Source organism: Neoarius graeffei, chromosome 15 (assembly GCF_027579695.1).
Source record: "Neoarius graeffei isolate fNeoGra1 chromosome 15, fNeoGra1.pri, whole genome shotgun sequence".
NCBI lineage: Eukaryota > Metazoa > Chordata > Actinopteri > Siluriformes > Ariidae > Neoarius > Neoarius graeffei.
The window spans coordinates 31,079,589-31,593,328 of record NC_083583.1 but is presented as its reverse complement, the minus strand read 5'-3'; the positions used below and the strand labels follow the sequence as shown (position 1 = coordinate 31,593,328).

The 513,740-nt window shown below is 42.3% G+C and overlaps 12 protein-coding genes and 1 long non-coding RNA gene across 19 annotated transcripts in view; 9 read left to right on the top strand and 4 right to left on the bottom strand.

The window, feature by feature from the left end:
• The first annotated feature begins 48,457 nt into the window (after positions 1–48,457).
• On the top strand, positions 48,458–50,165 carry LOC132898995 (receptor-transporting protein 3-like). The gene is made up of 2 exons (XM_060940654.1): positions 48,458–48,528; positions 49,823–50,165. The coding sequence occupies exons 1-2, from the start codon at positions 48,458–48,460 to the stop codon at positions 50,163–50,165; spliced, it is 414 nt and encodes a 137-aa protein (XP_060796637.1).
• Positions 50,166–55,958: 5,793 nt separating this feature from the next.
• LOC132898814 (receptor-transporting protein 3-like) lies at positions 55,959–63,662 on the top strand. 2 transcript variants are annotated; one of them, XM_060940479.1, is made up of 2 exons: positions 55,959–56,280; positions 63,115–63,662. In XM_060940479.1, exons 1-2 carry the CDS (start codon positions 56,009–56,011, stop codon positions 63,455–63,457), a joined length of 615 nt encoding a protein of 204 aa, XP_060796462.1. In that variant the 5' UTR covers positions 55,959–56,008; the 3' UTR covers positions 63,458–63,662. The 2 variants fall into 2 exon arrangements, 1 of the variants encoding a protein (XP_060796462.1); XR_009656585.1 differs by lacking the exon at positions 55,959–56,280 and adding an exon at positions 56,589–56,841 and having other exon boundaries at positions 63,115–63,203.
• Positions 63,663–72,646: 8,984 nt separating this feature from the next.
• LOC132898994 (receptor-transporting protein 3-like) lies at positions 72,647–75,382 on the top strand. The gene is made up of 2 exons (XM_060940653.1): positions 72,647–72,789; positions 75,032–75,382. Exons 1-2 carry the CDS (start codon positions 72,647–72,649, stop codon positions 75,372–75,374), a joined length of 486 nt encoding a protein of 161 aa, XP_060796636.1. The 3' UTR covers positions 75,375–75,382.
• An 8,165-nt stretch (positions 75,383–83,547) lies between these two features.
• LOC132898812 (5-hydroxytryptamine receptor 3A-like) lies at positions 83,548–96,300 on the top strand. Its single transcript, XM_060940478.1, has 8 exons — positions 83,548–83,688; positions 84,038–84,082; positions 86,650–86,759; positions 86,888–87,057; positions 88,289–88,449; positions 89,531–89,741; positions 95,190–95,465; positions 96,037–96,300. The coding sequence occupies exons 1-8, from the start codon at positions 83,548–83,550 to the stop codon at positions 96,261–96,263; spliced, it is 1,341 nt and encodes a 446-aa protein (XP_060796461.1). The 3' UTR covers positions 96,264–96,300.
• A 1,724-nt stretch (positions 96,301–98,024) lies between these two features.
• LOC132898811 (uncharacterized) lies at positions 98,025–99,670 on the top strand. The gene is made up of 2 exons (XR_009656584.1): positions 98,025–98,319; positions 99,399–99,670. It is a non-coding gene; the product is annotated as an uncharacterized LOC132898811 (long non-coding RNA).
• Positions 99,671–100,506: 836 nt separating this feature from the next.
• On the bottom strand, positions 100,507–127,671 carry rubcn (rubicon autophagy regulator). 2 transcript variants are annotated; one of them, XM_060941137.1, is made up of 20 exons: positions 127,508–127,671; positions 118,439–118,592; positions 118,273–118,356; positions 118,012–118,165; positions 117,440–117,546; positions 116,814–116,955; positions 116,290–116,676; positions 114,997–115,089; positions 114,166–114,281; positions 113,716–113,908; positions 112,641–112,778; positions 104,118–104,178; positions 103,464–103,596; positions 103,161–103,306; positions 102,926–102,990; positions 102,604–102,842; positions 102,404–102,465; positions 102,029–102,182; positions 101,543–101,636; positions 100,507–101,438 (listed from the first exon to the last, which is right to left on the bottom strand). In XM_060941137.1, the coding sequence occupies exons 1-20, from the start codon at positions 127,543–127,545 to the stop codon at positions 101,314–101,316; spliced, it is 2,685 nt and encodes an 894-aa protein (XP_060797120.1). In that variant the 5' UTR covers positions 127,546–127,671; the 3' UTR covers positions 100,507–101,313. The 2 variants fall into 2 exon arrangements, with proteins under 2 accessions (XP_060797120.1, XP_060797121.1); XM_060941138.1 differs by having other exon boundaries at positions 112,674–112,778.
• Positions 127,672–147,546: 19,875 nt separating this feature from the next.
• On the bottom strand, positions 147,547–174,155 carry LOC132899347 (serum response factor-like). 3 transcript variants are annotated; one of them, XM_060941135.1, is made up of 7 exons: positions 173,247–174,155; positions 152,649–152,912; positions 150,559–150,757; positions 149,849–149,908; positions 149,415–149,531; positions 149,261–149,331; positions 147,547–148,776 (listed from the first exon to the last, which is right to left on the bottom strand). In XM_060941135.1, exons 1-7 carry the CDS (start codon positions 173,544–173,546, stop codon positions 148,690–148,692), a joined length of 1,098 nt encoding a protein of 365 aa, XP_060797118.1. In that variant the 5' UTR covers positions 173,547–174,155; the 3' UTR covers positions 147,547–148,689. The 3 variants fall into 3 exon arrangements, with proteins under 3 accessions (XP_060797118.1, XP_060797119.1, XP_060797117.1); XM_060941136.1 differs by having other exon boundaries at positions 149,849–149,917; positions 152,682–152,912; XM_060941134.1 differs by having other exon boundaries at positions 149,849–149,917; positions 173,247–174,154.
• Positions 174,156–174,453: 298 nt separating this feature from the next.
• On the top strand, positions 174,454–211,009 carry rnf13 (ring finger protein 13). The gene is made up of 10 exons (XM_060941133.1): positions 174,454–174,667; positions 175,527–175,616; positions 180,821–180,901; positions 181,023–181,148; positions 192,611–192,698; positions 192,947–193,034; positions 196,810–196,915; positions 197,961–198,054; positions 206,675–206,755; positions 210,012–211,009. The coding sequence occupies exons 2-10, from the start codon at positions 175,539–175,541 to the stop codon at positions 210,353–210,355; spliced, it is 1,086 nt and encodes a 361-aa protein (XP_060797116.1). The 5' UTR covers positions 174,454–174,667; positions 175,527–175,538; the 3' UTR covers positions 210,356–211,009.
• Positions 211,010–227,506: 16,497 nt separating this feature from the next.
• LOC132899344 (histidine-rich protein PFHRP-III-like) lies at positions 227,507–234,356 on the top strand. Its single transcript, XM_060941132.1, has 3 exons — positions 227,507–227,644; positions 229,396–229,444; positions 231,301–234,356. The coding sequence occupies exons 1-3, from the start codon at positions 227,568–227,570 to the stop codon at positions 232,177–232,179; spliced, it is 1,005 nt and encodes a 334-aa protein (XP_060797115.1). The 5' UTR covers positions 227,507–227,567; the 3' UTR covers positions 232,180–234,356.
• Positions 234,357–254,157: 19,801 nt separating this feature from the next.
• Positions 254,158–390,494, top strand: sh3gl3a (SH3-domain GRB2-like 3a). Of its 2 annotated transcripts, XM_060941130.1 has the most exons (11): positions 254,158–254,334; positions 345,081–345,149; positions 352,570–352,642; positions 356,821–356,964; positions 366,997–367,130; positions 367,352–367,510; positions 372,670–372,773; positions 376,171–376,295; positions 378,438–378,470; positions 384,515–384,580; positions 388,966–390,494. In XM_060941130.1, the coding sequence occupies exons 1-11, from the start codon at positions 254,290–254,292 to the stop codon at positions 389,169–389,171; spliced, it is 1,158 nt and encodes a 385-aa protein (XP_060797113.1). In that variant the 5' UTR covers positions 254,158–254,289; the 3' UTR covers positions 389,172–390,494. The 2 variants fall into 2 exon arrangements, with proteins under 2 accessions (XP_060797113.1, XP_060797114.1); XM_060941131.1 differs by lacking the exons at positions 378,438–378,470; positions 384,515–384,580.
• A 15,278-nt stretch (positions 390,495–405,772) lies between these two features.
• Positions 405,773–406,819, bottom strand: gjd6 (gap junction protein delta 6). Its single transcript, XM_060940652.1, has one exon. It carries the CDS (start codon positions 406,817–406,819, stop codon positions 405,773–405,775), a length of 1,047 nt encoding a protein of 348 aa, XP_060796635.1.
• Positions 406,820–416,001: 9,182 nt separating this feature from the next.
• lmnl3 (lamin L3) lies at positions 416,002–444,308 on the bottom strand. 2 transcript variants are annotated; one of them, XM_060941129.1, is made up of 12 exons: positions 443,596–444,308; positions 437,986–438,142; positions 434,646–434,771; positions 431,310–431,480; positions 428,994–429,119; positions 428,358–428,578; positions 427,688–427,907; positions 426,564–426,671; positions 426,036–426,155; positions 425,232–425,342; positions 421,915–421,971; positions 416,002–416,900 (listed from the first exon to the last, which is right to left on the bottom strand). In XM_060941129.1, exons 1-11 carry the CDS (start codon positions 443,994–443,996, stop codon positions 421,933–421,935), a joined length of 1,800 nt encoding a protein of 599 aa, XP_060797112.1. In that variant the 5' UTR covers positions 443,997–444,308; the 3' UTR covers positions 416,002–416,900; positions 421,915–421,932. The 2 variants fall into 2 exon arrangements, with proteins under 2 accessions (XP_060797112.1, XP_060797111.1); XM_060941128.1 differs by lacking the exon at positions 421,915–421,971.
• A 23,991-nt stretch (positions 444,309–468,299) lies between these two features.
• Positions 468,300–513,740, top strand: part of adamtsl3 (ADAMTS-like 3) — a 464,545-nt gene continuing 419,104 nt past the window's right edge. The window contains exons 1-2 of the mRNA XM_060941127.1: positions 468,300–468,395; positions 470,445–470,561. Coding sequence (XP_060797110.1) covers positions 470,493–470,561 — 69 coding nt within the window. The 5' untranslated portion in view covers positions 468,300–468,395; positions 470,445–470,492. The remainder of the gene's footprint in view (positions 468,396–470,444; positions 470,562–513,740) is intronic.

Here is a 513,740-nt window from a genome sequence, read left to right as displayed (position 1 = left end):
AATGAATAAAAGGTATAACATATTCTTTAACAAATATTAAAATCACTGCCATATAAGAGGAATAAAATACTTTGGGTTGTGCTGTTTGAGGAAAATATTCAACTTTGCCAAGGCAACTTCATCACACCACCCCTTCACTCAGTATTTTACTATTTTAGTATATTAACACACACACATTACTTACTTATTTAGTCATTAGTAATAACTGTCTCTGGTTAGTTCATTAAGGATCAAAATCTACCTCTATAGTCTATCCATTGTTAAAATCGCTGTATAAATAAACCTGAATATAATTGAACTTGTGATATGGTGCAGTATGTAGCGGTGTCTCCTCACAGCTCCAGATTTGATCCTGACCTTGTATTTCTGTCTGCGTGGAGCATTCTCCCTGTATCTGTGTAGGCCTCCTCTGGGGCCCCTCCTGGTTTTGGAGGGTGGGAGGAAACATACTGGTAGGTGGATTGGTTAAGATAAATCAACCCTAGGTGAGTGACATGTCATGGTCATGATTATGCTCATGCTACAGTATATGTGTAATGTTAATTTTCCATCCATCCATCCATCCATCCATTATCTGTAGCCGCTTATCCTGTCCTACAAGGTCGCAGGCAAGCTGGAGCCTATCCCAGCTGACTATGGGCGAGAGGCGGGGTACACCCTGGACAAGTCACCAGGTTATCTCAGGGCTGATACACAGAGGCAAACAACCATTCACACTCACATTCACACCTATGGTCAATTTAGAGCAACCAATTAACCTAACCTGCATGTCTTTGGACTGTGTGAGAAACCAGAGCACCCGGAGGAAACCCACGCAGACACGGGGTGAACATGCACACTCCACACAGAAAGGCCCTCGCCAGCTGCTGGGCTCGAACCCAGGACCTTTTTGCTGTGAGGTGACAGCGCTAACCACTACACCACCGTGCCGCCTCCATGTTACTTTTCATATAAATAAAAAACTAATAAAACACAGAGAAGAAGAAAGGGAATGTTTACCTGGGTCAGAAAAATTCTAAAAATTCTTGTAAAAATGCCGGGTGCTTATCAGATTGGGCCTCTAAGAATCTCTGGAAAAGAAGAAGAAAAAAAACTGAAGTACTCACGCAATAAGTATAAAAAGCCTTTACTAGATATTGGCTACATTTCCATGTGTTTCAAATACAAAGTATGTATCAGGGCATGGCAAACAGCCACATTTAACAGGTAAAGAAAAACTCAGAAGAATTGCATGACTTGTTCCTCACCATTCAAGAGGTACAAAATAAGAGTCCATGTTCAAAAATATATAAAATACACGACGATTTATACAGAAAACAATAGGAAGGAGTACAGTAAGGATAGAAAAAAAGGATAGTTATCCTAGTGCTCCTCTGCTCCTCGGACCTGCCTGATCCATCCTGATGCCCTATGTCTGGTTGGAGTCTCATCACATCGCTCCTGTAGAGGATGGCCCCATACGGACAGTTGAAAGTCACACTTGGAAGACACTCTGGACTCTTACAGTAATGCTTTTATGGCTGAGGACTACAATTGACTCGCTAACTTTAGGACTGCAGTTGTCATGAACAGTTTTGCACTCAAGTTTCCATCAATGAAGAGTTATAACATCAACGAAACTGACTTCATGTTAAAACTGTTAAAAATGTTATAATCACGTTGTCTGTTATCACCCAAATGAGGATGGGTTCCCTTTTGAGTCTGGTTCCTCTCAAGGTTTCTTCCTCATGTCATCTGAGGGAGTTTTTCCTTGCCACCATCTCATTGATAATATTTTCACCAATGACATTGATAATAAAACAATAAGCAGATTATTAATCAATGACATAAGCGACGGCGGCACGGTGGTGTAGTGGTTAGCGCTGTCGCCTCACAGTAAGAAGGTCCGGGTTTGAGCCCCGTGGCCGACGAGGGCCTTTCTGTGCGGAGTTTGCATGTTCTCCCCGTGTCCGCGTGGGTTTCCTCCGGGTGCTCCGGTTTCCCCCCCAGTCCAAAGACATGCAGGTTAGGTTAACTGGTGACTCTAAATTGACCATAGGTGTGAATGTGAGTGTGAATGGTTGTCTGTGTCTATGTGTCAGCCCTGTGATGACCTGGCGACTTGTCCAGGGTGTACCCCGCCTTTCGCCCATAGTCAGCTGGGATAGGCTCCAGCTTGCCTGCGACCCTGTAGAAGGATAAAGCGGCTAGAGATAATGAGATGAGATGAGAATGAGAACAGAAGAATCGATTAACACACTAAAAAATGAATTATTGGAGTATAATTGGGATATGATATACAGAGAAAAAGATGTTGACCTTGCATAAAAGAGTTTCTAAGAATATTTTCCTCATTATATGATGAGCATTGTCCAATTAAGAAATATAACAGAAAACTAGCACATACAAATTGCCCATGGATTACAAATGGTCTACAAAATGCTTGCAAAAAGAAAAATACACTCTACAGAGATTTCATAAGACAGAGAACTAAAGAGGCAGAATATAAATATAAAAAATATAAGAACAAGTTAACTGATATTATAAGGGCAAGTAAGAAAGATTACTACAAGAGGATATTAGATGGCAATAGAAATAACATTAAAGGAATATGGAAAATACATATATGTTATTTACCAGCTGGGAGGTCCGTATCGTGAAATACCGTGACCGAGGTCTTGAAAGTACTGAGCGAGGCCCTCTGGGCCGAGGTCAGTATTCAAGGCCGAGATCATGTTATTTCACCATATGGACCGACCTTAAGCTGGTAAATAATATATTTATTTTTTTCTTTACCAAATTCTAACAGAAAACGAGAGCGCCCGAAAGGGAAAACCGAGCTGAGCCGAGCTGCCATTTTGAATCCTCATTCACGGCTGTAATGCAAATTGCTTCCTCCTCGGTATACAAGTGCACTTCCATGGCAGGAAAAAAAAACTACATTTTGCCGCCTATGTAGTCCCCTATTTAAACAAAATTGAGTCATTCAGGATTCAGCCATGTTTTTGCTCGGCGTTAGCAAGTTAGAGGTTTTTAGCTTTCTCCCGAAATGTTTTCTTTTATTTATTTTGTCTTCCTCAGGGTAGTAAAACTCGCTTTCGCTGTGAACACTGTCGTTATCACTATCCATGCTGTAAAATTAATGCTATTTTGAATCCTCATTCACGGCTGTAATGCAAATGGCTTCCTCCTCGGTATACAAGTGCACTTCCATGGCAGGAAAAAAATACATTTTGCCGCCTATGTAGTCCCCTGTTTATACAAATAGGAGTCATTCAGGATTCAGCTATGTTTTTGCTCGGCGTTAGCAAGTTAGAGGTTTTTAACTTTCTCCTAAAATGTTTTCTTTTATTTCTTCTTCCTCAGGGTAGTAAAACTTGCTTTCACTGTGAAGACTGTCGTTATCGCTATCCATGCTGTAAAATTAATGCTATTCTCCTGAGAAATGCTGGCAAAAATTTATAAGATTTTTGATAATCTTATGAATAAATCTTATAAAAAAAAAAGATAAATGTTGACAAAAAATTCTACTATGTTTGTTGTTGTTGTGAATGAGCAAGTCGCCAGAGGTCCATAACTGCAGTCCATAACTGGGGTCTGTACCGTAGGATACGGACCCACTCGCCAGTCAATCAGAGCACAGGATTTTATGGAAACCACACCATGAAAAAATAATAAACAATATTTTAAGAAATGGATCAAAACACAATAATCTGCCTAAGTATTTCATTGATAAGGATATTGAAATTATAACATGAAAGATGTGGCTAATAGCTTTAATGAATTCTTTGTAAGTGTTACCTGACCTTGCAAGAAAAATCCCTGATTCAGGTACATATGATAAACAGTTGTTTGAGAGAAATCCTTGCTCATTGTTTTTTCAAGCAGTAGACGAAAATGAAATTTTGAATATTGTTTAAAAATGTAAGAACAAACAGTCCACTGACTTTAATGATATCAATATGTCACTGATAAAAAAAGGTCATTGAGGGCATTGTTAAGCTATTAACATACATCTGTAATTTATCATTTCAAACCAGTTCATTTCCAAATAAAATGAAAATAGCTAAAGTCATACCTCTGTTCAAGGCTGGAAACAAACATCATTTCACAAACTATAGACCTGTCTCCTTGCTCCCACAATTCGCAAAAATACTGGAAAAACTCTTCAACAACAGATTGGACACATTTTTAGAAAAACACAAAATTCTTGCAAAGAATCAGTATGGGTTTAGGTCAAACAGATCAACATCATTGGCAATAATAGAGGCAGTAGAAGAAATCAAATGCTATAGATCGCAAGCAATATGCTATTGGAGTATTTATTGATTTAAAAAAAGCTTTTGACACAATCAACCATGAAATATTAATCAAGAAACTGGAAAGATATGGTATCAGGGGAATAGTGCTCGATTGGGTGAAAAGTTATTTAAGTGGGAGACAGCAGTTTGTGAAATTGGGTGATTGTGTTTCTTCATGTTTGGACATTGCTTGTGGGGTCCCCCAGGGGTCTGTGTTGGGCCCTAAGTTTTTCATTTTGTACATTAATGATATATGTAAAGTCACTAAGGTATTGCATTTTGTGTTGTTTGCTGATGACACAAATATTTTCTATTCTGGGGATAACTTGCAAAAATTACAGAAGGACATCACTATAGAAATGAACAAACTAAAAAAATGGTTTGACAGAAACAGGTTATCACTAAATCTGAGCAAGACAAAAATAATGTTATTTGGTAATTGTACACTGAATACACAGGTACTAATAAAAATAGATGGAGTTGAAATAGAAAGAGTTCACAAAATTAAATTTTTGGGGGTAACCATAGATGACAATCAGTTGGAAATCACATATCAAACATGTACAAACTAAAGTCTCAAGAAGCATTGCAATAATAAACAAGGCAAAAAATGTTTTGGATCAGAAGTCACTCCACACTCTTTACTGTTCCCTAGTCTCACCATACTTTCAATACTGTGCTGAGGTTTGGGGCAACAACTACAAAACATCACGACGGCCACTAACCATCATTCAAAAAAGAGCAATATGGATCATTCACAACGTTGGCTATCAGGAACGCACAAACTCATTATTTCTACAGTCCAAATTACTAAAATTTACAGATATCTTGGATTATCAAAGAGCTCAAATAATGTTCAAAGCTAAAAATAATCTATTGCCAATAAATACAGTATACAGAAATTATTCAGTATCCATGAGGGGAGTTATAATTTAAGGGGAAAAATTAACTTTAATTTAACTTTATTTCGTACAAACAGGAAAATTTTTTGTGTTTCAGTTAGTGGGGTGAGACTATGGAACAGGTTCACCATGGAGCTGAAGCAGTGTCCAAACATGAAACAGTTTAAAATGAGGTTCAAAGACACTATTTTCAAGAGGTACAGGGATGAGGGAGGTGATGGGTAGCACTAAGTGTTATGAGAACACTTTTCTGTTACTTTTCGTGTCTGTGTGAGTGTGTTGTGCTGTATGAGAAGGTGTATGCTTATAATAGATATATTTTATAATGGTATATGTACAGTGCTCAGTGTAAATGAGTCCACCCCCTTTGAAAAGTAACATTTTAAACAATATCTCAATGAACACAATTTCCAAAATGTTGACAAGACAAAGTTTAATATAACATCTTTTTAACTTATAACATGAAAGTAAGGTTAATAATATAAACTTAGATTACACATTTTTCAGTTTTACTCACATTAGGGTGGTGCAAAAATGAGTACACCCCACAACAAAAACTACTATATCTAGTACTTTGTATGGCCTCCGTGATTTTTAATGACAGCACCAAGTCTTCTAGGCATGGAATGAACAAGTTGGCGACATTTTGCAACACCAATCTTTTTCCATTCTTCAACAATGACCTCTTTTAGTAACTGGATGCTGGATGGAGAGTGATGCTCAACTTGTCTCTTCAGAATTCCTCAAAGAAAATAATTTCTTTACACCACAAAGGTGAAGGCTACAAGAAGATCAGCAAAGCTTTACTTATCAGTCAGAATACTGTAGCAACAGTGGTACAAAAATTTAAGAAAGATGGAACTGCAACCATCTCACAGAGACGTCCAGGTCATCCACGGAAGTTAACACCTCAACAGGAGCGTCTTCTGATGAGAAGGGTTGAAGAAAATCGGCATGCAAGTTCACTGCAGTTATCTAAAGAAGTAGAAAGCCAAATTGGGGTGACTATTTCCCATGACACAATACGGCGTACACTGCAGAGGAATGGCATGCATGGATGCCATCCACAAAAGAAGCCTCTCCTAAAGCCCAGGCACAAAAAAGCCCACCTAGAGTTTGCCAGGGCCCATGCTGACAAAGATGAAGACTACTGGGACTCTATACTCTGGAGTGATGAAACCAAGATAAATGTTTTTGGAACTGATGGCTTCAAAACTGTACCGGTATGGCGTCACAAAGGTGAGGAGTACAAAGAAAAATGCATGGTGCCTACAGTGAAACATGGTGGTGGCAGTATCCTTATGTGGGGCTGCATGAGTGCTGCTGGTGTCGGGGAGCTGCATTTCATTGATGGCGTCATGAATTCACAGATGTATTGCTCTATACTGAAAGAGAAGATGCTACCATCACTCCGTGCCCTTGGCCGTCAGGCACTTTTCCAACATGACAATGATCCTAAACACACATCTAAAGCCACTCATTTTTTATTTTCTGGTTGACAGATTTTTCAGGTCAAATTGTGTGATGTAGGGTGAAATAAGAAAAAAAATAAGGCTACAAGATTGAAAAAATATATTATTTTCTTTGAATGAAAAAATGTGTCGGAGGAAAAAATAATAAGAATGCAGTAAAAATAATAATAATTTTATTAGATTCTAATAATAAATATTTATTATTAATTTAAGTTCAGCCATTCGTCATACCTTTTTGCGGGCAAGGATGTGTACTTTCATTGGACATTCATGAGGACATCAAATGCTGATGGGCAACTGTCACTTTTTTTATCTGTTGCAACTGGATCGGTCCTTATGTCCACTGTAAAAAATCTGTAGCCAAATTCGTCCACTACAACTGTCATGGGCATCTGTAGGTCGGCTTGTGTCGAATCTGCTCGATGACCATCGTTGCCGACTCTAACGGTCAGGATATTGGCCAGAGTACAGTCTGCCACACACATAATAAACTCGCTGACAGTTTCTCCTTCAGCAGACTGCTTAAATGCAGCTTGTCCCCCATTTAAACAAACCTGCACAGACTCCAGATGCATGTGGCAGGGCCTGCAACACATCACCAATTTCCAGCAGAAGAACAGCAGGGTCACAGCCAACCACAACACATCACCAGATGAGCTGAACGAGTTCTATGCTCGCTTCGACACCCTCAACACCAACCAACACAGAGGGATTCTACCAACAGAGGCAGCACAGAGCTCTTCACCTACTGTGATCATAACCGAGGTGAGCAAGGTCTTCAGGAGGACTAACCCCCGAAAGGCAGCCGGTCCTGACAACATCCCCGGCCGTGCTTTGAGGGCCTGCTCCACACAGTTAGCAGAGGTCTTCACAGACATTTTCAACCTGTCCCTCTCCATGTCTTCTGTGCCCACATGCTTCAAGACCACCACCATAGTGCCCCTCCCAAAGAAAAACAATATAACATGCCTGAATGGCTATCGCCCAATTGCACTCACTTCAGTTGTAATGAAGTGTTTTGAGAGGATAGTCATGTCATACATCAAAAAGGACATCCCAGACACAATAGACCCCTTTCAATTTGCATATCGTCAGAACCGGATGATGCCATCAATGCAGCCATCCACACAGCCTTGTCACACCTGGAACACAGGGACACCTATGTTCGAATGCTGTTTGTGGACTACAGTTCAGCCTTCAACACCGTCATCCCCAGCAGACTGACTGAGAAGCCCTCCACCCTTGGACTGACATTCTCCCTCTGCTACTGGGTCCTGGACTTTCTCACAAACAGACCCCAGGCTGTCAGAGTTGGTACCAGAACATCCAGCACCAAGACAGTGAGCACAGGGACCCCCCCAAGGCTGTGTGCTCAGTCCACTCCTGTACACCCTCTTCACCTACGACTGCACCCCCACCCAGAGTAACACTTCCATCATCAAGTTCGCTGATGACACCACTGTCATTGGGCTGATCACCGGCGGAGATGAGAGAGCCTACAGGGAGGAGGTGGCTCAGGTGGTCTTCTGGTGCTGGGAAAATAACCTCTCCTTGAATGCTGAGAAGACCAAGGAGATGATTATTGACCCGAGGAAGAGGAGGAGAGACCAGATCGCTGCACATCAACGGGACACAGGTGGAGAGGGTGAAAACATTTAAATTCCTTGGAACTCACATCAGTGAGGATCTCACCTGGACACGCAACACACAGCAGACCATCAAGAAGGCTCAACAGAGACTCTTCTTCCTGAGAAAGCTGAGGAAATTTGGACTGTCTACCAAACTCCTCAGCAACTTCTACAGGTGCACAGTGGAGAGTGTCCTGACAAATTCCATCACTGTGTGGTACAGGAACTGCACAACTCAGGACAGAAAGGCTGTCCAGCATGTCATTAAAATGGCACAGTTCATCTGTGGAGCTGTCCTCCCCCCACTACAGGACATTTACAACACCCGGGTCACAAAAAGGGCACAGAACATCATCAGGGACCAAACACACCCACAACACAGACTATTCACACTCCTACCATCTGGCAGACGCTACAGGAGTGTGAAAGCAAGGACTACTAGACTGACAAACAGTTTTTACCCCCAGGCCATCAGGCTTTTGAACCACGGATTATAATCACCATCTACCTCTATATTTGCAATCTTGCACAAGACATTGCACAGTGTATCTACCTCTTTTTTTTTTAAATGTTATCTTCGTTTTTCATTCTACTTTAATATTTTGCATTCCATATGCACTTTATATTTTATATTTCGTATTTTATATATATATATATATATATATATATATATATATATATATATATATATATATATATATATTTCTTTTTATATTGGTAAGCATAGTTTGGTCGGGCAGTTGCAAAATAAGAATTTCATTACCCAATAATAAACCGCTGTGTCTGTTATTGTGTATATGAGAAATAAACATCTTGAATCTTGACTCTTGAAGTCATTGTGATTCGTTATTCGATTCTTCTCACATGGCATGAACACGCTTCCTGGACGCCGCCATTATTCGCAATGCACTTTGGGAACTCTCGAGACACGAGACACGAATACAGTGGGGTCAATACAGTGACCAAAAAAATGGCAAATTGTATCATGAGGTATCAAATGGTTATGATAAAGATGCGATTTAAAGTTTAATTTAGATTAAATAAAATTATTTTCACATCGGCATCTTTTGAGAGATCGGCGGGGGAAAATAAAAAATAAATAAAGTTGAATATTTTTTTCAACCGGCACTTTTCTCAGCACTTCGGCGGATCCGTCAACCAGATAATATAAAATGAGTGGCCTAAGGCCACTGTTGGATTTCTGAAGAAGAACAGGGTGAAAGTGATTCAGTGGCCAAGTATGTCTCCTGATCTGAACCCAATCAAACACCTATGGGGAATTCTGAAGAGACAAGTTGAGCATCACTCTCCATCCAGCATCCAGTCACTAAAAGAGGTCATTGTTGAAGAATGGAAAAAGATTGGTGTTGCAAAATGTCACCAACTTGTTCATTCCATGCCTAGAAGACTTGGTGCTGTCATTAAAAATCATGGAGACCATACAAAGTACTAGATATAGTAGTTTTTGTTGTGGGGTGTACTCATTTTTGCACCACCCTAATTTGAGTAAAACTGAAAAAAAATGTGTAATCTAAGTTATATTATTAAACTTACTTTCACGTTATAAGTTAAACAGATGTTATATTAAACTTTGTCTTGTCAACATTTTGGAAATTGTTTTAATTGAGATATTGTTTAAAATGTAACTTTTCAAAGGGGGTGTACTCATTTACGCTGAGCACTGTATGTATGTATGTATGTATGTATGTACTAGTATGTATGGGGAGGTGTGTGTATATAGGGATGTATGTGTATGTGTATGTAGATATGTATGTATGTATGTGTATGGATGTAAATTACATTTAGGTTTTCTCAATACAAAGTCAGAAATACATTTTATTTATCTATAAGTATCAGGCATGAGCATCTAGACAGGTAACAAGGAAGCTTGTTATTGTTATTCATTATTTAAGGAGAAGGGGTGGGAGTTTATAAATTTTACTTCTCACTCCTTTTCGAATATGTATTTCTATGTATTATGTTTAAATGTTTGGTTTTATTTTTCTTTTTATTATTTGGGTTTTCATAATCTAATCTAATATTTGAAATTTACACTACAATCAATCAATCAATCAATCAATCAATCAATCAATCAATCCATCGCCACAGGCTTGCTCATTGCGGATAGATTAGGGATCAAATTAGCTCATGTTTAAAGTCTTTTAAATTCTGTAAAGCTGCTTTGCAACAATGTCCATTGTTAAAAGCACTATAAAAAATAAACTTGACTCATGATATGTACTGTATAAGGATAGTAATTGCAGAACACTGTGGAAAAAACTGGTAAGCTTTCTTAAAAATACTCATGTGCATGCAATAAAAGCAAGAGACATCAGAGATGAATACATTCTTAAACATACACAGATAAAAGACTTGTGCATGTATCATACTAGGTAGAAAAAGTGATATACCTTACAGTAAATTTAGAATGAAGATGACGCTCAAATGCTTATTTATACATCTGTGTATCATCTACACCAGGGTTTCTCAACCTTTTCTGCTTCCAGGCCCACCTATTCATACTTGTAATGAGTCGGGGGTCCATTAAAAAAGATCCCCAATTAGTTTGGCTCATCTATTCTATTGGAATCTAATAAGCTATTGTAAAGTGTATTAATGGGATGCAACATCACTCCCTGTTACAGATGGGAGCCCAGGAATTAAATAAATGCATAAAACAAACTGTTTTTAATTGTAGGTATTGTATTTAAAACTGTATGGATGTGCCAGAAGCCAATATAAAACCATGCATGTACCATAGGGCATTCTCAGTCAAAAGGGATTAATGATCCAAAAGTGGAGTCTGGTCCATGAACACAAGAACTTATTGCCATGTTTCTGTACAGCAAACAAGATAAACTTTATTCATCCCTCTGTGCGGAAATTTACATGTTCTAGCAACTCAGATAGAAAAGAGTCAGGAATAGACAGTAACAAAAATAGAGTGTAATAAAAGTATTTTAAAAACATGAAAAAAATGTATATATCTATATATAAAAATAACTGGGCTGCCAACTCTCACGCAATGAGCGTGAGACACACACATTTGATTGTCTTCACACGTTCACACGCCATACCTCCGATTTCTCACGCTAGAAAAAAAAATCTAGTTTATCTATCTAATCTAGGCTACCCATTGCGTCGCGCCAACCACTTGCGATTGATCAATTATGCCTTACGCACGGCTAAACAGGCAGAGAGGTGTTCCCTTCTGTACACACTCCCCTATGGTAGGTGGCGCATCTAATGATGCTGCACTCGCCGGAAGTTGGATAATTGCCTACCGTCAATTTAGAGGAAAGAGAAGAAGGTATCCGAGTTGAAGACGGGTGTCTCAGACAGGTTTGTACATACGCACGCCAATGTGTGGTGTTACTGGCGTAATTATGAACTTAAAGTTTCTGAATCGTTTTAGCCTATAAGTGTTGTGAGAATATTTAATGCCATATCGAGAGCTGTGTACTAGGCATGCTAAATCATTATAGGCCTCCTGCCGTGCCACAGCCTCTATCTTCCCCAACAAGCAGCACGGGAGAGCACCTCCTTAGCACACGTTTATTAAGGCGCATTTTTAGTTTGTTTACTGTATGTTATCATACTTTATGACTTTATTTGAAGCCATACTGGAAATGTTGTAAAATAAAGCAAGTAAGAGATAATATTACAAATGCAAGAAGAGCCGTTAGCCACCATACCTATTGTTTATTTACAGGGTATTTATTTTTAATTATTTATGATGTATGTAATTGCTCAGTTAAAGTAAATAAAGCATAGTCACCTGTAATATCAAAGAACTTGAACTTGTGAATAATTAAAAAAAAGACAGAACAATATACTGAGGAGACAGGGTTTCAAAGAGGGCAAGACAGGTAGAGAATATTTGTCAGATAACAGGCCCTGACGAATGCTCTATTACTAATAAGAAACAGATAAGAAATAAATTAATAAGAAATATATTAATATAGCTTATTTAAGCATGACTGTTACGTTCCCCACGGCAACTAGGGGATGGGGGGAAGCAACAAAGATAAACCCGGGAGGAAAAAGAGGACAAGGAAGCAGACTCAAGGCCAAAAATGGAAACCGTTTTTATTCACAAAATAGTAGAAAAACAGCTAAAAGCACTGGTCTCCAAACAAAGAAAAAACAAACACAAGAGCCAGGTTTTCTCACCAAAACGACAATAAACCACAACCAAACAGTTCCGGGATTACGCACGCTCCTTTTCCCTTAAAGGAGCAGCGCACACTCACTAGACGTAGCTCACAACTCTCTCTCTCTCTCCTAACTGTCACCGCCACAGCCCACCGGCTCACACACCTCTCGAAAGGCGTCTCCCTCTCACTTTTAAACATGGCCCCTCAATGAGGTGAGTGGGAACAGCTGCGTATAAGAGAAAGGGGCGTCCACCTGAGAGAGAAAGAGAGAAAAGAAAACACGCACCCACACATAACCACACACACGACCCCTGGCACCAGGGTCGTAACAATGACCAAAATTTTTAAGCCCAACTTTGTGTGCACATTCCCACCTATGGCCAAGGTTCAGCTTTTTGTGTTTCAATACTGTTCAAACTTAATCATTTTAATGTTTCTTGTAGCACATGCACATTTTGCTTACTGTTTAAGCATTTTATTTGTTCTTTTGCTGTTGATATTTTTCCCCATGCCAATCTTCTGCTGAACCCAGTGGTGGGGAAAGCCCTTAAATGCATAATGAATAGTCAGTGAGGGACAATCTTATTTTTTTGCAACAGTTATTAAAAACTTAACATTTAGTTTCAATTCAGAAGGTGTTTAGGCTTAGCTGATGAAATATTTTCAAACATGAACTTGCCTTTAAATCTGAAACACAGGTCTATAGGGCTACAGGAACATTGGCAGTCATCTGTAGTTTTCATAGTGTGGGGGCTTTTAAGCCAAAACTTGGTGCTTTTGTTGGCCACAAGCTGAAGGTCTGGCAAGTCAGGGTGTGTAAGAATGTAGGTATGGCACAGCAGGCCACTCCAAAAATCCACCAGAATGCAAGAACATCTACTAAATCCAAAATCTCAACCCCCCCCCCCCCCCCCCCCCCAGTTGTCCATCTCCAGCTGGACGACCCACAAACAAAACACCAGAATGCAGGGGGACAAGTGAATATCAAACTGAATACAAAATTCCCCACTTACTGCATGGTATGCGGAAAAATGTTGCCGTCGACCCCCCCCCCCCCCCCCCCAAAAAAAAATCTCACTCCAAGGAATTTCGAAAAGTTGGCAGCCCTGAAAATAAAAAAGTAAGAACACAGCCAATTATGTAATGTACACAGCAAAATAAGAATGGAATTTAAATAAGAGTAGTACTTCACCTGAAGTAGCAATATTGCAAGTTATTAAAACCAAGAAGTACACTCAAAAGAAGTGGATATAGTCAATGGGATTAGATCTTTACACGCTAGTAAAGAAGGCTTTTTCCTATGAATTGGAAAATTATCCATCTGTTGAGTTCCCCGACATCTCAATCTACCTGGTGCTGCAGACATAGTTCTGCACGGGCAAACAGATGAAAACCTGGAAGAGCATGGAGGCATACAACTTTTTATATGTGGCTGGGTTAAAGATCTGGGGATCAAGACACTACAAGATAAATCCTCTTTCGTTGATGCCCATTTATGGTTGCTAGGATGCTACAGGTTTTAGTATCGGGTGTAAACAAACCACAGCCGCTTGATTCTCAATCCTCCCTGCTCTTCTCTTCCAGGTAAAGCATTCACAAAGATCCACAGAAACCCCTAGACCTGGGTATTACGCATATTATATACACATTAATTTACAACATGGCAACCACGATCAAACAGTAAACAAAAACACATCTGAGGACTTAAGCATCTCCTGAACTTCAAAACATCACGAAATAACAGAAAATGGTGAGAAAAATCATTTGCGAATCCAAATGAAATAAATCGGAGGAATTTGCAAACCTTTCATGAAGTGATCACTGTATCATCAATGTATCATCAATATATCTTCCATGCTACCTAATCCACTCTCTGAATGGGTTGACGGTTAAGATGTATGTGTCTTCCCATAGGTCCATAAAAAGACCTGGAAATTTAGGAGCATACAGTGTGCCCACTTTCTGTTGAAAAAGCTTGGCCTGGAATTATTGTTTATGGTCCATTTGGTGAGGTACACAATGAATTCTGTTGGAGGCGTAGCCTTAGATCTTCTTTCTAGGGCTTGCCTTAAAGCCTCCAGACCATCCTCATGGCCAATGTTTTTATAGTGCTTCAACATCCATCATAACCAGATAAACTTTATCAACACTATGTATTTCTTCCGGGCGGCACGGTGGTGTAGTGGTTAGCGCTGTCGCCTCACAGCAAGAAGGTCCGGGTTCGAGCCCCGTGGCCAGCGAGGGCCTTTCTGTGTGGAGTTTGCATGTTCTCCCCGTGTCCGCGTGGGTTTCCTCCGGGTGCTCCGGTTTCCCCCACAGTCCAAAGACATGCAGGTTAGGTTAACTGGTGACTCTAAATTGACCGTAGGTGTGAATGTGAGTGTGAATGGTTGTCTGTGTCTATATGTCAGCCCTGTGATGACCTGGCGACTTGTCCAGGGTGTACCCCGCCTTTCACCCGTAGTCAGCTGGGATAGGCTCCAGCTTGCCTGCGACCCTGTAGAAGGATAAAGCGGCTAGAGAAAATGAGATGAGATGAGATGTATTTCTTCCAGTATAGAGAGAACACATGTAGTGACATGAATGCAGGCTTGTAGTACTCGAGTCCAGGACTCGGACACGAGTCCTACTCGTGCCCTAATTTTAAGGACTTGTGACTTGATTTGGACTTGAACATTGATGACTCAGACTTGGACTTGGACTCGTGCATTAACTACATTCAGACTTGTAAATTGGAGACGAGCACTTGGATTTTTTCTTTATTTTTTGTAACATGCCATAATAATTTGGCATAAGATATTTATAGCTACATTAATTTTTATACTAATGTCATGCAAGAGAACCCACATTCACCTATTCATACAGTGGTGCTTGAAAGTTTGTGAACTCTTTAGAATTTTCTATATTTCTCATAAATATGACCTAAAACATCATCAGATTTTCACATAAGTCCTAAAAGTAGATAAACAGAACCCAGTTAAACAAATGAGACAAAAAAATATTATACCTGGTCATTTATTTATTGAGGAAAATGATCCAATGTTACATATCTGTGAGTGGCAAAAGTATGTGAACTTCTAGGATTAGCAGTTAATTTGAAGGTGAAATTAGAGTCGGGTGTTTTCAATCAATGGGATGACAATCAGGAGTGAGTGGGCACCCTGTTTTATTTAAAGAACAGGGATCTATCAAAGTCTGATCTTCACAACACATGTTTGTGGAAGTATATCATGGCATGAACGAAGGAGATTTCTGAGAACCTCAGAAAAAGCGTTGTTGATGCTCATCAGGCTGGAAAAGGTTACAAAACCATCTCAAAAGAGTTTGGACTCCACCAATCCACAGTCAGACAGATTGTGTACAAATGGAAGAAATTCAAGACCATTGTTACCCTCCCCAGGAGTGGTTGACCAACAAAGATCACGCCAAGAGCAAGGCATGTAATAGCCAGTGAGGTCACAAAAGACCCCAGGGCAAATTCTAAGCAACTGAAGGCCTCTCTCACATTGGCTAATGTTAATGGTCATGAGTCCACCATCAGGAGAACACTGAACAACAATGGTGTGCATGGCAGGGTTGCAAGGAGAAAGCCTCTGCTCTCCAAAAAGAACATTGCTTGTCTGCAGTTTGCTAAAGATCACGTGGACAAGCCAGAAGGCTATTGGAAAAATGTTTTGCGGATGGTTGAGACCAAAATAGAACTTTTTGGTTGAAATGATAAGCGTTATGTTTGGAGAAAGGAAAACACTGCATTCCAGCAAAAGAACCTCATCCCATCTGTGAAGCATGGTGGTGGTAGTATCATGGTTTGGGCCTGTTTTGCTGCATCTGGGCCAGGACAGCTTGCTATTTTATGGAACAATGAATTCTGAATTATACCAGTGAATTCTAAAAGAAAATGCCAGGACATCTGTCCATGAACTGTATCTCAAGAGAAGGTGGGTCATGCAGCAAGACAACGGCCCTAAGCACACAAGTTGTTCTACCAAAGAATGGTTAAAGAAGAATAAAGTTAGTGTTTTGGAATAGCCAAGTCAAAGTCCTGACCTTAATCCAATTGAAATGTTGTGGAAGGACCTGAAGCGAGCAGTTCATGTGAAGAAACCCACCAACATCCTAGAGTTGAAGCTGTTCTGTACGGAGGAATGGGCTAAAATTCCTCCAAGCCGGTGTGCAGGACTGATCAACAGTTACCGGAAACGTTTAGTTGCAATTATTGCTGCACAAGGGGGTCACACCAGATACTGACAGCAAAGGTTCACATACTTTTGCCACTCACAGATATATAATATTGGATCATTTTCCTCAATAAATAAATGACCAAGTATAATATTTTCGTCTCATTTGTTCAACTGGGTTCTCTTTATCTACTTTTAGGACTTGTGTGAAAATCTGATGATCTTTTAGGTCATATTTGTGTAGAAATATAGAAAATTCTAAAGCATTCAAAAACTTTCAACCACCACTGTATGTCATGTTCAGGAACAAACTAACGTTAATGGTGCTAAAATGCCTGGAGAGAAGCCCCTAGGATTGTCTGCTTTGCTTATACAGACTTCTCGTGCAGTGGGAAAAAATGCACTGCAATGTGTTCCATATGTAGAAGAACTATCGAGGAGACGACAGGGACAACCTCAAACTTCAATAGTCATTTGGTAAGACTCCACCCAGAGAAGGAAGTGACACGCTGTGTTCATTGCTCTGTTGATAGCAGGGCTTGCTGACCGATGAACTAGCTAGTGTTAACCCTCTCGCATGTTATTTGCCCTATTGATAGTGGGCGGGGCTTGCTGAGTGATGAACAAGCTTTTTATCTGTAGCCTATTAACTAAAATAGGGGAGTCAAGCAGTAACGTTAGTCCAACACAGTAGCAGAGATGGTTTCACATAAAGGCAGCAACAGCCACCGTCAAATGGTGCGGATGGAGTCTTGTTCTTGGACTCGACTTGGATCAATAGTGAACTCGACTCGGACTCGACTCAAAATTTTCTTTAATGACTTGGATTTGCGGCGGCACAGTGGTGCAGTGGTTAGCGCTGTCGCCTCACAGCAAGAAGGTCCGGGTTCGAGCCCCGTGGCCGGCAAGGGCCTTTCTGTGCGGAGTTTGCATGTTCTCCCCGTGTCCGCGTGGGTTTCCTCCGGGTGCTCCAGTTTCCCCCACAGTCCAAAGACATGCAGGTTAGGCTAACTGGTGACTCTAAATTGACCGTAGGTGTGAATGTGAGTGTGAATGGTTGTCTGTGTCTATGTGTCAGCCCTGTGATGACCTGGCGACTTGTCCAGGGTGTACCCCGCCTTTCGCCCGTAGTCAGCTGGGATAGGCTCCAGCTTGCCTGTGACCCTGTAGAACAGGATAAAGCGGCTAGAGATAATGAGATGAGATGAGACTTGGATTTGACTTGGACTTGAACACTGGGGACTCAAGACTGGACTCGGACTCGAGGTTTAGTGACTTGACTACAACACTGCATGAATGTAAGCAGGTAGAGCTGTGGTAAAAGGCTTGATGTGAGCATCAATATACAGTATTGTGGCAGTGGGGGCATGGGCAAGCAGCAGTCTGTGAATGGAGGGTAGGGTCGGGGAAGGTAAGTGGCTAAGTCATTCCACCTGCTGTCAATTAATGTGTGTGTTTGTTACAGGGATGGAGCATAAAAGGAGAGAGAAAGCAGAGAAAGTGAGCTCTCTCCCCGACCACAATACATGTGTGAGTGAGTGAGTGAGTGAGTGAAAGCTGAAAAGCCAAAATAAGTGTTTGTGTAAACATCAACTCTTGCCTGCCGTGCTTCTGTGCTCCACCCACATCAGGAAGTGCTACAAGTATTTAGATGCTGGCTCTGTTATGGACTCTATTCCACTGATTCTTATGAATCTTTGGTAACATAGAGAATGTGGACAGTTTAGGGTTATTAGGAAGCAAAAAAAAAAAACACCTGTAATAAATTACATAACATTGTTGAGAAAAGCTCTGCATCACAGTTTAGTTGGATGTGTGAAAGTATGTTAAGGGGAGTGGACCAATCCCAGATTCCGCCCCTTATTCAGTCACATGACCTCAGTCTGAGCTCTAAAATATTTTTCTAAAAAATGCTAAAACTTTGTCAGGAAATGTTCTTGGCCTTTATTATTACTGTTTGTTTTTTTGACAGTCTCAATTTCATGTGGGTTTTTTTTTGTTGTTGTTGTTGTTGTTGTCTGCCTGTCTCATGCTCATCTCTCCGTCTGCTCCTAGGAACCTTGCTCGTTGTAAACTATGACACTGCTCTTCCCAGCCTGCTGCCCACCTGTGTCCCTCTCACCTATCTGCCCACACTCCGCTCCTGATCAGCCTGCCGCCTTGTGCTTCCCACTAGCTCAGTGGTTAGATGCTGTGCTTGCACTGCAGTGACCTGGGTTCGAGCCTTGCTCCAACCCATCAACTGCTCCAGCCTCAGTCGCCTTCCTCTGCACTCTCCTCACTCCCCTTACCCATCACATAGTGAACAAATGCTCACCCTTGACTCACGTCTTGCATTTCGGTTTGCCTGTTCTTAACCGAACAGATTGAAAGGTCCATAAATGGACCCAGCAAAAACACAAGGTCCAGCCAGGGGACAATGCTTGGGTGCCATGAACAGTGCCTCCAACAGGGCTGCTCTCATTGCTCAGATTGAGACCCAGGTGAGTTGAGTTCCAATGGACTTTGCTCCAGAGACCCAGTCCTGCCAGATCAAACATCACCTCCAACTTCAAACCTGCCCAGAGACTGGAGAATTGAAAAAGTGCTGGGGCTTCCTCTTCTAGTGATCCCTGACCTTTTAGCAGCAGCCTCAAGCCTTCCATATGGATCAGTCCAAGGTCACATTCATTATGGCTACTTGAAGATCAGAGTGTCTTCCAGGTTATCAAAATGAATATCCTCTCAAAAGCAAAACCAAGAAATTTGCTCCCTGTACATTAGCTCATTTAAAATTGAGAGCATCATCAAGCCCACTGCCACCTGCCTCAAATTGCCCAGTTCCCTGCGTATCCACCCAACCTTCCATTTTTCTCAACTCAAGTCTGTCATGACCACTGCCATTTGCTCGGCTGAATCCTCTCCACCGTTGATTCTTGCTCCAGCCTCAGTCGCTCACCTGCCTTTTTCTGCTCTTTCCTCACTCCCCCTGGCCTTTCACATACTAAATAAATGCTCACTGTAGAACCAGAGCAGGTGGGTGGAGCACAGAAGCACGGCAGGCCAGAACCGAGTTCTCAGAAACTTTTATTTTTTACGTTGTATATGTGCCTTTTCAGCTCATTCACTCACTCACATGCGCACACACACACATGTATTCTGGTCAGGAGAGAGCTCCCTTTCTCTGCTCTCTCTCTCCTTTTATAGGGCGCGGTCACTGGGGAAGACACACAAACACAGGTTAATTCACGTCAGGTGCAGTGATTCTGCCACTTACCTTCCCTGACTCCGCCCTCCATTCACAGACCGATGCTTGACCACGCCCCCGCTGCCACACTCACCCTTGACTCTATCTGTTATCCATGACCTGTTCACTTGTTCTAAACATAACAGTTTAGACAACATTTCAGACAAACACTCCTTATTCAGACTGTGCCTTGGACACAGAGTAAAATCTAAACAATTGGCGAAGTTCTGCTCGATATCAGCTGTAATAGGCAGCCTTGCAGTGTGGCGTAGGCGATGCTTTTTATACCCTTGATGTAAACCTTGATAATATTTGAATCCTGTATATGTTAATTTTTAATAGTGGGTTCAAATAAAAGTATTCAAATGTGTGTGTGTGTGTGTGTGTGTGTGTGTTAATGCACTTGCAGTAGAAGTGATGAACTTTCATACAGCTTCACTCAGGAGCATGTACCAGATGTGAGGTAACACAGAGGTGTGTGTGGGGGGGTGTGATTTAATTATGCCTCACCCCTTCATAAATAGAATAGATAGAAACTGAGTTCTGATATTTATTATTCATTAGTACACCATGCTAATGTTGAATTCTGTATTGTGATTGGTTAGAAGGTGCTGCTTAATTTTCTTTAACAGCAGCTCTGACAATGGTGCAGCTGCAAATTACAGGTTTACATTAATGCACTTGTTCTAATATGTTCTCGTTTCTATAGTAACAGCTTATTCACAGGTACTTTGGACTTTCCACATAAATAGATTAAAATGTGTGTAATTGTTGCTATGGTAAAGTTTTCTGGAACGAGAGGTTTATTTAACATTTATTGAAGGAGTCTCCAGTGTCAGTGCTTTCTAACAGTCAGAGGTAAAGCTGCAATTTTAAGTTTTAAGACAAATTCAGGACAGAGGAGTTTATAGTTGGTTGTTGCTTTTCTGCATTATGACAGGTTGGGTTTTTTGTTAACTTTAAGAGAGAGAAAAAGAGAAGCTAGTGAGAGAATGACTGTTTATAGCTGTTATAAGAGCAGGAAGTTACCTGTTTCACTAAAATTTCACAGTTAAATTTAACATCTGCATAATGGAGATACAGTGGTATGCAAAAGTTTGGGCCCCTCTGGTCAAAATTGCTGTCACTGTGAACAGTTAAGCAAGTTGAAGATGAAATGATCTCCAAAAGGCATAAAGTTAAAGATGACTCATTCCCTTTATATTTTAAGCAAAAAAAAAAATATTTTCATCTTTTACATTTTCAAAATGGCAAAAAAGGAAAAGGGCCCGAAGCAAAAGTTTGGGCACCCTGCATGGTTAGTACCTAGTAACACCCCCTTTGGCAAGTATCACAGCTTGTAAACACTTTTTGTAGCCAGCTAATAATCTTTCAGTTCTTACCTGGGGGATTTTCACACATTCGTCCTTGCAAAAGGCTTCCAGTTCTACAAGTTTCCTGGGCTGTCTTGCATGCACTGCTCTTTTGAGATCTGTCCACAGATTTTCAATGATGTTTAGGTCAGGGGACTGTGAGGGCAAAACCTTCAGCTTGTGCCTCTTGAGGTATTCCATTGTAGATTTTGAGGTGTGTTTTGGATCATCGTCTTATTGTAGGACCCATCAACTTTTTAACTTCAACTTTTTTACAGATGGTGTGATGTTTGCTTCCAGAGTTTGCTGGTATTTATTTGAATCCATGCTTCCCTTGACCAATGAAATGTGCCCTGTGCCACTGGCCGCAACACAGCCCCAAAGCATGATCGATCCACACCCATGCTTCAGAGTTGGAGAGGTGTTCTTTTCCTGGAATTTGGCACCCTTTTTTCTCCAAACATACCTTTGCACATTGTGGCCAAAAAGTTCTATTTTGATTTCATCAGTCCACAGGACTTGTTTCCAAAATGCATCAGGCTTATTTAGATGTTCATTTGCAAACTTCAGATGCTGAATTTTGTGGCTAGGACGCAGGAAAGGTTTTCTTCTGATGACTCTCCCATGAAGGTCATATTTGTTCAGGTGTCGCTGCATAGTAGAACAGTGCACCACCACTCCAGGGTCTGCTAAATGTTTCTGAAGGTCTTTTGCAGTCAAACAGGGGTTTTTATTTGCCTTTCTAGCAATCCAATGAGCAGTTCTTTCAGAAAGTTTTCTTCATCTTCCAGACCTCACCTTGATCTCCACTGTTTCTGTTAACTGCCATTACTTAATAACATTACGATCTGAGGAAACAGCTACCTGAAAACACTTTGCTACGTTCTTGTAGCCTTCTCCTGCTTTGAGAGCATCAATTATTTTATTATTCAGAATGCGAAGGAGTTGCTTAGAGGATCCCATGGCTGTTGATTTTAGGGACAAGTTTGAGGAGTCAGAGAATTTATACAGCTTTGAAATCTATATCATCTGACCTTTCCTAATGCTGAATTTGAACAAGCCACAGCTCAATAAGCTAATTAAGGTCTGGAACCTTGGTAAAAGTTACCTGAGAACTCAAATGTATTGGGGTGCCCAAACTTTTGCATGGTGTTCCTTTTCTTTTTTCACTCTCCAATTGTACAAAACAAAAATAATACACAAGTCTTGCAGAAAACGCTGAAAAGAAAATGTCGTCTTTACTGTACCTTTATACCTTTTGGTGATCAGTTCATCTTCAGCTCACTTAACTATTCACAGTAACAGACATTTTCAGTAAGGGTGCCCAAACTTTTGCATGCCACTGTAAAAGTACAAAAAAAAATCTGAAGAAATCATTCAAATTTCCTTGTTTTTGGTTATAATTCGTCGAAGTATGCGTGTGTTCGAGGGTACTGGAAAAGCTCGGCTCAGAGGGGTCCACGTAATGATGTAATTATACCAATTGGCTAAGGGCAATGAGGGTCAAGGATATTGTGTGCCAGCAGCGCGGTTGAAGTGGGCAGGTGTCAAACTCGGAACTTTTATATCACGATTGGAGTTAATAATAAATGATATCGCTGAATAATGTTCTTTTACCTCTAACCAGTATATATATTATGATTTTTTTATTGTTTATGATGGTTTCATATATTTCGTAATGATATAATTTTTATTTTCTAAATATTTATCAACATACCGCCATTGTGGCACGGGAGCCTGTGATTGGTGGACAGCTGACAAAGGGTGTCTCCCATTGGTTGTAAATCATGACATAAAAATCGTAAACATATATGGGACCTGCTGATTGGCAGTTCACATACTGAAGCCAAGCGGAAATGTCCGGTGTCTGTTGCTATTGTCTGAAGAAAACTACAGCTAAAAAAGCTCTACTACCGGATTACTTGGACAATCTTAGAAAGAAGCGCAGGATAGATATACATGGAAACTAGAGTTTATTAGTGGTTATGATCCATACAAAATTCCTCAAAATGACTGGAGTGACGGTGTAGATTTGTGGCCTAGCGTTAGCATTAGCTACATGTTGGAATATACCTTCTTTTTCACAGAACAGTTTAAAACTAAACTGCATTTCCGCAGAGAAAATGCAAAGTGTGCTTGCTGAGCTGTAGCAGAACAGCTATCATGCTAGCATGCTAAAAGCTAGCATGCCAACATGCTAATGCCAACATGCTAACATGCTAACAGCTTACTAACATGCTAAAAGCTAATATGTTAACATGTTAATGCTAAGATGCTAATAGATAACATGCTAATAGATAACATGCTAACAGTTAGCATTCTAACATGCTAATGATTAACATGCTATTTGTGAAAATTCTAACACTTTAAGGCTAATATGCTGACAGCTATCATGCTAACAGCTAACAGGCTAACATGCTAATGGCTAGTATGTTAACTTTTAGCATGCTAACATGCTGAGGGTGACATGCTAACAGCTAACATGCTCAGGCGAACTCACTAACAGCAAACATGCAAACTCTGCATGCTACCATGCTAATCCTAACATGTTAACAGCTCTTATGATAACATGCTAATGGTGAACATGCTAACAACTCGTAAGCTAACAGCAGGCATGATATTGTAATGGGTAACATGCTAACAGCTAGCATGGTAACACGTGAATGCTTATATGCTAATTGCTATCGTGTGTGTGTGTAAGTATTCTTAATAAAGTGGCCATTGAGTTGAAGTTGATTTGCTGTCAAAGTCTCAAATGAGCAGATCCTTGCCAAATGCATCATCACCTATGGGGGAAGGGAGGAATGACTCAGTCAAGCTTCCATTGATTAGCGGCAAAATGGAGAAAAAATGGACGGATGAAAGGCAAGACAAAGACGAGTGCGGGTCAGAACCAATATCATGTGTGTGATGGGTGATTTGGCCTGAGGTGCCGTATGAAGTTTGGTGGATGTGTGGTGAAGTGTTACTGAGCAAAACTCCATTCATTTGAATGGAGCCAAAAATCAGTGGAAACCTATGGAGGTAAAAAGAGATGCGTGAAAACCAAGGAAAAGACGAGTGCAGGTCTCAGATGAGGGGATGGATCTGTGCGGGGACTTGGCCTGAGGCATCAAGTGAAGTTTCTTGAAGTTTGGTCACTTGGTTAAAAAAAATTGATGGAGAGTGAAAGTTTTTCTCCTGAAACACCATTCATTTTCAACGGGGCCAAAAATCAATGCAAGCCTATGGAGGAAAAAGGGATGAGCAAAAAGAAAGGAAAAATATGAGTGCGGGTCAGAACCGATTGCATGTATGTGTCGGGGGAGTTGGCCTGAAGTATAACATGAGGTTTGGTGCATCTGCGATGGAGCATGTCCAAGTAGGATGATTCAATTCATGAGCCCTATTCATTCTCTATGGGAAAAAAACAAAAGAAAAACGACAAGAACAAGAGAATGGGTGCGTTGATCCAAAAGCTGTATACAAGTAATAAATATAAAATACAAAATAAAAACAATATTAAAGGTATATGGACTGTACTAAATGGTATTGTGAGAAATGGATCCAAAATTACAAATTACCTGGAGTACTACACTGAAAATGATAAGACCATAAAAAATATGGAGGATGTGGTGAATGGTTTTAATCAATTCTTTGTAAATGTGGGACCAGATTTAGCAGCAAAAATAAAGGAACCCGAGACAACACAATGTGGGGACATAGAAGATACGGGGGACAGAAATCCAAGTACAATTTTTCTAACTGCAACTGATGAGGAAGAAATTATCCAAATTGTAAGAAAATGTAAAAACAAAACCTCTGCAGACTGGAATGATATAGACATGTTAACAGTAAAGACAGTTATTGAGGGAATTGTGAAACCACTCACCCACATCTGCAATTTATCTTTTCAATCAGGTACATTTCCAGACAAAATGAAAATTGCAAAAGTGATACTATTGTTTAAAACCGGAGATAGACACCATTTCACTAACTACAGGCCTGTTTCTTTACTCCCCCAATTCTCCAAAATACTCGAAAAACTTTTTTCAGATAGACTGGACAAATTCACTGAAAAACACAACCTCCTTACAGACAGTCAATATGGATTCAGAACGGACAGATCAACATCAATGGCACTAATGGAACTAATAGAGGAAATCACAAAATGTATAGACAATAAAAAAAAATAGCAATTGGAGTATTTGTGGACCTAAAAAAAGCATTCGATACTATTGATCATAATATATTATTAAGTAAACTAGAAAAGTGTGGTGTTAGGGGAGTTGGGTGGAGCTGGCTGGCGAGCTATCTAAGAAACAGGCAACAGTTTGTGCAGATAGGTGACCACAAATCTGATTTCATGAACATTACATGCAGGGTACCACAGGGGTCAATATTAGGTCCGAAATTATTCATAATATATATCAATGACATATGTACAATTTTGCAAGTACTGAAATTTGTTTTGTTTGCAGATGACACGAATATTTTTGTTCCGGTGAGAATTTGCAGCAGACTTTAGAGATAATCACAACTGAAATAAATAAACTAAAACTATGGTTTGACAAAAATAAATTATCATTAAATCTAAGCAAAACAAAGATCATGTTGTTTGGGAGACACAAAATAGATTGTAATGTAGAATTGATAATAGACAATACTAAGATAGAAATGGTACAGGAAATTAAATTTCTTGGTGTGATTTTGGATCATAAAGTCTGCTGGAAACCTCATGTAGGATACATACGAGCAAAACTGGCAAAATGCTCAGCAATTCTGTGGAAAACAAAAGATATTCTTGATTGCAAATCTTTGCATACTCTATATTATTCATTATTTTTGCCATATCTGACTTACTGTGTCGAAGTCTGGGGAAACACCTACAAAACCACTCTGCAGCCGATATGTACAATACAGAAAAGAGCAATAAGGACAATAAACAAAACAGGATACAGAGATCACACAAACCCACTATTCATGAAATCACACATGTTGAAATGTATGGATCTGGTCAAATTCAGAACAGCACAAATAATGTACAAAGCAAGAAATAGTCTATTGCCAAAAAATATACAAGGAATGTTTAGTGAGAGAGAGGGGGGATATAATCTAAGGGGAGACCTAAATTTTAAAAAACCAAAGGTTAGAACAAATATGAAAAGCATGTGCGTATCGAGCTGTGGGGTGACTTTATGGAACAGACTGGAGACAGAAATAAAACAAAGTGCAAATATAAATCTGTTTAAAAAAAGGTACAAAAAATATTTTTAAACACGTATATTGAAGAGGAAGTATGTCAATGGAGGATGATGAGGGATAAATAGAATAGGGTTGATTGTTATATTAGAACTAACTTAGTATATTGTATATATGGTATATTATTTATGGGGATAGATATCTTCATATTTACAGGGATAGGTATCTCATCTCATCTCATTATCTCTAGCCGCTTTATCCTTCTACAGGGTCGCAGGCAAGCTGGAGCCTATCCCAGCTGACTACGGGCGAAAGGCAGGGTACACCCTGGACAAGTCGCCAGGTCATCACAGGGCTGACAGACACAGACAACCATTCACACTCACATTCACACCTACGGTCAATTTACAGTCACCAGTTAACCTAACCTGCATGTCTTTGGACTGTGGGGGAAACCGGAGCACCCGGAGGAAACCCACGCGGACACGGGGAGAACATGCAAACTCCACACAGAAGGGCCCTTGCCGGCCCCGGGGCTCGAACCCAGGACCTTCTTGCTGTGAGGCGACAGCGCTAACCACTACACCACCGTGCCGCCCCCAGGGATAGGTATGTAGTAGATATTTATTTTTGTAATTATATATTTATATAGATATTTATGAAGTGTATATATAGTATATAGTATACAGTGGTGCTTGAAAGTTTGTGAACCCTTTATAATTTTCTATATTTCTGCATAAATATGACCTAAAACATCATCAGATTTTCACACAAGTCCTAAAAGTAAATAAAGAGAACGCAGTTAAACAAATGAGACAAAAATATTATACTTGGTCATTTATTTATTGAGGAAAATGATCCAATATTACATATCTGTGAGTGGCAAAAGTATGTGAACCTTTGCTTTCAGTATCTGGTGTGACCCCCTTGTGCAGCAATAACTGCAATTAAACATTTCCGGTAACTGTTGATCAGTCCTGCACACCGGCTTGGAGGAATTTTAGCCCATTCCTCCGTACAGAACAGCTTCAACTCTGGGATGTTGGTGGGTTTCCTCACATGAATTGCTCGCTTCAGGTCCTTCCACAACATTTCCATTGGATTAAGGTCAGGACTTTGACTTGGCCATTCCAAAACATTAACTTTATTCTTCTTTAACCATTCTTTGGTAGAATGACTTGTGTGCTTAGGGTCGTTGTCTTGCTGCATGACCCACCTTCTCTTGAGATTCAGTTCATGGACAGATGTCCTGACATTTTCCTTTCGAATTTGCTGGTATAATTCAGAATTCATTGTTCCATCAATGATGGCAAGCTGTCCTGGCCCAGATGCAGTAAAACAGGCCCAAACCATAATACTACCACCACCATGTTTCACAGATGGGATAAGGTTCTTATGCTGGAATGCAGTGTTTTCCTTTCTCCAAACATAACGCTTCTCATTTCAACCAAAAAGTTCTATTTTGGTCTCATCCGTCCACAAAACATTTTTCCAACAGCCTTCTGGCTTGTCCACATGATCTTTTGCAAACTGCAGATGAGCAGCAATGTTCTTTTTGGAGAGCAGAGGCTTTCTCCTTGCAACTCTGCCATGCACACCATTGTTGTTCAGTGTTCTCCTGATGGTGGACTCATGAACATTAACATTAGCCAATGTGAGAGAGGTCTTCAGTTGCTTAGAAGTTACCCTGGGGTCCTTTGTGACCTTGCCAACTATTACACGCCTTGCTCTTGGAGTGATCTTTGTTGGTCGACCACTCCTGGGGAGGGTAACAATGGTCTTGAATTTCCTCCATTTGTACACAATCTGTCTGACTGTGGATTGGTGGAGTCCAAACTCTTTAGAGATGGTTTTGTAACCTTTTCCAGCCTGAGGAGCATCAACAACGCTTTTTCTGAGGTTCTCAGAAATCTCCTTTGCTCGTGCCATGATACACTTCCACAAACATGTGTTGTGAAGATCAGACTTTGATAGATCCCTGTTCTTTAAATAAAACAGGGTCCCCACTCACTCCTGATTGTCATCTCACTGATTGAAAACACCCGACTCTAATTTCACCTTCAAATTAACTGCTAATCCTAGAAGTTCACATACTTTTGCCACTCACAGATATGTAATATTGGATCATTTTCCTCAATAAATAAATGACCAAGTATAATATTTTTGTCTCATTTGTTTAACTGGGTTCTCTTTATCTACTTTTAGGACTTATGTGAAAATCTGATGATGTTTTAGGTCATATTTATGCAGAAACATAGAAAATTCTAAAGGGTTCACAAACTTTCAAGCACCACTGTATATATATTTTTGTAATTATATATTTATATAGATATTTAGGAGGTGTATATACGGAATGTAGTATATATTTAATTTTGTAATTAAATATTTATATGGATATTTATGAAGTGTATGTATGTGTATGTATATATGTATCTGTATATATATGCATATGTGTACATGTATCTGTATATATATGTATATGTGTGTGTATATGTGTATATGTATGTATATATGTATATGTGTATATGGTATGTAGTATATATTTATTTTTGTAATTATATATTTATATAGATATTCATGAAGTGTATATTTGGTATATATTATTATAGGTGTATTAATGTAGTTTGGATTTCGGGGTAGTTAAAAAGGGGTGGGAAATTTAAAAAAGTATTGTACTTCTTCCCACTCCTTTTTCGAACAATGTGCGGTGTATTGTAATGTCTTAGCTCTTTATGTTATTTTATTTATTCTTTTTTTGTCACTTTCTCATTTTCTTTCTTTTGTATGTACAAATAGTTACATACATTTTTATACATATTCGAAATAAATAAATTCATTCATTCATTCATTCATTCATTCACAAGCACACTACACCACTTCGGGCCAGACGTCTCAGAGTTGGAACGGTGTCTCTATCTCGAACGCCCTAGGAGGAGGAGTGGATCCAAAAAACGTGTCGGAATAAGGCAGAATAAGTAAACTTAAGAAGAACAATAGTGTGCTTGCCTTTGGCAAGCACACTAAAAACTACAAAAGCAAGAAATCCTGCTTTGTGTAAAGAATTTTTCTCATCAGCTTTTGGGAACAGAATGTTGTGAAAGCCAAAGCATTTACTCTCAAAGGGCTCCGACCTAAACTGTGGGCTAGATGGTATCCCCACCCCTCCATGCCTCATCAACCCCAAGGACATCTAGTTAGACAGCTATCTGCACTCTGTCATTTATATAGTGATGCTTATTATTGTTAAAACAATATCTGAAGTGTTATTATTTGTAAAATAACAAAATATCTTGCTTTAGACTTTCAAACAATATTGTAAGATTTTATTTTAATTTTATCTAACAGTGGATGGTACAATAATTACAAACGCTAATAGAATCAGCACATTCCAGTTGTAGCTGTAGTCATATAGTCACTAATCATTCTTGTAATAATTATTTCAATAAACGGTTAATGTTCAGTTCCCTTTTCATTAATTCTTGATTCAAAGGCACAGCTGAGTCACACAGGTTGATCAGTGTGTAACGGAGAATAACAATTTTATCCAAAATCGTTTTTCCTGCCTTAGTCAATTTATTTCCGTTTCACATGCGTGCAGCTGTTGTAAAGTTCAGTGTGTTTGTGTAGCACTCTCTTGAACTGTAGGTTCATTTCTACACTCTGGTTTCACGGTGACATTTTGCACAGGACTGTGTTCCTTTGATAACAGAAACAAAGCTCCAGCATTATTATTATTATTATTATTATTATTATTATTATTATTATTATTATTATTATACTCATTCAAAACTCTCCACAGCTTAACATACCCTAAATTATTAATTCCTCTGCTACTAGAACTTACTTCTTTCTGAATGTGTCTGCATATATTGATGTTATGGTTTTGTGGATTTATGATAATTATGCTGCTTCACCTATAAAAAAAAAATTTACTGCATTCTGTCCTCTCCAAAATAAAATAAAGCTCTGGGCAAGTGTAATTGTTTTTCAGGCAAGTATGTTTTGGGTGCTGCTTGCCCATTGGGCAAGTAAGGCTGGGAGATATTTTTCAAGGACTGATTATATATACGGGCCACTTTTTCCATGGAATAAAAACATTAATTCTATTCCCTTCTAGTGGGTTTATTGATGCCATGCAATATTGTTATCATATCGCTAATCCTCCATGTATTACGCCACTCTCACCAGTGGAGAATAAGCATGCAATATTGTTATAATATTGCACGTTGTCAAGACAACACGATGTCACATGTCGGAGCTCATGCGAAGATCCAATGACAAAACTTTTCTGCTGCACATGCGCAGAATCATTTCTTTGTCGGCCAGGAAACAGAGAAGATGAGGCTAATCCAGTGTTTGGTTTCAGCACTAAATAAATAAACTGAAACTAAAGACACACTGAACACCCGAAAGGCTACCAAAACTTCATTATATGTTCACGCATATTTACAAGAGAAAAATATACCAACAGACATCAAAAAACTGGAAAGAGACTCATCGGAGATGTAAAGCTTCCACGCTAGCGAGTGACTGTGACAGTTTGTGAACAAAAATGGCCACGAGGTTTGCTTCATTAAAAATGGAAGATTTTGAGAGAATTTTGGTTGCCAGGTCACTCCGTTGTGTGTAGTTGTCAATGTTGATTTTGAAAGTCAATTACACAGGGAAAATAATAATAATATTTGGCTTGACTGTGCCTGCGCTAACACTACACCAGCTAGAAGGTAACTGGACTGCCACACTAACAGCACCAAGTCACGGGTAATCTAGCGTTGGCCTTCAAGAATGCTGACGTGAAGAGAGTGTATTATAATAATAATAATAATAATAATAATAATAATAATAATAATAATAATAATGGCTTTTTTTCATGGTCTATCAGATATATTCCATTCAGCTAGTATAATATTGAACTCATCTTTGACTTGTTCAATATCATGCTAGCTGAATGGAATATATCTGATAGACCATGAAAAAAAGCCAGCCAATATTATTATTATTATTATTATTATTATTATTATACACTCTCTTCATGTCAACATTCTTGAAGGTCAACGCTAGATCACCCGTGATTTGGTGCTGTTAGTGTGGCAGTCCAGTTACCTTCTAGCTGGTGTAGTGTTAGCGCAGGCACAGTCAAGCCAAATATTATTATTATTTTCCCTGTGTAATTGTCTCAAAGCCAGCCAATATTATTTAAATATGTCACTCAGATCCATGATGTATTTCGTATGAAAAATACGAGTTTTTCAACACGAGATGATAAATTTCATATCTTCAAGCAAACGTGTCATTTTCATTTTATTATATCCACACATTCACAAAGAAAAAGTACCCAAATTTATCAAAACAATTCACTGATTTCCTCACGAATGACATATAGAGATTTATGTCATGGTTTTGGGTCTCCATGTCCTGGCTGTAGCACATATGAAAAATGCAAGTGGCATTTTCCCAGTAAAACATTCATGTCCATATATATACACATATATATATGTATATATGTATATACAGCGGTGCTTGAAAGTTTGTGAACCCTTTAGAATTTTCTATATTTCTGCATAAATATGACCTAAAACATCATCAGATTTTCACACAAGTCCTAAAAGTAGATAAAGAGAACCCGGTTAAACAAATGAGACAAAAATATTATACTTGATCAACCCTGATTCCAAAAAAGTTGGGACAAAGTACAAATTGTAAATAAAAATGGAATGCAATAATTTACAAATCTCAAAAACTGATATTGTATTCAGAATAGAACATAGACAACATATCAAATGTCGAAAGTGAGACATTTTGAAATTTCATGCCAAATACTGGCTCATTTGAAATTTCATGACAGCAACACATCTCAAAAAAGTTGGGACAGGGGCAATAAGAGGCTGGAAAAGTTAAAGGTACAAAAAAGGAACAGCTGGAGGACCAAATTGCAATTCATTAGGTCAACTGGCAATAGGTCATTAACATGACTGGGTATAAAAAGAGCATCTTGGAGTGGCAGCGGCTCTCAGAAGTAAAGATGGGAAGAGGATGACCAATCTCCCTAATTCTGCACCGACAAATAGTGGAGCAATATCAGAAAGGAGTTTGACAGTGTAAAATTGCAAAGAGTTTGAACATATCATCATCTACACTGCATAATATCATCAAAAGATTCAGAGAATCTGGAAGAATCTCTGTGCGTAAGGGTCAGGAAAACCATACTGGGTGCCCGTGATCTTCGGGCCCTTAGACAGCACTGCATCACATACAGGCATGCTTCTGTATTGGAAATCACAAAATGGGCTCAGGAATATTTCCAGAGAACATTATCTGTGAACACAATTCACCGTGCCATCTGCCGTTGCCAGCTAAAACTCTATAGTTCAAAGAAGACGCCGTATCTAAACATGATCCAGAAGCGCAGACGTCTTCTCTGGGCCAAGGCTAATTTGAAATGGACTGTGGCAAAGTGGAAAACTGTTCTGTGGTCAGACGAATCAAAATTTGATGTTCTTTATGGAAATCAGGGACGCCGTGTCATTCAGACTAAAGAGGAGAAGGACGACCCAAGTTGTTATCAGCGCTCAGTTCAGAAGTCTGCATCTCTGATGGTATGGGGTTGCATTAGTGCATGTGGCATGGGCAGCTTACACATCTGGAAAGACACCATCAATGCTGAAAAGTATATCCAGGTTCTAGAGCAACATATGCTCCCATCCAGACGACGTCTCTTTCAGGGAAGACCTTGCATTTTCCAACATGACAATGCCAAACCACATACTGCATCAATTACAGCATCATGGCTGCGTAGAAGAAGGGTCCGGGTACTGAACTGGCTAGACTGCAGTCCAGATCTTTCACCCATAGAAAACATTTGGCGCATCATAAAACAGAAGATATGACAAAAAAGACCTAAGACAGTTGAGCAACTAGAATCCTACATTAGACAAGAATGGGTTAACATTCCTATCCCTAAACTTGAGCAACTTGTCTCCTCAGTCCCCAGACGTTTACAGACTGTTGTAAAGAGAAAAGGGGATGTCTCACAGTGGTAAACATGGCCTTGTCCCAACTTTTTTGAGATGTGTTATTGTCATGAAATTTAAAATCACCTAATTTTTCTCTTTAAATGATACATTTTCTCAGTTTAAACATTTGATATGTCATCTATGTTCTATTCTGAATAAAATATGGAATTTTGAAACTTCCACATCACTGTATTCCGTTTTTATTTATAATTTGTACTTTGTCCCAACTTTTTTGGAATCGGGGTTGTATTTATTGAGAAAAATGATCCAATATTACATATCTGTGAGTCGCAAAAGTATGTGAACCTTTGCTTTCAGTATCTGGTGTGACCCCCTTGTGCAGCAATAACTGCAACTAAACATTTCCAGTAACTGTTGATCAGTCCTGCACACTGAATTGGAAGAATTTTAGCCCATTCATCCATACAGAACAGCCTCAATTCTGGGATGTTGGTGGGTTTCCTCACATGAACTGCTCGCTTCAGGTCCTTCCACAACATTTCCATTGGATTAAGGTCAGGACTTTGACTTGGCCATTCCAAAACATTAACTTTATTCTTCTTTAACCATTCTTTGGTAGAACAACTTGTGTGCTTAGGGTCGCTGTCTTGCTGCATGACCCACCTTCTCTTGAGATACAGTTCATGGACAGATGTCCTGACATTTTCTTTTAGAATTCACTGGTATAATTCAGAATTCATTGTTCCATAAAATAGCAAGCTGTCCTGGCCCAGATGCAGCAAAACAGGCCCAAACCATGATACTACCACCACCATGCTTCACAGATGGGATGAGGTTCTTTTGCTGGAATGCAGTGTTTTCCTTTCTCCAAACATAACGCTTCTCATTTAAACCCAAAAATTCTTTTTTGGTCTCATCCATCCACAAAACATTTTTCCAATAGCTTTCTGGCTTGTCCATGTGATCTTTAGCAAACTGCAGACGAGCAGCAATGTTCTTTTTGGAGAGCAGTGGAGAGCTCCTTGCAACCCTGCCATGCACACCATTGTTGTTCAGTGTTCTCCTGATGGTGGACTCATGAACATTAATATTAGCCAATGTGAGAGGCCTTCAGTTGCTTAGAAGTTACCCTGGGGTCCTTTGTGACCTCGCCAATCACTTGCTCTTGGAGTGATCTTTGTTGGTTGACCACTCCTGGGGAGGGTAACAATGGTCTTGAATTTCCTCCATTTGTACACAATCTGTCTGACTGTGGATTGGCGGAGTCCAAACTCTCTAGAGATGGTTTTGTAACCTTTTCCAGCCTGATGAGCATCAACAACGCTTCTTCTGAGGTCCTCAGAAATCTCCTTTGTTCGTGCCATGATACACTTCCACAAATGTGTTGTGAAGATCAGACTTTGATAGATCCCTGTTCTTTAAATAAAACAGGGTGCCCACTCACACCTGATTGTCATCCCACTGATTGAAAACACCTGAGTCTAATTTCACCTTCAAATTAACTGCTAATCCTAGAGGTTCACATACTTTTGCCACTCACAGATATGTAATATTGGATCATTTTCCTCAATAAATAAATGACCAAGTATAATATTTTTGTCTCATTTGTTTAACTGGGTTCTCTTTATCTACTTTTAGGACTTGTATGAAAATCTGATGATCTTTTAGGTTATATTTATGCAGAAATATAGACAATTCTAAAGGGTTCACAAACTTTCAAGCACCACTGTATATGGTACAATGAGTGCAGTTTTATAAGGAAATGAGCTGTAGGTTTTACTGAGCATCTTACAGAACCAGCCACAGTTCTTCTGGACACTTTGACTGTCACACTCGCTTCTTCATTTTGCACCAAAACCCAGCAGCCTTCATTATGTTTTCTTTTTTAATCTGAAAAGTGCTCTCTTGTGTAATATACTGCCCAGATACAAACTTTTTTTTCTGTCATATTTAATTTTGTGCTGGAAAACAAACGTTTGTACTCTACAATGTTTTTGTACTGACTCAATAATGTCGAAGTCTCATCTCATCTCATCTCATTATCTGTAGCCTCTTTATCCTGTTCTACAGGGTCACAGGCAAGCTGGAGCCTATCCCAGCTGACTACGGACAAAAGGCAGGGCACACCCTGGACAAGTCGCCAGGTCATCACAGGGCCGAATTATATATAAAACTTATTATTCTTTCATAAATATTAAGATCATTGTCATATCAGAGGGATAAAGCACTTTGGGATGCGCTGTTTTAGGAAAATAATCAACTTCAGGGTGGTTTATTCTGCTGTTTCTGCTTCATCGCACCACCCCATCACTCAGTATTTTAGACAAACACACAGTGGTGGGGTTTCATTTTACTCTTTACTCAGATTGCGCATTTGAACACAGTATTTTGTGTGTGTGTGTGTGTGTGTGTGTGTGTGTGTGTGTGTGTTGGTGGGTTGATGGGTGTGAGGGTGCAGAATCAGGTGGGTGGATGGTGCAGTGTGGCATTTCATAAGAATGTTAAACTTTAAATAAGTTTGGTTTTATTTGTGTAGCATGTTTAACACTCAGTGTGTGACAGTTGAGCGTTTCCCTTTTGGTCAAATATAATTTTCACTAAAACATTTTTTCCCCCTTATTGTTCATTGTTTTTTTTTTAAGTTGCAATTATCTGAGCTTGATTAATACTGTGTGGTATTTATTACTTTTCATCATTTAACTTGTTAAGTCCTGAATGTTCGTTATCTACAGTACCTTCATTTTAATGGCTTTTTTTTCACTCATTAAGTGTCAAGCAGTGAAAGGTGAAAAGACTGTCGCTCAGAAGTCAAGTGAATTCATGTCTGTACTGAATGGCTATCTGATCTAACTTGATTTCCTGTTATGATTCCACACTTTGCTTCTGCAGATTTTTAATTATTATATTGACATGAGAATTACTTTCCAAATAATCGTCTACTTTATAAGAACATGCCAAATTTCTCTCACAGAGTTGCATGTCTTTAAAGATATTAAACCAACAGAAATCTGATGTATTTTCAGCAAGAGTAAAAAATAAAATAAACGATTTCATAAATGTGAGCTGACTTCCAAAGTTCACCCAAAAGGCTCGTGTCAGAAACACGGGTCGACTTGCTCATTAACCACACACTACTGAGAACTTGAGCCAAGATCTGATGCTCTCATGTGATTATGTGAATAATTTCATAGTATTTTTAATAAAATTATTTGTAACTGATATTCCACAGTACAGTGAGTGCAATTAAGTCATCAGGACACAAACAGAATCTTCAAAATATATTAAGTAATGTCGATAATATTATTTATCACAGTGAGGAAAGTGTATAATTTTTTACACTTAACACTTCATTTACTGTCTATATAGGTCACAACCCCAATCTATAACACACATGATTTATAAACACTTATAAACTTTGTGTGTTTGTGAGGAAAAACTGAGATGAGTGCATGTCAGTGTAGGAAAAATCCTGTTTCTCATCGTTCTACTTTTACAGCAAAAAAAATCAAACGGGACTGATAGAGAAGTGAAAGCTTTTCCACTCAGCCCACAAAAAACCACAGAACAGCTACTTCAGCGTTTCCATCTCTGTGTCTGTGTGTGTGTGTGTGTGTGTGTGTGTGTGAGATTAACCACAGAGCAGGCAGAAAGGAAACACGCATGCACGCACGCACGCACACACACACACACACACTGCATTTGGGCCTTCTGTGGCACGGGTTATTAAATTGCTTATGTTTCTCTTTGTCCACAGGAAGCATGTGTGTGTGCGTGGGTGTGTGTATGTGTGTAAAATGCCTCATCAACAACTTTAGATTGAATTAATATGTATTAGTGACGTCCCCGCTCTACATGTCCTGTCCCTCCTCTAGTAAACTGCCGTTTTCTTGCCCTGATTTGCATACTGGAACTTATGGGAACCTTTAATATTTAAAAGTGTTGGGTAATTTTTCAGTAATGGAATTACATTCACAGCAAAATGTAGTAACTTTTTTAGTTGCAGTAGTCAAGACAATGGTATTAAATAAAAAAATTCATACTGTATAGGGTATCTTTTGACCCTGAAAAAGCATAGAAAAAGCAGCTACATTTAACTCTGAATGCAAAATTTATGAGGAAAGAAAAGTCAGTAACGTAATTACGTCAGAAAAAAACTGAACTTTCATTTCTTAAAATTCAAACCAAGATTTCTCTGAAGCTGCTATAACTGCTATAATTGGGGTGATGATTTTTAAACATGGTTTTCAGTACATTTTGCCTTGGATTCAAGTCAAGTCAACTTTATTGTCAAATATGCTATACATGCTCGACATACAGCACAGATGAAATATCAGTCCTCTCTGACCCACGGTGCAAACAGGTAATGCAATAAATTAAAAAAAAAATAGAATAATTGAAAAAAAACAAACCATAAACAGTATAAACACTCTAGATAGGAACTAGACATAAACTAAACACTCAAAAAATATAAACAGTATAAATAAACAGTATAAACACTAGATAAGAACAAGACATAGACTAAACACTCAGACAATATAAACAGTGTAAACACTAGATAAGAACTACACACAGACTAAACACTCAAACAGACCATATAAACAGTATAAACACTCTAGATATGAACTAGACGTAGACTAAACACTCATATATACACACACACACACACACACACACACACACACACACACACACACACACACACACACATAAATTAGTTCAAATAACCAAACATTCAAGGGCACTTGAGGTATAGCAGGTAAACATGAAATAAACAGTAGTGCGGAATAGTGCAAATGAGCGAGGTACAGTGAGATGTGCGGTCCCTGAGTTCAGTGTGTTAATGAACGATGAGGTGTGTGTGTGTGTGTGTGTGTGTGTGAGTGTGTGTTGGGGGGGACTGTGAGGATGACATGTCAGATGCTGAAGGGGGGTGTGCGAGCAGAATCTGTGGCAGGGGGCTAGCAAGATCACTGAGCTGACAAGTTAAGACAATTGTAATCATTTCATAATTTTGGCCTCTCTGCTATAAGAATTACCCTTTTATATTTTCTTTTCTGTTGCATATTCAACATTACCGCAACTTCTTACATTGAAACTGGCTTTACAATTCATTAGTTTTCATGAGCTCTCCACAGTCAGCTATTCAGAATAAATTTGCTGTAATGTTGCAATTTTATAAATCTTTATAAACTGTATTGTTGTTTTTATTAAGCTGGACAATCACACAGAGGATGGGTGTAAAGGTGGAGTACTTCACGAGCGCTCAGTTAGGTGTGCGTGTGTGTGTGTGTGTGTGTGTGTGTGTGTGTGTGTGTGTGTGTGTGTGTGTGTGTGTGTGTGTGTGTGTGTGTGTGTTGCTCCTGATGAAGGCTGATTGTTTCTGCCTGAGTGTAGTGAGGTGTCACAGAAAGATGTGTCTCTGAGTGTTATTATAAATTCCACTCGGATGTTAGCCATCCAGATCTGACCAGTGGCTGTATAAATGAATTAACATCATGGAGTCATTTACTCCCATGGTAGGGTTTTGAAGTAACTTTCGTCAAAATTCAGTTCCTTTATGCTTTACTGTCATTCTGTTGGTGGAATTAATTTAAAAAGGACAGATGGGCCAACCTTAATAACCTATTCCTAAAACTACTCATTAACGTTTATCTTATCTAATCTTATTTTACTCTGACCCTACTAAGGTCATACAGTTAATAATTTGTTGTGAAATTTAGCTCATGTTAGCTGCCTTGTTTTATGCCATCACTTTGTTCACGAATATTGGAAAAACCGCAAAAAACTCACGACAGATGGTTAAACCCTGTTTATAGCAGAACAAGACATGGTTTTGCTACAGAACTGGCAAGAGTTTTAGGTCTGTTTTAGAAAGAGCGTGCACATTCATTAGGCTCGACTGTCATGTCCAAAACTGTCAATCAATTCATCAGCCACGCCCTTTTAATTATCATGAAATAACTCTTATAAAACACATTTCTCATAAGAAAAAATAACCGGAAACATCAAAGTTCAAAAATTACAGAATTCCTGTTACAATGTCCACCCATTGACACAGTCATTGGATCTGATTTTTTTTAAAAACACACAACATTGTCTCAGAATGCGGACTTAAAAGACAATACTGTTCATAAGGAAAATTGCCTTTTGCGAGAAGTGCAGGCTTACCAGAAGTTAGCACCCAGGCATATTCTATGAAATGATACAGTTAAGGGACATAGCCGAGGGTATATTCACTCTAAAAAGTGATTTTGACCTTATGCAGCATTTACATATTGTAACACGGCTTTTCCTAAACTGCTTTTAAAAGTTAACTTCGGGTCGTGAAAGAAGAGAAAACACGAGGACAGCTTTTCTGCTCACTCAAATCACTTTAATGTCTGCCATGACTCTAGGACAACTCACAACTCAACAACATGATACATGACCTCCTAACCTTACACCATATCATTCCACCAATCTTAACCATCACAAACCTTACAGGTAAGGTGTACCATATTCAGTAGTTCCTGATCTAAATAAAGGAACAGAACACAACCTTCACATATACAGTATGCAGTATGTGCTGTAATTACCATGAATGAAATTATACCAATTCTTTTTACCTCGCCCGGAATGGAGTCCACCAGGGGGCGAGGTATTGTTTTCAGTGGGGTTTCTTTGTTTCTTTGTTTTTTTGTTAGCAACATTATGGGAAAACAGCTGGACCAACCTTCATGAAACTTTCAGGATAGATGGGCATTGGTCTCAAACAGAACCTCCAACATTTTGAAGGTCATCCGGTCAAGGTCACCAAAAAGATCAAAATCTTTTTTTTTTGCGATATCTTCCTTCATATTTACTTCAAACCAAATAAAAAATGTTCAACTTTCAATTCTGCTTTCATTGATATGCAACATGATGGGGTATCTCTCAGAGTTTTCTTCACGGTTGGAGGTCAAATGTCAGGGGTCAAGGTCACAGGTTTTCAGAGGCTCATAACTGGGAAACGGTTCAAGATAGAGAGATACTTAATATTATTGACATATAGGAAGTCATATATGAGCTTTCATTTGGCACCATAACCTTTGACCTTGAGTGACCTTGAAAGGTCATACGCAGGGTCACAGATTTTCAGAGCCTCATAACTGAAACAGTTCAAGATAAACAGATACTTAATAATATTGACATATAGAAAGTCATATATGGGCTCTCATTTGGCACCATGACCTTTGACCATGAGTGACTGTGAAAGGTCAAATTCAAGGTTACGGGTTTTCAGAGGCTCATAACTTTAAAATGGTTAATGATAGATACATAGATGTTTGCCATTATCAACATATAAGAAGTCTCATATGGGTTTTCAGTTGCCACCATGACCTTTGACCTTGAATGACTTTGAAATGTCAAACTCCAGGTCATGGATTTTCATAGAACTATAACCTGACAGCTGATGATTGAGAACTATTACCATTATCAACATATAGGTAGTCCCATATGGGCTTTCATTTAGCACCATGAATGTTGACCTTGAGTGACCTTGAAATGTCAAACTGAAGGTCATGGATTCACCTCGTAAGGTGAATAAGCCAGACTGCCGGGCAAGGTTCGTTTTGCCCGGCAACACTTGTATTAAATGAGGAAGATTAGATAATTCACAAAAGAAATTACACAAAAACAAATCTCATCTTACAATATTAATATAATGTCCATGTTACTGTCACTGTTTGTCTCAAATGGACCCAAATACAGGACTCTGAGAACAGCATAAAGTTCAGATGTGAGCATTTATTTGCAACACAGGGAAAGGCAGTGAGAGGTGAGTATGTAAGACATTGTCCAGTGCAAGAAGCAAACCTCAGTCACTGGAATGAAAGTACAGCATTGATCCTACAAGCCACAGGGAAGCCCAAGATGGTGGTCTGATGGGAGCAGGGATGACAATAGCAAGAGCAGCTTGTGAGTGTGAACAGCAGCATGCAAAAAGCATATGACTGGCTGGCATATTCCACAATGAATTTCCACAATGCTGAAAACAAGGAACTGGTGATGAGTGTGAGTGATCCCAGCGTTTAAATCCTGGAGACAGCTGAGGATCAGGTGTGCCATCAGTCAGTCTTTGTCAGTCATGTTTTTTTTTACAACGCCGAGGTGCCATTTTCAAGGTATTATGTTGAATTAAAGTTGAAAAATCACCCTGGAAAAGGCGTCTTTGTAACCAAATTAAAACCTGAAAGTGACGGTTTTTCACCTTTCACTTTTGAAACAAATCCAACGTTGTTAAGACATCTGGCAAAGTCATCTTTTCAACGTCTTTTCAGCGAGATTTTGCTGGGCGGGACTGTCCCGAGAAACAGAGAATGGAAAAACGGAGGATTACACAGAGAAGCACTTTGAAGAGAAAGTAGTATCTGTAGTGGAGGTGACAGATTCTTTAAACTCAGATAAACTCAGTCTGGTCTAGCTCTAGTACAAAGTACAAAGCTAGAAAAACTAGAGCAGACAGGATTACGGGTGCTGAAAGCTGTAATCAAGAGACTTCAGAAAGGACAGATAAGAAACAACACACCCAAGACAGTCGTCCACACAAGTATTGGCCAATGTGTCACAATATCATTACAAGGAATGGCATTATAATGATCAGCAACAAGATTGACATACCCCAACGCTCCAGACAAAACATTTTGGGAAAACTACACCTAGCTCACCATGGAAGAAGAAAAAGTATTATCATTTTGATTTGTAATAGGGGCGGCACGGTGGTGTAGTGGTTAGCGCTGTCGCCTCACAGCAAGAAGGTCCGGGTTCGAGCCCCGTGGCCAGCGAGGGCCTTTCTGTGCGGAGTTTGCATGTTCTCCCTGTGTCCGCATGGGTTTCCTCCGGGTGCTCCGGTTTCCCCCACAGTCCAAAGACATGCAGGTTAGGTTAACTGGTGACTCTAAATTGACCGTAGGTGTGAATGTGAGTGTGAATGGTTGTCTGTGTCTATGTGTCAGCCCTGTGATGACCTGGTGACTTGTCCAGGGCGTACCCCGCCTTTCGCCCGTAGTCAGCTGGGATAGGCTCCAGCTTGCCTGCGACCTTGTAGAACAGGATAAAGCGGCTACAGATAATGAGATGAGATGAGAGATTTGTAATAGACAATTGTTATTAAAGGAGCCAGCTCACGCTTCCTAAAATCCAATTCACTGTTTTTGTTTAGATACAGGCCATGGCATTTTGAAAGCATGTGACCATGACTCTGCTAGCTCTCTGTGCAGCAAAATCTCCACAAATTCACTGTTGGTGATCCCTTCAAAGCCCATCTTGAACATTTTTTTCATCCACATGTCATCTTGGAAGTTTTGAACACAATATGCCTGATATTTTCTTTCCTATGTAGCGTGTGTAGCGTAGCGATGTTGGTTCTGGTCCATTACAACAGAATAATCATATGAATATGGGATGGGTAAGTTGAAAAAATTTTAAAATATAACTACTTTGACAAAATATATTCAATTTCATGTTACAATTTATGATCTATGGCCTATAGGATGTTGCTGTATTGTTGAAAATTGTTTTTCGAATGTAACACAGTGGAATTTTGATGGCATTAAAAATGGTGAGTCACTACTTAGCACAGAGGTTTTAGGGAGAGTACGTAAGTTGGTCTCTTTAAGGTGCAAACAGGGCTGGTAAAAATGAAGACTATACAAGTCTATGTTTTATCATAAACTCAGATATTCACACTCTACTTGGATATTACTAACCTCCTCCAACAAGGTTTTAGACTGGTGTTCCTTATGTCTTTGACCTAGTCAACTAGCATGAGGAAGTGTTTTTCACAGAGGCTACAAAGTATTCAAATAAGTAGTAAAATAAGGGCACCTACTAAATGCTGAAAATGCAGAACAATAATTATAATATACAGGGTATTTTTAAAAATTTGATATTATTTGAGATGTAAATTTCCCCAAAACTACACAGTCTAGGCAAATGAAACTGAACAGGCTTAATGTTGAGCAATATAATATTTATTCCTCAAAATTTGAATGAGAAATTCAAAGGTACGTGGATTCCATGAACGATTTCACAAATTTTCATTATGCGCGCCACCTGAAACATGGCACACGTTAAGTTGGTAGCCCAGCTCCTGCCAAACACTGCAGCATGTCTTTGGTAACAGTCTTTTCTGGTAACAGTGCATTTTTAGAGAATTCTCTGATAAATGCACGCTGCACAGTCTTGTTCGACTGTGTTCGAGCGTACTCTTACACATAAAACACCTTTTCTTTTCCAGTGAATGGCATTTTTATACCTAAAAAGATAAAAACAAAAAACATTAAACCTAAAATTTTGACCTGTTTCCATGCACGCTGTTAAAATTTGAGGTCAATTGAACGAGAATTGGCAAAGTTATTAGATTGTGAAATGATGGCGAATTTTTTTGAAACACCCTGTATTTTGGTGGGGGGACATGCCCCTAATATTCTCAAATGGTCAAAACGCCCCACCCCCAAATATATTGATATTTAAAAAAATACGAAAAAGATTTGCTACACTACGACAGGCTGTCTGAAAAAAATGAGCAAATGTAATCATAATCATAACTAAACTTAAGGAATTGCCATTATTATTACTACTGGATCGAGTATTATTGTGTATTGCAGTTCTGTGTGTGGTTTGTCCAAGTGGTGTTGCTGTACCCCAGCAGAAACCATTGCTCGATGTCTGTGAGTAGGTACAGCATCAAGTCAAGTTTATTTGTATAGCGCTTTTAACAATAAATATAGTCACAAAGCAGCTTTACAGAATTTGAACGACTTAAAACATAAGCTAATTTTATCCCTAATCTATCCCAATGAGCAAGCCTGTGGCGACGGTGGCAAGGAAAAACTCCCTCAGACGACATGAGGAAGAAACCTCGAGAGGAACCAGACTCAAAAGGGAACCCATCCTCATTTGGGCAATAACAGACAACATGACTATAACATTAACAGTTTTAACATGAAGACAGTTTCATTGATATCATAAACTCTTCATTGATGGAAATCTGAGTGCAAAACTGTTCACGACAACCGCAGTCCCAAACGCTTTACTGTCTCTCTGTTTTGGTACTTTCAAATGTATTAAAAAGTGGAAACCCCCTGCAGATCTGGGCCCCCCAGTTTTGACTCCATGACTTCAACCTTGTGTAAAAGTAAATATTAGCCGTCCACATCTAATAAAACAAAATACGACAGCTTAGTTCATGAAGCTGCAGTGACTCTTAATGTCCTGTAGGGGGCAGAAGAGATTTGTACTTTACTTTTGGGTTTGTTTCCTCTCTCTCTCTTTCTCTCTCTCTCACACACACACACACAGTTTTTTGTAATGTTATTCATGGTCAGAATCAGTAATGTTAGTAGTGTTCCTTTCAATAATAGAGTAATGAAGTAACGTTAGTAGTGTTCCCTTAAATCTAATTTGTGTGTGTGTACTTGCTACACGCAAAAAAATAACTTGCTCAGTGAACATAATAAAATTATGGAAAGTATTTCCACCCAAGTAAAATGCGTTAACTTAGGTGGGGTTTACATTAGACCGTATCAGCGGATCATCAGATTAACGTTTTTAAAACGATTAGCGTGCACACAGCAACGCCAATACACGATTTGCGTGCACACAGCAGCGCCAATACACGGATACGCTCGGCTCCGCAGGCATCCTGCGCTCCAAATCACTCCGCCCTGAACAGCAAGTGCCCTCTGGAGGGTGCGCACTCCGGCCCTGTGCAGCTCACAGAGCGCGTGAGTGAAGTGCACGAGCAGTGATTCGGGACTGAGCCGCTGTGTGTGTGATCCTAGTGCATATCGGGCATGCGCGTCACTTACCACTTGCAAGTGGAAGGATGGCAAGCCTAAAGACAATCATAACTACACAATGGGCAGTATTTGCATCAGTATTTGCAGTATTTTCATACTTTTATACTCTTTAATGAAAGGTGATACAAGGCGGAAGTCCGCGCTGTTTTTCAGCAGTCGCGTCACATGACCAACGCCAGCGAATCAGGAAGGTGGATGTCACAGTGACGTTGTCCAATGACGACGCCAGCTAGAGCTCAGCAGAGCGTATCCGCGTATTCTCAATGTCAACCATTGCATGTTAGACTTAGGCCAAGTTTACATTAGACCGTATCTGTCTCGTTTTCTTCGCGGATGCACTGTCCATTTACATTAAAACGCCTGGAAACGCCGGGAAACGGGAATCCGCCAGGGTCCACGTATTCAATCCAGATCGTGTTTGGTCCGGTGCTGTGTAAACATTGAGAATACGCGGATACGCTGTGCTGAGCTCTAGCTGGCGTCGTCATTGGACAATGTCACTGTGACATCCACCTTCCTGATTCGCTGGCGTTGGTCATGTGACGCGACTGCTGAAAAACGGCGCGGACTTCCGCCTTGTATCACCTTTCATTAAAGAGTATAAAAGTATGAAAATACTGCAAATACTGATGCAAATACTGCCCATTGTGTAGTTATGATTGTCTTTAGGCTTGCCATCCTTCCACTTGCAAGTGGTAAGTGACGCGCATGCCCGATATGCACTGAGATCACACACACAGCGGCTCAGTCCCGAATCACTGCTCGTGTGCTTCACTCACGCGCTCTGTGAGCTGCACAGGGCCGGAGTGCGCACCCTCCAGAGGGCACTCGCTGTTCAGGGCGGAGTGATTTGGAGCGCAGGATGCCTGCGGAGCCGAGCGTATCCGTGTATTGGCGTTGCTGTGTGCATGCGAATCGTGTATTGGCGTTGCTGTGTGCACGCTAATCGTTTTAAAAACGTTAATCTGATGATCCGCTGATACGGTCTAATGTAAACCCCACCTTAGGTTCATGTAACAGACACCCATGTTGGTTTTTTTGAGGACCGGAATATGCTTTTAACCAACAGAGTAAAGAAAATTTTGGGAAGTGAGGACATTTTGGCTGGTCCTCACGTCTTCAAAAGGCTATTTGTGGTTAAGACTTAGTTCTAGGTTTCATGTTAGAATTAGGTTTATGTGAGGGTTAGGGTAAGGGTTGAGGTTAAACATTTACTTGTGATGGTTAAGGTTTGGTTAAGGGGCTAGAGAATACATTATGTACATTGAGTGTTCCCACAAAGACAGATGTACAAGGGTGTGTGTGTGTGTGTGTGTGTGTGTGTGTGTGTGTGTGTGTGTGTGTGTGTGTGTGTGTGTGTGCGCGCGCGCGTCTGAAGATTCTCAGTCATCCAGGTCATAGTAAACTGTGGGTGGTAAAAGAGAACAAGTCCAGTTGCTCTCTTTTACCACCCACAGTGTGTGTGTGCACGTGTAGGTGTGTGACACAAATTTTTGGCTTCAGGGAAATAATCATGTAAAATAGAAGCAAAACTTGTTTAAACCCACTAAGGCATAGATCTGGCCAAGTGATTGCTTCAAACTTGCTGCTGTTGTTGTTGTTGAAAATAAGAATGAGAAAAATGTTTTTGAGGGAAATGTTAGTAAATGCTAATAACTATTAATAAGGATTATATAGCTGTTAATAAGTCTTACAATGTTTTGTGCAGAACATGGAGAACTGAATAACCGCTGCCTGTGTGGGCCGACATGTTTGTCAGTAATCTCATTAGCCACACCCACTAGTGTAAGACTATTTCACGTCAGTTTCACTTTTATTTCTTCAATAGGCCTTGGTTTCTTGTTTTGGAAAATGATTCCATATGACCTCTGGAACATCATGTTATAACATAAAGTTTATTGTTATAACAAGCTGTTATTCACATTTTAACAAGATATTATATATGTTATTATAATGTATAAACTTATCACATTATAAAAAGAAACTTTTCTTGTAATAACAATATACTATTTATCTTGTTACAACATGATAAATTATTCTTATAACAAAATGTTTCATGTTATAACATGATACTTAATCTTGTAAGGCTATAAAGTGAAACTCATGTTTGAATGAGGAAACAGTGTGTAATAAAGATAAACTTGAGGAATATGGCTCATTTGCATGATTCAGTTTATTTCTACTTCATGCTTGGGCTGAGACATGGTGAGATTCTGCTGTTATTGTGCATGGTGGATGATAGTGTAATGAATATGCATAAGATAAATAGTATGTTGCTATAACAAGATAGGTGTCTGGTATAATGTGATAAGTTTGTATGTCATAATAACATGAAAATATCGTGTTAAAATGTAAAAACACATTTTGTTATCACAATAAACTTGTCACGTGGTAGTGTGATACTGATCTGTTTTTCTATTTCTGGCCTGTCAGCAATACGCTTCCTTGAAAGAAGAACAATAACAATGTACAGACTTACAAATTAGATTAATTTAGTAAGTAAATAATAATTACATAATAATGTAATGAAATATTATCTAATATAATTTATTTAATTCAATTGAATTATGATTAAAGCAGGCGGCACGGTGGTGTAGTGGTTAGCACTGTCACCTCACAGCAAAAAGGTCCTGGGTGTGAGCCCCGTGGCTGGCGAGAGCCTTTCTGTGTGGAGTTTGCATGTTCTCCCCGTGTCCGCGTGGGTTTCCTCCGGGTGCTCCGGTTTCCCCCACAGTCCAAAGACATGCAGGTTAGGTTAACTGGTGACTCTAAATTGACCGTAGGTGTGAATGTGAGTGTGAATGGTTGTCTCTGTCTATGTGTCAGCCCTGCGATGATCTGGCGACTTGTCCAGGGTGTACCCCGCCTCTCGCCCGTAGTCAGCTGGGATAGGCTCCAGCTTGCCTGCGACCCTGCGCAGGATAAGTGGTTACAGATAATGGATGGATGGATTAAAGCAAAGAATTATAGTATTTTTTACTGGTTAACATCATAGTTAGTAAGTTGTGTGTGTGTGTGTGTGTGTGTGTGTGTGTGTGTGTGTGTGTGTGTGTGAGAGAGAGAGAGAGAGAGAGAGAGAGAGAGAGAGAGACGTAATACGATGTAAAGTTTCTGTTTCCTTTCTCCAGAAAGCAATGAGCATAAATACAGCAGGGAGGCGGTGACAGGAGTAAAGAGACAGAGACAAACAGACAGAGTGAAACAGGGAGAGTGATGCAGGTCCAAGAGTGGACGAGTGTGTTTACAACAAGAGCAAATGTTCTGCTGGATGAGTGGATGCTCCACATGGATGAGTCCATCCAGCCAAAAAATGCACAACCGGGGTTCTATGAATACCTGAAAGGATCATTCGCTAAGTAAGACACACACACACACATAAGACTAGCTCCTGATTTTAAAATGTAATGTGTCTCTCTTTTAAGCATCATGAGTTCTACAAGATCTATATGGCTCAATTCACAGTCCCAGTTACACCAGTTAGGGTGGCATTAGAGGCGAGGCTGAACCTGCATTAGGAGTGTGTGAGGAAAGTGAACTAGTTTACATCCTGTTTATTCATCTGCTAAAAACCTGTGATGTCAACTTAAAGGAACTTCCGTAAACACAAAATATGTGGTATTTAATATTTTGGTAAGAAACATTCAGTCAGTCATAAAACAATGAAACTGTTTCTCATTTTGATCTTAAATACAATAATCACACAGCTGTGAAGACCAGACAAACTCACCTTTAAAGAATAAAGTGAGAACTCTGAGCAGCACCGGTTCGTGTCTAAATGAGTAAAGGTGAAGTCTGGTGTTGTGGAGCTGAGCTCAGTGCAGCTTAGTGTCTATAAAGTGCTGATGTAATTTTTGTCATTTCAGTATCATAATCATGAACCTGTGTAAAATAAATCACATTTGGGTCTCCTCATTGCCACCTCATCTACAGTCTCTCACCTGTCCCCCTCGCCTGTCCCCTCTCACACACCTGTCCCTCTCACCTGTTCCCTCTCACACACCCGTCCCCTATCACACACCTGTCCCCTCTCACCTGTCCCCTATCACACACCTGTCCCCTCTCACATACTTGTCCCCTCTCATACCTGTCCCCTCTCATCTGTCCCCTCTCACACACCTGTCTGCCTCACCTGTCCCCTCTCACACACCTGTCCCCCTCACCTGTCCCCTCTCACACACACCTGTAAACTCTCACACGTCCCGTCTCACACACCTGTGCCCTCTCACCTGTACCCTCTCACACACCTATACCCTCCCGCCTGTCCTCTCTCACACACCTTTCCCCTCTCACACAATTGCCCCCTCTCACCTGTCCCCTCTCGCACACCTATACCCTCCCACCTCTCCTCTCTCACACACCTGTCCCCCTCACTTGTGCCCTCTCACCTGTCCTCTCTCACATACTAGTCCCATCTCACCCACCTGTACCCTCTCACTTGTCCCCTCTCACAAACCTGTACCCTCTCAGCTGTCCCCCTCACACACCTGTCCCCTCTCACCTGCTCCGTCTCACCTGTCCCCGCTCACACACCTATCCCCTGTCCCCTGGGATGGTGCTCTGCCTCTCCCCTGCTGTGCCACACACCTCACACACCTCCCCTCTCACACACCTCATCTGCTCTCACACACCTTTAATCTCTCTGTTCTGTAGGTTTTGTTGTTCTAAGTGTAATAATTCATGGACATCTAGGAGAGTGCTGGTGATATTTCATTTCTCACATGATGCAGCAAATGGGTGTGGCACTGTAAAGATGCGCTGCTGTAGGCAGGAATGTCGCCGCTGCAGTGTTCCCTCAAAGGAGCAGCCAGAATTTCATCGAGAGAACATCGACGTGATGGTGGAGAAACTGATTGAGAAGATTCAATTCAAGTGCTATGAGAAGAGAATGATACAATCAAACCGAACCTCAAGATTTAACGGTAGAGTGAACGGACCACATGAAAGCGCACTCTGTGAGGCCTGTGGGCTGGGGATCTGCCAAAAAGGCATATGAACCACACAACTGCCCCAGCTGGGCATCAGTGCTAACTACTTCTGTGCCCACTGAGACCTCCAAACACACCCTCACCCTAACACACCCCAAATTACCCCCCCCCCCCCCCCCCCGTACACACACACAGATACTCAGATGATTGTTTTATTTCAAGACTGTGAAATGTTTATTGAAATAATGATGTGCTTAATAAATACTAATTTAATAAAATGTACATATTGTTATTGATGTTAAATTTAAACAAATGTGTTGGATAGAATAAAGAAATGTGAATGAAGAAAGTGTATTTTAATTAAATATTTATATTTAAAATTATTTTCACATTCTAAGGTAATTTTTTCAGACACACCCATCTGTCCCACACAAAGACGCACCTATCTTTCCCTCTGAAAGTGATACCCATCAAAGAATTCAGGGGATGTATGAAATGTAAAATTAATTAATTTTTATCCAAGAGTTCATGGATCATAATAATAATAATAATAGTTTGGGGGGGCCAGCATGGTGGTATAGTGGTTAGCACTGTCGCCTCACAGCAAGAAGGTCCTGGGTTCGAGCCCAGCAGCTGACAGGGGCCTTTCTGTGTGGAGTTTGCATGTTCTCCCCATGTCTGCATGGGTTTCCTCCAGGTGCTCCGGTTTCCCCCACAGTCCAAAGATACGCAGGTTAGGCTAATTGGTGGCTTTAAATTGACCGTAGGTGCGAATGTGAGTGTGAATGGTTGTTTGTCTCTGTGTCAGCCCAGCGATGACCTGGCGACTTGTCCAGGGCTAGAGATAATGAGATGAGAATTCACTAGTTCCGAAAACAGGTGTACCCCGCCTCTCACCCATAGTCAGCTGGGATAGGCTACAGCTTGCCTGTGACCCTGCACAGGATAAGCAGCTACAGATAATGGATGTATGAATAGATTTTTTTTTAGAGTTAATTAAAGGTGTGAGAAAAACGAAGAGATTCGCATGAGTAACACATCGATATGGAAACACACGCTGACTGATCATCGCAGGTGTTCAATAACACACATATAAACACAGGATCACACACTCTTTGTGCTTTACCGTTCTGCAGTGCATCATGGGAAAAGTCGGTCTTCTGCTCTCACTGGCTTTTATTCTCGCCACAGGTAAGAACACATTTATTTCTGATAAAACTCTGAAAATTCTCACTAATTCTTATAGATTTATAGTTTATTATTTAGTGATTTCTGGTTGGTTAATTAATGTGCATTTATCAAAAATAAAGAATAAAAATAATAAAATATATTATTATTATTATTATTATTATTATTATTATTATTATTATTATTGTGGTAATCTCCACAATAATGTCTTATTGTCTTTATAATGATATTTAATTTTTTTTCTTCTCATTTCTTTTAGAATTTTACATCACACACACAAAAAATAATCATTCCTCAACTATGGGTTCAAGACGTGCTGACGGAAATGTCTAAAAAAATAATAGTAATTAGTAGTAGTAGTAGTATGTATGTTTGTATGTAAAACTATTTAGCAATATTAATTAAATATAAATGAATAATAACTAATGCATTTAATTTAGATATGATTTTCACTCTGAAGATTTTTACAGTAACTATAGCAACAATAATGTGAAGAAGGAAAATGCAGATTAAGAACCATCAATTACATCAAAACTGTAACAGATGACATTCTGAGGTTTTGAAAGGTATGAGGGGGAACTGTGTGTGTGTGTGTGTGTGTGTGTGTGTGTGTGTGTGTGTGTGTGTGTGTGTGTGTGTGTGTGAGTGAGTGAGAGAGTGTGTGTGCACGCGCATGCGCACTCAGGTGTGTGTTCAAGAAGCCTATAGCCTCCAGTTTAGCATGGTGCATTAAATCTATATGTAACTCATTACATAGTTGCCTCATGTCCCTCAGTAACTTGATTTAAACACAAACTCAACTCATCTCATTTTCTTCCACTTATCCGAAGCCGGGTCGCAGAGGCAGCAGTCTGAGCATGGAAGCCCAAACTTCCCTCTCCCCAGACACCTCAGCCAGTTCCTCGGGAAGAACACCAAGGCATTCCCAGGCCAGCTGAGAGACATAGTCCCTCCAGCGTGTCCTGGGTATTCCCCGGGGCCTCTTGCCGGGGGGACATGCCTGGAACACCTCCCCAGGGAGGCGTCCAGGAGGCATCCGAAAGAGATGCTTGAGCCACCTCACCTGATTCCTCTTGATGTGGAGGAGCAGCGGCTCTACTCCGAGCTCCTCCTGAGTGATTGTGCTTCTCACCCTATCTCTAAGGGAGTGCCCAGCCACCCTGTGAAGGAAACTCATTTCGGCCGCCTGTATCCGCGATCTTGTTCTTTCGGTCATTACCCAAAGCTCATGACCATAGGTGAGAGTCGGAACATAGCTCAACCGGTAAATCGAGAGCTTCGCCTTTTGGCTCAGCTCCTTCTTCACCACGACGGACCGGTAAAGCGACCGCATCACTGCGGAGGCTGCACCAATCTGCCTGTCGATCTCATGCTCCATCCTTCCCTCACTCGTGAACAAGATCCCGAGATACTTAAACTCCTCCACTTGAGGCAGGACTTCTCCACCAACCTGGAGAGGGCAAACCACCCTTTTCTGGTTGAGAACCATGGCCTTGGACTTGGAGATGCTGATTCTCATCCCAGCCGCTTCACACTTGACTGCAAACTGCCCCAGTGCATGCTGAAGGTCCTGGTTTGAAGAAGCCAACATGACAACATCATCCGCAAAAAGCAGAGATGAAATCCTGTGGTTCCCAAACAGGACTCCCTCCGGCCCCTGGCTGCGCCTAGAAATTCTGTCCATAAAATTATGAACAGAACCGGTGATAAAGGGCAGCCCTACCAGAGTCCAACATGCACTGGAAACAGGTCTGACTTACTGCTGTCAATGCGAACCAGACTCCTGCTCCGTTCATACAGGGACTGGACAGCCCTTAGCAAAGAGCCCCGAACCCCATACTCCCGAAGCACCCCCCACAGAATACCACGAGGGACACAGTTGAATGCCTCCTCCAGATCCACAAAGTACATGTGGACTGGTTGGACAAACTCCCATGAACCCTCGATCACCCTATGAAGGGTATAGAGCTGGTCCAGTGTTCCACGACAAGGACGAAAAACACATTGTTCCTCCTGGATCCGAGGTTCGACTATCAGCCAAATTATCCTCTCCAGTACCCTGGAGTAAACCTTCCCGGGGAGGTAACGTGGCCGGGTGGGCTGAAACTTCCCTAAAAAATGGCCAGGTGGATGATTTGGTAGTAAAAAAAAAAAATATATATATATATATATATATATATATATATATATATATATATATATATATATATATATATAGCGGCCAGGTGGGAAGAAAATTTCCAAAAAAAAAAAAAGATTGTTCTCAGACACCATTCTGTGGCTGCAAAATTATTGACGCTTTCAGACTCCATACTAGTAATTACTATCTAAGGACCGATATTACCTTTGATCTGGCCATTTAACTCGATGAATGTCCGACATTCAGTAAAACATATCTTACACCCAGAACAAAATTTTGCAATGACCACTACGCTGTATTTCTTCCAAATTATAGTACGAACGAAAAAATATTAACCCGTGATATACCATGATAGGTGGGATTTTTTTGCTGCATGAGCTTGAATGCAGATACCCTTAAAACACGCATTTTTTTGGAACTGAGCGCACGTCAACAACCATTATATATTGTTGTGTCTGCAGCAAAACTGACTCGCAATCAAGCCCCCAGAATCACATGTTTTCCATGACTGTCACTCTCTTTGATGCACCATAAATGGCTTTTTTCTCCTGAAAAAAAAAATTCAATATAGGCCGATCAAAAAACACGTGTCTTCTAAATAATGGCCATTTTGAGTGAAACAGTCGCTGATTGGCTAGTTTTGGTCCTTCCGGTCCTTACTATCCAACGACATTAGATGCAAAACGTGTTTCTATTGGTGGATTTTTGTACCGGCGATTCTCATTGGCTGAATTTTTAAGCATCATCAAAACAACAGGGGCGGCACGGTGGTGTAGTGGTTAGCACTGTCACCTCACAGTAAGAAGGTCCGGGTTCGAGCCCCATGGCCGGTGAGGACCTTTCTGTGCGGAGTTTGCATGTTCTCCCCGTGTCCGCGTGGGTTTCCTCCGGGTGCTCCGGTTTCCCCCACAGTCCAAAGACATGCAGGTTAGGTTAACTGGTGACTCTAAATTGACCGTAGTTGTGAATGTGAGTGTGAATGGTTGTCTGTCTCTATGTGTCAGCCCTGTGATGACCTGGCGACTTGTCCAGGGTGTACCCCGCCTTTCGCCCGTAGTCAGCTGGGATAGGCTCCAGCTTGCCTGCGACCCTGTAGAAGGATACAGCAGCTAGAGATAATGAGATGAGATGAGATGAGATGAGATGAGATGAGATGAGATGAGATGAGATGAGATGAGATGAAAACAACAAAATGGCGGAAGCAGTGGCTCCAACAGCACTGATTTTGGTCACGATTGTGACTGACAGCAATGAGATGAAAAAACATGTGAAAAACTGTGTGGTAAGGGTGAAAAGCAAGAAATCATTTGTAGATATCCTCAAAGATGTAGCCGAAAAACTGCTGCCAGACACTGAGATTGATTATGCCAAGTGTGATACCGTGTCAGTTGGTGCCTAGTTTGATGGCATGGGCAAGGGGGCCCAACTCAACGTCGATATAACGGAAACACTCGCTGACACAAAATCGTTTACAGACGTGAAGTCATTGAGATACAACATACCGTACATTGCCAGTTCCGATGACACCGGCGGTGATGATGATGACATTAATTATCAACATTCAGCTGGACCATCACGTGCTGATTCTCATGCCAGTTCTATGACAGCAAAAAATGTGTTCGAAACTTTGATGATGACATCAAAACAAAACAAATATCCACAAACAATAGAAGTGCGAAACAACAAAGACAAACTGCATAACATATTTCTGGAAGATTGGGCACGAGTGATGAAATTTCCAGGTCATATGCAGAATGGTGACATTCAGTACAATGTGCATTTGCTAACAAATTGTTTGTGGTACCTCGATGGTAGAAGGGCTCTGATACATGAAAAGTGCAAAAGAACAAGTGTAGTTAAGCAAGATGTACCTTCGGTGTTTGATAAGTACGAGGGATTTCAAGAGTGGAAGAAGTGGAAAGCCAAACCTCAACTGGAAAAGTCTGTTCTGGACAGTCATGCCAAAAATTTGGTGGTACTCCTCAGTCAGCCATGGTCAAGATTCTGGGACAAACAACTTTTCGGCGGCATTGAAAATCTGTTTGTTGTGCTTGAACAGGTGGTACAGTATTTACAGGAGCATAATGCAGAGCAGCAAGAATGGCAGTCTTCACTAAAACCAGCTCGTCAGGTAAAAATACTTGTTGATTTATACAATACGAAAGAAAAACTGAAGCGATCATTTTTGGATTACATTTAAAATTATTGTTGATCGCAATGTATGTTTTTATCTTGGCTTTATACAGTAATTCGCAAGTGATTTGCAAATATTGAGGGCATGAGATGGAAAAGAAAAATCCCCGCAAATCCCTGGTGGCTCTGAGAGGCTAAAAAAAAATTCGCTGGCTGCCTGGTGAATTTTATTTGGTCATGTTACTCCCAACAAAGATTTTTTTAAGGCTGGCCCCATTTAAATAAGTAATCAATAAAAATACAAATTTAATTGAAAATAAGGAAGTAATAAATAATCATTTCTTCTAATGGCTTTACACTCCAAGTGAGTTCCTCTCTGTCACTTCAGCGTGTCCTTTGTGCGTGTGTGTGTATGAGAGAGAGACAGACAGAGAGAAAGAGAGACGTAATATGATGTTAAGTTTCTGTTTCCTTTCTCCAGAAGGCAATGAGTATAAATATAGCAGGGAGGCAGTGACAGGAGTAAGAGAGAGACAGAGACAAACAGACAGAGACAAACAGAGTGAAACAGGGAGAGTGATGCAGGCCCAAGAGTGGACAAGCGTGTTTACAACAAGAGCAAAAGTTCTGCGGGACGAATGGACACTCCACATGGATGAGTCCATCCAGCCAAAAAATGCACAACCGGGGTTCTATGAATACCTGAGAGGATCGTTCGCTAAGTAAGACACACACACACACACAGAGTTCTTTGTAATGGTATTCAACCTTAGAATAAGTAAGGGTACATTTTTAATTACTTAAATATATTTTGATTGTGTGTGTGTGTGTGTGTGTGTGTGTGTGTGTGTGTGTGTGTGTAATGAAGGAGTGTATTAATGCTGTATTATAATTATTGGATGTTTAAATTGTTAACTGTAAACTATTGCTTGTGTAACTCTGCCTACCTAGGTAGGCTCTGGTATCTAATAAATCTTCTAATAGTCAGGTCTACTTGCCTTATCCTAATGGTGATGATACACGGGGCAACTTTTTGGGCAATGTTGCCGAGCAATGTTGCTGGGCAATTGTGTTTTGACTCTTTTCTATTGAGATTGGGCAACATTGTTTCATTCTGAATGGTTTTGATAATCTCTGGCAACTTTTTGAGATAAGCCAATCAGAACGCGAGTATCGAGTCATGTGACCTCCGGTGAGGTTCGGATCAGAAATTTCAAACAAATATGGCGGCCGCTCACAGTGGAGTGAAGAAATGGAGAGACTCCTCATCTGTTTTTACGCCGGTAAGTTGTTATTTTAATATTCTATATGGAGGAATTTACCTCACCAAAGCTCTAAAAAACAACAGACAGCTTGATTAAATGGTCACAGCAAAAATTAAGACATCGATTTTTTTTTAGCTAACTGTAAACTGCCGTTGCTAACTGTTGTTGCCCATTATTAGTTGCCCTGAAAAGTTGCCCTGTGTCTCACCTAGTTGCCCGTTGCCAGCAACATTGCTCGGCAACATTGCCCAAAAAGTTGCCCCGTGTATCATCACCTTAAGGTTCATACAGGAGGACTGCGGTAGTGAATACTAATTAATGTATTATGCCGTTCCAACCCACAATAACACATGCACACCAATCAGGTTATATAGAAACTAGATAGAACTCGACGCCAACGGCGTCAATGGGGATGCCTCCGCCCGGTAGACTACACACCTTATGAAGTTGTGATTTGGGGATGGACATTTGACCTCACAGTAATCTTGACCTGGTGAAATTACTTGTATCAGCCTTGGAGATACTGTGTTCACAAGGTTTTCGGACAGACATTTGACCTCACAGCGACCTTGACCTTTTGATCTCAAAATCTAATCATTTTATCTTTGTCCCCAAACGCACAAATGATGAAAGTTTGGTGAAATTCCTTTCATTCACCTTGGAGATATTGTGTTCACAAGGTTTTCGGACAGACATTTGACCTCACAGTGACCTTGACCTTAGACCTTTTGATCTTAAAATCTAACCAGTTCATGTTTGTCCCAAAGTGCACAAATGGTGAAAGTTTGATGAAATTCCTTTCATTAGCCTTTGAGATATCGTGTTCACAAAGTTTCGGGACGGACGCACGCACCGACGGACGGACGCATGGACAGATGGACAACCCGAAAACATAATGCCTCCTGCACCTTACGGTGGCGGAGGCATAATAAAAAGGGTTCTGTATTATAAATGTAAAATGCAGGTCAGTACATCTCAGTTCAGTGTGTATAAAATAAAAGTGGGTGTTGTGTAATGTAAAACTGTTAACTAAACTGAAATCATGTGGTTTGAACTGTCAGTGTGTGTTGTGTACCTTCAATACTGTATAATATGAAACATCAATGCAGATCTTTAAAGTTCACTTGAACCATATAGATATTTATAGTTCAATGTAATATAAAATATCAATGCAGATCATGAAAAGTTTCACTTTAACTATAAAACAAGTGCAGTAATAAATATATGTTATTTACCAGCTGGAAGGTCCATATCGTGAAATACCGTGACCGAGGTCTTGAAAGTACTGAGCGAGGCCCTCTGGGCCGAGGTCAGTATTCAAGGCCGAGGTCATGTTATTTCACCATACGGACCGACCTTAAGCTGGTAAATAGTTATCACACCCACACATTATCCTTCCACACAACATACTAATAAAGGTATCACCACAATAAAAAATAGAACACAACTGTTCTTCAAGAAACAAAACATTAATTTTCATGTTACACGTCATGTTACATTTTGTCAAGATTAAGTTTCTAGCTTGAACAATAGATTGTTACCCAAAATGTACTTCATTCACAGTGTTTGCACCTGCAACCTGTAGTTTTAAATTGAAAGCAAGGTTTCAATTCTACACTCTGTTACATCTTACAATGATGCAAAGAATTGATGCCATTAAGGAATAAAACCCAACTGGCAAATGGAAAGACGTTTGGGTACATGGTGTTTGCCTGGCTTCTAAAGTGCAAGGTCATGAACTGAACTGAGAACGACTGCAGGGGCTTCACTGCTCTAAACTAACAACAGAGAACTGGGTACAAACTAATCATGGCAGAACTGAGAGCTACAGAACTACTGAGAGCTACAGAACTGAACCTATGAGCTTTGTCTTACAGGGCAACTGTTTTACTTTGTGCAAGTCTGCACCACAGGCAAGAAAAAAAAATAGAACATGTACGCAAAACGTATTCGTGTAGCTTGGTATGAGAAAACAAAATATTCAAAAGTATCTATGAATAAAGGTAAAATACTGTTGCTGTCTTCAAAAGGGATATAATATCAGTATAATTTTGCATGATTCAACAATACAATATATACAAACCTATACAATTTACCAATATATATGTATGCAACTATAATAGCGACCGTCTTCATTTTTGTCACCCTCAAGGACGCGCGATCTGTCGCTGTTGTTGTTGGAGTCACGCTGGCTGCCGGTTTTGCTGAGATACGATAAAATTGTCCTTGTTTTCTTGGCGCTTTTGTCGGACTCTTGCCCTGAAGAAACAATCCTCTTCTTGGGAGCCATGTTTGTTGTGCCACATTGGATTCTGGGAGATGCATGGCAGAAACTGCCGAACACTGCCGAGGTAGTTGTCGGGTCCTCCCTGCGGGTATTAAAAGTGACGAAATCTTACATCGGAAAATGGCAACTGCCCTTATTTGGTTGTCGTCGCCTTTCGTCGGTATTACGTAAATATTGCTCAACTTTGACCTGGAAAACGCCGTCAGGTTCACGCGGCACAGGTTTCAGTTTATTTACAGCGCCGCTAGTTTGCTAAATTGAGAACCATTGTATCCCGAACCTGATTTTTTTCATTCTGCAAAATTGCAGGTTGTTTAATTTTTCTTCTGCAATCTTGAAAATCATTCTGCAAAATGCAGACTGCAGACAGGTATTTTGAACACTGACACTTCATCGGTACTTACGGTTAAATATCATATTTTCCATCTCATTACTTCTTAACATGAACATACAACAACTGTGTGTACTGAAAAGACATTTACATTGAATATTTTTATCAAATATGTCTGTTAGCTTATTCAGCCAGAAAACCTAGCCATGCGGCTAACATCACTAACCCAGGATCTCACAGTGAGGCACATTACATTGGAATTACATGAGGCTTTCGACTTCATGCCAAAGTACGCGTACCAAAACAAAAACATATCCTGACTGGTTAATTTCCCATTTCCTCTGCAATCTGAACAAGATAGTTACGTGTTCACATGTACAGTAGAGTTGATTAGCTAAGCTAATTTAGCTTACAACTCACCAGGATACCTTCAAATTAAAAACAAACTCTTCAAAAGAAATCACAACTTCTCAGGAGCAAAAACCTTCGTTGTGTCAGTGTGCAGGGTCGTGTAGTGGTATTCTGTGTATAATCTAAAATTAACCTGACATCTTATCGTCTTATCTCCTCATCTCCGTGTCGGGGTGGATGGAGCGTGTGGGGGGAAAATAAAGAAAAAAGTTTCGTTCTCTTTATGGGAGGTCTTTAGGCAGTGGCGACTGGTAGTCTTTCAAACAGGGGAGGCTGGTCGGTTACGATATTTCCAGATTTTAAAAGAAAAAAAAAACATCAGTTTTGCCCATACTCTTGCCTCTGATCTGGCTGATTGTTGGCAGCGTCACAAACTGTGAAATAACAGGTTCTTTTGGCCCATTAGCCTACTGTCCAATATACATGATGGTGGTGTTGGGGGGGAGGGGTATATTTTCACATTTTATATTTTAAAATTGTGGCATGTTGTTTAAAAATTGATCATTATTGAAAGCAGCTCTTTGTCAGGAACCTCAGCAGTAGAGCTGGGTGCCACACATTTCATTCAATGACACTTTCCCTATATTTTACTTATTTTGACTGAGAAATGTTTTATTGACAATTTTGATAACCCTTCACTTTTAATCCAGGTCTGTAGTGTGAAATGTTCTCGGCTGTGTTTTTGTTTAAAAATGTTTTCCAAACTGTAGCTGTGTTTAATTCATATCCAGAAAAAATATATATTCCAATATAATATACTCAGCATAAACATTTTAAATAGATTCTATATTTTTGGTCCATCCATGACTTATTACTAAAGTAGCCTATTTACTGTTGTTGATGTGGGTCACTTGCTGTTAGCCAATTCACTTTCTCGTACCAGGAGAGCTGAAAGGAACGAGTATTATTCCCTACCTTTTTCACCAAGTCAATTTGAGGCATTGCTCTACCCTGCTCTTTAATTTTAATTTTTTCCTCGAAAGGAAGACTGGCAAATGGCTTCGCCAAAATTAAATCAGCAATGCTTGGCATCCGTGCACAGCTTTCTTGCTAGCTGACTAGCCCCCTCAAGTTCAAGTTCAGTCACTCAAATAAACGAAATTTCTGGAACTAAGATAGCAAACTTGACAACACTATATTTACACTTTATTTACAATGAAAATATATACAAACTAAAAAAGCTGGTAGAAACCGTATGTAATGAATGAAATCGAAATGTAAGCTGATCTCTTACAATACAGCACTTGCGAATCCGCATGGGACTGAACTGATGTTGCCAGATACTGCTGACATTATCCAGCCCAAAATATGTTCAAAAACCGCCAATATGCACTTAAAACCGCTCAATTGAGCGGGAAACCCCCAATCTGGCAACACTGTACCGCTGCCTGTCTATAGTTGAAACGAGCTGTCAATCAAAGAAAATATCCGGCCGCTTTCACCAATCACCAGTCTCCTCGCGGAAACTGCCATGTCCCTCCCATGTGAGGCTCGGAGTCCGTGGGCGGGCGTTTTCGCAGTATTTGTCCAATAACCGTCTTGCATTTTGAGATTGAAAAGCGCAGAGCTCCCAAATGCCACTGAAGTCCACTGAGGCTGGGAGTCCGTAGGCGGGCATTTTCGCAGTATTTGTCCAATAATCGTCTTGCATTTTGAGATTGAAAGCGCAGAGCTCCCAATGCCATTGAAGCCCACTGAGGCTGCGCTGCATCGCGCTGTCACGAGGGGGAAAAACTCACGCACACATTAAAGTTATAAGGGCATTTTTAGAGGAGGCTGAGCCTCCCTCGTTGTCTTAGAGCAATCGCCCGTGTCTTTAGGGAGTTTCTGCCAAAATCCCACTAACACTAATGTAACATTAAGGGATTATCCACTATGGGCGAATGAATGAAAGTAGTCAGTGTGTGTGAGTGTGGTGCAGTAATTTATAAGGGTTACGCTTGTATTTGTTGTTTACACTACACACACACACACACACAAGGCTAGCTCCTGATTTTAATGTACAATGTGTGTCTTTAATACATCCTGTTTATTCAGTTCTGGAAGTTCTGGATCTGCTGTTCTGGAAGATCTACTATTCACAGTCCCAGTTAGACCAGTTAGGGTGGCGTTAGAGGCGAGGCTGAACCTGCATTAGGAGTGTGTGAGGAAGGTGAACTAGTTTACATCCTGTTTATTCCTCTGCTAAAAACCTGTGATGTCAACTTAAAGGAACTTCCGTAAACGCAAAATATGTGGTGTTTAATATTTTGGTAAGAAACATTCAGTCAGTCATAAAACAATGAAACTGTTTCTCATTTTGATCTTAAATACAATAATCACACAGCTGTGAAGACCAGACAAACTCACCTTTAAAGAATAAAGTGAGAACTTTGAGCAGCACCAGTTCGTGTCTAAATGAGTAAAGGTGAAGTCTGGTGTTGTGGAGCTGAGCTCAGTGCAGCTTAGTGTCTATAAAGTGCTGATGTAATTTTTGTCATTTCAGTATCATAATCATGAACCTGTGTAAAATAAATCGCATTTGGGTCTCCTCATTGCCACCTCATCTACAGTCTCTCACCTGTCCCCCTCGCCTGTCCCCTCTCACGCACCTGTCCCCTCTCACACACCCGTCCCCTCTCACACACCTGTCCCTTCTCACCTGCCCCCTCTCACACACCTGTCCCTTCTCACTTGTCCCCTCTCACACACATGTCCCCTCTCACACACATGTCCCTTCTCACTTGTCCCTCTCACACACATGTCCCCTCTCACTTGTCCTCTCACACACCTGTTCCCTCTCACACACCTGTCCCTTCTCACACAGCTGTCCCCTTCACCTGTCCCCCTCACACACACCTGTCTCTTCTCACCTGTCCCCTCTCACACACCTGTCCCCTCTCACCTGTCCTCTCTCTCACACCTGTTCCCTCTCACTTGTCCCCTCTCACACACCTGTCCCCTCTCACACACTTGTCCCCTCTCACACACCTGTCCCCTCTCACCTGTCCCCCTCACACACCTGTCCCCCTCACATATCCCCTCTCGCACACCTGTCCCCTCTCACTTGTCCCCTCTCACTTGTCCTTTCTCACACACCTGTTCCCTCTCACACACCTGTCCCCTCTCACCTGTTCCCTCTCACACACCTGTCCCCTCTCACCTGCACCCTGTCACCTGGACTGATGCTTTGCCTCTCAGCTGCTCTGCCACACACCTCACACACCTGCCTTCTCATGCAACTAATCTGTTCTCTCACACTTTTAATCTCTCTGTTTTGTAGGTTTCGTTGTTCTGAGTGTGGTCATATGTGGCCCTCTAAGCGAGTGCTGGTGATATTTCATTTCTCACTTGATGCAGCAAATGGGCGTGGCACTGTAAAGGTGCGCTGCTGTAAGCAGGAATGCCGTGACTGCTGTTTGCCTTTAATGGAGCAGCCGGAATTTAGTCGAGACAACATCGATGTGATGGTGGAGAAACTGATTGAGAAGATTAAAGTCAGATGCTACGGTGAGAGCGTGGGAGAAGCAAACCGAACCTCAAGATTTTCTGGTGATGTGAACGGACCACATGAAAGCGACCTCTGTGAGGGCTGTCGGCTGGGGATCTGCCAACAGGGCATGTGAACCACACAACTGCCCCAGCTGGGCATCAGTGCTAACTACTTCTGTGCCCACTGACACTTCCAAACACACCCTCACCCTAACACACCCCAAATTAACACACACACATCATACACCTTTTATTTCAAGTCTGCAATGTTCATATAATTAATGCTGTGCTTAATAAATACAAATTTGATAAAAATGTACAATTTTATTTGTGTTAGATTGATACCAATGTGTTGATAAAATAAAGAAATATGAATAAAAAGAGTGTGTTTCCATTTAATACTTATATTCAAAATTATTATCATTTTCTGAGAGGAATTTTTCAGACACACCCAACTGTCCCACACAAAGGCACACTCATTTTAAACTCTGAAAGTGATGCACATCTGCCCCACTTAAAGGCATGTCCGGCTGCCCCACTCAAAGCCATGCCCAACTGTACTTCTCAAAACCATGCCCACCTGTACCTCTCAAAGCCATGCCCACCTCTACATCTCAAAGCCATGCCGATCTGTACCTCTCAAAGCCATGCCCACCTCTACATCTCAAAGCCATGCCCACCTGTACATCTCAAAGCCATGTCCACATTTACATCTCAAAGCCATGCCCACCTCTACATCTCAAAGCCATGCCCACCTCTACATCTCAAAGCCATGCCAATCTGTACCTCTCAAAGCCATGCCCACCTGTAGCTCTCAAAGCCATGCCCACCTCTACATCTCAAAGCCATGCCGATCTGTACCTCTCAAAGCCATGCCCCCTCTACATCTCAAAGCCATGTCCACCTGTACCTCTCAAAACCATGCCCACCTGTACCTCTCAAAGCCATGCCCACCTGTACATCTCAAAGCCATGTCCACATGTACATCTCAAAGCCATGCCCACCTGTACATCTCAAAGCCATGTCCACATGTACCTCTCAAAGCCATGCCCACCTCTACATCTCAATGTCATGTCCACATGTACATCTCAAAGCCATGCCCACCTGCACCTCTCAAAGCCATGCCCACCTGCACCTCTCAAAGCCATGCCCACCTGCACCTCTCAAAGCCATGCCCACCTGCAACTCTCAAAGCCATGCCCATATGTACCTCTCAAAGCCATGCCCACCTGCAACTCTCAAAGCCATGCCCACCTGCACCTCTCAAAGCCATGCCCACCTGCAACTCTCAAAGCCATGCCCATATGTACCTCTCAAAGCCATGCCCATATGTACCTCTCAAAGCCATGCCCACCTGCAACTCTCAAAGCCATGCCCATATGTACCTCTCAAAGAGATCAGGGAATGTATAACTATGAAATGTAAAATTAATTAATTTTTATCCAAGAGTTAATGAGTCATAATAATAATAATAATAATAATAATAATAATAGATTTTTTTAAAGAGTTAATTAAAGGTGTGAGAAAAATGAAGAGATTCGCATGAGTAACACATGAATCGATATGGAAACACACGCTGACTGATCATCGCAGGTGTTCAATAACACACATATAAACACAGGATCACACACTCTTTGTGCTTTACCGTTCTGCAGTGCATCATGGGAAAAGTCTGTCTTCTGCTCTCACTGGCTTTTATTCTTGCCACAGGTAAGAACACATTTATTTCTGATAAAACTCTGAAAATTCTCACTAATTCTTATAGATTTATAGTTTATTATTTAGTGATTTCTGGTTGGTTAATGTGCATTTATCAAAAATAAAGAATAAAAATAATAAAATGTATTATTATTATTATTATTATTATTATTATTATTATTATTATTATGGTACTCTCCACAATAATGTCTTATTGTCTTTATAATGATATTTAATGTTTTTCTTTGCATTTCTTTTAGAATTTTACATCACACACACAAAAAAATAATCATTCCTCAACTATGGGTTCAAGAAGTGCTGACGGAAATGTCTAAAAAAATAATAATAGTAATTAGTAGTAGTAGTAGTTGTTGTATGTATGTATGTATGTATGTATGTATGTATGTATGTATGTATGTAAAACTATTTATAGTGGGGCGGTTTAGCTCGAATATTCAAAAGGATTGTGCATTTTGTGATACAAGCATCAAATTTGGCACAAATATACATTGATATATGGCGAACATTTTCAGATATTGAGCCACTCGGAATTCTCCCTTCATGTCCGCCATATTGGAATTCAAAATGGCCGCCATTTGAAATCTACATTTTCGATTATCTTTGGGTCTAATGCTGCTATTGACTCGATTCTGGTGTCTAAATGTATGTTTTGGGGGGCAAGGAATCCAATGGTAACAATCTGCATCGCATATTTTGTACCAATGAGCCGCCATATTGGATTTCAAAATGGCCGTTGTTTGAAATCTACATTTTCGATTATCTTTGGGTCTAATGCTGCTATTGACTCGATTCTGGTGTCCAAATGTATGTTTTGGGAGGAAAGGAATCCGATGGTTACAATCTGCATTGTGTATCTTTATAAATTAGCCAACATATTGGATTTCAAAATGGCCGCCACTTGAATTCTACATGTGCGATTACCTCTGGGTCAAATATTTTTATAGTACATGACAATATTTGCTGGTATCCATTTTTCAAAATGACATACTTTATTACAGTACTCCACTTAATTCATGAGAGATGAATATTCATCATCATGTATTTTTGACAAGACAACATTTTACTCAAAATCTGTGAAGTAAAAATTGTTTTGACAAGTTTGAGTTATTGATTAGATTCTGTGTTGTTCTAGGTTTGATATGGAATCCGAAGGAGTTCCAACAGTTAAGCAATAGGCTAATTATCCTAAAGTAGGTGAAGTTGACGGGCAGCACGGTGGTGTAGTGGTTAGCACTGTCGCCTCACAGCAAGAAGGTCCTGGGTTCGAGCCCAGCGGCCAACGAGGGCCTTTCTGTGTGGAGTTTGCATGTTCTCCTCATGTCTACATGGGTTTCCTCCAGGTGCTCCAGTTTCCCCCACAGTCCAAAGGCATGCAGGTTAGGCTAACTGGTGACTCTAAATTGACCGTAGGTGTGAATGTGAGTGTGAATGGTTGTCTGTGTCTATGTGTCAGCCCTGTGATGACCTGGCAACTTGTCCAGGGTGTACCCCGCCTTTCGCCCGTAGTCAGCTGGGATAGGCTCCAGCTTGCCTGTGATCCTGTTGGAGAGGATAAGTGGCTACAGATAATGGATGGATGGATGGATGGATGGATGGATGGATGGATGGATGGATGGGTGAAGGTGACTGCATTCTCAAGCAGGAGAAGGTGTGTGTTCCTGAAAGTTTAACTGGACCAACTAGATAATGCTGATGAACAAGAATGAGCATCTATTCCGTCCTCTGCCTCTTGGTTACTTACTCAGTCACTGACTTTTGGTGGATGACTTCCTCATGATTGTACCAAATTCTTTCCTTTTTTTAAAATGATGGATTTAATATTGCTCTGTGGGTGCTCCAAGTTTGGGATATTTTTTTAATAACCAAACCCTAATTGACACTTTTTCAGAACCTTGTCCTGCATGTGTTTTCATAGGTTATTGGTTTTCATGATGCTGTTTGCTTAAGTATGCTCTCTAATAAACCCTGGAGCTTTCTACAATCAAATTACTGTCTTTAGAATGGAAATCACCTCATAGTTTCTGGAAACTTTCAGCTGATTTAACCATAACTAATTTAGGGGTTTTACACCAATGGAGGGTGAATAGTTGACAAATTAATTTTTTTATTTGTAAATAATTTTGCAAACTATACTGATCAATCCATTTCTCAATAATATGGGCTATTTTGTGTAGAGACATGACATACAGCTCTGGGAAAAAAAAAAAAGAAATAAGAGACCACTTAAATCTTTTCTTAAATCAGCATCTCTGTGTACGGCAGCCATTTCATTCCAGTGTCTGTGCTGGGATTCCAACACATCTCATTTTACTTAATGAGGTATTGATTAGGTCATCACCTGCACCAAATATTATTTAATGAGGAAAAGTATAAAATCCACTGATGTGGTCATCACTATCCTCTTGCAATAGGACCAGTCTGGATGGCAAACACAGTGCTAGTATTACCTTAAATTTAATTGGAATATAAAAATATCTATTCTTCATGTAACAGTCCACAGAATGGAAACAACAGGGAAGTGAAGTTTAGGTCAGATAAGCGCAAATGTAGATTTCAAATGGCGGCCATTTTGAATTCCAATATGGCGGACATGAAGAGAGAATTCCGAGTGGCTCAATATCTGAAAATGTTCGCCATATGTCAATGTACATTTGTGCCAAATTTGGTGCTTGTATCACAAAATGCACAATAGGTTAGCTATGCTGCCCCACTATTAGCAATATTAATTAAATATAAATGAATAATAATTAATGCATTTAATTTAGATATGATTTTCACTCTGAAGATTTTTACAGTAACTATAGCAACAATAATGTGAAGAAGGAAAATGCAGATTAATAACCATCAATTACATCAAAACTGTAACAGATGACATTTTGAGGTTTTGAAAGGTATGAGGGGGAAATGTGTGTGTGTGTGTGTGTGTGTGTGTGTGTGTGTGTGTGTGTGTGTGTGTGTGTGTGTGTGTGTGTGTGTGTGTGTGTGTGTGTGCACACTCAGGTGTGTGTTCAAGAAGCCTATAGCCTCCAGTTTAGCATGGTGCATTAAATCTATATGTAACTCATTACATAGTTGCCTCATGTCCCTCAGTAACTTGATTTAAACACAAACTACTTCATTAAAATCAAAATAAAACCATTTAAATAAGTAAGCGATAAAAATACAAATTGAATTGAAAATAAGGAAGTAATAAATAATCCTTTCTTCTAATGGCTTTACACTCCAAGTGAGTTCCTCTCTGTCACTTCAGTGTGTCCTGTGTGCGTGTGTGTGTGTGAGAGAGAGAATACGATGTTAAAGTGCATATCACGGGTAAATTCAGGAGCAAGATCAATGTAATTCTCCTATTTTATATTAAACTTTGGTCAAATATCTGTCACATTTTGCATTTTGTGCAATTTTTTTACCTTGCGCAATACCAGAAAAATTCAGTTGAAATCAAGCCATTTGAGGCAAATTGGTCCGCCTCTGAAAAAACTTGGCGTTTGGATTTCCCGGCAAACATTGATTTTCGTGATGTCGAGTGCGGGACGCCTCCCTCTGAATCCTACGTCAGCGCTGGTTTGTTTATGAGAAAACGACCTGGTGGTTTTCTGCAAATTTCTTCAACGTTATCGCGTAATTATTAAAATGGTTAACAGATGTATCGTAGGAGGGTGCAGCAACACCAATCTTGATGGGATTAGTACTCATCGTTTTCCAGAAGACCGGACAATGAGAGAGAAATGGGAGCGCTTCGTGCGAGGCTCCCGGAAGCCGAGGACCAAGCAGAGCCGAGAAAAGACCAAGAAAATCAGCAATTCACAAGTTGACTGTTGCCAGGGTAAGAAATAAGAGAGACTATACTCTAAATTAGGTGTTTCTGTGTTTGTGTGGTACACAGATAATGTTATTTATTGACACACACAAAAGTAAACAACACAAAAGCGCTGGGCGATAATACACTTACTTAGATTAGATTAGATTAGATTAGATTAGATTAGATTAGATTAGATTAGATTAGATTAGATTAGATTAGATTAGATAGAACTTTATTGATCCCTTTGGGAAGGTTCCCTCAGGGAAAATAAAAAGATACAGTCCACAGCCTGGTAAAAAGCAGCCAAAGTAGAGTCCAAAGTAGTGTGTTTAAAGTCCCCAGAAATTATCATAAATGCCTCAGGGTGCGGTGTCTGCAGCCTTGCTGGGACAGAGTGAATCCCCTCACATGCAGCAGCTGTGGCTGCCCTCGGAGGGATGTAAACACAGATGGTGATGCTAGCAGCTCCAAGTCTGGGCAACATAAGACTGTCTTTATGGAGAAATGTCCCGGGTTACACCAGCGTAAATGATGAGTCCCCCACCTTTGCTTTTCCCACATGCTTTAGTGTCTCTGTCAGCTCTCACAGCCAGGGCCGCGTTAACCCTTGCCGAGGCCCTGGGCAGACACGCCCCCAAGGCCCTGGGCAGACACGCCCCCGAGACCCTGGGCAGATACGCCCCCGAGGCCCTGGGCAGACACGCCCCCAAGGCCCTGGGCAGACACGCCCCCGAGGCCCTAGGCAGATACGCCCCCGAGGCCCTGGGCAGACACGCCCCCAAGGCCCTGGGCAGACACGCCCCCGAGGCCCTAGGCAGACACGCCCACAAGGCCCTGGGCAGACACGCCCCCGAGGCCCTGGGCAGACACGCCCCCAAGGCTCCACCCCCGCCTGTTGTCAACTGCGCTTAGCAAATTCACCCCCTCAGACGTGCCTGTCTAACTAGACACAGAAACTTAAATAATGACAGTGGCACAATTAGAAATACTATTGAACGATAAAACTTTATATCCATCAACACCTATTTAATTGAGAAAAAGCAATGGTGAAATAGGCAATTGCATGGTGAAAAAATCCATCAGACATCACAGTTAACAAGTCTGGTTAACTAAAGTTTAGCCTCAAGAAGCCTTTGAATGAGTGAGTCAATGAACAACATGTCAAGAACATAACCTAGGCCTACAACAGTTTCTTTAGTATTCAGAACAAGAACATTCATTTGGTATATAACCGTTCATTTTCATTTTGGAATCCAGGCGACTTTTAACTTGTGAAAACAAAGAGTGATAACAAAGAAAGAAAAATATCTTGCTTCTCAGAAATAAATCTCAAAATGTTAGGCTATGTGAAACATTTCATCCTTTCACACACATAATGTCCCAAACAGCAGTGGCACACAGCTTTGCGCATTCAGTTTGACAGCCATGGGTCAACTTACAAGGGCACTTTCCTACTTTTCTGGAAAGCGAAGTCATTAATTAAATCATTGAACTCAAGCTGGCGTAGCGTGTGAAGACATAGTGGACAGTGATCATATTGACAATGACGGGTGATTTATGCGACGGGACAAGGTGGGCTTCTTTACAGGTGGCGAAATGCATCAAAAATGTTATCAATATGATCAAAACTTCTGAAAATATCGTTTCATATTTTCCGGTCTCGCTACCTCTGAGGCCCCCTAGTGGCCGAGGCCCTGGGCAGCTGCCCATGAAGCCCATTAGGATAACGTGTCCTTGCTCACAGCAGTGAATCCCCGCAGGTCCACGTTAGCATCCGGTACAAGGTGTGTTAGCCATGTCTCTGTAAAAATAAATAAGCTGCTCTCCCAGTAAATCCGCTGGTTGTTCAGTACGGATAGCTCGTTGACCTTATTCGGCAGCAAGTTCACATTCCCCATGATAACGGAGGGAATGAATGGTTTGCAGCGCCGCCGGTTGTCCGCTAGCCTAGCCTTTAGCTTAGCTCCAGCTTTGCAGCCCCTGGGTTACCTCCTCAGCTCGGCTGGGATTGGGGTGTCGTATCCCAGCTCGTCCCATTGTTTTCAGGGCCAGCAGCTCCTCTCTCGAATAAGCGAGAAAACTGGCTTCTGGTTGCGTGTTAAAGTTGAAAATATCCATGGGATATGAAGAAAAAAGAGGTTTAAAGAGCTAAAAACTACAGAGCTACTGGAGAGGCAGCCATCTCACACAGAGCCCAAGGTCACATTTTCTTTACATTTTACTTCACATGTATCAAGGGATATGCGTGTCAGGGCTTGAGATCTTGGGAGCTGTCAAACACATTAAATGTATGCAACCCTGCTTAGCCGATTCCATGTGTGTAGCTTATGAAATCTTTCTCCTACAGTAGCCAGTACTCTTCTAAATGAAGAAATGTATAAATACATAATAGTAATTAGAAAAAAATATGATTTATGTAACAATAGATAGATAAGCATTGATACATGAATCCATGGGTTTAGAAGCTCAGGCGACAATTCCATATTTCAATGCAAAATTGCTCGCTGCTAAACTTGGTCTACACAAGCTGTGCATTGAACCCATGCAAGCTCTCGCAGCCTGCTGGAGGATCTGCACGTGATGTCACAAATCTGGCTCCAGACTCCCTTGGGATTTTTCCAGACACTCACCTCATCTCATCTCATTATCTCTAGCCGCTTTATCCTGTTCTACAGGGTCGCAGGCAAGCTGGAGCCTATCCCAGCTGACTACGGGCGAAAGGCGGGGTACACCCTGGACAAGTCGCCAGGTCATCACAGGGCTGACACATAGACACAGACAACCATTCACACTCACATTCACACCTACGGTCAATTTAGAGTCACCAGTTAACCTAACCTGCATGTCTTTGGACTGTGGGGGAAACCGGAGCACCCAGAGGAAACCCATGCAGACATGGGGAGAACATGCAAACTCCACACAGAAAGGCCCTCACCGGCCACGGGGCTCGAACCCGGACCTTCTTGCTGTGAGGCGACAGCGCTAACCACTACACCACCGTGCCGCCCTTTTCCAGACACGTTTTGTTATTTTATTTTTTTCTGCTGTAGACAGATGGCCTTAATAATAATAATAATAATAATAATAATAATAATAATAATAATATAACATTTTTATAGCACTATATACACTATCTGCCCTATGGTGCTTCACAATAATACAGTTTAAAAAATCTTATGTTTAAGCATTAAACAAAAGATTATCACAATACTTAACAAAATTACAAAAAAGCTTTCTTAAAAAGATATGTCTTAACTCTTAATTTGAATGATGTTATTGAATCGCTTTTCTTTATGTCGGTGGGCAGGGCATTCCAGAGCTTTGGTGCAGCAACTGAAAATGCCCTGTCCCCATAGGTCCTTTGATTAGACCTTGGGATGGTCAGAAGGCACTGGCCAGCAGACCTTAGATTGCGACTAGGTTGATAAGGACTTAATAGATCACTAAGATATGCAGGAGCTAAATTATTTAAAGACTTATAAGCTAACAATAATATTTTTAAAATAATTCGTTGTTCTCTGAGGATTGGTGAGGCACGAGCATACCTCGGCTTGCGAGACACAAGCCGAGCAGCGCAATTCTGGACAGATTGTAGCCCCTTGTTTGCCTTGTGCAAATTACCCTTCTGGATGAGTGTGTAAAGGGACATACTTTCATATAAAAAGACACGAAATTGGTCCAGGATATGCCCTTTAAGTTTCTGTTTCCTTTCTCCAGAAAGCAATGAGCATAAATATAGCAGGGAGGCGGTGACAGGAGTAAGAGACAGACAGAGACAAACAGACAGAGACGAACAGGGAGAGTGATGCAGGTCCAAGAGTGGACAAGCGTGTTTACAACAAGAGCAAAAGTTCTGCTGGACGAGTGGACGCTCCACATGGATGAGCCCATCCAGCCAAAAAATGCACAACTGGGGTTCTATGAATACCTGAGAGGATCGTTCGCTGAGTAAGACACACACACACACAGAGTTCTTTGTAATGGTATTCAACCTTAGAATAAGTAAGGGTACATTTTAATTACTTAAATATATTTTGATTGTGTGCATGTGTGTGTGTAATGAAGGAGTGTATTAATGCTGTATTATAATTATTGGATGTTTAAATTGTTAACTGTAAACTATTGCTTGTATTTGTTGTTTACACTACACACACACACACCGCACACACACACAAACACAAGGCGAGCTCCTGATTTTAATGTTTAATGTGTTTCTTTTTTAAAGCCTAGACGGCCTTTCGATTTGATAAAATCGGTGAAATTTAGTTCCCTCTGAAATTTGGTCATTGTGATATATGTTTATTTCTGTAATATCTCACAAAATATCAGGCCATTCTGTGGCTGGGAAGTTATTTAATTAGAGGGGATTCCTGAGCAAATAATGTGCATGAAATAGCTTGTTTCGCACAGTCAAGCAGACAGAGGAAGTCCGTGTGCGCATGCACAGGTTTACCTTGACCGTGCACTGACAGTTCCACCATTCTATCGCTAAATGAACAGCTGATCACACCGAGGTGCTCGCTGACCACCGATGTTTATTTATTAGGTTGGTTCTGCTTTTCCTTTTCTTTGCAACATAACGTCTTTTCTTCTCGGTTTCCGTTACTGTAGTTAGTCTTTCACGTATCATTTGCACACTCACGTCCTCCATTGTTCTCTCCGGTTTCAAATTTGTATCCCACAATGCCTTGCGTGAACGGGGAAAGACCACCATGTGATGCAGACATAGTATCTTCAATTGGGTCATGGTAAAGCAGTGAAGCCACGTGGCCCTAAATTCATTAATTGTTCTAGTTTTTAAAAAATAATAAAATTGGAAGTCAGTGATTCGAATTCAGTAGCTTACAGTCCACTAAACAAAAATAATTGGGTGTCAAGGGAAAATTCTTTTTGTGACCTACACTTGAAAAATCTGAAAGGCAGTACAGCTTTAAGCAAAATAAGTTATGGAAGATCTGCTATTCACAGTCCCAGTTACACCAGTTAGGGTGGCGTTAGAGGCGAGGCTGAACCTGCATTAGGAGTGTGTGAGGAAAGTGAACTAGTTTACATCCTGTTTATTCATCTGCTAAAAACCTGTAATGTCAACTTAAAGGAACTTCCGTAAACACAAAATATGTGGTGTTTAATATTTTGGTAAGAAACATTCAGTCAGGGGCGGCACGGTGGTGTAGTGGTTAGCGCTGTCGCCTCACAGCAAGAAGGTCCTGGGTTCGAGCCCCGGGGCTGGCGAGGGCCTTTCTGTGCGGAGTTTGCATGTTCTCCCCGTGTCCGCGTGGGTTTCCTCCGGGTGCTCCGGTTTCCCCCACAGTCCAAAGACATGCAGGTTAGGTTAACTGGTGATTCTAAATTGACCGTAGGTGTGAATGTGAGTGTGAATGGTTGTCTGTGTCTATGTGTCAGCCCTGTGATGACCTGGCGACTTGTCCAGGGTGTACCCCGCCTTTCGCCCGTAGTCAGCTGGGATAGGCTCCAGCTTGCCTGCGACCCTGTAGAAGGATAAAGCGGCTAGAGATAATGAGATGAGATGAGATGAGATGAGACATTCAGTCAGTCATAAAACAATGAAACTGTTTCTCATTTTGATCTTAAATACAATAATCACACAGCTGTGAAGACCAGACAAACTCACCTTTAAAGAATAAAGTGAGAACTCTGAGCAGCACCGGTTCGTGTCTAAATGAGTAAAGGTGAAGTCTGGTGTTGTGGAGCTGAGCTCAGTGCAGCTTAGTGTCTATAAAGTGCTGATGTAATTTTTGTCATTTCAGTATCATAATCATGAACCTGTGTAAAATAAATCACATTTGGGTCTCCTCATTGCCACCTCATCTACAGTCTCTCACCTGTCCCCCTCGCCTGTCCCCTCTCACACACCTGTCCCTTCTCACCCGTCCCCTCTCACACACCTGTCCCCTCTCACACACCCGTCCCCTCTCACACACTTGTCCCCTCTCACTTGTGCCCTCTCACACACCGGTCCCCTCACACACCTGCCACCCTCACACACCTGTCCCCCTCACCTGTCCTCTCTCACACACCTGTCCCCTCTCACACACCTGTCCCCTCTTACCTGCACCCTGTCACCTGGACTGATGCTTTGCCTCTCAGCTGCTCTGCCACACACCTCACACACCTGCCTTCTCATGCAACTAATCTGTTGTCTCACACTTTTAATCTCTCTGTTTTGTAGGTTTTGTTGTTCTGAGTGTGGTCATATGTGGCCCTCTAAGCGAGTGCTGGTGATATTTCATTTCTCACTTGATGCAGCAAATGGGCGTGGCACTGTAAAGGTGCGCTGCTGTAAGCAGGAATGTTGTGACTGCTGTTTGCCTTCAGTGGAGCAGCCGGAATTTAGTCGAGACACCATCGACGTGATGGTGGAGAAACTGATTGAGAAGATTAAAGTCAGATGCTACGGTGAGAGCATGGGAGAAGCAAACCGAACCTCAAGATTTACTGGTGACATGAACGGACCACATGAAAGCGACCTCTGTGAGGCCTGTCGGCAGGGGATCTGCCAACTGAGCATGTGAACCACACAACTGCCCCAGATGAGCATCAGTGCTAACTACTTCTGTGCCCACTAACACCTCCAAACACACCCTCACCCTAACACACCCCAAATTACCACACACACACATGATCATACACCTTTTATTTCAAGTCTGCAATATTCATATAATTAATGCTGTGCTTAATAAATACAAATTTAATAAAAATCTACAATTTTGTGTTAGATTGATACAAATGTGTTGATAGAATTAAGAAATATGAATAAAAAGAGTGTGTTTCCATTTAATATTTATATTTAAAATTATCATTTTCTGAGAGGAATTTTTCAGACACACCCAACTGTCCCACACAAAGGCACACTCATTTTAAACTCTGAAAGTAATGCACATCTGCCCTACTTAAAGGCATGTCCGGCTGCCCCACTCAAAGCCATGCCCATCTGTACCTCTCAAAACCATGCCCACCTGTACCACTCAAAGCCATGCCCATCTGAGATCTCAAAGCCATGCCCACCTGTACATCTCAAAGCCATGCCCATGTGTACTGCTCAAAGCCAAGCCCACCTGTAAATCTCAAAGCCATGTCCACATGTACCTCTCAAAACCATGCCCACCTGCATGCCCATCTGTACCTCTCAAAGGCATGTCCACATGTACCTCTCAAAGCCATGCCCACCTGTACCTTTCAAAACCATGCCCATCTGTACATCTCATGTCTAACGTCATAGGTTGGATACTTGATTTTTTGGCAGAGCGGACACAGTGTGTAAAAATTAATGGTGCCCTCTCCTCCATACAAGTTTCACGTACCAGCTCACCTCAGGGCTGTGTGCTCTCCCCCCTTCTCTTCCTGCTATATACAAATGATTGCAAAAGTAATTATGTGAATAGACATTTTTGAAGTTTGCTGATGGCACAGTCATAGTTAGCCTTTTAAACAATGATGAGAAGGGACATGGTTCTGTTGTTGATGATTTTCTTGCTTGGTGTAAAGAGTCTTATTTATCTATTAATGTAGCCAAGACCAAAGATATGATAATTGATTTCCGCAGGTCTCAGAAATCTTTTACACATACTGTTATTCAAAACGAAAATGTTGATGTTGTCATAGAATACAGATACTTGGGAACCATTATTGACAACAAATTGTCATTTGAGAGTAATACTGATGCTATGTGTAAAAAGGCCCAACAGCGGCTTTTCTTTTTAAGGAAGATGAAGTCTTTTAATGTGTGTAAGACCTTGATGACTTTATTTTATCAAAGTTTTATTGAATCTGTTTTGTCCTTTTGTATTGTTGTGTGGTATGGTGGTCTGCCACTGATCAGTAAGGGCAGGTTATCAAAGCTAGTTAATGTGGCAGCAAAGGTGGTTGGGGTTCATCTTACTCAGCTGCAAGATGTGTATGTAAAATGGGTCATGAGTAAGACACAACAAATTCTAAAATACCCCGACCACCCATTTTTTGGGGAATTTAGTTTGCTCCCCTCAGGCCGCCGTTTTAGAATTCCTGCTGTAAGGACAAGGCATGCCAGAGATTCTTTTATTTTAATGGGTATTAGGACCCTTAATTCATTAAGGGACACCTAATTTTTTTTCCTCCTATTTTTTCTGTAGTTACTGTTATTGTCATTGTTTAGTGGCAATAACTAACAGTGACAGTTATGAGTTGGGGGGAGCTGGTGGGTATATCTGTTTGAGTAATGTGTTTGTGTGTAAATATATTTATGAATGTGTCTGTGTGGTCCATGTCCATGTTTTCTTAACTCATGTTCTCTGAATACCTGCTGCACACCAAATTTCCTTTTTTAAAGGATAATAAATCTGAAACTTGAACTTGAACAAAGCCATGCCCACCTGTATATCTCAAAGCCATGTCCACATGTACATCTCAAAGCCATGCCCACCTGTACATCTCAAAGCCATGCCCACCTGTACATCTCAAAGCCATGTCCACATGTACATCTCAAAGCCATGCCCACCTGTACATCTCAAAGCCATGCCCACCTGTACATCTCAAAGCCATGCCCACCTGTACATCTCAAAGCCATGCCCACCTGTACATCTCAAAGCCATGTCCACATGTACCTCTCAAAACCATGCCCGTCTGTACTTCTCAAAAAGATGCCCATCTGTACCTCTCAAAACCATGCCCACCTATACCTTTCAAAGGCATGCCCACCCATACCTCTGAAATACATATCTACCTGTACCTCTCAAAATCATGCCCACCTGTACATCTCAAAGCCATGTCCACATGTACCTCTCAAAGCCATGCCCACCTGTACATCTCAAAGCCATGCCCATCTGTACCTCTCAAAGCCATGCCCACCTTCCAAAGAGATCAGGGGAAGTAACGTATAACTACAGTGTTGCTTGAAAGTTTGTGAACCCTTTTCATTTGAGGAAAATGATCCAATATTACATATCTGAGTGGCAAAAGTATGTGAACCTCTAGGATTAGCAATTAATTTGATGGTGAAATTAGAGTCAGGTGTTTTGAATCAATGGAATGACAATCAGGTGTTAGTGGGCACCCTGTTTTATTTAAAGAACAGGGATCTATCAAAGTCTGATCTTCACAACACATGTTTGTGGAAGTGTATCATGGCATGAATAAAGGAGATTTCTGAGGACCTCAGAAAAAGCGTTATTGATGCTCATCAGGCTGGAAAAGGTTACAAAACCATCTCTAAAAAGTTGGACTCCACCAATCCACAGTCAGACAGATTGTGTACAAATGGAGGAAATTCAAGACCATTGTTACCCTCCCCAGGAGTGGTCGACCAACAAAGATCACTCCAAGAGCAAGGCGTGTAATAGTCAGCGAGGTCACAAAGGACCCCAGGGTAACTTCTAAGCAACTGAAGGCCTCTCGCACATTGGCTAATGTTAATGTTCATGAGTCCACCATCAGGAGAACACTGAACAACAATGGTGTGCATGGCAGCGTTGCAAGGAGAAAGCCACTGCTCTCCAAAAAGAACATTGCTGCTCGTCTGCAGTTTGCTAAAGATCACATGGACAAGCCAGAAGGCTATCGGAAAAATGTTTTGTGGGTGGATGAAACCAAAATAGAACTTTTTGGTTTAAATGAGAAGCGTTATATTTGGAGAAAAGAAAACACTGCATTCCAACATAAGAACCTTATCCCATCTGTGAAACATGGTGGTGGTAGTATCATGGTTTGGGTCTGTTTTGCTGCATCTGGGCCAGGAGGGTTTGCCATCACTGATGGAACAATGAATTCTGAATTATACCAGCGAATTCTAAAGGAAAATGTCAGGACATCTGTCCATGAGCTGAATCTCAAGAGAAGGCGGGTCATGCAGCAAGACAATGACCCTAAGCACACAAGTCGTTCTACCAAAGAATGGTTAAAGAAGAATAAAGTTAATGTTTTGGAATGGCCAAGTCAAAGTCCTGACCTTAATCCAATCGAAATGTTGTGGAAGGACCTGAAGCGAGCAGTTCATGTGAGGAAACCCACCAACATCCCAGAGTTGAAGCTGTTCTGTACGGAGGAATGGGCTAAAATTCCTCCAAGCCGGTGTGCAGGACTGATCAACAGTTACCAGAAACTTTTAGTTGCAGTTATTGCTGCACAAGGGGGTCACACCAGATACTGAAAGCAAGGGTTCACATACTTTTGCCACTCACAGATATGTAATATTGGATCATTTTCCTCAATAAGTAAATGACCAAGTATAATATTTTTGTCTAATTTGTTTAACTGGGTTCTCTTTATCTACTTTTAGGACTTGTGTGAAAATCTGATGATGTTTTAGGTCATATTTAGGCAGAAATATAGAAAATTCTAAAGGGTTCACAACTTTCAAGCACCACTGTATGAAATGTAAAATTAATTAATTTTTATCCAAGAGTTCATGAGTCATAATAATAATAATAATAATAATAATAATAATAATAATATTTTTTTAGAGTTAATTAAAGGTGTGAGAAAAATGAAGAGATTCGCATGAGTAACACATCGATATGGAAACACACGCTGACTGATCATCGCAGGTGTTCAATAACACACATATAAACACAGGATCACACACTCTTTGTGCTTTACCCTTCTGCAGTGCATCATGGGAAAAGTCGGTCTTCTGCTCTCACTGGCTTTTATTCTCGCCACAGGTAAGAACACATTTATTTCTGATAAAACTCTGAAAATTCTCACAAATTCTTCTAGATTTATCGTTAATTATTTAATGATTTCTGGTTGGTTAATTTATGTGCATTTATCAAAAATAAAGAATAAAAATTATATTTAAAAAAATAGTAGTAGTAGTAGTAGTAGTAGTAGTAGTAGTAGTAGTATTGTGGTACACTCTATACTCTTAAAATTAGCTTTTATTAGATAGTTTTGTCTGATTGTCTTTATAATGAAATTGAATTTTTTCTAAGCATTTCTTTTAGAATTTTACATCACACAAAAAATACTTCCTCAAATATGCATTCAAGAGGTGGTGATGGAAATGTCTAAAAAATAATAATAGTATTAATTATTATTATTATTATTATTATTATTATTAGTAGTAGTAGTAGTAGTATGTATGTATGTATGTATGTATGTAAAACTATTTAGCAATATTAATTAAATATAAATGAATAATAATTAATGCATTTAATTTAGATACTGTATGATTTTCGCTCTGAAGATATTTTACAGTAACTATAGCAATAATAATGTGAAGAAGGAAAATGCAGATTAATAACTATCAATTACATCAAAACCATAAAAGATGACATTTTGAGGTTTTGAAAGGTATGAGGGGGAAATGTTTGTGTGATGCATCGTTAGGCTGCCATTTTGGACGTCACGGCTCGAATCAGTTTGAATGCGAGGAAGGCGACAAACGAAAAACATAAAAGAAAAAGGAGCGAGATGCAGAAAACACCTTCACTATCCAGCGACGTAGGGCATTTACAGGGCAAGCAGAGGGAGAGGTATTTGCAAAAATTGAGGTTAGCGGGCTTAGAGAACGACATTTACCTGCTTCCACCAGGATTGTTCAGTGATGTACGGAAGTACACAAAGCCCTCGTCTTTACCTGACTTCGGCCCACATGATCTGTATACAGTACCTATGTTGTTAAAAACCCATCGCCGTACACAGGTATTGATCTGAAAGCGTATAAGAGTTTGGATGCCTACAAATATTTTGTGTCAGACTGGGTAACATGCCTACATCAGTGGGTCGTCCCTGGAGCCGGTGGTCGCCATCTTATTACAGCTAAGGTTTGTTCACATTTTCATTTACTTTCGGTCCTCAGGATAAACAAAATGTTATTAAATGTCATTGAAATAACTTCTTAGTCTGTTGACACATGGCCCGTTATAAATTTGCTGTTACCAGGCAATGACCAAGAACTGTATTATTAGGGTCGGTGTCTGTGTTGTAGCAGTGTACTAGCAGCTAGCTGTTAGCACTAGCTAATGTCAACAACATAGTAGCTAGTATGTTACTGTAGCAATGTTTACGTACAGTCATTTGGATGACTGTTAAAACCTTTCAGTCTCAAGTTTTTCCTTTACTGTATTTACTAGTTTACTGTAATTATGATCCGGCAGCTATTTACACCGGATCCAGTGTAAATAGCTGCCGGATCGCGCTCCGGAACCTCGGCCGGAGCACTCCGGGAGCAAGCCGGAGCGCGCTGCTTAATTTGAGGGGGAGCAAGCCGGAGCGCGCTCCGGAACCTCGGCCGGAGCACTCCGGGAGCAAGCCGGAGCGCGCTGCTTAATTTGAGGGGGAGCAAGCCGGAGCGCGCTCCGGAACCTCGGACGGAGCACTCCGGGAGCAAGCCGGAGCGCGCTCCAGAACCTCGGCCGGAGCACTCCGGGAGCAAGCCGGAGCGCTCTGCTTAATTTGAGGGGGAGCAAGCCGGAGCGCTCTCCGGAACCTCGGCCAGAGCACTCCGGGAGCAAGCCGGAGCGCGCTCCAGAACCTCGGCCGGAGCACTCCGGGAGCAAGCCGGAGCACTCTGCTTAATTTGAGGGGGAGCAAGCCGGAGCGCGCTCCGGAACCTCGGCCGGAGCACTCCGGGAGCAAGCCGGAGCGCGCTGCTTAATTTGAGGGGGAGCAAGCCAGAGCGCGCTCCGGCAGCTATTTACACTGGATCCGGTGTAAATAGCTGCCGGATCATAATTACAGTAAACTAGTAAATACAGTAAAGGAAAAACTTGAGACTGAAAGGTTTTAACAGTCATCCAAATGACTGAACATAAACATTGCTACAGTAACATACTAGCTACTATGTTGTTGACATTAGCTAGCTTGACCTTCAAAATGGTGGACACTGGGGCATCACGTGACCCTGTGACGTCAGGTGAAAAACCTCAATAGCCTCCAGTTTACAACCCTAATTCCAAAAAAGTTGGGATGCTGTGTGAACTGGAAATAAAAACAGAACACAAAAATTTGCAAATCATGGAAACCCTATATTTCATTGAAAATAATACAAAGACAACATATCAAATGTTGAAATTGAGAAATTTTATTGTTTTTTTAAAAAATATGCTCATTTTGAATTTGATGTCAGCAACACGTTTCAAAAAAGTTGGGACAGGGGCATGTTTACTACTGTGTTGCTTTTAACAACACTCTGTAAATGTTTGGGAACTGAGGAGACCAATATTGCTGTAGTTCTGAAAGAAAAATGTTGTCCCATTCTTGCCTGATATACAATTTCAGTTGCTCAACAGTTCGGGGTCTCCTTTGTCATATTTTGCTCTTTATAATGCACCGAATGTTTTAAATAAGAGACAGGTCTGGACTGTAGGCAGGCCAGTTTAGCACCTGGACTCTTTTACTACGGAGCCATGCAGTTTTAATACGTGCAGAAAGCAGTTTGGCATTGTCTTGCTGAAAGAAGAAAGGCCTTCCCTGAAAAAGATTTTGTCTGAATGGCAGCATATTGCTCTGAAATGTGTTTATATCATTCAGCATTAATGATGCCTTCCCAGATGTATAAGCTACCCATGTCATGTGCACTAATGCACCCTCATACCCTCACAGATGCTGGCTTTTGAACTGCGCGCTGATAACAAGTCGGATGGTCCCTCTCCTCTTTAGCCTGGAGGACATGGTATCCATGATTTCTAAAAAGAATTTCTACTTTTGATTCATCAGACCTTGGGACAATTTTCCACTTCGCCTCAGTCCATCGTAAAAGACCTTGAGCCCAGAGAAGGTGGCGGTGTTTCTGGATGTTGTTTATATCTGGTTTTAACTTGCATTTGTGGGTGCAGTAATGAACTGTTTTCACACACGATGGTTTTCTGAAGTGTTCCTGAGCCCATACAGTGATTTCCACTACAGACACATGTCTGCTTTTAATGCAGTGTCTCCTGAGGGGCTGAAGATCACAGGCATCCCGTGTCAGTTTTCAGCCTTGTCTCTTGCATACAGAGATTTCTCCAGATTCTCTGAATCTTTTAATGATATTATGTACCATAGATGATGTGATCCCCAAATTCTTTGCAATTTTACATTGAGGAACGTTATTCTTAAATTGTTGCGCTGTTTGCCCAAGCAGTCTTTCACAGAGCAGTGGACCCCTCCCCATCTTTACTTCTGAGAGACTCAGCCTCTCTGGGATGCTCTTTTTATACCCAATCATGTTACTGACCTGTTGCCAATTAACCAAATTCGGGGGGGGTTTAGCATTACACAACTTTTTTAGTCTTTTGTTGCCCCTGTCCCAACTTTTTTGAAATGTGTTGCTGACATCAAGTCCAAAATGAACAAATATTTTTCAAAAAACAATAAAATTTCTCAGTTTCAACATTTGATATGTTGTCTTTGTACTATTTTCAATGAAATACAGGGTTTCCATGATTCGCAAATCTTCACATTCTGTTTTTACTTATGTTTTACAAAGTGTCCCAGCTTTTTTGGAATTGGGATTGTACCATGGTACATTAAATCTATATGAAACTCATTACATAGTTGCCTCATGTCCCTCAGTAACTTGATTTAAACACAAACTACTTAATTAAAATCAAAATAAAACCATTTAAATAAGTAATCAATAAAAATACAAATTTAATTGAAAATAAAGAAGTAATAAATAAGCCTTTCTTCTAATGGCTTTACACTCCAAGCAATTCCCTTTCTGTCACGTCGGTGTGTCCTGTGTGTGTGCGTGTGTGTTCCTCAGCCTCATTATGTGTATGTGAGCTGATGTGCAGACCAAGTCACAGTGGACCGACCTACGAGTCTCTACAGGAAGTATTCGACAGGAAGCCATTCAGACCTGCTGTGAACCTGAGTAACCCCACTGTTACCAACATCTCCTTCACCCTGTATGCTGTGCTCGGAGTGGTGAGTGTGTGTGTGTGTGTGTGTGTGTGTGTGTGTGTGTGTGTGTGTGTGTAGTGTAAACAACAAATACAAGCAATAGTTTACAGTTAACAATTTAAACATCCAGTAAATATAATACAACATACACTCCTTCATTACACACACACTATCAAAATGTATTTAAGTAATTAAAAATGTACCCTTACTTATTTGAAAGATGAATACTATTACAAAGAACCCAGTGTGCGTGTGTGTGTGTGTTTCATGCCTGTTTGAACCTCTGTATTGTCACTAACACAACATTTAGCTTTTTATTCACACGGTAAAACTTCATTCTCTCTCTCTCTCTCTCTCTCTCTCTCTCTCTCAGAACGAGAAGACTCAGATCCTCACCACATTCCTGTGGCTGCGGTTGGTAAGGGCTTAGGTCGTGGCTGTGTTCCAAACCACCACTTTTATGTTGTTCATCATTCTTGTAGAACTGACAACTGACTGTAGCTGAAATGCTAAAAGTTACCTCTCTTCATTGAACCCTGAAAACCTCAAAGTGATGTTGTGCAGATTGTTCTGCTAAGACTGAGGGTTAAGGTGTTTACTTCCCAGGAACTTTTATCAGGTAACTTTTATCTCATAACTGACTTAAGTGTACTTGAGCAGCGGCTACAATTATCGACAGTCCATAATTAACGGCACCTTTTCAGATTTACCAATAAAAAACAATTTTACAAAGGTGAGTTTCAGTTACAACAGTTATTATTCGTTAATTAATCAACCAGAAGACCCCCCCCCACCCTTTGATCTTGTCGTGTAATGACACAGCTCGTTACCTGAGATGGAATTTTTTTAGCACGATCAGCAATTTGAGTTAAATCTGGTCGTTATCATCGCAGGTAAGCATGGTGGAAAGATCATGGACATGTTTTTATTTATCAAATTCACCGATATTTCATGATCTCCTTGTCAAAACCTCCTTTGTTTCTTACTCTTTCATTTGACAGACGCCATTTTGTATCTAAACGCGCGTTTGAGAAAGCACCTGAGGTGTCGATTATAGTAATCACTTTCACCGGTGTCCACCATTATCGACACCCTGTGGAATTAAGTGACATTTACAACTGTTATGGATCGATCTTTGTGTAACATTATTGAAGTAGATGAAGTACTTAAAAAAAATAAAAGTGCTGTGATTTATAATATTTTTTTTTCTGATTCATAACAGAATGGAATGTTTATAGAGTATTTGGAATCCGAGTGTAATAAATAGAATTAGACCAGAATTAAATTCCTAGCATTATAAAAAAATTATATGCTTGAAATATTCAGATTTTTTTTTGTAAACATCTACCACATATTGCAAAATTAGTAGACATTTTATATTTTGGTTCGAGGAATGACATGCGACCTTTGACCTGGATTTTCATCTGGTTACAATGTCAATTGCCTGTTGACATTTATTGGTAAACTACAAAACTAGAAATTAATACAAATAACAACAAATGATTAACAAAATGTGATCTATGAAAATACTTAGAAAGTGGGTAGAAAGTAGAACAAAAAGATTTTCTGACAGGTTAAACATCATCAGTTCATTTCTTTACAAACATTAGAATTACTTCCTCATTTACCGAAGCACTGACATCGATATATTTATATAAAAGATATTTTGTACTTGGTGGTGTAGTGGTTAGCGCTGTCGCCTCACAGCAAGAAGGTCCAGGTTCGAGCCCCGTGGCCGGCGAGGGCCTTTCTGTGTGGAGTTTGCATGTTCTCCCCGTGTCCGCGTGGGTTTCCTCCGGGTGCTCCGGTTTCCCCCACAGTCCAAAGACATGCAGGTTAGGTTAACTGGTGACTCTAAATTGACCGTAGGTGTGAGTGTGAATGGTTGTCTGTGTCTATGTGTCAGCCCTGTGATGACCTGGTGACTTGTCCAGGGTGTACCCCACCTTTCGCCCGTAGTCAGCTGGGATAGGTTCCAGCTTGCCTGCGACCCTGTAGAACAGGATAAAGCGGCTACAGATAATGAGATGAGATGAGATATTTTGTACTTAATATAAGTCTATGTAAAACAAATTTTAAATAAAAACTGTTTTGTTAACTTAATACCACATAGTGATTATTTTTTTACAAATTATCATCTGGATGTCGATAACTGTGGAAAGGTGTCACGTGATCTGATACACTAAGTAATCGGAAATCAACTAATTTTTTTCCAGTGGAAGTTTGAGTAATTATTCATGCACAATTTACGTATTGAAAGTCTTTTCTACTTTTGCAACGGCCGAAAGATCGTTAAGGTGTCGATAATTGTAGCCACCGCTCTAGTGTTAAAAGCATCTAAGCTCTCTTTTTATTTATGTTTTAAATGATTTTATTTATTGCATGTTCTCCCCGTGTCCACGTGGGTTTCCTCCGGGTGCTCCGGTTTCCCCCACAGTCCAAAGACATGCAGGTTAGGTTAACTGGTGACTCTAAATTGACCGTAGGTGTGAGTGTGAATGGTTGTCTGTGTCAGCCCTGTGATGACCTGGCGACTTGTCCAGGGTGTACCACGCCTTTCGCCCGTAGTCAGCTGGGATAGGCTCCAGCTTGCCTGCGACCCTGTAGAACAGGATAAAGCAGCTACAGATGATGAGATGAGATGATTTTATTTATTTGTATGTATTCCGTGTGCTTCTGTGTGCTTACGTTAACACTGCCTTTTAGATACATACTAAAAGCTTCATATTTATCTTTTTTTCTGAAATTCATCAGTGCTCTGTTATGTGGCACTTAAAGAAAACTCTGCCTTCATTTTTCAGAAACCTGACAGTAAACAAGTGTAGGCGGGAATTACAGTCTGTTAATTAAACCTCTTAGTGCTCTAGGGAATAATAACTAAGAACACAGCCCGTATGGGATCATGTGACTGTTAGCGTGTGTGTGTGTGTGTGTGTGTGTGTGTGTGTGTGTGTGTGTGTGTGTGTGTGTGTGTGTTTCCTATAGTTCTGGTTTCACGAATTCCTGATCTGGGATCCTAACATGTGTGATGGCATCACTAAGATCTCACTTCCTGTAAGCGACCTCTGGACACCTGACATCATCGTCTATGAATTGTTAGTATTAGTTTTCCTTTCCACATTTCCACAGATTGTCTGTCTCACTCTCTGTCTCACTCTCAGTGTTAATGACATCTCTCACTCACTTTCTCTGTCTCACTCTGTGTTAATGATCTCTCTCTCAGTGTGGATGATGATGTGTCTCAGGCATGTCCATATGTGTATGTTAACCACACGGGTCACATTCGTTATGACCGGATGCTCCGACTTGTCACATCATGTAACCTGGATATCTTCAGTTTCCCGTTTGACGTTCAGAACTGCACCTTCACCTTCGGCTCCTACATGCACACAAGTAACTCACTTCATCACGCTTCATCTACACTTCGTTAACACTTCATCTACACTTTAAGACGCTGTGGACACTTACAGTAATGCATTTATGTCTGAGGACTACAGTTGGCTTACTAACTTTAGGACTGCGGTTGTCATGAACAGTTTTGCACTTAAGTTTCCATCAATGAACAGTTTATAACTTTAACAAAACAGACTTCATGTTAAAACTATAATGAATTTCCTGGTTACACAGTTAGACTTTGTGACTATATAGGATACGGTTATAGAAGCAAGTTATTTATAATCACACTATCTGTTATAACCCAAATGAGGATGGGTTCCCTTTTGAGTCTGGGTCCTCTTGAGGTTTCTTTCTCGTGTCGTCTGGGAGTTTTTCCTTACCACTGTTGCCACAGGCTTGCTCACTGGGGATAGATTAGGGATAAAATTAGCTCATGTTTGAAGTCTTTAATTCTCTGTAAAGCTGCTTTGCACCAATGTCTGTTGTTAAAAGCGCTATACAAATAAACTTGACTTAAATATCACGCCTTCTAATAAACACTCTTCCTGCACTTACAGTGCCTTGCAAAAGTATTCATCCCCCTTACACTGTTTTGTTACATTACAAGCTGGAATTAAAATAGATTTTTTTTGGGGGGTTAGCACCATTTGATTTACACAACATGCCTACAACTTTAAAGGTGCACATTGTTTTGTTTATTGTGACACAAACAATAATTAAAATAAAAAAACAGAAATCTAGAGTGTGCATAAGTATCCCCCCCCCCAAGTCAATACTTTATAGAGCCACCTTTTGCTACAATTACAGCTGCAAGTCTCTTATTTAGGGGTTTATACCAAATGGGGTGAATATTTATGCACACTCCAGATTTCTGTTTTTTCATCTGAATTATTGTTTGTGTCACAATAAAACAACAATGTGCACCTTTAAAGTGGTAGGCATGTTGTGTAAATCAAATGGTGCTAACCCTCCAAAAATCCATTTTAATTCCAGCTTGTAATGCAACAAAACAGGACAAACACCAAGGGGGATGAATACTTTCAGAAGGCACTGTATACACCACTGTATAATTGCCTATGGGCCTATTGACAATAAAGCTCTCTTGAATCTTGACTCTTACTCACTCCTAAATTTTTTATTTCTTACTTTAACTAAGTGTGTGTGTGTATGTGTGTGTGTGTGTGTGTGTGTGTGTGTGTGTGTGTGTGTGTGTGTGTGTGTGTTGTAGTTCGGGATGTAAGGGTACAGCCTGCTCTCCCCTTTGAGCAGATGTCAGGTAACTCGAAGAATTATCTAGAGGCCAGCGGGGAGTGGGAGCTGGTGGAGATTTTGGGAGAAGCAGGAATTCTCAAGTTCGACATAGACGAGTGGGACATCATCACCTTCTGGGTGAGAAACAGAAACAAATACGCACACACGTGCCACCTCTGTATCTGTACAACTTTTCTGCATGAAGCTGAATGACACTGTGTGTTGTATCAAAACAGTTTTAAACTGAATAGTATTTCACTATTGTCATTTCATTAGTCAGTTTTAGGCCCATTTTACACGGGGACGGTCTGAAACAAAAACACAAAAGTCTGTTTTCGTTCTCACTTTTTTCCGCGTCTACACGACCGTTTTCAAGGAGGAAATCTGCGTCTATACGGTGACGCATAAATGTGTGGAATTCAATTGGATGTGCATGCCAGGCGGCTTAGTGGTGCTGTGAAAGACCTCCGCTATGTCTGCACGCATGCGCAACGTCTTCCGTCTTGTCTGATCTGCACATCTGCGCCGCGAAAACTTTGACTACTCTGCCTATGGCTACTCGTGAAGTTGCCAGAGCAGCTTGAAGGTCCGTTGGATCGATGTAATCAGACATGCTGTAGCCGTTCTATATGAGTGGGTGGAGCACAGAGGACGTCAGGACAGAGATCAGGTTTACAAATAGGCTTTATTGCCACACTTTTCAGTCTAACAATATTTTTAAACCAACAGACACACATGCAACCGGTGTCTAGCTTGGGGATGAGCTTCTCTGCTCTCCCTCTTTAAATAGGGCGCGGTCACTGGGAAGACACACAAACACAGGTTAATTGACATCAGGTGTAGTGATTCTGCCACTTACCTTCCCTGACTCCACCCTCCTGTCACAGACCGGCGCTTGACCACGCCCCCGCTGCCACACATGCTCTTACTATGACGTAAACGCGTACCCGACGTGAGCAGATCCGAGCAGAGTTTCGCGTATTGGGTAGTTTAGACGGATATGCAACGGGGGCTGTTTTTAACTTATCCACTCTGGAAGGCGTTTTCAATTTTTTCCGTTTTTCAGCCTCGAAAATGCCGTCCCCGTGTAGACGAAAGGCACTTCCGATAAAATATTTAGTCGTTTTTACCCGACAGCGTCCTCGTGTAAACGGGCCCTTATACACATAAACACTGAACCTGAACACTGAACGGTTCATTTCTTAATGTGTGTGTGTAGGTGGTGATAAAACGTCGGCCAATCCTGTATGTGGTGAATTTGCTCATCCCAAGCTCCTTCCTCATGGTCATCGACATTCTGTCCTTCTATTTGCCGCCTCACAGCGTCGACCGTGCCTCATTTAAGATGACGCTGATCCTCGGATACACCGTTTTCCTGCTCATCATGAACGACCTGCTGCCGAGCACGGCCAACGGCACGCCAATCATCGGTGAACTGATGCTAATATTAAATATTTAAATAATATCAGCTGGCATTGAGTGGTATATCAGACATATTCCATTCAGCTAGCATGATATTGAACTCAGTTTCGACTCGTTCAATATCATGCTAGCTGAATGGAATAGATCTGACATACCATGAAAAAAAAGACAGCCATTATTATTATTATTATAATTATTATTATTATTATTAAAATACATACACGTTCCTTTTGGGTGTTCAGTGCGTCTTTCTCTTTCAAAATTCTCTCAAAATCTTCCATATTTCATGAAGCAAACCTGGCGGCCATGTTTGTTTACAGATTCTTACAGTGGCTCGCTAGCGTGGATGTTTTATGTCTCCGACGTGTGACGTCATGTTGTCTTGACAACCATGCAATATCATAAACCATATTCAACGCTCATTTTCCATTGAGTAGGGTGATGTAATACATGTAGGATAAGTGATATGCTAACAATATTACATGCTATCAATGCAAATGAATGAAACCCACTAGAAGGGAATAGAACACGTGTTTTTATTCCATCGAAAAAGTGCCCTGTATGTATAATAATACTAGATATTACTATACACAGTTAACACATTATGTTGACACAGATTTACTCATCGTCTGAACTGGGAACAGCAGAACACTTTAAACTCAGTTAAACTGTGTTGGGAATTTACGGAATAGTCCTGGGCAGGTTCTTCTCCCAAATTGCCTCTGTTAATGGATTAGGGATCTCCAGTGGCCTTTGACTTTAGACTTAAAATTATAGACATTTTCTCTGACATCATCAACTCCCATCTGTGTATAAATCTCCAATGCACTCCATTTATATTCAGTCATGTGGAAAAATAATTACATCCTATGGAAACTGTAAACTTTGGGTGAACTGTTGGCTTGTTTAAATATGTTGAGATAAGTGTACAGTTTCCATAGGATGTACTTATTTTTTCACATGACTGTATTTCGGGAATGCGGAATGTGAATCCTGGTGTGGATCAATATTTTTGGCTCTCTAGTAAAACATTTTAATCTGGTGAATTTTTAAACTATGATATTATGAAGTACCATGGCTCTAGTATGTTTAACATTTGAAACTAACAAGAGCAGGAGAGAAGACTTTAGAACCAACTGGGTCTTCAGTGTGATCCAGAAGAATCTGATCATGTTTCATTCAGAAATCCATCCATTATCTGTAGCCGCTTATCCTGTTCTACAGGGTCGCAGGCAAGCTGGAGCCTATCCCAGCTGACTATGGGTGAGAGGCAGGGTACACCCTGGACAAGTCGCCAGGTCATCTCAGAGCTGACACATAGACACAGACAACCATTCACACTCTCATTCACACCTACGGTCAATTTAGAGTCACCAGTTAACCTAACCTGCATGTCTTTGGACTGTGGGGGAAACCGGAGCACCCGGAGGAAACCCACGCAGACACGGGGAGAACATGCAAACTCCACACAGAAAGGCCCTCGCCGGCCACGGGGCTCGAACCCGGACCTTCTTGCTGTGAGGCAACAGTGCTAACCTCTACACCACCATGCCGCCCCCATTCAGAAATCTGCATCGCCAAAAATAAAATGCCATAATGTTTACTAATGGTCTTTAGGTCTTGCAGGTCTGTTTGCTCAGACACAGCAAGTGAACTTTAGATATTCTTAACTTCTTCCTCCACAGTAAAAGTCCAGCCACTGGCCTTACAGGAGAGTGGAGTGAATACAAGAAATCTCATCTCATCTCATTATCTCTAGCCGCTTTATCCTGTCCTACAGGGTCGCAGGCAAGCTGGAGCCTATCCCAGCTGACTATGGGTGAAAGGCGGGGTACACCCTGGACAAGTCGCCAGGTCATCACAGGGCTGACACATAGACACAGACAACCATTCACACTCACATCCACACCTACGGTCAATTTAGAGTCACCAGTTAACCTAACCTGCATGTCTTTGGACTGTGGGGGAAACCGGAGCACCCGGAGGAAACCCACGCGGACACGGGGAGCACATGCAAACTCCGCACAGAAAGGCCCTCGCCGGCCACGGGGCTCGAACCCGGACCTTCTTGCTGTGAGGCGACAGCACTAACCACTTCACCACCATACAATAAATCCTTCCATAATAATAATAATAAACTGAGAATCCCTCAGAGAAAAAAAATATCTCTTTGTCTTGAGAGAGATGGATATGAGTGATGACTGACTGAGGTTGTGTGTTAACCATGGCTTGCCAGTTTTTTTAAATCCCTGAACGCATTTGGAAGATAAACACTTGAACTGCACCAATACATTAAACAAACAAACAAACAAACAAAAACACACTGTAGAGTGAAAAGAAAATGTTTATAAGGGCCTCTGCATGCTCTTGCGACAAGGCTTTCGCAGATAGCTTTTCGCAGACAGTTGTAATTTATCGTTGAGCAGGGAGTAATAGGCGTGCGCGATGTTATTCACCGCCACAACGCAAGGGGGCGCGAAGTCGCGAAATCGCTAGGAGTAGTTGGTGGGTGTGGTTAGTGGAGTGTTTATCCTCCGGTTACTTATAATGACTAGAACTGGAGTCGTATAGATGTACGTACTTCCTCACTTCCTCGATCAACCGCTCTTCGTGCTGCTCCATCTTCGCTCGTGTTTTTAAAAATGGCGGTAGTGAAAACAAACCAAACCTGGAAAGTAGGGAAGCGGAAGTGCGTGTACAGCGGATGTAGAGTGGACCAATCAGAGCCCTCTTGTCTGCAACGCTGTCTGCGAGGCTTCTGCGGTGGTCACAATTTTTGGGAGGTGCGCGCAGAGTGTCTGCGAAGGGGGGGGCTATGTAGACGCCATCTGCGACGCCATCTGCGAGGACTGGGTTGTCAGCATAAATTGGCCTTAAAGCTACGCCATCTGCTGCTCACTAGTGCCCCCTTTAACAAGAACACTGAACTGTGCTTTAGTGTGTGAAATTGCACATATTATGATTAAAAAGTCTCTATGAGTGAGTCAAGCCTTTCCATAAACATTCATTCTGTATATAAGTCTCTTTAAAGCGAGACGGCCTTTCAATTTCATAATATCAGTGAAATTTAGTTCCCTCTGAAATTTGGTCATTTTGATCTACACTACCGTTCAAAAGTTTGGGGTCACTCTGAAATGTCCTTATTTTTGAAAGAAAAGCACTGTTCTTTTCAATGAAGATCACTTTAAACTAATCAGAAATCCACTCTATACATTGCTAATGTGGTAAATGACTATTCTAGCTGCAAATGTCTGGTTTCTGGTGCAATATCTCCATAGGTGTATAGAGGCCCATTTCCAGCAACTCTCACTCCAGTGTTCTAATGGTACAATGTGTTTGCTCATTGCCTCAGAAGGCTAATGGATGATTAGAAAACCCTTGTACAATCATGTTAGCACAGCTGAAAACAGTTGAGCTCTTTAGAGAAGCTATAAAACTGACCTTCCTTTGAGCAGATTGACTTTCTGGAGCATCACATTTGTGGGGTCGATTAAATGCTCAAAATGGCCAGAAAAATGTCTTGACTATATTTTCTATTCATTTTACAACTTATGGTGGGAAATAAAAGTGTGACTTTTCATGGAAAACACAAAATTGTCTGGGTGACCCCAAACTTTTGAACAGTAGTGTATGTTTATTTCTGTAATATCTTACAAAATATCAGGCCATTCCTGGGATGGGAAGTTATTTAATTTGAGGGGATTCTTGAGCAAATAATGTGCATGAACTCATTCGCTTTGCACAGTCAAGCAGACAGAGGAAGTCCGTGTGTGCATGAGCAGGTTTACCTTTGTTTTCACTGACAGTTCCATTATTCTGTTGTTAAACGAACAGCTGATCATGCCGAGGTGCTCGCTGACTGACGATATTTATTAGTTTGGTCCTGCGTTTCCTTTCCTTCACAACATAACGTCTTTTCTTCTCGCTTTCCGTTACTGTAGTCGGTCTTTCATGTGTCATTTGCACACTCACGTCCTCCATTTTTTTCTCCTGTTTCAAATTTGTATCCCACAATGCCTTGCATGAACGGAGAAAGCCCACCACATGATGCATGATGTAGTATCTTGAATTTGGTCATGGTGAAGCAGGAAAATATAGTGGAGAATTTAGTGCCACGTGGCCCTAAATTCATTAATTGTTCTATTTAAAAAATAATAATCATAAAATTGGAAGTCTGTGATTTGAATTCAGTAGCTTTCAGTCCACTAACCAAAAATAATTGGGTGTTGGGGAAAATTCTTTTTATGACCTCCACTTGAGAAATCTGAAAGGCAGTCGACCTTTAATGTTTCCTTCATTTATTCCATTTGGTCATCCTGAGTTATTTGCAGTGTTGTAGTCGAGTCACTAAACCTCGAGTCCGAGTCCAGTCTCGAGTCCCCAGTGTTCAAATCTGAGTCAAGTCCCAGTCATTAAAGAAAATTTCAAGTCAAGTCCAAGTCAAGTCCACTACTGATCCAAGTCGAGCCCAAGCTGAATCCAAAATCAAGACTCCATCCGCACCATTTGATGGTGGCTGTTGCTGCCTTTATGTGAAAGCATCTCTGCTACTGTGTTGGACTCACGTTACTGCTCAACTGCCCCATTTTAGTTAATAGGCTACAGATAAAAAGCTTGTTCATTGCTCGGCAAGCCCCGCCCACTATCAACAGGGCAAATAACGTGAGAGAGGGTTAACACTAGCTAGTTCATCGCTCAGCAAGCCCTGCTATCAACAGAGCAATTAACATAGCGTGTCACTTCCTTCTCTGGGTGGAGTCTTACCAAATAACGATTGAAGTTCGAGGTTGTCCCCGTCTTCTCCTTGATAGTATGGAAAACATAGCAGTGTATTTTTTCCCACTGCACAAGAAGTCTGTATAAGCAAAGCGGATAATCCTAGGGGTTTGTCTGAACAGGTGAATGTGGGTTCTCTTGCATGAAATTAGTATAAAAATTAATGTAGATATAAATGTCTTGTGGCAAATTATTATGGCATGTTACAAAAAATAAAGAAAAAATCCAAGTCCTCGTCTCCAATTTAGGAGTCCGAATGCAGTTAATGTACGAGTCCAAGTCTGAGTCATCAATGCTCAAGTCCAAGTCAAGTCATGAGTCCTTAAAATTAGGGCATGAGTCAGACTTGAGTCCGAGTCCTGGACTCGAGTACTACAAGCCTGGTTATGTGATTTCTGAATCAGCTCATATGAAGTCATGTGACACACAGACTTTACTGTAAACTTACCCAGAATGCACTGTTGCAAACAGTGACAGTTTCCTGTTCTACACAGAGGATGAAGCACTTTAATTTATGTTTATTTCTCCACATTGCTGAAACGGTGTCATTCTGAATTACTGTCCGTATGTCTGACGTATAAAATCTGATTTATTTTAATCTATACGATCCATTTTATTTGTTTGGATCGTTGTGCATTATGATAAAATTATGGAATTTATTATTTTTGTTCTCTGTTCAGGAATTTATTTCTCTGTGTGTTTGGCTATGATGGTCATCAGTCTGCTGGAGACTGTCATCATTACCAACGTTCTTCATCACAACTCCATGAAGTACCGCCCGGTTCCTCAGTGGGTCCGAGTGGTGGTGCTGAAATACATCGCTCGCTTCATCTGTTACAAGGATCCGGACCTCTCACACACACAGCAGAAAATACTGGAACAAGGAGATATCTGGAGCACTCAACACACACATTCTAATGGTGAGTTTTACAACATCAAAACACACACATCTACCTGCAGGTCTCAGACATGACATTAAAAATTATATATTTGAAGGTGAGTTAAGATAAAAAAGCACTCAGTTCCAACCAATCATCATTCACTTCACACTCACCAACTCACACACAGTGGAACTGCGCACACACACACTAATTATCTCATCTCATCTCATTATCTCAAGCCGCTTTATCCTCCTACAGGGTCGCAGGCAAGCTGGAGCCTATCCCAGCTGACTATGGGCGAAAGGCGGGGTACACCCTGGACAAGTCGCCAGGTCATCACAGGGCTGACACATAGACACAGACAACCATTCACACTCACACCTACAGTCAATTTAGTCACCAGTTAACCTAACCTGCATGTCTTTGGACTGTGGGGGAAACCGGAGCACCTGGAGGAAACCCACGCGGACACGGGGAGAACATGCAAACTCCGCACAGAAAGGCCCTCGCCAGCCACGGGGCTCGAACCCGGACCTTCTTGCTGTGAGGCAACAGCGCTAACCACTACACCACCGTGCCGCCCCGATTATTATTATTATTTCTGTGTGCTTGGCTCAAAAAGTGTGTGTGTATGTGTGTGTGTCAGCAGCGGGCGTGTCCCCCCTGAGCGTCCCTGAGCTGGTGGAGATCAGTGAGTGTGTGCGAGTGATTCGTGATCACCTCAACATGCTGCAGCGAGAAGTTGTTCTGCAGGATGAGTGGTGTCATGTTGGCTACGTCCTCGACTTCTTGCTATTCCGTATTTACCTAATGCTCATCACCTGCTACGCCTTCGTCATCATCTTCATGTGGTGCCTCTGGATGTACCAGTGACACACACACACACACACCTACCTTTCTTATCTGTACTCTCACCGTTGTGATTTGGCTCAATGTCTCACTTGTCTCTTCACACTGTGAATAAATTTAACTCTTTAATAATTAAAGTGTTTTTATGTTCAATAAAAATCCTACAAACAAAAGCATGTATACCCTAACTACTACCCCAATCACACCCCTGTTGCCATGACCACACCCCTACTACCTTAACCACACACCCACTACCTTGACTACACCCATATTACCCTGATTGTCTCAGTACCCCAATCAGACCCCTACAACACCCCTACTACCCTTATCCTACGTATACTACTCTGACCCCTTCCCACTACCCTGTCCACACCTACTGTACCATGCTGTAACCAGTGTAATCAGCTCTGCTACCCTGAGTAACCTGTATGTGTTTTTTCCCCCCTGTCAGTGTAAAATGAGCATCATACTGATGAAACATTTTATTATGCGGCTACAGATTGTGTGACCATGACATCGCTGTAGATTTTGGTTTTAAATAAAGTATGCAGCATGTAGAACATGTGGTTTTGTGATTCTTTCATGTGAACTCGAATGTTTATGGTTAGCGCTGTCGCCTGACAGCAAGAAAGTCCTGGATTCGAGCCCAGCGGCCGGCGAGGGCCTTTCTGTGTGGAGTTTGCATGTTCTCCTTGTGTCTGCGTGGGTTTCCTCTGGGTGCTCCGGTTTCCCCCACAGTCCAAAGACATGCAGGTTAGGTTAACTGGTGACTCTAAATTGACCGTAGGTGTGAATGTGAGTGTGAATGGTTGTCTGTGTCTATGTGTCAGCCCTGTGATGACCTGGCGACTTGTCCAGGGTGTACCCCGCCTTTCGCCCGTAGTCAGCTGGGATAGGCTCCAGCTTGCCTGCGACCCTGTAGGACAGGATAAGCGGCGACAGATAATGGATGGATGAATCCCATAAACAGCTCTACACATTTATCCTTACTACTCAATCCCTCAAACACTACACTGACCCCACCCTTGCTTCCCTAGTACCCCAACTACACACCACTCTCCCTGACCCCACCCCTATTACCCTGACCCTGTTCTTTACAATGTTATCAAGCTGATTTTAATTTAATTGCACTGGTTCACTTAAGTTGTTTTTGGCTTCAGTGCTAATGAATCTTTCATTATTTATGTTTACATGCACACATTTTTTACACTCGGAATGAATTCATTCCCATTCGTAATTCCAAATGTACTGTTTACACGAAAGCGATGTGCATGCTTATATGTCTCAAGCGTAAATCTGAATAGAATGTTTCTCCCATCACAATGTTTCTCCCATCCATAAAACATCATGTCATCACTGCACAAAGGTGTACTGAACAGGAAACATGTACTGGAAATCACTGGCGGCTCGTTAATAGGGGCGATTTGGGCGACGCACTCCCAAACAGGGAAGGAGATTTTTTTTTTTTATCTACTCCTACTACCACGGCAACAGTAATGTCATTGTCCAATCAGGCTAAGGTCGCGCCTGGAGTAGCCACGCCCTTTTGGGGCGATTTCTGTCAGGTTCAGATTTGCCCCAAAATCTCCCATTGACACTAATGGTACGTACGTTTTTTTCGAAAATCATGCTCCCAATGCATTTTCTATTAGGTTTTATGTGCTCGCACAAGCAGCGTGCTTACGTCATACGCCTGTTGCGCTGCGCAAGTGTTGCCAGATTGTGCATTTTGGCGGCTTTTGAACATAATTTTGGGCTGGAAAACGCAACTTGCACGGGAAATGTGTGAACATTCTATGAAGATGGCGGCGAGTGTTGAGTGCAACAATACGATAGCGTCTCTGAAAGAAGTTCCCTTTAGTCGTCGTACCAATGAGGAGAAAACAGCAATCAAACAGCTAGGACCTCCTAGACCGAATTTAAACATCAAGCAAGTGTCTACGAAGGGGGAGAAGACCTACTCAAGAGGTTTTAACAAGAACTGGTACCACCGGAAAACTTGGCTAGCTGGCTGTGATGTAGTCAATGCTCTTTTTTGCTCCCCTTGCATTCTCACACCCTGGAAGTAGCACAGCAGACGGTACAGTGATATCTGATATTTGAATTTACTAGGCAAAAGTTGTTTTTGTGTGTGTGTTACCAATGGCAGTTTAACATTGCCATGTTTTTGTTTTACCAATGGCAGTTTAACATTGCCATGCTTGGAATATTTCAGTAGCCTCAAGTTCTCTCTGACTTGGTGTAAATTAAGCATATTTTCAGTTTTTATATATTGTACAGTACATCTGTGTTCATTGGAGCCAGCAGCACCTTACCTTTTTTCCAACTTGTTAAGCAAGTTGCACTGACTACAAAACCTTGTGTAACCTTGTGTGTATATAGCTAAATAACTAAAGCCTTTTGTGTTCATTGACATGCTTGTAATACTTTAAATTTCCTTTTAAGGCATGGCTTTCTGGAGGAATTCTTGGGGAAAAAAAACTGCAGAATCTATTTAGAATTATTATTTGTTGTTAAAATGGTGCAATTTCATATTTTAAAAAAACCCACATAATTAAGCTGCACGGTTGTTTGATGGTTATGCTTTTCATCTTTTTCAAAACTTAAACACTTGTTTTGGATTTATATCCTGCCACTTTAATTGCATTCTTTAGAATTGAAGAAATTAGAATATGTTTATAATTAAGAATTTGTGTCTACTTATTATAGAATACTGGAATAATATGAGAAAATAAATGAGTAATGTAATATTGATTGTGATGCCAGATGTTTTGCTTTGAAGGCTTCACAATGAATCTTCCTTAGTTTTAGCCTGGCAAGCCAGACTAAATGTGAATATTTGCCACTCGTAGGCAAAAATATTTTTGGTGCTAGGCGGGTGGGTCTAGTTTACTAGGCTACCTTAGTTTGCCACCTTTAACTTGTTTAGTGTTGCCACCTAGTGGAGAGAAGAGATATTGTCTATATTGATATCTGAATTTACCAGGCAAAAACAAGTTCGGCCAATTGATTTGCTACCTAGGTCAATTTACTTCAGTCCTGTGGACATTTACGGTCCATGTAGACATAACGGGGGAAAATTGCCCCCCCCTGAAAAAAAATTCAGGAGCCGCCACTGCTGGAAATGCTGTATCCAGAGCTGGTTTGGTCTGTTTTCAGTGACACCCTCAGTGGACTCGCAGTCAAGCTGTATCAGACCAGTGATAAGGAGTTCCCAGGGCAGACCCAGGATCCATGGAAGAGATTACGTCTCCCTCCTGAACGACTGGAGATCCTGCAGAAGAAGCCAGAACTCTGGGACTAAAAGTCTGGACTGACATTGTCAGCCTGTTGCCACGGCTACCACCACGACAAGCAGAAGTAAAATAAATGACTGAGCAGGGGTTTTTTGTTTTGTTTTTTTTCATAAAATGCTTGTTTGAATCCTTAAATGTCTATATCTCCTCTCATTGTCTCTAGCCGCTTTATCCTGTTCTACAGGGTCGCAGGCAAGCTGGAGCCTATCCCAGCTGACTACGGGCGAAAGGCGGGGTACACCCTGGACAAGTCTCCAGGTCATCACAGGGCTGACACATAGACACAGACAACTATTCACACCTACGGTCAATTTAGAGTCACCAGTTAACCTAACCTGCATGTCTTTGGACTGTGGGGGAAACCGGAGCACCCGGAGGAAACCCACACAGACATAAGGAGAACATGCAAACTCCATACAGAAAGGCCCTCGCCAGCCGCTGGGCTCGAATCCAGGACTTTCTTGCTGTGAGGCGACAGCGCTAACCACTACACCACCGTGCCACCCGGAAGTACAAACTGATTTACAAATTTTAAAGATCTTAAAAGACTTTATTTAAGATATATGACAAAACCAGCTTTCTCAAAAGGACATCTAATTTGATTACTATCCTGTAATTCCTCTCATTTGATAAACATTGTGAACTTTAGATTTATGACTTTTTTTTTTGTGTGTGTGTGTGTGTGTGAGAGAGAGAGAGAGAGAGAATGTTTAAAAATGAACAACCCAATTAAACACTTCCCGAACTTGGAACGTGTTCTAACAATATTTTGACAAAATCAGTCACTTTCTCAGGAGCAAATCTAATTAACTCCCTGTTAGAGAAGAAATAATGTGAGCTCACACACTAATGTTCCACACTAATTTTCATCTAAATTGGCTCAACAGCTAAAACATGCATACAAGCAAATGCTAGTGAAATAAATTAAATGTTGCAGGAAGTTGAGTTGGAGAAAATGGAGGAAAACAGAGTTGTAGGAAACAGAGTCTGAACTTTTATTCTTCATTATTTAAAGAAAGTTTACATCTCATCCACAGGGCACAATTTCAGGAAAAAAAAAAACTTAGAGATTTAGAAACAGACAGTAAAACAGTCTGAATGTCTTTAATCGTAAATTTACATCACATTACTTAAATTTCATATTGCATTTTTTCAGTAGTGCATTTTAAGCTCAGGTTTTCTAAAATAAAAAAAAGTCTTTTAGGCTAAAGTGAAGAGAAATCACAAGTTAGACAGAGAGAGTGAAACCGATGCACTCCGTTTACACACAAAAGCTGAAAATATAAAAGGCCAAAAAAAAAAAAAAAAGTGTGGCGGAAAGAGCCCTCTTCATGTTAGCATCAGGTTAATGAGAGTAGCTAGGTCTGCAGTGAGACCACCCATGCACAAGTTTATTTACACACTCAGTCACAGACTGAAGATTATATTCTATAGAAAATTGTGAGCATGTGTCCATCTCACTAACCCAACAGTGAATTCACTTTTTGAAATGAGTATCGGGTTAGGTTTCAATACCAGTTAAACAAAAATTCTGATCCGATTATATTACCCACAATGAACCAGGGACATGAGCGAGACCAACTGTGTTACCCAAAATCACACACACACGCGCGCACACACACACAGTTTAAACACACTGACTTCTAATGTGACATAAAAATATCGCTGAAGAAAAAGATTTTTAACAAAATGGCCAGAATCAACATAGCTGCAGTAACTCAATATTATATTTAATCTATAGCAGGGACAGTGTGTGTGTGTGCGCGCGTGTGTTAGTGTTATTGCCCCTCCTCCTCTGTGTTTATGCTGTTCATCATCCTCTCTCGTCTCTCAGCCAGCCGGCGACACCGTGGACACACACACTTGTTCTTAAAGCACAAGCGGTGATAGCATGCACTGCACTCTGTAACACACACACACACACACTTACTTACTTCTGCTTTTTATGCTTATGGTTTTATGCATGTTTGTGTGTGTATAAAGGTGTGTTTGTGTCTGTATATTCACCCTCGCAACGGCGACACTTGTTCAGCTCAAAGGGGAAGATGATGTCCTTATCATTCCCACAGAACTCACACACAAATCCCTTTGCCTGACACAGCTGTACGTACACACACACACACACACACACACACACAAGATGAAATTAGTCTCAAATTGCTTCCTATTCACTACACAGTGTCCACAACATACTGCAACTTCTGTAATGAGGAATACCGATGATGCACTGCAGTGCGCGCTCTATTAGTGAATAGGGCAAACGGTCTGGAACACAAACACCATCAGTCCACTGTGGGTGTGTGCTCCAACTAGTGAAGAGAGTGTGTGGTTTGGGACACACCCACAGTGGACTGATGGTGTGTTATAAGACAAATCCGTTACTGACCATCACTTATTCTATTCTGTACATTTGTGCCCTACATAGTTCACATGATTCGACAATTAGGGGAATAGGGACGTGTGTCACATATGAATTTTTCAATTGTCGCTCACCACGCAGGAAGCGACGTGCTCTGATCCTGCCCGCACAAGGACATGCAGTTTGGGTGCGAGGTCACCAGAGCGCACAGCCATCAGGTCATTCAGAGAGAACAGGTGGAGATCCTCAGTCAGGTGTGCAGGAACGGAGTCAAAGTGTTGCAGGAGTCTGAGAGTGTATATACACACACACACACACACACACGACACTGAGAATAACACAATACAGTTCAAATGCACAGTGCACAGAAAATACAAATACAAAATTAAAGCATCTTATTCACAAAAACACACGCATACTTATATGCATTTGTGAATATATATAAACAATTTTAACTCACACACACACACACACACACACACTATATATACAAATATATTAAGTTGTACTCTTTGGCCAGACGGCAGGTTTTAAAGAGGTTCTTCATGTGGAACAGCCGCAGCCTCAACACCTGTACACACACACACAATTTTTGATCAGCAAGTTTAACAACTTAGACACTGGTACTACAGCATGTTGTACACTAGAGGGGACTGAAGAGCAGCTCTACTTTAGTGTACCCAAGTTGTTAATAAATCTGTCATCGTACCCGCACGGCCTCCAGGCTCTTCGCCTTCTTGTACAAGGCGCTGTTGATGTCGTTGAGGTTGAACAGAGGATCCTGGGCAATTTTTCCCAGCAGGTCTCGGGCAAAGTTACTGACGTAATATTTACTGAAATCCCATTTCCACAGGACATGCCCTGGCACTACAACAAGCGCGTTTTCATGGCAACACTGACAGAAATACCGGCCCAGGTACTCGCAGTAACGCAGCCTCTTAATGTAATCTACAACACACACACACCAGAGGTTATAAAACATGATAATATGAGACATAATATGAGTCATGAAGTCCAGTAAAAAGTGTCACCTGGGTCTATACGAGTTCCGCATCCTGCGCACCTGTAATTTTGCTTCACCGCCATCACTTTCCTCCTGAACACACACACACACAGAAAATCATGATCTGAATTTCTCTCTCAGTGCAATTAAACTCAAGAAAAGCATGGATTTATAGCATGTGCACGCAAGAACCATTCCGTGACTTGATTGTTAGGTGACCACTACGGAATATTCCATATGCACTACAGGACACAGTGCCTTACTTGGGCGCATTATGGATGTTGAAGATGATCTGAGGTCTGGGGGGTGCCCACTCCAGATTCCCCCTCACACGGATTCGCAGTTTATAAATGTCAGCATGTTCACCATCATCCGGAGAGATTGGTAGCGAGTCAGGCATTGGCAGCAGCTACAAATGTACACACACACACACACACACGTTAGAATTCCACCATCACACACAGTGTCCTCCACCCTAAAGTAAAGGTCACCTGCACAAGGCACTTAAAAAGGACAATAAAAGTAGCTATGTATAGGGTCATTCCACACCCTAAACGTGTGCGTACCTTCTGAGGAGCATCATGTTCAGGGACAAGCCACTCAAGTTCAGAGGCAGCAGGAAGCTGTAGACCTTCAAACTGGCGCAGCAGTCCCATCGCAACAGATTCAGCACTATTCGACTGCAACAACCACTGAGACCTAAAAACACATACACACAACACCACTATAATATGCATATTTAAACTCCCCAGCAACGTACTGATCTGAATGTGTTGGATCATGTCCCTTCTGATCTGATGCACCAAATTGCATGGCATACATCATGCATTAAACATGGGCCATAATTTAAAAGCACATCGCCATCACAAATCTGATATCAAAACCCAAACAAAAAGATTGCAAACGGCCAGTTACTGTGAGGATATCTGTATGGAATCGGTATGGAAATAGTGGAGGATCTGCAAGGGATTAGTATAATATTTTGGGACTCGATTTGTTTGGTATCAGCATGGTATTGATATGGGATCAGTAAGGGCAACAGCACTGGATTAATTTGAGAACAGTAAGGAGACCAGTAGTGGATTAATTTTGGGATCAATATGGGGTTATTTAAAAAAAAAAAAATCATCCAGACCAAATCAATTTTTCCTTTATCTTAGTAATGAGCAATATAAAAACAGAACAGACCTCTGTGTGTGTGTGTGTGTGTGTACACTCACACAGAGTCAGAGTTGATGAAGGACCTGCTGCTCAGAGGTGCATTCTGTTTAACATCTGCATCTACAAACACAGATAATAAAACATTAATAACCATTATAATGGTTAAAATGTCAATGACAGTAATCACAATAATGAAGGTAATGACCAATACCAGTAACAGTAACGACTGATTTAAATTTACTACACACTTGAATGTTGTAGAACAGGCATTAAACAGGAGTTAACCATAACCTGATGCGTGTATAGAAACAATTGTTTGTCTAGAGCAGGGGTGGGGAACGTCTGGCCTCCGGGCTGTATATGGCCCGCGAGACCATTTGAGGCGGCCCGCAAGATGATTTCATAATTACTCTGACACACACAAAAAAATAATCATTTTATCAAATCAGAAAAAAATGAGACTGCAATTAATAAAATACGTGAGTGGTTGTCTTTCTGGGCCAAGGTCAGGGTCCTGAACCCCACACAAGCAGATCATGATCATGCGCGGTCACGTCATTTAGCGGGCATAGACAGACTGGCTAACGATTTCACCAAAACACACCATGATGAGTATGAAGGAAGAGAAAGGTAGATGCGGAATGTCACGCTTTTCAGGAAAAATGGACAAACGATTATTTTTTTCATAGAAGTAAAAGGCAAGCCAGTTTGCCTAGTTTGTGGGGAAGCACTTGCAGTGATGAAAAAGGATAATCTGGAGCATCATTACAGCACCAAACACGCCAAGCTGGACGAGCTGAAAGGGCAAGTGTGTGTGGATAAAATTAATGCTCTTCGGTGGAGTCTGGGTGCCCAACAAGCAACATTCACAAGACCTCAAGGTAACCAAGAAAACGTTGCACAGGCTAGTTTTGTGGTAAGTGAGCTAATCGCTAAGAACCTGAAACCACATTCAGAAGCGGAGTTTGTGAAGGAGTACCTTGTCGCTGCCGCGGAACTGCTTGCACCGGACAAAGTGAAACTTTTCCCAAAGTGTCAGTTTGTCTCGAAGAACCATCTCCGATCGGATTACTGACATGGCACAAGACATTGAGAAAAACACTCAAGCATACCGCGAGGGATTTTCAGTTTCTCTCATTAGCCTGTGACAAGACGACAATCACAAATACCGCCCAATTCGCCATTTTTGTGCGTGGGATTACAGCAGAGTTTGATACGCAGGAGGAAGTGCTGTCTTTGCAAGCCATGCATGGCACTACCAAAGGTGAGGATTTGTTTGAGCAAGTTGTTTTGGCTATGAACAAATTCGACCTGCAGTTTGACAAGCTAAGTGGACTGGCTACAGATGGAGCCCCAGCCATGGTTGGCACGCAGAAAGGATTGACCGTGTTGGTTAAAAAAAAAAAAAGAAAGAAATGAGTCGTCTCAGTCTGGATCCAAATGAGTTGGTTGTGTGCCACTGTATCATACACCAAGAGAGCCTGTGTGCACATTCCCTAAAGCACAAAATGTGATGAATACTGTTGTTTCCACCATCAACGTCATTATAAGCAGAGATTAGATTAGATTTTATTTGCCATTTGTGCATAAACCAACAGTTCAGACACACTGGAATTTTTGTGCAGGGCTCTCTCAGAGTCAACAGTTTAGGAAATAAAACACTATTTAAAAAATGTTAGGAAATAGAACAATATAAAAAATATAAAAAGCACTATACAAAAAAAGTGGTAATATGTACAAAATTAGAAAAAATACAAGTATTAAAACAAAAGGAGAGGGCAAACGTTAAATAACAGTAATAAAATTAAAAAAAATTAAAAAGGCTAGTCCTGATTGCTGTTCCTGGATTATGAAAAGAGAGGAAAGTTATATGGAAATATTGCCCATTTTGGGAGGGGGATGAGAGTTGTGTGGGGATATTGCACAGTTAGAATATTGCACATTTATCAGAGGGTATATAACACAATCCTATTTCACAGATATCATCACATATTGCACATGACAAGTGAAGTGAGGTAGTAATGGGTTATTGTTACACTTATTCAATAGTTTTGTTTTGCCATCAGTCTGACTGTGGCAGGGAAGAAGCTGCTGAAGAACCATGTTCTATGGGTGATGATGCTGTCCACTCTGCTGTGTCTCAAGTTGTATGTGCAGCGTTTGTGTCTGAACAGAGAGTGAGCTGGGTGGAATGAGTCTCTGATGATTCCCTCTGCTCTTTTCCGACAACGCTGCACATACATAGAGTCCATGGAAGGAAGTTTTGTCCCCATGATCCTCTCTGCAGTCTTTATGACTCTTTGCAGAACCTTCCTCTCTGCCTGTGTGGCGTTACCATACCAGACAGTGATGCCTGTGGTGAGGATGCTCTCTATTAGTCCTCTGTAGGCCAGGGTGAGAGGGCGATGGTTCAGACCAGCTTTCCTGAGCAGCCTGATGAAAAAGCCTTTGCTGGGCTTTTTTCACTGTGGCTATGGTGTTAAGAGTCCAGCTCAGGTCAGATGTAACCTGCAGTCCCAGGAATCTATAGCTATCGGCCCTCTCCACCTCAGTCCCTTTGATGATGAGAGGCTGTAGAGGGGGAGGATTCTTCCTAAAGTCCAGTATTATTTCTTTGGTCTTGTCTGTATTGAGGATGAGGTCATTCTCCTCTCCATAGACAAGAATGTTGTTTACCAAGGTCCTATACCCTGACTCGTCTCCCCTCTTGATGAGCCCCAGGATAGAGGAGTCATCAGCGTATTTGATGATGATGGTGTTGTCCTGGGTGGAGACACAGTCATGGGTATACAGGGTGAAGAGTTTGGGGCTAAGGCAGCAGCTCTGTGGGGATCCTGTGCTGACTGTGAGCTCAGCAGACACCCGTCCTCCCATTCACCACCTGTGGTCTTTCTGTCAGTTAGTCCAGAATCCAGTTGCAGGTGGGAGATGGGATGCCAAGGTCTGTCAGCTTCTCGATCAGCTTGCCCTGGCGGATGGTGCTGAAGGCAGAACTGTAGTCCAGGAAGAGCATCCTGGCATACGTTCTGCTGCTTTCCAGGTGTTGCAAAGTGCGGTGTAGGGCTATTGCTACCATGTCATCCACTGATCGATTGGGGCAGTAGGCAAACTGGAGGGGGTTGACAGTATCCGGGACCGTGTGGTTGATGTGTGTAAGGACTAGTTTTTTTCTAGGCACTTCATGGCGACTGGTGTGAGTGCCACTGGCCTGAAGTCATTTAGGGTAGATATAGCTGGTCTTTTGGGGACTGGTATAATGATGGAAGATTTGAAAATACAGGGGACTACAGCCTGGGATAATGACAAGTTGAAGATGTCAGCATACACACCAGCTAGTTGTTCCGCACAGGCCTTCAAAACTTTGGGAGGGACTCCGTCGGGTCCCACAGCCTTGTGGGGGTTCACCTTCTTCAGAGCCTTCAGGACCTGTCTGTGTGTGTCACCTGAAAGGCAGTGTCCGTAGGGTCACAGGGGACTTTTGAGGGCGTGTCCATATTCAGCCTGTCGAACCTGGCGTAGAAGGTGTTAAGGCTGTCTAGCAGGGTGGCATCTCAGGGGTCTGTGGTTCTCCTATAATTTGTGACAGGCTGGATTCCCTGCCACATACTGCATGTGTTGTGTTTCTTTCGATTACGTTCATTATGTCTTATATTAAATATAGTTAGTTTTTTTTTTCCTTTTTTATCAGACATCTAGTTTTTAGGTTTGTTTACCTGACGTTTCGACGTACGACTGTCGTCTTCCTCAGAGTGTCACTGGATGTTATTGGTGACGCATCTTTTATCAGCTGATGTTTCCGAAGGCGTGGCCTTCCTGTCTGGTTTGACAGGTCGGTCACGCCTTCTACTGTCTGTTCATCCCCTGCAAGATGGCACTCCAGGTGTGGGAGAGCATGTATGCTCCCTCATCCCGGTTGATGGTCCTCGGGCTTCGCTTATGGATCTCCATGGCTTCCCTGATCCAGCGCTGATGTTTGTTATCTTCTGTGTGGATGACTCTGGCATTCCCCCAGTCCATAATATGATTTTCCCTTTTGCAGTGATCTGTTATAGCTGACATAATTTTCCTGTTGTGCCTTTTCTTTTATTGCTCGGGTTTGTCTTGTAGCTGTCTCCTTTTCGCACTCTTTCTTATGTTCATTTTTTCTTGTGTTGAAACTCCTTCCTGTCTCCCCAATGTAAGTTTTATTGCATAATTGACATGGAATCTCATATATGGTGTTGCGTCTGTTGTCCGGATGTATTCTGTCTTTGGGATGAACCAGGATCTGACGGAGTGTTGTGTGTGGTTTGACAGGTGTGTTAATGTTGAGTTTCCTCATTGCTCTTTGAATGCGTTCAGTTCATAACGCATTCAAAGAGCAATGAGGAAACACAACATTAACACACCTGTCAAACCACACACACACACACACAACACTCCGTCAGATCCTGGTTCATCCCAAAGACAGAATACATCCGGACAACAGACGCAACACCATATATGAGATTCCATGTCAATTATGCAATAAAACTTACATTGGGGAGACAGGAAGGAGTTTCAACACAAGAAAAAATGAACATAAGAAAGAGTGCGAAAAGGAGACAGCTACAAGACAAACCCGAACAATAAAAGAAAAGGCACAACAGGAAAATTATAAGTCAGCTATAACAGATCACTGCAAAAGGGAAAATCATATTATGGACTGGGGGAATGCCAGAGTCATCCGCACAGAAGATAACAAACATCAGCGCTGGATCAGGGAGGCCATGGAGATCCGTAAGCGAAGCCCGAGGACCATCAACCGGGATGAGGGAGCATACATGCTCTCCCACACCTGGAGTGCCATCTTGCAGGGGACGAACAGACAGTAGAAGGCGTGACCGACCTGTCAAACCAGACAGGAAGGCCACGCCTTCGGAAACAGCTGATAAAAGATGCGTCACCAATAACATCCGGCGACACTCTGAGGAAGACGACAGTCGTACGTCGAAACATGTCAGGTAAACAAACCTAAAAACTAGATGTCTGATAAAAAACAAACAAACAAAAAAAAACTAACTGCATGTGTTGTGGTTGAGGTAGTAGCTTTCAAGTTTTTGGGAGTGAGCCCTTTTTGCTGCTCTGATGGACTTCTGCAGCTCGCACCGGGCTCTCTTATACTCCACTTGATCTCCTGACTTGAAGGCCTCCTGCTGCTTCCTGATTTTCTGTTTTATGCCCCCATTAAACCAGGGTTTTTGGTTGGGGAACATATGCACAGTCCTGGGAGGTGCACATATAGACGTGCACCAGCTGATGTAATCACTCACAGTCTGTGTACTCGTGGATGTCATTAGTGGCCTCTTTGAAAGTGCTCCAGTCTGTGGTCTCGAAGCAGCTCTGTAGGCTAGCCTGTGCACCTTCGGTCCAGTTGTTAACGGTTCTGACTGTGACTGGTTTTGTCTTGAGCCTTTTGTTATAAACTGGTTTGAGCCGGATTGCCAGGTGGTCAGACTTTCCAAAATAGGGTTTTGGTTCAGCTGAGAAGGTGTTTCTGATGTTGCTGTAGCAGTGATCCAGTGTTTTATTTCCCCTGGTGGGGAAAATCACAAACTGGTGCAGTTTAGGCATGAGGATTTAACAGCCACCAGTTTAAAAGAGCTACTGGAGTGAGCTCGAGTTAGAGTATGGAGACCTGGTTTACCACTGTTGCCCCTTTTCCACCAAAGCAGTTCCAGGGCTGGTTCGGGGCCAGTGCTTAGTTTGGAACCGGGTTTTCTGTTTCCACTGACAAAGAACTGGCTGAAAAACCGGTTCCAGGCTAGCACCAACTCTGCTGGGCCAGAGGAAAGAACCGCTTATGTCAGCGGGGGGGCAGAGTTGTTAAGACCAACAACAATAACAAGACCACGAAAGATCGCCATTTTTAAGCAACGAGAAGCAGCAGCTGTACAAACGCGAAGTCATCCATTATTGTTGTTGCTGCTGCTTCTTCCGCGTTGTTTTTGCTTCGATATTCGCGCCAAGGTTTAAGCAAACGTAGCGACGTAACTGACGTATACAGCGACGTAATGACGTATACAGCGACGTAATGACGTGGCTCCACTTAGCACCGCGAGCTATGGAAAAGCAAACTGGTTCTCAGCTGGCTTGCAAGTTGAACGAGTTGTGAACCAGCACCAGCACTGGCCCCGAACCAGCCCTGGAACTGATTTGGTGGAAAAGGGGTATCTGAGGCGGAGTCGTGCAGATATGCTTGCACGCTTCTACAACTTGAGGGAAGAAGTAAAGCAGTTCATGGAGATGAAGGGCAAACCAGTCGCTGAACTCAGTGATAGCAAGTGGCTGTGTGATTTGGCCTTTATGGTAGACATTACCAAGTACCTCTCAGAAGTGAATGTTAAGCTCCAAGGTCCCAACCAGCTTTTCAGCTCACTGTTTTCAAATGTGAAATCATTTGAAGCTAAACTGAAGCTGTGGCAAGTGCAACTGGAAAGGGGAAACACTGTGCACTTTCCTACTTTGCAAGAACAAAAGCCTGCTGTGACATCTGAATGTGCTGGGGAGTGTGCAAAACTACTCCAGGCCTTTGGAGAGAGGTTCCAGCTGATGAGAAGTTACGAGAAGGACCTGACCATATTTGCAACACCATTCAATGTGGAACCAGCTGATGTGCCTAATAACCTACAGCACAAAATCATTGAGCTGCAAAGCAACAATGAGCTCAAAGCTAGGTACAACAACCTTCCTCTGCCTGAGTTCTACAAACTGTGTGCGTGTCCTGAGGATTTTCCCACTCTGAGGAGACATGCACTAAAGTTTGCATCACTGTCTGGGACAACTTACTGCTGTGAGCAGCTCTTCTCAAAACTGACCCTTGCAAAGAATCGATTCCGCTCAAGACTGACTGACCCAAACCTGGAAAACCAGCTGCGAGTAGCATTGTCATCTGTACCATCTGACATCAGACACCTCGCCAAAGAGAAGCAGTTCCAGCCTTCACATTAGGTCGGCCAGATATAATAATAAAAATTGGTAAAGTTATTATTATTATATTGTAGCATCTTCATTACATAAAATGCTCAAAGTGCTTTACATCAGTACATATAAAATCAATAAGAACACAAGACTAAAAACAGAGCATTAAAACAATAAAAGGTGGATAAAATTTAAAAAGAAAATGGGAAGATTAAAAAGGGATAAAACAAAGTCACACCAATAAAGTTGCTTTATTTGAATAGCATGAAAGAAAGCTAAAATAAATGGGCTGCATCTTAAAATTTTCACCAGAGGTTATGGGTTAAAAAATTTAGTTTGGCCCCCACAGGATGTTATAAAACTCGAAATGGCCCTTGATAGGAAAAAGGTTCCCCACCCCTGGTCTAGAGGTCATAACTTGTAAATCCCCACTTCCAAATAGGAAAAAACAAAGAAAACATCTTCACTCAGAATTCCTATTCAGGAACTGAGGGTGGTCTTCTTAACTGCAAGTTCAAGAAGTGATGCCAAATCAATATTTGCTGCTCACGGCATCAGCAGTTAAAGTAACAGTTCTTACTTTGAGTTATACTGTACATAAACAAGTATTTGCTTGTGTGTACATAGTATATACATGTTATTTACCAGCTGGGAGGTCTGTATCGTGAAATACCGTGACCGAGGTCTTGAAAGTACTGAGCGAGGCCCTCTGGGCCGAGGTCAGTATTCAAGGCCGAGGTCACAGTATTTCACCATACGGACCGACCTTAAGCTGGTAAATAATATTTATTTTTTTTCTTTACCAAATTCTAACAGAAAACGAGAGCGCCCGAAAGGGAAAACCGAGCCGAGCCGCCATTTTGAATCCTCATTCACGGCTGTAATGCAAATTGCTTCCTCCTCGGTATACAAGTGCACTTCCATGGCAGGAAAAAAAAAAAACACTACATTTTGCCACCTATGTAGTCCCCTATTTATACAAAATTGAGTCATTCACGCCATGTTTTTGCTCAATGTTAGCAAGTTACATGTTTTTAGCTTTCTCCTGAAATGTTTTATTTTATTTCTTCTTCCTCAGGGTAGTAAAACTCACTTTCGCTGTGAAGACTGTCGTTATCACTACCCATGATGTAAAATTAATGCTATTATGGTGAGAAATGCTGGCAAAAATGTATAAGATTTTTTATAAAAATCTTATAAATAAATCTTATAAAAAAGATAAATGTTGACAAAAATTGCTACTACGTTATTTGTTGTTGTGAACGAGCGAGTCGCCAGAGGTCCGTATCCAGGGTCCGTATCGTAGGATACGGACCCGCTCGCCAGCCAATCAGAGCGCAGGATTTGATGAAAACCGCACTGCGAAAAAAAATAAAAGACAGATATTTGCTAGTTAAAAATACACCATTACCTATACAATTCACTGTATTGCGGAGGAAAATATGGCTCACTCAGAGTTAACCGGCTAGCTTGTTGCTAACTAAAAAAGAGGAGGCAGCCATGCCCCCCCACCCACTGCATAGCTTGAATGCATGAAGGTCAAAAGTGACTTCCCATTTCTGATGCAAGTTAAATGCAGCACAAGACAAACCTACACACACTGACACCTACACAAACGTCTTAAACCTTATACGGGTTTATACCTGTAAACCTTACACTCCTACACTGAGTCCCACCTCTCAGCACAGGGTCCTCCATATCATTAGATGATCCAGAGTCAGAGTGAAGCAGGGAATCTCCAGAGCTCTGCACTGATCCGCCACTGTCTGTGGAAGGAAGAGCTGAGAGCACACACACACACACACACACACACACTTTAAACTTGCAAATGAGTAATGTGTATCGAGTTAGTTTAGGCATTAAAGTGAGTAATGTGTTTGTGGGCGGAGCCATTTTAGGCTGTAAAGATCAATTATGTGTAAGAGGGAAGAGTATGTAAGTGGGTGGAGTCAGTTTAGGCTTTAAAAATGAGCAAATGTGTTTGTGGGCAGAATCACCAAGTCTCAAAATGTGGGATGTGTATTGGCTCCAGCTTCCCCTGCGACACAGATGATGGATGTGCGATGGGCGGTAGGGTGCATCAGTTGCCCTCACTTTCATAAAATCTGATGCATTTTTGTTTGGGTGTTCCTTTTCACCAATAAAGACATCCTGTAAAATTTTTGACCATATTCAAAAGTCTAATGGTGGCACCATGAGGTTCATTTTTGCCAAAAAACACTTATTTTATGTTTTCGCGTAAGGTTTGAATCACAATGTTGGACTCCATTTATTGATTTCTGTGTATTGTTTAAAAGTAGTTGAACAATGATTCAATGAACAGCTAAAACTCAAACTGTGCTTGATGATATATTTAGAATATGTACTAAAAATGTGTATCCAAGATATTTGGTATACTCTATAAGGTGCCATAATGTTTCATGAAAAGTGATCGAAATTGTCATAAAATAGCAGCTTTTTCCATAACTTTGAGCTCCTGGTGCCACCATTAAACTTTTTAATTTTGTCAAAATATTTCACCCAGTGTGTTTTCTTACCAAAAGGAACATAAAAACAAAAATGCATCATGATCGGAGGAACTTTTCATTTTTAGGGGGCAACTGATGCACCCTAATGGGCGGAGTTCGTGTAAACTTTAAAAATGAGTGATGTGTAAATGGGCAGAGTCAGTTAAAGATTTTAAAAAGGATCAGAGTGATGTAACGAGGTCAGACTCACTGTGGTGGGCGGAGCTGGGTGTATGCAGGCGGCTGCGACGGATCTGCTGTCTGCGCAGGCGGATCTTCTGTTTGAGCTGTTGAATCTCACAGTCGCTGTCTCCATCCTCATCCGCCTCCTCTGCCCTCATCTTACATTTCATCAGCTCGATGGCAGCAATCAGAGATTCGGAGATGCTGAAGTGTGCGTTCTCCTGTGAAGAAAAATGGGACAGAGCCGAATGAGACACACAGGAAATTAAGAACCACACAAGTGAGGGAGACAGGCAGCCAAGGGAGTCTCACAGCAACACACACAGCCGAGGGAAACAGCCAAGTGAGACACACTGGTGGGAGTCTCACAGTTGAGGGAGATTCAGAGCAAGACGTGTTCCCAATGTACATATATATATAGCCAAGTGAGACATATTCGAGTGAGAGACAGAAAGAAAACCTTGACAGATATGCTCACCTTCTCCAGATCTGCACAGCTGCCGAAGTCCTGCTCTGACAGGTAACTGATCAGACTCTGACCCTCTGACGGCTTCCGGAACAATCCATCAGACCCGCTACCATACTGAAAACCTCCTACACATAAAGACGTCACACACACAGTGAGTTTGCCCTAATTCTCACATCAAATTCACTATACGGGCTATCCACAGCATTGGGTAATATATCTCTACTAGGCCATATCACTTGGACAGTAATCTGCTGCAGTTCCCTAGGGGTGTGTGTGTGTGCACGCGCACACGTGTATGGATGCGCATAACAACCGTGTCCTCATATTTGAGGAAGGAAAAATAAACTTTGAACATTGTTTAGATACTGAAATGCATGGAGTGCCAGTGAATCTGAACAGGCTATTAATGGTGTAGTCCAGATTAATACAAGCAGTAAATAAGCAGCAGGTACATTTCTCATTCTTGGCTAGCTAATTAGCTTGTAGCTTGGCATTTTAGGCATTTACAGCCAATGTTTTTCCAAGCAGTCAGATTCTGCGAAATGCTAGCTTCAGATGTACGTGCTGCCTCTTAAAATGTTCACGCTCATCCCGGTGAATTTGTGCAAAGCCATTTCTTTCCTCACAAGCTTGCTTGAATTGTGTACGCGTTCAGGGACTGCATTTGCTCACTCTCACCAGATGTTCTAAAAGGCTACTACTTAAACGTTCACAAGAAGGAATCACGAACAAGGTTTATTATAACCTTCGTTCATGCAGTAAATGTTTTGCTGTTACTTGTGTGATGTTTGTGTGTGTGTGTGTGTGTGTGTGTGTGTGTGTGTGTGTGTGTGTACTCACCGGCCTCCATGTAGAGAGAACTGTGACTGCTCTCGCTGCTGTGAGAGGCAAAAGGCCTGAAATCACTCTCACACTGCTCATCTACAGCTGACTCTGAACACACACACACACACACACACACACACACACACAAATACGAAATGAATCAACTGCGCCAGCTGTAATGACAACTATGGTTCTGGAGGATGAGTGACATGAGAAATAAAAACAAAATAAATAAGATTTAAATCACAGATCTCCATTTTACATTATAACTGGTGCAAAAGAAACCAAAATGACCCAGAGCCTGAAGCTCAGCATCAGATTATTTATGTGACAGCTCAGAATGTAAACTACAGGTTACTGTGTTATGGACAGAGATAATGACCTGGTTCTTTATTTTCATTTATAAGTACATTTTTTTTTTAAATAAAGAAAAATAATATTCGGCCTCTAAGATATGGAGAGCTGAGATTTTATTCTAACTGCAGACATGTTTTCTATGGGCAAGCATGTGGGACTCGACTGTGTCTTTGAGGATAATATCAATAACCACATATGAAATAGCCTGAAGAAAAAAGTTAGAAAATGACAGTAGAACAAAAAAAAAAAAAAAAAAAAACACACAACTGAGTGTCTTTGTAAACTGTAAGATGTGTGAAACACAGCATGCGACAGCTAATCAAAATGATGAAAAATGAAAAGCGGTAGAGAAACTTGCAAACACTGATCAAAAGTGAAGGAATGTAGGGATGGAGGGACAAATGCAGCACCAGTGCACTGCCAACCTTCAGCAGGATCTTCTATTATAATGGTGATTTTCCTCTGGTTCCCTCCTTCACACACAAGGGGAGAGAGAGAAAAAGAGAGATAAAAAGAGATACAGAAAGGTGTTATGCTGGATATGGCCAGCAGGGGGAGCAGTTAAACGCAGTTACACTATTTTAACTATGGATAACCAACACCACTTGTGAAAACAGAACAGGAACTTGTCCAGGAAATGCAAAGTTCTGCTCCAGGACTTCTGTAGGTCACAACCCTGATCACATGAATGTTAAGAAACCAGGGTTTAGGTGGATTTTTCCCAGAAGTGGAGAGAAAGTTTAACACTGCTGGCCAGGCAGAAATAAAAAGACGTTGAGAGTCAACTCGAAAAACTGCCTCAGAGAAGCGGCTTGGAAAACCGACTGTAGATGATGCTGCAGCTCAGAGAGATGACGGAGAAAAACAGGAACAGAGAAACAACTGTCGGATAGACGAAAGAGTTCACTTTACAGGCTGTAGTGCAGATAATCTCACTACACACACGCTTACCTTGTTTTTGTTTCTGCATGACCCCTGTATCCGACATTGACCTTGTGTGACCCTTGGAACTTCGTCCCTTTCCCCTTTCCATATCAGAGAAGGAGCTGCGTCTTTGGGAAGGGGGTGGAGCTTCTGGAGCATGGCCCCTGGTCTGAGCGTGCTCGCCGCTTTGCGCCGAGCTGCTGGAACCTCTGCGATTCCGCCTCCCCAGGTTCCCGATGGCAAGATACTCTGGCCCGTCATCACCATCACAGTCCCCGCCCTCAGAGGGGGCAGAGTTAATAGGATGAGTGGAGTCCATTGGCGAACTCTGGGTCGTCGCTGGGTCGGAGATGCTTTGGTCGGTGGTCAAACATACCCACGGAGCCCCCAAAGCACTTGCACACCCTGCCGCGTCTGTAACACACACCAAGTGTGTACAGTGAATTTAAAGCTGGTGATGAAACTTCATTCATAAACTATTTAGATGAGATTCAAGCGTGACGCTCAAACACAGTGTTGGAGTTTGTTGTGGCTGTGTTAGTGAGGCTGACCTGTACTTCTCTCGGTATATGAGGTGTGTGTGTTGTCTCTGAATGAGCAGGATGGAGTGTGCGCGCGGATGGAAACTCCAGGCAGCACATACTGCTGAGTGGTGAGCAGATCCACAGGAACACACTCCTTCAAATGGGACAGCTGCAGAACACACAGACACACGCTGTTACATATACACACACCTCCCTACATAGTACAGTACTGCAAAGATCTGCTATTTTATCATGTCAGTCTCTGTGTAATCATGTGCTACAGTTATGCTAGTGAATACCCATAATGCACTGGTGTGTGCGTGCGCGCACACAGCGTGAACCACGTCCAAAGTTGACCGACGTGGTGCAAAATGCATGAAGGATGCAGTGTACCTATTCAGTCTCAAGTTTTAGCTGCCTGGAAACCTAATTAACGAGTCTAAAACAGAAGACTATGTTTTATGTTTTGCAGAAGAAGCTGCCTGATCTCACCTGTCTGATGGGCAACTTCAAATAAGACGCCTGGCGTAATAATGCTGAGAGCCTGGACAAGTAATCTGCTTGTGACTGGGCTGGTGATTTATCCCTTGCCTATGTAGTGACTACAGCGTGCGATTTGAGACCGGTCCGAACGACAAACGACGGACACTCACGCGGGTGGTGTTAATAAGAGCAAGCAGCCGTGCGTCGTTCTGCTCCACCGCCTCCAAACACTGAAACATGGCTGCCACATGCAGCTCGCTCAGAAGGAACGCCTCGTCTACAGGGGAGTAAAACACAGAACATTTTCGATACGGTCCATTTATAAATCACTTCTCCAAGGTAGAAACACACACACGAATATAAAATCACCATACTGCAAAAATCTTCTCGTTTTTATTACATCTTGATTATAACCAAATAGTATTTCCTATTAAGATTCCTACAAGAGTACCACAAACCAAATATAAGATTATTAAATCTAGACATTTCTAGATGTTTTACCCAATTTCAAACTTTAAGTTTTCTTATTCTACTGGCAGATAAGTCTGCTTCTTTATAAAAATGGTTAAAAATCGGCAAAATTATCGACCAATAGAAGATGATTATTTCAAGGTTGAGATTAGTAAAATATCTAGAAAGTTTTAATTTTCTTTTATTTCATTTCCTGTAAACTTCTAACAGGTAGAATAATAATAAGAAAAAGGGGATGTGAACTCATGGTGTTGCTGTGCGTATATTATACCTGTGTAATATTTGCGGGTGGTGCTGCGGTGTGTGATCAGGGGTTTTAGTTGTGTGGAGAGTGTGTGACTCTGCAGACTGTGGAGGAGCCAACGCTCGGCCTTATCACTCTCAGTCTGAACATTGCTGCTCAACACGGGCTCCAACTGGCTGAACTACACACACACACACACACACACAGAGATGAATACAGTGTAATTATAACGTGTGTTAATGCGGTAATGTTTTGTTGTATTACTTGTATGGTATTTGTGTGTGTTACCTGTTCTACATGAGGAGCGAGATTGGGACTGATGGACCGCAGACACCACACAAAGCGCCAGTAATCCTTCTGCTTATAATACACCTGCACAAAGATGGGCAGAGATACAGATTATGGTATGACAGTTGTGGTGCCTGGCACGTGCGAGATACATTTGTGCTCATACCTGTTCCTGTTTGAGGCCATGACTCAGAATGTTGCTCATGTCTTTGTGAAGTCGCTGCAGTCCTCCATAGCGAGACCACACATTCGGGTTATTTGTAGACAGAAGTCCTTCAACAGTCGTCTTCAAGTTGGACAGGAGCTTCCAGTGTTCACGCCTGCAAGGAGGACACAGGTGCATATTGAAAATCACTTCTACTGCGTTAAATCGCACACTGATCTGAATCAGAATCAAGTTTATTGCCAAGTACGTTCTCGCATGCAAGGAATTTGCTTTGGTGATTGGTGCTTGAACAGTTAAGATAGAAGAATTCAGCAAAGACAAAAAGTAGCTATATACATAGAATAAGAAATCGAAGAATCTGAAATGTACAAATTTGAAAAATGGACAAATTTAAGGGGAGGAGTTGCTGGAGCCCAAGCTGTACAGTATGTCCGGAACGTGCAAAAATAGGTCACATGATGAAGATGGAGAAGAGACCTGATGTGTGTGTATGAGGAAGAGAATCCCTGTGTCCGAAATCACAAATCACTCACTCGTTCACTACTCACTATATAGGGAATTACTACATAGAGGACTTATATATATATATATATATATATATATATATATATATATATATATATATATATATATATATATATAAAAACACACACACCCCTTTTCCACCAAATCAGTTCCAGGGCTGGTTCAGGGCCGGTGCTGGTTCACAACTTGTTCAACTTGCGAGCCAGCTGAGAACCAGTTTGCTTTTCCATAGCTCGCGGTGCTAAGGGAAGCCACGTCATTACGTCGCGTCAGTTACGTCGCTGTATACGTCAGTTACGTCGCTACGTTTGCATAAACCTTGGCGCGAATATCGAAACAAAAACAACACGGAAGAAGCAGCAGCAGCAACAACAACAATAATAAATGACTTCGTGTTTGTACAGCTGCTGCTTCTCGTCGCTTAAAAATGGCGATCTTTCGCGGTCTTGTTATTGTTGTTGGTCTTAACAACTCCACCCCTCCGCTGACGTAAGCGGTTCTTTCCTCTGGCCCAGCAGAGAGTTGGTGCTAGCCTGGAACCAGTTTTTCTGGCCCCAGAGCCAGTTCTTTGTCAGTGGAAACAGAAAACCCGGTTCCAAACTAAGCACTGGCCCCGAACCAGCCCTGGAACTGCTTTGGTGGAAAAGGGGCAATAGTGCGCTCATTGGTAAAACGGAAGGGAAAAAAAAAAAAACCACACCACTTTCGGACACTACTCCACTGTGCCGTTATTTATGTCATTACTGTCGCACAATTAAAACGTGCCAGATCAGTCGGCTGGTGGGTTTTCAAAATAATAAATACATGCATGTATTTTTGTGATAAATCCATATTATACTGAGTGCATTTCCCACAAAGTACTCTGTATCTGCTGCATCTTTCAGTTCTTTTAAATCAAGGCTGAATACTTTCTTCTTTGCCGCTGCTTTTTATTAAATCAAATTTGAGGCTTTTGATTAATTCCTCGCTCTGCACTCTAACTTTTATTCTTGTATTTTATCTGTCTTATTCTATTTTAGCTTTTTTAAATTCTCTTACTATTTTTAATTGTACTTGAATATCTGTTTATGATGCGTTTCTTCCTCCATCCATTCACCCCCAACACACTTTGTTTTCTTTGCAATGCATGATGGTATATATTGCTTGGTTAGTGACCATCGGTTGTACACTACTTTTCACGATGCATTGTGGGATACTTAGGTGTAATAATTCTCACTATACATTCGGACAGCACTACAAAAAAACCGTCAAACTCACTATATAGCGAGTTTCTTTAGCCTTTCAGATTAAAGAACTCTTTCTTTCCCACCGCCATCAGACTCCTGAACAGCTGACAGGAGTCTATAAACCATGGACTACCTCCTTGTAAACTGTCCTTGACTGTTTACACATTACTACCCTTTTTACTGCTTACATTGTTTGCACATTACTGCCCTTCTGCTGCTACATCTGATCATTGCCTTATTTTTGTATTACACTACCTATTTTGCACTATACTGGGTGTTTTTGTTGCGTTTGCTTTTCTTTTTGCACTATATTGCCTTGACTTTAGATTACTTCTTCCGCCTATTTATTTATTTGGAATTGGCATTCATGGTGGACAGCAAACTAAGAATTTCATCGTGCAAGAGGACATGTCCTTACTGTGCATATGACAACATACACTTTGAACTTTGATATAGTCCACTGCATCACTCTCACTCACTATCCGTTTTGAGTCAGTTGACACGTCAGACATGTGTGAGACTAGCAGTCTTCAGCAGAGCTCTCCATTCAGCACGGTCTTGAGTTGCCTCCTCCGCGATATTTCATAGCTTCAAGTCAGCACGGACAGATTCTTTCCAGCTTTTTCGAGGTCGGCCACGGTTGTTCGCTCCTTCAACTTCCAAGGTAGTACATCTGTTGATCCAAGAATTACTGCGTTGGACGTGTCCAAACCAACGGAGACAATTGCATCTGAGGCCAGTGTCAAGGCGACAGAGGTTCAGCATCCGCAGAAGAGAAGACGTGCTAATTCGTGTTCCTCTTTTGACATTGCACATCCATAAAAGCATGGCTCTTTCATTACGCTCAAGCCGTTTTTGGTCATCTCTTCGGAGAGCCCAATATTCAGATCCGTACAACATGGTGCTACGCACACAACTGCTGTATAGTTGTATAGTGAGTGATTTCGGACACAGGGACTGTGTGTTATTATTGGAACATATAGTGATTTATAGTCAGGGAGTATAGGTAACCTACTTTACAAAATTTGCCAAGTCTGGTTTCTCAGTATTAACCCTTTATTTACATCCCAAACAAATTATTTTAACTTGTTGTAATGTCAGCAATCACCATGTTCACCAAAAAAAGGAAATGCTAAATATCGCATGTAAAAACGTTTAAAAAAAAAAAATTTAAACCACAACCATATATCCCTATCACTTAAGTCCACGGTGGTGTAGTGGTTAGCGTTGTCGCCTCACAGCAAGAAGGTCCGGGTTCGAGCCCCGTGGCCGGCGAGGGCCTTTCTGTGCGGAGTTTGCATGTTCTCCCCGTGTCCGCGTGGGTTTCCTCCGGGTGCTCCGGTTTCCCCCCACAGTCCAAAGACATGCAGGTTAGGTTAACTGGTGACTCTAAATTGACCGTAGGTGTGAATGTGAGTGTGAATGGTTGTCTGTGTCTATGTGTCAGCCCTGTGATGACCTGGCAACTTGTCCAGGGTGTACCCCGCCTTTCGCCCGTAGTCAGCTGGGATAGGCTCCAGCTCGCCTGCGACCCTGTAGAAGGATAAAGCGGCTAGAGATAATGAAATGAGATGAGTTAAGGCCTCTGCATGCTCGTGCGACAAGGCTTTCGCAGATAGCTTTTCGCAGACAGTTGTAATTTATCGTTGAGCGGGGAGTAATAGGCGTGTGCGATGTTATTCACCGCCACAACGCAAGGGGTCGCGAAGTCGCTAGGAGTAGTTGGTGGGTGTGGTTAGTGGAGTGTTTATCCTCCGGTTACTTATAATCACTAGAACTTTTTTTTTTTATAATGACTAGAACTGGAGTCGTATAGATGTACGCACTTCCTCAATCAACCGCTCTTCATGCTGCTCCATCTTCGCTCGTGTTTTTAAAAATGCCGGTCGTGAAAACAAAACAAACCGGGAAAGTAGGGAAGCGGAAGTGCGTGTACAGCGGATGTAGAGTAGACCAATCAGAGCCCTCTTGTCTGTGGCGCTGTCTGCGAGGCTTCTGCGGTGGTCACAATTTTTGGGAGGTGCGCGCAGAGCGTCTGCGAAGGTGGGGGGGTTACGCAGACACTGTCTGCGACGCTATCTGCGAGGACTGGGTTGTCAGCATAAATTGGCCTTTACAGTGCTCAGCATAAATGAGCATTTTAAACAAGATCTCAATGAACACAAAATTTCCAAAATGTTGACAAGACAAAGTTTAATATAACATCTGGGCCCTGTACTACGAACGGAGGTCAACCTACCCAGAAGTAACCCAGGGTTCCCCCGCTAAACCGGGGTTGACAAAACCTGGTTATCTTGTTTGGGGTTAAACGGTACTACGACGCCAGTTATGAAGTTGAACCTGTGTTAACCTTATCAGGGTTAATGCGCGTTCACGCTAAAGGGGAGGTTATCAGCGCAAATCCCCACTGTTCACAATGGCACGGTCGCCGTACTTCACGGAGGAAGAATGCGCTGTCATAATGCAAAGCTACAAGGAGTTCAAAACAACATTAAGAGCAAAATCTAACAGAGCGGCTGCCAATAAGGAGCGGCAAGCATGTTGGCAACGAATTGCCGATCGGGTAAATGCGCAAGTACATTCTCCCTTCTACATGTTCCAGAACAGAAGTATAGGATGAGAGAAGCTTCATGATCAATCACAAGTCACAGAAAATGGTCCTTCGACGTGGCCCCAGTCATATATAGCTTGTTTAATGTCCGAAAAATCCTGAATAAAATTTGGTATGGTAAATTCATGGAGTAGCCTACTTAAGCTGATATGTGCACAGAGTCACATGAATTAGGATGACTGACTGTTCAGTCCCTTTGACTAAGTTGGTGTCGGTCCTGTGAACATTTCAGAGGCAACAGCAGTGCCAAACGCACCTGGCAACAGGTGAAAATGAAATATAAAAACATCATTCATAATGGTGTGTGTGTGTGTGTGTGTGTGTGTGCGCGCGCGCGTGCAAGCAAGCATTCATTTGCTTTTTATTTATTCAAGTTTTATCTGTTTGCCTAATAGTTCAAATTGTTTTGTATATAGTTTATAATGTTGTTGTGTGATATTAATGATAATATTGTGGGAAAACTACTTTGCACGGACGTTCATTTAATTTATTCTATCGTCATTTTGTTTGTTCTATTTTTGTGTATTTTATTTATTTATCTGTTTGTCTAGTTGTATCTATTTTTCTAATATATTTTTTGCATTAATTGTTTTTTCCTATTAAAATAATCTTGTGTTCTTGTTAACTTTATCTATTTATCTGACTGTTTAGTTGTATCTATTTTTGTTACAATTTCAATATTTTTAATGGTTTTTTCTATTAAAATGTTCGTGTTATATTTATTGTAGTTGTATCTATTTTATATCTCAGACTTAAATATTTTTGTAAAACAAGTGTTTTTCTATAAAATATTCTTGCGTTCTTGATAACTATGTTCTTGAGTGGGTTCTTTTTTTTTTTTTTTACAGAAAAGCCGTTCTGCATGGACATTCATTGAAGCCCTCATTGTTTTTTAATGGTTATTTATGAGCGTTTAGGGGTTACAATAATGTAAAGTCTAGGTTGCTTTATATAAAAGGTATGTCCAGAAATATTGATGTCACTGTCTAAGCAGAGGGATCTGGCTTCTTTAGACGCTGTCTTCTTAAAACTGAATATTTAAAAAGAGCCAAATGAGCCAGTCTTTTGAACGGCTCTTTTCAAAGAACGGATCACAAAGATGCGGATCCCATCAAAGAGCCATAAATCCCATCTCTAATCTGCGCTCCGATATCGCACGGGTCATCCAGGTACGCTGGCATTGTCTCTAGAGGAAATGTCGGTGGAGAGGTGGTGTTTAAAAAGGGTGTGGTTAATCGGAAACCTCGGGTTAACCAAGAACATAACCTGAGACGAGCAGGTTTGAGATGCAGCGTAAGTTGCCATGGCAGCATACCTCGGTTTGAACATAGCCAACTTTCGTAGTATGGGTTAATCGGGAAGTTACGCTGCACGTGATCAAGTTACTCTCGAAGTTACCCTGGTAAGCCAGAAAACCCGCTTCGTAGTACAGGGCCCTGTTTAACTTATAACGTGAAAGTAAGGTTAATAATATAACTTAAGGCCTCTGCATGCTCTTGCGACAAGGCTTTCGCAGATAGCTTTTCGCAGACAGTTGTAATTTATTGTTGAGCGGCGTGCGTGATGTTATTCACCGGCACAACGCAAGGGGGCGCGAAGTCGCTAGGAGTAGTTCGTGGGTGTGGTTAGTGGAGTGTTTATCTTCTGGTTACTTATAATGACTAGAACTTTTTTTTTATAATGACTAGAACTGGAGTCGTATAGATGTACGTACTTCCTCAATCAACCGCTCTTCATGCTGCTCCATCTTCGCTCGTGTTTTTAAAAATGCCAGTCGTGAAAACAAAACAAACCAGGAAAGTAGGGAAGCGGAAGTGCGTGTACAGCGGATGTAGAGTGGACCAATCAGAGCCCTCTTGTCTGCGACGCTATCTGCGAGGCTTCTGCGGTGGTCACAATTTTTGGGAGGTGCGCGCAGAGCGTCTGCGAAGGTGGGGGGGCTACGCAGACGCTATCTGCGACACCATCTGCGAGGACTGGGTTGTCGGCATAAATTGGCCTTTACATTACACATTTTTCAGTTTTACTCAAATTAGGGTGGTGCAAAAATGAGTACACCCCACAACAAAAACTACTACATCTAGTACTTTGCATGGCCTCCATGATTTTTAATGACAGCACCAAGTCTTCTAGGCATGGAATGAACAAGTTGGCGACATTTTGCAACATCAATCTTTTTCCGTTCTTCAACGGATGCTGGATGGAGAGTGATGCTCAACTTGTCTCTTCAGAATTCCCCATAGGTGTTCAATTGGGTTCAGATCAGGAGACATACTTGGCCACTGAATCACTTTCTTTTTTTATTTTTTATTAAAGGCTTTTTTTCACCTTTATTGGACAGGACAGTGTAAAGACAAGAAATGAGCAGGAGAGAGATGGGGAGGGATCGGGAAATGACGTCGGGTCGGAATCGAACCCGGGTCCCCGGATTTATGGTATGGCGCCTTATCCACCTGAGCCATGACGCCCCCAAAATGTCGCCAACTTGTTCATTCCATGCCTAGAAGACTTGGTGATGTCATTAAAAATCATGGAGGCCAGACAAAGTACTAGATGTAGTAGTTTTTGTTGTGGGGTGTACTCATTTTTGCACCACCCTAATTTGAGTAAAACTGAAAAATGTGTAATCTAAGTTATATTATTAACCTTACTTTCACATTATAAGTTAAACAGATGTTATATTAAACTTTGTCTTGTCAACATTTTGGAAATTGTGTTCATTGAGATATTGTTTAAAATGTTACTTTTCAAAGGGGGTGCGCTCATTTACGCTCAGCACTCATGCTGCGTTCATGTGCTATGGGAAGATGATATTTTCCAGTTGGGAAGTGGTATTTACCAGTGTGTTGTGTTCACATGCTTTTGTTGTTGCTGACAAATTAAAGCTGGTGGACCAGATTCAACTTAGCAATAGTTAGTTAGCTATCGTTAGCAATATCGTCTGCTCTGGATAGGTAAAAACAAACCATAACACATTTTTAAAGGAAACGGATTTCTAACGTATTATATTACACTTGTTAATGACGCAACATTGCATAGACACAAAAAACTACCCACTAGTAAAAAAAAAAAAAAAAAACTTTAGTAGCGTACAATGCTTAACATTCAAGTGTCTTGTACCGCTCACCGCCATGTTGAAAAGGTTAAAGTTCATCTCATCTCGGCAACTCATGTATCAAAATTTTCTACGAATTGCCCAGTGGAAAATACCACAAGAGGGGGCGTTCATGTGTGCTTTCCATGTCGGCGTTTGGTATTTACCATAATTCCCATAGCACATGAACGCAGCATCAGAGAGAGAGGTGTTATTTACCAGCTGGGAGGCCCGTATGGTGAAATACCGTGACCGAGGTCTTGAAAGTACTGACCTCGCTCAGTACTTTCAAGACCTCGGTCACGGTATTTCACCATACGGGCCGACCTTAAGCTGATAAATAATATATTTATTTTTTTCTTTACCAAATTCTAACAGAAAACGAGAGCGCCCGAAAGGGAAAACCGAGCCGAGCCGCCATTTTGAATCCTCATTCACGGCTGTAATGCAAATTGCTTCCTCCTCGGTATACAAGTGCACTTCCATGGCAGGAAAAAAAAACTGCATTTTGCCGCCTATGTAGTCCCCTATTTATACAAAATTGAGTCATTCAGGATTCAGCCATGTTTTTGCTCGGCGTTAGCAAGTTAGAGGATTTTAGCTTTCTCCCGAAATGTTTTCTTTTATTTCTTCTTCCTCAGGGTAGTAAAACTCACTTTTGCTGTGAACACTGTGGTTATCACTATCCATGCTGTAAAATTAATGCTATTCTCCTGAGAAATGCTGGCAAAAATTTATAAGATTTTTAATAATCTTATAAATAAATAAAAAAAAAAAAAAGATAAATGCTGACAAAAAAACGCTACTATGTTTTTTTGTTGTTGTAAACGCAGGATTTGGACCGCGAAAAAAGTCATTTATATATTTTTTTATTTGTATTTATTGATACGCTGCTGTGATCTGAGTCCTCAAGCAGTGTTTCGTTGTATAGTAATGTGCAATGGCAAAGAATCAAATGAAAATCACTGCTGCGCCAAACATCCCTGAAATTGATAAAGGTGTTACAGAGCGGTCACGTGACCTCATGTTGCTGTGTAGCACTGACAGTGAGTGAGAGTTCACCAGGCGTTTCAGAGCAAACACATCTCATCGAGTACAAAGTTCCCGTTCATACAGCACTGTGTTAATGTGCCCAGTGTACACGCCCGGACGTCGCTCTTAATAATCAAAATAATAAACGCGGCTGAATCTGTGCACTGACCCTACTGTGTTAGCATTAGCTTCCTCACTAGCCTACTGCTCCCAGTGTAACTGCTGTACGCTTTGGGTTTACAACATAAATATGGTATAAATATGTTCAGTGTTATAAATAAACATAGTGAATAATTAATGAGGTAAACTGAATGTAAAAGCTGCAGAATAACACAAATGCTAATCAGTGGCTAACCGGCTAGCTGTGCTACAAACAATCTGGGACAGAGCATAGCAGAGCTAGCTTAGCCACTTTAGCTGCGTCAGCTAGTTTTATTTCAGCTCGTATCTCACTCATCACGACCCGAATATCAGCTTTTTAACCTTATAAACCTGAATTATACTGAATAAAACTCAGATTTCTATAGAAACAAACCGAATACTGCGGAGATGTGATTGTCAGTTAGTGGTGCTTTATTTACCTTTTCTCCACACTGTCCCCCTCTGAACAGATCTCCATCTTTAACTCTGCTGTACTTTATTATTCCTTCATTAAGAAACAGAAAATAAAAACAACTGCTTGATTTCTACATAACTGTCAGAGCTTGCGAACTAAATTCCGCTTCAAACACACCTTACTGCATTGCGCATGCGCTCTGTTTACTCACGCTGTTTTGCCCACCCGTATCCAGACAAGCCCCGGCTCCTGCACGACGATTGGTTTGTGGTTGATAAGTTCCACCAATCACGAGCTGTTTGTGTTTCCCAGAGGCGTGGCAACACGTTCCACTAGCCCGTGGTGATTAAAAAAAGACCTGATGGAGGTTTAACTGAAGTGTATTGAAAAGCAATTCAATACTTGAAGCGACACCTGCTGGTGGAAGGGTGTAATGACTGAGCTACTGTACATGATTCTCCATTCTATAGTCCTGTGATCTCTCTGGAAAACTCTCACATCTCTCCATCTGTCACTGCACACAGTTTTCTGTACCGTCCTGCTGTCCTCACATCACTACCCTGACTCACTCATGCACTCTGCTCGACACCAACAAAGTCAAAGTCCTTCCCACGCCATGTGGTGCATAGGGCGGCACGGCGCCGATCTCTGTTTCCGTAGCCCTCTGCCTCTCGCCTATTACATAGCTAGGGTTACAGTGGGGGACGAGTCCTCTGGTAACCGCGAGAGTTTGACTCCCCACTCGCATCTTATTGCAGCGTGCCTTGCCAGTCGGCACCGTTTTTTATGATGGTCTTTGGTATGACCCGACCGTGAGTAGACCTCGCGATCTCTTGATCGAGAGCCAAGTGCAACTTCAAAAAGAAATCAATGAGAATAACAGTTTAGCAGTCACTAAGAAAGATCTTGGTGCTCTGACTAAGACGGTGAAGGTAAGTGGCTGTTCAACCATGAACAAAGCCCTAGGCTAACCACTAGCCACTAGGCCACTCGCCGGTCTGCTCTGCACCATCAGGAGGGCATTTCTCTCCACAGAAGCCACTCTGGTGCTTGTTCAGTCCCTTGTCATTTTGAGACATTACATTATAGGGATTTAGCAGACGCGCTTATCCAGAGTGACGTACAACATACCCAGAGCAGCCTGGGGAGCAGTTGGTCCAGGAACTCAAACCCTCGAGATGCTGATCTCTTCTGCTCCTCAGACCTGCCTGATCCATCCTGGTGCCCTATGTCTGGTCGGAGTCTCATCACATCGCTCCTGTGGAGGAGGACGGCCCCATATAGACAGTTTAAAGTCACACTTGGAAGATGGTCTGGACACTTATAGCGGTGCTTTTGTGGCTGAGGACTACAGTTGACTTGCTGACTTTGGGACTGCAGTTGTCATGAACAGTTTTGCACTCAAGTTTCCATCAATGAAGAGTTATAACATCAACGAAACTGACCATGTTAAAACTGTTAAAAATGACATAATGAGGATGAGGTTCCCTTTTCAGTCTGGTTCCTCTCGAGGTTTCTTCCTCATGTCGTCTGAGGGAGGTTTTTCCTTGCCACCGTCGCCACAGGCTTGCTCATTGGGGATAGATTAGGGATAAAATCAGCTCATGTTTAAAGTCTTTTAAATTCTCTAAAGCTGCTTTGCAACAATGTCTATTGTTAAAAGCGCTATACAAATAAACTTGACTTGACTTGAGGTCCCGAAGCTGCTTCTCTAACCATTAGGCCATGGCTTCCCCACGACTGAACTACTGCACTTCCCTCCTGCAAGTTCTGCCTCTACACTTCATCCAGCTTCTGCTACTGATCCACAATGCAGGTGCACAACTTGTTTTCAACCACCCAAGGTTCTCCCACACCACCTTACTGCTGCGCTCCCTTCACTGACTTCCTGCAGCTGCTGCATCACTTATGCTCACTTACAAAACAAAAAATGGATCAGCACCCACCTACGTACTTCAAAGCATTTATCACACCACACTCCCTCTGAGCCTCAAGCACAGTTTGATATGAAGCCTTGAAGACATGCATCAAGGCCCTTCTCTGTCCTTTCATCTCGGTGGTGAATGAACTTCCCCTGGCTAGAGAACAGTGGGGTCACTAGGTGTAGCTCTAGCTCTTCACCAAGCACTGAATTAAAAATCCCTCGTCTTACGTGTTTTCTCATCTCATCTCGTTATCTCGAGACGCTTTATCCAGTTCTACAGGGTCGCAGGCAAGCTGGAGCCTATCCCAGCTGACTACGGGCGAAAGGCGGGGTACGCCCTGGACAAGTCACCAGGTCATCGCAGGGCTGACACATAGACACAGACAACCATTCACACTCACATTCACACCTACGGTCAATTTAGAGTCACCAGTTAACCTAACCTGCATGTCTTTGGACTGTGGGGGAAACCGGAGCACCCGGAGGAAACCCACACGGACACGGGGAGAACATGCAAACTCCGCACAGAAAGGCCCTCGCCGGCCACGGGGCTCGAACCCGGACCTTCTTGCTGTGAGGCGACAGCGCTAACCACTACACCACCGTGCCGCCCTCTTACGTGTTTTGTTTTAGGTTTTTATTATTATTATTATTATTATGTAATAACCTCCTAAAAAATAGGTTTTTGGATTGATGGTATTTTTTTAGTCCTTGACCTACTGAAGTGGTGATCAAGAAGGTTCCGGGTTCGAACCTCATGGCTGACGGGAGCCTTTCTGTGTGGAGTTTGCATGTTCTTCCTGTGGGTTTCCTCCGGGTGCTCTGGTTTCCCTCACAGTCCAAAGGCATGCAGTTAGGTTAACCGACTACTCTAAATTGGCCATAGGTGTGAATGTGTGTGAACGGCTGAGAGGTGAAAACCTCTATAATAATCCAGTAGAAGGCAATGGGAAGCCACTACTGTAATTCTTCTGTAGAAACTTTGACGGCTGGAGGAAAAAAACACCAGAGTCACCTGTTCTGACAAACGGTCCTACATCCGCGAAGCGTCCTACGGTAGGAGGGGATGTCAGACATGTCTGTTGAGCAGTCCTACATTGCAGGAAATCCTACAGTGTGATTCAACTTTAACTTTTAGTCATAGTTCGCGGTTTTTCCCTCTGCAAAGAACATGCTTCTACATTGATACAACGTCCACCATTGTCAGAACATCCTACATTCATTTATTAATGCAGAAGCATATTCTGATGGGGTCATATGAGTTGTGAGAACGTCCTGCGGCACGGTGGTGTAGTGGTTAGCGCTGTTGCCTCACAGCAAAAAGGTCCTGGGTTTGAGCCCCGGGGCCGGCGAGGGCCTTTCTGTGTGGAGTTTGCATGTTCTCCCCGTGTCCGCGTGGGTTTCCTCCGGGTGCTCCGGTTTCCCCCACAGTCCAAAGACATGCAGGTTAGGTTAACTGGTGACTCTAAATTGACCGTAGGTGTGAATGTGAGTGTGAATGGTTGTCTGTGTCTATGTGTCAGCCCTGTGATGACCTGGCGACTTGTCCAGGGTGTACCCCGCCTTTCGCCCGTAGTCAGCTGGGATAGGCTCCAGCTTGCCTGCGACCCTGTAGAAGGATAAAGCGGCTAGAGATAATGAGAATGGGATGAGAATATCGGGTGTTCTGACGTATGCTTCTACACTAAAATAGGAGTGTAGGACGTTCTGACAGTTCAAACGACCTCGTCAGAATATTCTTTTACTTTAATATATGAATGCAGGACTTTCTGACAACTCCATGACCATCAGAATATGCCTTTACATTAACATATGAATGTAGGAAGTTTTGACAATTCAAATGACCCCACCAGAATATACTACACTCACTGTAAAAAAGAATAAGTTAAGCTTACTTGAAAAAAAGGTGGAAACTCGTTGCCTCAAATAAATGAAGTAATGTAACTTGTTCTCTTTCAAGTTATCTTTACTTTACGTTTAAAAGCAATCTCCACTGAAAATATTTGTTATCCTTACTTGGAACTTGAATGTTGAGGTTGCTTAAAACCAACTAGTAATGTTTACTTCATACCAGCTAGTAAAGGTTACTTGGAGCAAAGTTGTGTTTACTGGTGTTAAATGGGTTTCTCTTACTTTCAGCTGTGTAATGGGTACCTAATTCCTGATTGTAAGGTTTACTTGCAGAATCTACACCTTACTTATAGTTTGTAAGTATCAGCAACTTGAACAATTAATGTCTTACTTACACAATGTAATTAAATGTTATGTTATTTTGGTTGCAAGACATAAAACGGCATAACAACATATTGGAGCATCAATACAGTTTTCATTCAGTCAATAACTTTTTTAAAGCTTACTTTCATTTTAACACATCCAACCCAGAGAAGCATAACATTCCACTTAAAGTGTCAGTCCACCATTTCTGGAATTAAACTCATTTTCTCCACCTCCACTCGAGTTAAATAACCGAGTTTTACCTTTCTCCTATTCATCCAGCCGTTCTCCTTGTCTGGCGACGCAACAGCACACAGAAAACAAACTTCCACAACTAATTTTGAATGATTTCATTTTATTGGAACACTTCAAGATGGCCAACTATATGTTTTGAACAGGTTTACGGATTTGCACCAAATCTTACAGAACTTGTTGTGTTGTGCGCGTGCGCAGTGGGGCTTTGAAGGACGAGTAGGGTGTAGAGCAGGGGTGTCCAAACTGATCCATAAAGGGCCGTGTGGCTGCAGGTTTTCATTCCAGCCATGCAGCAGCACACCTGATTTGGCTTATTCAATCAACTGACACACCCACCCTTTAATCAAGGGTGGGTGTGGCTGCAAGTATTTGACTGTGTGAAGACAGTTCAGTTGATTGAATGAGCCAAGTCAGGTGTGCTGCTGCATGGCTGGAATGAAAACCTGCAGCCACACGGCCCTTTATGGATCAGTTTGGACACCCCTGGTGTAGAGCAACTACAACAGCTGGTCAGATAGGTCAGAAGTTGAAGCGCTTTGGTGGAAGATCGTGAAGGGGAGATATTTCAGATGTATTGCAAGACTCACGCAATGGTTAGAAATCAGCATTATGTTAGATTAAGTAGTAAAGATTGAATGCACGCCGTTAATCTGCTGATGTAGGACAAAAATCTGTTCAAATGCCAAGAAATGACGTTTTGTGCTCTGCGCATGCGTAGTGGGGCTTTGTAGGACGCATTGACGTGTAGGACAGTTTATCAGAACATGGCCACGTGACTGTAGTGATATGAGAGAGAGAGAGAAAGAGAGACCTACTGAACTAGCATTAGGATGTTTGATATAGACAAAGCCTTTCTGTAAGTCAGTCTGCACCATTGTGTTTGCTAACTGCTGTAAATATACTACAGTGAGAGGAACAGCTATGGATTTTCATATGATACACACAGACACTCATGTAACATCGGTAATCATGTGGACCACTTGTATTCTGTACATTATTTTACTAAATAAACTCATCATCACCACCACCACCTTCACAGGGTTCCCGCTGGTGCTCGTCATTGACGAATATAATCCATCAGTGATGAGAAAATTACTAGCAGTTGTCACACTAACAAATATATCTGTCATCATGATCATAAGTCATGTTTTCTAGAAATCCCTCCACAAACCCCTAACCTGAAATCCAGCCCCAGTGAAGAAACGGCAGGAAGCCAGAGTGTAAACAATGAACACGTGCTTATGACCAATAAAAATAAACTACACATACCCTGTGTCCGAAATCACTCACTACTCACTGTACAGTGGACTATATAGTGAGTTTGCCATGTTGTAATGCTCATCTCATTATCTCTAGCCACTTTATCCTGTTCTACAGGGTTGCAGGCAAGCTGGAGCCTATCCCAGCTGACTACGGGCGAAAGGCAGGGTACACCCTGGACAAGTCGCCAGGTCATCACAGGGCTGACACATAGACACAGACAACCATTCACACCTACGGTCAATTTAGAGTCACCAGTTAACCTAACCTGCATGTCTTTGGACTGTGGGGGAAACCGGAGCACCCAGAGGAAACCCACGCGGACACGGGGAGAAGATGCAAACTCCACACAGAAAGGCCCTCGCCGGCCCCGGGGCTCGAACCCAGACCTTCTTGCTGTGAGGCTACAGCACTAACCACTACACCACCGTGCCACCCATGTTGTAATGCTGTCCAAAGGAATAGTAAGAATTATTACACCCTATATACTGGACTCAAATTATCCCACAATGCACCATGAAAAGTAGTGTACAACCGATGGTCACTAACCAAGCAATATATACCATCATGCATTGCGGTCACGCTGAAAGAAAAAAAAGTGTGTTGGGGGTGAATGGACGGAGGAAGAAACACATTATAAATGAACATTCAAGTACAATTAAAAATAGTAAGAGAATAGAAAAAAGCTAAAATAGAATAAGACAGAAAAAATACAAGAATAAAAGTGACAGTCCAGAGCGAGGAATTAATCAAAAGCCTCAAATTTGATTTAACAAGTGTTGCCAGGCAAAACAAACCTCGCCCAGCAGCACTTATTTTATACCTTTATGTCGATAATGGTAATATTTCTCAATCATCAGCTTTCAGGTTACAGTCCTATGAAAATCCATAACCTTGAGTTTGACATTTCAAAGTCATTCAAGGTCAAAGGTCATGGTGGCAACTGAAAGCCCATATGGGACCTCTTTTATGTTGATAATGGTAAACATCTGGCTATTGTGAACCATTTTAAAGCTATAGCCCTTTGAAAACCTTTCAAGGTCACAGATTATGGTGCCAAATGAAAGCCCATATGGCACTTCCTATAAGCTGATAATGGCAAATATCTCTCTACCATCAACCGTTTTGAAGTTCCAGCCCTCTGAAAATCCATGACCTTGCGTTTGACCTTTCAAGGTTACTCAAGGTCAAAGATCATGGTGCCGAATGAAAGGCCATATGGGAGTTCCTATATGCTCATAATAGTAAACATTTGTTTATCGCTAACTGTTTTTGAGTTGTAATGGAAAATGTTATTTTCACCGAAAGGTTGACCTTTCTGGTGACCTTGACCTTCACTTTGACCCGATTGCCCCAAAATTTAATTAGGTAATCTACAGACCATTGCCCACCTACCCTAAAAATTTGAAGTCAATTGGTGCAACCATCTAGACCAGGGGTCGGCAACCCTAGGCACGCGTGCCACAACTGGCACGCCGAGGAATTTCCAGTGGCACGCTGATGATGATACACAAACCTAATTATTCAACACATTAAAAATGTTCAAACGTCATCTTGAACTGTCATTGGCTGTTGCATGGCGAGCCTGCTCTTTTAGCATGACTACACAACAATATAGCACCCCCCTCCCAGTGTTGCCAGATACTGCTGACGTTTTCCAGCCCAAAATATGTTCAAAACTCGCCAAAATGCACTTAAACCCGCCCAATCTGGCAACACTTCTCCCTCCCCATATTTCTCACGAGACGGGCCCACTTGATGCAGCAGCTGTGCTAAGATGGCAAAGAAGCCGACAGTTCGGGCTTTCCTCTCCTCGTGGACCAAAGAATATGGGTTCGTTTCTCAGAGGGACCGTGCTGTGTGCACGTTATGTTTTGAAAGTGTTGTGTGTCGAACATCCAGTGTTAAATGTCATTTCGAGGCAAAGCACAAAAAGACTTTCAAAGATCAGGCAGATAGGGACGAATCAATCTCACGCGCAGTGTGCAGGTATGGGAAGCAAGCCCACACTTTAACAGTCTTTGCCTCAGCTAAAAACAATGCCACTGAAGCGAGCTATATAATTTCTCACTGCATAGCTAAACATGGAAAGCCATTCACAGACGGTGAATACATTAAGGAGGCCTTTCTCTCTGGCTCGGATAGTCTTTTTGAGGGGCTGCCAAATAAAGAGACAATAAAATCAAGAATAAAAGACATGCCCGTATCAGCCAGAACTGTTGAGCGACGAATTGGTGAAATGGCGGAAAACGTAAGCGTGCAGCAAACAACTGGCATAAAAGATGCAGCGGTATTTAGCATTGCGCTTGATGAAAGCGTAGATGTGAATGATGTGGCACGTTTGGCAGTGATGGCAAGATATTGTGATGTGACTGTGAGAGAGGAGCTCTGCTGTTTAAAGCGAATGAATCCTGCTGGGCATCTTTACCCGAAAAGTTCAACTGTCTTCGCCATATCGCACTGGCTTTATTGTCAGTGTTCGGATCAACATATCCATGTGAACAGATATTTTCGCACATGAAGAATGCACTTTGCCCCTCCCGAAGTCATCTGACAACGGGCCATTCGGAAGCATGCGTCCAACTCAAAGTGCCCAATTACCATCCCCACATCTCGGAGCTAAGTAAGGGGGAACAGGGCCAGGGATCACATTGACTGATAGGCAAAACATTTATTTTGTAACAAGGCTACTTCAAATTTGCAGTTTATTGTTAAACCACTTTATGTAGGCTACTTGTCAATGTTCTCTGACACTCATTATTTAATTTTTTTCTGTAGTTTTATTATTCATCAGTTCCATTTCCATTAGGCTGCTACGTCTTTATTGTGAATAACTTGGGCCTGTTACCCACTGAAAGATTTTGGATGTTATTTTGTGAATTTGTATAAGCTGCTTGCAATGTTGTTATCCAATGGGGGGGTGTTCTTAAACCTTGTGTGTGAGGTTAATGGCATAAAACAAGTGCAATGGTGTTTTACATTTGCTCAATGCATTAAATCTCCATATCCGTCTAAAATGTGTGGCGTCTAATTACACATAGTTAACAACACTTATTTGAATGGCACACTAACAAGAAAATTTCTAATTGGCACTACATGCCAAAAAGGTTGCCGACCCCTGATCTAGACGCTAGATTGTTAACAGACAGACAAACAAACAAACTGCACTGATTATAATACCTCACCCCACTTACTCCATCGCAGGCAAGGTAATAAAAGGCAGCGGCAAAGAAGAAAGTATTCAGCCTTGATTTAAAAGAACTGAAAGATGCAGCAGACATAAAGTACTTTGTATTGTATTTATTAATGTAGGAAATGCGCTCAGTATAATATGGATTTATCACAAAAATACATGCATGTATTTATTTTGAAAACCCACCAGCTGACTGATCTAGCACGTTTTAATTGTGCAACAGTAATGACGTAAATAATGGCGTGGCAGAGTAGTGTCCGAAAGTGGTGTTGGTGGTTTTTTTTTTTTATTTTTACCAATGAGCTCACTATGTAGTCCTCTATATACAACCCCGATTCCAAAAAAGTTGGGACAAAGTACAAATTGTAAATAAAAACGGACTGCAATAATTTACAAATCTCAAAAACTGATATTGTATTCACAATAGAACATAGACAACATTTCAAAATGTCTCACTTTCGACATTTGATATTTCATGCCAAATATTGGCTCATTTGAAATTTCATGACAGCAACACATCTCAAAAAAGTTGGGACAGGGGCAATAAGAGGCTGGAAAAGTTAAAGGTACAAAAAAGGAACAGCTGGAGGACCAAATTGCAACTCATTAGGTCAACTGGCAATAGGTCATTAACATGACTGGGTATAAAAAGAGCATCTTGGAGTGGCAGCGGCTCTCAGAAGTAAAGATGGGAAGAGGATCACCAATCCCCCTAATTCTGCGCCGACAAATAGTGGAGCAATATCAGAAAGGAGTTTGACAGTGTAAAATTGCAAAGAGTTTGAACATATCATCATCTACAGTGCATAATATCATCAAAAGATTCAGAGAATCTGGAAGAATCTCTGTGCGTAAGGGTCAAGGCCGGAAAACCATACTGGGTGCCCATGATCTTCGGGCCCTTAGACAGCACTGCATCACATACAGGCATGCTTCTGTATTGGAAATCACAAAACGGGCTCAGGAATATTTCCAGAGAACATTATCTGTGAACACAATTCACCGTGCCATCCGCCGTTGCCAGCTAAAACTCTATAGTTCAAAGAAGAAGCCGTATCTAAACATGATCCAGAAGCGCAGACGTCTTCTCTGGGCCAAGGCTCATTTAAAATGGACTGTGGCAAAGTAGAAAACTGTTCCGTGGTCAGACGAATCAAAATTTGAAGTTCTTTATGGAAATCAGGGACGCCATGTCATTCGGACTGAGGACAACCCAAGTTGTTATCAGCGCTCAGTTCAGAAGCCTGCATCTCTGATGGTATGGGGTTGCATTAGTGCGTGTGGCATGGGCAGCTTACACATCTGGAAAGACACCATCAATGCTGGAAGGTACATCCAGGTTCTAGAGCAACATATGCTCCCATCTAGACGACGGCTCTTTCAGGGAAGACCTTGCATTTTCCAACATGACAATGCCAAACCACATACTGCATCAATTACAGCATCATGGCTGCGTAGAAGAAGGGTCCGGGTACTGAACTGGCCAGCCTGCAGTCCAGATCTTTCACCCATAGAAAACATTTGGTGCATCATAAAATGGAAGATACGACAAAAAAGACCTAAGACAGTTGAACAGCTAGAATCCTACATTAGACAAGAATGGTGTGGGTGCAATCAGTTAATTATTGATATTAAGTGATCAAGCTCGTTAAATCAGTCTCATTAAATTTTGAAGGTTAATAATTAAAATGAATCAATCCCATTGAATCATTTACTTTGACTCGTTTGAATTGAATCATACCATAGAATCAGTCTCATTCAGTGAATCATTTAGTGAATCATTTGGTGAATCATTCAATGAATCGTTTAGTGAATCATTTGGTGAATCATTCAATGAATCGTTTAGTGAATCATTTGGTGAATCGTTCAATGAATCATACCATTAATCCTGGTGCTTAATAATAAGTTACCAAACAGCTAAATTATGGTACATTTCAAATTATTACGATCACTTACCATATTACATAACATACGCACCCTTTTTGAATTCTTTGAGAAAATTGGGGACTTCAGATATTGTTCACACAAATAAACAGTTTGTTTAATAAATGAATTTATTATACAAAGATAAAAAGATAAATCAATATATACAAGCCGTGAGGTGTGTGTGAGAGTGAGTGTGAAGGACTTGACCATGTGTTTAGCCTCGTGTTGCTAACTACACGTGGTGGAGGCCTAGCTTGTTGGTAGCTAAACAAAAGAATGTTATCTAAACAGAACAAAGGATTAGCCTCGTGTAGCTAACTACACGTGGTGGAGGCCTAGATTAGCCTTGTGTTGCTAGTATGTGTTTGTGAAAGGCCCTATAGCCTAGCTAAAGTGTGTTTGTTAGGCCTGATGGCTTGCTGAGCACATGGTAGGCCTTGATTAGCTTTGTGTTGCTAAGCAGACAAAAGCGAAGCTGTAGCTAACCCACTAGCTCATAACCATACTGAATCCACTGAAATCTTAATGACATCAAGATGTATAATAATGAGAACTATATGTTAGTAGTAAAGAATAAAAGAGAGAAGCATGCGCAGCCTATCTATTAAACAATTGAGAGAACATAGAACAAAATAAATCAACACGCTGCGTGTTCAACAGTGTAACAATAAACCTGGGTTTAAATTCACACTATTTCAAATAAAAGCAAATTCCTAAGACTATCCTAATTATGCCCAAATGCCAAAATCTTACTTAATCCTGCCTTTAGCAACATATGAAGAACTATTCGCCGGTGTAGTCTCGGGCCTCGCCGTGGGAGCACGTGAGCCGCTCGTGATGGAGGCGGAGAAACTTTCGGGTCCAGCGGAGCACTTGGTGGTTCCCGTGGAAAGCAGAGGGTTCTTGGTCCGAACCTCAGCGTTTGTGAGGAAAAGTCTCTGATCAGAATAAGATGCACAGCGCTTTGAGTTAAAAAGGATTCAATCGCTTCTTAACTTTTAACTGCCTGGGCTGCAGTCGTGACGTCACTTCTAATGCAAGTAAACCGGTTGTAACTCAGGTTGAGTTTAAAGATCGCGCGACTCTAGAGTTTACCTTTGCCAAGGGTAAGGAGATCGCGCTGAGTGATGGATCTTGCAAGAAAGAAGACGTCTTTTTGGGGTGGAGAGCGCCTCTTTATACGTCCAGATCCATCGGGAGCCAGCCGTGAGAGAGCAAAGATGGAAGCGTTGTCCCATTGTTTTATGTTTCCTTGTATGATGACGTAGATGATCCCGCCCACGCGTGACGTAGGTCACACGGAAGTGGACTGGGAATTGTAGTTCTGACACAAGATGGCGGCATGATACCTACAGTCCCCCTTTTGGTCTCAGGGGTATGACGGAGTCGTAGCACTGAGAGGACCGTATCGTATCATCGCCGTGTCCATAGTCCTTGAGGTAGACTTGTCCTGTGCAGTCCATGGTGTCCTGTGAAGACTGTGTAAACTTGTGAGTTCCAGTAAGACAGTTGGAGACAGAGGCATTTTGGGCATATAATCACTATGGGCATTTTGGGCATATAATCACTAACTAACTAGATCAAAACCACATCAAAAAAATTAAACATTGAACATGAAACATGTAGTATTCAATTTCTTATGCATAAAAAAAAAAACAAGAAAAGAGAAGAAATGAAGGAAGGAAAGAAGTATTAGTGTTTGGGTTGGCAAACCTAATCTTCTGGGAAGGTGATAGCAGTGGGGGGTCTGGCTAGAAAGCGTGCGCTACTGCGGCTAGCTGTCGGGGACACAGACCATCTTTATCTAGCTAGGTGTGTAGTGTTATGTATGGGTTGCCTGGGCAGACCCAGTGGATGTCTTTCGTGAAGGTGCACATCTCTAAGTTTTGTGGATTCACAAAAGTGAGGATAGCACTGCCAAGACTATACGCCAGGTGTATTTGCGATGACTACACACTAGTAATAATAGCGGATTTTAGTATTTTATCTACCATGTTATACTGAAGGGTTACTTCTTTGTGTTGGTGAAGTCTGACCGGGAATGTTAGTGTACGCTTATGGTTGAGTGATGCGTACAAGCTAAGTGGACAGGATGGGCCTAGCTGTCGTCCACCCCCTTTTGGAGTGAGGACTGTTCAAAAGGTTTGATTCGATTATCATGGAAATCGATATGAAAGCATTTGATTAGGCCTAGATATCCTAATGTGATACGCGACGGGGAACGGTTTTCCCACGATCGAAAGGTCTCGACCAGGGTGGTAGGAACTTCTCTGAGATTCGGGCGTAGTAGGCTTTGTGTCCTTCTACTCTCGAATCGAGATTCTTTTGGGCACCTGTAAAGATTGACTGTAGGTGGCGTTGTAGGTCGGCGACATGTTGATGTGCAGTGTATGCAATCGCGACGCTCATGGCCTCTGGTTTGTATAGGAGATGCGGGGGAAGAACCGACTCTCGCCCAGTCATCATCCCAAAGGGTGTGACTTCAGTGGCGCAATGAGGGGTGGACCGAATGGCCCTTAGCACCAAGGGAAGTTTCACATCACAAATTTTACCATGGTTTGTGATATACTTTTGCAGCATGCTCACAATGGTTTGAATAGCTCGTTCAGCCTGACCAGAGAATTGAGGGTGGTACGCGATATGGAATTTCGCCTTGACGCCTAACATGTTCCACAGCGCAGCCATTACACCAGCGGTGAAATGGGTGTCTGTGTCTGAGTCGATGGATAGAGGGAGATTTTTGCCACTAGGGGGAGTCGCGATGTCAGGTGTTTCGACACCGGACTCGGTGTGCAAAGACATGAACTGAAGTTCTTCAGAAATTTGATCTCGCGTGGCGCTCGGTTGATCGGTGTTCGCACTGATCTCGTCGCAACGGGTTTGTGCATATTTTGTGGGATTCAACGACTGTGGGGTTTTGTTTTGTGTGAAGTTGACTAAGTTTATGTCGCAGGGCTTGGTTGGGATTGGGTCGCCTTGTGAGAGCCGTGTGTCTGAGAGATGATGGTGAAGACTTTAGCGCACATGAAGTGCGTTTTGTGTGTTTGCCTTCGCCACCAGGGGGGGCCCTACATCCTGACCCTCGCCTGCTGTTTCAGAGGGATCTCCTCCCCCTTTCACGAGATATACCCGTGGTTCCTGGCCTAGTCATGCCAGTGAATGGCCTTTTGCCATTTTTCTTGGGCTCTTTTGTTTTATCTGTTGAGGGGTCTGACGTCTCCTGTAACAGTTCTTTAATCTCAGCCAACTGGGCTTTTAAAGAGTCCAGCTCTGAGTGGAACTCACCAGGTTGGTCTGAGTCACTGTGTTGGTCGTCTCTACCCTTGCTTTTAGAGCTACGGTCGGAACGCTTCTGCCGTTTCTGGTCAGAGCGGGGATGACGGTTTTGCTGCCAACCGTTTTGTTCCCTACGACCCTTTTCATTTGATGGGCGATTGCCATCGTCACTGTGGACTCGCCCTCGGTCCCTCCTGGCCTTACCTTGTCGATTTTTCCACTCACCATTGTGATGGTTCGGCAAGGATCGGGCTGGACCGGAATTCTTCCAGGTGGGTCCTCCTTTCGGTGCTTCACCTCCTAAGGTTAGCGGGGGCTTGTCCTCACCCTGGAGACTAAGGACTCTGGGTTCATCATCATTTCCGTTTGCGGTTTTGACAATGGTCTCCCAGGTCATTTGGGCTAGTCGCCTAATTTCCCTCATCGAATAGCGACCTTGTCGACACGTCAGTGTGACATGGGTCCGCACGCTTGGGTGGAGGTTATGCAAGAAGAGAGATATGAAACCTCTATCTTCTTCCAACCCTGGTGCACTACTACCTTGGAAATAGGCAGTACGTAGCCGTCTGTAATATTCACGAGGCGCCTCAGACCGTTTTTGTTTGACTTGTAATGCACACAATATCGCGGAGGTTTCGTCCGTGTATGGCGCATATTCTTCCCTCATGTAATTGCGAAGTTTCGAATAACTATCGCGAATGTTTGGGGGTAGTGTCTCTAAAAAGGCACGAACGCTACTACTGGAGGTCTTCCAGATTAGTTTAAGTTTTTCACGTGTTGTGGCGTTCGGCAGGTCCATCAGGCATCGATCAATTTCTCGCAAATAGTTATTTACATTTGTTCTTTGATTGTCGGGATCGAATTGTTCGACATCTTTGGCAAGTAGGTCAATTTGCCGTAAACGAAGGGTTTGGTGCACGTCCTTGTGCGACCTTCTTGGCTCTTCTGAGTACTCACTGTCTGAGCTACTCTGGAATCGCTCCCGCTTCGCACGAGATGCGTGGTCTGATTCGTCTGGAGATGGATCAGGGAGACTGAAGCGCACTGACCTAGGTGTGCTACGGGCCTGGGCTCGGGATGAGCGCAGGGCGGCTCCATCCTGGCTAGACGACGACGGAGTCGTGTAGCGAGTTGATGGAGTTTGGCGGGATGTCTGGTTCTCGACCAGATCATTTACGGTGTCCGGTTCGGACGCCTCTTCCCGCTCTGAGCTTTGGCGCATTGTTGGGGGTCTTTCACGCCCCTCGCACTGCTCTTGGGGGGTCTGCTCCTGGGCAGCCCTCTTAGCAACCATTTCGGCTTTCTCTAGCCGTTTGGTGCAATTATCAAGGGAGGTCTTCAAGAGCTCACACTCCCTATGTAAATCATTATTATCGGCTGTCAGCTTGGCGTTGCTGGTGGTCAGCCTTTCAACCTCTCCGCGAAGGCATCTGATTTCTGAATCAGCATTTTGGAAGTATGATAGGAATAGCTTACCTAGTGCCACTTGGATACTAATAGTTGTTCTTTTTGGATCTCTCATATGTTTGTTTGAATTGTCTAGGTTGTTTTGGCATTCACTCTCACTCATGTACTTAATGTTTGCCTTTTCGGAGGCAGAGCAGTGAATGAGGTCTGCAATGACCTCAAGGAGAGACACGTCTTGAGCGTTGTCTTCCATTTTTGAGACATGAGGGGATGCCATTTTACTTAGGCTGGATGTTAGATAATTAATCAAGTTAATTATTAATTTAATCATTATTAATTAACTATGTAATTATGAAGGTTTATTTGGAAATGCTCTCTTATCCTAAGTTGAATAGGTTATGAGTATTGGTGATATGGTTATCACACTACTGTTAACCGTTTTAACACACCTGGGGATATACCTTAGCAGTTGCTGAATTAAACTGAGTTTGTTGTTGAACAATATTCCAGAAGTCAACAAACCAATCTCCTCACACGGGGCACCATTTTAACTGTGGGTGCAATCAGTTAATTATTGATATTAAGTGATCAAGCTCGTTAAATCAGTCTCATTAAATTTTGAAGGTTAATAATTAAAATGAATCAATCCCATTGAATCATTTACTTTGACTCGTTTGAATTGAATCATACCATAGAATCAGTCTCATTCAGTGAATCATTTAGTGAATCATTTGGTGAATCATTCAATGAATCGTTTAGTGAATCATTTGGTGAATCGTTCAATGAATCATACCATTAATCCTGGTGCTTAATAATAAGTTACCAAACAGCTAAATTATGGTACATTTCAAATTATTACGATCACTTACCATATTACATAACATACGCACCCTTTTTGAATTCTTTGAGAAAATTGGGGACTTCAGATATTGTTCACACAAATAAACAGTTTGTTTAATAAATGAATTTATTATACAAAGATAAAAAGATAAATCAATATATACAAGCCGTGAGGTGTGTGTGTGTGTGTGTGTGTGAGAGAGTGAGTGTGAAGGACTTGACCATGTGTTTAGCCTCGTGTTGCTAACTACACGTGGTGGAGGCCTAGCTTGTTGGTAGCTAAACAAAAGAATGTTATCTAAACAGAACAAAGGATTAGCCTCGTGTAGCTAACTACACGTGGTGGAGGCCTAGATTAGCCTTGTGTTGCTAGTATGTGTTTGTGAAAGGCCCTATAGCCTAGCTAAAGTGTGTTTGTTAGGCCTGATGGCTTGCTGAGCACATGGTAGGCCTTGATTAGCTTTGTGTTGCTAAGCAGACAAAAGCGAAGCTGTAGCTAACCCACTAGCTCATAACCATACTGAATCCACTGAAATCTTAATGACATCAAGATGTATAATAATGAGAACTATATGTTAGTAGTAAAGAATAAAAGAGAGAAGCATGCGCAGCCTATCTATTAAACAATTGAGAGAACATAGAACAAAATAAATCAACACGCTGCGTGTTCAACAGTGTAACAATAAACCTGGGTTTAAATTCACACTATTTCAAATAAAAGCAAATTCCTAAGACTATCCTAATTATGCCCAAATGCCAAAATCTTACTTAATCCTGCCTTTAGCAAGATATGAAGAACTATTCGCCGGTGTAGTCTCGGGCCTCGCCGTGGGAGCACGTGAGCCGCTCGTGATGGAGGCGGAGAAACTTTCGGGTCCAGCGGAGCACTTGGTGGTTCCCGTGGAAAGCAGAGGGTTCTTGGTCCGAACCTCAGCGTTTGTGAGGAAAAGTCTCTGATCAGAATAAGATGCACAGCGCTTTGAGTTAAAAAGGATTCAATCGCTTCTTAACTTTTAACTGCCTGGGCTGCAGTCGTGACGTCACTTCTAATGCAAGTAAACCGGTTGTAACTCAGGTTGAGTTTAAAGATCGCGCGACTCTAGAGTTTACCTTTGCCAAGGGTAAGGAGATCGCGCTGAGTGATGGATCTTGCAAGAAAGAAGACGTCTTTTTGGGGTGGAGAGCGCCTCTTTATACGTCCAGATCCATCGGGAGCCAGCCGTGAGAGAGCAAAGATGGAAGCGTTGTCCCATTGTTTTATGTTTCCTTGTATGATGACGTAGATGATCCCGCCCACGCGTGACGTAGGTCACACGGAAGTGGACTGGGAATTGTAGTTCTGACACAAGATGGCGGCATGATACCTACAATGGGTTAACATTCCTATCCCTAAACTTGAGCAACTTGTCTCCTCAGTCCCCAGACGTTTACAGACTGTTGTAAAGAGAAAAGGGGATGTCTCACAGTGGTAAACATGGCCTTGTCCCAACTTTTTTGAGATGTGTTGTCATGAAATTTAAAATCACCTAATTTTTCTCTTTAAATGATACATTTTCTCAGTTTAAACATTTGATATGTCATCTATGTTCTATTCTGAATAAAATATGGAATTTTGAAACTTCCACATCATTGCATTCCATTTTAATTTACAATTTGTACTTTGTCCCAACTTTTTTGGAATCGGGGTTGTAGAGTTCCCTAGTGAGTAGGGAGTGGTGAATGAGTGAGTGATTTCAGACACGGCCATAATGACCAACTGTAGTGCGTCTTAATCGGCCTGGCATGATGTAATTATCTTTGCGTAAATCAAACAATGGCACAGTTTAAGCTGACAATTTTTTTGAGGCGAGCTTCTTTAAGTATTGATGATTTAAGGGCTGAAACAGGCATGGGGGAGGCACACTCAGAGTCCCTACCGTCCCCGAGCACATGGGACAGTGTCAGTAATATGAGGGTCGGTTTCAAAAGAAAGGAAAAAAACACCAGAGCGAAAGTGCGATCAGCCAGCAAGCGACTGAAGGGAGCTCTGTTTCAGGCAGCATAGCGTGTTCAATCCCTGAGGCTAACGCAGTGGCGTCGTTCGGCTCCATCACTCGGGGCTTTAACCCCCGGGTATTTTCACCCTCAAAAAAGTAAGAGATTAATAGAAAAACAACTGATTTGGATGTCATCTGGGATTTTGAATGTTGTAATATAATAATGCAGCTTAGAATTTGCTTTTGTGGTCCTAAAGGCAAGATATGCGAGTGAAAAATTTATATATTTTTATGAAACTGATTAATTTTACTAGTGATATTAAGTCATTTGACACATGCCTCAATTTCCTGAAACATTATGGGTGTTGACAACTTAGAGACAGAAACTTAAGTGAACTGCATAAATTTAAAAAAAGAGCAGTGTAAAAATCAGTAATAAAGAGGTCATAACCTTTGAATGTGTGGGTGATTAAGATTACCCTGTAAAGTCACAGATTTCACCTCCCCAACCTATCAATGCCAATCTCATTTAAAAAAAAAATCCATTAAATTTCATACTTGAATATTTAAATATTATTCAAATTTACTTTAATATTGACAATTTTTTTTCTCATTAGAGCTGCAGAGGGAAGATTATTAATATACTAAGCATGTTCTGAGTGACTCATTGTTTATAGAATTGACACAAGTACAAGAACACAGTGGTATTTTAAAATCATTTTAATTATAAAAACATCTCTGTTGAGATCAATGTGGAATAACCTTTCCAAATGAAGATTTAAAAAAAAAAAAAAAAAAAAAAACATAACATTTTACTAAATGTAGGAAGAGTTTGAACCATGTGTAAAATAAAAAATAAAAAAAAAAAATCTTTCAGAGAGTGAAAAAAATTATACTAAAATTATACTCTTAAAAATCTTAATATTTGATTAAAAAGTTTAGCTGTGTAAAAACCATCAGCATTGTGTTCATGTGCTCTCTCTCTCGCATGCACACACACACACACACACGGCTCCCCACATTATTTAGAAATATATTATGTGGTTGATATAGGAATGAGGACAGGATCAGATGACAATGAGCCAATGAAGCAGTGATGTTTTTTGAGAACATCTTTCTGAAAGTGATGTTTTAAAACAACCGCCAAACATGCTGTACGGTCTGAGTGGCACCAAACTGCACCCCAGCTAAACACGGTGTGTAACACACAGTAAATGAAAAGCATCTGCACATCACACAATACAGCAACGCATTTTACAAACTGAATTCAGAATGTAGATCAAGTATCAGGCCTGAAAAATGTCCGAGTTCATTTACCATCCGCATGAACAAAAAACAAAATAAATTAAAAAAAAAAAAAACCACCACCAACAGCTGCTCACGCTTCATTTAATGATCACTGTTGTGGTGCTTTTATTAATTTAATATTCAACATTCCTAAATGAAGACCAAAAGTGGCTTACGAGGTTTCTCTACCACTTCAAAAACATCATTTTTATCTTAACCCGTAAAAGATCCACATTTCAGCCTGAAGTAAAAGCTGTATGACTTTCTGAACCAAGCCTCACAAAACAATTCTCTTCAACCAGCTTTAATTATTCTCCCTTAAACTCAGAAATGAATTGGAAAGTCACTAATGCATTCAAACTCCCACTTTCTACAGCGTGTGAATTTTAACACTACACCAGTCATAACTGCACTGCAGTGTGTCAAGTGTAAAGCACAGAGAGTGAAGTGAAAGTTTATACTAAGGACACTGCTGGATAAATAAATCCCCACATCCTGTGCATGTGTACGCTCACATTTTTATTGGGTTGCATTTTAAATTACAGCTGACTGGATTTCAGTTGACCTACAGGTCTGGTTTGCCACTTGTTCATTTAATTTAAATGAAACACCACACACCCCGTTTCAGTGCTTGTGCACATACATTTGGGTCTCTGAAGTACCAACCAACCCAAACTCTGAAAAACTCAGGGTTTTTTTTTTTTTGGGCTGCCTATTTCAGACACGTGCCTCAACAAGGCTTTCAGATTCAGCTCCCCTTTCTAAGTCATTAAAATTATGGCACCCCCTCATCCAAACATCTCCACTCAGGGCCTGAGGACTGCCTTTGTGAATGAATATTCATGGACAAAATGCTGCCTGTTTGGCCAGTGGAAGAGGTAGGGTGAGCAGGGGCTCATTAAATATCATTTAAAGGAATAGGCACTCTAAAATCAGCCATTTTGAACAGGGCTGTTTAAACAGTGTGAGAAAGGAGCTCTGGTGCTTTAGCCTTGTGGTATTTTGACCATATGAAGTGTCTGGGACATGCTTAAGACCTCAGGGAATGGCGTGACCTTTAAATAGTTATGATTTTGATAAAGAAAAGTAGTGAGGTCGTGCGTCATGTGTACACACAGCTGTTATGAGTCACGGTTGTGATGGAGCAAGTTTAGGGCCAGTAGGATCATTCTGAAGAAACTTCATGCCAAAGGTGAATCTGACGGATGGGTTATACGGCCACAGAAGAAAGGTGACATGACTGTTCAGATCAGTATGACGTGCAGAAACCCACTTATGATGCGAGTGGTAGGACGCTCCAGCAACATGCTCTACTTTCACACGTCTATCATCTTACACTGCTGTAGATATGACACATTCGTGTTTCTACCTTCTGGAGTACACAACTGCCAGAAATTAACTGAACAGACACCAGGGGGGACGGGACTGAAGGTGATGACGTGCTCCTCACTAAAGAGTTTGGAGATTGTTTTTAAATAAATTTCAGACCAATTTAAAAAAAAAAATGTATTATGTACAGTGTGAAAGCATATTCATTCTCTCTCATTCACACACGTGTGTGTAACATGACCGAAGAAACTAAGAGGAACAAACCAGTCAAAACCAGAAGGGGGGGTATTTGTGGTGTTCAAAAACACACTAGTTGTGCATCACTCCGTTTTAGAATTGTCCATGTTGACCCCACGTAACTCTGTCAGTGTGTGTGTGCTGCTGGAGTTCTGTTGATTTAACAACATCTGGAACAAAAAACACAAAGATAATTAAAATCATTTTATACATACATTTAACGTGTGCTTAACCCAACACTAACCGTAAATCCGAGCTGTGCTGTTGTTTCTTTCCTGTCTTGTTTGCTCTGTCTCATCTGTCAGTACTGGTACCTGTATATTCTGTATATTTGTATTTACTTCTTTTAATTTATTTTATTTTTCTTATTATTTTACTGTGAAGCACTTTGGTTTTAAATGTGCTATACAAATAAATTACTTACTTACGTAAATCTGACCTTCATTTACTCATGTTCAAAAGCCTCAGTAATAATAAACCTTCAACAGAGTATCTTGACAGTAAAGCTTCATTACACCATTGGCAGGTCTTAAAGAATGGCATCAGACAGCCCCCACACTGTAGCAATGCTTTAATGTCTCCCTATACTGTAACAAAGCATCATTAGAGGGCTAAAGTTTCATTAGTGTCGGTAGACTTTTTTTTTTTTTTTACCGAATGCAGTGGTACAGCAGAGACAGGAATCTGAACCGTTCCATTAGGAGATGTGAGAAACATCTGAGGAACTGAAAACAAAAACAAACTACAGGTAAATATGTACTATATTATGCACAGAGCAGTGCATGTACGTGCATAATTATTGACTCACGTGCATCATGTGAGAGTGTGTGATCCGTTAATGTGGAGGCCGAGTTAGCATACATCACTGCACTCGGGCAGATCACATGTCCTGCTATCGAGGACGCAATCACCGCAGAGTGACTTCCTGTAAGAGAACAAAGGGAAAAGAAGAAGTCAGTCATACATGCACATCACACCCGTGTGCGTTACTGAGCTAATGTGTAGATCAGAGCAGTGTGTCCTGGGGACATTAGTGTTGGCTACAGGTTAGCATAACATGGGAAATCCCATAAGAATAATGCATTGCTAAAATATGAAGTCAATTATACAGCCAGTCAATTATACAGCCAGTCTACAAGAGGCTTTAAACACAAACATGCTTCAATAAAGAACTTATTCTGAGAGAGAGAGAGAGAGAGAGAGAGAGAGAGAGAGAATGCACGTGTAAAATGGTGTTATTACCAGCTGTGCTGCTGAAGTTCTGCACTTCACTGCTCTCAGTCGACTGAAGTTGCTGAGAAACTGCTGCACCTAACACACACACACACACACACACCACAGTGAAATGCCACAATGTTGTGCAGGAAACACTGAGCAGCAAGTCAGCATGGAGTGAGCCATTTCAACACCACTGAATTCCCTTACGCAACATTCTGCACGCACACACACGACGTCAAACTCACACTGACCCACACTACTCAAGTCCTTCCCACACCATGTAATCAGGTGCACTGGGCCAACCTGTAGCCCTCAGCCTCTCGCCTATACAGCTAGGGTACCCACCAGACTGACTCCCCACTCGCATCGGTATTGCAGCGTGCCTTGCCAGACAGCAGTAGGTACCATTTTTATGATGGTCTTTGGTATGACTCCGACCGCGAGTAGAACTCAATCTCCCGATCAAGAGGTGGACACGCTAACCACTAGGCCAATTCGCGGCCCCACACTACACTGCTTTATTAACACGCTTCTGCTCAATAACAACCATTTTAAAAATTCAATTCAAGTCAAGTCAACTTTATTATCAAATATGCCATACATGCTCGACATACAGCACAGATGAAATTTCAGTCCTCTCTGACCCACGGTGCAAACAAAACTCAGTGTTTTATTCAGAGAAATTAATTCATTAAAAACTAAGAATGAAAGGAGACTCTGGCTCAAACACACACCAGGCACGATCGTGAATCCACCAGGGAGCTGCACTACTCCAGCTGCAGAGGTAGCTGTCTTCACCAGCGTACCGTTAGACACTGACCAACAGGTGGCAGCAGGGAGCAGGGGGCCACTACTCTCTGACTGAGCACAAGAGGAGGATGGAGTGTCTGTGCTGCAGCTCGTTACAGCAGTTCCTGCAGACTTGTTCACTTCCTGAAAAGACAAAAACAGAACTGGTTACCCAATCTGATTTCACACTATGGAGCACTTGCATGTGACGTCACAGCCGATCCAGATTGTGACAGATGCCATCGTGTCGGTCAAACGCCATATTCCGCCTTCTACTTCTGCTTTTACTTCTACCTTTTCTTCTGGAAAACCCTACTATATACAATTCTACTACAACGGCTGCGGCTACAAGCTCTCCCTACCTGTGCACGTTTTTTGTTTGTATTTTTGCGTGTTGTTCGTCTGTACCGGACTTCAATATCCACTACAACCGTATGGACTTACTGGACATTGGTTTCCAGCAGAAAATGACGGTTTGTAGCGATTTCCATCGCATGCACAACATTCCGGACGAGGGAAAAAAAAACAAAAAAAAAAAAAACATTCCGGACGAGATAGCGAGACCAGCGGGGTCTCCGTGGATTGTTATCGGAAGCAAAGCGAAGGAGGCGGTGCCGGGAGCTGAAGCAAAAGCGAGGCTGCAGAGCCGGCCTGTTGACTAAGCTCAGAAAACAGCCACTCAAATCTCCACTGCCAAGCCTCTACCTCTCCAACGCCAGATCCATGTAAACAAGACGGACGATTTGGAATTACCTTATTCTATAATCGGCTGGTCAGTGCTATACTCAATACTTAAGTGACTTACCCGTCCAATGAGGATTCTTGTTTACAAGATGCCACATCTGAGTCGCTGACAAATCCTGAATTTCTGTAGAGATAACTGTCCAGAGATTCATAAGCACGCAGTGCTTCACCACTGAACAGCGAGGGAAAGTTAATGAGGTAATTATAGACGTCCGGATATTCCGCTGGCAGTTCAAAAGCCGGTCGTGAAAACTCCGTCCGGTAAGCCATAAGGGTCACAAATCTGTAGATCGTTTATTTTAGACATATATCTAGTTATCTGTTCATTAGAAAAATGAGCCGTGTAGTCCGTCAGTTGAAATTGATCGATTCTGTACACGAGTGCAGCAGTATTCAGCGGTGTTTTTGACCGACAAGATGGCGGTTGTGTACTTTCCGGTCACGTGACTGCAAGATCTCTATAGAGACAGTACGCTTTACCACTTTAAAATTTTTTTTTTTTAATATATTTCCATTCACTCTCATAGGAACAGGATCAATCACATTACTATAGTGAATTCTCTTTCCATAACCAAAACATTTTATGAAAGAAAACCATTAAAAATTAAACATGTTTACAGAAACTATAGTTTAATTGGTAGCTTTGATAGGTTGTAATTACGTAAAAACGCTGACCACTTAATTTGAATACAAAAACTGGAAATAATATTCCAAGTGCTTGAGAAAAATTCTCTTCCTCAGTTAATCTGAGGACCTGATTAACTGTCAAATTAACTTTATGCATTTGTCAAAAGTTTGTGGACACCCAACCATAAAACTCCTGTGCTTTTTGATCATCTCATTCCAGATTTAACCCCCCCCCTTCTGTTATAACACCCTCCACTAGAATTTTCAGTGCAACCCTCCCCATCCCATTCAGCCACAAGCACATTAATGAAATCTGGTACGGATATCAAAGTGAGAAGGCCTGGAGTGCAGCAGTTGTTCCAGTTCATCCCAAAGGTGTTCAGTGGGGTTGAAGTTAGGACTCCATGCAGGACATTTGAGTGCTTCCACTCAAAACATTGGAAAACCATGTGTTCATGAAGCTCGCTTTGTGTGCAGTCGTGCTGGAATATGTTTGTACCCCTTAGTCTCAGTGAAAGGAAACTGTAATGCTACAGTACTCAATGCATTCTAGACAACTGCATGCTTCCAACTTTGTGGCAAAAATTTGGGAAAGGCCCACATATGGGTCTAAATGTTCAGGTATCCACAACCTTTTGGCCATCTAGTACATATTGCAAGTGACCTTCTCCTCTGTGCTGCCTTCGCTCTCGGTGACCTGATAGGTGATATCGGTCTCTTCGAAGCCTGTAGCACTCATCCTCTGATCAGCAGCAGAGTCAGAACGTGGAGAATCAGGAGAGTTTAAACACGTCTGGATCAGCGCCTTGCCCGTCTCGCTCGTGATCATCGGCTGCAGCTTCCGCGTTGCAAACGTGTACACGTGACCCGTCTCACTCGCCACCAACAACAACACCTGAGTCCCGGTGAGGGTGGACAGCTCATATGCCTACACACACACACACACACACACACACACACACAGTGATAAACACCGGCGCAATGTCAAGAGCAACACAGGGGTAGTGAACAGTTCAATGCGCATCAGGACTAAGTCGTCTTGGGAAAGAACTGTGTGTGCACGTGCACAAATACTACCTTCAACCTACCTCAAAAGTGAAAACCTGAAGCTCAGAATTACATTGCCATTAACCCTATCCAACCCAAGATTAAATTTACACAGGTTCCTAGATAACATCCTATTTTACAAGTGCTCCTCTGCAATTTTATTTTCGTCTGGATCAGCCACGTCAGAGTTTTGTTCCCCCATTCACTTGAGAAAATTACAAACCTAATTACCTACTGTTTTTCATCAAACTCACTGGTCATCTGATCATTTTAGTCCTGTCGAGATGCCCATGTCCGTGATTTTCTATAACCTCAAATCAGGGGGAAAAAAAAATGTTAGGACGTGATTTCTAAAGTTACTTTGACTTGCATTTCACAGCAGACAGTATGAACAAGATTTCATATTTTGTCTGGTCAACTTCATTTCATTTTGTTCATGTCATGCCTTTCAATTACATAATTTGGGCTACACCCTGTATTTCTGAATTTGGGCTTTCCCCCCAGTCATGATACAGGGTAATTTGGGCTTTTCTGCACACGCAAAGTGCTGTTTTCCCAGTGCTGTGTTTAAACCTGCTGCTGCTTTTTTTAGCTACAAAAAGTTATGAATAAAGAAATCTATGAATGTTATTTTTACCTTTATTGCAAAATGGCTACAGCATTAATCCCTCTTGATATACATAAAAATAATTAGAATACAGTTAGATTAGATAAAACTTTATTGATCCCTTCGGGAGGGTTCCCTCAGGGAAATTAAGATTCCAGCAGCATCATTACAGATAAATAGAGAAAAGAAATAGAGGAAAACTTCTAGATAAATTAAAAGTATTTACATATACAAATATAAAAAGAATAAAGATATGGGGAAGAGAGAAGGGGGGAGGAGGAAAAATAAATAAATAAATTTAAAAAAAAGGGGGGGGAGGGGGCGGCAGGAGAGATATTGCACATTATATTGCACATTGTCCAGTACTGCTTATTGTTAGGCTAGGCTACTGCTCCTTCCCATCCTCTGTCCTCCTGTTACCCCTCCCCCCCAGAGAGGAGTTGTACAGTCTGATGGCGTGAGGTAGCCTGGGCCCGCCCATCCTAAGCGTGACGCAACACGAGGGCCTGTTGCGAGCTTAGTCTGGCCAGGCAAGCTATCTACAGCTCTTCCAAGCTCCCGAAAAATCGGGAACCAATCAACTTTGAGCATCTCCAACGGCCCTGGGTAGAGGCGTGTTCAAGGCACTGACGTAGTAGAACTGCAACCGGAAGCCATAGATTGTTTACAGAATCTATGCCGGAAGCGCTTCATTCACGCTTCCGCATCTATTACGCATAGATGCTGTATTGAAAGCATTCAAAGGGAAGTTCTCATTGAAAACGGAGCAAAGAGCAGCCCTGGAAGTATTTATTGAAAGGAAGGACGTTTTCGCCTTGCTCCCGCCCGGCTTCGGTAAGAGTTTAATCTACCAGTTAGCCCCGTCGCGTCGCATACGTCAGAGGAAAGAGTGATGTGATTGGCTTAAGCTTCGTCACAGCCTTTTCTGGCTTCGACCAGTAGCAAACTAAGGCATTTCAGGGAGGCGGGTCAGCCATGGGCTCTGGGAAATGGTTGGGCTTAATATCTTGGCCAGACCAATAGCTTGGAGAGCTTTGAAGTCGCGTTAGCCAGGCTAGGCGTGAGGGACAAAGGAGTTTGAGTCTGTTCGTCCTGCACTTGGGAAGGAGCGTTCTGTCACTGAACAGGCTCCTCTGGTTGCTGATGGTGTGCAGAGGGTGACTGGTATCGTCCATGACGTTCAATAGTTTATCCATAGACCTCTTCTCCGCCACCAGAGTCTCCAGCTTCATGCCGACCACAGAGCCAGCCCGCCTGATCAGTTTGTTCAGCCTGGATGTGCCCTTCTTGGATGTGCTGCCCCCCAAACACACCACGGTGTAAAACAGGACACTGGCGACCACAGACGTTTCCTGCAGATGTTAAAGGACTGCAGCCTCCTAAGGAAGTATAGCCTACTCTGTCCCTTCCTGTACAAGTCCAGTCTAGCTTGCTGTCCAGCCACAGCCCAAGGTACTTGTAGGAATCCACAGCCTCCACCTCGACTCCCTCGATCAGAACTGGTCGTGACCTTGGTCTGGACCTCCCAAAGTCAACGACCAGCTCCTTGGTCTTCGAGATGTTCAGCTGCAGATGGTTCCTGTTGCACCACACAGCAAAGTCCCTTGCCAGGCTCCTGTACTCCTCCTCTCTGTCGTCACTGATACATCCAACAATGGCTGTCATCAGCAAACTTCTGAATGTGACATAGATCAGAGTTGTAGCAGAAATCCATGGTGTACAGGGTGAAGAGAAGAGGGGCCAGCACCGTGCCCTGGGGTGCTCCAGTGCTGCTAATCACAGTGTCAGATGTGATACAGTGGGGGAAAAAAAGTATTTAGTCTAGGGGTCGACCGATAATCGATCGGGCCAATATTCTGCATTTTTAGGGTTATCGGTATCGGCCATAATTTCCACCGATATGCCGATAACATGCCTTTTTGCAGCTATTTCATTCCTAACGCGACTGTCACTGCACGTCCTTTCCTGCACTTGCCACTCTGAGTTCAAGAACACGGTCCCGCCCACCACAACATCTGATTTGTTTGGCACAAGAGATATAGCCAATCGACACGCGCAGCTAAACACTCTGAACTGTTTCAAGGCGGCCGTACGGGCACTCAGGCAGAAGCAGATCCCACTTCAAGGTAAGGACACGCTGCTTTTGCCGCAATAAGTCACAAACACACAAGTTGTAAAAGCACAACCATCATTATATGTTTACATTCTTCATCTACTACTCGTTAAAATTGTCCATTTGCATCTGTGTAGCCAGGCAAACTTAGCTTACGGAAGGAAGCACTTGAATTAGCCTACAACCAACTAGTCTCGCTGAAACTCCATGTAATGTCCATAGTAAGCAGTCCCCAGCATAACGTAGGCTGCAGTCATTTTTAAATCCCCGTCTGGAAACGATGTGAATGTGTCAGTAGTTCTACTCGAACAGGAAAAGAACACCTCTCAAACTCTGAAGCATGGGTGTGGATCGATCATGCTTTGGGGTTGTTGCAGCCAGTGGCACAGGGCACATTTCACTGGTCGAGGGAAGCATGGATTCGAATAAATACCAGCAAACTCTGGAAGCAAACATAACACCAGCTGTAAAAAGTTGAAGTTAAAAAGAGGATGGGTCCTACAATAAGACGATGATCCAAAACACCTCAAAATCTACAATGGAATACTTCAAGAGGCACAAGCTGAAGGTTTTGCCCTGGCCCTCACAGTCCCCTGACATCATTGAAAATCTGTGGATAGATCTCAAAAGAGCAGTGCATGCAAGACAGCCCAGGAAACTTGTAAAACTAGAAGCCTTTTGCAAAGACAAAATGTGTGAAAATCCCCCAGGTAAGAACTGAAAGATTATTAAACAGACTATCAAAAAAAAAAAAAAAAAAGTTTACAAGCTGTGATACTTGCCAAAGGGGGTGTTACTAGGTAACAACCATGCAGGGTGCCCAAACTTTTGCTTCGGGCCCTTTTCCTTTGTCATTTTGAAAATATAAAAGATGAAAAAAATTATTTTTGCTTAAAATAAAGGGAATGAGTCATCTTTAACTTTATGCCTTTTGGAGATCATTTCATCTTCAACTTGCTTAACTGTTCACGGTGACCACAATTTTGACCAGGGGTGCCCAAACTTTTGCATACCACTGTATCTTAAATACATACAATTGCGTCCTGAATAGCTCTTTTATTTCAGCCTTTTACCTGATTTAAAAATCAGGTGACACTAGGTATCAGAGAGATATTGCAGTTGAGGTCAGATAATGTGGGATAGGGCTATTTTTAGGTTTTTAAATGATACAGGAATTATTAGGAGAATTTGGCACAATAGGGTAGTAAACATTCTGGTTCACACTCCAGTCCAGAAGGTGGCAGTAATGCACCTAAAAGCTGATTGCCAACCACCATAAAACAATATAAAAGAAAGCAGCTTTATCCAATGTGAAAATCCCGCTCTGGTCATTGGTACGCAAGTCTTGATCCTCCATGAAATCATGGCGTGGCCGATTGCCGTTGGAGAATTCGTGCTCTGCGTGAGGCTTACAGCTAGTTTGATGAACCCGGAACATCATGGGAATGGTGCGGAGTTCGCGTCAATTACAAGAAATACATGCTAATTCTTGCCAATTTCAGTGTTTTTAAAGAAGAAAGTCAAGACATTGGGTTTTATGCAGCAAAGTTTATTTAATCAACATTTTGGGGTTCTTTCTTTTCCCCACTTTTGGTAGCATATTTTGGGCACTTGACCTTAATTTGGGCACCTACGACCTCGTCAGTCACAGGTTTCATGTAACTGAAAGGCCTGCATGTACATCCATTCCTGCATTTCAGGCCTGAAACACGTTCCAAAAAAAGTTGAGACAAGACAATTTAGGGCCAATAAATGAGAAAGAAATTAAATAACTGGCAATTGTAAATCATTTGGTCCAAAATCAGCATCCAGGAAAGGCCTCGTCTTTGAGGAGTAAAGCTGGGCCAAAGATCTCCAGTTTGTCAACAAATGCATGAGTGTTTTTAAACTCTTAAATAACGGTCCTCAAAAAGAAAGATATGAAGGGGTTTGGATACTTCAGCCTCCATGATGCAGATCATTTAAAAAACAACCCACACACGCACGCACTTCTGGAGTCTGGACAAAGGCACAAGCCTAAGCTGAACACCCATGATCTCTTAGGCTACATCCACACGACAACGGCAACGAGATGTTATTTAAAAAAATATCGCGTCCAAATGGGCAACGATCAGTAAAATATCAGGTCCATATGGTAACGCAACGCTTGCTGAAAACGATGCAATACACATGCCACACCTCTAGGGGCGCTGTAAGACGGTCCCTTCGGAGACACCAGAACAATAGTAGTAGTAAGGACGCATGCGCATAAACTATTATGTGCGAGACTTCATATTAGCCACAAAGTCAGAAAAATCTGTTCGTAAAATTACATTATAATGACCAAATACAATGAAAAGTATTTTTCCAGTCTCACCTGTGAAAGGTAATCCCATGTGATCTCGTTTGGACGGTAAACCTGTTGGTACAGTTAAACGCAGCACATGAATGAGGCACCTTTATTCTCCGCTTTGACCCATCCAATATGGCGGCGAGGATGATGTATGATTCTACGCGGAAGGCGGCGTCTTTAATGGTCCAGAATAAATTTAATGCTACACGTTGATGGATTAAATTTGTTGTTCTACGCCTTTTTTGAGGAATGTATTGTAGGACTTAAACCAACATCTGAAGAGGTGAGATTGTTCCTTTTTTTCCCCCATTTTTGCTGGCGGGATTGACTCTGCCCTAAGGGCTATTCTCTCTCTCTCTGCACCATTACACAATATATATTCACAGTGAAAATATTTTGTAAGTGCGTTTCATGAACCAAGTTATAGGATTTGTTGACAACTCGCATTGAGTTCGTTACACTTCTACCCGGCGTGAAGCACTCACAGTCATGTGGTTGTGACGTCATCGTAAACAAATCCATTCTACTCATCCAGACGACTTCACAACGGCAACGTTGCCAGATCTTTCCACTCTGGAACCCGTTCTCAAAAGATTGCGCTTTGGGGCACCCAAAACACCGGTGCCGTGTGGACGCCAGGCCGAAACGATAAACAATTGTATCGGATTCACCTGAATCCGTTGCTGTGTGGACAGGGCCTTAGACTTCAACAGTCTTAGACAAAACTTTATTTATCCCCGAAGGGCAATTAGAAGGGCGAAGAGCGGTACATTAAAAGAGCAAGAAAGAAAAAAAAAAAAAAAAAAAAAAAAGGCAGCAGATAAAATATGGCAAATAAATAAAATGACAATATGATAAGAGTGACATTGTAGTTAAAGTGACATGGTGATATTGTAATATTGCACATCAGGACATGTGATATTGCACTAGAGTATTGTACAGAAGACTTAAGTTATTGTAACTGTCTTAGACTTCTTAGAGTTCAGGAGGAGAATAACACTTGGAACAAAGGTTGCTCTCCTCCTCTGGGTCTTACAGGCCGGACAGCGGAACCTGCGACCAGATGGCAGCTGCTCAAATGCCGGGAACAAAGCATGGAGTCAAGTCCTTAAAAATTCGACGAGCCAGGCCGCTAGCCTGCTGCTCGTACACAGTATTCAGGTGGCGAGCAGGAAGTCCAATAATCTTAGAACACACCTTGACAATATTATGCAGGCGGTTCCTATCCTGTACAGTAATGGAGTAATATCAACAGCATATAGAAAAAGCTAAAACACTTTCAATGAATGTATAATAGAATGTCAACAAGATGTTCTGACTGACAGAGGAAAAAAAAAAAAAAGAGTTCAGTTTCCTTAGTAGGTACATCCTCTGGTGGCACTTCCTCAGGATCCCTTCTGTGTTGGAAGAGAACCTCAGTTGGCAGTCCAGAATGGTTCCCAGGTATTTATATTCCTCAACTGTCTCGACCGGAAAACTGCGGACCATAGTGGTGACAGCCGCCACCAATTTCCTTTGGCTGCTGGAGAAGGTCACCACCATCTCCTTAGTTTTACTAACATTCAACTCCAGGCAGGAAGAGTCACACCACTCTACGAACTGCTGAAGAGCGGGTCCATGATGGAGGGAAGGGCCGGACAGGAGGAACAGGAGAACTGTGTCATCAACAAACTTAACCAGGTGACAGTTGGGGTACGTTGATCTGAACTCATCAGTGTACAGAATGAAGAGCAGCGGAGAAAGCACACAGCCTTGTGGGGAGCCAGTGGAGGTGGTGAGGAGATCAGACAGGTTATTGTTAATCCGGACACGCTGGGTTCGGTTGGTTAGAAAGTCCAGGATCCAGAGGATGAGCTGGCTGCTCATGTTGAAGTTCCGGTGGAGTCTCTCTGCCAGAATATGCGGTTGCAGGGTATTAAAGGCCGAGGAGAAATCTGCAAACAGGAGTCTGGTGGAGGTATTGGGAATCTCCAGGTGTCTGTGGATAGTGTCGATGAAGGCTTTGGCATTGTCGACACTTTTATGGCTTTGATATGCAAATTGGAGCGGATCAAGTTGTGAATTGGTCAGAGTGAGAATGTATTGCCTGACAAGCCTCTCCATAGCCTTCATCACCTGGGAGGTGAGGGCCACTGGGCACAGATTGTTCAGGGCCATGGGGGGGCTTCTCTTGGGAATGGGGACAATTGTTGAGAGTTTCCAATATTTGGGGACAGTTACTGTGTTGATGGAGGTCTGAAACAGTTTCTGGAAAGCATCCCCTAACTGGTCCGCACAGTACCTAAGGACCCGGCCACTGACGTTATCGGCTCCAGGTGCACTGTTAACCTTAGACCTCTTAAGGGCCCTCACTACGTCAGTGATGGGGAAAGAGATGCAAAGGTCATCAGGTATGAGGTTGGATCTGATGTCCTCTAACTGGGTGGAGTTGTTGATCTCAAATCTGGAGAAAGAATTAAGGTCATTGGGGAGATCTGCTGGTGTACTGCCAGGGATGTTAACAGAGTTGTTACTGATAGGAAGGTTAACAGCCGCCATTCTCTTCAGGCCCTGCCAAGCTGAATGGAGGTTTCCATGAGAAAACTTCCCTTCCACTTTGTTCTTGTAGTTCAGCTTGGCAATCTTAATAGCCCTCTTGACCTCTTTATTAACCTCCTTTTCCTCCATCTCTGACCCAGAGAAGAAGATCCGTTTCTTCTTATTGATAATGGTTTTTAGCTCCTTGGTAACCCAGGGTTTATTGTTAGGGAAGATAACAGTCTTGGAGGGTATAATGTTTTCCTCACAGAAGTTGATGTATGATGAGATGACATCCACCTGTTCGTTTATGTCATCAGAAGAGGAAAGGAGGTTAGTCCAGTTAGTAGACTCGAAGCAACCCTGGAGGATTGCTATACTCTTGTTAGTCCACTGCTTGATAGTCCTGGTAACCTTCTTAATTTTTCTGATGACTGGGATGTAGGCAGGAGCGAGCAGGATGGTGAGGTGATCAGCAGAGCCGAGGGGAGGAAGAGTGACAGCTCTGTAGGCATCTGGGACAGAACCATAGCACCTATCAAGTGTCTTTCCCAGATGAGTAGAGCAATGGATGTATTGTTCAAAGCCTTTCAAAGATTTTCCAGGATTGCAGTGATTAAAATCTCCAAGGATGAATTTGGGGGAATCAGGGGATAAATATTCAAATTTGTCCAGGGAGCTTTTGATGAGGTCAGTTGCTGAAGTGGAGTTAGTTTTGGGGTGTATGTAAACCAGGACGAAGAAGAGTTGAGGGAACTCTCTGGGAAGGTAAAAGGGACGAAGAGACAGAGCCAGGAGCTCAATGTCTGGAGTGCTCAGCTTCTCTCTGACGTGGACAGTGGAGCACCACCGGGGGTTGATATAGAAACACACCACCACCATGTTGTTTACTGGTGACGTCACGGTCAAGCCTGATGGGGGTGCCAAATCCGTCGATGTACAGCGCTTTGTCGTCATCACCATGGTTGAGCCAAGTTTCAGTAAACGCCAGATTGCAGTCACGTGACCTGAAAGTACACAGCCGCCATCTTGTCGGTAAAAAACACAGCTGAATACTGCTGCACTCGTGTACAGAATGGATCAATTTCAACCGACGGACTACACGGCTCATTTTTCTAATGAACAGATAACTAGATACATGTCTAAAATAAACGATCTACAGATTAGTGACCCTTATGGCTTACCGGACGTAGTTTTCATGACCGTGTCAGTGGATATTGAACTGCCAGAGGTGGAATACCCAGACGTGTATAATTACCTCATTAACTTTCCCTCGCTGTTCAGTGGTGAAGCACTGCGTGCTTATAAATCTCTGGACAGTTATCTTTACAGAAATTCAGGATTTGTCAGCGACTCAGATGTGGCATCTTGTAAACAAGAAAATAATCCTCATTGGACGGGTAAGTCACTTAAGTATAGCGCTGACCAGCCGATTATAGAATAGAATAAGGTAATTCCAGCTGTAATTCCAAATTGTCCGTCTTGTTTACCATGGATCTGGCGTTGGAGAGCTAGAGGCTGGCAGTGGAGATTTGAGTGGCTGTTTTCTGAGCTTAGTCAACAGGCTGACTCTTCCTGCAGCCTCGCTTTTGCTTCCGCTCCCGACGCCGCCTCCTTCGCCTGCCAGACCCGATAACAATCCACGAAGACCCCGCTGGTCTCGCCATCTCGTCCGGAATGTTGTGCATGCGATGGAAATCGCTACAAACAGTCGTGTTCTGCTGGAAACCAATGTCCAGTAAGTCCATACGGTTGTAGTGGATATTGAAGTCCGGTACAGACGAACAACACGCAAAAATGCACACAAAAAATACAAAAAACGTGCACAGGTAGGGAGAGCTTGTAGCCGCAGCCGTTGTAGTAGAATTGTATAAAGTAGGGTTTTCCAGAAGAAAAGGTAGAAGTAGAAGGCGGAAATATGGCGTTTGACCGACAAGATGGCGTCTGTCACAATCTGGATCGGCTGTGACATCACATGCAAGTGCTCCATAGAAGCATTCCTGTACTCATGCAGATGGTTCACATTAGCCTGATGTTCGTCCGTTTTATTCCTTAGTGAGCGGACATTGGCGAGGATGACTGCCAGCAGTGTCAGCTGTTTACCTGTTGCTCGCCAAAGTCACGCTCTGATACCTCCCTTCTTTTTTCCCCCGTCTGGTCGCCTTGTGAAGTCTCTGTTTGGAGTTGGACTGATCCACCTCAGATGTTCGTTTCTGAATCTCCTCAGGAAGAGTATCGGGGAGAACAGAGCCGGACTGAGGTTGAGACGCAGCAGCAGCTCCCGCGAGTATGTAATCCTGTTTGTCTCCGAGGGTGAAGCAGCGATCGAATAAACCAACATGTGTAAATCTGCCAGCGTGTAAATAATTCCGACAGTGTAATAAAACAAACAAAAAACACAAAACACAATAGAAAAAATAAAAATAGGAAAACCGCTCAGCGCTCCGACCGGTCGACTGCAAGAGCAGTGACCCGGAACCCAAAATCCAAATCCACTCTGATCCCTCAGACAGCACTGCATCAAGAACCATCATTCACCAAAACGTTGATATAACCACATGGGCTCGGGATTACTTTGACAAACCTTTGTCAAGCACTACAATATGGAGTTACAGCCACAAATGCCAGTTAAAAACTTTACTATGCAAAAAGGAAACCTTATGTCAACTGTGTACAGAAGCGCCGTCAACTTCTCTGGGCTCGGAGGTATCTGCAATGGACCATCACACAGTGGAAGCATGCCTTGTGGTCAGATGAATCAGTATTCTGGGTCTTTTCTTGAAAGAAATGGATGCAGTGTGTGCCAGACCAAAGACAAAAGGACCATCCAGATTGTTACCAGCAATAAGTCCAAAAGTCAGGGTTTGTCATGGTATAGGGTTGTGTCAGTGCCCTTGGCAAAGGTAACTTACACTTCTGTGATGGCAGCATTAATGCAGAAAAGTACAGATTATGGAGTAACATTCTGCTTTCAAGAAGACATCTTTTCCAGGGATACAACAACAAGACAAGGTGTAATAATCTATGGTCAACTAAATTAATGACTAGGATGCAGTGACCAGGGCTACAAAAGGTATAACCACATTCTGCACACATTACAAAAAGTCATGGCTGTGGAAGAAGAGGGTGTCTGTCCCTTCTGTCACTAATAGGGACGGTGTGGTGAATTTTAAAATGAAAAATATGACATCTCTCGACTGTTGCACACCTTAAGACCTGTCCGCAGAAAGAATCAGACAAAAAACAAACACCATCACTTGGTGTCTTCAGTCCCTAAGCATAATTTAAAGTGCATATCATGGGTAAAATCAGGAGCAAGATAAATGTAATTCACCCATTTTATATTAAGCTTTGGTCAAATATCGGTCACATTTTGTACAAATTTTTTTACCTTGCGCAATACCAAAAAAATTCAATTGAAAATCAAGCCATTTGAGCCAAATTGGTCCGCCTCTGAAAAAACTTGGCATTTGGATTTCCCAGGAAACTAGAGCTGGGCAATATGGCCTTAAAAAAATTAAAATAAATAGGGGGGGGGGGGGGGGGGGTCTTCGATTTTTTCACAAGAAATCCGATTTTAACCGATTTCCCCCCCCCCCCACTAAAAATCAAACTACAGATGACAAAGAAATGGTTCAAAACAAGTTTCACCTTTATTTTGTTTTCACTTAAATTTCCCCTTTGGGGTTAAAGTGCAACCAGAAACCAAAAAAACAAGCTTGTAGACAACATCGCGATAGCATCTGTGATTGCCTTCCACCGCACCCTATTCTCATCATAAGGCACACAGTTCGAAAATGTGTCAAGGACGGTTGCTTGCTTTACTGTGGATAGTGTGCTCGTGCTGCGGCTGTTTTCATTCCGCTGGGAGCAGCACTTCTCCCACTTCGCTGCATGCTTCTGTTTAAGGTGCTGGAATAAATTCATCGTGCTGCTTCCTTTGGAAGCAATCGTTTTCAAAACACACCTTACAACGAGGACTTGTTTGGTCTGTGTCCGACACCGCAAAACCGAACCAATTCCTTGCTGCCTGATCCGTTCTGCACATGCACAGAGGGGAGCGTCGGTGGCAGAAGTTAAAACTGAGAGAAAACCGATTTTCATAAAAAACACATCATCCTTAACTATAAATTTGAATTAAATCGATTTATCGCCTAGCTCTACTGGAAACTGATTTTCATGACGTCACGTGCGGGACGCCTCCCTCTGAATCCTACGTCAGCGCTGGTTTGTGAGAAAACGACCTGGTGGTTTTCTGCAAACTTCAACATTATCATGTAATTATTAAAATGGTTAACAGATGTATCGTAGGAGGGTGTAGCAACACCAATCTTGATGGGATTAGTACTCATCATTTTCCAAAAGACCAGACAATGAGAGAAAAATGGGAGTGCTTGGTCTACACAGGCTGTGCACTAAAACCAGGGTATCTGCACATTTTTCAAGTACAAATTTAAAGACTTAAGACCTTTTCAAGACCTCTAAATGGAAAAATTAAGACTGTACCATGGCAAAGAAAATCATAAATACGACAACTTAAAACTTTTCTGCAATAGTTTTTTTTTTTACTAACTAAGAAGAATGCACACAATTGGTGAACAACAGGGTGCATCAATGGCAACTGTTAGACATGCAAACAGCTGAAGCAAAGTCGTGTGTTCTGGGCCTGCAGAACTACTGTAGCAGCAAGGAGAAGACTGGTGTTTACTGGAGAAAATACCATGAATCATTTCAAAAACGAAAACAATAAATGGCAAGTAGAACCAGCTGAACAACCTTAGCCGGCACTATTTCAATCCCCAAAGATTATCTTTGATGATGTGTGATTTTGTGTCCGACAGCAAAATCAGTCTGAGTGGTGCAGTATACAGCTGGCTGAGGAAGTTCTCGAGTATCTTCTGCATTATAGCAGGTAACAGCATAAACCTGTTTATGCAGTCATACCATCATCAGAGCATTACATTAAACACAGAAAAACAACTGTCACCTTTCATAACCATTATCAATATTAATCAGTGTTGTAATAACTAAACTAATTATCATCAGTGCAATTGTTATATCAAATGTTCATTATTCAAAAATAATCAGTTATTATCTATAATCCATGAATAATTGTATTACTAATAATAAACTACTTTTTTAAATAATAATTTAAAAAATTAACTCAATTTTATAACATTTTAATCACTACTTATTAGCTATATTAATTAATAATAGAGCAGTAATTATAATTCAGTATTATTAATTACTACTTAATAAGCAGTGATTATCAAAATTTTATTTAATAATAAGTTATTATCAACTACTAAATTATACTAATAAATAATAAGTAGTGATTATTAAAATGCTATAAAATTGAGTTATAAGATTAGTTAAAATTATTATTAAAAAAGTAGTAATTAGTAGTAGTGATACAAACAATTATTCATGGATTATAGATAATTTGTTTTTAATAGTGAACATTGATGTAACTATTGAACTGAAACATTTACAACAATTATTACTAGTAGCATTATTGTTTATTATTAGTAGTATAGTTATTTTATATCAATGTTCACCATTTTAAAAGATTATCTATAATCCATGAGTATGTTTGTATTCTACCAATTACTACATTTTAATAATTTTGTAATTTTTAATAACTTAATCCCTAGTACTTATCACCAATTCATAAGTAGTAATGAATAATCAATAATTTAGAGTCACCAGTTAACCTAACCTGCATGTCTTTGGACTGTGGGGGAAACTGGAGCACCCGGAGGAAACCCACGCGGACACGGGGAGAACATGCAAACTCCACACAGAAAGGCCCTCGCCGGCCACGGGGCTCGAACCCGGACCTTCTTGCTGTGAGGCGACAGCGCTAACCACTACACCACCGTGCCGCCCTCTTCTTCTTCTTATTATTATTATTATATTAAAAAAAAAAAAAAAAAAAAAAAAACTGTTGTAGATGATAATAAAACTAAAAATACTCTTTGTACAAATTATTTATATTGTACTATATTTAGAATTATTGTATTTTCTGGAGCTCTTTTTAATTGAGTTTTGAAATAAAGGTTGCTTATATATTTATATTAAACTTAGTACAATAAACAATGTTCATCTCATCTCATTATCTCTAGCCGCTTTATCCTTCTACAGGGTCGCAGGCAAGCTGGAGCCTATCCCAGCTGACTACGGGCGAAAGGCGGGGTACACCCTGGACAAGTCGCCAGGTCATCACAGGGCAATAAACAATGTTAATTATGTAAAAAAAAAAAAAAATGCTAATCACTATTATTAGTAGTATTTCCTACAAGTCCCATTTTCCACCTGACTCGTGCGCATGCACGAACCCCCCTGCGTGAACCCCCCTGCGTTTCACTCCGGAGCACTTGACCTCTAACACACACATGCGCCTCGTGTCCGTGAAAAGCCAGTTTCCCAGTCCGCCGTGTCCCCAGCGCTGCGTTATCGTCTTTAAACACATTTGTGTGATCCAGCGCTTTTTATCGCAAACAATTCTTCTCCTTATTTTGGGGGTATTTATCATCCCCCAACCACTTGTCGTTAAACAGAAATCTTCCCATAATCAACGCTTTCTAGCGCCCGCGTAAGCTACCCGTGTATCTACTCTTCACAACCACCGCACCGCACCACACCACACTGCCTCCAGTAGCCTCCTAACGTTAGTTCTTGATCTACGGAATGCACAGAAGACGCACAGAACCAACGTTGCCCCCAAAAGGTACGCTGGTCACTTTTAAAATTATGGTTAAAAAAAAAAACCGGATGGAGACATTTCATTCGTTTGGTCCAATATTAAATTTAATACCTCCCTTTCAAAAATTCCAGTCATTCCAAACAATTTAAGACGTTTTTAGGCCTTGAAAACCGAAAGTTGTATTTAAGACTTTAAGGACCCGCAGGAACCCTGGAAACTGCGCGAGCTCTCGCAGCCTACTGGCGCTTCCGCAGGTGACGTCACGAATCTGGCTCCAGACTCCCTTGGGATTTTTCCAGATGTGTTTTATCATTTTTTTTCTGCTGTAGACAGATGGCCTTGTGCAAAATTACCCTTCTGGATGAGTGTGTAAAGGGACATACTTTCATACATTTAAAAAAAAAGGGGGGGGGGGGGGGGGGGGGCAGAATATGCACTTTAAAGCTTATCCCCTTCAGACATAACTTGTGCAATTTTACACATGACGTTCCACAGCATTTTTCCTTGTGTCCAGAGGGGGTAAACCCCCTGCCCAGCCTTGCGGCACAACAAATTACATCATTTACGACTTGCAACGTACAAATGAATTGCATGGCGAGGACTTAGAAAACAAAGTGAGTCAGTGGGTGGACACGGACAACCTTCTTTCCATAACAGAGGAAGAAATCTTCGCTTCCATTCACTCCGGGGTTGCAGTGTGCATTTTTGTTAATTATAGACGCCATTTCAACTGTTGAGATTGGCAGGACAAATTAATTTCCAACTGGCAAAAAAGAGTGCAGGACAAGATGAAAAGTTGACAAGCAGTCACCTAAACCACCTCCACAGCCTGCATTTAAGACGCGTTTGAGCTACATCGTGAGAACCATGGGTGCCTCCATGTTCTTTTGTTGGCACAAAAAGCGTCGCTGTGCTTAGTGATGTATATTTACCTCCTTAAAACACCAAACTGCGTAGTCAGTGTTCTAGATTTACGAAGCAAATATGCCTACATGTTGAACGATACAAAGCAGAGCTCAGACAAGCAAAAGTAAGAGGTGCTAAGAGAAGACTGTCCCAAGTAGGAATTTCTAACTAAACCAGTGTTTGTTTTTGCCCTTGGCTGACTTCCATTGACTTCACAGTCGACATGAACATGCAGCAGTAGAGGAGATGCTGTAAAATATAGCAGTCAAGTCAGACAGTTTCCCCGTCCTGTTGTAGTTTGCAACCGACATGGAGATCTTGCACAACTATGGTGGTGTTTACATTAGACCGTATCAGCGGATCATCAGATTAACGTTTTTAAAACGATTCGCGTGCACAAAGCAACGCCAATACACGGATACGCTAATCACATGACTAAAAGACTAAAAGTTGAAATGTGTCAGTGCGGCTCAGCGCTTCCTCCTCAGCGGCTGCGCTCCAAATCACTCCGCCCTGAACAGCGAGTGCCCTCTGGAGGGTGCGCACTCCAGCCCTGCGCAGCTCACAGAGCACGCGAGCGAAGCGCACGAGCAGTGATTCGGGACTGAGCCGCTGTGTGTGTGATCCCAGTGCATATCGGGCATGCGCAAGTCACTCACCACTTGCAAGTGGATGGATGGCAAGCCTAAAGACAATCATAACTACACAATGGGCAGTATTTGCATCTTACCATAAACAACATTAAGAATGACAAAGCAAAGCATTATATTCATACTTTTATACTCTTTAATATACTTTTTTTTTATACTTTTTTAATTCATACTTTTGTACTCTTTACTCCAACGAATCAGGAAGGTGGATGTCACAGTGACATTGTCCAATGACGACGTCAGCTAGAGCTCAGCACAGCGTTTCCTCGTATCTCAATGTTTACACAGCACCGGATCAGATACGAACTGGGTTGAATACATGGGCCCTGGCGGATTCAAGTTGTTCCGCCTGTGGAGTCGTTTCCCGGCGTTTTAATGTGAACAGACAGTGCATCCGCGACAAAAATGAGACAGATACGGTCTAATGTAAACACCACCTAAGTTCCTCATTGTTTACAGTTGATAGTTTAAATTCCCGGCGGCACGGTGGTGTAGTGGTTAGCGCTGTCGCCTCACAGCAAGAAGGTCCGGGTTCGAGCCCCGGGGCCGGCGAGGGCCTTTCTGTGCGGAGTTTGCATGTTCTCCCCGTGTCCGCGTGGGTTTCCTCCGGGTGCTCCGGTTTCCCCCACAGTCCAAAGACATGCAGGTTAGGTTAACTGGTGACTCTAAATTGACCGTAGGTGTGAATGTGAATGGTTGTCTGTGTCTATGTGTCAGCTCTGTGATGACCTGGCGACTTGTCCAGGGTGTACCCCGCCTTTCGCCCATAGTCAGCTGGGATAGGCTCCAGCTTGCCTGCGACCCTGTAGAAGGATAAAGCGGCTAGAGATAATGAGATGAGATTAAATTGTACATGACTGATGAAAAACTGGTCTTCATTTAACAAAAAAAAAAGTGACTGTATCCCAACTAGGGCTGTGCGATATATCGAATATACTCGATATATCGCCGAAAATTCTGTGTGCGATACATAAAATTATTATATCGTAACTATCGAGTATTTTATGGTCATCTTCCGACTTGCGTTCGTTTCGTGTTTGTTTAAAACATCTCCCTGTCCCTCAGGCAGTAACGTGAGAGACTGCCTAAGGGTAAAGAAAACAATAACGTCACGCACTCGCCAACCAATCCCGGGTGACATCTCGGTGCTGAAAGGAACTTCTGGGAAGATTTTCTAGTTTCGGTTGTGTTGCCAGATTGGGCGGTTTTAAGTGCGTTTTGAACATATTTTGGGATGGAAAACGTCAGCAGTATCTGGCAACACTGCTGGCGGGAAGATTTCCTAGTTTCGGTTTACAGCACTGACTCAGTTCGTGCAATCGCTGGTGTTGCATAGGCTACCGTGTAAGCTCTGTCAATTTCAGCGACAAATTAAAAATGGAAGCAGACAAATTGGTTCCTAAAAGAACTAGTAAGGGGTCAGTCATCTGGCATTTTTTTTTTGGATATCGTGAGGAGGACATGGAACAGCAAATGCCAGTTTGTAAAGTGTGCAAAAAAACCTGTCATCACGAAAGGCAGCAGCCGGAATTATACACATCTGAGAGGCAGAGCCAGAAAACATTCAGTTCAAAAGTGTGCAAAGAGAAAAATTATGTTTTGCAGATCTCTCTCTTCTCTCTCTCTCTATTGTGAATGTTCCAGTGGTTCTCAGTAGTCAGGTTAATAGCTTGGAGATCTATTTTTTAAATAACTTCATGAATGAGCACTTTTCTTATTTAGGCTAAATGTCTCCTAGTGTTGAGCTTGCACTTTATTGGTTTGAGCTCTGAGCAGCTCTGTATTGTTTTGCCCCTTTGTTGCAATTTTCAAGATTGTTTTTGCAGTTTGTGCCACATCTTTGTTGAATAAAAACAGTCTTATTTCAATTCAATTGTGATTAATCACTAACATGAAAATTTAAAATGTGTTGTTGAAAACCACCTGTAAAGTTAACCAAGAATGTTATTTAATCTGCAGGGATTGTAGTGAAAACAGTAAAGAGTAAAAGTTAGATTTCATGGGGTCCTTTAGAGGAGATTTAAATATATCGAGATATATATATCGTATATAGTGAAATGGAGAAAATGTATCGGGATATTCATTTTTTCCCATATCGCACAGCCCTAATCCCAACACCCTTAAACTAGGTGTTTTCTGCACATTTTTTTTTTAAAATCAGTCTACACTACACAAAAGGTTTTCAGTGCCACTGTTGCAGAAATCACACATCAGATGCAGGCATTTACTAAAATTTGACATTATTATTCAAATTATTTCACACATTCCAGCATCAGGAAACAGGAGATTCCAGCCAATAAGGATGATCTTTGGACATCACAGACACACATGCAGCAGCTGGAGAGCAACTGCAGCCATAATTTTCACCCCTTGCCTCTGAATGTAAGCAATTTCATGGCTGTCAATGTTCACTGACTGAAATAAAGTTGAGGGGGGGGGGGGGGGGGGGAGAGAGCTGCCTTTCTCTCACGAGGTTTTAATGTCATAGTAATTTAATCCTGTCTGGCTAAGTTAATACATACACATGAACAGAATCCTAAAATCATCCTCCAAATTTGTTTCTCTTTCTTAAACGAATTTAAATTATTCTTAATATCCTTAAAATTTGCAAAAAAGTAGTCTTTCTGCTTTTGCCGTGATATTTTAAAACAAGAGGGCCTTTCTGTGTGGAGTCTGCATGTTCTCCCCGTGTCTGCGTGGGCTTCCTCCAGGTGCTCCGGTTTCCCCCACAGGCCAAAGACATGCAGTTAGGTTAATATGGGACAGCCTTGAGCGAGGCACCTAACTGCTGTTAGCATGGCTGCCCACTGCTCTGGGTGTGTGTTCACTGCTTCAGATGGGTTAAATGCAGAAAGGAAATTTCACAAGTGTGTGATGAATAAAGTTGTGCTTGCTTTCTCTCTTTATATTTGGGGGGGGGGGAACTGGAAATTAAGAAATTTGTTCCGATAGTCTTCGATTATAACCAATCTAAAATTTCAACTATTGCCGCTTTTCCACTACCAACGCGGCTGAGCCGTGCCGTGCTGAGTTGGGCTGAGTCGAGCTGAGTGGGGCTGTTGGAGTTGCATTTCGACTACAACTGCGCTGAACCGTGCTGGCTGGAAGTGGGTGGACACATTGGGTGGAGTTAGCGAAAGTGGGTGGACGTCAGGTGATGTCATTAGGCAGCGCAAACAGTGACATCAGTGATCTTTTAAGCGGTAGTCTCACAACCCGGAAAGTAAACAATAAACATGGAGGACATGGAGTCCTTAGTGTTGCTGGTCTTGGTGCTGTGGCTTGTTGTCACCGACAACGCCAACAGATACTGGCAAGAGCGTATAGATGAGGCGAGGCGCATAAGGCTTCATAATTCTCATAATTTGTAATTCTCCTTCTTCCGGGTTTACGGTGTTTACAGATCCCAGCGTGCTCGCGGGGCATGTGAGGACACTCCTCCTCACCAATCAGTGCACAGGGGAGTGTCTCCTCACGCCCCCAGCCTCACTCAGCTCGGTTTGGCTCGCTTCAGCCCCACTCCAAAATGGTGCGAGTTTTGGGGGCTGAGCAGGGCTGAAGCGAGCTGAGTCGTGCTGTTTTTAGATAGTCGAAACGCGAGCCGTGTCGGGCTGAAGTGAGCTGAAAAAGGGTAGTGGAAAAGGGCCATAAGTGTGCTCCTTGTTAGACCTGGAAATGGAGAGTGTTAACTAAATATCTTAAAAACTTCTTGCTGCACTTTTCGTTCACCAGGTCCATATCAATTTTGAATATTGCATAATCCTGGTATCAGCATGTTTAATATATTATTGTTTTAATTGATTGAATAAGGGCCATTAGAATGTTCCGTGTCACTTTCTTATAAGTCTCGATGGAGCAATCCAGATCATATTTAGTATTAAAAAGTCACTTAATTCAAGTAGATTGCCATTTCCAGCCATAATATGTACCATATCTGTTTTTCCATCCAGTCTTCCATAAACATAGATTTCCTCCTACTTAATATAGCTCTATTATTCCACAATGGGAGGTCATGCAAATACAGAAAAAAAAAGGTATTACGAAGGAACGCAAAAGCAGCTTAAAAAAAAAAAAGAAGCTAAATGACCCTTAAGGGGCTCCGTAGATGTTTTCAACCACGTCACTTCCGTAAACACTCCCTGGCTCTGGGGAAGTGGTTGTGTGACGTGAGTCATTTTCTTTCTCTGACTGTCCTTTTGTACATGTTTATAGAGAACAGTCACACACACACACCAAAAAAAAAAAAAACCACTTCAAATCTGTTTGAACAGCTCTGCACTACTGACTGAAGAGATTCCGCTGCAGGAGGAATCTCTAATAAGTATAAGCGCACATTATTATTATTAGCAAAACAGCATCAGTGTTCTAACAGACCTCAGCTCACCTTCTTCATGATGCCGGTCTTTCTTTTGCTGAAAGTCGTATAACGTCTCAGTTTGTTGTCAATGAACTCCATTTTAATTTTGACTCTCCCACGGGTCTTTTTGCCCGGTTTAACCCCCGCTACTCCGCCCACCATGGCGCGAGCTATAGCCGGGGCAGAGGCGCCGGTTTCCCGCTCTGCTCTCCGCCGCTGCTCGGTGCTCCTCTCCCCGCAGCCCGGCTCCTCTTCCTCCGCCGTGTCCGAGTCTGCGTCCGAGCCGCTCACACTGAGCTGATTATTCCCAGGAGGCAGGTGCTCCATCTATCCGCTGTCATGCAGCTTTCACGCGGATATTCCTCAGCTAAATTACCAGTCTTCAGTCCTGAACTGTTCGCTCCATTACTTGTTCCAAACCATTTTACCAAGAACACCTCAATAATACACACACACAGAGAAAAATAAATCGGCTTCCCCGATATTTCTCCTCCTCTCTATCAGAGCGCGAGACTTCAGGCCACCGAGCAGAGCTAGCTAATCAGTTAGCATAAGCTACACAGACTTAACACCCGTGTTTTATATATTTTAAAAAAAACGAGTCATTTAACACTAAAGCACGATCCAAACACGTAAAAATTATAAAGAAATAATTCGGTAACAATTAAAAAAAACAGTAATATACACACAAATAATCCAGCATTCACCGTTACCAAAGTTTACAGAAGAAAAAAAGTTTCCTGCACTACCACATATGGGCATAGCATGTGGTTTACATATCAATCCGCTACATTACCTAATCCTTAACATCAGCACCGTATTCTCCAAGTTATTTGCAGAGAATCTCTCAAAAACAATTTTAGCTCACTTAGTCACACCGAACTCTATTTAAAAGGTAAAACTTACGATCATAACTTAACACATCAATTTTCTTTCACAAAAGCCACGCATGGATTTTTACATTCCGGAACTACTTTGTTCCATATAAAGAAAGACGATGTTGCCTTTTATGGTAAGACCGCTCACAGTGCTGTGCTGTGATTGGTTGCGTGACTGTAGGCGGGTTCGTCATATCTGTACCTGTATACGATTGGTCCAAAATGCGGAAGTTTCCGAAGTCACAACTTTACAAAGTATGGTTTCCGGTAAACATTGCTTGTGTGCTGTTTGTAGATCGGTGCTTGTACAGCGCGCTTTAGTGTAACGTAGCGCGTCATGTGACCTGGATGCAGTTCTAGTGCGTAGATTAGATTAGCTTAGCATAACATAACAGCTAGCTTAGCATAGTTAGTGTTTGAAGCGGCTGGTTGTTGACGTTGTGTCTCTGTTGTATCTGAGGCTTGTAGTTCGGATACATGGACTTAATAAAGACATAAAGTGGCTACTTGTAGAGGGTTTTTTTGTTTGTTTTATTTTAACACAAATAAAATGCTCGAATGTAGCTGAAGGTGAGTTTTAAACATATGAAGTGTCGGTGGTGTTACTGTTAGCATCTGCAGTTACTGAATTTCCCTGAATAATGTCACTTAGCTACCTGATGTATCTTTTAAGAATTAAAATTTAGATAAAAGAATTAGAATTATACAGCCAAACTGTGCTATAACTGATTGTTTAGTAAAAAGTAACGTGGTTTGTGTTGTCTTCTGTGATATTTATGGTGGGTGTGGGTGTGTGTAACGTTAGCAAGTCCTCTGGTTTGTTAGGAATCAGAATCCGAGTCAGATTCAGAACCGAGTTGATTGCTAAATCCAGGCTCACATACAGGGAATTTGCTTTGGTAATTGAAGCTTGAACAGTTAAGATAGAAGAATTTAATTTAAAAAAAAAAGTCCTAAAAGTAGAACAAAAAATAAGAAGACTAAAATATACAACTTTTGAAAAGTGGACTAATTAAAGAGGTATGGGTTGTAAGCAGTAACATTAACAGTAATATCATCATTATTAATATAATTAATTTTTGTCATTAAAATAAGTGGGTTCTGGTTAGAGAGAACACAGCGGGTGTGTTATTAATCCCCAGGTATTTTTATACACGTCTGTGTTAATATTTAATGAGGTTTATTATTTATTGCTAATGAACTTGGATGTTTTACAATTACAGACTAAATAACATCTAATAGGCATAATAACATATTAATAATGTTTGATAATAATCAGACAGGTGGCGTGTGTGTACGTACATAGTGTTGTCTCTTCACATCGCTGATGATTAACATTATTATATTCATCATTAGTGATGGTCGGGGCAGTTCTAATAACGGTAATGATTTGGTTATTATTTGCTCTGTGTGTGTGTGTGTGTGACAGGCAGGTGTGAAGATGCTGATGCTCTCACTCACTCAGATCTTCTTCATCACCTTCGTCAGCCTGCAGCCTGTGGAGGCCAACATCGTAGCGGTGAGACTCGCTGTCACACACCACACCACGCTGAGCGGAAGTGCTTAGTCTCAGTTCACTTCTTAACTCTAAAGTTTTGATGTGTGAACAGGGCACCTGTGTGAGTTAAATCAATCAAAAAGGGAAACATTTAGCTCGAAAGAAGAGGACAAAGTGTACTAGTGTTTAAAGGGAACCTACAGTGAAAAATAAACACCGGCTAGAAATATTACACGTTTTGCACAAATGTATTTTGACAACCCCATATCATCACCCTGTGCCGCGTAAAGCAGTGCTTTAAAATTCTTTTGTGTTCCTGCTCACTCAAGGGTGCAACCATATTGCCGTTTTGTGGGTGGCGTCTGACATAGAATTGTCAATTTGGCTCGCTGCTCCTGATACCACAATGTAGCCGGATGTACAAAACATTGTTGAAAAACGGCAGAGTGCAAAGCCTAGGGTTGCAAAAGTAATAAACGTGATGATAAAGGAAAGTCAAGTTTATTTGTATAGCGCTTTTAACAATAAACATTGTCGCAAAGCAGCTTTACAGAATTTGAACGACTTAAAACATGAGCTAATTTTATCCCTAATCTATCCCCAATGAGCAAGCCTGTGGCGACGGTGGCAAGGAAAAACTCCCTCAGACGGCATGAGGAAGAAACCTCGAGAGGAACCAGACTCAAAAGGGAACCCATCCTCATTTGGGCAACAACAGACAGCCTGACTATAACATTAACAGTTTTAACATGAAGACAGTTTCGTTGATGTTATAACTCTTCATTGATGGAAACTTGAGTGCAAAACTGTTCATGATAGCTGCAGTCCTAAAGTTAGCAAGACAACTGTAGTCCTCAGCCATAAAAGCATTACTGTAAGAGTCCAGAGCATCCTCCAGGTATAAACCTCAACTGTCCTCATGGGGCCGTCCTTCACAGGAGCGGTGCGATAAAACTCCGACCAGACACAGGGCACCAGGAAAGCGTTTTTTTTTTTTCTTTCTGTGCTCCATTGCTGACAACTGAGTAATGTAAACGACTTGCTAAATGTTGGCTACAGAACTTGGGAACAGGTCACACTTTAGAAACACTCTGCTTTAGTAGAAATGCTGTTGTTTGCCAGGACCCGATTGCTTTAAAAGGAATCTACAGGCCGAGCTCTTGGGCTATGCAGGTTGCGTTAGAATCAAACCTGATGCTGTGTCAACAACAAATATTCCAACAATGTTTACAGAAAAGGGATTCAGGCCATGCAAGCTGATTAACTAGAATAGTATAGACATTCAAAGCTTATGTATATTTAGCCACTGCCTAAAACCGGAGCTTCTGATGAGTGTAAAATGTGTTAGTAAATAATCCCATGTTATTAAAAAAAAAAAAGTAAAATAAGCGCTGAATCAAAACCCGTCTATCTTATGGAAATAAAGATACAAATTATCTTGTCCGGTGGTCTTCGCAATCACTCAGCTATTAACTTGCACTCGGCTTCGAGCTGTCACTTGCCTATGTTTAGATTAAAAAAAAAAAAAGCCATGGCTTAATGGTTAGAGAAGCAGCTTTGGGACCAAAAGGTCACTGGTTCAATTCCCTGGACCAGCAGGACTAGCTGAAGTGTCCTTGAGCAAGGCACCTAACCCTCACCTGCTCCCCAGACTGCTCTGGATATGTTGTACTTCGCTTTGGAAAAGAGCGTCTGCTAAATGCCGTTAATGTAGACCGTATAAGCTATTGTGGCATCTGTTTACACCTGTATTCATGCAAGCAAGTAATAAATAAATGGGCTTCATAGGTAGTATAAACATGCACAGACACACTGAGTGCCTGTGTATAGGCTGCTTACTGATTTTTAAGTTCTCCATCTGGTGCTCTCCCTCTCACATCGGGCTACCATGCTATTTGTATATAGTCTGTTTCCGTTTCCAGTGCAGGCTTGTGTGCAGCATACGTTTCCAAACCCAGTTTATCCATGAAACAATTTAATGACCAAGAAGTAAGCGACATTCACTTCTTCTAGCATGTCCTGTGTGTGGGGGGGGTTGCTGCCATATGGACTCTATTGATCCACATGTTCTATTAATTGGAACATAGTTTTACGCCACAACACTAGGCTTGGGAAACGACACTTTTACACCTACGGACAATTTAGAGTAGTCAGTTAATGTAACCTGCATGTCTTTGGACTGTGGGGAAAACCGGAGCACCGGGGGGAAACCCCACACAGACACGGGGAGAACATCCAAACTCCACACAGAAAAGCCCTCGTCAGCCACTGGGCTCAAACCTAGAACCTTCTTGCTGTGAGATGACTGGCCTAACCGCTACACCACTGTGCCACCAAGCAATTCAATGACTGTGCCTGGTTGATATCACATGAAAGTTCGTGTCCTTTACAACAAACACATTCAGTGTCAGTTTTCTGCTTGACACACTTTCCATATCGGCACCAGACAGCTGCCAAACCCTTTTTCCTGCCTTCCCGACATTGCACTTGCAAAGCACCACTGATTTCATCATTAGAATCATGTGATGAGTCGCTGCTGAAATCATTTCTCGGATGCAGATAGTCTTTTTTTTTTTTTTTTCTGAGGTTGATACAGATATCTGGTTTCTCCACGATCCATGCTGACTTTAAGATAATTCTCTTTCATCTGACTAAATCCAGGCAAACAAGTATGTTTACATCGTCTACGTTTAACTTCCGGCACCTGGCTAGCAACGATTTGAGATCACATCCTGGGCAAGATGTTGGTTGCCCATGTGCAGTAAAACTTGACGTGCTTTGGACTTTTAAGCATCTGATAGCTAACCAACCAGGTGGCTGCACTTGTGTGCATTATTATAATTAGGGCTTGTACTATCGATATCGATCATGATTAAATGCTGTACCGGTACCCTTTAAAATGTGAAATGAAAGAGGAAGTAGTTGGTGGGGTTTTTTTGTTTTTGTAGCCTGTCATTTCTGTTAACACTAATTTATTTACACAGCAATATTCGACAAAACTATAAACTGACGCAGCGCTTTAAAAGTCCAATAACCCACACGATTTTAGATATTTCAGTATCTGTACGACTATAAACATGTTTGACCTCTGTAAGTGTCTGCACATGTGGGTAAAGAAAGGAAAGGATCCAAAACCTCAATGTGAATGATCTCCTCCATCCTAAAAACAGACCAATTTGAAACTTTTATCACAGGATGTGATGTTGTGGGGGTTTTTTCTGACTCGCGCAATTTAACGTTTATTTACGTAGAATATGCTTAGTCAGTCCGGGTTATCTTAATTTTCTCATCCAAAAGCAACTTTTGATTTTATCATGTATACTGATTTTAAAAAGGTTTGTTGGATGGATGGTGTTTTGCAATTCTTTTCATCCATCCATCCATTATCTATACTGTTTATCCATCAGGGTCGCAGGGGAAGCTATAGCCAATCCCAGCTGACTTCATGTGAGAGGCAGAGTACGCCCTGGGCAGGTCACCAGTTTATCACAGGGCTAACACAGAGACAACCAACCACTCACACCTGCGTTCACATCTACAGGCGATTTAGAGTAGCCACTTGACCTAAGCATGTGCAGGAAACCCATGTAGGCACAAGGAGGACATGCAGACTCCACACAGAAAGGCCCCATTCAGCTGTGACATTCGAACCCAGGACCTTCTTGCTGTGAGGCGACGGTGCTAACTACTGCACTACCGTGCCTCCTGTCATTCTTTTTCATTTTTATCTTAATTTTCATTACAATTGATATGAGCAACAACTTCAGTAGGAAGTAAAATCTTAAATATTTGTGAATTTCAGAATTTCTTACTATTTGCTTTGACCCTATTTGCTTTAATGACAGTGTGCACGCGAACTGGCATGGATTCCACAAGTTTGTACAAAACCTTATGATCCATTTTAGATCAAATGTATTGGAGCATCATTCAGTGAAGGGGATAAAACTCTCAGAAAATCTGACCTTTTGTACAAAGCAGTTACAGTGGTCAATATCACAAATTTGCTTCCATTTAATGACCAAGTTTGTGCAACATCTTGAATATTTGTCAAGATGTCCCACGTTTTTTTTTTGTTTGTTTGTTTGTTTGTTTGTTTGTTTGTTTGTGGGGTTTTTTTTTAGAATTTTTAAAATTCTAATTTTTTTTTTGAGGTTTTTTTTTTCTCCCCCCAGTTTTAAATAAAAAAAAAAAAATCCCAAATTTTCAGTGTCGTTTCAGACTTTTGGGCCCGACTGTAAATGTGTGTTTTGACGGTTTTATAAACGTCAACTCAACGACTTTCTGCTGTATAACGACTGCATTAACGATGGTTTTAACTTCGAACATTGCACTTCCAATAAAGCCCATATACATAATATTCACACACACACGCGCGTGCATACACACAGAGCATAAACAGGTTATTAATGATGTATATCAACACCCCACACTCATGATTATCTTTTTTGTTTGTTTGTTTTTTTGTTTTTTTTGGGGGGGGGGGTTCATATTTTGATGTTGTATTTTGAGGCTTTTTTCCCCTCAGTGTCATGTGTCTGCTCTGATTGTAAACTCTCAGGTTAATTATCTGCCTGTAAAACTTCACTCAATAATCCGTGTGTAATCTACACACTGATTAATATCCAAAGGATAATAAAATACAAGATAAATGTTAACGTGGTTTTAAATGGAGTTTCTCAGTAATGCTGCGAATGTTTATCAGAGTTGAGTTCACACGCGGTGGCCGGCGAGGGTCTTTCTGTGCGGAGTTTGCATGTTCTCCCCGTGTCCGCGTGGGTTTCCTCCGGGTGCTCCGGTTTCCCCCACAGTCCAAAGACATGCAGGTTAGGTTAACTGGTGACTCTAAATTGACCGTAGGTGTGAATGTGAGTGTGAATGGTTGTCTGTGTCTATGTATCAGCCCTGTGATGACCTGGCGACTTGTCCAGGGTGTACCCCGCCTTTCGCCCGTAGTCAGCTGGGATAGGCTCCAGCTTGCCTGCGACCCTGTAGAACAGGATAAAGTGGCTACAGATAATGAGATGATGAACGAGTTCACACGCGGTTCAGTCTTTAAAAAAAAATTACTGATTAGTATCAAAAATCTAATTAGGGTTTTGTTTTTTGTTTTTTTAAACTGAAGTGTAACTCTTTTATTCACCTACTGTATCAGATAGCATGTGTGGATTATATTTCAGTATTTTGTGTGTGTGTGTGTGTGTGTGTGTGTGTGTGTGTTATTGCAGTACTTGGATGATAATCGGACAGAGACATTTAATGATGCTCCTGCCCATTTTGGACACAGATTACCCAGCGAGGGCCTGAAGGTGAGACACTTTCACTCAGTGTGTGTGTGTGTGTGTGTGCGCACATGCATATGCCTCTGTCGGGGACATGGGGGCATAATGGTGTTTTTAAACTGTTTTAATTGTCTTGTTTTGTGGTCAGGGTTTCCTGATTGGTGCTCGGCCTGAGAATGGGTGTGTATCAATTGATCCTCCACCAATCGGAGGGAACTCCCACAACTGCTTCATCGTCCTCATCAAACGATACCACTGCAATTTCGACATCAAGGTCTCACCCACATACATACACTATACACATATACATTTTATATGCAAAAGTTTGGGCATCCCTGCCCAAGTTATATGGGTCTGTCTCAGAAACTGGGTACTGTGGGGGTACCCCACTAAATATACTCAGTCAATAAACTATACGGTTTTGAATGGTGATGCTGGTTTTAATTTGAAATAAAATGATGAAAGAAATAATACAGATAAAACTAAATCTTTGATGTGAATACTCTATTCAGAATTTGGCAAAAATTCTGCAAATTTGTGGAAAAATGGTGGCTTGATCTGGGACATGATAAATGGTTGACTACGTTGCATTCCCTTAAAAAGGTTGTAGTCCACTGAAAAGTCTACAGTTATCACTAATTGTATTTTAAGTTGTAACTTTATACACCTAAGGATTGGTGCGCTCACAGAATAATCATAACCGTAATAAAACATCATGCAAAATATTTTATCACCGTCGTAACTCCATTTTCCGCAAACCCAAAACCAACACGATCGTGTGTTTTGATCTAAACGGAAAGCCTCAGGGTCAAGGTCACTACCTCACCAAAAGTAGTAACTTAAAATCACTACGCCATATAAACATTTAGTTATAAATCTGCGATTTTGTTTTTTAAAACGAAAGCTGAAAGTTAGGTATAGAATATGTTTCTTACAGAATATGTTCCGATGGTAGCTGGTCTTGTATGAATTTCTGAGCTATAAAATGAGTTGTGGTCTGTTTTTTACCGTAGCGTGTTATTTGTGTGCGGGGAAGGACACACATTAACAATTTGCGTGTGTAGAATGGAATTTTCCACTCCAACAGTTAGAAGTTGATTGTGCTTCCATTTGCGGTCTTTCTGTTACACGGGTGATCTGTTTGGACGTTATCACTGAAAAGGTGAGTTTTGACGGTTTTATTTTGTTTTAGTCTTGCAGTATAAGGGAATAGAATGTTTCTTTTTCATCTTACTTTCATATTTCGTAGTGTTTGCGTATTTTTGGCCAATATTTTGCAGCCATGGTCAATTTAGATCGAACTTTTGGATAGAATCTACGGCCAGTCATTTTGCCCCGCTTCGCGCTCCGTCTGGTGCGGTAGTGATGTCCCGTTGCTCGCGCGCCGCAGCAGAGACCCGCGCGACCTTCAGCTGGTACAGCCGCTGTTCTTTTACCACCGCCGTTATTCTCATCTTTCCAGTGTGTTCTTGATTTTTCCATTGTCCTATTGTCCTATTTTGCCATATCAAATACCCCAAATGTATCATCTCATGTCATCTCATTATCTCTAGCTGCTTTATCCTGTCCTACAGGGTTGCAGGCAAGCTGGAGCCTATCCCAGCTGACTACGGGCGAAAGGCGGGGTACACCCTGGACAAGTCGCCAGGTCATCACAGGGCTGACACATAGACACCGACAACCCTTCACACTCACACTCACACCTACGGTCAATTTAGAGTCACCAGTTAACCTAACCTGCATGTCTTTGGACTGTGGGGGAAACCGGAGCACCCAGAGGAAACCCACGCGGACACGGGGAGAACATGCAAACTCCACACAGAAAGGCCCTCGCCGGCCACGGGGCTCGAGCCCGGACCTTCTTGCTGTGAGGCGACAGCGCTAACCACTACACCACCGTGCCGCCCCAAAATGTATCATATTATTCATATTTAAGTGAATAATCAATTCAGTCATCATAATTTGGCATTTTTAACCCAAGCAATCAAAAAGAGGAAGTTTTATTCAATATTTTCACTCATCTGTGAAGGAGGGGCTTTAATTCTTCATGATGTAGTTATTTTATATGAAAATCAATTTTACAAAAGCATTTGAATTGCAATCAAAAAAATTTTCCACAGTGGAGGCCAGATAAAGCAAGATACTATCTTATTAAACATGACAAAAGAAACATTGAGTGTTCGGTAAATGCAAAAAAAAAAAAGTAAAATTAGAAAATTTATTTTTTGACCATAATGTCACAAATGAGAGACCAGTTTCTGAGACGGACCCACATATACAGTGGGGCAAAAAAGTATTTAGTCAGTCACCAATTGTGCAAGTTCTCCCACTTAAAAAGATGAGAGAGGCCTGTAATTTTCATCGTAGGTATACCTCAACTATGAGAGACAAAATGAGAAAAAAAATCCAGAAAATCACATTGTCTGATTTTTAAATAATTTATTTGCAAATTATGGTGGAAAATAAGTATTTGGTCAATAACAAAAGTTCATCTCAATACTTTGTTATATACCCTTTGTTGGCAATGACAGAGGTCAAACATTTTCTGTAAGTCTTCACAAGGTTTTCACACACTGTTGCTGGTATTTTGGCCCATTCCTCCATGCAGATCTCCTCTAGAGCAGTGATGTTTTGGGGCTGTCGCTGGGCAACACGGACTTTCAACTCCCTCCAAAGATTTTCTATGGGGTTGAGATCTGGAGACTGGCTAGGCCACTCCAGGACCTTGAAATGCTTCTTACGAAGCCACTCCTTCATTGCCCGGGTGGTGTGTTTGGGATCATTGTCATGCTGAAAGACCCAGCCACATTTCATCTTCAATGCCCTTGCTGATGGAAGGAGGTTTTCACTCAGAATCTCACGATACATGGCCCCATTCATTCTTTCCTTTACACGGATCAGTCGTCCTGGTCCCTTTGCAGAAAAACAGCCCCAAAGCATGATGTTTCCACCCCCATGCTTCACAGTAGGTATGGTGTTCTTTGGATGCAACTCAGCATTCTTTCTCCTCCAAACACGACAAGTTGAGTTTTTACCAAAAAGTTCTATTTTGGTTTCATCTGACCATATGACATTCTCCCAATCCTCTTCTGGATCATCCAAATGCTCTCTAGCAAACTTCAGATGGGCCTGGACATGTACTGGCTTAAGCAGGGGGACACGTCTGGCACTGCAGGATTTGAGTCCCTGGCGGCGTAGTGTGTTACTGATGGTAGCCTTTGTTACTTTGGTCCCAGCTCTCTGCAGGTCATTCACTAGGTCCCCCCGTGTGGTTCTGGGATTTTTGCTCACTGTTCTTGTGATCATTTTGACCCCACGGGGTGAGATCTTGCGTGGAGTCCCAGATCAAGGGAGATTATCAGTGGTCTTGTATGTCTTCTATTTTCTAATAATTGCTCCGACAGTTGATTTCTTCACACCAAGCTGCTTACCTATTGCAGATTCAGTCTTCCCAGCCTGGTGCAGGTCTACAATTTTGTTTCTGGTGTCCTTTGACAGCTCTTTGGTCTTGGCCATAGTGGAGTTTGGAGTGTGACTGTTTGAGGTTGTGGACAGGTGTCTTTTATACTGATAACGAGTTCAAACAGGTGCCATTAATACAGGTAACGAGTGGAGGACAGAGGAGCCTCTTAAAGAAGAAGTTACAGGTCTGTGAGAGCCAGAAATCTTGCTTGTTTGTAGGTGACCAAATACTTATTTTACCGAGGAATTTACCAATTAATTCATTAAAAATCCTACAATGTGATTTCCTGGATTCTTTCCCTCCATTCTGTCTCTCATAGTTGAAGTGTACCTATGATGAAAATTACAGGCCTCTCTCATCTTTTTAAGTGGGAGAACTTGCACAATTGGTGGCTGACTAAATACTTTTTTGCCCCACTGTACCAGGCTTTCGTCTAAACGGGGGACAGGGGCGCTGCGCCCTCTTACTCTTGGCGTGCGCCCCCTTACCGACTCCGTGAAAACATCCCAGCAACGCTATGTGACAATGTGTCTGATCATCAAATACGTTATAATTGCTCCAAAAATATTCCAATCATAGTAGATACACCGCCAGACGGTGCAAAAACAATCCGAATTGGCGTTTTCCAGACTGAGGCACCATGTTGTTTAGTTGTTTACTTGTCGCGGCTGCTCTCGCGAGATTTGACATGGGTTACATGCAAGGTCAGCTGACTTGTAGAGCGAGATTTCTCGAGACTGAATGACCTTTCACCCACCGGCGTGGGAGCTTTTGACAGAAGTAGTTCGCGAGTTGTTTTTGTTGACACTTGGGCATTTAAAGATGTCATCCCGTGGCACGAAACGGAAGAAAGCCAAAGACTGTCCGGGGCAGAAGACGATTACTTCTTTCTTTTTCAATGTTGACAGACAATTTGTTACAATTTCCCTCTCAGATAGCCTCAGAATGTCCCATTGGAGCATTTTTCAAAGGCTTTGCACGGTGGGGGGGGGACAACCGGCACCATCTCCCCCCCCCCGCTTCGCTCCCTCACCATGGTGAGCGCCCTCATACTAAATTTTTCTAGAAAAAAACCCTGTATACTATATGGCCAAAAGTTGGTGGACACCATCACACCAATTTGTGCATCTTCCGTACAAAGCTGGGAGCGCAAAACTGTAGAGAATGTCTTCCCTTCACTGGAGCTAAAAGGGTCCAAACCTGTTCCAGCATGTCAGCGCCCTGTGTGTAAAGTGAAGTCCATGAAGACATGGTTTGCCTCAACCCTCTGAGCAGCTGGAATACTGACTGTGACCTCACCAGGCGACCTCACCTGACATCAGCGCTTGACCTCATTAATGCTTTTGTGGCTGAATGAGCAAATCCCTACAGCCATGCCCCAACATCTAGTGTAAAGCCTTCCCAGAAGAGTGGAGGTTATTATAACAGCAAAGGGGACTGAATCTGGAATGGGATGTTTAAAAGGATATATGGGTGTGATGGACAAGTGTCCACAAACTTTTGACCATATTGATTTTTGAAGTAAAAAGAAATAAACACAGCCTGTGCGTCCCAAACTATAAAAATCTGAAACGTGAACACACCAGATAAGTTACTTTTATATTTGATGAACCTTAAAAATAGGAAGATAAAAATAGTAATTGTCATGTGCAAAAGTTTGGACACCCTATGTTAGTACTTGGTAACACTTTTGGGAGCTCTCACAGCTTGCAAACACTTGTCGTAGCCAGCTAGGAGTTTTTGTGTTCTTTTAATGAATTTTCCCCTACCCTTCCTTGCAGAACGTTTCTAGTTCTGAAATATTCTTAGATATTGGTATAGGTTGCTTGCACAGAATGTTTAAGATCAACAATGTTCAGGTTAGGGGATTGTGCAGGCAAGTCCAAATATCAGCTGCAGGATCCAGGGGTACAAGATGTACCCCATGTATATATTGTTAAAATATGTAACAACGAAGTGGGCAATAAAATCAGTACTGCTCACACAGGTTACTGGAAGGGAAAACTACTTCCACACCAAAAGTCATAGGAATACAACCAAGGGTTTTTTGTGGCTTTTTTTTTTTTTAAAGCGATTTTAGTTTTTGGAAATTTGAGGTAAATTCCGATGTAACGCGTAACATGAAAGCCGCTCGCCAACAGAACTTTTACTCGCTATTTTTTTAAAAAATGCATCAATTTTCTTCAGTTTCTGAATGAATTTTACACTTTGACCATTTTGCTAACAATATAGACCCAAACTGGAGAATATGGAACTCGAGAATAAAAGATTTCAAGCAAAATAACAAAATGCGTATTATGTAACGCTGTTTTTAATTGCACTCATGTATAAATCACTAATTTTTAACTTCATACAAGCTAAAGTTCTCTTCCAAAAAATACACAAGTTTTGTCATACGATTTACTTACTGTTTGTGAATTTTCAGCTTTCTACTTCTAATAACAATTCCAAAATTACACTGAATTCTCAACCCTGAACACATTTATGCAGATAAAAATTGCAGGAAAACTCCTTCATTTTGCTTTGAAAAATGCTTTTTTGGGGATCACGTACAATGTGTCTGAACAACAGCAAGGCTTGCACTGTCATTCTCATATCCCAAATGTTCTTTTGGTCCCAAATCTTCTTGATTCCATCGTACACAACAGCTCCCAAAATTGCACATTTTCTGAAACCCCGAACACACATTTCGATCAACGATGTCTAAGAATTGCTTTGGCAGTATCCATTTACAAAGCAAGTGAGTTTGGTAAACAAAAAGGTTCGAACTTACTACTTCTCCACTCACTTCGCGGCCATTTCTTTATCGTGTGAAGGTCTTTGATTAACTGTTAATATAATAGTACCCCTAATAACAGTAGATATGATGAACAGCCTTGTTAAACGTTGTGTGACTCACGAAGATAGCATGACTTTTTACGCTTCGCTTGCAAAATAGCAATGTCACGATGTAAGATTCTACGAATTCAATAGCTATTTGGAGAAAAAAAAAGGAAAAAAAGAACTCAAAGAAAGAGTTTTACGAGAAAAACCGGGAGGCGCTGGTTGAAAAAGCAAGGGAAAGAATGCGAAAGCTCTGTGAAAAGGGAAAGCAGAGCAAACTGGATCCTCGGTTGCAAACATGGACAGAGGTACAAAGATCAAAGAACAAAAAGTCCAATCAGAATGCTGCCCCAGCCTTAAGAGACAATGTTATAGACATGATATACAAACTTGATGACAAACAGGCCATTGTTTATGCAAACACAATGGGAGCTATCTGTGGTGACCTAAAGAAACTCAAGAGGCGTAAAAATGAGCTATTCACGCTTGTGCCTAGCCAGCATGTCTTCTTTTTAGAAATAAAAATGAACTTGTATGATTTCTTCACAAGAATGCAAATCTTGGACAATAAATGTGAAGATATCAAAAAAAGACCACACCCGCAATGCATTCTGGGTATTAGTTAAAATGAATAATAGAATAGATAATCTCTCAAAATGCCTAAAATATGTTTTCATGATCAAATCTAATAAATAATCAATATTCTGATGACCGATAAGTGACTTTGTGAAATTGTGAATTTTTCTCATATGTTACACAACTGATCAAAAGCTTCAGCTAGTAATGTTCAAGTTCTTGGTGGATTTCAGGGTATGTTTTGGATCATTGTCTGGTTGGAGAAGCCAACCCCCTTTCAGCTTCAGTTTCTTGATCGACTAGGTCACGTTCACTTCTGGAATTTGCTGACATTTATTGGATTCCATTCTTCCATCTACCTGTGCAATGTTTCCTTGACCGCTGACTGTAACACAACCCTAAAGCATACTAGATTCACGCCCAAGCTAAACAGTAAACAGTGCAAGGTGCTCTGTTCATCAAATTTTGCTCCTCTTTTTCTCCAAAGTACCTTTAGTGATTGATTCAGGATAGCTTTGTCAGTACGTCCATATGGAGCACTTGCATGTGACGTCACAGCCGATCCAGATTGTGACAGACACCATCTTGTCGGTCAAACGCCATATTTCCGCCTTCTACTTCTGCTTCTACCTCTTCTTCTGGAAAACCCTACTATATACAATTCTACTACAACGGCTGCGGCTACAAGCTCTCCCTACCTGTGCACATTTTTTATGTTTTTTGTGTGTATTTTTGCGTGTTGTTCGTCTGTACCGGACTTCAATATCCACTACAACCGTATGGACTTACTGGACATTGGTTTCCAGCAGAAAATGACGGTTTGTAGTGATTTCCATCGCATGCACAACATTCCGGACGAGATAGCGAGACCAGTGGGGTCTCCGTGGATTATCAGAAGCAAAGCGAAGGAGGCGGCGCCAGGAGCGGAAGCAAAAGCGAGGCTGCAGAGCCGGCCTGTTGACTAAGCTCCGAAAACAGCCACTCAAACCTCCACTGCTAAGCCTCTATCTCTCCAACGCCAGATCCATGGTAAACAAGACGGACGATTTGGAATTACAGCTGGAATTGCCTTATTCTATTCTATAATCGGCTGGTCAGTGCTATACTCAATACTTAAGTGACTTACCCATCCAATGAGGATTGTTATTTTCTTGTTTACAAGATGCCACATCTGAGTCGCTGACAAATCCTGAATTTCTGTAAAGATAACTGTCCAGAGATTTATAAGCACGTAGTGCTTCACCACTCAACAGCGAGGGAAAGTTAATGAGGTAATTATACACGTCTGGGTATTCCACCTCTGGCAGTTCAATATCCACTGACACGGTTGTGAAAACTACGTCCGGTAAGCCATAAGGGTCACAAATCTGTAGATCGTTTATTTTAGACATATATCTAGTTACCTGTTCATTAGAAAAATGAGCCGTGTAGTCCGTCGGTTGAAATTGATCCATTCTGTACACGAGTGCAGTAGTATTCAGCGGTGTTTTTTACCGACAAGATGGCGGCTGTGCACTTTCCGGTCACGTGACTGCAAGATCTCTATACAAGTATACAGTGCATTGACATACTGTTTCCCTCAGGCTCCCTGTGGTGCATTTATAGAGAAAATACATGATTACAAAATAAGTTGTATAAATTATCCATAGCTATCTAAGTAGACAGTTGGTTGTCTAAACATCGAGCTATTTAAGTATAATAAACAACCTAAATGACAAGACAAAGATGGGGCAAAATGGCATTTGTGTACAAATGTTCATATTGGTGCAAAAATACAAAATAATGCAGTTCAGTTTGAAGAGTTAAAAAAATTTTTTCCAGGATATTGCTAGACAAGTGCAAAATGAGCAATGTGAATGTGTGCACAAATGGATGAGAAACTAGTTTGTTTGAACTGTTTGATTTCTGTCAGTTCTTTGGGGGTAACAGTGAGTTGAGGACTCTGACTGCCTGGGGGAAGAAGCTGTTGCAGTGATGGTTCGGATGCTACGGTACTTTCTGCCAGATGGCAGGAGGGAGAGATCATTGAACGTGATGGATGGGACTTGTCCTGCACTATACTGTTGGCATGGAAGATGATGTGCTTCTTATAGAGTTGGGAGATGGATGGAAGAGGAACCCCAGTGATCTTCTCTGCCATCCTCACTGTCCGCTGCAGGGACTTTTGTTCAGCGATATTGCAGTTCCCGAACCAGGCAGTGATGTAACAGCAGATAACGCTCTCAGTGGTCCCTTGGTAGAAGGATGTGAGGAGGGAGGCCGGCCTTCTCGCATTTTCACAGCAAGTGTAGATGCTGTTGAGCTTTCTTGGTGATGCCAGTGGTGTTCAGGGTCCAGGAGAGGTTGTCTTCCATGTGCAGTCTGAGGAACTTCATATTACTGACTGTTTCAACAGTAGAGCTGTTGATGTGCAGCGTGGAGAGAGCAACAGGATTCTTCCTGAAGTCAACAACCGTCTTTTTAGTCTTCTAGACATTAAGAATAAGGTCATTGTCCTGATACCATACCGCCAGGTGCTCTGTATGCAGACTCATCGTTGTTACTGATGAGACCCACTACTGTTGTGTTGTCTGCAAACTTGACAATGTGATTTGAGCTGTGCTGTGCAGCCCAGTCATGCGTTAGCAGAATAAATGGCAGTGGACTGAGCACACAGCCCTGGGGGGCACCTGTGCTCAGTCCGAAGACCCTGGAGGTGTTGTGTCCTGTAGAGACTGACTGGGGCCCTTTCAGTCAGAGTCTGGATCCAATTACAAAGTCAAGTGTTCATGCCCAGCAGGTCCAATTTCTGTACCAGCTTCTGTGGGATAATTGTGTTAAATGCTGAACTGAAATTAAAAAAAAAAACATCATTCTGACGTAACTGTCCTTTTTGTCCCGGTGCGAGAGGGTCAGATGGAGGGTAGTTGAAATGGTGTCGTCTGTGGTGCGGTTTTGCAGTTTCATGGTTTCATTTTGTGGCTAAAAAGTTCAGTTTTTACTTCATCAGTCCACAGCACCTGCTTCCAAACTTCCTCTGGCTTCACTAGGTTTTGTTTTGCATACTTCATTCGCTTTTGGGATGAGATTGCAGGTAAGGTTTCTTTCTGATGACTCTTCCATGCAGATTATATTTGTACAAGCAGTGCTACAGAGTAGAATGGTGCACCACCCCTCCTGTGTCAGATAAACCTTCGTGTCTTATGGGGGCTCTGCTGGCAAGAAAGGCAAAGCATACAGGCAGTTCTATCTGAGAGCTTCCTCAATTTTCCAGGTTTTGCCTTGATTTCCATAGTTCCCCTGAACTGTCTCTTCTTAAGGACATTTCAGATAATGGAACTTGTGAACTGGAAGTGCTTTGATATCTTTTTACTGCCATCTTCTGCTTATAGGCATTAATTAACTTCATTTTCAGGTCCTCGGTCAGCTGTTTAGAAGAGCCTATGGTTGTTTAGTATTGGCACAAGGTTTGCAGAGTCCGAGAATTTATTAAGCTCTGAAATTTATTCCTAATAACAATTGTCGACTTGAAATAATGAGTCAGTTCAGGCTCAACCTAATTAAGTTCTGAGAAAATTATGCACTACACAGTAAATGCAGCACCCTAAGTACTACACAGGGACAACATATACATAGACGTTAATTACATAACAGACCGATTTACTTTTTGTGTGTTACACATCTAAAAATAGGTACCCTATATGGGTACACGTGGCTACTGCTTATAAATAAAATTTTCTGATCCCACGTCCATACAGTAAATATAGCACATGTTATCAATTACACTCACCTCATCTCTTGCAAGCATCACCAAGCTGTGAGCAGCGTCAGGGCTTGTAGTATTTTGGTTACCAATTTTGTTTACTGTGTTCTGTTCAAACTACAGTGCTGTGAAGTGTATATATGTTTTCAAAATAGTAAGCAAGCACTTGTTTATGAATTGTCTTAGAAGCATTATTTAGTACAAACGAGCACATTTTGTTTCACAAGTGTAGTGTAAAGACTCTAAAATGAAGAAAAAAATTCAAGCGAATAGCAGAAGTTTGACCAATTGTACTTTTACTCTTAGTTTTCTCAAAGGAGCTGATTTATTCCTACATGCAACTTTTGTAATTGCAAACCAAGCAGATTGCTCAGAAGATTCCAACGTTGTCTTCGCTGCCTTCTCGAGTTTTTGTTGAACAGCTGGAGTTTTTGGTGTAAAGATCTGCCAAAAAACAAAAAAGCAAAAGTCATTTGACCTTTCAGAAGGACCAAACAAAAGCTGTGATAATCAAAAGGTAAATTTTCTTAAAATAAACACCACTTACTTGATATCGAATCGGTAGCCTTGGCGAACCACGAGGTGAATTTCATTTATCTTTTTATCTGCCGATTATCTTCTGATACTACGAAGTTATAACGAGGTTTCTCTTATTTAATTTCTGGTTCTGACTGGTTCTGAAGTTTATCAAGAAGTAGAACGGGTAATCGAACTTGATCAGGATAAGTGCTGATTGGTTATGAGGTTTTGCTACTGTTACACTCATTCTTATAACACGATGACATGGTGGCTTCGCCACTCGTTCTTGTGTAACTTGGATAACGTGAGATCAGCTGTTCGTATCGCGAGATCACAAGTCGCTGTTCTGGTGATTGTAATGTGCAGTGCGCTATTGTTACACACATTCTTACAACACAATAACATGGTGGTTCCGCCTCCTATGAGGCAGTAGCCACAAAAATGACACTGACACTCCTTAACATCAAAGCAAAAAGCAATCAAAAAAATTAATGGTGTTATTGCCATTATAAAACTCTTACTAAGAACAAAATTTAACAGTGATCAGACAGATTCAGAATAGCACACACCTCCCAATGCACTGACTAGTTTGCATATGTATGTGCATGTCTAGGTGCTGAATGCTCAGAGGGCAGGTTACATGGCCGCCATTGTTCACAATGTAGATTCAGAGGAGCTCGTCATTATGGGATCTGATGACTGTAAGTATTACACACACACACGTGTACACACACACAAACACACACACACACACACACACACACACACACACAAATCAAGACACTGAGAATATGCGTGCATGCACTGTAGACCGAAGCAGATTTGCTTTAGCACTGCTAATCAGACTGAGTGAGTTGTTTTCTGTATTATAGAAACAGCTTGAAATGGTGAAAGAGTTGTGAAAGAGTTCTGAAAGCTGGAGATGTATATAAAATTTGTGTGTGTGTAGTGGAGGTGAAGCAGATCAACATCCCAGCTGTGTTTATCGGAGAAAAGGCTGCTCAGTCTTTATTGGAGGAGTACAGTTACGAGAGAGGGTAAGAGACACACGCACAGGGTTATATTATACATTATTACAAATTCTACTGAGTTAACACCTTCTGAACCACCACACAACACTGAATGCCTTTAGTGTATTTTGTTGCTAAAAGAAGGTAATTAGCATCTCCTTAAAGTGCTAGTCTAACAAAAATTGCATCATAAAATCCCAGGTTTTCTGTGTGCGATATGCTCAGAGGGGTTGTAAAGTTCACTGATAAATCAATAATTAGTGAGAAAAATAAATTTTTTGCATTTGAATTCTGTTCCAAAAATCACTAAAAGCTTGTCCGCCATTATTAGATTACAGCGATTTTCATATGCGCCGTCATCTGCGCCACTGCCTTCTTTTGTGTCCACACAGATTCTGTACTATTCTCTGCAATGATGTGTGTTCTTGATACTGATTCTTTTGAAAAAGACAACGAAAGCTCTTCAAATTCGTCCTCAATTTTTGGTTGGTTGTCTGAGGACGATTTAGAACCTATAGCCACTGAGAAAGAAGCAGACGAATACGCAAACCAAGTCGCTCATGAAGAAGAAGAAGAGCAACAACTGCTCCAGTGGTTTTCTGGAACCCAGGAAGTTAATACATGGTACAAATCATAGTTTGCTTATTCTTTTTTTTTTTTTAACTGATTTGGTGTTCAACTTTCACAGTTATGATAAAGCAGTGTCTGTAATTGTCATCTTTGTAACCTCATTTGGTAGGCACAAGGGTAAATAATGGTCATAACTAGAGACAACAGTTCCCCTGGGGGAAACTGTGAGAGTGATGCAGTGCGCGTAGCCAGATTCTGGTAAGATACGGCAAAGGGCGGCCGAGGATTCTAGGGATACCAAGTTTTTGAAAATCGGACCAACGGTTCAAAAGTAACAATCAGAAATGTACCTGCGAGTTTGGGCTGTTGGTGGCGCTAGAGAGTTTAAGGTGGTGAGTTGAAACTTGGTGAGAAGAACCCTGAGTATGTCAAGAAACTGTGCCAAGTTTCAGAGGAATGTGTGAAGTTTTTCAAACAACTCCATAGAAATGAATGGGAAATTTCGGGTGATTTTTTTTTTTTTTTCCGCGACGTGGTTGTCTGAGGACGATTTAGAACCTATAGCCACTGAGAAAGAAGCAGACGAATACGCAAACCAAGTCGCTCAAGAAGAAGAAGAGCAACAACTGCTCCAGTGGTTTTCTGGAACCCAGGAAGTTAATGCATGGTACAAATCAGTTTGCTTATTCATATATATATATATATATATATATATATATATATATATATATATATATATATATATATAATTTTTTTTTTTTTTTTTAACTGATTTGGTGTTCAACTTTCACAGTTATGATAAAGCAGTGTCTCTTTGTAATTGTCATCTTTGTCACCTCATTTGGTAGGCACAAGGGTAAATAATGGTAATAATTAGGCACTTTCAGTGCAGGAGTGGGTGGCACGTTGTGCCATATGCACTGTGCGCAGCAGCCAGAAATTTGTTAGGGTTCACCTCCAAAACTAAGTTGCTCATAAAACTACAACCTTTTCTGGTTCTAACAGTACCAATCAGGACCATATACACCCTTTCTATTTTGTGCTACAACATTAAGTAGAGTGGTGTGTGTGTGTGTGTGTGTGTGTGTGTGTGTGTGTTGGGGAGGGGGTGTCGGTGCGCAATTACCGTTATTTATCTCTGCAACCATAAAAGATTTTCTTTCAAAATCCCAAAACCTATGATCTTACATTTCACTCATGTTGTGAGAGAATCTCTTTCAGGGCCTATAAATACAGGAAAAACTCCCCAAAAACCTATGAGTTAGTTGAGAGAGAGAGAGAACTGGATGGCATGTCCATTCATTTGATATTGAAATCATGTTTTTAGATGCAATATAACATTGCACCTGTTTCAGTGGACAAAAAGGCAACGATGAGATTCAGAAATAAACTTCCCTGTGTATCACAGAGTGACCTTTTTTTTTTTTAATAAATTAATCTTGCAATGGCCTTTTTCTTCGTGCCAATTCTGTGATTATTGTAGGGACTTTACCTTAAAACTTAAAATGGGTTCAATTCACCTTAAAATCGGCTCTCTGTGAAGGGACACCATAAGTGTCAGGAAAGGTTGGAAACAGATGTATGTACAGAAGATGGTTTTATTTATAAAGGTGACGACAAGCAAACAATCCAAATCAGCGAGCAGAGATCAAAAATGGTAAACAAGCAAAAGGTGGGGCGAGGCACAAACAGATTAGCACAGGCAAAGACGGAAGCACAAAAAAAAAAGCAGAAGATAAGGCTCGGTAATGTGTACGTAATACTTTGCAGTGAGCGTGTGTGTGTTCAGGGTCTTTGTATAGGTGCGCTGATTGCGCCTTCGTCTTGTACAGGTGTGCATAGTTAACGGCGCCCACAAATGTCCGCACAGCGCCCTAGAGTCTGACCGATGCACATGCCATGGTGTGCAGGTGTGACAGGAAGATCATAGGTTTTGGAGTTTTGAAAAAAAAAATCTTTTATGGTTGCAGAGATATGGTGAGCTTAGTAAACACACACACAAAACTCTACTTAAAGTTGTAGCACATAATAGAAAGGGTGTATATGATCCTGATTGGTACTGTTAGAACCAGAAAAGGTTGTAGTTTTATGAGCAACTTAGCTTTGGAGGTAAACCCTAACAAATTTCTGGCTGTTGCGCGCTCGCTGCGCACAATGCATATGGCACAACATGCCACCCACTCCTGCCGGCTCCAGCACTAAAAATGAAAGTGCCTAATTACTGCCATTATTTAGCCTTGTATAAAACTTCAGAACTGCTTCCATCCATCCATCCATCCATCCATCCATCCATCCATTATCTGTAGCTGCTTATCCTGTACAGAGTCGCAGGCAAGCTGGAGCCTATCCCAGCTGACTATGGGTGAGAGGCAGGGTACACCCTGGACAAGTCACACCAGGTCATCGCAGGAACTGCCATCAGTGAAAAGGATAAAAGACTAAGGACAACTAAATAAATTCAAGTAAAAGGCTAAACATAAGCTTGACCCTTACTGTGCGGTGAGTTCTTTGGGATGGTGCTTCAGACTTCTGTTTCCAGATCGTAGGAACTGCTCCGTGTACCAGACGTCGCTCAAATCCTTCTATGTGAATCTGCTTCACAAATTTATCTTTTTCAAAATGTATGGAGCAGACACTCAGCCGTCCTGTCGGCTTGAAGTTACCTCTCTTTGTCTGTACAAATTGAACCCATTAATTCCGTAAGTGTCCTGTCAACTTTGGGCTATAATGGATCAAAATTCCGGCTTTTTTTTTATAATTATTATTATTTATTTTATTTTTTTTTATAAATCGGCTACACTTGAACAGCCTTGAATGACGCACCTCTTGGGAGACATGCTTTGGTTTTAGTTTTGTTGTGGAATAAAAAATAAATCATTTAAAAAAACGTGCTACACTCTGCAAAGCAGACGAAGCCAGAAATGCCACGAACTTTCAAGCGTTTCGCACGTCTGTATGATGTCACTTCCTTTGAATTAACGGTAACTTACCAGGAACGCGTTCATGTAATGGCAGACTCAAAGAGCCAAACTTTACCAACTAAATAGGACGTGTTCCCGGTCTCGTATTAAATTACAAATTAGAGAGTAAACTATTTAACATGTCTATTTTTATAAGGTATAATTTCCAGGGGTGATGTCATTTTCGTAAGACTAGCACTTTTAGTAATATATTGTATTTCTCTCTCTCTCTATTTCTCAAGTGTGTGTGTGTGTGTGTGTGTGTGTTGCAGAGGTTCTGTAATCCTGATTCCTGATTTCAGTTTGCCGTTGGAATATTACCTGATCTCGTTCCTTGTCGTCCTGGGAATCTGTCTGATTCCCATTGTGATCATTGTGGTGAGTGAGACATACATGTATGTTAATGCTTTAAGTGTTTCAGTGATGATTGTGCGGGTGTGGGTCAGTGTCCGATCTACTACATGTGAACTTGATTCTGTTGGATTCAAGTGAGAATGGAACACTGACTGACTGATATTTTAATACACAGGATTAAAAGTACACGTATCAGACAGGTTCACGTGTTGGTGTTTACGGATCATTTCCTGTTTTGTTAGCAGTAATGGCAATTCTTCAGAGCCTAACGAAGTACAATACGGCATCATGCAATGTTCTGTTTTACGCCCTCTTTTATTCTGCCTTTATATCCAACTTCTTGAACGTGTAATTCACCAGCGTAATGCTGGATTTCATTTCTACTTCGATAATACACGATTATATTTCTCACAGCAGCACAGATGCACAGACTATGGAGACGGAGTATTGATTGGTACCAACATGATGTTGGTAAACCTGACAACAGCGCGGGGCATGTTGTCCTTTAGGTCTTTGACCTTGTTCAACATTTGTTTGTGCTAGTTCTAGTTCACGTGGCACGGTGGTGTAGTGGTTAGCACTGTCGCCTCACAGCAAGAAGGGTCTGGGTTTGAGCTCAGCGGCCGACGGGGACCCTTCTGTGTGGAGTTTGCATGTTCTCCCTGTGTCTGTGTGGGTTTCTGCCGGGTGCTCCGGTTTCCCCTACAGTCCAAAGACATGCAGGTTAGGTTAACATGGGGTAGCCATGGCCTGAGGTTGGGTTGAAGTGCCCTTGAGCAAGGCACCTAACCCCCAACTGCTCCCCAGGTGCTGTAGCATAGCTGCCCGCTGCTCTGGGCGTGTGTGTGTGTGTGTGCGCGTGCGCATGTGTGTCTTCACTGCTTCAGATGGGTTAAATTCAGAGGAGAAATTTCACCGTGTGCTTAAGTCTGTGCTTGAGTGGACATGTGACAAATAAAGGCGGCTTCTTCTGTCACAAATAGTTTCACTTAATTTATTATTGAATGTGTTATTTAACATGCATTGTGTTCGTTTTTATGTTCACGTGTGTTGATGTGTGTATGTTCAGATCACCAAGTTTGTTCAGGCCCGACACAGAGCCCGACGGGGCCGACTGCAGAAGGACCAACTGAAGAAACTCCCCGTCCATAAATACAAAAAAGGTATTACAGTTGACACACTGCACCTTTTAACTAATAAACGAACACACCGTTAAACTTCGTTCCCGATAACTTTAATGGCCACCGCCATGTTCACTCCAGCCGAAACTGCCACAACATCCGCCCAGAGTCATAATAAAAGTCTCCTCTCTTCATACATTGTAAGCAACCAATACAAATGCATGGATTAACTAAAAAGGTATATAGACAAACATATAGATATTTATATGTGCACATTTTGTAACAAAAGGTTAACAAACTCACTCTGTTCTTAAAAAAAAAAATGGTTTCGTTCCTGTGCGTACCTGCCACCACAGGAAACCCAACAACTAGTGAACTGAGTAGTGAAGTGTTAACTAATAAATGAGCATCACCTGTAAACAGTAATATCTTTAAGTTTTGTTTTCTTTACTCAAAACTTTGACAAGTAATTTGTTTATTCAAGTTTCCATCGTCCTTCACTCAGTGGCTTTAGTAACTGGTGAGCTGATGCTCCCTTTTTGGTTAGACAGTCTGCAAGTTGTTCTTTTGTGCTGTCCCACAGCACACGCTCAACCGTCCATGCTTGGACAAGTTCTTTAATGCTGCTTATCTCCAGATGTAGTCTTTTCTCTGAGACAGACTTTGTGGACCTCAGCGCAACAGCAAGATTATGATTGTCTGTGATACAGATTATAGGGGGTGCGTGATCAGCATCTCCTTTGGACAGTTCAGAAAACAATGTAGCAAGAAACATGGCGTTATCAATTCCATCAGACATTGGCAATATCTCTCCAGCAAGGGTGCTTCGCACCACTCTCTTTACTGTCTTTGACTGCCAAGAAAGTGGTGAGAAGTTTCCATTCTCACCCATCAGAACAATCAAGTGTCCTCCTTGAGTGCCTCGATCTGAAAGCTTTCCATATGAGGCATCACTGAACACAACAATCTTGAGAGCGTTGTCTCTGCCCAAGTGTTGAAAGTTTAGCACTACTTTCTTGGACTTAAAGGAACAGTCCACTGTACTTCCATAATGAAATATGCTCTTATCTGAATTGAGACGAGCTGCTCGGTACCTCTCTGAACTTTGCGCGACCTCCCAGTCAGTCAGACGCAGTCAGACGCGCTGTCACTCCTGTTAGCAATGTAGCTAGGCTCAGCATGGCCAACGGTATTTTTTGGGGCTGTAGTTAGATGCGACCAAACTCTTCCGCGTTTTTCCTGTTTACATAAGTTTATATGACCAGTGATATGAAACAAGTTCAGTTACACAAATTAAAACGTGGCGATTTTCTATGCTATGGAAAGTCTGCACTATAATGACAGGCGTACTAACACCTTCTGCGCGCTTCGGCAGCGTATTGATACGGAGCTCAGATATCACTGCGCTGCCGAAGCGCGCAGAAGGTGTTAGTACGCCTGTCATTATAGTGCAGACTTTCCATAGCATAGAAAATCGCCACGTTTTAATTTGTGTAACTGAACTTGTTTCATATCACTGGTCATATAAACCTATGTAAACAGGAAAAACGCGGAAGAGTTTGGTCGCATCTAACTACAGCCCCAAAAAATACCATTGGCCATACTGAGCCTAGCTACATTGCTAACAGGAGTGACCGCACGTCTGACTGCGTCTGACTGACTGGGAGGTCGCGCAAAGCTCGGAGGGGTACGGAGCAGCTCGTCTCAATTCAGATAAGAGCATATTTCATTATGGAAGTACGGTGGACTGTTCCTTTAAGTTTACACGCTGTTCTGTTTGCCTCATGGATTGCCTGCACTGTTGCATCTTTTAGTTTGGATGCCAAGTTACTCACCTCAGACGTGACGTCTGGCCGGCTTTGTCTCGCTACCCAGAGAATCTGACCAATCTTTGACCTAAGCTGATTCTTTTCCTCCTCAGTGAGAGAGGAGTCTTGTTTAACAGCTCTTGAAGGATCCACATGTATTGGCTGCATGTGTTGAATGTAGTTCTCTTGGTGCATTTGAACATTTTTGCCCACAGTAACAAAGTCTATCCCCACGTAACCGAAATTATGGTCTTCTTCCTCACGTCCAACTTGAAAAACAGACCGGAGGTGTGGTATTACAGTTTTGAAGAAATTTTTTGTGTACCTCCCCATATGAAGTCATCTACATGACAGGCAAGTATCCCACTGACCTCGCAGTCTTGATCTGTCCAATAGAAAACAGCTGGATCTACTTTGGACATTTTTCCTCCTGCTTGCAGCACTATTTCTCTCACTCTGTTGTACCAGTACAGTGAGGCATCTGCCAGATCGTGTACACACTTTTTGAGCTTCCACAATGTTTCTTTACAGTTGGCCTCAGGTGGACATCTTATGTAAATGTCACGTGACAATTCAGTTCCCTGTAGGAATGCAGACTTTATGTCCACAGAATGCAGTGTCCATTGCCTTTGACTGATAACTGACACAAGTAAGCAAAGAGACTCTGTGGAACATGTAGGTGAATCCGTCTGTAGCTCTGACATTTCTGTCTCCTCAAAACCTCTAGAATCTTGCTTTCGGTATCAATCCAGTGAGTGTCTCCTTAAGGGTGCACACCCATCTAGTGGAGATGTTTTTTTGTCCTTCATCCTGAACTTCCTCGAAGACATTGTTGTCTCTCCAACTTTTCATCTCAACTTGTTTGGCCTGGTCGAATGACACTTCTTTTGTCACCCAGACGTCCTCGCTTTCATCTGCGCTAATAGTTCTCACGTCAGTAATGGCCGGTTCTATCTGAAGGTCATCCAATTTTGATACGTCAACTTAATTTGTTTGACCAGCAATATTGTTTGGTTCAACAAGCCGCAGATTGTACCAGTTCTTGAATTTACCTGTAACTTTTCCAGCTCTCCCGAGAACTTCTGCTCTGTGCATAGCCCCCGTGTCACTGTCTCTGTATTTTAAAACTTGCCCTGTTTTCAGACGGACATCGATCATCTGTTCTCTGTTACGAGTCTCTACAGCATCAACAGCATGCTGTGATGTACTCTGCATCCTAGTGCTTGTCTCTGTGCATTCAGTTTCTGTGTCATTCATGTCATTTATTAGTAGTTCCTGTTATCTCCTGTCTTTGCTCCACGTTTGTGTAATCGTCAATATCCATGTTATGGTCAGCTGCTTGTGTTAACTCTTTTCCTTGTTCAGTGTCATTTTCAGAATTGTCATTTCTGAGGTGCTGATCGTCAGTGCTAACCTGTCTGAGGTAGAGTACCCTTACACAGGTTCCTCTGTGTCTGACAAAGACCACTGCTCCATCTTGACCAATCACAACTCCTGGTCCTTTCCACTCTGGACAGTCCACTCTCTCTTATAGTACACTATCACCCATTTCATATTTCTCATCTGTGTTGCGCAATGCTCTGCTTATTCTTTCTGAACATTCTGTCTCTGTAAATGCTTTTCTTGCTGCATGTAAAGCAGGGATGTGCTTGGCTACCCATTCACCTTTTGTGGTGCCCTCTAAAGCTGGGGGCTTGTAGTCTGGCTAACGCGACTTCAAAGCTCTGCGAGCATTTGGTCTGGCAAAGCTATTAAGCCCAACCGTTTCCCAAAGCGTGTGGTTGACCCGCCTCCCTGAAATGCCTCAGTTTGCTACTGGTCGAAGCCAGAAAAGGCTGTGACGAAGCTTAAACCAATCACATCACTCTTTCCTCTGACGTATGTGACGCGACGGGGCTAACTGGTAGATTAAACCATAGACATCCTATTATTAAACTCTTACCGAAGCCGGTCGGAAGCAAGGCGAAAATGTCCTTCCTTTCAATAAATACCTCCAGGGCTGCTCTTTGCTCCGTTTTCAATGAGAACTTCCCGTTGAATGCTTTCAATACAGCATTCGTGAATGAAGCACTTACGGCATTGATTCTGTAAACAATCTATGGCTTCCGGTCGCAGTTCTACTACGTCAGTGCCTTGAACACGCCTCTACCCAGGGCCGTTGGAGATGCTCAAAGTTGATTGGCTCCCAATTTTCGGGAGCTTGGAAAAGCTGTAGATGGCTTGCCTTGCCAGACTAAGTTCGCAACAGGTCCTCGTGTTGCGTCACACTTAGGATGGGCGGGCCCAGGCTAGGGGGCTTGTCGATCAGCACAGAGGGCAGGTTTGGATTCTGTCCAAACACCAACTGATGAGGACTGTAACCATGAACATTTTGCAAGGTGTTTGCCATAAGTGCCCAGTCCAATGCCGTTTCCCAGTCACAGGCATTACTTGCTCTCACCTTCATGATGATTTCAGTCAGTGTCTGTGTCTTTCTAGCAGTCCACTGCTCCATGGACTGTATGCAGCTGCGGTCTTTACTTCTATGTTGAAATTCTCTGCCATATCTCTCACCTCATCATTTGTTGAACTCTCCTCCGTTGTCGCTAAACAGTTTCTGAGGGTGGCCCATGCACGCTTATCCAATCGTATTAAATGCTTCACTATTTCAGATCCCCTCTTTGTGGTCAGAATGCTTCCTGCACTAAACCTTGTGAACTGGTCAATAATGTGAAGATACCACACACTGGGCTCAAGTTCATGTAGGTCTACTGCGACAGTTTCACTGTGCTGAGATGCCAGAGGTAGGCCCACAGCTGGCTTTGGTGTAGTCCTGCTGCATCTCTGGCATGTTTCATATTCACTTATAATTCTCTGCAGAATGGCAGCACATTCAGGGTCTTTTATTGCCTGAGCTAGCCAGAAGTCTCACTAGCCTGTCAGATGAAGCATGACCAAACTGTCTATGGAGCTTCACAAGCATTTTTTGGTTCTCTGCTTTGTTCTTTTTTTTTTTTTTTTCCTGAGATTGTCGGTATTTCCTCATCACACTGATGTTCCTTATCCTCAAAGCTGTGTTCATTCAAAGTATCCTCAACAGCTACAAGGACATGGTCATCATTTTTCATGCTTTTGTCTTTTCTGTCCATAATGTTCACACAATAATGACCAGAACTTGTAAAGTCCAGTTTTACTGGCTGATTGAACATCACAGCTCTATCATTTTCCATATCGAGCACAGTTCCTGCTCTTTTCATCGATGCTTTACTCAAAAGCAGTGGGATCTTTGCTGGGACTACTTCAGTCTCAATGTTGCACTTGGTTTGTCCAATTTTTGCAGGAATTTTTAACTTTTTCATGGAGTGGATCACTTTTCCATCACCAAACTTAAATGGCCGATGACTGCATTGTTCTGTCTTCTTCAAACTGGTAAGCTCACTTTGGCTAAGTTTTTTATGTAGCTATCTAGCCATTCCTCTCCACATACAGTGCGCATGCATACTGTATATCTATTATTGCAGATCCAAAGCATTCAGTCATAAAGATTTCTGCCTCAGTAGATGACTCTTTAGTTAAGAGAGTAATGTTGCACTCTTCAGTGTCATCCATTTTACAATCCTCTGTCAGTTTTATTTGATCGTCCTTGTGCGGGCAGTCTTTAGCCCAGTGGAAAGTACTTTGGCAAACTGCACATTTTGACCTACGCCCGTTACCTGTCCAGAGGGTTGGTGCCTGGCAGTGGGGTCTTTTTGTTGATAATTTTTGGACCACTGTTTTTGTTTCTTTGTCGCCTGTGCTCCGTCACATGCGCAGTTTCTTGACTAATTCCCATGGTTGTAGCAGACTGCTTCCCTCCAAAAATCCTCTTTAGTGCCGATTTCATTGAGGCAAAAGTTAATTCAGTACACGCTGTTGGAGCTAACTGACGATCTTTCACTTCCAAGCATGCAGTATCTAGCAATTTGAAGGCTAACACAGCGTCGGGAAGTTCCATCTTGTACTTGCGCATCCGCGAGTATCTCTGTTCAGGCTCAATTATATAGTCCGTCATAGAGATATTATTACTATCTCTCCCAATTCGATCAAAGTTCGAGTAGGCTTCATAAGTTCGATCCTTTTCCTCTTTGAGAAATATGCCATCAAGCGCTTTAAGTAGAGTTGTCATGCCGTCCTCCTTGTTCAAATCATCTACCGGCACTTCCATCACCGCTTCCCTCGCTCTCCCTGATAGCGCCAAAGCCACTGCAAGTGCTTGTTTCTTTTTGTCAAGTTCTGTAACCCTTGTCCAGACCGTGGAACCTTATAATGACTAACCATCCTCTGCTACCAATGTTAACTAATAAACGAACACACCGTTAAACTTTGTTCCCGATAACTTTAATGGCCACCGCCATGTTCACTCCAGCCGAAACTGCCACAACATCCGCCCAGAGTCATAATAAAAGTCTCCTCTCTTCATGCATTGTAAGCAACCAATACAAATGCATGGATTAACTAATATATAGATTTAGGCACTGCCTAAAAGCGGAGCTCCCATCTGTTTCTGAGTTGTAGAATTTTTTTATATCATAGCCAGTCTCTCGTTTTATTTCTTTACTGGCTAGCACTGGCCACTAGGCAGTGTGTATGACTGGTAATTACTAACGCTGGCCACTAGGCGGTGTGTTTGACTGGTAATTACTAACGCTGGCCACTAGGCGGGGTGTGTATGACTGGTAATTACTAACGCTGGCCACTAGGCGGGGTGTGTATGACTGGTAATTACTAACACTGACCACTAGGCAGTGTGTGTCTCATCTCATCTCATCTCTAGCCGCTTTATCCTTCTACAGGGTCGCAGGCAAGCTGGAGCCTATCCCAGCTGACTATGGGCGAAAGGCGGGGTACACCCTGGACAAGTCGCCAGGTCATCACAGACAACCATTCACACTCACATTCACACCTACGGTCAATTTAGAGTCACCAGTTAACCTAACCTGCATGTCTTTGGACTGTGGGGGAAACCGGAGCACCCGGAGGAAACCCATGCGGACACGGGGAGAATATGCAAACTCTGCACAGAAAGGCCCTCGCCGGCCCCGGGGCTCGAACCTGGACCTTCTTGCTGTGAGGCGACAGCGCTAACCACTACACCACCGTGCCGCCCCGGCGGTGTGTGTATGACTGGTAATTACTAACGCTGGCCACTAGGCGGGGTGTGTATGACTGGTAATTACTAACGCTGGCCACTAGGCGGGGTGTGTATGACTGGTAATTACTAACGCTGGCCACTAGGCGGGGTGTGTATGACTGGTAATTACTAACGCTGGCCACTAGGCGGGGTGTGTATGACTGGTAATTACTAACGCTGGCCACTAGGCGGGGTGTGTATGACTGGTAATTACTAACGCTGGCCACTAGGCGCTGTGTGTATGACTGGTAATTACTAACGCTGGCCACTAGGCGGTGTGTATGACTGGTAATTACTAACACTGGCCACTAGGCGGTGTGTATGACTGGTAATTACTAACACTGGCCACTAGGCGGTGTGTATGACTGGTAATTACTAACACTGGCCACTAGGCGGTGTGTGTATGACTGGTAATTACTAACGCTGGCCACTAGGCGGTGTGTATGACTGGTAATTACTAACGCTGGCCACTAGGCGGTGTGTATGACTGGTAATTACTAACGCTGGCCACTAGGCGGGGTGTGTATGACTGGTAATTACTAACGCTGGCCACTAGGCGGGGTGTGTATGACTGGTAATTACTAACGCTGGCCACTAGGCGGGGTGTGTATGACTGGTAATTACTAACGCTGGCCACTAGGCGGGGTGTGTATGACTGGTAATTACTAACGCTGGCCACTAGGCGGGGTGTGTATGACTGGTAATCACTAACGCTGGCCACTAGGCGCTGTGTGTATGACTGGTAATCACTAACGCTGGCCACTAGGCGCTGTGTGTATGACTGGTAATCACTAACGCTGGCCACTAGGCGGTGTGTGTATGACTGGTAATCACTAACGCTGGCCACTAGGCGGTGTGTATGACTGGTAATCACTAACACTGGCCACTAGGCGGTGTGTATGACTGGTAATCACTAACACTGGCCACTAGGCGGTGTGTATGACTGGTAATTACTAACACTGGCCACTAGGCGGTGTGTATGACTGGTAATTACTAACGCTGGCCACTAGGCGGTGTGTATGACTGGTAATTACTAACGCTGGCCACTAGGCGGTGTGTGTATGACTGGTAATTACTAACGCTGGCCACTAGGCGGTGTGTATGACTGGTAATTACTAACGCTGGCCACTAGGCGGTGTGTGTATGACTGGTAATTACTAACGCTGGCCACTAGGCGGTGTGTGTATGACTGGTAATTACTAACGCTGGCCACTAGGCGGTGTGTGTATGACTGGTAATTACTAACGCTGGCCACTAGGCGGTGTGTGTATGACTGGTAATTACTAACGCTGGCCACTAGGCGGGGTGTGTATGACTGGTAATTACTAACGCTGGCCACTAGGCGGTGTGTGTATGACTGGTAATTACTAACGCTGGCCACTAGGCGCTGTGTGTATGACTGGTAATTACTAACGCTGGCCACTAGGCGGTGTGTGTATGACTGGTAATTACTAACACTGGCCACTAGGCGGTGTGTATGACTGGTCGTACACAGACAAACCACAAAAAATCGATTCGATGGGTTTACTGTTTTTTCTTAGGTATGGTGCTCTGTTGTGAGCTCTGCTAAAAAGGTATATAGACAAACATAGATATTTATATGTGCACATTTTGTAACAAAATGTTAACGGCACCAACACCACATCAACACAGTAACACATTGTGATGGTTATGCTGTGTGTGCATCTGTCTTTGTGTTTTACAGGTGACATCTATGATGTGTGTGCAATCTGTCTGGATGAGTATGAGGAGGGGGAGAAGCTGCGTGTGCTGCCCTGTTCACATGGTAAGTGTGTGTGTGTTAAATGCTGATGGAGAGAGACAGTTCTCAGTATGGCTCGTCAGCTGAGTGAACACTAAGGCCAAGTTTACATTAGACCGTATCTGTCTCGTTTTCTTCGCGGATGCACTGTCCGTTCACATTAAAACGCCGGGAAACGGGAATCCGCCAGGGTCCACGTATTCAACCCAGTTCGTGTCTGGTCCGGTGCTGTGTAAACATTGAGGATACGCGGATACGCTGTGCTGAGCTCTAGCTGACGTCGTCATTGGACAACGTCACTGTGACATCCACCTTCCTGATTCGCTGGTGTTGGTCATGTGACGCGACTGCTGAAAAACGGTGCGGACTTCCGCCTTGTATCACCTTTCATTAAAGAGTATAAAAGTATGAAAATACTGATGCAAATACTGATGCAAACACTGCCCATTGTGTAGTTATGATTGTCTTTAGGCTTGCCATCCTTCCACTTGCAAGTGGTAAGTGACGCGCATGCCCGATATGCACTGAGATCACACACACAGCGGCTCAGTCCCGAATCACTGCTCGTGCGCTTCACTCGTGCGCTCTGTGAGCTGCGCAGGGCCGGAGTGCGCACCCTCCAGAGGGCACTCGCTGTTCAGGGCGGAGTGATTTGGAGCGCAGGATGCCTGCGGAGCCGAGCCACTGAGAAGAAATTTACACATTACACATTTACACATTTCAACTTACGTGCCGTCTAATTAGTCATGTGATTAGGGGATCCGTGTATTGGCGTTGCTGTGTGCATGCTAATCGTTTTTAAAAACGTTAATCTGATGATCCGCTGATACAGTCTAATGTAAACCCCACCTAAGTGAGGTCTCTTTAGCTCTGAGCTCGGCGTCTTGTATTCAGAATGAGGCTCCTTAAACTCCGAGCAAGCCATCTTAAACACTGAATGAGACATGTGAAACAGTAAGCATTGCTTTTAAGACCAGTGAGACATCTTAAATTCAGGGTGAGGTGCTGTAACCTAACATCTGAGATCTGTGAAGGGTGATTTTATTTTTTTTATTTATTTTTTTAATAAATGTATACACCCCAGTGAATCTGTAGAACTGAGCCGTGGCCTAAGCACATGACTGTAGTGAAATAATGATGTGTACAATGTGAGAACCTGTTTAGAAAACAGTGGCTTGTGAAAAAACATGGCTGAAACTGGCAAATTTGAAAAACATAATGAAAAGAAACGCACGAAAACCATTAGCAGCGCTTTTCTAAGACGGAGTAATTTATGACTGGTGAAGGGGATGAAGCCGGAAGCAGAAGTAATGACATTGCTAATACTCAACAGTTACATAAACTCGGTCTGTATAAAACTTTGCATTGTTTGAAAGGTGGCTTCACATAACTAATCATTTTTATCACTTAGAGTGCCAGGTAAGGTAATGCCCTTAATGAGTCAACAAGAAATAAGCTTACCTTATTTCTTGAAACTGGTGTCGTAATGGTCCTTGCTAATTAGTTAGCATGCTAAGCGGACATGAACTCAACGGGGCACCGTAGAATCCAGGGGTGTAGCTTTGTGTACGTGCCTTGCTAAATGCACCCTTAAAGCTCATAGGCAACGGTTTTAATTTTATGGGCGTTTTGAAACTTTATATGTTAAACCCTCTAATTTTCTTCTGGTCCCGAGAAGTATTGTTAATAAGTAATAATTAAAATAAGTTAGCGCGGATCATGGCAAATTTCTGTTCAGCTATTTTCGTGACCACTCTGCATGTGACGTCATTTAAGCCAAACAAACTGCTTGAGTTGAGTCCACTTCCGTTTACTTACATTGCCGTTGGGCTTGAGTGCAGACGTGCGTTCAAGAATTTCCAAAGAAAAACCATGCCTTTTTGTGCAGTGAACTGGAACAGCAGGACCGGTTCAGGAAGCAGTTTTTACCTTTTTCCGAGAGAGGAGAAGAGGTGGAGTGAGTGGATTGGCTTTTTCCGAGGGAGGAGAAGAGGCGGAGTGAGTGGGTTGGCTTTTTCCAAAAAAAAAGAAGAGGCGGAGCAAGTGGGTTGGCTTTTTCTGAAAAAGGAGAGGAGGAGAGTGGATTGTGTGCGTGAAGTCGGAGGGTTGTTTTTTTTCCCGGAAGAGGAGAAGAGGCGGAGAGGGTGGATTGTGTGCATGAAACGAAATCAAGCAGTCAAAAAAAGAAACGGAGCAGCAACGCTCAAGCAAAAAGGAGAAGATTGGAGGTAAACATTTTTACTTTTGCTTGCAATTGACAAGTCAAGAATCCTGAGGGATCCTGTACAATCATTGTGGAAATGAGACAAAGGGATATTTCCTCGCTTAGAGTAGGCTATAAATAGTATAATGCCGTGGATGGCAGGCTAATGTGGCCTACTGGCGCACTGTCAAGTAATCGTTACCTATATCCACTCGGGAGGGCGGTTTAATTATTCTTCAAAAGGGCTCTTATTTAATATTACAACGAAAGTAAGAATTTATCATAACTACCAGGATAAAGCGTTTGGGCGCGAGTCTTGTTGAGGTCCGGGGTCACCGCGATCAGAGTCGGCCGAGTCGCTGTCCGATTCTGAGGCCGCACGGTCAAACCAGTGAGTCACATTCACCGATTGCTTCGCAACGGCCATAGGTTCATACATATATGGTTTCACCTCTCGATATTCAATTTGGAGAATTCCTATTTCAAAATCACTATCGCTTTCAGACATTTTACACAGCCTCTCACGACCAAAGTCCGTACACGTGTGCTCGGTTTGCAAGTAAACACAGAACTGCTCCCAGTCTGTTTGGCTTAAATGACGTCATGACGACGGTCCCCTGGCGGTGAAAGTGCGCATAAGTGAGATGTAAACAAACCTTCGGAAATTGGGCAAAACAGTGTATTTTAACCGTTTTATTCAGTTTTGGGGTGCAAATTGGACACCAGGAAGATTGAATTCGCTTTTTGGGTCATTCTTCTAGACAATAAAGTTGATATTCTACGTTTCACCTCCGACCGTTGCCTATGACCTTTAAGTAATCTCATTAGTTGCATTTTAAGTGAAGACGGGGCTAACCCTAACCTGAGGCCATTCTTGTTGAACCGTGAGCACAGAGATGGCGCATCAGAACTGAGCAGCGTGTTACAGCCGAGGAAGAGCGACTGCAATCTCTCCTCGTTTAAGCAGCCATTTATGAAATAAATTTGTCCTTTACCCCGTGTGTGTGTGTGGTGGTGGCATTTTTATTTATTTAATTTTTTAAAAATTTTATTCATTTTTGTGTACGTGTGTGTTAGCATATCACTGTAAGTGTGTGGACCCATGGCTAACAAAGACGAAGAGGACGTGTCCTGTGTGTAAGCAGACAGTGGTTCCGGCTGGTTCGGAATCCGACTCGAGCAGCGGCGGAGATGAGAGTGATGAGGTTTCTGAAAGCACGCCATTGCTCCGGCCACACCCCCCTGCCCGAATCCGCACCCCCTCTCTCACCAGCACACTCTCTGCCTCCACCAGCCCTCCTGACTGCTCCCATTCTGACTCTGAGTCTGACTCCACTGAGGAAGAGGGGGAAGGGGAGGTGGTCACCGTGGAAACAGTTGTGTTGTTGCAGCAGGAAGGACCTGATGTCATCAATGCCTAAGCATGCCAATCCGACTGCTAATCAGTCTGAAGTGACAGTATAGCTCATCTACACACAAAAACACACACAGCGAGAGCATGGTTTATGATTTTATCACAAAGGTAGAGTGATGGTGGTTTGATTGATTTTGTCATTTCTGAGAAAGACACACGCAGCTTTACATTTATCCAAAATAAGGATGTAACAGACTTTACCTAAATATTCTGCCTACATAGGGACGCTCCTCCCGAATGAAACCTATTCTGAAGTGCTGATGATGAATATTACTCTATCGTTTAACTGACTTTCGGCACACGCGTGTCTTCTGTAGCACCTTTAGTTATTAACTTTATTTTCTTTGATAGGAATTTTAATCTTTTTTTTTTTTTTTTGCCAAGACGGTAGCTAGTGTTGCTTTTCTTTTGTAAAACGAAGCCAAACATTTTGATTGTGACACTATTAAAATTATCTAATTTGCTTTCTACAGAACTTCTGATGAATGCATGATCAGCGCTCACGCCCTCCGCAGTATTCAGTTTGTCCGGGTGTGTTCTGGTGTTTGTCTTTGTGACTGTTAAACACTCGCTTCTTGTGTTCACTTTATTTTTCCATTCAGCTGAATTTAATTTCACCTCTAATAAATCAGTTCTGCTGTAGAATTTGTACCATCACAGACACACTATGCGAATCTGTTTTTTTGATGTAGCATGTACAAGAATAGACGGCTACAGCACAAACAGGTGTACGCATTGTGTTGCAAAAATGGTCAAAATTTGATTAAGCAGTTTCAAGAAGTGGTGATTTTTGCTGCCAAAGATATTGGGAATGTGGTACTGAAAAGGTTTTTTAATTTTTTTTTTTTTTTCTTATTCGGACCTACATTTAAAAAAAAAAAAAAAGATATATGGAGCCATGTATTGAGGGCCAACAGACACTATATACTCATAATGAAGTTTTATTTATCAATAAATGCCAATGATTATATACAATATTTAGTGTAAAATAGCCTTTATTCATAAACTTTAAAACAGAACATGTGAAATAAATGCTTATAAATCCATAACAAAATGTCATTATGTATTTCTTAGGTCTAACGTAATGAAATTTCTAAACTCAAATTGCTTTATCTACTAACAGATTCTGGAATCTGAATGGTATCCTGCCTTTTGATCTTGTTTCATATAAACCCTTAACTGTTTTTTTTTTTTTTTTTTTTTTCGTGGTCTGGTTTCCATCAAATCTTGCGCTCTGATTGGCTGGCGAGCGGGTCTGTATCCTACGGTACGGACCCTAGTTACAGACCTCTGGCAACTCGCTCGTTCACAACAACAACAAACATAGTAGCAATTTTTGTCAACATTTATTTTCGCATTTCTCAGGAGAATAGCATTAATTTTACAGCATGGATAGCAATAACGGCAGTCTTCACAGCGAAAGTGAGTTTTACTACCCTGAGGAAGAAGAAATAAAATAAAACATTTCAGGAGAAAGCTAAAAACCTCTAACTTGCTAACGCCGACCAAAAACATGGCTGAATCCTGAAAGACTCAATTTTGTATAAATAGGGGACTACATAGGCAGCAAAATGTAGTTTTCTTCCTGCCATGGAAGTGCACTTGTATTCCGAGGAGGAAGCCATTTACATTACAGCCGTGAACGAGGATTCAAAATGGCGGCTCGGCTCGGTTTTCCCTTTCGGGCGCTCTCGTTTTCTGTTAGAATTTGATAAAGAAAAAAATAAATATATTATTTACCAGCTTAACTTCGGTCCGTATGGTGAAATACCGTGACCTCGGCCTTGAATACTGACCTCAGCCCAGAGGGCCTCGCTCAGTACTTTCAAGACCTCGGTCACAGTATTTCACCATACGGACCTCCCAGCTGGTAAATAACATGAATATATTTTTCAAGTACAAAAGTAGTATTAAATTCACTGTCATTTTTATTTTGCTTGCTGATTTCCCTACTTCCTTAATATTATTTTAATGTGTTTTTGCCCAATCCCAGCCTATGATTTAGTATTAAGTAAATTACTCTCAGTATTTAAAATTAATTTTTTAAATTACACATTTCTGGATCAAGTTGAAAGGTAAAGGCAGGACTTGTAGGAAGTGCTGTAGTTCTGTACATAATACCCCATATCTGCACAAAGTACATCATTCATACAGGAATTATTTAGTGATTTAAAAAAAAAAAAACTTATCTTTATGAAGGTGGATGTGAGATAAGGCTACTGCCATTGTAAATACAGAATGTATGTTTACTGATGTTAAATAATGGGAACAAGAGCAGTGAAACTTTGGACTTACGGACACAAGTAGCCTATTTTATTTTTGCTGATTTTATAACAAAAAAATGTATTTATATTGGCTGATGTGAGATTTGACAACTAGCATTGCAGACTAAAAACAGGCAGCACGTCAGTGTTAATCATAGGACTCGAAATGTTAAAATGTATTCTTTGTTTGCTCTCATGTTAAATAATTTTCATTAATTTGACACTCGTACCATTACTGTTCCTTCGTTGTATTTGCATATGTATACAATTTGTTTACTTATTTTTAAAAAAATTTGTAAATTTAATGGGATAAATATGGGTAAATCACTGCAGAATAGGAACAAGAATGCTTTGGGCCTACGGCCACTACAAACAAGAATGATGTGATTTTGACTAATTTTATAACCGAAAAAAATTATTTATATAAATTGATGTGAGATTTGGCAACTAGCATTGTACACTAAAAACAGGCAGCATTACAGTGCTAATCATCTCATTATCTCTAGCCGCTTTATCCTGTTCTACAGGGTCGCAGGCAAGCTGGAGCCTATCCCAGCTGACTACGGGCGAAAGGCGGGGTACACCCTGGACAAGTCGCCAGGTCATCACAGGGCTGACACATAGACACAGACAACCATTCACACTCACATTCACACCTACGGCCAATTTAGAGTCACCAGTTAACCTAACCTGCATGTCTTTGGACTGTGGGGGAAACCGGAGCACCCGGAGGAAACCCACGTGGACACGGGGAGAACATGCAAACTCCGCACAGAAAGGCCCTCGCCGGCCCCGGGGCTCGAACCCGGACCTTCTTGCTGTGAGGCGACAGTGCTAACCACTACACCACTGCGCCACCCCCCATTACTGTCCTTTCATTGTATAATCATTTGCTCATATATAAAATTGTTTTACTTATCTGTAACAAAATTGATGAATTTTATGGGAGAAATATGAGTAAATCACTGAATAGGAACAAGAATGATTGGGGCCTACGGACACGACAAACAAGTATTCATGTTTTATCACTGTATATATTAGTCCAATTTATATTGAGTGCTTATGTCTGATAAAAGTATCCAACAACAAATAGCAACATACCAATAATTATCAAACATGGCATCCATTCTATGATTTAGTCCCAGGCCTATGGACACGACAGATTTTTTTAGGCAAAATTACATGGGTTCAGGATCAGGTGACAAGACCTAGTATTTGTAAACAATCGGTTAACTACTGATTCACACACAACAGAGACATCATATGCTTGCTTATAAATTACATTTTGATGATCTATCTTACACTTCAGTCTTTTATAAAGAGTAGTTTTCATCAGAAAATATATAATCATGCAAAATGACACTCGACACATGATTTAATTTTTTTTTAATATAATACTGTGTGGGTGGCACGGTGGTGTAGTGGTTAGTGCTGTCGCCTCACACCAAGAAGGTCCGGGTTCGAGCCCTGTGGCCGGCGAGGGCCTTTCTGTGTGGAGTTTGCATGTTCTCCCCGTGTCCGCGTGGGTTTCCTCCGGGTGCTCCGGTTTCCCCCACAGTCCAAAGACATGCAGGTTAGGTTAACTGGTGACTCTAAATTGACCGTAGGTGTGAATGTGAGTGTGAATGGTTGTCTGTGTCTATGTGTCAGCCCTGTGATGACCTGGCGACTTGTCCAGGGTGTACCCCGCCTTTCGCCCGTAGTCAGCTGGGATAGGCTCCAGCTTGCCTGCGACCCTGTAGAAGGATAAAGCGGCTACAGATAATGAGATGAGATGAGATAATACCGTGTGACACATTTACTCAATGAACATGAAAAAAAATAGTGATAAAAGGAAAAACATGAATTTTACTAATATTTGCAATTCATTTAAACATTTTTTTTTTTACATTTAAAATATCAATAAATAGCAAGTGCAACATCATTAAATCAAATTTACGATAAACTTGGATCACATAATTAGTCATAACTTTGGACCTGATTGATCGATTTCCACAATTTTTTCAGGGATTTTAGATCCAACATAGTTACATAATTTCCATTATTCTTCATGATAGACAAGCAAACTCATATGATGTAGGATACAGATACTCAATACTAACAGTAATTGGTCCACCTGATTGTGCTGTAGCCGAGACTTTGTCATGCAGGAGCATTACAGACATCTGTATGTACATGTAGATCCTTAATGAACAAGCCAGAGGTGACAGTGATGAGTAGGTGATGAATGGAGTTGGTCTGTGTATAGAGGGGGCTGCAGAAGTACGTATACAGTAAAGAAAAACAAAACGTTAGTATTAAATGAAACCTAGCACCACTATTATAATACTGGAATAATCCTTACTGTATACCTACTTTCGCAGCCTCCTGTATTTGAGGGAATGACTAAAATAACAGTGGCACTCAAGCATTTTAACTTGAACGTGCTCCAACTAGGCCAAAAAATGACCTGCAATGCACCACCTGTTTTATGATGTGTTGATTTTGTTTTTGTGATATATAAAATGAATGAAGCCAGTCTTGAGTGTGAAAAACAAACTCTGATCCAGTTAGATATTTAATTGAGTTTGAGCGTGTGCTGGCATGCTCGTTGCATGCCGCTAAATCTACTTGTGAAGTTTCATGCTGTTTGTTGATCATGTACCCCTTTTCAACAAATGGAACGGGTTCTCGAACCGGTTCCATTCAGGATTCTTTAAACTTCTGTGCCAGCTAGAAAACCAGCCCACATTTTTACCAGTTTTGAGCCAAACCACTGTAATCAAGGATGCATCATGAACAAAAAGCGTTGCACAATTTACAGTGGGAGTAAACAGTAGTAGCAAGATGGCATTGCGCATTGATTACCTGTGAATTTTTGTTCTGTTGGTTTAGTGTAGATATTTGTTTTTTGTCCTTTTTTTTCTGAAGATGTATCCTCTTACATTGCGTTCTCCATTGCTGCGCCCTACTTCCTTTCCAAACTAATGATGCCCACTGATGATATGGTTTGTGCTGGAAAAACCAGCTATAGAGGTTTTCGACCCACGTGACCGTTGCCATGTCAACAAGTAGACGGCGCCATTTTGACGGTCACAAATATGGCGACTACTGGTAGCGATACACTGTTGATCATGATGAAGTCTCATTGTCGAGTATTTTATCCGGCCTAGATGACGCGAGTAAGAAGCGATATCACCAGAAAATCAATGATGCTGGTGTACGTGATCCGTACACGTTACCAGGCTATCTTTTTCTGGCTTTGCAGCGCTGCAGCGCGGGTGATCTTCCTGACCTGCGGTCAGGCGTGTGGGAAATACCAGGGAAAAACATAAAAGAAAAAGGAGCGAGATGCAGAAAACACATTCACTATCCAGCGACGTAGGGCATTTACAGGGCGAGCAGAGGGAGAGGTATTTGCAAAAATTGAGGTTAGCAGGCTTAGAGAACGACGTTTACCTGCTTCCACCAGGATTGTTCACTGACGTACGGAAGTACACAAAGCCCTCGTCTTTACCTGACTTCGGCCCACATGATCTGTATACCTATGTCGTTAAAAACCAGGCTGGGTAACATGCCTACATCAGCGGGTCGTCCCTGGAGCCGGTGGTCGCCATCTTATTACAGCTAAGGTTTGTTCACATTTTCATTTACTTTCGGTCCTCAGGGTAAACAAAATGTTATTAAATGTCATTGAAATAACTTCTTATGCTGCTTTTCCACTACCAACGCGGCTGAGCCGTGCCGTGCTGAGTTGGGCTGAGTCGAGCTGAGCGGGGCTGTTGGAGTTGCATTTCGACTACAACCGCGCTGAACCGTGCTGGCTGGAAGTGGGTGGACACATTGGGTGGAGTTAGCGAAAGTGGGTGGACGTTACGTGATGTCGTTAGGCGGCGCAAACAGTGACATCAGTGACCTTTTAAGCGGTAGTCTCACGACCCGGATAGTAAACAATAAACATGGAGGACATGGAGTCGTTAGTGTTGCTGGTCTTGGTGCTGTGGCTTGTTGTCACCGACAACGCCAACAGATACTGGCAAGAGCGTATAGATGAGGCGAGGCGCATAAGGCTTCAGAAATTCTCGTAATTCGTAATTCTTCTTCTTCCGGGTTTACGGTGTTTACAGATCCCAGCGTGCTCGCGGGGCGTGTGTGGGCATGTGAGGACACTCCTCCTCACCAATCAGTGCACAGGGGAGTGTCTGCTCACGCCCCTAGCCCCACTCGGCTCGGTTTGGCTCGCTTCAGCCCCACTCCAAAACCGTGCGAGTTTTGGGGGCTGAGCAGGGCTGAAGCGAGCTGAGTCGTGCTGTTCTTAGATAGTCGAAACGCGAGCCGTGTCGGGCTTAAGTGAGCTGAAAAAGGGTAGTGGAAAAGGGCCATTAGTCTGTTGAGACATGGCCCGTTATAAATTTGCTGTTACCAGGCAATGACCAAGAACTGTATTAGGGTCGGTGTAGTTGTAGCAGTGCACTAGCTGTTAGCACTAGCTAATGTCAACAACATAGTAGCTGGTATGTTACTGTAGCAATGTTTACGTTCAGTCATTTGGATGACTGTTAAAACCTTTCAGTCTCAAGTTTTTCCTTTACTGTATTTACTAGTTTACTGAGCTAGTGCACTCGGGCAGGCTGCGAGCGAGCGTGCTAGCTCGGGCAGGCGCTCGCTCCCAGCCTGCCCGAGCGCGCTAGCTCAGTAAACTAGTAAATACAGTAAAGGAAAAACTTGAGACTGAAAGGTTTTAACAGTCATCCAAATGACTGAACGTAAACATTGCTACAGTAACATACCAGCTACTATGTTGTTGACATTAGCTAGCTTGACCTTCAAAATGGCAGGGCGTCACGTGACGTCACGTCAAAATCCTCTATAGTTTGGTTCAAGCTGGGAACCAACTTTTCAGGTTCGGAACCAATTAACTTTTGGTCAGAATGCTCTGAACGGTTCAAAATTTGGTGCGTGGACAAGAATGGAACCCATTCCCTGTTGGCTGAAGGGGGGGGAGTTGTGCACACTGAGACTCCAGTCATTCCCTCAACATCCAGACTGTGCTGTCTTATCACTTATTGCAGTGGTTATTAATGTGGGAACCCTAAGCACTGCCCATAATATATTTTTTATAGTTACAGCAATAGAAATCACAACCAACCTTTATCAAATTTATTTAATTGACTGTTCACTTGAATAGAATGGGTTGAATCCGAGCCTCAAAAACAAGCCAGTCTACAAGTAACGTTCATTTGAATCAAATGGGTTCTGTCTGTGGACAGTTCAGTAAAAGGCTGTAAAATTGTATTGTACACATTTAAATAATGTTAAATATGTCTTAAATCTTTACTGAGGTGTCTTGGGAATTTGTTTTGTAGTTACAGTTCTGTCAAAGTTCTGTCTCAGGGTGCTGATGAAGGCTTTGGTCACTGTGTCATGGGGATTCAGCTAATCTGGCCACATTGAAATTTGTCCCTTTATTTCCATGGCTTTTGGCAAACAAGTTTTGCAGTCTCGAGTCAGACTATCAAAAGTTGTGAAATTAAAAAAAAATTAGATATCCCTTTCATGGGGTTGAAAATTACTGGTGGCAGACACAGTGGTGCTACTTTCTTAGTCTTCTCAGAGTTCCAGGATTCCCAGTTCCAACCTGAGTTCGGTACTGCCTCTGTGGAGTTGCACGTCAATACCCATCACAATTTTTTTTTTTCTTTTTTCTTTTTTTTTTTAGTCCAGACTGTCAGGCTTGAGCTGAGGTTGGTCAGGTGGGTTGCATGTCCATAGACCAATGCATAGCAGCTTTTTATGTTTCAGAGATCGCCGTATGATTCACATTGTTCTTTTGTAAAGCATTATCATGTATTCAAAAAAGAAAATCCTAATCATGTAATGATCGAACCTGGATTCTAAGTGGAATAAAAGTAAAATAAAGGGAAAAACCCTGCCGTTTGTGTCAGTGAAGTGTTTCTTTGCACTAAATTTTGAACTTTTACAATCAATTAAAATAATTTCCAAAATTGTGGTGTAACTGTAATCAAATCTCCAAGACTGTTATAGAAATTCCTGAAATTGTGTCAAAGACCAAAATTATCATGTAATTTGGAGAAATGTGATCTGTGTTCCAACTTTGTGATCAATGAATTTGTAATCTTGGATTCTAATTTTGTGATGGATTACCACGTTGGAATTTGGATGACAATTTTGGAAATACAGCAATTTCTGAATTTATCACACAACTGGAACTCGAAGAAGTATAAAATTATTGCTCTCTGAACTTGAGGAACCATAAAGTTAATTCACCACCACTACAAGAGGCACAAAGATGAAGTGTATTTCCTGCTTAAGGTTTTCGAAGCAGAATTTTCCAGGCCTTTTAGACTGGTACCAAAATCCAGAATTGTGACACCCAAAGGCATTTTTGAGACAAAGTCGGCCAACAGTCTTATTTTGTCAATTTGGGTGTGCTGAATTCAAATCTGCAATATGCCGAGCTCTATCTGACCTCTGTTGACCTCTAGAGGTCATTGAACTTTGGGCCTGTAAACGTCTCAGCTGAACCCAGTTTCTCAGCTTTCTAAGGAATGAAATGTACTAAAATGATTAATGTAGTTAGCAAATGGCCTTGTTGGTAAATGTTTGGGTGCTGAATTCATTTTTCATTTGTAAAACAACATATGACCCCTGATAACCTCAAGGTCATTAAACTTGGCCTATAGGCCTATGCATTTAACGGCATTTTTAAACTGACTTTACTCCCCCAAAAAGAATATGAACAGACAAAAAACAAATAGAAAGGAACAAATACAACATTAAATGCCAGTCCATGTACATTGACTTACTTTTCACAATGAGAGTGCCTAGGCGATCACCTTACACAGGGGTTAAATTGGGCCGGGGCTGTCCGGGGCTGAGCCCCGGCACATAAGCTCGGAGCGGATGGCATATGATCACGCACACATCAAAAGCAACAAACCCTTTTCACGATTTTCAGTTCTGAATAATTAAATATCGTTTTATTAATCAATAAACCCATGACTTTTATGAGATAGATCATAGTTTTCCTGATAACAAGACGACCTGTCAAAGCTATTTAGAACAGAACTTGCGATCAGAGATTCTGGTTTCTGGAACACTGCGTGGGTTGCCAATTCCGCTTTTTATAAGCGACTTTGGGGTTTCTTTTTTTGTGAGCTCGCTTTAAAAAAAAATCAGAAGTCGTGGTTTGCGGGTTTTTGGGCTTGTGTTTCAGCGTTGTGACTTGTTTATAATTTTCTCCGTACACCGTCTCCCCTTTTACCTGCATAAGATCCTAATCCATCAGAGGTGCTTGAACGAACTGTCTGTGCATTTGGCGAGTTCAATTTCCATAGTCCCCAGTTATCGACAGAAATTAGCCAGGGGGAAGGGGGAGATGTCAGTTAAAGTTAGCTACTGAGATTGACCAAAAGTTGAGCCTAAACATACATATGAGCATATTATAGCAGCAAAATAGAAGCACAATCATTTGAATGCAGCAAAACTTTTGCTGCATTCAAATGATTGTGCTTCTATTTTGCTGCTATAATATGCTCATCTTATGTATGTTCTAGACAATACAAAAAGCACCACATGCCAAATAAATAATTGAATACATAATAACAATAATAATAAATGCTTCCAATGTTATAGTGTTGTTTGTATTTGGTTGCATTCACTGCATGAATATATTTGATTGACAATTTGACTGACAGTGTTTTGGCATATTTAACATTTATCCTCCAAAATAAATCAACTGTTTTGGTTTAAGATTGTGCAAGCCTTCAAATTTTCTCACTGAACATTTCTCCTTCACATTTTTCACCTGTAGGCATGTGACAAGATTTAACATGATATTGCTCAACCTACCTCTGTAAAGTCAGCTAACAACTTATTAAAATGCACCAGAATTCAGCAAATAACATGTATGATAATAAAAAACTTCTGGGGGAGGACCCCCAGACCCCCCACTAATCATTTCCTTCAAACCAATGTACAACAACCTGTACAATGTTACATTGGCCAACCAATCTACATTCAAACTGCCATAATGTGTAGGGGGGCACTACAAGACACACATAGGCCTACAACACACAGATAAGGTGTATATCTCTGTGCAATATGATATGGTTATCAAATTACAGGGTTATTTTCCAAAAAGTATATTGGGGCAGGGGCGGCACGGTGGTGTAGTGGTTAGCGCTGTCGCCTCACAGCAAGAAGGTCCTGGGTTCGAGCCCCGGGGCCGGCGAGGGCCTTTCTGTGCAGAGTTTGCATGTTCTCCCCGTGTCCGCGTGGGTTTCCTCCGGGTGCTCCGGTTTCCCCCACAGTCCAAAGACATGCAGGTTAGGTTAACTGGTGACTCTAAATTGACCATAGGTGTGAATGTGAGTGTGAATGGTTGTCTGTGTCTATGTGTCAGCCCTGTGATGACCTGGCGACTTGTCCAGGGTGTACCCCACCTTTCGCCCATAGTCAGCTGGGATAGGCTCCAGCTTGCCTGCGACCCTGTAGAAGGATAAAGCGGCTAGAGGTAATGAGATGAGATGAGATATTGGGGCAGGGCGGCGGGGGCAGGTACGAGGCAGAGCCCCCCCACATAACCAATCCCAATTTAACCCCTGACCTTACATAACGTTGCATTACATTTAGCGGTTATTGTTTATACAAAGCTACTGAAAAAAGGACCGATTCAGCAGCATACAAAATGTGGGGGCATACAGGGTATACAGGTTAATCAGGGTTAGTATATATGAGAGTTTTTTTCTTTGTTTGTTTTTTGTAAAGGCTTTACCCTGTTTAAAACAATGTTATGTCATGTAATGTTATGTATAATGCAATGTTATGTAAGGTGATCGCCTAGGCATTCTCATTGTGAAAAGTAAGTCACATGTACATGGACTGGCATTTAATGTTGTATTTGTTCCTTTCTATTTGTTTTTTGTCTGTTCATATTCTTTTTGGGGGAGTAAAGTCAGTTTAAAAATGCTGTTAAATGCATAGGCCTATAGGCCAAGTTTAATGACCTTGAGGTTATCAGAGGTCATATGTCGTTTTACAAATGAAAAATGAATTCGGCACCCAAACATTTAACAAACAAGGCCATTTGCTAACTTCGTTAATCATTTTAGTACATTTCATTCCTTAGAAAGCTGAGAAACTGGGTTCAGCTGAGACGTTTACAGGCCCAAAGTTCAATGACCTCTAGAGGTCAACAGAGGTCAGATAGAGCTCGGCATATTGCAGATTTGAATTTGGTACACCCAAATTGACAAAATAAGACTGTTGGCCGACTTTGTCTCAAAAATGCCTTTAACTCCTTAAATAAGCACTTTTTTGAATTTTGGTACCAGTCTATTTGTATTAGACCATGTTTTATGGTGTTTTGAATATCTTGAAGCATTAAGCGCTTATTCGGTGTTGTAGTTCCAAAAAGTAAAAGTCCTGTGAAGGAACTATTGCATCTATACCGTAAGTATCCGTGGAAGTCTAAATGAAACATCTCATCTCATTATCTCTAGCCACTTTATCCTGTTGTACAGGGTCGCAGGCAAGCTGGAGCCCATCCCAGCTGACTACGGGCAAAAGGTGGGGTACACCCTGGACAAGTCGCCAGGTCATTAGAGGGCCAACACATAGACAACCATTCACACTCAATTTAGAGCCACCAGTTAACCTAACCTGCATGTCTTTGAACTGTGGGGGAAACCGGAGCACCCGCAGGAAACCCAGGCGGACACGGGGAGAACATGCAAACTCCACACAGAAAGGCCCTCACCAGCCATGGGGCTCGAACCCAGACCTTGCTGTGAGGCAACAGCGCTAACCACTACACCACTGTGCCACCCCTAAAAGAAACATTCTTCACAAATGTGTATATTGCTAATTGCAAGCCGTTCAAACACGTGCCCAAATATTACCAAAATCCAATGAAATTAAATACCGGTTTAAGAGTTGATATGGTTGTTTCTGTGATTTTACTTTTCTAAGTGTTTTTTTTTTTGTTGTTGTTTTTTTTATCTGAAAAATGTCAATTTAACAAGTGGCTCCAAAACTGTAATCTTAATATGCACTGATGTCCAAATTTGTCATATAGATCAAAATTTGTTATTGGTGAAAATGTAATTCCTCAAATGTGGTCTAAAATATCAAACCAGAACTTTAATAACAATTTTGACATATAAAACTCCACTTGCATATCATGTCACATTGTCATCTGTCTTCCAGTTTTGGAATAAATATCACTTTTTTTTGGAAGATGGATCACAATACTCATCGTCGTCATCAGCAGTCTATCACTAGCAATGATGACTGCTTAATTAGGATGTGCAGAAACACAGATGGGCTGCGAGGCCCGCACCAAACTTATTCTCCTTTCCTAATGAAGCGCCTTGCACAGTACGGTAAGACAAATGATGTCGTGCCCCCATCGTGTTGTCTCTCTGGACCTCCAGACCTGATGCCAAGTGCCACTGACCTGACGGGTATGGAAGTTGCCTCGCAGTGGCAACTGACTGGCCGAGTGATACCATCCATTGGCCATTTGAGTGGCTCTTCAGCATGCCATCAGGTGGTGTGTCATTGACCATGTTGGGTTCATCTGCCACACTGCACCAAAAAGCGCCCTGCTACCAATGCCTTATTGGTGATGTACTATTTAACCCATAGTGAGAACCCAGGCAGGTGCTACCACTCTGGGTCAGAGCAGACCTGGGAGCAATGGTGATTAAGGGGAAACTCCACTTTCCCCAAAACTCAAGTCTTCCCGGACCTGAGACTCCCCACCGGTTGCAGTTTAAAGTCATACCCAGGACTAGGATCACAATACTAGAATGAACATGACATTATGGGAATAGGCTCACATATGGAAATTGGTTCCAACATTATAGTCTATCATAGTTTAGAAATGCCTAAAGTCTTCATTCCCAAAGCATTACAGCTCAACAGTGCTCAGAAAACTCAGTCATACTGCAACAAATATATGAATTGAATATTTTTCTTATTAATAAGTGTTAAAATTGTGCTTCAGGTTTGAGGGATAGCATAAAAAGATGACATTAAAAATCTTTTTTGAATATGAACACTTCTAGTGAAATTCCAGTGAATGATAGGATAGAGTCAGTGATGTCATTATGAGTTGGGATTTTGTACAGAAACCAAATGCTGTGTTCTGACATGATAAAAGACGGAAGTTTCCCCTGAAATAAACTGCCACTGAATGATTTACACAATATGTTTATTCTGAGTAAAGATTAATAATCTTAACATCTGTTGTCAGTCAAATGAGGATGGGTTCCATTCCAAGTTGGGTTGCTTTCGAGGTTTCTTCCTCATGCCATCTCAAGGAGTTTTTCCTTGCCATTTAAGGATCTAAATCTAAAAAAGAAGCTACCTTGCAACAATATCCAGAGTAAAAAAACAACAACTAAATAAATAAATCTGAACTGAACGAACTTGAACTCATTTGTCCTTTTGCCTTTATCTTATTCCATGTCCAGTTCAGGTCTTTTCTTCTGTTTCCTACCTTTACATTATAGGCATCTAGCGGAGGTTCTTATCCAGAGCGATGTACAACATACTCAGAGCAGCCTGGGGAGCCGTTGGGGGGTACAGTGGTGCTTGAAAGTTTGTGAACCCTTTAGAATTTTCTATATTTCTGCATAAATATGACCTAAAACATCATCAGATTCTCACACAAGTCCTAAAAGTAGATAAAGAGAACCCAGTTAAACAAATGAGACAAAAATATTATACTTGGTCATTTATTTATTGAGGAAAATGATCCAATATTACATATCTGTGAGTGGCAAAAGTATGTGAACCTCTAGGATTAGCAGTTAACTTGAAGGTGAAATTAGTGGAATTTATGCAGAAATATAGAAATTTCTAAAGGGTTCACAAACTTTCAAGCACCACGGCAGGTGCTTTGCTCAAGGGCACTTCAGCCGTTCCTGCTGGTCCAGGGAATCAAACCAGTGACCTTTTGGTCCCAAAGCTGCTTTTCTAACCATTAGGCCATGGCCTTTACTTTTCGTAGAGCAATACTTTTTATTGAAAATATTTATCCATCCATCCATTATCTATACCGCTTATTCTTCAAGGTCATTGGGGAAGCTGGAGCCAGTCCCAGTTGGCATCAGGTGAGAAGTGGGGTTCATCCTGTGCCTATCATCAGTCACCAGTCTATCACAGGGCTAACACAGAGACAAACAAACATTCACACTCATGTTCACACCTATGGGCAAAGAGTAACCAGTTGACCTAATCTGCATGTCTTTGGATTGTGGGAGGAAACTGGAGCACCCAGAGGAAACCCACGCAGGTATGAGGACAACATGCATACTCCACACAGAAAGGCCCCTGTCAGTCACAAGGTTTAAACACAGAACGTTCTTGCTGTGAGACAGTGCGAACCACTGCACCATCACGCTGCCTGAAAATATTCAATATTATGGATTTTAAGCCGCCTTTACAAGGACATTTAAAGAGGTACTGCACACATAAATGTATTTCTTTAGCAGTAAATTAAAGTATATGACTGAAGAAAGACATCAATTCTGGTGTTAATACTGACAAAATTACTTTGTAATTTTTTATAAAAATTGCTGTTTTATGGTTGAAAATGGCTCAAAATGCTTAAAAAAAAAAAAATAGTTCAAATCATCCTGAGCGCTGTAAGGCCGATGTCGTTGGAGGGTCAACCGTTTGATACCTTTCTACATCACGAAATGTATAATAATGTTCCTGCCCTCTAATCAGAAGGGCTGCAGCCGCTTATCCTGTCCTAAAGGGTCGCAGGCAAGCTGGAGCCTATCCCAGCTGACTACGGGTGAAAGGCGGGGTACACCCTGGACAAGTCGCCAGGTCATCACAGGGCTGACACATAGACACAGACAACCATTCACACTCACATTCACACCTACGGTCAATTTAGAGTCACCAGTTAACCTAACCTGCATGTCTTTGGACTGTGGGGGAAACCGGAGCACCCGGAGGAAACCCACGCGGACACGGGGAGAACATGCAAACTCCGCACAGAAAGGCCCTCGCCAGCTGCTGGGCTCGAACCCGGTCCCGCCTTCTTGCTGTCAGGCGACCACTACACCACCATGCCACTTCTGAATATAAAAATATATTTAAAAAAATATGAATAGAATAAATGCTTGTAAGTGATCATTACAGCTGCAGAGTTGAATTGTTTTTCATCAGTCATGGGTGTATAATCACATGGTTATATAATCAGCCCTACAGAGGAGTGTGTGAATTTGTATAATTTGTTAATTTTGCATATTCGGATGTTTTATCTCAGTTCGGCTACAGCAGGTTTTCATAACACCCTTCAGACTAACGATTATTTAAAACATGACTGAGTCTTCAAAGGCCATCACAGGGAACCGCGCGTGCGCGCACGCACACACACACACACGCACGCTCACACACTCACTCTCTCTCTCTCAGGGTCACATTAGAGCAAGAAAATAATGCAAACACTGCTCAAAGTTTCTGCCTCGCTTGGCACCTTCTTGACCACTAGATCTGTGATGGCAGTTTAAAGTTCTCTAAAACAATATTAATAAGGTTAAACCTCACAGTCCAATGTATATCTGATTATTGGCACATGCTGAAGGAGGACGGGTTCGACTTTGAGTCTGAGTTTCTCTCTAGGTTCTTTCCTGATGTTCTTATAGACTTTTCCTCACTTCTGTCACTCTTTCAGGGTCTTGATTTGTGTAAAGTTGCTCTATGGCCATTGCTACAGTTAGAAGCCTTGTATAAGTAAGATGAACTTGACACTCAGGGTAAATGACTCATTATTAGCTGGTTAATAGTATAACAAAGGGCCAAACACTAATTCTCATCTCTCATCTCATTATCTGTAGCCGCTTTATCCTTCTACAGGGTCGCAGGCAAGCTGGAGCCTATCCCAGCTGACTACGGGCGAAAGGCGGGGTACACCCTGGACAAGTCGCCAGGTCATCACAGGGCTGACACATAGACACAGACAACCATTCACACTCACGGTCAATTTAGAGTCACCAGTTAACCTAACCTGCATGTCTTTGGACTGTGGGGGAAACCGGAGCACCCGGAGGAAACCCACGCGGACAACATGCAAACTCCGCACAGAAAGGCCCTCGCCGGCCACAGGGCTCGAACCCAGGACCTTCTTGCTGTGAGGCGACAGCGCTAACCACTACACCACCATGCCGCCCAACACTAATTCTGATTTAATCTAATAAAACAAAAACACAAAACCACTTTCATTACAGTGTTAGACAAAACACGGTGTATGAGGAACTTCTGCCATGTTGCTGGTTTTTTATGGAAAGCCACACACACACACAGATTTTTCTAAATTTGTTGTCAGACTTGTTAAGTGAGGTCAGTTCTGCAAGTCTCATCCGCATTCATTTCCACAGAAGGCTGTGTGTGTACGTGCTTGCACATCTGTGTGTGTGTGTGTGTGTGTGTGTGAGAGAGAGAGAGTGACTGTGCGCACACATGCGTGTGTGCTTGCACGTCTGTGTGTGTGTGTGTGTGTGTGCACACTTTTTGCCTTGTGTGTCTTTTTTCCTGTATGAAGTTCAGTTCTGTTCTAGTGTGTGTGTTTTGAATAACACCAGTTTATCAGCTTCACCTGAACTCAGAGGTGCCTCTGTAATGCTGTGTTTACTTGCTTTCACCTCTTTTTTCTCTTTGTGTTGTTTCACTGTGGTGATCTGCTGCACAAAAAAAAAACAACAACCTACATTTCAGTCTGTAAATACACAAATCCCGTCCATGCAATAGCTGAAAAGTGTCTTTCATTGTTATTAATATTATGGTCTAACCAGAAGTGTATGGCCTGTTTTTGAGCATTAGGCAATTTCAAGTGATTCAAAGGGGGTGGAGTTTGGTCTTTATAAACCTGGCCTGTCTCAGCTTTCACTCAGAACATCTCTGACTTACACTGAGCTTAATCAAGTTGTGATTATGTGTCTCAGGATGAGCTCAAGCCCTGTCCACTCACCTGCTGACTCCAGATCAGCGCTGAACTACAAACGAAGCAGGTAGAGTAATAATGTTATTCTATTTTAAAACAACAGGGACGGTATCAGATTGCCGACTCTCTGTGTGCTGTAGATGATTTTACTGTGGTTAGCACTGTCGCCCCACAGCAAGAAGGTCTGGGTTCGAGCCCCGTGGCCGGCGAGGGCCTTTCTGTGCGGAGTTTGCATGTTCTCCCCGTGTCCGCGTGGGTTTCCTCCGGGTGCTCCGGTTTCCCCTACAGTCCAAAGACATGCAGGTTAGGTTAACTGGTGGCTCTAAATTGACCGTAGGTGTGAATGTGAGTGTGAATGGTTGTCTGTGTCTATGTGTCAGCCCTGTGATGACCTGGCGACTTGTCCAGGGTGTACCCTGCCTTTCGCCCGTAGTCAGCTGGGATAGGCTCCAGCTTGCCTGCGACCCTGTAGAACAGGATAAAGCAGCTAGAGATAATGAGATGAATAATGTGTGTGGGGTGTTGATGTACATCATTAATAACCTTTTTATGCTCTGTGTGTGTGAATTATGTATATGGGCTTTATTGGAAGTGCAATGTTCGAAATGAAAACCGTTGTTATACAGCAGCAGCGTCGTTGAGTCAAAGTTTATAAAGCCGTCAAAACAAACACATTTACAGTCGGGTCTGAAACCACACTGAAAATTTGGGATTTTTTTTTTATTTAAAACTGGAAAGAAACAAAGTTTTAAACAAAAGAAAAAAGAGAGAAAATGTTGGACATCTTGACAACTCGATATCCAAGATGTTGCACAAATTTGAGGTCGCTATTCAAACGTAAGCAACTTTGTGCTATTGACGACGTTAACTGCTTTGTACAAAAGGTCAGATTTTCTGTGAGTTTCACCCCTTTCACTGAAGCACGTCTTCAAATGACGCTCCAATACATTTGATCTAAAATGGATCATAAGGTTTTGTACAAACTTGTGGAGTCACAAGTTTGAGACTCCACAGGTTTGTACAGAAGAGTGTGCCAGCTCAAGTGCACACTCGTTAAAGCAAATATTGGACAAACCAAACAGTAAGAAATTCTGAAATTCACATCAGTATTTCTAAGATTCTACTTCTCGCTCAAGTTGTTGCTCATATCAATTGTAATGAAATTACAGGGATCTGACCTGATCCCTGTATTAAACGGACAAAGAATGAAGTGCGGCACGGTGGTGTAGTAATCTCACATCAAGAAAGTTCTAACCTCGTGGCTCGCTGAAGCCATGTTCTCCTCGTACCTGCATGGGTCTCCTCTAGGTGCACCAGTTTCCTCCCACAATCAAAAAACCTCCAGATTAGGTCAACTGGCTAATCTAAATTGCCCGAAGGTGTGAATATGAGTATGAAAGGTTGTTTGTCTCTGTGTTAGCCCTGCGATAGATTGACAACCTGCCCAGGATTTACCCCGCCACTCGCCTGAAGTCAGCTTCCCCTGCAGTGAATAAGTGACATAGATAATGGATGGCTGGATATAGGCTATTGTTTGACCATCTTCTTCTTCTGGAATGTTAGTGTGGACTCTGGGAGCTTGGATAAAAGTGTCTAACGAATGAATACATGACTTTTGAGACTGAGTTAATTTTATCCTCAGCTGCATTTCTTCAGTTTCTTAACATGTAGGTTCTAGTTAAAGGCTACAGACTTAAACCTGTAATCAGAATACCATACAATTGTCACAGTGTCACAGATCCAGTTATTTAGCCTTAGGGGAGTGTGTGTGCGAGAGAGAGAGAGATTTTTCATGTTTTTTTTTCCCTCCCCCCTCAGGTCCTGTGGCACCTTCATCGAGATTGACAGCAAAATAGCACAAGCAATGGTGAGAAACATGATAGATAGATAGATAGATAGATAGATAGATAGATAGATAGATAGATAGATAGATGCTTAGTGTTGGTGTTTAATTGTTATTTAACAGTTATTCCACGAAATCGAGTCGTACATGAGCTGATAGCCGATGAGGCGCGTAGCACTGAGTTGTCTATAATCCATGTATGATGAGATTGAGTAGAACAACTGTTTTATTCCATCCACATTCACTGGGATTTTGAGAAACAGAGCATTTTAAATTTTTTACAAATTCAATAAATAAAAACTTTATACAAAATGTCAGACAAAATCATTTCTGCTTAGAACGTAAACAAACCGGTGAAATAGCAATTTGTGAAAAACACTACAATAATAATTCTTGAAAAATAAAAAAATACGTTCTTACCATCAGATACTTTCATTCCATATTTTGTTGCTTTTTTGTATTTTTTGGGGTCTTCTTCTTTTTCTTCTTCTTTAGGGTTTTTTTTGGCAGTTGGTGAACCAACTTAGAGGTGCATTACCGCCACCAACTGGGCTGGAGTGGGGAACAGGCGCGATCGGGGAAAACAAAACAAACAAATAAAAAAAACAAAAAACTATGGCCATGTACACACGTAGCCAGGTATTTTTAAAACCGAACATTTTCCCCCCCCTCCGTTTATAAAAATGTTTTATCCACACCACCTCGTCTTCGAAAAAAAATCCCTTCCACACATAACCGAACATCTGCGTTTTCAATCACATTCATAAGCATTCCAAACCTGTAGATGGCATTATTTCCCCAAATCCTACCCCCTAATCACATCAGAATAGCCCTCTGTTGGCGTCACTTCCGCCTAAACATAAAACATGGTGCCAAGCTCGTTCGTCTGGACAGACTCGGAGACAGAATTGCTTCTAAACACAATTTTGGAGTATAAACTTAATCTGGCTTCTGCAGTAAACAAAGGTCGCACGTTTGACGTCAGGGCAGATTTGTTGTCATTTTTTTTGGCGCAGATTGTGACATTCTAAAACGCAAAACTCCGGTTATCTCTGTCTACACGAAAAGGCATACATGGAGTTTTCAAAAATCTTCACTTTGCCCGGAGTTTTTTTAAATGTTCGTTTTTGATGTGTTTTCATGTGGATGACAGGCCAAAACGTAGAAAAATATCTTCGATTTAGCAGATACCCGGCTACGTGTGGACGGGGTCTATATTCTTTTAGCTATTTCTGTTTCTTTTAAATACTTGATGACAATTTTTGGGGTTTTGTTTTCAAGTAAAGTTTTTATTTCGTCCTCAGTTGGTTCAGCAACATGCTCTGCCATTTTGTTTTTCTCTACTCACGGTATATGAGCTGATATCCTAGTAGTAGAGTAGCCAATCAGAGCGCGCAATTGCTCATATCCAATGAATGTGGATAGAAAAACAATAATCATGGTAGGAGAGGATTCCGTATTTTAGGGCATTACAGCAACTGGAACAGAACAGGTATGGGAGCTGGAACAAGAATGAGTTTCACCATGCACTCAATACAAGCAAATACGAGCAGGTCAGAAACAGAGCAGCAGGAATTTCAGTCAATCAGAACTACACAATATTTCCAGCATTGGTACCCCATGCCAGTGAAGTGTTTGGAGTTTAGAGGTTTGGAATAAGGGTTTAATGAATGGAGAGTAGGGTCAAGGTTTATGGTTTAGATTTGGGTTTTTAATTTAGGGTTTAGTGTTCAGAGTTTTCCATTAGGATTGAAACACTATAAAATAATTTTTGTGACTCATTATATTTACTCATTATCCTATAACTTACAACCAGGCTTGTAACTTGTAATATGAATAATTTTTACAATTTCTTTTTATCATTGTGCATCGTGTTACAGGATCTGGTGAAGACTCACATGCTGAGTGCAGTGCGAGAGGAAGTGGAACCTCTGAGAGAGAAAATTAAAAATCTGACTGAGAGAAGCTTCGAGCTGGAAAGAGAAAACCACCTGCTGAGATCCATGATCAAATACCAAATAGTACTGAGGTCAAATCAGATTACCAACTACCATGCAGCACTGACCTCAGGTCAGACCACCAACCACCATGCAGCACTGACCTCAGGTCAGACCACCAACCACCATGCAGCAATGACCTCAGGTCAGACCACCAACCACCATGCAGCACTGACCTCAGGTCAGACCACCAACCACCATGCAGCAATGACCTCAGGTCAGACCACCAACCACCATGCAGCACTGACCTCAGGTCAGACCACCAACCACCATGCAGCAATGACCTCAGGTCAGACCACCAACCACCATGCAGCACTGACCTCAGGTCAGACCACCAACCACCATGCAGGACAGACCTCAGGTCAGACCACCAACCACCATGCAGCACTGACCTCAGGTCAGACCACCAACCACCATGCAGCACTGACCTCAGGTCAGACCACCAACCACCATGCAGCACTGACGTCAGGTCAGATCACCAACCACCATGCAGCACTGACCTCAAGTCAGATCACCAACCACCATGCAGCACTGACCTCAGGTCTGATCACCAACCACCAAAGAGCACTGATGTCAGATCAGGTCACTAACCACCAAAGAGCACTGAGCTCAAATCATCACTGCGGTCAACATGACAGAAGCATATATGAGCAATCAGAAAATTTCATCTTCAGAGGTGCTGATTACCAGAACAATGAGTGCTTTTCTGTGAACACACAACGGTATTTGAATGTAGTATTAAATCAAGATGTCACATGTTAGCGTTGCTCTGTCCTAGCAGGGCGTGTCAATTCATGTAAATTCCATCCATCCATCTTCTACCGCTTATCCGGATCCGGGTCGTGGGGGTAGCAGCCTAAGCAGAGCAGCACAGACTTCCCTCTCCCCGGCCACCTCCACGAGCTCTTCCAGAGGAATACCGAAGCGTTCCCAGGCCAGCCGAGAGATGTAATCTCTCCAGCGTGTCCTGTGTCTGCCCCGGGGAGTCCTCCCGGTGGGGTATGCCCTGAAAACCTCCCTTGGGAGGAGTCCGGGGGCATCCTAACAAAGTGCCCGAACCACCTCAACTGACTCCTTTCGATGTGGAGGAGCAGCGGTTCTACTCCGAGTCTCTCCCGAATGACCAAGCTTCTCACCCCGTCTCTAATGGAGAGCCCAGACACCCTGCAGAGAAAACTCATTTCCACCGCTTGTATTCGCGATCTCATTCTTTCGGTCACTACCCATAGCTCGTGACCATAGGTGAGAGTGAGAAAGTAGATGGACCAGTAAATTGAGAACTTTAATGTAAATTTCTAACCTTAAAGTGCTAATCTTACACACAAATCAATAATTAACTAATTTCCTTGTGACAAGGTTGCAGTGACAAGGTTGCAGTGTTTTCTTTAACAGTGACTTATTTCTGGCACAGAATCTTTGCGCACAAATGCTCACAATGAAAATGTTATATTTAATTATATTTTGAACTCTAGCTTTGTAATTTTTTTTAATGAAATGTAATGTATTTGTTTTGCACTCATTTCTTATTGGAGTTTTGTTAACATATTATTTGCATTACTCTGAGTTACTGAGCCTGAGCTGTGTAGAATTGTAAAGTAACTGTGTAAAATCTAAAATATATTTATAGCCACAGGAGAAAAACTACTGATTTTCTTTTTGTTAAATGTCTTCGTGCTCATTCACATGATAACAGTTAATCTTAAAGTTTTAAACAGCACCTTCCGTGAACATTAATAAATAAATAAATAAATAAATAAAACACATTATTTCCTGTTATATTCTAACATAAGAGGAGAGTAATTACAGTTAATTACAGTTCTTAATTACACTTAATTACAGTTGGACTTTTTTTTACAGTTCTTAATTACACTTAATTACAGTTCTACAGGGTTTTTTTGTTTTTTTTTTAAATAGATGTCTCGTGCAGGTTTTTAAGAAGGAGGGGTTTGCGTTAGGTATTGGCGAAGGCTCCTGGACTTGCCCCGGCTTGGGGTTTGCTTATTTGAGCTTTAAGTTTGTCAGTTAAGAGTAACTTTGAATGTTTTAATGTTTTTAATACTCAGTCTAGAATTTCTTGGTGAGGCTGTTGGCCTTAAATTTTTTTTATTTTGTATTACTGCAGTTAGTACTTGGAATACAGTTTTAGGGTAAGGCAGCGGGCCTTAATTTTCTCTTTTATATTTAATTCTGGTTAAAATTGGTTTTATGTCTTACTTGGGGAAAATGCAATATATTGAGTATTAATGTGCTTTAATCCAATATTCATGAATCAGTCAATTAATTAATTAACTAATTGTGTAATTACTTATTTGCTTAGTTAGTTTAATTATCCCAGGGATTAATTAAGAGCTTAATTAGAGATTTTGAGTTAAGCCTAATGGCCTTTAGGTACTTGGACTAGAGTTGCGAGCTGACATGTCTTTCCAAATTGGTGTGATTACTGCCAGAGTTATTTAGTTTGAGGCTGTTGGATTTAATATACTCAGAATACTTTACCTAGATCTCAGGTTAGAGATGAAATGGATGGCCTTTATGTAAACGGAATTAAGTAGAAGGTCAGGTTGCTAGCCTTTGAATGCTGGTGTATTAACCTATTATGTGCACACTAGAGTTTGAGGTGAAGCCGGTGAAATATTATGATGATATTATTATGATCTTTCAATAGTTTCTGGTGAATTCCAGGACACATGATCAGTTTTGTACCTCAGACTCATCAGGTCTTTTGGCCATTAAACACTATACTCATCATGCAACCGGCAATCGGTTAATCAGTTCACTTGTGTGTCCCGTGTTCAATTAGATTGTATTTGCCTTTCATATTTTTGGTTATTTGTGTCTCTGGCAAATATATGTACGGTATGAGTCAAAAGTTTGGATACACCATCTAATTCAATGTTTTTATTTTTATGAATTAAAAGACGCTTCATGTCTTAAAGTAATGATGGATGTTGTTTCTCTTTACTTAGTTGAGCGGTTCTTGACATAATATGGATTACTACAGTTGTGAAATAGGGATATTTACTGTATTTATATTATTTCCTATTTACTATTTGGTCTCAAATGCATTAAGAAGACAATAAATTGCACAAATTAATTTTTGACGAGGCACCTGTTAATTGAAAAGCATTCCAGGTGATTACCTCATGAAGCTGGTTAAGATAACGCCAATAGTGTGTAAAGCGTCATCAAGGTAAACGCTGGCTACTGTGAAGAATCAAAAATATGAAAACCACATAATTCCATATAATATGTCATATGTTATTTCGTAGTTTATTGATATACAGAAAAAACTATGAATGAGTAGGTGCATGTACATACAGTCAAGCCAGAAAGTCTGCACACCCCTTTCACCTTCATGTTTTATTACGTTACAGACTTATTCTACAATAGATTGAGTTCATGTTTTTGTCACAAAATTCTACACAAAATAGCCCATAATGACAAAGTGAAAGCAGGTTTTTAGAAAATATGCAATTTTATTTTACTGACAAAAATAGGTTATTTAGGGGTTACATATCTGTACACATCCTTAGTCTAATACTTGGTTGATGCACCTTTGGCAGCAATTACAGCTTCAAGGTGTCTTGGGAAAGAAGCTACAAGCTTGGAACACTTGTTTCTGGACATTTTTGCCCATTCCTCTTGGCATATCCTTGCAAGCTCCATCAGGTTGGATGGGGAGCATTGGTACACAGCCATTTTCAGCTCCTTCCACAGATGTTCAATTGGATTCAGGTCTGGGCTCTGGCTGGGCCACTCAAGGACATTCACAGACTTTCTCCGAAGCCACTCCTTTGTTCTCTTGGCTGTGTGCTTCGGGTCGTTGTCATGTTGGAAGGTAAACCTTCGCCCCAGTCTGAGGTCCAGAGCACTCTGGAGCAGGTTTTCTTCAAGGATCTTGGTGTACTTAGCTGCACTCAACTTTCCCTCTATCAGGACTAGTTGCCCCATTCCCACTGCTGAAAAACATCCACACATCATGATGCTGCCACCGCCATGCTTCACTGTAGGGATGGCATTAGCCAGGTGATGAGAGGTGCCTGGTTTCCTCCAGACATAACACTTGGTAATCAGGCCAAAAAGTTGAATTTTGGTTTAATCAGACCATAGAATCTTGTTTCTCATGGTCTGAGAGTCCTCTAGTTGCCTTTTGGCAAACTCCAAGCGGGCTGTCATGTGCCTTTTACTAAGGAGTGGCTTCTGTCTGGCCACTCTACCATAAAGGCCTGGTTTGTGGAGTGCTGCCTGGATGGTTGATCTTCTGAAAGGTTCTCCCATCTCCACAAGGATATGCTAGAGCTCTGTCAGAGTGACCCTTGGGTTCCTACTCATCTCCCTGGCCAAGGCCCATCTTCCCCAATCGCTCAGTTTGGCTGGGCAGCCAGGTTTAGGAAGATTCTTGGTGGTTACAAACTTCTCCCATTTATGAATGATGGTGGCCACTGTGCTTTTTGGGACCTGTAAAGCTGCAGCAATTTTCTGTACCCTTCTCCAGATCTATGCCTTGACACAATCCTGTTTCTGAGGTCTGCAGATAATTCCTTTGACCCCATGGCTTGGAGTTTGCTCTGACATGCACTGTCAACTGTGGGACCTTATATAGGCAGGTATTGGCAATCCCCAATCATCTCTCATCTCATCTCATTATCTCTAGCCGCTTTATCCTGTTCTACAGGGTCACAGGCAAGCTGGAGCCCAGCTGACTACGGGCGAAAGGCGGGGTACACCCTGGACAAGTCGCCAGGTCATCACAGGGCTGACACATAGACACAGACGACCATTCACACTCACATTGACACCTACGGTCAATTTAGAGTCACCAGTTAACCTAACCTGCATGTCTTTGGACTGTGGGGGAAGCCGGAGCACCCGGAGGAAACCCACATGGACACGGGGAGAACATGCAAACTCCACACAGAAAGGCCCTCGCCGGCCACGGGGCTCGAACCCGGACCTTCTTGCTGTGAGGCGACAGCGCTAACCACTACACCACCGTGCCGCCATCCCCAATCATGTCCAATCAATTGAATTTACCACAGGTGGACTCCAATTAAGTTGTAGAAACATCTCAAGCAGTATCAGTGGAAACAAAATGCACCTCAGCTCACTTTTGGGTGTCATATCAAAGGGTGTGCACACTTGTGTACATATGATATTTAACTTTCTCATTTTTAATAAATTAGCACAAATGTCTAAAAACTTGCTTTCACTTAGCCATCATGGGCTATTTTGTGTAGAATTTTGTGACAAAAAATGAACTCAATCTATTGTAGAATAAGTCTGTAATGTAATAAAACATGGAGAAGGTGAAAGGGGTGTGCAGATTTCCAGCTTGACTGTATATATATATATATATATATATATATATATATATATATATATATATATATATATATATATATAATGGACACAATTGTTTTACTGGGAAATACACCAGTTGTATTTTTCATACGAACTACCTCCGGGACATGGAGAATCAAAACCGTGACATGAATCTATGTCACTCATGACAAAATCAATGAATTGTTTTGAACATTTGGGTGTTTTTGTTTGTGAATGTGTCTATATAATAAAAAGAAAATCGCACATTGGCTCGAAGATAAGAAGTTTATGTTCTCGTGCTGAAAAACTCGCATTTTTCAGATGAAATACATCGCAGATCTGAGTGACATATTTTACAATATTTCACCCCCATGATGACACTCCCCGTGTTTTCCCACTGACTGGACGCACATTGTCAAAATGGCAAACCGGTTCAAACTTAAAATTCTTTTGATTAACTTGTTTTTTGGGGTTTTTTTGTGGATATGTCCATATAATATAAAGAACATTACACGGTGGCACAAAGATATTAAGTTTATCTTCTCATGGTGAATGTATACTTCATGAGTGAGCAGAGCGAATGAGTGAAATATTTTTCTACACAAGAAGATAAACTTCATATCTTCAAGCCGTGTGATTTTCTTTTTATTATATCAACACATTCACAAACAAAAACACCCAAATTTATCAAAACAATTCATCGATATCGGATGTAGTTCGTATGAAAAATACGAGTGGAGTATTTCGCAGTAAAAACTCTCATATATATATATATATATATATATATAGGCAGAGGTTATAAATTCACCTCTTTACCCTCGAGAGAGGCTGTAAGGATTGTTTGTGTTTGCTGTGATCTGCCACAGTGTACCTCTTTTTAGGACAAAATAGGCAATGCATTGCCTTTTCAGGTATGTTTCAACTTGGCTGATTTTGGTTTGTCGTTATTATTCTGACCCTTAGCCAGTGATTTGTTAGTGTTAGTTAGTTTTGGTGTGGTAATGAATAACTGAGGACCATGAGGGGTCTGCTGTCTTTATTCATCTTTTGGTATTGTAGTCATCATCATCGAATGCCCATCGCTAGCGATGATAACTGCTTCATTAGGATGCACAGAAATGTAGATGGGCCACAAGGCCCACACTAGAGCGACGGAGTCTCTCGCACCAGCGGCACGAACGGCCCAGCCAAGCCACCACGGAATGTCTGGTCTCGTGAGCTCTCGCATACTATTCTCCTCTCCTAACGAAGTGCCTTGCACAGTAAGGTAAGACAAATGATGTCGTGCCCCCATCATGTTGTCTCTTTGGACCTCCAGACCTGATGCCAAGTGGTGCACAAAAGTGCCACAGACTTGATGGGTATTTAAGTTGCCCTGCAGTGGCAACTGACTTGCAGAGTGATGCCATCCGTTGGCCATTTGAGTGGCTCTTCCGCATGCCATCTGGTGGTGTGCCATTGACCCTGATGGGTTCATGTGCCACACTGTACCGAAAAGCACCCTGCTGCCAGTGCCTTAGGTATTGTAGTACTTGATAATGACAAAAGGGTGGATGATCAGTCCATTCAGTAACTTAATCTTAGGCAGAGATTAGTTGAAATTGCCAGCCAAATGTGTTGCTTAAATGTCATAGAAGACTCTGCACATTTTACATGCCTGTTCATTTACTGCCTAGTTAAAAATATCAGAAGAAGCAGTTGTAAAGCCCAAATAAGTGTAGCTGGAGAAGCCAAATGATGATCTATGAGCTAAAACATTTTTTGCATGTGCTATACGCATGCGATAATGTTTAACTCAGTCAGTTATGGCCAGTGACAAGCCACAACTGTGCAGCAAGCCATAACTTGGGAATAAGGGTGTTTCATTTTTCAAATATGTCAAAAGTGATTCCTCCTACGCTTGTTTCCTTTGCTTGCGTCCTGACTTCAAGGGACAAGTTTTATGGTGCCTGAATGGTATAAAAAGTTTTCTAATATGAATTTTGTACATCCATCCATCCATTATCTATACTGTTTATCAATCAGAAGCTCAACTGTCTATTCATTGAGGGGTATGCAACATGAACATTGGTCTCCCCACCCCATCATCAAATTTCAGTATTGTTAGAACAGCACAGGGGAAGCCATATATACACAAAATGCAAAAACTCTTTATTTGCTTGAATACCATAGACTACCATATGTGATCGCTGGTGTGAAAACTGTTTAGACTCAAGAATGATATTTCCTGGTTCAAAATCCACATCCACACAACACAGGTTTTCATTTAAAAATAATTGTGAGGAAGAACAAACCATACAAATAATAACAATATTACAATAATTTTAGTAAGCTCATTTTGCTTATCTTTCAGGTGTGTCTTCCAACCTAGGCTACACAACTCAAGCACCGCAGTAGCCTATAGATCAGGCCTGGGCATTGTACAGCCCCAGGGCCACATCTGGCCCTTTGTTTGTCCCTGACCAGCCCTCCTGAGGTCAATGTGAAATTACAAATTAAATATAAATAAGTCTACGTCATGCACACCATATGATGCTGCAATGCTTTTATTTTGAAGGCTACTGTTTTTTTTCTCTTTTTTAAATTTATGTACGTTCGTACATTCGTATGCCCTAAAAAATGTGGTGGACAACAACCAAATAGAAATAACACATAGAACTTGTATAAATTTGATTAAATGCTGCTCTTTGACATACTGCAAAAAACCTGCACATTTTCAATGCTGTAATGTTAAAAGAATGTTAAAAATAAAAGAAAATAATGATATAATATTTGGCCTGCTCTACATTTTCATAGCCTAATCAAAACCAGACAATTTACTGTTGTTTGAACAAAGTTAAGTTGAGCAGAGTTAAGTTCAGCCTATTGGTTCAGCCCTCCACGACAGTCCAAGTTTCTCATGTGGCCCCTTGGGAAAATTAATTGCCCGGCCCTGCTATAGATCAACACCTATAATCAAAAGCTCTTGTTTGACTGTCAAAAGACAGTCATACGCTAATGAAAATGATGAACTGTCACTGAACATGAAAGAAATATGAATCTCCAACTACAGCTTCCATTTTAACCATAAACATCAAGTAATTTATTCCATTCACCCACTGAAACCACAATTTAAAAAAAAAAAAAGCCTGTCCAGGGATGCTACAAAGCCATCGGCTATAATATTGTTTGTGTGTGAGTGTGTTTAGTAACACTCACTCAATCTTGGTATTTTTTATCAGGAGAACTAGGAAGCTGCATTTAAAGGTGCTGACTGCAAAGTTGAATTCTGGGCAAAATGTTCCATTTCTATTGTTGTTGGAGATTTGAGATGTTTCACTGCTGCACACACCCTGTATCCAATGTGTAAATGTTTTGCCGAGATAAAATGTATCCCACATTTTACAATTCCGGAGACTGCCAAAGCAAGTGAGCAACAATATCGTGTGACCACCGTGGGGCGTGTTTGAGCTACTTTTAACCAAAACAAGTCGGCGTGGGCAAACCTGGCGGACTCCGCTCTCCCTTCAGTTCACCAGCCGAAAAGAGAAAGAAAGCCTGCCTAGTGAGTGCAACTGCAAGATAGAGCAAGGTTAGGTGCCATGTCATTTTTCTGGACAGATAACTAAATCATTCTAGCTAGTGCTTAGCTATCTTAACTTTAGAATCTACAGTAGCGAGTATGGAGTTCTACATGTAATGTTTTGATCTTACAGAGAAAGAAACAATAACACAAAAGCAGTAACAGAGAAAATATATAGTCTTCTTTTACTTCATGGATCTATTCACGAATGTCAACCACAAATTACATACCTGCGACTCAAAACTCTCCGAGGCTCGATGCAGAGTCACGATATTTTCTACGCGTCGCCATCTTGGTGTGACGCAGTTCCATAGTTATGCTAATTAGTTAAAGCTTCTTGCTTTCACCTGTTTCCATACGGCCATACTGTTTACCTCAAGAGGGAGGAAAACAGTCCCAAAACGGAGGAAAGTGACCCTCAGCACATCAAAATGATCACATCTCGTCCACATGATATTCTTCTTGTGAGAGATAGGAAAATACCATGCGCAATTAAAAAAAAAAATTCAGATGAGTTTGCAGTCAGCACCTTTAAATGCTAACATTAACCATAAGGGACAAGTTAATGTTGGTTGATAAACCGGTTAATTGTCTGTACTACAGTGGTGCTTGAAAGTTTGGGAACCCTTTAGAATTTTCTATATTTCTGCATAAATATGACCTAAAACATCATCAGATTTTCACACAAGTCCTAAAAGTAGATAAAGAGAACCCAGTTAAACAAATGAGACAAAAATATTATACTTGGTAATTTATTTATTGAGTAAAATGATCCAATATTACATATCTGTGAGTAGCAAAAGTATGTGAACCTTTGCTTTCAGTATCTGGTGTGACCCCCTTGCGCAGCAATAACTGCAACTAGTTTCTGGTAACTGTTGATCAGTCCTGCACACCGGCTTGGAGGAATTTTGGCCCATTCCTCCGTACAGAACAGCTTCAACTCTGGGATGTTGGTGGGTTTCCTCACATGAACTGCTTGCTTCAGGTCCTTCCACAACATTTCCATTGGATTAAGATGAGGACTTTGACTTGGCCATTCCAAAACATTAACTTGATTCTTCTTTAACCATTCTTTGGTAGAACGACTTGTGTGCTTAGGGTCGTTGTCTTGCTGCATGACCCACCTTCTCTTGAGATTCAGCTCATGGACAGATGTCCTGACATTTTCCTTCAGAATTCGCTGGTATAATTCAAAATTCATTGTTCCATCAATGATGGCAAGCCATCCTGGCCCAGATGCAGCAAAACAGGCCCAAACCATGATACTACCACCACCATGTTTCACAGATGGGATGAGGTTCTTATGCTGGAATGCAGTGTTTTCCTTTCTCCAAACATAACGCTTCTCATTTAAACCAAAAGTTCTATTTTGGTCTCATCCGTCTACAAAACATTTTTCCAATAGCCTTCTGACTTGTCCACATGATCTTTAGCAAACTGCAGATGAGCAGCAATGTTCTTTTTGGAGAGCAGTGGCTTTCTCCTTGCAACCCTGCCATGCACACCGTTGTTGTTCAGTGTTCTCCTGATGGTGGATTCATGACCATTAACATTAGCCAATGTGAGAGAGGCCTTCAGTTGCTTAGAAGTTACCCTGGGGTCCTTTTTGACCTCGCCGACTATTACACCCCTTGCTCTTGGAGTGATCTTTGTTGGTCAACCACTCCTGGGTAGGGTAACAATGGTCTTGAATTTCCTCCATTTGTGCACAATCTGTCTGACTGTGGATTGGTGGAGTCCAAACTCTTTAGAGATGGTTTTGTAACCTTTTCCAGCCTGATGAGCATCAACAATGCTTTTTCTGAGGTCCTCAGAAATCTCCTTTGTTCGTGCCATGATACACTTCCACAAGCATGTGTTGTGAAGATCAGACTTTGATAGATCCCTGTTCTTTAAATAAAACAGGGTGCCCACTCACACCTGACTGTCATCCCAGTGATTGAAAACACCTGACTCTAATTTCACCTTCAAGTTAACTGCTAATCCTAGAGGTTCACATACTTTTGCCACTCACAGATATGTAATATTGGATCATTTTCCTCAATAAATAAATGACCGAATATAATATTTTTGTCTCATTTGTTTAACTGGGTTCTCTTTATCTACTTTTAGGACTTGTGTGAAAATCTGATGATGTTTTAAGTCATATTTATGCAGAAATATAGAACATTCTAAAGGGTTCACAAACTTTCAAGCACCACTATATGCTAGGATCCTGTTTGTGGATTTCAGTTCCGCCTTCAACACAATCATCCCGGTTCTTCTGCAGGACAAACTCTCCCAGCTAAGTGTGCCTGACTCCACCTGCAGGTGGATCACTAACTTACTGCCTGACACTGCCTGTACACCAACAGCTGCACCTCTAGTCATCAGTCTGTCAAGCTCCTAAAGTTCACAGAGGACACCACACTCATTGGACTCATCTCTGCTGAGGATGAGTCTGCCTGCAGGTGGGAGATTGACCATCTGGTGTTCTAGTGCAGGCAGACCAACTTCAAGCTTAAAGCTCATCGGCAACGGTTTTAATTTTATGCATATTGGAAACTTTATATGTTAAAAAACCCTCTGTAATTTTCTTTTGGTCCCAAGAAGTATTGTTAATAAGTAATAATTAAAATAAGTTAGCGTGGATTGCGGTGAATTTCTGTTCAGCTATTTTTGTGACCACTCGGCACATGATGTCATTTAAGCCAAACAAACTGCTTGAGTTGAGTCCACTTTCGTTTACTTACATTGCCGTTGGGCTTGAGTGCAGACGTGCATTCAGGAATTTCCGAAGAAAAACCATGCCTTGTTGTGCAGTGAACTGTAACAGCAGGACCGGTTCAGGAAGAAGTTTTTACCTTTTTCCAAGAGAGGAGAAGAGGCGGAGAGAGTGGATTGGCTTTTTCTGAGATAGGAGAAGAGGCGGTGCAAGTGGGTTGGCTTTTTCCGAGAGAGGAGAAGAGGCAGAGCGAGTGGAATGGCTTTTTCTGGAAGAGGAGAAGAGACGGAGAGAGTGGATTGTGCGCGTTAAGCCAGAGGGTTGTTTTTTTCCGGAAGAGGAGAAGAGGCGGAGAGAGTGGGTTGTGCGCGTGAAACAAAATCAAGCAGTCAAAGAAGAAACGGAGCAGCAACACTCAAGCAAAAAGGAGAAGATTGGAGGTAAACATTTTTACTTTTGCTTGCAATTGACAAGTCAAGAATCCTGAGGGATCCTGTACAATCATTGTGGAAATGAGACAAAGGGATATTTCCTTGCTTAGAGTAGGCTATAAATAGTATAATGCCGCGGATGGCAGGCTAATGTGGCCTACTGGCGCGCTGTCAAGTAATCGTTACCTATATCCACTCGGGAGGGCGGTTTAATTATTCTTCAAAAGGGCTCTTATTTAATATTACAACGAAAGTAAGAATTTATCATAACTACCAGGATAAAGCGTTTGGGCGCGAGTCTTGTTGAGGTCCGGGGTCACTGCGATCAGAGTCGGCCGAGTCGCTGTCCGATTCTCAGGCCGCACGGTCAAACCAGTGAGTCACATTCACCGATTGCTTCGCAACGGCCATAGGTTCATACATATATGGTTTCACCTCTCGATATTCAATTTGGAGAGTTCCTACTTCAAAATCGCTATCAGACATTTTACACAACCTCTCACGACCAAAGTCCGTACACGTGTGCTCAGTTCGCAAGTAAACACGGAACTGCTCCCAGTCTGTTTGGCTTAAATGACATCATGACGATGGTCCCCTGGCGGTGAAAGTGCGCATAAGTGAGATGTAAACAAACCTTCGGAAATTGGGCAAAACAATGTATTTTAACTGTTTTATTCAATTTTAGGGCGCAAATTAGACACTAGGAAGATTGAATTCGCTTTTTGGGTCATTCTTCTAGACAAGAAAGTTGATATTCTACGTTTCACCTCCGACCGTTGCCTATGACCTTTAATGCTCTAAAGACAGTGGAGATGACTGTAGACTTCAGGAGGAACTCTGCCACACCCTCCCTCCCCCATCATCCTGTTTGACTCCCCAGTAATCTCTGTGGAGTATTTCTTGCCGAGCACTATAATCACTCAGGACCTTAAGTGGGGGACGTATACCTGCTCTCTCACCAAGAAAGCACAGCAGAGGATATTGTTCCTGCAGCAGTTGAAGAAGTTTCATCTGCCAAAGACAATGATAGTGCACTTTTACACCACCATCATTGAGACCATCCTCACCTCCTCCATCACCGTCTGGTACACTGCTGCCACTGCCATAGTCAAAGGCAGACTGCAGTGCATCATTCGCTCTGCTGAGAGGATGATTGGCTAAAACTTTCCGTCTCTTCAGGACCTGTACGAGTCCAGGACCCTGAGGAGAGCAGAAGGGATTGTGGCCGACCCCTCTCACCCCGGACACAAACTTTTTGAACCACTCTTCTCTGGTAAGAGGCTGCGGTCCATTAGAACCAAAACTTCACGCCATAAGGTCAGCTTTTTTCCCCAGTGCAGCTGGCCTCATCAGTAGGGTCAGAGACCCCCACTGACTCTAACCTCACACTTCCAATCTGTAACATTAATGCACTTTGTCTCTGAACTGCAATTCTGCACATTTCATGGTCATGTCATACACCTTCATTCTGTGAACTTTTATTGCACATTCTGGCACACGCTGTACAGCTCGGCTATTTATTTAACCCATTGCACATATTCTCTCTTCCTCTCTCAAATGTCTCTTCTCCATCATCATGTGACCTATTTTTGCACATTCTGGGACATACTGTACAGTTTGGACTTCAACAATTCACACACATACCCTTTAAATATGTCCACTTTTCAAATGTGTATATTTCAGATTCTTCTATTTCTTATTCTATGTGTAGAGCTACTTTTGTCTTTGCTAAATTCTTCTGTCTTAAAGGTGCCCTTCCACCAAAAACGTTTAATACTGGCTCTTTTCGAAATACCATAGTTCACTCTGAGTTGCATATGCATGCTGCATGTGAAAATGTAATTCTACTCCCATTCCCTGTATTAGCTTATGAAAGAAAATAGTCGGAAAAACAAGCGGATCAGAAAAAGCCATATGAAGTTACGTCACTTCGAAAATTAGTATTCATGGGCTCGCCCACCTTGGCTTGCGACCGCCCACGGGAAGAAAGCGCGAGGAGAGAGACGTAATTCGCCCCGAGGCGTGGCGCAGTGCTCCGCTCCGCATCAGTTTCGTTTCTAACGGCGGCTCCAGCCCGACTTTGCACGCTCGTAACTCGGGCAGGGGAGGTCCCAGCCTCCCCAGATTTGGCAGCCAGCAGCCTCTGCCCTCTCCTGAACGAAAGAGTGCTCCCTGGGCGGGCTAGGTCCGCGCCTCGGGACGTAATTCACCTAACCCTAACCCTAGGTCCCAGCCTCCCCAGACTTGGCAGCCAGTGACCCCTGCCCTCTCCCGAACAAACCAGTGCTGCCAGGGCCAGTCAGCTCCCAGCCAGGGGACGTTATTCCCCCCACACATCCCGAGGCGAGCTCCGCTCCGTGCCTTGATGAGAGCCGCTGCCACAGGGAGTATTCAGTTAAATAAATGAATGAATGAATGAATGAATGACTCCCTCCCAGTCTCGCGCACGCACACACACACACACACACACACACACACACACACACACACACACACACACACACACACACACACACAGGCGTTCTGGTTGGGGAGAGAGCTCCCTTCCTCTGCTCTCCCTCTCCTCTTATAGGGCGCAGTCACTGGGGAAGACACACAAACACACGTTAATTCCCGTCAGGTGCAGTGATTCTGCCACTTACAGTACCTTCCCTGACTCCGCCCTCCATTCATAGACCGACGCTTGGCCACGCCCCCGCTGCCACATCTACATTGTTATTGGTCACTGGGGAAGACACACAAACACATCGAGACCATAATAGCCAATTGAAACAGTTTTTACAAAGACACCCACATCCGCTTGTTCTGACCCACTGGAGGTAGCGTCACAGTACTGTTAGCCAATCAGAGGTAACACATTTACATGTCATGAATAATAATGATTAGAGCTGAAATCCTGTCGTTCTCCCGCCACCCACTCCTCCACCAAACTAAAACAGCCTGAAACAGGAGAACCACAGCATTTTTTTCACCAAAACCGGCTCACAGGGCATTCATTCATACTAGAGACCACCGCACAGTTAATGAAAAAACGATGCAAGGGGACCTTGAACTGTTCAAGCACCAATCACCAAAGAAAATTCCTTGTATGCAAGTTGGACTTGGCAATAAACTTGATTCTGATTCTGTCTTTCTGTCTGTCTGTCTGTCTGTCTCAAATTAAAATTCAAAGGTTGCTTTATTGGCCTCACAAATATCAACATTTTTATTTCAGCATTCACTATTTCAGTTTTTGGGAATAAATTCGAAAATAAATACATAAATAAATAAATAAATAAATAGAAACAAATGTAGCCTACATACAGTCTCTCTCTCCCCTCTTTCCCTGCCCTCCCGCCTCTCTCTCTCTCTCCCCCTTCCCTCCCACCTCTCTCTCTCTCTCTCTCTCTCTCTCCCCCCTTCCCTCCCTGCCCTCCTGCCTCTCTCTCTCTCACCCCTTTCCCTCCCTGCCCTCCCGCCTCTCTCTCTCCCCACCTTCCCTCCCTGCCCTCTCGCCTCTCTCTCTCTCTCACCCCCTTCCCTCCCTGCCCTCCCGCCTCTCTCTCTCTCTCACCCCTTTCCCTCCCTGACCTCTCGCCTCTCTCTCTCTCTCTCTCTCTCCCCCTTCCCTCCCTGCCCTCCCGCCTCTCTCTCTCTCTCACCCCTTTCCCTCCCTGACCTCTCGCCTCTCTCTCTCTCTCTCTCTCTCTCCCTTCCCTCCCTGCCCTCCCGCCTCTCTCTCTCACCCCTTTCCCTCCCTGCCCTCCCGCCTCTCTCTCTCTCTCTCTCTCTCCCCCCTTCCCTCCCTGCCCTCCTGTCTCTCTCTCTCTCTCTCTCTCTCTCTCCCCCTTCCCTCCCTGCCCTCCCGCCTCTCTCTCTCTCTCTCTCTCTCTCCCCCTTCCCTCCCTGCCCTCCCGCCTCTCTCTCTCTCTCTCTCTCTCTCACCCCTTTCCCTCCCTGCCCTCCTGCCTCTCTCTCTCTCTCACCCCTTTCCCTCCCTGCCCTCCCGCCTCTCTCTCTCCCCACCTTCCCTCCCTGCCCTCTCGCCTCTCTCTCTCTCTCACCCCTTTCCCTCCCTGACCTCTCGCCTCTCTCTCTCTCTCTCTCTCTCCCCCTTCCCTCCCTGCCCTCCCGCCTCTCTCTCTCTCTCTCTCTCTCTCCCCCTTCCCTCCCTGCCCTCCCGCCTCTCTCTCTCACCCCTTTCCCTCCCTGCCCTCCCGCCTCTCTCTCTCTCTCTCTCTCCCCCCTTCCCTCCCTGCCCTCCTGTCTCTCTCTCTCTCTCTCTCTCTCTCTCTCTCTCTCCCCCTTCCCTCCCTGCCCTCCTGCCTCTCTCTCTCCCCCTTCCCTCCCTGCCCACCTGCCTCTCTCTCTCTCTCTCTCTCTCTCTCTCTCCCCCCTTCCCTCCCTGCCCTCCTGCCTCTCTCTCTCTCTCTCCCCCTTCCCTCCCTGCCCTCCTGCCTCTCTCTCTCTCTCTCTCTCTCTCTCCCCCCTTCCCTCCCTGCCCTCCCGCCTCTCTCTCTCTCTCTCTCTCTCTCTCACCCCTTTCCCTCCCTGCCCTCCCGCCTCTCTCTCTCTCTCCTCCCCTTCCCTCCCTGCCCTCCCGCCTCTCTCTCTCTCTCTCCCCCTTCCCTCCCTGCCCTCCCGCCTCTCTCTCCCCCTTCCCTCCCTGACCTCTCGCCTCTCTCTCCCCCTTTCCCTCCCTGCCCTCCCGCCTCTCTCTCTCTCTCCTCCCCTTCCCTCCCTGCCCTCCCACCTCTCTCTCTCTCTCTCTCCCCCTTCCCTCCCTGCCCTCCCGCCTCTCTCTCTCTCACCCCTTTCCCTCCCTGCCCTCCCGACTCTCTCTCTCTCTCTCCCCCCTTCCCTCCCTCACCTCTCGCCTCTCTCTCCCCCTTCCCTCCCTGCCCTCCCGACTCTCTCTCTCTCTCTCCCCCCTTCCCTCCCTCACCTCTCGCCTCTCTCTCCCCCTTCCCTCCCTGCCCTCCCGACTCTCTCTCTCTCTCTCCCCCTTCCCTCCCTCACCTCTCGCCTCTCTCTCCCCCTTCCCTCCCTGCCCTCCCGCCTCTCTCTCTCCCCCTTCCCTCCCTGCCCTCCCGCCTCTCTCTCTCTCCCCCTTCCCTCCCTGCCCTCCCGCCTCTCTCTCTCTCTCACCCCTTTCCCTCCCTTCCCTCCCGCCTCTCTCTCTCTCTCTCTCTCTCTCTCCCCCCTTCCCTCCCTGCCCTCCCGCCTCTCTCTCTCCCCCCCTCCTTCCCTCCCTGCCCTCCCGCCTCTCTCTCTCCCCCCTTCCCTCCCTGCCCTCCCGCCTCTCTCTCTCCCCCCTTCCCTCCCTGCCCTCCCGCCTCTCTCTCTCTCTCCCCCCCTTCCCTCCCTGCCCTCCCGCCTCTCTCTCTCTCTCTCTCTCTCTCACCCCTTTCCCTCCCTGCCCTCCCGCCTCTCTCTCTCTCCCCCCCTTCCCTCCCTGCCCTCCCGCCTCTCTCTCTCTCTCACCCTCACCCCTTTCCCTCCCTGCCCTCCCGCCTCTCTCTCTCTCTCTCCTTCCCTCCCTGCCCTCCCGCCTCTCTCTCTCTCCCCCTTCCCTCCCTGCCCTCTCGTCTCTCTCTCTCTCTCTCTCTCCCCTTTCCCTCCCTGCCCTCCCGCCTCTCTCTCTCTCTCTCTCTCTCACCCCTTTCCCTCCCTGCCCTCTCGCCTCTCTCTCTCTCCCCCTTCCCTCCCTGCCCTCCCGCCTCTCTCTCTCTCTCTCTCTCTCTCTCACCCCTTTCCCTCCCTGCCCTCCCGCCTCTCTCTCTCTCTCTCTCCCCCTTTCCCTCCCTGCCCTCCCGCCTCTCTCTCTCTCTCTCTCTCACCCCTTTCCCTCCCTGCCCTCCCGCCTCTCTCTCTTTCCCCCTTCCCTCCCTGCCCTCCCGCCTCCTCTCTCTCTCTCTCTCTCACCCCTTTCCCTCCCTGCCCTCCCGCCTCTCTCTCTCTCTCTCTCCCCCTTTCCCTCCCTGCCCTCCCGCCTCTCTCTCTCTCTCTCTCTCCCCCCCTTCCCTCCCTGCCCTCTCGCCTCTCTCTCTCTCCACCCCTCCCGCCTCTCTCTCTCTCTCTCTCCCCCTTTCCCTCCCTGCCCTCCCGCTTCTCTCTCTCTCTCCCCCCTTCCCTCCCTGCCCTCTCGCCTCTCTCTCTCTCTCCCTTCCCTCCCTGCCCTCCCGCCTCTCTCTCTCTCTCTCTCTCTCACCCCTTTCCCTCCCTGCCCTCCCGCCTCTCTCTCTCTCTCCCCCTTTCCCTCCCTGCCCTCCCGCCTCTCTCTCTCTCTCACCCCTTTCCCTCCCTGCCCTCCCGCCTCTCTCTCTCCCCCTTTCCCTCCCTGCCCTCCCGCCTCTCTCTCTCTCTCTCTCTCTCTCACCCCTTTCCCTCCCTGCCCTCCCGCCTCTCTCTCTCTCCCCCTTCCCTCCCTGCCCTCCCACCTCTCTCTCTCTCTCTCTCACCCCTTTCCCTCCCTGCCCTCCCGCCTCTCTCTCTCTCCCCCTTTCCCTCCCTGCCCTCCCGCCTCTCTCTCTCTCTCTCTCTCTCCCCCCCTTCCCTCCCTGCCCTCTCGCCTCTCTCTCTCTCCACCCCTCCCGCCTCTCTCTCTCTCTCCACCCCTCCCGCCTCTCTCTCTCTCTCCCCCTTTCCCTCCCTGCCCTCCCGCCTCTCTCTCTCTCTCTCTCCCCCCTTCCCTCCCTGCCCTCTCGCCTCTCTCTCTCTCCCCCTTCCCTCCCTGCCCTCCCGCCTCTCTCTCTCTCTCTCTCTCTCTCTCTCTCTCTCTCACCCCTTTCCCTCCCTGCCCTCCCGCCTCTCTCTCTCTCTCTCTCTCCCGCTTTCCCTCCCTGCCCTCCCGCCTCTCTCTCTCTCTCTCCCCTTTCCCTCCCTGCCCTCCCGCCTCTCTCTCTCTCTCTCTCTCCCCCCTTCCCTCCCTGCCCTCCCGCCTCTCTCTCTCTCCCCCCTTCCCTCCCTGCCCTCCCGCCTCTCTCTCTCTCTCCCCCCTTCCCTCCCTGCCCTCTCGCCTCTCTCTCTCTCTCCCCCTTTCCCTCCCTGCCATCCCGCCTCTCTCTCTCTCTCTCTCCCCCTTTCCCTCCCTGCCCTCCCGCCTCTCTCTCTCTCTCTCTCTCCCCCCTTCCCTCCCTGCCCTCCCGCCTCTCTCTCTCTCTCCCCCCTTCCCTCCCTGCCCTCCCGCCTCTCTCTCTCTCTCTCCCCCTTCCCTCCCTGCCCTCTCGCCTCTCTCTCTCTCTCTCTCTCTCCCCCTTTCCCTCCCTGCCCTCCCGCCTCTCTCTCTCTCTCCCCCTTTCCCTCCCTGCCCTCCCGCCTCTCTCTCTCTCTCTCTCTCTCTCTCCCCCCTTCCCTCCCTGCCCTCTCGCCTCTCTCTCTCTCCCCCTTCCCTCCCTGCCCTCCCGCCTCTCTCTCTCTCTCTCTCTCTCACCCCTTTCCCTCCCTGCCCTCCCGCCTCTCTCTCTCTCTCTCCCCCTTTCCCTCCCTGCCCTCCCGCCTCTCTCTCTCTCTCTCTCCCCTTTCCCTCCCTGCCCTCCTGCCTCTCTCTCTCTCTCTCTCTCTCTCTCCCCCCTTCCCTCCCTGCCCTCCCGCCTCTCTCTCTCTCTCCCCCTTTCCCTCCCTGCCCTCCCGCCTCTCTCTCTCTCTCTCTCTCTCTCTCCCCCCTTCCCTCCCTGCCCTCTCGCCTCTCTCTCTCTCCCCTTCCCTCCCTGCCCTCCCGCCTCTCTCTCTCTCTCTCTCTCTCACCCCTTTCCCTCCCTGCCCTCCCGCCTCTCTCTCTCTCTCTCCCCCTTTCCCTCCCTGCCCTCCCGCCTCTCTCTCTCTCTCTCTCCCCTTTCCCTCCCTGCCCTCCTGCCTCTCTCTCTCTCTCTCTCTCTCTCTCCCCCCTTCCCTCCCTGCCCTCCCGCCTCTCTCTCTCTCTCTCTCCCCCCTTCCCTCCCTGCCCTCCCGCCTCTCTCTCTCTCTCCCCCCTTCCCTCCCTGCCCTCTCGCCTCTCTCTCTCTCTCCCCCTTTCCCTCCCTGCCCTCCCGCCTCTCTCTCTCTCTCCCCCTTTCCCTCCCTGCCCTCCCGCCTCTCTCTCTCTCTCCCCCCTTCCCTCCCTGCCCTCTCGCCTCTCTCTCTCTCTCTCCACCCCTCCCGCCTCTCTCTCTCTCTCTCTCTCCCCCCTTCCCTCCCTGCCCTCCCGCCTCTCTCTCTTTCCCCCTTCCCTCCCTGCCCTCCCGCCTCCTCTCTCTCTCTCTCTCTCTCACCCCTTTCCCTCCCTGCCCTCCCGCCTCTCTCTCTCTCTCTCTCTCTCCCCCTTTCCCTCCCTGCCCTCCCGCCTCTCTCTCTCTCTCTCTCTCTCTCTCCCCCCCTTCCCTCCCTGCCCTCTCGCCTCTCTCTCTCTCCACCCCTCCCGCCTCTCTCTCTCTCTCTCTCTCCCCCTTTCCCTCCCTGCCCTCCCGCTTCTCTCTCTCTCTCCCCCCTTCCCTCCCTGCCCTCTCGCCTCTCTCTCTCTCCCCCCTTCCCTCCCTGCCCTCCCGCCTCTCTCTCTCTCTCTCTCTCTCACCCCTTTCCCTCCCTGCCCTCCCGCCTCTCTCTCTCTCTCCCCCTTTCCCTCCCTGCCCTCCCGCCTCTCTCTCTCTCCCCCCTTCCCTCCCTGCCCTCTCGCCTCTCTCTCTCTCTCCCCCTTTCCCTCCCTGCCCTCCCGCCTCTCTCTCTCTCTCTCTCCCCCTTTCCCTCCCTGCCCTCCCGCCTCTCTCTCTCTCTCCCCCCTTCCCTCCCTGCCCTCTCGCCTCTCTCTCTCTCTCTCCACCCCTCCCGCCTCTCTCTCTCTCTCCCCCTTTCCCTCCCTGCCCTCCCGCTTCTCTCTCTCTCTCCCCCCTTCCCTCCCTGCCCTCCCGCCTCTCTCTCTCTCTCTCTCACCCCTTTCCCTCCCTGCCCTCCCGCCTCTCTCTCTCTCTCTCTCCCCCTTTCCCTCCCTGCCCTCCCGCCTCTCTCTCTCTCTCTCTCTCTCTCACCCCTTTCCCTCCCTGCCCTCCCGCCTCTCTCTCTTTCCCCCTTCCCTCCCTGCCCTCCCGCCTCCTCTCTCTCTCTCTCTCTCACCCCTTTCCCTCCCTGCCCTCCCGCCTCTCTCTCTCTCTCTCTCTCTCTCTCTCACCCCTTTCCCTCCCTGCCCTCCCGCCTCTCTCTCTCTCTCTCTCTCTCTCCCCCTTTCCCTCCCTGCCCTCCCGCCTCTCTCTCTCTCTCTCCCCTTTCCCTCCCTGCCCTCCCGCCTCTCTCTCTCTCTCTCTCTCCCCCCTTCCCTCCCTGCCCTCCCGCCTCTCTCTCTCTCCCCCCTTCCCTCCCTGCCCTCCCGCCTCTCTCTCTCTCTCCCCCCTTCCCTCCCTGCCCTCTCGCCTCTCTCTCTCTCTCCCCCTTTCCCTCCCTGCCCTCCCGCCTCTCTCTCTCTCTCTCTCTCTCTCCCCCTTTCCCTCCCTGCCCTCCCGCCTCTCTCTCTCTCTCTCTCTCTCCCCCCTTCCCTCCCTGCCCTCCCGCCTCTCTCTCTCTCTCTCCCCCTTCCCTCCCTGCCCTCCCGCCTCTCTCTCTCTCTCTCCCCCTTTCCCTCCCTGCCCTCCCGCCTCTCTCTCTCCCCCTTTCCCTCCCTGCCCTCCCGCCTCTCTCTCTCTCTCCCCCTTTCCCTCCCTGCCCTCCCGCCTCTCTCTCTCTCTCTCTCTCTCCCCCCTTCCCTCCCTGCCCTCTCGCCTCTCTCTCTCTCCCCCTTCCCTCCCTGCCCTCCCGCCTCTCTCTCTCTCTCTCTCTCTCTCTCTCACCCCTTTCCCTCCCTGCCCTCCCGCCTCTCTCTCTCTCTCTCCCCCTTTCCCTCCCTGCCCTCCCGCCTCTCTCTCTCTCTCTCTCCCCTTTCCCTCCCTGCCCTCCTGCCTCTCTCTCTCTCTCTCTCTCCCCCCTTCCCTCCCTGCCCTCCCGCCTCTCTCTCTCTCTCCCCCCTTCCCTCCCTGCCCTCCCGCCTCTCTCTCTCTCTCCCCCCTTCCCTCCCTGCCCTCCCGCCTCTCTCTCTCTCTCTCTCTCTCCCCCTTTCCCTCCCTGCCCTCCCGCCTCTCTCTCTCTCTCCCCCTTTCCCTCCCTGCCCTCCCGCCTCTCTCTCTCTCTCTCTCCCCCCTTCCCTCCCTGCCCTCTCGCCTCTCTCTCTCTCTCTCCACCCCTCCCGCCTCTCTCTCTCTCTCTCTCTCTCTCTCCCCCTTTCCCTCCCTGCCCTCCCGCTTCTCTCTCTCTCTCCCCCCCTTCCCTCCCTGCCCTCTCGCCTCTCTCTCTCTCCCCCTTCCCTCCCTGCCCTCCCGCCTCTCTCTCTCTCTCCCCCTTTCCCTCCCTGCCCTCCCGCCTCTCTCTCTCTCTCTCCCCCCCTTCCCTCCCTGCCCTCTCGCCTCTCTCTCTCTCTCTCCACCCCTCCCGCCTCTCTCTCTCTCTCTCTCTCCCCCTTTCCCTCCCTGCCCTCCCGCCTCTCTCTCTCTCTCTCTCCCCCCTTCCCTCCCTGCCCTCCCGCCTCTCTCTCTCTCTCTCCCCCCTTCCCTCCCTGCCCTCCCGCCTCTCTCTCTCTCTCCCCCCTTCCCTCCCTGCCCTCCCGCCTCTCTCTCTCTCTCCCCCCTTCCCTCCCTGCCCTCCCGCCTCTCTCTCTCTCTCTCTCTCTCTCTCCCCCCCCTCTTCCCTCCCTGCCCTCCCGCCTCTCTCTCTCCACCCCCAGATGCAGCTCGGTCTTCACTGAACGCTACTCAGTACAGCACTGAAACTCCGGCTCGGATTTCCTCACAGTCGCAGACGGATTATTGTGCGCTGTTTCTTCACCGGTTTGACTTTATTCTACCTCTGTTTCGACTTTTGCCCCAATTTCTCTGAGGATGTCGGTGGCGGGTTTGAAGAAACAGTTTCATAAAGCCAGTCAGGTAAAAACAAGACAAACATCACAGTTCCTGTTTGCGCTTTATATCGTTACTTCAGCTACGTGCTCGCATTTCGCACATCTCTCATATTCCCCATCCTTTTCTCCTTGAAACACTTCTGCAGGTGAAACTAGATAATTATATCTTTGTTTTTATAGCCATATTTGTTGTCGCTCAAGCGCGACGGCCTGAAAGATTCACTCTCATCTCTTTAAAAGATGTTTTAAAGAAGCATTTCTTTCCTTCCCAGTCCCACTGGTCTACAGGAATGTTCAAAATGTTTCCTAAGAACAAATGAATGCAGAATAGGCAACAAACAACCTCAGATAAATTACATCATGCTAACTGGTGGCTACTACTTTCCCATTCTTTCTCATTCATTGTTAGCAACGTTAGCATATTCGGTGGAGCAATTCCTGTAAGTACGTTTCTAAGGTAACGGTATGTTGGTCTGGTCGTGGTTCAGCGCTCGTGCTCTTCTCGTGTCGTTAGCAACAATGCTAGCTAGTTTGTCATCCAGTGAGGAGGGTCTGGGTTGGAATCTTTAACATTTTTTCGCGTAGATAACAAATAATTACACATGTTTATAATGTCTCGTATGGGCGAACATGAGTGAGTTAACCTGATTAATATTAAAGGTGCCTAATTCGCACTAATTAAACCAAATAAAGGTGAGTTTGCTAGTTATTCAGACGCTTATATGTGGTATTATATATTTATTATAACTCTGGATTGGATAAACACGGCTTTTTCAGACCCCCGAGTCAACAGGTTTTCAACAGGGATATTTTTTTTTGTCTCCACAGGAGAGAGATAACTTTACAAAATCCGAAGTCTGAAGTAAGAAGTCATACATTAGTGTTTAATGATGTCATCCAGTGTTGTATTAACTGCTGCAGTATTGACTTCGCACCTACAGCACTGAATTAACTCTTACAGTGTGACATAAACTAAACTGTGCTTAGTTGAACACGAGTGAATTATGTATTTCTTAATTCAGCATTGTCAGTGTATGTTTACTTCACATTTTATGAGGTGAACTTAAAATACAGGTCAATTTCTAGGTGTACAAACAGGTTGCAATGCACTGCGCCTTTAGAACAAAGAGATCACCACTGATGGGATCAGATCACATGATATTTTGCCTTTCGTGATAGTCACCGTGTCAGATTAGGCAATTACAGTGCCAAAAATCATTACCGTACGTTGATCAGAAGACTGGCAACACAAGTTTGACTCTGATCAATCATCATTCACGTCCTTGCTTGTCATCAGGAAGGAGGCTCAAGAAATTGTCAATCACGGCGACACGGTGGTGCAGTGCTTAGCACGATCACCTCACAGTAAGAAGGTTCCGGGTTCGAACCTAGTGGCCGGCGAGGCGAGGCGAGGGCCTTTCTGTGTGGAGCTTGCATGTTCTCCCTGTGTCCGGGTGCTCCGGTTTCCCCGACAATCCAAAGACATGCAGTTAGGTTGACGTTGGGCGGCCTTGGGCTGAGGTGCCCTTGAGCAAGGTACCGAACCCCTGACTGCTCCCCGGGCGCTCTGGTGTGGCTGCCCACCGGTCTGGGTGTGTGTGCGTGTGTTCACTGCTTCAGATGGGTTAAATGCAGAGGATGAATTTCACTGTGCTTGAAGTGTGCATGTGACAAATAAAGGTTTCTTCTTCTTCTTCAGAAGGAACATCAAGTAACATATTGAAGAAATCATCAAACTAGGCGAGAAAATGCAAAAAAAAAAATCTCACATGCAGACACTTTTATCCAGAAAGACGTTCAACAAGACTCTGACATACCCACAGCTCAGGCAGCAGTTGGGGTTAGGTGTCTTGTTGAAGGGCACTTCAGCCATTCCTGCTGGTCCAGGGAATCAAACCGATGACCATTTGGTCCCAAAGTTGCTTCTCTAACCTTTAGACCATGGCTTCCCCACATCACTAGTCTTCAATTATAGTGGTGCTTGAACGTTTGTGAACCCTTTAGAATTTTCCATACTTCTGCATAAATATGACCCAAAACGTCATCAGATTTTCACACAAGTCCTAAAATTAGATAAAGAGAACCCAGTTAAACAAATGAGACAAAAATATTATACTCGATCATTTATTTATTGAGGAAAATGATCCACATATCTGTGAGTAGCAAAAGTATGTGAACCTCTAGGATTAGCCATTAATTTGAAGGTGAAATTAGAGTCAGGTGTTTTCAATCACTGGGATGACAGTCAGGTGTGAGTGGGCACCCTGTTTTATTTAAAGAACAGGGATCTATCAAAGTCTGATCTTCACAACACGTGTTTGTGGAAGTGTATCATGGCATGAACAAAGGAGATTTCTGAGGACCTCAGAAAAAGTGTTGTTGATGCTCATCAGGCTGGAAAAGTTTACAAAACCATCTCTAAAGAGTTTGGACTCCACCAATCCACAGTCAGACAGATTGTGTACAAATGGAGGAAATTCAAGACCATTGTTACCCTACCCAGGAGTGGTCGACCAACAAAGATCACTTCAAGAGCAAGGCGTGTAATAGTCGGCGAGGTCACAAAGGACCCCAGGGTAACTTCTAAGCAACTGAAGGCCTCTCTCACATTGGCTAATATTAATGTTCATGAGTCCACCATCAGGAGAACGCTGAACAACAACAGTGTGCATGGCAGGGTTGCAAGGAGAAAGCCACTGCTCTCCATACAGAACATTGCTGCTCGTCTGCAGTTTGCTAAAGATCATGTGGACAAGCCAGAAGGCTATTGGAAAAATGTTTTGTGGACGGATGAGACCAAAATAGAACTTTTTGGTTTAAATGAGAAGCGTTTTGTTTGGAGAAAGGAAAACACTGCTTTCCAGCATAAGAACCTCATCCCATCTGTGAAACATGGCGATGGTAGTATCATGGATTGGGTCTGTTTTGCTGCATCTGGGCCAGGACAGCTTGCCATCATTGATGGAACAATGAATTCTGAATTATACCAGCGAATTCTAAAGGAAAATGTCAGGACATCTGTCCATGAACTGAATCTCAAGAGAAGGTGGGTCATGCAGCGAGACAACGACCCTAAGCACACAAGTCATTCTACCAAAGAATAGTTAAAGAAGAATCAAGTTAATGTTTTGGAATGGCCAAGTCAAAGTCCTCATCTTAATCCAATGGAAATGTTGTGGAAGGACCTGAAGCGAGCAGTTCATGTGAGGAAACCCACCAACATCCCAGAGTTGAAGCTGTTCTGTACGGAGGAATGGGCTAAAGTTCCTCCAAGCCGGAGGATAATAATATTTTTGTCTCATTTGTTTAACTGGGTTCTCTTTATCTACTTTTAGGACCTGTGTGAAAATCTGGTGATGTTTTAGGTCAGTGGTTCTCAAACTTTTTTCACCAAGTACCACCTCAGAAAATACTTGGCTCTCCAAGTACCACCATAATGACCAACATTAAAATACAGTAGCGTAGTAGGCCTAAGTATTCATTAAAAACAAGGCGGAGGTTTTATTTAACAAGTATTTTTAATATCGTTGGCCACTGTAACATTACGCACAGTACTTTGAACAGTAACACTGTGTTTAAATATAGGCAAATAAAACACTGTCCTTAAATAATGAATCAAATAAAATTAATTGCACATAAAAGTTTAACTCTCTGGCAGCTTTCTCTCCACACATGATACGTGTCATCTCTTTGGCTAATGGTAAACACAGCAGTTCCCCGATTGTGTGCAGCTTACCGGCTCTGGCGATCAGGAGGCTGGCACGATATGAAGCTTCCTGTGCTTTGGCTACGGGTGTACCATAGGACAGAATGGTGGACTTGGACTGCTTCAGTTCATCACGTTTTCGTAAAAAAAATCCATTGGTTTGTCCTTTAGTGCTGTGTGTTTGGTTGTAAGATGCCGTTTGAGATGCGATGGTTTCATGGACTCATTGCTCAGAACGTCCCCGCATACAACACACTGCGGCCTGGGCAGCTCTTCTGTCCCGCTCCAGATTAATCCCAGTTTTATGTATTTTTCGTCATACTTCCTCCTCACTGGTTTCTGCCGTTTGCTAGCAGTTCTGGGGCTGGTTTTGCCACTGTCGTTAGCATCTGCACTCGGCTCACACACGTCCTCTTCAGTTCTCCCTCTCTCCTGATCCACGCTCCCATTCGCGGATTTAAGCCACGACAGTAATTTTGTCGTACTCGTCATAATTAGCAAAGCCACCTCCACCTTTTCCCATCACAGCCTAGTCTACCAATGGCGGATAACTGTCTGTCAGCGGAACCGGCGGGAATGCGTACGCACGCTACGTATGGCTACCCAGAAGCACTTGCAAACTTTTTAAAATTATTAACTTAATTTGTATTTCGGGGCGGCACGGTGGTGTAGTGGTTAGCGCTGTCACCTCACAGCAAGAAGGTCCTGGGTTCGAGCCCCGGGGCCGGCGAGGGCCTTTCTGTGTGGAGTTTGCATGTTCTCCCCGTGTCCGCGTGGGTTTCCTCCGGGTGCTCCGGTTTCCCCCACAGTCCAAAGACATGCAGGTTAGGTTAACTGGTGACTCTAAATTGACCGTAGGTGTGAATGTGAGTGTGAATGGTTGTCTGTGTCTATGTGTCAGCCCTGTGATGACCTGGCGACTTGTCCAGGGTGTACCCCGCCTTTCGCCCGTAGTCAGCTGGGATAGGCTCCAGCTTGCCTGCGACCCTGTAGAAGGATAAAGCGGCTAGAGATAATGAGATGAGATGAATTTGTATTTCCTTTCATTTTCTTGTCATCGGTTGATATTTTCATCCATTCGGATATTATGGATAGTATTTCACTTTTTTTTAAATTTATACTTAATTAAGTGATTCTTTGGCGTACCACTAGAATGGAGTACCACAGTTTGAGAATCACTGTTTTAGGTCATATTTATGCAGAAATATAGAAGATTCTAAAGGGTTCACAAACTTTCAAGCACCGCTGTATGTCAAACTGCAAGGCTTGTTCGTCGTTCCTGACGTTCATGTTTGGGCCTGATGCTGGAAATTTGTTGGCCACAACAAAATTGTGTCAAAATAAGACTTGTGTACTCTGATCCCGACATTAGTGCCACCACTGAACTGGTACAGATGTACCACACAGGCACAGCAGTATTGTTAGGCTTTTCAAACCACTGTTGGGTTGAGAACCAGTCCACCAACCAAAAACATCTGGCTTACAGCTGGTCAGAAACTTACATTGATGAAGCGCTGGAAAATAATTAACACACTGTATGGAAAAAGATGAGCTACAGTCTATAACTGTACGTGCACATGATGGACTGATGATGTAAAAGTGCAAGTGTATGTGAGTGTACAAACTAGGCATGCAACAACAAGAAGTGTACAACAACGGATGTGGAATAGTCAGTCAAATTGTATATGTACAAAGTGCACCTGTATAATAAACTGGCAAATAACTGTGGATTTTTTTTAGCTTCTTTTAAAGGCGTATTCACAATCTAGTAGCAGGTTGAAAATGGAAATAAAGTGGCAGAATTATCTGTAATCAGGCAGCTGAGCATGAAGAAGATAACTCGGTTCTGATTTCCTTATCATAGTATATTGTTAAAAGCAAAAAAGCATGCTTCGAAATTAGCTTTTCATTTTTCCATGTGAGTTAGAGTAAAACCAGATGTTTCTGTGTTTCATAACGACCTTTTGATGAGCGATGTGGAAATATGTGACCTCCTCCAGAAACGCAAAGCCTTCGCTTAATAATCTTCAAAGAAACATGTGGCTTCTAGGATTCATATCCCAGTTACCACAGCTGTATAAACGACATAAACTGTGCAGTAAATATCAAAACTTCTTGCATAACAATAACTTTTTATTTTTTTACACTTGCATCATCTGTAGTTGGGTTCAAAACTTCGGGGCCACTAGTAATAAGTGTTTATTAAAAAATAATAGCAGCTTTATTAGTCGATCCTTTTTATTCAACAATATTTTATCTGTCTGAGAAGCCTTTGTATGAAATTGAAATATATATGCATGCCCACAGGGCACTGATTTTTTTTTTCAAATACATGTCACTTCTTATTAGGGTTGGGCGGTATTACGGTAAGAAGGTATCCCGAGGTATCCAAAAGTACCAACAGTATCGGTCTCATTACCGTCATTTAAAAAAAATATATAATATCTAAATAAATATGGAGTACATGAGGTCATAATATAAAATAATAAATTGAAGATCGTCCCGAATAACTGTGTGATCGTATTTTCACTAATTCTATCAATTTCCTAAAGAAGTTCTCATCGCGTGCAGGGTTGTTTATGTCGTTACCATGGCAACCCTGCGTGACATTTTGGAGTCTGACAGATGAAGGAAGAGTTGCGTGATGCTTTGAAATATCTCTTAATGCTAGTGTTGCCACACGTCCAGGTTTTTCCGGGATTGTCCCGTTTTTTTGTGGAAAATGGAAAATGTCCAGGAAAATGGAATAACCTTCCCGGGACACGTTTTGTCCCGGTTTTTTTACTTCCTCACATTATCCCCATTGAAATAAACACAAATCATTAATGTTTCTCGCAGCCACTTAACATATTAATAGTTTTCACGTAAGCGGGCATATTGTAGGCAGCTACTTGTGTGGCCTCACCGAATGTTTGCGCACGCAGCCAGTCGCCGTTGCTAGGTGATCGTGGTCAATACAACGGCGGCCGCGCGAAATCAAAGATACTGGAATACCGTAATACCAAACAATAGGTGAGAGTTCCCTTGGTCGGTGCGCAAGTAGGCTGGCTGTCTACTTCCTATGTTCTGATTCTGATAAAGGCTGGTTCTAAAGCCTGGGCCAATTTCATCAATAAATGAATCATTAAATAAATCATTAAATATATCAAAAAAGAATGCCTGAACACTGGCGTGAGAAATGAATAAATCAGTTGTCCCAATAACATAGCACCTCTCTCTTGTGATTAAAACAAAGGATTAGGGCTATTTGGTATGATACGGTAGTCTAACTTTTAAAGTTCAGTTCTCCAGAGAAAAGGCTAAAACAACAACGAAGCAGACTGAGAGAAATTATATTGATTATATTTGTATTATTTTGATTTGGAAACGGAATGGGAGGAGAGACTCTTCAGGGGGCTGTTAGCCTACTATTAAATATTTGTTTAAAAAAAAATTGGCGTCCAAATAAGATCATTCCTATATGAACTTATTTTTTGTAATAATATTTGTGGTAGTGCCCATTTAAGGGTTAAGAAGACAAAATGAATTTTAACTAAACGCCTAACTGCACCAGTTGAACTGTTTTATTTTTAAACGTGAACATTCACATAAGGCATAAGGCATCGTAGATGTGCGTGTCCGCAGCCCTCAACCCCCGCGCTCGTACGTGCGCGCAGGCGCGACCGCCGACCGATGTGTCCCGGTTTTTTACAACTCAGATGTGGCAACCCTACTTAATGCACAAAATTCGCTTTGCTGCTTAATCCATACCACAGTGCACACAATTCGCTATGCTGCTTTTAAATAGTACATTTGAGGCATAGGCGCACGTTACACAGTAGGCCGAAACAAAATATTATTTTTTTCTCGGTAATACCGTATACCCCGGGAAAACACAGAGACGGTTTAAAGGTATCAAAATTTGGATACCGCCCAACCCTACTTCTTATCTTGTCTTTTAATGATTGTGTTAGGCACTATTATCTCTATTACATCGTCAGAATCAGAATGCTCTTTATTGTCATTGCATATTAACATACAACGAAATTTGGTGTCGCTCTCAGTGTTGCCAGATTGGACGGTTTCCCGCCCAATTGGGCGGTTTTGTTGGCGGGTTTTGAACATATTTTGGGCTGGAAAACGTCAGCAGTATCTGGCAACACTGGTCGCTCTTAAAACAAAGGAGAACTGTTCCCCGTTCACTCTACTCATCAGTCCATTCACTCACTTACACACATTAAAATAAGCAATCAATTAACTAAGTAATAACTAAAAATATAATTTAAATAGAATATAAAATAATTTAAAGTATATAAAACTATTTAAAGTGACTTATGCAGTTATTGCACATTAGTGTTTTATGATTGCAAATGAGGTCCAGTTGTTGTAGTGGCAGTGGAGGGGTGTGAGTTCAGTTCCCTGATAGCTGTTGGGTAGAAGCTGCTCCTGAGTCTGCAAATGCGAGCCTTTAAAGGAGAACGGAAGGCAAATTTTTTTATCAAAATTCTATTTATCTCGTTTTATTAAATGTTAGGAATGCATTTCTGACAGCTGTTTTGTCACTGCTATAGCAAGTTATGAGTGTTTGAAATATGCTATGTAATATATCAGTTCATATGTCAGAGCAATGACAGTAAACGAGATTCGCTGAGACCTGTGCGAGACTTCGTAGGACGGAAGTAAAATGTACAGCGGAAATCAAAGTGACCTACATCTGCCAACGTTGTCAAAAGACACGTGCGCCCTCTTTCGAATGCTGACGTAATCAAGCTGGAAGTTTTCCCTGTGTCCGAAATCGCTCCCTACTCACTATATAGGGCACTATATAGTGGGGACGCCATTTTGTAGCGCCGTCTGAAACCTTAGTGAGGATTATGTGGGAAATGCGCTCAGTATAATATGTATTTATCACAAAAATACATGCATGTATTTATTATTTTGAAAACCCACCAGCCGCCTGATCTGGCACGTTTTAATTGTGCGACAGTAATGACGTAAATACCAGCGCAACGGACTCGTCCTTATCCTGTCGTTTTTCCAACTCTTCTCTACTCCATGTTGGTTCGAAGTCGTATGGAATAATCTCCATCACTGATGAAGCTGGCAAATCTGGAAATGAATCTAAATTGGAATGATATGGCGATCTGGCCGCTGTGTAAAAAGTTTTCAAAATGGCGGCGCTGACACTTCACGTTTGAAGTCTCGCACAAGTCTTGTGAAGATCGCGTGGATAAGCGACGCCTGCCATGGACCAAACGAACTACATTCAACATGGCTAAAAACCAAAAAGGCTGATAAGTGTAATATAATATGCCAATACGAGTCACGATATAAGGTTAATAAAACCGAAAACGTAATTGAATAACATGTTAATTAAGCAATAAAGCAAGTTTAAAAATGGCTTCAGTTCCCCTTTAAGGCTCTTTCGCGTCTTCCACATTGCAGTAGTGAGAACAGGTTATGAAAGGGATGTGTATTGTCCTTAATGATGTTACAGTCTCTGTTGAGGCAGCAAGATTTGTAGATGTCCTCCAGTAAGATTTCCTACCAATAAGAACAAAGCTTTTGGGCTTATATTACTAACCCCATTTCCAGAAAAGTTGGGATATTTTCCAAAATGCAATAAAAACACAAATCTATGATTTGTTAATTCACGTGAACCTTTATTTAACTGACAAAAGTACAAAGAAAAGATTTTCAATAGCTTTACTGACCAACTTCATTGTATTTTGTAAATATAAACAAAGTTATAATTTGATGCTTGCAACACGCTCAAAAAAAAAGTTGGGACAATGGCATTATTACCTTTGTATTACATCACCTTTCCTTTTGATAACACTTTTTAATCGTATGGGAACTGAGGATATTAATTGTTGCAGTTTTGCAGTTGGAATTTTTATCCATTCTTCCTCGATACAAGACTTCAGCTGCTCAGCAGTCTGTGGTCGCCGTTGTCTGATTCTCCTCTTCATGATGTGTCATACATTCTCAATAGGAGACAGATCTGGACTGGCAGCAGGCCAGTCAAGCACATGCACTCTGTGTCTATGAAGCCACACTGTTGTAGCCTGTGCAGTATGAGGCCTGGTATTGTCCTGCTGAAATAAACATGGACTTCCCAGGAAGAGACACTGCCTTGATGAATATGACTCTCTAAAATCCCAATATATCAATGGTACCTTCACACACATGCAACTTGCCCATGATGTGGGCACTGATGTCCCCCTATACCATCAAAGATGCTGGTTTTTGTACCTTTCTCTGATAACAAACTGGATGGTTGTGTTGAACTTTGGCACTGAGAACTTGATGTCCAGTTTTCCTCAAAACAAGCTGAAACATGGACTTGTCTTACCACAGCACGTTTCCACTGTCTTTCAGTCCGAGATGAGCTCGGACCTGGAGAAATCGGCGGCATTCGTACATACCCATGAATGGCTTCCTCCTTGTGTTATACAGTTTCATGTTACATTTCTGGAATGCACCGGCAGACTGTGTTAAGTGACAACGGTTTTCTGAAGTACTCCCGAGCCCACATGGTTATATTTGTCACAGTAGCATGATGGTTTCTCGCCCGTAGTCAGCTTGGATAGGCTCCAGCTTGCCTGCGACCCTGTAGAACAGGATAAAGTGGCTCGAGATGATGAGATGAGATGAGTCTGAAACACCTAAAATCTTGCATTGAGAAATGTTCTTTTTGAATTGACTAATTTTCTCATGCATTTTGGCACAAAAAGGGTGAGTCACGACCCATCCTTGCTTGCAAAGACTGAGCCTTTGGTGCTGCTCCTTTTATACACAATCATGATAGCAATTAACCTGCTCATTGTGGAATCTTCAAATGGTATTACTTTTTGAATACCCTGTAAATGTTTAGTCTTATTTGACCTCTGTCGCAACTTTTTTTGAGTGTTGCAGGCATCAAATTCTAACTTTGTTTATATTTACAAAATACAGTTAAGTTGGTCAGTAAAACTGTCGAAAATCTTTTATTTGTACTTTTGTGAGTTAAATAAAGGGTCACATGAATTAACAAATCACACATTTTTACCTCGCCCAGGACGGAGTCCACTAGGGGGCGAGGTATTGTTTTCAGTTAGGTTTGTTTGTTTTTTTGTTAACAATATTATGGAAAAACGGCTGGACCAAAGTTTCTTCATGAAACTTTCAGGATAGATGGGCATTGGTCTCAAATAGAACCTCCAACATTTTGAGGGTCATCCGGTCAAGGTCACCAAAAAGGTCAAAATCGTTTTTGTTGTGGCTACTGCCTCATATAGAGGGATTTCACTGACGTCACCCGAAACTGGAAGTAAACAGACCCTGCGCCATTTTGGAAGACCAACAAACTCGTGATTAGGGGATAATAACGGCAGCGATATGTGAACCCACGAGAATAAAGTGGAGTGGCAAACGACTTAAACAAACAAATCTGAGCTGTTTTATTTATGATTTATTGGCCCAACAGTAGACTTGAAAGAAACCTGTGTGAGACTTGGCAAAAAACTGTGGATATAATGGATGTCTGTGCATGATCTGCGGACACTTTGAGGTAAGCAGACGCAAGAAATTCAGATTTAAAACATGCTAAATTGGCCCCAAGTTGATAACTGTATGAGGAGCAAGCCTCCCAGACTTCTACAATTTAATAATAATAATAATAATTTAGGATGGTTTGGGGCTTGCTCTCCCTCCTATTATATAAATAAAGCATAGTTGTTGTGTAGGCATATATCATAAATACATATGTATAATGGATAAATTAACCTAAATTATGGATACCTTAATAGTAACAAAAAGTATTAATTTTTCAACTGAAAATATATATTATTAAAAGATATCAACAAGATTACCTTGGCCATAACTATGTGTAGGTTATTCTTAATAACAGCTGTAATATCACGAACCAAGCCACTAACAACATAATTGTAAGCCTGTAGCCCTTTGTAGGCTTTCAAGTCATCAGCAGTGTAGGCACTGGGTGTAAACAACAAATAGTTTACAATGTCTGGGTAGCAAACAGATGGCAGAATTGGTGTCAGGTCCTCCTTATGTTTCCATTCTCCCTTGCCGCGAGTCTTATCATATGGGTCAAACCCATCAATCACAGCCAGTTTCTCCACATACCGTGCCCTTTCTGCAGCTGGTAATGTACTCACATAACCCGAATTATCATCCATCGTGTCACTTTACTCTCGCTCGTACTTTGTTTTATATTGTGTGTGCATGTACTTGGTCTTCCAATATGGCGCCTAACAAAATCTCGTGGTGCGGTGACGTCATGCGGTAGCCCTCTATAGAGGCGCTAGCCACTATGTCATCGTGCTGTAAGAATGTAAGTGTAACAGTCGCACACTGCGCATGCGCCTACATGTGTTCTGATTAAAATGGCCGGTGAGTGTATACAATTCGGTTCACCATACAAAATAAATGAACTAGACTAAAGAAATTGCTTTCAGACATGTTTATGCTTATTACAGAGGGAAAGTGTGTTCCATTGAGCTCTAGCGCTGGGCCATTTCCAGGAAATAAGAGTTTGGGTCATGGTGACAGCGTGTGTATGTCAGCTTCAGTTCAGAGGTTTCAGTTTCGAAAACTCTAAGAGGTAAGAGTAGAATAATATAAAGTACAGACACTTGGTATATTTTACTTCTGTGATTTTTAAATTGTTCATTTTTGGATTACGCTTCATTTTTGTAGCTCCTGCCTCATAGAGTAAATATATATGCTATATTTACTGTATGGACATGGGATCAGAAAACTATTTTATTCATAAGCAGTAGCCACATGTACTCATAGGGTACTTTTTTTTGCGATATCTTCCTTCATATTCATCATAAGTGCTACCGGGTGAGGTTTGTTTTGCCTGGCAACACTTGTTGTTTTTGTTTCATTTTGGAAAATATCCCAACTTTTCCAAAAATGGGTTTGGTAGTTAAAAGAACAGTTTGGCCCAAATGAACTGTACAGAGTGTTAGTCTTATCCCACGTATGTCATGCAGTGTTCTTCGATTATGTCTCGCTACAAGTTCTGTTCATTGTTCCTGATGTTCATATTCGATCTCAACACTGGAAATTTGTCTGCCATGATAAAATTGTGTCAGAATGGGGCTGAATTCGCGTAGCTGATCAGGCATAAGGAAAGCTTCCAAGTCGCTTCTACGTAACCTCTGTTTCGACATAAACAGATTTATTAAACAACAGAATCCGTGTGTATTAAAATTGTATATGCAAATCAATTGGGAATTATATAGCAGGGTTCTCCAGAAAATCTGAAGTAGCTGGTCAAAGGCGTACCAATACTAGAGTAGTCTGGGGACATGCCTGTACAGGGTCACGGGCAAGCTAGAGCCTATCCCAGCTGACTATGGGCGAGAGGCGGGGTACACCCTGGACAAGTCGCCAGGTCATCGTAGGGCTGACACACAGAGACAAACAATCATTCACATCTACAGTCAATTTAGAGACACCAATTATCCTAACCTGCATGCCTTTGGACTGTGGGTGAAACCGGAGCACCCGGAGGAAACCCACGCTGACAACATGCAAACTCCACGCAGAAAGGCCTTCGTCGGCCACTGGGCTCGAACCCAGGACCTTCTTGCTGTGAGGCGACAGTGCTAACCACTACACCACCGTGCCGCCAAGTTACTAACCATTTCCCTGTAAAATACCTGCAAAATATGTATGAAATTTCCCTCCAGATGTGTGTGCGCATGCTTGGCTTTCTCATTTACCCTCTGGCTCTCTAACATAACTACGTGGAGTAACAACTACATATGCTACGGCGTGGTCATGTGGTCCAGCTCAGCCAATCAGAGTGTGAGAATCGATCAACAAACATGGCGTCACTTCCAGTCATGCTAGACCCTAATCGAAGGCAATTTCATGGTGAAATAATTGGATTTGCAGCAAAATATGGGCAGCAGAGACAATATAAATCGCTTGATCTTTGAAAGGCAAGTTTTTATTTTTTTCTGGGATTGAGTAGTCGGCGCAGACCGTCTCTGTCGGCGGAGAGAACTGCCGGTTGCCAGCGCTTGTGGACAGCTTTTATATAGTGACATGAATGATTTTTTATGTGTAATTCTACCTGCAGACTTTGGGCAGCAGGTGTCCTTTTGTCCGTTCTCACAGTCATTGTTGCATGCAGTGTCGGAAATCACAAGAAATTTAGTATTACTGACCTTTTAAAAGCGGTGTGAAATGATGAGTTTCAGCTGCAGGAAACTTTTTTTTTTTGCTGAACTTTCACATTAAGCCTGACAGCATCTTGTTTGAGAAATATCATCTCCAAATGGTCTTATTAGATTTGTCATAAGCAGTCAGATAAAAACAGTTCTTGGTGCTTGACTCTACCACATCCGTGCATTCCACATCTGTATTACTGTGTATTTTCTCATCGGTGTTTTGACCTGTGCATTCCTCGCTTATCTTTCACTGCAGCGTGTGTTTCCTCCCTCTCTGTTTCCAACCCCTGCTGTCTGTGGTACCGTCTTTGCTTTTACAGAAAGACCAAAACCCCAAACCATGATACAGCTTTCCTGTTATTCGGGTTGAGTGGAATATGTTCATTTTACTGTTTAGCATATTGAATAAACACAAAGATGAATAACCGATAAATTGTAACTGTGCGAACACCAGGCTGCCTGGGGAGGTGAAAATATTTGGCAGCATTTGCGCAAGGCTATGCTATGCCATTGGCAAGGAAATATAAGGACAGCTGTTTTCTTATTTCTTATCATGGCCAGTTTTGTATGTTGTCTTTGGAAAAAGGTAATCCAATAATTTTGTTTGATGAAGAGTAAAGAATATATCAGTAGAACAATTAACAATTTTGTAAGTTAAGTAATGAAACATGACAAGTTTGTGCAGTTGTGCTGTTATAGAAAAATAATCAATGGTAAGGTCAGGAGGGATGTAGCTTGACAGTTTTGGGCTGTTACCACCCCAAAGCCCATTCGTTTCCAATAACAATCCCAAATTATTATACATGCAGGACACTTTTTCCATGGAATAAAAACATTTATTTTTTTTGTGGTCCAAATCCTGCATGCTGATTGGCTGGCGAGTGGGTCCGTATCCTACGGTATGGACCCCAGTTACGGACCCCAGTTACGGACCTCTGGCGACTCGCTTGTTCACAACAACAAACATAGTAGCATTTTTTTGTCAACATTTATCTTTTTTTTAAATTTAGATTTATTTATAAGATTATCAAAAATCTTATAAATTTTTGCCAGCATTTCTCAGGAAAATAGCATTAATTTTACAGCATGGATAGCGATAACGACAGTCTTTACAGCAAAAGCGAGTTTTACTACCCTGAGGAAGACAAAATAAAAGAAAACATTTCAGGAGAAAGCTAAAAACCTCTAACTTGCTTACAGTTTGATCTCATTAGTTAATGAGGCCCATTTTGGACCATGTTATCCTAATACATAATATTACGTTCGGTAAAAACTTTAAACCAGTACAATCTCTTCTTCAAAGTTTCACCAAATGGCTTTATTTATGCAATATAAAGGTCATAATAATACTGTATAACTTTGGTCGAGCAAAAACACTGAGCAAAAACATGGCTGAATCCTGAATGACTCAATTTTGTATAAATAGGGGACTACATAGGCGGCAAAATGTAGTTTTTTTCCTGCCATGGAAGTGCACTTGTATACCGAGGAGGAAGCCATTTGCATTACAGCCGTGAATGAGGATTCAAAAAGGCGCCTTGGCTCGGCTCGGTTTTCCCTTTCGGGCGCTCTCGCTTTCTGCTAGAATTTGGTAAAGAAAAAAAATATATTATTTACCAGCTTAAGGTCGGTCCGTATGGTGAAATACTGTGACCTCAGCCTTGAATACTGACCTCGGCCCAGAGGGCTTTGGTCAGTACTGTCAATACCTCGGTCACAGTATTTCACTATACGGACCTCCCAGCTAGTAAATAATATATATGTATTCTGTTCCCTTCTAGTGGTTTTCATTCATTTGGTTTGATAGCATGCAATATTGTTAGCATATTGCTTATCCTATGTGTATTACATCACTCTACCCAATGGAGAATGAGCATTGAATATGGTTTATGATATTGCATGGTTGTCTCGACAAAAACTTCCATGCTAGCGAGCAACTGTGACGATTTGTAAACAAACATGGCTGCCGGGTTTGCTTTGTGAAATATGGAAGATTACAGAGAATTTTACAGAAAGACGCATTGAACACCCGAAAGGAATGTATATGTATTATAATAATAATAATAATAATAATAATAATAATAATATTGGCTGGCTTTTTTGTCATGGTATATCAGATATATTCCGTTCAGCTAGCATGATATTGGACTCATCTTCAACTTGGTCAGTATCATGCTAATATAGCTTCTGGTGTCTTGTGCGACTGACATGAGTTTTTTTTTTTGTATGTACAACTCTTTGTATTTGGACTCTTCCACTACTTTATCTGTAGCTGTCCCATGCTTGGCCAAGGTTTTATATGTAAATAAATCTGCTAGCACTATAGGCAAGTGTGCATTTAAGCAAAACATGACTCGAAGGACTACACTACACTGTTTCATCTTCATGCAATCTGAATAAACAATGAGTCTAAGGAACATTAGAGGAAGTGAGTACTGATGTAGTAGTGAGTGTGTGTGGACAGGGTTTTGCATTATGGCTGCAACCTCTTGTTTTCCTCATACAGGCATTTTCACAGTCTCCTGGAGTACTGCGGACGGAGAGAAATGTGGGTTCATGCTCCAATATTTATATACAGTAGTGTGCAAAAGTCTTAGGCACCCTATTTTTTTCATACAGACTTTGTTATAATTTCTATTTTATGACTTCTACATTAACAAGTCAGTACAAAAACATTTTAGAGTCCAAACGTTCTTTTTCCAGCACAAAATTAAATGTTACAGAAAAAAATGTTTGTATCTGAGCAGCATATTACATAAGAGAGCACTTTTCAGATTAAAAAAGAAAACGTAATGAAGGCTGCTGGGTTTTGGTGCAAAATGAAGAAGTGAGTGTGACAGTCAAAGTGTCCAGAAGAACTGTGGCTGGTTCTGTAAGATGCTCAGTAAAACCTACAGCTCATTTCCTTATAAAGCTGCACTCACTGTACCTGAGACTACTGTTCTTTTTTAAAGCAAAGAGTCGTCTCTCACCAAATATTGACTTTGTTTCATTTATTATGGCTTACTGATTACTGTTTATAGTATTTTTTAATGTTGAAACATTTAATTTCATTATTGTTTAAGCCATTTTTAGTCTACAGTGGGCGGCACGGTGGTGTAGTGGTTAGCACTGTTGCCTCACAGCAAGAAGGTCTTGGGTTTGAGCCCAGTGGCCGGCGAGGGCCTTTCTGTGTGGAGTTTGCATGTTCTCCCTGTGTCTGCGTGGGTTTCCTCTGGGTGCTCCGGTTTCCCCCACAGTCCAAAGACATGCAGGTTAGGCTAATCGGTGGCTCTAAATCAGACCTGGGCATTTTCCGGCCCGCGGGCCACATCTGGCCCTTTGGTTCATTCTGACCGGCCCGCGTAAGGTTAATTAGAAATTACAAAATAAACGTATTTTCTAATTTTACCTTATGCATGGACTGAATGTGCATTGCTTTTATTTTGAAGTTGTGTTCAACAAAAACGCAATGCGCGCGACATGAACATGACATGAAATCCCACGAAACCTAATCCCGCGATAACTACTTCCGTAATTTGTCCAGACCAACCACAAACTTGTACATCATCCTTCAAACGGTCCAGCCAATCACATAGTGTGACGTCACCAGCAGGCGCCCGAGCCGATCTGTAGATCTGATACCTACACCGAATCGACTGATGATCATCTGTCAGCTGTGCTTCGCATCTCCACCTCAGACATTCAACCTGACTTTGATGCACTCGTTAAAGACCAACAGAGACTAGATTTCTCTCACTGAACAAATAAAAAACACCAAATGAGGTGATTAGACTACAAATGTGGGCATCGTTATTATAATATGATGTATCTTGCTTGATATTTGGAGTAGAAAGACAATATTGTGATGTCTTTATTGTGTTTTGGGGTGAATGTGACTGGGGAAAAAATGGTACAAACGTTCACATTTTGTTAACCATTGTTTTGGGAAATTTGATTGAATAAATGACATTTTTTGTAAGGCAACCTCGTTTTTCCATACTCTTACCAGTCTTAGCAGCTTGTAAAAACAATGATATTTATTGCTTTATATAAAGAAATACAATTAATATTATGCAGAATTTAGTTCAGCCTTATGGTCCGGCCCTCCACAAAATTTTCTGTTTCTCATGTGGCCCTATGGAAAAAATAATTGCCCACCTGCTCTAAATTGACCGTAGGTGTGAATGTGAATGTGAGTGTGAATGGTTGTTTGTCTCTATGTGTCAGCCCTGCGATGACCAGGGTGTACCCCACCTTTCACCCATAGCAGGGCTCGACATTAGCACTTGCCTGATGGCCCGGCGGTGTTTTTTACGTCTTTCAGGCCAGTTCAGGCCACTAAATTTGGCCAAACAGTGGCCCGGGCGGGCCAGTACGTTTTCGATACAAATTAACAAATTTTATTACTCATATTTTACCCAGAATTGTAAAGAAATTGTTCGTAAAATGCACCTTTTCGATACGAGGTCCGTCATCTTTGTTTTCGTCCCGCTCTGCCCCGCGGCAGGAGTGTGTCATCTTCGTGCATCTTCGGAGATGTTCGGCGCTGTTCGGAAACGTCATTTTGGCGGGAAAATAGCATCTTGTAGATGAAGACGGTTGCGGCAAGGAGACCATCAGAACGGTGAAATTCAAATGTTCAAACTCCATGCTCCCCAACCTGGCCAAAGGCCAGGTAAATAGTTTAAATACGATCGTGCATAAATTAACTATCTGGTGTTAACGAACGGCTTCATTTTGAACTCTGCAGCCAATCAGAGCGCGCGACGTCACGCTCGGTTTACAACTCGCCAAATCGTAAAATAGCATTTCAACACACGCGCTTTAGCTTCAGATGGTGTAAAATCGTTCAGACTTTGTATATTAATATCAAAATTTCAGGATACACTGCCAAGAAATACGGCTACACATGTATCAACTTTTAGTGATTAAAGAATGAAGTCTAAATGTTGGTTGCTATGACTGAAATAGAAGAACAGATAAAATAATGTGGTAAACTAGATCTGATCCCATATATTATATTATTCAAATAGCCAAAGATGATGAAATCTATCAAAATAGCCAAACCAGGTCTACATTAGTTCATTACAACAAAAATAATAACTATTCTGACCCTCTCTGGTACAACCAGACCATGCTAAACCCAGTATACCCCCAGTTGCTAGGGTATCTGCTGTTGGCATGGCAACGGTTTATGCAAATGAGCTGAATTTGCAAAAATGTACTACTAGTTTCCCCAAGGGCATATCCTGAAAATTTGGTGTTTATATCTTGTCTCATTAAAAAAATACAACATTTCACCCCTTTTTGGCTCACCTGAGCATACCTGTTAATTAGCTAATTAACAGGTAATTAGGGTTATAAATCACCCCTGAGCAGGTAAGGCTTTGCAAAAATCTCACTAGATTATTCCCCAAAGTCCACCCTTTCAGGAAATGTATGGTTTGTCAGTGATTCTCATGATATTTTATTAATTAAGAAATAAAACTTCTTCATGGGTAATAAAAATGCCCATTTAAATCCAGCATGATAAGGGTTAGTATGCCACCCTCACCTTTCATCCAGACTTGGGACTGGCCTGTGTGTGTCTTGTGGCTATAAAGGTGTATTTAAAAAGTTAATTGTACCTCTATTTCTAGAAGAATATCTACAGTGGTGAGAATTCAATATCTACAATGTTGAGAATATATGAGCCAAAGTTGAAACCGTGACAAAAAAGGAAAATATGTCTCCATCACACAGGGTGGGTTACAGGCAAAGCTTATTCTATAAACAAGTTAGTTGCATGGTGAGGCAAAACTTAGCTTATTCTAAAACTTACACAAACAATTGTTAATGTAAAACAGTAAATCAACAGCATGTGTTAAACGAACAGAGAACAAGAACAAAGGAAATTTTAAATGTAACTAAGAAATTGATAGAACAAGAAATGCAAACAATAAAATATCAGTGTGAACAAACAATAAAGATATAATAATGTTAGCAAAATATGAATAATCTTATTTTCATTAATTTCACCTTAAAATGTACTTGCTTGAAGATTCTTGAAAACGTTTCGCCTCTCATCCTAAAGGCTTCCTCAGTTCTGTCTGACCAATAGGGAGTATCCAGTATTTATCCTCTCATGGATCATCATAGAATCCGAATCAGAATGCTGATGGCTGCATTGTAGGTGGCAGCCACCTACAATGCAGCCATCAGCATTCTGATTCGGATTCTATGATGATCCATGAGAGGATAAATACTGGATACTCCCTATATCCAGATCAACCAACCACAGATTACTATGTACCTGGATGACTGAGATTCTTCACAGATATGTTTCTACGCACTTTGGGATGAGTTCCCTTCGACTAGTGTGGGAGTGTGAGAGGACTTCCAGAAAACTGGCAGACATCTTAGCCAGAGAGGATCATTCATTTTTGTCAACCTGGAATGACCGTCATTGAACAGAGGTGGGTGTCTATCACTACGTTCACACTGCAGGCTGAAGTGACTCAAATCCGATTTTTTCGCCCATATGTGACCTGTATCCGATCTTTTATTGACAATATGAACGACACAGATCCGATTTTTTCAAATCCGACCCAGGCCGTTTGGATATGTGGTCCTAATTCCGATTCCTAGCCGATCTTTTCATATGCGACTTCAGTCTGAACCGCCAGGTCGCATTCATCCGACTTACACGTCATCAACAAGCCACAAACGTCACTATTCTGCGCTGAAGTAGGCGGCGGGTCTCTCAAAAAAAGTTACAACAACATGGCTTTGATGTTCCTTTGAACGGAGGTTGCAGTCACTACCCCGCAGAACGCCTGAGCCAAAACCCTTGCCCTCTTCCTTCTCAACCTCCTCCTTAACATCAGGCTATTGTGCATGTTCTGGCTCCGTCGCAACAACAACTGCATCATCGCCAGGTACTCCATGCTGGCTACTGTCATACACAGGAAACTTTAGGTTACTTCCGTAAACACTGGCCATGCTCACTGCGTGTGACGTCGTCGTATCCTGCAATGCGCATGCGGAACACTTTTAGGTCGCTTTTCGTTCATACTGAGGATCACATACAAGTCGCATATATTTGTTAATGTGAACGACCTCACAAAAAAATCGGATTTCACAAAAAAATCGGAATTGAGCATTAAGCGTTGCAGTGTGAACGTAGTGTTAGACATCTTTTATCAGCCACCTACAATGCAGCCATCAGCATTCTGATTGAGATTCTATGATGATCCATGAGAGGATAAATACTGGATACTCCCTTTAGACAGACAGAACTGAGGAAGCCTTTAGGATGAGAGGTGAAACGTTTTCAAGAATCTTCAAGCAAGTCCAGTTGCTCTCTTCAACCAAACACAGATATCTATGCTTGTCACTTTACCGCGAGTTGTCCTGGTGGTTAGCGTGTCCGCCTCTCGAGCGGGAGATCATGAGTTTTATTCACGGTCGGGTCGTACCAAAGACCATCATAAAAATGGTACCTACTGCCATTTGGCAAGGCACGCTGCAATACAGATGCGAGTGGGGAGTCAAGCTCTGGCGGTTACCAGAGGACCGGTCCCCCACTGTAACCCTAGCTATGTAATAGGGGAGAGGCTGAGGGTTACGGAAACGGAGATCGGCGACGCCACATGGTGTGGGAAGGGACTTTGATGCTTGTCACTTTAGAGCGAAACACATCTGAACCAGCCTCTGAAACATGGAGTAGAGAAGCATGTCAACATCTGTCCATCCAAAAGTGTCCACTCTGAAATAGAGGTTTATGTCTTCAGTATGTTAACACTGAACCTATTTCGACTAAGAAAAGTGAATAATAATATAATTACTATATTATTAGTAATTATTACTATATTAATAGCAAATACATATAATACAAAGTTGAATAAATATCCAACTTATTTTTTTCTTGGAAATCTGGATAATATTGACAATGATAATGTACTGATTTAAAAAAAAAAATCATTTTAGACATACTGTACTTTGTAAAGCCATATCTCCCAAGAAAATGAAGTTACAGCCAAAATGTAAAAGGTTTCTGTAATCTAAAAGATGTAAGATTATAACTAATTACAAAAAAAAAAAAACTCCAAAGCTCAAACATTCATTTTTTTTGCCCCATTGGAATTGGTTTCTCCAGGAGACTGAAAATGCTCTTACCCCTTTATTTCTTCAGCATGGACACTTCACAATATTCTTACTGGGAGGAGGTTGTCTGATTAGGTAGCATTTTTTGGGCAGTGTTAGCATTCCTACTATAACATCTCTCTAAGGCTGCCTACTTTATCACTGTCAGGCTATAAATATTGAGTATTATTACATTACATTGCATTACGTTACATGGCATTTAGCAAACGCTCTTATCCAGAGCGACATACAACGAGTGCAAAAGTCAGGTACACGAAGTGCAGAACTTCTAGACAAGAAGGTTCTAGTGCCAACTGAACAAGTGACAACAATACCTAGTGTAATATTCTGTTGAAATACCAATACTCAAACAGCCAAGGAGACCAACCAACCATATAAAGCACAACTAAATCGAGAACTCGAAACAGCTAACCCCAGGCTAGAGAGTGCACACCCTGGGTTGGTCTAGACCAGTGGTCACCAACCTTTTTATGCCCGAGATCCCTAACCTCTGCCTAGATGGCAAGCAAGATCTACCCCTTGAAGCGTTGACAGAAAAAAAAAATCCAGACTAGACTGTTTCAAGTTGAGGCTTTTTATTTAGCCTAATTTTAACTAAACAATGGAAATTAACTATACACAAAAAATATATAGGCCTATATATCTGTAGAGCAGAATGAATGAACCACCAATGACTCAGATTGTTATCAATATCAACTAATAATATTATGAGAAAGCTGAACTGTTAACACCAGTTGCACTGTCTTGTTTGTATTGTAACACTAAATTAATTAATTTCACAGCAACATAAAATGGAAATTGTCAACTGAAATTACAACACAACAGTGATGATATATCACAAATTGTAACTTATTAAGTGACAAAATGACAACTTCAATTCAACATGAAATGATTTTCTTTAACCATACATACTAGGGTTGGGCGGTATCCAAATTTTGATACCTTTAAACTGTCTCTGTGTTTTCCCGGGGTATACGGTATTACCGAGAAAAAAATAATATTTTGTTTCGGCCTACTGTGTAACGTGCGCCTATGCCTCAAATGTACTATTTAAAAGCAGCATAGCGAATTGTGTGCATTGTGGTATGGATTAAGCAGCAAAGCGAATTTTGTGCATTGATGAATGGATTAAGAGATATTTCAAAGCATCACGCAACTCTTCCTTCATCTTGAAAATAGCATTCAACTGTCGTTTACACATGTCTGCAATGAAACGCCATTTGCAGCACTATTTCACCTACTCCATCAAAAAAAAGTACACGATGAGCAGGATCATACCCTTTCAAGCATGGGAAATAAAAAAAAGAAAAAGAATCAACCAACACCCAAGTCCATTTAGACTGCGCGATAAACCATATTCTTCAGCGCAAATGAGGTGAACCTAATTCAAATGCGTGATAGCTGCACAAGGCAAAATCATATGGGCCCACGTCATGCCATGGCGGGGAAATTAATAATCAAATGGCCTTACCTTGCTTAAAACGTTGTCTTGATCACATACTAACTCCTTACAATTATTCCACTTAAATCCATACGGTTTAACACACCCAACAAAGATAGCAAGCGCATTGCTGATTCCCACCAGAAACCTAACAGTTTACGCTACGATGTTTTCTTCCGTTTCTTCAGTAGATGACATTTCAAACGTTTATTACCCACATCCCAAATGTCATACGTTATATTATTTTACCTTGTTGTTACTCATGTAACCTACTCAAAACACAACTCATTGGAGAGATCTCGTGGAAGTGGAGTACCCCAGGCTATGGTGTGCCTTAGGGGACATATTAGATTTTTCGTTTGGTTTGAAACCAAAATACTGCCACACTGCCGATGTTGTATTTTTTTTTTTTGCCACTAACTCGTTATCTTGACTTGCTATCTTTCAACCGCGGTCTCAGTCTCTTTTTTTTTAGATAGGACAGTATAGAGAGACAGGAAATGAGCGGGGGAGAGAGAGACGGGATCGGGAAATAACCTCGGGTCGGAATCGAACCCGGGTCCCCGGATTTATGGTACGGTGCCTTAGCATCTGAGCCATGACACCCCCGGTCTCAGTCTCTTGCGAAGCTTTCTGTCAGACTCCAAATGTCACGCAGGGTTGCCATGGTAACGACATAAACAACCCTGCACGCGATGAGAACTTCTTTAGGAAATTGATACAATTAGTGAAAATACGATCACACAGTTATTCGGGATGATCTTCAATTTATTATTTTATATTATGACCTCATGTACTCCATATTTATTTAGATATTATATATTTTTTTAAAATGACGGTAATGAGACCGATACCGTTGGTACTTTTGGATACCTCGGGATACCTTCTTACCGTAATACCGCCCAACCCTAATACATACCCAATAAAGACAAATGTGTCAGATAACGGAATCCAGGGACACATGTCCGCCCGGGGGCATTTTGAGTTATTGACAGATTCAGAAAGTACAGTTTCTAAGCTTTCCAATGATGCCTTCCATGTGGAGATCTGACAATATCTGAAGAATGTGTGGCCTTTTGAAAGTGCATACCTCTTAAAACAGAAAAGGGAGAAAATCGCCCTCAAAGTTTTCCATCTCAGCTACTCTGGGTGTAGGGTGGGCACATAATGCTGCTCATCTGCATGACATTAAGGAAAGCCCTACCCCCTACGAGCTAGCACGATACTACTTTCATGTAAACAAAGATCACCACGTCAATTTTCCTTCCATGCAAAGTATGCCCAAAACAATTATGAAGAGCAAAAATAAGTCCTAAAGTATACTTTAACGTTTTGTGGTTGAAAAATTATTCACACCGTAAGAAAGAAAGATAGCACGATGATGACACAACTAACACAACGCTAGTTTCATGTAAAGCCTCGGTCACAACCGGCCGTACGTGCTCCTACGGCCGGTCTACATGCAAAAAACGCAAGAAACGCACGGAGGGCGCGCGTGAAACGCACGAGAGCGCGCGTGTGACGTGCTGATTTTCGAGCCGCAGACCGGCCGCAGAGGTTCTTTGTCATGTCAAACAAATTCTACGGGCGCTTACGTTTTTTTCAGGTTGCAAGACAAACTTACGGCCAACGCGCGTCTTTCTCCATGAACAAAAAAAACCGCAGCGATTTGGGAAACGGCAAAAATCGCACGGCCAAAAAATCGTATGTCCGGTTGTGACCTAGGCTTAACCAAACCACAACACTCTCCGTTACATGCAAAAATAACCACACAGCCTTAGATTAATAAACTCACCCCATCAGAAAGAGAAACGGCGCCTTGCACACATCAATGCCTCCGATGGAATGTAGTCCTAGAACGGTCCGTGTATCATCTGATCATTCAAGTATTCCATTCAATCTGGAAAACGAGGTTGCGTTTTTTTTTGCTAGAAATGGTTATCTCCGATGTAAATACCGTGTGTCTGTTTGCTTCGCGGTGTTTCAGCTCCTCTGCGCTCTGTTTAGCTTGCTCATTCCATTGTGAAATTACATGCCTGTATGCAGCTTAAGTAGCCATGCGCTCAGCTCGTATCATACAGCTGATTGGCGAAAAAAAAACAAAAGACTTAAATCATCATGTGAATGGCCCATATGGTAATTTACCCACACCCCCCAGCAGGCTACAGTCCTGACAAAAACGAGACAATTTGCAACAAAAAATGTATGCTTTTCCAACAAAACAATCTATTATCTGAAATACTGATTGCATTCTTCAAGATCTCAACTTGCACATGATGGAAAAAAACGAAAATCACAAATTTAGAAAAAAAATGCTTCTTTTTCGATTATCTCGGATTCGTTTCGGCCGACATGCGTCCCTGGATTCGGTGAGGGGTCACAAATATGTACTTGCAGTGATACTACTACCAATGACTGCTGTCATGCTACAGAGGTTACAGTTCATCACGCAACTCAAGTCAATGTGATGGCTGTGACTGAACACGGTCAGTGAGTGCCTTATAGTTAGGTTCATAGGCACAGACAGCCAGTCTCAGGCAGTCTGTGAGGTGTCTGTCTGTAAGTCGACTCCTGTGCTTTGATTTGATGATGTTCATTTGTGAAAATGCCATTTCTCACAGGTAAGTGGATCCAAAATAGGCACTCACTTTTAGTGCACATGCACTGAGGAGAGGAAATTTCTCTCTGCTGACAAGTCCCCAAAAGTCACTGTCCCTTGACCTGGCTTTCAGCTCTAAGTCATTTTGCAATTCGATCATCTCCATATCCACTCCACAGGGGAGAGCAAATGCTGCCTGGAATTTGGCTGCTACCTCATCTATATCAACAGGCATGAATGGGTTTGAGACAAATGTAGCGATATCGTCAATGACGTCTAAAGGCCAATTTACGCTGACAACCCAGTCCTCGCAGATGGCGTCGCAGACAGCGTCTACGTAGCCCCCCCACCTTCACAGACACTCTGCGCGCACCTCCCAAAAATTGTGACCACCGCAGAAGCCTCGCAGACAGCGTCGCAGACAAGAGGGCTCTGATTGGTCCACTCTACATCCGCTGTACACGCACTTCCGCTTCCCTACTTTCCCGGTTTGGTTTGTTTTCACGAGCAAAGATGGAGCAGCACGAAGAGCGGTTGATCGAGGAAGTGAGGAAGTACGTACATCTATAGACCCTTTTCAGTCATGTGACCTTCGTAAACGCGACCGCCATTTTGGACATGTAGTGGACTTCGGCTCGAATCAGTTTGAATGCGAGGAAGGCGACAAACGAAAAACATAAAAGAAAAAGGAGCGAGATGCAGAAAACACCTTCACTATCCAGCGACGTAGGGCATTTACAGGGCGAGCAGAGGGAGAGGTATTTGCAAAAATTGAGGTTAGCAGGCTTAGAGAACGACGTTTACCTGCTTCCACCAGGATTGTTCACTGACATACGGAAGTGCACGAAGCCCTCGTCTTTACCTGACTTCGGCCCACATGATCTCTATACCTATGTCGTTAAAAACCCATCGCCATACACATACACGCCAACGTCCGAGGTTCCGGAGCGCGCTCCAGCTTGCTCCGGAGCAAGCCGGAGCGCGCTGCTTAATTTGAGGGCAACCTCGGCCGGAGTGTGCTCCGGAACCTTGGCCGGAGCACTCCGGGAGCAAGCCGGCGCGCGCTGCTTAATTTGAGGGGAACCTCGGCCGGAGCACTCCGGGAGCAAGCCGGCGCACTGCTTAATTTGAGGGAGAGCAAGCCGGAGCACTCCGGGAGCAAGCCGGAGCGCGCTGCTTAATTTGAGGGCAACCTCGGCCGGAGTGTGCTCCGGAACCTTGGCCGGAGCACTCCGGGAGCAAGCCGGCGCGCGCTGCTTAATTTGAGGGGAACCTCGGCCGGAGCACTCCGGGAGCAAGCCGGCGCGCTGCTTAATTTGAGGGAGAGCAAGCCGGAGCACTCCGGGAGCAAGCCGGCGCGCGCTGCTTAATTTGAGGGAGAGCAAGCCGGAGCGCGCTCCGGAACCTCGGACGTTGGCTCCGGCAGCTATTTATACTGGATCCGGTGTAAATAGCTGCCGGATCATAATTACAGTAAACTAGTAAATACAGTAAAGGAAAAACTTGAGACTGAAAGGTTTTAACAGTCATCCAAATGACTGAACGTAAACATTGCTACAGTAACATACCAGCTACTTGTTGACATTAGCTAGTCAACAATAGCTACTACAGAAGAACAAAGAGGTTACAATGGGTTATTTTAGCCTATTTGGTTACACACTCGCCGCCACAGAATGTTAACAGCAATGTAATGCCTTTTCTGGCTAATTTTATTCGTCTTACCTCCAACAAAGTGGTCACTACACAAGCGCTGGTATGCCGAGGGCTGCCAATCTGTTAATGGCCGCTATCCATCTTCTCCGTCGGGATCCGATAAAATGATAAACCTTGCCTTGTTTGTTGATGGTTACTACATCCAGGTGCACAACAATATAGTGGCATGATGGAAGTCTTGCTGAAAGTAAAAACTTTCTTTGCTGCCGTTCCTCAATGCTGGCTGTGGTAAACTACTGGTAGTACACGTCCAAAATGGCGGCCGCGTTTGTCGTGACGTCATGTGAAAAGGGTCCATACGACTCCAGTTCTAGTCATTATAAGTAACCGGAGGATAAACACTCCACTAACCACACCCACCAACTACTCCTAGCGATTTCGCGACTTCGCGCCCCCTTGCGTTGTGTCGGTGAATAACATCACGCACGCCTATTACTCCCCGCTCAACGATAAATTACAACTGTCTGCGAAAAGCTATCTGCGAAAGCCTTGTCGCAAGAGCATGCAGAGGCCTTAACTCACCAAAACGTCGAGTGAACTCCGCTGCAAGGTTGTCCAGGTGCACACAGTACTGCTTGGGGTGAAACTCGAAATTGTCTTTGATGGACTGTGACATTTTCTCCAGATTGGTAAAGTGCATCAGCAACCCCTTCTTTAGCTGTGCGGTCCAGACGCAGAGTTTGGCCTTGAACGCCTTCACTGAGCCCATCATGTGGAGCAGCTGTTTGTCTTTCCCCTGTAGTTCATTGTTGAGTGAGTTCAGTTTTGCTGTTAAGTATGTTAGAAACCCCAGGTCCAGTAGCCATGCGTCATCGGAGAGTTCCTCGTGAAGATCATTCCTTGTCGACAGAAACATCTTGATCTCTGGCAGAAAGTCAACAAATCGCTGCAGCACTTTGCCGCGACTCAGCCATCATACATCAGCATGGAGAATCAGGTCTCCGTACGCAGACTCGAGCTCATCCAGTAACGCCTTGAATAAGCAATGTTGAAGGGCTTTTGCTCGAATCGAGTTCACCACTTTTACAACCAGTGTCATTACATGTGAAAAGTCCACAACTTTCCCAGTCAATGCCTGTTGATGAATCACACAGTGATAATTCTTGAAGTCGGGAAAATCTGGATCTTTACGGCACAGTGCAATAAAACCAGCTCGCACACCGCACATCGCTGGGGCCCCATCAGTAGTGATTGCCACGAGTTTATGAACGGGGATGTTATTTTCTCGGACATAGCTTTTAAACACGTCATAAATATCCTCACCTCTCGTTCTTTCTTTCATATGGAGAAGAGTGAGGATGTCCTCCTTTGTTGTAAAATCCTCAAAGACCATCCTGACAGACACTGCTAGCTGAGCTGTGTCCATTACATCCAGCGATTCATCCAACTGCAATGAAAAATATTCACAACGCGGCAAGTCTTTCAACACCTGTTGATTGACGTCTTCTGACATTGACTCGAGCTTTCGTGTCACTGTTGCAGGACCAAGCGGCACAGCACGGAAAGCAGCGTTGATTTCCTCTTTGTTTTTGAAATTGCTGCAAACAGTCTCTGCTGTAATAACCATCGCTTCTTTAAACAAATCACCGTCTGTAAAAGGCTTCTTGTGTTTCGCCAAAAGGTGGCTGACACGAAATGATGCCTCAGTTGCTGCCTTGTTTTGCGAAGTAGGCTTGGTGAAAACAGACTGCTGAGCCTTCAGCGCCGCTTTTAGCTCCTGAACCTTTCTAGCTCGAATCGCGCTCTTTGGCGGGAAGCTGTCCTTGAATTTTGGGTGGTTGGTGTTGTGGTGCCGCTCCAAATTCCCCCTCTTTGACAGCGCCTGTGCCTGATGGCACAACAAACACACACACTTTTCTTTCACCAACGTAAATAGGAATTCCTCCTCCCATTCTTGATGAAAATTGTATGTTTTCGGCTTCTTTGGTGGCGGCGGACCTGACATACTTGCAACTCGTATTAGCCAGCGCGAGGCTATCACGTGACGACGCTCAGAGACGTAAGACGTAAGCAGCAGGAGTTAAAAAAAAAGAACCCTGCAGAGGGCGGGGAAAGCTGTAGTGGGCCTATCGGAAGACATGCAATATGAACGCCAATCAGATATACTGCAGTGCATTTCAAGTATTTCTGTATAATCTTCCAATTAAATTGGAAGATCTTTCCCCCAAGATTGACTGGAAAAGCCTCCGAGATCGACCTGTCGATCGCGATCGACGGGTTGGTGACCTCTGGTCTAGACCAGGGTTTCCCAAAGTGTGGTGCGCGCACCCCCGGGGGTGCGCGAGCTGCCACTATGGGGTGCGCAAGATAAAAAATGTAATGGCGATTTTTAACTCTTCTTCTACGCCGTAACGGTTCTGCAGTAGTTTGTGGCTTCATTCATTCATTCGCGATGCTCAACTGGTTGAAATCGGCAAAACTAAATGCGCCACCACAAATCAGGGATGAAGGAGGAGAAACCCCAGCAGATAGGGAGGAATCGGGGGCAATTGGTGAGGAGGAGAGAAGAGAGGGAGACGGGATTGCGGCAGATTAATTGTATCTCTTTAAAATGCATATGTTCATAATTATCATTGCTATTTTTACTGTTATTATATGTTAACTTTTTTGCAAATTAAATTCATTCTCAGTTCATTTTCATAACCTTGTAATGACAGGGTTGTGTTGCTAGTGTTTTAAACACGGATGAAAATCATATATTTTCCCCATATCTGGCTGGTAGACTACATGCCTCGATGTGATCTCCCTTTGTAATGAATTTGCGCATTTACCGTGTTGCAACGTTTTAAAACTGTTACATTTCAATCAAATTCTATCTAATTCAAATACGAGAGCGCTAGGGCTGTAACGATATGCGTATCGAAATCGAAATCGCGATACGCAGAGCCACGATCCGTATCGCGATACAAGAAGGCAGAATCGCGGTACACCCTTTCAAACTTCTCCTCAGCCCAAAAACAGAGGCGCTTCCAAACTTCAATTTATGAATACTTTACTTTTTATTTAAATTACATTTTAAACTTACTTAAATTACTTTTATTTTTTTATATCTATTAGTAAGTCGTTTTTTCGCCGACCTGCGACAATCTTCTGCGAGTCATGCAACGTCCACACTCGCCACTGGCAGAGCATTCATTTCTTTTAAGCGGTCGCCATTCTGGTTGCGACGTGGGGAGCGAATCTGTAAACAAGCAGCTCATTGGCTGGCTAGGTGTGCCACAAGCCAATCACAATCACTTGACCGGAAAGGCATGCAGTGTTGCCAGATTGGGCAGGTTTAGGTGCTTTTTGGCTGGTTTTGAACATATTTTGGGGTGGAAAACGTTAGCAATATCTGGCAACACTGAAGGCATGTCTGCTTGGGCGGAAGCCTTCTGCGGCAGTTACATTTTGACACGCGAGCAATGTTTCACTATAAAAATTCCGTAATTTCCATCTGTTTTCCGCGATCACAGAAAATCATTGGCCCTATGAGAGTGAGACAGTGAGAGAGCCACCCCTATACCCCCCCCCAAAAAAAAATCTCAACGGATTTACACGATTTGGAAAAATGACTTTTTCAGAACCGAAAAAACCAGAGCTTCCGGCTCAACAGTATTATTTTGAGAAATAAAACAATCTTTGGATATACATTTGTTCATTTTTGCATACATATTACTCATTCTCTGCAGTGGTCTGAATTATTTGTGATTAAATAGTTAATGTAAGTAAGTAAATGTTAATAAGTCAAATTTACTACTTTAAAAAAACATTTTAAAAAAATCGTGGGCGTATCGAATCGTGGGTCAAAAATCGCGATACGAATCGAATCGTGAGTTGGGTGTATCGTTACAGCCCTAGAGAGCGCATAATATGTTAATGTGATTCGATGTTGTCATTCGAGCATGACGTGCTGCCTTTGTAAGAAAGCTTTGGTGTTTTTTTTTTTCACTTTTGTGGTTTCCTGCAGGTGTGGCAAACGATGTTTATCATTTTAGCACGATTAAAGATTCTGCCTTTATAAGAAAGCGTGTGTTTTTTGAAACTGGGGAACTGGGGGTGCGTCAACCTGGTTGGAGTATAGAAGGGGGTGCGCGGCCAAAAAAGTTTGGGAACCGCTGGTCTAGACCAAAACACAGTTACACAGTGGGCAGGGAAGAAGGGGAGAGGTGCGGCCTGAAGAGGTGAGCAGGGCTCGACATTAACTTTTAAGCCCACTTGCCCTGGGGGGCAACTGGGGGTAAATTTCCACTTGCCCCCCAATATTATCACTTGCCCCTTATTTTACGAGTACTACTTTTTTTTTTTTTAAGAAAAACCACAGAATAGTTGTGAATTGCAACATAAAATGAAGATCACACATTGAGTCGAAGTTTGGTTATCAGTTAAGTTTATTATTTATTGGTTACTTTTTACTTGTAACGGACAATAAAAATTTTATCCAAAATAGTTTTTCCTGCCTTAGTCGATTTATTTCCATTTCACATGCATGCAGCTGTTGTAAAGTTCAGTGTGTTTGTGTAGAACTCTCTCAGACTGTAGGTTCATTACTCGATAATGCAGAGATCATAAAATAGAAATCTATAACAGTTTGTATGAAGAAAACAATAGGGTGCCAAGACTTTTGAACAGTACTGTGAGGATATTGATATATCGGGTTTTTTTGTGTGTTATATCATCCACCTGTAGGTTTAAAAAAAACAATCAAACAAACAAAAAAAAAACCTGCGCTGCATCATGACAGACAGGATAATGTTTGAGTTTAAAGGGCTGATGACACGAACATGACTCTATGCAATTTCTTAAATAAAAAACTATACAACACGGCAAACATGTTTGATTTCTGTTATAATTACGTGAAAAGAAGCTGTTGTTACGCGAATATCCAACTTTTAATTGCACAGTGCAAGAAAACTGGGTCCGTGGCTCGTGGCCATGTTGTGACGTCAGCGGAAGAACACGCTGCGGTTCACTGGCTGTTCTACTCTGGTTCTACTCAATGGAAATGGCGCATGAAAACGCCGGTGAACTCTCTAGTGCTAGCTCTTCCTCTTCTGGGAGTCTAGAATTGTGTTGATCTCTTCCGAATAGAATCTGTGATAGCCTACCCTCTTTACCCTTTGCCTCTCGTTGCTAGGCGGCAGTTACATGAAAGCCGCAAGCTTTCACAAGCAAATACATGACTGATATCACGCCGACTTTATGATTACATTTATGATTATCATGTAGAATCTATAGCTCTACGTACCTTTATCTTATGTCGTTTCACAACACATGTTCTGACAGGAGGACTGTCTTTGGATCCAGCATAGCTACTAGTAGACCCCCTCCGGAATACTGGCAGTGTTGCCAGATTGGGAGATTTCCCGCGCAGTTGGGCGGTTTCAAGTGCATTTTGGTGGGTTTTGAACATATTCTGGGCTGGAAAACGTCAGCAGTATCTGGCAAAAGATACTGCTGATGTTTTCCAGCCCAAAATATGTTCAAAACCCACCAAAATACACTTGAAACCGACCAACTGGGTGGAAAACCTCCCAATCTGGCAACACTGTGTAGGCACTGCTGATGGTAGTAACACACGTTTGTGCTGAACTGAACACCCAAGAGATTCTTTTAAGCTGGGAAGGGTGTCAAAACAATCCAAATCGAAGTGTTCAGAGCACAGGACGGATGTTGGTGAGGGCTCCCACTTGTCACGAGTGCGCCTGACTTGCTTCACCCACTTCGCATGCAGCTCGGGATCTCTGGGAAACTTGAATAAACTTACCCCATCCTTGTGGGTTTTGGAGCAAAAGCCGGCAACACAACGCGAAGGTATAATAACTATATATATATATATATATATATATATATATATAAAATAATGTATAATAAAAATACTAATAATGATAAACTGAACACCTGTCGCATCAACAACAAACTGGTAAGTGAGGAGGAAGGTTCTTTCGCCGACGTCATATAGCTCCTCCTCCTCCTTCGTCTCCTGGGTGCTGCAGCCCCGTCAAATTTGCCCAAATAGCCGCGTTTTTTTATCATAACTTGTAAAATAGGCACCTTCGTGAATTAATATATGGATCATCGGGAATTACTTTTTATGTTATAAAACATCGCCAAAGATGTCAAAAACGTGTCATCAGCACTTTAAAATTATTGTTTAGTGTGTAGGTTGTGGGTGTTTGATGCAGACCTGGCAACCTGTAACTGAATCAGTGCAGCTGGTCTGTCATGACGCAGCGCGGGTTTTTTTTTTTAAAATAAACCTAGAGGTGGATGATCTCATCTCATTATCTCTAGCCGCTTTATCTTGTTCTACAGGGTCGCAGGCAAGCTGGAGCCTATCCCAGCTGACTACGGGCGAGAGGCAGGGTACACCCTGGACAAGTCGCCAGGTCATCACAGGGCTGACACATACAGTGGTGCTTGAAAGTTTGTGAACCCTTTAGAATTTTCTATATTTCTGCATAAATATGACCTAAAACATGATCAGATTTTCATACAAGTCCTAAAAGTAGATAAAGAGAACCCAGTTAAACAAATGAGACAAAAAATATTATACTTGGTCATTTATTTATTGAGGAAAATGATCCAATATTACATATCTGTGAGTGGCAAAAGTATGTGAACCTTTGCTTTCAGTATCTGGTGTGACCCCCTTGTACAGCAATAACTGCAACTAAACGTTTGCGGTAACTGTTGATCAGTCTTGCACACTGACTTGGAGGAATTTTAGCCCATTCCTCCGTACAGAACAGCTTCAACTCTGGGATGTTGGTGGGTTTCCTAATAATAATAATAATAATAATAATAATAATAATAATAATGTTTATTACTTATATTGCGCATTTTAACATTTGGTAATATGATCAAATGCGCATTACACTAAAAATACTTAATATATAAAAACATACTACGAATAAAAGCAATTATAACAATCCTAGGTTAATAATACATACAAAATTAAAAAGAAAAAGTTTCTTCACATGAACTGCTCGCTTCAGGTCCTTCCATAACATTTCAATTGGATTGACTTTGACTTGGCCATTCCAAAACATTAACTTTATTCTTCTTTAACCATTCTTTGGTAGAATGACTTGTGTGCTTAGGGTCGTTGTCTTGCTGCATGACCCACCTTCTCTTGAGATTCAGTTCATGGACAGATGTCCTGACATTTTCCTTTAGAATTCGCTGGTATAATTCAGAATTCATTGTTCCATCAATGATGGCAAGCCGTCCTGGCCCAGATGCAGCAAAATAGGCCCAAACCATGATACTACCACCACCATGTTTCACAGATGGGATAAGGTTCTTGTGCTGGAATGCAGTGTTTTCCTTTCTCCAAACATAACGCTTCTCATTTAAACCAAAAAGTTCTATTTTGGTCTCATCCGTCCACAAAACATTTTTCCAATAGCCTTCTGGCTTGTCCACTTGATCTTTAGCAAACTGCAGATGAGCAGCAATGTTCTTTTTGGAGAGCAGTGGCTTTCTCCTTGCAACCCTGCCATGCACACCATTGTTGTTCAGTGTTCTCCTGATGGTGGACTCATGAACATTGGTTAATGTGAGAAAGGCCTTCAGTTACTTAGAAGTTACCCTGGGGTCCTTTTTCTGAGGTCCTCAGAAATCTCCTTTGTTCGTGCCATGATACACTTCCACAAACATGTGTTGTGAAGATCAGACTTTGATGTTCTTTAAAAAACATACCTGATTGTCATCCCACTGATTGAAAACACCTGACTCTAATTTCACCTTCAAATTAACTGCTAATCCTAGAGGTTCACATACTTTTGCCACTCACAGATATGTAATATTGGATCATTTTCCTCGATAAATAAATGACCAAGTATAATATTTTTGTCTCATTTGTTTAACTGGGTTCTCTTTATCTACTTTTAGGACTTGTGTGAAAATCTGATGATGTTTTAGGTCATATTTATGCAGAAATATAGAAAATTCTAAAGGGTTCACAAACTTTCAAGCACCACTGTAGACACAGACAACCATTCACATCTACAGTCAATTTAGAGTCACCAGTTAACCTAACCTGCATGTCTTTGGACAACACCGGAGCACACCCACATGGAGAACATGCAAACTCCACACAGAAAGGCCCTCGTCAGCCATGGGGCTCAAACCCGGACCTTCTTGCTGTGAGGCGACAGTGCTAACCACTACACCACCGTGCTGCCCAAGGTGGATGATATAACAAAAAAAAAAAAAACCTACCCAATATATAAATATTTTGCACAGGACGGTGTTCCTCTGATAACAGAAACAGAGCTCCAGCTCTCTCTGCTCTTAATCTGTTCTGTTCTTTCAGGATTTATCACGCATGTCGCTCCTTGTTGAGTTTTTTATGCCCGAGTTGTTTGAAACTAATCTGGGTTTTCTGTGTCAAATAAGGAAGCGGCTTCACCTTTAAGACAATCAAACACTTTCATGAAGGCTCTAACTCGAATGCGAGCAGAAAAAAATAAAACGAGATTCTTAAGCAAACTCTTCCATCCTCACTTCCGAATTTCTGTTTTTGTAAAATACATTTTAAATACAATCATGAATTTCTGTGGAGTTTTCAGGCTGAGCTCCTCTCCTCGTATTCTTTAACCACTCATTTCCTCGTTGTTCTTGAAGCATTTGCTTCTATTTGTTAACATTTTTCTTGATAGCAGGGAGACGGTAATGCCTTTTATCTATTTCTCTGTTTGAACAAGCAAAAACAGCGCATAAATTAACCATATTGAAGACAGATTAAGCCTTGCTTGCATGAAAGACGGTGTCTGTCTGACCCCAGCTGTAATTAGCACGTGATGCGTGACGTCATGCACAAGGGGTCTGTAAACAGTACGTGTACCATACTACAACAGTGGAGGCAGGGCTCGAAATTAACTTTTTTTCTTTGTGTCCCCCAGTGGTCCCGAATTCTGTGTTGTATTGTCCCGAATGGAAGCAATAGTGTCTCCATTTTTTTCCTCTCTGAAATAACCAGTGGTTAATATTATCATATGAAGTTACTATTATATTTGTAACTATGTGATTTTGAACCCTTTATATCATTTTTACAATAAGTCACAAGACACAAGCGACACATGTCCTATACATCATCTACTTCAAAATTACAGTTATTGCATTTTCAGTTTATTAAACTTTGGCGATCTCACTGTATGAATAGATACCCGTTTATTTAAAGGGGCCAACTAGCTCATTCAGAAAATGTTTCAACTCCCTACATCTGCAGTACACTTTAGTTGAAAATAAGACCCCTTTTATGTTCATTTCATCTACTTATACCTTGAATATCTGTTGGCACTTATAAGGCCAACTTATAATTTTCACCATTACCGTTATCCATAGCCCTGTGATGACCTGGCGACTTGTCCAGGGTGTACCCCGCCTTTCGCCCGTAGTCAGCTGGGATAGGCTCCAGCTTGCCTGCGACCCTGTAGGACAGGATAAAGCGGCTAGAGATAATGAGATGAGACCGTTATCCATTTTTATGAACTTTCCGTTATCCATTACCGTTATCCATTTTTATGAACTTTCCGTTACCCATTTTTATGAACTTTCCGTTATCCATTACCGTTATCCATTTCTATGAACTTTCCGTTATCCATTTTACGAACTTTCGCTGCCGAAACGTGGGTGCAAATATTAGCAACATCAGCATAGTGCCAGGTCCGAGCCTAGTTGTGCTGCTGACTGACTAAACTTTCTGAACTAGAAAGACACCAAGAAAACTCACTTATTCTGTTGAACGGTATCTTCCGTCAATATCATCCACATCATTCCTGTTGTATTTTATAACGTGTCTAACAGTGTTCATTAAGTTCATTCAGTTGCTAGCGTTGCCTGCAGACCAGGCGATGACACTTTGGATCCTGAAGGTCCCGGAGACGTTATGTCTGGGCTTTCAGTTTCTTCCCCGCGGTCGGTCCGCTCCAACCACTTAAGCATTTTTGTTCTGGCAAGAGTCGGCGCAGCGTGTGCGGTAGCAATTCCATTCCGAGTCCATATAATGCGGACACCGGCCGAAGATTCTAGAACAGAATGCGCTGCTCTGTAGCCTACTGATGCAGGTGCATCGAAAGTGTAGCTACTAATGTATTTTTCGCTGTTAACGTTTTAAAATTAAAATTGACAAATTAGGTGAATGTCTACGTATGTGTTACGGCTTTGTAAATAATATTAATGTAGAACTTTTTTTCTAAATCTATTTTTTTCCATTGTCCTGGGATTGTCCCAGATATGATAATTTTGTGTCCCGATGACATTTTTTATGGTCCCCGGGACATCGGGACACCGTTAGTTTCGAGCGCTGAGTGGAGGTATATAAAATAACTTGCAAAGCAGTAAATGAAACCGAGACTAAGAAAACAGCCACGACATAATGGTGGATACGTAGTGAGGGATGCTTTTAGGAACTGAAGTAAACGATCAATATATGCTAGTTTGTAATATATGCTCTTTCAAACTTGCCCAGTCGGGCATGTCAGGGATATATCCCACTTGCCCGAATGAATGTTTCACTTGGCAATCGGGCAGTGCTTAATGTCAAGCCCTGGTGAGTCTTCAGTCTGCACTTGAAAGTGGTCAGGGAGTTGGCAGTTCTGACCTCAGTGGGAAGGCCATTCCGCCAACGAGGAACAAGGACAGACAGACAGTCTTGAGTGGGCTGGGCAGGAGCTGAGAGGAGGTACACACAGGGTCAAAAATATACACACACCCACTTAGATTCTTAATTCAGTAGTGCTGTAAGTTACAAAATGTCTTTTAACCAAGGTGAAGGCCTCTTAACTTCCTGTTAGTGATCATGACTGACTCCAGCATAAAAAAATAATTAACAAAAGAGAAAAGAAAAGAATTGGCCTTGCTGTTCTTGCCGGGACTGTATATGACCAAAAGTACGTAGACACCTGACCTATGCACCATTATGTGGGCCTTCCTCAAGCTATTTTCATAAAATTTGAAGCACACAGTTATTTAGAATGTCTTTGTATGCTGTAGCATTACAATTTCCCTTAACTGGAATTAAAGGAACAGTCCACCGTACTTCCATAATGAAATATGCTCTTATCTGAATTGAGACGAGCTGCTCCGTACCTCTCCGAGCTTTGCGCGACCTCCCAGTCAGTCAGACGCAGTCAGACGCGCTGTCACTCCTGTTAGCAATGTAGCTAGGCTCAGCATGGCCAATGGTATTTTTTGGGGCTGTAGTTAGATGCGACCAAACTCTTTTGCATTTTTCCTGTTTACATAGGTTTATATGACCAGTGATATGAAACAAGTTCAGTTACACAAATTGAAACGTGGCGATTTCCTATGCTATGGAAAGTCCGCACTATAATGACAGGCGTACTAACACCTTCTGCGCGCTTCGGCAGCGCATTGATATCTGAGCTCCGTATCAATGCGCTGCCGAAGCGCGCAGAAGGTGTTAGTACGCCTGTCATTATAGTGCGGACTTTCCATAGCATAGAAAATCGCTACGTTTCAATTTGTGTAACTGAACTTGTTTCATGTCACTGGTCATATAAACTTATGTAAACAGGAAAAACGCGGAAGAGTTTGGTCGCATCTAACTACAGCCCCAAAAAATACCATTGGCCATGCTGAGCCTAGCTACATTGCTAACAGGAGTGACAGCGCGTCTGACTGCGTCTGACTGACTGGGAGGTCGCGCAAAGCTCGGAGAGGTACGGAGCAGCTCGTCTCAATTCAGATAAGAGCATATTTCATTATGGAAGTACGGTGGACTGTTCCTTTAAATGGCCCGAGCATGTTCCAACATGACAATGCCCCTGTGCACAAAGCAAAGTCGATGAAGACATGCACAGAGCACTGACAACACCTTTGGGGTGAACTGGAACACCGACTGAGCCCCAGGCATCAGTGCCTGACTTCACTAATGCCCTTATGGCTGAATGAACACAAATCCCCACAGCCACACTTCAAAATCTAGTGGAAAGCCTTCGCAGAAGATTGGAGGTTATGACTGGAGAGCACAGCAGGACTACATCTATTATGGGATATTCGGCAAGCATGTATGAGTATGATGGTGTCCACAAACCTTTGGCTATATCGTGTATGTGATATTAAAACGTAATATAAAGCAGAACATCGTGCTCCCGGTGTACGTGTGTAGCAGTGTATGTGCTTGACATTTATGTCCAAATCAAAATGCAACGGAGTAAAGGGTGTGTCTTTGATTTACGTGAACTCTGAGCCTCTTCTCTGAGCACAGGCACGCTAGCGAAAAAGCTGTGTTTGCACAACCTTGTGCACTCATTAAATATTGATTACAGTGTATGTATTTAGAGCACTCTCTCCTTCAGGATGAGTGTCACTCTCACCAGTGTTTATTACGCACATTACTCATTGATTACACACTGTACGCTGCTGTAATGCCTCTTGTGCTTCGGAAATGAGGAGAAGGTGAAGTGCCTACTGGAACCACTACTGCTTGTTTTCATTGTGGCATCCAGTGCAGACATTTATGACTTATTTATAGATAAAGGAATTATAGATGAGTCATATGCCAGGCAGAGGTGGGGAGTAAAGGCCAGTTTATGCTGACAACGCAGTCCTCGCAGATGGCATCGCAGACGGCGTCTGCGTAGCCCCCCCCCCTTTGCAGACACTCTGCGCGCACCTCCCAAAAATTGTGACCACCGCAGAAGCCTCGCAGACAGCGTCGCAGACAAGAGGGCTCTGATTGGTCCACTCTACATCCGCTGTACACGCACTTCCGCTTCCCTACTTTCCCGGTTTGTTTTGTTTTCACGACCGCCATTTTTAAAAACACGAGCGAAGATGGAGCAGCACGAAGAGCGGTTGATCGAGGAAGTGAGGACGTACGTACATCTATACGACTCCAGTTCTAGTCATTATAAGTAACCGGAGGATAAACACTCCACTAACCACACCCACCAACTACTCCTAGCGATTTCGCGACTTCACGCCCCCTTGCGTTGTGTCAGTGAATAACATCGCGCACGCCTATTACTCCCCGCTCAACGATAAATTACAACTGTCTGCGAAAAGCTATCTGCGAAAGCCTTGTCGCAAGAGCATGCAGAGGCCCTAATGCGTTATGTTTACTCCGTTACATGCACTTAAAGCAGATATGCAGAACCTTTATTTTTAAATACATTTCTGAGTGGATAGTATCTCCATCCTTGACTCTTGTATGCTGCATAAATGGGAATAAAAAATATTTTTGAGAGTTAAAATCGACCGCAAAGTTGGCATTCGAGCTGCCCCGCTCAGCCAGCCAGCCCTGAGTGCGTGACGTCACAGCGGTAACCGGTTTTAAGGCCGAGGCCTTTGGCAGCTATAGACCAAAGTCATAGAAATAAAAATTTACGGTGAAAGTAAGAAATAGCGTTACCGACTTGCTCAACTAAGGGTGTTTTCACACTTGGTCCCTTTCAGCCATCTAACCGAACTCAGATCGATGACTCAGCATTTTTTGCGCATATGTGAACACTCCAACCGTACCCAGACCCCTTTAAAGCGAACCGAACTGAGACCACCTCAGGAGGTGGTCTCAGTACGGTTCGCTAAAAATCAACGGTACGGTTCGCCTAATCTGCGCATTGTGAACAAAAAGCGCACCGGGTTCACTTCGCCTTTTTCACTGTAGTTTAACCTTCTTCGTTTGCTGTAGTTGGTCACGTGACTGTAGCAGGGAAACTCAACTTCCTTTTGGAACTTACCACAGCCGCTTTACAGTTCTCTGAACTTCTTTGTAGTCTCCTCAGCCGTGTTTTGTGCTCATAGATAGCTGGAATAAATTTATTTTCCTTAATCCGCACTATTTTGATCAAAGAATACAGCAGGGCAAGCATGGCAGCAGATATTTTGATTCAAGAGAAAATTACCCAGAATTCCGTGCACTGGGGGTCTGAGGGCTCTAGAGGACCTGGTGTGAACAGAAAGAGGACTGAGGCCCCATCAAAGCTTAACTGGACCAGAAAGAGAACCCAGTCCTCTTTGTAATAAATTTACAGTGTGAACACAAAAAGAACTGAGTTCTTTTTCTGTTGGTCCACTTTTTGGTCCACTTAAAGAGGACTGAGTCTGGTTCCTTTAAAGGGGACCAGGCGTGAAAACACCCTAAGACTGATTTGACTTCATTGATTGTGGGTTGACTCTTATTAAAACAGGATGGGCGTTATAACTTGTGCAACACACATGTACATGCATGCATTTTCACTGATAAAACGTAAAAGGCTAATTAAATAATCAGATGAACTGAGACAATCACATTCTGAAGCAAATTAAATAATCTTATACCGGTAACTTAAATACACAATACAAGTTACATGTATTAATCTAAATGCAGGTAAACAACGTGTTGTTTTTGTTGTTTTGTATCCGAATGAGAGTCAGAGCTTATCCGTCTGCGTTCTCGCTTCTTGAAGGCCGATCTTGTGGCCGATTGTTTTGAAACAATCTGACTTTCAGTTGTTCATTCAGTTCTCTGTTCATTCGCTTCTTCCACGTAAGGGCGAGATGGCAGCGATATCCAGCGGAGAAATCAGACGGCTGCTCCACTCATTCTCCATTCTCCATACTGAGTACTCCACCATTACTGCTCGGCTCAGGCAATTACTAAAACCCGGGACAGAACAGGGCGTCACCGATTTTAGCAACAACTGCGGGGAGGTCACTGCCCGAGAGATATGTCCCGTCCCATTCCATCCTGGGTTTTAGCAACAACCCTCGGCTCACACTCCGGGAGAACTGGTGCAACTGAACTTACTGTCCTTTCTAAAAAGAAATAAATCAATCCTTTTTTTGTAGTTTTCTTTTCCTTTAATTGTTGGTACTGTGCACTCTTTCAATACAGGCTTATAGCCAACGCTCCTCAACAGATCAGAGGTTTCGCACGAGTCCTCAGTAAAATGTGCAGAGCAGAGGAGAGACCACTTCGTAGGCGCCCGATGTGCCTGTGAACAACTTGCAAAACGCGTCCAAATCTTTGCAGTTTGAACATTCTTGGGCCATGAATGCAACGCAAATCCACCGTCTGTCGTGTTGCTGCACCGGCCAGCAACACATCTACGTGGCATGGCGATAAATTAGCTCAAAATGGAGGATCGGAGTTGCAGTCAGCTCTGTGTTTTAGTATAGCGCAAATGGCAATGAGACCGATAGACTTCCTGCTGTGACGTTACGGACATCAAGGTCGTTCACTCAGACCGCTACCTATATGAATCACTTTAATCGTAAAAATTACTATATTAGATTTATTGTTAACGCTTAAAACTATTCCTGTGCCATTCTTGAGGTATTAACGCATTTATAAATGAAAGTAAGGCCATGGCTCTGCGTATATGCTTTAAGTAACTTTTTTTTTTCCAATAAATTGTACTCATAGGCATAGTTTTAATACATAATACATTTCACTCTTACTCAAGTACATTTGTAATTTAAAAAATTTACTTATACACCATTGCATCAGACTACACACTTCTCACTACTTTTATTTACTTTAATACATTATTTTTAGTGGGCGGCACGGTGGTGTAGTGGTTAGCGCTGTCGCCTCACAGCAAGAAGGTCTGGGTTCGAGCCCCGTGGCCAGCGAGGGCCTTTCTGTGTGGAGTTTGCATGTTGTCCGCGTGGGTTTCCTCCGGGTGCTCCGGTTTCCCCCACAGTCCAAAGACATGCAGGTTAGGTTAACTGGTGACTCTAAATTGACCGTAGGTGTGAATGTGAGTGTGAATGGTTGTCTGTGTCTATGTGTCAGCCCTGTGATGACCTGGCGACTTGTCCAGGGTGTACCCCGCCTTTCGCCCGTAGTCAGCTGGGATAGGCTCCAGCTTGCCTGCGACCCTGTAGAACAGGATAAAGCGGCTAGAGATGAGACGTTATTTTTATTCACATGCAAACACCTTCTACGACGTCAACTGCTTTGATATACAGAGTTTGAACACAGAAATGTAACATCCATCCATCCATCTGTCCATTATCCGTACCACTTATCCTTCAGGCTCGTTGGAAAGCTGGAGCCAATCCCATCTGACAGCAGGCGAGAGGCGGGATACACCCTGGGCAGGTCGCCAATCTATCACACGGCTAACACAGAGATGAACAACAGGTTTTTATGTCATAAAAACATCTTGTTAAAACATGAAAAAGGTCTAAACAATAAACTTTTCACGTTCTAACATGATACTGATCGGGTGAACTTTTTTCTGGCGTGGCAGCAATACGCGTCTGTAAACTTTGCTCATTGTTTATGATTTAATCTCATTGCTCATTTCTTATCGATTAAGAAACGACAACATTATCACCAGCAGCTGTTTTCACTGTAAGAATTTTAACCAAAAAAATCTCTGTTGGTGTCAGTTTGAGATTCAACTTAATCATACTGTGAAGCATTAGCAGCAGGAGCTGCAGTAATTAGGCATGTGTTGGATTTTGCAATACATTGTCAAGCCAATTATTGTTCGATCCCTATCGATCACACACCCAAATGAAGTTGTTACATTTTGAGGTCCTTTAAAGTGAGACAGCCTTTCGATTTCATAAAACCGGTGAAATTTAGTTCACGCTGAAATTTGGTTATTGTGATATATGTTTATTTTTGTAATATCTAAAAAAAAACCCCAGGCTGTTATGTGGCTGGGAGGTTATTTAATTAGAGGGGATTCCTGAGCAAATAATGTGCATGAAATCACTCACTTCACGCAGTCAAGCAGACAGACGAAGTCCATGTGTGCATGTGCAGGTTTACCTTATGCCGCTTTTCCACTACCAACGCGGCTGAGTCGGGCTGAGCCGTGCCGTGCTGAGTTGGGCTGAGTCGAGCTGAGTGGGGCTGTTGGAGTTGCATTTCGACTACAACTGCGCTGAACCGTGCTGGCTGGAAGTGGGTGGACACACTGGGTGGAGTTAGCGAAAGTGGGTGGACGTCACGTGATGTCGTTAGGCGGCGCAAACAGTGACATCAGTGATCTTTTAAGCGGTAGTCTCACGACCCGGATAGTAAACAATAAACATGGAGGACATGGAGTCGTTAGTGTTGCTGGTCTTGGTGCTGTGGCTTTTTGTCACCGACAACGCTAACAGATACTGGCAAGAGCGTATAGATGAGGCGAGGCGCATAAGGCTTCAGAAATTCTCGTAATTCGTAATTCTTCTTCTTCCGGGTTTACGGTGTTTACAGATCCCAGCGTGCTCGCGGAGCGTGTGTGGGCATGTGAGGACACTCCTCCTCACCAATCAGTGCACAGGGGAGTGTCTCCTCATGCCCCTAGCCCCACTCGGCTCGGTTTGGCTCGCTTCAGCCCCACTCCAAAACCATGCAAGTTTTGGGTGCTAAGTACGGCTGAAGCGAGCTGAGTCGTGCTGCTCTGAGGTAGTCGAAACGCGAGTCGTGTCGGGCTGAAGCAAGCTGAAGTGAGCTGAAAAAGGGTAGTGGAAAAGGGCTATTAGTCGTCGTCGTCTTCTTCATCTTGTGGGTTTTACGGCAGCTGGCATCCACAGTGTTGCATTACTGCCATCTACAGGTTTACCTTGACCGTGCACTGACAGTTCCATCATTCTGTCGCTAAACGAACAGCTGATCACACCGAGGTGCTCGCTGACCGCCAATGTTTATTAGTTTGGTCCTGCGTTTCCTTTCCTTCGCAACATAACGTCTTTTCTTCTCGCTTTCCGTTACTGTAGTCGGCCTTTCACGTTTCATTCGCACACTCACGTCCTCCAGTTGTCTCTCCTGTTTCAAATTTGTATCCCACAATGCCTTGCGCATACAGGGAAAACCCACCACGTGATGCATGACGTAGTATCTTGAATTGGGTCATGGTGAAGCAGGAAAAAATGGAGAATTTAGGGCCACGTGGCTGTAAATTCATTCATGTTCTATTTAAAAAAAAACTAATAAAATTGTAAGTCTGTGATTCGAATTCAGTAGCTTTTGGTCCACTAAACAAAAATAATCGGGTGTCGGGGAAAATTCTTTTTATGACCTACACTTGAAAAATCTGAAAGGCAGTCTACCTTTAAGGTTGTAACAGAACTCTAAGTGTTTACCAATAATCAGTTGGACAAAATACAAGGAGATTCGAAGTCTCTTCAGTTGACTTTCAGTTTCTTTATTTGGTCACAGCTTCCTGTCTTTGTTTCCCACTCTTAATGATTGATTAGTTTTACCTGCGTCCTATTTTTGCTTTATTTTATAAGCTCTTTATACCACAGAGTTGTTGCATTCTCAAGAGGGATCGACCGGTATGTTTTTTTTCACTTATTTACCACAAATTTAATGCTTGTAGTCTGAAAATGTACAAGAATTCAGCTTTTACGCACAACTTACTTTGAATAAACATAATGTTTCATATTAGAACATGATTAAAACTAAAGTGCTTTAAATAAAATCCGTGCAAAAAATACACTGACGACTGAGTCGTCCTCTGAAAGTGTGTGTGTGAAAGTGAGTGAGGGACATTATATAACCGTGTGCATTGTGCTTTTTGCCAACTGTGTTGTTCAACCTCGACAGGTTCTTACCTTTCCTCTCACCGTGGAAACAGCTTCCTGCATTACTGACGAACACTGAAAAGCACATTTGATTGGATTTACTTGACACATTGTCCACATTTCTACCAATCCAATAGCATGGGACATAGAGACGTTGGGCCAGCATATAGAAGGTTTTTTTTTTATTTGCGCTAGCAGCTCTGGTGCAAATTGTCATTCTCCCTCAGGAGCTTTCTACTGTCTTCTTCTTCTTCTAACATTATTTCGGATGCTATTTCTCCCTCAGTTTTCAACCAGTCACCAAATTTCACATGAAGAATACCTCTGGGCTGAATTACATTGCTATGACTTTTGGTGCTGATCTGGATCACTGATCCGGAATGATCCATGAAAAACAGGATTTTTTTTCAATCAAACAGTAATGATGTAACTGTAAATTTTCATGATTTTTTTCAGGGTTTTTTATTATCCCCCGCTGGCCGAAAGGCCCGAAAGGGGATTATATCGTGGCGACATCCGTCCATCTGTCCATCCCGGGAAGGGTGGTCACCTTCTGAAGTCAGCTCCTCTCAAAATTTTTGGAGGAATTTCATGAAATTTGACAGGATTCTTTGTTATATGTCGGTAATACATGTATTGCAATTTTGTTCAATTCAGTCGCATTTTACCAGAGTTACGGCCCTTGATTACCAAACTTGTACTTTGACAATTTCATGAGGGTGTATTAAAGGGGAACTGAAGGCAATTTTTTGATTATCAAAATTCTTTTGATCTCATTTTATAAAATGTAGGAATGCATTTCTGACAGCTATTTTGTCACTGCTATAGCAAGTTATGAGTGTTTGAAATATGCTATGTAACATATCAGTCCATATGTCAGAGCAATGGCCGTAAACGAGATTCGCTGAGACCTGTGCGAGACATCATAGGACGGAAGTAAAATGTACAGCGGAAATCAAAGCGACCAACGTCATCTAACGTTGTCAAAAGACGCGCACGCCCTCTTTCGAATGCTGACGTGATCAAGCCAGAAGTTTTCCCTGTGTCCGAAATCGCTCCCTACTCATTATATAGGGCACTATATAGTGGGGATGCCATTTTGTAGCGCCGTCCGAAACCTTAGTGAGGATTATGTGGGAAATGCGCTCAGTATAATATGTATTTATCACAAAAATACATGCATGTATTTATTATTTTGAAAACCCACCAGCCGCCTGATCTGGCACGTTTTAATTGTGCGACAGTAATGACGTAAATACCAGCGCGACAGACTCGTCCTTATCCTGTCGTCTTTCCAACTCTTCTCTACTCCACGTTGGTTCGAAGTCATATGGAATAATCTCCATCACTGATGAAGCTGGCAAATCTGGAAATTAATCTAAATTGGAATGATATGGCGATCTGGCCGCTGTGTAAACGGTTTTCAAAATGGCAGCGCTGACACTTCACGTTTGAAGTCTCGCACAAGTCTCGTGAAGATCACGCGGATAAGCGACGCCTGCCATCAGGCTTTTAGGCAGGATTTTTTTTTAGGGAGTCTAACTTTTTTGCAGGTGTCACTGTATGTGGCGAGGTGTAGCGGCGCGTTGAGCGCCGCTGGCACGAGTGTTTTAGGGGGTTCCGGGGGTACTCCCCCGGAAAATTTTGAAATTTCTAATGCTCTCAAATGCTATTTTTTGAGCTGGAGTTGCATATTAAGCATGACAAATTAGCTATAAAGCTTTCTGATCGCAGAATACTACATAAATAAAGCTTGTTGTAGCTGTGTTTGTCTCAGTCAGTAGTGCACCTATTGCAATTGCATTACATGTGACAACCAACCCCGAACACAGTGTGACAACCAACCCCGGCTGACCAGTTTTGCTTTCAAAGCTGCTAGCGTCCAAAGATTTAGTATAACAAAGAAAAAAACACACAGGAAATATGGCTAAGTCTTCAAACATTATAATGGTATTCGTTTTTTCAATAGAAACCCATTAATTACAAAGCTAGAAGGTAAAAACCAAGGTACTAAAAATTTACAGAAGAAAAAAAAAACTTACATGAGTTCTCTTCTGAAAGAAGTTGGAAATCGTTGTTTGCCTTCCTCTTTTCTTCATTTTCTTCCTGTCATGCCCAAAAAACTCAGAAAAATCTATCTTCTATCTTCCTTACCAAATATCCCACGTGTTCGTCCTTTTCACGTGCGTTCTTTGGAATCCCAGCATCCTTTAGAACGTGTCGTATTTGATTATTGTTTAGCCTACTAGAAATACTACCCGCCGGCTCGACTACCACACTCTCCACTACGTAGCCTGTAATGTTGGGAAAATCTGCATGAAAATGTGTTATTTACTGTTAAAAGGATTTATTCGGGATAAATAACATGTCAGGTAAGGCCGGTTTTCTATAGACTACATTCCACATTTAGCTGCGGCAATATAGTCTACGGCTATATTGTCTGGATATTTATGCCAGTGTCTCCTAGGCATACATCTTTTCCCCCTCTGCTCTGGGAACGCATATTACAAGTGCTTTGTACACCAAATTTATTTAATAACCCATTTATTTATAACGAGGGCTCTCACAACTTTGAAATTAGTGCAGCCATAGAAACGCGTGTTTCTGTAGCTCTGCGGCGGGTGCCTATATTTTGTACTCTGGGCTCGTGCTGTTGCTATGGTAACCCTGGGCGTCTTCGGGAAAGACAGCTGTCAAAGCGAGACTTCTGAAATTTCCAAAATGGCGGTGTCAACAAAGCTTGTAGATCCTCGGAAAGCTCAGACTCGGCGATTTTTTAACATATTCAGCTAAGTTACCGGACATAACACGGGCGGAAATATTAGGGCATCTTTAGGGCGTCGTACTAAAAAGTAGGGCGTCCAATTTCTTGTTTTTTTCAGTACAGGGCGTCGAAAAGACGCCCAGACGCCCCTCTATCTAAAAGCCTGCCTGCCATGGACCAAACGAACTACATTCAACATGGCTAAAAACCGAAAAGGCTGATAAGTGTAATATAATATGCCAATACGAGTCATGATATCTCTCTCTCATTATCTCTAGCCGCTTTATCCTGTCCTACAGGGTCGCAGGCAAGCTGGAGCCTATCCCAGCTGACTACGGGCGAAAGGCGGGGTACACCCTGGACAAGTCGCCAGGTCATCACAGGGCTGACACATAGACACAGACAACCATTCACACTCACATTCACACCTACGGTCAATTTAGAGTCACCAGTTAACCTAACCTGCATGTCTTTGGACTGTGGGGGAAACCGGAGCACCCGGAGGAAACCCACGCGGACACGGGGAGAACATGCAAACCCCACACAGAAAGGCCCTCGCCGGCCACGGGGCTCGAACCCAGGACCTTCTTGCTGTGAGGCGACAGTGCTAACCACTACACCACCGTGCCGCCCGAGTCATGATATAAGGTTAATAAAACCGAAAACGTAATTGAATAACACGTTAATTAAGAAATAAAGCAAGTTTAAAAATGACTTCAGTTCTCCTTTAAGCACTTGTAGTGTAGATATAGTTGCCAGCGGCAGATATTGTGCTCTCAGAGCACTCTTTTTTTTGTTCAGGGTGGCAGGGCGCAACTTTTCCTCACTCTATCCCTTACCGTTCCGGATCTATAGGGTACGGTGACCAGACGTTCCAGTTTGTAACAGCTAGCGCAAATTACTATGACTTTAATCACAGTCTCTATCTTTTTTTTTTCCATCAGGCATGTGCATACCGAACAAATCGGCAATGAAACAAGGTTAAGTGCCGATTCTGATAATTAGAAAAATACTGAATATTGGCTCAGATTATCATTTGGTCAGAACATGGTGATTAATTTTCTATAACATACTTCTAAGTATGTGAAAAAACGCTAGTGTCCATGGTGTAAGTAAAATAACGCCCACTAAAGTGTCCTAGTAATATCAGAATATAATGGACAGCTTCATGGTTTTCTTTTCCAATTCATTCGTTTCTACATCTTGAGATCCTTTGTTGGCTGTTACTCTGTCCAGTAGTGAAGTATTGCATGTCTCGCTGCAATTCTAAGCCCTGTTTTCTTTCTTTCTTTCTTTTTCCCCTGAGTCTAGTTCCTTATGTTTCTTGGTGACACCATTTCCTTGCCTTTGTCATGTTCTGGTTCTAATCGTAGCTTGTTTTTGGCTTCCTTTCGCTGTCTCTGCCTGTTTCCTGACCCTGACTATGAACTATTGCTCTCATTACCGGTCCCCAATAAACATGCTATGAATACTGACATGAGACTTGCTTGTCACTCGTACAGTTAATTTGTACGTTATGGGCTGTGGGAATAAAAACTGACAGACTGGTTGCCTCCAAATAATGAATAAGCAGACATAGAGGAATGTCTAGAACAGAAGAGCTGCTGTTTATTTATTGCTGCCTGTAGCACGTAGAGAAAAGAACTAAGTACGATCTGGACGGATGATCGCTTAGACTACACTGACATGTTGCCCATGTGAGCGTATGGTGGGAATTTGGCGTTAGGAGTATGCAAGTGTTACTGTTTGAATGAAATGCATATGGTCACAACATAGGAACAGAAATGTTGTCTGAAAGAGAAGTTAAGATCGATTTCGGTTTCATGTGCAGATTTCTGACGGAGATAAAAATAGGTTTGTTTTAGTTATTGAGAGTCAAATAACGGACTCCTGAATAATAAGAATCAGTTCAGTTACATTTTGTATTAGTGTTTGACAGCTGATGAAATAGGAATGCTTCATGATGGTCGGCTCAGGTTTGGTAACTAGAGGAGGCGGTAGCTGGGAACACAGCTCTCTAAGGTCCTGGAGAAAACATGTCTCTGGGTGTTTATGTCTTTCAGGAAGTTGTATATAGTTGGAGCAGTAATCTCAGTAACCATAGATCAGTGGCTTCAATCACAAAAACACACTATTTATTCAAGAGTTTCACATCCGTTTCAGTTTCTAGTAAAGAGCCCGTGTTGAAACACCAGAATATATCCGATGTCTGGATGCGATACTGACAGACTGACAGCATGAGAACCGTGTTCAGCTGGTGCGACTGACTGTTGTAATTCCCAAACTCATGTCCATATGTGCAGCAGTGTGGTAAGATCGAGTGTTTAAGAGAAAGTATACAAGTAGCCTTAATGAATAGTTCAGATCAACCACAGTAGAAATGATATTTAATCCTTTTTAAATACCAGCACGGTGGTGTAGTTGTTAGCGCTGTCGCCTCACAGCAAGAAGGTTCTGGGTTTGAGCCCAGCAGCCGACGGGGGCCTTTCTGTGTGGAGTTTGCATGTTCTCCCCGTGTCTGCGTGGGTGCTCCGGTTTCCCCGACAGTTCAGAAACATGCGATTAGGTGAACATGGGGCAGCCTTGGGCTGAAGTGCCCTTGAGCAAGGCACCTAACCCCCAACTGCTCCCCGGGCACTGTAGCATGACTGCTCTGGGTATGGGTATGTGTGTGTGCTCATTGCTCACTTGTGTGTGTGCATGCATGTGTTCACTACTTCAGATGGGTTAAATGCAGAGGACGAATTTCACTACGCTTGAGTGTGCATGTGACAAATAAGAGCTGCTTCTTCTTCTAAAAAGACAATGCTGGATTACCATACGGTAAACCAAGATTTCTGCCGGCTGTACTGCGTGGTTCGGTACTGCTGGGTTCAGCCATATCTCATGCCCCTTTTCCACCAAAGCAGTTCCAGGGCTGGTTCGGGGCCAGTGCTTAGTTTGGAACCGGGTTTTCTGTTTCCACTGACAAAGAACTGGCTCTGGGGCCAGAAAAACCGGTTCCAGGCTAGCACCAACTCTTTGCTGGGCCAGAGGAAAGAACCGCTTACGTCAGCGGGGGGGGCGGAGTTGTTAAGACCAACAACAATAACAAGACCGCGAAAGATCGCCATTTTTAAGCGGCGAGAAGCCGCAGCTGTACAAACGTGAAGTCATCCATTATTATTATTATTGTTGTTGTTGCTGCTGCTGCTTCTTCCGTGTTGTTTTTGCTTCGATATTCGCGCCAAGGTTTAAGCAAACGTAGCGACGTAACTGACGTATACAGCGACGTAATGACGTATACAGTGACGTAATGACGTGGCACCGCGAGCGATGGAAAAGCAAACTGGTTCTCAGCTGGCTTGCAAGTTGAACGAGTTGTGAACCAGCACCAGCACTGGCTCCGAACCAGCCCTGGAACTCATTTGGTGGAAAAGGGGTATCAGTGAAGCAGAGAAGGTTGCCGTCCTGAATGTCCCTCTGAAACTTGACTCTGGTCCTGAGGTCATCAAGCTTGTTCTCGATGGCTTGAACATCAGTGAGCAGGATAATGGTCATGGGTGCACAATGTGCGCGAGCCCGCAGCCTGTTCCTGACGCTGGCTCATTTCCCTCGAGGTTGTCGCTTAGGGTCGCGACTTTTGTTCTCCCTCAAGGTCTCCTTCAGCCAGGCTGGGTCCAGAGTTAAAAATGTCAGTGTGTGAGTAGATTGTTGACCAATAGAAATAAGGGTATTTCTATCGTATCTAATCACTCTTGCCATACTGAACAGCTAAAATAAATGTCCCAAAACAACCAGCTGAATAACTAAAAAAAGCAAGCAAGCAAGAAAGAAAGTGTGGTCAGAGCAGTTAGCACGGCAGCCTACTCACCAGCGCCGTTTTAGGTTTAATTCCACTATTATTAGCTCATCCGGCCGATAGACGATGAGCTTGTGCCATCGTGTGTTGTCCGTCTTCCGTCCGTCGTCGTCCACATTTCACGAAAATCGCTTCTTCTTTCTCAATTCTTCACTGATTTTTATTCTTTTTGTCAGGAAGGTAGATCTGCCTGGGGTGCATATGGCTTCTACCCAAATTTGCATAATTGCAATTAATCATGAAGATATGGAGTAATTAATCCCTAACAAGCAGTTTCCACACAAATCACTTCTTCTCCCTCAATTCTTCACTGATTTTGATTCTTTCTGGCATGAAGGTAGGGCTACCTAGGGTACATATAACTTCTACCCAGATTTGCGTAATTACAATTATTAGTTAAGTTATGGACTAATTAAGCCTTAATGAGCAGTTCAACAAATATCGCTTCTTCTTGGTCAATTCGCCATTTTGGATTCTTTCTAGCAAATAGGTCGATATTCCTAGGGTATATATATATATATATATATATATATATATATATATATAGCTTTTATATATATACCTTGTATATAGTGTATGTAGCTTGCATTTATTGCGCAGGGTGACCCACTTTAGATCGTTCCTTCTGGACTAGACGAGGCTGGAGTGCGCTACGCCGTCATTGACGGTCTCGTTCCAAACATGACACTATTCAGAATTTGATACGGATCATGTAAACAGCATATTCCATTTGGCTATTCTGAATGTGGCCTTATTCCAAATTCAGCACTGAATTAAACATTTCGCTGCATGTCGTACTCTGTATGACTGTGTATGTGACAAATAAATTTGAATTTGAATATCAGCGTGCATGTCAACATACTGACTGTAAAGCATTTTAACATAACATAACATAGCTGGACAGAAAATGAAAATTTTTATTTTGAGAAGGTCAATATCGAAAGGAAAAATCAAGTCCGAACAGGAAATCTGCGTGGTGCTCGGGCTACTGATGTGTTCACCCCGATATTAAATCATTGGCTTATTTCCATCATGTGAGTGTTGATGAGTGTGTTGATGACAATACAGATGTTATCTAGAAAGGAGACCCTGCTGTAGATACTGACCAGGGGTGGGTTTCCCAAAAGCCTCTTAAAGCTAATGCTGCTTTTCCACTACCAACGCGGCTGAGTTGGGCTGAGCCGTGCCGTGCTGAGTTGGGCTGAGTCGAGCTGAGCGGGGCTGTTGGAGTTGCATTTCGACTACAACCGCGCTGAACCGTGCTGGCTGGAAGTGGGTGGACACATTGGGTGGAGTTAGCGAAAGTGGGTGGACATCACGTGATGTCGTTAAGCAGCGCAAACAGTGACATCAGTGATCTTTTAAGCGGTAGTCTCACGACCCGGATAGTAAACAATAAACACGGAGGACATGGAGTCGTTAGTGTTGCTGGTCTTGGTGCTGTGGCTTGTTGTTACCAACAACGCTAACAGATACTGGCAAGAGCGTATAGATGAGGCGAGGCGCATAAGGCTTCATAATTCTCGTAATTCGTAATTATTCTTCTTCCGGGTTTGCGGTGTTTACAGATCTCAGCGTGCTTGCGTGGCGTGTGTGGGCATGTGAGGACACTCCTCCTCACCAATCAGTGCACAGGGGAGTGTCTCCTCACGCCCCTAGCCCCACTCGGCTCAGTTTGGCTCGCTTCAGCCCCACTCCAAAACCGTGCGAGTTTTGGGTGCTAAGTACGGCTGAAGCGAGCTGAGTCGTGCTGCTCTGAGGTAGTCGAAACGCGAGCCGTGTCGGGCTGAAGTGAGCTGAAGTGAGCTGAAAAAGGGTAGTGGAAAAGGGCCATAAGAGCATCTTAACTAGGAGAGAAAGTGTTCATTGTGCTGCTCACGCTACCATTTAACGATGATCTTTGTGCTACGATGCTTTTGGGAAACTCAGCACAGATCCTCTTCAGCTCTTATCATGGACAGTAGAGAACACACCACTTGGTAGAATTGTCTTGGTTTGCTACCATCTGTGCATCTGTGACCCAATTAATACACGCCTGAGGGGTTGACAATCAACCAAACCCTCACTCTTGAATCTGCAGAATCCTCAGTCCTTATTTACAGTGTTGTGAGTGTGTTCGGATTGGGGATATTGATGGTCGCTGCCAGCTCTTTTTAGATTTATGGCTTTCTTTTCCCATTCCAGTGACAGTGTGAGAGATTAATTCTGCACTCCAAGGCAGAGAATATACCATTGCGATGTGAACTTCCTGCCCCAAGACCTTTAATGGATTTTTATAAAGTACACTGCTTGCCTCTCTTGATTTATGATGTTCTTTGATCATTTGATTTGGATCCTTGGTTCTGTAGAGGACGGGGTTGCAGTCTAATACTGTTGTTAATGTGCTCGTGGAGTCTTTGCCTCACCATTTCCTCTGAGATTAATTATTAAACTGCCATCTTAACCCTCTGGGGTCTGAGGGTATTTTCTGGCATTCTAATGATTTTAGTATGCTCTGATTTTGTTGTCAATTTCAACAAATCTAAACAGTATTTTCAAAGTCATATGATTTTTTTTGCATTCAGCACAAGTTCAGCTACAATAATATCTCTGTAGTATGTATGTCATGATTGTCTCATCTCATTATCTCTAGCCGCTTTATCCTTCTCTACAGGGTCGCAGGCAAGCTGGAGCCTATCCCAGCTGACTACGGGCGAAAGGCGGGGTACACCCTGGACAAGTCGCCAGGTCATCACAGGGCTGACACATAGACACAGACAACCATTCACACTCACATTCACACCGACGGTCAATTTAGAGTCACCAGTTAACCTAACCTGCATGTCTTTGGACTGTGGGGGAAACCGGAGCACCCGGAGGAAACCCACGCGGACACGGGGAGAACATGCAAACTCCGCACAGAAAGGCCCTCGCCAGCCACGGGGCTCGAACCCGGACCTTCTTGCTGTGAGGCGACAGCGCTAACCACTACACCATCGTGCCACCCTGTCATGATTGTACTTTTAAAAAAATAATAGATAACTGAAAATGTTGTAAAAAGCAGTTTTAGAACTGTGTTGGAATGTGTGAAAAAACATGACATCTATTCTGTCTAACCGTTTTAATCACTTGAGGTGATTCTATTCTGTTCTGTTGTTTTGGGATAAAGGGCTGGCAGTGGGAGGGGTTATTCAATGAGAAGTGTAAAAAACTTCCATTCCATTCAATGAGAAGAGTGAAAACCCCTCTCACTGCCATCTCTTAATCCCATCAGGTCAAGTCCCAATGGGTAAGGCAATGTTTTTCACACATTTCAACATAGTTCTAAAACTGCTTTTTTATTTTTACAACAGCTTCATTTATCTGATATTTGACTTTATTTTGGTATTTGACTCTTTTCAGTGTGTCTTGAAATTAACTCTTGTACTGTTTTACTCAGTTCAGAGCCACAACCAACTCTATTACCCTGTTACACAATTACTCTGTAATTTTGCTCCCACTCCAACTCCAAATTTTACTCTCTAAACTCAAAATTGAGCAAAATTAACTATTTTAACTCTGGAAAAATTGCTGTCATTTTTCCTGTGCATGCACTACAGCGCACGCATATCAGCTGATCTGCTCATAATAAATAGAAGAAATATTTGCACTTCTTCGGTTCTTCGGTTGGATCAAGTCGCAGTAAAAAAAAAAAAAAGGACATTGCTCATCATCAGTGTTGCAGTTCTCAAGATTGAATTGAATCACTGTCCTGAATCATGAACTGAATTGTGAATTGATTCGCTGTCCTGGAATTGAATCGCTGTCCTGAATCATGAAATGAATCATGAATTGAATTGCCATCCTGAATCATTTGAAGCACATAAAATCCACGTGCCATCTCGCAACAAGTTTTACCTCCAAACAGTCTGAACTTTGTCTGACAGATTTTATCCTGTTTACGGTGGGCGTTCCCACCGCCAAAGAGAAACCAATGGAAACCGAAAGAGTGAAAGTGATTATCCTGCCGTTATCACATGATTAGTCTTTTATGAATGTGTAAGTGCGCGTTCTGTGCTCCAACTCTGGTGTGACTGAGTAAGGTGACAAAAGTTTTATGTTTCATCTAATTTAGGTCATTTAAAAACTATAATATTATTTGGCAGTGGGCACATAGGAAAGTGTAAAGTATGAAGTTTCTGCCAATATGTTTATCATGCTTGTATGATGAAAAAAACTCGCGAAGATATTTATCTAAATACATGACCTACTCATTCTAAACCTGTCGAGCTTCACCGGCGAAGCTCTCAACCCTCAAAGGGTTAAAAGATGTTCAACATCACTGTAAACTACAGTATAGGAGCAGTATTTACACAGATGTCATTCATGCAAGTTCAAAATAGCAGAAACTAGACAGGGACACTCTAACGAGTGCAAACCCCGCCTTTTCCCTATTAAAATACATTGGGCGAAAATTTCGAAGTTCTGCCATGACCTTGACCTTTGACCTTTGACCTCCAAAATTTAATGGTTTCCTTCCTGGGTGATTGGCAACACATGTACAAAATTTGGTCCAAATCGATCCATTGGTTCTTGAGATATCTTGCAGACACACAGACAGACAGACAGACAGATACACACACACACACAGACTGACGCAGGTGAAAATAATAACCCCTCCGACTACTGTCGGCGGGGTTAATAATTTTTTCAAAAAAATTTTTTATTATAAATAATCAGGTGTGAAAAAGTAGTCAGTCTCACAAAATGTCGTAATTGCTATGTTTGGGTTAGATTTTCTTAATTTTTTTTTGTTTATTAGATTACATAGCGGGTGGCACGGTGGTGTAGTGGTTAGCACTGTCGCCTCACAGCAAGAAGGTTCTGGGTTTCAGCCCAGTGGCTGGCGAGGGCCTTTCTGTGTGGAGTTTGCATGTTCTCCCCGTGTCCGCGTGGGTTTCCTCCGGGTGCTCCGGTTTCCCCCACAGTCCAAAGACATGCAGGTTAGGCTAATTGGTGACTCTAAATTGACTGTAGGTGTGAATGTGAGTGTGAATGGTTGTCTGTGTCTATTGGCCCTTTTCCACTACCCTTTTTCAGCTCACTTCAGCCCGACACGGCTCGCGTTTCGACTACCTCAGAACAGCACGACTCAGCTCGCTTTAGCCCGACTCAGCACCCAAAACTCGCACGGTTTTGGAGTGGGGCTGAAGCGAGCCAAACCGAGCCGAGTGGGGCTAGGGGCGTGAGGAGACACTCCCCTGTGCACTGATTGGTGAGGAGGCGTGTCCTCACATGCCCACACACGCCCCGCGAGCACGCTGGGATCTGTAAACACCGTAAACCCGGAAGAAGAAGAATTACGAATTACGGGAATTTCTGAAGCCTTATGCGCCTCGCCTCATCTATACGCTCTTGCCAGTATCTGTTGGCGTTGTCGGTGACAACAAGCCACAGCACCAAGACCAGCAACACTAACGACTCCATGTTCTCCATGTTTATTGTTTACTATCCGGGTCATGAGACTACCGCTTAAAAGGTCACTGATGTCACTGTTTGCGCCGCCTAACGACATCACGTGACGTCCACCCACTTTCGCTAACTCCACCCAATGTGTCCACCCACTTCCAGCCAGCACGGTTCAGCGCGGTTGTAGTCGAAATGCAACTCCAACAGCCCCGCTCAGCTCGACTCAGCCCAACTCAGCATGGCACGGCTCAGCCCAACTCAGCCGCGTTGGTAGTGGAAAAGCGGCATATATGTCAGCCCTGTGATGACCTGGCGACTTGTCCAGGGTGTACCCCGCCTCTCTCCCGTAGTCAGCTGGGATAGGCTCCAGCTTGCCTGTGACCCTGTAGAACAGGATAAGCGTCTACAGATAATGGATGGATGGATGGGTTACATAGCCTTGCATTTTACTTGCAGTTCATATCTGCATTACTGTGACGAGAGAAATGCTGTCTTAGCGGACGTTGTTATTGTTAGGTGCATACAATTCGAGGAAAAGGCATTGTACTTGCTCCTTTTATTCCACAGTTGTATTGTCTCAGTTCTTTGGAGAGTAAATAGGAGCTAAAGTGCATTCTTTGTTTCAACAAACAAACAAAACAAACAAAAACCACACTGTGTCAGCCATCTTTACTGTTTGTTCTCCTTAATGCAGGAAATGCCATCATTATAAGTATTTATACAGGATATACAGTGTGTTATTGTACAGCTTCATGTTTATGGAACATGATTTGAGATTCAACACGCTCAGGATGTCATCTGTAAAACTGTGTTGCTTTCATGAGAAGGATGCCCAGATCGACAGCTTTCTGGGCAGCATTTTTGTGCCCCTGATATACAGTTTGTTCCATTTGGAAGGCAGATTTGGCAGAGCACGCTTCTTTCTTTTCTCAATCATCTATTTTTAATGTAATATATTGATAATAAGGGCAGTGTGGTGGTGCAGTGTTGAGCCCTATCGCTTCACAGCAAGAAGGTTCTGGGTCCGAGCCTCACGGGGCCTTTCTGCACGGTGTTTGCACGTTCTCCCTTAACCCGTATGGGTTTTGTCCAGGTGCTCCAGTTTCCTCCCACAGTCCAAAGACATGCAAATTAGGTCAACTGGTTACCCTAAATTGCCCATAGGTGTGAATGTGAGGGTGAATAGTTGTTTTTCTGTGTGTTAGACTGGTGACCTGCTCCTCCCCACCTTAAGGTGGTGTTTACATTAGACCGTATCAGCGGATCATCAGATTAACGTTTTTAAAACGATTTGCGTGCACACAGCAACGCCAATACACGATTCGCGTGCACACAGCAACGCCAATACACGGATACGCTAATCACATGACTAATTAGACGGCACGTCACATGATCCCAGTGCATATCGGGCATGCGCAAGTCACTCACCACTTGCAAGTGGAAGGATGGCAAGCGAACACCTTCTCCAGCAGATAAACACACCTGGCTGTGATGTTCATGTTCTCACTGAGTTTAAGCGCCTGAAGGAGGTAAATAAGTTGAAATGTGTAAATAAACGTCAGTGCGGCTCAGCGCTTCCTCCTGCGCTCCAAATCACTCTGCCCTGAACAGCGAGTGCCCTCTGGAGGGTGCGCACTCCGGCCCTGCGCAGCTCACAGAGCGCGCGAGTGAAGCGCACGAGCAGTGATTCGGGACTGAGCCGCTGTGTGTGTGTGATCCCAACGCCAGCGAATCAGGAAGGTGGATGTCACAGTGACGTTGTCCAATGACGACGTCAGCTAGAACTCAGCACTGCGTTTCCTCGTTCCTCAATGTTTACACAGCACCGGATCACATACGAACTGGGTTGAATACGTGGGCCCTGGCGGATTCAAGTTGTTCCGCCTGTGGAGTCGTTTCCCGGCGTTTTAATGTGCACGGACAGTGCATCCGCGACGAAAACGAGACGGATACGGTCTAATGTAAACACCACCTGAGATGGCCACTCCAGAACCTTCACTTTGTTCTGCTGTAGCCAATGACAGGTCGACTTGGCCTTGTGTTTTGGATCGTTGTCATGTTGGAACGTCCAAGTATGTCCCAAGCGCAGCTTCCAGGCTGATGAGTGCAAATTTGCCTCCAGTATTTGCTGATAACGTGCTGCATTCATCTTTCCTTCAACTGTGACCAAGTTTCCTGTGCCTTTGTAGCTCACACATCCCCAAAACATCAGCGATCCACCTCCGTGCTTTACAGTAGCAATGGTGTTCCTTTCATCATAGGCCTTGTTGACACCTCTCCAAATGCAACGTTTATGGTTGTGGCCAAAAAGTTCAATTTTGGTCTCATCACTCCAAATTACCTTGTTCCAGAAGTTTTGAGGCTTGTGTCTGTGCTGTTTGGTGTATTGTAGGCGAGATACTTTGTGGCATTTGCTTGGTTTTAACAGAGCCCCTGATTTTCCATTTGTTAATCACAGTTTGAACACTGCTGACTGGCATTATCAATTCCTTGGATATCTTTTTGTATCCCTTTCCTGTTTTATACAGTTCAAAATCGTTTTAAAAACGTTAATCTGATGATCCGCTGATACGGTCTAATGTAAATACCACCTCAGTCTCCTGACCTCAATATCATCGAGCCACTCTGGGGAGATCTCAAGCGCGCAGTTCATGCAAGACAGCCCAGGAATTTACAGGAACTGGAGGCTTTTTGCCAAGAAGAATGGGCAGCTTTACCATCTGAGAAAATAAACAGCCTCATCCACAACTACTACAAAAGACTTCAGGCTGTCATTGATGTTAGAGGGGGCAATACACGGTATTAAGAACTGGGTTATGTAAACTTTTGATCAGGGCCATTTGGATGTTTTTTGTTGTCAGTATGATTTAAAAATAGAAAACACAGTTGTTTATCAATAAATGGCTTCACCCAACCACTAACCATGAGTGGGGAAAAAAGTTTTTGTGTTATCATTCATATTCTCTGAAAAAAGGCCAAGAAAGCAAAAATTCTGCCAGGGTATGTAAACTTATGAGCACAACTGTATATACAGTGTTCTCCACGGGTGCTTTTAAATTGGCGCACCGCCACATTATAATTCTCAGGGATGAGAATTTTCCGCCGATCGGCGGATTTCCGACTTTTTCAGACCAAAATGATCGTTTTTGAGATCGATGTAAATCCGTTGAGAAATTTTCGGGGGGGGTGTATGATTAACGATCTGTGGTCACCTTATAACGCAGACATCCCAAGTCTCCCAGAACTTCCGGGAGTCTCCTGCATATTGATAGAAGCGAGCAAGAGCGTGCACGCGCAACATTAAGGTCTTCATCACGCATCTTAGAATGTGCGCGCGCGAGGGAGACTGTGTGCAGTGTTGCCAGATATTGCTGACGTTTTCCATCCCAAAATATGTTCAAAACCCACCAAAATGCACTTAAAACCACCCAATGTGGCAACACTGCCTGTGTGCCTGTTCATGTAGCGCATGCCAGACAAAGAGCATCCTGATTGGGTTATTCAGCAAAATAAGCCAATCAGCTTTCAGTGTGGGCGGGCTTTTATCCCTTTTCTCGAGGACCGACCGGCATAGCAGAGAGAGAGCGCGCGCGCCCCAAAAAACGAAAGTACAAAACCCACTTCAGCTCCGATTACACAAAAGAATCTCCCTGTCTAATAAGGGTAGAAAATAATGACAGTTTCGCGCGATGTACTGTTTGCAGCAGTGGTTTCAGCATTGCCCACGGTGGCTTAAATGATTGTAAAGGACATGTTGAGGTGAGGAGTGTCAGTTCATGTGCATTATATTTAGGTCGACAACAGGCTGTCATGAAAAGACCAAACTTATTGAAGATTTCCGTAAAGTAACAATGTATGAATATACATCATATATATCAAATACACGTCATATATAAGTGTGTATCTTTTTATAAATGAGGTTAGCTTGTCTAATGTAGCATGTTGGGGAGAATCATAGTATCATATCTATATTTCTGATAAAATTTTAGGTATGATACTGTGTATAACTCTCCTACTTATTGCTCATTTCATGGGGGGGAATTGCTGGTATGTACCGCGCGGGAGCGTCTGCCCACATTTTTTTAGGCCGAGATGAACTTATAGTTTTTGATTTAAAAAAATGTTCCAATATGTAATGCCCATTGTACATGCCTGTTCTTTAACTCAAAATCACCATCTCGATCTTCAAATTGACCGTATGGTATATGCATTACATTACACAACATCCTGTCCAGATAAAACCTAGTTAGGACACACAACAGTTGAAAGGGAAGTGATGAGTGATGTTGAATGTTGCCTGCTTAATATGCAAGACCTCCTGCTACCATGATAACATCAGAAGAAAGCTTCAGAGAATTATATGATAGAACTTTTTTCTGGTTTGCACTTCATTGTAAAGGATTAGAGTATTCAAAGACATGAATAGCAAAAATACAGAAATATAATACTGTAGAGCTCGTTTATATTAAAAGGTGCATTGATTGTTTGAAATCATCAAATGTGAATTGATTAAAAACAAGTCTCTTGTACCATATTAATCATTTTCACCTGGTAGTCCACCAAGAAGGGGAATTTATTTCCAAATACATTGCAAGTTTTTGCTGATAAAATTAATGGTTTTGGGGTAAAAAAAAAAAAAAAAGCCAAAAATCATTAGCCCTGGGCCCCGCCCCCGGGCCCCGCCCCCTTGGGCTATGGGCCCCGCCCCCCTGGGCCATGAGCCCCACCCTGGTTTTTTCAGACTTTTTAAATATTTTTCATTCTCATCCCTGAATTCTGGCCCGCCACCCTTGGCCAAAAAAAACCCCCATAAAACATAACTTCATCAGTACACACCAAATAAATCGTAAAGTATTCGCTTTATTTAATTTTGTAACTATTTAACACACAGAAGACCATTAAACGAATGCATACGGGGCTACCTGAAGTGGCCACGCGATTGCAGTAGAAAACCATCCGGTCGGCTGCATACAGATTGTGACCCAGCGCTCTGCAGATTGAGGTCTATCCCTGCGTTACACTACACCGCACCACGTTCCACTATACTGACACACAGTAACGCTGGAAGCTACAAGCTGTAGCTAGCCAGCAGCTAAATAACTTTTCGGGTGCGCATGCTTGTAGCGTTATTGTGCAATGGTTATGCTTATCTATCATCTTTTCTGACCGTACACAGTTACAGTAGTCATATAACAGCACACACACACACATACACATTAGTTAAGTTCAGGTCTTTTATTTTACGTATCTGTGATTGCGTATGCGAGAGCTGCATTTTCCCGTTGCTTCACTGTTTGTTTACTGCAGGACTGCCGGGTTCCTGGATCAAAGGACCCGAACTACGGAGGCCGGGGTGGCTTTGTAGTGCCAGTCTCGGCCACACGCACCAGCTCGTGCATGGATTGGAGTGGTTTCACCCAATTAACATGATGTGTATTGTAAAAAGGGATGGCAAGGTGGTGTAGTGGTTAGCGCTGTCACCTCACAGCAAGAAGGTCCGGGTTTGAGCCCCGTGGCCGACGGGGGCCTTTCTGTGTGGAGTTTGCATGTTCTCCCCGTGTCCGTGTGGGTTTCCTCCGGGTGCTCCGGTTTCCCCCACAGTCCAAAGACATGCAGGTTAGGTTAACTGGTGACTCTAAATTGACCGTAGGTGTGAATGTGAGTGTGAATGGTTGTCTGTGTCTATGTGTCAGCCCTGTGATGACCTGGCGACTTGTCCAGGGTGTACCCCGCCTTTCGCCCGTAGTCAGCTGGGATAGGCTCCAGCTTGCCTGCGACCCTGTAGAACAGGATAAAGCGGCTAGAGATAATGGATGGATGGATGTATTGTAAAAAAATTTATGCATTTATTGTATTCGGGTATTTTGTTTATGCATGGGAGTTCATTTATTTTTCACACACAGAAAAAAATATAATTAATTCAGGGATGCATAACAGGCGCATCAGTCTCAACTGAAATGTCAAATGAGTCTCATATTGACAATAAAGATATGTACAGTAAGAATGTGTTAATTTTTTTGTAAAATGATTTTAACAATGATTTAGCATTTCGGGTGGCACGGTGGTGTAGTGGTTAGCGCTGTCGCCTCACAGCAAGAAGGTCTGGGTTCGAGCCCTGTGGCCGGCAAGGGCCTTTCTCTGCGGAGTTTGCATGTTCTCCCTGTGTCCGCGTGGGTTTCCTCCGGGTGCTCCGGTTTCTGTGTCTATAGGGGTGTTCACACGGCACATATTTGCATCGATGCTGCACCGATGTATTTTGTCGCGATATATCTTACACCGGTGTAAATTTTGTGGAGCGTTCACACGTCACAAACCTGCTTACTAGAGAGAAGCGTGTTAGCACCGGTGCAGCCCCACTTGCGTTCACACGGCAGTTTTTGCGACCGTGCTATACGATAGTAATAATGCGGAAATGAAATATGCGCATGTGTGAAAATGTACTTCCTTTTCCCGGTTGTCATGGCATCACCAAGCGCCGGGAAAACAACGTGGATGAAGACACCAGCGTTGCCAGATACTGCTGGCGTTTTCGAGCCCAAAATATGTTCAAATCCGCCAAAATGCACTTAAAACCGCCCAATCTGGCAACACTGTAAGACACGCAGTTCTGTTGTTGTTGATATTCGGCATTTTGGAAGCGCAAAATACCAGGATGCAAATTATGCAATGCCCGTATGTAATCAACTCTCCTCACGCGTAGCGAGTCTACCCCTGTAGCGTTCAGACGTCCCATTTTATATCGGTGCTGCCCCGCAAACTAGCATTTACTCCGGAGTAAATTTCTTAAACCACCTCCCGAGCAGGGTTAGATTTGCAACGGTTTAAGCAGCTTTCAGGGGCTACACCGGTATAACTTTGTACCGTGTGAACGCTCTACCGGGGCAGCCCCGGTGCTACACCGGAGTAAAAGTTGCCGTGTGAACACCCCTTATGTGTCAGCCCTGTGATGACCTGGCGACTTGTCCAGGGTGTACCCCGCCTTTCGCCCGTAGTCAGCTGGGATAGGCTCCAGCTTGCCTGCGACCCTGTAGAACAGGATAAAGCGGCTAGAGATAATGAGATGAGACGAATGAGATTTAGGCTACATCCACACGACAACGGCAACGAGATGTTATTTAAAAATATATCGCGTCCAAATGGGCAACGATCAGTAAAATATCAGGTCCATATGGCAACGCAACGCTTGCTGAAAACGATGCAATACACACGCCACACCTCTAGGGGCGCTGTAAGACGGTCCCTTCGGAGACACCAGAACAATAGAAGTAGTAAGGACGCATGCGCATAATACGCGAGACTTCATATTAGCCACAAAGTCAGGAAAATCTGTTTGTAAAATTACATTATAATGACCAAATACAATGAAAAGTATTTTTCCAGTCTCACCTGTGAAAGGTAATCCCATGTGATCTCGTTTGGACGGCAAACCTGTTGGTACAGTTAAACGCAGTTAATCTTTATTCTCCGCTTTGGCCCATCCAATATGGCGGCGAGGATGACGTATGATTCTACGCGGAAGGCGGCATCTTTAATGGTCCGGAATAAATTGAATACTACACGTTGATGGATTAATTTGTTTCTCACCTGTGAAAGGTAATCCCATGTGATCTCGTTTGGACGGTAAACCTGTTGGTACAGTTAAAGGCAGCACATGAATCTTTATTCTCCGCTTTGACCCATCCAATATGGCGGCGAGGATGACGTATGATTCTACGCGGAAGGCGGCGTCTTTAATGGTCCGGAATAAATTGGATTAATTTGCTCCTCTACGCCCTTTTTGAGGAATGTATTGTCGGACTTAAATCAACATCTGAAGAGGTGAGATCGCTCCTTTTTTTCCCTATTTTTGCTGGAGGGATTGACTCTGCCCTAAGGGCAGAGTCTCTCCCTCTCTCACTTTGCACCATTACACAATAAATATTCACAGTGAAAATATTTTGTAAGCGCGTTTCATGAACCAAGTTATAGGATTTGTTGACAACTCGCATCGCAATGAGAAGATTATTGGCACTACTGGTGTTAAGAATCAGACCATTTCATAAATGAATATTTTGCTGTAGAGTTGCAGTGTTTGTACAATTGCATGTTTTTGCTTCACTATTACTGTCACTATTCTGCTTCTTGCATTACTACTGTGAACTAACACTGAACATAATAATAATAATAATAATAATAATATCCAAGCTCGTGTTTCACTCTCACTAGTGCTCTGTAAGGCTTTTTCCTGGTGATATTCGTTACACTTCTACCCGGCATGAAGCACTCACAGTCATGTGGTTGTGACATCATCGTAAACAAATCCGTTCTACTCATCCAGACGACTTCACAACGGCAACGTTGCCAGATCTTTACACTCTGGAACCCGTTCTCAAAAAGATTGCGTTTTGGGCACCCAAAACGCCGGTGCCGTGTGGACGCCAGGCCTAAACGATAAGCAATTGTATCGGAGTCACCTGAATCCATTGCCGTGTGGACAGGGCCTTAGCATTTCCTATCCATTTATCGGCCAGTTTCACTGTCAAAAAAGCCCAAAGTCCGTATATATAACCTTCGGTAACAGTGTGTGTGTTATTAGCTGCTAATCTGAGCTCTGCTTGGCCTTGTGGGTGGTCAATAAGCGGTGATTGATAAAAGGAAACAGGCTGTCCTGACGTCAAACATGTTTCAGCCTGTCATTATGTGTGATAACAGTGAATTAGTGTAAACGCAGATGGATTTGCAGCTGGAGCTGGATTTCCTGGAAAAAAAAGAAAAGCCATGACGTATTAGTCTATTGTTACAGCCCACACAAGATCAAATATTTACTGGTTCTCTGTGTAGACGTATGGGATTAAAAATAATTACAGTGTCAACTTGACTTTATCAAATATGCAACAAAATGCTATGAACAGAGAGAGAAATGCTGATTGACTCATATGTTGCTATATAAATGTTTTTGCTATTGTACGTACACATGGCATTAAATCAGTGGTCGATATGATATATAGATATGTTCATTAACTAACCCACCAGGCATGGAGAAGCTTCATGTCCTCCTTGCTATATTTGATCGCTTGGAAATCTTATTGACCAGGCAAATCTGTTTTAGTGCATTTAGTAAGGGAGATGGGAAACGAATGAGCATATGAATTCCCGGTCAGGGGAATAAAGATTGCAGCGTAGCCCGTCCTGCTTGTTGACGATTGTTTTGGCTTCAGTGTTCTTTCCTCGTAACTTAAAGTGTATGTAATGCCTTATTGTAATGCTTTAAAATGAATATCATTAGTAACGATCAAAATAAATTCATAAAGCAGGAGGAAAAATAATATAAATTATTTGTTATTTTATTATCAAGCACAAAACTATCAATAAATCGCAGCTTCCGGATCCCGGAAGAAGGCAGCCTTGCCCCAGGGCTAATCTCGCACGACGTCATGCGTGGAACCCCGGTTATCAGGGTCATTTTGGTTCATCTGACTCCGTACTTGTTTACTCGCTGAAATTGGATATTGTTGTTGAAATCTCAGAAGAATAACGATGGGAAAGTGCTGCGTTGTGTTTGGATGTTCAAGTCCATATACAGCAGGGCATTCAGTTCACGAATTTCCGAGAAATGACACTAATCTAAAGCGACAGTGGGTGAAGTTTGTGCAAACGAAGCGGGCAGATTTCATGTCGCCTACTACTAATAAATCTGATTCATCAAGTGTTCATCACCACCTGAACGACCACATGGGAATTACTGGAGCAAAAAAGAAACCCATTTATTTAATAAATAATATTTGATCTGATATTAGGACAGTTCGTCGATTCCCCTATCAGACCTAGAAATTCATATATTTTTTCACCAGCCAGCCGGACTAGTTACCTTCCAAAGTAACTAGCTAAACAGAAAATCAACTAGCCAAAATTTGTTCAAGTATGACATTTACTTCTGTCAAAAATAACGCAAAAGAGAGTAGTTACCATTGTTCATGACTAATGTGCATTTATTTCAAGACCCGAGTATTTTGATACTGTTGTTAAATACATAAATGAGAACAACACAGAGCACCATAATATAATATCAACAAATAATAATATATTGGAAAACTTGGCAACTTGGTGTATGAGTATTGAAAACAAATATACTTACTATCATGACTATAGCACCCAAAACATGTCCAACATGCTTTCTGTATTTAACCATTAATGAGAGAGAAAGCATTAGGAGCTTCATATTGACTAGGAATCAACTTGAAAAAAATTTATTATTCCATAAAAATCGTATCGCAGCCAAGGCCTACCCTGCTCCCACGTTTGCTTATAAGTCCTTTGTCGTTTCTCCTTCTTGTACGCTTTATCGGCGGCCTTTTTCTCCTCTTCAGACCGAGGTCGCTTTGTTCCCGTCTCTGGCGGTTTCTGTACACCTTTCAGAAAATTCCACATCGCAACGTAGCTTTGGTAGATGTAGATGTAAACAACAAAAAAAACGTGTTTAAATGGGTGATAACGTGGCCACATCTATTGAATTTGATAATGTGATGTGGCAGCGGGGGCGTGGCCAAGCGTCGGTCTGTGAATGGAGGGCGGAATCAGGGAAGGTAAGTGGTGGAATCATTGCACCTGATGGGGATTAACCTGTATTTGTGTGTCTTCCCCAGTGACCGCACCCTTTAAAAGGAGAGGAGAGCAGAGAAAGGGAGCTCTCTCTCCCCAACCAGAACACGTGTGTGTTTGTGTGTGTGTGTGCGTGCGCGCGCGGCTGGGAAGTGATAAAAGGCTGAAAAGCTAGGAATTAATAGTTCATTGAGAACTCAGTTCTGGCCCACCATGCTTCTGTGCTCAACCCACCTGGTCCAATACTACACGTGATTACCGCGATATTCAACGAGATGCGTTATATGCATGCGCAGTAGTGAAAAAACCGACAGCCTGACTCGTACACGATATGATTCGGAATTCTTCGGTAGTTTCCGTCCTGGCGATAAACACATCGATTAACACAGACACGGCACACGCTTAATATGTGGCGACTTTAGTTGACGGTGTGTCTGAATCTTCGCTTCATATATATTTTTTATTTTCAACTAGCCAGCCGGGCTGGTTAGTGACAGGAATTACCCGCCAAATAACAAATTAAGTCGCCTCGGGCGACCGGACCACCGCAAATTTCGAGCCCTGCCTATTATCGCTCACTTCATATTTTCTTTCATTAATTACACTGAATAAGTGTACGTTTTAAAGATTATATTTCTGCATTTATTGAGGTACGTGTAAATGTTTTCCCTGTATTTCGCAGTGGCTGGATTAGAATAAAAATCCACAAACCAATCTGCGTTTCCAGTTCTCTCTGGCTGGTGGTGCGCTATCGGCGGTGAGTGGGACTGTCGTGAGCTGAATGACCTGGCAACTGTTTCTCGTCTTGGGGGCTCAAAAAGATAGCCATTTACTCCGGGATATCCTTGATGATCATCTGCCCCTTCATCCGACATATAAGAATCCCAATCCCAATCAGAATTTTCTCCAAAACGCGATTCCATATCAAGACTGGTCTAACCACTGCTGCGCACGGGAATGAAACTGATACCGGGATTGTTACACGTATGACGTCATGCACCCCTTCGGGATCTTCCGGCTCAGTCTCGGCAGATTCCGTGAAAATCGGCTGATTTTATTGATTTTCCATGAATTTATGGCCTTTTGGATCAGCTATGGTTCGAAAACACAGAGTCAATCAACATCATGATTGTTGCTTTGTACAAGGAAAAAAGTGGGGTTTTGGGCCATTACATTCACTTTAAATAAAAATATTTAATCATGCTGTTTTCACATGGCACTAAACTTGTAACTATAAGCTTGCTTTATTTATAAGTTAAATTTCATTGTTGATCAAACTAATAATTAAACCCGATGCGCCGTAATAATACTAGAAATTTGGTGTATTGACGTGGCTTTTCACAGAAGAATATTATGTCAACTTGCACGCATTTGTTCCAATCAGAGCTTTTCAAACAGAGCTCCATTAAACTCATCTTCCAGAGGAGCACCTCACAGAGTAATTTCAGTCTCTGAGTATTTCTATATTGGGCTCATTTCCCCTCTCTGTTTTACCATAATAGACCAATGGCTAATTTTGTCCTGACCTAATTGGTCATCTCTTTCTACAAAGCCTCAGAAAGTGATCCTGTCATGAGAATCTATTCCAGCTATCGTCTCTACCTGAGCAATACCCGGCCTCTTGTCCTACAGAGCTGTGCTATTTGTATGTAGTGGGTGCAAAGTGGGTGTGGCCTAAACCAGAATTAAAAAAAAATAAAAAAATAAAAAATATATATATATATATATAGAGAGAGAGAGAGAGAGAGAGTACATATAGATCCTATGTCCCAGGAAACACTGGAATAAACAGGAATACACTACCGTTCAAAAGTTTGGGGTCACCCATACCCCTTTTCCACCAAATCAATTCCAGGGCTGGTTCAGAGCCAGTGCTGGTGCTGGTTCACAACTTGTTCAACTTGCGAGCCAGCTGAGAACCAGTTTGCTTTTCCATAGCTCGCGGTGCTAAGGGAAGCCACGTCATTACGTCGCTGTATACGTCAGTTACGTCGCTGTATACATCAGTTATGTCGCTACGTTTGCATAAATCTTGGCGCAAATATCGAAACAAAAACAACGCGGAAGAAGCAGCAGCAACAGCAACAACAATAATAATAATGGATGACTTCGCGTTTGTACAGCTGCTGCTTCTCGTCGCTTAAAAATGGCGATCTTTCGCGGTCTTGTTATTGTTGTTGGTCTTAACAACTCCGCCCCCCCCGCTGACGTAAGCGGTTCTTTCCTCTGGCCCAGCAGAGAGTTGGTGCTAGCCTGGAACCGGTTTTTCTGGCCCCAGAGCCAGTTCTTTGTCAGTGGAAACAGAAAACCCGGTTCCAAACTAAGCACTGGCCCCGAACCAGCCCTGGAACTGCTTTGGTGGAAAAGGGGCACCAGACAATTTTGTGTTTTCCATGAAAAGTCACACTTTTATTTCCCACCATAAGTTGTAAAATGAATAGAAAATATAGTCAAGACATTTTTCTGGCCATTTTGAGCATTTAATCGACCCCACAAATGTGATGCTCCAGAAAGTCAATCTGCTCAAAGGAAGGTCAGTTTTATAGCTTCTCTAAAGAGCTCAACTGTTTTCAGCTGTGCTAACATGATTGTACAAGGGTTTTCTAATCATCCATTAGCCTTCTGAGGCAATGAGCAAACACATTGTACCATTAGAACACTGGAGTGAGAGTTGCTGGAAATGGGCCTCTATACACCTATGGAGATATTGCACCAAAAACCACACATTTGCAGCTAGAATAGTCATTTACCACATTAGCAATGTATAGAGTGGATTTCTGATTAGCTTAAAGTGATCTTCATTGAAAAGAACAGGGCTTTTCTTTCAAAAATAAGGACATTTCAAAGTGACCCCAAACTTTTGAACGGTAGTGTACACTCGACTGCAGTAGAAGAAATGCCAGCAGTCAGTGACTCAGAGAGTTCCTCAACCTCAGCTACATCACTCAACTTCAGAACTGTTTCTTAGCTACAGATGTGTTCATGACTCTTTGTAATCCAGTTCGTGCAGTTGTTATTTTTGTTTGTACCTGGTACGTTCTAACAAATTTCAGGTTTCTGTTTCCAAAAGATAGAAACAAACCAGTAGCCTAACTTAAACCACTATGAGGCATCATGTGAGCTTCATATCTGAGGACTTGCTCATGCTCGAGAAGTAAAACCTCTTGCTCATGTGACTTTTCCTTTGCGTCCTAAACCCTTGATTGGTCTTGATGCACATCTCCGGTCTCAACCATATGCCCTGTGAACCGTTCTGGCAAAGGAAAACAAATCTTATGTTGTCTGTATTTCTATCTGTTTAGAACATATTATCTGTTTATTCCGAATAATGCCTGAATAAACTTTTTTTCAGTATAAATACGCAGGCGTTTATAGGAAATCATGTGCGCTGATTGGTTGAGAAATTTGGACTCTTTCTTGATGATCACCTCGAGTGACTCGGCAAAATGGCTGCCAATCGCTTTGTCACCATAAGTGAGGAAGAATCACAAATTATGAAAGAAAATGCTGTTCCTAAAAGCACTAAAGATGCTACGAAGTTTGGTCTAAAACGATTTAAAGGTAAGGTGGAATTGTGATTTATTTTATCTGTTTCAAAACAAAGTATTTTATGTGACTCGACGTGGATAAGTGACACAAGTCTGTGCCGCGCCGTTATTACATTTGCATGCCACTTTAGAAGTTTGAAAGAAATTATTTTTTTAAAATACGATTTTTTAAAATAGTCACCTGTGTATTTATACTAAAACAGTTATCCGTCTCAGGATCAGTGACTGTCGGTGAATAATAATTGAGACAAAGTCGAGGTTATTATTCACAGATATTCACTGATGCCCCTTTTCCACCAAAGCAGTTCCAGGGCTGGTTCGGGGCCAGTGCTTAGTTTGGAACCGGGTTTTCTGTTTCCACTGACAAAGAACTGGCTCTGGGGGCAGAAAAACCGGTTCCAGGCTAGCACCAACTCTCTGCTGGGCCAGAGGAAAGAACCGCTTACGTCAGCGGGGGGGCGGAGTTGTTAAGACCGACAACAATAACAAGACCGCGAAAGATCACCATTTTTAAGCGACGAGAAGCAGCAGCTGTACAAACGCGAAGTCATCCATTATTATTATTGTTGTTGTTGTTGCTGCTGCTTCTTCCGCGTTGTTTTTGCTTCGATATTCATGCCAAGGTTTATGCAAACGTAGCGACGTAACTGACGTATACAGCGACGTAATTACGTATACAACGACGTAACTGACGTATACAGCGACATAATGATGTGTCTTCTCTTAGCACCGCGAGCGATGGAAAAGCAAGCTGGTTCTCAGCTGGCTCGCAAGTTGAACGAGTTGTGAACCAGCACCAGCACTGGCCCCGAACCAGCCCTGGAACTGATTTGGTGGAAAAGGGGTATATGTCTACTGTGAACAGCAGTACGGGTTTATGCCAAGGAAGAGCATGTCGGATGCAATTTTTGCTTTAAGAATGTTAAGGGAGAAGTACAATGAAGGCCAGAGAAAGCTACATTGTGTGTTTGTAGACCTGGAGAAGGCATACGATAGAGTGCCGAGTGATGAGTTATGCTATTGTATGAGAAAGTGTGGAGTGAATGAGAAGTATATTAGAGTGGTGCAAGACATGTATGAGAGCAGTGAAACAGCAGTGAGGTGTGCAGTTGGAACGACTGAATGGTTCAAGGTGAAGGTGGGACTCCATCAAGGATCTGCTTTGAGTCCTTTCTTGTTTGTCAGACGAAGTGACGCAAGAGTCACCACGGAACATGATGTTTACGGATGATATCGTGATATGTGGTGAAAGTAGAAAGGAGGTTGAGTTGGGTTTGGAGAGATGGAGGGATGCATTGGAACGAAGAGGAATGAAGGTGAGCAGGAGCAAAACAGAATACATGTGCATCAATGAGAATGGGGATGAGAGTGTAGTGAAGATGCAAGGAGCAGACATAAAGAAAGTTGGTGAATTCAAGTACCTGGGGTCAACTGTGCAGGAAAATGGGGGCTGTGATAGTGAGGTGAGAGAGAGAGTGCAGGCAGGGTGGAGCAGTTGGAGAAGGATTTCGGGAGTCATTTGTGATAGGAAAGTCCCAGCAAAAGTGAAAGGTAAGATGTACAAGACAGCAGTGAGACCAGCTGTGATGTCTGGATTGGAGACCGTACCCTTAACGAAGAGACAGGTGGCGGAGTTGGAGGTGGCGGAGTTGAGGATGTTAAGGTTTGCGATGGGAGGTTGGACAGGATAAGGAACGAGCACATCAGAGGGACGGCACACGTGGAGAGCTTGGGAATGAAGCTAAGAGAGATGAGACTGAGATGGTATGGGCACATCCTGAGAAGAGATGCAGAGCATGTTGGAAGGAGAATGTTGAGGATGGAGCTGCCAGGCACACGGAAACGAGGAAGGCCAAAGAGGAGATACATGGATGTGGTGAGAGAGGACATGAAAGTGGCAGGTGTGGTAGAGAAGGATGCGGAAGACAGGGAGCAACGGAGATGAAAGATCCGCTGTGGCGACCCCTAATCGGGAGCAGCCAAAAGAAGAAGATTCACTGAGTCTTTGGAGAATAATTGTTAAATATTCAGTTTTATCCCTAAACTGTATTGTTTTTTGATCATCTCCACGTTCCATACTGTATATTTAACTGCTGGTGATAGCAGTGTTCTGCAAAAAAAAAAAAAGAAGCCAATTATTTTCTGAAATAGTTATTTTCTGACACATTTGCTGCTTGAATAAAATCATGGATCCCTTCAGTAAACACTTAAAATTCTCGCACCTTCCTACGTCAATCTAATTAAGTTCAAACACGTCTCAGTTTCTGATCACGACCAGCAAAGTTCTGCCACGTACCATAGTAGTTAATAAAGAAGAAGAATAAAGAAGGCTTGTCTTTTCTATCAGGAACCCATCACTAGAGCAGCGGTTTTCACATCGTGTGTTCTGCATTCGATGCTTTTTTGCCTGCAGGTTCACGCTGTCTTTACTTTAAAGCTTGTAAGCCGTGTTTTCATTTCCTCACACAAAGGACACACTGGTCATGTTTCCTGATAATAGCACTGCATTATAGCTGCACCTTTTCTCATGTCCACGCAAGCACACAAGCACCGCCACCATACTCAGTTCACTCAAATCTAATCATAGCACGTCAGACTGTAGGTCTAAGTGGAGCTCAGGAATTCATCTCAGCTGGGTTTTATGTTGGTTTAAGGCAGGAGCTCTGAAACCTTTACACTACGTTCAGACTGCAACCTGAAACGACCCATATCCGATTTGTTGTGAAATCCGATTTTTTTGTTAGGCCGTTCACATTACCAATTATATGAGACTTGTATGCGATCTCCAATATGAACGGAAAACGACCCAAAAGTGTCCCGCATGCGCAAATTGACACGTAATAAGCACATCTACGTAATACGTAAACAAAAAAAAAGCGCACTCTTCAAGTTTAATGATTTTCTTTTTTTGTTTGTTTGTTTGTTTGTTTGTTTAATTATCTGGTTAGTGTTAAAGTGTGAGGTCTCGTGTGTGTTTTTGTTTCTGAACTGAAATGAAAACGTGTAGCCTGGTAACGAGGGTTGACTCCTAAATGTCTCTCTAATTTCTATATAAGTGCACTACATGTTACTAGGAAGTAATGGATTTTTAAACTCTATATAGTGCACTCGAGCTTCAGTAGGCAGTCATTTGGGATACGGCCGCTGTATTACCAAACTCTTAATTCAGGCTTAATAATTTGCACATATTTATTTCGTCATATTAATAAACTTTTTCTACATTTTTATAAATATTTATTTAGATTGTTTATAGCCAGCTGAATTCTGCAACTTCTCTCAGCGCTGGCTCAAGGTGCAGAAACACCAGTGCAGTTTGCTATGGAGATGAGGCGAGACCTGGCGATGTGGTACAGGATGGTTTAAGTTATAAATCAGTTATAGAAACTGTTTTATTTAATCAGGCTAACAGATAAACATCCAGGTCCCTACCAAATCCACCATTAGCTTGATCAATTCTATAAAAGTCTATTTAAATTCTGAAAACTGTACAAATGTTGTTGTTTTCCACCAAAGACGCGGGATTAGCCAACGCAGAATAGTGACGTTTGTCTCTTGTTGATGACGTGTAGGTCGCATGAATGCGACCTGTCCGGTCAGACTGCAGTCGCATGTGAAAATATCGGATATGCATCGGATTTAGGACCACATATCCAAGCGGCCTGGGTCGCATGTGAAAAAATCGGATCTGTGTCATTCAGATTGTCAATAACAAATCGGATACAGGTCGCATATGGGCAAAAAAATCGGATATGGGTCGTTTCAGGGTGCAGTCTGAACGTAGTCTTTGTAACCTGGGAACATTTAAGTGGAACATAAATTCCACAGACCCCTTCAGAAAAGATGTATTTTATGAAAATTGTTTCGATATGTGTCAAATAATATTTTGTCTCTTAAAGCCATAGAGCTTTCTGTTCCTGAACTTCTCCTGATAGAACCCATTGGGTCCGGGGTGAGATTATTTTAATGCTGATTTGCTTTTGGCTTTTGACTGACGTTTGCATTAAACCCTTTCAATTCAAACGTCCACTCATATCGCTGAATAACTGGTTAATAACTACATAAATAATACATAACTGATAATTGTGGGTTGAGATTTTTTACACTGCTGTAACTGAATAAGCTAAGCTTTTCAGACCCCTGGGTGTTCAAAGGCTACAGATTAAAGTGTGTAGGTTCATCTCTTCCTGCTACTTCTGGATCAATATACTCCCAACCTCATTCTCAGCTCGTCCGGCACATGTCTGCTCATCGTCCCTCATATTCGATTCTCTAAACCATGATCTGTCAATGGTTTTGGACTGTAAAGCAAGTCTGTTTTAATGAATATCATATAGAAAAGCAGTTTTCCTAATGGAGTAATTGATCTCCTCTAATGCCATCGTCGTGTCATGGCTTTGGAAGTGATCCTCTTTGAAATGTGAAATTGTAAGCATGGATATGGATGTAATAAAAGATAATGACATTGGATTGGATGGTGAGAATACCATATACAGTGGGGCAAAAAAGTATTTAGTCAGTCACCAATTGTGCCAGTTCTCCCACCTAAAAAGATGAGAGAGGCCTGTAATTTTCATCATAGGCATACCTCAACTATGAGAGACAAAATGAGAAAAAAAAAAATCCAGAAAATCACATTGTCTGATTTTTAAAGAATTTATTTGCAAATTATGGTGGAAAATAAGTATTTGGTCAATAACAAAAGTTCATCTCAATACTTTGTTATATACCTTTTGTTGGCAATGACAGAGGTCAAACGTTTTCTGTAAGTCTTCACAAGGTTTTCACACACTGTTGCTGGTATTTTGGCCCATTCCTCCATGCAGATCTCCTCTAGAGCAGTGATGTTTTGGGGCTGTCGCTGGGCAACACGGACTTTCAACTCCCTCCAAAGATTTTCTATGGGGTTGAGATCTGGAGACGGGCTAGGCCACTCCAGGACCTTGAAATGCTTCTTACGAAGCCACTCCTTCGTTGCCCGGGCGGTGTGTTTGGGATCATTGTCATGCTGAAAGACCCAGCCACGTTTCATCTTCAATACCCTTGCTGATGGAAAGAGGTTTTCACTCAAAATCTCACGATACATGGCCCCATTCATTCTTTCCTTTACACGGATCAGTCGTCCTGGTCCCTTTGCAGAAAAACAGCCCCAAAGCATGATGTTTCCACCCCCATGCTTCACAGTAGGTATGGTGTTCTTTGGATGCAACTCAGCATTCTTTCTCCTCCAAACACGACAAGTTGAGTTTTTACCAAAAAAGTTCTATTTTGGTTTCATCTGACCATATGGCATTCTCCCAATCCTCTTCTGGATCATCCAAATGCTCTCTAGCAAACTTCAGACAGGCCTGGTCATGTACTGGCTTAAGCAGGGGGACACGTCTGGCACTGCAGGATTTGAGTTCCTGGTGGCGTAGTGTGTTACTGATGGTAGCCTTTGTTACTTTGGTCCCAGCTTTCTGCAGGTCATTCACTAGGTCCCCCTGTGTGGTTCTGGGATTTTTGCTCACCGTTCTTGTGATCATTTTGACCCCACGGAGTGAGATCTTGCGTGGAGCCCCAGATCGAGGGAGATTATCATTGGTCTTGTATGTCTTCCATTTTCTAATAATTGCTCCCACAGTTGATTTCTTCACACCAAGCTGCTTACCTATTGCAGATTCAGTCTTCCCAGCCTGGTGCAGGTCTACAATTTTGTTTCTGGTGTCCTTTGACAGCTCTTTGTTCTTGGCCATAGTGGAGTTTGGAGTGTGACTGTTTGAGGTTGTGGACAGGTGTCTTTTATACTGATAACGAGTTCAAACAGGTGCCATTAATACAGGTAACGAGTGGAGGACAGAGGAGCCTCTTAAAGAAGAAGTTACAGGTCTGTGAGAGCCAGAAATCTTGCTTGTTTGTAGGTGACCAAATACTTATTTTACCGAGGAATTTACCAATTAATTCATTAAAAATCCTACAATGTGATTTCCTGGATTCTTTCCCCCATTCTGTCTCTCATAGTTGAAGTGTACCTATGATGAAAATTACAGGCCTCTCTCATCTTTTTAAGTGGGAGAATTTGCACAATTGGTGGCTGACTAAATACTTTTTTGCCCCACTGTATTTTTCATACTAAATCCAGTCCAGCATAGTTTTGGTTTAGTTAGGTAGTGCCAGTGTTCTAGTCGAGTCCGAGTCCAGTCTCGAGTCCAAGTCATTAAAGAAAATTTCGAGTCGAGTCCAAGTTGAGTCTGAGAACAAGAATCCAATTGCACCACTTGACGGTGGCTGTTGCTGCCTTTATGTGAAACCGTCTCTGCTACTGTGTTGGACTAATGTTACTGCTCGACTGCCTCATTTTAGTTAATAGGCTACAGATAAAAAGCTTGTTCATCACTCAGCAAGCCCCGCCCACCATCAACAGGGCAAATAACATGAGAGAGGGTTAACACTAGCTAGTTCATCGGTCAGCAAGCCCCACTATCAACAGAGCAATGAACATACAGTGGTGCTTGAAAGTTTGTGAACCCTTTAGAATTTTCTATATTTCTGCATAAATATGACCTAAAACATCATCAGATTCTCACACAAGTCCTAAAAGTAGATAAAGAGAACCCAGTTAAACAAATGAGACAAAAATATTATACTTGGTCATTTATTTATTGAGGAAAATGATCCAATATTACGTATCTGTGAGTGGCAAAAGTATGAGAACCTTTGCTGTCAGTATCTGATGTGAACCCCTTGTGCAGCAATAACTGCAACTAAACATTTCCGGTAACTGTTGATCAGTCCTGAACACCGGCTTGGAGGAATTTTAGCCCATTCCTCTGTACAGAACAGCTTCAATTCTGGGATGTTGATGGGTTTCCTCACATGAACTGCTCAATTCAGGTCCTTCCACAACATTTTGATTGGCTTATGGTCAGGACTTTGACTTGGTCATTCCAAAACATTAACTTTATTCTTCTTTAACCATTCTTTGGTAGAACGACTTGTGTGCTTAGGGTCGTTGTCTTGCTGCATGACCCACCTTCTCTTGAGATTCAGTTCATGGACAGATGTCCTGACATTTTCCTTTAGAATTCGCTGGTATAATTCAGAATTCATTGTTCCATCAATGATGGCAAGCCGTCCTGGCCCAGATGCAGCAAAACAGGCCCAAACCATGATACTACCACCACCATGTTTCACAGATGGAATAAGGTTGTTTTACTGGAATGCAGTGTTTTCCTTTCTCCAAATGTAACGCTTCTCATTTAAACCAAAAAGTTCTATTTTGGACTCATCCGTCCACAAAACATTTTTCCAATAGCCTTCTGGCTTGTCCACGTGATCTTTAGCAAACTGCAGACGAGCAGCAATGTTCTTTTTGGACAGCAGTGGCTTTCTCCTTGCAGCCCTGCCATGCACACCATTGTTGTTCAGTGTTCTCCTGATGGTGGACTCATGAACATTAACATTAGCCAATGTGAGAGAGGCCTTCAGTTGCTTAGAAGTTACTCTGGGGTCCTTTGTGACCTCGCCGACTATTACACGCCTTGCTCTTGGAGTGATCTTTGTTGGTCGACCACTCCTGGAGAGGGTAACAATGGTCTTGAATTTCCTCCATTTGTACACAATCTGTCTGACTGTGGATTGGTGGAGTCCAAACTCTTTAGAGATGGTTTTGTAACCTTTTCCAGCCTGAGGAGCATCAACAACGCTTTTTCTGAGGTCCTCAGAAATCTCCTTTGTTCGTGCCATGATACACTTCCACAAACATGTGTTGTGAAGATCAGACTTTGATAGATCCCTGTTCTTTAAATAAAACAGGGTGCCCACTCACACCTGATTGTCATCCCATTGATTGAAAACACCTGACTCTAATTTCACCTTCAAATTAACTGCTAATCCTAGAGGTTCACATACTTTTGCCACTCACAGATATGTAATATTGGATCATTTTCCTCAATAAATAAATGACCAAGTGTAATTTTTTTGTCTCATTTGTTTAACTGGGTTCTCTTTATCTACTTTTAGGACTTGTGTGAAAATATGATGATGTTTTAGGTCATATTTATGCAGAAACATGGAAAATTCTAAAGGGTTCACAAACTTTCAAGCACCACTGTAAATATCTTATGCCAAATTTTTATGGCATTTAACAAAAAAAAAAGAAAAAAAAATCTGTGTCCACGTCTCCAATTTACGAATCTGAATGCAGTTAATGTACGAGTCCGAGTCATCATTGCTCAAGTCCAAGTCATATCACAAGTCCTTAAAACTAGGGCACGAATCGGATTTGAGTCTGAGTCCTGGACTTGAGTACTACAAGCCTGGGCAGTGCTAAATTCCTTCGAGGAAAGTCTGTCCACTTGGCAGCCATCTTACAACACTCCTGGGCAGTTACTTTCAGTCATACAAGACCACTTGAATGAGTAGAGACGTATTGTAAATCCAGAAGTGGATTTACATGATGACCTGTCATGGCTTCCTCCCTCATATCGCGGTTTGTTTGATTTGTCATGTGCCTATGTTTTGATTTTGGGCGTGTCACCACCGTCTGTTCTGTTACCCATTGTATGATATTAGCCCGTATTTATTTTCTTTTTACCCTGTTGTGTCTGTGTGAAGTCTCATTTATTATTGTGTATTTCTTAGCCTTGTGGTTCCATGTTCTAGTTCCTCTTTGCTTGGACCTGTGCCGATTTATTTATTTATTTTTAAACTTACGTTTTGAATATGCCTATGATGACTTCGTCTGCCTGTGTTCTGACCTCTGACTATGATTTTTGGATTAGTTTCAGTAAAACCTATGCAGAGTTTACACATTTGCTTCCTGCCTCATCTAACCGCATGTTGCAAGATCTTTCACGCAGTCTGAACAAAAAAAATGGTGGAAATAATGCACAGGGGTTAAAGAACACATGATATTTTTTTTTCAGATCGATCAGGCTAGTGTGTGTGTGTGTTTCTCTAAAACGAACTGAGTAATGACTGTAGGAATCAGAATCAGTCAGGCATTTTCTGCTAACATCTTTACCAGCAAGCTGATTGGCTCTTTTCTGGACATTATATTACATTACATTATATTACAGTACATTTAGCAGAAGCTCTTATCCAGCGCGACATACAACATACCCAGAGCAGCCTGGGGAGCCGCTGGGGGTTAAGGCCTCTGCATGCTCTTGCGACAAGGCTTTCGCAGATAGCTTTTCGCAGACAGTTGTAATTTATTGTTGAGCGGGGAGTTATAGGCGTGCGCGATGTTATTCACCGGCACAACGCAAGGGGGCACGAAGTCGCTAGGAGTAGTTGGTGGGTGTGGTTAGTGGAGTGTTTATCCTCTGGTTACTTATAATGACTAGAACTTTTTTTTATTTTTATAATGACTAGAACTGGAGTCGTATAGATGTACGTACTTCCTCAATCAACCGCTCTTCATGCTGCTCCATCTTCGCTCGTGTTTTTAAAAATGCCGGTCGTGAAAACAAACCAAACCGGGAAAGTAGGGAAGCGGAAGTGCGTGTACAGCGGGTAGAGTGGACCAATCAGAGCCCTCTTGTCTGCGGCGGTGTCTGCGAGGCTTCTGCGGTGGTCACAATTTTTGGGAGGTGCGCGCAGAGCGTCTGCGAAGGTGGGGGGGCTACGCAGACACTGTCTGCGACACCGTCTGCGAGGACTGGGTTGTCAGCATAAATTGGCCTTTAGGTGTCTTACTCAAGGGCACTTCAGTCTTTCCAGCTGGTCCAGGGAATCAAACTGGCAACCTTTTGGTCCCAAAGCTGCTTCTGTATACAGTATAGGTGGACCTATGTAATTCTTCACCATGTTGAACATTATACAGTGTCCCATTCAGATTTTAATCAGTGAGCTGTCATCGACTCAAACCATCTCTGGGAAAACCCAGTTGGATTCCTGTGGCTGGATTCTAGCAGATCGTATTGATCAGATCCCAGCAGCACAACACCAATGGGTCACTTCTCAACAAGCCTTAATTGGTCAGATCCCACAAAAAAAAAGCTATAATTCAGGATTTAAATCTGCCATGGCTCTGACTGGATCCCATTAGCACAGCAGTGATTGATCACATCTCAGAACCCCAGTGTTGCCCTGAATGAGATCATTCTGTTATTCATAGCCTTCCTTTCACAAGGTGGTAACATGTTGGTTTAAGATATCTAATTTATACCTAGTAAAAAGATTCTCACTCCACTGTCAAGTACAGTGTTCAGCCAGCTCTCCATGTTTCAGAGCTGTTCCCTCTTCCTGATAAACGTGGAGCTTTGAAGATGACACACGGGCTGGATAGGAATATGAATTTCATATATTTGAATTGTATACACATCACATGAAATAAAATTCTCATTTTTCACTTATACCCCTGCTCCGAAGGAGGGGTGGTATACTGGTTTACCTCTGTCCATCTGTATCGCCGTCTGTCCGAAAGCAACTCCAAACCGTAGCCACTTGGTACGTGGTACCAAACTTCAGCTTGGGGTTCTATACCGTGTATACAGTTTTCAGGTCTGTTGCACATCGACTTCCTGTTTACCGACTGAATGTATTTACGAAACATATAGTGTGGATTTACAAAATTTTCATAACACTTTTCTCAGCAACTACAAATCACAACTGCTTGATATTTGGTACTGAGCTTTAGCTTGGGGTTGTATACCGTGTGTACCGTTTTCAGGTCTGTCGCACATCGACTTCCTGTTTACCGACTGAATGTATTTACGAAACATATAGCGTGGATTTACAAAATTTTCATAACATTTTTCTCAGCAGGCGGCACGGTGGTGTAGCGGTTAGCACTGTTGCCTCACAGCAAGAAGGTTCTGGGTTCGAGCCCAGTGGCTGACAGGGGCCTTTCTGTGCGGAGTTTGCATGTTCTCCCCGTGTCCGCATGGGTTTCCTCCGGGTGCTCCGGTTTCCCCCACAGTCCAAAGACATGCAGGTTAGGTTAATTGGTGACTCTAAATTGACCGTAGGTGTGAATGTAAGTGTGAATGGTTGTCTGTCTCACTCAGTGCGTTTACATGCACATAGAGAGAATCGAATTTCTGCCGTTGCTCGACTGAAATCGAAGTTCAAAATGCCATGCATACACCTTAATTCGGCTGAAATTGAACCGAACTTGATTTCTCGGAATCGAGCTACACGACCTAGATTATGCAATTTCTGCCGAGCTACTTAGTGCATGTAAACCCTATCGAGCTACGTATTCGAGCTACTTACTTCAGCACTGCCCCTTCCGGAAGTGACGAGTGACGAGACCACAAGCGGGAAACACAACAGCCTCGGTCGGCATGACAACGAATCATGACAACGGCATGAATCTTTTCTTTTTGTGGCATTGTTTGCACTGTTAAAATTTAGCTCACTTACTGTATCACCAAATACATCTGTACAGCTGTTGCATAGCTGTGAATTGTGTACATAAACAAGTCATTGTATTTGTGTGTGTGTGTGTATGTGTGTGTATATATATATATATATATATATATGTCCAACATCTGAAGAATGTCAATAAAAACAAAACAATTGAACTTTTTGTATGTTTATTAAGACATAAGTTAAACTGTAAGCAAAAAAAAAATTTTTTGTAAGCAAAAAATGGACTTTAAAAAAATATACAATTGTGCAAAATAAGTTGTCTTACAAAACAGTGGTCTGCGCAGGACAGTTTGTAGCCATACAGTCTGTTAGAGCAAGCCCAACAGCTTGAGCACGGAACTGCCAGTGTTGCCAGATTGGGCGGTTTTAAGTGCATTTTGGCGGATTTGAACATGTTTTGGGCTGGAAAACGTCAGCAGTATCTGGCAACACTGCTGATAACTTTGTTTATACTCTTGAATAGCTCTTCTTCATGACGACAACCGGAAGTGTACCAACACGATGGGGCGTGTAGCGCCACCTGTGGCTCGGGTGCACAATGTACCTCACACAATAGCTCGATTTCCTTGTGTGCATGTAGGATTGGATTTCTCTGGCACCCCTGCTGGGACCCTTAGCTCGATTACCGACAGTAGCTCGATTTGGATGTGCATGTAAACGTACTGTATGTGTCAGCCCTGTGATGACCTGGCGACTTGTCCAGGGTGTACCCTGCCTTTCGCCCGTAGTCAGCTGGGATAGGCTCCAGCTTGCCTGCGACCCTGTAGAACAGGATAAAGCGGCTACAGATGATGGATGGATTGATTTTTATCAGCAACTACAAATCACAACTGCTTGATATTTGGTACCGAGCTTCAGCTTGGGGTTCTATACTGTGTGTACTGTTTTCAGGTCTGTCACACATTGACTTCCTGTTTACCGACCGAATGTATTTACGAAACACACAAGGTGGATTTTGACGCTATTTCAAGAAGCAAAATGCTCTTTCAAAATGACACTTTACCAGGATGCTGTTTGAAATCCCTGGGGAGAACACTGCTCTTTACTTGTCTCAGGGTTAATTATTTGTTGAAGTCAACATTCATAAGAAGTGTCCTATTCCTTCAATTGCTTGCATTCTGATATAAGCGCGAGCGGGGGGATACGTACGTGAGCAGTAGCTCACAGTTGATCTTGTATGTTTATGTATTATCATCATGTTTCTATCAGTAAGGTGTAATTACACTGCAGCTAAAGACCCTGGGTTTGTGTATTTTCTAATACTGTATTTCTTTCCTGGGTAAGTGTAGTAAGAGTAGTGTACTGCCTCTTTTCTCTGTCACTCTTGCTTTATTTCCACGGATGACAAATGTGCAAGTCTTATTCAGCATGACGGAGTGTGGGCTTATCAGTCGTAGCAGGTAATTACTGTATGTGCTCTGGGTTCGGGGGAATTCTCGCTGTAAAGTGCAGTAGTTGTAGTAATGGTTTTTTTTTCATATTGAAACAGTCTTGAATGATAATGAATTTTGAAACAGATTTTTTTGTTTCAAACTGAACTTCACCGCTTCACTCTTCACTTGCTTTACAAACTGTGGGTGTTTAATGGGGCCATGTGTGGGTGTTTGCTTGACCTCAGACTGCAGTTGTTATGGAACATAGAAGTATATAGAGTGTGTGTGTGTGTGTGTGTGTGTGTGTGTGTGAGAGAGAGAGAGAGAGAGAGAGAGAGAGAGAGTAGGCAGGCAGGCAGGCAGGAAACCATGGAATAGAGAGATCATTGATTAGTTTAATTGTAATATTTATGTAGATGACTATTAAATTACCGTGTTACAGGCCAAAATTATGTCATCCAGAAACCTAATTAACGAATGGTGAGTTCGTTAATGGCACTGGCCAACGTTTTGTGTGTAAAACTGTGGTGTTCTGTCCTTCCATCGAAATATTATTTGAGCCTGGATAAGCATGTGATTTCGTTTATCTGTAAGATGAGTGTGTAGGGGGCGGCACGGTGGTGTAGTGGTTAGCGCTGTCGCCTCACAGCAAGAAGGTCCAGGTTCGAGCCCCGTGGCCAGTGAGGGCCTTTCTGTGCGGAGTTTGCATGTTCTCCCCGTGTCCGCGTGGGTTTCCTCCGGGTGCTCCGGTTTCCCCCACAGTCCAAAGACATGCAGGTTAGGTTAACTGGTGACTCTAAATTGAGCGTAGGTGTGAATGTGAGTGTGAATGGTTGTCTGTGTCTATGTGTCAGCCCTGTGATGACCTGGCGACTTGTCCAGGGTGTACCCCGCCTTTCGCCCGTAGTCAGCTGGGATAGGCTCCAGCTTGCCTGCGACCCTGTAGAACAGGATAAAGTGGCCAGAGATAATGAGATGAGATGAGTGTGTAGTGAGTGTTGTGCCATCAGGAAAGACACAGGACCAGTTAAAAGTTTGTACACCCCTCCTCATTCATAGGCTTTTCTGTATTTTGACTATTTTCTACATTGTAGAACAATACTGAAGACACCAAAACTATGAAATAATATGTGGAACATATATGGAATTATGCGATAAACAAGCAAAAAAGTTAAAAAACCAAAACGTGTTTCATATTTTAGATTCTTCAAAGTATCCAGCGTTTACCTTGATGACGCTTTGCACACTATTGGCGTTATCTTAACCAGCTTCATGAGGTCGTCATTTGGAATGCTTTTCAATTAACAGGTGCCTCGTCAAAAGTTAATTAGTGCAATTTCTTGCCGCCTTAAAGCTGTACAGCCTTTCAGATTTTAAGTGTAGGCCATGAAAAGAATTTTCCCGACACCCGATTATTTTTGTTTAGTGGACTGAAAGCTATTGAATTTGAATCACAGACTTCCAATTTTATTTGTTAAAAAAAATAGAACAATTAATGAATTTACAGCCACGTGGCCCTAAATTCTCCACTATTTTTCCCTGCTTCACCATGACCCAATTCAAGATACTACATCATGCATCACGTGGTGGGCTTTCCCCGTTCATGCAAGGCACTGTGGGATACAAATTTGAAACAGGAGAGAAAAATGGAGGACGTGAGTGTGCAAATGAAACGTGAAAGACCGACTACAGTCATGGAAAGGGAGAAGAAAAGACATTATGTTGCGAAGGAAAGGAAACGCAGGACCAAACTAATAAATATCGGCGGTCAGTGAGCACCTCGGTGTGATCAGCTGTTCGTTTAGCGACAGAATGATGGAACTGTCAGTGCACGGTCAAGGTAAACCTGCGCATGCGCACACGGACTTCCTCTGTCTGCTTGACTGCGCGAAGTGAGCGATTTCATGCACATTATTTGCTCAGGAATCCCCTCTAATTAAATAACCTCCCAGCCACAGAATGGTCTGGGTTTTTTTTTATTATTATTATTATTTTTTTAGATATTACAGAAATAAACATATATCACAAAGACCAAATTTCAGAGGGAACTAAATTTCACCGATTTTATGAAATCGAAAGACCGTCTCGCTTTAATGCATTTAAGATCAAACAGTAAATAGTAAATAATAAAAATACAGTAAGTAGCCCTATTCCACGACTGTAGTACCTCATATTTTTTATTTAATTACCTCACCCGGGACAGAGTCCACCAGGGGACGAGGTATTGCTTTCGGTGGGGTTTGTTTGTTTGTTACTGATATTACAGGAAAACGGCTGGACCAATCTTCATGAAACTTTCAGGATAGATGGACGTTGGTCTCAAATAAAACCTCCAACATTTTGGGGGTCATCCGGTTAAGGTTTTTGTGGCTACTGCTTCATATAGTGGCGGTAGCTACTATGTCATCATGCTGTAATAATGTAAGGGTGTAACAATCACACAGTACGGTGTGTTCTGATTGGCTGAGAGCAGTAAGCAGTGCGGTGTGTTCTGATTGGCTGAGAGCAGTAAGCAGTGCGGTGTGTTCTGATTGGCTGAGAGCAGTAAGCAGTGCGGTGTGTTCTGATTGGCTGAGAGCAGTAAGCAGTGCGGTGTGTTCTGATTGGCTGAGAGCAGTAAGCAGTGCGGTGTGTTCTGATTGGCTGAGAGCAGCAGAGAATCAGAATCAGAGCCATGTTTATTGGCCAAGTATGCTCAAACACAAGGTCAAAATCAAGGTCAAGGTCACCAAAAAGGTCAAAATAGTTTTTTTTGCGAAATCTTACTTCATATTCATCATAAGTGCTACCGGGCGAGGTTTGTTTTGCCTGGCAACACTTGTTTTATTTTTTATTAGCTTTGCTATCAAGCCTAAAATTAATAAACTAAGTAATAAAAAATCTTTACAAGTTAAATAAATGGGAAATTTTTTAAATTAAAAAAAGAAAAAAATTAGATATATGTATGGCAGGGTAACCACAAACAAAGTCGTCTACCGACAACATAAGACAGGACGTGCAAGACTACAGACTGAATTACATTTCAGACAGATTAGATTTAAAAGTGTGAGGGTTGTTGCAATCATAATTATTTAAACCAGAAAAATAATAATTCAACATGGGAGATTTAAAAGTGCTAAGGTTATATCAACAAACGCTCAACTAAGTAAAGAGAAACGACAGTCCATCATTACATGAAGTGTCTTTTAATTAATAAAAATAAAGAAAAAACATTGAATTAGAAGGTGTGTCCAAACTTTTGACTGTTTCTGTACATTTAAGCACAATGATGACAAGACATTATTTATTGCATTTACTGTCATATGAAAAAAAAAAGATGACAAGCACTGACACACATCTAACAGGAGTCGAGTATATCGCCAACTTGGTAATTACTGCATATTTGTTTTAATTTAACACCTTCATTATTCTGCCGCTTATAAAATAGCAGTTGATCCAGCAGATCCTATTATTTCATGTTTTATTTTTTATATCGTGCGTCAACATTTATTTGTGCACACAACTTACCGTAGCCATGAGATAATATATCGAGGTTGTGACAGTGTAATATATGTACATATGATAATCTATTTTATCACGATTTGATGGTTTGAAGGATAAGCTGACAAAGCACTCAGCTGCTAAGCTTATGGCGCATGCTAATTTAATTCATAACTTTATTTACAACCCCAATTCCAAAAAAGTTGGGACAAAGTACAAATTGTAAATAAAAACGGAATGCAATAATTTACAAATCTCAAAAACTGATATTGTATTCACAATAGAACATAGACAACATATCAAATGTCGAAAGTGAGACATTTTGAAATTTCATGCCAAATATTGGCTCATTTGAAATTTCATGACAGCAACACATCTCAAAAAAGTTGGGACAGGGGCAATAAGAGGCTGGAAAAGTTAAAGGTACAAAAAAGGAACAGCTGGAGGACCAAATTGCAACTCATTAGGTCAATTGGCAATAGGTCATTAACATGACTGGGTATAAAAAGAGCATCTTGGAGTGGCAGCGGCTCTCAGAAGTAAAGATGGGAAGAGGATCACCAATCCCCCTAATTCTGCGCCCACAAATAGTGGAGCAATATCAGAAAGGAGTTCGACAGTGTAAAATTGCAAAGAGTTTGAACATATCATCATCTACAGTGCATAATATCATCAAAAGATTCAGAGAATCTGGAAGAATCTCTGTGCGTAAGGGTCAAGGCCGGAAAACCATACTGGGTCCCCGTGATCTTCGGGCCCTTAGACGGCACTGCATCACATACAGGCATGCTTCTGTATTGGAAATCACAAAATGGGCTCAGGAATATTTCCAGAGAACATTATCTGTGAACACAATTCACCATGCCATCCACCGTTGCCAGCTAAAACTCTATAGTTCAAAGAAGAAGCCGTATCTAAACATGATCCAGAAGCGCAGACGTCTTCTCTGGACCAAGGCTCATTTAAAATGGACTGTGGCAAAGTGGAAAACTGTTCTGTGGTCAGACGAATCAAAATTTGAAGTTCTTTATGGAAATCAGGGATGCCATGTAATTCGGACTAAAGAGGAGAAGGACGACCCAAGTTGTTCTCAGCGCTCAGTTCAGAAGCCTGCATCTCTGATGGTATGGGGTTGCATTAGTGCATGTGGCATGGGCAGCTTACACATCTGGAAAGACACCATCAATGCTGAAAGGTATATCCAGGTTCTAGAGCAACATGTGCTCCCATCCAGACGACGTCTCTTTCAGGGAAGACCTTGCATTTTCCAACATGACAATGCCAAACCACATACTGCATCAATTACAGCATCATGGCTGCGTAAAAGAAGGGTCCGGGTACTGAACTGGCCAGCCTGCAGTCCAGATCTTTCACCCATAGAAAACATTTGGCGCATCATAAAATGGAAGATACGACAAAAAAGACCTAAGACAGTTGAGCAACTAGAATCCTACATTAGACAAGAATGGGTTAACATTCCTATCCCTAAACTTGAGCAACTTGTCTCCTCAGTCCCCAGACGTTTACAGACTGTTGTAAAGAGAAAAGGGGATGTCTCACAGTGGTAAACATGGCCTTGTCCCAATTTTTTTGAGATGTGTTGTTGTCATGAAATTTAAAATCACCTAATTTTTCTCTTTAAATTATAAATTTTCTCAGTTTAAACATTTGATATGTCATCTATGTTCTATTCTGAATAAAATATGGAATTTTGAAACTTCCACATCATTGCATTCCATTTTTATTTACAATTTGTACTTTGTCCCAACTTTTTTGGAATCGGGGTTGTATAATAAAAGAATTTCAGTACTGTAAATCAGCCTTTCTCAACCGGGGTGCCGCGGCACCCTGGGGTGCCATCTGGCTTCGTTAGGGGTGCCGTCAAAAAATTATATATTCTAGCATTGAAAGAAAAAAAAATGAATTAAAATTCCAAAAAACGATGGTTACACTAATGTAGATCATCGCTGCCTCATGCATCATCAAAATTCGTCTCACGGTCCCCTTTCCCATGTCACAACGTCACTGCCGGGGTCAGCATATGGTCAGCGTGACTGTGTATATTTTATATGGGGGTGCCTTGAGAATTTGCATACTTCTGAAGGGTGCCGTGACTGAAAAAAGGTTGAGAAACGCTGCTGTAAATATCTTTTGTGTTTATCTCTGTCTTTCTCTTTCTCAGTTACTGAGTGAGAAGATAAGTGGTGCAGAAGGGACAAAGCTCGATGAGGATTTCATGGAGATGGAGCGGGTAAGGTCTTCCTCTGGCTCGATGTTAATTTCACTCCTCCTGTTATGTTTTTTCCCTACTTGACCCTGTTTCCTGCTGAAACGAGTCCACAATGGAATCAGCTCAAAGACGGATTCCGTCATCTCTGTTTTACTGGAAATTACAGTCGGCATGTACCAACATCACAGTAATTTATTACACTTTCAGGTATTATAAAACCATTATCGTAAACTACTCTGTTCAAACGCTTGTTAAGGTTGCAGATTTGCATATCGTAGAAGAGTCGACTATTGTCCTTGGCAGAGGTGTGCACTCTCCGAGTGCCATTCTAGTTATTTTAGCTATTTAGACTTTTGTATTAGTGTTTCACTGGAAAAAAATTACTGTTTCCAAACATTTAATTTAAAAATGAAATGTTAGAGATACAAAAGTACAATAGACATAACATAATTAACAATTATTCCATGAAATCGAGTCGTACATGAGCTGATAGCAAGCTATGTACGATGAGATTAAGTGGAATAATTGCTTTATTATATCCACATTCACTGGAGTTTGAGAAACAGAGCATTTTTGTTTTCATTTTTTGCACATTTGATAAATAAAAAATTTATGCAAAGTGTCTGGCAAAATAATTTCTGCTTAGGGGGACATCTTAAAGTGAATGTAATGGCCTAAAACCCCACTTTTTTCCTTGTACAAAGCAACAATCATGATATTGATTGACTCTGTGTTTTCGAACCATAGCTGATCCAAAAGGCCATAAATTTATGGAAAATCAATAAAATCAGCCGATTTTCACGGAATCTGCCGAGACTGAACCGGAAGATCCCGAAGGGGTGCATGACGTCATACGTGTAACAATCCCGGTATCAGTTTCATTCCCGTGCGCAGCAGTGGTTAGACCAGTCTTGATATGGACTCGCGTTTTGGAGAAAATTCTGATTGGGATTGGGATTCTTATATGTCGGATGAAGGGGCAGATGATCATCAAGGATATCCCGGAGTAAATGGCTATCTTTTTGAGCCCCCAAGACGAGAAACAGTTGCCAGGTCATTCAGCTCACGACAGTGCCACTCACTGCCGATAGCGCACCACCAGCCAGAGAGAACGGGAAACGCAGATTGGTTTGTGGATTTTTATTCAAATCCGGCCACTGCGAAATACAGGGAAAATATTTACACGTACCTCAATAAATGCAGAAATATAATCTTTAAAACGTACACTTATTCAGTGTAATTAATGAAAGGAACTATGAAGTGAGCGATAATAGGGGAATCGGCAAACTGTCCAAATGTCAGATCAAATGTCATTTATTAAATAAATGGGTTTCTTTTTTGCGCCAGTAATTCCCATGTGGTCGTTCTGGTGGTGATGAACACTTGATGAATCAGATTTATTAGTAGTAGGCGACACGAAATCTGCCCGCTTCGTTTGCACAAACTTCACCCACTGTCGCTTTAGATTAGTGTCATTTCTCGGAAATTCGTGAACTGAATGCCCTGCTGTATATGGACTTGAACATCCAAACACAACGCAGCACTTTCCCATCGTTATTCTTCTGAGATTTCAACAACAATATCCAATTTCAGCGAGTAAACAAGTACGGAGTCAGATGAACCGAAATGACCCTGATAACCGGGGTTCCACGCATGACGTCGTGCGAGATTAGCCCTGGGGCAAGGCTGCCTTCTTCCGGGATCCGGAAGCTGCGATTTATCGATAGTTTTGTGTTTGATAATAAAATAACAAATAATTTATCTTCATCTCATCATCTCTATCCACTTTATCCTGTTCTACAGGGTTGCAGGCAAGCTGGAGCCTATCCCAGCTGACTACGGGCGAAAGGCGGGGTACACCCTGGACAAGTCGCCAGGTCATCACAGGGCTGACACATAGACACAGACAACCATTCACACTCACATTCACACCTACGGTCAATTTAGAGTCACCAGTTAACCTAACCTGCATGTCTTTGGACTGTGGGGGAAACCGGAGCACCCGGAGGAAACCCACGCGGACACGGGGAGAACATGCAAACTCCGCACAGAAAGGCCGTCGCTTGCCACGGGGCTCAAACCCGGACCTTCTTGCTGTGAGGCGACAGCGCTAACCACTACACCACCGTGCCGCCCAGTACAATAATAATTCTTGAAAAATAAAAGATACACTGTAAAAAAAAAAAAGTTACGTCAACTTAAAAATTCAAGGCAACTTACTGCACAGGATTTTTGAGTTTATGTGACAACTAAGATTTTTAAGTTTTGAAGAAAGTTGTGCCAACTTATACTTTTGGTCTCAGATAACTTAGCCTTCATATTCACACAAACCTAATTTTTTCAGTTTTACATGATAAGAATTCAACTTTAAGGCCACTAATCTTTCATCCAAGTACAAACTTCAAAATTTGAGTTCAATTTTCTTTTTATCCCACAATAAAACAAATAACAATCCAGTTCAAATAGCATGTTTATTTTAACATGATGGTAGCAAAACTGCTATAAAACTGGAGTGGCAGTGCTTTTAAGGTAAGAGTGGGCTCAGTTTGAGCCAGGACCTAACCGACAGTTCAAACATACTTACGCACCCAACAGTCTGCATCATTTGTGCCAAATTGTGCTGTGTGCTATTGTTCGTAATGATGTGCAGTTTGCAATTTGTCAACCTTTTGAATATGTGTTTTAATAGATTCACTCTTTATGTTCACTGTATGCATATTATCCACCATTGTATGCCATTTGTAGCATTTTAATTGGCTGGTACTGAATTGTTTGCACTCTTTCGATTACGTTCATTATGTCTTATATTGAATATTGTTAGTTTTTTTTCTTTTTTATCAGACATCTAATTTTTTAGGTTTGTTTACCTGACATGCTTCGACGTACGACTGTCGTCTTCCTCAGAGTGTCACCGGATGTTATTGGTGACGCATCTTTTATCAGCTGATGTTTCCGAAGGCGTGGCCTTCCTGTCTGGATTGACAGGTCGGTCACGCCTTCTACTGTCAGTTCGTCCCCTGCAAGATGGCACTCCAGGTATGGGAGAGCATGTATGTCTCATCTCATCTCATTATCTCAAGCCGCTTTATCCTTCTACAGGGTCGCAGGCAAGCTGGAGCCTATCCCAGCTGACTACGGGTGAAAGGCGGGGTACACCCTGGACAAGTCGCCAGGTCATCACAGGGCCGACACATAGACACAGACAACCATTCACACTCACATTCACACCTACGGTCAATTTAGAGTCACCAGTTAACCTAACCTGCATGTCTTTGGACTGTGGGGGAAACCGGAGCACCCGGAGGAAACCCACGCGGACACAGGGAGAACATGCAAACTCCACATAGAAAGGCCCTCGCCGGCCCCGGGGCACGAACCCAGGACCTTCTTGCTGTGAGGCGACAGCGCTAACCGAGCATGTATGTATATAAGAATAAAAATAAAAGAAAAGGCACAACAGGAAAATTATAAGTCAGCCATAACAGATCATTGCAAAAGGGAAAATCATGTTATGGACTGGGGGAATGCCAGAGTCATCCGCACAGAAGATAATAAACATCAGCGCTGGATCAGGGAGGCCATAGAGATCCGTAAGCGAAGCCCGAGGACCATCAACCGAGATGAGGGAGCATACATGCTCTCCCATACCTGGAGTGCCATCTTGCAGGAGACGAACTGACAGTAGAAGGCGTGACCGACCTGTCAATCCAGACAGGAAGGCCACGCCTTCGGAAACATCAGCTGATAAAAGATGCGTCACCAATAACATCCGGTGACACTCTGAGGAAGACGACAGTCGTACGTCGAAACATGTCAGGTAAACAAACCTAAAAAATTAGATGTCTGATAAAAAAGAAAAAAAACTAACAATATGAATTGTTTGCACATTTCGTTTGTCAAATTAGCTTCAGGCTTAAAATAAGTGAATGTGGCTTAACAAAAAAGCACTGCCACTCTAGTTTTATAGCAGTTTTGCTACCATCATGTTAAAATAAGCATGCTATTTGAACTGGATTGTTATTTGTTTTATTGTGGGATAAAAAGAAAATTGAACTCAAATTTTGAAGTTTTTACTTGGACGAAGGATTAATGGCCTTAAAGTTGAATTCTTCTCATGTAAAACTGAAAAAAATAAGTTTGTGTGAATATGAAAGCTAAGTTATCTGAGACCAAAAGTATACACTACCGTTCAAAAGCTTGGGGTCACTTTGAAATGTCCTTATTTTTGAAAGAAAAGCACTGTTCTTTTCAATGAAGATCACTTTAAACTAATCAGAAATCCACTCTATACATTGCTAATGTGGTAAATGACTATTCTAGCTGCAAATGTCTGGTTTTTGGTGCAATATCTCCATAGGTGCATAGAGGCCCATTTCCAGCAACTCTCACTCCAGTGTTCTAATGGTACAATGTGTTTGCTCATTGCCTCAGGTCCTGTCCACACGGCAACGGATTCAGGTGAATCCGATACAATTGTTTATCGTTTCGGCCTGGCGTCCACACGGCACCGGCGTTTTGGGTGCCCCAAAACGCAATCTTTTGAGAACGGGTTCCAGAGTGGAAAGATCTGGCAACGTTGCCGTTGCGAAGTCGTCTGGATGAGTAGAAAGGATTTGTTTACGATGATGTCACAACCACATGACTGTGAGTGCTTCACGCCGGGTAGAAGTGTAACGAACTCGATGCGAGTTGTCAACAAATCCTATAACTTGGTTCATGAAACGCGCTTACAAAATATTTTCACTGTGAATATTTATTGTGTAATGGTGCAAAGTGAGAGAGAGAGAGAGAGAGAGAATAGCCCTTAGGGCAGAGTCAATCCCGCCAGCAAAAATAGAGAAAAAAAAGGAGCGATCTCACCTCTTCAGATGTTGGTTTAAGTCCTACAATACATTCCTCAAAAAGGGCGTAAAAGAACAAATTAATCCATCAACGTGTAGCATTCAATTTATTCCGGACCATTAAAGACGCCGCCTTCTGCGTAGAATCATACGTCATCCTCGCCGCCATATTGGATGGGTCAAAGCGGAGAATAAAGATGCCTCATTCATGTGCTGCGTTTAACTGTACCAACAGGTTTGCCGTCCAAACGAGATCACATGGGATTACCTTTCACAGGTGAGACTGGAAAAATACTTTTCATTGTATTTGGTCATTATAATGTAATTTTACGAACAGATTTTTCTGACTTTGTGGCTAATATGAAGTCTCGCGCATAATAGTTTATGTGCATGCGTCCTTACTTCTTCTATTGTTCTGGTGTCTCCGAAGGGACTGTCTTACAGCGCCCCTAGAGGTGTGGCATGTATATTGCATCGTTTTCAGCAAGCGTTGCGTTGCCATATGGACCTGATATTTTACTGATCGTTGCCCATTTGGACGCGATATTTTTTTAAATACCATCTCGTTGCCGTTGTCGTGTGGATGTAGCCTCAGAAGGCTAATGGATGATTAGAAAACCCTTGTACAATCATGTTAGCACAGCTGAAAACAGTTGAGCTCTTTAGAGAAGCTATAAAACTGACCTTCCTTTGAGCAGATTGAGTTTCTGGAGCATCACATTTGTGGGGTCGATTAAATGCTCAAAATGGCCAGAAAAATGTCTTGACTATATTTTCTATTCATTTTACAACTTATGGTGGTAAATAAAAGTGTGACTTTTCATGGAAAACACAAAATTGTCTGGGTGACCCCAAACTTTTGAACGGTAGTGTAAGTTGGCACAACTTTTTTCAAAACTTAAAAATCTTAGTTGTCACATAAACTCAAAAATCCTGTGCAGTAAGTTGCCTTGAATTTTTAAGTTGGCGTCCCCTTTTTTTTTTTTTTACAGTGTACGTTCTTACCATCAGATACTTTTATTCCATATTTTGTTGCTTTTTATTTTTTGGGGTTTTGTTTTCGAGTAGACTTTTTATTTCGTCCTAGATTGGTTCAGCAACACACTCCGTCATTTTGTTTTTCTCTACTCACGGTATATGAACTGATAGCCTAGTAGTAGAGTAGCCAATCAGAGCACGCGATTGCTCATATCCAGTGAATGTGGATAGAATAATATGCAATAGAGATCTTGCAGTCACGTGACCGGAAAGTACACAGCCGCCATCTTGTCGGTAAAAAACACAGCTGAATACTGCTGCACTCGTGTACAGAATGGATCAATTTCAACCGACGGACTACACGGCTCATTTTTCTAATGAACAGATAACTAGATATATGTCTAAAATAAACGATCTACAGATTAGTGACCCTTATGGCTTACCGGACGTAGTTTTCACGACCGTGTCAGTGGATTTTGAACTGCCAGCGGAATACCCAGACGTATATAATTACCTCATTAACTTTCCCTCGCTGTTCAGTGGTGAAGCACTGCGTGCTTATAAATCTCTGGACAGTTATCTTTACAGAAATTCAGGATTTGTCAGTGACTCAGATGTGGCATCTTGCAAACAAGAAAATAATCCTCATTGGACGGGTAAGTCACTTAAGTATTGAGTATAGCACTGACCAGCCGATTATAGAATTGAATAGAATAAGGTAATTCCAGCTGTAATTCCAAATAGTCCGTCTTGTTTACCATGGATCTGGCGTTGGAGAGGTAGAGGCTTGGCAGTGGAGATTTGACTAGCTGTTTTCTGAGCTTAGTCAACAGGCCGACTCTGCAGCCTCGCTTTTGCTTCCGCTCCCGGCGCCGCCTCCTTCGCTTTGCTTCCGATAACAATCCACGGAGACCCTGCTGGTCTCGCTATCTCATCCGGAATGTTGTGCATGCGATGGAAATCGCTACAAACCGTCATTTTCTGCTGGAAACCAATGTCCAGTAAGTCCATACGGTTGTAGTGGATATTGAAGTCCGGTACAGACGAACAACACGCAAAAATACACACAAAAAACATAAAAAACGTGCACAGGTAGGGAGAGCTTGTAGCCGCTGTAGTAGAATTGTATATAGTAGGGTTTTCCAGAAGAAGAGGTAGAAGTAGAAGCAGAAGTAGAACCAGAGGTAGAAGTAGAAGGCGGAAAATGGCGTTTGAGCGACAAGATGGCGTCTGTCACAATCTGGATCGGCTGTGACGTCACATGCAAATAAGAGAAAGACAGTAAGGAGATCAGCTGACAGCTTGGTTCATGCATCTTGGAGAACTTGCTCCAGTTCTTCTGCAGACTTTCACTTCTTTCTGTCTGTGCATGTTCTCGATATCCATGTTGATGTTTTTATGTGAGAAGTGCCACAATATAATCCTTGATTACACAATGCCACAGAAGTGCATTCTCGATATGAGTGTGAGTGTGTTTAAGGAAAACTCACTGGAGAATGGAAGCGCACTGCGTTGAGACTGTAGGAGTGTGAAGGGGCAAAGCCACAATCTCGTCCTGACTTGACAAGGGTTATTACATCATTTTTGTTTTCTCTTTCTTTGTATACGACTCTCTCCTGCAGAAAATAGATGTCACCAACAAGTCTGTGTTCGAACTCCTAACCAAAACCACAGAATACCTTCAGCCAAACCCAGGTAAGAGAACACAGAATGTGCAGCGTAACCACATAACGGTGTTACAAACCAGGTGTTTGAGAATCATGAGAGTAATTATTATTCCTATTGTTGCTTTTGCTTGATTACACCTTTTTTTAACGGTTTCTCCACAATTTGGTGACCTGACAGTTTCTACTTACCAGCTAGCTATCTTATAACAGCTACCAACCAGGGAGGGTGAAGGCTAATGCACGCTCTGAGACACAGGAAAACACAGCCAGTGGCATCTTTATAAACTCCTGTTCATGCTGTATCACAGGAAAGGATAACTAACTGTGAGAAATGCGCCAGCTGCCCCATACATGAGCTCACAGACGTCAACGATTGGTTCCTGTCGCTGTGATGGACGAGGCGGAGAGAATATTCCCTTCCCAAACAGAGAGCACAATCAGTTTTGCTTCCTTGTCACCCAGCCATGGAGAGCTGTGGCACAGGCGGGATTCAAACTTGCAATCCCTAAAATAGGGCAAACAGTTTCTGATGTACCACTTGGAAGCCTCTTTTTTTAAAACTTTTTTAAAAAAGCAACTATTAAAAAGGTTGTTGTCGTTGTTCCAGTTCTATAACAGTTATTAGCGCAATTGTTCACAGAACTGAATTGCAGGAAACCCGTGACTGACAGATGCTCTGTAAGGTAGACTGCCTTTCAGATTTTTCAAGTGTAGGTCATGAAAAGAATTTTCCCTGACACCTGATTATTTTTATTTAGTGGACTGAAGGCTACTGAATTCGAATCACAGACTTCCAATTTTATTCGTTTTTTTTAAATAGAACAATTAATGAATTTACAGCCACGTGGCCCTAAATTCTCTGCTGTTTTTCCCGCTTCACCATGACCCAATTCAAGATATTACATCATGCATCATCACGCGGTGGGTTTTCCCTGTATGCGCAAGGCATTGTGGGATACAAATTTGAAACAGGAGAGAAAAATGGAGGACGTGAGTGCGCGAATGAAACGTGAAAGGCCGACTACAGTCACGGAAAGCGAGAAGAAAAGACGTTATGTTGCGAAGGAAAGGAAACGCAGGACCAAACTAATAAATATCGGCGGTCAGCGAGCACCTCGGTGTGATCAGCTGTTCGTTTAGCGACAGAATGATGGAACTGTCAGTGCACGGTCAAGGACTTCCTCTGTCTGCTTGACTGCGCGAAGCGAGCGATTTCATGCACATTATTTGCTCAGGAATCCCCTCTAATTAAGTAACTTCCCAGTCACAGAATGGCCTGATATTTTGTGAGATATGACAGAAATAAACATGTTTATTTTTTTTGCGGTCCGGTTTCCATCAAATCCTGCTCTCTGATTGGCTGGCGAGCGGGTCCTTATCCTATGGTACGGACCCCAGTTACAGACCCCAGTTACGGACCTCTGGCGACTCGTTCGTTCACAACAAGAGCAAACATCGTAGCAATTTTTGTCAACATTTATCTTTTTTATAAGATTTATTTATAAGATTTTTATCAAAAATCTTATAAATTTTTGCCAGCATTTCTCAGCATAATAGCATTACTTTTACAGCATGGATAGCGATAACGACAGTCTTCACAGCGAAAGCGAGTTTTACTACCCTGAGGAAGAAGAAATAAAAGAAAAGATTTCAGGAGAAAGCTAAAAACCTCTAACTGTTGCTAACACCGAGCAAAAACATGGCTGAATCCTGAATGACTCAATTTTGTATAAATAGGGGACTACATAGGCGGCAAAATGTAGTTATTTTCCTGCCATGGAAGTGCACTTGTATACCGAGGAGGAAGCCATTTGCATTACAGCCGTGAATGAGGATTCAAAATGGCGCCTCGGCTCGGCTCAGTTTTCCCTTTCGGGCGCTCTCGTTTTCTGCTAGAATTTGGTAAAGAAAAAATAAATATATTATTTACCAGCTTAAGGTCGGTCTGTATGGTGAAATACCGTGACCTCGGCCTTGAATACTGACCTCAGCCCAGAGGGTCTCGGCCAGTACTTTCAAGACCTCGGTCACAGTATTTCATTATACGGACCTCCCAGCTGGTAAAGTATTCTATTCCCTTCTAGTGAGTTTATTGATGGCATGCAATGTTGTACGGACCTCCCAGCTGGTAAATTATATATCTCACAATGAATAAATTTCAGAGGGAACTAAATTTCACCAATTTTATGAAATCGAAAGGCCGTCTCGCTTGAAGTGACATGACAGTGATGCGATGTCCTTGTGACAGTGAGATTAAATCCTGACTTTTCCAGAGCCATCTGCAGCCAGGCGTTCAGAATGGGTGTTTCCCATATTCTCTGCAAGTCTATGTGGATTTTTCTGGGTTCTCCAGTTTTCTCCCATCTCCCAAAAACATGCTAATACATGAACTGGCTGCATAAATTGTCCTAAATGTGAATAAGTGTGTGAATATACAGTGGTGCTTGAAAGTTTGTGAGCCCTTTAGAATTTTCTATATTTCTGCATAAATATGACCGAAAACATCATCAGATTTTCACACAAGTCCTAAAAGTAGATAAAGAGAACCCAGTTAAACAAATGAGACAAAAATATTATACTTGGTCATTTATTTATTGAGGAAAATGACCCAATATTACATATCTGTGAGTGGCAAAAGTATGTGAACCTCTAGGATTAGCAGTTAATTTGAAGGTGAAATTAGAGTCAGTTGTTTTCAATCAATGGGATGACAATCAGGTGTGAGTGGGCACCCTGTTTTATTTAAAGAACAGGGATCTATCAAACTCTGATCTTCACAGCACATGTTTGTGGAAGTGTATCATGGCACGAACAAAGGAGATTTCTGAGGACCTCAGAAAAAGCGTTGTTGATGCTCATCAGGCTGGAAAAGGTTACAAAACCATCTCTAAAGAGTTTGGACTCCACCAGTCCACAGTCAGACAGATTGTGTACAAACGGAGGAAATTCAAGACCATTGTTACCCTCCCCAGGAGTGGTCGACCAACAAAGATCACTCCAAGAGCAAGGCGTGTAATAGTCGGCGAGGTCACAAAGGACCCCAGGGGAACTTCTAAGCAACTGAAGGCCTCTCTCACATTGGCTAATGTTAATGTTCATGAGTCCACCCTCAGGAGAACACTGAACAACAATGGTGTGCATGGCAGGGTTGCAAGGAGAAAGCCACTGCTCTCCAAAAAGAATATTGCTACTCATCTGCAGTTTGCTAAAGATCATGTGGACAAGCCAGAAGGCTATTGGAAAAATGTTTTGTGGACGGATGAGACCAAAATAGGACTTTTTGGTTTAAATGAGAAGCATTATGTTTGGAGAAAGGAAAACACTGCATTTCAGCATAAGAACCCTATCCCATCTGTGAAACATGGTGGTGGTAGTATCATGGTTTGGGCCTGCTTTGCTGCATCTGGGCCAGGACGGCTTGCCATCATTGATGGAACAATGAATTCTGAATTATACCAGCGAATTCTAAATGAAAATGTCAGGACATCTGTCCATGAACTGAATCTCAAGAGAAGGTGGGTCATGCAGCAAGACAACGACCCTAAGCACACAAGTCGTTCTACCAAAGAATGGTTAAAGAAGAATAAAGTTAATGTTTTGGAATGACCAAGTCAAAGTCCTGACCTTAATCCAATGGAAATGTTGTGGAAGGACCTGAAGTGAGGAGTTCATGTGAGGAAACCCACCAACATCCCAGAGTTGAAGCTGTTCTGTACGGAGGAATGGGCTAAAATTCCTCCAAGCCGGTGTGCAGGACTGATCAACAGTTACCGGAAACGTTTAGTTGCAGTTATTGCTGCACAAGGGGGTCACACCAGATTCTGAAAGCAAAGGTTCACATACTTTTGCCACTCACAGATATGTAATATTGGATCATTTTCCTCGATAAATAAATGACCAAGTATAATATTTTTGTCTCATTTGTTTAACTGGGTTCTCTTTATCTACTTTTAGGACTTGTGTGCAAATCTGATGATGTTTTAGGTCATATTTATGCAGAAAGAGAAAATTCTAAAGGGTTCACAAACTTTCAAGCACCACTGTATGTAGCCATGGTGCAGTGGGTTGTAGAAATCCCAACAGAGAAAAGTTAAAACGTAAAAAAAAAAAAGGTGAGCCACATAAATGTTAGCGCAACTGCTTTTGTGCGTGTGTGCTATTCAGTGTCATTGTGGCTCATGAGTGTGTGTTTGGATGGTTTTCCAGCATCGCGAGCCAAACTGGGGATGCTGAACACCGTGTCAAAGATCAGAGGACAGGTAAAGACCACTGGTTACCCACAGACAGAGGGGCTTCTGGGAGATTGCATGCTCCGGTACGGCCGTGAACTTGGAGACGACTCTACATTTGGTACACACACACACTCACACACACACACACACTTCCAGAAAACTATAACGGCATACCAACAGCAACGGATATCCTGCTTTGTGTTGATGTTGAAATCACTCTTACACATACACACCCTGTCTCACACTTTCTCTTTCATGTTCTCTCGCCTTTTTTTTTTCTTTCATTGTCTCACTCATACTGCACATACACACAGACTGCTCACACACCAGCACTAACTTGCACAACAGTGCTATAGTTGGGCCCAAAAGTTTGAATTCATAAGTGAGCATATCTTGCAGTTCTTAGTTACGGCTTTAGAGCTTTAGACTTGACTGAATGTCTGTGATCATTTCTCTTACAAACACACTGTTCATATGATTTTGAAAAAAGTAAACGAAATGTTAGGTCACTCATAGTTTAAGTCCACGTCTCTCCCTGTGTCCGAAATCATTCACTACTCGCTATACAGTGGACTATATAGTGAGTTCGCCATTTTGTAGTGCTGTCCGAAGGAATAGTGAGAATTATTACACCCTATATAGTGGATTCAAAGTATCTCACAATGCACCGTGAAAAGTAGTGTACAACTGACGGTCACTAACCATGCAATATATACCATCATGCACTGCAGTTATGCTGAAAGAAAACAAAGTGTGTTGGGAGTGAATGGACGGAGGAAGAAACACATTATAAAACAGACATTCAAATACAATTAAAAACAGAAAAAGATAAGAAAATAAGCTAAAATAGAATAAGACAGATAAAATACAAGAATAAAAGTTAGAGTGCAGAGCGAGGAATTAATCAAAAGCCTCAAATTTGATTGAATAAAAGGCAGCGGCAAAGAAGAAAGTATTCAGCCTTGATTTAAAAGAACTGAAAGATGCAGCAGACACAGAGTACTTTGTATTTATTAATGTGGGAAATACGCTCAGTATAATATGGATTTATCACAAAAATACATACAGTGGGGCAAAAAAGTATTTAGTCAGTCACCAATTGTGCAAGTTCTTCCACTTAAAAAGATGAGAGAGGCCTGTAATTTTCATCATAGGTACACTTCAACTATGAGAGACAGAATGGGGGGAAAGAATCCAGGAAATCACATTGTCTGATTTTTAAAGAATTTATTTGCAAATTATGGTGGAAAATAAGTATTTGGTCAATAACAAAAGTTCATCTCAATACTTTGTTATATACCCTTTGTTGGCAATGACAGAGGTCAAACGTTTTCTGTAAGTCTTCACAAGGTTTTCACACACTGTTGCTGGTATTCTGGCCCATTCCTCCATGCAGATCTCCTCTAGAGCAGTGATGTTTTGGGACTGTCGCTGGGCAACACGGACTTTCAACTCCCTCCAAAGATTTTCTTTGGGGTTGAGATCTGGAGACTGGCTAGGCCACTCCAGGACCTTGAAATGCTTCTTACGAAGCCACTCCTTCATTCCTCGGGCGGTGTGTTTGGGATCATTGTCATGCTGAAAGACCCAGCCACGTTTCATCTTCAATGCCCTTGCTGATGGAAAGAGGTTTTCACTCAAAATCTCACGATACATGGCCCCATTCATTCTTTCCTTTACACAGATCAGTCGTCCTGGTCCCTTTGCAGAAAAACAGCCCCAAAGCATGATGTTTCCACCCCCATGCTTCACAGTAGGTATGGTGTTCTTTGGATGCAACTCAGCACTCTTTCTCCTCCAAACACGACAAGTTGAGTTTTTACCAAAAAGTTCTATTTTGGTTTCATCTGACCATATGACATTCTCCCAATCCTCTTCTGGATCATCCAAATGCTCTCTAGCAAACTTCAGACGGGCCTGGACATGTACTGGCTTAAGCAGGGGGACACGTCTGGCACTGCAGGATTTGAGTCCCTGGCGGCGTAGTGTGTTACTGATGGTAGCCTTTGTTACTTTGGTCCCAGCTCTCTGCAGGTCATTCACTAGGTCCCCCCGTGTGGTTCTGGGATTTTTGCTCACCGTTCTTGTGATCATTTTGACCCCACGGAGTGAGATCTTGCATGGAGCCCCAGATCGAGGGAGATTATCAGTGGTCTTGTATGTCTTCCATTTTCTAATAATTGCTCCCACAGTTGATTTCTTCACACCAAGCTGCTTACCTATTGTAGATTCAGTCTTCCCAGCCTGGTGCAGGTCTACAGTTTTGTTTCTGGTGTCCTTTGACAGCTCTTTGTTCTTGGCCATAGTGGAGTTTGGAGTGTGACTGTTTGAGGTTGTGGACAGGTGTCTTTTATACTGATAACGAGTTCAAACAGGTGCCATTAATACAGGTAACGAGTGGAGGACAGAGGAGCCTCTTAAAGAAGAAGTTACAGGTCTGTGAGAGCCAGAAATCTTGCTTGTTTGTAGGTGACCAAATACTTATTTTACCGAGGAATTTACCAATTAATTCATTAAAAATCCTACAACGTGATTTCCTGGATTCTTTCCCCCCATTCTGTCTCTCATAGTTGAAGTGTACCTATGATGAAAATTACAGGCCTCTCTTATCTTTTTAAGTGGGAAAACTTGCACAATTGGTGGCTGACTAAATACTTTTTTGCCCCACTGTATATGTTATTTACCAGCTGGGAGGTCCATATCGTGAAATACCGTGACCGAGGTCTTGAAAGTACTGAGCGAGGCCCTCTGGGCCGAGGTCAGTATTCAAGGCCGAGGTCACGGTATTTCACCATACGGACCGACCTTAAGCTGGTAAATAATATTTATTTTTTTCTATACCAAATTCTAACAGAAAACGAGAGCGTCCGAAAGGGAAAACCGAGCCGAGCCAGAGGGCCTCGCTCAGTACTTTCAAGACCTCGGTCATGGTATTTCACGATACGGACCTCCCAGCTGGTAAATAACATGTATGTATTCTATTCCCTTCTAGTGAGTTTATTGATGGCATGCAATGTTGTTATCATATCGTTTATCCTCCATGTATTACGCCACTCTCACCAATAGAGAATGAGCATTGAATATGGTTTACGATATTGCCTGGTTGTCAAGACAACATGACGTCACATGTTGGAGCTGATGTGAATATTCACTGAGAGAGTTTTCTGCTGCGCATGCACAGAAGCATTTCTGTTTGCTGGCAGCACCCACAGTAAACTGTCACAGCGAATTGAAAATGCCATAAGATGCATATTACATGTAAAAGTTCTGCACTAGTGAGCGACTGTGACAATTTGTAAACAAACATGGCCGCCAGGTTTTTTCCATCAAATGTGTATGTATAATAATAACAATATTGGCTGGCTTTTTTGCAGTATATCAGATATATTCCATTCAGCTCGCATGGTACTGAACTCGTGTTCGACTTGATCAGTATCATGCTAGCTGAATGGAATATATCTGATAGACCACTCAACGCCAGGCAATATTATTTAAATATGTCACTCAGATCCGTGACGTATTTCATCTGAAAAATGCGGGTTTTTCAACATGAGAAGATAAACTTCATATCTTCAAGCCAACTTGTGATGTTCTTCCATCCATCCATCTTCTACCGCTTATCCGGATCCGGGTCGTGGGGGTAGCAGCCTAAGCAGAGCAGCCCAGACTTTCCTCTCCCCAGCCACCTCCATGAGCTCTTCCGGAGGAATACCGAGGCGTTTCCCAGGCCAGCCGAGAGATGTAATCTCTCCAGCGTGTCCTGTGTCTGCCCCGGGGTCTCCTCCCGGTGGGGTATGCCCTGAAAACCTCCCTTGGGAGGCGTCCGGGGGGCATCCTAACAAAGTGCCCAAACCACCTCAACTGACTCCTTTCGATGTGGAGGAGCAGCGGTTCTACTCTGAGTCTCTCCCGAATGACCAAGCTTCTCATCCTGTCTCTAATGGAGAGCCCAGACACCCTGCGGAGAAAACTCATTTCTACCGCTTGTATTCGCGATCTCATTCTTTCGGTTACTACCCATAGCTCGTGACCATAGGTGAGCGTGAGAACGTAGATGGACCAGTAAATTGAGAGCTTTGCCTTTTGGCTCAGTTCTCTATTTACCACAACAGACCGGTTTAGCGTCCGCATCACTGCTGACGCTGCCCCGATCCGTCTGTCCAATTCCAGCTCCCCCTTACCCTCACTCGTGAACAAAACCCCGAGATACCTAAACTCCTCCACTTTAGGTAGCAACTCCTTCCTGACCCGGAGTAGGCACTCCACCCGTTTTTGTGATGTTCTTTTTATTTTCATTTTTTTTATTCACAAACAAAAAGTACCCAAATTTATCAAAACAATTCATCAATTTCCTCACGAGTGACATCTAGAGATTTATATCATGGTTTTGATTCTCCATGTCCCGGAGGTAGCACGTGTGAAAAATACAAGTGGCGTATTTCCCAGTAAAACTCTCATGTCCAGATAACATTATTGTAACATCAGTTGTATGCGTAAACTGATGTATATTTTAAAGTGAGTGATACTGAAATGTCATGAAGGACATCTTCAACACAGAGCTCATTTTGCCAAAAGGCTATTCAATTATAAACCTTTTAATGGACTTACTTTCGGAGACAGTAAATTCAACATCGGAGACCATCACCATCACCAGATGCTGGATTTCTTTCCTGGTTTCAGGCCTTTACTGCAGCTCTGTTCAGTTCCTGCTTGGTCTTGGGGTGTTTTGCCTTCAGAAAACGAAGTGTATTCTCATTTCCATTCAGGTCATGTAATTGGTTTGGTCATTGCAGAACATTCGCTTCTTTGCATTAAAAATCTTCGGTTGCTTTTGAAGTATGCTTCAGGCCATTGTCCATCTGCACCATCTGTCCATCACCATCCAGTGAGTTTTAAAGCATTTGGCTGAGTCTGAGATAATATAGCCCTGGCCTGTACATGTCAGGATTCATCCTGCTGCTTTTGCCAGCAGTCACATCATCAGTAAATACTTGAACCAGTTCCAGTAGCAATCATACATGCCCACGCTGTAAGACGAGGTGGTATACTTCGCATCATGAGCGGTTTCTTCCTTTCTCCATAACCCCTTCGGACACAAGGAAAAATGCTATGGAACTTCATGTGTGCAGTTGTACACATTAAGTCTGAAGGGGATAATATTATCTTCCCATCATTCTGGTACATGTTGCCATTTGTTTCATCTGTCCAGAGGATGTTGTTTGAAAATTGTACAGTTTTTTTGTTTAAAGACGTTTTTGGCAAACTCTAATCAGATCTTCCTGTTTTTCTCCCCCGCTGGCCAAAAGGCCTGAAGGGGGATTATGTCGTGGCAATGTCCGTCCATCCGTCCGTCCCGGGAAGGGTACTCACCTTCTGAAATCAACTCCTCTCACAATGTTTGGAGGAATTTCACGAAACTTCACAGGATTCTTTGTTATATGTTGGTAATACACTTATTGCAATTTCGTTCAATTCAGTCGAATTTTACCAGAGTTATGGCCCTTGATTACCAAACTTATACTTTGACAATTTCATGAGCGTGCACTGTAAAAAAAAAACAAAAACAATTTGTTGTGTTAACTTAAAAAAGTGATTAACCTGGTTGCCTTAAAATTTCAAGTTTGTTGAAACTCATAACAATGCAACTTGATTGCCTCATTATGCAACTTATAAATAAGTTGCAACATGACTATGTATGCTATAGTCATGTTGTCTGTTGTTGCCCAAATGAGGATGGGTTCCCTTTTGAGTCTGGTTCCTCTCGAGGTTTCTTCCTCATGTCGTCTGAGGGAGTTTTTCCTTGCCACCGTCGCCACAGGCTTGCTCATTGGGGACAGATTAGGGATAAAATTAGCTCATGTCTTGGGTCATTCAGATTCTGTAAAGCTGCTTTGGGACAATGTCTATTGTTAAAAGCGCTATACAAACAAACTTGACTTGATATAACTTACTATATGAGTTTTAATGAAGTCAAAATTTTAAGGCAACTAGGTTACTCAATTTTTAAATTCAAAACAATAAATATATTTTTTACAGTAAGCACTTATAACATAGATATAGTTGCCAGCGGGGGATATTGTGCTCTCAGAGCACTCTTGTTCAGGCCGACTGATGGTTTACATCTTGTCGTAAACCCTCTGTATTTACTCTGGTGAAGTCTTCTCTTGATTGTTGACTTTGACACAGATACAGCTCCTTCCTGGAGGGTGTTCGTTGTTTAACCAAATGTTGTGAATGGGTTTTTCTTCACCAGGGAAAGAAGTCGGTCATCTTCCACAGTTGTTTTCTGTGGTCTTCCAGGCCTTTTGGTGTTCCAGAGCTCACCAACGTGTTGCGTCTTTTTAAGAATGTACCAGATAGTTGCTTTGGCCACGTCTAATGTTTTTGCTGTCTTTCTGATAGGTTTGTTTTGATTTTTCCGCTTAATGATGGCCTCCTTTACCAGCAGTGACGGCTCTTTGGAGTTCATATTGAGAGTTAACAGCAAGAAATTCCAAATAAAAATGCAACACTTTAAAATCAGCTCTCGATTTGCTTATCTGCTTACTTGTGAGTGAACTTGGAATGAAGGAATAAGACACATCTAGCCATGGACCAGCAGAGCAGTATTTATGAATATGTAAATCTGCATGTAAGTTATGAATTCTATTTTGTAACGCACTGGTTGAAAGACCAATCCACTTTATGTATAAATCATTGTTATTAACTGAGTGCAAGGTCTTTACGGGAAGATATCAGATTTCAGTCTTTTTGTACGGATCGAGCCTGTCTGTACGAAAAAAACAAGGTCTGATAAAGACCAAGCAAGCAAGGTTAATAAGGAGTTTATTATATGGCTTTTTTCTGTTTCTAAGATTAAAATCGATGGTCATTATAATGAGGCGTGACACTGCTTTCAGTCACGTCGTATTTGTAACGTAGCTGAGTCACGCATGCAGAATAAACGGCTAGCGGTTTCAAAACTGAATTTCAGTTCGTGGTTTGCAGTTTCTGAATGCTCTTCATTCCTCATTTCTTGAATAACTCAGTGACTCTTGTTTGTCTTTTGTGGTTCGGCCATTTTTGATTCCGTTTTGATTTCCAATGAAACTTTCTTTGTCGTTTTGTTTTTGTTTTTGTTTGTTTTTTGCAACATTGAAAGTCAGCACCTTGGAAAGAAAGTCTGTAATCGCCCATGAGCATTACGGGAAAATAATGCCCGCTAAGGAACCAATCAGAATGCACGATTTTACCAGAAGTAGCTCGTGCCATATAATCAGAGGTGGACAAAGTACCCAACTTCATTACTTAAGTCAAAGTACAGATCCCACTGGTCAAATGTTACTCCGATACAAGTGAAAGTTATACAGTCAGTTTTTTACTTCAGTTAAAGTACTGAAGTGCTTGCTTTTAAAAATACTTAAGTATTAAAAGTACATTTTCTGTTAATGCATGGTTGTATTATTGCCACAACGCTTACAAAATCTAATGCCTCTGAAGCAACCGACTGGATTTACAAAATGAACGCATGCTGTGCATCATGGTGGTTTAATGTTAAGCTAGCTAGTCAGTGAAGTTCCACCTGACATGCTAGCAAACTCTTTTCAAACTCGAAATCATATTGGGTAGCTAACGCTACTAGAAAAGAAAGATTTCTACATTCTGTTTATTCGGCAAGATTATGCTAAAACATATTTCTGAAAGGACTTCAGATAAGTTAACGTTATTCATGTTAGCATAACTCCGTTTTTACATGCTAACTAACAGTGTCCAAGTTAACTAGCTATGTGTTAACATTAGCCGTGGACAAGGCGACGGCAACTTGGCGGAAAAATCCATACAAAGTCATTTGACTAACCAGACTGCATAGCTATTGCAATGTTATCACTAGCTCTAAAAGCACAGACAACTTCACTACAAGCTTTCTCTTGGAATAAAACATTTACATACCTCTATATACTTCCGCAGGTTGGACCTCGAGTTTTTGTAGGCCGTGATGTGGTTCGTTTTCAGCAAACAATTGAAACGAAACGAATCGTTAATCCTTTCAGGAAACTGAAACACGGGTTCTCGGTATGGCCATGGGTGCATGCATTCTTCAGAAGAACCGCCTCCTTCCATTCTGCCATCAACTGATCGTGTTCAAATAATGCTGCGGAGAAATCAGTGAACTTGATTTTATGCAATCTATGGACGTGACGTGACCCTAGTGATTACTGATAGGCTGTCTCAGTGTCACCTGCGGAAAAATCAATCACATTTTAGAAAAGAAAAGAAAAAACATCCACTTTCAAAGCTGTGTCATAGTAACAAGGACATTGATAGAAATGTAGTGGAGTGCAAAGTGCGATATTTTTGTTTTTCAAATGTAGTGAAGTTAAAGTCATAAGTTTCCAAAAAAAAAAAATACTCAAGTACAGATACTCAAAAAGTGTACTTAAGTACAGTACTCAAGTAAATGTACTTCGTTACTGTCCACCTCTGCATATAATAAATGTTAACATATTTTACAAATAACCAAATATCTCATCTCATTATCTGTAGCCGCTTTATCCTGTTCTACAGGGTCGCAGGCAAGCTGGAGCCTATCCCAGCTGACTACGGGCGAAAGGCGGGGTACACCCTGGACAAGTCGCCAGGTCATCACAGGGCTGACACATAGACACAGACAACCATTCACACTCACGGTCAATTTAGAGTCACCGGTTAACCTAACCTGCATGTCTTTGGACTGTGGGGGAAACCGGAGCACCCGGAGGAAACCCACGCGGACACGGGGAGAACATGCAAACTCCGCACAGAAAGGCCCTCGCCGGCCACGGGGCTCGAACCCAGACCTTCTTGCTGTGGGGCGACAGTGCTAACCACTACACCACCGTGCTGCCCATAACCAAATATATTTACAAATATATAAAATTTACCAGCTGGGAGGTCCATATCGTGAAATACCGTGACCGAGGTCTTGAAAATACTGACCGAAGCCTCTGGGCCGAGGTCATGGTATTTCACGATACGGACCTACCTTAAGCTGGTAAATAATATAATTTGTTTTTTTTCTTTACCAAATTCTAACAGAAAATGAGAGCACCCGAAAGGGAAACCATACTTAGAACAAACCTACAAGCTCGTCAAAAACCTGTTTGACAAGCTACGTTAGCTTGGAATTTTCCGAAAAGAAAACTTGATCTAGATCACTTCCCTGATCTAGGTGGCAAAAATGTGAACAAAAAACTGCTACCATGTTTGTTGTTGTTGTGAACAACCGAGTCACCAAAGGTCCGTAACCAGGGTCCGGATCGTAGGATTCCAGACCGCTTGCGAGCCAATCAGAGCGCACGATTTGATAGAAACTGGACCGCGAAAAAAAAGAAAGTATATAGCCAAACATACACACACATCACACATTTACTGTGTACTGAAGCACTTACTGATGGCGTCTCATCTCATCTCATTATCTCTAGCCGCTTTATCCTTCTACAGGGTCGCAGGCAAGCTGGAGCCTATCCCAGCTGACTACGGGCGAAAGGCGGGGTACACCCTGGACAAGTCGCCAGGTCATCGCAGGGCTGACACATAGACACAGACAACCATTCACACTCACATTCACACCTACGGTCAATTTAGAGTCACCAGTTAACCTAACCTGCATGCCTTTGGACTGTGGGGGAAACCGGAGCACCCGGAGGAAACCCATGCGGACACGGGGAGAACATGCAAACTCCGCACAGAAAGGCCCTCGCCGGCCCCGGGGCTCGAACCCAGGACCTTCTTGCTGTGGGGCGACAGCGCTAACCACTACACCACCGTGCCGCCTTACTGATGGCGTTTTGTTTTTAAATGTAAGAGTTACTCACTCTTAAACCGAAAGTAGAAAACAACAAAAACATGTCCATAGTAATAAATTGGATAAGGTGAGGAATTTACACCTAATGTGCTTTGAATGAATCCAGCAGATACTGCATAAAGTGCATGATTAGAGGATTTTGTTTGCAACCCAGGTGAATTTCTGAAAGAAATGTCTCTGTATGTTCAGTACAGTAGTATTCACTCTACATGCTCATGTAAGAACGTGGAAAGAGCGTACACTGTTTAAAAAGAGAGGTCATGCAGCATGTTTATTGACCCTCGTGAAGGCTCGGCAATGGCTGATGGGAGTCCACGTGTCTTGCAGGCTTAGCTCTGTTGGATGTGGGAGAGACTCTGAAACAAATGGCTGATGTTAAAGACTCGCTCGATATCAACGTGAAGCAGAACTTCATCGATCCGCTGCAGACACTGCAGGACAAGGACCTGAAGGAGATTGGGGTAAGAGCTCAAGACTATAAACAATTCAATAGGCAAACAATGAGCATACTTTTCCGCTTTGTATGTTTAATGAAATCACTCTGTAGTAAGATAGAGTACACTAATGAATGTTCTACAGATTATTATATTAGCTTACTAGAACTTTGAGGTGTCCTTCAGATATCGAAGACTGCAGCATGACTTACATGATCATTGAAAGCCGTTTCCTTTTCTTTTATTAGCATCATTTAAAGAAGCTGGAGGGACGGCGGTTAGATTTTGACTATAAGAAGAAGCGGCAGGGAAAGATTCCTGATGATGAAATCAAGCAGGCTGTTGAGAAGTTTGAGGAGTCCAAGGAACTTGCTGAGAGGAGCATGTTCAACTTCTTAGAAAATGACGTGAGTTCTCCAGAACATTGCAGCAAATTTTCACAATAACAGGAAGTTGTTCTTGCGAAGGTTGCACGCTCTGAGTGGACATTTAGTGGGTTTATACATGGAGCTCTTAAACCCTCGGCTTTGTCAGTAATGTACAACAGGGAGATGTTTAACTGTACTATATATTATATATACAGTGGTGCTTGAAAGTTTGTGAACCCTTTAGAATTTTCTCTATTTCTGCATAAATATGACCTAAAACAACATCAGATTTCCACACAAGTCCTAAAAGTAGATAAAGAGAACCCAGTTAAACAAATGAGACAAAAATATTATACTTGGTCATTTATTTATCGAGGAAAATGATCCAATATTACATATCTGTGAGTGGCAAAAGTATGAGAACCTTTGCTGTCAGTATCTGGTGTGACCCCCTTGTGCAGCAATAACTGCAACTAAACATTTCCGGTAACTGTTGATCAGTCCTGCACACCGGCTTGGAGGAATTTTAGCCCGTTCCTCTGTACAGAACAGCTTCAACTCTGGGATGTTGGTGGGTTTCCTCACATGAACTGCTCGCTTCAGGTCCTTCCACAACATTTCTATTGGATTAAGGTCAGGACTTTGACTTGGCCATTCCAAAACTTTAACTTTATTCTTCTTTAACCATTCTTTGGTAGAACGACTTGTGTGCTTAGGGTCGTTGCCTTGCTGCATGACCCACCTTCTCTTGAGATTCAGTTCATGGACAGATGTCCTGACATTTTCCTTTAGAATTCACTGGTATAATTCAGAATTCATTGTTCCATCAATGATGGCAAGCCGTCCTGGCCCAGATGCAGCAAAACAGGCCCAAACCATGATACTACCATCGCCATGTTTCACAGATGGGATAAGGTTCTTATGCTGGAATGCAGTGTTTTCCTTTCTCCAAACATAATGCTTCTCATTTAAGCCAAAAAGTTCTATTTTGGACATCCGTCCACAAAACATTTTTCCAATAGCCTTCTGGCTTGTCCACGTGATCTTTAGCAAACTGCAGACGAGCAGCAATGTTGTTTTTGGAGAGCAGTGGCTTTCTCCTTGCAACCCTGCCATGCACACCATTGTTGTTCAGTGTTCTCCTGATGGTGGACTCATGAACATTAGCCAATGTGAGAGAGGCCTTCAGTTGCTTAGAAGTTACCCTGGGATCCTTTGTGACCTCGCCGACTATTACACGCCTTGCTCTTGGAGTGATCTTTGTTGGTCGACCACTCCTGGGGAGGGTAACAATGGTCTTGAATTTCCTCCATTTGTGCACAATCTGTCTGACTGTGGATTGGTGGAGTCCAAACTCTTTAGAGATGGTTTTGTAACCTTTTCCAGCCTGATGAGCATCAACAACGCTTTTTCTGAGGTCCTCACAAATCTCCTTTGTTCGTGTCATGATACACTTCCACAAACGTGTTGTGAAGATCAGACTTTGATAGATCCCTGTTCTTTAAATAAAACAGGGTGCCCACTCACACCTGATTGTCATCCCACTGATTGAAAACACCTGACTCTAATTTCACCTTCAAATTAACGGCTAATCCTAGAGGTTCACTTACTTTTGCCACTCACAGATATATCATATTGGATCATTTTCCTCAATAAATAATTTTTTTTTGTCTCATGTGTTTAACTGGCTTCTCTTTATCTACTTTTAGGACTTGTGTGAAAATCTGATGATGTTTTAGGTCATATTTATGCCGAAATATAGAAAATTCTAAAGGGTTCACAAACTTTCAAGTACCACTGTAATTACATTCGAATATGTAAGGGATGATGGAATATGCTGTTTTAGGTAAATAATCAATGATGGGGTGGTGTGATGCGTGACCATGACGTTATTTTTCCAATAAGACCATGCACCGAAGATTGCAATATCCTGCTTATATTTATCGCTTCTGTTTAACAATTATTGGCCGAAGGTGACGTGAATATCAGTGAATAATAAATGAGACAAAGTCGAGGTTATTATTCACCGATGTTCACTGAGCCTGAGATGGTTAACTGTTTTCGTATAAATACACAGGCGAATATTTAAAATAAATTAAAATCGTATTTAAAAAATCATTTATGTCAAACTTCAAAAGCAGCATGCAGATGTAATAAAGTTGTGGCGCCAGTGTTGTAGTCGAGTCACTCAACCTTGAGTCTGAGTCCAGTCTCGAGTCCCTAGTGTCCAAGTCAAGTCCAAGTCATTAAAGAAAATTTCGAGTCGAGTCCGAGAACAAGACTCCAACCGCACCATTTGACGGTGGCTGTTTTAACACCATTAACATTAGTTTGTTCCTGAACGTGACGTATGAACAGGTGAATGTGCTTCTCTTTGTCAGGGAGTGTGACGTATTCTGTCAGAGATGGTTGGGAGACGGATGTAAGTACAGAAGGTGTGTTTATTCATACAAATGAAGAGGGTAAACAATCCAGAACGGCAGGCAAAATTGTAAAACAGTGAAACAGGCAACAGGTCAAGCGAGGCACAAACAGGCTATCATAGACTCGGCACAATCAAAGATGAGAAACAGGAAATTGGGGATCAGGAAACCAAACAAGGAAATAAGGCTTGTTAATGTCTCAGCAATGCAGCTCAATACTTCGCAAAGTAAGTGTGCTTTCACCGTTTTTATATAAGCGTGCTGATTGTGCCTTAATCCTGTGCAGTTGTGAGTTGTTCACTGCGCGTGCGAGAGTCCGCTTGGCGTGCGTGCTGTCCGGAGCGCGCCCGAGAAGCTGTCTGATGTACGCGCCAAGGCACGCAGGTGTGACACTCTGACAGGAAATTAGTACAAAAATTAATGTAGATATTAATATATTATGCCAAATTATTTTGGCATGTTACAAAAAATAAAGAAAACATCCGAGTCCTCGTCTCCAATTTACAAGTCCGAGTCATCAGTGGTCAAGTCCAAGTCAAGTCACGAGTTCTTAAAATTAGGGCACGAGTCAGACTCAAGTCAGAGTCCTGAACTCAAGTATTACAAGCCTGTGCGGCGCAGACTCGTGTCACTTATCTACGCCAACTCCCATAAAATACTTTGTTTTGAAATGCATAAAATAAATGACAGTTCCACCTTAGACCAAACCTTGTAGCATATTTAGTGCTTTTAGGAGCAGCATTTTCTTTCATAATCTGTAATTCTTCCTCACTTACGGTCATGAAGTGATTGGCCGCCATTTTGCCGAGTTGCTCAAGGTGATAATCGAGATATAGTCCAAATTTCTTGATCAATCAGCGCGCGATTTCCGATGATCACCTCCATATTTATTCTAAAATAGCTTATAGTGCTATTATAGAAAATGAACCAACATTTTCTGACCAACAGTGATTTGGTAGCTGTGTAACTTTTTCACAACATTTGTCTGTTTTGTTTAAAATGACTATAGTACAACCCCGATTCCAAAAAAGTTGGGACAAAGTACAAATTGTAAATAAAAACCGAATACAATAATTTACAAATCTCAAAAACTGATATTGTATTCAGAATAGAACATAGACAACATATCAGATGTGGAAAGTGAGACATTTTGAAATTTCATGCCAAATATTGGCTCATTTGAAATTTCATGACAGCAACACATCTCAAAAAAGTTGGGACAGGGGCAATAAGAGGCTGGAAAAGTTAAAGGTACAAAAAAGGAACAGCTGGAGGACCAAATTGCAACTCATTAGGTCAATTGGCAATAGGTCATTAACATGACCGGGTATAAAAAGAGCATCTTGGAGTGGCAGCGGCTCTCAGAAGTAAAGATGGGAAGAGGATCACCAATCCCCCTAATTCTGCGCCGACAAATAGTGGAGCAATATCAGAAAGGAGTTCAACAGTGTAAAATTGCAAAGAGTTTGAACATATCATCATCTACAGTGCATAACATCATCAAAAGATTCAGAGAATCTGGAAGAATCTCTGTGCGTAAGGGTCAAGGCCGGAAAACCATACTGGGTGCCCGTGATCTTCGGGCCCTTAGACGGCACTGCATCACATACAGGCATGCTTCTGTATTGGAAATCACAAAATGGGCTCAGGAATATTTCCAGAGAACATTATCTGTGAACACAATTCACTGTGCCATCCGCCGTTGCCAGCTAAAACTCTATAGTTCAAAGAAGAAGCCGTATCTAAACATGATCCAGAAGCGCAGACGTCTTCTCTGGGCCAAGGCTCATTTAAAATGGACTGTGGCAAAGTGGAAAACTGTTCTGTGGTCAGACGAATCAAAATGTGAAGTTCTTTATGGAAATCAGGGACGCCGTGTCATTCGGACTAAAGAGGAGAAGGACGACCCAAGTTGTTATCAGCGCTCAGTTCAGAAGCCTGCATCTCTGATGGTATGGGGTTGCATTAGTGCGTGTGGCATGGGCAGCTTACACATCTGGAAAGACACCATCAATGCTGAAAGGTATATCCAGGTTCTAGAGCAACATATGCTCCCATCCAGACGACGTCTCTTTCAGGGAAGACCTTGCATTTTCCAACATGACAATGCCTAACCACATACTGCATCAATTACAGCATCATGGCTGCGTAGAAGAAGGGTCCGGGTACTGAACTGGCCAGCCTGCAGTCCAGATCTTTCACCCATAGAAAACATTTGGCGCATCATAAAATGGAAGATACGACAAAAAAGACCTAAGACAGTTGAGCAACTAGAATCCTACATTAGACAAGAATGGGTGAACATTCCTATCCCTAAACTTGAGCAACTTGTCTCCTCAGTCCCCAGACGTTTACAGACTGTTGTAAAGAGAAAAGGGGATGTCTCACAGCGGTAAACATGGCCTTGTCCCAACTTTTTTGAGATGTGTTGTTGTCATGAAATTTAAAATCACCTAATTTTTCTCTTTAAATGATACATTTTCTCAGTTTAAACATTTGATATGTCATCTATGTTCTATTCTGAATAAAATATGGAATTTTGAAACTTCCACATCATTGCATTCCGTTTTTATTTACAATTTGTACTTTGTCCCAACTTTTTTGGAGTCGGGGTTGTACATCAGCAAAAAGAAAAGGCAAAGAGAAAAAGGAACAGCCACATTTTTGGTGTTCTACCATTTAATTGATCACACACCTCACCCCACTCGGGGGGGGGGGGGGGGGGGGGGGGCGTTCCTCAGTATTTCCAAACGTGCTCTTTTTCCCCGTCTGTAGGTGGAGCAGGTGAGTCAGCTAGCAGCTCTGGTCGAGGCAGCGCTGGAGTATCACCGTCACTCCTCCGACATCCTGGAGGAACTCAGTGGCAAATTACAGAGCAGGTATCTCAGCTGAGCCCCTTTTTAAACATTCGTACCATACGCACTCCACATATACACTGTATTTTGATGTGAATTGTGAAAACTCGTCTGAGGTGACAGTGAAGAGATAAACGTGTTCTAGTCTCTCCGTGACTACTTTTGTTCGACTGATGCTCTTTTGATCGTCATATCTTCAGACTGTTCAGCAGAATAGTAGCTGAGGAAAAGACACAAAACAGTTCATGTTCTGCTTTCCAGACTTTTTTGAAATTTCAAATCGTATGATGTGATTTTTTAAACATGTTGTTGTTGTTGTTTTACTTAGTTTCAGAATTTAGTGACGGATAGCTTGTTTATAGCCCACTGTTGGTGTATGTGCAATGAAGTGTAAGTCAAGATGCCTTTATATGTAAGATTTGTGTTTTCCAGGCATGTAGTCTTTGATGTTGTGGTTTAACGTCTGATAAGTCAATTTAAAAAAAAAAAACAGCCACAGTCAATTATCTATTGGGAATGTAGTGCACTACATAGTAGTGTAGGTGATACACGTATCATCTGGTCATTTGAAGTTTGGTTTATCTATGTTGCAAAGGCTTATTATAAATATTGAGTAGTCAGTGAATCTTGTTTTTGTGACTACAGAGATACTTAAAATTCCCAGTGCAACCTAAACGTGTAATTATAGAGAATATCCCTGTGTCCGAAATCACTCACTACTTGCTATACAGTGGACTATATAGTGAGTTTGCCATTTTGTAGTGCTGTCCGAATGTATAGTGAGAATTATTACACCCTATACAGTGCACTCAAAGTATCCCACAATGCACCGTGAAAACTAGTGTACAACCGATGGTCACTAACCAAGCGATATATACCATCATGCGTTGCAGTCACGTTGAAAAAAAAAGTGTGTTGGGGTGAACGGACAGAGGAAGAAACATTTTATAAACGGACATTCAAGTACAATTAAAAATAGTAAGAGAATAGGAAAAACGCTAAAATAGAACAAGACAGAAAAAAATACAAGAATAAAAGTTGTCTGTGAAGATTCTCAATCATCCAGGTCATAGTAAACTGTGGGTGGTAGAAATGGGCAACTGGACTTGCTTGAAAATTCTTGAAAACCCTAACGGGCAATCCTTTGATCACCCTAATGACTCGCCGTTCACACCCAGCCTCCAGTGACCCACACCAACATGATGCCTCAATGACACCTTAGATGAGCTGGTCATCAGAATTCTGATTCTGATCCAGGAGAGGATAAATATCTGATACTCCCTATTAGTCAGACAGAACTGAGGAAGCCTTTCGGACGAGAGGTGAAACGTTTTCAGGAATTTTCAAGCAAGTCCAGTTGCCCATTTCTACCACCCAAAGAATAAAAGTTAGATTGCAGAGCGAGGAATTAATCAAAAGCCTCAAATTTGATTTAATAAAAGGCAGCGGCAAAGAAGGAAGTATTCAGCCTTGATTTAAAAGAACTGAAAGATGCAGCATGGTGGTGGAGTGGTTAGCACTGTTGCCTCACAGAAAGAAGGTCCTGGGTTCGAGCCCAGTGGCTGATGGGCCTTTCTGTGTGGAGTTTGTGTGTTCTGGTTTCCCCTAAAGACATGCAGGTTAAAGTGCATATTCTGGACCAATTTTGGTTTTTTTTATATGTCCCTTTACACACTCATCCAGAAGGGTAATTTTGCACAAGGCCATCTGTCTACAGCAGAAAAAAATAAAATAACAAAACGCGTCTGGAAAAATCCCAAGGGAGTCTGGAGCCAGATTCGTAACGTTATCTGCGGAAGCGCCAGCAGGCTGCGCGAGCTTGCGTGGTTTCAGTGCACAGCCTGTGTAGACCAAGCGCTCCCATTTCTCTCTCACTGTCTGGTCTTTTGGCAAACGATGAGTACTAATCCCATCAAGATTGGTGTTGCTACACCCTGCTACGATACATCTGTTAACCATTTTAATAATTACGCGATAACGTTGAAGAAATTTGCAGAAAACCACCAGGTCGTTTTCTCAGAAACAAACCAGCGCTGACGTAGGATTCAGAGGGAGGCGTCCCGCACGCGACGTCATGAAAATCAATGTTTGCCGTTTTTTCAGAGGCGGACCAATTCGCCTCAAATGGCTTGATTTCAACTGAATTTTTCTGGTATTGCGCAAGGTAAAAAAATTGCAGAGAATGCAGAATGTTACAGATATTTGACCAAAGTTTAATATAAAATAGGAGAATTACATTGATCTTGCTCCTGAATTTACCCGTGATATGCACTTTAAGCTAATTGGTGGCTCTAAATTGACCGTAGGTGTGAATGAGTGTGAATGTTTGTTTGTCTCTATGTATCAGCCCTGTGATGACCTGGCGACTTGTCCAGGGTGTACCCCGCCTCTCGCTCATAGTCAGGTGGGATACGCTCCAGCTTACCCGCGACCCTGCACAGGATAAGCGGCTACAGATAATAGAAAGATGCAGCAGACACAAAGTACTTTGCATTTCTTAATGTGGGAAATACACTCAGTATAATATGGATTTATCACAAAAATACATGCATGTATTTATTATTTTGAAAACCCGCCCGCCGACTGATCTGGCACGTTTTAATTGTGCGACAGTAATGACGTAAATAACAGCATGACGGAGTAGTGTCCGAAAGTGTTTTTTCATTTTACCAATGAGCTCACTATATAGGGCGGCACGGTGGTGTAGTGGTTAGCGCTGTCGCCTCACAGCAAGAAGGTTCTGGGTTCGAGCCCCGTGGCCGGCGAGGGCCTTTCTGTGTGGAGTTTGCATGTTCTCCCCGTGTCCGCGTGGGTTTCCTCCGGGTGCTCCGGTTTCCCCCACAGTCCAAAGACATGCAGGTTAGGTTAACTGGTGACTCTAAATTGACCGTAGGTGTGAATGTGAGTGTGAATGGTTGTCTGTGTCTATGTGTCAGCCCTGTGATGACCTGGCGACTTGTCCAGGGTGTACCCCGCCTTTCGCCCGTAGTCATCTGGGATAGGCTCCAGCTTGCCTGCGACCCTGTAGAACAGGATAAAGCGGCTAGAGATAATGAGATGAGATGAGCTCACTATATAGTCCTCTATATAGTGAGTAGGGAGTAGTGAACAAGTGAGTGATTTCGGACACAGGGTTAGATTTTGAGAATAAAATTCAGGAGATTTTCGTTCATATGGTGCTTTTCAGGAATTGAACCAAGTCCCATTGCATTGTCACTTGCTGGTGTGGGAACAAGGTTAGCTAGTTAGTCAAAGAGCAGAAAAGCCTCAGGCAGCACGTATTTTTAGTATCATTCTAGTATAAAGCAGCTAAAGTGGGTCATTTTGTCCTGAACAGAACAAGAGGTCTTGATACTGCTTTGGCGTAAAAGAGCAATGTTTATTATGGATAAGCAACGCTGATATTGGATTATTCCTGCAGGATAAACACAGCAAGCAGCAAACCTAAGAAAGAGTTCAAGCCAAAGTCCATCATGTCCAGCCTGGAGACCATCAATATCAGTCAGCATAATGGCGTCTCCTACACTTCCTCTCTAAAATCCACAGGTACCATCGAACTGTTGCTAAATGTACATGGATTATTTGTGCTAATCCTGGCTCTTGACCATTGCAGTCCATACGTTTGTAGTTACTCCATTTATGACTTTGTTTCCATTTTTCACATGCTTTCATTCTGTTTATCATAGTGTTTTATATCATATATATTGATGAAAATCACTTAAACAATTTAAATCTTAATTACGAATAAAGGTTACACGGAGCTGTTGCAGTTCTCTCTGTCACTGCTCGTGTCTTGACAGCTGTAGTGTTAGTGTAGAGGCAAAGAAAACATCTTCGAAGAAAATAGCTGAAATACATTTTCCTGGAAAATTAATTTTTGGACATAAAAATAGTCTTTCCTACTGACACTAATGCAGAAGACATCAGATAAACATTTACATTAACATTTCTAGCGGCACGGTGGTGTAGTGGTTAGCACTGTCGCCTCACAGCAAGAAGGTTCTGGGTTTGAGCCCAGCAGCCAACGGGGGTCTTTCTGTGTGGAGTTTGCATGTTCTCCCCGTGGGTTTCCTCCGGGTGCTCCGGTTTCCCCCAAAGACATGCAGGTTAGGCTGATTGGTGGCTCTAAGGTGGTGTTTACATTAGACCGTATCAGCGGATCATCAGATTAACGTTTTTAAAACGATTCGCGTGCACACAGCAACGCCAATACACGGATACGCTAATCACATGACTAATTAGACGGCACGTCACATGATCCCAGTGCATATCGGGCATGCGCAAGTCACTCACCACTTGCAAGTGGAAGGATGGCAAGCGAACACCTTCTCCAGCAGATAAACACACCTGGCTGTGATGTTCATGTTCTCACTGAGTTTAAGCGCCTGAAGGAGGTTGAAATGTGTAAATAAACGTCAGTGCGGCTCAGCGCTTCCTCCTGCGCTCCAAATCACTCCGCCCTGAACAGCGAGTGCCCTCTGGAGGGTGTGCACTCCGGCCCTGCGCAGCTCACAGAGCGCGCGAGTGAAGCGCACGAGCAGTGATTCGAGACTGAGCTGCTGTGTGTGTGATCCCAACGCCAGCGAATCAGGAAGGTGGATGTCACAGTGACGTTGTCCAATGACGACGTCAGCTAGAGCTCAGCACTGCTTTTCCTTATTCCTCAATGTTTACACAGCACCGGATCACATACGAACTGGGTTGAATACGTGGGCCCTGGCGGATTCTCGTTTCCCGGCGTTTTAATGTGAACGGACAGTGCATCCGCGACGAAAACGAGACAGATACGGTCTAATGTAAACACCACCTAAATTGACCGTAGGTGTGAAAGTGAGTGTGAATGGTTGTTTGTCTCTATGTGTCGGCCCTGCGATGACCTGGCGACTTGTCCAGGGTGTACCTCGCCTGTCAGCTGGGATAGGCTCCAGATTGCCCGCGACCCTGCACAGGATAAGCGGTTACGGATAATGGATGGATGGATTAACATTTCTTTAAAAAAAAAAAGGATGTTTAAGACAAAGCTTCAACAAAACTTGAGAGCCACATGATGAAAAACTAGAATTTCAGACGTTATTTGTTCAAAGTTTGCCTGCGTGTACCAAGAAAAAGTAGGACAAATTAAATTATTTGCACAAATATGGTGCAAAACAAAAGAATTTATGTTACATTTAATAGCAATACAGGCGTTTTAAATTGGGGCACTGTAATTTTAAGCAGCATACATATAATGTGTGCTACGATGTTATGCACTGCATCTTTGGTAGTTTAATGGAACCCTTGAAAAAGTCTGATTTTTTTCTCTTTTGTGACATTAAGGTTGCAATTTGTTTTGACAAACTGAAAGCGTAATGCTGATTCATTTCAATATTTTGATATAGATTTTGAAAATATAAATAAAACATAAAAAATACTCTCGCCAACATACTCAAAGACTATTACATTTCTTTATTTGTTTACCTGCAGCACCTTCAGCCTCCTCACTTCCCTTGTCGTCATACGCAGTTGTAAAATAACTGATGATCTCAATATGCTCACAAAAAGAAAAACCTCAGAAAAGTTTATCGTGATGTTAAAGTATCGCAATATCGATGCCCTTTTGTCATGTTACCAAGTTATATCACTAAACATGTTTTTAGGAATGATTTTTAGGAATTTTGCTGTAAACTTGTGTCCTGTTGTCCGTTGCAGATATTCAAGTGAACCACAGTGTAAATGGAAAAAGTAGGTTCCTAAAGTTTTTACAGTCACTGCTGATAAAGTCCTATAAGTAGACTTATAATATAAGTACACATATAGTGTCTAAATATATAGCCATTTGTGTTGAAAGCCTTGTAGGAAACGACACCCAAAGACAATATATTGGTATATACAGTTAGGTCCATAAATATTTGGACAGAAGCAACATTTTTCTAATTTTGGTTCTATACATTACCACAATGAATTGTGAACAAAACAATTCAGATGCAGTTGAAGTTCAGACTTTCAGCTTTAATTCAGTGGATTGAACAAAATGATTGCATAAAAATGTGAGGAACTAAAGCATTTTTTAAACACAATCCCTTCATTTCAGGGGCTCAAAAGTAATTGGACAAATTAAATAATTGTAAATAAAATGTTCATTTCTAATACTTGGTTGAAAACCCTTTGTTGGCAATGACTGCCTGAAGTCTTGAACTCATGGACATCACCAGACGCTGTGTTTCCTCCTTTTTAATGCTCTGCCAGGCCTTTACTGCAGCGGTTTTCAGTTGCTGTTTGTTTGTGGGCCTTTCTGTCTGAAGTTTAGTCTTTAACAAGTGAAATGCATGCTCAATTGGGTTGAGATCAGGTGACTGACTTGGCCATTCAAGAATATTCCACTTCTTTGCTTTAATAAACTCCTGGGTTGCTTTGGCTTTATGTTTTGGGTCATTGTCCATCTGTATTATGAAACGCCGACCAATCAGTTTGGCTGGATTTAAGCACACATTATGTCTCTGAATACCTCAGAATTCATCCGGCTGCTTCTGTCCTGTGTCACATCATCAATAAACACTAGTGACCCAGTGCCACTGGCAGCCATGCATGCCCAAGCCATCACACTGCCTCCGCCGTGTTTTACAGATGATGTGGTATGCTTTGGATCATGAGCTGTACCACGCCTTCGCCATACTTTTTTCTTTCCATCATTCTGGTAGAGGTTGATCTTGGTTTCATCTGTCCAAAGAATGTTCTTCCAGAACTGTGCTGACTTTTTTAGATGTTTTTTAGCAAAGTCCAATCTAGCCTTTTTATTCTTGAGGCTTATGAGTGGCTTGCACCGTGCAGTGAACCCTCTGTATTTACTTTCATGCAGTCTTCTCTTTATGGTAGATTTGGATATTGATACGCCTACCTCCTGGAGAGTGTTGTTCACTTGGTTGGCTGTTGTGAAGGGGTTTCTCTTCACCATGGAAATTATTCTGCGATCATCCACCACTGTTGTCTTCTGTGGGTGTCTATGTCTTTTTGCATTGATGAGTTCACCAGTGCTTTCTTTCTTTCTTGCTCAGGATGTACCAAACTGTAGATTTTGCCATTCCTAATATTGTAGCAATTTCTCGGATGGGTTTTTTCTGTTTTCGCAGCTTAAGGATGGCTTGTTTCACCTGCATGGAGAGCTCCTTTGACCGCACGTTTTCTTCACAGCAAAATCTTCCAAATGCAAGCACCACACCTCAAATCAACTCCAGGCCTTTTATCTGCTTAATTGAGAATGACGTAACGAAGGAATTGCCCACACCTGCCCATGAAATAGCCTTTGAGTCAATTGTCCAATTACTTTTGGTCCCTTTAAAAACAGGGTGGCACATGTTAAGGAGCTGAAACTCCTAAACCCTTCATCCAATTTTAATGTGGATACCCTCAAATGAAAGCTGAAAGTCTGGACTTTATGTCCATGTCCATTATATAACTATAACTTGAATATGTTTCAGTAAACAGGTAAAAAACCAAAATTTGTGTCAGTGTCCAAATATATATGGACCTAACTGTAAGTATATTGATATACTGACTACTTTCAGATTACCCATAATGCTTTGCACCTTGAGGGGTAACCAAAATATAAACAAACTAAAACATGGCGTCGCATGCTGACGTTCAAATTTAAATCTCCATAAAACCTTCAAAGAAGTGTCAAAACTAACTAAACCAAAGCTTAAAGAACTCTGCAAAGCCTTTTCTGTGGACTTTGAGAAATCAGTCGGTAAAAAAGCGTTTGTAAATATGGTATCGAACGCTTTGAACCTCTCTACTTCGGGCGACAGTCAGCAGCCGTCTTCGTCTGTCAACGCGAATGTTCCAACTATTACTGAACTGCACAAGTTAAAAGATCGACAGAAGAGCTGAGAAAGAAAGATTGACACTGATCATAGAAGAATCCACAGTGAAACGGTTTTTGCTGGGTGCTGGTTACGACGAGAAAGCCGTAAGAAAATAGAAAACACTTCGTGTACGGGAACACAAGCAAAGAACTGTCAAGTAAGGACTGTAAACACAGCAGAACTGTCAAATGTATTTTTTTAAGTTTAAAGGACATGGGACATGGATTTTTTTCTGGGTATAATTATGTATAAAGGACATAAGAAATGCCATCTAAATCACTGCAGGGCGTCAAAAATGTGAAAATCATCACATTATTCAACTTTTTTATACATCAGTGTAAAACAATGATTCGTTAATTAGCTAGGTGGTCACGTGACCCGTGACGTCACAAAAACTTTCCAAGGAGCCAGTGCTTGGGTATCTAATGTAAACAGGTTACCGAAATGGACACCATCGACAGTGACATTCCCGATGTTTCACAGAGATGTGAAGTTAGACCCTATCAATTTGAACCGATAGCTGGAAATTCACATGAACATAGATCTTGTCTTTACTCTGACGGGTCAGATGATTCTGAGAGTGAGAGTTCATTCAATCCTCATGAAACTGAAAGTGGTCAGCTCGATAACACTTCCTGGTAAGTTAAAAACAATTCTGCTCAAAGGCTAATGATCTGTTGAAAGAAGTATTATTTTTGTATCATACATTGAAAGTTCATCATAGATCTAGCTAAAGTCCGTTGCAAGCTAGGTTTTTTTTGCTGATATTTTTCGAGATTGATTGAGATACAATGCTTCCAGAGTCCGAGATGAAAACATTCAAAATGGCGAAACGAGTCAGGATAATCAATAATTGATACACCCAAAATTATAATACTAATCCTTACCTCGGCTTTCAGTCGCTTAGCGAATGCACCTCGGCATTTTTCCGCATGAGGCCCATGGTAAAACCACACTTCCAGGAGGGGCTGCCGTCTGCCTCCCAAGCCGGCCGAGAGCGCTCCTCGTCGGGCACGGCCAGGCAGGCGAATGCCCTGGTCCGTCCGCCCTGTCTAAAAAATAATGGTACAACTCCAAGTGAAGGTATCAATGCGCTGCTGAAGCGCGCAGAAGGTGTTAGTACGCCTGTCATTATAGTGCAGACTTTCCATAGCATAGAAAATCGCCACGTTTCAATTTGTGTAACTGAACTTTGTTTCATGTCACTGGTCATATAAACCTATGTAAACAGGAAAAACGTGGAAGAGTTTGGTCGCATCTAACTACAGCCCCAAAAAATACCATTGGCCATACTGAGCCTAGCTACATTGCTAACAGGAGTAACAGCACGTCTGACTGACTGGGAGGTCGCAATACACCATGATGTTCAATGTACGTTAAACACTCTAAAAACGAAACAATTTTCTTGTCATCCAAGACACAAAAACTATTTTGTCGCATTCGTTATCGTCACGATTCACACTTCTCCATATTCATCTACCCGCTTGTGCTGTACCCGAAAGTTTTTGTGACGTATGATCACGTGACAGCGGCTCTTCCGGTTGTAAAATATGCATATCGGAGTTCGAGCAGAAATGCCATATAATCATCACGAATATAACAATTTTGCTGAATTTAATAGATAATTTTGTATTTGTTGATGCAATTATTTCATATTTTTAATGGAAAGAAACTGATATAGCGTGCATTTATGTTTCATGTCCCATGTCCTTTAAGTTGATTTTGATTTCCTTCTCTCTGATTTTCCTCAAGCTCATACACTACCAGGTTGTGACAATCTTTGGGCCGTTAGAGGAAGCTGTTAGGACGACAAGGTCAAATGTTACATTCGATCTCCCTACAGAAACACTAAAAGAGGAAGTGCATGTAAGCTTACTGACGCCGCATCGTTCGCACTTTGTTTTGGGAGTCGATCCTTCAATAAAGTCGTCCTTTTCAGTTCTTCAACTTGTCCTTGTTTTTCGGTTTTCGCACTTTTTATGACTCAACACCAAGACTGAGAGGTTGTGGGCTTCGTGACGCGGATCATCAGACTTTACTCCACCACTGAAGTGTGCAGAACACTTGTCTGTCGGTGTAAAATTTTGACGGCAAAGTCTGTCTAACCACGCTCTTCGACGCTTAGCTTCTTTACGTATTCTATAAAACTTTAAATCAGGAAAAGTCATTTTTCCTTATGTGAATTCGAAGAAATGACTGAGGCTTGTAATACACGCAAATATATTCGTAAACAAATAAACAACTTAGTAAACAAACATAGCACCTGGTTACTCCCCAAGGCGCAAAGTACAGGGTGTTTCTAAAAATGTGATATTATTTGAGATGCAAATATCCCAGAAACTACACAGTCTAGGCAAATGAAACTGAACAGGCTTAATGTTGAGCAATATAAGATTTCTTCCTCAAAATTTGAATGAGAAATTCAAAGGTATGTGGATTCCATGAACGATTTCACAAATTTTCGACTGTGTTCGAGCGTACTCTAACACAAACCACCTTTTCTTTTCCAGTGAATGGCATTTCTATACCTTAAAAAAAGATAAAAACAAAAAAAAACATTAAACATAAAATTTTGATCTGTTTTCACACATGCTGTTAAAATTTGAGGATGAGGATTGGCAAAGTTATTAGTATAGGTAATCATACAGGGCCGAGTAAAATTAAGGATTAATTTCACGAGTGATTTCGAAGTTTTCGCGACTAGGGCAATTTCAAAACTTTGAAATCACGAGTGAAATTGATCCTTAATTTTACGAGGAACTATACGATTACTTGTTTATAATATATAGGGCCAAATTCATACTTCGGAAGCCATTCAAGTTCACAACATTTATCATTCACGTTTTCCGAACCAATCAGGGCGCAAGACTGTCTTGCACGTTTGAATCAGTTTCTAAAGCGTCTTTCATCATGACACGGCGACACGACACGAGGATTTTGAAAGCGGTTTACAAAATTTTATTGGAACTTCTTTACAAAAGCCATTTTGTTGACAAAATTTGCTACTTTTTGTAACCGTAACCAAGCAACGAACTAGCCAGTAGCATTTCAGAAATACGGCCCCGTGTTAAGGAAAAAAGCCCTCCTTGATTGACCAATCAGAATTGAGTAATTTGGCCCTATGTATTATAAGATTGTAAAATGATATCAAATTTTTTGAAACACCCTGTATTATGGGTATGTGAAAGTAGTCAATAAGGATATCAGGATATAACTATATAGTGGCTCCCTCTAGTGGTTAAAATGGGATTTGATTGTTTCATTGTACGGTATATACGTAAAAGTATTGTTTATTAGTGTGACATTTTGGCAAAAATGAAGTCAGTGAGCCAAGACGTGTCTGGTGTCTGAAGCTGGACTCGCCTCAAACTGTGTCAAGTTGTACAGTATTTCAAACAGACGACCTTACTGGGTTTCTGACATTGTGCATCAGACTATGAAATGAGACATGGTGTTCAGATTTTCAGCCTAATATAGATATTTCAGATAATATAGTCCTAATCTGATTTGCAAAACCGTTTAAGTACAAGTGCTATTGAGTCAAACGTTGCCTTTATGAAAGTTCAAATTTCAGAGGAGTGTGTGATAATTTAGGCGTGCGTATTACAGGACTCTAAAATGGTGGCTTTTGGTTTCATAGGTCCAGTGCAAAACTAAAAAAGCTGCTTTCAGACACCAAACACGTCTCTGATGATCGACTACATTATAAGGAACATTGTGTCCGTTTAACTTCTGGCCAAACTCTTCCTTAAAGAAAGGGAAATTCCCTTAGGATATGAATACGTGTGTGCTTGAGAAAAACAATTAATTCCTAAGCAAATCACTTTGCTGCTTTTAGTTTTGTGATCACATCCATGCTCATCATTGATCTCTGTGTTTGTGTGTGTGTGCACTTCATGCTCACTCTCCACCTCTTGGTGTCAGTTGATTACATCAGCCATCCTTCTCCTATTAATCCAGCGTGGTCCGAAAGCCCCACAGTGAACAGTCGTGAGTATTACCAGATGTTTATAGAGTATGTGCACACTAGAGTTGTGAACACCACTGACACTGACACTGGGGTGGTGAGGGTAAGAGAAATTCAAATGAGCGATGATAATCAAAATTGGCAAAAAAAAAAACATTTTTAGAAGTACCTGCGATGCCAATTTTCAGTTCTTTTGAATCAGCCAATGAAATGGAATGATGCGTATGTTATCATGGTTGTAGCATCACATCATGGCAGGTTTAAAAGAAACCGGATATGTTCAGCTAGACAACAACACTATTGACACAAGAACTGTTAACTTCATTGTCTGGCCAATGTAATGTCTGGTTAATGTGAGAAATAAAACATTTCAAGATATACGATTAAAGGAAAATAATCAGTGATGGGTGATTATGCTTTGGAGCGCAGGTGGCCAAGTGGTTAGAGCGCTTGACCGCTAAGCGAACGGTCCCTGGTTCGAGCCTCGGCTCGACGGGGATCTGGGGCTCGCTCCCTGTCCACCCAGCAGTGAATGGGGACCTGGTGGAAACACTGGGGAAGTTAAAGGCGGCGAGGAAAGGAACTGGCCACCCTACCTCACTATGCCGATGGCCCAGGACAAGTGCGCTCTCTAACAGGCACTCCCCCAATGTACGAATCGTATATGGGACTCCCCTTTTTTTGATTATGCTTTAAATGGCTCGACACTGATTTTTATTTTCTTCCATTTAAACAGGGTTCGACATTAACTTTTTAATCCGCTCGTCCAGTCGGATAAGCAGCAAGATTTTTCACTTTTCCTGACCATAACCTTTTTATTACTATGTATTTACTAGTTCAGTGAAAGGAAAGTGATTAACAAAGTTTATCAAAAAGCAGGAATAGTTATGATAATGATTATGCTTTAATGATTTATCTGTGAAGAAACTCAGTCGTCCAGGTACATAGTAATCTGTGGTTGGTTGAAGAGAGCAACTGGACTTGCTTGACGATTCTTGAAAACGTTTCGCCTCTCCTCCGAAAGGCTTCCTCAGTTCTGTCTGACTACTAGGGAGTATCCAGTATTTATCCTCTCATGGATCATCATAGAATCCGAATCAGAATGCTGATGGCTGCATTGTAGGCGGCTGATAAAAGATGTCATAGACACCCACATCTGTTCAATGATGGTCGTTCCAGGTTGACAAAAATGAACGATCCTCTCTGGGTAAGATGTCTGCCAGTTTTCTGGAAGTCCTCTCATACTCCCGCACCAGTCGAAGGGATCTCATTCCAAAGTGCGTAGAAACATATCTGTGAAGAATTTCAATCTGTCAAGCAAGTCCAGTTGCTCTCTTCAACCAACCACAGATTACTATGTACCTGGACGACTGAGTTTCTTCACAGATATGTTTCTACGCACTTTGGGATGAGAGCCCTTCGACTGGTGCGGGAGTATGAGAGGACTTCCAGAAAACTGGCAGAAATCTTAGCCAGAGAGGATCGTTCATTTTTGTCAACCTGGAACGACCATCATTGAACAGAGGTGGGTGTCTATGACATTTTTTATCAGCCGCCTACAATGCAGCCATCAGCATTCTGATTCGGATTCTATGATGATCCATGAGAGAATAAATACTGGATACTCCCTAGTAGTCAGACAGAACTGAGGAAGCCTTTCGGAGGAGAGGCGAAACGTTTTCAAGAATCGTCAAGCAAGTCCAGTTGCTCTCTTCAACCAACCACAGATTGCTTTAATGATTTATAATTTTTCAATAAAACTCAAACTTTAACTGTAACAGTCAACAAAAATCGGTACCCTATGGGTACATGTGGCTACTGCTTATAAATAAAATAGTTTTCTGATCCCATGTCCATGCAGTAAATATGGCATATATATTTACTCTATGAGGCAGTAGCACAAAAATGAAGCGTAATCCAAAAACGAACAATTTAAAAATCACAGAAGTAAAATATACCAAGTGTCTGTACTTCATATTATTCTACTCTTACAGTTTTCAAAACTGAAACCTACGAACCGAGGCCGACATACACACGCTGTCACCATGACCCAAACTCTTATTTTCTGGAAATGGCCCGGCGCTAGAGCTCAGTGGTCTCAATACTGTTTTCGACAACTTCCTGTAACAACTCGGAAGCGCGTCACATCTCCATCACACATGGGACCACTGGCTGAAGAAGGCGAGGAAAGGGGGACAACCTGGAGTATATTTTAAAATAGGAACACACTTTCCCTCGGTAATAAGCATAAACATGTCTGAAAGCGATTTCTGTAGTCTCGTCCATTTATTTGGAATGGTGAACCGAATTGTATACACTCACCGGCCATTTTAATAGGAACACCTGTATGCGTATGCGCAGTGCGTGATTGTTACACTCATTCTTACAACACGATGACATAGTGCTGCAGCCACAAAAACTATCTAATGCCCCAGTATGGTGTGTATGTTGTTATAACCCATTAACTGAGCTGCAATTTTAAGAGTTAGGCTACGTTCACACTGTAGGCTGAAGTGACTCAAATCCGATCTTTTCGCCCATATGTGACCTGTATCCGATCTTTTATTGACAATATGAACAACACAGATCCGATTTTTTCAAATCCAACCCAGGCCGTTTGGATATGTGGTCCTAATTCCGATTCCTATCCGCTCTTTTCATATGCGACTTCAGTCTGAACCGCCAGGTCGCATTCATCTGACTTACACGTCATCAACAAGCCACAAACGTCACTATTCTGCGCTGAAGTAGGCGGCGGGTCTCTCAAAAAAAGTTACAACAACATGGCGCATAATCACGGGCGCAGATAGAGGGGGGACGGGTGGGATTCGTCCCACCCAGATTTAAATTCACTTCGTCCCCCCACTTATAGGGAGGAAAAAACGTCTATGCTGTCTTTCTTTGCATAAGGCAAACCTCACGGAAAAATCAAAAGACTAATTACCATTCGGTTTATTGAGGTGCACAGCAGTGTATACATAGTTGCAACAACTCACATAAAACAAAACAAAGACTGATATTCGGTTGGTTGAGCTGCGCAGACTGCACAGGTTGCGAGCTCGAGCTTGGTTGCTATGGTAACCCACAAGTTTGACAGGCATATCGGGGTTGGGGTTGGTTTGCTGGCAGCTTTGTCCCCCCCAGTTTTTTGTCCCCCCCAGTTCCAAAAACGTATCTGCGCCCCTGCGCATGACATCAGTGCGAGGGACGCTTTGGGCTGTGAAGGTTCTGAATCTTCTCAATGGAAGGACGCAGAGGTTAGGGAGCTGATGTCCATTTGGGGGGATGCAGCTATTCAAGCTAGATTGGATGGGTCATACCGCAACCGGGCGGTTTTACTTCCGTAAACACTGGCCATGCTCACTGCGTGTGACGTCGTCGTATCCTGCAATGCGCATGCGGAACACTTTTAGGTCGCTTTTCGTTCATACTGAGGATCACATACAAGTCGCATATATTTGTTAATGTGAACGACCTCACAAAAAAATCGGATTTCACAAAAAAATCGGAATTGAGCATTAAGCCTTGCAGTGTGAACGTAGCGTTAGACTCACCCAAATTCAAATCTTCCTGAGGAAAAAAAGTTACATCTTGATTAATCCAGTAAAACATGAAGCATAGATTAATTTAAAGAAACGAAACCGAAAGAAAACAAGTTGGACATGATCAGGGTGACAATCACGGTGTGAATGAAAACAAACCGTAAGTGAGTTCGGCACTGTCATAAAATTCCCGCAAAGTATTTTACGATATTTGTGACGGTTAATGTGTACCATACAAAAGAAAAATACAATGAATGTCCGAATGAAATGAAGATTCACCACAGATATTTATTTTATTGAGGTATTCGATCGGCATTTCTCCGATTCCGATGAATTCAACAGTCTAATAATCTATAATTAGATATTATGATGTGGTTATTTTTACACATGCACCTGCTGCACTCAGCTTCCCCTGAATTTCGTAAACAGTAACACAGCCGGATCACTGAGGGGATTGAACTGGTTTTGTTCGAACTTTATTGATGTAACTCTTGAATGATTACTATAAAAATGGCGATTTTCAACAAATATTCAGCTCATCCTGTCAGACAGGCAGCTGCGGATTTGACTTGTTCAGATCAAACATTTGGTTGTCCCGGACAATCGGACTACCATTAATGTCGAGCCCTGTTAAAGCATGTACTTTTAGTGTTGTATTCCTCTTATACCACATCATTTGGCAACAATTGCTTACTTCATTATTTACTATATTAATGAAGCACACATCATAACTTTTTAACGATTTAAAGTTACATTTAATATTGTGGAATCTCCACGAAACAGATTTGTTCGAGCTATCACTTACCTTAGAGCAGTCATCTATACATAGTTGTTGAACTAATCAGCATCACTTCTACCCAAAACAGAGACAGAGGTCCACATGGACCAGCCGTGCTGCCGCTCTCTGTACGACTTCGAACCCGAGAACGAAGGGGAGCTCGGCTTCAAGGAAGGAGACATCATCATCCTCACCAATCAGATTGACGAGAACTGGTACGAAGGGATGATCAACGGCGAGTCAGGCTTCTTTCCCATCAACTACGTCGAGGTCCTAGTGCCCCTACCACAATGAGGCTTGTAAACACTGACTCTGTACAAGAGACACACACTATGGAAACGTCATCTTTTTCTGCTTTATTTTTCAGCATCTAAGAGTAGTGAGTCAAGACAACTGGAATTGATTTATAATCTCGATGAGTAAAGAAAAGTCTCAAAAGTTAGAACAAGTCCAGTCACCTTGATTCATTATTTCTAGACATTTAGTGACCTGGATGCCTGAAAAAACTGGTAGGCTTTATTTTTCTGTATTTATTTCTCTTTTATATGCAGTATCCGCGGTGCGCTTCTGATTTAGCCTTTGGCATTTGTTCAGCACTCTTTTTTTTTTCAGCTGTGTGAATGGCTAGCTCTCTACTTTTTTGTTTGTCTTTTTTTTTAATTTCGGTTTGTACGTGGTTTAGCGGTTTGAGTGCCTGCACTGAGCTTACATGTCACCGAAACAGTTTATAAAATGTGAGTACTGCGACTGTACTACTACTCATGGGAATGTTTATCTCCCCAAGTATTTAATCTCTCTCTCTCTCTTTCTCTTGCGCACTTGCTCTTTTTTTTTTTTACTGTTTACATGTGATTTATTGCGATTATCTGGAATCATGACAGCAGTAACAGATGTTATATTGGGAACGATGCAGAGATTGAAGTACAGGGAGGGCGAAGTGGCAAAAAGATCACGTCACAATACTTTTCACACAATGCACAATATTTATCGTCACTAAGGTTTCGTTCAAAATCTTGCCAGCAGCAAATTAAGATAAAATGAAATAATTGGATTAAAAAATACGCTACCAATTAGCTACTTAGTAGGCAGGGTTTCTCAACCTGTTTTGGACAGTGACCCATTTTAAAGGACCAATACGTAAAGCCTGTGTCACACTGTCTCGTATCTTGCCACGTAAGCAACGTATGGGTCAAACGGCAAGAAATGAGGCGTATTTTGTCCAAAATTAAAGTCCTGTGACGTACACGGCGTATATGTGACGTTTCTGTGGCGTATCTGGGGTTTGTATGGGGTTCAAGGGACGTAAAGTTATGGCATACTGAGGCGTATGATGCGTTGCTGTGATGTAACCGTTCCGTTGCTTTCGTTAGCGTGCCGTTTCGTTTTTATGTGTGACGTTGCTGCTGTGTACCTGCGGCGTATCGACAGCGCTTTGTATACTGTAAAAAAAAAAGACATTTTAGGGTGTTTAGGGTATTTACATGAAACACCAGGGTATTTAAATAATACTTCAATGTCTTCTAGAAAGGCATGGATGTACAGTGTCTTGCGAAAGTATTCATCCCCCTTGGTGTTTGTCCTGTTTTGTCGCATTACAAGCTGGAATTAAAATGGATTTTTGGGGTGTTAGCACCATTTGATTTACACAACATGCCTACAACTTTAAATGTGAAAATTGTTGCTTTATTGTGACACGAACAATAATTAAGATGAAAAAAAAAAACAAAAATCTGGAGTGTGCATAGGTATTCATGCCCCCCAAGTCAATATTTTGTAGAGCCACCTTTTGCTGCAATTACAGCTGCAAGTCTCTTGGGTTATGTCTCTATTAGCTTAGCACGTCTAGCCGCTGGGATTTTTGCCCATTCCTCAAGGCAAAACTGCTCCAACTCCTTCAAGTTAGATGGGTTGTGTTGGTGTACAGCAATCTTCAAGTTATGCCACAGATTCTCAATTGGATTGAGGTCTGGGCTTTGATTAGACCATTCCAAGACGTTTAAATGTTTCCCTTTAAACCACTCCAGTGTAGCTTTAGCAGTATGTTTAGGGTCATTGTCCTGCTGGAACATGAACCTTCGTCCCAGTCTCAAACCTCTGGCTGACTCAAACAGGTTTTCCTCCAGAATTCCCCTGTATTTAGTGTCATCCATCTTTCCTTCAGTCCTGACCAGCTTTCCTGTCCCTGCAGATGAAAAATATCCCCACAGCATGATGTTGCCACCACCATGCTTCACTGTAGGAATGGCGTTCTCAGGGTGTTGGGTTTGTGCCACACATGGCATTTCCCATGATGGCCAGAAAAATACATTTTAGTGTCATTTGACCAGAGAATCTTCTTCCATGTGTTTTGGGAGTCTGCCACATGCTGTTGGGCAAACTCCAAACGTGATTTTTTTAAGCAATGGCTTTTTTTCTGGCCACTCTTCCATAAAGCCCCACTCTGTGGAGTGTACGGCTTAAAGTGGTCCTATGGACAGATACTCCCATCTCCACTGTGGATCTTTGCAGCTCCTTCAGTGTTATCTTTAGTGTCTTTGTTGCATCTCTGATTAATGCCCTCTATGCCCAGTCTGTGAGTTTTGGTGGGCGGCCTTCTCTTGTCAGGTTTGTAGTGGTGCCATATTCTTTCCATTTTGCTATAATGGATTTAATGGTGCTCCCTGGGATATTCAAAGTTTGGGATATTTTTTATAACCCAACCCTGATCCATACTTCTCCACTACTTTGTCTCTGACCTGTTTGGAGGCTCCTTGGTTTTCATGTTGCTTGCTTAGTAGTGTTGCAGAGTCAGGGTCCTTCCAGAACAGGTTGATTTATACAGACATCATGTGACTGATCATGTGACACTTTGATTGCACACAGGTGGATCTTAATCAACTAATTATGTGACTTATGAAGTGAATTGGTTGGAGCAGCTCTTATTTAGGGGTTTCATACAAAAGGGGGTGAATACTTATGCACACTCCAGATTTCTGGTTTTTTTTTTCATCTTAATTATTGTTTGTGTCACAATAAAACAACAATTTTCACCTTTAAATTTGTAGGCAGTTTGTGTAAATCAAATGGCGCTAACCCTCCAAAAATCCATTTTAATTCCAGCTTGTAATGCGACGTTCCTTTCTTACTGCCATATGCCGTACATACGCGAGGCTGAAACGCCAATGTGTGACACAGGCATAAATAAACAAAATGTGTCAGTACAGTCGGGGAAAGAAGTATTCAACACGCCAGCTCTTTTTCTATTAAATATATTTCCAGTGCAGTCATTCACATGAAATATTGATCAGATCTCATACAAGCTTCATCATGCCTTTTCTTCAGTAACGGAGTCTTCCGGGGTGAGAGAATGGAGAGAGCGCAAGAATGGAGACTTTGGATGTGGAGTACATTGCCTATAGTTTTCTCTGTGATAACTGTACCAACTGCTTCCAGAGCGTTTTTCAAGTGGCCCTTAGCTCTTTGGCTACTCTTCTGACTCATGTTCTGACTGTCCAGTCAGAAATCTTGTGAGGAGCTCCTTCGTGTGGTTGAGTGATGTTCCTTCCACTTGCAGATAACAGCCATTATGGTGCTTCTAGGAACGTTTTGGAGTTGAGAAAGGTGTCAGTAACCAGTGCCATTGCTGTGCTGCTCAACAATCATGTAGTGAAGGTGTCAGGAGAGCTCTTTGCCTCTGTACATCATGAGATGTTTCTTGATGGTGCCAAATAATATGTTTACTTGCATTCAGAGGTGGGTTCACTTTTTTTAAAGAGTGGAAGTGCTAACCTACCAATATGCACCAGGGGATGCCATGGCCTAATGGTTAGAGAAGCAGCTTTGGGACCAAAAGCTCATCGGTTTGATTCCTTGAACCAGCAGGAATGGCTGAAGTGCCCTTGAGCAAGGTACCTAACCCTGAACTGCTCCCCCAGGCTGCTCTGGGTATGTTGTATGTCGCTCTGGATAAGAGCGTCTGCTAAATACCTGTAATGTAATACTCTAAGAACTAACTAGTGCATGCAGCTGGGTTTCTTCCTGTGTTCAATACTTTTTTTCCATTCTACCTTATTGCACATAATTTTTTTTATGGATCGGAATATTTTTTCAGTGTAGTTTTATTGTATTAATACCAACATCTGCTCAACATTTCATGCGAATAGCTGCACTGGAAATACGAGTTTGTTTAATTGAAAAAATAGTCGACGTGTTGAATTGCTGGGTTTCACGTGACGTCACATCCGCCTCATTAGTTATTCAAAACTTTAGCTGGTGGTCTACCAAAGCTCAGTTGACAAAGCGTTCGTACGGAGAAGGTGCATTGCTCGCATGAAAAATGCCTTACGCTTGTGTTGTTTTAGGTTGTTCGAATCGATCAAACCGTGAAACTGATAAAAGTTTCTTCAGGGTTCCCGTGAACTAATAAAAAGGGTGAACGAACACAGGATTTCACAAAAAGACGTCGAGAAAGGTGGCTTTCGAACCTCTCAGTGAAATCGAAGGGAGCCGAGTCGAAGCGTGCTCGAGTTTGCAGTGATCACTTGGTGAAAGGTTTGTATTTCCCTCTCAGCTATGTTGTTAGTGAGTACACCAAGTACTTTTCTTGCTATTTGTCATTATTTCACGGTACTTTTTTAGTCATGAAGTCTCCAGTTGTTTCTTTGTTTACTCCTCACTCCTCACAAAGTCCATATGCATGAAGGTCGCGACAAAATTCTTACTCAGCCATACAATCACAGTGCGCCGTGATCACTTCTCTGTCTTATTTAACTAATGCCGCTTTTCCACTACCAATGCGGCTGAGTCGGGCTGAGCCGTGCCGTGCTGAGTCGAGCTGAGCGGGGCTGTTGGAGTTGCATTTCGACTACAACCGCGCTGAACCGTGCTGGCTGGAAGTGGGTGGACACATTGGGTGGAGTTAGCGAAAGTGGGTGGACGTCACGTGATGTCGTTTGGCGGCGCAAACAGTGACATCAGTGACCTTTTAAGCGGTAGTCTCACAACCCGGATAGTAAACAATAAACATGGACGACATGGAGTCGTTAGTGTTGCTGGTCTTGGTGCTGTGGCTTGTTGTCACCGACAACGCCAACAGATACTGGCAAGCGTGTATAGATGAGGCGAGGCGCATGAGGCTTCAGAAATTCCCATAATTCGTAATTCTTCTTCTTCCGGGTTCACGGTGTTTACAGATCCCAGCGTGCTCGCGTGGCGTGTGTGGGCATGTGAGGACACTCCTCCTCACCAATCAGTGCACAGGAGAGTGGCTCCTCACGCCCCTAGCCCCACTCGGCTCGGTTTGGCTCGCTTCAGCCCTACTCCAAAACCGTGCGAGTTTTGGGTGCTGAGTCGGGCTGAAGCGAGCTGAGTCGTGCTGCTCTGAGGTAGTCGAAACGCGAGTCGTGTCAGGCTGAAGTGAGCTGAAAAAGGGTAGTGGAAAAGGGCCATTAGATCCAGGTCTTTAAAGGGGTTTCTGATGATCTTTGTGAATGATTTACCTGAGAGATAAGAGCGAACACAAGTGAGAATCAAGCGAACTGTTGTTTGTTTACACTTCAACTTGCAGCGCTTCGTTGTAAAGATGCAAATGAAAAGCTTAAAAAAACCATACTTACACGGGCAAAAACAATACAGGATTCATTCGGCAGCGATTTGATACCGAGGTCCTTTACCCAGCCACATACAAAAAAGTTTAAAGCCTCAATACTCTTCCACGCTTTCATCTGTTTTGCGGTGTAGAAGGACGTCTGCAACACCAGATAGTTTGAGATGTCGGGAAGCTCGACTGAAGGGTAGTTTTCGAGATCGTATGATAAATCCCTCTTTCCCAGACTGTAGAAGTCTATTCCATTGCACATAGTAATCTCCTGAATATATCTAAAGCGAGCAGTGGCTTCTAGATTACGAGCATACTCTGATAAGTTATCGCTAGTTGTTTGCACTACGGCAGCCGTTTAGACCACCAGCTATTTCACTTCCGGTAAAGCCGCTAAGAAAAGTCACATGACTGAAACCCAGCAATACTTATTTCCCCCACTGTATCTGTAAATGTTATAAACTTGCACTACCACTGTATATGGTCACTTAAAGTTTGTTAATGCAATGAGATTTAAATTTCTGCTGCCGCTGCCTCAGTAGGCTACAGAATACAGACTGAAGTTTAGTGTTTCTTTCGTGTTGTTTAGACTCTGGGCAGACACTTCCAAATGTATCGTAAATATTGTATTTTGTAGCATTTCTAGCTAGATAATATGACTATGCAGTGCAAATAATTTTTATTTTAAATAGTCAGTCTGCATGCTGCCCGTGTCTGTTGTGAACACACTTTGATTATTAGTGTTTTGGACGTTGTGTGAAAAGTGAGTGGAATCAGAATAATTATGTGATGTTAATCTGATATTTAATTCCTATTTTAAAGGTGACATATTATACCCCTTTTCCACATGTTCCCTGAGGTTTGAAATGAAATGTCTGTGATATGCTTTGGTCAAAATAGCACAAAGATAAAGCACCACAGCTTCCTTCTCACCCTGTCTAAACAGCCGTCTTTAAAACGGCAGATTTGAGTGCCTGCTCCTTTAAATGATAATGAGCTCCTGCTCACCCAGCCTATATGTTCCTGTAGCCAATCAGGTAGCACTTTCCTTATGAATATTCATTCGTAAAGGCAGTCATCAAGCCGTGAGCGGAGATACTCCGATGAGGGGGCAGCATCATTTTAATGATCTTAGCCCCTTGTGACATAGAAAGTGGAGCCGAATCTGAACGGCTTGTTGAAGCACACGTTTTCTGAAATTGGAGCCCAGAAGAAACTGACTGGGTTGTTTTATTTCAGAGTTTGTGGGTTGGGAGGCACTCCAGATCCCCAAATGTATGTGCACAAGCACTGAAAAAGTGTTTTTCATAATATGTTCCCTTTAAAATAATTCTGTTAGAGCTACATTATAAATATCGGTTGGTTTAAATCTCCTGCGACCCCATCTGACCCTAAGGTTGCAAGCCAATGGTTTAAGGACGATTGTATAATATAGTCTTCATCATGGTCATGGAGTACCACTGCCCTGCATGTTTTGGTGTTTTTCCCTTCCACCAACTCTCGTTAAAGGGGAACAGAGGGCAATATATAGAGTAAATATAACAATAAAACACACATTAACAAACCTTATTCAAGACTTACAAAAGTTTTTTGTTCTAAGGTTGGAAAGTTATAGTGTTTTGAAAGTAGCTCGAGCAAACTGTTTCCGCAGTTTGAACAGCCCGCCATGATATTCATTTTATCCAATCAGAATGCACGTTCATTTTCTCTGCGTAACACTCATGACGTATGTATGTGCCCAGTTGTGTTGGCTCATTGAGGTTGGGAATAGCACGTGTGAATCGGAAAGTAGGATGAATTGTAAGTGATCGGCTACACAATGCCACAGTGTGTTGCTTTCGGGTGTAATAACAGGACCGATGGAAAGCATAACGATCCTCCAGACGTGTCTTTTCACTCGTTTCCGCTGAAAAACACCAAGCGAGTTCGAGCTTTCTTCTCTTCTTTCGTCATCACCGGAGTCGAGAGTACCTCTCCTCGGTTCAAACTGGTACCCTTCTAAGCCATAGCCTGCTTGCAGTGTGTCTTGCGGGATCTCTTCGTACGATTCGACAGAGCTGTCGCTTTCACTTGATGCGCCCGACGCCATGATTACACGCTTCTCTCCTAGTGCAGTGGGTAGGGCTGACGTCACGGTCTTTTAAAAATGGCGACTCTTGTGCCGTTTAGCGTACCGACTATTATATTTACAATTACCAAGATATTTCGTTGTTTTCTAGTATATAAATTTGATAGAATACTTAAGAATACGTTACTTTGTCACATCAGCAACTGTATATATTATTATATTTGGTACCCCTTTAATGAGCCTGAACGGGGTTGAATTGGAGGAGGAAAAACACCACCTGTCAGGGATGGTTGGAGACGGATGTAGGTGCAGAAGTTATTTATTATAAAAACAGGAATTAGGCAAACAATCCAAAATCGTAAACGGTGAAACAAGCAAATGGTCAGGCGAGGCACAAACAGAGTATCACAGGCAAAAGCAGACTCAAAGACCAGGGACAGGAAGTCAGGAAAACAGTATATAACCACGGCTCAGTAATGTGTCAACAACGCAATACTTCGCCAACCGAGTGTGCAATTTGAGTCCTTATATACGGTAGGTGTGCTAAATCCCGTACAGGTGTGAGTCCTTAGCGACGCGCACGCGAGTCAACTCGGAGCACGCGCTGTCCGTAGCTCGCTGCAGCGCACGCAGGTGTGACACCAACATGTAAATGGAAGGTGTGCTCCATGACCAGCACAGAGGAACACTGGTGTAATGAAAAATAAATCAGTACAAAAATACTTTGTCTGATTTATTCATAGGCCACACCAACACGATGCTTTTTTTGATGCAGGGTTTAAAAGTAGCTACAAAACCTTTGAATCTCTGTGGTGTGCCTCCTCTTCTTTTTCTTACAAGTATGCTTTTCTCCTTCTCTCTTCCTGCTCAAAAAGGAGACCCTATTTATACCAAAACATTACCTCAGCCAATACAGACCAGCTAGCCAGCAATTTAGCTAAACCGTGTGCTATATTAATCTGCATTTTAAAAGAATAGTTCAGCATTGGAGCTAAAAGGCGAATGTAGCTAACAAGAAGCAAGAGGTCTGTTTCAACCAAAGTGTTTTGTAGGCAATGTATTCTTCAGTAATGTCATGCAGACCGGCTGATGTTGTTCAGGACACATGGGACCTGATGGTTTGGTATTAACTATGTTCTTGCTGTGAGAGATAATGTTTATACTCAGTCATGATGACTTTTATGATCATATGTAATCAGACTGTTCTGGTACACGTTCCTTAATGAAATTCTAAATATGGGTCAAAGAGAGAAATTCAAGAATAAATCTGTGTTAAAGCCACCATACACTTGGGGGAAAAAAAAGTGTATCACAGTATATTGTCACATCGCCCACCTCTGCAAACTTCTCTCACTCCCTGAAGTGCTTCTTTATTTTGACATTGTGGTCATTTTGCACTAAAGCTTTAGAATCAACAGTCAGTCACATGGCACATGGATTTCCCGTTTGCACTTTCTATTGAACCTCTCTGCCATGTCCTGAGAACGAACTGACATCAGCCTGTCCTGTCTCAGTCAGCAAACACAGAGTATGTAACTGTATAGCGAAACTGAGATCCATACTGACTGTCCATAATGAAAACCATCTGTTCAGATCGGCGCTAATATTTTCCCAATATTATACACTGAATGAAGTTACAAAACCAAAAAAAAAAAAAAACATGCATCATGTTTCCAGTGGTCGAGCTGTTTGCTTACAAAGCTTTGAAATGCTTTTCATGCCTTGCTTGATTGTTTTTAAACTGACATGTCAAGACTGACATTTTCTGCACAAATTGAAATCCTGATTAGCCAAGTGCCGATATTACAATTTCATATCACGGTCACCTGTTTTTTACCATCAAAATATTGTATGAAGAAGATCAGTAATGATAAAATGCAGAGACAAACTAGCTTGTAACTCTGAATAATGGAAAATAATTTTTGGCTTGTTTGTTCAGAACAGTACAACCATTTTAGATTGAATAATTTGTATAAAGAGAAATCTTATAATAAGTGTTGAATATTCTGGTGTACACCAATCAGCCATAATATTATAACCACTGACAGGTGAAGTGAATAACATTGATTATCTCATTACAATGGCACCTGGCAGGGGGTGGGTTTTCTTGGGCAGCAAGTGAACAATCGGTTCTTGAAGTTGACGTGTTGGAAGCAGGAAAAACGGGCAGGCGTAAGGATCTGAGTGACTTTAACAACGGCCAAACTGTGATGGCTAGATGACTAGGGCTGAACATGTCCAAAATGGCACATCTTGTGGGGTGTTCCCGATTTGTTTGGTACTAACCACTGCATAAGTGTTCCAAGGAAGGACAACCGGTGACAGGCTCATGGGTGTCAGAGGCTCACTGATCCAGGCACGAAGGCGAGCCCATATGGTCCAATCCCACAGAAGAGCTACTGTAGCACAAACTGCTGAAAAAGTTAATGCTGGCTAAAACAGAAACGTGCCAGCATTAACTTTTTCAGCAGTTTGTGCTACAGTAGCTCTTCTGTGGGATTGGACCATATGGGCTCGCCTTCATGCCTGGATCAGTGAGCCTCTGACACCCATGACCCTGTCACCGGTTCACCGGTTGTCCTTCCTTGGAACACTTTTGTTTGGTACTAACCACCGCATATCGGGAACACCCCACAAGATGTGCCATTTTGGACATGTTCAGTCCTAGTCATCTAGCCATCACAGTCTGGCCCTTGTTAAAGTCACTCAGATCCTTACGCCTGCCCATTTTTCCTGCTTCCAACACGTCAATTTCAAGAACCGATTGTTCTCTTTCTGTCCTATATATCCCACCCCTTAACAGGTGCCACTGTAATGAGATCACCAGTGTTATTCACATCACTTGTTAGTGCTTTTAATGTTATGGCTGACCGGTGTGTATTGCACCTGATTATCGGCACATGACTAGTACTGTTATTCCCTCCTCCCAAAAAAAAAAAGCAAAAAACCTAAATGACTGTATTCCTGCAATGCTACAGAACTACTCTCTGTAGTTTAATTGAGCCATTTGGAATTTTTTTTTTTTTACTTTTGATGACTACTTATCATTGTCTGCTGTGTGAAGATATTTGCATAGCTATGACTGCCTTTCTTTGTGCTCTGTTTTGTCACTGTTGCCTTTGCTGGTACAATGAATGATTATTAATTGTGATGAGGGAGAAACGGGGATATTTTGAGACAGTATTTACTGGTTAAAATTAGGGCTGCAACGATTGATTGATTTTTTTTTTATATTTTCTTGAATATTTGAGTAGTTATAAAGAAAACAAGCTCAAGACTTAATTCTTAAAATTCTTTGAAATCCAGCAGAATACAAATCTAATGAAAGACTCGTATGCAGGACATCACACCAAAATTACAAAAATTACCCCCACAAAACGATAAACAACACAGACCAAAATGCTTACTTACACGATAATATGACACCGAAGTAAGAAAAATGACGAGATTATTATCAAATTATGAAAAAAATGTATTCTGTTGTCTTGTATGTGTTACGGCACACTTTATGTGGTGGTTACCTGGAATGTTAATGGTAGATTAACGTTACTAGTAGTTGAACTATTATAGTTGTAATAGTTGAACTATTTTCCTGTTTGATTTAATTATCAAATTGCTCAAATTTTTCAAGTACCTGTTGCATCCGTTGCAAGTAGCACAGATTTTGATAATTGCTTAAACTTTTATCACAGTTTGTAATATTGTCACAATCTTTGTGTTTCTAAAAAAAAAAAAAAAATCTACACCCTCCCACCTGTGTTTTCCAGCTTTCATGGAAATTTTTAACTAATTATGGGATTTCCATTTCCGAGAAAGCCTTGGAAAGACATTCATGCTTCTTATCCTACTGAATAAGACGGGCTTTATCTAAGAAGCACAAACGCTACCCAGGCAGGCTTCTCCTAAATATAAAGAGAAATCGTAGAACTGATAACCAGCAAATGCCTCATCCACACTTGGGCCGCGTCTGTTTTCCAGGAGAGCAGTCACCCAGTGGAACACTTTAACAGTATTTTACATTTTACTTGTTGCCATATTATATGATTATTGCAGGTTTGACTAAGATGGTAAAGTTGGCGTTGATACAGTATTGACCAGCGGCACATTTTTTAATAGTATTTTATAGTTTCTTGTTACCAAGTCATTTTATTTTCTGCTAACCTGATAAAGCCACTTGCTTTTGCTTGAATACAGAGTAAATAGGAACGAGACAAGCTTAAGCAGGCCTTAATGTGAAATCCTTAAGCTGTGGTGCTCCAGCTATTGAGCATGAATTACCTTTGTCTGGTAAAACATGTTAGACTGTTTATTATCATACAGGAGTCCAGAGAGGTGATGCATTACACTTTTATTGTCCCCTATGAAAACATTAGTCATGCTTAAAGCTGATAGCTAGCTCATCCCACAGTTCGACATACAGTAGAAACGGTCAAAATATGACAAAACCAAATTCCAAATGAATGAAACGCAGTGCATTTGGTTACATTTTGATATTTTGCTTTTCACGTTTCTAGGTTGTTCTTGCAAAACGTGCTTTAGCGCTACAGTCCTGTGCAAAAGTCTTAGGCCCCCTATTTTTTTTCATACAGACTTTGTTCTAGATTTCTATTTTATGATTTCGACATTATCGAGTCGGTACAAAAACATTTTAGAGTCCAAACGTTCCGTTTTCCAGCACAAAATTAAATGTTACAGAAAAAGAATGCTTGTATCTGGGCAGCATATTATATAAGAGAGCGCTTTTCAGATTAAAAAAAAGAAAACATAATGAAGGCTGCTGGGTTTTGGTGCAAAATGAAGAAGCGAGTGTGACAGTCAAAGTGTCCAGAAGAACTGTGGCTGGTTCTGTAAGATGCTCAGTAAAACCTACAGCTCGTTTCCTTATAAAACTGCACTCATTGTACCTGAGACTACTGTTTGTTTGTTTTTTTAAAGCAAAGGGTCGTCTCACACCAAATACTGACTTTGTTTCATTTATTATGGCTTACTGATTACGGTTTATAGTATTTTTTTAAGGTTAAAACATTTCATTATTTTTTTAAGCCATTTTTGGTCTACAGCATTTCTTTACACGTGCCTAAGACTTTTGCACAGTACTCTATGTCTAATGCACATTTTGTGACTTGATCATTTTGATACAGATAAATAAGGATGAGTAATGAGCCAATGTACACATTTACAGAGGTTGCAAAAGTACATATATGCTTTACTTAAGTAGAAGTAGAGATACTTGTGTAAAGAAATACTCTGATAAACATAGAAGTACTGATTAAACTTCTTTATTCAAGTAAAAGTACAAAAGTACCAGCTCTGAAATGTACTCAAAGTAAAAAAAATAGCCCTTTGAAGGACATTTCTACCAGCTGTTTCTGTGCAAAGCTAATTGAACGTCATGTAAAATAATATAATATAATATAATATAATATAATATAATATAATATAATATAATATAATCAGGGTGTCAGTGTGTGTGTGGAAGGAGGCAAACCCCTGCTTTCTTAATTATTAAATAATACCGTACACAAGGTGCTCCACTGAAAATATTTTAAATGCCAAGTACTTTGTCACAAATAAATAATCCACTTGCATGTGCAGTTGATATTGATTATTGATTAACTGCGTACAGAGTGTTAACTAACAATCCAGCTGTATATAACAGTCACTTCTAGCGATCTTTACCTTACGTGCTAACTTATAAATTATTTGAAGGGTTTGAAGAGTGTACATCAGATACAGCTCAAGCGTTCGGTGTTTAATTCAAACAATTTGGTATATTTACACAAAACTTTCAAATCTAAAAGTGCACAGAAAACCAGTTCGCCTCAGTTTGCTGAATTTGAACACAGCTCATGTTTTGATTCAGTCAGGGTTGCCAGATTGGGTTGGTGTAATTAGTGTTGTCTATTGTGTGTGTTCTTGTCCCATCCATTTATGTTGAAATCGATGTTGATGTTGGGAAGGCGTGCAGTGATGCGGCAAAACAAGTCCCTTCAAATGCTTTAAAACTAAAGCAATGAGTCTGATTTGAAAATGTAAGGAGTAGAAAGTACAGATATTTGCGTTAAAATGTCAGAAAAATAAATACACAAGTAAAACAGAGATACCTGAAAACTCTGCTTAAGTACAATTACAAAGTATTTGTGTTTGTTGTTTCCCACCTCTGTACATTTAAGATGTTGCACCTTTTAACTAACTTTCCTATAAATTCCTGATACAAGAATCAAATTTGGCATTAACTAGACTAATTTTTCCGTTTTCCTAACCAGCTTTCACTTCCAGATCAGCTGTTATAGCGGGACAGAATAATAACAATAATGCAGAGTCTCTCTGGACTTGTGTAAAACACTACTGACCGTCTGCCTTTACACATTTTGTCCTGTAGCTTTCCACTAATTTTTGTCACTACAGTACTTGTTTCCGAGAGAGAGGCATGTGGACCATGTGTATTTTTTTTTCTTTTACTCTCTTTAGTATAATTTATACAGAAAGTGTTTTATAGATGTAAATGAATATATTACAAACTGTATATTGCATAAATAAATGACAAATGCTGAATAATTGTTGAGCCCAATATTTGATGTCTGTTTTATTTCCTTCACAAAGAAACAGTCACACACATGAAAAGCAACGTTTGCTCCTGTAAAACATCTCAACAGATCATTTTAAAGCTATAAATGTACCTCACCGGCCACATCAGTAGGAACTTGTTTTTGATTCTAAGATTCCTGTTCTTGGCTGGCAGGAGTGGAACCCATTGTGGTCTTCTGCTCACCACGGTTGGACAGAGTTGCTATATCCTTCCTGGCAGCTCGAACCAATCTGGCCATTTTTCTTTGGCCTCTTTTATCAACAACGTGTTTGTTTCCACCCACAGAACTGTCGCTCACTCAATGTTTTTTGTTTTTCGCACCATTCTGTGTAAACTCTAGAGACTGTTGTGTGTGAAAACCTCAGGCGATCAGCAGTTTCTGAAATACTCAAACCAGTCCATGTGGCTCAAACCAACACCCATGCCACAATGAAAGTCAGTCACACTTTTTGAGATCACAATTTTTCACACTCTGATGTTTGAAGTGAACATTAACTGAAGCTCTTGATTTGTATCTGCGTGATTTTCATGCATTGTGCTGCTGTCATGGGATTGGCTGATTAGATCACTGCATAAAACAGCAAATTCAAAACACTTTATTTGTCCCCTAGGGGCAATTTAAAGGAACAGTCCACCGTATTTCCATAATGAAATATGCTCTTATCTGAATTGAGACGAGCTGCTCCGTACCTGTCCGAGCTTTGCGCGACCTCCCAGTCAGTCAGACGGAGTCAGATGCGCTGTCACTCCTGTTAGCAATGTAGCTAGGCTCAGCATGGCCAACGGTATTTTTTGGGGCTGTAGTTAGATGCGACCAAACTCTTCCGCGTTTTTCCTGTTTACATAGGTTTATATGACCAGTGATATGAAACAAGTTCAGTTACACAAATTGAAACGTAGCGATTTTCTATGCTATGGAAAGTCCGCACTATAATGACAGGCGTACTAACACCTTCTGCGCGCTTCGGCAGCGCATTGATACGGAGCTCAGATATCAATGCGCTGCCGAAGCGCGCAGAAGGTGTTAGTACGCCTGTCATTATAGTGCGGACTTCCCATAGCATAGAAAATCGCTACGTTTCAATTTGTGTAACTGAACTTGTTTCATGTCACTGGTCATATAAACCTATGTAAACAGGAAAAACGCGGAAGAGTTTGGTCGCATCTAACTACAGCCCCAAAAAATACCGTTGGCCATGCTGAGCCTAGCTACATTGCTAACAGGAGTGACAGCGCGTCTGACTGCGTCTGACTGACTGGGAGGTCGCGCAAAGCTCGGAGAGGTACGGAGCAGCTCGTCTCCATTCAGATAAGAGCATATTTCATTATGGAAGTACGGTGGACTGTTCCTTTAAATGCCCCTGGTGGTTGGGTGGATGGTGGATGGGTGCCAGGTGGATGGGTGTTCTTAATAAAGTGGCCAGTGTGCGTATTTATGATGACGTTAAGATTTATTGTAATTATAGGTGAGGGTTTTTTGTTTTTTCCAAAAAAAAAAATCCATCTGTTTGCACACTTCCTTTGTGCGATTATGTTCTTACTTTTGCCAATTGTGACACTTTGCATTTCTTAAAAATGCAAATCACGAGGAAAATCCTTACTGCTGGTTATATTAGTCATATATACATAAGACTCATTACAACCCCAGTCTTACGCTGCCAGTTCGAGACCCCGAACTGTTGAGCAACTCAAATTGTATATCAGGCAAGAATGGGACAACATTTCTCTCTTAGAACTACAGCAACTGGTCTCCTCAGTTCCAAAATGTTTACAGAGTGTTGTTAAAAGCAGTGGTGATGCAACACAGTGGTAAACACACCCCTGTCCCAGCTTTTCTGAAACGTGTTGCTGATATCAAATTCAAAACGAGTACACATTTTTCAAAAAACAAGAACATTTCTCAGTTGCAACATTTGATATGTTGTCTTTGTACCATTTTCAATGAAATATACATTCTCCATGATTTGCAAAACATCGCGTTCCGTTTTTATTTACAGTTTACACACCGTCCCAACTTTTTTGGAATGGGGGTTGTATGTCCAGAACTCAGTACTGTAATTTGGACACGCCTCCTTTGGGTAGCTCTCAGGAAAAAGTCATTCAAGACTTGTTTTGAAGACCACGGACTTTTTGAATTTATGATAAATTGCCTGAATAAGTGAGCACCCCATTGTTACACACCTTCACCCGATTAAACATCACTGTGACCTGCATTTACATTTGGCTCTTATATTTTATGACATCACTACACTTTGATGTCATATGTTGAACAGATTTGGGGCAGATTTTTCAATGACATGTTCAACACGTGTTGTTCCCTAATGGAGCAAAATCTTAAATATTAAATCCAAAAAAAATGCATTTTTGCACTTGGTACAGTCGACACATTTAGATTACGATGGTTAAGAATATTTTATAAAGATTAGGGTGACTTTATTACTGGGAAATCCTTAGACATAATGTACCATGTTTGTATGACAGTTAAATTAAAGACACAATAATGTTGATACTCACACCTCATCCTTTTTTTTTGGATCATCCTCATGTAGTTGTTTCACACTATGCGTATGTTTTGTTATGGTAAATAAAAAATAGTCAATCACTTTTTAAACTTACCAAAAAACAATCAGAAACGTCTATGGATAAGTGAATAGAGACTGAGTTTATATCCAGACTTCAGCACTTCGTTTGGATGCTCTTCCTTTATGTGACTGTGTTTTTCCTCCCAGCACTTGTGTAGCGTTGTGTCTCTCTTTCTGCAGTGACTTTTCCTTTTCTTTTTCATGTTTTAATGGTGAGTAGCACTCATTTCCTGCACATGTCCACTCAGGTTGATTCTCCACCAGCAGCTCCAGTGTCGGCAGAGACGTTGTACTGCTCGTCCCAGAGCGTCCATTCTCATTTATCGCTCCATAAATACTGCTCCTCCATCCTTCCTTTACCTGCATTGACCTTCTGATCTTCTTCCAGCCGAGGTGATTGAGCTCCAGGAAGTTTAACAAGATGCAGAAGACACCCACGCAGAACATGAAGATGAGGAAGATGCTCTTCTCCGTGGGACGGGAGACGTAGCAGTCCACGCGCTGAGGACAAGGAGGGACGGCACACGTGAAACGAACGGGGACGCAGAACCCGAACAGCAGCCACTGAAGGGAAAGGAATCCCAGCTCCAATGCAGCACGAAAACACACATGGAGCACGTAGGCTTTGGACAGAACTCCTGAGGAACCTCTTGTCAGAGAGGCATGTTTTTGGATGAGGGGGCCACGAGTTGGTGAAACGCACGTGCTTTTTTCCAGAACATCAGCCACCTTGTCTCTCGGGCGATGATGAGATGTGATGGAGCAGCTTTCAGAATTACAGTTCTGCACACAATCATCCATGTTTTTTACCACAGGTGCCATCTTGGAAAGGTTGTGCCAGGTGTAGAGAATGAAGAAAAGTGACGGCGTGGACACAGCGACAATATGGAAGACCCAGAAACGTGGCTGAGAGATGGGCGCAAAGGCATCGTAGCACACATTGGTACAGCCTGGTTGCAGTGTGTCGCACACGAACATAGTACGTTCATCAGCATACACGTCTTCTGCCGCCACGGCAACCACCAGCAACCGAAAAATTGCCATCACAGTCAGCCAGATCCGGCCAATCAGGGTCGAATGCTGATGCACGGCATCAAGAAGCCGCTTCAGCAGTGTCCACTCCGTCATTGCTACCCTGAGTCCCAGTGCTCAAATGGTTTGGTAATAACTGCAGATTTTTTTCACACCCCAGGTGGGTTGAGTGTTCAAATCCCAAACCGGCTCAAAAGCCTCAGTTACGTTCCTTTAGCAACCGCCCTTCCTTTAGCCGTCTTCAGCTCCAGGGAGATTCCTGAGTCTGTGTTTTGACCCCAACTCCCATCCAATCAATCACTCATTTTAATTGAAGCTACCGATATCATATAAACCCAAACACGGTAGCTGCATTTTCATAGCTCGTTTCTGAAGTGCTGTGGCTTCTCCTTTCTCACTCCTTTTAGATAAGCACCCTACCGACGTAGGCCACTTGACTTCAGGTCACATGGTGCCTTTGCTGTCATCTTTAACCTGGACCATGCTGTTAAAAAGGGCCTGAGTAGACGGCACTCTCCTACTTCAGATAGCACTTGGTTCTTTTTAGCTCCGCCGCTGCTTGGAGATAAAGGAAGCTTCCTTTAAAAGGACGGATGTTTAAAAATACAATTCAGATAGCAGATAGCTTTTTTATGCACTGCTAAAATGTTCTCTGGTTTTGTTGTTTAGGTATAATACAGGTTTAATAAATATCAGTATCTTACAGGATCTTGCAAAAGTATTCATCCCCCTTGGTGTTTGTCCTGTTTTGTCGCATTACAAGCTGGAATTAAAATGGATTTTTGGAGGGTTAGCACCATTTGATTTACACAACATGCCTACCACTTTAAAGGTGAAAATTGTTGCTTTATTGTGACACAAACAATAATTAAGATGAAAAAACAGAAATCTGGAGTGTGCATAGGTATTCACCCACTTTCGTATGAAACTCCTAAATAAGAGCTGCTCCAACCAATTCACTTCATAAGTCACATAATTAGTTGATTAAGATCGACCTGCGTGCAGTCAAAGTGTCACATGATCCGTCACATGGTGTCTGTATAAATCAACCTGCTCTGGAAGGACCCTGACTCTGCAACACTACTAAGCAAGCAACATGAAAACCAAGGAGCCTCCAAACAGGTCAGAGACAAAGTAGTGGAGAAGTATAGATCAGGGTTGGGTTATAAAAAAAATATCCCAAACTTTGAATATCCCAGGGAGCACCATTAAATCCATTATAGCAAAATGGAAAGAATATGTCACCACTACAAACCTGACAAGAGAAGGCTTCCCACCAAAACTCACAGACTGGGCATAGAGGGCATTAATCAGAGATGCAACAAAGACACCAAAGATAACACTGAAGGACCTGCAAAGATCCACAGCGGAGATGGGAGTATCTGTCCATAGGACCATTTTAAGCCGTACACTCCACAGAGCGGGGCTTTATGGAAGAGTGGCCAGAATAAAGCCATTGCTTAAAGAGAGAAAATAAGAAAACACATTTGGAGTTTGCCCAACAGCATGTGGCAGACTCCCCAAACACATGGAAGAAGATTCTCTGGTCAAATGAGACTAAAATTGATCTTTTTGGCCATCATGGGAAACACCATGTGTGGCGCAAACCCAACACCCTGAGAACACCATTCCTACAGTGAAGCACGGTGGTGGCAGCATCATGCTGTGGGGATATTTTTCATCTGCAGGGACAGGAAAGCTGGTCAGGACTGAAGGAAAGATGGATGGCACTAAAAACAGGGCAATTCTGGAGGAAAACCTGTTCGAGTCAGCCAGAGGTTTGAGACTGGGACGAAGGTTCATGTTCCAGCAGGACAATGACCCTAAACATACTGCTAAAGCTACACTGGAGTGGTTTAACGGGAAATATTTAAATGTCTTGGAATGGCCTAATCAAAGCCCAGACCTCAATCCAATTGAGAATCTGTGGCATAACTTGAAGATTGCTGTACACCAACGCAACCCAACTAATCTGAAGAAGTTGGAGCAGTTTTACCTTGAGAAATGGGCAAAAATCCCAGTGGCTAGATGTGCTAAGCTATTAGAGACATACCTCAAGAGACTTGTAGCTGTAATTGCCGCAAAAGGTGGCTCTACAAAGTATTTTCATCTTAATTATCGTTTGTGTCACAATAAAAAAAAGTGCACCTTTAAAGTGGTAGGCATATTGTGTAAATCAAAAATGGTGCTAACCCCCCCCCAAAAAAAAAATCAATTTTAATTCCAGCTTGTAATGTGACAAAACAGGACAAACACCAAGGGGGATGAATACTTTCACAAGACACTATATTATGTTCTGTAAGATATTGTTACAAGTCAGTAATAGTGAGTCTGAGGGTTTAAGATGTTCATACACACATAGCGTAGAAGAACAGAACAACAAGCCTTTATTTCTCACACAGACTTAAGCACACAGTGAAATTTCTCTGCATTTAACCCATCTGAAGCCGTGAACACACACATGCACACACAAGTGATCATCACACTACTTCTGGACTATTGCTACTGATAGTGTGTGTGGTTTTTTTTTTTTAATATATTACAGAGCAATGTATGTGTATATATAGGTGTTGTGTATATATTTAGAGGAGATACACCATATGGCCAAAAGTATACGGGCACCCCTCCCAATTATTGAGTTCGGGTCTATCAGCCACACCCATTACTAACAAGTGGATAAAATCAAGCACATAGCCATGCAGTCTCCAATGACAAGCAGTGGCGGAAGACTAAATCACACCCAAGAGCTCAGTGACTTCAAAAGTTGTACCGCCAGCAGATGCTACCTTTGCTACAAGGCAAATTTCTGCCCTGCTAGATCTGCCCCGCTCAACTGTATGTGTTATCATGAAATGAAAACACTTAGACGCAACAACAGCTCAGTCATGAAGCAGTAGACCGAATGTTAAAGTGAGCAGTACATAAAAATTGCCCATCCTCATCACTCACTACAGACTTCCAAAAACTGTGCGTCTGAAGTGTCATGGAATGGCTTTCCATGGCCAAGCAGCTGCATACAAGCCTAAGATCACTATGTGCAAAGCTAAGCGTTGGCTAAAGATGGTGTAAAGCATGTCGTCACTGGACTCTGGAGCAGTGGGAACATAGTCACTGGAGTGATGGATCATGCTTCACGATCTGGATGGCTCAGAGTTTGGTGGATACCAGGAAAATGCTACCTACTGGAAAGCATAGTGCCAACAGTAAAATCCAGTGGAGGAAGAGCAATGGTCCTGGCTGTTTTTCAGTGGTTTGGCCCCTTGGTTTCAGTGAAGGGTAATGTTAAAGCTACAGCATACAAAGACATTTTAGACAATTGTATGCTTCCAAATTTACGGCAGCAGTTTGTAGAAGGGACTTTCCTGTTCCAGCATGACTGCAAAAAACAGGATCCAAAAAGAAACTGTTTAACGAGTTTGGTGTGGAAGAACTCCAGCAACCTCTACAGAGTGCTAACCTTAAAGTGCATATCACGGGTAAATTCAGGAGTGAGATCAATGTAATTCTCCTATTTTATATTAAACTTTGGTCAAATATCTGTAACATTCTGTATTCTCTGCAATTTTTTTTTACCTTGCGCAATACCAGAAAAATTCAGTTGAAATCAAGCCATTTGAGGCGAATTGGTCCGCCTCTGAAAAAACTTGCCATTTGGATTTCCCGGCAAACATTGATTTTTGTGACGTCATCTGCGGGACGCCTCCTTCTGAATCCTACATCAGCGCTGGTTTGTTTATGAGAAAACGACCTGGTGGTTTTCTGTAAATTTCTTCAATGTAATCACGTAATTATTAAAATGGTTAACAGATGTATCGTAGAAGGGTGTAGCAACACCAATCTTGATGGGATTAGTACTCATCGTTTTCCAAAAGACCGGACAATGAGAGAGAAATGGGAGCGCTTGGTCTACACAGGCTGTGCACTGAGACCGTGCAAAGCTCGCGCAGCCTGCTGGCGCTTCCGCAGGTGACGTCACGATTCTGACTCCAGACTCCATTGGGATTTTTCCAGACGCGTTTTATCTTATTTTTTTCTGCTGTAGACAGATGGCCTTGTGCAAAATTACCCTTCTGGATGAGTGTGTAAAGGGACATACTTCCATTAAAAAAAAAAAATTGTCCAGAATATGCACTTTAATAGAATAGAATAGTCTTTATTGTCCCAAAGGGATATTTGTTTTCACATCAGACAAGTCAATGTTATCAGGTTCTAGCCTGGCAAGCCAGACTAAATCTGAATATTTAGTCTGGCCTCGATCCGTAGACATTTCCGAAGCGGGTAGGAGGAACAAACCGCTGTCTTTCAAACTGTCTCTGTGCGTATAGGCCAACGCTCTGACCAATCAGCGCAACAGTGACTGTGACGTAGTCAGAGCGACAGAAAGCAGTGGGGGAGGCCTTGAAATAAATAATTTTTCAAAATGCGTGTTAATTAATAAACAGGTTCTAGATATTAAGAAGTTTGGAGATAATGACCACAAGTTTGGAGTCTGTACCACATACACATTTTTTTCCAAGTGTTTTTCAAGGGTTTGCTTAAACTGTTTGAGAGTTTTTATTTAGTGGTGTTTGGTGAAATAATTTCCCTTAAATTTAAAATAACAGGAAAATAAGAAACAATCAAAAAGTAATGTTTCAAAGCTGTTTATTAATTCTTCGTACTGCACAAACTAGCCCCATCCTTTTGGCTACGAGCGGAGCCAGCTGGTAGATCAGACTTTTGCCATAGCCGGTCGGCAAAACAGCGAAAACGTCCTTCTTGAAAAGGAATGAGCGGAGAGCCTCTTCCTGCTCATGTTTCAACGAAAACTCCAAGTCTGATTCTTCTAAAACTGATTCCAAAGCGGAGTCAAACGCGCGCTGTTCACTAGCCGTAGCCATCTTCCCTGTTGCGCTTTCTCCAGCGTCGCGCAGCTTTGTCGTCACTCCTGCAAAAGCCCGCCCAAAGAATCCAAACAAAAACCTTGCGTTGTGATTGGCGGGCACGATTTGATGCCCGGCCGGGGTGTTTTTGTTTATATGGTGCGAGGCTAGACCCATTCACTAGGCAAAAAATATTTTTGGCCGCTAGGCGGGTGGGTCTAGTTTACTAGGCTAATCAGGTTCAGCATTAATCAGATCTTTGTGACTCACATCTCATAAACAAGTACATACATACATAAACACCATTTACATATACACCTCCACATACATATACACATATACTCCTAGCTCCTACATACACCCCCATACTTTCACCAACCCTTCTCATTTACCCAGCTATGCCACCATACATACATTCATTGCCCCACATACAACACATATCTTCACTCATACTCCACCTCCACATTCCCTAATGTCACCATATTCAAGCATTTTTTATAACAAGTATTTTCCCTTCCAGCTCCCTGAGCATATAGCCCCACACTCAGCACCCTCACCCTCCCTCCACAGTTCAACTCCCTTCCTTTTCCGCATGAGGGGTGTATATTTGTCACAAAACTTTGTTTAATGCAGTGATCGCTGAGGAAACAAAACTTTTCTTGAAATGTGCTTTTTTCCAGTCCAGGGCTCTATATCTGCGGCCAGATGGAAGAAGGATGAAGAACCGGCTCAGAGGGTGGTCAGGGCTGCTTGCTATTGTGTGGGCTAGACGTGTGATGGCTGTGTCATTTGCTTCAGTGAGGCTGGGGGTGGGGAGATGTATTATCTTGGATGCTAAATTGGAGATTTTAATAAGCTTGTTCTTGCTGGTGACAGTTAATATATTAAAGAAACAGGGGGAGCAATAGAGTAGAAGGGGTTGGATGATGCTCTTGTATAGTAGATGATGATGAGGGGCAACAGACAGTGATTTTAGTTTGCGTATGATATACCATACAGTATCTGGTGTGCACGTTTCTGTATGATGGTAACATGTTCATTGAAGTTTAATTTATTGTCAATTGTGAGACCAAGGTATTTGAAAGTACTGACCTGTTCGACTAGTTGACCGTGAATGGAAATATGAGTAAATCCAGAGGGTGGTGGTGATGCATAGATGACCAGTTCTTTTGTTTTGTCGACGTTGAGTTGGAGGTAGTTGTCAGAGCACCACTGTGCAAAGTCTGTGATGGACTGGTGGTAAGCTGTGATGGAGTTATTTTCCGACAATAATCCGACAATGGCTGTGTCATCTGCATATTTATGGTAAGTGGTGTTGGGTATTGAGCTTTGGCAGTCATTTGTGTAAAGTGTATACAGAAATGGACTGAGAACGCAACCTTGTGGAGCACCCGTGTTGGTAATAATGGTAGATGTTGTTGTCCCAATTTTCACTGTCTGTGGCCTGTTGCTGAGAAAGTTGTAAATCCAATGGATAAGGGGAGGGATGATGTTCAGATGCTGTAATTTCTTGATTAGTTGATGGCGTTGAATTGAATGCGGAACTGAAGTCAACAAACAGAACTGAGGCAAAATTATGAGGAGTCTGAAGGTGATGGAGAGAGTGGAGAAGGCATGCCACTGCATCCTCTGTCCCCCTTTTTGGCCTGTATGCAAATTGATATAGATCCAGTGGTGTGTGTATATATATATATATATATATATATATATATATATAGCACCTCCATGTTAATACCCATGGTATTGGAATGGGATGTCCAATAAGGTCATATTTTCAGTTATATAGTGCAAGTGTCCATTAATTATTTGCTGTATTCAGTGTAAAATAAAATCAAGCATGTCTTGGATATATATTTGCGTTAAACTATTCTTTAAAGCAGGGGTTCTCAACCTTTTCTGCTTTGAGGCCCAGCTATTAATACTTATAACGAATTGGGGCCCATTAAAAAGAGATCCCAATTATTTTGGCTCACCTATTCTATTAGAATTGAATAATCTAATGTAAAGTGTATTAAGGGGATGCAACATCACTCCCTGTTACAGATGGGAGCCCAGGAATTAAATAAATGCAATAGAAACACTGTTTTTAATTGTAGGTATTTTAGCTGTATGGATGTGCCAGAAGCCAACATAAAACCATGCATGCAGGTCATTCTCAGTCAAAAGGGATTAATGATCCAAAAGTGGAGTCTGGTCCCTTAACACAATAACTTATTGCCATGTTCGTGTCCAGCTAACAAGCAAGTTCTTAAAACCAAGAAGTACACTCAAAAGAAGTGGATATAGAAGCCACTCAATCGGCTAGATCCTTACACACTAACAAAAAAGGATTTTTTCCTAGGAGTTGGAAAATTATCCATCCCTCGAGTTCCCCAACATCTCAAACTACCTGGTGCTGCAGACATCGTTCTACACAGACACACAGATGAAAACCTGGAAGAGCATGGAGGAGTACAACTTTTTATATGTGGCTGGGTTAAAGATCTGGGGATCAAGACACAAGATAGACGGCGGTAGACAGATCTAAGTGCAGGAAGTGTGTTTATTAGCAGGCATGATATTTATAAAAACAAAAACACAAATGAAAGCAGAGTACTTAAACAGTGTTATAAACATGCGTGACCGTGATGATACTTCGCAAAGCCTCCATGAAGTGTCTGTATCTGCGCGTGCTGATTGCGCTCAAATCAGCATCAGGGGTTTCCTAGAACGACTGGGTCCCAAGCGCATGCACAACATGCTCCGTGAGCGAGCGTGGCTGCTCGAGCTGCACCGGACTCAAGTGCGCAAATGCGTGACAGTCAAGTGTTCGCATGCTGTGTGACCACAACTTTTAGCTCACGTATATTGCCACCAAAATGCCCCTCATCAGTAACCCATTGCAAAGCATCGCAAGCTGTAGTGTGACCGTAGCTTAATGAGGCAGATGTGATGTCGGATGCAACCCAGCAGTTCTCATCTCATCTCATTATCTCTAGCCGCTTTATCCTTCTACAGGGTCGCAGGCAAGCTGGAGCCTATCCCAGCTGACTACGGGCGAAAGGCGGGGTTCACCCTGGACAAGTCGCCAGGTCATCACAGGGCTGACACATAGACACAGACAAACATTCACACTCACATTCACACCTACGCTCAATTTAGAGTCACCAGTTAACCTAACCTGCATGTCTTTGGACTGTGGGGGAAACCGGAGCACCCGGAGGAAACCCACGCAGACACGGGGAGAACATGCAAACTCCGCACAGAAAGGCCCTCGCCGGCCCCAGGGCTCGAACCCAGGACCTTCTTGCTGTGAGGCGACAGCGCTAACCACTACACCACCGTGCCGCCCAACCCAGCAGTTGTACAAGTAAAAATTTGTTTCAACTTGGGGAAAATAAATAAATTTGTGGCCAGTAGATGGCGTTTCACAGCCCAATGGTTGAGAAACACTGCTTTAAAAAGTACATGAATAGTTGTTAATGCATCAGTTTTTAAATAACATGCCAATTGCTGTAATTGTATGCAATGCTTACAGGGATGAAAAGCTTAGCTCATCGTTTTTGGTACAAAAACCTCCATCAGTTAAAATCATACAGCTTTTACAGCCAGGTATCAGATTTCAGCACCACATCTTGGCTCTTCATGTTGGCAGGATTAAGCTTTTGGGAAAGACCCATTAAATGGCATTTCAATGATCTGTGGACATTAAAACCAGTTATTCAAAGGACAACTTTTCTTAAAAGCACACACTTAAACTTTAGCAGAGAAGAAATATTAGATACTTCTATGGTTTGGTTTTAAAACCAATAACAGCAAAATCTCATCTCATCTCATTATCTCTAGCCGCTTTATCCTTCTACAGGGTCGCAGGCAAGCTGGAGCCTATCCCAGCTGACTACGGGCGAGAGGCGGGGTACACCCTGGACAAGTCGCCAGGTCATCACAGGGCTGACACATAGACACAGACAACCATTCACACCTACGGTCAATTTAGAGTCACCAGTTAACCTAACCTGCATGCCTTTGGACTGTGGGGGAAACCGGAGCACCCGGAGGAAACCCACGCGGACACGGGGAGAACATGCAAACTCCACACAGAAAGGCCCTCGCCGGCCACGGGGCTCGAACCCAGACCTTCTTGCTGTGAGGCGACAGCACTAACCACTACACCACCGTGCCGCCCCACAGCAAAATCTTGTTGCCTAAAACAAACAATACGAAGTTATGGAGTTTACCATGTGTAACATTGCTTGACTAAGCTTTTTAGTTAGCCCAGTAGTCCAGCTATTTGGATTGTTAGTTTAGTTTGACCATAAGGCTACCACTTTCCTCAAAATGATAGGACTATTGATTTAATAATCTTATATCCCAGACATATCAAAATACTCAAGTCCAAAAACAACTGCAGAAAGTTAATGAACACCCAACACCAGCTCCATTATGGCAAGGTCTTTATTAAATTTACATGTATAAAAGTGTATACTTTGGGGAAATAAACAAATAGGCAACAGTGACAGCTAATCAGTTAATCTTGAGGTCTCTAGATTCTTAGATGTTCTGCTTCAAATGCCAGGAAAACAGATTACGTATATGCAAAAAGCTCGTTGATATTCTGATCATGGCTTTGTGTCAGCATGCTAATTATGAGATCAAATTAAATGAAAAACCAATAACCCTGTGACAAAAGATACAGGGTCATGATAATTTACATACAAAATGAAGGGGAAAAAAAATCAGTTTATTTCTGAAAACAAAAAAGTCCAGTAATGCTACATGTTCAACAGCCATCTTCCACGCAAGTTCTCAGGAACTTTTCACCAAATCTGGTTATTTGTACAAACCATCCCATTAGCTTCACATGAGCAACGCGTAAGGCGCAAGTGCAAAACAAAAGAATAATACGGCATGCCAAGGCACAATAAATAGGGAGGAACAGACCTTGGAAAGAGCAGGGAAGGAAAATCTGTAGACTAAGATTGCTGGTCTTGATTTAGTCTTAGTCCTGTATATTTTTATTTATATATAATATATAATATATATATATATATATATATATAAAAAAAAAAAACACACACACACATACATACACACATACGATAATGTGAAGGAGACAAAGGCTTTATGGCCCTTCTCAGGTCTGAGATATGGGCCCTGGAATAAGAAATATCCATTTTGCTATGAGAAACTATTTCAGGGCCTGGTGGTTACATATATGAAACATTGTGTAAAAGATCTGGAGTGGTGCACATGTCTACATCACGCTCCAGCGGAGACATTGGGGTAGACGGCAGTTACATTACTGCACAGCTGGTCTCCTGACTTGGCACGTAACCCTGTAAAAACACATTTTATTGACATGTTCATAATAGTGCATTCTACATTATTTAGCCAAAAAAAAATAAACCTTGTTTCAATTCTGCTATTAATACACCCTTGTTGACTTCTGTCGAGTTACATGTCGATCCTGAAACACCAGCGATGCTTTCTACTCCTCGGACCTGCCTGATCCATCCTGATGCCCTACGTCTGGCTGGAGTTTTATCACATTGCTCCTGTGGAGGACGGCCCCATATGGACAGTCGAAAGTCGCACTTGGAAGTTGGCTCTAAAACACTTCCAGTTTTAATATTATGGCGGAGGCTACAATTGCCATCACTTTAGGACTGCAGCGGTCATGAACAGTTTTGCACTCAAGTTTCCATCAATGAACAGTTGATAACTTCAACAAAATGGACTTCATGTTAAAACTATAATAAATTTCCTGGTCGTAAAGTATAACTGTGTACAGTGGTGCTTGAAAGTTTGTGAACCCTTTAGAATTTTCTATATTTCTGCATAAATATGACCAAAAACATCATCAGATTTTCACACAAGTCCTAAAAGTAGATAAAGAGAACCCAGTTAAACAAATGAGACAAATGTTATACTTGGCCATTTATTTATTGAGGAAAATGATCCAATATTACACATCTGTGAGTGGCAAAGTATATGAACCTCTAGGATTAGCAGTTAATTTGAAGGTGAAATTCGAGTCAGGTGTTTTCAAATCAGGTGTGAGTGGGCACCCTGTTTTATTTAAAGAACAGGGATCTATCAAAAGTCTGATCTTCACAACACATGTTTGTGGAAGTGTGTCATTGGCATGAACAAAGGAGATTTCTGAGGACCTCAGAAGAAGCGTTGTTGATGCTCATCAGGCTGGAAAAGGTTACAAAACCATCTCTAAAGAGTTTGGACTCCACCAATCCACAGTCAGACAGATTGTGTACAAATGGAGGAAATTCAAGACCATTGTTACCCTCCCCAGGAGTGGTCGACCAACAAAGATCACTCCAAGAGCAAGGCGTGTAATAGTCTGCAAGGTCACAAAAGGACCCCAGGGTAACTTCTAAGCAACTGAAGGCCTCTCACATTGGCTAATGTTTATGAGTCCACCATCAGGAGAACACTGAACAACAATGGTGTGCATGGCAGGGTTGCAAGGAGAAAGCCACTGCTCTCCAAAAAGAACACTGCCGCTTGTCTGCAGTTTGCTAAAGATCACATGGACAAGCCAAAAGGCTATTGGAAAAATGTTTTGTTGACGGATGAGACGAGACCAAAATCTTTTGGTTTAAATGAGAAGCATTATGTTTGGAGAAAGGAAAAACACTGCATTCCAGCACAAGAACCTTATCCCATCTGTGAAACATGGTGATGGTAGTATCATGGTTTGGGCCCGTTTTGCTGCATCTGGGCCAGAACTGCTTGCCATCATTGATGGAACAATGAATTCTGAATTATACCAGCGAATTCTGAAGGAAAATGTCAGGACATCTGTCCATGAACTGAATCTCAAGAGAAGGTGGGTCATGCAGCAAGACAACGACCCTAAGCACACAAGTCGTTCTACCAAAGAATGGTTAAAGAAGAAAAGTGAATGTTTTGGAATGGCCAAGTCAAAGTCCTGACCTTAATCCAATCGAAATGTTGTAGGAGGACCTGAAGCAAGCAGTTCATGCGAGGAAACCCACCAACATCCCAGAGTTGAAGCTGTTCTGTACAGAGGAACGGGCTAAAATTCCTCCAAGCCGGTGTGCAGGACTGATCAACAGTTACCGGAAACGTTTAGTTGCAGTTATTGCTGCACAAGGGAGTCACACCAGATACTGAAACCAAAGGGTCACATACTTTTGCCACTCACAGATATGTAATATTGGATCATTTTCCTCAATAAATGACCAAGTATAATATTTTTGTTTCATTTGTTTAACTGGGTTCTCTTTATCTACCTTTAGGACTTGTGTGAAAATCTGATGTTTTAGGTCATATTTATGTAGAAATATGTATAGAAAATTCTAAAGGGTTCACAAACTTTCAAGCACCACTGTAGCTATTTTACACACTAGGAATATCAAGTTGTCCAAATAGCTTTTATATAATCGACTATTCCATTTGACCATATCACGAGTTGAATAACCTTACAACTCGCGAGTAAGCTAGCTAATCGTCAGATAGTTGGAGAAGTAACGAAGAAATAGAAAACTGATTAGTGTCGAGGAGATTTGTTGAACTACAACTGCTTAACAAAGGCATGTTATAACTGACAAATCTGCTCCCATCTCTGGTAACATGTTGATGCACACAAGTTTTTCCCTGAAGTTGACGAGGGTGTATTAAAACATACTATTATGAAAGCAACTTCCAAGGTTGTATTCAATATTTTACAGAGTTTACAGCCTATGTGACAGCAGAAGCACTCAAGCAGGTGTTCCTGATTCAAGTCAACCCATCAATACAGATACCCAAATTGGTGACTGGATGGCAAATGAGGTAACTGGTAAGCTTGTGGCCTGCTATGTAATACAATGCACATTAGATCACGGGTGTCAAACATGGCTTATGGACTAGAACTGGCATGATAAAGGACGAAGAGTAACATCGCCTATTATTTAAAATAACATTGGCGCCACTGCATTAGACGACGCATGGGTGCAGAGTCTGATGTACTACTTTACTATAAAAATGGTTACTATCCACATATCTGGTCAATTCTGGTCCCTTTACCCAGATGGTTGGGGTAGATCAGGGCTAGCAAAGGGTTTATCTCAGTAACTGAACCTTTAAAGGGGACATACAGTGGTGCTTGAAAGTTTGTGAACCCTTTGACCGAAAAAAAAAAAAATCAGATTTTCACACAAGTCCTAAAAGTAGATAAAGAGAACCCAGTTAAACAAAAAGAGACAAAAATATTATACTTGGTCATTTATTTATTGAGGAAAATGATCCAATATCTGTGAGTGGCAAAAGTATGTGAACCTCTAGGATTAGCAGTTAATTTGAAGGTGAAATTAGAGTCAGGTGTTTTCAATCACTGGGATGACAGTCAGGTGTGAGTGGGCACCCTGTTTTATTTAAAGAACAGGGATCTATCAAAGTCTGATCTTCACAACACGTTTGTGGAAGTGCATCATGGCACGAACAAAGGAGATTTCTGAGGACCTCAGAAAAAGCGTTGTTGATGCTCATCAGGCTGGAAAAGGTTACAAAACCATCTCTAAAGAGTTTGGACTCCACCAATCCACAGTCAGACAGATTGTGTACAAATGGAGGAAATTCAAGACCATTGTTACCCTCCCCAGGAGTGACCAACCAACAAAGATCACTCCAAGAGCAAGGCGTGTAATCGTCGGCGAGGTCACAAAAGACCCCAGGGTAACTTCTAAGCAACTGAAGGCCTCTCTCACATTGGCTAATGTTCATGAGTCCACCATCAGGAGAACACTGAACAACAATGGCGTGCATGGCAGGGTTGCAAAGAGAGCCACTGCTCTCCAAAAAGAACATTGCTGCACATCTGCAGTTTGCTAAAGATCACGTGGACAAGCCAGAAAGCTATTGGAAAAATGTTTTGTGGACAGATGAGACCAAATAGAACTTTTTGGTTTAAATGAGAAGCGTTATGTTTGGAGGAAGGAAAACACTGCATTCAAGCACAAGAACCTCATCCCATCTGTGAAACATGGTAGTATCATGGTTTGGGCCTGTTTTGCTGCATCTGGGCCAGGATGGCTTGCCATCATTGATGGAACAATGAATTCTGAATTATACCAGCCAATTCTAAAGGAAAATCTCAAGACATCTGTCCATGAACTGAATCTCAAGAGAAGGTGGGTCATGCAGCAAGACAACGACCCTAAGCACACAAGTCGTTCTACCAAAGAATGGTTAAAGAAGAATAAAGTGAATGTTTTGGAATGGCCAAGTCAAAGTCCTGACCTTAATCCAAACAAAATGGGAAGGACCTGAAGCGAGCAGTTCATGTGAGGAAACCCACCAACATCCCAGAGTTGAAGCTGTTCTGTATGGAGGAATGGGCTAAAATTCCTCCAAGCCGGTGTGCAGGACTGATCAACAGTTACCGGAAACGTTTAGGTGCAGTTATTGCTGCACAAGGGGTTCACGCCATATACTGAAAGCAAAGGGTCACATACTTTTGCTACTCACAGATCTGTAATATTGGATCATTTTCCTCAGTAAATAAATGACCAAGTATAATATTTTGGTCTCATTTGTTTAACTGGGTTCTCTTTATCTACTTTTAGGACTTGTGTGAAAATCTGATGATGTTTTAGGTCATATTTATGCAGAAATATAGAACATTCTAAAGGGTTCACAAACTTAAGCACCACTGTACAAAACTCACTTTTTCAGTGCCTGTGCACATACATTTGGGCATCTGGAGTGCCAGCCAACCAACCCACAAATTGTGAAATAAGACACTCCAGTCAGTTTCTTTTGGGCTGTTCAGATTTGACTCCCCTCTCTCGGTTACAAGGGGAGATCATTAGAATGATGCCACCCCCCTCATCGGAGTATCTCCACTCACTGACTGAGAACTGCCTTTATGAAAGAATATTCATAAAGAAAGTACCGTCTGATTGGCTTGCAAAAGAGGGAGGTTGGGGTGAGCAGGAGCTCATTCTCATTTAAAGGAACAGGCGCTCAAACCAGCCGTTTTGAACAGGGCTGTTTAGACAGGGTGAGAAGGGAGCTGTGGTGCTTTAACCTTGTGGTATTTTGACCAAAGCATGTCACAGACATTTCATCAAGACCTCATGGAACTGTGACAACATGTGTTAAAGGGGTAGACTATGTCACCTTTAAAATAAAACTATATGGTGAACAGTAGATAGACCTACTAAACCAAATACTTGGTGTACAACAGCAGCATGCAGTCAATAAGAACAAGAGCCAAAAAGCAAAGCATTGCCTTAAACAAGCATCACACTGTTAATGGGAAGCTACAGAATGCAAAAGCATGCACATAGCAGCACTATGATTATGCTGGCATCACTTAAGTCTCACCTACTGTGCTGGGACAGGTCAGGAAAGAGCACAACATTTCTTTTTCTTCCTTTTGGCCTTTTCATAACAAAAGAAATGAAGAAAAGTGGGCTAAAGTGGGCACCGATTACTGACAGTACAAGTGTGAAGTGTTTGTGAGGGTCCAATTTATATCAAACACACTGAAAAAGAAAAGAGGGGGAAAAATCCTGCCTGAATAAAGGGGCACTTTAGTCATTTTTAAATTTACTTTATTTCCTTGTTAACGTGTTCAATTACGTTTTCAGTTTTAGTAACCTTATATCATGACTCGTATTGGCAACTAATTGCAATTAAATATTATACTTCTTGGCCTAATGTAGTTTGTTTGGTCCACAGCAGGCATTGCTTATCCACGCAATCCTCACGAGACTTGTGCGAGACTTTGAAACGTGAAGTGTCAGTGCCGCCATTTTGAAAACTGTTTTCCAAACCAAATATTGCACAAAAACGAATTTAAAATGACGATTACTGCCTAGAGCTGTGCGATGTCCCCTTAATTGGCATCGACAATGTTTACAGTGCAAACATCGTGATGGACGATCATATCGTGGGCGGGGAGGGGATTTTAATACCACATTATTACATTTATTATTATTAAAAAGTATTAGATACTCATCCGAGGCTTTGGCACGTAAAGAAAAAAAAAGCACTAGGTGATGTGGAATATTTGGTCTTGATAACGGATATGTGGTCCAGCTGCAACATGATGCCCTATATGTCAGCTACCGTACATTATGTGGACCGAGAGTGGGCAATGCAGTCCAAATGCCTGCAGACGAGTTTCATGCCAGAGACACATTCAGCGGACAATTTAGAAGACGCATTGCGCGAGACACTTGCCGAATGGAAAATAGAGAAAAAGATCGCCTGCATACCAACGGGGCGAATATTGTCACAGCCATCAGGCAATTGAAATGGCCGTGGTTAAGTTGTTTTGGGCACAATTTGAACCTGGCCATAACCAACTCGCTTGCGCAACAGAGGGCCAGTACAGACCGAGCGTTTGGAGTTTGCCGAGCAGTCAACACTGCGTTTGTGCACAGCTGGCTTCGGAGAAATGAGCTGTGCAAAGCGCAGGTGGAAATGAACCTCCCCGAGCACTCACTGATCACGCCAAGATATTAATCAGCTCTAACAATGAAAGACTAGTATTCAAACTATGAGAAGAAACTACACTTAAGCTATTACTCATTGTTTATTTACACCATATCAATTGAAGATGCGTTTCGGCCTTTAGTGCGCACTTGAACGCGCTAATTTTTCCAATTTATTAGTGTTTGAATTATTGCACCAGCTTTTAAAATCATGATTTAATACATTTTTTTTTTTACTGTCTTTACATTTATCAGAATCACCTTCATTCTTCCCTTTGGTTTGACATTATGGCTTAGAGTGGACCATTTTGAGTCTGGAAGTAGGCCTATTTACCAGATTAAAGTTATTTGACTTCTGCCGAAGTCTGCGCTTCACTGCCGTTTGATAAGGTGCAATATTTCCCGACTGAAGTCGTTAATAGTGGCTATTTGTTTGAACAACATGACAAATTTTACATTAAAAGTATAGTGTAGGCTAAAAAATGAAGTCAAAATTTATTATTAGTAGCATACTGTATTTGTGTAACCACATGTTATGTTCACTAGCACGTCCCTGCACCATAGCCTACATGAACAAGCGGTAATAGGATATTACTTTATAATGATTTATATATTTATATATAATGTTATATTTATATATTAAACAAAACTAACTAACTAAACTAACAAAAAACTAACTTTTTAGGTTAAATAGGCCGAGATGATACCGTATATGCATGTTTATGACAGGAGGGGGCGTGGTATCACGATGGTGGCTCTCCATCGTGATGGATGACCACCATCGTCGATGGACGATGGCATCGTCTATCGGCACAGCCCTATTACTGCCTACTTTTTTTCAAACTTTCCTGATTGCTATCAAAACAAACACAACTTCCGGCTTGATTACGTCAGCATTCGAAAGAGGGCATGCACATCTTTTGACAACCCGTGTCCAAAAATCGCTCCCTACTCACTATATAGGGCACGATATACTGGGGACACCATTTTGTAGCGCTGAAAGAAAATCAAACTAAAAGTCTCAAATTTGATTTAATAAAAGGCAGCAGCAAAGAAGAAAGTATTCAGCCTTGATTTAAAAAAAAAAGCAGGTACTTTGTATTTATTAAATGTAGGAGATACACTCAGTATAATATGTATTCATCGCAAAACGCATGCATCTATTTAGTATTATTTTGAAAACCCACCAGCCGACTGATTTGGCACGTTTTAATTGTGCGACAGTAACGATGCAAAAACCAGCGTGACGGACTAGTGTCCGAAAGCGTTTTTTTTCTCTATATAGTAATTCCTTATATAGGGAGTAGTGAATGAGTGAGCGATTTTGGACACAGGGAACGTTGGCAGATGGTCACTTTGATTTCCGCTGTACGTTTTACTTCCGTCCTACAATGTCTCAACAAATCTCATTTACAGCCATTGCTTTGACATATGGACTAATATTATATAGCATATTTCAAACACTCAACTTGCTATAGCAGCAACAAAATAGCCATCAAAAAGGCACTTATATTTAATAAAATGAGAAATAGAATTTTGATTAAAAAATAATTAAAAAAAAAAAAAATTTGCCTTCAGTTCCCCTTTAACTTCCACTTGCTTGCATGTGTGGAAGTCATGTCTATAAAGTGCTGGTAATGTCCCTTAAATGTTTTATAGCAACGCTGCATTCATGAATTTGATGCCATTTTGATCAATCACCAATTACTAATCAGGTAATATATGCATAATTTGTGCAAGATAGTTATACTCTCTTGAATGACTACGATATCAGGGTTCAGGCCAGCAAGTTCATGTCAGGGTGAAGCCTGAAATAGGCGAGCATAGTAAAATAATGTGCTTTTATTTAAATATACGATGCTGTTTGAGTTTAAGAAATTAATAATTTACACAAACAAGTTTTGCTCGATTATAGCAATTGATCTTGATAAAGGTTTTGACCATTCCAGTAACCAATCTCCACAACAGCTGAGCTCCATTTATTATTATTTTTTTTTTATTTAAACACAAATATGAATATAAAACATGAACTAGACTAATGGGAGTGGATACTAGATTAATCAAAGGCTGGATATTTGATTAATGGAGAACAGAGGAAACTGATCCACAAACGAAGTACCTGTTCCCATTTGTGATGAAGATGAAATCCTTCAAACATCAGTTTGGGATGCGATCATTCCTAAACAACCAACCAAAGGTTACCTGGCGGCGGAGGTGAATCTCTGATCCGATGCTGCCCTCTTCGTCCAGATCCTCTTCAGAATCTCCATCGGTGCAACCCTGCAGACGCACTACACGGCGCTCTGCTGTCTCCTGAAAACACACAAAAATGGTAGAAATGGCATTATTCAGACCAACACAGATGCCGAAAGTACCATGATCCAAAATCTGCAGAGAAAATACAGCACATGAAACTTTAACGCCAGTGAGCAGGCTCCAGTATAGAGAAATCTCCCCTCATATAGAATAAGCAATTACAGCATGATAACTGGGGCGGCACGGTGGTGTAGTGGTTAGCGCTGTCACCTCACAGCAAGAAGGTCCTGGGTTCGAGCCCCGGGGCCGGCGAGGGCCTTTCTGTGTGGAGTTTGCATGTTCTCCCCGTGTCCGCGTGGGTTTCCTCCGGGTGCTCCGGTTTCCCCCACAGTCCAAAGACATGCAGGTTAGGTTAACTGGTGACTCTAAATTGAGCGTAGGTGTGAATGTGAGTGTGAATGGTTGTCTGTGTCTATGTGTCAGCCCTGTGATGACCTGGCGACTTGTCCAGGGTGTACCCCGCCTTTCGCCCGTAGTCAGCTGGGATAGGCTCCAGCTTGCCTGCGACCCTGTAGGACAGGATAAAGCGGCTAGAGATAATGAGATGAGAGTGATAACTGTACGACCAAACATATCCAACAGTACATCATTTCATTTGCTTAAACTCCACAGACCACTGTCAGAACAGTGTGAGGTTTTAGTTATTTGGTAAGGGCAACTGCTAAAGCATAGAACATACATAAGCCTTACTTCACTGTACGGATTGAGAAGAGCTACCCGGACATCGCTCACGGCTCCCCACGCCTTTGGGCTCCTCAGCATCAGATCAGTAGACGGCTTCTGCTCAACTCGAGCTCCTGCAGACCAGATCTGAGAAGAAAAAAAAAAAAAAATTGGATTTTTTCCCCCTCATTAATTTTTTTTTTCAGTGCGAGATGAAGCTATTTCACCAAAAGGTGGATTTCCCCCCCCAACCTTTACAAGGGGTGCCGATAATTGTGGCAGGCACTGTATATAGTTCACTTTCATTTACAGCAATTCACAAAACTGACATTGTGTGGCAGTATAGGAAAACCTGTTTCATGTTACTGTGGTTCATTTTCTCAAAACATCTAAAACAGCAAAAATGATTATTAAAGAAGGGGGGGGGGACCCCAGACCACTCGGCCAATAACATCCTCTAAAGAGCTCATCAGTCTTTTCATCTTATTTCTCTGGTCAACTCATCTTGACTCACTACTACCAACTAGCTTTACATTACACTGTGTATATTTTCACCGTCAGTGTTTGTCCAGCAGCCAGTATGTAGGATGAAGGGATCTTAAAGGTGATGTCAGGTCCACCTGGTTGACTCCTCCTCACTATCCAGCCTCCTAGCGACTGATCCTGAAACAGTACACATTAAAATGAGGCTCAAGTGAGGCTATTTATTCATTACATATCAGGAACCACTTTATCAGGGTTGCTGTGAATCCGTAATCTATCCCAAGAAGCACAAATGGGCACAAATCTGGGAACGCAACCTGCACGAGACACCAGTCTATTGCAGCACATCATGCACACAAATTCTCACTGAGGGGACAATTTCGGTTTCGGAGATGTGAAGGGAAACTGGAAAAACACAGAGGAAACCCACATGAACCCAGGGAGAACATGAGAAACTCCACACAGACAGTAACTGGACCCCAGTGTTGAACCAGGAACCCTGGAGCTGTGAGGTGGCAAAACTACCTGCTGCACCATTGTGCCACTCTAGAATTCTTCTCATCTCATCATCTCTAGCCGCTTTATCCTGTTCCACAGGGTCGCAGGCAAGCTGGAGCCTATCCCAGCTGACTACGGGCGAAAGGCGGGGTACACCCTGGACAAGTCGCCAGGTCATCACAGGGCTGACACATAGACACAAGACAACCATTCACACTCACATTCACACCTACGGTCAATTTAGAGTCACCAGTTAACCTAACCTGCATGTCTTTGGACTGTGGGGGAAACCGGAGCACCCGGAGGAAACCCACGCGGACACGGGGAGAACATGCAAACCCCACACAGAAAGGCCCTCGCCGGCCACGGGGCTCGAACCCGGACCTTCTTGCTGCGAGGCGACAGCGCTAACCACTACACCACCGTGCCGCCCCTATTCTGATTAATCAATTTTTAAATTTACTCTTAAAGACCAGAAATACTAAGAAAATTTCATGTTTACAAAACTGAAAGAAGCGTATGGTTATTACATAAATTGCCACAACAAGCTAATAAAAATAATTTTGGAAAAAAAAAAATTACGTCGTTTGAGATTTATCATAAACACAATCATTTAAAAAATAAAAGCTTAACACATTTGTATCAGATGCTAAATATAACAGTTTGTGAAGTTGAGTAACATTGTGAGAAGGTCTTACCATGTCAGAGTTATTCTTGAGCCTTATGAAGTTTCCGTCAAGGTCTACCTCATCGATGGAGACACAGCCACGAGTGGAGGAGTGCTGGGACACTTTGTAGCTCGGAGAGAGACCCGTCCCACCCTCGTGTTTCCTTTTCCTTCCCCAGCCTTTGCGTGTGGCGTGGACATGCGTGCGGGAGATGGGAGTGTGCTGAGAAGGACTTGGGGAAAGATTGAGTCTGGACAGAAAATTGACACGATTCATTTGAAAGAAATGGGGAAAAAAAATGACAAAAGAAGCTGACTAATGACTGGTGGGGGACAAAAAACACACAACCCAATACTATGCTCAACTAAGTAAGGAGAAATAACAGTCCATCATTACTTAGACATGAAGTGTCTTAATAAATATAAAGAAAAAACGCTGAATTAGAAGGCGTGTCCAAAGTTTTGACTGGTACTATATGCGCAGCAAAAACACAAATTGAAAGTACTGCATTAACAGGCATGAAACAAGATTTTTCCTCCCCGTAATTTTGACAATATTGTCTGTCCACCATGTCAAGGGACAACAGCATAAATAGGAAGCTTATGTGAGCTCTCACCCTAGAACTAGTGTGTTCTCGGACACATTAAACAAGCATCTCTTGGTTTGCAGATGTTACCAGCTAACCTGCTTCGTGTCTTACCGTTGCTCCTCTCCCTCCAGCATCTTGCGGTAGGCATTAATCTCCATGTCCAGCATGAGTTTGATGTCCAGCAGACTCTGGTACTCCTCGAGCTGCGCCTGCATCTGCTGCCTCATGTCAGCCATCTCCTGCTCCTTCTGGGAGAGCCGCTGTTGGCCGAGCTGCCTCTCACGGTCCAGAGCTCGCTCCAAGTCCTGCACTCGTGCCTCCAGCTCACGGTTCTCACACACAAAAACAATGTGCTCTTTTATCTCTCTACTCTTTAAATCATGCAGCTGGTATAGCAAATGATTGATTGAATCATATTAATTAAAGAATGTTAATTTCACAAAAAAAGTTTTTCAAATAAAAAAAAGAAAAAAAAAAAAGTCACCAAGATCAAAATTATTGAAATGTCAACCAGGTTATATGCTCATTTTACCCAATTTCTCTCACTTTGTTTCACAGGCATTACTTTATTACATATGCTTGAAATACACATTAACAGAAGAAATCTGTAGAACTGGTTAATGAAAGGAGGAAACTGGTCAGCAACTTTCTTTCAAACACAGTTGATGAACTTTACGTTGATCCATATGGCCAACAAAACCCAACCAGCTGGAGACACAATGATAATATTGGTCATCGGTGCCATACCCGACTCTGCAGGCTGTTTATCTGCTTGGACTGGGACTCCACTTTGATTCTGGTTCCTTCCAGCTCTTCTCTGGTAGAAGTGGCATAATCACTGTTCTTTAATGCCACCTGCTTGGCATTTTCCAACTGTAATGCACAATATTTAAAAAAAAAAAAAAAAAAAAAGTTAGCAGGCAAAACAAACCTCGTCCAGTAGCACTTGATGAATATGAAGGAAGATATCGCAAAAAAATGATTGACCTTTTTGGTGACCTTCCTTTTGACCTTGTGTGTGAACATACTTGGCCAATAAACACTGTTCTGATTCTCTGCTGCTCTCAGCCAATCGGAACACACCGTACGTACTGCGTGACTGTTACACCCTTGCATTCTTACAGCATGATGACATAGTGGCTACCACCTTTATATGAAACCGTAGCCACAAAAACCTTGACCAGATGACCCCTAAAATGTTAGAGGTTCAATATTTGAGACCAACGTCCATCTATCCTGAAAGTTTCATGAAGATTGGTCCAGCCGTTTTCCTGTGATATCAGTAACAAACAAAAAAACAAAAACAAACAAACCCCACCGAAAACAATACCTCACACCACGTACTCCGTAGCAGGCGAGGTAATGAATCAACACATCCCATATATACTACCAGTCAAAAGTTTGGACACACCTAATTCAATGGTTTTACTTTATTTTTATTAATTAAAAGACACTTCATGTCTTAAAGTAATCACGGATGTCGTTTCTCTTTACTTAGCTGAGCGGTTCTTGACATAATACGGATTACTACAGCTGTAGAATAGGGCTATTTATTGTCTCATCTCATTATCTGTAGCCGCTTTATCCTGTTCTACAGGGTCGCAGGCAAGCTGGAGCCTATCCCAGCTGACTATGGGCGAAAGGCGGGGTACACCCTGGACAAGTCGCCAGGTCATCACAGGGCTGACACAGAGACAGACAACCATTCACACTCACATTCACACCTACGCTCAATTTAGAGTCACCAGTTAACCTAACCTGCATGTCTTTGGACTGTGGGGGAAACCGGAGCACCCGGAGGAAACCCACGCAGACACGGGGAGAACATGCAAACTCCGCACAGAAAGGCCCTCGCCGGCCACGGGGCTCGAACCCGGACCTTCTTGCTGTGAGGTGACAGCGCTAACCACTACACCACCATGCCGCCTGCTATTTATTGTATTTTATTATTTACTATTTGGTCTCAAACGTATTAAGGCGGCAAGACATTGCACGAATTAACTTTTGATGAGGCACCTGTTAGTTGAAAAGCATTCCAGGTGACTACCTCATGAAGCTGGTTAAGATAATGCCAATACTGTGCAAAGTGTCAAGGTAAACACTGGCTACTTTGAAGAATCGAAAATATGAAACTTTTTTTTTTTTTTTTTTAAATACTTCTATTTACCACATAATTCCAGATGTTATTTCATAGTTTTGATGCCTTCAGTGTATTGTTCTAAAATGCAAAAAATGGTCAAAATACAGAAAAGCCTATGAAGGAGTAGGGGTGTACAAACTTGATTGCTACTGTACATATTTACCTTCTATGTTTGTATATAAATTGTATGCAATTTTCACAGCCAAAAATTACGCAACAGGTGGTTTACAGGATGCAGTTTATTCTGATGTTCTTGCTGTTCTGCGTAGTAAAGTGTGTACTGTATTTTTAATGAACAGTGCTACACTTTTTCTTCACTGACTTATTGTTAACTTGTCATATTATTTAGACACTGATCTTTTGGTGCCATTATATTTGATGTGCTTCATTTGTGTAGGCGAGAACGTAGCGATCACATTCGGCCGAGGATCAAAACAACTGCTCCGAGAGCTTCTAAACAACGTGGTCCCAGGCTAATTCCAAGCAAACCTTAGTGCAGTTTGATGGCAGTGAGAAAACACTTGAACCCGGAAAGGACCCAACTGCAGGAAGAAGTGCAGGAAGAAGTGAAATCAAACACAGTGGGGTGCAGCATTTTTAGGAAAGGTCTTAAACTGAGCCATGAGGTGTAAACTAGGCCATGATATGATATGCAGTGGATACGATACACAAAAGGTTTTAAATAAATTATTTATAAAAAGCATCCAATTTATTTCCTGCCAGCAGCCTGTACTCCGCACTCTGATTTCTTCATGCACTTGGCCAAAAAAAAAAAAAAAAAGTTACCGTTTTCCATCACCGTATTTCTGAGCAATGAGAAATTGTGTGCAAATATGCCGTTAATATATTACCTGGATCATATTTCCAAGTGTACATGCACTAATTAGGAGTTCCCAGTGAAGGAGAATGCCCTGGTTGCATACCTTAGCAGTGAAGGTGCGCTCCATGTCCTCTTTATACTGCTGAATCTGGGATTCATGCTCTTGTCGTAGCTGCTGCATGGCCTCTGCTAACTTGCTTTCAAACTCCTTCTGCCTTCCCGAGTCCACTTCCACCAGACGACTCTCGTACCGACTCCGCATCTCCCGCACTTCCTGCAGGCAATATTTATCATTTCAATTAAAACCATAAAACACCATACCGTTAATGGTTTGAGATCTTCGTGGCTTTGGCCGTTCTTTCAACCCAGTATTATGATGCCTTTTGTACAACGATGTGTTCTAGAGGAGTGTGGTGTGCACACACAGGGCTTTTGGTCCATTTGTAAAGAAAATATTTGTCATATGTTCATCTTCATCATGTACAACTTGGAGTATCAACAACTTGTTTTGCGGATATTTAACAAAATTATAAATGCAACTAAAAATGGATAAAAAGTACTGTTAGGAGGTTGAATTGATTGACAGATCAAAACCTTCAGTACAAAGTATAATTTAGGAACAGAGACCTCTGCTGACTAAGAGACTCTGCCTCATGGATCCGGGAGCAAACGGTCACAGACACAGCTGCTCAGAGATGTTTCTCAGTTTATTGGAGGACAAACATGAACATGTATAATATACACACTCAAGAGCATGTTGTAGCTATGTGATTGGATGATGTGATAAATAACTTGGCTTTGTCAATGTATGACCTTAGCATAACAGAAATGGGTGACGAAGCATTACAACCACTGGTTTAGACCACATTACTGTATGAAAGGAGAGAGAGAGATTAAGTACCATTACATCACTTGTCAGGATCAGAATCTTATGAAAAGATGAGACATTACTGGTCAACATAACCTTCATTACGCAGAGAGCAGAATGTGCAAGCAATGATAAATCTCAAGGATTTAACTAACCAAAACAAGTAGCAATCAGACCAGCCTGTTCCAGTTTCAAGCATGCCAAACATATATTTCTATCAAGTAAGCTGAGTCATTCGTTAATAATAAATAATAATAATACAGAGAAATAAGAGGGATAAAAATTGGGGGGCTGTATTGGTTTATTCCTTTATTCAGCACTCAAAAAAAAAAAAAAAAAAGTGCTCCGAGAGCACAATGTCCCCCACTGGCAACTATAGACCCTTTTCAGTCACGTGACCTTCGTAAACGCGACCGTCATTTTGGACATGTAGTGGACTTCGGCTCGAATCAGTTTGAATGCGAGGAAGGCGACAAACGAAAAACAAAAGAAAAAGGAGCGAGATGTAGAAAACACCTTCACTATCCAGCGACGTAGGGCATTTACAGGGCGAGCAGAGGGAGAGGTATTTGCAAAAATTGAGGTTAGCAGGCTTAGAGAACGACGTTTACCTGCTTCCACCAGGATTGTTCACTGACGTACGGAAGTACACCAAGCCCTCGTCTTTACCTGACTTCGGCCCACATGATCTGTATACCTATGTCATTAAAAACCCATCGCCATACACATACACGCCAACGTCCGAGGTTCCGGAGCGCGCTCCCACTTGCTCCAGGAGTGCTCCGGCCGAGGTTCCGGAGCGCGCTCCCGCTTGCTCCGGAGCAAGCCACTTAATTTGAGGGCAACCTCGGCTGGAGTGTGCTCCGGAACCTCGGCCGGAGCACTCCTGGAGCAAGCCGGCGCGCGCTGCTTAATTTGAGGGGAACCTCGGCCGGAGCACTCCGGGAGCAAGCCGGCGCGCGCTGCTTAATTTGAGGGAGAGCAAGCCGGAGCGCGCTCCGGAACCTCGGACGTCGGCTCCGGCAGCTATTTATACTGGATCCGGTGTAAATAGCTGCCGGATCATAATTACAGTAAACTAGTAAATACAGTAAAGGAAAAACTTGAGTGAAAGGTTTTAACAGTCATCCAAATGACTGAACATAAACATTGCTACAGTAACATACCAGCTACTTGTTGACATTAGCTAGTCAACAATAGCTACTACAGAAGAACAAAGAGGTTACAATGGGTTATTTTAACCTATTTGGTTACACACTCGCCGCCACAGAATGTTAACAGCAATGTAATGCCTTTTCTGGCTAATTTTATTCGTCTTACCTCCAACAAAGTGGTCACTACACAAGCGCTGGTATGCTGAGGGCTGCCAATCTGTTAATGGCCGCTATCCATCTTCTCCGTCGGGATCCGATAAAATGATAAACCTTGCCTTGTTTGTTGATGGTTACTACATCCAGGTGCACAACAATATAGTGGCATGATGGAAGTCTTGCTGAAAGTAAAAACTTTCTTTGCTGCCGTTCCTCAATGTTGGCTGTGGTAAACTACTGGTAGTACACGTCCAAAATGGCGGCCGCGTTTGTCGTGACGTCACGTGAAAAGGGTCCATATCTATGCTACAAGTGCTTAATACACCCTCATGAAATTGTCAAAAGTACAAGTTTGGTAATCAAGGGCCATAACTCCAGTAAAATGCAAATTAATTGAATGCAATATGCGCATTACCGACAAAGAATCCTGTCAAGTTTCATGAAATTCCTCCAAAAATTGCGAGAGGAGCTGATTTCCGAAGGTGAGCACCCTTCCCGGGACGGAAATCACCATGACATAATCCCCCTTCAGGCCTTTCGGCCAGCGAGGGATAATAAACACACGCCCCCCCCCCCCCCCCCCACACACACACACACACTTGTTTGAATATTTTGAGCACTAAAGCGATACATATAATGGCACCGTGTTCCACCCCTACTTAGTGCAGATAAGAATTCAAACTCCCCTGATACTGCATAATTATTAGCAGCTCAAATAATTCAAATGAATATTAATTTTAATAATTAAAATTTGATTGACAGTCTCAATTAGTCTCTTGTGGACATTTCACAGTTGGCACTCTAGTGTCTTGTGCGGCTCGTCTTCACACCTGTACTATTGAAACACAACCATGGTATTACTTGTGTAACAAAAAAGTACATTTTAAATTATTCACATTTGCGTAAAAGTTGACTTGATCATTGTATTCCCCATTAAAATGAGCAAACTTGCTATCTGACCAAGTAAAGCTACCTTTTACCTTTGAGGCTTATTTTCACCTTTTTTGGTGCGCCATATACTGTAACTGCTGTAACTAATTTGAGTAAAATAAAGTAAATGCTCATCACTGATGTCTAGATTGAACACTGCAATAGAACAGAAATAGTTGTGCGACACTAGTACTCTTTACTGACAAGTTAACCTCCTCATGATCTTTTATGCAGGTAATTTTGATTTATAAGTAGGAAGTCAGAGAAACACACACACACACACACACACACACACACACACACACACACACACACAAATAGGATTTCCCACCTGTTCACTGAGCTGCTTCTGAAACTCTATCTGCTCGTGGAGGGTCTGCATCTGGTTCTCTGCGTCGACTCGACGAAGCATCTCTGAATTCACCTGAGCTTTGGCGTTCTGCAAGGATTTATCCAGCTGCACAAGAAGTTGTATTTGCATTGAGTAAAGCTGAGCACACAAGAGAATACTTTCAATACTCAACATCTCAAGGAGTTCTTTTCCAGCCTAGTACCATGAGTAGGATATAGACAATACAGCCTACAATTTGAGAATCACACGTCGTTCATGTTCATTTCAGGAAACACCCAGGGGCCTGGAGCAACAGGGTCCTTTCAACACTATCCTTCCCTTTAGCTGAGGAACTCCTTAGCAATGTTGTAGTCGAGTCACTCAACCTTGAGTCGGAGTCCAGTCTCGAGTCCCCAGCATGGGCGCAGATAGAGGGTGGGATTGGTCCCACCCAGATTTAAATTCACCTTGTTCGGTCCCCCCACTTATAGGGAGGAAAAAACGTCTATGCTGTCTTTCTTTGCATAAGGCAAACCTCACGGAAAAATCAAAAGACTAATTACCATTCGGTTTATTGAGGTGCACAGCAGTACATACATAGTTGCAACAACTCACATAAAACAAAACAAAAGACTGATATTTGGTTGGTTGAGCTGCGCAGACTGCACAGGTTGCAAGCTCGAGCTTGGTTGCTATGGTTACCCACAACAAGTTTGACAGGCATATCGGGGACAGCTCCTAGTTCAGGACCCCAACACGGCATGATGAAGGGTGCCAAACCGAAAAGGCAGAAAATGATTGCATCGTTTTTTCAAAAAACAACGACTAAGTAAACTGTGCCTTACTTTATCATATCACCTTGCAACTTTTTGATAGTCTGTTCAAAGTAATGTCGTAGTGAAAGTAAAATCGTACGGAGTAGAGATGCCTTTCTGGTAGCCTCCTTCTTTTGGTGGTAGCCTGTAGATACAGTGCTCATAAGGCAGTTTTAATGTTTAATCTAGCGTTCCCTGCCATAATTTCAGCGAGTGTATTGTTTCATAAGGAAACTTTGCGAAGAGTTGTTGACTGACTGCCGCTCACGCAACACACAGGCATAGTTAGAAAGTCAACACATGTTGACAACACATGTTGGGGGTGGGGTTGGTTTGCTGGCAGCTTTGTCCCCCCCCCAGTTCAAAAAACGCATCTGCGCCCCTGGTCCCCAGTGTTCAAGTCCGAGTCATTAAAATAAATAAATAAATTTCATGTCGAGTCCGAGAACAAGATTGCAACCGCACCATTTGACGGTGGCTGTTTTAGCGCCATTAACATTAGTTTGTTCCTGAACATGATGTATGAACAGGTGAATGTGCTTCTCTTTGTCAGGGAGTGTGAAGTATTCTGTCAGAGATGGTTAGGAGATGGATGCAAGTGCAGAAGGTGTGTTTAATACAAGTAAACAATCCAGAACGGCAGGCAAAATCGTAAAACAGCGAAACAGGGAATAGGTTGAGCAGGACACAAAGAGGCTATCGTAGACTTGGCAGAATCAAAGACGAGAAACAGGAAATCAGGAAGCCAAACAAGGAAATAAGGCTCGGTAATGCATCAACAATGCAACTCAATACTTTGCAAAGCAAGTGTGTTTTCAGTTTTTATACAGGCATGCTGATTGCGCCTTAATCCTGTGCAGGTGCGAGTCGTTTATGGCGCGCGCGTCCCCGCTTGGCACGCACGCTGTCCAGAGTGCACCTGAGAGTCTGATGCACGCGTCAAGGCGCGCAGGTGTGATACTCTTGCATTAAATTAGTACAAAAATTAATGTAGATATGTCTTATGCCAAATTATGGCATGTTACAAAAAAAAGTAAAGGAAAAATCTGAGTCCTCATTTCCAATTTACAAGTCCGAATGCAGTTCATGTCCAAGTCATCAGTGCTCAAGTCCAAGTCAAATCATGAGTCCTTAAAATTAGGGCAAAAGTCGGACTCAAGTACTACAAGCCTGCTCCTTAGTAAAATATTCCTCCCAGCAGGTTTGTAAATATATTTCAAGGAGAAACCTTTAGTGATGCATATAAAATCTCAGTAATATTCATCAATTCATAATGACAAGTTGATGCATGACCCATTTTCTAAGGCCAAGACACAGGATGACAGATATAGGATCTGGATTAAACACCTGTACACCTGCTCATTCGTGTCACTGTCCAACCAGCTGATCATGTAGCAGCAGTGCAGTGCATAAATTCATGCACAATACATTGAACCATGAGGCAGATGAGCGACAACAGCACAACATCGTCAGGTTCCACTGCTGTCAGCCAAGAACAGGAATGTAAGGCTAAAAGACCAAGCAAGGTGTTGTCTCAGGGGTTCAATACGTTGTGCATTCCAAGATGCTTTTCTGCTCACCATGGTTGTAAAGAGTGGTTATTCGAGTTACGCTTCCTGTCAGGTCTGTCTGGCCATCTGACCCCTCTCTTCAATAAGGCATTTCCACCTGCAGAACTGCCCATCACTGGATTTTTTTCTTTGCCCTATTCTCTGTATACTTAAATTTACATAAATTAACAAAAATGATGTCACTGCTTATCTAACATGCCAAGAACATGAGCACAAGTAAAGCTCATGTCTGCAAAGATCACTGCAGTATCTTTAAAGTGAGACGGCTTTTCGATTTCATAAAAATCAGTGAAATTTACTTCACTCTGAAATTTGGTCATTGTGATGTGCACTTATTTCTGTAACATCTAAAAAAAAAAAAAAAAAAAAACCCACACCCGGGCCATTCTGTGGCTGAGAAGTTATTTAATTTGAGGGGATTCCCTAGCAAATAAATATGCATGAACTCGCTCGCTTCACGCAGTCAAGCAGACAGAGGAAGTCCGTGTGCGCATGCGTTTTACAGCAGCTGGCATCCACAGTGTTGCATCACTGCCATCTACAGGTTTACGCCCTCCATTTTTCTCTCCTGTTTCAAAATTGTATCCCACAATGCCTTGCGCATACAAGGAAAACCCACCACGTGATGCATGACGCAGTATCTTGAATTGGGTCATAGTGAAGCAGGAAAGGGGGGGGATTTTTGGGCCACATGGCCCTAAATTCGTTAACTGTTCCATTAAAAAAAAAAAAAAAACACCCCACACCGCTAATAAAATTGGAAGTCTTTGATTTTAATTCAGTAGCTTTCGGTCCACTAAACAAAAATAATTGGGTGTCAGGGAAAATTATTTTCATGACCTACACTTGAAAAATCTGAAAGGCAGTCTGCCTTTAATTCACACAGTCTTCATGTTTATCTGGCAAAAACCAGCGTCTCCAATATTTAAATTAAACTAAAATGGTACAACTCACATTATCCACTTGCGTCGTGAGGTCTGCGACATCGTTTTCCAGTCTGCGGTTAGTTGCTAATAAATTAGCATAGTCTGCCTCTTTGGAGTTCAGGGCAGCTTCAAGATTCCTCCAGCGCTCCACTGCGCTGCTCAGCTCAGCCTCTTTCTTGTTATTCCTAGATTTAAAAATAAATAAATAAATAAATAAATAAATATTTTAAAAAAGTGTAAAGTCACACCAAAAGTTTGAGAATTGTCTTTAAAAAAAAAAGCATCAAAGCATGCAGTTTGATGTTTTAATAAAGTCTTCAACATGCTTCGCTGACTTCCACACCTCATGGTTTGGAAGTTTCACCTTTATACACCTGCAGCTTGAAGGGAGAAGTGGGTCATGGGGTAGAGCCTTTCCCCTCTACAAGCACACTACTTCAGCGATGAAAGAAGGTAGTGGAAGAATTGGATGCCATTTGGGATTAAGCCCAGAAGTACTTTGGGTTTTGTATACAGTAAGGGCTTCTCATAAACTAGTTATTCCGTTCAAGTACTTTATATCGCAGCATTTGCCACTTAATGATTCTGGTCATGAAGGAATGAGAGAAAAAGAAACACAAACTCAAACATAAGGGGTGACAGTCAACTTTCACTTTTAGCTCCAAAAAAAAAAAAAAGGCAAAAATGTTATTGTAACTGCAAGCACGAGCTTTTATTCTTACTCCCCATTCTTCTGTGACATTTAATGCCATACTAATGAGAAACCCAGGATAGAAGTAGTTCAAGCAGCATGCTGAACACAATTTCTGAACGCACTACGGTTATACAATGCAGTGAGTTTGGCAGAAAAGTCAGTGATCTACAAGATGACAAACACAATGGTGTTGATCGCAGTATTAGCATAACCCCGAAACAGGCATGGCCGAAAACAGAAGAGGTTTTTGAAAAATTCTAATGACTTTGGTTGGTTCCATTTCCCATAATATAAACAAATTAGTTGCCAGATTTAAACCACTGCAGTCCTGACCAGGCTGTTACTAAAGGAGGCCGTAAATGCATCACAAACATTGCACATTAATGAAGGTGGGTTCTCTTTGTCCCGCAAGCATCATATCTGACCGTTTGCCCGCACTGGCCTGAAACAAATGAAAAATCTCCCCCTCACGCAACATTTTTGTTGTGTTCCATGGAATTCATGTCCTGATGCACTCCTAATCACAACCAGATGGACTGTGGATAAAGAGTGTGCCTCCGAATTGTATCTATAAAAACATCATCTTTTCATTCTGAAAAAAAAAAAAAAAACCCATTCATATTTGGTCACATCCCTAGTAATGACAACGTGAGTGCCAATTCCCAGTGGTGCCATTCTCAACAATAAGCCTAGTCCAGGAAACCATTAACTCAAATAAAAAGAGAGACATGTTGAGAGAAGAGGAGGAAGGGAAAAAAAAAAAAAAAGTCAACACAATTTTGGATACCATGGAAGACTACATGCTTAATATGCAAATAACTTATGGTGGATTTATTTTCCCCTTGTCAGTTTTCCTACAATCTTTCTAACTGTTACAAATTTGCAAGGAAGACGATATTAAAATTAGTTACTTTTAAAAACAGTACATGACCAAAGGATTGTAGACACCTAACTAATACGTGCTTTTTGAGCATCACATTCCAGAGTTATTCCAGGATCGGACTACACAAATTCAGCCTGATTTTGTCATGGCCAACATATTTCCAGCATCAAGCTCGAATATGAACATCAGGAATGATGAACGACCCTTGCAGCATGACAAAGAACAGCGATGTGGCACCTGGGATGCCCAGGACAGGACAGTCTAGCACATCAGAATTTTTCGTATTTTCTTGCCAAGTTTAACAATTCCTCAGACATGTTCCTTGATGGCCATGACTGACAATTTCTTGACCCTCCTCTCCAACAACACCCAAGGACATGAATGACAACTGGTCAGGGGCCAACTTGTCACAGTGCCAGTCTCTTGACAAAGACACAGCAAGAATTTATGACACTATAGTTGCGTAATCTTGTCAGCCCTGCGATGACCTGGCAACTTGTCTAGGATGTACCCCGCCTCTCGCCCATAGTCAGCTGGGATAGGCTCCAGCTTGCCCGCGACCCTGTAGGACAGGATAAGCAGCTACAGACAATGGATGGATGTTTCTTGATGGCCATGACTGAATTTCTTGACCCTCCTCTCCAACAATGCACAAGGACATGAATGATGATTGGTCAGGGGCCAACTTGTCACGTTGCCAGTTTCTTGACCAAGACACAGCAAGAATTTATGGCACTATGACTGCATAATCTTGTCAGCCTTGTGACAATCTGGCGATTTGTCTAGGATGTACCCCGCCTCTCGCCCATAGTCAGCTGGGATAGGCTCCAGCTTGCCCGCAACCCTGCACAGGACAAGCAGTTACGGATGATGGATCACCTAATCTGAGAGTGATCATCATGAATTGGGGGGGGGGGGGGGGGGGGGGGGGGGACAAATAAACAAACAAAAAACCTTCGTGTACTCTGATCAACAGTAGCCCCCCCCCCCCCCCAATATTATAATGACCTTCACTCTTCAGGGATGGATTCATGTGCTCATTCAGGCACATTAGTAAATGTCAGGTGAAGAGGCCTGGAGCACAGATGACAATTGCATGGACCATCCTGGTGCCCTGTGTCTGGTTGGAGTCTCATCACATCGCTCCTGTGGAGGATGGCCCCATATGGACAGTTGAAAGTCACACTTGGAAGACGTTCTGGACACTTACAGTAATGCTTTTATGGCTGAGGACTACAGTTGACTTGCTAACTTTAGGACTGCAGTTGTCATGAACAGTTTTGCACTCAAGTTTCCATCAATGAGGAGTTATAACATCAATGAAACTGACATGTTACAACTGTTATGGTCATGTTGTCTGTTGTTGACCAGGTGGGGGTGGGTTCCCTTTTGAGTCTGGTTCCTCTTGGGGTTTCTTCCTCGTGTCGTCTGGGGGAGTTTTTCCTTGCCACCATCGCCACAGACTCTCATTGGGGATAGACTAGGGATAAAATTAGCTCGTGTTTTAAGTCATTCAAATTCTGTGAAGCTGCTTTGCGACAATGTTTATCAGGGGCATAGCTAGGATTTTTCAAAAAGGGGGGCGGGGGGTGTCACACACTGACTGGCAGCTTGAAGTGCATACTTGCAGGTTTGTAAATTTAAAAAAAAAAAAACATTAAATACATTTGAGAAAATAATGCAGTCTTTGGATCATTCTTTCATGTCATGTGAGCTGTTGAGATGTCGGACAATGATTAGGCCAAATCAGCTTTATCCGGCAGTGTATGGATAGCAGCTCAACATCTTACCCTAGTCAACCGATGCAGATCTTTCTATTCTTGTTGTCTTACTGCTCGTTGGCCAAAAAGATTATTTCATCTGGCAAATCAAAAAAGGCCTACATTGACAAAAAGAATGGTTGAGCTTATTGACCGTACTAATGTTTTGGGCTAATTCTATCAACCCAAACAGTGACTATAGCATAAGCAAACCACGCTCACTCACCGGCAACTGCCGCTTGGGCCGATGTTTCTTGGTCTGCTGAAGGTGATGCAGCTTGTTTTGAGTCTATTTTATCATAAAGAATTGACTTGGTACTAGAATAGAACTATGAAAAAAATGTAACAAAAAAAATTACCATTACTAGTTTTAGGTAGCTTAGAAACCAGCTCTTCCATTATTGCTGTTTCTTCCACATTTTCTTGATGCTGTGTTCTAGAAACAGCAGACTAAAACTTACCTTCGAAGCCTCAAAATGCAACTTTGATGGAAAAAAAAAAAGTATAATAAATTGCTTACCTCTCTTCACATTGAAAGAAGGAGGAAAGTTTCGCTTGTTTTGACATGGCGAATTATTAACATGACGAAATACTCGTAATTCGCAACTAAAAAGACTGCAGCTACACTGGCAGCTTGACCATGCTTTCTAGTGCGATCGTGTTGTGCTTGCACAGAACTGGGTTTGCGGGCCCAAGCAAGGTTATAGAAACTAATGAGGCTGTATTAAAAAAAAAAAGTTAGAAAAATTACAGTGGGTGCTTTTCTAATATTCTTATGCAGCTATCGAAAAAAATGTGTGGTCCGACAAGGGGCGTGCGCGCGTGCATCTGTCTGTGTCTCACGGGTACACCAGGACCCCCCCCAGTTACGCCCATTTATTGTTAAAAGCGCTATACAAATAAACTTGACTTGGCATAGGTGTTCCTGAAGGTGTTGAGCTTTGTGCACAGGTGCATAGTCATGCTGGGACAGGTCTCAAAAAAATATATATATATAATAAATTGCTTACCTCTCTTAATGTCGAAAGACAGAGGAACGTTTCATTTGTTTTGACATGGTGAATTATTAACACAAGACGAAATACTCGTAATTCGCAACTCAAAAGACTGCAGCTACACTGGCAGCTTGACCATGCTTTCTAGTGCGATCGTGTTGCGCTTGCTCAGAACTGGGTTTTCGCACCCAAACAAGGTTATAGAAACCCTAATGAGGCTGAGGAGACAATATAGTTTAAAAAAAAAATTAGAAAAAATGACAATGGGTGCTTTTGTAATATTCTTATGCAGCTGGGGGGAGAGTATGGTCTGACAAGGAGGGGTGTCACGGGCACGCCAGGACCCACCCCAGCTATGCCCCTGTTTATTGTTAAAAGCACTATATAAATAAACTTGACTTGGCATGGGTGTTCCTGAAGGTGTTGAGCTTTGTGCACGGGTGCACTGTCATGCTGGGACAGGTTTGGGTTGAACAGTTCCAGTTAAGGGAAAGTGCACTACTACGATGGCATACAAAGACATTCTATAGAGTTATTCAACTTTGTGTGAGCAGTTTGGGGAAGACTCATGAACAAGTGGGGTGTTCATGTACTTTTGACCTGGTGTGTATACCTGGCCACTAGCTTGCCACAAAATGCAACTTTGTTGTTTAAAAAAAAAAAAAAAAAGTATAATAAATTGCTTACCTCTCAACGTTGAAAGACAGAGCAACATTTCGTTTGTTTTGACATGGCGAATTATTATCACAAGACGAAATACTCGTAATTCGCAACTCAAAAGACTGCAGCTACACTGGCAGCTTGACCATGCTTTCTAGTGCGATCGTGTTGCGCTTGCTCAGAACTGGGTTTTCGCACCCAAACAAGGTTATAGAAACCCTAATGAGGCTGATGAGACAATATAGTTAAAAAAATAAAATAAATTTAGAACAAATGACAATGGGTGCTTTTGTAATATTCTTGTGCAGCTATTGGGGGGGGATATGGTCTGACAAGGAGGGGTGTCACGGGCACACCAGGACCCCCCGGCTACACCCCTGTTTATTGTTAAAAGCGCTATACAAATAAACTTGACTTGGCATGGGTGTTCCTGAAGGTGTTGAGCTTTGTGCACGGGTGCATTGTCATGCTGGGACAGGTTTGGGTTGAACAGTCCCGGTTAAGGGAAAGCGCACTACTACGATGGCATACAAAGACATTCTATAGAGTTATTCAACTTTGTGTGAGCAGTTTGGGGAAGACTCATGAACAAGTGGGGTGTTCATGTACTTCTGACCAGGTGTACTGGTGTGTATAGAGTGCATACCTGGCCACTAGCTTGCGGTGGTCTTCACACAGCTGGCTGTACTCGATTTGAAGCCTGGCTCTCTCATTTGCGGTGTTATCGAGAGTTTTTCTGGCGTCGGCCAGCTCGGTTTCATACAGCAGGCGCACATTGTTGAGCTCGCGGCCCGCGGTCTCCTCTTTCTCCTGCAGGAGGAGCCGCAGCGAGGACTTCTCGTTCTCGAGCTGCCGCACGCGCTCAATGTAGTTGGCGAGTCGGTCATTGAGCTGCCGCAGGTCCTCCTTCTCCTGCAGGCGGCTCAGGCGGGTGGGACTCGCCGAGGACGGAGAGCCTCCCTGGGCCGCGGCGGTGCCGCTGGGCGCGCTGCGTCTCCCGGAGCGCTGAGCGCGGCCGCCTGAACTCTCAGGAGTCGATGTAATCATGGCTGCTTAAATTTCTCTAGCGTCAGGTTTTCTTCCACACACACACACACACACACCTGCTCCTTTCAGCTCGATTTCTTTCTAAAATAAACAGTTTTCTGCTAAAGATACATTCCCAAACCCCAACAGAAATCCTGAATCATTATTATCATTATTATTATTATTATTATTATTAACGCAGCGCAGATAAAACTAAACCACTAACCATCAGCTTAATTTCTACCTGTATGAATTCAATAAGCTCATGCTGTTGTTGTTTTTCCTCCACTATGTCTCTTTTATATCCCGAACAGCTGGTAAACCGGTGATGGCACCCAATGAGCACTGTGACGTCACATGACAAGAACGAAGGCACGTGGGCCTGCTGGGATCATTTAAAGGAAAGGCAGCAGCCTGAAAATAAAACTCATTCGGGATGTTGAAATCAAATCAACATACACGTGACTGGTCAAAGAGTTTGAAATGGGTATGCTGCTGCGATCTCAAACACTGGGCTAGCACTGTCGCTTCACAGCAAGAAGGTCCTGGGTTCGAGCCCAGTAGCCGATGAGGGCCTTTCTGTGTGGAGTTTGCGTGTTCTCTACACGTCTGTGTGGGTTTCATCCGGGTGCTCCGGTTTCCCCAACAGTCCAAAGACATGCAGGTTAGGTTAATTGGTGGCTCTAAATTGACCGTAGGTGTGAATGGTTGTTTGTGTCAGCGATGATCTGGTGAGGGTGTACCCCGTCTTTCACACATAGTCGCTGGGATAGGCTCTAGCTCGCCTGCAACCCTGTATAGGATAAGCAGCTACAGATAATGGATGGATGCTGCTGTGATCTCAAACACTGGGCTAGCACTGTCGCTTCACAGCAAGAAGGTCCTGGGTTCGAGCCCAGTAGCCGATGAGGGCCTTTCTGTGTGGAGTTTGCGTGTTCTCTACGCGTCCGTGTGGGTTTCATCCGGGTGCTCCGGTTTCCCCGACAGTCCAAAGACATGCAGGTTAGGTTAATTGGTGGCTCTAAATTGACCGTAGGTGTGAATGGTTGTTTGTGTCAGCGATGATCTGGCGAGGGTGTACCCCGCCTTTCACACATAGTCGCTGGGATAGGCTCTAGCTCGCCTGCAACCCTGTATAGGATAAGCAGCTACAGATAATGGATGGATGCTGCTGTGATCTCAAACACTGGGCTAGCACTGTCGCTTCACAGCAAGAAGGTCCTGGGTTCGAACCCAGTAGCCGATGAGGGCCTTTCTGTGTGGAGTTTGCGTGTTCTCTACGCGTCCGTCTGGGTTTCATCCGGGTGCTCCGGTTTCCCCGACAGTCCAAAGACATGCAGGTTAGGTTAATTGGTGGCTCTAAATTGACCGTAGGTGTGAATGGTTGTTTGTGTCAGCGATGATCTGGCGAGGGTGTACCCCGCCTTTCACACATAGTCGCTGGGATAGGCTCTAGCTCGCCTGCAACCCTGTATAGGATAAGCAGCTACAGATAATGGATGGATGCTGCTGTGATCTCAAACACTGGGCTAGCACTGTTGCTTCACAGCAAGAAGGTCCTGGGTTCAAGCCTAGTAACTGACGAGGGCCTTTCTGTGTGGAGTTTGCATGTTCTCCACGCATCTGTGTGGGTTTCATCCGGGTGCTCCGGTTTCCCCCACAGTCCAAAGACATGCAGGTTAGGTTAACTGGCTACTCTAAACTGCCCATTGATCAAGCTTGGAGAGGGATGGGCTCCACCAAGTTTAAATACTCTAGACACACCAATGATGGACTGTTAAAATGTCATCAGTGGTGCCCCTACGGCCCTTGTTGGGTATGGGATGAAGAAGAAAAAGATATATTATATAAAAACTGGGCGGCAGTTGTTAGCACTGTCGCTTCACAGCAAGAAGGTTCTGGGTTCGAGCCCAGTAGCGGATGAGGGCCTTTCTGTGTGGAGTTTGTGTGTTCTCCACGCGTCTGTGTGGGTTTCATCCGGGTGCTACGGTTTCCCCGACAGTCCAAAGACATGCAGGTTAGGTTAATTGATGGCTCTAAATTGACTGTAGGTGTGAATGGTTGTTTGTGTCAGCTCTGCGATGATCTGGCGACTTGTCCAGGGTGTACCCCGCCTTTCACACACAGTTGCTGGGATAGGCTCTAGCTCGCCTGCGACCCTGTATAGGATAAGCAGCTACAGATAATGGATGGATGGATGCTGCTGTGATCTCAAACACTGGGCTAGCACTGTCGCTTCACAGCAAGAAGGTCCTGGGTTCGAGCCCAGTAGCCGATGAGGGCCTTTCTCTGTGGAGTTTGTGTGTTCTCCACACGTCCATGTGGGTTTCATCCGGGTGCTCCGGTTTCCCCCACAGTCCAAAGACATGCAGGTTAGGTTAAATGGTGGCTTTAAATTGACTGTAGGTGTGAGTGTGAATGGCTGTTGGTGTCTATGTGTCAGCCCTGTGATAACCTGGCGAATTGTCCAGGGTGTACTCCATCTCTTGCCCATAGTTAGCTGGGATAGGCTCCAGCTTGCCTGCGACCCTGTACAGCATAAGCGGCCACAGATAATGGATGGATGGGATGCTGCTGTGATTTCTGACACTGTATTCCTGACCCATACTATTGCCTAGTGACTGACTGAACCAGTTGATTTAGTTTAGACTACATATTATATAAAAACTGGGCGGCACTGGGTTAGCACTGTCACTTCACAGCAAGAAGGTTCTGGATTCGAGCCCAGTGGCTGGTGAGGGCCTTTCTGTGTGCAAAAAGGAACTGGTCACCCTACTGCTATAATTCTGGCCAAGTCAACCAAACATTGTTTACCTCAAGCCCAGATTGGATTCGACAGTAACAATGACTATATATCCTTCGTTTGCAACCGCGTGACCAAAAATGCTTGCGTCATTGACCGCCACCATGTTGGAGGATATACTATATATACACATACACAGCGGTAAGATATACAGACCGGAAGGTAAAGAGGAGTTACATTTAGAAGCTTGTAGTCATTTCTCAAATCTATTTTAAAAACAATCATTTTGACTGCTTCAAAAGAAAGGGTTCTAACATACTATATAACATATATTTAGTGATAAAAGAGCCCTCACTGGGTGACGAGGCTGCAGTATTTGAGGTAGTGGATTGATATGAATCTTGTTCGATTGACTCTATGATTGTTTGGGAAGATTATTCAATAATTTTGTGTTTCTTTCTGCGCTCTGTAGGCCTAGCATTTCTTTGATTTTGTTGTGGCTCATATTTTGTGTTGGAGCCCAGTCTGGATCTGTACAATTGGAGAGAGCAGCTGGTTTCCCTAATGGAAAGAAAAAGCTAAATTAAAGCAGTGTCATCAAAAATTTATATACAGTTCTTTTTAAAATGAAATAATCATAGAAGCCTTTGTTTGTCAGCTCACACACTCGATGAGCATGACTTTGTCACATTTGACAGTGACGAGTTTCTGCACGACCAGCCTATTAAACGATCCAGTATTTCTTACATATTGCAATCTTTCATGAATAACTAGCTTGTACCATTGATAAAATGTTCACTGCAGACTTGTGTGATTTTTGCTTTTTTATTGCTTAGATCAGCCCGGCTTATTTTAGACAGCCATTGATGTCTATGCTCAGTGGACAACTCTCTTGTTTTTTCTCCTTGATTATTTACAATTGTTGGACTTCTAAAGAACGTATAAGTCCCCTTGTCTCAAATAAAGTTGTGCCTGGATCCAATTACAGCACAAAGAGTTGGCATAGCGAAGAAACAAAAGGAATTCTTGAGCGTAACAACCTCTCGAGCACATCTTCTATCGTAAATGTGTGTTGCCTGAGTTTGTGTATATCCTCCAACATGGCCAACTTCTGAGTCAATGCCTCATGCATAATTAGCTATGACATCACATGCAAATGAAGAATTAAAACTATTACATGCAGGGGGCATCAGAGTGGTGCAGTGGTTAGCACTGTTCCCTCACAGCAACCAGGTTCTGGGTTAGAACTTTGCAGCCAAATGGGATCTTTCTGTGTGGAGTTTGCATGTTCTCCTCTTGCCTGTGTGAGTTTACCCGAGGTGCCCCGGTTTCCTCTCACAATCTAAAGGGCGGCACGGTGGTGTAGTGGTTAGCATGGTTGCCTCACAGCAAGAAGGTTCTGGGTTTGAACCCAGCGGCCAGCAACGGCCTTTCTGTGTGGAGTTTGCATGTTCTCCCCAAGTATAATGTTTTTGTTTCACTGGGTTCTCTTTATCTACTTTTAGGACTTGTGTGAAAATCTGATGATGTTTTAGGTCATATTTATGCAGAAATATAGAAAATTCTAAAGGGTTCACAAACTTTCAAGCACCACTGCATGTAGACTTTCTATATACACTTACTGGCCACTTTTAATAAAACATCTGTATCCCTGGTCATTTATGCTATTCTCATATCAGCCAATCATGTGGCAGCAGTACAATGGATAAAATCATGCAGATACAGGTCAAGAGCTTGTCAAACCTCAAACATCAGAAAGGGGAAAAATGTAATCTCTGTGACTTTCACTGTTGCATCATTGTTCATGCCAGATGGGCTGGTTTTAGTATTTCAGAAACTGCTGATGTGGGACTTACACACACAACAGTTTATAGAGTTTGCACAGAATGGTGTGAAGAAAAAAAAAATCAGTGAGTGGCAGTTTTGTGGGGGAAAACACCTGGGTGATATAAGAAATCCGAGGATAATGGCCAGACTGGTTTGAGCTGACAGGAAGGCTATGGTGACTCAAATAACCACTCTTTACAACCGTGGTGTGCAAAAAAGCATCTCAAAATGCACGTTTAACCCTGAGACAGATGAACTGCAACAACAGAAGACCACAGGAATCTGATGCTACATGAGCACAGTCTGACATTTTCCTCATGTTCCGTTGTCCAGTCTTGTAGCCTCAGATTCACAGGAGATCAGCAGTTTCTGAAATACTCAAACCAACCCATGTGGCATTAACAATCATGCCACAGTCAAGGTCACTGATTACATTTTCCCAGTTCTTGTATTTGATGCGAACTTTAACTAAAGTTCTTGACCTATATCTATTATGTTTGGCAGATTGGACAATTACTTGAATAAGCAAGGATGTTCCTATTAAAGTGGCCAGTGAATGCATGTATCTTCTATGTTTTGTGTTGCACCATGATCCTGAAGGCCTTTTCTTCAATCTCCCTAACTTCCACAAGTTCTCCCACATCACCCGATTCTTGCTTCATTCCCTCCACTGACTCGCTGATGTAAGCAGATATCAACCACTGATTCTGAACCTTGCTCTGCTCCCTGTTCCCTTTGAGCCATATCGAAAGGCTCAACTCAACCCACCGTTCCTCAAGATACAAGAAAGATGTTTATCAAGACTCATGTCTGTACTGGTAGTTGCTGGAACTTCCCCTTGCTGTCCAAACAGCTGAAACACTGGCTTTCTACAAAAGAAGACTGAAGATCATTAAGCACTTAAATAAACAAAATCATCTTGGACTTTTTTTTTTATTTTTGTACAAACTTCTTGTATTAACTACTTTTTATGAGGGTTTCAGCTTAACAGTATTCTTAGGCCCTGACTAGCATGAGGAATGTAGCAGTTAAAAGGTAGCTCTAGATAAGGTTTCTGTCAGGCTTGTAGTACTCAAGTCCAGGACTCGGACTCAAGTCCGACTTGTGCCATAATTTTAAGGACTTGTGACGTGACTTGGACTTGAGCACGGATGACTCAGACTTGGACTCGTACATTAACTGCATCTGGACTCATAAACTGGAGACGAGGACTCAGATTTTTCCTTTATTTTTTGTAACATGCCAGAATAATTTGGCATAAAATATTTATATCAACATGAATTTTTGTATGAATTTTGTGAAAGAGTGTCACACCTGTGCGCCTTGGCGCGTGCATCAGATAGACTCTCGGTCGTGCTCCGGACAGCGCGCGTGTGCCAAGCGGACTCTCACGCTCGCCGTAAACGGTTTCACATAAAGGCAGCAACAGCCACTGTCAAATGTTGCAGTTGGAGTCTTGTTCTCAGACTTGACTCAGATCAATAGTGGACTCGACTCGAAATTTTCTTTAATGACTTGGACTTGTCTCGAACTTGAATGCTGGGGACTCGAGACTGGACTCGGACTTGAGGTTTAGTGACACGACTACAACACTGGTTTCTGCCACATGCTGTAAATACAAATGTACACTCACCGGCCACTTCAATAGGAACTTGTTTTTGAGTCTAAGATTCCTGTTCTTGGCTGGCAGGAGTGGAACCCAACGTGGTCTTCTGCTGTTGCATGCTGAGATGCTTTTCTGCTCATCACAGTTGTAAAGAGTTGCTATGAGTTACTATATCCTTCCTGGCAGCTCAAACTGATCTGGCCTGAGTTTCCCAAAAGCATCGCAGCACAAAGATCATTGTTAAATGGTAGAACAAGCATCACAATGAATGCTCTCTATCCTAGTTAAGATGCTCTTAGCATTAAGAGGCTGTTGGGAAACCTATCCCTGGCCATTTTCCTCTGACCTCTCAAATCAACAAAGCGTTTCCACCCACAGAACTGTTGCTCACTCAATGTTTGTTTTGTTTTTCGCACCATTCTGTGTAAACTCTAGAGACTGTTGTATGTGAAAACCCCAGGAGCTCAGCAGTTTCTGAAATCCTCAAACCAGTCCATCTGGCGCCAACACCCATACCACAGTGAAAGTCACACTTTGAGATCACAGTTTTTCCCATTCTGATGTTTGAAGTGAGCATTAACTGAAGCTCTTGATTTGTATCTACGTGATTTTATGCATTCTGCTGCTGTCAAGGGATTGGCTGATTAGAGAACTGCATAAAGCAGCAGGTGGATGGGTGTTGGAGGTCGCGCCTGGAGGACGCTCTGGACTCTTGCAATGGGGCTTTTGTGGCTGGGGACTGCAGTTGACTTGCTGACATTAGGGCTGCAGTTGACTTGCTGACTTTGGGACTGCAGTTGACTTGCTGACTTTGGGACTGCAGTTGACTTGCTGACTTTAGGGCTGCAATTGACTTGCTGACTTTAGGGCTGCGGTTGACTTGCTGACTTTGGGACTGCGGTTGACTTGCTGACTTTAGGACTGCGGTTGACTTGCTGACTTTAGGGCTGCAGTTGACTTGCTGACTTTGGGACTGCAGTTGACTTGCTGACTTTGGGACTGCGGTTGTCATGAACGGTTTTGCCCTCGGGTTTCCGTCGGTGGGGGGTCTATAGCATCAATGAAGCTGATTTTATGTTAGGACTGTTAATGTTATAGTCATGTTGTCTGTTATTGCCCAAATGAGGATGGGTTCCCTTTTGAGTCTGGTTCCTCTCAAGGTTTCTTCCTCATGTCGTCTGAGGGAGTTTTTCCTTACCACTGGCGCCACAGGCTTGCTCATTGGGGATGGATTAGGGATAAAATTAGGTCATGTTTTAAGTCGTTCAAATTCTGTAAAACTGCTTTGCGACAATGTTTATTGTTAAAAGCGCTATACAAATAAACTTGACTTGTTTCTCATAAAATGGCTGGTGAGTGTATGGCACAATATTCTGTCTGACTGCATACACACGAGATGACAGGAAGAACTTAACTTGTATTCTCTTCCGTTTAATTAGCATTTTACTCTCTCATACAGTTAGGTCCATAAATATTTGGACAGAGGCAACATTTTGGTTCTGTACATTACCACAATGGTGTAGTGGTTAGCGTTGTCGCCTCACAGCAAGAAGGTCCGGGTTCGAGCCCCATGGCCGGCGAGGGCCTTTCTGTGCGGAGTTTGCATGTTCTCCCCGTGTCCGCGTGGGTTTCCTCCGGGTGCTCCGGTTTCCCCCACAGTCCAAAGACATGCAGGTTAGGTTAACTTGTGACTCTAAATTGACCGTAGGTGTGAATGTGAGTGTGAATGGTTGTCTGTGTCTAACCCTAGGCTCCAGCTTGCCTGCGACCCTGTAGAACAGGATAAAGCGGCTACAGATAATGAGATGAGATGAGAGACATTACCACGATGAATTGTGAACAAAACAATTCAGATGCAGTTGAAGTTCAGACTTTCAGCTTTAATTCAGTGGGTTGAACAAAATGATTGCATAAAAATGTGAGGAACTAAAGCATTTTTTAAAAACACAATCCCTTCATTTCAGGGGCTCAAAAGTAATTGGACAAATTAAATAATTGTAAATAAAATGTTCATTTCTAATACTTGGTTGAAAACCCTTTGTTGGCAATGACTGCCTGAAGTCTTGAACTCATGGACATCACCAGACGCTGTGTTTCCTCCTTTTTAATGCTCTGCCAGGCCTTTACTGCAGCGGTTTTCAGTTGCTGTCTGTTTGTGGGCCTTTCTGTCTGAAGTTTAGTCTTTAACAAGTGAAATGCATGCTCAATTGGGTTGAGATCAGGTGACTGACTTGGCCATTCAAGAATATTCCACTTCTTTGCTTTAATAAACTCCTGGGTTGCTTTGGCTTTATGTTTTGGGTCATTGTCCATCTGTATTATGAAATGCCGACCAATCAGTTTGGCTGGATTTGAGCACACAGTATGTCTCTGAATACCTCAGAATTAATCCGGCTGCTTCTGTCCTGTGTCACATCATCAATAAACACTAGTGACCCAGTGCCACTGGCAGCCATACATGCCCAAGCCATCACTGCCTCTGCCATGTTTTACAGATGATGTGGTATGCTTTGGATCATGAGCTGTACCACGCCTTCGCCATACTTTTTTCTTTCCATCATTCTGGTAGAGGTTGATCTTGATTTCATCTGTCCAAAGAATGTTCTTGCAGAACTGTGCTGGCTTTTTAAGATGTTTTTTAGCAAAGTCCAATCTAGCCTTTTTATTCTTGAGGCTTATGAGTGGCTTGCACCGTGCAGTGAACCCTCTGTATTTACTTTCATGCAGTCTTCTCTTTATGGTAGATTTGGATATTGATACGCCTACCTCCTGGAGAGTGTTGTTCACTTGGTTGGCTGTTGTGAAGGGGTTTCTTTTCACCATGGAAATTATTATGGGATCATCCACCACTGTTGTCTTCTGTGGGCGTCCAGGTCTTTTTACATTGATGAGTTCACCAGTGCTTTCTTTCTTTCTTGCTCAGGATGTACCAAACTGTAGATTTTGCCACTCCTAATATTGTAGCAATTTCTCGGATGAGTTTTTACTGTTTTCGCAGCTTAAGGATGGCTTGTTTCACCTGCATGGAGAGCTCCTTTGACCGCATGTTTTCTTCACAGCAAAATCTTCCAAATGCAAGCACCGCACCTCAAATCAACTCCAGGCCTTTTATCTGCTTAATTGAGAATGACATAACGAAGGAATTGCCCACACCTGCCCATGAAATAGCCTTTGAGTCAGTTGTCCAATTACTTTTGGTCCCTTTAAAAACAGGGTGGCACATGTTAAGGGGCTGAAACTCCTAAACCCTTCATCCAATTTTAATGTGGATACCCTCAAATGAAAGTTGAAAGTCTGGACTTTATGTCCATGTCCATTATATAACTATAACTTGAATATGTTTCAGTAAACAGGTAAAAAAACAAAATTTGTGTCAGTGTCCAAATATATATGGACCTAACTGTATATTTTCAATTTGAAGTTTATTTGACTTTGTCATTATATTTAAATCTCCTTTCAATTTGTATAGAATAAAAAAAAAAGCCATTGTCACGACTCCCACCTAGAAACTAGTTCAGAATGTAAACTTAGCCACATCCCTGAAGCACTTATACTGTACATGGGGGGCTTTTCCTATGCAGAGTATGTCAGCTTCCCACTTAACTGTCCAACAGAGGACCACTGCAATACCAGATATTATTTGTGTCATGGATTATTTCTGCAGTGACCGTGACATAGTAGTGTGTGTGGTGTTGTTCCAAGTGTATCAGGTACAGCAGTGTTGCTGCTGTTTTTTAAACATTGTGTACACTTACTGTCCACTTTATTAGACTCACCTATGCTGTTTTGGTCCATCTTGGAGGTGTTACAGTCAGAGTGTATAGCACATCTTTCTTCCACGTATAGTGTGTGTGTGTGATTTATCCTCTAGCATTCGTCAGTGTCGTTTGAAGACCGCAGCACTGTTGTTTCCTGGACATGTTTGACCTTTGGTCTCTTTTTCAACCTGGGTGTTAAAACCCATAAATAATTCTGTGCCTAATACAGCCAAACCAGAACTGTCATGTCAGTGTCACGTCTGTGCTGAGAATGATCCACCACTCAAATAATACCGGGTCAATGGCAATCCGGTGGTGTTCCTTTTCACCCGATATAGTGATTAGTGAGCGGTATAGCAACAGATGGACTGCAGTCAGTAGCTGTACACCTAAAATGACCTATATAGTAGGTGTAGATCAAATAGCATGATAACCTTGGTGAGAGAATTCAGTAGCAATAACTAATGACATCTTTGACATTAACTGCCTGTTCTGTTTTCAACATTTACTCATTTTTAAATATCCTCTGGTTTCACCGAATGCAGCTTCAGAAATACCTCACACAGCTGACGAAGAGCTTCTGTGTGAAGTGCCTTATTTCTCTCTGAAACATTGTGTACTATTCTGTAATTTATTCTACCTTCACATTCATTACTGGAGTACACTGCAGTTACGCTTTGAATTCTTCCAAGATAATACTTGGCTGCTTTGGATAAGGGCAGCACGGTGGTGTAGTGGTTAGCACTGTTGCCTCACAGCAAGAAGGTCCGGGTTCGAGTCCAGTGGCTGACGAGGGCCTTTCTGTGTGGAGTTTGCATGTTCTGCTTGTGTCTGCGTGGGTTTCCTCCGGGTGCTCCGGTTTCCTCCACAGTCCAAAGACATGCAGGTTAGGCTAATTGGTGGCTCTAAATTGACTGTAGGTGTGAATGTGAGTGTGAATGGTTGTTTGTCTCTATGTGTCAGCCCTGTGATGACCTGGCGACTTGTCCAGGGTGTACCTCACCTCTCGCCCGTAGTCAGCTGGGATAGGCTCCAGCTTGCCCGTGACCCTGTACAGGATAAGCAGTTACTGATAATGGATGGACGGATGCTTTGGATAAGGTGTGTACCAAATGCAGAGTAATATCCTGTACAGAGCAATGAGTTCCTATCAACAGTAGATGGAGACAAAACTCAATTTTTGATGTTTCCCCGACACCATATAGTGCAAACCTATTGTGTAGTATATTTGGAACCATGCTTTTTTCACTACAGGGAGCTCTGCCATTTTATAAGTCAGCTTGAACACACAGTATAGATTTCATGAAATTCCACAGTGCAATTCACACATTTAGTGTCTATATAGTGTAGCCAAGGAGATGCTGAGCACCCATAATACTTGTTGCAGTTTGTAGGGAACAGGGAGTATGATGCTATACAAAAAAAAAAAAAAAAAATCACACACACACACTTAACCATAGCCATTTACGTTCATTTTCCAGCACAAAATTAAATCCAATTGTTATCCATAACCGCACAGGGTCGCGGGCAAGCTGGATCCTATCCCAGCTGACTATGGGTGAGAAGCAGGGTACACCCTGGACAAGTCGCCAGATCATCGCAGGGCTGACACATAGAGACAAACAACCATTCACACCTACGGTCAATTTAGAGCAACCAATTAGCCTAACCTGCATGTCTTTGGACTGTGGGGGAAACTGGAGCAAACCCGTGCAGAACGTGCAAACTCCACACAGAAAGGCCCCCGTTGGCCGCTGAACTCAAACCCAGAACCTTCTTGCTGTGAAGCAACAGTGCTAACCACTACACCACCATGCTGCCCGCACAAAATTAAATGTTACAGAAAAAATGTTTGTATCTGAGCCGCATATTACATAAGAGAGCACTTTTCAGATTAAAAAAGAAAGCATAATGAAGGCTGCTGGGTTTTGGTGCAAAATGAAGAAGCGAGTGTGACAGTCAAAGTGTCCAGAAGAACTGTGGCTGGTTCTGTAAGATGCTCAGTAAAACCTACAGATCGTTTCCTTATAAAGCTGCAATCATTGTACCCGAGACTACTTTTCTCAGGGTCGACTTACACAGAATGACTTTGTTTCATTTATTATGCTGCATTTAATTTCATTATTTTTGGTCTACAGCATTTCTTTACATGTGCTTAAGACTTTTGCACAGTACTCTGTGTGTGTGTGTGTGTGTGTGTGTGTGTGTGTGTGTGTGTGTGTGTGTGTGTGTAAAGCAGGCTTATCCTATTCCTATAAGATAACTTTTATTCATTCTTTTGCCATTTTGGTATTCATTATTCAGTGTTTCATCCATCATTAGACCTGAATAGATTCATTATACTGTCCCTGGACCAGGATTCACCAAGTTTAATGACAAACATTTGTTATTTCCAGTGTGTTAGTACTTTAATTGCATGTTCATGCCAAAGTATTATTAAACGACCTGGTGCAAGTAAGGATCAGTTTGTTGTGTGCAACGAATACAAACATGCTGTATGTATTTATACATGGCAATATAAATGTACAGTGTTAAGTCAGTTGTTTCCTCATAGCTGGAAACAAACCATGATGAAGTATGCTTGTTGTAATCAAACCTAAGACATGGAATAAACATAAGCTGTAAGATCTAGAGATTGGTGGCTGAAATTAATTAAAATCACAGCCCTCCACTGCCAACTTCTATTCTTCACTTCATAATATCAGAGTGAGTGTGCAGCCCTCTGGTGGAGTGTGCTGAGCTCTTTGATCATAAGGCCATACTTAATGAAACACAACACACAACTGAAACAGATCCACAATATGTTTATACCTTGATCCTTGAGCTGATTGTGACCATTTGGATTCTTCTTTGACGGTGTGGTTTTCATAGCACAGTGCTAAAGCACTATGGTAAATGGATGAGCAATGACACGCAACCAGTACTGTGACATGTGACAAAATATCAGGTCTGTAATAATAATAATAATAATTTATCAGAGTCAGATTATACTTTTTGAGTATGTCGAACCATAAACAGCTCTTTGGTTTGTTCCTGTAGAGGTCCTCATAGAGGTCATATATCAAGGATTTTCTCTATTGAAGGGGGAACAGGGGATTGTGGGAAGGGGCAGAGAAAAAGTACTTTTTAAAAAAATTATTTCCACTCCAGTTTACACACACACACTTATTTGACACATCATTTTATTTTCGATATCCGGGGTATTCTTTATGTTCTCATACCATGAGATAGTCTTCATATATTCATTTTGTTTCTTCTCATCTCATCTCATTATCTCTAGCCGCTTTATCCTTCTACAGGGTCGCAGGCAAGCTGAAGCCTATCCCAGCTGACTACGGGCGAAAGGCGGGGTACACCCTGGACAAGTCGCCAGGTCATCACAGGGCTGACACATAGACACAGACAACCATTCACACTCACATTCACACCTACGCTCAATTTAGAGTCACCAGTTAACCTAACCTGCATGTCTTTGGACTGTGGGGGAAACCGGAGCACCCGGAGGAAACCCACGTGGACACGGGGAGAACATGCAAACTCCACACAGAAAGGCCCTCGCCGGCCCCGGGGCTCGAACCCAGGACCTTCTTGCTGTGAGGCGACAGCGCTAACCACTACACCACCGTGCCGCCCCATTTTGTTTCTTATATATATATATATATATATATATATATATATATTTCTTTGTTAGAAGTTCTTTTAATGTTACTATTAAAACATTTAGTCATTAATTATCAGTTGTTGAGACTGTCTCAATTATAATGATCAGTAATATTATCTTTATCATTGTTATTGTCATCATAATTGTCAGTATCATTATTCCAACAACAATAATTTTTTATTGTTTTTAGTCAGTATACATATAATTTCTTTCCTATCATCTCCATCTTTAATACTTTAGTCAGTATTTTGTGTTCTCTCTCTCACACACATACACACACTATTCTTCTCACACACACTATTACAATAATCAGTATCACTAGCATTACTCTATTATAAGCATTATCATTGTCACAATAATTGTTCTAATTATCATTTAATTATCATCAAATCTAATTGAATTACATTCTGATCTATTATCTAATCATCCTTTCATTAATGTTGTCAACAGTATCATCATTGTGAATTTGATCTTTGCTGTTGTCATCTTTGGTGTCAAGCTTACTCGTTTAGGTTACAATCATCAGTGTAATGATCACGTCCAGGGATATTATCATCAATTGCAGATCATCATCAAAATCACTGCCATTATAATTGTCAGTAATACCACATATAATGAAACCCTCAATTTGATTTGATTCACAATATTGGATTCATGTTCTGATTTTCCCATGATGCAACATTTATTTTCCTATTCTTTATCAACTTAAATATTCCTTTTGTTAAATAAATTTAAAAAACCTTTTCATTTTCTTAACCAGCAATAATTATTTACCAACATTTGTAAAGGTTGGAGTAAAATATAATAGCCAATTAACTCAAATTTCCCTTTTATTAAAGGTGCCCTTCCACTAAAAATGTTTAATACTGGCTCTTTTTGAAATACCATAGTTCACTCTGAGTTGCATATGCATGCTGCATGTGAAAATGTAATTCTACTCCCATTCCCTGTATTAGCTTATGAAAGAAAATAGTCGGAAAAATGAGCGGATCAGAAAAAGCCATACGAAGTTATGTCACTTTGAAAATTAGTATTCATGGCCTCACCCACCTTGGCTTGCGACCGCCCACGGGAAGAAAGCGCGAGGAGAGAGACATAATTCGCCCCGAGGTGCGGCGCGGTGCTCTGCATCAGTTTTGTTTCTAACGGCGGCTCCAGCCTGACTTTGCACGCTTGTAACTCGGGCAGGGGAGGTCCCAGCCTCCCCAGACTTGGCAGCCAGCAGTCTCTGCCCTCCCCTGAACGAAAGAGTGTTCCCTGGGCGGGCTAGGTCCGCGCCTCGGGACGTAATTCACCTAACCCTAACCCTAGGTCCCAGCCTCCCCAGACTTGGCAGCCAGCGACCCCTGCCCTCTCCCGAATGAACCAGTGCTGCCAGGGCCCGTCAGCTCCCAGCCAGGGGACGTTATTCCCCCCACACCCCCTGAGGCGAGCTCCGCTCCGTGCCTCGTGCCTTGGTGAGAGCCGCTGCCGCAGGGAGTATTCAATTAAATAAATAAATGAATGAATGAATGAATCCACACACACAGGCGTTCTGGTTGGGAAGAGAGCTCCCTTCCTCTGCTCTCCCTCTCCTCTTATAGGGCGCGGTCACTGGGGAAGACACACAAACACACGTTAATTCCCGTCAGTGCAGTGATTCTGCCACTTACCTTCCCTGACTCCGCCCTCCATTCACAGACCGATGCTCAGCCACGCCCCCGCTGCCACATCTACATTGTTATTGGTCAAAACATCGATGTCAAGACCATAATAGCCAATCGAAACAGTTTTTACAAAAACACCCACATCCGCTTGTTCTGACCCACTTGGTGTAAACAATGCAATTACAGCTCAGAAAAACTAAGAGATTATGCAGCCTGATAATAATCATGATTAGTTTTTTATTTCATCGATTTGAATTGTCATAAATTTGTATTGTGATTGATCATCATATGAGATATCGTTACTTGCCTCCATGTCCCTTAGTAAAAAGTAGTATACTTAAAGTTCATTTTATTAAGTATGCTTCAGTATAAGTATAGCAAGTATACTACAGACCATGTACTTTTAGTGTACTAGAAAGTATACAAATTTAATACTTTTTCGGACTAAATTGGAACATTTCAAGTTTATAAAAGTATACTTTAAAGTTCATTTTAAGTTTGCAAAAGTACACTTTAAAGTATACAACAAGTACACTCATCTATATACTATCAATGTACTTGGTATATCCCTCTCGTATGCTTAAAGTATACTACAAGTACACTTATCGATATACTGCCATTGTACTAGTTATATACTTCGAGTCCCTATTTTTAGTTTATTATTGTATACTTTAAGTATACTGTTATAAACATTGGTTATTTCACTAGTTTACTTGTTATACTTTAAGTTTGCTTGGCATATTACTTGTAGCTTACTATTTATATACTGGAAATATACTCCTTAAAGTATTCTTAAAGTTTACTCATACTGTATGTACACAAGAGTGTGATGCATTTACAAAATCACAAGACAGAATGTTGAAAACAAGTTTGATATATTTTCAAACATTTCAAAAACAAAGACCTATGAAATCAAGTCCTTCCTTATTGGAGAAAATGAAAGGAAAAAGTGCACATTTGCATGTAAAAATGTAAACGTAATGGTCTCTCCAAGATCAAGTCCTTATTTGTAAAAAGTGGTAAAGCAAAACTTGTGCATATGCTTGTAAAAATGTAAACATAGCGTCTTCAACTGAGAACTAAAGTCCTTCCTTGTCAAAAAAGGTAAAAGAAAAGTGCACACCTTTGGAACCAAAAATAAATAACTAGATAGAAACAAAATCTGTACTTTTATGATCCGACAGGCCTGTATATAAAGATTCTCAAATCAATGTACAAAGTACTTTCCTATATGTTGTTAAAAAAACTGAAACTGTTAATGCTGTCTGGCCTGACATGATCAAAACAAAATGTGTTCTTGTTGAAACAGCTGACGCTATGTACCGTACATAACACCATTGCCAAACCCTTATGAAAGGGACTAGCTTGATCAATAAAGTCAAGTCAAAAGTTTTTCTGTTTTTGGGTATGATTTTAAGGTACATAAAGATAATGCAGTTGAGCACACATACTATATACTGTAAAGTTTTAAACTCCAGCATTATATTATATTAATATATACATTAAATGTTAAGCATGAGTCAATGACTTGACCTTATTATGCACTTGGAGCAAGATATACTAAGTATTAGTACTTTGTGGCAGAAAAACGTAAAAAGTATACGAAAGTACAAGTTTTAGTATTAAAGTATAAGTGTTAGTATTAATGTACTTAGTCTGAGACTTTTGTTTATACTTTTCAGTATAAGCCAAGTATACTTCACTATACTATTCTTAAGTATATAAAATATAGTTTATAAAAAGTCAACTTCAAGTATACTTCCTCAGTTTTAGTAAAAAATAAGTATACTCATAGTACACTTGAATAAACTTCTTTTTGCTAAGGGGTAACATTAACGTTAACATGCTTACATGTATTACATCATATACAGCACTTACATACAAACCCTGACATACACATACTTATACATATCTACAGAACACTGAAATGGTACTTATTGCATACCCAACATGGGAAGGAAGGGTGAATAAGTGAATAACGGTGACAAATGGTGAATACAGTGGAGCAAAAAAGTATTTAGTCAGTCACCAATTGTGCAAGTTCTCCCACTTAAAAAGATGAGAGAGGCCTGTAATTTTCATCATAGGTACACTTCAACTATGAGAGACAGAATGAGAAAAAAATCCAGAAAATCACATTGTCTGATTTTTAAAGAATTTATTTGCAAATTATGGTGGAAAATAAGTATTTGGTCAATAACAAAAGCTCATCTCAATACTTTGTTATATACCCTTTGTTGGCAATGACAGAGGTCAAACGTTTTCTGTAAGTCTTCACAAGGTTTTCACACACTGTTGCTGGTATTTTGGTCCATTCCTCCATGCAGATCTCCTCTAGAGCAGTGATGTTTTGGGACTGTCGCTGGGCAACACGGACTTTCAACTCCCTCCAAAGATTTTCTATGGGGTTGAGATCTGGAGACTGGCTAGGTCACTCCAGGACCTTGAAATGCTTCTTACGAAGCCACTCCTTCGTTGCCTGGGCGGTGTGTTTGGGATCATTGTCATGCTGAAAGACCCAGCCACGTTTCATCTTCAATGCTCTTGCTGATGGAAGGAAGTTTTCACTCAAAATCTCACGATACATGGCCCCATTCATTCTTTCCTTTACACAGATCGGTCGTCCTGGTCCCTTTGCAGAAAAACAGCCCCAAAGCATGATGTTTCCACTCCCATGCTTCACAGTAGGTATGGTGTTCTTTGGATGCAACTCAGCATTCTTTCTCCTCCAAACATGACAAGTTGAGTTTTTACCAAAAAGTTCTATTTTGGTTTCATCTGACCATATGACATTCTCCCAATCCTCTTCTGGATCATCCAAATGCTCTCTAGCAAACTTCAGATGGGCCTGGACATGTACTGGCTTAAGCAGGGGGACACGTCTGGCACTGCAGGATTTGAGTCCCTGGCGGCGTAGTGTGTTACTGATGGTAACTTTTGTTACTTTGGTCCCAGCTCTCTGCAGGTCATTCATTAAGTCCCCCTGTGTGGTTCTGGGATTTTTGCTCACCGTTCTTGTGATTATTTTGACCCCACAGGGTGAGATCTTGCGTGGAGCCCCAGATCGAGGGAGATTATCAGTGGTCTTGTATGTCTTCCATTTTCTAATAATTGCTCCCACAGTTGATTTCTTCACACCAAGCTGCTTACCTATTGCAGATTCAGTCTTCCCAGCCTGGTGCAGGTCTACAATTTTGTTTCTGGTGTCCTTTGACAGCTCTTTGGTCTTGGCCATAGTGGAGTTTGGAGTGTGACTGTTTAAGGTTGTGGACATGTGTCTTTTATACTGATAACGAGTTCAAACAGGTGCCATTAATACAGGTAACGAGTGGAGGACAGAGGAGCCTCTTAAAGAAGAAGTTACAGGTCTGTGAGAGCCAGAAATCTTGCTTGTTTGTAGGTGACCAAATACTTATTTTACCAAGGAATTTACCAATTAATTCATTAAAAATCCTACAGTGTGATTTCCTGGATTCTTTCCCCCCATTCTGTCTCTCATAGTTGAAGTGTACCTATGATGAAAATTACAGGCCTCTCTCATCTTTTTAAGTGGGAGAACTTGCACAATTGGTGGCTGACTAAATACTTTTTTGCCCCACTGTAAGTGTGTGAATGTGTGTGCACATTGTGTCCTGTGACACACTGGTGGTTCATGCAGGCTGAATTCTCACCTTGTGCCTGGTTTTCCTGGATTCACCTGACCTTGATCAAGCTAAAGAGTTTTCTGTCATTATTATCAACATAACCAATACGCACAATCTGCATAAGCATAGTCAATATAATGAATATTAGTGTCAACATAACTTCCACTATAAGCATCTCTACTGGTGGCATGGTGGTGCAGAGTTGCCAACTCACAGCTCCAGGGTCTGCGGTTCGATCCTGAGCTTATGTTACAGTCTGGGTGGAATTTTGCATTCTCTCCTCCCTGGGCTTTCTAGTTTCCTCCCACCTGGTAAGTGAATTGGTGAATTTAAATTGATCTGAGGTGTGAATGTGTGAATGAGGCTGCACATAGTGTACATGATGCCCTCTGAAAGACTGGCATCCTATCTAGGTGTAAATTCTTCTTCTTCTTCTTCTTCCCTTTTTTTAAAAAATGATTCAAGGGCTGGTGGCATGGTGGTGTAGTGGTTAGCGCTGTCGCCTCACAGCAAGAAGGTCCGGGTTCGAGTCCCGTAGCCGGCGAGGGCCTTTCTGTGCGGAGTTTGCATGTTGTCCATGTGGGTTTCCTCCGGGTGCTCCGGTTTCCCCCACAGTCCAAAGACATGCAGGTTAGGTTAACTGGTGACTCTAAATTGACCGTGAGTGTGAATGGTTGTCTGTGTCTATGTGTCAGCCCTGTGATGACCTGGCGACTTGTCCAGGGTGTACCCCGCCTTTTGCCTGTAGTCAGCTGGGATTGGCTCCAGCTTGCCTGCGACCCTGTAGAACAGGATAAAGCAGTTACAGATAATGAAATGAGATTCAAGGGCCTGAAGGAGCCATTGAACTAGATGAAAAGTGACCCACGGCACAAGGCACATTACGACTGCCTCACAAATCAGCAATAATGACTAATTAATTTGACAACATTATTTAATTAAGTCCAAAACATATGCATTAGTAGCTGTCTTAAATACATCCATCTTTGGAGCAGTGGGAAATACAGATGCTGGTAGAGAGTTCCACATACTACTTGTTCTAGGAATACAGGAAGAGAGATGGAGCTTGGTGTTAGACTTTGGGGTGTTCACAGGATATGGGTGGCCACTCACAGTCGATCAAATTACTCTTCCTCTGGGTAGTCCTGCATGGCATAGGCAATATTGCTGGGTTTCAGTCATGTGACTTTTTTTAGCGGCTTTACCGGAAGTGAAATAGCTGGTGGTCTAAACGGTTGCCGTAGTGCAAACAACTAGCAATAACTTATCAGAGTATGCTCGTAATCTAGAAGCCACTGCTCGTTTTAGATATATTCAGAAGATTACTATGTGCAATGGAATCGACCCCTACAGTCTGGGAAAGAGGGATTTGTCATACGATCTTGAAAACTACCCTTCAGTTGAGTTTCCTGACATCTCCAACTACAGGGAGTGCAGAATTATTAGGCAAATGAGTATGTTGACCACATTACCCTCTCTATGCATGTTGGCCTACTCCAAGCTGCATAGGCTTGAAAGCCTCCTACCAATTAAGCATACCAGGTGATATGCATCTCTGTAATGAAAAGGGGTGTGGTCTAATGACATCAACACCCTATATCAGGTGTGCAAAATTATTAGGCAACTTCCTTTCCTTTGGCAAAATGGGTCAGAAGAGGGATTTGACGGACTCAGAAAAGCCAAAAATAGTGACATATATTGCAAAGGGATGGAGCACTCTTAAAATTGCCCAGCTTTTGAAGCGTGACCATCGAACAATCAAGCGCTTCATTCAAAATAGTCAACAGGGTCGCAAGAAGCGCATTGAAAAAAAAAGGCGCAAACTAACTGCCCGTGAACTGAGGAAAGTCAAGCGTGAAGCTGCCAAGATGCCACTCGCCACTAGTTTTGCCATATTTCAGAGCTGCAACATCACTGGCGTGTCAAAAAGCACAAGGTGTGCAATACTTAGGGACACGGCCAAGGTAACAAAGGCTGAAAAACGACCACCACTGAACAAGACACACAAGATGAAACGTCAAGACTGGGCCAAGAAGTATCACAAGACTGATTTTTCTAAGGTCTTATGGACAGATGAAATGAGAGTGAGTCTTGATGGGCCAGATGGATGGGCTCGTGGCTGGATCAGCAAAGGGCAGAGAGCTCCAGTCCGACTCAGACGCCAGCAAGGTGGAGGTGGGGTACTGGTATGGGCTGGTATCATCAAAGATGAGCTTGTGGGACCTTTTCGGGTTGAGGATGGCGTCAAGCTCTACTCCCAGTCCTATTGTCAGTTTTTGGAAGACACCTTCTTCAAGGAGTGGTACAGGAAGAAGTCAGCATCCTTCAAGAAAAACATGATTTTCATGCAGGACAATGCTCCATCACACGCATCCAAGTACTCCACAGCATGGCTGGCCAGAAAGGGTCTAAAGGAAGAAAGATTAATGACGTGGCCTCCTTGTTCACCTGATCTGAACCCCATAGAAAACCTGTGGTCCCTCATCAAATGTGAGATCTACAAGGAGGGGAAACAGTACACATCTCTGAACAGTGTCTGGGAGGCTGTGGTTGCTGCTGCACGCAATGTTGATCGCAAACAGATCAAAACACTGACCGAATCCATGGATGGCAGGCTTTTGAGTGTCCTTGTAAAGAAAGGTGGCTATATTAGTCACTGATTTGTTTTTTGTTTTTGTTTTTTAATGCCAGCAATGTATATTAGTGAATGTTGAGTTGTTATATTGGTTTCCCTGGTGAAAATAAATGAGTGAAATGGGTATATGTTTGTTTTTTGTTAAGTTGCCTAATAATTATGCACAGTTATAGTCACCTGCACACACAGATATCCTCCTAAGATAGCTAAAACTAAGAAAGCCCTACTCCAACTTCCAAAAATACTCAGCTTTGATATTTATGAGTCTTTTGGGTTCATCAAGAACATAGTTGTTTTTCAATAATAAAACTAATCCTCAAAAATACAACTTGCCTAATAATTCTGCACTCCCTGTATCTGGTGTTGCAGACGTCCATCTACACCACAAAACAGATGAAAGCGTGGAAGAGTATGGAGGCTTACAACTTTTTTGTATGTGGCTGGGTAAAAGACCTCGGTATCAAGTCTCTGCCGAATGAATCCTGTATTGTTTTTGCCCGTGTAAGTATGTTTTTTTTAAAGCTTTTTGTTCACGTCTTTACAACGAAGCGCTGCAAGTTGAAGTGTAAACAAACAACAGTTCGCTTGATTCTCACTTGTGCTTGCTTTTATCTCTCAGGTAAATCATTCACAAAGATCATCAGAAACCCCTTTAAAGACCTGGATCTTAGTTAAACAAGATTGAGAAGTGATCACGGCTCATTGTAACTGTATGGCTGGGTAAGAATTTTGTTGCAACCTTCATGCACCCTTTGTGAGGAGTAAACAAAGAAACAGCTGGGGAACTTTAGCACTTTGTGACCAAAAAAAGTATTGTAAAATAACGACACATAGCAAGAAAAGTACTTGGAAAACACTAAGGACATAGCTGAGAGGGATATACAAACCTTTCACCAAGTGATCACTGCAAACTCGAGCATGCTTCGACTCGGAACCTCAGTGAGAGGTTCAAAAGCCACCTTTCTCGACGTCTTTTTGTGAAATCCTGTGTTCGTTCACCCTTTTTTATTAGTTCACGGGGAGCCCTGAAGAAACTTTTATCAGTTTTACGGTTTGATTGATTCGAACAACCTAAAACAACGCAAGTGTTAGCTATTTTTCATCCGAGCAATGCACCTTCTCCATACGAATGCTTTGTCAACCAAGCTTTGGTAGACCACCAGCTAAAGTTTTGAATAACTAATGAGGCGAATGTGACGTCACGTGAAACCCAGCAGTTCTGGTCAGCTTGACAAATGGTTGCAGGAAGTAATATTTTTTCAGGCTCCAGATTCATCATGACCCTGACCCCTGACCTAGATAAAGATGGAAGTGAAGATGAATGGGATGGCGGCATGGTGGTGTAGTGGTTAGCGCTGTCGCCTCACAGCAAGAGGGTCCTGGGTTTGAGCCCAGTGGCTGACGAGGGCCTTTCTGTGTGGAGTTTGCATGTTCTCCCTGTGTCTGCATGGGTTTCCTCTGGGTGCTCCGGTTTCCCCTACAGTCCAAAGACATGCAAGTTAGGCTAATTGGTGACTCTAAATTGACTGTAGGTGTGAATGTGAGTATGAATGGTTGTTTGTCTCTATGTGTCAACTCTGCGATAACCTGGTGACTTGTCCGGGGTGTACCCCGCCTCTCGCCCATAGTCAGCTGGGATAGGGTCTAGCTTGCCTGTGATCCAGTAGAACAGGATAAGTGGCTAGAGATAATGGATGGATATATATATATATATATATATATATATATATATATATATATATATATTATATAAAATTGGGTGGCACTGGGTTAGCACTGTCGCTTCACAGCAAGAAGGTTCTGGGTTCGAGCCAGGCGGCTGGCGAGGGCCTTTCTGTGTGGAGTTTGCATATTCTCCCCGTGTCTGTGTGGGTTTCCTCCGGGCGCTCCGGTTTCCCCGACAGTCCAAAGACATGCAGGTTAGGCTAATCGGTGGCTCTAAATTGACCGTAGGTGTGAATGTGAGTGTGAATTTTTATTTGTCTCTGTGTCAGCCCGGCGATAACCTGGCGACTTGTCCAGGGTGTACCCTGCCTCTCACCCATAGTCAGCTGGGATAGGCTCCAGCTTGCCTGTGACCCTGTACAGCATAAGCGGCTACAGATAATGGATAGATGGATGCTGCTGTGATTTCTAACACTGTATTCCTGACCCATACTATTGCCTAGTGACTGACTGAACCAGTTGATTTGGTTTAAACTATATATTATATCAAAATTGGGTGGCACTGGGTTAGCCCTGTTGCTTCACAGCAAGAAGGTCCTGGGTTCGAGCCAGGCAGCCGGTGAGGGCCTTTCTGTGTGGAGTTTACATGTTCTCCCCGTGTCTGCGTGGGTTTCCTCCGGGTGCTCCGGTTTCCCCGACAGTCCAAAGACATGCAGGTTAGGCTAATTGGTGGCTCTAAATTGACCGTCGGTGTGAATGTGAGTGTGAATGGTTGTTTGTCTCTGTGTGTCAGCCCTGTGATGACCTGGCGACTTGTCCAGGGTGTACCCCATAGTCAGTTGGGATAGGGTCCAGCTTGCCTGCGACCCTGTAGAACAGGATAAGCGGGGTACGGATAATGGATGGATGGATGAATGTAATTACATAACCATCACGCTGTTCTTCATCACTAGAGGAGGTTCTCAGGGATATAACCCTCTACCTCCTTCTGTATGGTTTCTGTGCTGCTCTTCGAGTTTTGGTCGCCTAGTGGAGCAGCAGCAGCGCCTAACCCATCTCTCTCTCTCTCTCTCTCTCTCTCTCTCTCTCTCATCTCGTTCACTGCAGCCACTCATCCGCCGTCACAGTCTGGGCTTCAGCCTCAGCTGGACTTAAAGCTCGCGCAGATCGGGTTCGCATCTCTCCGCGTTCTAAAATCCAAATCAGCGCGTGACTTCCACTCCGGAGCGACGACGGTAAGCGCGCGCGCGATCGCCACATCTGCCCTGTGTCCCCGCGGCCGGAGCTCTCTCGGGGTTGTTTGTTTGTTTGTTTGTTTGTTTGTTTGTTTGTTGTTGTGGTCGGATGATGATCATTAGTGACCGGCAGAGCGACACTGATGCGCGCGCTTATCCACCGCTGCCTGAAGTCACGCGCATCCACGCATCAGTGTTGCCATGCAGGGCTGCGCGTGCACCAGACCATAGAGTTCATACTTGAGCAGGAACTCTGCAGTGCTCATGCGTGCCAGGAGGATGTGGGGCACATGCAAATGCAAACAATCTTCTACATTATTATTATTATTATTATTATTATTATTATTATTATATGACACGATCATTTAGTTTACTGCAAAATGCTGCAACATTGCTTATCTTTTCATTCATTGCTATACACTATATAACCACAATGACTGACTATTTAATCAACAGCCAATTAATTCTCAGTATCATCTACTGTATATCATCTAATCAGCTTATGAAAATGTATTCCTGTTGTAGGAGCTATTTGTTAGTTTTGTAAAGTTTAGTTTTTGTTTATAGCTTTTTTGCTGAAAATTTAATTGATTAATTATGACTGATTATCAATTATAATTATTAATTATGCAAAATGCTGCAACATTGCTTATCTTTTCATTCATCGCTATACACTATATAACCACAATGACTTATATATACTATATATATTACAATCAATAGCCAATCTATTGTATATCATCTCAGCTTATGAAAATGTATTCCTGTTGTAGGAGCTATTTGTTAGTTTTGTAAAGTTTAAAGTTTAGTTTTTGTTTATAGCCTTTTTGCTGAAAATTTAATTGATTAATTATGATTATGATTACGAATTATAATTATTAATTATGCAAAATGCTACAACATTGCTTAACTTTTCATTCATTTCTATACACTATATAACCACAATGACTATTTAAAAAAAAAAAATATATATATATCTATATATATGAGAAAATGTATTCCTGTTGTAGGAGCTATTTGTTAGTTTTGTAAAGTTTAGTTTTTGTTTATAGCCTTTTTGCTGAAAATTTAATTGATTATTTATGATTATTAATTATAATTATTTTTTATGCAAAATGCTGCAACATTGCTTATCTTTTCATTCATTGCTATACACTATATAACCACAATGACTGACTATTTAATCAATAGCCAATTAATTCTCAGTATCATCTACTGTATATCATCTAATCAGCTTATGAAAATGTATTCCTGTTGTAGGAGCTATTTTGTAAAGTTTAGTTTTTGTTTACAGCTTTTTTTTGCTAAAATTTAATTGATTAATTATGAGTAATTTTGTTTGTTTGATTAACTTAAGTGTTTGCTTTATTTAGATTAGATTCTGATAATATCTTTGTTAGTTAATCATTTGTTTCGTATATTTAGATTTGTATGGTTTATATTTTGGTTAATTTTTGGGAATTGGTTAACACTGTGGACATTTGAGGTTATTTGAGTAGGTAGGCACATTGAGGACCAGCATGCACCTGGGTGGGCCTATGTTTTGTTTTTTTTTTTTACCAGCGCAAGAGAGGTAGCAGCAGCTATGGTTTTCTGTGTGTTCTTTTGTTTGTTTTATTATTTTGAAATAAATCACGACAAAATGCAATCCTATGGAATGGACATTCAACTTCTTTTGCCTGCGTTAAACCACATCCCCATGGTGCATCAGTGGCCTTTTGACTGTGTTTTGTTTATTTTGTTTTTCTGGACAAATGGCCACTACACCTGTCTATATCATGATTACAGATTATTCTAAGCATGGCTTAAAAATCCAGATTCTGATTTAGTCACTCACATCCTTTGGTTATAATTTGATTTTTTTTTTTTTTTAAAGCAATTCTGAGGAATTTGCACACCTGGTCGACTTGACCTTCGAATTCATTGTGTTTAATCTTAAAGTTCAAAATCTGTTTTTCATTTAAAAAACCGATGCTTGAATGATACTGTCAGCCATATCCTTTGCTACTGTATATGTTATGATCGTATGATGTCTGTCTCTTTTCACAGGCTGATATCACACTTCTGAGGATTTTGGATAAACACATCGTTATCAAAATGGAGCTTTTGTTTCGTTCTGTGTGGCAGATGAGCATGACGTTCATGCTCATGCTTTCTGGGATTCAGGTAGGATCAGCAGCACCCATGCTCTTTGATATGCTGTATGTCTGTGAGACATTATACAGTATATAAGTGATACTGATACATGCACAGGAAGAAACAACAACAACAACAACCTAAGAACAGTTATGTTTCAGGTTCGGTTATATACTGTATAGGAATAGTTTGATGAAAAATCCAATTTAGGTTGACAGTTTTACCCTTACTTTGAATATGGACGATCAGCCGTAACATGTTTGGTGTCCAAAATTTGCGCCTATAGTTTTGAACTGACTCAGAGGTTAATGCACTTGACAGGTAATAGATGTCTGTCATATCCAAACTCCGTTCTGTAAATATACAGTAACAGCCAAAAGTTTGGTTACACTGGTTTTTCTGTATTTTGACTATTTTCTACATTGTAGAAATGGAATTATGTAGTAAACAGAAGTGTTAAAAAACAAAACGTTTCATATTTTCGATTCTTCAAAGTAGCCAGCGTTTACCTTGATGACACTTTACACAAACTTGGCGTTATCTTAACCAGCTTCATAAGGTAGTCACCTGGAATGCTTTTCAATTCAAAGGTGCCTCGTCAAAAGTTAATTAGTGCAATTTCTTGCCTTCTTAATGCATTTGAGACCTAAATAGTAAATAATAAAAATATAGTAAATAGCCCTATTCTACAACTCTAGTAATCCAGATTATATCAAGAACCGCTCAACTAAGTAAAAAGAAACAGCATCCATCATTACTTTAAGACATGAAGTGTCTTTTAATGTATAAAAATAAAAAAAAAAATACCATTGAATTAATAGGTGTGTCCAAATTTTTGACTGGTACTGTACACCTAAATCTTCACACACTTCCATTTAAAGGCGTTACTAAGCTCGATAATTTCATGTTTAAATAACCGATATTGTCAGATAACAGGAATAATCTGCATTTACTAATTTAACTGAGCATTTATATAACTTTCTGCTTTCGGGTATAATGCTGAAATTGATCATATGTATTTTTTTTTAGATAATAGTTAGGTAATAACATAGACTTCAACACATCGATATGACATCGCTGAAAAAAAACAACCCCCCACAACTGGATTTTGTTTTAGCCAGATATGTCCAGTGTGTGGCATTTATAGAAAAGATTTCTTGTGATATAACACTAATTATCAGCACAAGCCTCCCATAGACATTCATTCGAGAGCAAGTCTGAATTTAGGCCCTGTGCTGAGCTGCATGTTTGAACGCTGCTTGTTTTTATGCAACACATGACACAGGGTGCTGGTTATATATAGAGTGTAGTGAGGAGCTTAATGGAAGACCTGGCACACACAGGCACACATAAATGCTGCCTAATCCGTGACAATAGGCAGCTGAGGGACGCTTGATAACGGCAATTTCCACCAGCTGAGGTATCTTTCTGCTTGTGCTCCGGTGGTGTGTGTGTACGGGAATAGCAGAAGCATGAAACCTGAGGCCTTCCCTTGTGTACCTGATGGGAGTGTGTGCGTGTGCGCATGTGTGCGTGCATGTGTGTGGCCTGAGTAGAGTGTATGGAAAGAAATGAGAGCAGGTAGCATGGCACAAAAAGCAGCAGTGTCTCTTGTTGTCCCAGGCATATTGTCTCCCAACTGATATTATAATTTACTGGGTTTTTGCGATATTAAACCTGCAAATGAGAGGGGTAATAAATTATGCAAATGTTTGATTACGTCACAAGGAATGAGCTTGTGCATGGCATCTACACAACAGCAGTATGACATTTTGTCAGTATAGTTTTTGGCTGCTAATTAATCAAAGTGGGGAAAGTGTTAAAAAATACTCTCCAAATTTGGATGTTTCTGTGATAAAAATCACTTTTTGTGACCTCACTTGCTGATATGCATGACAAAGTCCAACAGATAGATAGATTCAACACTTGACATTTCTAGGAATGGCACAGAGATGAACCACACGGCCGTTTAATTCACAACAGATCACATTATCTTCTAGAACTAACTCCAAAATGTTCACCAGTCCTGCTGCTCTGTTTTGTTAGTTTGTTTCAGGAGATGCCCATAATGAAAATCATGACGTAAAATCACATGTAATTTCCTCCGTAATTTTCCAGCAATTTGTCCACTAACATCAAAATGAAAAAAAAAAAAATTTTAAAAGACGTTTTTTCAATATTTGTAAAATATTACCAATAAATACCATCTCCATCACATCACACTGGCAAATATTACAAAGTGCTAAAACATTTGTCGCATAAAATCCCTTGGATGGAAAGCACACAAGACACTTTTTTTCCTGCAGTGCTTTTTAAGAGAAAGTCCATGGTGAGAGCAGATGATGAAAAAGTCCATGCTGTGTGGGTTTGGTCATTCCAGTTTATCACACACAACTTTCGCTGACCCATACAGTCAACTCGAGCCGTCCGTCTCACGAGGCAACGGTCTGCCCCAAATTGAAACTTCAGGTGAATTTATTCAGCCCTTTCTTTAAGGGGTTTTTGTCATAATCTTGAGGAATAATATTTGTTCAGTGGGCTAAAAACTTGCGTTTGATTTATGTGTGTTCAGGGACTGCCCAAAGTTCTCTGCATGTAGAGCGAAGCTGTGTGAAACAGGTGTCCTGTTTTTTCTATTTGCTCCATTCTTTAACCTCGATCTGACAATATGGCCTTCCTGCTGGTGTACCCCTCTCTCTCTCTCTCTCTCTCTCTGTCCCCGTCTCACACACACACACACACACACACACACACACACACACACACACACACACACACACACACACACACACACACATGTGCTGCTGCTGCTGCGAGCTTTTCACCAGATACACCTGTGGCCAAGGATCCCGTCTCACTGTACTGCTCTGGTAGAGTGTGTATGCATGTGGACATATATCTCTGAAGTGTGTGTTTGTCCTTGTAGAAGAGTTTAACCTTGATGTGACTGAGATCATGCTGCATTTTCAAAAGTAGAAAGTAACTGGACTTTATCACAGACTAATGTAGTAATGAAGAGATGCTTTTGTGGCAGAAGTTCCCCTTGGCTTAGAAATGGATAAACAACAGAATCTTACAGTCGAAATTCATGTGAATGCACATAAGCCAAAAATTGATTGCTATAAATGACTGAAAGCAGTTACCGTCACTCCCTCTTTGTTTCGTTTAGACCTAGGTTGCCTGAATAAGGAACAGTTTTGGGCTGTGTCCCATTCTGGTGGCAGCATTTTGTAAAGCCCCTGACTCTTTATTAAGCAAAGAGTATTAAGCAAAAAGGAACCATGGGAGCCATTAGTGTTATCATATGTTATACCTTTTATACCTCATCTCATTCATCTCATTATCTCTAGCCGCTTTATCCTGTTCTACAGGGTCGCAGGCAAGCTGGAGCCTATCCCAGCTGACTACGGGCGAAAGGCGGGGTACACCCTGGACAAGTCGCCAGGTCATCACAGGGCTGACACATAGACACAGACAACCATTCACACTCACATTCACACCTACGGTCAATTTAGAGTCACCAGTTAACCTAACCTGCATGTCTTTGGACTGTGGGGGAAACCGGAGCACCCGGAGGAAACCCACGGGGAGAACATGCAAACTCCGCACAGAAGGGCCCTCGCCGGCCACGGGGCTCGAACCCGGACCTTCCTGCTGTGAGGTGACAGCGCTAACCACTACACCACCATGCCGCCCCCTTTTATACCTGTGTACAATAAATGTGTTCATTCACTATCTCTCTCTCGAGGTTATTGCTATTGTTAATTATATGACAGAGCTAAATGTTTTTTTTTTTTTCTGTAGAAAAGCACAGCTAGACTCATGTTCCTTGAATAGCTAGACAAATAATTATAGCTTAATTAGCAAGCTGGATGCAAAAGCTACAAGCATTCTAACCACCGAATTTCTGGTAATTTATTAACACATATGAACACAAGTATCACTCTTAGGTCTCTACAACACTAGCATTTTACTAACATTTGTAAAGCTGTCGGTTAGAATGACAGTTTGGTGAAACAAGATTATGGGTTTGCCTGCAGTACATTAAGTCTTAATGTCCTTAAATAAAAGAAAGCTTACAGGGTAACTGCTTTCTGAATGAGACATCTTTATCTTGAGCGCATAAATACTGCTCAAAAAAAGCAAGCTAAGGAATTCTTGTCCTTCTAAGCTTGCTTAATTTCAAGCAGCATTGTCCTTCTCAGAAAAAAGCAACCCCATAATTTTGTTCTCTGCGTGAAAGTTTAAACTGCACTGTGCTTATAAAGTAAGGTCATGTTTCTTTTTTTTTCTTTTCTTTTTTTGTTTTGTTTTTTTTGAAAGTTGGTGGTGTTGCTGCCTCACAGCTCCAGGGTCCCTGGTTCAATCTTGATTTCAGGTTACTGTGTGCATACAGGTTTTACATGTTCCTCACCATGTGTGGGTTTCCTCCGTATTCTTTGGTTTCCTCCCTTCCTACCAAAAACATGATACACCAAATTGTGTGTTTGTGCATGGTGCCCTGCAGTGGACTGGAATTTGATCCAGGAATTCGATAGACTCTCAGAAAATAAAGTACACTATTGTACCTTTAGGGATACAACCGCTTATGACTGAGGCAGTATCCTCTAAGGTACTTATTTGTACCCTTTATATACAGCTTGGGAACATATATGTGCCTTTTTGGCCTTAAAAAGGTATACATAGTTACCTTGAGGTCCGATAATGAACTCTAGGGGGTACCTTAGTATAGATTTGTATGTTGGGGAACAGAAATGGGCTCCTACTGTACCCCTGTTTCTGACAGTGTATATTCCTACCTTGTCTCCTGTGTTACTGGGATAGGCTCTGGACCCACTGTGACTGTGACAAGGATGAAGTGGTTACTAAACATCTCATCTCATCTCATCATCTCTAGCTGCTTTATCCTGTTCTACAGGGTCGCAGGTAAGCTGGAGCCTATCCCAGCTGACTACGGGCGAAAGGCGGGGTACACCCTGGACAAGTCGCCAGGTCATCACAGGGCTGACACATAGACACAGACAACCATTCACACTCACATTCACACCTACGGTCAATTTAGAGTCACCAGTTAACCTAACCTGCATGCCTTTGGACTGTGGGGGAAACCGGAGCACCCGGAGGAAACCCACGCGGACACGGGGAGAACATGCAAACTCCGCACAGAAAGGCTCTCGTCGGCCACGGGGCTCGAACCCGGACCTTCTTGCTGTGAGGCAACAGCGCTAACCACTACACCACTGTGCCGCCCCGGTTACTAAACATGAATAATTAAAAATGTAAAACAATAATATCATACTTATGATATGAAAGTTTAATATCAGCACTACGTCAATTGTATGAAATTAAATCCAACATTACCCGATGATATCAGCTTGGACTAAAATGAAGATAGGAGAATATGATTATCATCAGGCATACAAAATCCTCAGGCCTGTCCTTAGTACACTGATATATGAATGATCTACTATGCCCAGGTCTAGCCGAGCTCTTTTAATTATTGGTTTTCTCCTATCTATGTAAAGTAACACATGAGCTCACAGTGTCTTTCTAAAGTCAGAGACTTCAGTTCCTCTTCGCCAAAATGTCTCAAAGGACAGACGGGAGAAGTCGCAGGGTGACTGAGTCCACAGCTGACGATGGCAGACCAGGGCAGATTGGATTTTGAAGCTTTAATTCATGCTTGGCTTGGTTCAGGCCTTATGAAAAGCAGATGTTGGATTAGCTTCATGCCTGATTGCGTTCCATTGTTTTGCGTTTTCAAGGATCTTTGTGCTCTTAAGGGCCTTGATCAGAGCCAGGTCCGTCTCTTTCTTTTACAAGTGAGACACTCTCAGGCCAGAAAACCAAAAGCCTGATGTGGATCCTTTCAGTAACCCCAGTGTCTATCCAGATGACTATCCCCTGTAGATAAAATGCTCGAGGATTCATATTTTGTCAACCAACGTTAATTCTGCATCATCTCTCATCATAACGAAAATTCTTAGGCCTTTCATATCTAAAGTATCCGGAGCATTGTTTATCCATGCTCGTTGTATTGCTTATGTTTTCGAACACACTTTAACTTCAGTTTATCAGTTCATTATCATAATTTTTATGAAGAGCAGGAAAACACTAAACCATGCATTATTGGGTTAAAAGACAATTCACTGTGCTCTCTTTCCTGAGTCTCTACCTTCAGGTAAAGAGTGAGAGCAGATGTTGGATTAGCTTCATGCCTGATTGCTTTTCATCATAGTTTAGCTCTCACAGAGATGCTTATGGCTTAAAGGACAATCTGATCCAATTCTTTTAGGAAACTCATGACCAAATATACACTGGTCCTTTTTCTTTTTTTAACAGCTATTTTCAACAACAAGGCTAATGCATTTACCTAATTTAAATCAAAATAATTGCCTAATCTTTCATGGTGTTATCACAGTACTGCACCAGCTTTTATGCAGTTTACTTTGTTTTCCAAACATTGATAGAACTCTCCTCTTTGGTTAAGAGAATTATTGCATTCTCTGACATGTCCATTACAAGGAACCTTAGAAGATAGATGTCCTCATGCTGCCTTCTAAATGGGACAGACTTTATTTAACTGCTCAAAAACAGTTACCTATTTAGGCAGCCTCCTCCCTGAAGGAGGTTATGTTTTTGGTTCGGTTTGTTTGTCTGTCTTTTTGCACAAAACCTACCAACCTGATTTCCATGAAACTTGGTGTAAGGGTGTAGCATGGACCAAAAAAGAACCCATTAAAATTTGGAGTGAATGTGAGTCACAGGATGGAGCCATCCATCCATCCATCCATCCATCCATCCATCCATTATCCGTAACCGCTTATCCTGTGCAGGGTTGCAGGAAGCTGGAATTAAAATGGATTTTCGGGGTATTAGCACCATTTGATTTACACAACATGCCTACCACTTTAAAGGTGAAAATTGGGTTTTTTTTTGTGACACAAACAGTAATTAAGATGAAAAAAACCCAGAAATCTGGAGTGTGCATAGGTATTCACTCCCTTTTGTATGAAACCCCTAAATAAGAGCTGGTCCAACCAATTCACTTCATCCATCCATCCATTATCTCTAGCCACTTTATCCTGTTCTACAGGGTCGCAGGCAAGCTGGAGCCTATCCCAGTTGACTATGGGTGAGAGGCGGGGTACACCCTGGACAAGTCACCAGATCATCACAGGGCTGACACACAGAGACAAACAACCATTCACACTCAATTTAGAGCATGTCTTTGGGGAAAACCAGAGCACCCGGAGGAAACCCACACAGACTCGGGGAGAACATGCAAACTCCACACAGAAAGGCCCCTGTCAGCCACTGGGCTTGAACCCAGAACCTTCTTGCTGTGAGGGGACAGTGCTAACCACTACACCACCGTGCCACCACAGGATGGCTCCATGAATTTATTTTCACTTTCACTAATGTTGCGAGGTACGGCATTTTCCATACATCTTAAAATCGGGTAGGTGGCAGTAAAGTTAAATCGTGAAAAAAAAAACATAGCCAGTGTTGAAAAACAATGACTCCATATCACAATCCACATTCATGGGTACCAGTAATGCTCTGGGATAAACATGTAGGTACATAAGTCTAATACTTTTGGAAATATTTCCAGACATATAAAGTGGTAGCGGTTGCAGATTTGCACATGATAGACGAGTCGACCGTTGTCTTTGGCAGAGGACTGTGCTCTCTGAGTGCCCTTCTAGCTCATTATAACATATTACTAGTTACAGTATCAGTCAAAAGTTTAGACACACTTATTCATTGGTTGTTCTGTGTTATGACCATTTAAATGTTATTTAATATGTTAAAACAAATATGTTTCATATTTTCGATTCTTCAAAGTAGCCAGCGTTTACCTTGATGACGCTTTGTACACTATTGGCGTTATCTTAACCAGCTTCATGAGGTCGTCACCTGGAATGCTTTACAATTAACAGGTGCTTCATCAAAAGTTAATTAGTGCAATTTCTTGCCTTCTTAATGCATTTGAGATCAAATAGTAAATAATAATATTACAGTAAATAGCCCTGCTTCACAACTGTAGTAATCCATATTATGTCAAGAACCGCTGAACTAAGTAAAGAGGAACAACATCCATCATTACTTTAAGACATGAAGTGTCTTTTAATTAATAAAAATAAAGAAAAAACATTGAATTAGTTGGTGTGTCCAAACTTTTGACTGGTACTGTATATATATGTAATATCACATATAGTAGTACATAAGGAGCATTTTCCATGATAGGTATTTCCTATGATTTGAATTAGAAATGAAACATATAAATGTAATTAACATGCTAAAAACTGATGAGTTATATCACAAGAGCTCAACAGAGAGACACAGCTTGGTGGTAACACCCAGAATAATAATAATATAATAATCTATTAAATATATAATACCATGATATTCAATACACACAATATTTTTATTTTAATGTTCATGTTTTGCCATTTATATTTGTGTTTATAGATTGCCCACATTATTTTTTATCGGTAAATATAGCTATATCAAGTAAAATATATATATTTTAGCATTGAATTAGCAAACGCAAAATGTGGTTAACTAGCATCCATGCTAATGACATGATTACTTTAAGGACTTTCTAAGGACCTTGTCGTCAATATCACAGTATCTTTTGATAATATCAAAAGAATGAGATCATCTTCTAATAATTTTTGTCTTTTCAAGAAACGTGGACGATGCGACTTCTTGTTGAACATCTGACTTGGGGAATATTCCAAATATTTCGGAGGGGTAAAGTTTATTGTGGGATGCACAACAAAAATGTACATTTTTTTTCCCGTAAGCTATAATGGATGACTTTCAAGCATGAAAACAGATTCACACATCAGTGTAAAAATATTAAGATTTTTGAAGCATTTTAATGCTTTATATTTCAGTGGTTTTAGTGGATTCGAATTGCAAAATGCTGATTTCCACATGCTGCAAAGAAGGGTTTTTATAAATATTTCAGGTTATTTATCTGAACCATACACACAGGTTGTTGGGAAGGACAGTTTACCAATGTTTAAAATATCTTTTACAAAAGTATTTGTCAATGATGTGTTAGTGGGACCTGCGATAGATTGGCGACCTGCCCAGGGTGCGCCCTGCCTCTCACCCAAAGACAGCGAGGATTGTTTCCAGCTTCCCTCATAACCCTGAGAGATAAAAGGTATAGATAATGAACAGATGGATGGATATCAGTGGAGGAAAAAAAATGGCACCCCAATCATGGAATCACCCTGTTAGTTTTAGTGTTCGAGATCATACAAGATGCTTGTCATTGCTGGCTTTCACTCTATAGATGTCTGTCTGTGGTGTGTGTGTGTGTATGTGTGTGTTTGCATTACACAGAGGTGTGAGGCCTTGCCATTTTGTGAACACACAGAGAGAGAGAGAGAGAGAGAGAGAGAGAGTGTGAGCTATAGCCTGTTTGAACAGCTGACACATAAACACAGACTGGTTCCATATACTCAACTGCACGAATAGGTAGGGGCTCTGTGTTTGTGTGTGTGTGTGTATGTGTGTGTGTGCGCTGACATTCTGGACTGGACTAAAACAAGAGAGCCACACAGAAATAGCCACTGATGTGATGTAAACTAACACAAAAGCCTTGTACATAGAAATAAGCACGACACGTAAAGCACTTTTAAATACTTTTCTTAACATCATACCAAACCTCCAGCAGTTTATTGAAACAGGGTAGAAGCATTTTCTCTCATTTTAGCACTGTAAAAGGTTTTATCTTGTTTATTATGCAGGAATGACATCATCTACAGTGTCCTTCATGATTATTGGCATCGCTTGTAAAGATTAGGAAAGTGGGTTAAAAAAAATCCACCTTTTGGTAAAGTCGCTTCATCTCCCACTGAAATAATGAGAAAAATTCCAACCTTTAATTGAAATAAAGTTATTCAGACAAAAACAAATCCTTCATCAAGAAATAATTATTTTCAACAAAAACATGTGCCACTATTATTGGCATTTAATACTTTGTACAACCTCCTGTTTACCAGTAAAACGGCACTGAGTTTCCCCTATAACATTTTATAAGGTTGGAGATACGGAGCAGGGTATCTGAGACCATTCTTCTTTACACAGTCTCTCCAGATCATCCAGGGTCCTTGGCCTGTTCTTGTGCTCTCTCCTCTTCAGCTCAGCCCACAGGTTTCCGAAGGGGTTCAAGTCACAGGGGACTGAGATGGCCAGGGCAGAAGCTTGATTTTGTGCTCAGTGAACCATTTTTGTGTCGATTTGGACATGCACTTCAGATCATTATCCTGCTGGAAGAACCAATGATGACCCAGTTTTAGTTTCCTGGCAGAGGCAGCCAGATTTTGATTTTAAATGTCCTGGTATTTCATGAAATCCACAATGCCACAATGTACCCTAACAAGATTTTCAGGGCCTTTGGAGGAAAAACAGCTCCAAAACATCACAGAACGTCCACCATATTTTACAGCTGGGATCGGGTTCTTTTCATTATCGCCATCCTTCTTTTTACACCAAACCCACCTTGAGTGTTTATTGCCAAAAAGCTCCATTTTTGTTTCATCAGACCATAGAACATGGTTCCAGTCAAAGTTGTAGCAAAGCCATTCCACCGAATTGGTGCCATTTCCGTCCCTAGAAAATTATATGTACACTTAGGTCCATATATATTTGGACACTGACACAAATTTTGTTTTTTTTTTACCTGTTTACTGAAACATATTCAAGTTATAGTTATATGGACATGGACATAAAGTCCAGACTTTCAGCTTTCATTTGAGGGTATCCACATTAAAATTGGATGAAGGGTTTAGGAGTTTCAGCTCCTTAACATGTGCCACCCTGTTTTTAAAGGGACCAAAAGTAATTGGACAATTGACTCAAAGGCTATTTCATGGGCAGGTGTGGGCAATTCCTTCGTTATGTCATTCTCAATTAAGCAGATAAAAGGCCTGGAAGATTTGGAAGATTTTGCTGTGAAGGAAACATGCAGTCAAAGGAGCTCTCCATGCAGGTGAAACAAGCCATCCTTAAGCTGCAAAAACAGTAAAAACCCATCCGAGAAATTGCTACAATATTAGGAGTGGCAAAATCTACAGTTTGGTACATTCTGAGCAAGAAAGAAAGAAAGCACTGGTGAACTCATCAATGCAAAAAGACTTGGACACCCACAGAAGACAACACTAGTGGATGATTGCAGAATAATTTCCATGGTGAAGAGAAACCCCTTCACAACAGCCAACCAAGTGAACAACACTCTCCAGGAGGTAGTCGTATCAATATCCAAATCTACCATAAAGAGAAGACTGTATGAAAGTAAATACAGAGGGATCACTGCACGGTGCAAGCCACTCATAAGCCTCAAGAATAAAAAGGCTAGATTGGACTTTGCTAAAAAACATCTAAAAAAGCCAGCACAGTTCTGGAAGAACATTCTTTGGACAGATGAAACCAAGATCAACCTCTACCAGAATGATGGAAAGAAAAAAGTATGGTGAAGGCATGGTACAGCTCATGGTTGAAAGCGTACCACATCATCTGTAAAACACAGCGGAGGCAGTGTGATGGCTTGGGCATGCATGGCTGCCAGTGGCACTGGGTCACTAGTGTTTATTGATGATGTGACACAGGACAGAAGCAGCCGGATGAATTCTGAGGTATTCAGAGACATACTGTGTGCTCAAATCCAGCCAAACTGATTGGTCGGCATTTCATAATACAGATGGACAATGACCCAAAACATAAAGCCAAAGCAACCCAGGAGTTTATTAAAGCAAAGAAGTGGAATATTCTTGAATGGCCAAGTCAGTCACCTGATCTCAACCCAATTGAGCATGCATTTCACTTGTTAAAGACTAAACTTCAGACAGAAAGGCCCACAAACAAACAGCAACTGAAAACCACTGCAGTAAAGGCCTGGCAGAGCATTAAAAAGGAGGAAACACAGCGTCTGGTGATGTCCATGAGTTCAAGACTTCAGGCAGTCATTGCCAACAAAGGGTTTTCAACCAAGTATTAGAAATGAACATTTTATTTACAATTATTTAATTTGTCCAATTACTTTTGAGCCCCTGAAATGAAGGGATTGTGTTTAAAAAATGCTTTAGTTCCTCACATTTTTATGCAATCATTTTGTTCAACCCACTGAATTAAAGCTGAAAGTCTGAACTTCAACTGCATCTGAATTGTTTTGTTCAAAATCCATTATGGTAATGTACAGAACCAAAATTAGAAAAATGTTGTTTCTGTCCAAATATTTATGGACCTAACTGTATAAATGCGCATAAAAATGTATTTTAAAATACATTTCCTTATTACGCAGAATGTTCTGCACATTGATCTCATTTCAAATTTAAGATATATAATGGTAAGGATTAATAAAAACTACCTAAAACACTGAAAAATAGCATGTGTTACCTGTCCCCACACTCTAACTTTATACTTAACTATGAAATATTATGATTAAAATCTTTCAGAAACAGTATTTCTTTTGCACTGTTGTGTGACTCCATATCCTATCCATGGTTTAAATATATTTTTTTCATAAGAAATCCACAATATCTTCGTTAAAATACACATTTTAGCCGTGTCCCTGGGTTTTCACTCAGTCCTGTTACCCAAACATATTTGGAACATTCCATAAATCACATGCTCAACAGGAAGTTACATCAGTTGTCTCTTCTGAAGGCCATGGGAAGACCAAAAGTTAGTTCTCTCATTTACTTTTCTGTATATTTGATGATTTTTTAACTTTGACTGATAAGGTCAACATACTGTCCTGTTACTTAAATTATTTGAATTTGATGAATTTGAATTTTGAATTGAATTGACTTAATTGAATTAACTTAAATTATTTCTTAGATGATATTTGTTTATTTTAAAAATACAGATTTTTGGTAAATCACTAGAATGTGCTAAGTGTGGTCATGCTATTAGCGATGACGCCATGTGGCTTAATTCCATGTATTAGCTAATCCTAGGCTCAAAACTCAGTCCTGTTATTTTCAGAGTTTTGGTAACAGGACTGAAAAAAATGCAGCCATCTTTGACTTCCAAACCTTGTAACGTAGCCTGAGGTTGACCAATACACATTTTGAATAGTTAAATATGTGTGTTATTATAATCAGCATTGAAAAGATATAACAAATTAAGTTTAATTTGGGAGTGGTACAACAAGCAAATGGCACCCATTTGGTGGAACGTCCCAGCAGCGTTTCACAAACTTCAGGGGCTTATGTTAGGGTTAACTGACAGAAAAGGCTTTTTTTCTGGCAAACCTTCCAGGTAATCTTTTGGCATGGAGGTGGTGCCTAATAGTGGTCTTGGAGACTTGGAAATCCCAAGACTTTACTTTTTCTTGTAATTCACCAACAGTGTTCTTTGGTTTTTTTTTTTTTGCCTCTTACCGTCCTCCTCACTGTACATGGGACAAAATAAACTTGGGTCCTCTTCCAGTCAAGTTTGTAACAGTTTCAGTTGGTGTCCATCTCATCTCATCTCATCTCATTATCTCTAGCCGCTTTATCCTGTTCTACAGGGTTGCAGGCAAGCTGGAGCCTATCCCAGCTGACTACGGGCGAAAGGCGGGGTACACCCTGGACAAGTCACCAGGTCATCACAGGGCTGACACATAGACACAGACAACCATTCACACTCACATTCACACCTACGGTCAATTTAGAGTCACCAGTTAACCTAACCTGCATGTCTTTGGACTGTGGGGGAAACCGGAGCACCCGGAGGAAACCCACGTAGACACGGGGAGAACATGCAATGTGTGGATAGTAACGAAAATAATTGATTACGTATGCACTAATATTTTTGCAAGTTAAAAAAGAGCCTAAAAATAAAAACCATAAAATATTTTTAAAATTCTTGTTCCTTTTTAAATAAATACAGTTCTGAGGTTTTTTCTTTATTTATTTTTGCTTTCAACAATGTAACTAATAAAAACATTGATTTTAATTCATTTTGATGATTTTGTTGTTGAAAATTGGTGTTAATTTTCTTTGTCAATTTCTTTGAGCATATTATTACTATTATTATTATCGTACATTTCTCCCAACTGTTTTTTTTTTTTTTTTGTCGTCTGATGGTATTCTTAGTCTGTAAATTCGTGAACCAGTATCAGGATGTATTTATTGATAATGACTTCAAAGCGTTTCTGTAAGTTGCTCTGGATAAGGACATCTGCCAAATGGCATAAATGTAAATGCTCCCTCTGTTACACTTCAATCTTCCACCTTTTCTTTCCTTCCTATCAGAAGATTTATTTTAAAAATGTACACATTCATGTCATCATTCTGCTCTGCTCTGTCCTCTTGTTTGGAAGTCATGAAAACTACACTTAATTAAAAAAAATAATGCATTTTCATTCTGAATGAACTGTAAGGATTTTGATCATCACACTTTTCTTCATTACATCCAGAATGTCTTTAACAGTTTCCTTTCAAAATATTGGACATCAACTCACCATGTGATCCAGATGGAGGAAAAGTTTTAAAATGTCTTCCTAGAAAAGTGTTTAGGGGTGATAGTGAATTAGAGAAGTGTGTGTGTGTGTGTATGTGTTAAACTGGGACAACATATTTTCAGGTTTTTTAAAAATTACTTGCTCTTGACAAACACATTTCAACAAAATCTTAGCAAATTCACACTATGATAAAGGTATCCAAAATGTTTGTTTTATTTTTAATTTTAATTTAATGGGTTGGATAAACACATGAATGAACACAATCACTTTTAAAATGAAGGTTATAAATTCACTACTTAAAACATTTAAATCCATCTACAGAACCCTCCACAATTATTGGCACCCCTTGTTAAGATGTGTTCTTAGGCTTCTAATAAATTCATTTTTAAAAAATAATATAGGACAACAATGCAAAAAGAGAGAAAAATCCAACCTTTAATTCAAGTGCATTTATTCAGTGGGAAAAAAAATCCCACATTAAGAAATAATTCTTTTATATGAAATCATGTGTGCCACAAATATTGGCACCCCTGACGTTAATACTTTGTACAACTCCCTTTTGCCAACAAGACAGCACCTTTGCACAATCTCTCTAAATCATCCAGAGTCCTGGGTCCTCTCCTATACACTCTCCTCTTCAGCTCACCCCACAGGTTTTCAATTGGGTTGAGGTCTGGGGGCTGAGATGGCCATGGAAGGAGCTTGATTGTGTGTCTGGTGAACCATTTTTGTGTAGATTTGGCCACATGTTTAGGGTCATTATCTTGCTGAAAGACCCAGTGATGACCCATCTTCAGCTTTCGGGCAGAGGCCACCAGATTTTGATTTAAAATGTTCTGATATTTCAAAGAGTTCATGATGCCATGCACCCTAACAAGGTTCCCGGGGCCTTTGGAAGAGAAACAGGCCCACAGCATCACCGATCCTCCCCCATACTTCACAGTGGGCATGAGGTGCTTTTCTGCATACTCATCTTTTGTGTTACGCCAGACCCACTTAGAGTGTTTGTTGCCAAAAAATCTCTAAGTCTCATCTGACCAAAGCACACGGTCCCAGTCGAAGTCCCAGTACCGCTTAGCGAACTCCAGACATTTACATTTATGCTTATAAGTGAGAAAAGGCTTTTTCCGTGCATGCCTCCCAAACAGCTTGTTGGCATGTAGATAGCGCCTGATGGTTGTTATGGAGACTTTGTGACCCCAAGATGCTACTCTTTGATGCAATTCTCTAACAGTGAGCTTTGGAGAACTTTTTACTTCTCTTACCATCCTCCTCACTGTGCGTGGTGGCAAGATAAACTTGCATCCTCGTCCAGGCTTGTTTGCCACTGTTCCAGTTGTTTTAAACTTCTTGATGATTCCTCTGACTGTAGATATGAGCATGTGTAGGCGAGTGGCTATTTTCTTGTACCCATTGGCTGACTTATGAAGGTCGACACACATCTGCCTTACTTGAATGGTGTGTTCTCTTGTCTTTCCCATGTTGAAGAGTGGATAAGAGAAATAGGCCTCTGTGTCACATCATATTTATACCCCAGGGAAACAGGATGTGATGAATTACTAATTAAAGGTTCCTAGATACTCTGATCAACTTTATAAACTACAGTAGAAATGACAGAAATGCTTCGATTACATTTATTTTCTAGGAATTGTTATGGTGTCAGTAATTGTGGAACAGGTGTCTCGTCTCGTCTCGTCTTCTTCCGCTTATCCGGGACCGGGTCGCGGAGGCAGCAGTCTAAGCATGGAAGCCCAAACTTCCCTTTCCCCAGACACCTCGGCCAGCTCCTCGGGAAGAACACCGAGGCGTTCCCAGGCCAGCCGAGAGACATAGTCCCTCCAGCGTGTCCTGGGTCTTCCCCGGGGCCTCCTCCCGGGGGGACATGCCTGGAACACCTCCCCAGGGAGGCGTCCAGGAGGCATCCGAAAAAGATGCCCGAGCCACCTCAGCTGGTTCCTCTCGATGTGGAGGAGCAGCGGCTCTACTCCGAGCTCCTCCCGAGTGACTGTGCTTCTCACCCTATCTCTAAGGGAGCGCCCAGCCACCCTGCGAAGGAAACTCATTTCAGCCGCTTGTATCCGCGATCTTGTTCTTTCTGTCATTACCCAAAGCTCATGACCATAGGTGAGAGTCGGAACGTAGATCGACCGGTAAATTGAGAGCTTCGCCTTTTGGCTCAGCTCCTTCTTCACCACGACGGACCGGTAAAGCGACCGCATCACTGCGGAGGCTGCACCGATCCGCCTGTCGATCTCACGCTCCATCCTTCCCTCACTCGTGAACAAGATCCCGAGATACTTAAACTCCTCCACTTGAGGCAGGACTTCTCCACCAACCTGGGGAGGGCAAGCCACCCTTTTCCGGTCGAGAACCATGGCCTCGGACTTGGAGGTGCTGATTCTCATCCCAGCCGCTTCACACTCGACTGCAAACCGCCCCAGTGCATGCTGAAGGTCCTGGTTTGAAGAAGCCAACAGGACAACATCATCCGCAAAAAGCAGAGATGAAATCCTGTGGTTCCCAAACAGGATTCCTTCCGGCCCCTGGCTGCGCCTAGAAATTCTGTCCATAAAAATTATGAACAGAACCGGTGACAAAGGGCAGCCCTGCCGGAGTCCAACATGCACTGGGAACAGGTCTGACTTACTGCCGGCAATGCGAACCAGACTCCTGCTCCGTTCGTACAGGGACCGGACAGCCCTTAGCAAAGAGCCCCGAACCCCATACTCCCGAAGCACCCCCCACAGAATACCACGGGGGACACGGTCGAATGCCTTCTCCAGATCCACAAAGCACATGTGGACTGGTTGGGCAAACTCCCATGAACCCTCGAGCACCCTATGAAGGGTATAGAGCTGGTCCAGTGTTCCGCGACCAGGACGAAAACCGCATTGTTCCTCCTGGATCCGAGGTTCGACTATTGGTCGAATTCTCCTCTCCAGTACCCTGGAGTAAACTTTCCCTGGGAGGCTGAGAAGTGTGATTCCCCTATAATTGGAGCACACTCTCCAGTCCCCTTTCTTAAAAAGAGGGACCACCACCCCAGTCTGCCACTCCAGAGGCACTGTCCCCGACCGCCACGCGATGTTGCAGAGGCGTGTCAACCAAGACAGCCCCACAACATCCAGAGACTTGAGATACTCAGGGCGGATCTCATTCACCCCCGGTGCCTTGCCACCGAGGAGCTTGCAAACCACCTCAGTGACTTCGGCTTGGGTAATGGACGAGTCCACCTCTGAGTCATCAGCCTCAGTCTCCTCAGTGGAAGACATAACGGTGGGATTGAGGAGATCCTCAAAGTATTCCTTCCACCGCCCGACAATGTCCCCAGTCGAGGTCAACAGCTCCCCACCCGCACTGTAAACAGTGTTGGCAGAGTACTGCTTCCCCCTCCTGAGGCGCCGGACGGTTTGCCAGAATTTCTTCGAGGCCGACCGATAGTCCACCTGGAACAGGTGATTTTATGAAAAATAATTATTTCTTAGTCAGGGATTTTTTTTATTCACTTGAGTTAAGGGTTACATTTTTCTACAATTTTCAGTGAGAGATTATGCTTCTGCAATAAAAATTGAATTTATTTTAAGGCTTTTAACACATCTTAACCAGGGGTGCCAGTAATTGTGGAGGGTGCTGTATAGGTATTAAACTTCATAAACACTCTATATATGCATTTAAATTCCTGTCCTGCTAAAGTTAAACTGGGTAAATAAGGACATCACAAAACAATTATTCCCAGATGCAGTACATCACTGTTACAAGATTTTTTAAATCACAAAACATTCCAAGTAAAAATCAGAGAACACTACATTGTTGTAATAATTTTCTTGACAGGTTGGCTTCCAAGAAAACTTCTTTTTATCAAACAACTATTCAACAGAACGAGTGTGTGTGTGTGTGTGTGTGTGTGTGTGTGTGTGTGTGCGCGTGTTGGCCTGCGATGGACTAACGTCCCATCATGTGCCCAATGTTTTTCTAATTTCAAGCAGAACTGAAGAACAACAGAAAAAAGCAACATTATCTGACAATAGAAAAAAATGTTTCAAGCTTGAAATTTGTAAATATGTCTAGGAAAGGTCTTATTGAAGATATTCACTTGGTATCATTTCTTTCCACTGAGCTTATCATATGGTCAAATCGACAGAGCGTTTCACCCTCGAAAGGGTTAATCATTCAGTGAATCTGCTGAAAGCCACGCTCTACCTTTCAGAAAGGAAGTTCACTGATTGGGTTTATTTGTGTTTCACTGTGTGAAATGTGAGCACTGCTGAAGAATTACGGTATCAAGCCACTGCAGCCGTAAAAAGCTCTTTTTTTATTTTTATTTTTCGCAGTCCCTCTCATTAGCTGCTCTTTGATTTCAGCAAGAGGATCTGCTCCAACAAGACTGATTTCAATGTGTGAAGCACGAGATTTTCAGCACAAATGTTGTCAAAATCGGTAATAGCGCTTTGAAGTTTCATAAATCGAGTTACGTTTGAATAAGATCAATGTGCATTTTTATATGTGTAATTACGATGAGCAATTAATTGGTTGTTTTGAGTTTGGTATGATTTTTAAAGAAAATTTTAACGAACAAAATATATAGTATTTGGAGCTTGTTAAGCGTCTCCATCTGAAGTTTATTTTCTCTCCTAAAGCTTTGACCTTAACCCATTAACCTTTAACATGCACCAAGTCTGAGCATTTTTGAATCCACTCTGCCACCACACACATCTACTTGTACTTGCAAATCTCACAGATCCTAAGTCCCAAATAAACGCAGTACTGATCGTGTAGGTTTAATACAGTAACACCCGTGTGCGTGCTGAAGTCGTTTTGAAATGAGGCTTAATGAATCCCACATGCGTCAGCACTGGGCTTTTCTCACTGCGCTTGTGGGAGAGAGAAGGAAAAGGGGGAAATAGAGCAGAAAGAAGCAACGAGGAGTGCAATGGTTGAAAGACAGTCCTTGCTATTTGTCTACTTAAAAGTGCATTTTATTTAGGCTGTAACTACCTGTAATGTGTTTGTCTCAGAGAGCACTTCATTCTGAGTCTGAGTCCACATGCCTCAAGACACTTCAGTTAGCACCAGACTCTACTTAACCTGACTTTGTTTCACTTTGTGGGTGTGTACAGACCACTTAAATGGAAACTAATTGCAGGTAGGAACTAAAATTTGGGGGAGGACTGAAGAAACTGAAACACACGTGTCACATGATTTGTCCAAGGAATCATTCAGGCAGATTATATTTGCTTCCGTTGCTTTACATCATGTCAACCTTAATATTAACAGAACTGAGAAAATCTCAATTCAAATGTCACTTGTTGCGTTCATGCCTATAATTAGCTACAGTGGTGCTTGAAAGTTTGTGAACCCTTTAGAATTTTCTATATTTCTGCATAAATATGACCTAAAACATCATCAGATTTTCACACAAGTTCAAAAAGTAGATAAAGAGAACCCAGTTAAACAAATGAGACAAAAATATTATACTTGGTCATTTATTTATTGAGGAAAATGATCCAATATTACTGGAGTATTCGACCAGGTGGGTGGAGCACAGAAGCACGGCAGGGCAGAACTGAGTTCTCAACAAACTCTTTATTTTTTAGCTTTTCAGCCTTTCTCCACTTCCCAGCCACACACACAAGTGTTCTGGTTGGGGAGACAGCTCCCTTTCTCTGCTCTCCTCTCCTTTTAAAGGGCGCGGTCACTGGGGAAGACACACAAACACAGATTAATTCCCATCAGGTGCAATGATTCCGCCACTTACCTTCCCTGACTCCGCCCTCCATTCACAGACCGGATGCTTGGCCATGCCCCCGCTGCCACATGCCCCCACCACCCGACTCAGGCTGGGGAGCTGTCCGGCCTGTAGCTGACTCCCCCCCCAACGGGAGAGGAAATCTGCCATGACCACCTTGAACTTAAGCGACTGGAGTGCCAGATATCAACGGGTGATCCACGCGTTGGCATCCTTCATGCGGTGGAGCCACTGCAGGGGTGCGTGGTCCGAACAGAGGGTGAAAGGGCGCCCCAGCAGGTAGTAGCGGAGGGCAAGGACTGCCCATTTGATGGTGAGGCACTCCTTTTCGATCGTGCTGTACCTGCCCTCGCGGACCGACAGCTTCCAGCTGATGTACAGCACTGGGTGGTCCTCCCTCCCACCCCCTGGGACAGAACAGCCCCCAGCCCTCTGTCCGATGCATACGTCTGCAAAATAAAGGGTAGAGAAAAGTCAGGGGAGTGTAACAGTGGCCCCCCACACAGTGCAGCCTTTACCTCCGAGAAAGCCCACTGGCATTGCTCCGTCCACTGGACCGGATCTGGTGCTCCCTTTTTAGTGAGATCAGTCAGCGGGCTGGTGACGTCCAAATAATTAGGTATAAACCTGCGATAGTAGCCAGCCAGCCCCAGGAACTGTCTCACCCCCTTTTTGGTCTTGGGCCTTGGGCAGGCTGCAATCGCTGCTGTCTTATTCATTTGGGGACACACCTGCCCATTGCCCAAGTGGAAACCCAGATACCGTACTTCCACCCGCCCAATCGCACACTTCTTCGGGTTGGCTGTGAGACCTGCTTGCCTCAGTGACCTAAGGATGGCCCTTAGGTGTTCCATGTGCCATGGCCAGTCATTACTATAAATAATAATATCATCCAAGTAGGCGGCCGCGTAGGTGGCATGGGGGTGGAGGACCCTATCCATAAGCCACTGGAACGTAGCGGGCGCCCCAAACAGCTCAAAAGGAAGTGTGACGAACTGGTGTAAGCCAAACAGTGTGGAAAAGGCTGTTTTCTCTCGGGATAGCGGAGTCAAGGGGATCTGCCAATATCCCTTTGTCAAATCCAGTGTCGAACAAAAACGAGCCGTGCCTAGTCGATCGAGCAACTCATCAATACGAGGCATTGGGTGCGCGTCAAACTTAGACACCGCGTTGATTTTCCTGTAATCCACGCAGAACCGGACCGACCCGTCGGCCTTGGGAACCAAGACCACCGGGCTGCTCTAGTCACTGTGGGACTCCTCGATGATGCCCATTTCGAGCATGGCCTTGAGCTCTTCCTGAACCACCTTTTTTTTTGTGTTTGGGCAGTCTGTAAGGGTGGCTGCGCAGTACTACCCCCGGGGGCGTCTCAATGTGGTGTTCTATGAGGTGGGTGTGGCCAGGCAGCGGTGAGAACACGTCAGAAAATTATGTTTGCAACTGGGCGACCTCCGTGAGCTGGTTCGGGGACAGGTGGTCTCCACAGGGGATCAGAGTGGTGGGTGATGTCAATTTCCATTTTTGAACCTCCGGCCCCAGCTCCGCCTTCTCCAGAACCACCGACACCAATGCCACGGGGACCTCCTCATTCCAAAGTTTTAGTCGGTTGAGGTGGTATATCTGTAACGCCCCACCCCTGTCTGTTCGCCTCACCTCATAGTCGACGTCCCCGACTCGCCGTGTGACCTCAAAGGGTCCTTGCCACCTGGTGATCAATTTAGAGCTCGATGTGGGCAACAACACGAGTACTTTATCTCCCGGTGTGAATTCCCTAAGGTGCGTGTCCCTGTCGTACAGACAGACTTGACGTTCTTGGGCCTGCTGCAAATTCTCCAGGGTTAGATTAGTGTGTGGAGTTTGGCGCGCAGGTCAATAACGTATTGAATTTCGTTTTTACTGGTTGAAGGTCCCTCCTCCCAATTTTCCTGTAGCACATCCAGAATGCCACGCGGCTTACGCCCGTATAGTAATTCAGACGGGAAGAACCCTGTGGAGGCTTGCGGGACCTCTCGCACTGCGAATAACAGGGGCTTGATCCATTTATCCCAGTTGCGTGCGTCCTCGCTTACAAATGTTCTAATTATATTTTGGAAGGTGCGATTAAACCGTTCGACTAAGCCGTCTGTTTGTGGGTGATAAACGCTGGTGCGGATAAGCTTAATTCCCAGTAACCCATACAGTTCGTGCAGTGTACGTGACATAAACGTAGTGCCTTGATCAGTCAGAATCTCTTTGGGGATTCCGACCCGGGAGATGACGCGGAAGAGTGCTTCAGCAATACTACGTGCTGAGATATTGCGAAGAGGTACTGCTTCCGGATATCGCGTTGCATAGTCCACCAGAATTAAAATAAAGTGATACCCTCGTGTTGACCGATCTAATGGCCCGACGAGATTCATCCCAATTCTTTCGAACGGGGTCTCGATTAATGGTAGAGGGTGCAAAGGCGCTTTTGGGATGGCCGCGGGATTTACTAACTGGCGTTCGCGGCACGCTGTACACCACCTACGGCCATCGCCACAAATCCCTGGCCAATAGAACTGGGCCATTATTCGGGCTAGTGTCTTATCCTGCCCCAAGTGTCCGGCCACGGGATTAAAGTGAGCCGCCTGGAATATAAATTCCCGGCGGCTCTTTGGGATTAAAAGCTGGGTTATTTGTTCCTTAGTCTGAGTGTCCTGCATCACTTGGTATAATCTATCCTTAATAATGGAAAAATAGGGGAAGGACGGGGTGGCATTTGGCTGGATCGTTTGACCATCAATTACTCTCACTTGGTCAAACGCATGCCGCAGAGTCTCGTCTCGCAACTGCTCTAAGGGGAAATCCGTGAGGGAATCCCCGAGAGAGGGAGGAGGAGCCTGCTGCTCCTCACTCTGACATGGTGATGACGTAGACGGCTCTGTGACAGCTGCTCCCGCCAATGCCACTCCGGGAACTCCCCCCGCTGAACTATGGCAGGCCCCACTCTTCACTAAGTATGTCATTAATTCCCGAAATCCCGGCCAATCAATCCCCAAAATTATCGAGTGGGTAAGGCGAGGATTAACTGCCGCCTTTACTCTAAATTGCTCCCCTCGAAATAGAATGTGGACCAACACTAAAGGGTAGTTGTGAACATCCCTGTGCACACACAACACCTTCACCAACTGTGCTCTTCCCAGTGCCTCGTCTTGCACCAGGCTTTGGTGGATTGAGGTCTGATTACAGCCGGAGTCCACCAAAGCCTGATACGTATCCCCTTGGATACTCACCGGTATGCAGTACGCTTCGGCCCGATCGAGGGCGGTCTCCGGCGCGTCGGGGATCCAGACCACCGCACCCACCTCCATCGCCGAGCACTGATGCTGGAGGTGCCCTGGTTCCCCGCAGCGCGAGCATACCGGCCCAGGCTCTCTCTCTGCACCGGTGTTCCGGAGATCACTCACCTGTGGGGGGGAAGACACAGACACAGAAGTAGGAAACAGTAGGACACCGTGGGCATGGCGGGCCGGCTGGGGTGGAGCCGGCTCCCACCTCCGCGGTGGGGGAATGGGGCGAGGACAAGGAACAGAAGGGGGGAGAGAGAGGGGAGAAGGGGAGACACGCTGTCCTGCTGTCAGAATGGCCGCCATATGGTCCTCCGCCAGTTTGATGGCCTGATCCAACCACGCCAGGCGATGGCACTGGACCCACTCCACAGTTCCTTCCGGAAGTCGGGCGACGAATTGCTCCAGCGCCACCAGATCGATGATTCCCTCGGCTTCGCAGTTGTCAGCCCTCAGCCACCGCCAGCAGGCGTCCTGGAGTTGCTGTCCAAACATGAACGGCCGGCCGACCTCCTCCAGGCGCAGCGTGCAGAAGTGCTGCTGCTCCGGGGTGCGACCCACACACTGGAGGACGGCCCTGCGGAGGTCCGCGTAGACCAGCCGGCTGTCAGCAGGGAGCTGTAGCATGGCCAGCTGCGCCTCGCCTGTTAGCAGGGGGAGGAGACGCGCCACGCGCTGTTCCACTGGCCAACCACACGCCTCGGCTGCCTGCTTGAAAAGAGCGAGGAAGGCTTTGAGGTCATCCTGCGGACCCGTCTTCGTTAGGGTGAGATGGGGAGGGTCCGCGGCGGTGGTGATCGGGGCCCCCGCCGATGCGAGCAGGTGCTGGAACACCTGGCGAACTTCCTGTTGCGCCAGCACCAGGGCTTCGAAGCGTTGTTCTTGCTGCTTCCGGAGGGCGATCAGCGCCTGGTGGTGGCTTTGTTGGGCCGTGGCGAGGGCATGGACCAGCTCCTTGAAGGGGGAGGACTCCATGTGGCCGTTCCCTTCTGCACTTTCCTGGGTTTCGGCACCACTGTAGTATTCGACCAGGTGGGTGGAGCACAGAAGCATGGCAGGCCAGAACTGAGTTCTCAAGTCTTATTTTTGAGCTTTTCAGCCTTTCTCCAATTCCCAGCCACACACACAAGTGTTCTGGTTGGGGAGAGAGCTCCCTTTCTCTGCTCTCCTCTCCTTTTAAAGGGCGCGGTCACTGGGGAAGACACACAAACAGAGGTTAATTCCCATCAGGTGCAATGATTCCACCACTTACCTTCCCTGACTCCGCCCTCCATTCACAGACTGATGCTTGGCCACGCCCCCACTGCCACAATTACATATCTGTGAGTGGCAAAAGTATGTGAACCTCTAGGATTAGCAGTTAATTTGAAGGTGAAATTAGAGTCAGGTGTTTTCAATCAATGGGATGACAATCGGGTGTGAGCGGGCACCCTGTTTTATTTAAAGAACAGGGATCTATTAAAGTCTGATCTTCACAACATGTTTGTGGAAGTGTATCATGGCACGAACAAAGGAGATTTGTGAGGACCTTAGAGAAAGCATTGTTGATGCTTATCAGGCTGGAAAAGGTTACAAAACCATCTCTAAAGAGTTTGGACTCCACCAATCCACAGTCAGACAGATTGTGTACAAATGGAGGAAATTCAAGACCATTGTTACCCTCCCCAGGAGTGGTCGACCAACAAAGATCACTCCAAGAGCAAGGCATGTAATAGTCGGCGAGGTCACAAAGGACCCCAGGGTAACTTCTAAGCAACTGAAGGCCTCTCTCACATTGGCTAATGTTAATGGTCATGAGTCCACCATCAGGAGAACATTGAACAATAATGGTGTGCATGCCAGGGTTGCAAGGAGAAAGCCACTGCTTTCCAAAAAGAGCATTGCTGCTCATCTGCAGTTTGCTAAAGATCACGTGGACAAGCCAGAAGGCTATTGGAAAAATGTTTTGTGGACGGATGAGTCCAAAATAGAACTTTTTGGTTTAAATGAGAAGTGTTATGTTTGGAGAAAGGAAAACACTGCATTCCAGCATAAGAACCTTATCCCATCTATGAAACATGGTGGTGGTATTATCATGGTTAGGGCCTGTTTTGCTGCATCTGGGCCAGGAAGGCTTGCCATCATTGATAGAACAGTGAATTCTGAATTATACCAGCGAACTGTAAAGGAAAATGTCAGGACATCTGTCCATAAACTGAATCTCAAGAGAAGGTGGGTCATGCAGCAAGACAACGAGCTTAAGCACACAAGTCGTTCTACCAAAGAATGGTTAAAGAAGAATAAAGTTAATGTTTTGGAATGGCCAAGTCAAAGTCCTGACCTTAATTCAATCAAAATGTTGTGGAAGGACCTGAAGCGAGGAGTTCATGTGAGAAAACCCACCAACATCCCAGAGTTGAAGCTGTTCTGTATAGAGGAATGGGCTAAAATTCCTCCAAGCCGGTGTGCAGGACTGATCAACACTTACCGGAAACATTTAGTTGCAGTTATTGCTGCACAAGGGGGTCACACCAGATACTGAAAGCAAAGGTTCACATACTTTTGCCACTCACAGATATGTAATATTGGATTATTTTCCTCAATAAATAAATGACCAAGTATAATATTTTTGTCTCATTTTGTTTAACTGGGTTTTCTTTATCTACTTTTAGGACTTGTGTAAAAATCTGATGATGTTTTAGGTCATATTTAGGTAGAAATATAGAAAATTCTAAAAGGTTCACAAACTTTCAAGCACCACTGTATGGTGACACTATACTTATTGATCACTATAATGCTATAGTGATTTACGGTATTTTGCACAACCACCAGGCTCTTTGGGAAAAGGCTGCCATTAAATTGTTCTCGTTACAATATACTGTACATCCTTACTTTCTTTATTAATTACCACCTGTAATGTTTTTCCCATAGAGTAGAATTATTTAGGAATAACTACAGAGTCTATTTTTTAAATGTAAATAGGCTGTAATATACAAAATTTATCAACATCTCAGCTCTAATAATAATTTAAATAAGTAGACTTATTAATGGTAAGATCTTTCATCTGTACTCTGGTTCTTTAATATGAACTCAGTTCACTATGAATTTGAAGAATATACTGTATGTTTGAAAAACATGCAAGAAAAAAATAATTTTCTGTCAGGAATTGAAATAAGTTTCAATAAGAGCACAAAATAAAAGGTATAGCCTGTTCTCGCAAAGGACCTCTTATTATTTCCGTCAAGGAGATTATGTTTTCAATGTGGTTTGTTTGTCTGCCTGGACACAGGATTGAGTGAAACCTACTGAAACAATTTCCGTGAAACTTGGTAGAAGGAAGGACATAGTATGGGCCAAGGATGAACCCATTAAATTTGGGAGCGGATCTGAGTCATGGGGCGGACTCACAAATTTATTTTCATTTTCAATAACATTGTGAAATACGGCATTTGCCAGGCATCTTAAAATCCAATAGATGTCAGTAAAGTTCAATAGTGATAAAACATAGCCAGTGTAGAAATATGATGACTCCATATCACAATCCACATTCACAGGTACCAGTAATCCTCCAGGATGTACATATAGGCACATAATTCTGATAATTTTGAAAATATATCCAAATATATTAAGTGGTTGTGGTTGCAGATTTGCTTATAATAGAAGAGTCAGCTATTGTCCTTGGCAGAGGTCTGCTCTTCTAGTATTACGATACAGTGTCTTGCAAAAGTATTCATCCCCCTTGGTGTTTGTCCTGTTTTGTCGCATTACAAGCTGGAATTAAAATGGATTTTTAGGGGGTTAGCACCATTTGATGTACACAACATGCCTACCACTTTAAATGTGAAAATTGTTGCTTTATTGTGACACAAACAATAATTAAGATGAAAAAACAGAAATCTGGAGTGTGCATAGGTATTCACCCCCCCCCCCCCCCCCCCCCAAAAAAAAAAAAAAAAATTCAATACTTTGTACAGCCAGCTTTTGCTGCATTTACAGCTGCAAGTCTCTTGGGATATGTCTCTATTAGCTTAGCACACCTAGCCACTGGGATTTTTGCCCATTCCTCAAGGCAAAACTGCTCCAACTCCTTCTTTAGCAGTATGTTTAGGGTCATTGTCCTGCTGGAACATGAACCTTTGTCCCAGTCTCAAACCTCTGGTCGACTCAAACAGGTTTTCCTCCAGAATTGCCCTGTATTTAGTGCCATCCATCTTTCCGTCAGTCCTGATCCACTTTCCTGTCCCTGCAGATGAAAAACATCCCCACAGCATGATGCTGCCGCCACCGTGCTTCACTGTAGGAATGGTGTTCTCAGGGTGTTGGGTTTGTGCCACACATGGCATTTCCCATGATGGCCAAAAAGATCAAGTTTATTCTCATTTGACCAGAGAATCTTCTTCCATGTGTTTGGAGAGTCTGCCACATGCTGTTGGGCAAACTCCAAACATGTTTTCTTAAGCAATGGCTTTTTTCTGGCCACTCTCCCATAAAGCCCCACTCTGTGGAGTGTACGGCTTAAAGTGGTCCTATGGACAGATACTCCCATCTCCACTGTGGATCTTTGCAGCTCCTTCAGTGTTATCTTTGGTGTTTTTGTTGCATCTCTGATTAATGCCCTCTTTGCCCAGTCTGTGAGTTTTGGTGGGCGGCCTTCTCTTGTCAGGTTTGTAGTGATGCCATCTTTTTTCCATTTTGCTATAATAGATTTAATGGAGCCCCCTGGGATATTCAAAGTTTGGGATATTTTTTATAACCCAACCCTGATCCATACTTCTTCACAACTTTGTCTCTGACCTGTTTGGAGGCTCCTTGGTTTTCATGTTGCTTGTTTAGTAGTGTTGCAGAGTCAGGGTCCTTCCAGAACAGGTTGATTTATACAGACATCACGTGACAGATCATGTGACACTTTGATTGCACACAGGTGGATCTTAATCAACTAATTATGTGAGTTATGAAGTGAATTGGTTGGAGCAGCTCTTATTTAGGGGTTTCATACGAAAGGGGGTGAATACCTATGCACACTCCAGATTTCTGTTTTTTCATCTTAATTATTGTTTGTGTCACAGTAAAACAACAGTTCACACTTTTATAGTGGTAGGTATGTTGTGTAAATCAAATGGTGCAAACCCTCCAAAAATCCATTTTAATTTCAGCTTGACAAAACAGGACAAACACCAAGGGGGGGAATGAATAATTTTGCAAGAAACTGTATATGCTTCTTTAAAATGAAGTCAAATCAATGTAATTTTTAAAAAAGATATATGAACAGAAAGCTCAGAAAAAGATTTATGCTGCTGAGCAAGTTCCTATTTTTGGAGGCTAAAACCAACAGATAAATTTATTAATATAGTACCCATTCAGCATTGTGATTTATTAACTATGGTAAGTATCTGCAATGTGGATCTCACTAAAATTTTGATCCTGGCTCAGGCCTTGGCCACACTGCTGCTTTGTAGCTTTCAGCTTATTGCTACAGTAATACTGTGGCTCGGTGTTGCATAAGGATAGAGAAAATAAATGGTCATCTGTTGATTTGTAACTTGTTATGGTGGACACTGTGTTAGACTGCTTTATTCTCCACTTGTCTTGACTTTGCTGCCATGTCCTCATAGTGCACTCTGCTTGGCCTGTCTCAGTCCACTTGGCTGAAGGTGGCTGCTTTGCACTCCACCTTCAGTGAGCACTTTTACTCCATCTGTCTCTGAGTGCAATCATATTTAGCCGCCTGTACAGCTATGTGAGCCTCGATATACACTCCATTTATTCTTACTTAGCAGTGCTATCTGCTTCTGAATTTGCTGAAAATGTTCATCTCTGTTTGCCTTGAAGTGCACTTCGGCTCCATCTGTCTCCGGTCTCTGTGCTCTGCCTGGCTTGATTTTCAGTGCACTATGCTTCAAGGAAACAGGAGAGCTGGAGTGAACTCTGTCTGTGTCTAGTGCACTCTGATTGACCTTGCACTTTATCTGTCTCTGAGTGCAATCAGCCTAATACTCATTCTCCAGCTTCTTCTGTACTATCCTGTGTGCACAGCAGCAGTGACACAGCTGTCATTCATTTTCAGTGAGAGTTCGAAATTTACAGCAACAGTAGGTATAGTGCTGTGCAATAAATTTAATTTGAGTTTAAACCTTTTGCAAATGAGAACCAAAGTGATGCTGTCACTTCCCAAAACAGTTCATGGCCAAAACTCAGCCTTGCTTCAGTGAACAATCTCACTAACATACTGTCAGTTTGTACCTAAGAACTATTGCTGTAATCGTAAAGACTTTCCTCTGCTCATCCCAGGACTTTTATTCATAATGCACTCATACTGAAAATCTGTTCAACACACTTAGTTCTGTTTGACTTTACAGTATACAGTTGTAGCAGAGTAATAATTTATAATCACACCCAGATGAAGATGGGTTCCCTTTTGAGTCTGGTTCCTGTCAAGGTTTCTTTCTCGTGTCATTTTAGGGAGTTTTTCCTTGCCACCCCCATCTCTGGCTTACTTAAGAGGGATTCACGTCTCCATTTCTGTAAAGCTGCTCTGTGACAATGGCTATTGTTCAAAGCGATGTAGTAAACCTGAACTAAACAACGGCAATTTAATTGAACCTAAGTGAACCTGTAATAAACATGAGGTGTGGTGGGACTCATGGTGCAACACTATAAAATATCATCCTTTTTTGGTTTGTTCTGAGTCAAGAAAAAGGGGGATTTTGTTGTAAGATCTATCACATCTCACAGAGGGATCCTAGGTGAGTTAGATTAGTCCAGTTGTGCCTAATCTTATCCGTAAAAGACTGGTGTGGGTGCAGGTTTGCATTCCAACCAAACAGGAGCCACACACCTGTTTAATCAGTTAATCTTAAGCCCAGTGCACACGGGCAACTTCTCGTCGCAAGTGTATTGCGATTTTTGGATGCAAGTTTCCCCTCTCGGGTAGCTGCGTGTGCGCGTTATCTGTGACCAGTGGGCAATTTGAGGAGGGGGATGCAAGTCACGTGGAAATCACGTGACTACTTCGAGGGCGGGGATTGACTTAGCCTTTGGAGGTGATCACGTCGTTATCGCAAAGACACACACACGCGGTGATATCTCTGCAACGAGTCAGTGACTGGTGATTTTTTGTCACAGAATATCAAGCATGTTTGATACCTGTGATCTGTTGCAAGCAACAAAAAATCTCTGTCGCAAATATCCGCACATGAAGCAATTTTTCGCTTGTGTCAAAAAGTTGCACAACCAAGCAACAGAAAATCGCCTGTGTGCACCGGGCTTTAGACTTTAATTAACTAGAAGGTGTTGCTTGTTTGGAATGAAAACCTGCACTCACACTAGTTCTTTGTGGATGAAATTGGACACCCATAGATTAGTTCATCAACCACCTGTAAGAGATTGTATGGCACACACATTACTGGCACACATGTTGTCGTCAAGTAGCCTGTTAATTACAGTAATCTGCTTTTCCTGTGAATACAAGCTGTTTTGTTTGTATCGGGATCAAAACTATTGAGTGTTGCTTAATATATTGCACTGGCTATACTATACCAGGAAACCATGGCAACTGGTAGGTGGTAAAGTAGCTACTTTATTTATTAGTCTAAGTATATACGTACACACTCACTGGCCACTTTAATAGGAACTTGTTCTTGATTCTAAGATTCCTGTTCTTGGCTGGCAGGTGTGGAACCCAATGTGGTCTTCTGCTCTTGCATGCTGAGATGCTTTTCTGCTCATCATGGTTGTAAAGAGTGATTTATATGAGTTACTATAGTTTCTTGCAGCTCAAACCAATCTGGCCATTTTCCTGTGACCACACTTATCAACAAAGCGTTTCCACCTACAGAACTGTCGCTCACTGAATGTTTTTTGTTTTTCGCACCATTCTGTGAAAACCCCAAGAGATCAGCAGTTCCTGAAATACGCAAACCAGTCCATCTGGCTCAAATCAACACCCATGCCACAGTGAAAGTCACACTTTGAGATCACAATTTTTCCCATTCTGATGTTTGAAGTGAACATTAACTGAAGCTCTTGATTTGTATCTGCATGATTTTATGCATTGTGCTGCTGTCAAGGGATTGGCTGATTTAGATAACTGCATAAAACAGCAGGTGTATGGGTGTTCCTAATAAAGTGGACAGTCAGTAGCAGTGCAGCTGAGTTTATTAAACTTATTAATTTAGTGCTACAGTGGTGTAGTGGTTTAGTCTGGCTAACGCGACTTCAAAGCTCTGCGAGCATTTGGTCTGGCAAAGATATTAAGCCCAACCGTTTCCCAAAGGCGTGGTTGACCCGCCTCCCTGAAATGCCTCAGTTTGCTACTGGTCGAAGCCAGAAAAGGCTGTGAAGAAGCTTAAACCAATCACATCACTCTTTCCTCTGATGTATGTGATGCGAGGGAAACTGTTTGAGTAACAGGAAGAAGATAAATACCTCCCGGGCTGCTCTTTGCTCCGTTTTCAATGAGAACTTCCCGTTGAATGCTTTCAATACAGCATCTACCGCTGTGTCAAAGGCTTGCCGCTGCTCCATGTTCGTAATGTTTCTAGTGAATGAAGCGCTTCCGGCATAGATTCTGTAAACAATCTATGGCTTCCGGTCGCAGTTCTACTACGTCACTGCCTTGAACACGCCTCTACCCAGGGCCGTTGGAGATGCTCAAAGTTGATTGGCTCCCGATTTTTCGGGAGCTTGGAAGAGCTGGAGATAGCTTGCCTTGCCAGACTAAGCTCGCAACAGGCCCTCGTGTTGCGTCACACTTAGGATGGGCGGGCCCAAGCTAGTAGTGGTTAGCATTTTCGTCTCATAGCAAGAAGGTCCTGGGTTCGAGCCCAGCAGCCGACGAGGGCCTTTCTGTGTGGAGTTTGCATGTTCTCCCCGTGTCCGCGTGGGTTTCCTTCGGGAGCTCCGGTTTCCCCCACCATCCAAAGACATGCAGATTAGGCTAATTGGTGGCTCTAAACTGACCGTAGGTGTGAATGTGAGTGTGAATGGTTGTTTGTCTCTGTGTATCAGCCCTGCGATGACCTGGTGACTTGTCCAGGGTGTACCCCGCCTCTCGCCCATAGTCAGCTGGAATAGGCTCCAGCTTGCCTGCGACCCTGCACAGGATAAGCAGTTATGGATAATGGATGGATGGAATTTAGTGCTACATTTTTTAACGTCTACATTGTTTTTCCTATATTATCAAGTTATACAGTTTGCGATCTTTAAATGATAAGGTCCTGCTGGCAATTTTAAGAAATTGGGCTCTAAATCCTTGTCCCTCAGTTAGTCAGAACAGATCATTTTCAGTTTTGTACTATTTTTAAATCCCTAGTTTCTGTAAATCTTCTTGTCTACCCACTAGCATACAAATAACATTTTTAGAGCACTTAATCATTTTTGCCATATTGTAACTCATACAACTACATTTTTCATGTCGGTTACCTATTTAAATCATAACACGGCATATTTCATGGGATTTAACATGCAAACATGGTGTTAAATTCAAAAGCCTCAAATCATGTCAGTACCTTACTCTGTTAAATATAAGATATCAACTGTTTATTCAGAACATACTTTCAGATAAACATTTCCCATTACCCAGTGTGAATCTCTCCTCCTCAAACAAATTCCTTGTGAAAATGGCAATGTCCTTGTCTCTGAAGAAGCACTGATAATTTGTTTGAGCAGACTATGATTTCACAAGTGATTTCACCTCTCACTACTTGGTATTTACTACCCCACCCCCTTGTTCATTAGACAGCGTCCAAACAGCTAAAAATATCCTACTGCTCAGAGTAAAATGGGTACTTTTGGTCCATTTGCTCTTTGGTTTGGTCTCACACTGCACATTCTAACATATACTGCACATACTAGTGCATCTAAAAAAATTAGAATACCACGAAAAAGTTCCTTTTTTTCATAATTTAATTAAAAAAGGTAAATTTTCATATATTCTATATTCATTACATGTAAAGTGAAATATTTAAAGCCTTTTTTGTTTTAATTTTGATGATTATGGCTTATAGCTCATGAAAATCAGAAATCCAGTATCTCAAATTATTAGAATATTCCCTAAGATCAACCAAAAAAAAAAGGATTTACAATACAGAAATGTCCAACTTCTGAAAAGTATATTCATTTATACACTCAATACTTGGTTGGGGCTCCTTTACCATGAATTACTGTATCAATGCAGTGTGGCATGGAGGTGATCAGTCTGTGGCACTGCTGAGGTGTTATTGAAGCCCAGATTGCTTTGATAGTGGCCTTCAGCGTATCTGTATTTTTGGGTCGGGTGTTTCTCATCTTCCTCTTGACAATACCCCATAGATTCTCTATGGGGTTCAGGTCAGGCAAGTTGGCTGGCCAATCAAACACAGTAATATCATGGTCAGCAAACCATTTGGTAGTAGTTTTGGCACTGTGGGTAGGTGCTAAGTCCTGCTGGAAAAGGAAATCAGCATCTCCAAAAAGCTCGTCAGCAGATGGAAGCATGAAGTGCTCTAAAATCTCCTGGTAGATGGCTGTGTTGACTTTGGACTTGATAAAATACAGTGGACCAACACCAGCAGATGACATGGCACCCCAAATCATCACAGACTGTGGAAACTTCACACTCGGCTTCAAACACCTTGGATTCTGTGCCTCTCCACTCTTCCTCCAGACTCTAGAACCGTGATTTCCAAATTAAATGCAAAATGTACTTTCATCTGAAAAGAGGACTTTGGACCACTGAGCAACAGTCCATTTCTTTCTCTCCTTAGCCCAGATAAGACACTTCTGACATTGTCTCTGGCTCAGGAGTAGCTTGATATTAGGAATGCGAAAGTTGTATCCCCTTTCTTGAAGATGTCTGTTCGTGATGGGTCTTGATACACTGACACCAGCCTCAGTCCACTCCTTGTGAAGCTCTCCCAAGTTCTTGAATCAACTTTTCTTGACAATCCTCTCAAGACTGCGGCCACCCCTGTTGCTTGTGCACCTTTTCCAGCCACCCTTTTCAGCAATGACCTTTTGTGGCTTACCCTCCTTGTGGAGGGCATCAGTGATCATCTTCTGGACAACAGTCAAGTCAGCAGTCTTCCCCATGATTGTGGTTGTGTGTACTGAACTAGACCAAGAGATACACTGTGTTCATACTGTTTTACTCAAACTCGAAATGAAATATTCTAATATTTTGAGATGATTTTTTTTTATGTTTTTGTACTGTATGCCATACTGATTAAAATTAAAATAGAAAAATGCTTGAAACATTTTAGTTTGTGTAATGAGTCTATAATATATAACATTTTCACTTTCTTAAATAACTGATGGAAAATATTGAACTTTTTCACAATATTCAAATTTTTTGAGATGCACTAGTACATACACAAACTTACAAAAATGGCCCAAGCCTAGAGAAGACAGAGCCAGCATTAAATTAACAATTAGATAATAAATAAATAAATAAATAAATAAATAGTGTTTATTTTCTCCGTATGTTCATCATTCCAACACACCTCACATACCTTCAGTTCTGTAATGTTGCAGTCCTTTGGCTTAGTGTGTGCTTTGCAGGTCAGTTTAGCAGGAGGCAGCGACGAAAAATGCCCTTGCTGAAGATTCCTGTTTAATCTGTCCAGCTGGCAAAACACAGATGTAGTTGGACAAGCTGGACTGTCTTTGCCAGCTGGTAAGTGCTGGTTGAAAGGAAGTTTCAGTTTCTAAATTACTGTTATGAATGTTACATCATAGACTTGTCAATTTTAAGAAAGTAACATAACAGTGAAGGACTTAGAAAATCTCAAAGATTTGTTTAGCCAAGTCATAATGACAGGGCAGCACAGTGGTGTAGTGGCTAGCACTGTCGCCTCACAGCAAGAAGGTCCTGGGTTCGAGCCCAGTGGCCGGTGAGGGCCTTTCTGTGTAGAGTTTGCATGTTCTCCCCGTGTCTGCGTGGGTTTCCTCTGGGTGCTCCGGTTTCCCCCACAGTCCAAAGACATGCAGGTTAGGCTAATTGGTGGCTCTAAATTGACCGTAGGTGTGAATGTGAGGGTGAATGGTTGTTTGTCTCTGTGTCAGCCCTGTGATGACCTGGTGACTTGTTCAGGGTGTACCCCGCCTCTCTCCCATAGTCAGCTGGGATAGGCTCCAGCTTGCCTGCGACCCTGTAGAATAGGATAAGCAGCTACAGATAATGGATGGATGGAAGTCATAAAGACACAAGAATATAACTTACCAGCTGGCAAAGATCTACCATCTTGACATTACATTAAGCAGATACTCTTATCCAGCGCAACATGCAACATATCCAGAGCAGTTGGGGGTTTGGTGCCTTGCTCAAGGGCACTTCAGCCATTCCTGCTGGCCCAGGGAATTGAACCAGCAACCTTTTAGTCCCAGTGCGACTCCTCTAACCATTAGGCCATGGTTTCCCCCTACCGTATAACATGACTGTCTTATTTGAAGCACTTGGAGTAATGTTGTGTAAATGCGTTTCAGGACCTTTTCCCTTCTCATCCACTTGCTGGATCAACTCTCACTTGGTATTTCAGTACCTCATGTTTTACACATTAAGCACGGATCATATTCAAACAATAGACAAATGAACAATTGTGTTTTAGTGATTGAGGGTTTCAGTCTGGAGGTGTTAGAATTGGGATTTCATGATACAAGTTGGGGTGGCATGGTGGTGTAGTGGTTAGCACTGTCGCCTCACAGCAAGAAGGTCCTGGGTTTGAGCCCAGCGGCCAGCAAGGGCCTTTCTGTGTGGAGTTTGCATGTTCTCCCCATATCCGCGTGGGTTTCCTCCGGGTACTCCAGTTTCCCCCACAGTCCAAAGGCATGCAGGTTAGGCTAATTGGTGGCTGTAAATTGACCGTAGGTGTGAATGTGAGTGTGAATGGTTGTTTGTGTCTACAGTATGTGTCAGCCCTGCGATAACCTGGCAACTTGTCCAGGGTGTACCCCGCCTCTTGCCCATAGTCTGCTGGGATAGGCTCCAATTTGCCTGTGACCCTGTAGAACAGGATAAGCGGCTGCAGATGATGGATGGATGATACAAGTTCACGGGTGGGCGGCACAGTGGTGTAGTGGTTAGGACGGTCACTTCACAGCAAGAAGGTTCCGGGTTCGGACCCAGCAGCCGGCAAGGGCCTTTCTGTGTGGAGTTTGCATGTTCTCCCTTTGTCTGTGTGGATTTCCTCTGGGTGTTCCGGTTTCCCCCACAATCCAAAGACATGCAGTTAGATTGATGTGAGGTGACCTTGGGCTGAGGTGCCCTTGAGCAAGGTACCTGACCCCTGACTGCTCCCCGGGCGCTCTGGTGTGGCTGCCCACTGCTCTGGGTGTGTGTTCACTGCTTCAGATGGGTTAAATGCAGAGGATGAATTTCACTGTGCTTGAAGTGTGCATGTAACAAATAAAGGTTTTTTCTTTTTCTTCTGAATTAGCAACAAAAATGAGCAACAAGCATTAGCTAGCATTGACCACCTTGGTCTGTGGTTTGGCAGTTGGTTGCTTGTTCAGCTTGTCGAGCTGTATTTTTCAGAAGCGACTTCCTGAAATTCATAATACACCGTGTGTTTCATTCATGGTGCTCAGGGTTGCTTGGAAGCTAACTGAAACCATCTCTCTCAGATGGTCTCTGAATGGTTGTTCTCAAACCAGTGTGATTGCTGTGTTCTCACCTTCCTAAATGAATTGCACTGAGGGAGAAACACACCAGGGTTTAATTCAAAAAGGACCGAATGCTGCATATGTGAAAGCACCCTTAGACAAAATTGAAAAGATCACTTATCTGCGCTTGCTACAAGGCTTCATCCAGCAATATGGTCTCTCTCTCTCTCTCTCTCTCTCTCGTAGAGTTTAGTTCTGAAAGGCTCTTTCATACAGAGCTACAGTGTGGCTATTCACTGTGGTCAGCTGTAAACAGACGTGCTGCCGATCTGCACCCTCGGCACTGCTAATCAACTAGACGAGATCCCCTCTTTCTTTCCCTGTTGCTCTCTCAATCCATCACTCACGCTCCTCTATGCTCTCCCTCCTCCTGCATCTCTGCTCTGGAACTCATTGCATGAAACTCTTCATTCTTCCTGTCAGGCCAAACTTGCTGTGAGTTTTCAGGCAAACACTGTGTGAGTACTGCAGTGCTGTTCTGTATCTAGGTCAGAAACCTGTTGCTGACAGTTATAACCTCTTATAAGCCGAATACTAATGTTCGTGTGCAGTCTTGGTTTTGCATATTTTTTTATTCAGCTATAGTTTCAGGATTTTTTCAGCGTACATCGATGAGAGCCAAAGCTCTAATCTCACTGGTCTTGAAGAGCATATGACTCATACATATTAGACTTGTAGACAGCTGACAGAGGGTGCGTAATAGGAAGCACTGCTACAGCAGAGTATACTCCCCAGAAGTAAGTGTCCCCCACTGACCTTCACTCATACATAAAGGTATATGATTATATGGTACCTCTGGGTTCTCTCGTTTCCTTCCACCTCCCATAGAACTAACAGTAGATAGATTGGCTCTGATAAATTGTCCTGTGTGTGAATGCATGTGTATGGTGGACTGTGATAGACTGGCATCCCATTTTGGGTGTATTCCAGCTCATGCTCAGTCATAGTATCATGGTATCACCAACACTTTGTTGGTGAAGGAGGTCGGTGGAGCAAAGTGAAAGACTGGTTCAAGCTGAATGGGCTACAGTAGTCTGCAGTAACTCAAATAACCACTCTTTGCAACCATGGTGAGCTGAAAAGTTTCACATAAAGCACAACATGTTAAACCTTGAGGTGAAAAACAGAAGAACAGGATGGTCTTTTTCCAATCATTAACTGTCCAATATAGTCAGGTTACATCTGCACTCCTTTCAGTCCCATCTAGGACAGTGGTTGCTCTTAAGGTTCTGCATGAAGTTTGTAGGTTCAAATCTCATGAATGCCACATTATAAACAAAAAAAGTCCCAAAAGTCACAACTGCTTAGTAACTTTAATTGGATTGAATTCCACCTCGCCCTGTTGCTTAGATAAAAGCATCTCTAATAAGCAACCCATTTTCACTTTGCTCTACATTTTCTGCAGAACTTGTTTTTAACTGCACACTTAAGTATTTACACATGACACAGGCTGGAGCATTTATCCTCTTACTTTCATCTCAGATTTACATGGCAATTTTAGTGGTGACAGTGTGAATTATAGACATCAACACTATTCAAATCTGAGTGGTAATTTCAGGAGCTATTGAAGTAAGGGTTAGATTAGAAGTAAAGACAGGCACATGTGAAGGAAAACAACAACAACAACAACAACAACAAAAAAAACAGAGGCGAGGATATACGTGTTAATATCTGTTCACACCAATCCTGATTTATTCATACAACAGAACATTCTGTGAATGTTTCCACAAGGCCAACCGTTTTTTCAACATTTGGCGTAATCATCAAGCAACAAGATACTGTATATACCTTAGTTTTGCAGATCATTTGATGTAAAACCTTACAGATTTATGACAAACAGTACGCCAGTGAAAGGTTTAATAAATATTTAAATAAACATGACATACAGTGGTGCTTGAAAGTTTGTGAACCCTTTAGAATTTTCTATATTTCAATAGTCAATAGTGTAAATAGGCTTTTCAAGTGCTTTGCCATTGGATGGTGTGGCTTGACTCTGCAAATTAACTACAATCTCATATTGCCACTATTTCCACTGCAATGCTAGTTAAATAATACCTAAGTACCTATGCTGAATTTGGTTACCTGTCTAGCCCAGGTATCATACAAGCTGAACCAGGGCATGTGAGTGGAGATAAAAAATAGTGCAGACCATCAATTGGTCAAATTTAATCAAACAGAGTCATCGTGATGAAGTCTCTAGCATGCATCACTTCTTCAATAGTAGTACTGACTGTTAAAGTATTTTTTTGGATACGTTTAAACACCAACACAGTTTAATCCAAAATTGTATGTTTCAGACTCATTTTTATTCATTGACCCAGAGTAAACATTTTCTTCTCACTATTTAGCTTGATTTCACATTACCCATGATCCAAGTAAAATCTTGAAATTAGGTCAAACCACAGATGACTTCTAATTTTATTCATTTGTACCTTATATAAGGCATAACATAATGGAGCTATGCACCCTATGTAGCGTTATACCTGCTCAATGTTGAATGTCACTTGAGATGGAGCCACAGAAAATGAATGCTTGGTCCTTGTATTTTTGTTGTATTTTATAGACGGTAGATAAAAGTTGCAGTCAAAATTCTTTGTATTTCACGAAAGACTGATGTTTGCTTCCTTTAAAATTCACATCTCATGCTCAATATTTTACTCTGTGAGGAAGACATCCAACAGTATGACACACATTTTAACTTGAAATATGCCTAGTTATATTTTACAATCTTTTTTCGACTTGTAAAAAAAAAAGTATTTTTTTAGACTTTTAGACTTCACTACTCACTGTTAGCTTTGATGCAGTTTGGAATATTTATGCTACGATAATGTAATCTATTGGCATCTCCATTTTAACAAGAAGGGCACTCGGTAGAGTGCATACCTCTGCCAAGCCACATATTTGGAGTTGCATCTAAATCTAATCAATTGTTCCTTGGCCCATGACCCACTGTTCCTCAGAGTTTCTTCAAAATCCGTTTGCTACTTTTTGAGTTACATTGGGAACAGACAAACAAACAAACAAACAAACAAACAAATGGATGTGAAAACACTACCTCCTCCAACAAAGTTGGCGGAGGTAATCAACCATTTAAAAACACACAAGATGGTGGTAAAAAATTAAGGACAATTTTATTATAGAATCTGTACAAAAGTCTTTTTGCAACCTGCCTCAAGGTTCAATGCTCTGTATGTTCTGAAATGCTTTTCCGCTCACCACAGTTGTAAAGCGTGGTTATTTGAGTTAGTCGTCATTGTCGGCTGTCCATCACTAGCGATGATGACTGCTTCATTAGGATGCGCAGAAATGCAGATGGGCTGCGAGGGCTGCACCAGAGCGCACCAGACTTATTCTCCTTTCCTAATGAAGCGCCTTGCACAGTAAGGTAAGACAAATGATGTCGTGCCCCCATCGTGTTGTCTCTCTGGATCTCCAGACCTGATGCCAAGTGGTGCACAAAAGTGCCACAGACCTGACAGGTATCGAAGTTGCCCTGCAGTGACAACTGACTTGCTGAGTGATACCATCCATTGGCCATTTGAGTGGCTCTTCCACACACCATCTGGTGGTGTGTCATTGACCCTGTTGGGTTCATCTACCACACTGCACCAAAAAGCGCCCTGCTGCCAGCGCCTTAGTGGTGCTGTACTGTTTAACCCATAGTGGGAACCCAGGCAGGTGCTACCACTCTGGGTCAGAGTGGACCTGGGAGTAATGGTGATTAAGGGGTAACTCCACTTTCCCCAAAACTCAAGTCCTCCTGGACCTGAGACTCACCACCGGTTGTAGTTTAAAGTCATACCCAGGACTAAGAATGACAGTATAATGCATTATGGATAGAAATAGAGAATAGAATAGAATAGAATAACTTAGGAGAGAATAGGAGAGAATATGACAAATTAGTATATATTAAGATAAAACAGAGAATAGAGTGCATGTGCACAGAACAGAAGAGAGCATGACAAAAAAAATCCTATTCTATATTATATTATTATTATGATATTATAATAGGGTGGCACGGTGGTGTAGTGGTTAGCGCTGTTGCCTCGCAGCAAGAAGGTCCGGGTTCGAGCCCCGTGGCCGGCGAGGGCCTTTCTGTGTGGAGTTTGCATGTTCTCCCCGTGTCCGCGTGGGTTTCCTCCGGGTGCTCCGGTTTCCCCCACAGTCCAAAGACATGCAGGTTAGGTTAACTGGTGACTCTAAATTGACCGTAGGTGTGAATGTGAGTGTGAATGGTTGTCTGTGTCTATGTGTCAGCCCTGTGATGACCTGGTGACTTGTCCAGGGTGTACCCCGCCTTTCGCCCGTAGTCAGCTGGGATAGGCTGCAGCTTGCCTGCGACCCTGTAGAAGGATAAAGCGGCTAGAGATAATGAGATGAGATGAGATGAGATATTATAATATTTGAGTTAGTATAGACTTTGTTAGCTCAAACCAGGCTGTCCATTCTCCTCTAAACCTCTCTCATCATCAAGACATTCTGACCTGCAGCACTGCCGCTCACACAATGTTTTTTGTTTTTCCACCATTCCATGCAATGTTATGTGTGAAAATCCCAGGAGATCAACAGTTTCTGAATTATTCAAACCAGCCCGTCTGGCACCAACACTTTGATGTTTGAAGTGAACACTAACTGAAGCTCTTGACTTCTATTTGCATGATTTCATGCATTGTGCTGCTGCCACATGATTGGCTGATTTAGATAACTGCATGAATGTGCAGGTTTACAGGTGATCCTCATAAAGTTGCTGGTAAGTGTACGTTCTGAAAATATGGGACACCCATCAGCCAATCAGAAGTGATTATTTAATGTTACTCAAGTATAAAGTGCTATATACCACTGCAGCTGCAGAGCAAGGGTTCAAATATTTAGTAATGGAGTCTGTTAGATTAAAACAGATTTGTTAAGAGAATCCCACTCAGGCTTCAGTTGTTTACTAAGTATAAACAAACGTTCTCAGATTTACAGTACTTTAAAAATTAGGCCACCCAGTTTGTAGCAGATTTCAAGTGACATAACACATGCTTATTAATAACATCATGGTCTACCGTAGATACAATATTCTGATCTGTATGACTGCCCCGTAGATAAGAAACAGAATAATTAGGGCTAATAATTTAGAAAAAAATTAGTCAGGGGCAGTTGGTTGAAATGGGCTAAGAGGGCTGTCCTGTCTTTCAAAGATAAGTAGACACCATTATAAAATTTCATATTGGGCATCCATGTCAGATTATTTGCTGTTAGCAGATGTCTTAAGGCTGATGATTTTAGACCTTTGTGGAAGCAAGGACAAGACCAACTCCCAGTGGTTGTAATAAAATGACAGAATTATATGAAAATTCTCTGTTTTCTTTCTAGACCAGACTGTATATTCATGTAGCCTGTCAGTGGCAGGCATGTCAGGTGATTACACTCACCGGCCACTTTAATAGAAACTTGTTCTTGATGCCAAGATTCCTGTTCCTGGCTGGCAGGAGTAGAACCCAATGTGGTCTTCTGCTGTTGCATGCTGAGATGCTTTTCTGCTCACCACGGTTGTAAAGAGTTGCTATGAGTTACTATATCCTTCCTGGCAGCTCGAACTGATCTGGCCGTTTTCCTCTGACCTTTTTTTTTTTTTTATCATCAAGGCGTTTCCACCCACAGAATTGTCGCTCACTGAATGTTTTTGGGCTTTTTTTCGCACCATTTTGTGTAAACTCTAGAGACTTTTGCGTGTGAAAACCCCAGGAGATCGGCAGTTTCTGAAATACGCAAACCAGTCCATCTGGCACCAACACCCATGCCACAGTGAAAGTCACACTTTGAGATCACAATTTTTCCCATTCTGATGTTTGAAGTGAACATTAACTGAAGCTCTTGATTTGTATCTGCATGATTTTATGCATTGTGCTGCTGTCAAGGGATCGGCTGATTAGATCACTGCATAAAACAGCAGGTGGATGGGTGTTCCTAATAAAGTGGATGGTGAGTGTACACCAAGTGAAATTTTTAAATGAGGTGCTGTCTGTCTGTCAGTGATTTTCAGGCATTATTTCTATCATTGAATGCCACCACATTTCATAACC

Excerpts from the sequence above, each read along its gene's own strand:
- rnf13 (XM_060941133.1), top strand. The coding sequence starts at position 175,539 with ATGCTGATGCTCTCACTCACTCAGATCTTCTTCATCACCTTCGTCAGC. Across the intron at positions 180,902-181,022 it reads TACCCAGCGAGGGCCTGAAG|GGTTTCCTGATTGGTGCTCG; the intron begins GTGAGACACTTT and ends TTTTGTGGTCAG. Across the intron at positions 192,699-192,946 it reads CATTATGGGATCTGATGACT|TGGAGGTGAAGCAGATCAAC; the intron begins GTAAGTATTACA and ends GTGTGTGTGTAG.
- LOC132898812 (XM_060940478.1), top strand. The coding sequence starts at position 83,548 with ATGTGCAGACCAAGTCACAGTGGACCGACCTACGAGTCTCTACAGGAA. Across the intron at positions 83,689-84,037 it reads TGTATGCTGTGCTCGGAGTG|AACGAGAAGACTCAGATCCT; the intron begins GTGAGTGTGTGT and ends TCTCTCTCTCAG. Across the intron at positions 89,742-95,189 it reads CAACGGCACGCCAATCATCG|GAATTTATTTCTCTGTGTGT; the intron begins GTGAACTGATGC and ends TTCTCTGTTCAG.
- LOC132898994 (XM_060940653.1), top strand. The coding sequence starts at position 72,647 with ATGCAGGTCCAAGAGTGGACAAGCGTGTTTACAACAAGAGCAAAAGTT. Across the intron at positions 72,790-75,031 it reads CTGAGAGGATCGTTCGCTGA|GTTTTGTTGTTCTGAGTGTG; the intron begins GTAAGACACACA and ends TCTGTTTTGTAG.
- gjd6 (XM_060940652.1), bottom strand. The coding sequence starts at position 406,819 with ATGACGGAGTGGACACTGCTGAAGCGGCTTCTTGATGCCGTGCATCAG.
- LOC132898995 (XM_060940654.1), top strand. The coding sequence starts at position 48,458 with ATGGATGAGTCCATCCAGCCAAAAAATGCACAACCGGGGTTCTATGAA. Across the intron at positions 48,529-49,822 it reads CTGAAAGGATCATTCGCTAA|GTTTTGTTGTTCTAAGTGTA; the intron begins GTAAGACACACA and ends TCTGTTCTGTAG.
- LOC132899347 (XM_060941134.1), bottom strand. The coding sequence starts at position 173,546 with ATGGAGCACCTGCCTCCTGGGAATAATCAGCTCAGTGTGAGCGGCTCG. Across the intron at positions 149,332-149,414 it reads CACACTCTCACATGATGCAC|TTCCTCAGATGTTTCTCACA; the intron begins GTGAGTCAATAA and ends TTTTGTTTTCAG. Across the intron at positions 148,777-149,260 it reads CTGCTGTACCACTGCATTCG|ATGTTGTTAAATCAACAGAA; the intron begins GTAAAAAAAAAA and ends TTTTTGTTCCAG.
- LOC132899344 (XM_060941132.1), top strand. The coding sequence starts at position 227,568 with ATGTGTCTCAGGATGAGCTCAAGCCCTGTCCACTCACCTGCTGACTCC. Across the intron at positions 227,645-229,395 it reads CTGAACTACAAACGAAGCAG|GTCCTGTGGCACCTTCATCG; the intron begins GTAGAGTAATAA and ends CTCCCCCCTCAG. Across the intron at positions 229,445-231,300 it reads GCAAAATAGCACAAGCAATG|GATCTGGTGAAGACTCACAT; the intron begins GTGAGAAACATG and ends ATCGTGTTACAG.
- rubcn (XM_060941137.1), bottom strand. The coding sequence starts at position 127,545 with ATGGAGATCTGTTCAGAGGGGGACAGTGTGGAGAAAAG. Across the intron at positions 103,597-104,117 it reads TTCATCAACTCTGACTCTGT|GTCTCAGTGGTTGTTGCAGT; the intron begins GTGAGTGTACAC and ends ATGTGTTTTTAG. Across the intron at positions 102,991-103,160 it reads AACATCCATAATGCGCCCAA|GAGGAAAGTGATGGCGGTGA; the intron begins GTAAGGCACTGT and ends GTGTGTGTTCAG.
- lmnl3 (XM_060941128.1), bottom strand. The coding sequence starts at position 443,996 with ATGATTACATCGACTCCTGAGAGTTCAGGCGGCCGCGCTCAGCGCTCC. Across the intron at positions 428,579-428,993 it reads TAAACAGCCTGCAGAGTCGG|AACCGTGAGCTGGAGGCACG; the intron begins GTATGGCACCGA and ends TTTGTGTGTGAG. Across the intron at positions 416,901-425,231 it reads AGATTCACCTCCGCCGCCAG|GGTTACGTGCCAAGTCAGGA; the intron begins GTAACCTTTGGT and ends GTGTTTTTACAG.
- sh3gl3a (XM_060941130.1), top strand. The coding sequence starts at position 254,290 with ATGTCGGTGGCGGGTTTGAAGAAACAGTTTCATAAAGCCAGTCAG. Across the intron at positions 254,335-345,080 it reads AGTTTCATAAAGCCAGTCAG|TTACTGAGTGAGAAGATAAG; the intron begins GTAAAAACAAGA and ends TCTCTTTCTCAG. Across the intron at positions 352,643-356,820 it reads ATACCTTCAGCCAAACCCAG|CATCGCGAGCCAAACTGGGG; the intron begins GTAAGAGAACAC and ends ATGGTTTTCCAG.
- LOC132898814 (XM_060940479.1), top strand. The coding sequence starts at position 56,009 with ATGATGTTAAGTTTCTGTTTCCTTTCTCCAGAAGGCAATGAGTATAAA. Across the intron at positions 56,281-63,114 it reads CTGAGAGGATCGTTCGCTAA|GTTTCGTTGTTCTGAGTGTG; the intron begins GTAAGACACACA and ends TCTGTTTTGTAG.